The sequence below is a fragment of the Catharus ustulatus genome, chromosome 3 (assembly GCF_009819885.2).
Source record: "Catharus ustulatus isolate bCatUst1 chromosome 3, bCatUst1.pri.v2, whole genome shotgun sequence".
Taxonomy (NCBI): Eukaryota; Metazoa; Chordata; class Aves; order Passeriformes; family Turdidae; genus Catharus; species Catharus ustulatus.
Window position 1 is genome coordinate 41,287,289 of NC_046223.1, and position 573,186 is coordinate 41,860,474.

The 573,186-nt window shown below is 40.5% G+C and overlaps 8 protein-coding genes and 1 pseudogene across 10 annotated transcripts; 3 read left to right on the forward strand and 6 right to left on the reverse strand.

The window, feature by feature from the left end:
- Positions 1–4,645: 4,645 nt before the first annotated feature.
- Positions 4,646–5,923, reverse strand: PRR18 (proline rich 18). Its single transcript, XM_033055546.1, has one exon. The coding sequence runs from the start codon at positions 5,834–5,836 to the stop codon at positions 5,024–5,026; it is 813 nt and encodes a 270-aa protein (XP_032911437.1). The 5' UTR covers positions 5,837–5,923; the 3' UTR covers positions 4,646–5,023.
- Positions 5,924–8,168: 2,245 nt separating this feature from the next.
- On the reverse strand, positions 8,169–27,067 carry SFT2D1 (SFT2 domain containing 1). The gene is made up of 8 exons (XM_033055543.2): positions 26,957–27,067; positions 20,825–20,911; positions 18,993–19,075; positions 15,564–15,645; positions 13,120–13,155; positions 12,324–12,382; positions 10,946–10,975; positions 8,169–8,878 (listed from the first exon to the last, which is right to left on the reverse strand). Exons 1-8 carry the CDS (start codon positions 27,017–27,019, stop codon positions 8,839–8,841), a joined length of 480 nt encoding a protein of 159 aa, XP_032911434.1. The 5' UTR covers positions 27,020–27,067; the 3' UTR covers positions 8,169–8,838.
- Positions 27,068–35,091: 8,024 nt separating this feature from the next.
- MPC1 (mitochondrial pyruvate carrier 1) lies at positions 35,092–45,817 on the reverse strand. Its single transcript, XM_033056385.1, has 5 exons — positions 45,641–45,817; positions 40,696–40,699; positions 38,525–38,621; positions 36,839–36,971; positions 35,092–36,080 (listed from the first exon to the last, which is right to left on the reverse strand). The coding sequence occupies exons 1-5, from the start codon at positions 45,709–45,711 to the stop codon at positions 36,062–36,064; spliced, it is 324 nt and encodes a 107-aa protein (XP_032912276.1). The 5' UTR covers positions 45,712–45,817; the 3' UTR covers positions 35,092–36,061.
- A 13,139-nt stretch (positions 45,818–58,956) lies between these two features.
- Positions 58,957–338,866, reverse strand: RPS6KA2 (ribosomal protein S6 kinase A2). Of its 3 annotated transcripts, XM_033054733.2 has the most exons (22): positions 338,576–338,866; positions 335,513–335,557; positions 152,739–152,855; positions 148,320–148,401; positions 133,276–133,356; positions 132,493–132,572; positions 129,842–129,948; positions 122,102–122,139; positions 121,344–121,486; positions 114,980–115,050; positions 114,056–114,144; positions 107,211–107,275; positions 99,421–99,523; positions 94,683–94,813; positions 92,968–93,093; positions 77,723–77,812; positions 76,120–76,278; positions 74,784–74,945; positions 70,682–70,758; positions 67,006–67,123; positions 65,920–66,057; positions 58,957–65,554 (listed from the first exon to the last, which is right to left on the reverse strand). In XM_033054733.2, the coding sequence occupies exons 1-22, from the start codon at positions 338,636–338,638 to the stop codon at positions 65,429–65,431; spliced, it is 2,211 nt and encodes a 736-aa protein (XP_032910624.1). In that variant the 5' UTR covers positions 338,639–338,866; the 3' UTR covers positions 58,957–65,428. The 3 variants fall into 3 exon arrangements, with proteins under 3 accessions (XP_032910624.1, XP_032910626.1, XP_032910625.1); XM_033054735.2 differs by lacking the exons at positions 335,513–335,557; positions 338,576–338,866 and adding an exon at positions 299,953–300,202; XM_033054734.2 differs by lacking the exons at positions 335,513–335,557; positions 338,576–338,866 and adding an exon at positions 216,885–217,209.
- Positions 338,867–360,392: 21,526 nt separating this feature from the next.
- RNASET2 (ribonuclease T2) lies at positions 360,393–388,578 on the reverse strand. Its single transcript, XM_033055993.2, has 10 exons — positions 388,525–388,578; positions 384,093–384,197; positions 381,597–381,663; positions 375,097–375,152; positions 374,051–374,108; positions 373,162–373,232; positions 367,639–367,752; positions 365,370–365,415; positions 365,079–365,153; positions 360,393–362,820 (listed from the first exon to the last, which is right to left on the reverse strand). The coding sequence occupies exons 2-10, from the start codon at positions 384,179–384,181 to the stop codon at positions 362,629–362,631; spliced, it is 768 nt and encodes a 255-aa protein (XP_032911884.1). The 5' UTR covers positions 384,182–384,197; positions 388,525–388,578; the 3' UTR covers positions 360,393–362,628.
- A 3,227-nt stretch (positions 388,579–391,805) lies between these two features.
- CEP43 (centrosomal protein 43) lies at positions 391,806–414,790 on the forward strand. The gene is made up of 12 exons (XM_033055837.2): positions 391,806–392,069; positions 400,149–400,202; positions 402,037–402,091; positions 402,698–402,786; positions 404,671–404,805; positions 406,358–406,441; positions 407,870–408,087; positions 409,671–409,780; positions 410,364–410,432; positions 411,158–411,197; positions 411,892–411,985; positions 412,461–414,790. The coding sequence occupies exons 1-12, from the start codon at positions 391,980–391,982 to the stop codon at positions 412,533–412,535; spliced, it is 1,113 nt and encodes a 370-aa protein (XP_032911728.1). The 5' UTR covers positions 391,806–391,979; the 3' UTR covers positions 412,536–414,790.
- Positions 414,791–436,298: 21,508 nt separating this feature from the next.
- CCR6 (C-C motif chemokine receptor 6) lies at positions 436,299–438,034 on the forward strand. Its single transcript, XM_033056461.1, has 2 exons — positions 436,299–436,307; positions 436,949–438,034. Exons 1-2 carry the CDS (start codon positions 436,299–436,301, stop codon positions 438,032–438,034), a joined length of 1,095 nt encoding a protein of 364 aa, XP_032912352.1.
- An 11,261-nt stretch (positions 438,035–449,295) lies between these two features.
- Positions 449,296–479,207, forward strand: LOC116993605 (annotated as a pseudogene).
- Positions 479,208–485,943: 6,736 nt separating this feature from the next.
- On the reverse strand, positions 485,944–503,768 carry UNC93A (unc-93 homolog A). Its single transcript, XM_033056418.1, has 8 exons — positions 503,682–503,768; positions 500,387–500,568; positions 499,401–499,630; positions 496,129–496,254; positions 493,554–493,771; positions 492,292–492,427; positions 490,625–490,756; positions 485,944–486,209 (listed from the first exon to the last, which is right to left on the reverse strand). The coding sequence occupies exons 1-8, from the start codon at positions 503,766–503,768 to the stop codon at positions 485,944–485,946; spliced, it is 1,377 nt and encodes a 458-aa protein (XP_032912309.1).
- Between the last annotated feature and the right edge of the window lie 69,418 nt (positions 503,769–573,186).

Below are 573,186 nucleotides of genomic sequence, written 5' to 3' on the forward strand. Positions count from 1 at the left end.
ATATATAGTAATAATGATAACAAAACCCAACAAGTGGTGCACAATGCAATTGCTCACACCCAGTAACCAATGCCAGACTCCATCCCCAAACCCAGGTAACTCCCCCAGTTTATATACTGGGTGTGATGTCTTAGGGTACAAAAACATTTCTTTCGCCAGTCCGGGTCACCTGTCCCAGCAGTGTTCCTTCCCAGTTTCCCTTTTTTGTGTCTCCTGACTGGCAGAGCATGAGGCACAAAAATTAATTATTGACTTAGGATGAGCACAACTTAGCAAAACCCAAAAGCTTTCAGTGTGTTATCAACATTATTCTCATGTTAAATCAAAACACAGAGCTGTACTGAGAAGAAAATAACTCCATCTCAACCAAAACTAGGACAGTCATTAACTCAAGATAGCTGACTGCAAAACAAAGAGCGCATGTTTTTCTTATATTTTCACTTTTATAAAAATTTGAAAACCAAACCAAGAAATCTTTAAGCTATTCTGAACTCTCAATCCCTCATCACATGGTGCAAAGAAGGGGGGGAAAATTGCTCTAAAATAATGTCCTTCAAATATAACCTGTAACAGCTCTTTCAGTAAAATTAAAAAGGAGCAAAAGACCTCATAACATCATCTATATACTGGACTTACTGTTGTCACTGGGAGCCAGCTTCTTTCTCTGGAAGTGGTTCCTAACTCATAGCTCATCCATTTGCTGGCTTGGTCCTGCAGCTGGGTGAGATCCAGGCTAGGGCCCATCAGCTGCAGGCATTCATTCACTGAGGCTCACAGCCTTTTCCCCATGTTCTCAGAAGAAGTAAGAGAACCTGTGAATAACAAATTACCAGCACTACTTCCAGAGACTCTTCCTGTAGGTTTTCCTCCCTGGGAAGGGAAAAGAAACATTCACATCTTTCTGGAAGGCTAAGAAATGAACTGGAGGAGCTTTGGTTATGGTGGTGGCTTGGCAGCAGTGCCAGCTGTGAGTTCGCACATTGCCACACCTGCTCATTGCAAGATGGTGACTACTCCTCCAGGAAGTGCCAAAGCCAAACCTTCTCAAAAACCTCTTCCTCTCTTCACAAAACACCAATGGGGAGAGGTTTCTCTTAAGAGAGAAAACAGAAGGTGCCTTTACCTCACAAAACCAAAGAAAGAGCTCCCCCAAACAAAAGGATGGTTGTGGCCAAGACAGACACTACTCCACTGGTCCTCTTAGGACAGCAGCCCCCAAACTGATGCTCTCACCCAGCTGTGTCAGATCCATTAGGGACAGCTGGGAAGGGTGTGAGATGATGGAGATGTTCGACAACAGCTTAGGGAATACTGTTTGTCAGGGCTTTACAAGCTTGCTGGTGAGGAGGATCGCAGAAGATAAAATCTGGGCAATAACATGCTCCCCCACCTCAGCTTTGAAATTAAAAAAATTGTACTTACTGTATCAGTGGAGTGAGAAAGCCGAGAGCTGGGCTACAACACAAGGGCAAACTCAGAAATGCACAGGGCTAAGGTTTCTCAGTTAGAAAAACACAGGTTTCACCTGTGTCTGGCCTCTTAGCCTTGCTCAGGAGCAGCAGGAAGGAAACACTAATTATTAGCTACCTTTAAAAAAAATTACCCAGAATATGTGTTGCTTTGGGGTGTTTTTCCACTGTAAATCATGCTGATATGTTTCGAGGAAGAAGCTATCTACCCCAAAGGAATTATTGATTATTTTAAGCATTGACAGCACCAGCTGCTCCTAACTCTCAACAGCTAAAAGGGTTATGAGTGGGAGGCTTAGGCTGAGGCAATTTGAAGATTGCTAATATACTGTAAAAACCAAATGCAGTGACTTCCAGGCTGCTTGTTGGTTCTTATGGCAAAATCAGATCTCTGCCACCTGAAAAGTGTTCCTGGAGACACCTGATCTGTACACCAGGACAGAACCAGAACCAGGTTCTTACTTACAGCAGTACTTACACTGGGGCTGAGAATTGGAGGGAGCTGGCAGTGTCCTTATCTGTCCAGGGAAAGCTCACTCACCTTGACTGAGCACAGTGCAGCACAGAGACGGAAAAGATGCTGTTTCACAGCATCCCACTTGAATTTTCACAATCTGTCCTGAACCCATGTGTGTGGGATGGAGGAAGGCTCAGGCTCACTGGGGATCAGTGAGATAGGAAGTTTTGGTTCTCAACACTTGATAATTCTTTTTGCCATCTCATCAAGGAAAGGAAGAGGGATTAGTTCATTTTATGATGCCTACTGACATACAATTAAATAATGTATCTTAGACAGCAGTAGTTATTCTGCATGGACACAATGCAATGACTTATTGGAGGGTTTCCACCGCTTTCTGAATTTCCACAAGCATTTTTATCTTGTGGAACCTGCTACTGGGCTCAATTGTCTAACACATATTAATGAATTACATAAGTAGTTTTATCATGTTAAGCTACAATTTTTAGATACTGGAATCCAAAAGTTTTCTTTTGAACTGAAAAAATGCTGAGAGGTAAGCAACATGCAAAAGGAACAGAAGTTACGGCTGGTTTGTAGGAATTGACTTCCTCAGTCTAGTCTAATATGACTTGTAAGATTTCTGGGCATTTCAGCTGAAAGTGTTCAGCTGTAAGGGCAAAATTTCTCATTCAAAGAGAGCAGAAAGGTGGTAATACTGAAAACAATAAATCTTGAGGTTACCATTTAGTGAAGGAGACGCTATTCCAAGCAGACATCAATTATATGACTCCAGAGAGTCCAGTGGCTCTTAGCATCCAGCCCAAAATCAGTCATTTGGGGATGAGCTCATCTCAGGCCTACTTCCAGTTACCATGTACAATTACTTACCTAACATAAAAGATAAATAAATTCTTTAGGGTAAATAAATAAATTTTATCCAGGCAGTTCCCAAGTTCTCAAATTCTTCATTCTAGGAGCAGGTTCTTTCTTTTTTGGAGTTGGCAGCCCTTCAATTCCACCCCCTCTTACCCCCAGCTCACACTGCATTTGCTGCAGCTGTTCATTCAAATTTATTGAATTTTTTGCCACACTTCAGACTCTGAACAAAGCAGCTTCCAGCCTCACAAGTAAGCTTTAACATACTTCAGCCCCTAATGAGTGAATCACACTTCATTGCAACTGGAGATACTGATTGTAGTTAATATGAAACCATGGAGCAGTTTAAGGAACAACACTAAGAGTCCAGGATGCTCATTTATAAACTCACATTCCCAAAAGTGAAACAGAAGGAAAACTCAGCTAATAGCTCAACTACTAGCATTTCCAACAACAAGAAGTGGTTCTGACATCAATCCAGCATATATTAAATCTGGCGGGAAATCTGCAATTGTTCAGGCAGATTTACTTGAAGATGTCAATGGAAACTGGGAATATGACAAAGCCACATGCAAACTCAGCTAAAATGACATGTAAATGCATGTGTTTCTTAGCTATCACTGCAAATTACTCTACACTTGCTTAAATGAAATAGAATTAATCTTCATAAATTCTCATGCCTCAAGCTTTTGTCTCTGGCCTTTGAGTATAGCTATTTCACTTGCAATTGCCTTATATTGGTTCTTTTTTTTTTCAATGCCTTTAATAAATAAATATTTTCTCAAACCATCTCCCCAGACATTCCTTAAGTTTCAGGTGAAAAAAAGGAAAAAGGCACTTAAACAAACATGGAGCAAAACAAAATGCAGCACATGGCTACATCGTGCAACTAATACACAGAAAGGCTCATCTCACAGGATTAAATGGACGTCAGCACAGACATCATTTGCTGTAAACAACTGACGTCTTAGCGAAATTTATAATACCCAATTTGTGGCACTAAACTTTGTTTTAGTCCGCTAAGTAGATTCAACTGAACGTGTTTCTACGTGTTCAAGCATTCATTTGCAAAATACTTATAGAATCACAGTAAATGCTCTGGTCTGGCTGTTGTTATGGGAAGCTGGATAACAACAATACAAGAGCAACAGTAGGTGGCCGAGACACTGTAAGCCTGGTGAAGAATTACCCTTCCCTTTTCCGCCCCTAATTTCGCAACATTTGCCTCTCCAGCCCTCTCCTCCCCTCTCCCAACACGAAGAGCTCGGAGGAGCACCAGGCACGGCCATAGCCCGTAGCGGAGAGGGATGCAGCGGGCCCCGGGGATGGGAGGCTGGGGGACGCTGACAAAGGATGCTGCTCCTGTGCTCCCTCCCTCCCTCCGTTCTATTCAACCTCGTACACTGGCAGCAGCACGAAAGGTCGGATTTAATGCAGTGGCCAAGTCCGTGCACAGAGCCAGCCGCTCCTCTCCGGTTCGGCGGGGCAGGGAGCCGGGGCAGGCTCTGCCCACGCCGCGGGCTCCCGCACCGCCCCATCCTCCTCCCGCTGTCGCTGTCTCTCTCCGCCCGGCAGGACCGCTCCCGGCAGCGCTGCCATCTGCCCCTGCAGCGACCGGCTCGCCCCCGCCTGCTCCGTCCCCTGCCTCCGCCGCCTCGCCGAATCCGCGGCTCTGCGTTTTCCCTGGAGCCGAGGGGTCGGCGACTCTTCCGAGGAGCAAACGAGAGCGGCACAGCTCTCGGCACGGTGACCAGCCCTCCATCCTTACCTTATGGACACCGAGACCGCGGACACCGCCAGGCTGGGACAGCCCAACGCGAAGCCACCAAGGCGCGAAGGCTACCGCAACACAAGAGTCCTTTATTCAAATAAATAAAAATGAACTTTTATGTACAAATATACAAAACCATGACGCACATTTTATAAAGTAGTCGGAAATCTTTAAAAAAACCGCGAGGGTGGAGGCAGGACGCCCACAGCCTGTGCCCTCCCTCCCAGCACCCGGGCACCGGCGGGCGGAGGCCGGCGCCGCTCCTTTGTCCCTCGCCCCGGCGGCGGCGGCGCCCCGAGGATCGGCTCCGGGCCAAGAGCTCCGCTGCCCGGCCCCTGCCGCTACCCGCCCGGGCTGCCAGGGGGCCGACAACACCCCACGGAACACGACATCGCGGCTGGCGGCCCCAGCTCCCCCCGGTCCGACGCTGCCCGGTGCCGGCGGCGCTCAGAGGGTGCCCAGGTGCGGCAGCGTCTCCAGCCGCTCGGGGTGGTCGCGGCCGGCCGCGCTCTCCACGCCGCGCAGCCACTCGGTGCATTTCCGCACTAGCCCCTCGTCCGCCGCGGCCCCCGCCTCCTCCTCCTCGTACTCCTCGTCGTCGTAGCGGTGCCGGTCGTTGAGCAGCGAAACCTTCAGCAGAGCGCGCAGGTCGCCGCGCCGGGCCGGGGCGGCTCTGCCGGCGGGGGAGGGTGCGGGCTGCCCCCGCTGCCGCTCCAGGCTGCGGCGCTGCAGCACCCGGATGGCCTCCGGGGGCAGGCTGAGCGAGAAGCGCCCCGCCGCCTCCCCCGGCGCCCCGCCGAGGCTCTCGCAGGAGCGGCTGCCCGCGCCCGGCGCCCCCGGGCGGCCCCGCGGCTGCGGCGGGGTGGGCTGGGGCCGCGCCGCCCGCTCGGCCGGCGCTCTCCGCGGCGGCGGCCGCTGCAGGGACGAGCAGGGCCAGGAGCTGGAGAGGGGCCCCGGCCGCTCCGGGGGCGCCCCCCGCGCCTTCCTCGCCGCCTTCTCCTCTGCGGGTCGAGGCGCTGCCTTCTTGGGGGCCGAGGCGGCGGCCGGCGGCTTCTTGGGCTGCGCCCGGGCGGCAGCGGGGGAAGCGGAGGGGGTCGGCAGGATAGCCGGCAGCAGGGGCGGCAGCGCGGCGGGACGCCCGGGAGTTCCCTCCGGCTCGTCGCTGCGGGCCCAGGGAGGAGCGGAGCGTGCTCCGGGCAGGGCGGCGCTTCTCCCCGCGGGCGGGCAGGGCCCCGCGGCGCGCCGGGGCTGCAGCCCCATGGCCACGGGCGGACGAGGAGCCCCAGCCGCCGGCGCGGAACGCGAGCGAGCTGTGCGCCGACAGCCGCCGATTTTCCCTCTCGATAACCCGTCCCCCTTCCCGCCCTTCGCCCGCCCCGGGAACACCCTTCCCCGACGCGGGGTGGGCGTGCGGGCGGGGACGAGGGTCGTGCCGGCACTGGCCGCCCTCCCGAACGAGCCGCAATGGTCGGGCTCGATGCGGGGCTACGCCGGTGCCTTTTCCCGGTGCTCTCCCGCCCGACAGCACAGCCGAAGCAAAGAACGGGAGAGATGACGGGGCTCACGCCCCGAGGGCAAAAAGGCTCTAAATTCCTCCCGAAGTCCTCAAGCGTCCAAGGGTGAAAAGGCAGTATTTCAAAATCATGTTGAAGTGTCTTGCCGTCTTAAACACATGAATGATACTTAGAGCTGCTTAAGTACATGAAGTACCATGAATAAGGGCAGGGAGACAGGACAAGAGCCAGACACACAGACCCAGGGCTAACGCTGACTCGGACTGCATGGACAAGCATTGTCTGGTTTGGTAATGAAGAGTATAGTCCAGAGATCCTTCTTCTAAGCGTCAATCCCTCTGTGACAGACCTAAAGCACACTCTCCCGGTGGAGGTTTTTTGTTTGTTTGTGGTTTGGTTTGGGCGTGTAGATGTCCAAGACAGCAATTTCCTATCTTTTCAAGTACCCTAGCCAACAACAAGGGTTTGGGGAAGTTTCATGGAGCAGCAGTAAGTAAACATATATTCCTGATGGATCCAAGATGATTACCAGCACTCCAAAATTTAGCCTTATATATAGTCGTGACATATAATTTCTACAGCATTTACTTCAAAGTACTATTTTAATTAGAGTACTAAAACTTTTATCAAAAATGGGTAGCATGTATGCAATCCACAGGGACAGATCTTCACACCTGTGGTTCCACATTATCATAAAGGGTATTACTGCATTGTGAAGATTCCCCAACTGTGAGCTCTTGGAATACTCACACACAGTAAACAAAGACAGGATGTGAAAGAGCAAAAGACACAGGCAAAACAATGCAGACTGTGTGCTCTGTATGCAGATGGAGGAAGTAAACCCTTAAATGTTCAGAAGAGAAAAAAAACAAGGCAGGCACATGAAGTGACAGACCAAAGTACAGATGAAAGCATACCACCACATGGAATTTCTGTTCTTGAACCCATTGTCTCCTGATGACCTAAGTGTTAACAGATGAGTGGTAACTTCACCATTTACCATAGTGGGTAAATAAATAAATAGATTTTGGATAATGAATGTCATTCTAATTAAAGACTACAGTGAAGGTGATTGTGTATCACCAGAACTGGTGGCTGATGGGCAAAACCAGCTCTGGAGCAAATGAAGACCTGGCTCTGAAGCACTAGTGGGATGGGGTGGGATCTCCCCAGTCAGCGGAGGTCAGCAGCAGCAACTAGGGAAGGGGCAGTCACTTCCAGGATGACACACACCACTGCCTACACACATCCTACTTCAATGTAAGCTAAAATCTAAAAGGAACTAAAAATTCACCCAAGGGTGCCCCAGCATTCAGGGCTGTGGGCAGAGCTGGAACAGCTGTCCCTACATTATACAGCACTAGTGAGCCCAAGAGCCTGCCCCCTCTATCATCTGCAGGGAGGATGCCTCCCTGGCAATTTATTGTTACTAAACAATTAAAAGGTGTGGCTTAGTTGGAAGTCTAGCTTGCAAAATAATGCAATCACCCTGTACACAGCTTCCCCAAAAGCTGTTGCTATGTTTTGCAACATACACTGAGATTTAACAGGAACATACTGTACCTCAATTTGTCTCTTTAGCCTGAACTCTGAATACTAAAAACACTGAGGGTTTCCCCCTTGCTGACACTGCTGATCACATCTTTTCAAAGCCATTCCTTCTTCTAGATTTGTGGATCAACAGAAAAAAAAAAAAATCCAAACCAACTCCGTTTTGAACACATAACTAAGCACATCCATCCTGTGTGAAAAAGAACCTCCTGCAATATAGTATCAACTATCAAACATTAAATTTTTAACTTTGCTCCAGAATAACTGGATAGTTCTTAGCTGAAAAAATTAGAAATGAGAACCTTTTACTGGAGCCCTGCAAAGTGTTAGAGTACTTCAATCTGTTACCAGATTAAGTCAGAATGAACAGTTTGTCCAAATAGCAAAAGAACCTTTAAGGTCACTTCTGCAAATATATTAAACAAATTTGAATATAGTCATATATACACATTGATACTTTCATATTCAAGTGTAATGCTGAAATTTTCAGCCCTCTGCAGCTGATTCCTAAATAAAAATACATTAGGCACTTTTAAAATGAATTTATTTCATAAGTCTCAGTTATACATTAGCCACAAGTTCTTTTAGTAAAAAGTATTTAGGTATGAAAGTATTTTAAAAAACCCAAAACATTTAAACCACAACTTTTTAAAATCCAACAGGTTTTAAACATACCTTTCACATTCTCATTAAGTTTTTTCCATAAGGCACATGTATAGATATTTCAAAGGAGCAGCTAATTACAACCTTCCAAATCTTAACAATGTTTATAAAACTCTGTCTTTGGAAAAGCATACAATGGATAATATACAAACATAAATGGCACACTGCAAGTTTTAGACAGAACTGTAAATGAAATCTTTATGCATAGTACCCAAACCTTAGTGACTTGCTTCCACTGGGGAATAAACTGTTACTGAATACAAAGTAGTGTTAAGACTACTCTGCATGAAGTATTTAAATGTACTTTCTTGTTAAAAAAAAGCCTGGAAGTTCCAGGGTAAACACAAATAATTCTCCAAATTTATTTTAAAAACAGTTTCTAATAAAAATTATTTAATCTCCCAAGTGCAAAAGGCAAGGAAAGTACTAAATTGCTACTGGGTATTTCAGAAGTGGAAAAGTAGAGCTTTTTGAGCAAAATTTACAAAAGAAAAAGGTTGCCTTTCAAAGCAGACAGTGGTTCCTGGTTTTAATTTACCCTAGACAGGATGAGAAGCATTTAATCACAGCATCCCTTTAAAAAAGAAAAAGAAAAACGTCAGTTAAGATATTTGTTATTCTGTTTATATACATCTAAACCATTATCTATTTACAATTACAAACATGGCAGAAACTAAAGACATATCAATAGCTGATCAAATGCAGGATCTGTGTGTGAGTGCCTCCACCAAACCAGCTAAAGCCCAGGCTCAAGCCTGGTTGGTACCAAGGGTTTTCCATGCTGTTTGCATTGCAGGTCATGCTGAAATGCAGACACTGCCAGGGCTCCAAGCCACATCGGAGCTGGACCATCACACTGCAGGAAATAAAGCACAGGCTGAAGGGTGTGAAGTGTGCACTGACAATGCAGGATGGAGAGAGCTGGTTCAGCCTTAAGTTTTGGAAGAGGTTCAGGGTTCAATTTCTTCAATCAACAATAAACTGTTTTCTGACTGGTGCACTCAGATCACTGCCTTTAGTCTCCTTTATTTTCCCTTTTCCCAGAAAAGTAACAGCTTACTAAGGAGTGCAATTTGCATTCTGTTGCTAGTCAGTTTAAAAATAAAGAAACATACTAGCATCCCTCCTCGAAGTCACTGAGCTGTATGGGTTTTGGTTTTGTATCCCATGTGTTGTTGTTTTATTTGGGTCTGGTTTGGTGGGGCTTTTTGTTGCCAGGCCAACTGGCGAGCTACCATTCATTTAGGAAAAAACAAACAGAAACCAACAGCCCCCAGCCCAACAAACCCATGAACAAGTAAAATTATCTGAAGAGCAAACCATGAACAGAGTAAGCCAAGAAATGATAATTTAATGAAATCAAGAGAAATGCATACTTTAAACAAATGACATACTATTCTCTGGCACTTAGAATGGTTTAGATGATTGCTCCCATAAGAAAGGCAACATATACAACAATTTGCAAATTTGTAATACCACTCCATATAAGCGAATGACTCGGTAATCCCTAATGAAAGCATAAAATTCAGTTCTTTGGTTCATAAAATCTAATAGATAAATAAACCCAAATAAATCAACTGATGCATATAACTTAATGTTTTTCTGTCCAGAACTTAAAAGTATTGTTGGTAGGGAAGAAAAATTCAGAGACCAGAAGTTCAACCTGTTTTCTCTACAGAGAAAGTCATTAAAAAACCCAAAAAAAGACAAAAAATTAATAAACTGAAACTGTCTCATGGCCACTGGAACTATAAGAACTCAGAATACTGCTCTTGACTGGGTTAGCCTGAGTTGTCAGAAATAGCAAAATGACAGTTTGAGGCCAGAATTCAGTTATTTTATTTACTGTAATTATCAACAACTATCTTAAAAATGTCCTTCCTAGATGAAATCTGAAGCTTTAAAAAAATTTAGATTCTTTTGGCAATGCTACATGAAAATACCAAATGAAAGGGATAGACAGTACTTTGTATTCTTTTCCCCCACACCTCTACTACAGCAAGCTTCATTAAATGATATGGAAGTGCTTAATTTTTTTAAAAAAACCCCACTGTCAGAAACACTGAACTGCATTTTACATGAATCATAGATAAAACAGATTCTTACATTTGATTACTTGCATGTGTTTTCACTATGTGTTTGGTCTGCTTTCATTCTCTTTTTGTACACACAAGAATGAAAGAAAAGAGAGAAGCTTGCCAGAATGAAAATAAGGACAAAGCATTGCCTCTGCCCCTCCTAAAAATGATGGAGGAATTCAGAAATAGACACAGAAGCTGCCACTGTGTTGTTTACTTTTAACTAGGACCTCAGATCCATAAGTTACCTTTAATTTTAGTACCAGCAAACTCACTATTGCATCATTGCATTGTTAAATCATTGCAGACATTATTTAAACAAAACCTTGATTAATTTTCAGTGGTGGAAACTAGAGAAATTTATTAAAGAGAATTACTATGTATTGTACTTCTATTTAAAGCTTATATTAAGCATGACTTTTAAGTTCAGCTATGCCATTTTCCAAAAATTAAAAGAGAAGGGAGGATGTTTTATTTTTCCACATATGCAAAGTACTTTTTGCCCCTCCCCAGCATAAAGGTAACTTACTTTTGTTACAATGGAAATTATTATACAGACTCACCTCGCAAAAGGAATATAAGACAGGCTATACCTGAAAAAAAAGAGGGAAAAAGTGTATTTGCAGAATGTTCATGTCTCTCCTAGAATCAAGTTACTTTACTTTAGCCCAGCATTAATAAAAGCGATCTGTTGTAAAAATTTTAAACAAAATTACCTATTCAATTTAATGCTTACCTGAGAAAAGATGACATGTTTGGACAAGAACTAAACATAGTGACATGGATTTGGTGCTTTACTTCCTGTGTTTGGGTGTTTTTTGTTTTTTTTTGATGTAGTTCACACCTTCTATCGCACACGAATTTAAAAAACCAGACTTACTATTGCCAAATCCAAAAGGAATAGAGATTTCTGGGAAAACAGTACTCAAGATGATAGAGATAACTTTTTCCAGTTTAAAAGACAATCTAAATTACTATGCAAATATACATCTAATCATATTATTTATGTAACTAAATACAGATACATGCTGTAGGATGAATAATATTCCACAATTGTGACACTCAGACAGCTGACAATTCTATTATTCTCTGAAACTTGCTTCTCACAAGCCTTCAAGGCAGTGTTCTATTCTCATGCCCAGCCTGATCAAACCCCAGGACACTTAACAAATGTGAACTGTCTGCTGCAAACACATGGAGCACAGTCTGAGCTAGCACTCTTCCTTTATCTAGCACCATGCCCAACAGTCCCTGTCCTGAACAAATGGTTCCTTGTCCTCAGACCCACGTTCAGTACAGACTCTGTGTGCTCAGGGCAAGTTCAAACAACAACTGTGGTCACCTTGGGTTCCCTGAGAGTGAGCACCAAGTAACTCACCAGGGACAAGGACACAAAGTGTGTATCTGTGGAAAAACCAGTAACTTCCAGAACTGCCAGGCTTGCAAGCATTCACCTGACTGCTCTCACACACTGCCAAACACAGCCCCCGAGTGCACCCATGGTCATCACAGCACCTACTGCACTCAATTCACCCTCTCACATCCACCCACCCTTTCCCCAGTATATTCCCAGGGCAGGACACACCCTATGAAAATGTTTTTCATGTCTGTTTTTCAAAAATGAAAAAAATAATTAGAATTTGAAAAAGAGGAGAGTATACTGTTACTTTTACAACAAGAAAAAGCATGACAATTTTTTTGCATACATATTCCTTTCATAAGGCTTCAGATAAGTTCACACATTGCAGAATATACTTCAAATTACCATTTTTGCAAGATGATTGAATATAGATTTTGCTGGAGTTACACAACCTAGCTGAGAAAAACAGATTGAGGCTAGCATTTGGGCACATTTATATGTGAATCATACATATATAGATTTTTAATCACGCGGGTGAAGGGGCAGGGAGAAGAAATTAAAAGGAATTAAAAAAATCTTACCAGGTCATTGCCAAGAACTGCAATATGCAGAATAACATTGCCAAACCTTTTTTGTTCCACTAAGGAAAAATAAAGCAAATACTGTAAGTTAGTTCATTTTGCACCACACCAGTCTATACTACAAGAAATTGACACAGACTGTTCAATCAAGAATTAACTGGCAATGCCTAGCTTAATTTGCTGTTCCTTTCCCAACATCTCTCCATTCATTTGATCCATCACTCCATTAGCATCACGCTGTGTAAACCTTTCCTAATTTTGGAAACACCTAACAACATCAGTGTTAAAATTCACTCATGTCACTCTACTTCTGCAGGTATGGAAGTTCATTCCAGTGACATATTTATTTCTATGGAATGCAACTACAGTTAGTTTTCAATGAAAATGCTTGAAGATATTTCTGGGTTGTTTTTTTTTTTATCTTAACCAGCTTGATATTCTGTATCTATGACTTCTAGATGGCTATACAGTCTCTGATATTTTCTGACAGAAGTATGCATCACTCAAACAAAACAATATTTTAACTTGCTTTTCTTAGTTTTTATTCTAGAGTCCTGCAGACTGAACCTGATGCTCTAGATTTTGCATTCTCATCTACATCACATGCAGGTGGAAGGATGCATTTGCTTTACAACCAGCAGGCTCATCACTCCACCTAAGCTGAACTGCAGCCAACAACAAAAACACCACACACGAGCTCACCATTCCTCCACCACTGAACTGCATCTTAAAGCTACAATACAATTAATAAACTAACTGAGATTGCTTTTCAGAAAAAAAAAGTATACTCACTTACCCAGAATACAGCACACAGAGTCAATATTAGGCAAAGCTGGAATGAAGAAGGAGAGACAAAGAAAAGAAAGAATGAATATTCAAATACACAATGAAGCAAGCACAGCAACAATTTCCAGTTTTTCAATGGGCAGTCAGCACTTGAAAATTGACTTACGAAACAAGCAGAGCCAAAGGCTGTTGCACAGTGACTGTATGATGAACTCCATGGTGCTTTTCAAAGCACAGTATGAGGTAAGCATGGCAGAAGGGCTGGGACAAGTCTTAAAAGGCAGGAGTTGACTTGGAGAACCAGTAGGAGTATAAGCTGGTGTGTGCACCCTTATGTGTTGGTTCTGTTAAGAGGTGGGCTTAGATGATAAAGCTTTATTGAAAGGAATCAAGGAGTCTGGTAACTGCTACTCTCTTGTTCCAGTACATACTATCATTTTGAACCTGGTATTCATAACACCTGTCTCTGACAAGAAAGATGTGTGCATTGCTGCGAACAACTCTTTATTAAAAACATCCATTTTCAATTACAGGATCTGGCAAATACAGGCTATGCCTCATCTGCCAGTGCTTTTTCATCTGACACTAATGAAGAGTCCACTAGGGAGCAGCTGCCTCAGGTACAGTGAAAAAGCTCACATGAAGCTTTGTTCAAGGTCCTTAAACACTTCAGATAGAATGTTACAATGATACAGTTTACTACACCAAATAATCACACCATTTGTGCAAGCTTAACCATCACTTAGAACTTTCCCATTAGAATCTTACCTGGTTTCCTCCATTTTTCATTACACATAGTACAAAACAGAACAAAACCACAAATTAATTTTCACTAGAAAACAAATTTGTTGGGTGTTTCATTGAAAGGAAGAAAAGTAACATGCTCTTGAAATTTTCCAAACACGTTTGTGACTCCTGAACTGCCTACAATTCTAGCTTTGTGTTAGGATGGGGATTAAAACAATAAAATTCATCTGAAGTTTTCAAAACTTTAAATGTAGCAGTTCTCTGTTTTATTGAAATTTCCATACTAAAAGTCTTAGCTCTTATCCAATATTCATGTTCACTATTTGATGAAACCTTTCATTCTCATTTTCCCAACTTTGCTGGTTGCCTCTCTGCACAGGTAGGTCTGTGATGTTTGCTCTGCTCTCTGTTCTCTTTCCATTTCCCTGATGTGCTTTGTTTTTACAGCCTTCAAAGCATGCTATTTTCTTTGGCACCGTGTCTGAGCACAGTGGATGACAGGATCATCAGAGCAAAATGATTTTTGTGCCTGCTCTTTTAAGTGTCTGGCTTAGGCTCTCAGTTTCACTGGAAAAAGCCCATAGCTGTAAGGTGTTGGAGAATTCATGCTCAGCAAATACAGATTCTAGGAGAACTGGAGATATTCTTGGACATTTTAAATTCACACCTACAAAATGTAACTTTCCAAGGACTTGTAACTTGCTATGAGTTGAAAATAATGACAGAACAAAACAAAAACACTCAAACAAGACAAAACAAAACAAATCTCTTGAACAAAGTTTGGAATCCAAACAATGATCAAATTACTTCCTCAAAAGACAAGAGCAAATGTAAGCTTCTCATTTGAAGAATTATACATAATTATATGTAAACATATAATTCTCAAATGAGATTATAACTATTGTTTCATGTGGATGTGTGAGAGGAAGAACAATCAACCTGCATATGACAGCCATCCAGAAAGAATTATGACAACTTTCTTACCCACTAAACTACAAGTTATATGATAGGGAGAAAAGGAAAGCAAACGACATTTCAAAAATAAAAGTTGAAACAAATCAGTAGGAACAAGAGAGAAAAGTAAACAACAGAGAAGTAGCAGGGGGAGAAAGTTGCTTAAACTACCTAATATAGAGCTTTGGGATATGAATTCTGATACTGAAAAGGTTTTTTCCCATCCTTCTGGAAGAAGAAATGATGGTCATGGAAGTAAAGGAGCCAGGGATGTCACAATGGAGAATCTCAAAGCTGAACACATGGCCGCCCAGACATTGGGGAAATAATTTTCTCCTTTGCTTTGAAAGTGCTGAACCACTGACCTTTACAGACCAAGCTGCAGCCAAAAAACAACTGTCAAGGTACACTTGGGGGCCACTGACTTTTCATAGTAGTTAAAAAAGTCTCTCTGCTTTTCTTGAAGAAAATATTTTAGAAAATAAATTAAAAACAATTAACCTGCTGTTAGCATTTATTAAGAGGTATTTCGTAAGGAACATTTTACTTCAAGTTATTAATTAAAAAATCATAAACATCAAAAATACACATGTTCACAGAAAGGAGCTAGATGATCTTTGTGACAGCTTGACTGGCATTCCTCTGCCGAAGGAAGAAGCAGACTGAGAAATAACCTCCCTTTAGAAAAGCATAAAATTTAGCTTTGAGGCTACAGGGAAACTTTTTAATAAAAGGAAACAAAGATATATTTACCAACATCACAATGGTAGCTATTAATCGTTTTGGATCAAACATTGCTTTCAGTTGCTTCACTGGCCCCATCAGGAAACACGTACTAATAGGAGAGGAAAAAACAAAACAATTTGTAAATCACTTTCAAATTGCTCTTTCTAAAAGACTGTAGGTAATTAACTGGTTTTTCCAACAGATAGATGACTACAAGCGCTTTAAAAAAAGATATTTCAGTGCTTAGCAACAGAGACTAACCAGAACAGAAGGTGAAATACTCCATGAATTTAGCCCTGGAAACAGTTTATGAGTCACCCTTGGTCACGAAATTCTTTCCAAAATATTACCATAATGAAAAATAAGTAACAGGCAAATACAAGAACACTTATATTGGTTGAGATAAGAGAGGACAGAGTGTGACAAGGATATGCTTAAGGAATAACAGAAGAGCATAGAAACAAATCAGTTTTCATGAACTCTTTTCACTAAATAAGAAAGGACACATTTCCACTAATAATCTGTTTGATGGTGCTGAATGCCATTTATAAATAAAGATGATTAAGAAAACAGTGCAGTTGCAGTTAAATTTAAATCATGTTAAGAGATACAAAATGGGGGGAGATTGAACAATGACTATAAGTAGCTCTACATGGATTTAGAGATGGGTGGGTGGTCAAAGATGTTTTGATTGTTATTTTAAGATTGCAAGCACCATAATAGATAGGAAAAAAAAAAAGATGAGAAAACTGCAGAAGTAAATGAGATCATAACCAAGATTCCAGGAAAAAGAATACAGTGAACAAATACAGTGGTTAGAGCTTTTTACATTGCCAAAACAAAACAAAACATTATAAGTACAGCAGAGTTACCATGTTGAAGTCTAGTGAATTTTGTGCTGAAGATGTTGTAACAACTGATTTGCCAAAATAATGTCAAGTTACAAAGACCAACCTGCTGTAGAAAATTTTTGTTTAACAATAGATTTTTTAACCCAGGCACAATGCAAGTAACTACAATCAAGATTACAGGAAAGCTTTACCTCTTTTAGTCAAACTCAGCAAGCAAAAAGGCAGGAAAAAGTTTAGTAGTTTGTATTAAACCTCCTGCTTTTTCCTACTCTGTAGTTAACTTGGAGAATCAAAATCATCAGCAACACCACATGCTGTACCTTTTTATGCAAAGAAATGCCATCTGAACTAAGAGTTCACAACCTCAGGAGTAATTCTCAGGCTTCAAATATTTGAGATCAGTCCCTTTCTTCCTTGTCATTCTGCTTTGTAGAAAACACAACAATTTAACGAAAGAATTAAAATGCCTGTAATCTTGTGGTGGTCTGAATGCTTCACTACAGAGCAGAAAACCTAGTCTAACTCCTTTTCTAGTCATTCATTTTTACATTAAATGAAGCAGGGAAGAGTTTGATAGAGCTTCCTCCTAAAACCAACCATAAGCCTTCTATGACAGAAAATATAGGAATCCAGATTCCAGGCAGTATATAGAACTCAATTTTCCACATCCAAACGTTCTCCTATCAGCAACTTTGTACACTTATCTTCTTCACTTTTTTTATCTGATGTAGACAGACCTCAAATGTCCATATTAAATAGAAAAAAGTTATGACAATTCAGTAGGAAAAGGAAAATTTTAAATTCACTGCAATCCAAATTAATTTTTTCTCAGAATTTTTTCATCTTGTCGGCCAAGCCATAAAATTAAATTAAGACCAAATAAAAGGGGATGGGAAGAACTAGAAGAAAATATTAGTTAGCTAGTGGAAGGATAGGGATGAAGAAAATACAGTGGTAAAAAGGAGTTAAGTTTGGCTACATAAAATAGGCAGAAAAAAAATACAAAGCAAAAGTTATTTTTTGTAATCTGAATTCATATTGTGAAGACCTACAGAACAAGAGTTGCTCCAGACATGAGAAGAGATTCCATACAGAGCAGAAAAAAAGGCTGGAAAAAAATTCTAGACATCCTCCAGTTAAACAGAATAATTCTTTCAGATACACAATTCTGTAGGAGACACACTCATCATCCCTGAGAATAATCAAGTATTATTGTTTTCACGTTCATGGTTAGAAAACAATAGTAAAAACAAGCTAGAGGAGAAGAAACAGGCTAGTAAAAGTGGTAACTGCATTTTGGTTTAAATACAGACTTGCAAACAAGCCTGGAAAAGTTTAAATCTGCTTGCTAATTTGGAACTTCATTGTCATCTCCTACTGTTCTTAGAACACAGTTGCCAGTTTTTTATATCCAAAAGGACTACTTAAGGAAAAAGGGGCCTCTTTTTTCCTTCTAATTTTAGGTAGAGTGCAGCATAAGTTTCTCAGCATTCTCCTCAAAGAAATACTAGTCTGTAGAAACTTTCCTTTTAACTCAATTATTGACTTGATTAGTACTAAGTTTCTAAAAAACTCAATTAATTTAAAGAAGTGAAAACACACTTAAAGTACCAAGTATCAACAACACAACCAAAAATCCTCACCCAAAACCAACAACAAAGAATAAAGAGTAAGGTGAGTAAGGGAGAGTAAGGCAAACACTTAGCTTTGCCTGTCTCCAGTATTAACTTTTTGTCTTGTTTTAGTATGGGATGGAATAGTTCCACAGTTGAGACTCAGTGTCAGTATAGACATTTTTGTCTCCTAACAAATTTGTTGAGGAAAAGCTGTATATTCACATTTCTCATACGTTAATATCACATTACTAGAGTTCTAACAGATTAACAATGCTTTGACTCAAAAGTTACTTGACGAAAGTCAGAATCCATGAAAGTTAAGACCAGACTCTATGGGGTTTGAGTCCCATGACCATGCCTCAACTACACTAATAGAAGAAGGAGGACAACTAGAAATTGAAAATACCTTACAGACATTAAGTTTTTTCTTATGTGTTTTTCAAACTGAAAGTTTTCAATCTTAAGAGGCCCCCTTCTGCAAATCTTTTAGTACTAACTGTTACGTGGAACACTTTGAAGAATCAGAGTTTAAAAATACACTATGAGCAAATTTTAGATTCTACCTTCAGCCTTACAGTCAAAACAAGGATTTCCTGAATGTTTCCTTTTTGAAAGTTTTCTTGGAAACAGGATGATCTCTGTTATAAGCAAAAAGCTCCTTCCAGTAACTGCTCACACAGAGGACAGATTACCAGTTTGCCCCAGAAGCTGAGGTACTTTGGTACCTGGCAGAAGGACTTGGTAAGGACTTTTACTTTGTAAAAAGTACAAAACATTCAGCTAGCCATTTGTTATTCATACTTCATATAGCAGTTGTGATGTGTCCACAAAGAGGCATGTAAAGTAACTGATAAACAACAAAACTGTAAAACAAACAAGATTTTGTTATCAGCATTCAATATAAAACAATGTTGTTTATACACAACATAGACAGCACTCCAGAGTAAAAGGAGGGTACTATTCTAAAACCAACAACTAAGAAATCATACCTGGCAAGTGCAGCAATATTTCCCAGGGTGTAGAACACTGCAAAAAGTTTGATGCCCTTTGGGAGCCATAGCAAAGCTGTTCCCTATAAAAGACAGGTTATTGATGCGTTTGCAATTAGTGAATTCAATTTATTTAGATTTCATAGCCTATAAATACAACTTCATACTATGAAGAACATCATTCTGACACACACTAACAGAGCACACTGCTCTCAGAGTTGCAGCAGTCACTACCCAGCACACTTCTATTGCCACCTGCTGGCAATGTGCTGGTTCACTGGATTTCTAGATATTTTTACAACATTTATTTGTACTGATTATATCCTATTTCACAACACTTTCACTTTTTTTACAGTGTCCCACTGTACACCCTACACCTCTGCACCCAAGATAAAATATCATAAAGCTGCACTAATATTCTCCTCCAATCAACCATTTGGGCTTGCAGCCTAAATACACACTGAGGCTTGAATAGAAGCGTTTTAGAATCCTTACTTCCAGATATCTCTTCTTTCCACTGAACTTAAAAAAATCCAAAGTCTTCTGCTGATCACAGTTTCCTATGATGGTTAGGGAGAAAAGGAACCTTAAAAACCACCTAGATACAATTGCCACTGCCATGGGCAGGGGCATCTTCCACAGAACCAGGATGCTCAAAGCCCCATTCAGCTTGGCTTTGAACAGTGCCAGGGATGGGGCATCCACAACTTCTCTGGACAACCTCTTCTAGTGCCTCACAACAAAGAATTTCTTCCTTATATCTAACCTAAATATCCCTGTTTTCAATTTGTACCCATCACTCCTTGTCCTATCACAACAGTTCATGACAAAGAGCCCTGTCCTGGTTTCCCTGTAGGCACCCTTAAGACACCAGAAGGCTGCTATGAGGTTTCCATGCAACCTTCTCTTCCCCAGCCTGTACAGACCCAACTTTCTCAGTTTGCCAGAGCCTAAATAGAGCCTCCACTAGAAGTAAAACAAACTGTGATCTGCACACTGTGTCCTGAAAAAACCTAACCAAACAAAAAAGCAACTGCATTCTACTGAATTGCAATTTGAGTGGAAATCAGCGGTGAAAAGAAAGGAAAAGAGGAAGAAAGAGGGAGGCAGGAAAGGGTGGTGGGGGGAGGGAGGAAGGAAAAGAGAGAAAGAAGAAAAGGGGAGGACTTCCCCAATGTTTTTTCAGCTGCTCCTGGGAGTTTCCATGCAGATGAAAAACTGCTCTTTAGTGCAAGTTACCTGTGTCAGATTTTGACAAAGCCAAGCAATTAATAAAACTCAACTCTTAACTACAGGCTGCAGACTCCTGCCAACCCCTGAAGTTCAGGAATGAACAGATAATTTGCTGACTGTAAAACCACCAGGAGGGCAGCAGGTTTTTCAAGTCTCAACACACAACCACAGTCTTCACCTATTGATTTGCTGAGTGTGACATGCTACAATTGTGGTTTCTTCAGCCTTTACAAACCTTTCAAGTTTCCCCCCTCTTTTTTCTTTTATTGGAGAGAATAAACATAAGATGGGTACACACCTCTTTCCTAATACACCAGTTACAAAAAAAGAGCATGTTTTGTCAATGTTCAAACCTTTTAGTAAGAAAAGGTATTATGTTACAGTAAAAATGCTCTCTTCTGTAATTGGAAGAAAAAAGGCCAAAATCATAATTTAGAGATCAAGAGAGCCAATTATACATTTAATATCCAGTTAAATAAATAAATACAACATTTAGAATGCAGGATAAAACAAACACGGAATCACACATGAAAGGAATATGAATGAGGTTTAACTGTAATACAGTAATAAAGCACAAGGAAAAAAATAACTTTACTTACAAGAAAAGAACACACAATGCCAGCAACAAAACATATGGCAAACCATCTGACTCGAGTACCAAAGCTGAGTGTTGAGGCATCAAGGACCTTAATAAGAAGACAGGAAAAAGAGGATGTTTAGAATAATCTAAAGGATAATTTTTTCTTTTCCACTATAGTCTTTAACTTCAAACAAATATTTTTTAGCCAGAAATAATTATTTTACCTTGCCTAACAGTTGCTTGTATATTATTTTTTTCCATATTACAAAATCATATTGTCAATCTGGAACATATGAAAATATATTTACAAACAAAAAAAAAAGATAAAATCCATAAAGGTATATCCTGGCATGCAAGCAATGCTGCTTCACTTTGAAACATATTCTTTTATCTCCACACAATTGCAAATAGTCACATATGTACCAAATCAAAAGAATGAATGGACCTTTCAGCAATTTGCAGAGGAATTAATCCATTTGTGCAATACTGTAGGTTACTATAGACATTACCACCTTTTCCTGTTACTAGAGAGGATCCCTAGTACATATTAATGCCAGTATCCACTGCAAGCATTACAACTCCAATTACTGTTCCTATTACCTTCCTGAAGGTGTAGGCAGATGAACACAGTGTCTCATCAGACTAAGCTAACTTGCTGAAAGGGAATATTTCACTTCCTGCTTCTCCAGAGTGACTCCAGAACATAATGAGCTGAGCTACCTGACACAACTCCTGACATGAGAACAGAATTAGTGTTCCTTCTATTCTGATGACTTGGCTAATGAGCCAAGCCAGCTCTGCAAGCTGTCAGAAAAGCAGCAGGGCTGATGTAAGGGAAGAGGTAGGGCCATGTGTCTGGCAGAAAGGCCCCTTTCAGCAGAAGTGATTTGTTAGATATGCTCAGCTCACCTCCACCCATGCTGTAAGAACAACGCATTTCATCTTACTCCAGGTCACCACAATTAAATGTACTTTCTGTTCTAAACTGGTCTATTAAGTTAAGTGTTGCTTCACTTAGCAGCTTAGATAAAATTACTTAAAAAAAACCAAGTTTCCTATTTGTTCAGATGTCACAGGCAAACTTACTCTCTTGTTATATAGTCAACAGGTATTTTAATCAAGTCTTATTAACCAAATATACCTGATAGATCTTCCCCAGCCAATGAGTACGATATTTCTCCTTATCTCTTGAGAAATTTCTCTTTCAGGCAGTGGTAAGCTAACCAAGGACATTTGGTTAGAACAATTTCACATCTGTACAAATGAAGAATCTGTATCTAGTTTAATAAAAAACTCCCACATTCATGCACACCTGAAGGTGCTGTGCTGACAAGACTTTCAAAAGGTCATAAGATGCAAGCTTACCTTGTTAGGTCCAACACTTTATCCTTATGTATGCATTAAAGAAACAAACAAAAACAGTAACTTAACCACGGTTTAGTGTTTTAAATCATATTTGATAGTCAGAGTCCTGAATTTCTAAGAATAGTAAGAATAGCTGGTAGCACACAGCTGAAGATACCCATTTCAATCATGCCCTCAGTTACACCTATTTATACAATCAATCACAAGTGCACACACACACACACACAAAAGAGTAAAAATCCTTTCCATCTGTGTTCAGAAATGAAGTGTAGATCAGTAAAAGCAACACACACATTTCAGATTGCCTAGGAAACGGAAAGGATGAAGATAAATCCTTTATTCAGGTGCATCAGGCTCATTGCTGCCACTTACTGCTCTTCTACTTCTAATCTTATTATCTGACAGTTGTTCCTGAAGTGACTACCAGGAGATTTCATTCTTCAAATAAATTTGAAAACAGCTTTATCTTCATTTAAATCCCTAACAGTTAAGAGGTGCAAAAAAAAACCCAGCACAAGAAATAAGAGAACCACACAAAGGCTTGGAGCAAAAAATACCACAAACCCCAAAAAGTTTGATACGTTTTATGGATTTAACTCTTAAAAACTGATTAACAATATATGCACATGAACTACAGGAAGATGAGCTGTGGCATGAGGGCTGTCAGCATTCTGTGTAATAATAAAACTAAATACATTACATGGTATTAAAATGAAGGCTCATCCTTCCAACCATTCCCAATGATGTCACCATTTATGTTGTCAAGCTGGACCTAGTTAATGCGGTGCTTGAAACACTGAAACTAGGGATCTAATAATGCATTTTCTTAGTCCCCAGTACCTAAGGAGATTGAGGGGAGACCTCATTACAGTCTACAGCTTCCTCATGAGAGGAAGCAGAGGGGCAGACACTGATCACTTCTCCGTGGTGACCAGAGCCACGACATGAGGGAACAGCTGAAGCTGTGAAAGGAGGTTTAGGCTGGATATTAGAAAAGGTTCTTCAACCACAGGGTGTCTGGGCACTGGAACAGCTCCCCAGTGAAGTGGTCACAGCAGCAGCCTGACAGAGCTCAAGAAGCATTTGGACAATGCTCTCAGGCACAGGGTGTGACTCTTGGGGATGGTGTTGTTCAGGGCCAGGAGCTGGACTCGATGGTCCTTGTGGGTCCCTTCCAAGCCAGGATATTCTACAGTTTATACCTTTTGGGTTTCATGGAAGCAATGGAACTCATTGCCTTTCCAAGACACCTGTTCCATGCTGCAGAGAAGCACCATGCTGCAGAAGTTAAGTTACAGATACACAGTTCAGCTGCATAAACCACAGACACCAGCTTGTGCTAAAATGCCAGGCTCACTCTAGAAGCTGAAGTTCTGACACTGCACTGTCCTGCCACACGCGCTGCAGGCAGTAATTTCTATATGAGGGACCACAAGACACCCTAAGGTAACAGCTTAGGTTCTCAGAGACTATGAACCCTATGAAAAAGGAAGTCTAAGCTGCCCTTGCAACAAAAGCAGGAAACAAGACAAAGGTGCTAAAGATTCTTTTTGTATGTCTGACATAAATTACACAGCTAATCCCAGATTTCAGATAAAAAGAGCTGTCCTTGAAGTCTATGGCATTTGCATAAGCAAAAGTTTTTACTTATGAGACTGAAAAAATTGCCAGGCATGTTCAACATCTGTAGTTCCTGTGGAGAACTACACAGTAGTCGTGGCAAGCAAGTTCCTGTAAAACATATCCTTCTTGCTATACTGCTTATCAGCTTGTTTTTAACAAGTAAAAGAAAAATTAAACTGAAATCAACAAAAGGAAATCCTTCGTTTTCTATTGCTAAACTTTAATGCCAAACTCCTGGGCAAGAAGTAAAGCTATTTATTCATAAGTTATTTCAAGTTATCAGTATATGAAAGAAATGCCCAAGACGTCCAAAAACCAAGAGGAAACCCTAAGTGGAAATTAATTTGGAATGGAGACTTCCTGAAACATAAGGAACAGCCTTGCAATAGCCTGATACACGAATTACAAGTGTCAATAACAGCATCACTGCTGATTAGTCTGCAATGGACACACCATAAACAACATGAAAATAATCCACAAGGCTGCCTTCGATCAAAAACATTTCTTGTGGCTCTGAACACCCACCTAGGCTCCCCCCATATATTAATTGTCTTATAACAGTTTTCCATGTAGGCAAACAGAAAAACAGAACCACTTTATTTTAGTATTCCAGAAGCTAACAACTACTCTTCTCAATGGTATATATGCAAGTTAATGGAGAAAATTCAAAGAAACGTTGAGTACATTTGCAGAATTGAGTTTCTAAGCCAAACTGAAAAAAAAACATTTATAGCGATACATTCTCATCTTTCCCTAACAGGCCTCCTTATATGTGCTTCTATCAGCAGTTGAGAGTAAAATACAAGAAATGTAACATATGAAATGAAATATAAGAAATGTAATATAAAAATTCTTATAAAAATATAAGAAATACCTGGTCAATTCCTCTTTGTTGAAATCTTGAGTGCTTTAAGCAGCTGTCACCTGTCATGCAACATGCAATGTATCATCACATGGACTGATTTTGCATTAGTTTTGGTGTTGATAAAACTAAACAGCATAATGCTGCCCTGAAAACATCGTAACATTGCTACATGTATTATTTATTATTGATCTTTTTAGTAATGAATTCCCTTTTAAAAATATATTTAGAACAATGGATCTAATTGCAGCAAGAAACAACAGCTGGTCATCTGAAGAGTCTAGAAAGTACAGAAAGACTTCACTGAATAATCACACAGTTCTTTCATTATAGACTTGTCTTCTACTTAGCAGGAATGACTTGTGACTTCATGACAATGGTTCTGCAAAAATCAAGGAAAAGAATACAGAGATATCTATGGACAAAAACCATATGATGGCCACTACACAACTATCAGATATGCCAAAGAGAGGGCCTTTGTTTTCAGCCAAACATATGACTCATCTGCAGAAAGATGAAAACAGCTGAAAATTTTACACACACAGTGCATAACCTCATGCTTGCTTTCACAGCCCCACCTCTTACCAAGTGTTCCTCTCTGCATGGGTGCACACACTTTTTTGCTCTAATACACACATTTTAAAAATAGACAGCACCACTCAGCTCTAGCTTTTGTGAATGTCACGTACAAATTTCCTCTCTAAAAAGAGGCTTGATTTCTACCGTTCTACAAACACATTGCTACCCTGAGAGAAAAATACAGCTGAGAAATTGCCTGACATAAACACGTGACTTATTTTAAAGTCAAAAGGTATTTATTTATTTTAAAGATCTTTCTGGTTCACCTCAGCATGAAGCTCCTTTGCACTGCACCACAGATACATTTATAAGTTTTCTTCTATCATGTACCAGACGGGCTTTAAGTATAGGCAGACTTTCCTTATTTAAAGTCTTTTCTGGCTATAACAGTATCATTACATGCAATAGTGAAATCCTATATGGTTTAATTACTGACATTTAACAAACTAAACACATTCTTAGCTCAATTCTCTCCACAGAATATAAACCTCAAATATAAAAGCATTAAACATGTAGGCATTTATTTAGTGATTGCCACCTTAAAACAACTATCACAGCATCAAGTAAAGGAAAACTCTATGACACTATCATGTGCCTTGCAAAAAATGTGCCTAGTGATGTCAGAACAATCAATTCTCTTGTAACTCTCGGAAATTACCAGAAATGTAAGTATTTCTTTAACAATCCTGAGAAGAGCAGAAGGTAAGGCATCCCTCCCAAATGCTGGCAGCCAGTTCTGGTGTGAAAGGACACAGATTCTACACTGCTTCCGGAATCAGTGGACACAATTTAGGTGCTTTCCTGTGGCAGAGAGGCTAAATTAATGAACCTTGAAGACCAACGGCAACTCGGTGCAAAACCAAGTGAAGCATGCCAGCAGCAAGCTGCTAGAACTAACATTATGCCAGATATGCTCAGATTGTGCTGGTTCCCCAAGGTTTGTTAGCTGCAGCTCAGATCCCAGCAACATTCCAGCCTCCTCCACCATGCTCCAGCAGCCTGGAGGTAGCAGGCAGTGGCAAGATCTTCCTTGATGTGGGGCACTTTGACCTGCAGTCACATGAATTAAGAGGGAGCTAAAGGAATAAATGGTTCTTTGTAAGCATGCTCAGCTTGGCTTCAACCTAGAGATTAGTTCTCAGGAATGTACGGTCTCCAAACACAGTAAAAATGGAACAGAAAAACCTGCTAATGATGAGGGAGATAGTTGGAAGAAAGTAGAAAAATTAAGCCACACTTAAGGAGTAAGAGGCAAAAAGTAACTTCAGCAGAATGTATACAAAGTGGTGTTTGTCTAAAGAGAACCTCTGTTTCTGCAAATATAAGGGCATAAGGGAATGAAGAAACAATTTGCACTGAATCGCAGACTCAGTCGGGTTGAAGGGGAGCATAGTATGTTATCTGATCCAAACTCCTCGCCTGCAGAAACCGAAGGACGTCAAGCCACCAATATACCAAAAGCCTCACACCAGCAATTAGGCGAAACTCATCCTCCGGGCAGAGCACAGCCCCCGCTCCCGGCGCACGCCGCAAACTCGGGTCTCCCCTTTGCCTGCCCCGCTCTCACACCAGGCCCCGGGCTGTGCGTGGCCGCAGGCCGGGAACGGGGAGCGCAGCGCGGGGAGCACGGCAGCGCCCGAGACACGGACCGCGGGCCGGGCCCCGCGCCCCAGCGCCGCTCGACTCCCGGGGAACGGAGAGCGGGCTCTCGCCGGGCCGTACCTGCGCCGTCAGTCCCTGCTCCTCGTCGTCCTGCCCGGCCAGCACCCGCCGCAGCTTCTCCATGGCGGCCCTCCCTGGGCAGGGCAGGGCCGGCCGCACCGGGGGTCGGGACGGGGCCGCGCTCCGCCGCGGGCCGCCGGCCCAACCGGGAAGTGACGCGCCCCTGCGGCGGGGCCGCGCCTGCGCAGTGCCCGGCTCGCCGTGGGCTGGCGCTGCCGCCGCCCCGCCGTGCCCCGGTGCGGCCCTGGCTGCAGGCACCGGGGAGATAGAAGGGCTTCTTCTGCCTGAGATCGCCTTCATGGCCACCCGCGGAGTCGGCCTTGGCACAGCGGCGTGGTTTGCATGAGCGCGGTGAACACAGGAGTAGAGAGCGCAGCACCGCGGGTGCGCAGGCCCCGGTAGAACGTGGGACACGCTGGTGCCGGGTGGCTCCTGCAGGTGGAACTGCCCGAGCATCAGTTTCTGCCCTTGCCTCCGCTCCTATTGCTCGGCCCTGCCGAGCAGAGCCTGCCTCTTCAACTGGTGCACAGGAAGTTCCACTGGGATACGGGGAAGAACTTTACTGTGCGGGTGACCGAGCGCTGGCACAGGTTTTGCCGGGAGGTTGTGCAGTCTCCCTCACTAGATGTGTCCTGGAACCATCTAGGAGTGATCCTGTGCCATGTGCTCTGGGATGACCCTGACAGCAGAGCCCCCAGTGAGGCCTTTAGGACAGAAGCCTCCCCTCCCCACACACACTTAGGAAGGTTCCTATGTGCCTTCTACCTTGGCTTTTAGGGGAAACACTTGGCCACAAATTTCCAAATTTCCAGCCTGACGCCAGGCCATTGGCATCTCAGGAAGCTTTAGGTCAAGGCTAAAATTAATAATGGAAGAAACACTTGCGTGAAAGTAGCCAAACAATAGCAAAATGTCACCTGAGCCAGGTGGCATTGCCAGACCTTGCGAGGACCTGCGCAGGGAGGACAGTGTGTAAGGGAACAACACAACCATGATCCTGCAAGAAGGGGAGGAGAAATGGGAGAAAGAATGGAGAAAAATATGAGGGTGTGCCTGAGTGTGCACAATTTATCTTTCTTAGTAGCCCCCAAAATTGCAACAACATTGTTACAGAAGTATTTTAATTCCAAAGCACTTGTGACAGTTAAATATAAAACTGAGCAAGTTCTTGGTTTTTTTTTTTCCCTCCCAGTTTATAGATAGATATGGATAGATGCAGACAATTTAAATTTGAGTCTAGCCACCTGGTCTGCATGACTCTAAAAAGGAGTGGCTGGCTGTGCATTGGAGTACTGTGGCTTTCTGGTAGTGCAGGGAATACAGGCAGGTAAGGACCTGGCAGAGAGCAAGCTGAAGCTGTTCTGTTTCTGTGTGAACAAGCACACAGAGAAAGCAGAGAAGAGCAGTGCACACTTGGGCAGTGTGGGGTGTCTGGCTTGCATCCTATTGCTGTCCCCTCTTCCCACCTGCAGCTGCGTGGACTATGCAGCCAGCCTGGAACCCGCAGCTGTTTCACTCCTCAGTGAGGCAAAGGGTGGTTTTTGTTTCCTTCTTGAGCAGAAGGTTGTCATAATCACCCCAAATGTATTCTTCCTCATTTCTGTGCTCAACAGAAATTCTTAATTCTCTGTACCCTCATGAAATAGAATGAGATAATCATTCACCTTGCCATGAAAAAGAGGCAGTTTGGAAGGCCTGTGTTGTTCAGTGTTTCTGCACTGATGAACTTTGGCTGATAAGACATCAGGATCAAAAATTTAGTCTGCTTTTCTAAAAAGGTAAAATTCTTTTGCTAACACAAGTCAAAATAGCTAGTACAAAGTAACATTTTGCCTTTAGATCACAAACCTACGACATCTGAAGATATTTTTTGTTTTTATGATGACAGAATTATGGATTTGCAAGCCTCAGTTTTTCTAGTCATAAGGGATGGTGTAGTTTGCATATGTTTCACTTACTGTTGACCTTACTGTTTTGCATGTATCTGTATCTAAATTTGAAGCTAACTAGAAAATCTGCTAAGTAATGTTGTCTTCCTGAAAAATGTGTGAATTCAGCCAACTTGCTGAATTGATGCAGTTGGTGGCGTACTTTCAATGTACAGTCATTTCACGATTATAAGCCGCACCATTTTGACTAAAATTTTGCTCCCAAACTGGAAGTGCAGCTAACATTCAGGAGTGGCTTATATATGAACAAATTTTGGAAATTTCCCAACCAGGAATTCCGAGCCAGCAGCAACCCTGAGCCGAGGTGGAGCCCACCCGGCCCCGGGGCAGCGGCGGTGGCACCGGCCAGGGACACCCCTCTCCCTCTTCCCGGCAGCAGCAGCCAGGGATGCTCCTCTACCTCCTCCTGGCAGCACTGGCCGGGCAAGCCCCTCTCCCTCTTCCTGGTGGCACTGGCTGGGCACGCTGCTCCCCTGCCTCCCGGCGGCACTGGCGAGCAGGGCTGGAGCCGCTCCCTGGCGGCTGCCCTGAGCAGGGCCGAGCCAGTAAACCCCGTGATCCTATGATTCTGTTACTAAATGGCAACTTTGTGAAAGTTGCACGCGGATCCTCACTGTGAACGAAAGTGCGGCTTACAATCCAGTGCGGCTTATTTATGGAGGAAAAATGAAACGTTGCTGACACCCCGGAAATGCAGCTTATAATCGTGAAATTACTGTACATAGAGCACTGTCTGTACCCTTCAGTCTTGTAGCTCTAAGTGTAAGCACTTATTCCACAAAAATAACAGTTCTGTGTTTGCTCTGGTCATATGTAGGGTTCTAATGTCCTGTATCCCTCCCCACCTTTGCATTCTTTATCTTTGGAAATGGGCTATTTCAATGAATACTACTGAAAGATTAAGGTTAGGGGTTGTAAGGAATGTTAAACAAATGGTCTTACTGGGACATGGCAGAAAACACAGTGTAGAGCTGCTCTGAGGACTTGCCTAGTCCACTTGATGAGACCCCACCTCAATCCTGCTGTATGGTGCAAACATCTCACACAAAGCAGCAGCTTCCTAAGGCCTCTGAAAGGAAGGGAGCTTAACAGTGAGGAATTAATGCCCTTTGTATCTTTTGAAAAGATCCTGTGCTCCTGCAAATGCAACTATGAACATCTTCCAACAAGCCTTCATTGCTGACAGTGACAGGTAGTGGTGATCCAAACACAAGGAATAAGGAAGCAAAAGCTGAAAAAGATATCCCCTTTCTTTGCATCAGTTTAGGAAACTCACCTTTTCTAATTTGTCTGCAGATCACAGGCCACATGGTGGCTTCATCCAGCTTCATGGTAATTGTTTGCTTCTGCTGTGATTCAGACCTTTCCAGATCCAGTCATCACTTCTTTAGTGAGACAAAATAACCTCACACTTAGGTCTCTGATGTAGAAGACTGAGGCATACAAAAACCAGCTACAGATGAGCTATTTCCCAGTGTGCTTGGCAGGCGCCTGGTAGTAACCAGGTGTGTGTGTGATTGACAGGAAGATTGTGAGCTATTGCAAAACTTTGGAGGGAAAGGTAATAGCCTTTAGTGACTCACTGTGGCCAAAACAACGCATATGCAAGGAAGTACCAAACAGCTTTGTGAGCTCATCTCTGTCTGGCATCATATACTCAGATCAGGTAGTGCAGGTGCTTGGTCAGCTGAGACATTACTGGATACCCTGCCAGATCTTTTACTAACAGTAGTCCAGCTGAGAGCTGATGCTCACCAAGTGACTTGTGAAACACACTAAGTAACAGGTTTCTGATCACACTGCTTTCTGCTTTGCCCGCAGGTGACCCATAGCAGCAAGTGTGAACAAAAATATCTTGAAATCGTTGCTTTGCATGGCTTCCCCATGAACAAACACAGCAATTTTTTTAGGATTTTAAGTCATCCTAGATGCAAGGAGATGTGGTATATCCAAATCTGTAAAACAGAAACATTTGAGATAATCTTGCCACTCCCTTGGCACTGAAACAAGTTAAAACCTGGAGATCTTTCTGTCCTGAAACTGTGATCTCAGATCCAGTTAGACTGCAGTGACAGGTTAGAGGAGATTAATATCTTGTCCTGTCAGGAGACACCTTTAAGATTTCACACTACTACATTTCCTCTTGAAAGAGGCTACTGGTATAATTTACATCAGTTCATACCACTCTGAAAAGGCACCCCTTTAGTTAATACTTACCTTAGGACAAGAAATACAATATGAAATTATTCCCATCAGCCTATATTCTATTTTTATCCTTTTATTATATATCCTGTTATCCCTATCAGCCTATAAATCAACATCAATTAGAGCAAGTTACAGCAATGGTTCTCCCTGAGCAAGTTATGGATTAAATGCTTTTGAAATTACTAAATACCTTCCAAATTTTAAGTGGCTTACTTTGTACCTTTACATCTTTTCTAGTGCAATGGACCAAATACAGCCAACATGTAAGTGCTGCCATAGCTGACACTGCCTTTTCTTGCACTAAAGGCTGGGTTTGGACCAGTTATCTCCATACAAGTTTCACTTAATGAGAAAGACATGACCCAGATTTCAGACAAAACGAATAAGCGGAAAATTCCTAGCCTTGTTGCCATAGTTACTTGAAACCTGCTGTTAAAGAAGGTGGGAAGAAAGGGAAAAGGATGAAAAGTAGGAAAAGATGAGAGCAATATCATGGTTAAGCTTAGGCCATGTGATAAAGAGAGGCAATGATCTGGAAGGAGCAGGACCCCAGTGATGACACTCAGAGCAGGTTAGCCAGAAAACCAGTATTTCTGCCTTCTGGCTGCTATTGAGCTGATTCCATTGGTTATTTTTAAGTGGTTACCACAGTGACTAAATGCAATGCACTGGTAGGTATTAGATCTGCAAAGGCAGAAAAGGATGGGTGGGGAGAGACAGACTTCTCCACAATTAATTTAATAAAGAAATTGCCTAATATTAAACATCAGACTGCTTTTCTACTTTATAGAGACTGTAAAACTTGCAGCAATGTCTTGCTCAATCACAATAAACTTTTTAGCCTTTGTGTAAGTTGGCAGCAGAAATACTCCAGCTCTATGGAAGCAGAACTGCAGTCATATTGCATCAGGCAGTGAGCACTATTCTTCCCCAAGTGCAGATAGGACCAATGCACCCTGTGAGAGACAGGCTGAAAACCCAAGAGAGCTGGTAACTGTGCTTGTGAATATTACTTGTATTACTGTTTTATATTCTACTGCTAACTTTAATGTCTGTCACATGAGCATGAAGAAACAGACTGTATTCATTAAGGGCTTTGGACTAAGTGATACAAACATATCACTCTAATAGGTTTTTTATTACTTGTCTCTATCTCATCTTTTTATTGCTGCTCTTTTTGACTGCCTTCACATTCTTAGAACTGGTATGCAAAGAAATAACCCATGTCTGCACCCATAGTGGTGTAATGCAGATTCATGTACACTGGAGACACATACTGTTGAAGTAAATGCATTTGGTAGTTTGATGCTCTACGTATTAGTTGGACCATAATACAATTTGTATCAGCATTCATACAAGAACCCAGGGAAAACACTGGAGTAGTTATAAGATTGGTCTGTCCTAGTCTAGGACTGCATTTTCTAAGCACCATCTTGGTCCCAAGGAGAAAACTCTCCCTTTTTTACTGCCTTCCATCTCTAAACTTCCTGAGAGTTTTCCCCCCACACTCAATTCTCTACTGTGCTGTCCTTGCTCAGATGACAGCACTGTGCTTTGTACAGAGAACAAAATGCTATAGAGACCTACATTTTACTTTGAGTGTGTTTTCTCTGAGAGCTGGCAAGCTGTATTGTAGCACTGTGGCCAAGAAATTTTTCTGCTGGTTTTAGAGTACAGAACATTCACTTTATATTGAAGTTTTAGAAGTAAAAAACCTCCAAAACAAAAACAAACTCCCAAAACCCTCAAAACACCCCCACCCCCCAAAGAAACCCACCACTTACATATAGCAGAAGTGGCTAAAATGATTATAAAGCATGAGGCAGTTGAGTGAGGTTGAACAAAATTCACTATCAGTAGATGTTATTACAGTCATTAAAGAAAGCTTGCAAGTAATTCCTTCTCATCCGACCACACAATTATGGTTATTGCTTTCTGTCATGTAATTACCACGCTACCAAATGATTTCCACATTTGAAACATAAATCATCAAGCTTCCACAGCAAGGACACTCAATCTTGCAAAAGCAGAATACGTTGTGAGCTACTTTGATACCATGGTCAGTTATAGTCTTATGTCTTCCCTTTAAAAAGGGGCTCAAGACATCTCCAGCTCAAACTGCAGAGAAGGGGGAAAGATAGACAGACTGAGAGCTTAGCCGGTACTCTCTCCCACTTGAATGCCTAAGGGTTTGCATTCCTTACCAGCAGTGTAGCAGGACTTGCTCCCAAAGGTGAGAAATTCTTTTCTGTCTGAAGACATCAAAGACAGCAGCTGTTGCTATAGCAGTAACCGCTGCAGCTGGAGAGGAAAGGCCACATGGTTCCCAGTCCTACTGTGGTGGAACAGAAGCAGAACACACCGGGCAGGGCCTGGGAGCAGAGCAGCACAGTTTTCTAGTGACAGAACATATCCTAGACATGAAAGTTGTTATTAACCAAGCTGTGAAATTAAAACCAAGTCGGTATTTCAGAATAATGGCAAGTACAGACAAGCCCTATAATCTTATAGCTCAAATGCAAATACTGAGCTCTAACTCATAATTAATCAGTGAAACTCACACAGCCCCATTCTTTCATCCAGTGCTACCTGAGGGCAATATGAAAAGAACAAAAGGGAGCCATTATTCAAACTCAAGAATATACCATCTCCAGTCCTCTTTAAGCAATTATTCCCCTTTTTGGATTATCCCAGGCAGCCCCATCCTAAAAAGGCCATATGCCACTGTGTTTTGTGCCACAGGAGTAGGGTGCAGACTAATCATACAATTGTTTACTGCAATTATTCCTTCCAATATTCAAGTAATCCTCTTACTCCCAGCATCGTTAAACAAAGAAATTGTATGTAAATAGCTTGATAAATAATGCTTTGATTGATACAGGCCACAAGCCACTTGGTGGCACCCTGCGCATATAAAACTATTTATTCACTAGGCCGACTGACAGGGACTGGAAATCTAGGCCAGACTGGACTTCCCTTCCCAAACAAGGCCCAGTCCCTTGACATCCCCTTCCCCTTTTTTAAGTCTGTATGGGTGGCAGGAAGCATCCCTGGTTTAACATCTAATCAAAGCAAGGTAAAGCCTGCTTTCTCCCTGCAATTCACTCTTGCTCTAGTCCTATATGAAAGGGTTTGACCCTTGTCACAGTGAATGGATAAGGGGAAAAAAGAAGGAGACAGGTAGAAAGAAATGAAAGTATGGTGCAGCTACCAGGAAAATGCAAATGGTATTCTCTGGGTAGGGAAGCAAAGACAATCGGGAACTAATGAACAGTAATCAAAGCAGGTGAGAGTAGAGTACAGCCTGTACTCCAAGCTTCACACAACAGCAGTGTAACACATTTCACACCTATGAAATTCAAACTTAGTTGTAGATTATTTTTCTCTACAGAAGTAATATAACAAACTATGAGGTGCCAATATAATCAGGTGTCCTTATCTGCTTGTCTCTTGCTACTCATTTGTACAGAAGTCTAACAGTGCTTCTGTTCCAGGGGACAGGGAGAGAGGGGGCGACTACTTTTGTGACAAGACAGCAGTACTGAAGGGGCAGTTTTATGCAGTAACTTTTCTAAAGCAAGAAGCAGCAGTCAGTATGAGCTTTAGGTCATGTCTGCTGGGTGGCTATTAGCCTCTTTCTTGTATGTCCATCAAAAAATGTTGCCATCACAACACAATTAAAAAATTATCAATTAAGACTTGCTCCAATTGCTAGAAGACAGTATGTAATACTGACTGACATAATGGGAGCTCTGAATTCAGCCCTGCCTATCACAGCAGGACTAGTCAATCTAGGTACCCACACACTCTTTGCTGGGGAAAGAAGTTTTAGGCATTAGAATCTAGGGGACACTTACCTGAATCCAGTACATACCATTTACTTTTTCAGCCAGTTTTTGCTTCATGCTGTTACAGTAATAAAGTGACACTCCATAATAAAATTTCACTTTTTGTCTGTTATCATAGTATGAAAAACAAAACTTTTCCAAGTGTTCAAGAATTTTATTGCCATTTGGAACATGTTTATTGTTCAAAAACACTGCACTGAAAAAAACCTGCAACATACATTCTCACATTCTTTGTCAATTTTATCTTTACAGCAATGTAATTTTCAGGCAGATCATGCAGGAAAACCACTCTCACAATGAAGTCAAAAACTGCTGAAAGAGACACTGTGTCTTTCAGATCTTAAACTCCAAACAAGTTTAGTTTTTGCCTGTATAAGAATTACATACATCTAGAGTAACTCAAACAGTAGGAAAAAATAAAATCCACTTAAAACTTTTTAATGAACAGTATCAGGCTTTATTGCCTTCCTTCATTCAGTGCTATGCTTTTGTTTTTCCAAGCCTTCTTTAAATAGTGTGCGACAAAGATGGATGTTAATAAATTCTCTTTACTGAGAAAAGGCATGCAGTGAGGGAAGAGGGGTGGCTGCTCACTTCCAGGCTGCCTATCTACACATTTGTTCCTGCAGATCAGCAAGCCACTGCTTAAGTTAAAAAAAAAATAGAATAGGAATGAATGCACTCAAGTTGAATGGCTTTTAAGAATATGTTAATACATAAACAATGATACCACCTGTTTACTGACCTCCGTTCGTGTTGATTATAAGTTTTGTCAAACCATCATGGGCCACTTTTGCAGAATGTTAGATAAAGTTTGTTTTCAAATACTGTGTTATTTGAGTGGCTAACTTTTTAAATAAAAAGGTAGTTATTAAATGTCAGTAAGGCAGCAAGACTTAAAATGTAATGGTTTACATTGCTGAATAGTATTTTTTAAAAGGCAAGATATAAAAATTATTAGAAGAATTCTTGGTGGGATCATATTCATAATGTGTGTTTCTGTTTAATCCCCACTGTAATTGTCACAGCAACTGTAGATGGCATGTCTTCCTTGGCTGTCATTCAGGATGAATACATTCCATGGCTTATTTCAAGTAATATATTTAGTTCTTTTTCTCAAGCCTGCCAAAAGAAAAATAGCTTTTGTAAGAGTGAATATTGAAATATAATTGCTATTAAAAAACCTCTGAACTTACAGTAGAACTTTATGAATGAAGGACATTGGTCAGTAATTTACACAGAGACAAGTCCACTTGCAGTTTTGCACAGTCTCATTTTTTAATTTATAGTTCAGTAGGTCTCATCCTCTATTGCTCCACAGTAATTTCTTGGGGCAGAAGAGAGAAAAGCCATAATCCTGACTCACCAGGATTGCTTGGGGCAGTGTCTACACTGCTTGCCACACAATCAGGGTGTGAGACTGATGGCAGTCTGTTCCCCAGGCACACTCAGTTGGCTCTACATCATGTATGGAACTGTCAGCCCTGACAGGTTTTGTGTAACTTCTCTTTCAGACATACAACTCCTTCACAGTTTTATGGATGTTTCCATCTCAGGAATTAATTATCAAGATGGACACATGCAGACAAACCAAAACACTGCACAAAACACCCCCAAAATAGTCAGCAGCTGCTGAAGGCCCTGTCTACACTCTCTCATGACCATAAGGGCTTTCTGCCTTTTCTATGTACAGACCTCAAAAGGTTCAAACTAGAAAGTTCTGCCCACTGACAACAAGCTTGTTAAAAAGGTTTGCAAAATGCAATAAAGTTAAACAAGTTCGGAACCCATGCAAAGACTTGCACTACAGTCAAAAATCATTAACAGAGTATTCCAAGAGCCATCAGTTTATGGTTTCCCCATTTAAAAATGTAACTTGCCTGTATTTGATCAGTCGTCCTCCTTGAATAAGTTGTGCAATTTCATTTGTGAAGTGGCATGCAAAAAGAAGCCAGTTTCTTGGCTGCACTTTGTAGGCAAATCTCATGAAAGTCAAGGAGTAACAACACAGTGCTGTAAAAGAGGATAGATCTTGTTAAGAGACTGTAAATATCTGCATTTTGTTGAATCATAATTTTCCTACTAGTAAAATGTAATGACAGTTAGAAGACTTGTTGCTGCTTATGGGTTTTCCAACATCCCTACAAACACGTCCACTTTGAGGCTCCAACGCAAGAAAACACAAAACAGTGCTTTATTTCTGCTACATAAGAAAATCTACATGGCTGCAGCTTTCCATAAAAATTCATTTTACTCATACACTATCCTGTGATGCAACTGAAGTCTTTTTAGTTTATATATAATTATCTCAGCCTAATCACTTAAATATACTTCTTTCTGGGAACATTTCAAAATAGACTTTGAGATCAGGACCTTTCAATGTCCAGGAAATCATGAACATTCAGAAACATGAAGCTTTGTTACCTGCTTTCTAGAAAGAAGATAAACAATTTCAATTTACTCTCATACCATAATTAAATTTAAATACAGGAAATGACAACCCAAGAATTCTCTAGTTTTGTAAAGTTCTGACAGGCTTAAAGAAAAAAAAAATTGGTAAATTATTTGTTCAAGGAAAATAGCCTTTAAAAAAGTACAAATATTCTTTTTTTCATCTCCCCACCAAACTATATATACACCTGCAAAAATTTAAAAAGGTGTCTCAACATTGCTAAGCTGGGTAGCTTCCACCAAAACACTATTTTCAGAACAGTTTTGCTGTACAGGAGACTATTTAAACTAGTCTTCTGTCTCAAGGAAGCTGACTAAGGGACTGAATTACTCTAAGCACAGCCTAATGATAATGAAATTATAAAATTTCTTAAGCCAAAGGTATTTTGCTTGTAGGAAGAATTACTTAGAATTAAGTGAATTAAGGAAGAGACATAATCCCAAAATTAAGCTAATAAATTAAAACTGGAAGATTTCTAATCCTAGAAAAGAATTTGAACACAGAGACAGACATCCAGGCAAAAAACTATATGTGTTCCAAGGAGAAGTGGAAAAATATTGTTTATGCATTTAAAAAAGAATTTCTCATTTAAAAATAATTTCTCATTAAGAATCACAACAGTCTCTCATAGACAACTGCTTTGCAAGGAGTTCAAGTCTTCTTTGCTGCTTCTCACACTCTACTTACCAAGCATTACCATTTCATCACTTTGTCAGTGTTGATAAATATTTAAATCACACACTAACCACAAAGGATCATTGTTCTTCATACAAAGAATAAAACTGAGTAAAGAGATACATTTTGAACAAGTGTGTGCAACAGTATAAGATAACAAGAGTTATACTTCAGGAGATAGTCTGGTCTTGTAAACTGCTAATGCTCAAGAGCTGCCTCACTCTCCCTCCCAAATTAGTGGAAAGCTTTCCAAAAAAAGAGCCCTTCAGTTTTTCAGTACCTCAATTTGAATGGCCTCTGAAGTTATATAACAAGATATTTGATATATACATCTGCTTTGATCACAGGTTTGCAGACAACTAATAATATATCACTGCTTAAAAAGACAAACTCTGTTCTGGAGTCAGTTTCCTAGCAATAAGTTTGTATCAGGTCTTACCAAATGTCATTCGGCCACTAATAATTTCTGGTGATTTCTTCATGTCATTAATAGCAGCGACAGGAAGACCCCAGTTGGCAACTGGCCCCCAAAAGTGCTGTGAAAGGGAAAACAAAAATAAAGTTAAACAGAAACAAAAATCTCTTGCAGTACTCTTACAGTTTTTTCTTAGCCACTCAAAACTAGCAGGCAGGGTTATATGGGTAAAACTCCAAAAAAAGACAGACAATTTTTAATGGAAGAGAAAAACTAAATCTTTCTTTTAGTGGGATCTACTCTTCAGAAGGAAACGTAAAGAAACCTACTCTGGATCTTCTTTCAGATCAGAGAGGAATATCTAAAGCCATTGAAATATAATGTTTTGTGTAACTACAGCTCAGCAGTCATTAAGCTTTAATTGGCATTGTCAGATACTTCAGATTTATAGCTCACATCTGTGCAGAGAATTAGCATTTCCCTCTTTCAAATAAGACTCCTCAAAATTGTAATGAGAAAGTAAGGACTTGAAGTGAAGCTGTTTTCATTTTATGCCGAGGATGAAGAAAAGCTCAGCAAGCATCTTTGAAAGAGCAGGGCCAGCAAGCAAAGCAAACGGTTACCCTGAGCTTCATCTGCAATTGCTGAAACGATTTGGTGATTACTTAAAACTCTGATTCAACAAACGTCAGAGGAGAGCAGTTAGCAACAGGTGTGTACACAGAAAAAACAGACAAAAAGTGGAAAGGATCTAATCAGAAAAACTGACAAGCTTATTTTGATAGGCATTATGTAAAAGACTCTAAACTGAGAAAAATAGTGTCGTAAGTTCAATTTCCACTACTGTTATGAGCAGCAAGGCTTCACCATTCTTCTGGCACTTTCTGTAACTGTAACAGGTTTAATGATTTGGAATTCTCAGGGGGTATTTAAATTTCTTGCAATTTTAATTCTAAGATACTCATGCCAGTCTTCTTTGTAACACTACAGTCAGACTAAAAACCACACTTGCTTCCTGCAGTTGCAATAGGAAAAACTTAAATAGAAAAAAGTGAGTTTAAGTTACACACAGTTTTGATTCAACTTCTGTGCAATATGCAAAACACAGTATTTCTGCAAATTCAGATTTGTAATAGTATTCTGAAGAACAGAATAAAAGCATTTGTTTGCTATATTCCTAGTGATAGGAAAATTGACATCTGTAATGGTTAAAGCCTCCCATGCTCATCAGATGTAACATGGCACAACTGAAGAGAGTTGCATGACTACAGGGTATTTACACTGTACCACACCAAAGCAAACTTCAAGTGGAGAGACACTACCTGTACTTGGTGATGGTTTTATAGTCATTTCATGGGTCTCATTTCAACAACTGTAGTTTAGGAAAAATAAGCTTTTTTTAAAAAATCTATGAAATATTTATAGCTTTTAAGCATCTGAGTGACAGCTTCTGTTTTGAAAAGTAAATTAAATCAACTTGGTATTTTTGCTTAATCAGTTGACATTAGAACACAACCAGATAATACACCATAGATTATGGACCACTCAAATCCAGGCTGTGCAAGCTGAAGACTCATCAGTAAACAAAAGTACTGCAGCAGTAGCTTTTCTCTGCTGACAAGGAGTTTTATTTGGAACCTTGAGATGGTGATGCCTTGGGTTTTAAGTGCCTCCAGGCAGGCAGCCCTTTGAAGTATCACAAGAATTAAAGTACACCTATAAGTTCATCTTTTGTCTAGGCAGAAGAGCAAATCTTCCATAACATTATGATTCACAGTACAACAGGCATAAAATTCCCACTTCCACTTCAAGGGGCAAACTGAAAGGGTCCAGGACAGAAGAGTGTAGTGCCAGTTATTTTGTACATTTATTGTCTGGCCTGAAGGCTATTAGAGATAAGCCAGGTAGTTTGGTTATGTATCATTGTTACGTAGAATAACGTGTTTCAAACTGCTCTCATCTCCTTAGCAAAGGAGTACGGAAAAAAACAAAGCCCCTTTAAGAATTCTGCAGGAGCTAACACTAGGACACCTTAACCTTAGACTTGCAATTAAATATTCCAAGTGGATCCCTCCTGGAGGTTTGCAGTATGCCTTTCAGGTGCAGACAAAGTCATAACAGTACTAAGGGAAAAAGACAGCAAGTTACTGAAGTTAGGAAGAACAAGAAACCAGAAATCCCCTCCCTTTTCTTACCGTACTGTTCAAGTGCACCATCATTGTTTCCCATTCAAAAAGCATATGAAAGAAAGAAGAAAAAAAAGCACATTAGTTTCTTTCATAATCTACACAGACAAAAGCACACCACAAATAGAAAATAGGTAGAAGTCAGGAAGCTGTCACGGCCTTAACTCCAAATAATGTATTAGTGTTAAAAAAAATCCCATCTCCCACAAGAGGTGTGACAAGTCTCTCACTGTGACAAGTGTTTGCTGCTCTTTTTCCCAGCTACATAAAATTCCATTACTATCAGTGGAAGATATTCAACCCTTTAAAGCAACCAAGATCCCACCCCAATTAGTTTAGAGGACGTGAAAAGACATCAGGCTTTGTCATGACAAAGCTAAACAGCTAAAATTCTTCAGTGAAGCTTTGAAGTCGCTTGGAATTCTCTGTGTACCTCTGTAAGTAGGTCAAACCAAAGATTGCCAGATACCTTCCTGTTACTAAATTTGGGCCAAGTGTAGCTGTGCCAAACATGAGCTATAATACATTCTCAGTGATACCTGCAATTGCACTTCAGTCATATATGGGGTTCATTTCAGTGATCATCTAGGAATCAGTTTATGTAACAATGATCTATGCACAAAAGATAGACTACACCATACAAAAGCTTCATAACAAACAATCTTAAATGTAACAAAAGCTTACTAACTTTCAAACACCTTTCTAACAAAGACACTGATAAGACTTTTAGTTCTGAATTACAACTTACAAGAAGGCATTTCTTATGAGAAATAGGTAGGCTGATAGAAAGCCTAGAACTGCTCCAAGTTGCAGAACACTTTTCTCTCACACTGATTTCCATGTTCATAGATCACCACTTTATAAATAGCTATGTAAGGGAACAGTCAGGTCTACTTAGGAAATCACATAGGATGTGTGTTTCAGTGAGTCTTCGCTACAAGCTGGTTCAAGGTGCTTAGTTTGGATGCCCTTGACTATTCTAACCGCTTGTTTTTTGTTTTCTCTTTAACTGATCTGCAGCAACAGTTGACAGGTTCACAAGATAAATGTAAATTTAAATTTTTTTATAAAACCTTAACAAGTTCAAATGTGTCTTCTGGCACCACATTTCTGTGCCAACTGAAGTCTGCCTTAATTTTTAAAGTGTAAGTTGTTTCTAGAGAAGTGAAAGCTTAAAATAGAATCAAACTGATAATACTTTAACAGAGTAGGCAGCTCTGGCTAAGGTCTTACAAGGTTGTCCTTAGAAACACGTGGGAGTGGAACACTTATAGTAATGGGCAAACCAAGGGCACGTAGACTCTTCCAGGAAACAGGCATCCAGCCCCAAAGCTCTGCAGCCAAGAGAGTTGCAACAAATGCACCATATCCAACAGTGAGGACACCGCATCATGTGCACTCATGTATTTCTGAAGGGACTCCATTCCAAATTAGTAGTTTCCAAGAACTTCAAGAACCAAATTCAGCCCCTTGACCAAGAAAACGTTGTACTAATGTTTTCAGAACTATGAAAAACTGTTGGATTTACTCACTCAGTTTCCAAGTGTCAATTTTCTGTATAAATGTCTTGACGTGACAAGGGATGTTCAATACCTTGCATCAGTACTAAGTTCCTTCCAAAAAGGCTATAGTACAAAAGATTTCATTATCTAAAATTTCTGCGGGTTTTCCTCATTCTGTCAATAAGAATATTAATAGGCCATTCTGCAAATATAGGTGAACTGTCACTATGTGTTTTCCCTGTACTGCCATCCCCTAACTGGAAAGGGCACTACCCCTTCTGCAAAACAGCAGATATTTCAGTTCTCAGAGCACACAAGACAAGCAGGTGCTCTGTCCTACAGTATCTAGCACACATCACTAGAGGACTTTTTATTTTTAAGTTCTTATGTCCTCATGTTTAAAGATTTATTAAAGAGAACTGAAGATCAGCTAATTTTAGTTCTATTGCCAATGCTAACTCCTCTGAAGTTTGTTTAAATTGAAAGAAAGTTCTCAGACAGCTCACATCAGTTTAAGTGCTTAGGCTTTCCAGGGAATTAACTATCTCTATTTCAAAGCCCTCTATATTAACAGCGTCCCTACATTTGCATTAGTGCCAAGGCATCAGGAAGAGACATTTCAGAAGTGCCCCAGCATACTGCAATGTCCATGCTTAGTTTTCTGTTACCAGGAGATTTTTCCATTCCTTGGAATTCATTATGTGACCAAAAAAAAAAAAGACAGCTTGTCTAGAATGATGTCTTCCCTCTTGAAAGAGGAGGGAAGCTGTTTTATTAGATGTTTTTCAGAAGATATTTTAAATCAATAGGATAGGAAGTAAGAGGATGCAGTTGCCTGCTCTTTGTGGCTTAGATAATACAACTAAAGTGACAGCTGCCGGTTTTAGAATCTTGAGAAAAAAAATGCAACTTCAGTTTCACAATACATAGAGCTACCAGGCTTTAATATGCTAATCAGCTAGTTCTAACATTGCTGCTGCATTTTACAAGAAGCAGGAAAAGTCTACCTACAGCTTATGTTCTTACTATGCTCATTTCGAAGCATTAAGAAACAGTTAGGGTAAATTTGTATTTATATGATTTACAGTCATTCAGATCCCTATTAATCACCAGTAGAGAAAAGCCAGATGTGAAACTGACAGAACAATTAATTTTTAATTACAGTTTTAAAAGCAATTTCTCCCATTTCCTTGTGCAAGATCCAAAAGCTAACCCATGACATAATGCAATTCTAATGCCAGATATATCCACCTGAACAAAACAGCACGGAATCATTATGCTTGCTTTCATGTTTGCTGAAACCAACTTATTCCAATAGATGTCTAAGTTTTGGTTGCTCCAAGATGTAATAATGGAGCACTTAATCCACCACTTTGGGTAACTTCAGTTATTCTATTGAGGGTCAAGTAATCTAAAGCCTAACACAGGTATCCCAAGCAATACCTTAACTCAAATTCTGACAAACAAGTTTCACGTTTATAAAGCCTTGATTCCTTGCAGTGATTAGATGGTAAGTTTTAGAACAGGCACCACAGTCTCAGAGCTTTAGGGACACTTATGCTCCGTGAGCAAAGAAAGGACTTTTTCTGGGTAGAGTGCTGTAGTCTGGGGAAGAAATCACCTTCACGAAGAAATGCAAAGAGATAACTCTCGATTTCTTCTATGCAGAAGACAGACAAGTTATTTAAATTTTAAACTCAACCGAAAGCCAATAACTTAGACACTTATCTGCTAGTGAGCAAGAAACAATGCTGAAAGGCCAGAGCAGATGGAGCAACTGACTTAAGCTCTTCATGACACACCCAATAACAGGAGTACAAATTAAGCAGGTATCTTCGTATATGGCAAGGAAAAGCACATTCCGGCCACAATGGGAGAATGCTGTGGAATGCTTGTTTTACTGCAATACAGTCACATATACAGCTTGTTTGAAGAGAAGATGAAATACACCTGAAAGTTTTGGTTTTTTTAAAAACCTTGGTCTTAAGTGAGGACAGAGATATTTCCAGTAACTGATGGCATTAGGAAGCAGATGTTATCTCATTAGGATGTTTGTTTTTCTAAGTATGAAGCAGATTACTGGTTTAATAGCCATTTACATGCTTCATATTAATCCTTCACAATTCACTAAATCTTAGCACTAATAGGTATCTATCAAGCCTACATGGTATCCTCAAGACTTTCAAAAGGAAACATAAAAGCCTCCTCTGGACTTTTTTGTTTTGCTTCAAGGTTGCTCTCTTCCTTCTCATATTTTTGTCCCAGTTTCTCTGGATTTTGATTTTGTGAATACAAAACAAATTGGGCAAACTCTCCAGTGCCTCACCATCCTCAAAGTAAAGCATTTCTTCCTAATATCTAATCTAAGTCTATCCTCCTGAAGTTTAAGGCTTTACTGAGCTTTTATATTATTTATGATCCCTTGTCCATGCAGTCCTACACCATCTCCTGATACTTTAACCAGGACTACGTTTCTCAGATAAACAGATGCCCTCCTACATACTTGCTTAACATCAAACACCAGTTGCGATAGATGCAGGTAAAACAGTAAGCAACAGCTACAGTGAAAGGTTGCTCAACCACCTTTATTAGAAGAGACCATTTTTATTTGTTTAGTTTGTCAAACAGACTGTCAACCAGAGAAACTTCAGCCTGCCTACCCGAGAGTGTTCCTGCAGAGTAGTTCAGCAAGATTTAAGTATGCCAAAATTATTCTTTAAGGCAGTCTTGTAGTTTTAGTCCAGAATACCATATCCCTTGCCGCAGCACGAAAACAAAGCTTGGCACAAGCACTGAGCTCCTGGGACTTGACTTAAGCCTCACTCCCACGACAGCGGGGCTCAAACAAGCCTCTGGAAAGAGACACCTACTTACACGTACTCAGAGATTCAAATAACCGATCTTCAGACTACACCCCTGACCAAGCTCCCTTCAGCCCACGGCAGAGCAAAGCCCGTTCTGCCCTTGCGGCAGGCAGCGGTCAGGCTGTCCTGGCCCCCGGCTGCCGTGCCCGCTGCCACCCCCGTGCCGCAGCGAGCCCCTGCCCGCGGCGGGGCGGCACCGGCGGCTGTCACGGCCGGGCCGGGAAGGTCACCGAGGGGCGCAGCTGCCGCGGCAGCTTCAGAGCGCACCGCGTCACTTCAAGGTCAAGGCCGGTTTGCCCGGGTCGGGGCGGGACAGTGACAGCCCCGACCGCCCCCGCGGGCCGAGGTGACGACGGGCGAGACAAAGGGAGCGACGGGACCACCACGCCTCCGGGCCGGCTCCTCGCCGCCTTCTCCCCTCGCCCAGCCGCCGGCGAGAGCGAGTTCGCCAGGGGTCAACCGGTGCCAACCGTCCGACCCCGTCCCGGGCGCCCCGAGGCTGCGGGGGGCGGAGCCGTTCGGGAACCGGACACGGGTCCCTGCCGCCCGCCCGGGGCGGTGGGCTCCGCGATGACGCGCCGCGCTCACCTCATCAGATAGTCTCTAAACTCCTTGCTGCGCACATAGTCTATGGCCTTGCGGCCCAGCGCCGCCGCCATGGCGTCTCGGCGGCAGTGGGGTAGGGAGCGCCCGCCTGACCCTGCCGCCTCACGCCGCGACGCCGCCGCCGGTGACAAGTGCCCCGCGCGCCGCCCGCCAACCGCTTTACGGCAGCGCGCGCGCCCCCCCGCCCCGTCCCCGCGGCGCTCTCGCCGCCCATTGGCTGCGGCGGCCCCGCCCCCCGCGCGCGCCGGCCCCGGGAGACGGTCACGGGCAGGGGGATAGGCAGGGGGCCGTAAAGCAACGCGGCGGGAGGAGGGGGGCAGAGCGTCGCAAAGCGCGCCGAGGAGGGGTCGCCGTGGGCTGAGCCGCCGGCATTCCTGCGCAGCACGCGGGGCAGCGTCGCGCGGCGGCTCCGCGGGCCGCGATTGGCTGCGGGGCCGCGGCAGGTGGCTCGCCATTGGCGCGCGCCGCCCCGCTTGGGGCGGGTGGCCCCGCCCCCGGTGGCGCGAGCGCGGCGTGAGGGGGAATGGGGGACGGGAGGGGCAGAGCTCGGGGACGGACGGAGCTGGGAGGATGTGGAGTTTTCCTGTCTGGAAACATTCCAAACCCACCGGGACGTGTCCCTGTGTCACCTGCTCTAGGTGATCCTGCCTTGGCAGGGGAGCTGGACTAAACGATCTCCAGAGGTCCTTTCCAGCCCCAGCTGTCGTGTGATTCTGTGATAAGCACTTCAGTAATTTTAGTTGGGGTGATCTAAGATCCCATATCTCAGCAGCACTTTCTATTTCATACCCGAGCAGAGGTTACTTACGTAGAAGGGAAGATAAACTCTAACCTTGCGAATGCTATCTCTAGAAAATTTGGGCCGTACAAACAAGTTCTTATGTCTTTGCTCAGTGCACTAGAGATAGTGAAAATGGATGTTTATCTCCTGTGCTTTCCAAAGACTTGCAGCCCCAGTTTTTAAGGTCCGGAGCTGTGTGTGTGCCTGGGGCATAGCTACGCTCTGCAAGAAACCCTGGACACCATGGCTAGTTTGTTTCCTTCTGTTTCCCTCTTCCCTGCAGGATCTCAGGTTAAAAACCAAACCAAACCAAAACACACACACACAAAAAAAAAATCCCCAAAAAACAAAAATCCCCCTAAAAAAGCCACAAAACCCCACAAAACACACACACCAAACCCAAAATGCTCAAAAACTGTACAAAAAAGTCCCAACAAAAAGCTTCTCTTCACTCATTGCTTGCTTAGAGAGCAGCAGGTTTGAGGAAAAGCATTGGGTAACCTCTCCTTTTTCTATATATATTCAGCATATAATGTGTCAACCCACAACAACGCCCCGCTTTGCTGTGTGAGTGGAAGAATTTTAATTCCCTTGGCATATTGCATTATGAAAAGCCAAAATGTAGCCCAGCATATTTCTGTGGACTACTCAGAATCCTATTTAAAAGCAGCAATGTGAATCTGAACGAGATCTCAAGGAATTATTTATTCCAGTTGATTTGACATGCACTGACACAAGGAAGGTCTATGGAAATCAGTCCTGTATGTTGAAACAATATCCTCATGTGACAGGATTCCACATATCCTAGATGGCCAGGCTCAGTCATTAATATTACAGCTACAGTTATAGAGCTAATTTTTAGCCTTACATAATAAGGCTAAAAATGTAGTCTTATTCTCCTTTACTGAAAATGTGTAATTTTCTTTTTCTTAACTCCATGTAGGGAGCAAAACAATAATCTGTCTGCATTGGGAGGTGTTGTTCTTCAGGCTTTCTTCCTGGAGCAAACAAGTTCTTTTAGCCTTTTCCCACAGGCTGTGCCTATTACATTTTTTTAACCTTTTGCCTACTCCATTTGTGTTTAGCTTTCTTAAGGCATAGCCAAGGGTCATCATGTCTCAATCAAAGCCTTGCCAGCAGTGCAGTACTCTTCTCCAGTTTTGAGGGTATCTCACTTTTTTTTTTGTTTTCAGAATAGTTAGTGGAAAAATCATTAACCTGAAAAATGGCCAGAAGAAAGCAGTCCCACATGACAGGCTCTACCAGTTACACAACTAAACCAGCTAGCAAGGATTTGAAGTTTGCTTTTGTTCTGTAGGTGTTTATAGTGCTTTTATTTGCATATGGTTTTTAGGCTTTTTTCAAAGGATATAAAAAACCATACAAAAGATCCCCTTAATGTACCCATAGCTTTTCTTTTACTCCTTTTTGCCTGATCAGTAGAGAAATTAGATTGGATTTGGCATGAGTTGCTCTTGAGAAGTCCGTGTCAGGTGTACTTTTGAGTGTGTTGTTCCCTGAGTGAACATTAACTGGTAGTCTAATAAATTATTGAAGCAGGTTTTTCTTTATGGTGTTTTTTGTTTTGCTTTATTTTGATTTTTAATGTCAGAATTAGGCCATTTGACTTAGAATTTGCTGATTTTTTGTGAACCCCTTCTCTTCAGACATGTGCTGTTCTCCAGTGCAGGACTGCCCTGTCCATCCATGACCCGGAGGAAAATCATTGATGATCTCAAATCGATCATTTCAAATTGCTGCTGTGAGGGCCTGTGTATTTCAGAGCAAGTTTCATTAAGTTTTGCCAGACATTTTTTTTCTGAAATATATTCCACCTGTTTTTTTCCTAGTCTAAACTATACTTCTTTCTATCTTATTCATGCTAAATTCATATGTATTTTCGGTTATTATTACCACACTTCTGCTTTTATCTGTCATGGACTCTTTCTACATTATTTAAGACTGCAACTTCCTTTGTCTCATTTTATATTCTAATGCTTTTATCAAACTCCTTTAATTGTCTTTTATGTCCCGTGATAGTTGAAACTGATTTCATAACTCAACCTTTCTGATTCTGTTATCTGCAAGCTGACACCATTTCTTTATTTTCTTCTACTCATATGTACTTTTGGCTATTTACTTGTTCCCTTTTAATTTTTAGGTCATTATGTGCTTATGAATAAGACAAGCCATGTATATCAAAGGATGGCTCCTGTGTTTCTTCTAATCAGAACAAGTAATTGTAGCTGGTTTGGTTTTCAAACAGACAGGTTCCCTGCAATCTTTTATCCCTTAGATTATCTTCACAAATACCCTGCCTGCCATTTCCTGGAATTTCTTCCTGACATTCTCATTGCTTTCTTTGTTTCTTGCTAGCGTTGTACTTGTGATCTTTGGAAGAAGATACTTCTGAAGTTTCTTTGGCTGTCCAGTTATTCTCCTTATTTTCCCTCAGCCTTTGGCCGGGTCACTACATTTTTAATTCACTTACTGATTTCTGTTACTGTTGGTCATTAAGCTAAAACTTTTCCTCGCTGGATTTAAAAGCTGGTGTGCCTGAGTTCCCTTATGGGTTTTCAGCTGATGGACTCCATGGCTGTGCAGCAGTTACTCTGCATGGGATACTCTAACAGCAGAGCTTTCTGTAGATAGCAGTTCTGCAGCTCCTCATCCCTTGCTCACAGCATGTCTGTGCTCTCCTGCGGCTGGGGGGATGAGGAGAGCATTCCCGGCTCCTCCATTGTTGGCTCCACAAGTCTTCAGTGCTAGTGCACCCAGGGCTGGTGTTTTTGCCCATAAGGACACATACAGTATTTTCACGAATACAAGCTGCACAGAGTATAAGCCGCACTTCCGGTGCCTCGACAATGTTGCTGTCTTTGTCAATAGATAAGCCACACCCTGAATATTAGCCGCACTTTCGTTCATAGCGAGAATCCGTGCGCAGCTTTCACAAATTTGCCAATTAGTAACAGGATCGCGGCATAGCGGGGTTTACTGGCTCGGGGTGGGGCCAGGAAGGCTCGGCCCGCTCATGGTTGCCGACGGGGTCGGGTGGCCCAGCTCGGCACCACGGCTCGGCGGGGCTGGCCGGGTGGTGCTGCCGCCGCCACCACTGCCAGGCTCCCTGCTCCCGTCTGCACCACTGCTGCCGCGTTTACTCACCCTGCGGGTGGTGGTGCTGCCGCCGCCAGGCTCCCTGGCTCCCCGCTCCCGTCTGCACTGCCGCTGCCGCATTTGCTCGCCTTGGCCGGCACTGCAGGGCCCCGCACCGCCAGGCTCCCCCACGCTGCTGGCCCCGGTTCTCCTGGGCTCCCGTGCACTGCCAGCCCTGCTTCTGCCGGGCTTCTCCGCGCCGCCAGGCAGCCCTGCCTGCCAGGCTTCCTGCTTCTGCTATCCTCCCCTATGCAGTCTGGCTCCCGTGCACTGCCAGCCCTGCTTCTCCCGGGCTCCCCCGCCCTGCTGGCCCGGGCTCTGCCCCCCCCCTGCCCCGCCCTGCTGGCTCAGGCTCTGCCGCCCGCCCCCACACTGCTGGCCCCGCCTCTGCCAGGCTTTCCCACCTCTGCCGAGGCTGGCCGGGCGCCAGCTTGGCTTGGGGTTGCCGCGGGCTCTCACTTCCGTGTTGGCAGCTTTTAGAATTTTGTTAATGTATTAGCCGCCCCCAAATATTGGCCGCACTTCCGGGTTTCCACCAAAATTTTTATCAAATTGCTGCGGCTTGTATTCGTGAAATTACTGTACATAAGGTAGCCAGGGCTGGATGAGATTTAATATTTGGTAGTACCTTAAATTTTGCCCTCTAAGGAGGTGAGCTGCTGGATGATTGGTCTGTTTAGCAAATGAATGCCGTGTCTCTATATCCAATTCCCCATTTCTGGGTGTGGGGATGGCAGGGACAATCCTCCCAGCTGTAGGGGACATATGGCACTTCCAGAACTGCACCTCAGGAATTAGTACTTCTTGTCCTCAGTGGATTCAGATCCAGCTGCTGAGTAAAGCAGCCTGCCACATTTCTCATTTTCAGGCATCTCCTGTTTTCCACTTCACGTGCCTTTGCCGGCACTTGCATGGTGGTGTTCTGCTGGGAATAATGGACATTTCAGAGCAACCTACTAATGCTATGCAATAGTTAAGCTTGACAATAAAATCTGTGCTAAAAGATGTACCTAATAAAATTCTTAACAAACATCTTCAGGGGAAAGAGTGGTGCCTTTTCCCATCTGTGAAAAGAATTGCAATAAAACATTATTTGGAATGTTGCTTGACAGACAAGGGAACAGCAATTAAACAAGTTGTTGAAGAAACTGTGACTTCAGGACAGAAGGAGTTAATATTTCCCTGCTGTGGTAGCTCCAAAGTTGCAAAAAAATATGAAGAAAAGATAGACTGCTTGAACAGTCTTCCTGGACTTTGTAATGAAATACCTGTTCATTACAGTGGGCAGAAATCCCATGGTAGGTAGACAAGATTGACTAGAGCCACTATGACATTTAATCAGCTGCAATCTCAAACTGAGCCAAGTGAGAGCACAGCTTGATGTGACACTTGCATTTCTCTTTGCATCTTTGATTATGGATACGTTATCCCTACATGCTGGCATGATGCCTGAGCAGTTTTATTCCATGTGGAGCACACAGCAGTAACTAAGTAGATTAAACACCTGAAAATGCTAAGAAGGGAGTCTGTGTTACAGAAATAATGAATAACAGCTGTAAAATGCATGCTTAGTGCTGACACTTTCACAAGGGCATCCTAGTAGAAATACGACTTTAGTATTAGTCTAAAGACAACTGAAATAAATACCTGAAAACTAAATAACCCAAGAAGAAGATACACCTCTTTTTAAAAAACACTTTATGAAATTCAGAAGTACTTGGTGCTGAAAATATAGCTGCAGCTTCTAGAGGTAACAGTTCTCACTGTAACTGTCTGTAGAGCACACTATTGCACAAAATCAGCATGTATCATTTGAGAGATCCACAGTTTCTGTGTAAAACCTGATTCAGTTAGGAATTTGGAGTGAGAGGAACTCCATCATCTGCAGTTTTGGTAGGATCTGGAGTAAGATCAAACAGCAAAACAAAATATATATTGCTAACTGAGGCCCTGCAAATAAGACAATGGTCTTACAAAGCCACTAGAAAAAGACCCTGTTCTATGAATGGTCAAAAGAACGCTATGATGTGGGCATTGCAATGGACAGAGTCAAGAAGTGAAAAGTAAAAAAGATGTGGAATGGATCTGGAAAAAAAATTTGATTGCCAAGACACAACTATTGGCAAATAAGCAGCTATTGTGATTAACAATAATTGTAGGCAAGCCAAGCAACAGCTGGGCAACAAGAACTAAAGCAAGGATGCTACATGTAACAACGAAAAATGAAAGTATTTTTTCAGCATAGAAGACAAGCATTTCAGGCAGTTGTTCAAATTATCACTGCTTTCCTTGGCCTTACACGCAAAAAGACCTGTCTGTCGCGGTTAGATTACAGGTGGGTGGGGCTGACTACTTGAAGCTTTTATTAGCATAGTTATTCCTGTTATTATAAACTCTGTAGGTAGAAACCTGCAAGCTCTAGGCTCTGGTCGATATCACATGTGCATAGGAAACAGCTAGTCCTGGGCTGTGGAAAACTGTCATGTCCAAATTGTATAGACAAGGGGAAGCAGAGTACAACAGTCTGGCAGAGAAGCCTCTGGGTTTGTAGTGAGGCTGTTCTTTTTCTCCGTGCCTGAGAAGCAGCCCGGAGGGCTGGAGGCCACTGCTCAAGGGTGGGGCAGCTTCCCTCTGCTGGGCTCACTGCCAGCACCAAACCTTGTGTGAAGGCTGGGAAACCCCAAACCAACCCAAAACAAACATAAAAAACCCCAAACAGTATCTTCACCTGCTAAAACTTACAGTACAGATATTTTAAGGGCAAGTTTTCTCCTGGGAACTTTTTTTTCCTAGAAGTCAACCAGCTGTGGATGAAGGAGACCCCTTGCAGGGGTAGCACGGCATATATGCAATGCAGCAGAACCTTCAGGCAGCTGGAGAATGGGGCCTTTATATGAAGAGACTGCTTTCAGTCCTCAGTTAGTCAGCATAGTAAAAAGAGACAGACAAAACTGAAACTGAAATTGCATAAGCTAGCTTCCTACTGAAATATGTGTGGTGGTAATGGCTATATTGATGTGTGTTTTACAGTCATGAAGACTGAGTATTTTAAAGGCATTTTCTGGACTGAACTTCCTCTGTCAGTTTACTCATATAATATTGCTTCAAATGAGATAATTTTAGATTCTAATTTTAAACATAAAACTATATTACTAGGGCTGTTTAGAAGAAATTAATTTTTGAACATGGGGAAAAATCTGATTAATGGGTTTATTCACAAGTTGTTTATACTTGAAGTTGGTAATGTGGATACAGGTACTGGGCTACATGGGTATGTTGATTGCTATTCAATAAATGGATCTTTAAAAATATCTTTGTTTTTTAATTTATAAAATTCTCTTCAGTAAAAAAGTTGTTACGATAAATGGTCATTTTTAAGTCATGTGCCCACTTCCTTGTGAGAAAAAAAACCAAACTGCAATTTCTAGTACCACAACACTGCATTACTGGTATCCCTGAAGCAATTGTGGAGGATTATTTTGTGTTTGGGAAGGAAGAGATGAGGGCTGTTTGTTCAGTCAGATGCACTCTGTACTTTATACTCCTAAATCAGGTCAGCTGGGGTGAGAGAGCCTTTTCTTGGAAAATTGCCTTGAAAATTCACCTCCTTCACTTAGCTGGTGAAACTTCTGTTAGAGTTAAATGGCGTATACTCACTTCATTGCTGTAATTATTATGTCCAGAGGAGCAGAATGGGTGGGTTGGTGATGCTCTCTCAGCAGACTGTACTTCCTAACCCAGCCAAACTGGACTGCAAAGCAGAGTTGGTTTCTTCATCCTGGAAAACCTGCCTTGGTGATGAATCCAATAGGAGTTAAAAAAGCAATGAAAAAATACTTTTCAATTATGTTTTTAAAAACTATTTCCAGTTCCTGAGGAAGGACTCTCAGTGATGTGACATGGACTTCTTGAGTAAGGTTGGAAGGAGATTTGCTTCCTCCATTGCTGCCTAGCAAAGTGTGTGCTGAAACACTTGTGCTTCATGAAGAAACTTCGTCACTGATTTTCTCCCAAGATTTGTATGTCCTTCTTAAAGTGGTTTAACCATTCCACTAATTATAACGAAAAGGATAAAGCCAGGTTCTCTCTTATGGCAGAAAGTGGTATCAAACCTGAGAGACAGTGGTAAATAATGACAGTCATTTTACTTATGTAATCTTTTCCTCAGGACTCATGGGTCTTTATTGAGCTATGTATAGTATACATTTAGTAGAAAATGATAAAAATAAAGGTGTTTGCCATGGTTTGCTACTAATATACTGTAGTCTCTTTCCTGGAACCTTTGCTCTCAGTCTAAACAACCTGAGTGAGGCTGGGGATGGCCAGGAGCAGGGGATCATTCCTGAGAGAAAAGTATAATTCTGTGCTTTTCTCCTCTTTCAGCCCTTCCCCAGTTAAAGAACAACCACCTAAACTACTGCCACTGGAAAACTGAACATAAATATTGGTAGACTTATCCTAGGGTGGGAAAAAAACCCCAAAATGTAGATTATCACATTTGAGACAATGCATGATTACAGCTGGGCTCACTTCAGTCTAATTACAGTATTCCTAGTTGTGTTAAACTTAAGGTCATTTTTTTTCTCGATGGACTGACATTTATTTCTCTTACTCACTGGAGACCTGTGAGAGCAAGATGGTATCAGAGATGTCCCTGACTTACTAGAGGAAGCCAAAGGTCTCTAAATTGGTGACGTGTATCCAAACAGGGACCCTGGAATCACCTTTGGCCTTTTTCCTTGACTAAAAGAAAAGAGGGAAATTTTAGTAGGTTGCAGTGTATAAACGAACAACAGACATACATGATGAGTAACCTGAAGGTAAACATGCCAAAGTCCTTTCCAAAGCTACTGGGATCAAAGTGAAATAAGCAGTAGGTCATAATGGACTTCTACAAAGTCATTCAGGACTCAGCACGGAGTCATTTAGGTTTGCACAAGGCCTAACACACCAAAAAAGAGAAAGAAAAAAAAAAGTAAATATTCAAGTGTGTATACTTATGGAAGAATGCATGCATTTTACACGTGTACACAAATGTACATGTGCCAAATTGAATTGGGTGGCTATAGACAACTTCCAAACTATGTAGAGAGGTTCTTTTCTTATTAGAAAGATTTGAAATGTTGTGTCCCACAGATATCTGAATTCATCCTTATATGGGTATTGATCTTTCCAATAAACATTAATGTTAGCTGGTGATGCTACAGCTTCAATTCACAAAAGCTATCGGGTTTTTTACAAGAGACATCTTCTTTTTCACACCAAGTGCCTTATAAATTAAATACTGTATCCAAAAGTTATTGATCCTTGGCACTTGGGCTGGACACTAGTGTGTGCCCTGCACACAGAAGGAGTGTTAGTTAGCCCTTGCAGAGTGCAAGCCAAACCTTTCACACACAGCAGGAAGTTCAACAAAACCAGACCAAGAAGATATGCAGAGTAGATCGATGCTCTTACTGTGACCCCCCCTCTGTGACTTTGGTGCTGCTTTCTTGCTCAGATTGTCCCTCTTGAAGGCTGTGCAGAAGTACATTTTTATAACCTGCTGAAAGTAGTTCCTTCTTTTCTCTAAAAGCTCAGGAGGAGGCAGTGGGAGCATCATCTCTGCATCACATGGAAACCCTGTGATCCCAGTACTTGCTAAGGGTGCTGCAGATCAGGGCAGGGAACCCTGTCAGCTCCTTCCTTAGGCTGATGTTGGGAGCGTGCTGCACAACCTCCTGGGAGCGTGCTGCAAGCTTCCAGCAGTGCAGGCTTACTTAATGCTCTTTGGACTCAAAGAGGGACTGTCACTTTGCAGGAGGGTGCCCTGATTGGAATTGCTATGCAGCACTTCCATGCTGAGAGGCTGCTCTGCACAAATTTCTGCCATATCATTCCTCAAGGAGGCTCTTACAGCAGCGTTTGTCACAGAGCTGGAAAAAGCCTCACTAGATGTAATCCTTAGTGTTTAGGCTTACCAAAAATAGTTCTTCTGGGAATTGCTAATATTCACCATCTTGGAGCTGAGGAGATGAGTGGGATAGTGTTTTCCCTGGACAAGCACCTTCTTTAACAGTCATTATGAATTATTAGGAACAGTATTTATACTTGTTATTTGATAATCCTTTCTTCCTTCCTGTGATTAGAATTTTACACCCTGTATCTCTCAGTGTACATCTCATAGATATTTAGAAGCTGTATAAAGTCAGTCAGTTCACAAGCTGCCACTCAGCTTCAGGCCTTGGTCATGTAAAAATTCAAGATTTTGCGAACTAATTTTCACTCTCTTTTAAAGTCTAATTGGAGATCTCATTTGAAATTAAAGTCTTATTTTTTTTCTCAGAGGTTTCACTCATGTTTGGCATCTATTTCTGTAAGGCCCTCCTGTGCTTCACAGGATTAGTGCACTATTATAATATATACTATAATAATTTATTTGGATTTTAAGGCTGTGAGGTTTTTTACTATGTTTAGGGAACACCTTTGCCTGGTCTCGACCATATTGCACCAACTGTGGAGAACTGATTGTTCTAAATTAACACTGTAGGTAGCCATAAGGTGGTGGTGTGATATGAATGCATGTCATGTTTGAGGCCCAAAGAGACCATCACAAGCATTTAAAATTGATTTCCAGATTACTGCAGGCTATTGAAGTCATCCACTTGCTTCTGCGTTAACCTTCTGTCTGCTAAGGGACACCACTAAAAGTGATACAAAGGAAATGACAAGCCCTTTTCTCCTTTTATGTTTTAAGATGAGGGTCTTTAATAATCTCCATGGTAGGCACTTTGGTGTTTTTTTCCCCTGCATCTGAACTCTGGACTTTAAATATATTAAAGTCGTATTAGTTGGTGCCATTTAGAAAACAACACTTGAGGCCTGAATTGTGGGGTTTGCATGACATTTTCTTACCTTTAACATACACTTCCTCATCTCTTCTGATGGCAGCAGACTGAGGTGAGACCATATAGCAAAAGATCAGCACTGCCAAGAGTTTCTTAAAGCTGATGGGTCACCCTTGTCACTTCTCTAAAGTGAAAGGAAGGTAATTTCTGTTCGCTATGTTTAAGTCTCCATTGTAACAGCTGATGTTCCTAAAGGGCAAATTGTTGTAGTACCAACAGGTGAAATAAGTAAATGGATGAGTAAAGCAAATAACTGATTGTAATAGAATTTACAACAGAGACAAGAGCCCAGATAACAATGTGACCATTAGAAATGCACTGGGTAAATGCACTGGAAATCACTAGTTTTCTTTTGCATGCCTTAGCAAGGAGAATTTGAATCTGCAAAATTCTGCAGTAGAGAACCAGTTAGGCTTTACTGCTGCAGCTGTTTTTGCCAGTGACCACAGACCCTGAAGGACAGGAAGAATCAATTAGGCAGGAGTGTGCCAAGCCAAAACAATGCACAGGCTTACCAAAGATGGTGAGTCACCAGCCTCTTAATAAACTAATTTCCTCAACAAAAATGGAGTTGATCTCAGGCCAGCTTCGGTTGTTTAGAAAAAATCCAAAGACCTCCTGTCCATCTAGATTAATGGACAGATAATCCTTTTTTTTCCCATCTTTTCTCCAGACAGCTGGATTATGGCGCCTTCAACAGATAATTCACTGAAGTTACCTATGAGTAACTTGAAAAGCTGGACATAGCCTAAAATCCTTGTCTTCAGCTCTTCTTCACAGCTTTTAATGCAAAATCTTTGCCTCTTGTGATCTTCAGACACTAGTTGTTACTGCCTCATGTTTGCCCTGCTGTATTGCCTGAGGTGCTCAGCCAGCAGTTGTGCTGCCCTTGAAGATGGTGCTATTCAGGCATATTACAGGATTTTCTGAGCCTCAGGACAATTCCCATGGTACATTGTTGTGGGACATAAAAAGGAGGTGAAGTGAACTAGGGATGTCATAAAGGAGGGGAAAGAAAGAAATGAATGTTGAATAAAGAGCAAAATTACAAGTGGGAGGGGAGTTGTTGGCTACTGGTTTGTTTTTTTAAAAAATTTTAAACAAGTGTGTACCTCAGGGGGAAAAAAGCATGGTTACTTTCTCATTAAGTGCAGAGGCTTAAGATGGTTGCCAATGCAAATTTCCTAAAGGGCTTGATTAGCTCTAGAGTATATTCTGGAAAGCCTTCCTCTCAGATATCTTATTTATTCATTTTCTGGCATTGGAGGGAAAGACTATAATCTGCCTGCCAAAGGCCTGGCATGACCCATGGCTTCCTAACCAGATCCTCTGAAAAGTTAATGTGTGTCCAAAAATGGATGGACTTGGCTCATTCCTGGTCAAGAGGAATTAGAAGTGGGCATGGAAGAGAAAACCTGGATTGGATTTGGGTGGTGGGTTTTTTTTCTTTTTTTTCTCTCTCTCTCCAGTTTTCCTATTTGGATGTTCTTGTATATGATTGTGGTTCTCCAGAGATGCCTCCTTTTTTACTGCTGGGCCTATAAGGACAGGTGTACTGGATTTATTAGATCCTACTAGAAGAGGCTATAAACCCACAAGATGGATCTGTGGGGCAGAAATGTGGTAAGAGAAAGGTGGAATAGCTCATGGTAGATGCCAAGGTGCAGAGGAAAAGGATGGGAAGGGACATGCATGTCCCAGTGATGAAGGACCTTGAGGACTAAAGGAGAAGGAAGTTTCTTTCATGAACAGAGAAAATAGAGGAAGGACAGAGTGGGAGTAGGACAGGAGCAGCTGGCAGGAGAAAAGAGGCATGAGACTGCCCACAGTCGGAGCAGAGACCTGTGAACAACATTCTTGAAATCCAAGTTTGCTTGGTTATGCTTGCTTGGACATAAATCACATGCTGTTTCTCCATCTCTGATACTACATGCTGTTCCTGCAAGGAACCTGAGCCAGGCTCACCACCTTTGTGATGCTGCCAGGTCTGATGACAATCCAGATGTGAATGCCAGTGTAACTGTGTTCAGGCTCAGATGTAATGCCAGGGAAGCAGAACCAATCCCTCAAAGTAGGAAGGGTTGATTTTGCTTTTGTGGTCACTAATAAGTCCAGCAAACAGAAAGGGCTATGCAGGCTCTTGCCAGACACCAGCAGTTTCCACAGGAATGGCACCTTGGAAGATCTCAAGGGGGCAAGGGAAATTCATGCTGAGGCAGGTTGTGTGAAAGCACTCATTTGTCTGGCAGTGAAATCCTAAATTTGTCTGGTGGGTGAACTGTGTGAGTGATTGGCATTAAAGGCTTACTTGTTGCTTTCCCAAACAGAGGTTTGAGTATTCAGGCTGCACAGAGATAACAGTTCCAGGTATAATTTGCAGGTAACTGAGTGCTTTTACTGTGACTAACACATGGCATTCAAACCTGGCCAGTGCTTGGGGACTGGAAAGAAATTATGCAAAAACAAACAAGATCCTTTTTGCTTTTCTTTTCTTTTTATTTCTTTATAAAGAAAGGAAAGGATGGGCATGCCAAATCAAAATGGCAGAATACAGACAAAGGTGAGCACTGAGGCTTCTCCTTGGGGGCCATCCACAGTAAACCCTTGCCTTGGTAGGGTACAGCTCCCCATCCCTCCTGCCAGGAAGAACCCAGCATGCAGCCAGCCCTTCAGCACAATCACAGCTCTTTGAAGTTAGTTTGCACAGTTTCACAATACCATCAGCCCACTCATGGTGGGGCAGCAGCAGCTGAGGCCAGCAACATTAGCAGCAGCAACATGGGATACAGTGCACAGAAAAAAAGGGAGCAAAGAGCTTGTTTGCAAACAATTGTAGGTAACAATATAGAAAGTCCAAAGATCGTCATTCTGCTATAAAAATATTACACTTCATAAAACCATGTACTATAAAAAAAATCTATTCAGAAACGCTGGTAAACATAACAAATATCTGTACACTGGCTGTCCTTTTCATACAGGAAACATAAAAAGCGTGAACCTCAGAAATCACCGTTTTGTAAACATGAATATGGAGCCTGTAAACAAAGTGCTAGATCATGGTTCATATTTTGTCAATTTAATACTACCCAAGTAAATCCCTTGCACACATCATCACCTAATGGTCAGACTCCACTACTGCAATAAAGAGGACTTGACAGAGCTCTCCCACAGAGTCACTGAAGGTGCATGTGGATGAAGGAATTAACACAAGAGGGAAGGCAGCATGATTTGCTCTGAGTAGCAAATCAGAAAAAGTCTTTTAGCAACTGGTTTTCATTTTCTGCACTTCAAATGCGTATTTTCCAGCCTCTCCTTTCAAAATTTGCCTTCATCAAAGAAGGCATGCATTTTCCTCATTTTTCTTTCAGGCTTAAGCATCTCTGAAAAATATGTCCATAACATCCATTTAGGAGACACAATGGAGCACAAGCTGAGTCTGTAACTCTGTATACCAAGGCAAGAAGTAGTGGTTGAATGGTTCAACACTGAACATCATGGTTTACACAATATGGGACAACAAAAGGGGCCAAAATATAAACTTCGGGCTGCAAAATATTTCCATGTGCAAGCCTTGTGATGACATGCATGATCAGATGAAGGCTGACATACATGTGTTGTCACCTAGTTTCACCTGGAAATGCAAGGTCGAGGTTCACAAAAATCTATTGAGAGAGTTTAGATAAAATTTGGCTCTAAAGTTACTGTAACTTTACTTACTCTGTCACATTTTTATTCTGCACAGGCTTCAATCCATCCTTCACCTGAATACTAAGATTTTTAGTCCTGTACACACTGAGAACCTTACTTTTAACTTCATTTTATCTTCTGAGTTTAAATTATCGTGGTTTTTGCTAACTTTCAGAATAGGAGAGGGTGTGCAATTGTGTGTGTCTGCTGTGGACAGACATGGAGAGAGGAGCATGGGACTGTGTTCACAGTTCTGAGGTAACAGAAGCATCTTAGCTGCAGTGTTTTCAGGCAACACAAGATTTCAGGATGAGGGTCAGCTAGGAAGTAAGAATATACACTTCTAAAGGAAAATTATGTACACTTCAAAAGAGGAAAAAATGGGCTAGCACATTTTACTTTTTTTCTTTTTCAATGCATTATACTAAAGCATCTTATTAACATTATTTTAGACCTTTATATTTTAATGTAAGGAATATCTGAAGGGTTCTGCTGCTTGTCTGTCTTTTAGGATTCAGATATGTGAATGTGGAGCTCATGTGGCTCTTGCTTAAAGGTGTCAACTCTGGATGTTCAACAAGGGAACTTTGCTTCTAAATATTTGCTTTGGCATTTCTGATACACACATACTAAGAGAGGACTTCAAAACACCTGCCTGAAGATAATTTTCCAGTGAAACTACAATATATTTTCTGCTATAGTAATCTGCTGTATCTTCTATGTTTGACTGCCTTACTCCTTCTCAGGATTGAGAAAGCTGTAGCATGCCCCAAAACCAAGAATTTCCTCTGCAAAATGGATGACTTAAAAACAAAACCCTGGGTTTTTTCTATCACTTTTATTAAGGTAATGGTGGCAAAAATATATACAGTCAACATTATTTCCCCATGACATGGCATCTGGGGCCCTACACCTTCTGGTTGCAGGGCGTTTGTATGAATTTGTGGCCAATTTTCAGAAGCCTGACTTGTCCTCCCTCTCTGTTCATGGGGCTTGGCACTGGGAACCTGCTGCTGTACAAACATCATTTACAGCCCCAACTCTGAGCCACACCTGGACTCTGCTCAGCACAACAGAGGGGCAGAGGTGACACTGAACTTGTAACCACTCCAATGTTGCCAGCACTGTTGGCTAAACTGATTCTGTTGCTTTCCTGCTGTCCCCAGCCATTTGTTCTGATGCACAAACATTTGCTCTGCCCCATGGTGACCTGGCTAAGGAAGGTGTGAAAGGACAGATGAGCAGCTGAAGTCAAGAGAAAGTGACTGACTGCCATTTTTAGTGTCAGCACTTGCATATGCTGGCATAAATTCAGTAGATCATTAGTATAAGAAACCTTTGTGTCATCCATGGCTTAGGGGATATGCCTCCTACTTGCTGGGCAGACACTTCTCTCCTGGACTGAACAAAACCTGCATGGATATGGTCCTGTGCAGCCTGCTCTCTGTGAACCTTCTTTAGCAGGGGGGTTGGACTAGATAGGCTCCAGAGGTCCCTTCCCACTCGAACCATTCTGTGACTGATTTTGAAGTGGGCCTCCAAATGTGCTGACTATATGACAGGTACACAGTGGTATGCCTTGGACAGTCATTGCATTGTAGAGCTTGATGGTTAAAAATGTAACTATAATATTTATAATAGCCTAAGGCACTAGGTCGCTTTATGGATTAAAAACTTGCAAGATGGTACGTTGTAATTCAAAGAGATTTTTAGACTTTCAGGAGTTAAACATAATGTTTAGTAAAACTCTCTTAAGGTTATATAAAGAGAGAGAGAGAAAGAGAGAGAGAGGCTATGCCTTTTTCAGTTTCCTTCTAGAAAAAAAAGTGCTTATTGCTATACCATGGCCAGGAGTCTAGAAAGGAGATGCTGTACAAAAGCAGCCATTGCAGTAATTGGGCCACAGCCTAGGAGCCTCTCCTGGATCCAGCTGGACCAGGGGAAGTGGTGGGTGCTGTCAGTCTGAAATAATGGCTGCCAGTGGCCTATTCCTGCCTTGCTGCCTCCCTTGGATTTGCTGATGGAGGCTCTTGCATTTCAGTCCAAGCGAGCTAGATCAGCAAGACTGATAGGAATACTTTGATTGGGACTGGAACAGGACAGAAAACCCTCAGAAGGGCACCTCCCATGACAGGACTGCAGAGGGGAGACTGATCTGCCCTGGGAAGTGCATGGGGATGCACATCTGGGACAGAGCGGAGGCTGGATGGGGCAGTTTTTTCCATGGATGGGCACAGCTTTTTTTTCTACACCCAGAGTAATCATTACTGCTATGAATGAGAGATTTCAAAGAATACTGCAGACAAAACTCCAAGTATCATCACCTCAACCTCTGACTACATTTCTACCCTTATTTGGACAAGCTGGGACAGCACCTGTTTTATGCATGTGTTTACATACAGACACATATGTGCACACATCTGGATGCAATGGCAACAAAATCTCAATAAAAAAAGTCCACTATATGCATGAGCTTATGTGTGAGTTTATAGTAATTACTAGGCTTATAAAGAAATTAGTGAGAATTAAGATGTATGACTCTATATGTGTCTCCATGATAGTAGCTGGTGGGTTAAAAAGAGGTAAGTCAGGAAAATATTAAAACCCTTAAACTTTGGGAAGAGCAACATCCTGTAAGCTTGGTCTACCATAATATTCAGTTGAAAAAAATGCTCAAAGAATTAAGGCTGGGTATATCTAGACAGAATTAGACTTTTTCCAATGGTTGTGAGAGAAAGCAAACTGAAGCAATGCAAGATGACCAGGAAGTCTCAGAGGGAGACAAAAACTGTACATCGTATTTTCAGCAGTCTTTCTACATTACCATGCAATGCCTCTGACCATTAAAAATACATTTTGTTAAAACAGCACATATCAGCTGGGACCCCTGAAAATCCAGCCCTCCCTCCAGGTTGCCCTTTGCATCCTTATACCCACTTTGGCTTCTTCCAGGACAGAAATAATTTTGAGAAAAACAAGGCCTGGCCAGACCTGTTCTGCACCAGCCAGGATATCCCTGCCAGTGGATATGCTCACAGTGTGCTGTTAACAGAAACGTGTGAGACTTAACTTCTAACAAGCAGAAAATTCTGAAGGCAGCAAAAAGCTGACACTGAGCACAGCTTAGCCAGAGGAGAGAGTGTGGGCTGCTGTGTGTAGAAGCACAAACATCCACCTTTGTGTTTGCACTCATCAGTCCCAGCCAATTCAGCCTCTATGTGAAGTTTCACAGCATTGTTTGTTTTAGAAAAGAGAAGGGCTTCAAGGAGAGCTGCTTTGCAGTGATCCTCTGTGCACAGCACATAAACTTGAACATTAAATATCAGTTTAAATTATTAAGAATAAATTTAAATTTAAAAATAGAACTAATGCAAACAAACTTCATTCAACACTGAAGGAGAGATAGTTTTAGGAAGAATATTACTATAGCAAATGAAACCCCTTGGACACTTTGAGGCAGTGATCTGGTAATTCCAGTTCAGCACTGAGATGCACAAATTACTCAGCAAGCAAAAATTACCATGTCTAGCATATGAAGCTCCATGTTCACATTTTTCTTTTTTTTCTTCCCCTGTCACAACAGAAAAAAGCTAACATGGCACAGTAGCTTTCCCCACGAAGCATCTGAGGTGACAAAATTCACTCAGAAAATAAAAATTAACAAAAGCAGTACAAAGAAGAATCCCGGTCAGCTTGTGACCACCAGTAAGCCAAGATGGGTAAGAAAAATAATAAAAAAATAGTTCACATCTGGCACCACAAACCTTGCTTGCTTTCTTTGAAACCAGGAAATGAGAAAAAAAGTCCATTTTGCAGAGACCATTTCAACAAAAGTTTTCTTTCCCTGGACCTGGGAAATCCAGGTATTAGGGCACAGAATTTTTGTTTTATATGTATATAAATATACATGTACATATTCATATAAATATAAAAGCAGAGCATCCTCCCATTTCTCCTCATAATTTATTATTATTAAAGCTTGTAACAGAGTTAGCTGAACTCTTCAGAAGTGGATTCTCTCTGCACACATGTGGCATGGGGAGTCTAGCTCTGCTACAGCAGAACACCCAGGCAGGGACATGAAAGGTTGGGTGATGGAGGCAGATTTGGGTGACCAGCCAGGGGAGGGCAGGGAGTGATGACTGGAAATGGCCTCTCTTTCTCCAGCATGGCACTCTGTCCTGCCAGAACAGCTCCTGGGGAGCAGACTGGTGGTGTGGGGGGATGGCTGCATCGACCCACCTGGCCCCTGGGCAGCCCAGCCACCCTCTGTCTTCTGCACCACCACTGAAGGGGGACTGTCCCCTGCTCCCAGAGGGAGTCACAGTCTGCCCCCCAGCCACTTGTACTCTAGCTGCCTTTGGATTATTTTGCCTACTGTCCGCAAAGCCACTTGCACCCTTTCCTGCCTTTGTTCAGTTCCCCAGCCCCTTCATCTGATCCTCCCAGACCTGCCTGCTGGCCAAGACCAGGCTTCTTTCTCTTGCCTGATGCACAGGTTCCTACTCACCCTGCTCTACACAAATGCCTTCCCACAGTCTCATAAGACCCATTCTTTTCCTCAGAAGACCGAGTTTCTCAGAGGTTTTTTTGCTCTCTGGGACTTTTGAGCAAGTCAGAACTGGTGGCACACTCTCCTTGAGAGGTGCTAGCTTCATTCCAGAGAAGGCAGGGGCAAAGTGCAAAAGATTCCTCAAAAACAGAAGGTATTTCCACCACCACCAGCTCTCTCTACCTCGTGTTGTATAGCACTTGTTCCAAAAAAGGTGTAACTCCTGTGTCTCTGCAGCCTTCACTCTTCCTGGGGTGAGTGGAGATCAGCAGATGTCTACTGGTGACCAGCCAAGTCACTTCATCATGACGCATGCTGCAACAGCATTGTAACCCGGCTGCGATCTTCATAGCAAAAAGTGCTTTTCTTGAGAAACAAAATGAAAACTGTTCCCATGGAACAACATGGACTCAAAAATAGCTTTCCTAGGGTGGAAAGGATGGAGCTCGCCTATTTCATTTGGCTTTATCTCAGTAAAGAAACAGAGCTACTGGCAAAACTGGCACATCTTTGTGAAGTTGTTAAACTCAGGACCCTGGCTGGAATGTAAAAGAAAATGAGCAAATGAGAACTTTGCCTTACGTGGGCTTCTGCTAGTTCTGGCAATTTCATGTGCAGGTTGTCCAAAAAAGTTCAGCTAGCCAAGTAAAGATGAATTTCTCAAATAATAAACTGTGGGTTTTCAAGGAGGCCTTTTGGGGGTACTGCTACAATCTGGTAGAGGTAAGTCTTTTCATGCCTCGCCGCTGAGCCAGATTGGAGGATAATACAGGCTCCAGCCTTGGTGCCTGAGGTGCTCGGTTTAAAGCAAAGTAAGTGGCTGCCATTGCACCCTGTAAAACAGAGAAAGAGAAAACTTGGAGCTGAAATTCAGTCCTTTGATGCTTTTCCCTTCCCCTATTCAGTATCCCAAAGAACTGTACACGTGCACAATTTCCATGAAATGATACAATTTGTGCTGGCAGACAGCTAGAGTGTCTCAGGTTCAAAATGGTGAAGAGCAGTATGTGCCACCAGGTTATTACAAAGCAGCCTGAAGTTAAAAATACTGAGCAAGTGACAGTCAAAAATACAGTTAATACAGTGACATATTACATTTAGCCTCTGTGGCAAATGATCTTCCAACTCTGTCACTCTTCAGACTATTCAATGAAAGCTCATTCTGCAGGCAAGGATGAGGGAAGGGTGTAGGAGGTACCTTAACCAGGTGAACATCCTGTCTGCTGAGTTGGTTTTGAGACAGGTACTCCCTGTTCACTATCCAGGGGTGTCTCAGGACTTGGACTGCTGTGAGGCGTTGATGAGGGTCTACATGAAGCATCTTAGACACAATGTCCTGGGTTGAAAAGGAAGAAAACAGTACAAGAGAGAAAGTAATTAATAGCAGTGTCGGTTTTACTAAGATCTTCCTGTTGGCAGTGTCATCATTAGCATGTACAATGAAGAGAGTGATACACTTTGAGAGGTTTTGTGTTCTTTAAGTGTCAGGTCTTATCTTCAAAATTTTCAGGTGTAATTTTTGACTTTCAGTTAATAATCCAGTAAAAATATAATGTGGAGGATATTCATCTTACTAAATGATTGTTAATTGCTGGTGGCCTTGTAGGAGTGACAAACACCAAGGGAGAGGATGACATCTGAAGGCACTTCCTCACTGACCTCAAGGCATGCTTGCAAGAGAAACTTAGAAGAGAAACTCAACACTCAGGAAACTAAAGTTCAATTAGGCTAGTTTTACAACATCTAAACATTTTAATTTCTAAACTGAACAGCTGCTAAAAAAAAATCCATTGTGAGGCTTATAGGTGCTGGTAGCAAGATTAATATATTACTAGGATGGCTTGCAGTTTTGTGGTGGAAAGTATAAATGTTCTTCCATTGGATACTAACAGTTGCTAAAATTGAAATCTCTTGCAAGAATCTTTAAAGCTTGTCAAAGCTTCTGATTAATGCTGCACAACTGGAAGCTCGTAACTTTTCTGTCCATTTACTTGTCTCACAGACTAGTGCACAGCTTCATGCCTAAAGATCTCAGCACCAGATGATTTTTTTTCTTCCAGGATTTTCCTTGCTTTGTGATAGATGGGAAACCTAAACTGTGAACTGTACAGGAATTAAAACTGCCTGCTCCTGGTTAACTGAGAAGCAAAAAAGTGATTCATGCATAGAGTACACATCTGTGCCATTGACAAACCTATACTTCTTTTAGAAGTGCAGTTGCACCTAAAAAATAGTTCTGTCATATTTAAATCTTGAGAGAAAATCTGAGAAAGGGTTCACTGACCTTTGCAGTATCAGATACTGAATCCCAGTTTCCTCCTGTAAGAGCATATTTGCCACTGCCAATCCTGGCCAGAATCTCCTCTGGGGTGTCATCTGGTCCATTTGCAAAAGGAGTGAATCTATACAAAAAAACCCCCAAAACAAAAACAAAAACGAACAAAAAACCCAAAACAAAACAACAAAAAAAAAAAAAAAAAGAGAGAGAGAACAATGTAATCAATGTAATTTGCAAGTACAGTAGTTTCACGAATACAAGCCGCACGGATTATAAGCCGCACTTCCGGTGCCTCGACAATGTTGCTGTCTTTGTCAATAGATAAGCCGCACCCCGAATATTAGTCGCACTTTCGTTCGTCGCGAGAATCCGTGCGCAGCTTTCACAAATTGGCCAATTAGTAACAGGATCGTGGCATAGCGGGGTTTACTGGCTCGGGGCGGGGCCAGGAAGGCTCGGCCCGCTCATGGTTGCCGACGGGGCCGGCCGGGTGGTGCTGCAGCCGCCGCCGGGCTCACTGGCCCCCCCTCTCCCGTCAGCACTGCCTCGCTGCCGCGTTTACTTGCCCTGCCAGCGGGCCAGCCGCCGCCGCCGCTACCAGGCACGCCGGCCGCCCCGCTGCTGCGTTTACTCGCCCTGCCGGCGGGCCAGCCACCGCCGCTGCCGCTGGCAGGCGCGTCGGCCGCTGCCGCACCATGTTTGCTCGCCCGGCCGGCAGGGCTGCCGCCACTGCTAGGCTCTGCCAGCGGGGCGGCCGCCGCCAGGCTCGCCGGCCGCCCCCTCCCGTCTGCACCGCCGCCGCGTTTCCTCGCCCTGGCCTGCACTGCAGGCCCCCGCACCGCCGGGCTCCCCCACGCTGCTGGCCCCAATTCTGCTGGGCTTCCCCTGCTGCCAGGCAGCCCCACCCGCCGGCCTTCCTGCTTCTGCCATGCTCCCCTGCACTGCTAGCCCCAGTTCTCCCAGGCTCCCCCGCCCTGCTGGCCCGGGCTCTGCCGCCCCCCCTGCCCCACCCTGCTGGCTCAGGCTCTGCCGCCCTCCCTGCCCCGCCCTGCTGGCTCAGGCTCTGCCGCCCGCCCCCCACACTGCTGGCCCCGCCTCTGCCAGGCTTTCCCACCTCTGCCGGGGCCGGCCGGGCTCCAGCTTGGCTCGGGGCTGCCGCGGGCTCTCACTTCCATGTTGGCAGCTTTTAGAATATTGTTCATGTATTAGCTGCCCTCGAATATTAGCCGCATTTCCGGGTTTCCACCAAACTTTTGGTCAAATTGGTGCGGCTTGTATTCGTGAAATTACTGTACATGATTTCTTCGTTCTAGTATTAACTACCACTGATTACAACAGGAATTTGGTTCCAGAATGAACCACTGATACTGCTGCTTCATTTTCACTCAAATTATACAGGCTGGTGCTTTCTCATATTGATCCGTAGAGGAAAAAACAGATTCCTTAACTGTTTTTTAAAATTTTTGTTCTGTTTTAATTTTTACGAATGAAATATTATTTGCAAAAATAGTCAGGTTTTTACCTCTTGTTTTAACTTTGCTTTTTTGCCAACACCTTTATTGCCAATATCGATACCTTGCTAATGGCAAGAAAGGACAAAAATTGTAAAAGAGAAGAAATACAATCTGAAACAGGAAAAAAAAAAAATAAAAAAGAACCCTTTGTAATCTATTTCGCAATGCATTGTTAATCATAATGGGCAAGTCAGTTGGGCAAAAGAAATTACCTGCAATAAGTTACTTCCTTGTCCAACCAGTCAGAAATAACTTCTAATATGCACCCAGCCTGTGACAAAATCAGTGTCACATGCAGAGGGTACACTTTTTGTCTTCAGAAAGTGACAAGAGATAAGGTTTTTGCAGCTGAATACCATCTATCAGGCCCATTTTCACTCTTGAGCAGCTGTGTAGGTTTAGAAGAAGTAGGTATTTTTGATTTTATTTTTTTTTTCAATCTGTCTTCTCTTCAAACTTGCCAGGGTGGTTTTTAGATTGTTAAACAGTTGGTTTGGCTAGCTTCATATCCCAGCTGGTATCTGGTAGCAAATTCAATTCCTCATGCTGTATTTTCTCATTTTCAGAAACATTTCAGACTTCATAGCAGTTCAGCCCAAAGAGATAGGTAATGCTATTCCAATCTACAGCTATCAGGAGGGATGCAGTAAGAGTTAAGGACTGGCAAAAACTCTGAGGTCTATCACTAGTTCCTTTAACACGATCCCTGGCTCTCTGAGCCCTCTCTGCTCATAGTGACTATAGGAGGAAAAAAAAAAGCCCTGGATGTACTTGCCAGTTCCTACTAATCTCCTCTGGTGAGGAAGAACAAGACCATTCATTAATGCAGTGATGGCACCTCAAAAAGCATTCCTCAACTGATTGTGTTACTATTATTTCTCTGGTAAAGTGCAAAAAGAGTGAGATACAAGTTACTGGCACCTGCCAGTAACAGTAAATTGAATATCCACCAAGTTGTGCTATTTGTATTTCTGATTCAGTTATATTTGGATTTTTTTTCCCTCATATTCAATAAAGACGCATTCTGAATACAACCAACTGAACAAATATAACTGTGGGTAATGTGTTAATTTTATTTTACTGATTCCAGCTGTGTAGCAGTCTAGTACATCAGCCAAATAGAAACAAGCCCCTGGAGGTCCAGCAGACTGGGAAACTTCCCCAGAAAGTTTTGATATATTTTAGCTGACCTTGAACACATCTGTAGTCAACAATAAAATAGATGAGATAGAGACCCCTGGCACCTTTTCTGTAATCCACAAAGCAAGAGCTGAAAGTCAGAAAGTGAGAGTCCAACTCTTTGTTTTCTGTATAAAACCCAGGAATGAATCCAAGCTTCTTGTCACAACTGAATAGTCAGCTTAAACAGTTTAGAGAGGTCACTGAAAAGCTGCAAGCTGTGCTTAGGTGTGATAAATGTGCACATACCATAGTCTGAGAAATGACATTCAGGGGCCTGATAATTCTAGATTGGGTTTGCACACTTAATTTCTCAATCATTCCAGCACATCTTATTCCTATCCTTCACTGCTTATTTCAATCTGTGTCTTTCCCTGTATTTCTTGTTTTAATATTTCTCTTTAGCCTACATTGGTAGGAAAGTTTCTGCTGCCTGTTTCTACTCTTCCTGATCTCTTAGTTTACTTTCTGAATCTTATTTTTCAAATAAGGCCTGAAAACTATGTTAGGGTATGGGGTTTTTTTAGCTTTTAGAGGCGCTCAGACACTTCAACAACAGTAACAAATGAAGAATAATGAAGCTGAAGAGAATACATGTATCAATAGAAGGAATTAGCACTCTTCCATGGATAAGGTGAACATGATGAGGTGCTTTATAGTCCTGTGCATCTCTCCTAATGGTAAACTTTCCCACTGCTTAAGTGGTGAGTGAATACTTTAAGATTCTAGGTCTCAATGCATACAGGCACTTTCTGTTATAACCTAACAATATATATATGTATATAACCTAAACAATTTGTCAAGTGTGAAAGATTAATGCATTCCAGAAAAAACTTATTCTAAGTCTTTACATCTATTTCCTTGTTTTATACAACTGAACACACTTCTGGGAGGTGAGAATCCCCATCTGTGACTCCTTTCAGGCTTAATCAGTGCTGCAGTGCTGAGCCCACTGGAGACTGCTGCTCTAGGAGAACCTTGTCACTCACCCTGCCAACATGGTGTAGAGCAGGATCCCCAAGCTCCAAATGTCACAGGCTGCATCATAACCTTGGCGTTTAAGGACCTGTGGGATGGAAAGAAAGAAATGAAAATGGTTAATCTGCATTCCTGAGTTTTTAGCTTCCAATATATGAAAAGCACTGATTAGTGGTTGTGTCTCCTGTCATTCCCAGGGTTTAGCTGCATATCTGCCTTGAACAGGTGGCTGCCTTGGGATCAAAATGTCCAGTAGTGCCATGGAGCAAGGCAAACCCCAGGCTGAAATGACCTGGTTAAACTCAGCACATCTTTCCCCTGCACAGAGAGAGAGAAGTGCAGGTTGTTGAAGCTGAGGAGTCTGGGAGCTCCTCTGACCATCCAACATGCAGAAAAGTAGAACAATATTTCACTATGTTAAAATGTTTCATAAAAATACCTCATTAATACTTTGAAACATATCCTCCTAACATAAATGTTACCAAGAACATTGTAGATGCATCACAGGGCTAAATGACAGCAATAAGTATTCCAACTGAGATTGGTTTGGATTTGATACAACAAATAGATGCACACTGAAGCATATCTAATGTCAGACTAATGAAGATGCATGACAACTGCAAAGACAACTAAAAGGCTTCTCCAACTTCTGTGTAAAGAGAAGTGGGCACATTTAGACTGGAGTCAACAGCAGGCTGAAACTTGACCCCCTTTTCCCACGGGGCAAACAAGACCCATGGTAGTGAGCAGAGATCTGACCAGTAGGGTCAGTACTGATACAGGATGGTAAGCTGTAGCAGGAAGGATAAAGTCCAGATTTTATTTGTGCCAGTGCATGCTAAAAGAAATGCCTATTGAGTCAGTGCAGGTCCAAGTGAAAGTGAAGCCACCAACTTAGCTCAGGCACCACCTCCATATCTTCCCACAAAAGCACGCTACCCTCTGTTTATTCAGTTCTGACACACGAGGAGTTTTGTCCTCTGTAGATGGACCAGTAGACAGGTCTTTTTGCAAAGCACATGAAAAAGGAATATACAAATTCAGCAAGTCTTTCTCTGACCTGCAGCCTTATTACCCAGGAGTATCTGATGTCTATCACAGAAAAGACCAAATTCTGCTAAGGAAAAAAAGTTTGAGAATATGTTGCCTTGACAGATTTTATAAGTGATGAGTGGCAAAGCAACCATCTGTCAGGTATGCTACTGAACAAACATTTGCTACCTGGAAAAAAGCCCAAACAAGCCAAAAAAGCTCCCACAGTAACAAAACCAGAGGAAAAGCTGCAGTTCCTTCTGTTGACAAACCTGGTAAAATCATGCTTCTGCCTCTCTCTTCCACACATAAGATGTAGGCATTCTGGCTGATTTATTTCTTTCTATTTCTTTAGTTCCTGCATTCATTTCCCCTCTATTAATGTTAGCTTTTATGGCAAAAACTTCTTTTCTATTTGACAAACTCAGTTGCTTCTTGCTTCGCCTGTGGTGAATAGCCAATATTTATCTTTTGTTGTGGTTGTTCTCATTGTGTTTTGAACAACTACAATTTCACTCCTCTGTTTTCCTGCAATAACCAAGGGCAATCAAACCCAAGGCAAGTGACAGAAAAAGGAGGCAATGATGATACTTAGTGGAGTGGGTTAATAAGCAAGTGGTTACACAACCTTAATGATTAGTTACTTCCAGAGCTTAGTGGGATCAGAAATAGAGGCAGAAGTTGGTTCCTAGTGCCACACCAGAGCAGGACATTGTGGGGATAATGGATGTCCTGGAGATAATGATAATGATGAACTTGGGTTCATCCAGTTCTGAGAATGGCTCAGATATTTGTCCAAGCCCCTTTTATTTCTGTAGGCTTTGACTTACTGGGTTAACAGTGTTACAACAGGTTTTTCTCAGTTGTAACAAGCAGAGATGCAATTGGGTACAAAAACAAATAAAAAACCTCAAATAAAAAAGCAGTAGTTCTTCACGAATTCTGTAGGAAAACTGCAGAATAAAATATTTTTACTTTATCCAGAAGCACCGTGCTGCATCAGTAGTACAACAGCCTGGCTCTCCTGGCATGCAGCACTAGGTGGCAGCGTGGCTCTTTCAGATCGTCATCATCTTTGCTCTTGCTATGCCCTAAACCCCAAATTAACTGTTTCCAAAATAAATGGAGATCCAAGTGGGCAAACATGTCCTCCTTCTTCGGTCACCGCCCTCTTTGTCACCAGCTCAGCTGACTTTCTGCCTCCTTAACTAATTCCACCAGCATGTGGCAGACGTTGCAGTCGGACTCAGGGAATGTGAAAGTCAAATCTAGGCTGGAGGGCAGCATTATATCACAGGTAAAATGTAAAAGCACTTAAGGCTTTATGCAAGCTCTCTGCCAGTTCTGGTAATGTTTCAATTAATCTCCAAAGTCTCCTGCATTAGCAGGACCTGGCTTACTCATCCCGAATGTCTGGGAGTGTGCTTTCTGCTTTCAGCTCAAATCAGAAGAGCCTGATCTGAAACTGGCTGAAATGTTTGTGATTACAGACACTCTATAAATTAGCCCATCATGAAAAATAGATACACCTATTTTAAGCATCTTGTACCTTGGAGGAAATCTGGGTGCTTCACATCTTGCAAACATGATTATTTTTGTGGTTAGGAATTGAATGGCTGTGGTGCCACACAACTTTTTCAATTGACTTTGATAAATTTTAAACAGCTCATTCCCATTTCTAAAATGGAAGCCTAACCAAACCGCAGTAAATACCCCAAACCAATCTATCTTGGCAATGGAAGGGCTTTTTTTTTTTCTGAAGAAAAATCTGTTTTGAATTTATACTGCCCCAGCAATGGGCTCTGTATAACAAATTCTCCTTCTGATGCTGGAAGGCTGTGATTCCTGTAATTTTTGGAATCATGAAAGGATCTCGTACAGAAAGATCATCCTATTTTTCTCTTCCCAGTCACAGATGAACATTGCATGGGAGAAAGAGAAGACCTAGGGAGAAAAAAACGTTGCTAGATGATACCAACAGAGAGACACTGGAAATTTGATAGTAGAGAACAGATGAAGTATTGAAAGACAGTGGGTTTTTTGTTTTTCTTATAAGGACCAAAACAAGCAAAGGAAGATGCACATTGTATTATATGCATATATGTATATACATAGTGTATATATTCATATATATGTATATATATATGTATATATGTATATAAATAGTGTATTGCAAGTAGTAACATTTTTTATTTTCATCACTCCAAGAAATAGGCAATTACCCAAGAAATTAACTTCTTATTCCTTCATTGTGAGGAAGCAGATATGAACATCTCATGAGTCAAACACAGCAAAGAGCCCGAGCCATGGAACAGCCCTATGACCCAAGCCTTCTCCTGCAGGGCTGCATGAAAGGAGCAGCACTTGCCAGTGATGCAGAGACACCTCTCCTTGTGCTTGGGACAAGCTGTTTGGTCTTCCTCCACTTCCTGTCTGTAAAAATGAGAAAGCATTTCCTACTTCCCCCAGAACAGCGGGGATTGGTACTGGGAGAGCCTAAGGGGAGAGATGTTTCTTTAGCTCAGTGAAGTCAACAATAAAGCTCTCACTGATTTCAGCATAGTCAGGATTTAATGTAAGTATTTTTCTTTTCAGTTTTATCACAGAATCATAGAATGGTTAAGGGTGGAAGGGTAATGAGTTCAACCTCCCTGCTCAAGCAGTGTGCCCTAGAACGCTCAGGAATGTATTCAGATAGCTTTTGGATATCTCCAGAGAAGGAGACTCCACAATGTGTCTGGGCAACCTGACATCAAGATTTCCCTCTTAAGCTTAATCCTGTTCTGATGCAGTGCACTAGAGGGAAAGCAGTTTGATCAGAAGCAGCAGAGAAAAAAAAAAAGATATTTATCCCAGTAATGAGCCAAAGCACTGTGTGCACCAGTCCAAGACAGACACGGGCTTCTGTCAGGAGAAAAACAACTGCTGTGACAGGACCAGGAATAGGAAAGTTAGGGTAATAGAGGCTGTGCAAGTGCCAGTAGCCTGGTTTCTGCCTTGCTCCTCTTGTAAAGGCAGCAAGGGAGGAAGGACTGCTTCCCAGGACAAACTTGCTGTGCAAGCTTTGAAAGGTGATCCTACCTCAGGAGCAACAAAGTTGGCTGTGTAGCAGGGAGTCATGAGCAAACCATTCTCCGCTCTGAGTTGCTTGGCAAACCCAAAGTCACAGATCCTGATAGAGTCTGGGTTTCCTGACTCATCCATGTAGAGGATATTACTTGGCTTGAGATCTCGGTGCACCACCTTAAGAAAGAACAGTGAGAAACAAGTGAGAAGAGGAGGTCAGGGAGCACTTGGGCTTGGCTGCCATTTCTAGTCTGCTGGTTGAGGTCAGGCAGGAGCTCATGCCGAAAATATTTAAGTTTTGGAAAAAAAGTTACTTAAAAGCCTTGGGCAAATGAAGGGGAAAAAAATTAAAGTCTGTTAAAATGAGAAACAAAATGTTTGACAGCCTCTTGGGTGTATTAAGATGGAGGCTGCTGCTCTGGGAGGAGACAACTTCCTAAGAGTGATCAGAGTGGGCTGTTGTACAAACATCTTGGTGGTAGAGTCTGCTGGAGCTTGATGGCCCTGAACATGCAGCTGAAAGGTGAAGAATTAATCACATCATGGGAGGAAAGTTTGTAAGGGTCTTCTTGTGACTGTCCATGTGAGTGGCTCACACCTGAAAAGAGGGATTAATTTCTTTCCTAATTTCAAAATGTATTCACACAATTTCATGTGACTGTGTGTTTCACCAGACATGGTGAATTTCAGTGGCAGGAAAACAGCCTTTATTTGTTACATCAAGACTGAAAAATTACCATGAAAGCATAGAAGCCCAAGCACAAAATGCACTTTGTTTTAACCATGAAGCAGGAAAAGCAGTAAATATTTGACTAGCTATCCAAATTGCTTGTCCGTGAAATGCAGAAAAGGAGAGATTTTCAAACTGTTGGATATAAAGAGCTTAGACTTTAAAAGTCAGATTTTAACAGCATGTCACAAGTCTTTCCCGTCAGCTGCTCAAACTGCCTCTTCATTTGGAGAGTTGAGCTTTTGATTTTCTACCTCTCTGCTGACTCAACTACCCTACCAATGTTGCTAAAAGTTCAGGTTCTGCAACACTGATTGTGAGAAAAAGTAAACAACTAATATCTCAAGAAAATACATGAACTTGAAAATCACTGTAGTGTAGGAAAGAAAACACTACTTTGACATGCTTCAGTTCAGTGGAAAATGGGTAAAAAGCCAATGACCCTATTTCAGAAACCAAATATAATTATAAATATGGAGGTAGGGGTTTTTTTGTTGGGGGGGAAAGGGGGGAGGGAGAAAGATATTTACATTTCAGAGGAACAAAATCATAACTATTTCTCTTTCAAGAAGTTGAATTTTAAGAAGGTTGATGCAGCAAAGCCAAAAAAGCAACGCTTACGCCCTGAGAGTGCAGGTAGTCCACAGTCCTGGTGATGGTGCACAGCACAGCGCTGGCCTCCCGCTCCGAGAAACACTTCTGCCGAAGGATGCGGTCCAGCAGCTCGCCTCCCCGCATCAGCTCCATCACCAGGTACACGAATTTCCCATCATCATAGACCTGCAACAGGAGCACAATAAATGCATGTCTTGGACCCGTCAATTTGGTAAGGGTTGGTCCTTTCATCACAGTGTTGGCTTGCGTGCGTGTGAAGCTGCAAGAAGAAAATGTCAGAAAATGTGTGGAAATGGGTTTTTTATGCTCAACAACTTAAAAGAAAACTTTGTAATTTACTTAAATCTTCACTTTTTTTCTGATGTCTGTAGCAGCTTGCTGATTTGTCCACACAGAAGTGTAGCTTTCCTGGTTTTCTATCATGCCAAGAGAGCCTGCTCAGCTGTTAAAAACAGCACCACTCCACACAGCTTCAAATGCCTGCTGGCTCTCACCCAGTAGTGTTCTCTCCACTTCCACAGGGTAACATTTGCCATTTCAAATATCAATATTTTCCTTTGACTCATGATCAGCTAAAGAGCTGTTGGCCAACACTTGCATCTAATGATATTATATAGTTTACATTTGCAATTCTGGTGAATATATTGTTGATATCAGCTGCAAGACATATTTACATTCAATGTCAATGGCAGTTGGTAAAAGACATTTTATCATTTAAATTGGAGAACAACCATTTTCATGTCATCATCCTTTATCTGGACTGCAATAATAGGCAGTGGTATAGTCATCAATGCTATATGTGTTTGGAAAGGAATATTAAAACTTGTTTTGCACAGATTTTGAGATACTCTTTAACACTTATGAATTAGGCGAGACTTTCCTGAGGGCATGTCATTAGGAGATTCTTGTATACTTCTCTAAGTTCTAAACTGGCAACTGACACAAGCAGGATTTTGTTCTGTTAAACTCTGAATCTGACATGGTGTGGACAAACTTAGGTGAGACTTCAGGCAGCTAAAGTAAAACACATCTGACTAAAAGCCATTGCCGCATTTAAGCATAATGGATTATTTTTCATATGAAATGCTGAAGAAAAATACCTTAATGACTTCTCAGGCTGCTGGAGTAGAAGGCAAATAGTCCCTGGCATTAAAACACTATTGAGGGAAATCCTGGTGGCTCTGTGAGTTCTCCTTTTCTCAGCAAAGCAGACATCACAGGCTGACAGGAATGACTGCTGCTCGAGAAAGATCATCCGCCTGTCCAGCAGCACCACTGTGTGTGTTCAGCAGTGCCCCAAAACACCCAGCTAGGGAGATCTTCTTTTAAATAGTGCTGCAAACCCAAACCCATTTTTTCATTCTCCATCACTGTGCCCTTTTGGCTTTATTTACAGTTTGTTTAACAGTAACTGGAGAGTGCATGACCTGCCCCCAGTCTTTCCAAATGCTGTCCAGTAATTTGTTAAGTCATGTTTTTCTCCTTGATTTCAATGGGTCTGATTTTAGCTTGGACCATCAACTGAAGAATTTTCCAGACATGGACTAATAAGCAAGCCTGACTATAAAGTGAAAATCATTTAATGCTGTAGTGCTTAAAGACTACTCACATCTTTAAGAGTAATGATGTTTGGATGCTGTCCATATCGCAAGAGTATCTCAATTTCTTCAGAGGGGTCTCTCTTGCTCTTATCAATTATCTGGAATAAATGAAGGACAGTGTAGTCAAATACCAGTCAGCAGCACAAAGCATAAACCAACAAATTCCTACAGTTTAAACAAATTACTAATCAAAATTCTTCTATTAATCATTATTCTAGGAGAGGACAGCTCAAACCATGTGCAAATGAGAGCCATGCTGACTGTCTGCCAAAGCCAGATGGAGCAATAATTAGTTTAGATTCTGAAGGCATAGGCCCTCTTTTTGATGCCTACAGTTCTGTTTACCCATAAATAATGGCATTTACAAGAAGTGTCATTTAGAAATCGAACAGCATTGAGGGTTTTAAAATAATCATAGTTTTAAAATGACCCCTTCGACATAAAAAATTGGTAGAATCATAATACTGGCATATGTTTGTATATATGCTGATAAATTAATTTTCATATGTCAGAAATGAAAATGTATGGACATTTACTGTCAGAGGAGATTTGAACTGAAACTATTGGTAATCACTTGGCTCTTTGGGCCAAGCTGTTGTAGTGAACAGAGTGACCAGACATTGTATTTGGCCATGTAACCAAACTCTCTACCCATTCCTAAACTGGAAAGAAATCTACTTCATCTACAGATCACTTTTATGTAGTCAGCGTCTTTTGCCTTATGAGAAAATATAGTAAGATATACAAAACGTTTCAGTTTTGTAGCAGCAGGTCTTAGAAAAACGTGACACCTGCTGCTTGGAGAGCATCTCAGCATGGAAAGTCAGTTATCAGGAGAGCACTGACTTCTCCTTAGTGGTTCTGGTACCTGCAAAGAACTTTGGTCATTTGTCCAGCTGAGAGCACTGATTAATGCTTCTCACTTTGCAGATTTAAATGATAAATATGGAACAAAAAATTATCTTAAGGGAAATCTCTGCACTTTGGAATCCCAAAAGTAACTGCCCAGGAAATGGTGAAAGACTCATTCTAGAAGAAACTCCTTAGGTGTACACTATTTCAGCTCTATGAATTATTGCTAGAAAACAACAGCAGTACTTTTGAATAACAGGTTTACCAAAGTGGAATGTGTGGCATTTTCAGAAAATAATATCCATTATTGCCTTGGATTTCTAGACTTCCAAACTTAAATGTGGTTGGTTTCTCCAAGAACTAGACACAGAGCACAGATTTTAAATGATGGTATAAGCAGGGAAAAAACAGCTTTTTAAAAAGCTCTTTTGCTAATGAGGATAAATGCCTGCCTGCTTTTTAATAAAATGCATGCATTTTTCACGGTTTAATAATGGTGATAAAAATTCAAGTAAATGAGTAGATTCTTATGCATTAGCCATAATAATGCATAACTGGATATAAATCTGAGTTTCATAGTCATCATGACAGGCATGTATGTGCAGTGGTAATGATGGTCAGTAGTTGTCTGTGGCTCAGGTGTGCCTCTGAAGCCATATCAGTGATTTGATTCTGAATTGATAGAAGTGTGACAAATGAAAGTGCAACAGGCAGATGATGCAGGTAAATGGTTATTGTGCACAGTTGAATAAATAAAGAACTCCAGAACAGGTGAATGAAATAAAAATTTCTGCTGTTATTCTCCCAGTTTAGCTGAGACATTCTCAAGAAGCCAACAAAGCCCTGATCAACTGACTCTGCAATAGCAGAACCCCAGTGACTGAATGTGTCCCGCTCAAGCAGTAACCCTAACATACAAAAAGATCCTCAGGGCCACTTCCTTGGCTACACTGATAAACCTCTTGCCAAGTTACTGGAGTAACACACATGTTCCCCTGATAGTATCTGCCTGCCTTGTACAGACCAGCAGAATGAACTGTGGCAGGTATTACCACCAGTGTGAAGTACCACTGTCACTATGCTGGTGTAGCAAGGTGTACTCTATATTGCAGAGTCCTTTTCTGTTGCACTTCCCTGTGAAAGGAAATATCCAGAGCTGTGGAAAATTTTAAGCAACTATTAATAATGCACGACTATAAATTCATATATATGGCCTAAAAAATCCAAACCAAAAATAGTCTCAGCTATTGACAAAACTAAAACCAACATGACCCAAAGCACTCTGCTACTGATGCAGTAGTAACAGCAGCAGATGACATTTAATGCTTCTAATTCACAATATACTATGTAAATACAAATTTCAAGACAGTCCCACTAAACATGCATGCTTTTGTTTTAATGTGTGCACAGCCTGTGATACACTGATTGCACGGACAAGCTGTCCCAAGCCACACCACAAATCACTGTCAGAGCTGTGAAGGGACCTGCAAAATTCCTTTCAGTCCCTGGGTAGTCTGACTGGGCAGACCAGAACCATTTTTCTCCTGCACAGCAAGAGATTGTCACCCTGACAGTGCCTCTCTTCAGTGTGCCTGTGACTTACACTTGGCCCATGACTGCTAAAGCAGCAGAGGAGGTGCCTGCTGCAACTGCAGCAGAAATCCCTCTGCAGTTCAGTCTGTCTGCAGTATGCACAGTTTTGTTATTTGTATGTTGCAATGGACACAGCAGTCCATTAAATATGCCCCATAGCTCCACTGCCAAACTCAGTTCTCCGGATCTTCCTTTACACAAAGTCATAGAATCATTTAGGTTGGAAATGATCTCTTGAGATCATCAAGCCCAACAATTAACCTAGCATTGTCAAGTCCACCACTAAACCAAAGTGCCTTATCTAAATGTCTTTTAAATGCCTCCAGGGATGGTGACTTCACCATTGCTCTTGGAGTCTGTGCAATGATTAACAACACTTCCAGAGAGTTTTTAGTTTGTTGTTAAATCCACACAGAATTTCCTGTGGTAAAAAAGAGCATTTTCCACCCTGGTCCCTGTTTCCTCTGAGACACTGTATTTTGCATGAAAACAGACTCTTCTCTGTTCCTCTCTGGGAGAGCCCATGAACCTCCTGCAGCTCTTCCTGTGCAAGAAATAATGTATTATTTTTTTTAGGACACTTATTCTGATTTGAATTCAACTAAAATGTGCATATAGACACTCTCTATTACAGAAATAAGGGAAGATCCCAGCTGCTAGTCCCGAGAATTTGAGTACAGTAGTTTCACGAATACAAGCCGCACGGATTATAAGCCGCACCCCCGGTGCCTCGACAATGTTGCTGTCTTTGTCAATAGATAAGCCGCACCCCGAATATTAGCCGCACTTTCGTTCGTCGCGAGAATCCGTGCGCAGCTTTCACAAATTGGCCAATTAGTAACAGGATCGCGGCATAGCGGGCTTTACTGGCTCGGGGCGGGGCCAGGAAGGCTCGGCCCGCTCATGGTTGCCGACGGGGCCGGGTGGCCCAGCTCAGCGCCACGGCTCGGCGGGGCTGGCCGGGTGGTGCTGCCGCCGCCGCCGGGCTCGCTGGCCCCCCTCTCCCGTCAGCACCGCCCCGTTGCCGCGTTCGCTCGCCCGGCTGGCAGGGCTGCCGCCGCCGGGCTCGCCGTCCGCCCCACTGCCGCTTTCGCTCGCCCCGCGCCGCGCCTCGCGAGCGCCGCGCCCGCCCCGCGGCGCTTTCGCGAGCGGCGGCGCTTTCGCGGCTCGCGGCGGCGCTTTCGCGAGCGGCGCTTTCGCGAGCGGCGGCGCTTTCGCTCGCCGGGCGGCGCTTTCGCGAGCGCCGCTTTCGCTCGCCCCGCCGGCAGGGCTGCCGCCGCCGCCACCAGGCTCGCCGGCCGCCCCCTCCCGTCTGCACCGCCGCCGCGTTTCCTCGCCCTGGCCGGCACTGCAGGCCCCCGCACCGCCGGGCTCCCCCACGCTGCTGGCCCCGATTATGCTGGGCTTCCCCCGCTGCCAGGCAGCCCCACCCGCCGGCCTTCCTGCTTCTGCCATGCTCCCCTGCACTGCTAGCCCCAGTTCTCCCGGGCTCCCCCGCCCTGCTGGCTCAGGCTCTGCCGCCCGCCCCCGACACTGCTGGCCCCGCCTCTGCCAGGCTTTCCCACCTCTGCCGGGGCCGGCCGGGCTCCAGCTTGGCTTGGGGCTGCCGCAGGCTCTCACTTCCATGTTGGCAGCTTTTAGAATTTTGTTAATAGATTAGCCGCCCCGGAATATTAGCCGCACTTCCGGGTTTCCACCAAAATTTTGGTCAAATTGGTGCGGCTTGTATTCGTGAAATTACTGTAATATATAATGATGCTACTTTTCTATTTCTCTCTTTAGATGTGTGGTGAAGAAGACCAACCCTAAAAGCCACCATAATGTATAGGTAACTTAACTGAAAATGTAACACAAGCTCTACTGTACCTTGGCCCAGAAGGGCTATGACGCACAAGGGTTGTCCATTGCCCTTCAGAAGAGAAAGAAACTGAGCCATAAAGCAAATAAACTTTTTTCTGTGCATCGGACTCCCAGGGATTGTTCAGAAACTCATCTGTGTCAAACAGTGTATGAAAGAATTTCAGAGTAAAACGGGCTCAGCACGGTCAATAGTGTCCTTTTTCCTGATAGGGGATTTGTTTTTTCTTTAACTACCACATCCTTTGTGACAAACTGACTAACTGAAAGGAAAAGGTGCATTTTCTTTCCTCAGTGGGATTTAGGGTAATAACCTCATGATATTTTAAAATTAGTCAAGCTCCTTTAAAGGACAATACTGAACACTTTCTCTGTTAAGGAAGAAAGGAGCAAGACAGAATATTTTCAAAATCCCCAATAACCCATCTGTCCAGTTTTTACAAGTCCTTTTACAAGTCTTCTGCATGGAAAAAAATAATCTAATTCTCCTTTACTAATGGGTTTTCAATGGATTTAGCCTTGCCAGAGCAGACTGATGAGTATAAAAGAGATTATCAGTAAAATTCTGTATGGGTAAAGCCTTGCTGAAATTGGCACAGAAACTAAATAGACAGTATATATATTTGCTCGTTGCCTTTTTGTGAAGGTATTTGCATGCTTCCAACTGTGTAGATAAAGCTCTTCTTCTGGACCTAGTTATGCCATTAGCAGATGTTGGAGCCTTCAGCTGTTTGATACCACCCACCAGCTGGGACTTACAGCCTTTACAGCCCTGCCAAAGAAACAGTACGTGTGAGCACTGCCTAATCCACTTTCAGTGAACCAGCCTGCTAATACAAATTGCCTTTTCCAGCTCCATTTCCAACACTGGAATTAAGCTGAATGACTTTGCACGAGAAGAATGGAGAATGGCTGTGTTTGTCACATGGAGTTCTCCATCACTACGGCTGTGAGATTGGAAAAAGGCAAGAGGTGGGAGGAGACAGTTTAACTGCCTTTGTTGCCTGGAAAATGAACAGCCTAAAAGAAAAGGTGAGAGAGAAGCAAGAGAGTGAGAAAAAGGACAGAAAAGAAACATGAGATGCACTGATGGGAAGAGCAGTGATATGAGCCTGAGGAAAAAGGATGGGGCTCTGGACAGGCTATGTTTGAGCTAGCAGCAAGGAAACTGCTCTGTTGGGTCTTTCTCTGCTGGGGAGAAAGGACACTGTACATCTTTAATAACATAAAAAGACTGTATTAAAACATTTGCTTGGCTCTGACTTGATTTTTCTCTTTAAGTGGAACAGGGCTCAAAAGCTGTCTGATCATGTCAAGCGAAATGGGTGATGGTAGCCACCTCCCTTCCTGGGGAAGCTGAATGCACTCAATGCTGTCACAGAGGTTTAACTCCTAACACCATGTGGTGTGTACCGTGACCATGGACTGCAGCAAAACTTCTCTGTTCTATTTTATAGATTCATTCCACAACAAAACCCACAAACATGAGGAAGCATTGAAGGTACACCCTGCAACACAGGAATAGAGAAAAAGATGCTTGAGGAGCTTTGAATTAGGAGTTTTGGTGGGTCATACTGCAAAGGCATAAGGCGTAGCTCTTTTTGCCACCAGCCTCCAACGGGATCAGCCTCTGTCTTAACTGCCCCAAGTGACCTTTCCTGGCAGCTGGAACTGAGATGCCAGAGTGTGAACTGGGGCAGCTGAGCTGCTGGTACAGTCCCAATCTGCTGCTCCAGCTGAGCAACACAAAGTCCAGCAGAAGGTAGGGCAGACACCTGGGCATTGTCATACCTTGCACAGCCACACCTGAGGCTGCCAGTGTATTTAGGCAGTGGGATGATGTAAAGCTCCTTTTGACCAGCACTAGGGAACTTTGAATGGCTTTGTGAAAAAAGCATGGAGAAGGAAGAGAGTTTTATATGCTTTTTAAAGTGGCTTTACTTTATGTTATGTGCAGTGTTTTCTATGGTCTGTTTGGAGAGTAAGCATGGGTTAATCTCCTTCAAGAACAAATTCGTTACATAGTGCGATGTGATATTCTCTGTAAAAATCCTTTCCTTTTCTGGGAAGGGAGGGATGAGTAAAGGCAGAATTAATTTTTTGCGTCCCTTTGCACATTATATCTACGTTGTGATGTATTTGAAAATTCAGGGCACCACCAGTGGAACTGACTATAGGTGGGATTTGCTTCTCTTTTGAAAAAAGGAGGTGTGACAGCACACAGAGATTTTAACCTGACAGTTTCATCTACAATATTAATTCCAGTCAAAGTGTCACAGAGAGAGAGTTCTGCAGTTCTGTGCTGCTGGAAAATGTACAGGTTTCCATTTCAGTAATATTTCCTTCTAAAAATAAGCTCTATTCATGCCAAGCATCTGTTTTAATTTGGTTCCTTTTTTGATGTCAAATAACTCAAGCTGGATGAAAATCACTGCAGAAAGGCTAATATTATTTAAAAGAACATGGTATAATTTTACATTTAAGAGGTCTCCAAGGAGAACTTTCCCAAGCCTAATAGTTTCTGAGGGACTATTTGCTGTTCTATTAGTTTTGATTAGCTTCAGAAATTCATTCCCTCCATCCATGCTTAAATCTTTCAGGAAAATAGTGAAAAATGACTATTAGAAGAAACAGGCCTAATTAGCAATACTTTTCTGAAATAAGGACTGCCCATTTGATCAAGCTGTACAGGTGAGACATTAAACATTTCTGCACACAGAGCACACCCACTTGCTGACACTGTTTGCTGACTTAGCATGCTTAAGCTGTCAGCTGGAACTGTTAATTAACTGCTCTTGTTAATTAGCACTTATATGGTAACACACATTTTCTAAGCAGAGCAGAAACATTAACAAATTTAAAACAGAAAAGCTCGTTTTAGGGAGAAGTCTTCAGTTTTGAAAGCAGAATAGTTTGGTGGGAAAGGCTCTGCACTGTGTTTCAGTCTGCTCTGCTCAGCACACATCCTTGGATCAGACTGATGAGTTTTCAGTCCGAAAAATAACTGCAATGCTGCTCTCACCTTCTACAGAAAACTTCAGGGATGGAAACCAGTGTATCATATTCAGAACTTATAAAGGGGAAAATTATTACATCAGTATGGAAGACAAATGCAAGAAGCATAGTTTGAATAGCCCCAAAAGAGAAACCGGCACAAAGGACCAAATTCTGTCCAAAATACTTAAGGTATTTGGCAAGAAAGTTAGCGAAGAGAAACATGATATTATTAAGCTGTAGAAAAACTGCTGCCTGATGCTGGTCTCAGAAAAGATCTAGTTAGCAGCGAGAAATACCATATTCTCACATTCTTCAGAGGTTCAGCCATGCCAAGGAAAGAGACAGAGCTTTGTGACAAAACAGGAAGGAGGCTGCAGGAATCCTTAAACCAGAGATGTACAACCACTACACATTTAAGATTTGCTTTGAAGCTGAGATTAAGAGGTGGCCTGCACATATTTCTGTTTTTCTATCTGCCCTCTCTGATTATTTTGTTAATAACTTAAGCAATGCTTTGACCCCATTTACCCCAAAAGTCAACAATGGCTCTTGCTGCTAGAAAGAGGCTGGCTACTTGTAGAAATGCTGCTGCTGCCTCTCTGCCCTGCCTTCTCCCACCTTCTTCCAGCAGAGCCCAGCACTCTGTACTGGCCTAGCCTTTCTGAAGCTGTAGCTGCAGGGCTCTGCCTATTCAAGCAGTGCCTTCTTGAAAAACTGACTTATTTCTGTGGGGAGACTACCTGGCAGAAAGCACAGAATCACAGAATATGCTGTGTTGGAAGCGATCCATCAGGATCTTTGAGTCCAACTCCTATCTGAACACACTCAAAACAGTAGAAAAGTGAGACCCATTGAAGTTTTGCAGGTGTTCTGGAAAACTCAAATCTTAAAAAATGAGGACACCATACAAAATATGCTATGTTGCTTCCTGTTATGGTGAGTGTACAGAATGACCCTGGTCCAGGGTGGAAGTCAGGCCCCTTGATTAAGTTTTTGAAATAAGAAAACCAAGAAAGCCTTCGAAAATACTCTCACAGGTCAGACCTAAGATGGTCATAGACAACAATAGTCTATCACCCTTTGCTGCTTCATCCATTTTACTGTGAATCATTTTATCTTTCCATCACATCTAGAGGACACCCTCCATGCTGTTTGCAATCATTCTTAGTATGGGCTATTAATGCTGGATCCTTTGCAGAGCACTCTAGAAAACAGCCCTCCCTATGCCAATTCAAAGGACAAAGATTTGTGCTTAAATCTGCTCTAAAGCCTGTGTCTGCTAAATGGCACCCTATAGGCTACCAAATTTGGTGTCCCACTGCCAAAAAACTTGAGTGTGCTTCAGACACACAAAATCATCTTTTTCTTCAGTGTCTGGGCCACGTTATTTCCTGATGCCCAGCCTTATAAACCAAATTCCATGGGAAAACCTGCTAAGTGTTCTCTGTAGTTTATCGATGTCGGAGGGGTTCTTGTCCCTCTGACCCTGCATTTTGTAAGGCTACATTTCCACTAATATGACAAATCCAGCTGCCTGGCATGTGAAGGGGAAGACATCTCGGTCATTTCCTTGAAGAGTTTGCTTTACCAACTGCACTCACAATCAGACTTTTTTCCTCGTTAAATTCCCTTTTTTAGCTTCAAGACATTCTGTCTTCCCTTGCTGTCTTTAGCAGCCAAATGGTTGTCATCCATCATTTATATCACCTTAGAGATATTTATAGATTTTGATTGCATCCCACCGAGCTCTTGTCTGTCTTACATCACATGTATTTGTAGCTCTCTTGATAGAGCCTGCCTTGTAATTCTTGTATATTTTCTACTATAGATTTTCTCTAATTTACTTATATTCTGTCTTAAACCATGGATATCACAAGAGCACATGATCTCACAGGGTTTAGTATTTCTACTCAGGTACTACAAGAAAAACTCATTTATATGCAAGCACGTTAGTAAGATAGAAATCTTTAGGTCTGCATATGAATTTTATTAATAAAACTGTAACTCCACTAGTAACATATTTATGAAATGCATGTCTGATGCTGGTATTCAAATATTTGTATTTCCGTCCTGTGAATTATTTGAGAACACTGAATAGCTGCATTGCATACTCAGTGAAGGAAAGCATATAGGAATGAAAAATTTCAGCAAGACTGCAGTCAGAGACACTTTCTCAGTAAAATATTGGAAAGTATCTTTCAGTATCATTAATATGATCTTGCAGAGGCAAAAGATATGCTCTTCGGAGATAATTTGATAAGTCATCTTGGGGAAGAGCAAGGACAGTTAGAGGCTTCTGGAAGCACAGCTGGCACTCTTATTTCCCTTCACTTGGCTAACAGGGTTTATAATGAGGTCCTTTTACATGACATTATATTCTTCCTGATGCCATTTTTCCCCCAAGTGTGAGATGTAAGAGAGGCCCACTCCTACCCATACAAACCTGGCTATGACAGCCATGCAGCAGAGTCAAGGGGGGTTTGCATTACTAGGGACTGAACAAGAACTGAGACGGGACCTCAGCATCTGATCTGTGCCCGTTCAGCCCATCCCCTCTCTGGCAGAGTCCTGAGAGTGCTCTGCTCCAGCAGCAGGTAACTTCTGCTAGATTTGAAAGCTACATTTAAAAGGGATGCATTACCAGTGGCTCTGACCTGGAGGTCGGTGCATGTACCCTGGGGCCTGACCTCTGTAACATGTTCTGGTGCAAGCAGAGAGGGGAAAGGTTGGACAAGCAGTGGATGAGTATCTGCTGGTTTGACAAGCTGGCAGACTCAGGCTAAGAAATCTGAGGTCATCCAACAAACTTTCCATTGACCTTCCTATTTAAATACTGATATATTTATCCATTTTCCACCAGACACTTAGTACCTCCCAAACAGACAAAAATAGATACAAAGCCTTCCCTGAACTTTCCACTGTCTGTTTCACTTCTATGACTTGCTATGGTTCAGGAGAGACAATATTAAGCAAATCTCTCTAGATCTACACTTTAACTTTCAAGAAGATTTAATGATGCTTGAACTGATTTTTTTATTTTTTCTTTTTTTTTCTTATTTCTCTAAGTAAGATTCCTATTTTCTTTACTGCATTCAGCACTAAACTCCTGACCTAACCACAGTACAGGCTAAGGAGAAAATATAGAGTCACTAAATACTACTGTGTAACCTCCTGCCTTCAGATCAGTGTGCAATTTTATCTACTTACACCAACCACCTAGAAACAACCAAACTAAAACCACAAACATCAATGGAAGAGGAAAATGAAGTTTAAGGAAATGATGAAAAAACTCTGGAATTTAAATGGGTTTTGGTGACTACGTCACTCACTGTTCTTAGCAAATAAATAGACACAACCAGTTTGATTCCACAGGCCTGCTAACACCAGCTCTCATGAGTTACTGATTTCTATTTATTGATAACATCCTGACATCTCTGCCAGTATCGAATTTTTGTAGCTAATTAAAATGCACCTTCTCTCCACTCTGCACACACCAAAACATGCTAGATAGATGTGCTTTCAGTGCTTTGCAGTTTTGCCAGAATTATACATGAGCTCTAAGATTCACTTGGACTCTAGCATAAGCTAACTTTCATCCCTGTGGAAGACACAGACTGCAAACTTTGGCTTTGCTCACAACTGTGGAACATCTAGAGCCAAACAGTTGGTTAGTACATTGCAGAGATAGGAAAAAGTCATGGGATTCACATGTGTTTCAAGATCCAAATTCCACTGTAATATTGGCATCTGCAAAATTGGACTTGTCAATTGGGACTATTTCTACTGTATTTTTCTTCTTCAAAGGAGGGAAAAATGTATATCGTGTGTTTAGGATGTACAATCTAGTTTTTTGCCTTGCCTCTGATAGCATAAAGGGACTAAAAATCCACAAGATTTAATCAACTGGATATTCTTGTGACCTGGAGAAAAAGGCAGTTGACATCAAGCTGTTGAATCTGGCATCTAAACCACCTATCTCTGCAATATTGGGGGCAGTATGGGGGGTAGAACTGGCCCAGCAGCAGAAATTTCTACTTGGCTGTTATCCACCACTAATCTCTCCTGGGGGTCAGGAGTCAATCTAAATAGATAAACCTTTAGAAACAGGGAGATGAAACCAAGTCCTTTTCTAACTTGCTTAATCTGGCATCAGTAAGAAGCACATCCAAAAATCCAGCTTGAAAGCTTCACTAGTGCTCCAAGTTTTGAAAGCTGTGCAATAGTTTTAAGAAAAGAAAAACATTTGGAGTGTGCTAATTGCATCACATCTCTGGAAGGTTTTGAAAAATCTGATTCACCAAGAACTCTGAACTCCAAACAAGAGCTCTTAATGTGTTTAGGCCTCCTTTGCAAACTTTCTTCCACCCACAGAAATCTCTACCATCTTCTCTAGTATCATTCTTTTAGTTAATTAACTTATGTTGTATAGTGTGACTTAATAGTTTGATCTGATTTTCCTTTGCTTCTGACCTCACCATTTCATTTACACCCATGTGAAGTTTGTAACTATGACTGACAATGCCAGTTCTCTTTGCAATTAAAAATCATTTGGCCTGCTATAGTCAAGGTGATTATAGCAGAAGAATCTGAAACCAGTAGAGGTCCATCAGAGGAGCACATTTTCCCCATCTCTCTCTTCTTTCTACCAGACTACTATGAAGCATCTACCTCAGAGTATTCTGTGATTCAGAAGAATAAAGAAATCCTTACTTGTATTTCAGAGTTTTTTTTCTTTTTTCACTTGGGAATGAGATGGAAAGAAAGTTGAGAGTAAAATTTTAAAAGCTCCTCAGAGTATGTACGTGCAAGTAGAATATGACACGTGGACTTGCTAAACCAACATCTGCACTGACCTAGACAGGTGGTTACTAATTTCAGGGTAGACTCAATTTGCAGGAAATCTGACTGTCTACAGGGTTTTCTCTTGCAGAGTAGTGAAATGCTCTCAGAAGCGGAGATGTGTCTGAATTCTGAAATATTGCACTTAGGAGCCTGAGGGCATGTCTAAAATAGCTTTAGAGTTTATTATTAGCATTTCATTTTTACAGATGACATGGAAGAAGAGGGAATAGGTTGCAAGAAAATTCTCTTCTTCAGTAGGCTCCATGATTGGATTTACAGAGGCAGTACAGCTGCCTACAGGTGCAGAGAGGTGTCTGGGGAAAATTCCCAAAGCTCCTCAGTGCGCAACGTGCCTAATATCAATGAGCTCTGAAAACAGTGAAATTCCAGATCTGTTCAAATGCTTTTACAACACAAGCAAAGAACTTTTTGCACTGCTAGACACCTAATTGCCTCTACAAGATGCCCACCTACCCCCACAACCAATTAGTAGCAGATGGCCAGCAAAAGGAAAAGGGACAAAGAGTTTTGCATTTTAATAAATAGGTTCTGCTGCTGGGCTAGGAAAAGTTTTGCTTTTCTGGCTGTAGCTCTGACTCAAGTTACTCTGGCCAGGTAATCTCCTGTCTCAGTAAGACACCACACAACAATAGTAAACAAGGTGAGTGGCAGGCTCCATGGAAGGATTATTTATTTACACAGCAAAATTCATTTACACAGCAACATGGTGTGCGTCTTCCTGCAGTTATGCCACCACGCAATTTCCTTAACTCCTTCCCTATCACCAGCCTCCCCTGAGGGAGACAGGATGATGTTCTCTGAGGTGTTGGCAGTTCCTCTGAAAGGGGGAGCTTTTAATGAGGTGGTGCAAGGCAAATGGGACTGCTGTCTGTCACACAAACTATCACTGCAGACACCTTCTCCTGAGAATGTTATGTGCTACAGAACACTGAGAAAATTATACTCACTAACAGAAATGAAAAGAGCCTAATTACAGTGATTTTTATGGAGAGAGTTAAAGGATGCATGTCAAAAGGGACTGATATATAATTATGATAATATCAGTTGCAACTCCTGTGCTATCTAATTACTTGAAATGGGTGGCATTGTGCAATTTTTTTGAAAGCGAGCTACTCTGACAACAAAATGATATAATCTTATTATGAAATCACAATAAAAGTGAAAGAAAAGTAGAATTAATATATTGGTAGGAGTAATAACCAAAGAGGCAGCATTAAATGTGCTGGAAAGACAGAACAAACAGAAACTCACCAACTGTCTCCAACCCCAAATCTGTGCTACACATTTGACTCACACTGTGTCAGAAACTGAGATGCTGCACGTGTTGCCTACACTGGCAGTCTAAATCAAGACATATTTACGTGAAGAGTTGTGAGAAGTGGAGAAAGAAAGGAGTAAAGAGAGGAAATATTTAAAAAAATGGAAAGAGCATAAACCTAGCAATCACAGTGCTTTGAGTGTCTCCATGCCTTGGCTTTGTTCTGGGTCTTCTGATGTACCCCAAACACCCAGCCTGCTGAGCATGCTGGACCCTGTCAGATCTGGGCACTTGGACATCTTCAAGGAATGAGGATTTTCTATTTTGGTTTCACTCTGGCCATATTGCACGATAAATCTGTCCATAATACTTGATATAAATGAAATATGAAAGGCATTACTTATATTTAGTATACATTTTGTTCATCATGGATGTATTTCAATTACACAGAACCCCCACCTACTGTAGCATAGTGTAATCTGTTGACAAATGACCTGGGCATTGAAAAGCTCTGATTTTTAAAATTCATTAGAAATGGAAATAGTAGCACATTCATATGCAAGCCCACAGATCTGCTGGGAAGTCCATGTTCCTATTTATGGTGTAGCCTAGAAAAATCAACCATTGTTTGAACAGTGACATCAACAGATTTTAGGTTAATAGTGGTTTCCAGATTTTCATGGCCATCATGAGAAAAAATGAAAAGTTTCATGGATTTTCACAGATATTGTATTGCCATCAGTCCAGTAGTAGAAAATAAGTCTGAATAAAATGTTTTATATTATTCTATTGACTATCTAGAGGTAATTTATCTCATGAGCTGCAGTTTGGATCACTTCCTTAAGCTCTCATAATCTCATTTAACTGCAAAGACACAATCTCATTTATTACAAAAATCTGTATCTCTTTTCTAAAATTTTAAAACAGCAGAAGTAGAGGAGAAGTTGGTTAGACCCCCCCTCATTTACTGCAAATTTGGTAAATACACTTCTCTATGTACTGCAATCTGTTCCCATGAGATGCTGCAGAGTGAAATTATCTGACATAACTTCCCCTGTCTTTACAAATTCCATGTTATAATCTAATCTTGTCCCTTTTCGGTACAAGAACAAAACCATGAAATACTTTTCTAACACAGGAGTGTTTTCATTGCTAAACTTTTCCTTAAAGACAAGTGCACATTTGAAACTCTTCCTCTGAGCTGTTATCTCACAGCCACTGGTCTGCACTGCCCCCTGAAATGGCTGCACACTGTTTATTCAGTAGCACTGAAGAGAGATGATGACAGTTCCCTGAGCACGGCCTGCCAAATAGCTCATTTTAAGTCTCTGCTGAAGATTGACTTTTGCTCATTTTGATAGCATTGGTTTTGAATGTGAAGAAGACAAAAGGAAATCTGAGTTTTTCAATGTGATCATGGTTTTCACTGAAACATCCGTCTAATTAGAAGAAAGTCAAATCTAAACAACTTGAGAAAGAAGAATAAATTATGTTTCAACTTTGCAATAATTTTATATGAAATTTAAAAAAAAAAAGATTCAGTGTAGGTTATACCAAAAATATTACTCAGTTTGTAAAGAGCATGGTTGATTAACAGGATTTCCATGTAAGACAGCAAATTTTTTTTCCATTGAGGAATTCTATGTGATGGGATTGAAGTGTGAAAAAATATGAAAGTTTATCATGAAACCTGCCATTTTACAAAACAGAAAAATCCCAAGCAACACCCAGCAACAAGAAATAAGCCAACAAAAAATCCATTGACCCCACTGCTGCCCAGGCTGGCAGAGCAGTCTCAGCTGCATTTCTGGCATTTACCAAAGGCTTTCTTACCTTCACTGCAAACTCTGTTTCTGTAGCTTTATGAACACATCTCTTGCACACTGAATAGGAGCCAATTCCTATGTCCTCCTTGATCTCGTATCCATCAGTAAAATGAATGTTGTTGCCATGTAACTGCTACAGGGAAAGACAAAAGAAACAAGGTAATCAGGACACGGGTATGTAAAAGCAAGGACTAGCCTCCTCTTGAAGGAGGTGCTTGATTTGCACTCTTTCACAGAGCTCTCTTGTCCTTGGCAGCTTTTCTAAGTCCAGATACAAAATTCTGAAGCTCCTTACTTAAACAAGTAAAAATGTCTCCTCCCTTTCTACCTTTTTCCAGTGTGTAACATGGAATTGTCCATGCAGAAGAAGTGGCAAAACAGCTGTGATTTTCTAAACTGTTTTTAAAATGCAGAAAATCACCATATATTAGAAATTCATAGGAAAATGTGGCCCCAAATCTCCTGACAAATCCACATATCTCGACAATATAAACTGATTTCTAATTACTGAGGGGCAGATAAAATATACAATACTAATAGCTTCACAGTGTTCAAGGGAGATACCCTATACATGGGGAATGCCTCCAGATCACTGGAGGTCTTGTCTAGAATATGTTCATCTGCCATTTCTGTGTAAGAGAGAAGTTACTATTTTAAACAATTAATTAATATGCTCTTGGGAAATGTTTGGGCAGGTAGACTGGTTCAATGGTGAACCCCAAATCTGAGGCTTTGCTGCAAATTCCATTCCATAACTCAAAAACAACCAGCACCTCTAAAAATCCTCCAGAATTCTCTGTCTAAAAATGTAGCCTTGCTAGCAAAGTCCAAACAGAACCTGCTAAATTTTAAGATGTGCATATGTCAATATTCAATATGTTTTTACAAAGTAAATCACAGGAATATATATATATGTAACATTTCTGGGATGTAATTGCTTGGGCAACATGTCACTTACTGTGGCATAAGAGCATCTTTAAGAGTATGACACATTCAACTGTAAATAATTAAAACAGAGATGAAAACCTACGAAAACCACAGGCAGGGTCTCGCCCTTTGAGGCACATATACCTGTGGCTGTGTGTAGGAGAGGGAGCTTTTTGCTAGTGAAAAAATTGGCTGCATCTTTAAGCAGCCCAGTTCATTCTTCCTGTTCTCTTCTGATGCACTGAACCTTTTTAAGCAATTTATTTCTGGTTTAAAGTACAACTGGATAGATTTTTTGTAGGGGAGTGGCAGCAAAGAACCAAGTGTCTGGCATGTTCCCCCATCAAGCACCCTGGTTTAGGTGACTACACCCAGGTTCTTGTGCAATAGCAACAGGAATATGGTGACCTCTTAACCCTTTGCCAGCACAGACTGGACCATACAATCCAAGGCAAAACTGTGGAGAATGAATTGCATTCAATGAAAAAATAACATTTTGTTACCTGCCCTGCATGCACAACTTAAGAATCCTGTTTCAGGTATTGAGAAGCACTTTTCATTTTAGTTATCACAAAGTGCAGTTCCCAATCCCTTTGCAAAGATGGTGAGGAATGTTTTCTACATAAAAGCCTTCACGAAAAAATTCTCATTTTCCAACACCTACATGCTGCATGTAAAACACCTCATTCCTCCACTAGGCAGCTGGGAAATACCAGTGAGAACATTAGGTGGTTTAAATGCACTGTGCACATACTTATCTGCACATCAGATGTGAAATGCAACCAGCTTCAGTACCTGCACAATTGGGTGAACAGTGATTTTGTGCACATCTTGCTGTGCAGGCTCCTGCACCAAGTTAGAGGCAACAAAGCTGAACCCTCTGAAAAGGTGATGAGCATTGGCACTTGGAGGAACACCTGGGGAATCTGCAGGAAAAGGAAGAAAATGAGCTCACATGAGCTGCACAAAAGAACAGAAAGGAGCAGCACAGCACCACAACAGACAAAGTCACCCCTGCCAGTCAATAGCAGATGTGATAAACTGGCAGACCCAGGGGAATATAATTCATGTCCATATCGAGGCTTTGGTGTGCCTTGTCCACTCCTTTCCTCTGGACTTGAACAATGCAGGGGTATTGTTTGCAAAGATGTCTCCTCTTGGATACCGGGATTTTTCCACAGGGCATGTTCATTCTTAGGCAAAGTACTGCCTGTGTCAAGAGTGCACAGAGAGAGAGAAGGCATAGGGCAGAGAGGCTGGGTGAGAGACTGGAGCCTCAGGGCAGGGCACCCTGCAGGGCTTAGCAGAGGCTCTCCAGGGAGTGCAAGAAAGCTACAGGCTGCTATATCTGTCCTTTGCAGAAATTACCAAGACTGAAATGGCACATTGTGTGGGTCAGGAGAACACAGAGAATTTGTGAAAACAACATAAAAGCAAAACATACTCCAGAAGGGGTGGTTTGTGGCATTATAGGAATATTCTGGAGCAGCTTTAGGAGCTGGGACCTACTCCAGAGAAGACAGTGGCTGACTTGCCCTCAGGTGGAGAAAACTACTAGGATTGTTTTAACTAACATTTGTGAAGATTTTCTCTCCATTCCTTCCCCTGCATGGCAAAAGGAGGGAAGGAGTGGCTAAAGTTCAAAAAATCCTGAATTATTTTACCTTTGGAAGGAAATGAGCAGAGAGCAGTTCTTTGTACCTGCACCACTGCTCAGTGAGAGAAGCAGCATGACAAAGCAAGCAGAACTGTGCTTCACCTAAAATTCTGAAAAGCATTAAAGAGATCTTTCTTCCCAGTGTGTAGAAGAACCACTTTGTAAACCATTCCTTGGCAACTTGCTGGGTATTATAAAACTTACATTAGTAAAATTTGCTAACCTTTTATTTGGTTTTCTGGGGGGATTGTGGGTTGTTTTCTCCTTTTCCTTTCACATTTCCTCCAATGCACCATATGATTTACTGACAAAGTTACAGAGCTAAACTTTCTTCAGAAAGCTATTTCCTTGTAGTAAAGTGTGTAAATACCCAGTTATCTAAAGAAAATACATCCCCACTGAGCTTTATATCTGACTCACCTGCCTGAGGCCCCAAAAATGTATAACAATGTGTACTTCTTAGCATGCACACGCCCTGTATAGATCTACTGGTCAAATGAATAGAGGAACTGAAGTCAGAATTTGATAAAACCAATATATATCTGCTTGGGAATAAACAAAGCTGAGACTGCAGCCAATTCTATTTCTCATCACAAAGCTGCCTCAGTTTTGACAGAAGTCAGGAGTCAGTGTGTTCTTATTGCACAGCAAGTAGAGTTCAGCTGGAGAAGACTGTCTTTTGCTAAAATGATGTGGGCTTTTTGTTTATCTCTGTGTTTTTGAAGGGCACTCTCCTTGAAAATATGATGGATGAATCACACCTGACCTCTTGCATCACTGGATACTTCCTACCATGACATATCTGTAACAGTGATTTTTACACGAGGGATTAATTAAGAGGAAAGAAAGTTTGTTTTTAAAAAAAGGAACTACAATAATTCACATCTGAACACTTCTGAACCTCAGAAAAGCTGTGATCCAGCTCTAAAACTAAAGTGGTAGGTCAGCTCTGTTTAAAAATAATTGTTCCTTCATAATTCACTGCCATTGTCTTCAGCAAATAGTGCAGAACTATTGATGATTTGGTGTTCGCTATTAAATATTCATCACCAACAACTGATTTGCCCATTAAAACATTTTTTGCTAAGTGCAAAATTATGCATAAATCATGTTAATTAACTGATAGCTCAGAAACCTAAATCATTTTTCTAGGCCTTATAAATCAGAATAATTTCATCTATCTGAATAAGATCCACTTACAAACACCAACCTTGTATAATGGTTATCTTTCTTCCTGTGAAAAGTAATAATGCTTTGTTCCACTAGAGCATCTAAGTTTAAGGGTTTTCAAAGGCTTTGTAACTCTTAAGTTATTTCCTTCATCATATTTCACTGGAGTTAGCAAACATCTTATTTGCAAAGGAGGATACTTAGATACTTCAGGTGAAATTTTGCATAGTTTTTTCTCAGCAATAAAGCCAGTCTAAAACATCCCTGCTGGTTACAGCCTGCTGTCCCATCAATTACAACAGTACAAACATTTATGGACTGAAATCTAAGTTAGGTCACAAGAATGATCTCGGTTTGATCCTTGTTCAAATCACCATTTCTAACCTGGAGTGCTTCACCCTCCAGCTCCCTGTGAGGAGCTGAGTCACCACAAATGAGATGTGGGCCCATAGTGGTGAATTTAGGAAGCAAATGGCCAGAAAAAGCAACTCCAACTTGGACAAATCTCTGAGAAAAAGTAATGTGAAACTCTACCCACATAAATGCTCTGTCAGTGTCAGAAACCACATCTTTGGCACACATAGATCTGAAGTTAAGAATCCACAGAATGCGGTATTAACCTCCAGGGTAAAGGAAGTTTCTGAGGTACAGCAAATCATTGGGCTGACAAGATTTACTGGATCCAAAACTTTGACATAAACCTGCTTTCCGACAGGAGAATTCATTAATAAAGACAGTATAAAATTAGTATATGTTTCTACCCTCCTTGGTAGTGACTGACAGCTTCATTAAAACACAACTGCATGATCATGAAACAGGAATTATTACAGTGACTTCTGTCTGAGGATGTTCTTAGTAACAGGGTTAGCTTGTTTGGGGTCTGTGTCCTGATAGAAAATCCACAAAATAAAAAAAGTTATTGCTCTATTCCATTGGCAATGTGAGCCATTTTGTGTGAGCCCCAATTTGTTTGACCCAACCAGTCAACACTCAGGAGCTGCAAAATAATCTACCAGTCTGCAAGGGCTTTTCCATCATCTGAAAGCGTAAACGGATTCACACTTCCAATCTATTTTGAAATGTTTGATTCTCAGGCCACTATCCATGGTAGCCCAAAGCAGAATTGAGGCAGGCCATCCCCCCAGCCCAGCCACCACTCCAAAACAAACCTTCCCAGTCAGTGTCTTGCACTAAATAACAAATTTAATTAGGCAAAATTAGTAACAAGGAGAGTGTAAAATATAGCCTCAGGCATCAGTACAAGCAATAAAGTGTGAACTTCCAAACCAATCCAAACTCATAATGCTTCTCTGCACATCAGTGAAGCTTCCCATGGCAGCACCAGAGCACACATCCCTCAAGACCAGGCTAACTTGCAGTCTCCAATATTTCAGAGAAATCAGTGCCTCCAAAATCTAAATTAAAGCTAAAATCAAATGTGTGAAATATCTGGAAAGCAAAGATCATGTTTCTGTGCAGTGGAACAGGAATATCAGAACATGACCTACATATATTGGAGAAAAGTGGATGTTCCAGCTGGAAAAACAAGAATGTAATATTCTTATAGTTCGTAAAATTCAGCACATCCTCACACACAAAAAAAGAAAAAAAAAAAAGAAATTGACTGAGGAAAGATTTGGAGTAGATACCCTTACTTCAAACCTCATGAAAGGAAATTTGATCCAAGCTTTGAATAGAAGTTTGGGCTAGTTTAAAGAAAAAATGGTATCAGTCATGATAACCCTCAACAAAGACTGCAGGAAATCTCAGCTCTGATTCATGTGTTACAATGTAGGTGTTTTCATAATGAAAGCTCAGATCTTTCCCTCTCACTGCAACAGTTCTGGAGCAATTTGAGGATTGAAACTTGAGACCTTATACTTGATTATTACCATGATACTATGTGATTTACAGTGCTTACCACCTTCAAAGTGTTTTACAAACAACAACTAATTCAATTTTTGCACTTCAGGAAGTATAAAAAAGTACTTCTTTACACAGGTACATCACAGTTAGAAATGTAATGTAACTTACCCATGTCTAGCAGAAGGCAATCATGTAAGTGGGATTACCACTGGGACATTATTGATATTGTTGCTTTTCACTTAAAATAGTGGAAAGATTGAGTTTTGTGCAACAGTCACCTTCATATATATAATGTACAAAGCATGGTATTTCTGTTAGGAAATACAAGTTACAGGAACAACGTTCTCTCTGCAAGCATTTTATAAATATTGTGGGCCAAATTTCCTGTTGGCATAACTCTGCTGACCTGAGAATTTGATGATTTTTCATTGCTTTTAACCACACATTAACTTCCAACAGTCCACAGTCATGGGAAGTCATAATTAAATAAAACATCTATGCAATATATAATTAAATAGTAACTTGCAGAGATACAAAGTTCTTTGAAGCCAAGGCAATTTAAAATAGTTAAATTCAGCTAGTGTAAGCAAAGATGAGTAACAAAATAGCAAAACAATAGTTATTTTTCCTTGTAAAAATATGAAATCTGTTCTTCCTGAAGATGAGGCAATGTGAAGCTGGTGAAATGCTTATGAGCATCTTTTGCTGGAAAAGCAAAACCAGTCCTTGCTTCCTGCTGGATGTGGCAAAACCCTGTAATGCGTGCTGGAATAGGGAGGGTAAAGGATGACAGAATTTATTGACTGAAAAGATATATTAGCCATGTGCCACCTTACTAACCTGTGGGGGTCCGAGATGTGAACTCTGGATCAAAATGAAAGGTGTCTTCTGGCCGCCCCACGGCGGGCTTGAAGGGTGGCTTGATTTCTTTTCTGTACAGTTTCTGCAAGGAGAAAAACAGATCACAATCAGCATCAAGGTGTACACTCTCAGCATCTGGATAGACTCCCCTGCTTCCTTTAGGGTGTCCTTTCAGCTCCATGCTATCCTTGCTAGACTGTCAGAAATGGATGATGTAGCTGTGGTTCTGGCTCTTGCTTTAAAGCTAGGCTTAAAATCTGTACCCTGGATGGTCCCTGCACATTTTAGCTACTGGAATCCTGAACATAAACATGAATGTTCTTGGCAAAAATTTAGCCCATAGACTGGAACAGTATTCCAGCTGGGGCATCTGGAAATTCACTGGTCTAAGGGCAGGACTGGGATGTGCCATGGTAAGGCCAGGAAACAGGGTGACTTCAGCAATGGCAATCAGCACAAAGAGCTGCTAGGAAGCCATGACTGCTTTAGCATTTATTATTTATCAAGAACCAGCAATGTGTTTTACATGCTGCCTGACTGAGCAGAGCAACAGGCTTGGTTGCCTGGTCCTTACAACCTAAACGAGAGACTTGTTCTTTTAGCATATCTGGTAAAAGGGAAGGGGTTTACAGCTGATGATTACATGAAATTCCCATCAAAAGACGCTGGGGAGAAAGTATTGAACTTGAGCATTGTCTGAACTGAGGAACAAAACAAAGGAAAAACATAATGAAGAGAGGAAGGTATATAACAGTACTGCTAGGTGTGTGTTTCTGCTGGAGACTGAGGAGTCAGTAGGGGATCGCCTAAGCAACAGGCACCAAAAGTTCATCCTAATACATCCTGCTTTTTTATGAAGGACTTAGTGGCCTTTTTACTCCTTCTCAGATATCTTTGAGAAATTGCTACACCATGCTCCATTGCAAGCACTCACACACAGACACACACACTGAGGTGAGGATGTCTGGATCTGATCCAAAGCCTGTAGAGGTTAATGGAACAAGCCCTATTGATTTCAGCCATCTTTGCATCATCTCTGCCTGAAATGGCCCAAACTGAATATCATGCTGAATACAGCATGGGAAACAGAGCTCCAGTCTGACTCCTTGCCCTGTGTTGCAGTGCCTAGACTGCATTTCCTTTCCAGAAATGCTTTTGTTCTCAGGTTTCAAAAGGCTGAATTAGTTGCCACAGACAGTTCCCCATAATTAACATGTCTTAGCATAAATATAACATTTAATGCAAACTTTCAAGTCATGATAAGAACTGGAGAGTTCAACTTCATGACTGTTTGCAATATGTATTTTTAGGTTAGCTCTTAAAACAACTTCCTAATGAACTGATTTTTCAAAATTTTCAATGGACATTACTAAATGTTTGTCCAGCTCCTTGCGTGCAGGAAGATTCTCTTTAACTGCACATTTTCTGGGGAATTAGCTTCTGTGATACAAAGCATGTGGTCAAATCTAAGATATATACATATCACCATAGTTTGAATTTGATTTTGCATTGATAAATAAAGGTTCTTAATGCAGAACATTCTGTAGCATAGTATTAGCCTTAACATAAAGGATATATTTGTGGTTAAATTATGATTCCTTGGAAAAGTAAAACAGTGAGGTTGGAAATGACTCTGCAATAATTAATGGCCATTTCACCATAAAAAGTTCCTGCTTGCGTAAAACTGCTCCATATCTTCAGAGAGGAAAGGAGATGAATAACTGCTGCGAGCCACAATGGAAAACCAGTCTTCCAAATAATTAAAAGCCAATTGCAATCTTCAGCAGGAAGTGTCACTCATCAACTGAAGAGATCAACCTAGTAATTAACATACATCTTTTTCTGTCTGCACAGAGCTTTACAAGAGAACTCAGCACCTACTGAAGGTTTTTCTGTTGCTAGGATTTCACCTTGAGAAAGCTATTTACTTCCCAGCTTCTCTTTATTTGTCTTAATTCACAACTGTAGTGCTTCTACTGCAGAAAGCAATATGGGCACACGCACATACATCCTCACGGAATTAACTGCACAGCTCATCCTGTGAGGTCCAAAAATTGGAAAATGTTTCAAAGCTGTACATCATTCAGGAATTGCACTCTCTTTTCATTATTGTAACCATATTCTCTCTGGCCTCTTAATTCCTTCCCCCATCTGTAGTTTCTTAAGTGCTGCTGGAGCTACATTTGTATTTTGAATCCCTAACCCACATCCTCCACTACCAGGGAGGGATTTAAGATTCATCATGAGTCACATGCCACCTAAAGATTTATAATTACAGATTCACTTTCAGGGAGGGGATGGAAACAAAGAAGTTTCTTGTTGGAGTGAAAGGAACTCCCTTTGAGCACAACCCTGATGACTCCCTTTTCCATTTCCTTACCCACTTGTGATAAAAATTAGACAACAAAACAGCAAAAGGTGAACTGCCTAAAGCATTATTTTTACCCCAAGCTTTTAAATAGGGTAACTAAATGAAATCATTGAGGACCAGAAAAAGCAGAGTAGTATCATCTATGGACTTCTCCACCCCACACTGGCTCCAGTGTGAGCTGCTACAACCCAAGCCAAATCACTCAACAAGGGCAGCACAACACTGTTAAACATGAAAGCCTGCTGCAAGCAGATCACCTCTTCCTTTAAAAACCTGCATCCTGTAGCCTGCAAAACTCAATATGGCACAAGCTGATTTAAGAAAACAGTAAGAATCACAGCCATTGCTTTATACACACATAGAGAGTGAATCTCTTGGAGGATTTGAGATCCTTGTGGATTTTTCAAGAATATTTCTAATTTTAGGAAATGTATTAATATATTATCTCTTACCATGGTCCCCAAATTATTCAGGGATGATGTATCATGACCGTGACCTCTTTAGGCAGAAACCAACCAGAGCGGGAAATGACAGCAAATTAAATTTCATATCTTGCCTTCAACCATTTCTATCAGACTGTCCATAACTTCTGGTGAAGCTTAAGCAGTTATGAACTTTCTAAGTCATGGTAGTCTTAGTACTGTATTCAAAAGTTACAATGAGTTCCACTATCTTTTTAATGGGAACAGGGTCCCAGTTTTCCTGGTTTAAATTCCAGTTTTGATATCCAAATTTTTCTTTTGGGGCAACTCATTGGGCATTTAAAAGAGACTTTGGATATCATAGTGCTAACTGGAGCATTTAAATTTCAGGCTGGTACTTAGGATCATTATGTGTTTGTTACCTTGCAGAGGTATAAGAAGCTGAAGATTTTTTTTTATTCCACATTGTTCCCTCTTCCATAAAGGAGAATTGCACTCCTTGGCCCTTAATGTTTTATTGGGAATACTATTTATTTATCTTTCCCAGTAAAGAATGAGTTCCCACATTCCAACATCAGTTTTTTCAAACTGGCCACAGCATTGACACAGAACAGAAAAATGTGACTGACAGGTATGAAGAATCACTGCCTAACACACAGGGCTGTTGGATCCAGAGGCTGTGCACAATCCACAGAATGAGGGAGATGGGCCCCAAGGTGTGAAAACACTGATTTAGATATTCACTCCTGGATACATATCCATGCTTCTGCCTGCTTATCAAGCCCTCACATCCTCCTGAGACACTTTCATGATAAGTACCTATGAATTAACTAGAAACCATTTCTATAGCAGTTTAAGAAACTGTGAGCTTCTATTGATTTTCTTTCTGATTTCAGACAAAAATATTTTTATTTGAAATAGCTAATCCAGGTGCCACTGACCTTTTCTTAAAATACGTTGCCACATCCCTAGTATGATCTTTACCTGAACTCCTCCCCAGCTGGAACTTAAGTAATACACAAGAGAGACTAGTAATAAACTGCTGCAATGCTGTGTTTCTTTCTCTTCTTATTTATAAGTAGTTAATTTTTCATCATCTTTAAAAAACACTTTCCTAAATATTCCAGAAATATAAATGCTCTCTACATGTGTCTGGCAACTATCAAGAAAAAGAAAATGGTTTAATTTCATTAAAAACTATTTAATAATTTCCTCAACTGAGTTTCTTTAATGAAGAATTGAATTATTCCTTAGACACCTTCTAGAAACAGAAAGATGCTACCCTCCACAATGGTGCACTTATTGCGTAAGAATAAACTCCCTTGATACATACACCTGTCATGGCAAATCCAATAAGCAGACAAAAGGATGAACTACATTATAAAATGCTTGTCCTCTTCTAGATTAATGACTCAATGTTATTGCCTGCAAATGATAGAAAAGCTAGAATTCAGACCCCAGGATTAATTTTTTGCTGTTGGTATAATCTGCAATTAAATAATGCACATTTTCAGTTCAGTTTGATCTCTGATTAATATTAAAGGAAAAAGAACTGGAATCCACTTTCTTCCCACTCCTTTCCTCAGCTGTATTTGACAGTTCATTTTCAAGCATGTCATTTGCTCTAGTTCCAATTTAGTCTGTCATCCCAACCAAAACTACTGTTTATAGCCCATTCCTCTGATAGCAGTCTGCAAAAAGGGAGTTCATTTTTCATTTTCAATGAAAAGCCAGAAATTCATTATGCATGACCTGGAAAGAAGAAATAGCAGTAAAATATCAGGAACCAGACTGTGCTTTCTCAGAGCAAATGACTTAAATTATGTGAGGTCAACTCGTTTTGGGTCTGCTTGTCTCAAGAAGAAGAGGAGGTGCAAGGTTAATAAGCAGGTAAAACTCTCAAGGAGCTGGACATCTCATGTCTCCCCTGAGCATCCCAGCCTTGATCATCAAAGACAGTCCATCCATTTAACAACAGATCGATTGAATTTGCGTCATGGTGCCTGCTAAATGCCTCAGAGCAGCAAGACTGATATTTGCAGAAAGCTCCAGCTATTTTTCACTCTGCAAAGTGGGAATTTAAGGCTTTGTTACAGGGTAACAGCTGTAAAAATGTGAATCTTAGAGAGTCTCATGCCACCATTTAGGTCTGGGTTCAGATTGTTCACAGATTCTGTGGACAGATTGTCCACAGCTCATTTAATGCAGAAGTTAGCCAGAAGTTAAACCTAAAGTGGCTGGAGATTTTGCTGAAGGATGGAACCCTGGAACATGGGAATGGCTTCTGTGAAAAGCTGGGAGGAGGAAAGTTCCCTGGCCACATTCAAGTTTTCCAGGATTGCCCTTGCTGCCTTGGCATGCAGTGGTCACAGGTTACCAGCACGCTGTGCTTGGCAGCAGCATCTGCAGCACCCTGACAGGGGCCATTCCTGTACTGTGTATGCTATTTCCACTGGGTGTTCATTCAAACCAGCCATTATATCTGGTTGTGTCTGAAGACAGTAAAAGATGGGAAATGGCTGCCCCAACAGGTAAATACTCCAGGGACAGAGAAAATAACCAGCTCCAATCCAAACACCAAGGGAACAGCTCTGAAAACATTGTGAAATGAAAGCCTGAGTCACAGGGCTCCATCTGCACTTCTAGTATCACTGCAACATCAAGACTTCACACATGGCTTAGAAGGAAGAAGCTAACTCATTTCTGTTTTGAATCTCTTTAAAACTAGATTATGCAACTTGGTGCTTTGTTCCTGGTTATCATGTCACTCTTGTAGGAAAAATCATGCTTAAAAGTAAGCCTTTTTCACACTGCATTTCTAGCAGACCCTAACCCATTCTCACCCTTCATGATAAGGGGGCTTTTGATGGAGGATTGTTTTACTACAGTTGCTGAAATTTTCTGTGCTGTCAGTCACAGCAGTCCTGTCTATCACAGCTGCCAAGGTAGCACAGAAGTTCTCCAAAACAGCTTGCCTCTTACTCTCTGAGGTCTTCATATTGAGGTCTCAAGGCATAAAGTAAATCACCATTTCTGTCCCATCCCAACAGAGCTGTTTGCTGGCTGTCTGCAAGTTGATGTGGGAGGTTCTGTACGCACTATGGGAGAACAAAATGAGGGCACCAGGGACTCTTCCTGCAGCTGTACAGAGATCAGTGCTAAACATCCACATCTGATCCATTCCTGTTCTCTGACCATGGAGAACATTTTAACTTCTGCTTGGATCATTATTTAGAGTCAAACTCCTGGCATCAGCTCAGAGCCAGGCTCACACTACTCTGAAATGCATACAGTTCTGTAGCTGCTGGAACAAGATAAACCTCCCAAGATCTCCTTGAGTGATTGCAAAATTAGGATAAAATGAGGAAATATATTACAAAGATGATAGCTGGTCAGTGTAATAGCGATCTGTCTCCAAAAAAGTGCAATAAGCACTAATTATGTTGGGTTAAAATGGATTTTTATAGTTATATTTCACAGCAGAGTTAGAGGGCTGGATAACACATCAAAGGGCAATTAAATCCACCTTCCTCTCTTGCTCCAAGGCATATTCAAGCATACCTATCTTCTTTGTGGTAGATATTTCCCTGTCCTTAAGAGTTTTTTCAAATGATGGAAGACTGTAGAGTTTCCTTAGGACAGGCATGAAATTGTTCCCTAAAGAATGGAGTTTGAAAGAATCACCTATTATCATGACAGAAGGTGGTCTTGAGTATTCTCATGAGACAGAACTGACTTTTCTGAAGTCATTTCCAAGATGCAGAGCCTCATTTATTTATGATGAGTTAGTGAGCTGCTCCCCTAGCAAACACAGAAGAAACAAAACCCTCTCACTCTTACAGTGCTTCTCAGTACAGCAAGATGTAGTCATCTGACCTATATTTTGATGGCAAAGCTGAGGACTGAAGATTGGGGGAACACAAAAAATAATATCATTGTTATTGATCCTAATATTATTATTTAATAATTATCATCATCAATATCATCAATCCAAGTTCTTTGGATTCTCTATTTTTTTTTCACTTAGTGTTCTTATAAATGTAAAGTCTTCACACGGAATCACACTATTAGTAAGAATCAGAAGAGGAAAGACACTCTAGAGTCCAGAACATATTTAATGGGACTAAAAGTCAGCTGGATTATAAAGGAATGTCTCAAAATCCACCTTCATTGATTATATTTTAATGTGTTTGTGAGTCATGACAAGTCTTCAATATGCTACCCAAATTAGATTTTACAATGAGTTTTTCCAAAATAAATGGGTCTGTGGGCCTTTCAAAGGCTACCTGGGCACCACAGAATGTTCTCTCATGGAGGAATTAGCTTTACTGCAACATCCTAGGCAGCAGTTTGAGAATGGCTCTGTCATATAGATCCATGCAGTTTTACCAGCATTTCTCATAAGAACTGCATCAAAGTGACCTGTTGTACTAGCACTCATGAGTGAATGCATGAAATACTGAAGAGACACAACAATACCATAACAAAAGTTGGATAAAATTAAACTAGGAAATGCTAGAGGATGTGGCAAACAGCAGCTCTGATGCACTGATGTCCAGATCAAGAATGAAAAAGTTTGCCTCCAGGTTTGTCTAAGAGTAAGTTAATTTGAATAAATACAAGGCTGAAAATGTGAGGTTTAACCTCTTATGTGTTTAATCAAATACTCAGACAATCTGCACCACCACCTTTATGAGCTGTTGCTGATAGCAATAAAATAAACCCTTGTTTACCATTCTGTTAATCACATCTGATGTGTCTTACTTGAATAATGTTTAATTTGATCAACTGTTCCAGCTTTGAGTACTGATGCCAACATACATGCAAGAGAGACAGAGGCACCCACTGAAAAGGCTCAACTCCTCTGTGTTACAGAAGTTAAGTTCTCTATGTTAGAGAAAGTAATCCTTTTCCAAAGCATGGCAGTTTGTCTTCAAAAAATGTAGCTAAGAAGAAAATAACACTGCTCCACTTACATTCCAGTCTATAGTAACAAAGAAAGGGTGACGTTTAATTTCTTCCACTCCATCAAACCCAGCACCTGAGAAGAGAATGAAAGAATCAAAGTGAAGTCATGCTTATAAGAGAGCTGCATGATGTCTCTTCTCCACTCTCCCTCCCCATCCCCACCTTTCTTCTGACAAAGTGAAGGTCCCCATCTAAACTGTTCTAGTCAAGAAATTCTGAATGGTGCAGCTGCCATCACAGTGTAAACTGCCATAGCTACAGACAAGGGCACTTCATTATCGAGCCTCTGATTCCAAGGGTCTTCTACTTTTCTTTAACTGAGGCTGCTGCCAAGGCTTTGGGTGGGACATGGGATTTCAGCCACAGCTGAGTGCGTGCACCAGCAAGGTCAGGAAAGGCCCCAGGATATCCTGATGCTCTGCCAAGGCTTCACCAGTGCCAGTGCCAGTTTTTCTATCCACACTGACTTTCAAATCTTGACTGTTCTCTGCAGGCATAGAAAGCTGAACTGCAGGCAAGCACAGACTCAAAATGCCAAAAGGCTCCAAAATGATTTGAGGTAAGCCAGGGTTTTAGGTTCCCCCTCTTATACTGTCTTCAAAGTCCTGAGAGTACCAAAAATCATCACTCTCAGTGTTACGCTTCCTTCACTATTCACTTCCTTCACTGGTCTGTTACATTACTGTAGGAAATTTAGGAAAAGTCTTCTGAGATCTGGTAATGAATCTAATTCCTTCATTACTTTTGCCTTATGTTTTCATTGAAGAGTGACTTTTTTATTCCTTTAGCTCAATTTATTTGCTTCAGTGCTGTCACAGAACCAAACAGGTACTCAGTGATAATTAAAAGAACTGTCAAGAGAGGATTTAGAATGCCATTTTGGGGGTTGATTTGACCTCATTAATAGCACCTTTCATTTTCATTTCAAGAAGAATTAAACTCTGGAAGTAAAGGTTTTGCACTGCAATTCTGGAATCAGTTCCTGAAGAGCACCCAGCTTACTTCTTCACAAGCATGCTGAGCAACCTTGATTCCCAAAAGGATTTGGGATTCCTAAGCACCTTGCAAGGGGCACTCAGCACCTCAGAGGACACAGCTGTTTGTGCATGCAATATTTGTACTTCGGGAAGATCAACATTACAAGCAGCTTTACAAAGGCCCTGTCAACTGAAGCTTTTGTAAAATGTGATGTCTGCTCTCCTTGTGTACAAGACTGTTATCGATATTTGTCAAAATGCAATGATCAGGAACTGCTTCCTACAGCCTGCTTCAAATTCCCTGATGAATGGATATGGGAAGCAAACACTTTGTAAACATAACATGCAGGATTGTCTGTCAGGCCTGCTGGAAAACAGCAAAGAGGGATGATCTGATTAATTCCCCATCCCAGTAATCTTTCAGTATAGGCAAACACAAGTGATGCACATGAGGGTAAACAATTCGAGCCTGCAATACAAAATTATGTGCTCAGAGGTGATCAGCCCTGCTGAGGAGTCTGTGGGTTATGACAGACAGACATTTCTAGGCAAACACAACATGAAATCAAACCTTGGAAAAAGAAAAGAGGACAAAAGGGAAAACATTTTTCATGGTGTATGTCTGTTCTGCAACTGGAGTATGGATTGTAGCTGACACACTCCCCTGTAAAGGGTATACTTATTAAAGTCAGGAAAAATCAAAGGCCAACAAGGAATGTTATGGAATGACTGAGTAGGTCAGGACTTTGCAGCCTGGAAACAGATGACCGAGGAAGTATAAAATAGATCATAAAATGATGCCAGCAGGAATCAGGTTCAGAAGAACATGGAGATGTTTCCTCAGGAAACAGACAGTTGTGTGATGTGGAATTTCTTGGAAAAGATGATGTGGTGCAAAATACTTAGATGGGTTCATGGGGAGGCCAGGAAACTGTTGAAAAGAAATCTGTTGAAGATTACTTCATCCACAAACCACAAGAGGCTCAGGAAACCCCTTGCTTGACCTTAAAACAGGAATAGGGTAGGAGAAAATTTGGGTGAAGCAACACATATGTTTATCCCATTCTTACATGCCCCTAGGCAGTTGTTTATGGTCCATGGGTGCTGAACAAGAAAATAAGAAGTCTCAGAATAGGACTTGTTCCATGACCTCCCTAGTATATTTTTGTTCAATGCACAGTCTGAAGTTTGCAAGATTCCCCTGGCAGATTCATTCCAATTTTAGCAATGCCAACAGAAACACAAAAACAAGAGAGTTACTCTCAAGAGAATTATATTAAGCAAATCTTCAGAAAAGAAATATCTGTGAAAAATGCTTTGAGTTCAGTGGTGGTGATTGGAAACTGCAACGTGCAGTAAATGTTCTTCACCACATCAGGATGAAACCCAAGTGCCAGAATGATTTTGCAGGACTGGGATAAATGCTCAGACACTGTAACACACTAGTAGCATATCCTAGACTGAGGATAATTGCTAATGGATTCAGCTTTCTCTGCTCTGCCCCTTCCCCACTGCTTCTGTTTTCCCTCTTGCTCAGCCTAATGGATACATCATTGTGTGTTGGGAATGCCATGCTTTTTTTCAGACCATCCATTAGAAAGCCACTCTTCCTGCTACCGTTGTTCATTTTCCCACACACCTACAGAAATAAGGACCAAGAAAAAAAGTCTGCCCAAATCTACTTCTTTTCGTGGGGGTTTTAATGTTTGGTAAGAAATGCAAACATGCAGTTTAGGCAGGCATTTGTTTGAAAAAGTTTCATGTCCCACCTGGGGCCACCTCAGCTCTGGCAAGTGCAAGGGCTTAATACATTGAAGAGATTTAGGACAGTAGTAGCCTCATTTTGCAAGGACTGGCTTACTTTCAGTTCTTAGCAACTGATTTTATACTATGGATAATGTTCAGCACTTCCTGCAGATTTTATTCCCTGACCTTCCCTGCCATGAGAATTGCTGGTGTAGCGCACAGCCCTTCCTGGGTGGTGTGCTGTGACTGCAGCATGTGCCTGGTCCTCTCCTCAGCTGGAGGAGGGAAGCAGCCCAAGGGTGCATTCAGGAACAGCTCTGAGAGCCTGGAGGACAGCCCTGACCCCTGCAAAAGCCCTCAGGAGACACCAGGCATCAGTGCTTATGGTGGAATTCTCTCTGGATTTGCTCACCATGTTTCAGCCATTCATCTACCACCTGCAAATCTACAGGGGTGCTGCAAAGAGATGTGCTTTGATGGAGACAAGCACTGCAGAGTCATGACTGGAAAGGCCTGGTGCATGGACATGGACATTTCCAGGCACAGAGATGCCTCTTCAGCAAACATCTGAAGCACAGCACACAATGGAGCACTGCATGACCACAAACCTTTCACCTTCCTCAAGGTTTCTAGTGAGTTTGGGCTCTTTAACTTCAATTTAGCAATAAGAACTATCAGTCAAGAATAATCAGCACAATCAAACCTATTGTCTGCAAATATTCTTATGTGCCCTCCAGTCCCATGAGGGTCCAAGAAGATAAATAATCCTTGCAGATCAAATTGCCAGTTAAAACATATTATAGAGTGCATTTATATAAAAGCAGCCTCACACTAGCGAGAACTTAATTATCTAAGTTTTATGCCTGCAATAAAAGTGCCTGCAAAAAGTAAGAGTCGAATATTTTATTTTTAATTGGCTTTGACCATTGAATCATTATGGACAACATGAACCTTGAAATATTAATGGGGAAAAAAGAGACTTAAGAAACTTGAAAGTTGATTACTTGGATATTCAGATTCATCAGAAAGAGTTTCCAGATCTTTAGTTTCAGATAATAAAATTTTAGTGTCTCTACAGCTTCAGAATCTTTTTAGTGAGCTAGAATTTTTGAGGTATTTTTCTAAGGTTTACACAAAAGCTTTACAGTCATTCTGACAAAGGCGAAAGCTGCTTTGTGTTTGAATTCATCATTTTGTAAAGTTAAAGCCCAAAGTTTTCCATGTGCTATAGCAGAATATATCTTACCCGAGAACATGGGATTAAGAAAATAGCAATGATTTCCTTGGCTTTTACTCTGAGCCTATGGGTATGTGCTTTTTTTAAAACTGTCTTGGTTTAGATTCTCAGTTATAAGGGTTCTAGACACTTTATACTGCTCAGCAGCATAGGGAGCTTGTTAGATAAAAGGTTTTTTATGTAAAATAAGTTTTAATATGTATTTTTTAAATAGTCATGTCAAATAGTAAATAATTTATTTACCTACCAGAGGAGATCCAGATCTTAGAGCAAGTCTCTTGCCTAAGTTCCTGAAAATGTTAGTTAGTAATGAACTAACACTTTCATTATAAAGTTTTACTTCTGAGTGCTTACTCCTTATTTGTCTGGGTGTTCAGTTAGTTTAAGAATTTAAAATTATGCTTATCCATAGTCTGAAATTTGTTGTACTCAGAGCAATACTACCAAAGCAGTGCTATGCAGACTTCAGCAAATAGGCTTTGAAAAGAATAGACAGAGCCCAAAACCAGGGACAACCAAAGGAACAATTTCCATTCCTTAAAAATTTGTCACAAATACTAATATGGGCCTCAAACTTAAAAATAGAAGCAGGTAAATCAGATTACTAAATTTATTTTCAGTCTTGTCTAATTCACTTCAACCCTAATACTTCTTCCATTAATAATCCAAAGCTTCAAAACAAAATTTCAAAACAACATTTCAAAACACATAATCAATCTTCACTTTTGTTTCTTAAGATACAGAAATCAAATGGTAAAAAGCATCTTTCATCTTCTAAATGTTTAAAATTGGATTTTGGAACTAAATGCACTTTCCATATTTGCAAATTTATGAAACAATGGCTGAAATCAAGTGATTGATTCATAATATGGTTCATCTGCTTTATCATGCTTCATTAATTTTCCAACGATTTTTCAAAACTGGATGTCTATACCTACTTTTCTTTTAATATTATTATTCCTTTCCCAGGAAAAGCTAAAATCCACAAGGTTGAAGCAGTCCTTTTATCGACTGACTTCTGTTCAGTATTTAGGCCAGCTATTCAAGCTTTTCTCTTTTTATCTACAGGCCCCTTTCCATCTTCCTTTGTGCTGATTCTCAATTGGTTAAAACAGAGAATGCCTTCAGGAGCTCTCCACTGTAATCTCTGAAATGTTAAGATCTATTTTTCTGCTACTCTTTTAGATTTTATTTCCTTGGATACTTGTATTATAAATAATTTCTTTATTTGCTTTTTCTCCAAGCCTTCCCAGTATTTCAATAAACCTCAGGTTTTAAAACCTTGATCCCCTAGCAATTCTTCCTTATTAACAAATCAGGGCTAGAATTGTTATGGCTAAAACCAAGTTTTAGTGAGTAGGTTTTTAAAGACTGGTATCCAGAGACTCCCACTGACTTCATTGGAGCTCCATTTTGGATGGAAAACAAGCAGAGCAGAATAAAACCAAGAGATGGAGACAGGGAGGAAACAGCAGAAAGAAACAGAGGTAGGGAGTGGCAAAAAGTTAATATTTGGTGCAGCATCTGATTTTTCTGAACATAGAATAAACCTAGAAATCCCAGTAGTCTATTTGGTCCAGTGTAAAACAAATTGCTTGAGAGCAATTGAAACCTACTTGAGCAAATGTGTTTTTCTGCTCTTGTGTTCACAGTGTATCAAGGCTACCACTTGGATCAAGAGGGAAAACAGGTGGGAAGGCATTCCCTCTATGGGCCATGGGGGATGCCCCTGGCAGGAGAGGGGCCACAGTGACACGCAGCAGGACAATCCCCAGTGCCACCCAGCACTGGGCTTCATTGGGGTGTCCCCACACACCTGTGGGGAACAATGACAAGATCTGCAGTGGCAATCATGCCATAGGCATTGTCCATGACCTCATCAAATGCAATTAATTTCTTAATAAAAACCGTAAACAAAGGAACAGATGACATAAGATACCTTATATATATGTCAGGTTTATCAGAATCTAAACAGGATTATTAATAAAAGGTGAAGGCACACTGATACCTTAAGATTTTAGCTTTTGTATTTTTCAAATCTTATACTGCATTAGTGCATAGGTCAAAATTCCATATAAAGTGTACTGAACTATCTTCACATTTTGGTTAGACAAAACAATCCCTGTAGGCCTGAGACCCAAGGACACACCACAGCCTCACGCCCCAAAAAGTACAAACAGAAGTGAAGTGTGGGGAGAATGTGACTTCATTACCTGAAGCTGTAATTGGACAATTAACCCCTGATATGCAGCTAGACCAAGCTTATATCTGTCTGAGAAACTCATGATCATTGTCCGTCTTGGGTGGCCTCTGTGAGGCTTTTGCTCTGCCCAAGGTGTACCTATTGAAGGCCTTTAACAAATACCTATTTTATTCTTTTAACTCTGTCTAGTCTAGGTAGCTACTCCAAGGCATCAACATCAGTAGAAAGGAGATGAAGTATTTGGGTAATTAAGAAAAAAGTCTACTGCAAGACTGCCCCTAGCTAACAGAATGAGACAGGATTGAAATGCTTTTCAGAATGGGAGAGATGAAACCTGAGGTTTGCAGCTAAATTATACAGATTTTAAACCGCACTTTTTTCTCAGTTCCCTATATTATCATACACAGCAGGTATCTTAAATAATTCATAAAACCTGGCAGTTCATTCACGCTCTTTACCAAAAAAAAAAAGAAAAAAGAAACAAAAGTTAATATCATGTTTTAGATTTCAGTGCTTTGCCTGTACTCCTTAGAAACTTTAGTGATGCTGAAGGTTCACTGTGCTCTGGAAAGGGATGCCAAATGCCACTTAATGAAGAGGATAACTGCTGGAAAAGATGAGCTGAGAGTACAACCCAGCAGCTGACAAGGCAGGAGCACTTAGAGATGCCCTGACCAAACACACACGTACCTAATCTGTTGGAGGGGTTCCTTTTGAACAGCGCTCGCAGCAGGCTCTGGGCTTCTATGCTCAAGAACTGAGGCATTCCCAGCTTGGCTCTGAAAGAACACAACACTTGAAAAGAAAATAGATTTTTTCAAGCTTTTTTTCCACCCCACTGTGCTGAAACAGCAGAACTGCGGTGGTCAGGATGGGCAGACACATGGAAACAGTGACCAAAGGCTACCCAAGCATAGTGCAATGCAGAGTGAGAAGCTCATTTTATTCTGCTGATCTTTAAGGAAGGTTTTACCCCTGACTTCACTAGAGGTGGAGCAGATCTAATGAATCTCATAAAGCTTTTGCAACCTAAATAGGTCATTTTACTACAGATTTTTTTCACTTTTTAAGTTTGCTGGAATAAATTTGGGAATCGAGAGGAATTTAAATGATCAAACTTAATGAAAAAAAGGTATACTAAATTGCATACTGTTTAAAGAGAATTAAATTTTTCTCTTGAATATTCATCACTACATTAAAAAATGCACTAGTGAGCAAAGCTAAGCTTTAAATACTTTTGTGTACATCTAGCATTAAATGAATGGGACATTGCAAAGAAGAATATTTGAAACTTGGTAACCAAAAAATATATAAGATGTCTTGCAGAAATCTGATTTTCCCAAATTTTGTGGATACCGACATTATCACGAAAAGTAAGTTACATTTATTTGATAAGGCCCTCTCAGTAATTCACTTTCTACTGTTTGTTCTGAAGGCAATTTTAGGGTTAAACACAGGCATCAGCTCTGCGTGCCTTACTAAATTCACACCTTGCATGGTTTTGGAAAGTTCATTATGCATATTGTTATTCTCTACCCATCACATACTTGTGTCCTATGGAGTCTCCAGAGGGCAGAGTTAACTCAGAGGAATGAAAGCAGTTTTGATACTCACTTAAGAATGAGTGCCATTGTCTCCTTCCTGTCTTTTCCCTGGAAGGGTAATGATCCCGTCAGCATCTCAAACTGTGGAGCAGCAACAAAATGGTAAATTAAATATGCATTGGGATGGTCTGCATAGCTGAAAGACACCACATCCGTCTTCTATTTCCAACACAGCTGAAAACTAAATGAAATGATCCAACAAGCTGTGCTCCCGAAAAAAATGGCACAGCAAATCTGGATGACTCTTCCATTACAGGGACATGTTACAAACTGTTTACACTGATGTATGTTGTCCAGTTTTGGTATGTTTGGGAAGAAGTTTCATATATGGTGTTTCCTCCAGCACCTGTTGTTTTATGACCAATGCTGGCAATGAGGTATTTGGCTGGAGGGACCCTTAGCCTGCATGGATAGGTGTTTGGCATGGACTACCATGCAAGGAAAATGGATTTCACATGACACTCCCCACCTTTTTAGGTTGAGTCAGACCACCTCTTTGATTGTATATTTGTATCACTTAAAGATGCCTCTACTGTAGTTTGCAGGAGAAACAAGACCAAACCTCGCATCCTCAAGGTTTTTGAGTGTGCCTTCTCTCTCCTGCCTTAGTTCCTCTGGCTGTACTCAGTGATGAATCTCATAAGTGCCACATTTAACTGAACCTAAATCTCAAAGCAAAACTGAACAGTCATCATCAATTATTTGCCTAACTCAAGTGTTGAAACATCAATCAGTTATAGTTCCTTGGAGACAGATCAGTGCTTTCGGTAAATTTGACAGGAATTTCACATCTGTAGGAAGTGAAAAATCCCAACAAAATCCCAGCCAAAGGAGCTTGCCTAACTTGGATTCAGCACCAGGTCTTTCACACAGCTCTCACCATGGTGCTTTATGAGTGGCAGCTCCTTTCTCTGGCTATGGGAGGCTGAAGGCTGCGCATCACCAAATATAAAGACACCAAGAACATAATTCAGCTTGGACACAAAGGAAAAATGTCTATTGAGGGTAAGGTGAACTGTTACTTGTTTGTGTCTGTAACTCAGGCTTTGGATATCTTCTACTACAGTCAGCTAATTAACTAGACCAATTAATTAATCTAATAATTAATGTTCATTGCTATAAGTAAATACCTGCTAAGGCAGGATAGAATTTTCAAGGCTTATGTAGTTTTTGTACCTTATCCCACAAGAATCCACAGTGCTCCCAGAAAGCACATTTATGCTATGAAGGATTTTTTCATCACCAAAACTTGTGTCAGACAGCCCCACATCCTGACTCTTCTTTTTGCCTGGATTACATACAGCCATACCAGAAGAAAAATATAGAAAACAGAAGAAAACTAATGGTGAAACTGCTATGCTAATTTTGAGACACTGGCAGAGGAGATGTTTAGAAGCTAGATAACTAATTAAATATAGTTAATTGAAGGATTAATCTTCATTAGTAGCAAATTACCTCAAGGAACCAAAATGCACAGTAGAAGGAGAAATAAAACCACTTTAAAAATGTATATGGCTGCCAAATACAAGCAAGATTTGGGAAAAAAAAAGTATTAACTTTTGCTTGGGTTAAGAGAGGCAAAAAAAGAACTGCCTGGTAGACCTGCAGGAAAGCAGCTTGGTTTCTACAAGGAAACATAACAGGGGAGATTTTTTAAACCTGCCTACATGACGCTGGACCTTAAATACCACTTCCAAAGTAATTCTGACCTATTAGAGCTTTAATCCTGATAAAAGTGCTCAGATATACTGATGAGGGGCAGAGAACATTGCTTCCCAAGGCAGCAGCAGAAAAGGTACAGATTGTACCAAGCCCTCCTCATGATTTCTGGAGTGTTTATGCTCATGGTAAGTACCTAATGTTCACTTACACTTCCTCTTGTTACTTTGTTATTATAATAAATCTAATTTAGCAGCACCAACAGTGGCTGCTACATCTCATTTATGCTGGCATAAATGGTCTTGACGCTGCTGATGCAGATGATGCAGATAAAAGCAGCTGCTTGATCAGTGACTAAGTGGCAAAGGGCTGCAGTTCCTACCACCCCAATATCCCAGGAATACCTGCAAATGCACCGTGGCCAGAAGTGACAGAAGCAAGGAATTTGGAAGAAATTCAAGTTGCAGAAGGGAGCAGGGGGAATGACTGTTCTGGAGGTTGCAGGAAACATTTACTGTAATGGCCAGCATTTTGTTACCACACCTCCAATTGCACAGGCCTAATGTGGAGATTAATTCAGGTTCAGAAGAAATGCACTTAACATGAATATCTGAAGCGAAAGGCACCCACGTAAGTTAAGTGTACCAGAGTTTTTTATTCCAATAAAGCTGAGCAGCCCTGGAAGAAAGCATTAATTTCTCAAGGGCAGTCCTGACCAAATGTGTTGAAGGTTAAAAATGAAAGAACAAGACTGAAAAAAAAATTCAAATTATTAATTTCATCAGTTCAAGCTATCATTTCACTGCACAGAGACCTGTCTTCCTGCTCATTTTTTCCAAAAATTAAAAAATCTTGCTAAACCTGAACACAAAACCAGAAGTGGGAACACGTTGCTTCCACTCTTGCACATAAATACAGAGCTGTATGGGTCACAGTAGGTTGACAAGAGACTCAGACTAGTGGAGAATGAGCTCTGCAGTGTTTCTGTCTATTAAAGTAGTCCCTATAGTTTTGCTGGGAGACTCAGTTTTCATTCTCCCTGCTCCCCCATCTGTATAAACCATCTGCTCCTTCCTTCCCACCAGTTCACTTCCCAGGTGTTTTGGAGGGCCACCTTCTGTTAGAGAGTACTTCAGAAGGCTCCACCTCCTTCCAATCTTTACTTCCTTTCTGTACCAAAGAAAGTACAAGAAAGGAAAATATTCTTTGTTCCAGTTCAGCTGCCTATTTAGAGAACCACAGAATTAGGCTTAATGGAGAAGGGGCCTCTGGAGTCACATAATCCAACCCCTTCTGAGGTCTCAACATAGTACACAGTGCTTCCTTTCTCTAATTTTCAGGGCAGTGTCCAATTTCAGTAGGCAAAACATGAGCACTTCCCAGAAGATTTGCATGTGGGAAGACCTTGGAAAAGAGTCCCACATTCCCTGAGGAAATTTAGGACTCAAGAAGTGACCCAGAATGACTATTGGAGAAGATAATGAATGAGAAAAAATCCTCAGTCTGGGTAACTACTAGATGTATCTTCTTCATAGAGGGAAGGGGAGCAGGTTGTGTGAACTACTTCAGCCCAGGTCTGCTGAAGTATTGTGAGCATAAGACAAAACTCAGAGCTACAAAGAAACTTGATGCCACTTGATGCTACACAGTTTTGAAAAAGAGAGAAACTCTCATCAAAATGGCCATGTTCTCCTCTCCACACCTCCAGTTATTTTCAGGTATCAGAGAACTTCTCGAGCACTCAGTTTAATGCTTGCAAAATGTATTAAATATTTTTCATTATTTGTGTGTGTGAAACATAATGAGTTAGTGCTCATAAAGGATTGAAGCCCTTAACATGGCAACAAGCATAAACATTCAAAATAATGTTCATGAAGACCATCTCTTGCACTGGGCATAAAACAAGTGTTATAATGGGATTTTGTAAAAGAAGATTGCAATACTTTGATGTCTTGCATTGATTTTTTCCAATGCCACTGTATAGTTACTACAAAATTAGTACAGAGCTGAATACTTTGGATACCAAAGGGACATTTTCTTTTTTTGTGAAGACTTAGTTACTTGCTGACACATATGAACATATTTTTTCTTGTTTGAAACTGCTACCAAGTCATCACAGCCATTTCTCTAATTATATTCTCCTCTCTGTTCAAATGACTCTCAAATGTGTACAGTGTTTTTTTCCTGAACTGAAGGAGATACAAGTTCCATAAGGTCTGTGACCTTGTAAATCAGCTGGTAGGATGGACTGCAAAAGCACTGCTTTGGGAGTACAAAGCTTCCAAGAGGTTTGTACATGTTAGATCAGATTGTGGCAGTCCAGTTTATCTGGGCTTCAGAGATGGCAGCGTCGGCATCAAGATTCTTGCAGCACAGCTGAAAAGGTATTAGTTACATATCCAGCTTTTTAGCAATGTAGGCCAAACACTTGTCCATGAAAATCCCTTGATGCAAGGCTTTTGCAGAGTATATCCTATCCAAAACCTCTAATGCAGTGAGCAAGATACATAAAGGCAGAAAAGGAAAACTGTTTGGTCATGGTAAACCACATAAATTCACCAGCAGAAATTATAGCTGGTTTTCAGCAGTCATCACCACGTATTTAATGAGAACCAGGAAATATTTTCTGGAAAGGGAAAATTTTAAGATTTGTATAACTGTACCCGCTGACTTACAGTAAGCTACCATAAAACAATTCAAATAAACTGAACAGCAAATAAACAGAGCAGGTAGCAGTTTCAGTTGTGTGGCCTGTGTCAAAGACCTAGCCGACAGTAGATGAAGTTTTACTGTTGTTGACAGTAAAACTCCTGGTGAATAATAATTCCCAAAATAATTAATAACACAAGTAATAAATAAGACCAGAACTTAGCTATTTTCAGACAAGTTTGTTTCTCTATTAATAATCACAACATGCCACATTTAAGGAGTGTGCAAGGATCATTCAGTTTGATTCTAGTCTGTGCCCTGGTCAATGTGGGTTGGCAAGAAGCTGGCAGCACCATCCAAGTCTTCATGCTGAAGCATCAGCCCCCTTTCACAGAACAGAACAGGCGAGTGTTTAGTTTCTCTGATGATGAGGTCATGCTATGTCTGCCTAATATGTTCCCTTTTTTGATAAGAATTTTAGGTATGAAAATTGCACTATCACATACACTTTTTTTGAATCTATGCATATTTCATCAACTGGTCTATTTCCTTAATCTATTTTATATCATGCTGCAAAGTGCTTGGGAAGAAATGTTATTAAATAATTTGAATACCATTTAATTATCTTCGTTTTTTCAGACTGACAGAAAAACAGCTTCTGTAATAGAACATACATGTGACAGAACAAGGAAAACAGGGAGAAAAGAGTAGAATAAAAGACAGCACCAGAAAATCCTCCCAGACGTTTAGTGTGTGGAAAAATACATTTTTCAGTCCTAACCAGCTAAATGCTGAAAAGGCAAAAAGGCTGACCTGACTGACATATTTTTCTCTAAGATGTCTGGTAACACTTAAAGGCTTAAAGCATTAGCTTGGAATTTAAAGGGTTTTACCTTCTTTAATTCATCTACTTTTATAGGGAGATTCTTAAAAGATTCTTATATTTTCTAATTCTAATATGCTGAATCCTTAAGGGAGAGTTGAAAAAAAAAAAAAAAAAGAAAGCCTAGCAAAACCCAAGAAGGAAGTAGTCCAGTTCATTAAGAGTTTATTGGCTGGTGAAAGAAGAACAATCTATACACCAATGAACCATCATTTAATGGGAGACAAAGCGTGGGAAGACATAGCTATTCACCAAAAATAAATATATAATAAAAAAGTTAAAGGCCAGGGATAGATTTATTCTATGAGACATAACCTATTGATTTTTGTGAATAAACGTACATGGTTCAGAAGTGCTGAGCATCCACAAATGGATTTGTGGCCACAGGAGATAAGGATGTTCCACTCCTTTTATAATTCAGGCAATAAATTACAATATTTCTGTAGATTAACTACTGCCAACCTGCTAGATCAGTGATGCATGCTCTCCCTAACCTAAATTTTCACTGTTTTTTACATTGCTTCCTATACTTCCTTTGGTGCCATCAGTTGTTCGCTTCAGGTAAACAAAATTTAAGCATATTCTATGGTTTTTGGTATGTAGTGGAACATACAGCTACCAAAACTAGCCTCCATGCCACAGGAAATGGTGCTGCATTGGAAGAGCACATTGCTACACTGATTTCTGATTCTGCCCTGGTTCTGCTGTGGCTACCACAGTGAGGTGCCCTGTGAGCCACAGCTGCCTGGTGATGGCCATGCCCTGAGCACAGGGCAGATCTGCACCGGCACACTGCAGGAGAGAGCAGCACCACCTGAGTTACCCAAACATGTCCCTGTGAGAGTAGCAGATGCCTGCTCTCTGGGCTCGAGGGACAGCACTCTGCTTGATGAAACAGTGTTGTGAACACCTGCTTCCAAAACTCAATGTTCATAAAGCTTTGAAAAAATCACAGCGTCACAAACCAGCTTCTTGATCTTTTCTTCATCTGCCTCAGCAACAATAGCACACAGCCTGAAGAGGCTGGAGGGGCGCAGGTTAGCATCTGAACATGTAATTTTAAAAGGCTGGCTTGAGGAAAATCTCTCTCTGAAAGACTTCCCTGATACTTCAATTTTTATGTGAAGGATCTGATCCCTGTCAGAGCCACCTCTCCAGCAAACCAGTGCAATGTTTGCATTACCATAAGCACGCCAAAGGACCACCAGTCAGCACTCTGCGTGTGTCCTCGCCGGTTCACCACCTCCGGGGCCATGTACTCTATGGTGCCACAGAACGAGTACGCTCGCTTGTCGTGGTCGATGGCTTCTTTACTCAGACCAAAATCTGCACAAATTGAAGCAGAAAAAGGTTTGTCAGGTCTCTAAAAGTTATTGTTTATGCAGGGCTGGAGCCCTGCCTGGTGCTTGTTAATACACCCTGAAAATAGGCATGCCATTTTCCCTGTTCAGAATGAGGTTCTGGCTCAAAGCAGAAGGGAGTTTTAATAAGCAGATAAATAAAGTTCAGGTTTGGTGAAAGCAATGCTAGTGAGGATTCTTGCACAGCTAACCAAAGTATTAGGAATAATAATCCCAGATTACACGAGTGAAAAGGTTGGCTAGACAGTGGCTCTAGAGTGGCAAAGGGATGTGTTCCCAGCCATCCTCTGCCTGAATTAAATACTCATATCAGGAGCATCCTTCCATCCACAGTGGCAGGCAGCCAAACCTGCCTGCTTCACATCAGTCAAGAGCACAATTTTACCAAGAAAATGCTATGTTCTCCATGTGCTGCTCAGCATGGGGGATGACAAAATGACAGAGAAGCTCAACACTCAAACTCTTCTGGCTTCTAAGTTTTGTAAGCAAACTCCTTCCAACCAAAGACCAGGATGCATGTAATATACTGAATTTCAAAAAAATCGGTTTGTAGGCATGAAGCTTTCTGTTTCTCACATACCTGTTATCTTAATGTGACCCTCTTCATCAAGAAGAATGCTATAAAGCAAAAAAGAAACATTCATTCAGTATCCAGGCACAAAGTGCAGTTAAAAAACATGAATAAAAAAATGTTTAAGTCAGGTAAGGAAATATGCAAGATTCAAATACTTACCTAAACAAAACAGTAGTGGATTCTATTGCTCCAGAAAGAGAAATGAACCTCAAAGGTCTATTTAATCACATGTCTGAAGCATGCACAGCCTGAGGCAGTTCCATGAGGAGCCTCCTCTGTGCTCTGTAGGATGTTCAAGGTGGGCATGCAAACAGAGCTCAGAAAGAACAGGGTGCTCAAAGCCAGCAGCTGCAGAGTACCTGCTTCCAGCAGGAGAAAGAGCTACATGTTTCCTGTTCTTGTCATAATAAAAGGCAAGCACACAAATAAACAGGGCATGGACTCACTGGACCTAAAATTAAGTCCAAAGGTTCATGCTGAAGTAATAAAAGTCATCACAGAGCACAGTGACTAGTCACAGCCTAACTACATGGATCTCAGCCTCTGCTTATTTTTTTCTGTCCAGAGCACAGATGAAAATTCAGCCTGGAAGCCAAATTCAAGCGTTCTCACATTTTCCACCTGCCAACAAATTTTTTCCTCGCAAAGGCACTCCAACATTTCTGTATTTCACAAAAAGCAGTGCTAGTTTTTGTGGAAACAAGAAGGAACACTGAATTTGAAAAATAATCACAGAATCACTAGGTTGGAAGAGACCTTCAATGATTTTGCTAAATAAAAATTGACAGTAATGAAGGTGGTGTTTCTTCAGTCCTAGTTAGTGTATTTCTCTTTTCAAACTGAATGGTGCCAGCTATTTTTATATCCCTCTTCTCTTTGAGAATCACTTTAATCTAATTATTCAGGAAGAAAATAGGATAGAAGTGAACCAAACATAATGGACTATACTTTTGTGAAAAGTTGTGTCTGAACTGAAACATAATTGAAAAAATATGCTCTTCTGTCATTCATGTGTTTAGAAAAAGCTGTTGTGCCCGTCATCAAAGGCCAGCAAATAAGTCAGTACCATGAGTCCAATAATTAAAGCCTTTTCTTCTCAACAAAAGCATCTTACCTTTACTCTTTCATCACAGTTTCCTTGAACACATAATTTTCAAGTATTGGTCTATACCAGGCATGTTCAAATGTATTTTTGTGACTGCAACCCCTGCAACTCTTCTGTGCTTCAGAAGAGAACAGAATAAAACACCTGCCGGTGTGGAAGTGAGCATGAATCTATGAACTCCCCAGACCTGCATCTGGGAAAACAGCAGGGGGAATAGAGCTCACAGAAATCACACACAATTTTGCCCCACACCCAGGAAGCCCCTGTGAATAACTGTGCAATTCAAAAGTAGTGGAAATTTCCCCAGAAACATTGATTTTACAGTTAATGGGTCTTAAATTTCAAAATTTCCTATTGAAAATCCATCCTGCTTCAGTATGTACACAATGTGTGTTTCCCTTACTTTGCCCTGATTGAAGGGTTCACACTTTGCCCTCATTAAGGGGATAGAGGCAACACCAACAGAGCTTTGAGACTGATAATAATGTCTGAACCTGAGCCACAAACATGCAGCAACTCTTTCTCACACTGTTTGCATGAGCAGCAAAAGGAATAGATCCTGGCTTCCAATAGATGTGTATCCTATATCCCCTAAAACGTGATCTACAGCTCTTTCCTCCATCTCATGTTCCCTAACCACCCTTCTACCCTCCCTCAGCTGCTGGCAGCTTCCTCTGTGGCTCCTGGCAGCAGCACCCTTGGGACATCTGGGTGCCTCCACATTTGCCATCTGGCAGCACAAGTAATGCTAGAGTTACTAGCCAAAGGTTATATTTCATGTAAAAAGAAAACAATATGTTAATAGTGAGGGGGGAAAAAAAAGGCAACTGTTTCAAGTGAATTATCTTAGAGTGAAATTAAGAAGAACAAAGTGCGTACCTGCCTCTAAGAATGCAAATTGCAACAACAGACAAATAGTTTTCCTGTGACAGTAGAAGCAAACTTGTTATCTGATCATACTCTGTACTCTCTTTTTATCTTTATCACTTACAATTCCTTTTTATCCCACGGCAGACATCTTTTTATCCTTAGCAGACATTCTATTGTGACAATCACAATTACTCTAGCTATGGTTTGTAGGATAAAGTAATCTGAAATAAGATAGTATTATTCTTTGGAAGGGGGAAAAAGAACCAGTAGTTCTTAGTATGATTCAGGCTTGAGAATAATCTTTCATCTAAATTAATGTTTTGAAATCTTAAAAACCATTAAAAAGCAGACTACTTTTAAATGCCAAACTAGGCTACAATCACACCAAGTGATAAACTTCAGCTAGGAGGTTTTTTCATTTTATTTGTTCAGTCTAATGCTTGAGTGCTTTTACAGGATACTGTCATTGTCAAAGCAGTAATAACAGTTATTAGGTGAAAAATGTACCAACACCATAAATAAGTGAACCACACATAGGCTTGAAACAAAAGATGACACAAAATAAGGGTATCTCTTAGAGAAGAGGGGACTGAGGGGAGACCTCCTCACAGTCTAGAGATTTCTCAAGAGGGGAAGAGGAGGGGCAGGCACTGATCTCTGCTCTGTGCTGACCAGTGACAGGACCCAAGGGAATGGCCTGAAGCTGTGTCAGGGGAGGTTTAGGTTGGATATTGGAAAAGGATCTTCACCCAGAGCGTGTTTGGGCACTGGAACAGCTTCCCAGGGAAGTGATCACAGCATCAAACCTGACAGAGTTCAGGGAGCATTTGGACAATGCCCTTGGGCAGATGGTGTGACTCTTGGGATTGTCTTGGGGATATTCTATAATTCTATGATTGAATATCTTAGCATCAGGATCATCCCACAAACATTTCAAATGACTTTCATGACCTCAGTTTAAACGTATGCCTTGAGAAAATAAAGGCTGGAAATCTCCATGCTACAGGTTGGGGCAGCTAAATTTGTAGCAGAGGAAAGACATAGTTCAAGTTGCAGGAGAAGTCTCATAAGAGACCTAGGACTGCAAACTCCATATCAACTTTTCTGCTGCAACTTTATCACAGGGAAAAAAAAGCTTTAGTTGGAATTGTTTTATATCATGTCTCAAATCAAGACCTGAACAATTCTCTCCCATTTCTCTCCCTCTCTGTTCTTGGTTTTGAGTCATGTCTTCTGGGCTTCACTTTGAGGTCCAACATCCTCAAATCAATATGATGTTCTGCCAAATCTAATAAGGCTGGAACTCTGGGGTTGGTTTGGTTGGTTTGGGGTTTTTTTTGTTTTTTTTGTTTGATTTCTTAGTGTGGTGTTTTTTTTCCTTGCTTTTCTTTTTTCTCTTTTTAAAATTTTTCCTCTGGATGATCTAAGTTTCTTTTCAAGTGAGACCAGTTTTGCAAAGCTTCAACCCACACTTTATGTTAATCAGGAACTGTAGCCAAATTTTCAGGTGGGAAATAAAACCTAACACTTTATCAAGAGTGTTTTCTTTCATTGCACATTTTGTTATGAAAGTATGAAGAGATGAAGATTCTCACAAATTGTCAGTGTTTTGTGACATTTCAGTGTTTGCACGACTCCATACTATCTCACATGATTCCCATGCTATCTCACTCTGCTGAACTCAAATTCCTCTCTGCTCTAGCTTTGACACCATGAAGCCAAAAAGGGACTGCTTACATCAGTGGATGCTTTCCACCATAAACCTTTGTCTTTTACTGCTTCTCAGATCTCCCCTTTCTATACAGGGCAGTTACATTCATAAATCGATAGTCATGGTTGGCAATATGCTGCATTAAAAAGTGGTGTCTGGATGTTGTAGAGTATGGTTCGACATATCTGAAGTTGTTATATGAGCTGTCCCTTGTGTAGACAACTGAGGGCCTTAAAATGTGCATCACTCCTTGTTAACCTAGGCCTCTATTCCAGAACTCAAGGTTCATCTAGGTTCCTAAAAAGAGAAATTAATAATAGTTTTTCCATTTTCAGATGGTAGAGTTATTTCTAAGTCACTCATACCCTTAAACCACAGGAGAAGAAATAACATATGCACCATATGCTACTTTATAATAAGTTCCCATCTTTCAATTTTTGTACATTTACCATGTTTTATAGCTTGATTGTGCAGTTCTTAAGTAAAAACGTGCCTCACCATGTAAGGAACTCAGTGGCTCCCAGTGTGACTGAACAATACCTTGTCCCACAAGGGAGGCCACTGAAATCACTGACACAACTCAAGAAGAATTTGTCTGCAACAATTCAAGAGAAGCATCTGCTTGTTCTAAACAAGACTTTAACTAGAAAACTCAATTACTTGTCTTTTTGAAGTAAGTACAGCTGAACTGAGAACAACTCCCGGGTGCACTTGGAATTAACTCATAGCTTTGAATTGTAAACATGGATTTTTGCTCAGGGAATCTTACAAAAAGCTGTTCCTTAAAATTTAATGTACTGAGGGTCCTTCTAAGTGGTTTGAACAGTGCTGGGGTTGGTGTTTTTTTTTTTTTTTAGCATACTTACAGAACTGAAAAGCAAACTCAAACCTATCAGGAGTTACTTTTGGGGGCTTCTGAAGAACAGCAAAAGCACTGAACAATGAAAGGTCAAATTCAGTGCCTATCTTTAAAAAAGGGGAGAGAGTGAGAGAGAGAGAATTGGGAAATTATGTATTAATTAATTAATTAATCTCCAGTTCTGCAAATCTGGCAGAGCAAACCTTGTGCTGCAATCATGCTGGTAATGCCTGTGCTGAAGATGTGTGTGTGATTCTGCACGTTGCACTCCAAAGGAGAGAGGAATCAAGGGAAAGCAAAGGGGAGCAATGAGAACAACTGAACTCCTGTGAAGACTGAGTCATGAAGAAGAGTTCAGCACCTGGATTGCTGAGGGTACAAAAGAGGGTCTAAGGAAAAGGATGTCCTCATGATCCCCTGAGGCTGAGCAGGCTGGGGCTTCTAGGACAGGACAAGGAGCATTGGCCTGCAGTGGCAGTGAAGAAATTTCAAACTGGCTATTAAGAAGCAATATTTTAGATGAACAGCTGCTGGAGCACTGCCAAGAGGCTCCTGTGTAGAGCATAGAGTCTCCACCAGCTGTTTTAAGCCTAGGTTAGCAACACACCAGTTATGGTCTTGATCCTGCCAGGGGGCAAGGGGAGGATGAGAACATCCTGCAATGGTCCCAATTTTCTTTTACCATCTTATTTAGAAAGATATTATTTTCCAGATGTAACTCAGAAAAATAACACTTTTCCCCCCTGAGAGTAATAGTTTCATTCTGCTGTATCTATTTCTTTAATGCAAACCTGAATCTCCAGAGAAGTCATAGGCTGTCATGCTCTGCTCTCCTAGGTGTGACTACACATAGGCTTTGCTTCTACAGAGCTATTTTTAGAGGATATGGTTTTCAGTCAGAGGTCTTGCTTTGTCTCCAGGTATGAACTTCTGGATCATTCCCTTTCCTGTACAACAGTTATATTCATGCAAACTAATTTTATACTAGAGCAATTGCATCCAAATTAAACTGTATTACAGTTAAACCATTAACCTGTCTAATGTTTATGTTTAAATGTTTAAAGACCATAAGCTGTATATACAAAATTTAGAAAATGCAAGAGTAAGGGCTGCCACCTTAACTTTACACAGTGATGTCTCTGTGTAAAGGTCTTCAGTACGTGATGATACTTTTTATTTTCTTCCAGAGAAATCTTGTCTCAGTTGGCAGACTGGTAACACTCAAGGAGGGATTTTAGCAGAGCAGTACAATGAAGGGGATGGTTGGTCCCAGCTCAGACAAAAATACAGAGAAAACTGGATTCCATCTGTACCTTTTCAACATGCTTCTATGTGACAATGACAAATCAGTGACACCTTCCTTCCCTAGATGAGCTCCAATTTCTTGATTCACTGATCCCTGATTTGAAGCACTGTGGCTTGGTCTGCAGTAATATAAAAGTGCTCTCACTTGCAACGGGAATCATTGAGAGATGTTTTTTGAGAAGCTAAGTGACACTTTCTGTTGAGCACTCAGAAAAATTCAGTTCTCAGTATCTCAAATACAATGAACAGTTTTGACAAACACTTATTTTTCTCCTTGGTTTCTAACTTCTTCTAAAGCAAAAAATTACAGCATATGCCTCAAAAGTGTAATGGCATTGTGACATGTCTGAATATACAAGCTCATGTCTGGATACCTTCCAATAGCAGATTCATATATCCCGTGTTATCTCAAAAATCAGCCTCATCTAACATCAGAGAGAAAAGCAGTGTGTGATTCATACAAATGCTCAACAGAATTAAAGTTTAAAACAGAAAACCTACAACTAGAGTTATTCTATTGTGCACATGTTTGTTGATGCTAAATGGATAAAAGAGCAAATCAGAATGAAACTGAAACTGGGGAGCAGACAATGCAAGAGCCTGTGGCTGTGGCAGCTGGGGTCACCACTGCCTACCTGCATTTCACATCAGGAACAAACTCATACTTTTCTCCCTCCAGTTGTTTAATTTGTAGGATGACTTCTCATATTTGCCAAAGACTCTGGTTTCCAGTTCTGGTTGCATAAATGGGCAAGATTGGAAAATTTGGTCAGCTGCAAAAAGTACTCTAGCCCAAAAGACTGAGAGCTCTTGCTATGTACATTTGTTGAACTCACAGAGTACTACTATTGCTACTACTGTTTTTCTAACCAAAACATAAAAATGAATTAAAAATTTAAATCACATAGAACTGAAATGGAGATAAACAATCTCCCTGCCTTCAACTTCTCACCTACAAAGTCACCTTCCATCACTTTTGGTCTCATGTTTTGCCCTTGAGTGTGAAAGCAATAACACTCCATTTTAAAGAAAGAGCTGCATATTCTTCAGTTTGATGTCACAGAAGGAAAATACTGTTGCACTCTTAGACTTTGAAAGTGCAAGCAATTACCAAACAGACTGCTCTCAGTGGTTATGTTTTATAAATGCAAGTGACCATCACGTTAAAAAGGAGCTTTGGAATGTTGCAGCCTGGTTTGAGTCGTCACAGCAGAATCCAGTAAAGCACCAAGCAAAGGGCACAGAATAAAAACAGTATCATGTTACCCCCAGCGGATGACTGTGCCAAAAGTCCCAAATGACTGTGGGTTTCATTTGCTCTACTGATGTATTGCAAATAAAAAAGAGAAAGGAATATTAGGACCACATTATGAGTAAAAAAATAGCTGCAAATATAAGTGAGAAAAAATATTTTGGAAAATATTTTGCACAGTTAATACAGGTGTTTTAAAAGTCCTGATTATCATGTTTCTCATGAGTTAACAGGCCCACAAATTCTCAGACATACTCATTTACTTTAGGCAATGGTTCCAGTAAAACTGAACAGTGCCACGCCGTACTCTGTATGAGTGGAGCTGCTTTGAGTGTTTTACACCGCACTGGGGGATGGCCAGACTGAATGCTGCAAACAGACAATGATCCCACCGCAGTTAAAGGCACAGGGATATGAATCCTTTACTCAAATCATTCACTGAAGGCCAGGCACATTTTTCCTCGTGCCAAGATGGTATGATAGGAAAAGCCTACCACTGTTAGTGACAGCCTCGCGTAGAGTCTCACAAACAAGAAGGAAAGCACAGCCCCCAGCAACTTCTCATTTAGTAGCGTGACAAGGAGCAGAAGCAACCCGAAAGTTCATGTATTTATGTTTCAGTTCACTTTTCCTTGTTAACTTACTTTTCTGGTTTTAGATCCCTGTAAATAATTCCAAGACCGTGGAGGTGGTCTAATGCCAAGGCCAGCTCAGCTAAGTAGAACTTGACATCCTCTTCTGTAAACATCACCTAGAGAGAAGGAAGAGAAGACCACATCTATTTATTGGACAGTAGTGGGCTGGTTTGCCTTAAACAGACACAGGGAAGGAATTGTCTAACCTGGGAGTGCAGGAAGGACCATCATATCAGGTTCAATTTTTCATAATTTGTCTGAACTGACATTAACAATTCTTACCAGATTCTCCCTTTAAAGCAAAACTTGATCTGTTGAGTACCTCTGTTCCTAAAAATATGCTTCTTTCATTTGTCTGTTTGATCTGTTTAGATGACATTTTGTCACAATATTAGGAATAAATTATAACTCCTTAGCCTTTGGAAATGAACAGCAAAATTAAACACATCCAGTGCAGCCCATATTGCTTTCATAACCCTTAACTTGCTACAATCCTGGTATTTGGTTACCAAATCCCCATGAAATAGCATGGGAAACCTTTCTGGGGAAGTGGAATACTTCCAAGTCTGAATAGAATACACAGCATGAAGAGAATCAGAGAAGGATTTAAAACCTCATGCCTTGGAGGTTCAAGGAATATCCGTGCAGATGCCCTAACCAGTGATGTGTTGTCTAACACCCAGGGCCTGATGAGCTGCCAACTGAAGACAGTGTTTTCTGTAGCTGATATAGGCACTGCTCACACTGAAAGCTGTGGTTCAGGTGAGAAGAAACTTCTGTAATCAAAAAACCAATAAGCTCTGAAAAATTCAGATGGCAGGAAACCCCTTTGGTTCAACTTCCATTTTATCTCAGATATTCTCTTTAATTAAATTTCAATATGCACAGAGATAATAATGCAGAAAAAGAAGCTGATATACTGGAGAGACAAGTGTGATTAAGCATGACAGAAGTAAAATGAGTCAGCTCAATACAAATTTACTTGTCATATGTAAATGTAAATTCTACAGTAGAAGTTGCAGAGCTTAATTTTAAAATTAAGACTCTGCTCTCAAAAAGGGGTAGCCAAAATATCTGAGTGCTTTGAGAAGTTCCAGACAGCTAAGAGAAGGAAAAAGATGATTCAGAGAACAGATGTCACACAATTTAATTAAGAACTTTACTGCAAAGGCTAGAAATAAAAACACAAGGAAAATACTAAATAAATACACAAGCAAAAGCTCTCAAATTTAATTGCATTGAATGTAAAAATTACATTAATTTTAGAAGAGATTTAAATTATTTATAAGACTTAAAATAAATAATGTAGGCAAGAAATTAAATCAATAGAATCCAGGAAAAAAATCTATACATATACACCTAGTTAAAGTCAGACGTTTCAAAAAGAGAGAGCAAGAAATAGGCCAGTTCTGCATGCATGCAATATGTGTATGTGGGATCTGACTGAAAGTCCTCTGAAATCAATACATTTCAGCCAAATCTATAACAACAAATTGCAAGCAATTCAAGTTTTCCCAGAACTTCTTCCCTTGCAGTACCTTGCCCCTAAACAGCTGTAAAGTATAGGCAGGCAAGGTGAGCTGCAAACACAGAAAAAAGAGAAGTCTGGTTTTACTTCAGCCTAATGACTTGTTAATGATGGTACACAGCACAGGAGCTGATGAATTGCCCTGGACAAGCTTTGGGGAAAACAGGAATATTTAAAGAAGGACAAAGTCTGAGCTATTATCTTCCACTTCTGAGTTCCTTGACTGTGCAGAACAGAGACCTGTCCTCTTAGGCAAGAGCCACATTTTCTGTCTTCTATGAAATCAGAGAGGCCCTTGCTGAGACAGCAGTGCTGCCTCACTAATAAAGCTCAGTCTCATGGTGATAGCAAAAGGACATTTTAAATTTAAATTTTAAAAATCTTTTTCCTCATATTAAAAACAACTCTATCAGGGACTGAATATTTGTACAAGGATCATTACTCAGCAGTGTAATTAACTTGTTACCAATGTCTTCTTGCATTAGCAAACAAGCTTTAAAAGCAAACACTTGGGATCCCAAGTTGCAGTGCACACAGCATCCTGCAGCATGTCACAGGAATTGAACGAGGTGGGGGGTGGGGAGGAGGGGAAGCTTCGTAATTTTTGACTGAAAGTACTGTTTTTATAGTTTTTTAAGTCCATCAGTAGCTCCCCAAACCCAAGAAGAGCAACAGAGCTGTGTGCATGGCCCTTGACCTGCTCCCAGCAGCTGCAGGGGCTGGCCCTGACCCAGGGCCATCTCTTCCCTCTGCTGGCAGGGTGTGTTTTTCCAGTGGTTCTGTGCTTATCCTGAGGGCTAATTGTATTTGGGATTGATTTCTCAGACTGGGTCTCATCACATCCAAGTCTTATTCTGAAAGCATTGAAGTCTGGGGATATTTTGCTGCAGGAATGGTTTAGCAGTGGTACAGTTTTCTCTGGCAGTGATGCCTACATGGTATTGGCTGCATTACCTCTGGTACGATTCAAATACAATTATTAAGAACCCACTTAACCATGCAAGATGAAATATCTGTATTACATATATATATTTCTATTCCCAAGGCCATTTTTCATTCCCATGAGCTCAACCTGAATTCTGAAAAATCCAAGACAGTCTTTAATTTCTGAGTTAAAGATGTATCAGCTTACCTCTTTGGAGAGTCTGGTGAAAAGGTCCCCTCCCCGCAGGAAATCTAGTATTAGATACAACTTTCCCTCTGTTTGAAATGCTGCATTAGAAAAGGATGGAGATGTTGGAAGTTTGAATCAAGATAAAGTCCCCAAGAAGTCCTGTTGACTAGCAGTGTATCATTCATGCCATTGCTTTACTGTAACTTCAAAACTTTGAGAACCACAAAAACCATTTCAGTATAGAATTTAAAATGTGAGCTTAGGCTATGGGAAAAAATGTTGTCGGTTGAGAGACAACAGTGTATTAGTGATATATTCATTACCATGCTAAGTAGCTATGGATTATCTATCAGTGTTTCCCACTCCACAAGGTATCAGGAGCCATCACGAGCGAGGAGTAGAAAGAAGTTCCCATGTTTGTGTGAGAGGAGAGCCCACATGCCCAAACATCCTCAGAACACCCACAACAGCAGTAATGGGGCTGGCAGGAGGCAGTTCCAGCAAGACACCACATTCATACACACATATATAAATTTAGACTGGGACTGATTACTAAACCCCACTTTTATTTAGGTTCTCTGTCTTTCTAAACAATACCTGACAGCAGGTAAGGGGTTGGCACATGTAAATTCACCAGCACTACCTACCACATCAGACTTTATGACAAATTTATTTTGATGGAGGAATAGCTGAAACCTACAAATACTGGATGTCTCCTTTAGCATAAATGAAGAATTTCACACAGGTAATCATAATTCCCCAACCAATTTAAGAACATGAATTATATTTTAGTATAGTTACCATAATGAAGCTTGACTATGAAAGGATGGTTCACTTCTGCCAAAATATCTCTCTCCATTTTAGATCGTACCCGATCCCGAACTATAAAGAAAGAACAATAAGAGCAGTGATATATTAAGAGGCAGAATAGTCACTGGATGCAGTACTGGAATAAGGTTCTGTCAATCTGGATTCTGATTCTCACTCTGCTGATGGCTTGTATGACCTTAGGCAAAGCAGACCACTCCAGTGTCCTCTACTTCTGACTCTCTGGTCCATGTAGTAAGGTCTCCAGGAAGGTCCTGTGCTCTACAGAGAGCTGCCCTAACTAAAATGACTACAGTATTGCAAACTATAAGAAGGCAATTACACTTCACAAAAGAGAATGTTAATGTGAAAATTAAAGCTACACAAAATTAGTTACTTCATTTAAGATGAAGCAGAATGTACCAGTCCCAGAGCAAGTCAGATTAATCTTGTTCAAATTAATTTATTGTATTTTGCTGACGCTAGCAGCATTTATGACGTATCACTGAATAGCACTTTCTGGAAGTGATCTATATATACAATATTCAAAACTTCCACTAAACCACCACCCAAACAAAAAGTAATAAAGAAAAATTCCAAATAAAAATAGTAACTAATTATTTTTATGTGTAGAGGTAACTTTATTGTGTGATAGCAGTGAGAAAAATACTTTTTGTGGTTGAGATGAATAAAGGGTATGGGAAATAATAATTTCAGGGGTGAGCTGAGTTCAAGCTAAACAAAAATAATGCTGAAGATTTTATACCAAAGCCATTTAGCAGAATATTCAGACAGTGAGGAGGATTCAAGTCCCCATGTTATCAAACCTTGATCCTAGAGATGCATTTTTCAGTCAATCACCTTTTATTGAAAGTACTGACATTTTTTTCTTTCTCTTCACAATGCCAATACGCTTTTCAGATTAAAGCATCTGCTAGAGATATTATGAAACTATTTTAGGTAGCAAAGCCTGAGATCTCAGTCAGACTCTGTCATTGCAGGCATGTGTTGTGAAGCTGCTTAGAAGCTGAGTACTCTCAGCACCCAGGGAAGGAACGTACCATAACAAAACCCCCGTCTATTGCTATACTTCAAAAATTGATGCCAGAAATAGGTCCAGACCAGCTGATCTGAAAACCTTAAATAGCAATGGTGACATACTTGGGTTTCTTGCTATTTTGATGCTTAGGCCCATAGTGACATAGGCTTTACTAGTTCGTTCAACCTAAGACAACTTGTAGATTAATTCAAAACAAAGGCCATAGTAGAATTGTAATCTTGTCCCACAAGTAAAAATCACACATCCTACACTCACAAAATGCTTAACTTATGCAAAGACAGACTGTTTCTTGCGCTGTCCATCAGAGATGACCCCAGGCAGGAATTTGTGTTGGAGAGGTGGGGATTGCTATACACTCTACATGGGACATTTCCCATTAAACTTTGTTAGGTAGCCTAACAAAGCGCCCATCTGCATTTGCACTGCACACTTGTGAGAACAGGCAGTCAGAACAGCAGCACATCCTCCTCCACCCATCACTTAACCTCTCAACAGGCAAAGGCCCAGCTGTGCAGCCCAGGGCTTTGCCAAAGCTGCTGTGCTGGTTACCAGGTGAGGACCTGTGACCACACAAGTCACCCTTCTCCCCACGTGCACACAGGAGGCACACCAGACTTAAGGAGAAGGTGATGTCACCACAGAAGACATCTCACTCTGCAGTCATGGCCCTGTAACCACGCTGAACCTGTAGCTGCTGCATTGTGGGGCTACATCTCCTTTTGAAAACCTGTCTTTTGTGAGCAGAAATCAGGCTTGTGAAGGTATGGATGGGTATGGATGCTCTAAATTAGTGTTCCCGTGGCAGATACCATTTCCCACTTACAGCTTTCCTCTTTAAAATCCTCTTTAAAAAAAAAAAAAATCCTTTAAAATCTTCCTCTTTAAAATCGTATGTAGGGAAAGATCCATCAAGACAGCGCATATTGCCGACACCTTAATGGCCTGCCTTGGCCAAGGGCACTGTGCTGCAAAGCAAAGGTGACAAACAGCAGAGTCCCAGTGGGAATATCTGCTGACTGCATCGAGGTGCAGCAGCCTGGTCCCTCCCCAGAGTCCTCTGAGGTGGCTCAGGACAGCACCCAGTGCCTCTGAGTGGGTCAGTCTCTCCCAGTGATTTTGGAAACTGTCTTCTTGATGTCACCAGGCTGCAACTGGTGTTTGAAAGTTTAAATTTTTCTAAACTAGGAATGGGTTGTCAGAGGATAGGTTTGCTATCTTAGTGACTTTTTCTCATTTTTTTGATCATTTCTGACAATTTTAACCAAAGTGCTGCTGAATCCCCTGACCTGAAATATCAGGGAGAGAAATCCCCCTGCATGTGTGACAGAAGCATCTGCCACTTACAGAAAGCTGTTTCTGCAGGAAGATACATGCAGAAAGTACACAAATAAAGTCAAAGATTTCACAATCTGCCCAGAGATGTTTGTCAAAAAGCACTATTTGTTATAAATTATTTGCTCATCCCTACCTTTCAAAATGACCTTTCAATAAGAAATGTCACAGCTTAACCAGGAGTAGAGCATTAATTAATTAATAAAGCAAGAACAAGGGGAGCTACAAACTAAGTTACCTTAATTAAATCAGCATCAAAAAGTATCACTGCAGGAGAAATAAATCAACAAAATGATGCCTTTAAATTTCTTTCACTACCTTCCTCATTTCTTTAAAACTCAGTACTTCGTCTCAAGTGGAACAAAAGCAAAATTTGACTCAGGCTTAGGAACTTGCAACTCGATTTCAAATTCTTCACATAGCACAGGAACACAAAAAAGATCATGAAAATAGAATATATGCAAAAAACTCTCTGCAACATCCTTTTCAATTCTACTGCTGTTAGTTTAATCTGTTTTTAATACTGTCTGTTGCAGGGAAAAGTAGAGAGCTAAATTCTAAATTCAAATCCACACTGCCTGAGTCCAGAAGACAAAGTACGTGTGTGGTGCCTAATTACCTGAGATATGGGAAAATACAGGCTGTCTAAAGTGATCATAGTCTCACTTCAATGCTTCTGCTTGAAAATACTATCTGCTTTACTCTGGTTTTGTTCCACACAGTACTAAACTCAAATCCTCTCTCAAGAGCAGCCTTTGATGTTGCACCTTCATCAGTGGAGCATTATTACAACACAAAGAAAAAGCAGAAAAGCGTCCTGTTGACACACTGGATGTAGAAGCATACCAATAATGTCACATAGGGACTTCATGTGCTTTTCTTTTGAAATGCATATCATTCTGTGAAGTTTATTTTTCTGGAAGAAAGATCCTCTGTGGCCCAAATATGGAACCTTTTAGAGATGAGGAAAGAGCCATTTTATCACAGGTTTACCACTCAGCCCTACCTTCTGCACCAAAGGTAGAAAAACAGATCTACAGAGCAGGAGGCACTGCTTTGTAGAAGGGCACTCTGAAAAATCAGTAAGAATGTGGACTGGGTTTTAGGAGTGCTGGATCTGGGGGAGGTCATTTTATCTCCCCTCCTCCTTTATTTTCTCTTTTTTTTCCTTTCCCTTTTACATGAAACAACACATTTGACTTTAAAGAAATCAAAGAGTTGCCTCTGTTTGTTGTAGTTTAAAGTAGCCCTGATGCTCCAGTGTTGAGATTCGGAAAGACAGCTGTCTCTAAATCAATACTACACTTTAGTATTGAATTTCCATTTATAGCCTTTATCACCTATTAATTATTCTCTCTGTTTGTAAAAGTTAATTAAATCTCACAAGATCCCTCTGAAGTACCTCTGCTCAATTTTCCAACAAAGAGAATTAAAGAACACATTGATGAAGTCTGATGCTAAAGAAAAAAAAAATCACACGTAATTCTTCAGGAGCAAACATGGATTCTAGGACATACAAACTCAGCTGAAAATAAATCCTCAGAGCAGTAACTTGAGCCCTTGCCATGTGCTCCTCACAGCCTTGCCCAGCAAGGAGCAGCTCTGTGAGCTGAGGGTGCTGCCTAGTTGCCTCCTTCCTAACCCATGGAGCCTCTGGCAGCTGCAACCTCCTCCTGTTCCCTCACTGGGACACCATCTTGGATCTCTCCTCTTGACCAAAAAAATCCACAGACGCTGCAGGAGATCAAGTGTGTTTTAGATTTTTGGCTGAAATTAGCTGTTGGGCTCAACCCCATCATTAGAGAAATACTGACTGACAGACCAGCCAGATGATCACATAAATCTCATGTCCTCATGCAAAGCTGAAATTTCAATTTTTGTGTATTTTTAAGTAGAACTGAATATCCACAGATGTGCTTATGCACAGCTCCCAGGTAACACTGTTCCTCACCAAGGTCTGTAAGCTGCAGATGTGAAAGGGTATCCAGTAAGCCAAATCCATTGCTGATGTACATCACTAGCAAAGTCAGAATTACACCCCTCACAACTGCATAAATCAGTTCTAAGTAAATTCGTAAAAACCAGTCTCAATAAACAGTTTGAATGAAGAGAAAAGAAAGCTGCCATCTGCTAGAAGGGAACTTCCTCTAAAAATCCAAAACCTACAGCTGGAAATACATCTGTTCACAACTTGTGCAAAACTGAAAGTCTTCAACACCTCTGCAGAATTGCACCTAAAACCTTTTTTTTTTTTTTTCCTTTTTATGGAAACCATATGTTTGATTTAAATTCATTTACCTTAGTGGATGTGATGTCCTGTGAAATCATCAATAAAGAGTTTGTTTCTTGAATTTGAGTGTTACATTCTCCTATACTTCATTTGCTTCAGTTGTACTGAAGTGGGACTTATAACTATTTTTTTCTGTTATTATTACTACCATTGCAGGCAATAACATTGTACAAGAGTAACAACAATTACAGGAGTACTAACTCTTACTGACAGGCAATAATTACCTATCCTCTACGAATGGGCATAATTTCAAAATGACAACTTAATAAGAAAGCTGGTCTTAGAATTCAGAGGTCCCAGTAAACACTGTTCATCAGCAGCTCTGGAAATTATGATGAACTGAAGGAAGAAATTGGTTTCATATAGTTTTGCAATAAAGAAAAATTGTTTAAAAAATATATGGGACAGTTGGCTTTTTCCTCCCATACAAAACAGGTATTTAAAATTTAGTTCCAGCATACAAGAAACCAATAACACAAAGATGACCAGGACATATAGTCCTCAGCCCTACTCTTAAATACAGTCAAAAGAGGGATGACTTTTTTCCATCAAATTTCTCTCATATTCCCTGGAAGACTCTTTTTTGCCTTGCAGCTCCTGCTCTGATGCAGTGTTGGCTAACTCACATGCAGCTGCAAAGAAGAGGCAGCACCAAGATTCATATTTCCTATCCATGGGGCATTCCAGTATCAAATGAGTGTCTGCCTTGTGTTTTGCTATGGAGATGTTGCTAAGCCAACAGAAGCAATGAAGAAGTTATTTTTTCCTTGTCCTGCTTGAGATGGAGATGATCCAGACATCCAGGAAGTGCTGGGTCTCTCAGGATAATGAGTTTCACTGCTTGCCTTTTAAGCTTGAAGCCCAGCATGGTTTAATCAAGCAGTGCTGCTCTTTGCTCTGAAAATACACCTGTTTGGTGGGTTTTACAGGGAGAGCTCAATAAAGTTTGTCCATCACTTTACTCTGGAAGTGTGAAAGCTGGCTGTGCTTTGGTATTCACCACAAATATTTTCTGCAGCTTATCATCAAAGGCAAAAATACAACTTTTATGATTGAAAAGTATGAGGAGTGAACACTGGCTCAGGGGTGAAAATGTGAAGATATTCCCTCTTATACCAGCCTTCTTCAGGAAAAAAAGTTGTCCCCTTTATTCAGCCACTTCAGGTCTAAAAAGTTAGTTGTGCTGAAGGGGGCATTTCCTCTCCTTCAGGACCTTTGAGCATCTACTAATTCACTTGCAAAGCCTGGCAGAAGTGAAAGGGGGTGAGGGTGGCACAGGATCTCCCAAGAGCTCTTGGTATACCAACGCAGGACAAAGTACCCCTGTGTGAGAGTGATTTAAAGCCCTCCCAAATCTCTTCTCATTTGTTATATGAACCCCTACTATTTTGTTTAATGGCATGATATGAAACCTTGTGCCTAGTCTAGTTCAGATGTTTATGGATGAGACCAATAATCTTTTATAAAATATTAAGTGAGAATTCCTGGAAGGAGAGGAAATGTGGTATTTCCTCTCTGTGGAGAATGTATGTACTGAGATGTTGTCATTTGCCACCACGGCAGTTTTAGTCATAGGCTGAAGTAATCCCAGTAAATATTTTCTGTAGACCTGTTTGAAACTTGCAATTTTGAGTATTTTCTAAGATGTTTTTGCTGTGGGTTTTTGTTCTCTAAACTGGAACAGAAAGCCTAAATTTGGCAAGTTTTGACAAAAATTAAATTGAGAAAAATTGTTCTGGCTGCATCAAAGTACTCTTTATTAAGGGTTTTATTTTATTTTTTTATCTCCCCTTTCTTAACTCTAATTAGAATGTGCAACTATAAAATATTGTTTAAAAAGGTACACAATCAAACCAAAGAATTCTGCTGAAATGCATAATACTGATATTTTATCAAGCAAAATTTCCCTGTCCTGGTCCTGTTGATAGACACTCTTACCAGAAACTCATATTTTCTTTATCAGTTGTACCATAATTTCAGAAGAAGGAATAATAAAAAAACACCAGGAAGTTTTCAAACAGAACCCCTATGTATTCCAGGTTTAGGGTAACCATACAAAGTTATGAAGTGATGTTTTTGCAATTGTCCTACTCAGAGTTTACCAGCTTAGTTCTGACTGATATGGGTAACATGAGGCAGTGGCTGGACAGTGAGAGGTTCATTTCTCAGAAGGGAGGGTTTGGATGGATTTGGTCACGGGACAGGAGGCAAATGTCAGCATTCTCCCTAAGCTGTCCTGACCACAACTGCACTGCGCTGACTTTTCACTCTAAACACTCCTTCCATTAGGCTGCTTGGATGTGGTAAACACAGAGCCAGTCCAATCTGACTGTTTTTGCATGAGGGTTTCAGTCACTGAATTGCAAAAATTTTGGTTTCTGAAAGAAGCAACTAGTGTATTTAAGGCATCACTGAAGAAACTCGGGTAGTGGCTTATCATGCAACACTGAGGACACACTTCATTTAGGAGATATGAAGCCCTTAGACAAATTCTATTTGTAAACCACACAGGACGAGGTTTATCAGGTTACCCGTAACCCAGCCCTCCATGCTATCTGCACACAAAATAGACAGGAACTTAGAATTTAAATTGTTCAGTAAAATACTGGCATTTCATGTTAACATTCAGACAAAACAAATCTCTGCTTTGCCCAGGACCTGACGTGATGCAGACATACTTAATATAGCTCTGCTGATATGTTTGTCTCATAAAAATGAAAAGCATCTGCAAGACGGCTGTCTGTCACTGAAGAAGCCTCCAGTCCCACCAGCAAGCAGAGTGTGAAGTCAAGGCAAGGTCATTTCCTAAATTAGAGCATAAGAAAAAGCCTGGTCTTTCACTGTTATCAACGTGCTCATTAAAGCTTTGCAATCAGCAAGCCTTGGTCACATAGACAACAACAACAACAACAAAAGGCTGATTTATTGTTTTCTCCTTTGAGAAGAGAAACACAGTCCTCAAACTGTTGTGAATTGGTTTTCAGCCTGGACTCCATTACCGTATAGGGAGTGTTGTGGAAGATATGACTAAGTTCAGAGAGTTTCTGGGTGAAATCATGGCCTTAAAACAGTAAAACCACTGTTGACATTAATAGGATCCCACCATCTACATCTCAGTCCCTATATGCAGCTCTAAAAATATATGTAGCTGCTTGAGCTCGAAAAGAATACCTAACTGAAAAGGAAATCTTCATTTTTTTCCTTATGTTACTGAGTAACTGCCAAAAGCCAAACATAAACTGTACTGAGCAATGACTGCAGGGAGACAGGAGGAGAGCAGATAAATATTTAAAGGATATAAACATGGAAGAAAAAGAAGACTTATTTATCAAAATAAAAGGAAAGAAATGAATATAAATACGAGGAGGAAAGTGAAACAGAAAAAGAGGAAATGTAGGCTGTGTTGGCCAAACTGTAACTGCATGAACCCCGATGGAGCAGAGCAATGTCTTGGGATTGGAACCTCACTGACACATTTTAAAACAAAACTGAACAGAAAAAGTTAAATAACTACTTAGTAAGAAAACAGCCTGCCCTGACTGCTGGGGTATGAGACTGCATTTTTCACTATGTGTTACATTGCTGCAGTGACTCCTCCTCAATAAAGGACATCTTAAAAAAAAAAAATCTAGACTTCATTTTTATGCACAAGTGTTTGGAAGGCTGTCTGAAATATAGCATTTATAGCAGGATTAATGTCCATAGCATTATATCAGAACATTCCACCAAAGTGAAAAAAAAATCGGAAACCAAAAATTCTTATTGGACGTGAACTTGAAACTCCTATGAACAGCCACAAGCAGTTTAGTTTCCACACAGTGCTTTTAATTCTGTGGACTCAGACAGCCTTATCAAGAATCCTTGGTCTCTAAGGCTGTTACTCTGTGGGTGGTAGCTGTGGGTAAGGCAGAGGGGTAATGCAGCCCCTCTGGGGCCACCCAGCCCCGTGACCACCAGCCCTGTGACAGTCCTTCCAATGACTGCTAGCAAGACACACTCCTCACACACAGAGTGCAAACTTTCAGGTTTCCTCAAAACTTTGCTTTGGAAGTTGCTTGCTTTGTGCTGGGAACACCATGTAAAAACAAAAATACAAAACAGCACTTCTAAATGTACACTTTCAAATATTTCTTTCTTATTATAATATACAAGGAGCAAGATAGTACTTAGCTGTATGACATTGACATTTTACATTCCAGAGCTTCTTATAGCCATAATGAAACCAAATTTGAACAGATAAAAATGGACAAAACCTATATAGAAGATAAATATCCAAAAGACATCAAAGACTTATTTATCAAAATAAAAGGAAAGAAAGGAATATAAATAGAAGGAGAGATGTGAAGCAGAAATAGAGGAAATGTAGGCTCTCTTTCAGCAGAAAAGTCAATTCTGAGTTTACAGTATTGATGAAGACAATTCCCACTCAATGGCAACTGTGTCATAGCCCAAACAAAGATCTGAAAGATGACAAGGGACAATTGTCTGAACAACTCAGGCTTTTCTCTTATTTACAAAAATAATATACTGTTGCTGAGATTATGTCAGTTAAATTACTGAACCATGAAAACCTTTTAAGTGTATCAATTACTATCACATGCAGATAGAAAAGGTTGTAGAGAAAATAGAAAAGAGAGGCTGTCATTGATGCTGATTGCTGGTCACTCTTCAATCATCAAAACCTTTATCTTGGAGCAAACACCACAGCCACGAGGAAGCTGAAACTGATGTGTGATCTATGTGAAGAACGTGAAAACAGAGTAATTTTGCTTCTGTAGAAACAAATCCCAGATAGTAGTCTCCCACATTGTGCCATCTAACTTTTATGGAGAGCCAGCCTAAGTGAGCCGTCTCTTACATACTGCACCCTTTCTTCCTTCAGAAAGCAAGCCCGAGGCAAACTGACTTCTTAGGGGAGCAAGGAAGAGGTGGTCTGATGCAAGTAAATTTGCAAAAGCACTGGAAAAACACAGCCCAAAAGTGACCCCCAAGTACCGGTTGTTGAAGAACTTCTTGGTGTCATTTACAAAACTCCACAGAGGAAAGAAAGCTCTGCCTCCTCAGTTGACAGCCACTAAATCCACTTTGCTCTTAAGCTGTGATGAAGGTTGGTATGTTCTGCAGCACTTCTTGACTCCTAGCCCACACAAAATATGCATGTGAATGGGCCAGGTCCAGATGGTGACCCAAGAGCATTGCTGTCTGGTTCAGTACATACTCACTAGGCTGATCTTCACATTTTAGAGCCACTGGGAAATATACAGAGGAATCAAATACTTTTGTGTTTGTGCACACAGAAGTTGCTATTTTTTTCCAAGACTGAAAAATAAGTGTATGGCTATTTATGGAGAGGGGTGAGTCTACATCTCAGCCAGATCTTTAAGGGCACTTCCAGGTGCAATGTTTGTGTTTTTCTGAGCTCAGAGCCTGGACATTTGGAGGGTTACAATTCTAAGACTAAAGAAGCCATGCATAGGCAGCAGTTCCAAGGATGCAGAGCCCACAACCTTTCCTCCAAACTGCAGGGCAAGGGTACCTCTGCTGTGGGGTCTGGACTATCCTGTGGACAGCATCTGGTGATTTTTTTCATAAGCAGGTAATAAGAGGCCCAAGAAGATATAAAAAATATAGCAGAATACCTTAAAAATATATATAATAAACGAAAATTTAAATGGTGAACCTGGATGAGTTCCAGGGCATCTCACCAAACACAAGGACTGTACAAAATAGAAAAAGACACCTTGAAAATCTTGGCACAATAGAGCTAGTTTTACCTGAGGTGAAGATTCTTTTTGAGTCCCACTTCATAAGGCAAAATTATCTACAGTTTATCATTTTGCTGATGTTTTATTCCTTTCAAACCAGAGGGAAACCACTGGACTTCTATATCTGGTATCTAATCACATTTTTTACAGGGAAACTGAGTCTTATACAGAGGAAAACTGAGGAAGCCACTTTGGTTGGTGTCCAATCAGGGAAACCACTATTACAATTTCATCAGTGGTACAGACAGAAGTCACACTGCACCCAGTAACATCTAAGTAAGTTGTTCCATTTTGGTATAATTGATATTATTGATCCTACATCCCTGAGAACACCCAAGCTCTCTGTGAGTCACTAAAGCTGCTCTCCCAGCTTACTGCACCTGTAACCACACACACCACAACCCCCTAAGCCTGCTGGTTTAAACTGAGGGGATCATAAGCTGCAAAGCACTTCAGAGGTTTTGACAAAAGAGATTATCATTTCTAAACCCCATAAGCACAAAAAGGCAGATTGCATTCTCAGGGTCAAACAGCTTCCAGTGCCAAGACTTACACACCCCATTGGCAACCAGATGGGCACCTGCAAACTGCATCCTCATGATCCATCACATAGACCTTGCTACATCATCACTGCAATATTTATAAATTTCATGAGCATTATGTCAATGAATTACGGCTTCACGCCACTTTCTCTTAGATTGCGCGTCTCTCCTGGAAGAATGGGTCTTTGATTTCCAAGCTCCCTTACATTCCAGCACAGTAACCTGTTGGGGATTTATGGGCATTTCATGGGTGTTTAATGAGGCTTACACCGTAACCAATCTAAACAACTCTTGATATGGTATTCTGAAGCACATTCAGTAAAGCTGATGGAGCCTGAGACACCTCGAGAGAAATACTGAACAAATCAGAGCAATCAGCTTGCCCTGGCTCTCTGTCCCAGCTTTGCTGGTGAATACCAGACACACATATACACAGAATAAACACTCCCTGGTTTATTTCTGGTTCCCTCAGATTTACAATGTATTCAGGATGGGCAGTAGACACTCACTGATACATCTCTGTAACTGTTTAAACATATATATCAACTTTATTATCTGTCTACTTTTTATATAAAGCTGATTTTAAAGAAAAAGTAGAGTATAACAAAGATGGAAAAGCAAAATTTTAAGATAACATTTTAAGAGTACTATTTAATGACATTCTGAAGGGCAAAAGTCTCACTCCTGGAAGGTATTTAAATGCCTAAATATCTTTGAGCACCTAGATGCCCCCAAAAGTGTTTATATTTGCAAAGGAAGTTATTAAGGTAATGTTATTTAATATATAGCATTTGAAAGAGAGATAAGTTAGAGTGGCACATACATGCAGCCTTAAATCTGATGTATTCTGTATCTGGCACCTAACACACATAGCATCCTTAAACATTTTGAACAAAGTTTTCCTAAAGTTAATAATTAGAATGAAACACTTATCTAGTTTCTTCAGAAAGCTTTCTGCTTTAAAATCAGATACCCACAAGCTCCCAAAAAAAGGAAATGAGGCAGAAAGGAAAAAAACCCCTTATGTTTGATGTTCTCATTTACAACAAAAAGTAACAGTGGCTTTTTCCCTTTCAAGGATCCATGCTGTTACAGGTGCTTATTCAGATATACCCTATGTTTAAAATAAGCTTTCATGAGTTTAAGATTAATTTAATTTTCACAAATTTTCATGTGTATAGCATGTGCCTCTGCAAACTTTTACAATCTAAACTGGAATATTCTGGAGCCTAATTTTCCCTTTACATCAGGAGTGGTCCTGCTGATTAGCAGATATTTTTCAAGCTCAAATCTACATATGTGATTGATCTACAAAGTGTCTTTGTATCAAAAACCATTTTTGAACTGCAAACGCTTGAAGAATTTTGCTGCTGCTTGCTGTGCCCCTCTTATACTAACCTTTGCTGTTGTTTGGGAGCATGCTAACAAGGGACAACTATCCTGGAAAGGGGCAGGAGGCAGCAGTACCACTGGAGAAAGCACCATTTTGTACTTCTGCTTCTTCCTAGGCATTACCAGCCAGCCACAGCCACAGCCAGCCTCTCAGGGTAGGAAATCCCTCAACAGGACCTACTGTGGTTGTTCTTCAGAACAAGTACCATCACTCCTAAAGGTCTCTTACTTATGCAGGTTTTATTTCTTCAGAGTAATTCAGGAAAGAAATCAGCTTTGTGATCCCATCTTTTATTTTCTTTCTGACTTCTCCATTTACATGCTTTGCAAATTTATTTCACTGTAGAAAATAACTGTTATAACATTTAGGGCTGTCTGGCCATTGCCAATGGAATTGGGATGGAGAGATCTGACTTTCCTGTTCCATGGGGTGCTTGTGCAGAGTGCAGGTCAGAAAGCAGAATCATTCAGAAATTTGTCTTGTAGTGTGCCTTTTGTCAGCAAATGCTGAATGCAGTGCTAAGAGGTACCTGTAGTTTTGCTCCCATTGCTTGACAGGGTAATAAATGCTTCACATTGGAGTGACTTCCAGCCTTTATAAGTGTAGGCAGTCAGCAACAATTCAGCACTCTCACTTAAAAGATGAAATTAAACTGTCAGAAATATTTTCTTTATGCCAAAAGTTACATGGAAGCTTACTGACAGCAATCCTTGTTGTTGCTCGTCTCACCCACCGTGTTGCCAATGGGGTTCTGTCTTTATTTTTGTACTTGAGTTAAACAGCTGTCAATTTTAACTTATTTGTAGAAACTGGTGTGGACAAATTAGTTCCTAGCCCTGTACTGGTTATCTCGAGATTAATGGGAAATCCAGAGCTAGCAGTCAGAGGGGTAAGTAGTCTGAATGGGAGAGAAATGGAATCCACCAGAATCACAAAGGAGTCTCAATTTTTGGATATTGTGCCCCACACTTGAGAATAAATAGCCTTTCTATGCTATAAAGAACCACAGAACTGCAAAGAGGTTCTTTTTCTTGACAGAATAGAAATTTGATGGAACATTTTGGGTAATTTCAAATCACAACATAAATTTTGTCATTTCCTGAAATAATGCCACAATAAAGATCTTTTATTTTACAGTGGAATCTAATGTTACATATTTCACCACCAAATATTAACTAACAATAAAGTGTTTGGGGATGCAAAAACCCCCATCCCCCTTGCCAAAGCTTTTCCTGCTAAACATTCCTCAGAGTTATACAGAAAAAGAGGGAATAAATAGCTTTCTCTTTTGTATTGTCAAAAGAAACAGGAATAAGTTTCTGGTACATCCTGATGTCTCAGGGGTTGCACAGACCTGGCTCAGACACCATCAGAAGATGATGTACCCCAGCTGAGTTCAGCTCAGTTTGGGCACTTCCCTGCTCTTGGTTTAGAAGCCAGAGAATCACTGTGTCGCACACGTGATGTACACAGGCCTGACCTGTTACTTTGCATGTCTCATGTCCAGGACTGTGGAAGTGTTTATTTACACTGGGCTGTTCTGCTAGAACAAACATTCTCGTCTGGATTCCAAACAAAAAGATACGCACGCCAGCATTGCTTCAAACTCATGTTTCTCTGAAAAGGCTTTCTTAGGGGAAAGACTGTCTAAATGCCTGGTGTGCCCATTCCCCATTTTAACCAGTACTCACAAGGGCTGCTGGCTCTGCCTGAAGTAGCTCTAGGCTGCAGTTACTAGTAGCTTTATTTGTATTTTCGTTCCCCAAAGAAAGGCATGCTGAAGAAATCTGTATTTTTAATGAATCAGATCTGTCTGGTCACTTAATGATTATTCCTCCATTAGACACTACACTGCATTGCACAAACCCACACTGTACAAGACAAAGCAAAATATCTGCTCCAGATACAATGAATGCTTTCCTCTTTATCTGCAAGAAGAGTCAGGCTTTCGGGGGAAAGATCAGAACATTGCTGGATGAGGGAAACAAGAAGATGACTGCATCCTCCTTACTCTGTGTAGGAACAGCCAGTAAGGACTTCAACTGAAACTGAACTTCTCTCTTTTAAGTCCTGGGCTTGACTACCAATTTCTTTTTTTGTCTGGTAGTGGCCCCAGAAGAGAATGACCAGCTTTAAACATCAGCCACTTGGCCTGAGCCTCCTACAGCCCATGAGCTAGGAAACAGCATGATCTGAATGGTCTCAGAATGATTCTTCACACTCAAAAACACGTTCCCATGGTTTTTCAGGCACATAGTGAGAAGCACCAGCTGGGAAGGCCATTCTGCCCAGTAGGAGCCAGGTTTTACTTCAGCAATATCCTTATTTACTTCAGCAACAGAAAGATAGTGACATTTCAATACAAATTAATATATACCAAATAGAAGTAAAAAAAATAACACAAAGAAAATAAAGAAAACATGCAGCTGGGAAGCTGCAAATCTCTGTTTTCCTGCTCTTACACTGTATTGGTATATTTTTGTGTAAGTTCTTTCTAGAACATTCACCTACAGTGAGGCAAAATTTTGGATGGTGGCAGAGACATATTTATGCATTCGTATACTGCAAGGAAGCAACAATGTAAAAAAAACAGCAAGAAAATTAAATTACTACATAGTCCAGAAATAGAGACTGCAGCCACTGTCACAATCCTTACCTTTCAGAGTTGCCTTCTTAAGTACCTTCATGGCATAAAGCTGGCCTGCATCAGATCCTTTTATCTTTCTGACTAGAAATACCTGTAAAAAGCAAATTTTTGTGTAGATGAGTACTGAAGTTCTACTTACAAGACTTAGTGCATTCGACAGGAGAATAGATACTATGGTTCAGGAGTCTAATGAAAATTACTAGTTGAAAGCATTTCGTATCTATTTCACCTGCACTTGGTTGAGCCAGCTCTGGAAATTTTCAGTTTTAAGCCTTTACCACTTCACAAAAAAGTCATTTTCAACATTATAAATTGACCTCATATATTCACTTAAAGATGGATGAAAAGTTAGAAGCAGTGTGCACATATCTCTTCATATTCTGACAAGCTTTACACGAAAAGAATTGTCTCAATTGTGTCTGGGGCTGTGCAATGTCTTAAAATTATTGCCATCAATTAAATTAAAGAAAAAATCAATTTGGTGCCATTCATGCATAAGTCATGAATAGCAACTTGCCTAAGATGCAGCTGAAGCAGAAAGTTCATACAGCTGAAAATCTATTGTTATTATAAAAAAAAGACAGTTTTTCCTGTTACAGTCTTCTATGCTTCATCTTCTGACAGTGTAAAATTTTAATTAACATAAAATTTGTAGCTAAACTTGTACTCTTTTTATTGTACTACATGCAAGTATTTCTTATCTGTCCCTCAGTGCAAATGAACATGGGAGAGGTAGTGAACAATGGGATCAGTAGTTCAGTTTGGTCTTTATAAGACCTTCAGTGTTTTAATAATTGGAAATAAAATAAACAACTCTTTTAGCTGGTTCTCAGGACACACTCTGTCTGCTGGGGTCAGAAGTAACAGGCAACAATTTTTTTTTTTTTTTTTTTTTTTTTTTTTTTTTTTTAGTTTCAGCACCTGCGTTACTGGACAGAAGCTGAAGTAATGCCAAATACAGAAATAAAAATATAGTCCAAAATACATATAGTCCTATATACTCATTAATGTACAAATTAAGAAAGACTAGGTGAAATTATCTGACTAATGAATGTTTATTTGGATTAAAAATACCATTACAATTATTTTGTTAATTGTCTATCCAGGAACCAGGCAGCTTTGTCAAGTGTCTCCACATAAAATATAAAAAAGCCAAAAAATAAGGAAGGAGGGAGCATGTTTCTAGTACAATTTTTGCAAGTTGAAAGACTCTTCCTCCTAAAAAAACCCAACCTGTAAATAAATTAGATTTTCTCAAACCCATTTGGGGAAAGTTTTGTGGGAAGGGAGAACAACTTTTATAGAGCAGGTACAGAAGCTGGGGAAAAAAAAAAAAGAACAAAAAAAGGTAAAAAGGTAAATTCCTAAATTCTCAATTCTCTCTGAAAAACTTCCTCGGAACTCTTACATCTGACAGTATCACAGCTGCAACACTTCTGTGACATGATCTGATGGGGTTTTGGTGGGACTGTCCTTCTCAAGCTGTTTCCTGTGCATAGCAGATAAGCACAATTCCTCAGCCCAGCTGCCCTGACCAGCTGAGCTTGGGCACACATTGCTTGCTCCCAGCTCCTGCTTCCTACTCTGGGGAATGTATAAATACCTCCAGTGCTCACAACTGTAGGAAAAAATTATGAAATCTGGATGCAACAGGTACACGAAAGAGTTTCTGAAGTGTTTTTTGTTGTTATTCATGATGAATTGACCTCAGCTGCTCCAGCATTAACAGGAAGTCAATTAATTTAGAAATTTACAGAGAAAAGTTGGGATATTTTTCTGTCTCAGTCAAGGAAGATTTAATTTTTGTATTACATTGAAAAGGAGAAGAAAGTCAAAAGCAAGCTTGTCCAGACACTAGATTTTCAGCTGTATTATTATTTTTAAAAAACATTTATGGGCTCTATACCCCAAAACCCCAACCCCTTAACATAATGATTGTTGTAACCCAATACCCTACTGTTTTGGGGATGGTATGTCCCTTTAGCCCTGTGACCCCTGCAGGACCGGTGGACTGACCCCTGCGGTGGGATTGGCCAGAGGCCAAGGCTGACCCCTCCCCTTTCCTGACCCAGAGAAAAACCCTGAGCCCACGTGTGGTCTCTCTCTTTATCCCCATCTCTCGCTCTGACCACATGGAAGCCTAAGAATAAAGCAGAATACCAACCCTGGGAGAAAGAGCCTTTAATATCTTATGTTCTACATGAAACAGCATCCCAGGCCAGCTCTGCAAGGTATTTGGGGGCGAGGCCTAGGGTGCAGTTTCAAATGATATGCATATAAAACAGTACAGCACACTGCATCTGCAGAAATATCTTGTCTGCCATGTAATCTTGCAAAGCTTGTAATATCCACATTGCTGTAATAAGCAAAATGATCAATTTACATTACCAGTCACTAGTCAGCTGTTCACTGTAGCATGGGATAGGGCACTTGTCTGCATTCCCTCCAAAAGAGATGAGTCAAGAACATTGTGTTCTATTTCAAAGGACATCAAAATAACCACCATTCCAGAACGGAACAGAACAAATGAAAATACATTGTATTGCAAAATTATGTCACTTTTCTGATTATTCTTAAATGTAAGGCTACACATCATTCTTGAGCCACCAAGTAGCCATGAAGTGCTAACTTGGCAGTTTGTATTAGCTGGACTATACTAGTTTGCCAGAGTAGCTTGTGTATGAGGCTGAGCCTGACTTTCAATTTTCTAGTCTGATATATTTGCAAACACCTCAATACCTTAACTAGCAAAACTCCCTTACCTGGGGAAATTGGTGCATCACCCAAAACCTGACATAAATAGCTAAGCAAGTGCTCTGCATCTCAGGAGTGTTGGGGGCACTCCCTCCGACACCAAAGACATCTTCTCTAATCCTGCAAGGAATTATTTAGGCCTTGGGTGAATACCTTGAAAACTTAGTGGTTTGAATCCCCAGATGCACAGATTTGAAACATTTGCTCAAATACCAAGGTGATGGAAATGTAGGTGGTTTGGGACTGCATAAGAAACACAGAGTAGATCTCTCTTCCCCATGCCTTTGCTGCTCCAGGGAGTTTACTGATGTTTCTCACAAGAGATATGGAAAGTGATTTGTAATTACATGCAGCTCCAGACAGGAACATTGTCCACACTCACACTCTGATGCCTCAGAAATCAGACTTCCTTTTGGGAAGTGGTTGCAGACATCAGGCATTTTGCTTATAAAATGCCTAAGGCTAGAAAGCCAACTCAAACCATACAGAAAATACATCAGTACAATATAAGATAACAAGAAAACCATTTCTAAAATCTTTACTGCCTATATATGAAAACTGACTATTCTGCCTCTCTTACTTTTATCAAATATGTTTCTTTTTGTTGTTCATATCCTCCTTACACTGAGTCCCATAGTAAACCTAATTTTGAGCTGTTTGCTTTTTCACATTCATTTAATATTTAAAACTTAAATACACTGTGCTCTGAAGAAATTCTTGAGTTCAAGGCTTGGTATTGAATGTTAGTTTTCTTGATTGGATCTCTCATCTCAGGAAACTTTCAATAGACTTAATTATCAATGTAATTCTAGAATAACCAGGAAGTTGATAAATATTCCTAATGGAACTTCCTTTAGGAGAAATCTTAAAGTTCTGATTGGAAAACACGTATTTAAAACTTCACAAAATAATATATTTATAAGGACTTTGATGCCTAGTTTCAACTAGGTTCATTGGTCCAAAGGTTTCAATGTCTTATTTAAACCGTAGAAAGACTTCAAGGCTGAATTGACTGTTCCTTCTTTCTCTCCATCTTTCCTTCCTGTTCTTATTTCCAGCCACATGCCCTGCTGAAGAACTGCCTTTGGAATTAAGAAAATTCTTTGTCTGAAGATATGTGGGGAATGTTATTTCTCCACAGATTAGTTTGTGGTCACACAGGCAGGGTTTTTTCCCCATGCTCTTGCTATAATAATTACTTTATTCTGCACTGGGGTTTATCTCCAGGACTTTTCAAGCCTTCTGAGTGTGAACTAAAAAGCAGTCTGGGATTCAGAAATGTGCTTGAGGTTGTCCTCAGTGGGAATTGTGCAGCTAACTTCTCTAAGTCTTTGAATGTTCCTATTTCCACCCTCCAACTAAGCAGAAGTAGCACACTCACCTCCCTGGTGGATAGGTCAGAACCCATAAATATTGTTTATCTCTGTTTACTAACTTGTGCTCATTAGTCCAGGTCCAGAGCCATGGCTGCTATTTCCTAAATTGGCTAATATGCAGGAATCCAGCTAAAAGACTGAAGTGACACTAAAATGAAGATAGGAGGGCTTTCCTAATCTGCCTTTACAATATAATTTATATTTGGACAATATAAATTATCAGCAGTGTAAATGAACTCAGAGAATTGACACATATTTTCAGTGTTGCTCTGGGTGATTAGATGACAATAAAAATTACCTTTCCATATGAACCTTGTCCTAATACTTTCAACAGCTCAAACTGAGAAGGATCTGCTTTTTCAAAACCTTCCTTGACATGATGGCTGATGTCTATTTCCTTCACGATACCTTCTTCCTGCAGAGGGAAAAACAAACAAAAAAACCCCCAAATCCCCAAATCAGAGCCATTATCTTAAGGAAACATATTGTTTATTAAAACATTGTCTTCTGTAGTGCTACAATCATGTATCAAATTTTGAAAATAGAAAAAAATTCTTGTCTAAATATTCCACATGCCTGTTACCAGCTGGGGAGGGTAATTGTCTGGACATCCAAACCTGGTACTTCTGTTTATTAAGCCTCAAGATATGACTAGGTAATGACAGATTATACAGGCTGGAGCCAAAAATATACTGCAGAGCTTGGTGTTCCCATCAGAGACCTTGCTAGTAGAGTGGCATGTAGTCAAATCTGCACTAGAGAGGCTCCATCACACTTCTCTCCACAAACTTTCTCAGCTTCCCCTCAAATCATCATTTAAATCAGTCTTAAAAAGTTTCCTTAGTCTTAAACAACAATTCTTCTAATGAGTAGGCAACAAAGAAAAGACATTGCTAAAAAAGCCTCTTCCTATTTACCTCAAAAAATTGGAAAGTTACTACTGGCAACCTTTAAATAGAAAACAAATTAATGATTAAATATGAAGTGGTGGTGGGAGAAGACTGACACACACTTTGCTGCTTGCAATAATTAGTTCTATACACTTTGGATTTGTCCAGGTTCTTTTGTTCAAATCTTTCCTCTGTCAATAGATGCATGTTCCTCAAACACATCAATTGAACCAGGACCTTCACCTTGCAAGCTGTGACATATGGCATTAGTTTCAGTTTTTTTGTTCCATGTTATTTTGGCATGTTCCTCTAAGAAGAGAGCAACTGGGTCATTTGAGACCCAGAGGGACTACACAGAGTTTGCAGCAACCCAGAAAGTCATTGAACTGAAAAGAAACCTGCAAGAAAGAACCTGCTTCTCAAGGACACAAAGATAAGGAGAGATAATACACACCCTTTTATTTCTGTAGCGTTTTATACACCTACATTTGAGCTTTTTGGTTTGTTTGGTGTGGCTTTTTTTTCTCCCTAAACTACTCTTTCTAACTTCTCCACAACAAAATTATGGATTTTCAATACAAACCTCTTTTTTTTTTAACCTCCCAGTCTGAAGGGACTTACTCATTTAGGAATAAATTTGAATATTTCTGCACTTAGCAGAAATAATTGCAATCTCATAAACATTCTTACATGGACACTTCCTGCAATTTTCCTTTCTCCTCCCAAAAAATCTTTGTAAGACCCAGAAATATAACATTTATATCCCACTCTTAAAAATTAATTTTGTGAAAATAGAAATAATATCCTAAAAATGAAAATGCCTGTAAAAAAATTGCAAGCAAACAAACCCAAAAACATTTGGCCAAAACATGTTCTGTACTAAATAAGAATAAATTTGATTCTCTTCTCCAGAAAAATTGCTACCACTTTCTACCAGCTGTAATTTGTCAGATACATGGTTTGTATTACCCAGATTGTTTTCTATATTGAAAAAAATATTGTATTGTATATATTTTATTTTCATCCCTCCTCTTCTCTACTCTGTCTCTTTGCACTCACATACTTTGGAACAGTGGACTATATCCTCTTCTTGGTTTGGAAAGCTTCCTGTAGTTCATTCATGCTACCACAATCATGGAAAATAATAATCATCTCAGAGCAACTCCTTTTTCTGATCCTAATTCCTACAGTTTAAGGTTTGCCTGAAAGGAAATGCTTGAAACCAAGGAACAGTTTTCACAGAGAGATTTAAAGGATTTCAAAGTACAGAACTGCCAAGATCTCTCTTTTCATTTTTCTGACTTTAAGTGCTGTGTGAGATAGCATAACTTTCTGATATTAAATATATAATCTTTTTCAATTATTTTGTATTCCAGCCTGAACCATGAAGTCACTTTCAGCTGCATTTGCAATTTAAATGATGAGTGAGTTTCAATTTGCCCGTTCATATTACTCATCAAAGTCAAAGACCTACAACCCTAAGCATATTTCTCATTGTATTACTAAATTTAATGTAACCTCTTTAGGTTCATGAAACATGCTCAGTTACAGGAATATATTGAAAGTATTAAAATGATGAAAATTCAGCTTGCTGGAAGAATGCTTAAAAATTTCTTGTACTCCTGTAGAATAGCATGAATAATTTATAACATGCAATAAAAACAGTACTTTAATTATTTGCATCTTTAATTAAAAACTCAGGGGAAAAAAGAGTATTTACAGAAAATGGAACCAAATACAAGGCCTAGAAATGTTTATCAGAGAAGCATGGATTTTAAAGACAGAAAAACCATACTAGATTTTGTGATTATCAAAATAAGAGAACATTGGTTAGAAGAGGCTTCTAGGGGTCATCTAGTCCAACAGTCCTGCCCAAAATATCACTGACACTTAATCAGAGCAACCAGCTGGTTTTTTGGCTACTGTGGTTTTCAGTGCCTCAAATGCTGAAGCTTGAGCCACTTCCTACAAAAGACTGTTCTCTTTCAATTTGCCCACAGTCCAGTGAAGCTGGTTGATCCACGTGCCCTTAAGAGGAAGCAGGATATTTTTCTAGGGAGGTAGGATTTCCTGGGGATTTCCTGTGGTCACCTCGCTAGAAAGGGGCAGCAAGGCAGCACAGAAGAAAAAGCATGCCAGACAGCTGTTTTTTCACCAATCATCATCACAGTGGTGTTACTTGTGAGCTGTCCAAGAGGTAGACAGTATTTTAGCTGGTATGACAAATCCACTTCCCCCTGGAGCAGAGAGCCAAACTGGCAGTGCTTGACACTGAAGACAGACACAGCTCCTTAAAGGAAATACATGCTGGTGTCTTTGCACACATGAACCCATTTGCCTTGAATGTATTTCTATAATTTTATCACTAACTGGCTGAATAAATCACAGAATAACTTCTATTTGTTTGTTTTACCTTTCCAGCAAAAAAAAAAAAAAAAAAACAAACCCAGCACAAACCAAACAGTCTTATAGTCTTTATTTACATTCTTACTTACATGGGATTTTCTCATTTGAAGTCTGCCTGTATTGTGCTAATATGGAATCTGGCATATTTTTTTCTCAGGTATTGATGATCAGAGTGAAACTCAAACTGTCAAAGCACAAGTATTGTGGGCAAGTCTCCCAACTATTTTGGCCTGGGTTGCATACTAGAAACTTCTGTAATACAGATTTATTTTTCACTGGCCCAGCAAGTGCATTATATCTGCATCAGGTATTTGCATAACAACCATAAAACTGAGACAAAAGAATCACAATAAATACAAAGTCTGCACACTGAAGAAGCTGATTTGATGGAATGGATATCAGTCTGGAAAAAAACAAAACAGCCAACTTCAAAACTGATTTTGATCAGTTAAGTCAGTGGAATCAAAAGTGAATGTTCCCCAGTTTGATCTTGCAACAGCTGTGCACACCAGCCCAGGCTCTTTGTCCCTGCTGACTTGCCCCACACTGCATTAGCAGGAATGCTTGACTTGATGAAGCTTAATCTTTTGTAAACTTCTCTAAATATTTATGTTTGCACAAAAAACATCATCCTGTGACAAAAGTGAGATGGATATTCTTGGTGGCTTGAAGAAAGAACACGGTCAAGCAGGATAGACTAGAGAAGGGAGGGCAATAAATTGGAAGGTTGAAAGAGGAATGGAGAGTGCTTTTCTGTGTTAATACAAAAAAGCCCTATTCCAGGTCTGATTCCATACTGCATTACTCACTTAAAGGCTTCCCCCAAAGCTGGCAGAAGGTTTGGACATAAAATAACTCACTATTAAACTGGAAAGACCATTTTGATCTCTTCTCCTCTGGGACATAGGAGAAGAGAGCCTCTGTTCTTGCCCTGGCACTGTGGATAGCACAGACCCATCTGCTCTGGGGCTTCTGGAAGGCAGCAGCTCCCTGCAGCACTGGTCTCAGCTCACTTCCAAGACTTCTTCATGCAGCCTTGGAGAAAGAGACACTAATACTCAGTGGCCACATGAGAGCAGCTACAGAAAACTCTTCTAACTGCAACAATACTTCCCAACCCACCGTGACATGTCAGAGTAGGATCAAGAAGGGTAGGGGTATGAATTTCGCAGTGGAGTAAAAAAATTCATTCACAAGGGCAGGCCTTCCTGGAGAGCAACTCCTCAATTTACTATCTTGCCTGTTCCACAGCCTCTCAGCAAACATTATGGAAAGAATACCTCCTAGAAAATGTTTAACATCTTTTGGAGTCTTGTCTGGCTACACCCCAACTAGTTTCTGGACAAGCAGAGCTAAGGTCACCAAACCATGAGACAATCTTAGCTGCCAGATATATTTCACCCATACACAAAAAACTTCCCTCACCAAGATTTCCTGAAATATCAGGAGGGGGGATTATTCAAGAATCAGCTAGTTTTACTAATGGAAAAATTTATGCTACCATATAATATGCAAAGAAAAAAGCCACAGTGCTAATTTTATATGATTATTGTTTTGAAAAATGTGTAAGAAAGGATTCCTAGTTTTATTCCTTGCAGGGGATCAAGGCTGGTGTACAGGTATGGTTGTAAAGGGTAAGTTTCATTTTCCAACAAAACCATGTGCACTTTTGATGTGCAAGTTTTACATCTTTAGGCTTGCTGCTTTAGGATCTGAGGTCAATAAATGTGTAATGTTGAAAATGTGACATGAGGAAATAAGAAATAATGATAACTCAGAAGACATTTTACTGTTGCTTGAGATAATAATTATTTATCTACAGCATATGCTCAGGATACAGACTTTATTTTGTTACCAATCCTCCTATTTGGCAGGTTACCACCTAACATAAACCCAAATCACAATTATTTAACTACCAAGTATCACAGGCAACACAACATTTCAAAACAACATGATTCATTAAGAAAGCACGTTTAAAACACCGATATAGGAATAGTTAGGACAGGATGTGTCTGATAAAGATGAGGTCAGGTTTCTACCTCTGTTTCACAGTTTCTAATTTGGCTCAACCCATAAGAGAGTAATATGTGTCACAGACGTAATAGGCTATTCAAATGCTGCCTAGGGCAGGAAATGAATTGCTGGCCTGCATTCAGCTGTTTGAGGACAAGCATCTACATTTAAGAAAAAAAGTACAGGAGCTTTTTCATTAGCCTCTTCCCAAGTCAGTCTCCAGCAGCTGGAGTAAAAAAAAGAAGAAATCTTCCATTTTAAATGGGTTATAATCCAAGTTCTGGCCTCTACTGTCATCTGGAAAAATGTAAACAGCAATAATGCCGTAAATGGCCTTGGTTGCTTTGTTCTCTTCTGTTAAATAAACATTTGCTCTAATGACAATGAATTGGACTTAAAGAAGCATGTGGAACTCCCAATGAATTCGCTGGACATTGTGTATTTGGCTTTCCAGCATAAGTTTACCTACCTTCTCAAAAGGTCATATGGACTTAAATAATCCATTACAATTTTAAGAGAGATTGGGATTTCTTTTCCAGATCTTTCACAAAGGTGAACAGAATGTGTTATCTTGAATTTGGAATTCTAACAAGTATGTCATAATTTACTGGAAAACAAAAACCTTAAGAGCAATTTCTGTGGAAATCAGCTGTTCAATTCAGCAGACCCTTTTCTAGAGAGGGTAACTATTAAGCTCTCTTTAAAATGCTTTAACACTTCTCTCCAGCTCCAATTTTTCATCCTACATTTATAGTTTCTTTTCCCTAATCCATGCCTGTACAGCTGGGGTTCAGCTGAAGTCCAACAAACTAAATGGGAAGAGATGAATCACAGAGAGCAAAGGCAGTGAATACAATTTGCTGTATAGATTGGTCCATGAGGTGGAGGTTTGAGTACTTGGGAGATTTGAGTACAGTAATTTCACGAATACAAGCCGCACCAATTTGACCAAAATTTTGGTGGAAACCCGGAAGTGCGGCCAATATTCCGGGGCGGCTAATACATTAACAAAATTCTAAAAGCTGCCAACACGGAAGTGAGAGCCCGCGGCAGCCCCAAGCCAAGCTGGAGCCCGGCCGGCCCCGGCTGAGGTGGGAAAGCCTGGCAGAGGCGGGGCCAGCAGTGCGGGGGGCGGGCGGCAGAGCCTGAGCCAGCAGGGCGGGGCAGGGGGGCGGCAGAGCCCAGGCCAGCAGGGCGGGGGAGCCCGGGAGAACTGGGGCTAGCAGTGCAGGGGAGCATGGCAGAAGCAGGAAGGCCGGCGGGTGGGGCTGCCTGGCAGCGGGGGAAGCCCAGCAGAATCGGGGCCAGCAGCGTGGGGGAGCCCGGCGGTGCGGGGGCCTGCAGTGCCGGCCAGGGCGAGGAAACGCGGCGGTGGTGCAGACGGGAGGGGGCGGCCGGCGAGCCTGGCGGCGGCGGCGGCAGCCCGGCGGCGGGGCTAGCGAACGCGGCGCGGCGCGGCCGGCGAGCCCGGCGGCGGGGCTAGGGAACGCGGCGCGGCCGGCGAGCCCGGCGGCGGGGCTAGGGAACGCGGCGCGGCAGGGCTAGGGAACGCGGCACGGCCGGCGAGCCCGGCGGCGGGGCTAGGGAACGCGGCGCGGCGCGGCCAGCGAGCCCGGCGGCAGGGCTAGCGAACGCGGCGCGGCCAGCGAGCCCGGCGGCGGGGCTAGCGAACGCGACGCGGCGCGGCCGGCGAGCCCGGCGGCGGGGCTAGGGAACGCGGCGCGGCGCGGCCGGCGAGCCCGGCAGCGGGGCTAGGGAACGCGGCAGCGGGGCGGTGCTGACGGGAGAGGGGGGCCAGCGAGCCCGGTGGCGGCGGCAGCACCACCCGGCCAGCCCCGCCGAGCCGTGGCGCTGAGCTGGGCCACCCGGCCCCGTCGGCAACCATGAGCGGGCCAAGCCTTCCTGGCCCCGCCCCGAGCCAGTAAAGCCCGCTATGCCGCGATCCTGTTACTAATTGGCCAATTTGTGAAAGCTGCGCACGGATTCTCGCGACGAACGAAAGTGCGGCTAATATTCGGGGTGTGGCTTATTTATTGACAAAGACAGCAACATTGTCGAGGCACCGGGGGTGCGGCTTATAATCCGTGCGGCTTGTATTCGTGAAACTACTGTAAAATCTTTTGTGCTACGAGTCATCCTGTGTATCTTTGATGAATCACTCAAGGCTGAATTCAGCTAAACAAATGCAAGAATTTATAGTGCAGGAGACAAGGTTTTGAACTAGGTTTACTTTGCAGTCAATAAGAGAGAAGCAGGGAATTGAGGATTAAAAGAGATCAGATCCTTAAAAGAAATCACAGAGTGCACATTTCTGTCTGATGACTATGACGAAAGCCTAAGATGACTTGCTGAGTTAGGGGCTTCAGGAGTTGCATGAGATGAATTCACATTTATAATCTGATTTTGAAACACACTTAAATAGAGAAGTATTGTGGCCAGATTTTTAATGCCATTACAAGAGAGACGTTTGCTGATAAATGCCGTGAGACTTCTATTGAAACAGAGGATTTTGCAAAAGAACTCATACACTTGAAATGTCTAGACAATTAAAACATACTCTAATGTGTTGGACATAGTCCACTGGTCAGGATTTTGCAGCTCAGTAAATTAGGCATTTCTTCTACTTGCTCCCTAACTCAAAAAAATATGGATAGTTGCTTTTTGCTATTCCATGGGAATACCATGAGAATTAACATAGAAAAAATGGACAGACAAATTATTCAAAATATACCCAGTATATACGAGATACCAGGCAGCCTACCACTGAATTCTCCTTTAGCTCAGATTGAAACATTTTTAAGTCTGGTACTCTTTATCTGATGACTATAGTGTCTTTACAGACCCAGTCCCTGACTAGGACAAATATATACAACACTATGACTGCAAAGTTACATGAGGAGAACTATCTTCCTATTCCAAGTGCATTAAGTACAGGGAGACACCAACTCTTGATCTAACTTTCAATCCTGGACACAAATCACTAGCCAAGGTAACTCTGATTTTTATGTTATTTTTTATGCAAGCTGCAATAGTTTATGAGGAGTGGTGAGTAGAAAGAGTGCCTAACAAAATGTTAAAACAAGGGGTTAAAAGAAAAGACAAAAGCAGATCCATCTGGTCACAAAAAAAAAAAAAAATACAAACAGTTGGCCAGCCTTACTCATACGGCAGATCACTACAAATACTCAAATACATTTGTGAACTTTACCAAAAACAGTCTCAAAATGAGTCACACCATTAAAGGACAAAGAACTCAGCAATATTGCTCTTTCTACAATAAAGAAGAGCAGGAACGTTTTCAGCAACATCCTACTTGGCATGGCTTCCAGGTGTGCCACTGGCCTTTCCAGCTCTGAAGAGCTGCAAGGTCCATTGTTGATTGTTCCTGCTGGTGAAGAGGCCCAGGAAGAACACTTGCTGCTCATTCATCAAGGAACTAACTCCCAGTGTGTCTGGAGCCAATGCATGTAAGTAAACGTGACTCTTAGAAAGGTAAGTATTCTTGTTTCCTTACGATGATTCTATGTCACCACTAAACAGGGTTCTGAACAGGAACCTAAACAGTGGTGGGGCCAATATACATGACTGCATTGAAAAATAATTGTGCTCTATTAACCAGCTCAAGGCTGGTTCCCAGGTCAGTATTGTTCCCTGTGCACTCTGGTCTGACTCACAACCTCTCTGTGAGTGGCCTGGGTGACTCCTGCCAGAGACCCTCCCAGGGATGCCCCCACCCACCGCTGCAGCAAAGCCCTAATGGGACAGCCCTAAAGTGATGGCAACCTATGCTCCAGGCATTTCCGGAATACAGGCAGCCCCCACATCCCCCTGTCCCAGCTCCCATCTGTAAAATACAGGTAAGGCCATCTTTTGTGTGGTTAGGCACTGCACACTGGAAAGATACCAAATCCTCAGATACTGTGATACTAGGTTTGAAAAATAAGGAAAACAGAAGAAAAGGTCTATATATTAATGATACTATTCAAGAAATATAAATACTTGCTAAATTACTCCAATTCCCTTATTGCTGTACTCAGCTGCTTCACAGACTAGAAGAAAAAGGTGCCTGATGTTTTACTAGTGCATTTGAGTGTGAAATAAAAACTCCAGCTGCACTAGGAAGATAAACTGCTTAAGCAAAACATATTTTGAAACATTTCCTTACTGTTTTGTGATCCAAATAAAACACTGCCCCCACCACAGCAGTGTAAATGGCACCACAACACAGTAAGTAGAAAATACAAAGCCCTGGAGCATTTGTATGGTGATTTTAAAGAACTGAATCATCTTTAATATGCATACGAAGGGAAAAATACCAGGTTTCATCTTGAAATGTGAGGCAGAGTCGACAAAAGGCTGTAATAAGAGATAATTGCATTACTGAAGTGTTGGATTAGTCAGTTTAGGAAATATACCCTTCTGCTGTTTACAAATCACTTGTAGGGTTTAGTAATTATCATTTTGTCTTCAAGAGGAATACTGACCTGCTTGCACATTTTGTGTCCTCCCATTAATTAAATCAAGCATCTGCTAAGGGTTCAACCAGCTTGTACTTCACAAACTGGAGTCCTGCTGGCATTATGTTAGGGAAAAACGTGTTGTAATGATGTTCATTATCTCAATGGCATTTTGCAGGCAGAGTATTAATAGAGAAATGGCCTAATGTGAGGTCATTATGGAATCAAAGCAAATACAAATTAGTTTTAATGCTACTGTTCACAACATAGTGCATTGGTGAAGGCATTGAAGTAAAAAGGTTGAAGCAGCTGAATGAGGCAGAGAGAAGATGGTAAAAAAGGAAATTCTGAGATGATATTACAAATTTAGCGACATGGACCGAGGAATAAGATTTGAAGGGCAGAGAGAAAAGGAGGTATCAAGAAGGACACAAGACAAGGGCAATTGTGCCTATGCCAACAGAGAATTAAATCAAGAGAAGAACTGCAATTTTAATTACTTGAAATGCAAATTATCCCCCTTTTATACAGCAGCTTAATCCAATTTAAATATCTAGCCACCTTCCTGGGATGACGAGAAACTACAGGCATGCATGTATGTACTGGAGTGATCTGATGGGGAAGCTGGTGAACAGTCCTGCCACTCAAAACTGCTCCCAAAACAAGGGTGAGACATGATGGGGACCAGAGGTTTTTTGCTGCGCAATTGGTCAATGGCCTTGGGCATCCAGCCTTCTCCAGTAACTCAACTGGGCCTCCCAAGCACAGTATGAATGCAGTGGATGCATACTCTGCTTATTTATGTAGACCCCAGCTTCAATTTCTTAAGTTATACAAAGACACACAGATAAAATAAAATAAAAAAGTTACATGAAGTACCTGACAATACCTCATCTCATTCTGGCTCCAGTTTCATGGACAAATATTTAGCAAGGGATACTAAAACTTATCTCTTCAGCTGTATACTTGTATTATAACCATGGCTAAGACACAAGTCATTATTTGCAGACATTCATACTTCAGTGCCTAAGGACTGTTACCATGCACAAGTACCTCTTCAAACAGAGTTTCAGCAGTCTACTGAAAATCCGGCCCAGGAAAAGGCCCATAATATTTTGTGGGGGTTTTTTAACTACTGAGAAACCTCTAGTTTAGGTCATGTCCTCCAAAGATTCACACAGCCAATCTCCAAGGAAGAAGCTGCTAAATAATTATCACACATCCTCCTTTCTGTGAAGGGAATAAGTGTTTACAATTACTGTACTAAACAGAAGCATACATTATGTACACACACTGACTGAAAACATGTGCGTTTTGAGAATGAGAATAAACAAAACACAAAAAATCCATCTGGATGCCAAAGAACACCTTTGCAACACTGTTCAGAAGACTCTCTTATTTCAAAGAGGTCTAAGTGCTGCACCAATCTGTTTTGCAGAAATTTACAATGAATAATGTGATTTCATATAACAAAAAGGGGGGAGGTGATAAATTAGTTGGTTGTCAGCTACCAGGATCTTGACAAACTTATCATGACAGCTTCATAGCACAAAACTTCAGTCAAAGCTGATCCACAGCCTGCTGAAGTCTACTGAAAATGATTTCCAGAGTAGGATTCATCCAAACATATGTCCATACTCTGTTCAACAACCAAACTCTGTCTGAGTGAGCTGTCTAAACTTCCGTACATATGACACAAAAAAAAAAAAAGTGTGCTTTTAGCCCTTTCTTTCTTTTAGGCAACACTACTTCTCCAGTAGTCTAAACCAGGACTTAGCAAGCTTTCCTCTTTCTGCTAACTGTAAAGCAAGTCTATGCTCTATGCTAGTTCAGATTTATATCAATTAATCTTTCCCTCATTTCTCAATACTCTTTTAACATTAGATAGAGCATATGTGCTTCACAAAACACATACACTGCCTTACACTGGACGTTTCCAGGCCAGCTTTTGATCAAACCATCTTTTTCACTATGGATTTTCTACAGTCTCCCACAGACAATGCATGATGCTCTCATAGTTTCATTTTTCTGGCCTGATGTATACTTGTACAAACAACTGCAATATCCTTCTGCAAAGACTATCTTACCCTGTGCAGCTACTGCCATGATCTGCCATCACATGTCAGGGAAATCAGGGCTCTTGGCCATGAAACTGGAGGCAAACCCACAACCCTGTGTCAGATACCATGCCAAACTTTTATGCTGGGAGAAACTTTAACAGTTATGGGAAAAAACCAGTTTCTTCAGTCTTTTAATTCAAAATAATTTTTACTTATTTGCACAGTTGTTGTAGTATTTGACCCATTAGATCAGCTGGCATCAGTGAAAACTGCCAGGACAAATGAAAGCTGAGCCCAGCTGCAGAGCTCATTGCCACGTTCCTGCAGACTGTGAAGAATGATTTTCACCTGCCCTGCAGCTCTTTTACTCACCCACCTGTGTAAAGGGACGTTTACATCAAGTTGTTCTGGTTCTTCTCTTCAGCCACCTTATTCACAAAAACTCTACTTAAAAAAGTGATGATGATGATAAAAGAAGGCAATGGAAAGGAGCTCTTTCTGTTTAACCCATTTCTGTGCAGAAGCATCTGGGGTTTTTAAGTATTGAACATACCAGTCTAAGAGCAAATGTACTGCTTTAGCATCCATTCTACAAGTATTTTTTTAACATATACACAAGCAAGAAAAAGGTCAAATGGAGATGACCAAGTTCCTGCTAGGTGGTTTTCATTGACCTGCAGCTATTTCAATATTTTTCTGTTCTGGTTGAAAACTGTTAAAACAAATTCACGTGGTAGCTTAATGGTTAAAGGCTTTGTTGGTTTTGGTTGTTTTTTGTTTTTTTTTAATAAAAGAAAATCCAAATGACTTTACTGAAAATCAGTTTGCTGCACACTATAAAGGGACAAGTTGGAGAGAGAAGACAAACATATCCACTGCCTTACTGAAATGACAGGTTTGCTCACAAGTGATCACAGAACTGTACCTACAGAAAGACCAGAGCACAGATAAAGATCTTTGTGGTGCAACATCATGATCTCTCTCACAAGTTTATCCCACTTAGCTGGAGAATTTAAAGGCTATTACTTTACAGTAAACTGTGAGATTGTTCCTATGCTCAGGAGCAGCCACAGAACTGTCTGGGACTCCTGGAAGATACTAACCTCTTATTCACAGAAAAGTGAATGGACACAGATTAAATGAGCTCCTCCTAATTCCACTTCTAACATTCATTTCAGATACAGCTTCCATTAGTAACCTGAACAAAGAAAAATGAACACCAAAATACATTGCCACACTTCACACAGGTGTAGTAATTTCTTTTTAATATCAAGCTAATAAAACAAAAATGTTTTTTGGTGCTCCATATGGTGGATGCTATCCCATTGACACTCAAAATCACCAGCTGGCTCCACTGGGCTGCAATGTCAGTGAAATCCTTAATGAAGCTGGGAGACAGAATTCTGAAGAAGAATCTGATGATACATTATAATCACCAATAATTTTTTGCTACATAAAAATTTGAAAATCACTTGAATTCAGTAATTGTGTATGAAACACAGGACACCAAGCAACAGCTATTCCTGTTCCTTTACAGATAAGGCATTTATTGTGCTTCTCAGGGAGTCCTAGACAACTGTGCCCACTCTATATTAAAGCCTTTATACTCAATCTTATTTTATAACCCTATCCAGCCAACCATATACGTATCACATGTAACTATGGTGATGTTTTATAAACAACAGCAAGAAGACAACTGAGTGGTAAGTGAAATAATTCAATCAGTAATGACAGGAAGCTGAAATTATTATTATGGACAAAGGAAAAATAGAGAACACAACCAGAAGATGACAAGTGAAAGCCAAAGAGGAAAGCTGAAACCACACAAAAGTGATGTTTTAAAGAAGTGTTTAATCAAACACACAAGTCCAATGCTCATTTGTTTTCCCCATTTTATCATGAAAGAAGAGCAATTCCACAGTGTTTGGAAGACACCATGGGAGGTAAAGTTTCTGCAATTTAAGACAATACTGTAAGGAAAAAAACCTCTATAATGTAAATCACAGTGAAAAGCTGATTATGAATTTGCCACAAATTTTGCTTTGTTTGTATTCTTAAATTTATTTGCATTTAAAACCATTCTTTTTTCTTGCTGACTTCACAGCAGGGTCCTGCTATGCCAAAGCAGAGTTCCAGCTCGCTTTGTAAAAAGCTCAAATGTCCAAAGAACATTATTTTTGGACTGTGCTTTTTCTGATTTGTTTTCAATGTTCAAAATGTTTCTTTACCCAAAAAGGCTGAGTAAATTGTCTTCCGCTGTCTTTGAATTTTATCCAGAACTTACAACTGGAACTTTTTTGTACAGGTCAATACCAAAATCTTTTGTCTTCATAGAGCTGCTTATGCTTGTGAAGATACACATGGACGTCATCAGTGAGTTTGGATTAAACCATGTTACTGAAACCATCTAAAAAGTCAAGTAACATAAGAATTACAGTTCTGCATAGTTGCAATATCTAAACTTCCAGTTCTGTGAAGTAGCAAGTGAAGCTGGGTGACATATAACACTGCTGTGTAAATAACTTTCATTAGGAGATTAAGGGTAAAGAGAAACAAAAATTTCACATCAGCTTCTCATCTCTGTACCAACTTCTCTGCCAACATGCTGTAACTGTATGTTTAAGGATACTGAAGGTTGATCAGGTGCAGTTAAAACTAGGATTCCTGGAGCTGCAGAGAGCAAATAATTTAGTCTTTAACACAAATGCTGCAAGTTGACCCAGGGTGAGGTATACCAAATGCAAATAAGTAATATAGAAAATGCAGAACATTATTCCCATTATTAAAAAGGAAAAAAATACATGATGTGTATCGAAATTGAATATGCTGGATTTTATCTGGAGCAAAATCAGAAGAGTTTTTTTCCTTTATTATTTTTTTTTAACAGAAGTTCATGAAGACCTAAGGGTCCATTGCACACTAAACAGTGCCTGTCAGCCAAGTTAGCTACTGAATCTCTCTCACTCAGAAGTCACCTAGAAAGGCACCAATGAAAGGATAATCCCTTGCAGTATTTTCTTCACCAACAAACAAGCAAACCAAGTCACTGCCCACACTACCTGAAAACCTCCTGCCTGCCTTCCAGTCACCCAGCCCCAAATATTTGAGCAGTAAGCTGATTCTGGGACAGCGCCAAGAGGAGGACAGGGTTGGGAGGGGCGGGAACTGGGGTGGGATCTGCAGATTCCTGGGATCCACACCAGCATCGTGAAAGGCACGATGGGGACATGAGCAGAGCTGCTGCCCCTCAGCCCATGCTCTGCTTCTCAAACCCAGAGAGGTATTGCTGCTCTGCTCTTGGGAAGTTATAAGGAGTCTTTTAAATCCCAACTTGAAAGTGAGCCACGGGCGAGCGAGGTGGCAGCTCACACAAGGTGCAATGAAAGGAGCCAGGATATTTTGTAGCTGTGGCCAGCTCTGGGAGAGATGTAAGGCAAAACACGCAGGGCACGCTCCAGCAGCGAGCCTTGAGGTGAGGATGGAAAGGTTTGGGTTGTGGCAACACTAACCAGAGCTGGCAATCTCCCAGCTTGTCACAGCCACACAGCTGTTCAGCACTGCAGGGTAAAAGCCACAGAAGTTCTGAGCAAAGGCAAGAAACAAGTCTACAGCCCATGTGAACACTGCAGACGGGTACACGGGAGGCTCTCAGACTTGCAACTCCTTCCCAGGCCGCTCTGGGACCTGGGGATAACACTGCTGGCCTAAACAAAAGCTGTTTTGTTTTCATCCATCTGATGTGTGCATGGAAACACAAGCCCTGAACCAAGCCTGGTATAATGCCTACCTGCAGTGTTTTGTCGGTTGTGCAAGACTGGAGACATGTACCAAACCTGAATTATACTATGGACACAGCCAGGGGCAATAAACCTAACCACAGCATGAAAAATTCAGGTTAGATGTCTGGAAAATCCTTCCCTGGGAAGGCCAGAAAAACTTCAGAACAGATGCCACTTAATGTGTTACTAACTTGTATCCTACCACCCTTCAGCTGCCCCTGTGTTGTTTTCTCCTGACATTACACTGTTTTGTTGTGTTTTTTCAAGAACCCACAATAATCTCCATATGGCTGTAAATATGATGAATCCTATGAACGAATGGTGGCCACTACAAGATTTATAACAGATATTTAAAATCCATCTTACAAATATAAGCCCCAGCTCTTAAAAACCCCTCTCTTTATAAATAGGCATAAGTAATTACCAGCAACATAAGTAGATGTTGGAGAACTAACTGTTCTTGTAATAATTTTGCAGGATCAGGCCCTAAAAACAGAGGATACAGATGGTGATCACAAGATGCACGCTGAGTGAAAACAGTTCTCCTTTTCCCCAGTGGCAGAATGCCAGTTAAGAGTCTGCTAATGATGGTACAAGAGGAAGAACTGTCATGCACATGTGCCAAATTTACTCATATAAAAAGTGAATTTGGCATCAATATCTGTTGCAGCTCGTCAACAACATGAGATAAGTGGGGCAACAAATTATGCCCCTTTTAATCAGCTAGCACTGTCATCTCCTTTATAAACAAGGAGAGCTTCTAAATTTGTTTTTGGTAAGTTTAAAGTAGTAAAAGAAGATGGAAACATCCTGTTAACAAAATACTGGCTGGACCATCAAAGGACTTCCTACAGACTTTAGAGCATCATCAAAACACATAAATAGCACCACTCCATGAAGAAAAGTCAAGGATGAAGAGTAGATTCATCACTTGGTTTTTAAAAGCTATTTGAGAAATAGTATATTATTAGATCCTAATTGTGGATTTCCAACAGTGTGACTTCGCTGTATTGATGAAGAAATAAAAGTTTGAGGAATTGGGCTTTTATTTTACTTGTTACTTGACTAAACAACCAGATAATGTTATGTTATTTCACCTCTTATTGTAAAAGGGAGCAGAATGAAAATCTAGAATTCTACCAGCTGATCTTCCTTCAGAATGCAAATCTTCTCTGCAATAACTAAATGCCAACTCTTTTGGTATTCAGACGGTGGCACCTTGCTTGGACCACGTATCTCTGCCCTGAAAATCTGCAAGGGGGAATTCCCACAGCTCCTGAAACACCAACCCCTCAGAAGAGCTCCAGAGCCATATCCATTTCTATTTTAGCACTCCTTAGTGTGAAAAACCTCAGTTATAGAATGTAGTGCTTTGCAAAGAACAACCATAAAAAAACCTAAAATCTGGATTAAAAATGGCCTAGGTATTTAAAGAAACTTTTAAGTGATACAGGTCTGAACACAATTACGTAACAACAAAAAACCAAGGCCCGTGTGTTTATACAGAAAATTACTACAAAAATCTAGGTTTTCATCCAGATTTGAAAGTTCCTTGAAAAGGATGCCAGTAGACATGGCAATCTATACAAAAATCTTTCAATAAAATAGAGCTGTTTAAAATCCAGTAATTCAAAACCAATTCAGCTGAAAGCTAAATGAGAAGCTGCATGCTTCACCTGGTTTATGAAAGACTCATAACCTTCAGTAATCCAGGGTAAAATGATTTGCCAAACAGAACCACTTGACTATAGAAGATGAATATAAAACCTTTGTTTATAAATGCATAAGGTAACTGCCTGAGGAGCAGCCCAGCAGTGCATTAGTCCTGCAATGTCCCCTCATCTTGCTCTCTCTCTGTGAAAAAGAAATTAAATTCCCTTGAGAGTTTCTGCTGCCATTGAAAAAACATTTCAACCATCCACGTACAGGATATACTCCACTGACCATTAATGCCAAAGGCCCCAAAACCACTTACACCGAGAGAAGATGAGTTTTGCAATTTGGAGCTGCATCTATGAAGCAATGAAAAATTGATGGTTTCCTTTTGACTTCCATAGAAATGGCTCCTTTGTACATCTCTTTCCTCAGGGAATCCATTGCTATAATTCTCCATTGGAAAGTTTCTGTATTACTGCATTGCTAAAGTAACTGCAATGATGACTTAATCTGGGTCATCAAAAATCTAGGATTAATCACATGCCTAAAAATAAACAAACAAATAAAAATTGTTATGTACATTTACTTGCTTGACGGTCTGCAAGTTTTTTTATCAAAAACACGGGCTGGGAGTTCTGCATTTTTCACGTATAACAAATAAAAAAGTAATTCACATTTCATTTTGTTTTATGCTATTATCAACAGCATATGCACTGCAAACATCATCCATTGCAGGATGCCAAAGGAACAACAGAAACACTAATCTAGCCTCAGAAAATCCTACAAGTTGGGTAAAACACAACCTCAGATGCTGTGAGTTTAAATGCTTGCCTATGGTCACACAGTGAATTTGACAGGACCGGAAACAGAGGCCAAATTTCCTGATTCCCCAGCCCTATCATAAGGCCACATTGATGTAATTGCTTATTTTTAATTTAATGGTCTGCACAATTCATGCTTCTAAATCTCCAGAGCTTTTACCAGCAGGTATTAATGCTTTACTTCAGGTCCAAAAGTACAATGCACACGAAAAGCTGTTTTTAGGTTAATGGAAATGAACTAGCCCATCTCAAAACACCAAGCTGTTTAGAGCATGCTGATGCTTCCAGAACTGTATGGAAATGCTGGGATGCAGCTCCTGGGTTCCATCACCCATCATCAGAGCTGGCAATGCAGTGCCCAGGCCAGCACTGGGTGCCCTGGGACAATTCTATACTGCTTCTCTCTGTGCAACCTTGACCCAACCCTTGCTAGCCCAGCCTGAAATGCCACTGAGAGGTCACTCCCAATGTATTCAGCATACTCTTGCCAGGTGGGAGGGTCTCCAGTGTGTTTGGCAGGGGCTACCTGCAGGCATAGGATACTGTGGCTCCAAAAGATCAAACAGTGGCTCATTAGAACTGTTAGAAGGCTCAACTGCCCCAATTCCCACTCCCATTTCTGCTGACCCAGCTGTGTGCCCAACACATCTCTCTGGAAGAACTCCAAATTGTTTCTTTCCAGTGGTGGCAAGAGCATCCAGATGTGGAGAGCTAAGACAAGCTGCAGGTACCCATTCTTTGGAAACTCATCATTTACACTGCTCCCAGAAGAAGCACAGAGAAGCACACATGCCTCAGACCACCATACAAGTAGACAATCCCTTCTTGTGTCCAGAAACTACCTCCAGTACTCACTCAAAAAAAAATTTTATAATTCCAAAAAGTTTCTCATATGAAAAATGCAATTTCAAAATTTCTTTTTACCTTCCCTTTCTTCATTGTGCCTTAATTTCTCTTGCTAACTGACTGCAACTTCTCCACATTTTAATTTTTCCCTGACTTCCATGGTTTGTTGCTCTTAGTGGTCCTAGCCATTTTGAGGGTTAAGCAACATCTGCTCAGATAATCAGAAGAGAAGAGATTAACAAGTCAGAGAACAGTCATTACCTGCAGACATTCTGAAAATAGCCATCTCCACAAATCCAGTGGACAGAGTCATCAATTACAGTAATCCTACAGGAAGGCAATATTTGCATAGAAAAAGTATTTTAATCTTATAAGTAGAACACACAGTGAAACTCGTTTCTCTAGCTCCAAAAATGTCAACTCCAGTATTTTAGGAAATAAACAGTGAAATTAGTACATGCAATGCCACTAAATATAAATTATGTCATATTTCTAGGGATTAACCAGTTCTAGAACAAAGGACTACTTAGTTTGAGTGAAAGAAAACCAAAATCATCTAGACCATACCAGCTGATGCTCAATGGCAATCACCTCTCCATGAATGTCTGGGAGTACCTGCATGTACAACAGTGTGCATATGTTTAATACTGGAGCCAGAGGCATCCAGTTATCCTGGTTACTTGGATAATGCTGAATTAAAGTTCCTTCCTTAAGGAACTCCAGCTCAACTTTAATGTTAGATCATTCTTCAATAGCTACTAGACTTCATCCTCTTTCATTTTTAATTGGAAGCATCTACTCACTGGAAAGAATATTGTATTCAACTAAGAATCTGATGGAAATTTTATTTAACTATCTGGATTTCATTAGAAAAGTTACTTGAGATCTATAGATACAGACATATAAAAGTAGAACTAGATTTTTTTTATCAAGTATGTTTTGAGAACAGTTTTTGAGCTGCAATTTTATGAAAAATCTTTTAAAGATGCTGTAAAAATTGTTTTTATTCCTGTTTTAAAATTCTATTTTCATCTTGGTTTGAAGGTAAGTTCAAAAAATTAGGATGTGGTTTTTAAAGAACGTCCTAAAACAAAAATTGAAGAACCATGTACAAAAAGCATAAGTTTTGAAGCAAACATTCTGAGGAGGTGCTTGTAAAATTAAAGTAACTTTAAAACTGTTGGAAATACTTTGACTTGGTGACTTTAAAAACTTTAACTTGATGACTCTCCTAGTTAAAGGAAAAATGTCTGAATGGAAAATTATGTTGGTTAGGTAGTTGCAATTCAAATTTGGTATCATAGCAGTAAAGATAAGGTGACTTGGCTACAGCTGAAATGGAAATCACACATACACAAATCTACCAGGCCTGCTGTTATCTCAAACAACTTCACAGCACCTCTCTGTACATGAGAAACAGCACAGTAGAGACCAATTCACTCCCAAATTAGAAAAATAAGACTGACCAAGCCACTTTCCCTGGTGGAGACCAGACTGCTGCTGGAGACACCTGAGGTCTGATGGAGTCACTTGACTGGTGCCTGTTTTTGAACACTTGTCCCAGGAAAGTGGATGTTCATTGGCAACCCTGCGCACAACCACCTACCAGCTGAGGACAGGGAGACAGGCACCTGGCATGGGCTTTAAAAGGGACAGTCTTAAAGCCCTCTGCGAAGTTCAAATTCTTGGAAAATTTTGTGACAGTATCTTGGACATGACAACACACTTGGACAATGAAATGCACTGATCTTTTTCAAGAGTCATTGCACTCAGAAACTCATATACAGAGGTTTTCCCACCAAACTGATGTGGGTTGGTAGCCACTGCAGGAAGCACAGAGCTCTTTCCTGCTCAGATCTGCACATTACAGCGTAGAGAAGATTCAGAGCCTGCTCATTCCCAGCTGAATGAACTGGCTGGAGCTGGAATGGCTGCCAGGACTGGTGGGACTATGTTTCACTTCTCTTTCTCCAGTCCAGCAGACCATCCCTTTCTGAGCTGTTTGCCCTATATTGGGTGGGGGCAAGCCCTGCTAGCACAGCAGAGAGGCAGAGCCCCAGTCAATGGAAGCTAAATGAGCTGTAAAGGGCAAAAGGTACAAGGGGTGCCATCTGGCAACAATATAAGGAAAAAAAACATTAAGTGGGTTACATAAACCAGTGCCCTAAAACCTACATATAAAGGCAGCTAAGGACACTGTCTCGCCCAGCCTGAAGTGCCACTGCAAAAAGAACAAAATTAAAGTTATGCAATGCCTCATATTAGGGCCAAAGTAAATAAAGTCAGGACATGCACTTTGACAGCAGCATGAACCAACCCCCCTGAGCTCCTCCTCCCTGCCCTGGCAAACGGATGGGTGGGAGATGAGCAGGGGCTGCCTTGGCTGCAGGAGCCCCAGCCTGTGTCATACACACACAGCCCTCCCAGCCCCAGCCCCTCCAGCCAGCCCTCAAGACGCAGGTTCTCCATGGTGCAGCTCCCAGCAGAGCTCACCACAATACGAAAAGTCCAGCACTGTCAGAGAATAAAGATCTGAATTGAAGTTATAGGAAAGAATCTGGCACAGCACTGGTTTCTATGCAGTAGAGCTCCTGAAGAATCAAACTTTGAATTTTTCCTATGAGCAATCTAGAATGCAGAAAATAATAAACAAGCAGAGAGTAAAGCATAACACACATCTGAAAAATACTGTTGTCTAGATTTTACTACAGGTGCAGTTGTACAACATTCACCATTCTGTAATGCTTTGGCTCTATCAGTATCAAACAGTTCTATCTTTGCTCCTAGCAGAATTAAATATTTTGGTAACTTCTCGGTAAAGTAACATTTCAATAACACACAAATGCCAATTTTGTATTAGCTTTCTCTACAGGAAACTGAATTTAAGACCAAAATTAAAAAAAAAAATAAATTGCTAATTAAAAACTTTTACTGAATTTTAAAAAACTCTGTGCAGCTACTTTAAATGATTGCTCATAAATTCAATAAAACTCTAAAGAGTTTTACTCATGTCTATCAGTGTTATCATCAAGGGCAAAGTAACTTTCTTTTTCATTTTACATAGAAATGGACTTTTATTATGTTGATAATCACCCCTACACACTGAGTACCCACCAGTGTTAGTAGCTGAAAGCTATGAGCAAGTTTTATTTTTCATTTTTAGAAAATGATAATATATTCAGATCACTCCCTCAGACTTTAGAACTGGGGGTTATGCTTTTCCTAACAATATCTATTAGTTCACTATTAAGCACCCTTAGCATCTTGGAAAGTCTCTTTTTATTTAATAATACATATACTCAAATAAGAATTTCTAATTGAAACTGAAATAGAAACTGATATAAAAGATTCACAGTGTTACATCTGTGGATCATTCATATGGGTCACTATCATTTTTAACATGAAATAAAAATTCAGCATTGAAAATTTATGCTGCACATTACAGAAATATTTTAAAGAAATTTAAAGATCTATGAGAATCCCCATGGTTTAAGAATAAATATTTTAATATTTGAATCTGCAATTTTCATCAAGGATCAAATTAAGAGAACAGGAACTCTTTGCCTTTTAGAACTGTATGATGCCTCTTAACCATTTAACTGTCCTTGGACTAATTTTTTCACCCACAGATGTTGGCATCAAACATTCCAGAGCAGGCAGCTACCCTTCCCAGAGGCAATTCCTCAAATATCCCAAAATTTGTTCTTAATATTTACTATTGACATTCCTTACATGCTGTCATAAATTCTGTGTGACTTTCAAAAGTTGTCAAAACTGAAAGATCACTTGCAAAACAGAACATCCCTCAAGCTCTTCTGCAACCGTGGCAGCCCTTAACAGCATCACACACATGCTGAGAAATATTCAAGCAAGCCACTGATGAGAAAATATTAGCATGCAGAGGGTGAAAACATTTGTTTCCCTATTCTTGACCATCTACCCTTTCCTGAGAAAATTACCAAAACATGCCAGATGTCAATTTTTCACTGAGGTTTTCATCTTCTCATTCATTTTCTTAAGGTCAAGTATGCAAGTTTTCCCCACATCCGGACTAATATTTTCATTTTTCCATCATGCGCATTGTGTTCTGGAAAAGTGTCAAAATTACTTAGTAGGAACTGACACGGAGGAAGATTTACTGACAGGATTAACATTTCACTAGTGAAAAGTAAGAAGCATATCAAACACCTACTTGATGGTAAAAAAAAAAAAAAAAAAGAAGACAGCAAAAAGAGATGAAGAAAGGAAATCAAAACCGTCCATCATTACATCATTAGAGCTATTGGCAGCTGAGCAGGCTGCTTTTCAGTTTGCTCAATTTTCTCTAATTCTTTCCTTCTTCTCTCATCTGCCACTGTGTCTGTCTGCCTTGTCTTGTTTTCCAGTGTCCTGTGGGTGCCTGACAAGTTCCCTGGGGAGGATAATATTGTGTCCCCTGGGAGCAGCAGAGTGGAGGACCATGGCTGCTGGCCAGGGATGCTGCTCACTCTGGAACATGTGCAGTAAGCAATAACAATGATGGAAAATTCCATTCCATCCAATGTAGCCAGTGCCTATTACTCTTCTGTGTTTATATTTGTCTCCTGTCCCCCGGCAAAATCCTGCCCAAACTCCCATTCAGAGTACAGCTGAGAGGAGCAGGAAGGGAGAAGGTCCCTACAAGGAGCCTGGCAGGTTGGACAACCTCTTGCTTATTCCCATCAAATGTCCTGGGCAACCCCTTTGTGTTTTGTGTAGGAATTTGCCCCCATTGTTGTGCTACATTATTTAGTTTGCTTAGGAGTTCACTGAGAGCTGATAATCTGCCTATCACAACCAATCTGGAACTGGAAAATGGTCCCGCACATTTTAAAAACAGTCTATCTCATCATGTGTATTGATTAGCTTTTGGAAACAGTCCAAGAGACATCATTCTGGAAGTCAATCTAAAATAAAGATGACCTGAATTTATCCAGTACAGGTTGAAAGAAGCCTTGTTATTAGGCACCTAGTTGGGGCTTTTTTCCCTACAAAAATTGCACACATCTTAACAGCTGTCTATATCTTAATATCACAACCTCCTGGCAATTATGAATCATTAAACAGGATTTTATGTGTCATGCTCCACAGATGTGCATTGATATTTGAAAAAGTTCAGTTCCTATGCTCCAAGTACTGAAACACCTTTCAAAATACTAAAATTGTACCACTCAAGTGACCTGCCTATGCACTTAACTAACCCCAGCCATCTACCTGTGACCTGCCAGCAGGACAAACATATGCTGTCAGGCAGGAGTAAACAGATGGCAGAAAGTTGAAGCATAAACAAAAGTATGACTGAAAACATTGAGAAAGAGAAGATTCAGATCTGCAGCCCTGCTGCCAGTAAGGAGCTGACACTCAGCCTCAGTGTCTGGCAGCAAACCTGCTACAGCTGAAGCTGGGACATGGATGCTGTCTTTGAAACCAAGGTTCATATCCTTGAATTTGAGAAAGGCTGTTAACCTTTGATTTCCATGTTTGGTTTCCATATAAGGGGAAGTGATTCCTAATTATTGCATAAATTAATTACTTCTTAGGGTTGATTGCTGCCACTATTTATTGCTACAACTTGATGAAATCTTCTGTTTAATGCTGAAAGCTATTTACACCTTCCAGAAGAAGAGAGAACAGGTTTAATTTTCAACAGTCCACCTCAATGCCTCTCCCCCAGTGGAATGAACTATGAATACTATAGGCAGGTATTTCTTATGCAAGTAAAATTACATTATACACTTGCTTCATTTATGCTGCTCATGAATAAGGATGAAGCATCAGGCAGAGGAAGGTGGAAACCCTCTGAAAGGGGAAGAGAATACAACTCTGGGATAACAGATTTCTGCAATAAATGATTTATAACAAATTTTTAAAGGACATACATTTAATGGGACATAAAACCAGTAGCACAAAATACTGTTACCTTCTGGGAAATTAAGACCAAAAATCTGTTCTCAATTTCCTCTCTCCTGCCCTGAGTTCAGACTCCATGCATAACCCAGGGCTTTGGACCTTCTTAAAGGGCACCCAAAGAGTGGGGCACTGAGTGTGAGGCATTGAGCTCAGTTCTGCTGTGACTTCCCTGCAGAAGTGACAGAGATTAAAATGTCATGTTTTATCCACTAGATCCAGGCAGCAATACTATGCTGCAGGAGAATAGGACTTTGCTGTGATGTGAGAAGCCCTAACACAGCTGTGTTGGCAGGTGCAGCTCCATCATCTCTGCATGCCACCTCACAACTAGAAAACATTCAAACCTTCTACAATACCTTGTAGTTAACAGCACACTCAATTCTCCTTTGCCCAAGCTGTGCTCCAACCCAGCAAGCAGCAGACTCAGAAGCAGAAAGGTTTGCTTTCAGGTTCCTGAGCTCTAAACACCATTTTTGGCAAAATATGAGAGCAGCACCACTAGAGAAACCATATCCATCATATGTTCTGTCTTGCCTATTGCAAGAGGGGGAAAGAAGATGTTCTGTAGAAGAGACCCTACATAGATGAATTCCCAAATAGGGAAGTTTTCCATGAGGATTTCCACTTGTCTTCCACATTCATTACAAACCATACTGCATTGTGCAAAGAAACTTCTTGGAGTATCCGGCTCACTGTATTAAAAAATGTTGCTAAATTAAAATGGATCATGATACTTTTCTCTTCTTCCTCCTCCTGTCCCCCCACACACCATGAATATATTTTGGAAGAAAAGAATACACCCACTACTTAAATGGATTATAAGTATTTCACAGGTTATACATGTAAGGAGGAAATAACAATATACAAATTCAGCAAATTTGCAGGGCTCCCTGCCTACAGAAAAAAAATGCAAGAATTCTAGCAATACAAACACATGGAAAGAGAGTGCCCTGTTAAGCAGGGACTAAAGTGCAGCAATGACTGAGACCTGCTGTGAATAATTAATGACTTTTTTTGACAGTGACTTATGCTCCAATTCCTAGAGGAAATAGTCTACTTAAACTGTTTTATTACAGCTGTATCCTCAGGAAAATCTAAACTCGGTTTAACGAAGCATTCTGATGAATTTGTGATGCGCTTTCCCCCTTAGTTCTTCATGCGCTATTCAAACTCATACAGCACAGAATTAAATCAAGGATGGCTAAAATATTTCACTGCCTAAATTGCTATACATTTGCCTAATTAGGCAATTACAACCCACTGTTGCTACAGAAATTTGCTGAGTAATATCTCTGTTCCACTGCAGGCTTCAGTACAACTAGAGCAAGTAATAACACACAAAAATTGCTATAGTTAGATCCTTAGCAGGCATGATGGATACATCAAAAATTGGTTTGGAACTTTAGAGGAACCAGAGCTTTAAATTACATGGGCGAGATTAACAACACAATTAATGAGAATTATAGCAAAACTGAAATCCTTTACCCATGCAGCTTAGGGAAAAGCAAACAAAGTAAACAAACAAACCCCAAACCAAAGCCAAATGTTGGTGCACTCTGCTTCTGATCTGTTATCCACCGCCTTCCCTCCCTGCCAACCTCCTGTTAAAAAGAAAGACTGATTTCACACCAATTCCACACTTGAGAACAAGATTTCCAGGGAGCTTTTCTTTTCCTACTATGTAGGCAACAAGCAATGATAGGATCAGATAAAGGCAAATAATGAGATTTAAGACTGATTAAAAACCTCCTCTTGTGCTTCAAAGGCACTTAACTCTATTAGAGGTAAAACTGAGAACATACACCCACAAACACTATCCAGTCTCATGTGCAGAACAGGCCCTGTGCCGCAGAAACTGCATTTCTGGCCACGAAGCAACAGCCGCATCAAACAACAAAACATTTTTCTGAAATGCATGGATTTTATTTAATGAAACAACACAAAACTAGGCAGGATACTTGATATGCTTTGCATCTACAGTGTTTTCTACCTTTTAAATATTTTCATAGATACGTTTGCAAAGCTGTAAAAATAATCACTTCATATCAACTTATCAATAATCTTTTTTGTTCCTTTTTGAATGATAAAATTACTGGTTAGCAGAATTCATATATTTCTGCAGAAATGGAGAATGCATAAAACATACTTGAATTTTTGTTTCAAAGTTTCCATTACAAAGTCCTTTAGCTAAAATAATTAATTAATCCTCTGATGGACCATGTTCATCCTGATTCTGCAAAGAAAATTGTTAATTTTTTTAATTAACCATGAATCCTAAAGTGTTTAGTGCCATCCAGGTCAAATTTAGCTAGAAACTGACCCTAATCCTAAATCAGATTTTCTAGCCAGCCTCTATCCTGCCAGCACAGAAAAGCTGCAGATGGCAGAACAGAAGAGTGCAACAATATCAAATAGGAACATTCACTTTCAAAGAAAACTTAAAAAAAAAAATTATCAACAGAATTATATTTCCTGTTAGGCAGGAGAAATACAAAATAGCATAAAACAAAAAGCTGCCTGGTGTGAAATACTGCTGAAAATACAGTGTTTCTACTGAAGCAGCCTCTGTGACCAGACAGGGTCACAGTCTGGAATGGACATGATGCTGACAGCGGTGTTGAGAGGCAAAGGGATTTTGTAAAATAAATTCTCCCTTTCCCAGTCTCAGCTTCTTAACTCCCCTACTACATTCAATTGCATTTTTATAGTATTTTTTTGGTTTTATTTCTTTGGGGTTATGGATATAAATGAAAATTAATGTATATGAGAAAGTTTTTACTTCAAACTTAATCCTAATACACTGTTTTTTCATGTTCATCTGGAAATATAAAAAGGTCTTGTAACAGGAAGATACACACATATATATCTATATGTAATACACACTTTTTTTCTGAGTAGGTGTCCCAGCAACAAGCACAGGAATCCAGACCCACCATCTAAACTGCAACAATTTCCATACAATAACCTCTTCCCTACTGTTAGAGATGTTTTGTTCTTAACATCTATCTTCACAAACTTCATACATTATTTACAGAGTAAAGGACAGTACAGAACACCTCACCTCTCATTCTAAAATTATCACAAACACACCCATGGATTATGCAACAGTACTTTAATCCAGGCAGTTTTTTTCAGAGTTTTGTTGGCAAACAGCAATCCATGGTGTTATCAATGCCATTATTTTAACAGAGGTTTCATTTACAGGCACTACCTATTTCATGGTTCTTTTTTATGCAGTTAAACTTCTTATTTACCGGTGTGAACAGGTCTACAAACAATGGTTTCTATAGTGGCAGAGAAATAGTCCAGACAGAAATGCTGTGGTCACTAGGTGTCAAAAAAAAAAAAAAAAAAAGAGGTGCAGCCACGCTATACAGGCAAGTGTCCAAGAAGGTTCTCAAATATTTTCTCACCAAACCCCAGACACTACCCATCAATAAATAAATCTACCCACCAATAAATCTAAATCTTTCCTGCAACTGACCTAGAGAAAAAGCCAACTTGAGTGCCACCTTACTCCAAAATACACACTCACCTCTAACGGCAGAATTTAGATTTTAGAGTAATTCACATTACAACAGAATTAAGATCCAGTCAGCTATAAAAATGAGACAATAACATGCCTTTCATAAGGAATTCTCTCTTCATCCACATAGAAAAGCCTCGTTCCCTGATAAGATTTCCATGAATGGTTTTCCAGTTTCTCTGCTGTGAGGGTTGGAAACTCAATCAGATCACCAGAAATAGTCTCAGAACTATAAATTTAAGTGTGGAAAGACAAAGTTTTATGCTTTTCACAAGCCTAGCAGCATATCACCAGAGAAGGCAATGCGATCCATTCCTATGCACTGGGAGAGGCAAATTTATCTGGCCACTCTCGAAAAACAGGAACTGCTTGCAACGGGCAGTATTTTTTGCCACATCTAGAGTAATTTCCTGCTAAAAACAGCTGAGTGGTGCCCACAAAACTATGACATTTATAGTCATTATCGGAAAAAAAAAAAAAAGAAAAAAAAACCAAAAACAAAAGCAAACCATTTTCTGTCTGTGCTCCAGTCATAACAGCTGCTGTTTTCACTGCTGGTGTGAAGAACAGCTTGGCAAAGTTGTCTCCAAGAGGCCTTTCCTCAAGGAAAAAAAAAAAAGTGTTTCAGTGAGGAAAGGTCCCTTCCCTTAAAGATATTAGGTCTGTGTGGCTTTTATCCTGTCCAAGGGGTGGCTTTGCCATTGGACAGGCAGACTAAGGCTGAAGTGGAAGGGCTTGGGCTATAAAGAACACTCACAAACTGGGGAGACCTGTGGGATTGAAAGACCTATTCCACAGTCACAGCTGGCCCACCAAACAAACTTCTCTGAGGTGGATAACGAAAAGAAGCAAAGCAAATGGAACGAAAAGCAAACCTCCATGTAATCTGCCTTCTCTCTTGTACAATTTTGGTGGGTTGCATTTGGGCTTTCCACAGCTTCGCAGCAGGAGACAGTTTTCTTCTGAAAGAGAAGCCCAGAATGGAGGTGGCCAAGAGGGAGTTCACAGTGGCCACAGCAGTGCAGCAGTGGCCACCAAAAATATAATAGTAGCAGCAACAAAGAAGCAGAGGGGTAAGATGGTTATAGCACCCTAGGGACATAGAGATGAGGATGGAGAGGAATGCAAGAGGAAGGCTGGCATTGGGAAGGTGGTGTAGGTGGTCAGGGATTTGGCAGTGGAAGAGGAAATAGTGGGTGGAAATAGCTGGGAGGGACCTACAACAGCTGAGGTTGGTGGCTCAAGGACTATGAAGAGATTTATGCTGGGATCAGTGGGGAAGTTGAAAGCAGGTGGAAGTTTTGGGAGGCTCTGGGGCTGGTGTGGGAGGCTTCACTGAACTGTGCAGGGGAAGGAACAGAAAGAACTCCATGAAAAGACATTTGGGAATCTCATCAGAGCTTAACTGCAGCCAGTGCCACCTCCTGCTACTCCAGCCTGGGAACAAGGGTGCACTCAGGGCTATTTTACTTCCTGCAGAACTGTTTACCTTTTGTTTGGGTTTTGTGGAGGGCTGATGCAATGGGCTCTGGGTCAGTGACCAAGGTAGTCTGGCAGAAGTGAGGAATTTTTTTATTGTGGATGTCCAGACAGGTGATTCAGACAGTATTGTCACACCCACATCAAAACACCCTTTGTCCTTACCCTCTAATTAATATAATGCAGCTGAGCTGAGGATTGTACAAAGTTCAGTTGCTGGCCTTACCCCAACTTTGCTGCAGAGTCTATGGTCTCCCAACCTTCCTACCCCTACACCCTGCCAGAACAAATAATGAATAACATCAGGTGCCCACAAGAAAAAACTTGGGCTCAGATTTCTGAGATGCTAAATACTCATAGATCCTGTTTGTGCAAAGCTGAATGACTGAGCACTGACTACCTGCTCTGAAAAATGACACCTCTCCTCATGAGAACCCCTAATCAGGGACTTTTGAAAACATTTACTCCACATCAGACTTCCATAACTGACAGAGAGACTGTGGCCAGAGGACATCCATCAACCTAAGTTAAACTGTGATTAGGACTATTGTATAATAGAATAAGATTTAGAGGGAGAAAACAAAAGTCATCAGGCATCGGTGAAAAAAACAAACAAATAATGTGCTTTTTGCAGTGTGCAACAGAACATAATTCACCTGGAACCTTAACAGCTTGTGTTAAACTGAACCAGTGGCAGCTGACCTTCCTCAGTCACTCTGACAATTCTATATTAGTTGTCCTTATTACATAAAGACAATCAATCAGAAACTGGAGAACAATGGCCTTATGAGGGGTCATAAAAATTGAATGCAAATCCTCTATGCCACTCAGGGACAAGTTATTCCCAGAGCTAGAGAGACACATCTGTGCCAGAGTCAACATAATTTTTTTTCTGAGTAGGGTCTGGGCCCAAGAAGAGAGCTCACTGGCTGCCTCAAGAGAGTCAACCATTGGAAAGCAACTCATGTTTCCCTGTTTTGCTGCAACTCCCTCATCTTCTCTCATTACTTCAGCACAGAATAAGAAAGGTATTTATACAAGTAGTTGCAGTAAGTTACTTGTTTTAAGTATTCTGTTATTACTCTGCTGTACATGTTCTGTGCTAAAAACTGAACTAATTTATACACAAATTCCACTTCAGCAAGTTCTTCATTACTAATTGGGATTACCAAGGAGGGATTTTGAGCAAAAACCCCTCCACTTTCCATCCCCTAGAACCCCCTCCTATGTGGCAGACCAGGATGGCTTCACATCACTGATTTCTAATGCAGAGCATAGAGAGTACCACTGTCACACATGATTGAAACAAGCTAATACCTTCAATTTTCAAGGGAGATATGGAGCAGAAAAACAATTATCAAGGAAGAAATGAGATCCTGGGTGCTTAAGTCATACAGGTCTCCTAGAGGTCACCAGAACTGCAGTTTCTCATATATCACCAGAAGAAGAAATATGAGGTCTTGTTCAAAATACTAATGGGCTGTTGCATATCATGTTTGGAAGTCCAGATGCCTGTTAGAAAAGTCGATAGCTGATAGTCAGGGATCCTGTTTGGCATACAAGAAAAGCAGCTGTTACTAATATACTTAGTTAACCTGACACCATGAAGCTTACTTTCAGTCATTGCTGGGTCAACTACTATTTATTCATCCTCCCAAATGCATCTCCTTTCTCAAATAAAGACCCCATGGCCCAAAACCCGAATGGCAATCATCAAACTTTACCTTACTTAAATATCTTTTATTTAGTTTGTTTTCTCCCAAACCTGCATATAGATTTAAATCAAGATCCAAGCACTGCTCTTGGTCCTGATTAAATGAGACAAAATATCAATATTTAAGTAGAAAACCAGAGTAATTCTGCATCTGCTTCAATGTTTAAAAGATGAAAGTAGTTCTCAGAGGTTAAAACACTAAATTTTTTTCCAGTGATTTAAAACTTAGAATAGTCTTCTTTAATCTTCTTAAAGTGTTCTTTCTGCTGGGGTAATTTTTATCTGAAAAGCATTAAAAATGTGGGCTGTATTTGGCAATCTTCTTTCCTTTGGCTATACAGCCTAACCAAGGTACTTCACTAGGTGCTCCTGGAATCCACCTAAGCAATTAAAATACCACATGCAAAACACTTCCTAACTTTTGCCATTGGACTCTGCATCTGTCAGTTTCTAAATCCTTCTCCTTAATAATATATATATATGTATGTTTATTTATTTATATAGTAACACCTCAGTGCATTATATTACTCCAAGGTAATCCAGGACAATACAATCAGTCGACAAAACATGAGTTTTATTTTTACTTCTGAATGATGATAAAGAAGTCAACACATGAACCACTTTGCATATACAAAAACGTGGCAACAAAGGATCTGGAAGCCAAACAAGCCCTGTGACTTGTAAAAACTCACACCTAAGTAAAGCAATGCATTTCACAGTGAGGTAAAAAAACCCCCAAACACTCCCAACATATCAGACATTGGAAGTCTCCACTGTGTACTCCTTTTGGCTTCCATGGAAGACGCATGCGGCTGACCTCATAAATTCTGTTTTAGCCCTCTGTTGTAAAGAAATCCCATAGTATACAAGCAAAACCTAATCTCCTGAATTCACAAACTCCATCTCTGACTTAGTTCCAAAGTTTCCACCTTGGACTGGGAAATTATAGAATCATACAATGTTACTAGGCAACTTTCATTTACACCCTGTGTATATGCACACACACCATTAGAGTGAACAAACCACTTAGGTGATGCTATCCACCAAAACATTTCTACAGAGTCAAAGAAAAGACAATCACATGACTCAGACCTACACTTCCTCAGCAGAGATATGGATGTACTTCCTGTCCTGTGCACTTGGAAGCAACAGGCTGGCTTGAATTATTAGTGAGATACATACTTGCAAATGCATTTGGCAACTCAATCTGCAAAATGATCCAGTATTTTGATGATAAAGAACTCAAATACTTTGTTTGGTGAGGTAGCAGCTTTATCCTCTAAGCAAGCTCTTTTCACAAAAATGTCATAACTGTTTGCAGTCTGACAGATAACTTAGCTTGCCACTTCTCATGAGTGTGGGGAGGTGGGGAAGGAGGAAGCAAGATGTAGTGCAATGCTTGTAGCCAAGCAAATATAAAATATATTTGACAACTAACTACATGGAGATAACTGCTGCTACTGTCAAATCTATCTTTAAACATATGCCTAAATAAAAGGGATTTAGAGACTGATTCGAGTGCTTGCTGAAATCCCTAGGATTCTGTATTGTTAGCTGCTGGGGGCACTCAAGCTCACAGAACTAGAAGCAGGTACACTACACCAGTGACAACACACCACTGTAAGCTGGTCCTTAATACACACCTGCTCACTGCATCAGCAGTTTCCCAGAGAAATGCAAATCACAGCAAAGTGTGGATGACACACTAACACATTCTCATAGTCTTTTTCAATAGGTCCAACAGACAGTGTAGACTAGGGCAGTTCAAGCCTTGAATGTCATGACTTCCACAGTTCAATTGTTTTCAAATAACATGTGCCTTCTGTGATGTTAAAATTACTCACTGTATCTCAAAATGAGGCCAGGTGGAAACCTGCAGCTAGAAAAAAAGTATGGGGGGAATAGGTTTTAGAACTGTGGTTGCAGAAGTGATGTTGAAACTAACTACTACCTAGATTTCTGCTACCCTGAAGATTTTCAGAAGACGGTACATACTTTAACCCAACAGAAATAACACTGTTTAAAAACCCTCCAAAAATATAGGAAACAGTAGACCATACTTTAAATACCTCCATGCATTTCAGTTCCAAGCAAAGATTTTTTTGACAGATTCTAGCTCTTAGGGAAAGGAAGAAAAGAGTGGCAATTGTGCTATTTAATATATTTTATGATTTACAGGCTGTAGTAATCTTAATTTGACATTGGAAAGAGCACTTAACAGTAGTTTCACAGCAGGAACAGAACTATTTTAATTTATAGTAGGTAACTTCAATTACATTCCTGAGCTTTTAAACTAGCGGACAAACAAAAGGCCAACCCCTCGACTCCAAGCTGGCACACTAGGTAGTTTTCTCTAAGCCTCTTGCAGTAGCTGGACATCTGGTTAACTCCCTGCCTTTGGCTGACAGTAATTTCTAATCCGGATTTTACTTCTTCATAAAGATTTCATTTAAAAACGTCCTTCCAAATAAAGTCAGAGAACAAAGTGTAAATGTTATACACCCTGATATACAAATGTTAGACACCCTGATATACATATGTGTCATATTGTGTGCTTTGAACATCAAGACTGTGGTCCTATCACTTGCTAGCAACTTAAATATCCTGCACAGTCCCAGCAACAAAAAAACCAGAGGTTTTTTAATCCTCTGGTTTTCCCCTGTCCCTGTATGAGTTGAACTCATTCACTGGATATGTGATTCTGAAAATAGTTTTCATTCCTGTAACTTGCTTCTCTGCCCTTGTTTGCTTTCTCTCGCCTACTGTTTCTGCTGTCTTCTGCAGTTCATTAGAGTACAGCAGGATTTGGGCATGTTCTTCAGTGGTATTTTGATAATTAAAATCACAAAACACTCCAAGGCCTCTTTCTTTTTTCTGGCCACACAGTCTTCCTTTAGATGGACTGATACCAGAAGTAAATATTGATTTGTCTGGCAGTCTCCCATTGGCTAAATATTCAATTTTCTTCTTTTGAATACTGAAACAGACATTTTTTTTTAATGCATGTTTTATCCAGGAGACATAACTTTTACCGTTCCCTGCAGCCAGCCTCAGCCCTCCTCTCTTGTGCAGACAGATCTGTAAGTTTGTTTATTTCCCCCAAACCAACCCCATGTTGTCATTATCATCCTGCAGACCTGCAGGAAAAAAATTTCTATGATGTATTGTCTTTGCTGAATTACAAGATGAACTATTTTAAGAGTGATGTGTCATAGAAGACACACACAATAAAAAGCTGATATCATATAGAACAGTTTATATAAATACAATGGCCAGGATTTTCAATGGAGTTAGCTAATTCCTGGGGGTCCCCTATAAATTCCAGACAATGTTTCTACTTATCGTAACTCATATTTTTACTGCTTCAAATCTGTTGGTTTCCCTTATCTTTCAAAACTTTGAAAAACGATTTGTAGGAAAATAAATCATGCTGTCAACTTCTTCTATTTAAAACCAAATAAATTCCATAGATATTTGCCCCCACTAACCCACAAATGAAGTTTAGAGACTGTTTCATACATACATATTTGATTCAAGCCAGCAGAGTAAGTGAATCCCCATGATCAGTTGTGATATAAAGGCTTAAACAACATCAACTTTCTCAGTTTATGCAGTATGATGGAAAACTGGTATGTTTGTTTAATAACATATCTGTTGACCTTTTTCATCCAAGTAATGACAGATGTTTAGGATCACTTCAATTGGAAGAAGGCATGGAACTAGCTACTTTGTACAATCCTACCTACAAAGCAAAGGCAGTCACAGAAGAGCAGAAACTATGACTTTGGTCCCAGGATATGCATTATCACAACATTTGTCTTCCAGACCAACCACTACGTGTACTGCAGTGCTGCTTCCAGGGAAGCAAGTGGTTGGACATTGCTTACTGATGGAAAATAGAGTCTACAACTTCTGTTTTCCTTTGCTTCAACAAGCAGCTTTTGCTTTTGTTAAACTGCCTATACTTTGACCCATGATGTTTTTTCGGTGTATTTTCTCTTTATTGTGCAGCAGAGGAGGGAGCGATGAAGTGACTTTGGTGGGCACCTGGCATCCAGCCAGGGTCAGACACCACATTCACATATCTGTGATGTTCCAAACTGACTCTTCTAAAGCAATTTAGAGTAGTTTGAAGTTCAAGGGAGTGCCTTACCTCTATCTTGTGTGTCTGTATTTGCAAGTATTTAGGGCTTTCATTTGGGAAGTCAGGAGGTATGTGCTGTACACTCTTCTTACTTGAAATGCATCTGAATTCTGACTTTGATTTGACCAAAATTACTATATGGGTAATTTTGGTATCTCCACTACATATTTAGTGCAATATTCATTGCCCTATTCTAGTTCCTTCGATAGTGTAATAAAAATGAATTGACTTTTTGTGCTACAAGCAGATTTTTCAAGAAGCTATAAAGGTATTAACTGTTTGTAATATATGTATTGAACTAAGAAAAGGTAACAATTTAAAAGTTCCTCCTTTCTTTAAAAATAGAAACTGAAGCACTATTCATGTAAATATTAATGTACATGATTAAATACAAGCATGCCTACTCATCTGCTACATCTGCAGAAATATCTGCATGATACGGGCCTAATTCCCAGTCTCCTTTCAATTCACTCATATTTCACATCCATACTTTGGAACAAAAATAAGTAACTCCAGTCACTCACAGTACACCAGAGTGCCAAATCACTCTGTGAACAATTACATGGCAGTCAGGGACACGAGTACCCCACATAACACGGAGCTAAAACCAGAGACTCCAGCTTGGGACCTGAAAAGCACGGATCACATTATTGCCAACGCTTTGCCGGAGTCATTAATCCTGTCTCTATACCGGACTGAGCAGGGCTATGCTGATGATTTATAGTGTTCTTGAGACTCCAGCCACCACAAGAACACGGTAACACACTGTGCCTTCTGCTGTATATGCCTGAAAATATTTATCGTAGTCTTGCAATAGAATGCCTAACTCCCACCTCCTCATCCGCAGCCTCAATAAGAGAGCAAAAAAAATTGTAAAATTTGCATCTTTGTTGCAACAAAACAAAGGCCTTAGTAAAAGCCATATTCAGAGAGTACTCTAATTTCACCAAAAGCCTTTTTTTCCATCCACTGAAATACAAATGTATTATTTTTTAAATGTACTCTCATGTGTATCCAAGTTAATTTTCCAGCCTCACAGAAAGAAAGCAATCAATTGCAAATCAATTGGTGGAAAAGAGTGCAATAGTATATTGTCCCATAAAAGGAAATGGCAGATACAGCAAGACTTTAAAATATAAATTTGATAAATAGAAATAAAATGTACTGAGAAACAGTTCCACAATTCTGCCTAATTTGGTATATTTGCAGAAATGTTCAGCACACCAAAATCTCATGGGAACCAAGAGGGTGAGGCACAGCTCAGCAATTCTGACAGAATATCCCTAGTTCCTGCATGCTTCAAGTCAACTATTAAAATCACCACTAAACCAACATTTGAAAAAAATTAAGTAAATACAATGAGTCAAATTCAGTCATCAGTTCCGAGGGGGCACCTCCCATTCATCCTTCTCATCTATGGAACAGAGAAAGAGAGCAGAGATACGTGTTTTCCGTGACCTTTTACTATTTTTCAGTGCCATGAAGCAGATAAAGAATTCCAGTGACGCAAGAGGAAACTGAGGGCCCTTCTCTCTCCAGTTTTATGACTGTGCTTGTCCAATGGCTCACAATTGGCTTCTGTTATTCCTTCATACTGTTCTTGCCCACGTGAAAGATTGGTATTTCCACTTTTTTTTTTTTTTTTTTTGTAATTTGGCTCCTGATGCCAAATACAATGATTTTATTCATAATTAGGAATCTCTCTTGACTACTTCATTAAAGAGGCACCAACAAAGGATGAAAAACAAACCCAAATTTTGTACTCTGGCTGCTGTAGCTCTGTGATTGTAATTGCTACCATCTTAGAAGCACTGTTAGCAGTGCAGTATAAACCTTCAAAGGCCTTATTTCATTAACAAGCTCAGACAGTAGTCACAAAGAACAAAAGTGTTGTGACAGAGGTCACCAGCAGCATATGACTTGCCTTCAAAAGAAGACTGTTAATGAGCTGCTATCTATCCTGGACCCTCTGAAATAAAATGGTGGTACATTTGAGCTGTCAGGAAGATTTAAAAAAAAAAAAAAAAAGAAGGAAAATTAAAAAACAAAATCCCCCAGATGTTTATGGGCAGCTGCCTCCAGGTCCTGTTTCAGTTTGCACACAGCTTACCATAAGCAGCTGGTTTATCCCTGGACCATGGTAAGGGGGGACAGTAACAACGTGCAAGAAGGGAAACAGTAGAAAAGAAAATTGAGAACAAAACCTCTGAAACAGTTTTAATACTTCTTTAATACTATTTTTTTTTCTGCTGCAGCCACTGACTATTTTTGAGACTCAAAACAAGCTCCCCCTTTCTGAATATAAAAATATAACATATAAAGCAAGACTGCTACCTTAAGTGACCAAGCCTACAAAACTCACTGGTGATATTAATTGTATCACTCATTAAAATGCTGACAGATTGTAGTTATCAGACACAAACTGATCTGTGGAGATGACTTTTATGCTCTGCAATGAATTCCCTGTAAATTTGTTTGTTAAACACTACTACCACATGGCATACTATCAGCAGCTATATGACTGGGTATAAAAACTGAATTACTATCTTACCTTGTTTCTATTAGAAGGCAGTGGTAACCTAGCAAATATTTGTTTCTGCTCTTCATAAACAAAATGATTTGTTGGTTTCCAAAGCTGTGAACCCATGAATTTTCCTCCCCATACTAAATTCCTACAAGGAAACAGTCACTATTCCTAAGGCTTGGGTAAACCTCTGGGAAGTGATGTGAGCTAAAGCAACTTAAAGCACCTCAACATCCTCCTTGTCCTCCTTCTGCTGGACATTCAAGTCAATTCAAAATGTCCTGATGTTCTTCCATCACTTCCAGAAATGTGGGACAGCCTGAGTGGCAATTCCGCCTCACTGTTGTAGATGGCAAAGTTCTTCGGTGCCTTTTGCATGCCAGATATTTTGTAAGGCAGAGAAAAAGTCCCCAGCATCACCAGTTTGCTTTCTAAACTACATATTTACCCATGTAATACAACAGCCCCCATGCAGGCAACTTCCGCTGACTTGTGTGAGCTTTAACAATGACACAATGACACACAAGCTGCCTCCTCTCCATTTGTCACTTGGCCATGCTGATTTTTTGGTCAGCACACAAGATTCAGCCTGCTAATCCAGGAACATGCAAGTCAGTTTGCACATTTGCACTTGGTCTTCTGTGCCTTAGACTTACTGAAGTTGCTGCTTTTGTGCACCCCATATCTATGCACACAGCAATTTTTTGTTTGAGGTCACCATTTTAGCTTGTTTTTTTTTCTAAACAGATGGTAATTCCAATAGTAAAAGGCATCATAAATATGGGAGTGAATGAAAATGCCAAGAAAGGGATGAAGAATGGAAAAGAAACTGCAAGAGTAAAAATCTCCTGGACTTTCCAACTTATTTGAATAGCTACATTCCCCACTCCAACTCCTTCCAAGAACAATAGGCATAGTTGGCTAAAAGTCATTCTTTTTTTGAAATCCCAAGCTGTTTGATTGTCTGCTCTACAGACTGCTGCCCTTTTCACACTTCCCCAATGATGTATCAAAATGTGTCATTCTGTTATGGCAGTTTTGGTCTGTGCTACTACTCATATATCTATTGCAACCAACATGCTGCAAGTCAGACAGATGTGACACAGCACTTAAAAAATTCAATTAAAGTGTTTCTTCTTGCTTGCAGTCCTCCACAAAGGACAAGTGGAAAAAAAGAAAAAACATGCAGTAGAAAACAATGGGCCTTATTATTGACGAAAATATTATAAATACTTATTTGTCAGGCAAATCCCTGTATTCAGTGATTCATGACAATTATTACTGAGAAAAGTTCTGGTTTTAGTAATACAGAAAAAAAGTTGAGGCTTGCAAGTAATATCTGACCATTTCAGAATTACGATGTTCCCAAACATACTTTTAAAGTTAGTTTATCTGATGTTTTAACAGTCGCAGTTCTGTATACAACTATAGATAAAGTGGCAAATCATTTCATCTACCCCAGGAACCTGTCAATAGGAATTACTGTCCTTCTTTTCATGGCAATTTTTGTCACTTGATCTAGGAATTGAGTATGTTTCCTCAGGGTGGAAGGCATGAAGTAGCCCATGACTTGGCTTCCTTCCTCACAATCCCTTAGGGGAACTCCACCACAGCATACAGAATCCACACAGAGACCACAGCAAAGCACGTGAGAATCAGAGGAAAAGTATTCCTGAATGAAAAGCCTGAGCTGTAAAAGGCATTGCCAGAGGCAATGAGGTCAAGTGGAACAAGACCATCTCTAAGACACACTATAAGACGCTCTCAAATCAGTTTTTCACCACAATTTGTACCCACTCCCCAGAAACATCATTCTACCAAAGGATAGCAGAAGAGTAAAACACTCCAGACACATTTCATCATGAAGGAACAATTGACATGCTGCAGGAAATCCCTTAAACAACTGCAGAAGGAGGAGAGAGAGAACACCGGGATTCAGCATCAAGATGTAAATCCCTTCTTGGAAAATTCCCTTTTTTAGGCTGCTTCCAAAATTCAGTCTCATTTGCATCCAGATTACTGTTTTATTGCTAAAATAAAATAATTTATACAATTTTAGTTTTTGACTATCTTGCCTGAAAAGAAAGCTCAGAATGTTTGAGGGTAAGCCTGTATGCCTATGGCATTGGGCAAGGCGTGTTCCTGAAATTTCCTGCCTCTGTCTGGGGACATGGCATCAAGCTGTGCACAGTCATGGCTAGAGGTAGGCTTTGGGGCACAGGGTGACACCGCATCTCTTCAGCCCCGTGACATAAATGAATTTGGGAGCAGAACTGATGAGAGGAGGCTCCTGGTTTGCAACTGCCTGTGTGTCTAAAACAAATTCCCAGATATCTTTCTTCTTCTCATGTCTAACACTGCTATTCATGGGTATAGACAGTAAGAGCTTGCATGCCATCTAGGCAGTCTGCTTGCTTTAACACCTGTGTCTCCATGCAAGAAGGAAAATATTTTTGACTTACTGCAAATAAAGACAAATCAGCAGAGGTAAATGCACAGGAGACCATTCAGAAGGTGACAGAGGAAGAAAACAAAGACAGCCTGAGTTCAACAAAAACCAGAGAAACAAAACCAAAACCAACCAAAAAATGCCAAAACAAAAAACCCCCACCCCACCAACAATAAAACAAAACAACCCTTGGACTAAGTAGAGGGTGGCAGCAAGAAGAGCTTCAGGATGTGCAGACCAACAAATTCTTTTCTTTCTGAGAGTCAGCAAGTGTTGCTTCAAGAGGGAGCTCGTTCACTTTCCTGAACTTGTGAAAATTTTTGTAGAGACAGACACAACTAAGACATAGTTCTGCATTATTCATAAAAATATTAGCAGTCTTTGCCTGGACTTGTCTAGGGATTATGATTTTTATGACAAATGCAGCGGTATAAAATCTGCATTCTTTTCCTAGTATGCAACAGGCTATGTCATTAATAATAAGCATGAAAATAGCATTACACGATCACAGACTGCTTTTCACAGTAAAACATTTTGCTATCTCCCATTCACCATCATAAATACAGTTCATATTATACATTCCAACACACATTGCATCCACTTTTATAATATGATGGGGAAAGAAACCAATTTGCCTCTCCTATAAACTGCTCATGTGGGTTGTGTTTGTCCCATGGCCACAGCTTGGTAACTTTACTGTCCTGCCTGGGCCCCTGACATCCTTCCAGCAGATCTAGCAGGTAGCAGTTTCCATTCCCATGTGCCCCCCCACCTCCATGAATACTTTTTAATAATAGCTTGACATACCATAGCACTGACCTGCCGTGGTGGGAAATGGCCAAAGATTTCAGTTGTAGCCATTTTTGGGGCATTGGCATAGAGGTTGCAAGCCTTAATCATGCTCACTGCAAGTAGTAGGAATACAACAAGAGGAATGAGTATAAACTCCTTCAACAGAGACTGGTACATGAAACATATTTATGAAGGCAGAATCTCACTCTCTGTGTCAAGGTGAGCACAGGTATTCATCCATATCTTACTTAATTTTAGAATATGAACCAGGAACAGCTCACCTAATTCTAGGGTAAACTTATTCATACCCCTTAAGACTTACAGCCTTTTAATCAGGCACCATAACAGGAAAAGCCATAATTGTCCAAAGCATAACTTGAAACTCCATTAATTTCTGCATGCTGGAGCTGAGTTATCCTTCAGGTCTTCTAGATAAATTTCTGATCTGTGTACAGGCTACCAAGGAAATTTAAAACAAATTGTTCCACTCCCCAGGGAGAACATATATTTCTACCCTATCTCAACTATACTCTGAAAACAAAATGAGGAAGGAATTATATTCTAACCTCAGGAGACATGACTGCTAAGCTACATCTACAGAAACTAGTTTTGCCTCCTGTTGCTGCTTAGTGTAAATAAATAGTTTGTGGAAACATCTCCACTCCCAAAATTGTATTTGTAGTTTCATTGTTTAGATATCTATAGACTGGAGACTATTTTTAGCACATCCTGTCAACAATGAAGGGAGAAAACCACCAGGAAGAGGATGCATTAGGCTTTTACATTAACTGCTGGTAAAACCATTGCACAGAACAGCCTAAGAACTAGGCAGCTGTTTGCTTACACAGGAGTGCTGTGTGTTGCTGATTTGTTTTTCCACATTAATTCTTAGTTCACACGACACTATAGATCCCATGACCTTACAGACATAGAGCTCAAAGGAAGAGAATAATATTTTGCTAGAAGTACTGGGGAAGGTTTAGATAAACCCAGCCCATGCTGCCTATGGCAGTGAACTCGCACATCAGCAGCCCTGAACTGAGCTTCCCTGAGCAGCCCAGTGAACAACTGCACCTTAAGCTGCCATCCCAAGAGAAAATTGACCATCTACATGCACCTCATGCATACTGAAAATAACTCATTCTTTGGACTTAAAACTGCAAACATTTCTTGGTAGACAGTCCAATTTGCTATCAGCTGCTTATTGCCTTCCATGCCACTGGAAATGCAGGACTGGGAGCATGCATTTGTAATTTACTATTGCTGTTTTACACAGCTTGCAGTAGTACACAAAAGTAGGAAAAAAGTACCCTTCAGATGAAAACTTGATTCCAAAAGCCATCATATCAGTCCAAGGTCCAAGGTCAAGGCCTCAGTGTGAATTTGTAATAGGTGAGCTTGAGCTTCAGCTTTCATTGTATTCAAAAGTACTACTTTAATATTCCATGTTAAATACAGCCTGATCTCTGCAAGTAATTTTGGCTTAGGTCTTGAAAATGCATGTTGAAATTTACAACTTGAATTTAAAATTATATGTTGAAGGCCTTTCTTAAACATATATAAATTGAAGATATATTAAAATGGATTTTTAAAGTCAGCACAAGTGGCTTTGAAAAGAGTAGCATTGCTTTTCAGAGTTTTGGTGGCAATTTTAATAAATGAAATAATTATTGAAGCGTTAAATAAGGGACATTTTTGTATGTGTGTGTATCTTAAACACTTTGCAGCAATGGAGGTACATAAATATTTTTTCGATCTAATCCCATATAGTCTACAAAAATTACCCAGCATCCTTTTCAAAACTGGCAGAGACCATATCTTGAGAAATAAGCCATTCAGTCTGTGGGCCTATTCTTTCCCCAGAAAATTAAGTCAGGGAACTTTTGACTCTGAAGAAAAACAAAACAAAACTGAACAAAACCAACCCCAGATCTGTCGGCTTAGGTTCATTACCCAAGTTTTGGGGAATGCAAAGTACATGAACCACACAAAAAGAATAGTGCAAGTGAGATTGTAAGAATTATTAGCATTTTTGTATTACAGAAGGATAACAACATAATCTAGAAAAACACGGGTGGATTATAACCTAGTAATGTCATGATAGTGATATTTTCCAGATTGCGACTGTGGTCCCATACATGTGCACTGGATGCTGTAAAGACAGGTTATTCTTTCAGCAAAGCCCTCAAACAAAAATTGAAATGGCAGGTTACCTGTGATGCTCTACTGAAGGCATTACAGAACTGCAGTACCTAACTTGGAAAAGATGTCATTGAAAAGGGGAAATTGAGTTTGCCGGGCTTATGTCACTATTATTTAAGGTCTGATCTGCAACATCAAGCTTTTGCTGGCCTAGCTTTGTTATTTGTGAGCATGAAGAAGAAATGTTGTCTGGTACAGAGATGTAACTTTGACCGAGCACAGTCCTCCTGTTGGGTTTGCTTCCCTCTTCAGGGAGATTTTTGTTGCACTCCTCTGTAATATTGCAGGTGCAATCTGCATGTTCTTTGCTGGACCTTGCTATGCTGGAAAAACCAGGAGCCTGTAGATTGTCTATCATTCACAGGATTTCCAGCCAAAAACTGGAACGGCCAGAGGATATTTGCTTTCCTCTCTTCAAACTGCATGAACAGCTGGAGGAGTTACCAGCTGTGAATCACCACAGTGCACTTTGGGGAAGGCATAGGGGGAGGGGAGCAAGACTTGCAGAGCACAAAACCAGCTGGCAGGAACAGCTGCAGAAACAGTCAAAACAGGTTTTTGCTTTTTCCAGACGTCCAGCATTCTGTAAGCTTCTGACAAGTTTCTCAGCCTTGTGTTGAGTGTTCACTCCAATCATCTCCACACCCTTGTTTCTCTGTCTTCTATTTCAGTGTGTCTCCTTTCCTCCCTCTGCCACATTCCTCTCCTCCCTTCTCTCATTTTAAATAGAGCACAAAGGGAGCCTTCCTCCCTTCTGAAGCACTGCATCTTTAGTCTGAGTTTTGCTGAACTTCCCCCCCTTTCTGCTATAGTCCCTCACTGCCAGCCCCACCATCACATCCCTTACTTGCAAAGTCCACAGGGCATTTTCTATCTTCACAATCAAAGCATCTGGCACAGCCATGTCCCGTTGGTGGGTACCAATACAGAGCAGCCACAGTCACAGCGACAGCTCCTTAACTGGACTGAAAGGCCACATCTCTGGTGTGGTTAAACATCCCAAAAAGAAAGGCATCGCAGCCTCTTCTCAGACACACCCAAGGCTCAGTGTATGGTGTCAGGCTGTGGTGGCCATGATCCCCAGGTGGGGACAAGCGTGAAATCCGTGAAATGAGCTGTCTGGAGCATGGACAAGGTAGGACAGGCACATGTGTGTGTATATGTGTGTGTTGGTTTGCGTGCACATGCGTGTGTACGCCCAGGGACTGCAGCAGGACTGCTGATGGCATCAGAGACCAGAACTGGGGAAAGGAGGCAGGGGCCAGGAGAATCTACAGCTCTCTGTACATGCTGAATAAAGAAACTGAAGGCTTCAACTTATTACCACCCAATTGTCCATTTCTCATAAATATAGAACATTTAAAGATGCATAAGACATTATATACTTTAGAATAACAGATAATATGTAGAGCAACAAAAATGCAGATCTCCATTAACAATAACTAACAATAGCCTTTATTTGGCAGATACAAACCAGATTATTAACCATTAACCTTATTGTTAATTCACAGTTACTTGCCTAACCAACATTAGGTTAGATGTAGCAAGTGTTGCTGTTAAATAGTTTCAACCTGAGAAGTAATGACAGCTAATACCACATGAAAAAACAATCCAAATTCTACCTTATAGAGCCTCTTTGTTAAAAGAAAAAGAACAAAACTCACAGAACAATTTGGAGTCTGCAGCAGACCCCCATCTCTAAAGGACCAAGAGCACATTTCTACTGGACACTGGAGGGGTACAGCACACTCTGCACCACCTTCTTTGCTCTGCTTCTACTGCTGGGCCACCTTGGTCTTGCTGGGGACAGAAGGGGTGAGATGTGTCATCTTTCATTACTGTGCTATAATCAGTCTAACCTTTTCAAACAGTAAAGCGCCTTTCCTGACAGTCGGAAAAAGAAACAAAATAAAAACAAAACAGTGCAGGTACACACAATAGATTTTACTATGTAGGAGAATACAGGATGGAGTCAGCCTGCAGTATTTTGAAGACAACTGAACTGGTATACATTGATTTTGTTCCCCATAATTCTCTCTGCTTTAATATAAATGCAATTACTGACTCTTTATCAATAATAAGTAGCATTTCTCATCAAAATACTAGCAGTATAATCTTTTTAAAGATGATTTTTCCAGAAACATATGAATATCAGACTTAGCTCTCTGGTGCTTTAAATCCAGCATTACTAATACAGATATATTTGATTTGTAAAAATAAATTAACTGTCAAACAATATTCTTCTAAACAAGTTGGTTAAATAAATAATAAAAAAAAAACCAAGCAAAAAACAAACGGAATTATTACCCATTTTGGAACACTATAAAATGTGCTGTTTGTTTAACTTCCAGAAAAACTGACCTCTTAGAGTTTTTCTACAATAGTCTTTTTTTTCCTCATTCTTGCTCAAACAAGAAAAAATTTCCTCAAATGAACATGTGTTCTCATTTCAAAAATAAAAGGTAGACTGAATAATGGTCTTAACACTTAAATGGGATATTGGATGGCAATTTTCTGTCACTGTAATTTTTTTCCAAATGTATTTCTAAACAAAAAATATGAGTAATTGCAGACTTATACATAGAACAGAAAACAAAACAGTATAAAATTGCTTGCCAATATAAAAAACCCCACATAGCCATCAATTCCAAAAGAGGCCATCGGCATCTAACAGTCTAGCCTGTGCGGATCTGTTGGAAGGATGCTGGGAAAGAGAAAGACAGACAACATATTATTTGTAGAGAAGCTATTTGTGCACAGAAAGAAGTAGCAGAAAGTTTTGAATCCAGCCTTAATTTACACAGATTCCTGTGTATCCTTCCAAAAACGAACCAAGGCTCCAACCATCAGGGTTTGGCAGATTTAGCAATGGCAATCTCATATATTTCTACTTCCCAATCAAATATGTCTCTCCATCTCCCTTGAAAATTATCAGAGGCAGCAGTACAGATAGCTGCCCATCTCTGCCCTAGTCCACAGCGTGGGGTATCCATGTCAGCCCTGCTTCATCCCTGATTTGAGCCAAGACACCAAGGCATTGTCTGAAGGCTGCCAAAGCACAGCCACCCATTCCCTGCTGCTGCCACTGTTGCAAAGTGGGTAATTGACCACAGAAACACTTCATCTTCCCAATTTACAGAGGTGCTCAAAGCAGTGCTTGCCTGCTGAGGAAGTGGAAATTGGGGATACAGATGGGTCCTGCTGCATTTGTGTAAGGGCACAGCAATGTGCCACAGTCACATCCCACCTGCTGGGGCAGGAAGGGTAAGAGCTGGGTAAGGGCTGCAGGAAGGAGAAGGAGAGATGTAAGGTTCCTTTTTCTCCTGTAAGCCGGTCTGTTAACCAGAGGCTGTTAGACTGCTCTGGGTCAGCAACTTTTGCTAATAGGTAGGAGAACAAAAGTAAAAAATGTAATAGACCAAGGCAGGGAGATGCCTGAAATAGCACCTCCTTAAATTTCTCATGGTGTGCCATTCCCTGAGATTATATTTATGTCCTGTTTAATATGAAGGCTGACCTCCTCTGCCTTCTGCTCTACCAAAGCATGCTGCCCACAAGGAGATGGCTGCAGTATTCAAGATTGTTCTGCTGATCAGCTTCTAATCAAGGCAGCAGATAATCATGAAAGAAACAAGATTTCAAGTCTAGTTTGGCCTCTGTTCTCTGATCATGCTAGCCCAGTTCATTACAGATTGCTACAGGCAACAGAGGGATGTTCTGTCTGCCTCCTTTCTCTCATAAGCAGTTTATGCCACAGGTAATTTTTTCCCCATCTCTGTTCATTCTCAAACCTCTCGCTTCCTCCCCACCACATTTCCTCTAGGCCCTACACCATCTGTGCAAGCAGTCCTTCTCTTTATTCACACTGTTGCATTCTATTCCTTCTCTCTCTGTGATCTATATTTAGTTGTTTTCCTGTTTACACACCCCTCCAGAGAGGGGTATTGTTGAATGTGACTAGTCAGGAAGAGAAACAATGTGGTTAGAGCACAAATCCTTTCAGAGGAATATCTGGGATAGGAAGCTGTGCAGGACTTGGTAGGATAAAAAACTTCTTAAGATTAATCAGATGCAGAGATCTGAATATAAATCCATAAATCCATTTAGAGGACCCTGATCAAAACTCAACAATACCTAAGCAGGGGAAGGAACAAAGGCAAGGAAACACATGAAAATTTTATTCTGACACTGCATCTTTTTTCTTCTCTCCATGCGATAAAACTCTTTGGGTTTGGAAATCTCACAGTATTTGTGTCTCTGCTCAAACTACCAGGAAGCCCTGAATATGAATCCAGAGTGCATACATGAAGTAAGCTCTAGGAAAAGTGTACTTAGAGACTGCTGGGGAGTTCAGTGTTGGTTGGTCCAGAACCAAAGTGGTTTAAGTGTAGGAGAAGTAAGCATAAACCTGGTTCTCTAGGAGGTGTCTGCAGTACCACTGAAATCAAGACAGACAAGAGCACCAGAGCTCACCATGTTGGCACAGTAAAGAATTCCAGTGCAGTGACCAGGGAGTGTCTATCTGGTCTAAGGCACCCTTACACAACAAATAAATGGAGTGTTTCCCATCTTCAAGTTCCTAAGAAAAGTAAGTAGCGTGTGAATGGGTGGTTGTGAAATAAAACACAAGTGTACTAACACTGGGGGAGCTTGATAGTGTGGGTATTCTCTGTAAGTGAGAGCTATTTATCAGTAAGAAATGGAGCCCAGTGGAGAACATATACATCTATTATTTGAATCAAAAGAAATGTCTGAATTTTGCTTTGGAGTTTTACCATTATAATCATGCAGATAGTTTTGATTATCATACAGAATCAAAAACTCTCATCGTCCTTAACTTTATGCTAATAAATGCATTCTCAGCCCAGAGAGTTTTGAGTGCAAGACATTTACTTCCCTAGCACGATGAACTATGAAAAGAAAAGCTAGAAAGCTTTGTAAAGCAGCACAGATATTTGAAAACCAAAGAGGTATGCAACTGGTGGTTTCATATTTAAGCCATGTGTGTCACTAGTAGATGGTGCAGTGTGTATTAGAAAAATGTCAGTGCAAAGGCAGAAACATCTCTCAGTGTTTAGGACTTAAACATGAATGATGAGCTGTCCTTCATGACCTGCAGACATTCCTTGGTCAAAGGAGGTCCTCAGCCTTTGGTACAACACTAGAAGGGAGAATATGTGGTGATAGAACTGGGGATAATGCCTTTAAACTGAAAGAGGCTAGATTTAGGTAAGATATTAGGAAGAAATTCTTTATTATGAGGGTGGTGAGGCTCTGGAGAAGTCTGCCCAGAGAAGTTAGGATTGCCCCATCCCTGGACACATTAAAGATAAGGTTGGATACAGCTTTGAGCAACCTTGTCTAATGAAAGGTCTTCTGGCCATGGCAGGGAACTTGGAACAAGATGATGTTTAGGGACCCTTTCAAGCCAAGCCATTCTGCCATTCTATGAGAAAGGGAAGGGCTACAGGGTGGAAGTGAGGGCAGCAGAAAAACCTGAAAAGTTTCAAGGAAAGTACCTTAGCAGCATGAGATGATCTGCTGAGCTTGTTTGCTTCAGTTAGTGGCAAGAATGGTTTATAAGATATTTGAACAAGGAGAGGTAAATGGCTTAGTCTACAGGATGGGTTCAGCAGTGGGACAGAAGTTGCATCTGAAGCAGCTGGGAAAAAAGATGATTTAATTAGAAGCACTTTTCAGGGACAGGAAGAGCCTCTTATAGACCGAAAGGGAAAAATCTACACCCGGGGGAACAGGAGACAATATAGAAAAATGGCTCAATCCTGAGAACAAAAGGGAAGGAACAAGGTCAGAAATTGTTCGTTTATGCCCTGAAAATCATTTTAAGAATTTAAATCCTGAAATGGAGAAGATATTTTATAAATAAGTTGCACAATATTACTTTGGGGAGATATTTTCATGAGTTTAAAAAAAAAAAAAAGAAGCTATCTCTTTAGCAATTTCAATTCAAAGAGAATGTCAACAAGAATGTGAGCTGCTGATCTGTTTGGTGACCACCAGAACTAAACAATCCTCCACTCTGAGTCAATGAGAGGCTGTTTACGGTATTATGAGATCAAACTCTAATCCTCTTAGTAGCATTTTCCATGGAAAAACTGCCCTACTATATGTATTTACACCATTAAATGCATTATTTATGTAAAGCCATATATATACACACACGAAATATGGCTGTAATTACAACGTATTCCTTAGAAATTGTATTATCTGAATCCTGTTCAGAAACTATCCTGAAAAAGAGCAAAGACCACTAGACATTGTTTATGTTCCCTTTATTGCAAACTACAGAACAGACTGTCTGTTAAAAGAGATATGCATAATCTAGTTAGTGTAAAACATTTGTTATAGGTGCCCACAAAAGTCCCCTTCTCTCCTGGCTAAGAAGTTTAGCATCTTCACCAAGTCAAGTGTCACTAAGCAGAAATCTTGATTTGCTATTTACGCATCCTTCAAACGTCCAAAAATGTCAAAATTTTGCAGATTGACCCACTTGACTGTTCAGCAGATATGAGACACCAAACCAAGTAATGTGATAGTGTTTAGTTACATGTAGCAAAATTTAAAAGCAATTATTATAATGTACTATTTCAATTACAGCATCAGTAAACACCAAGATTCTCCCCAGACTTCCTTACTCCAAATATTCCTGCCTGAGGACTCCTTATTGCACCTGCAAAGTCTCTCTTGCCAGTCTAAATATCCACTTTTATTCAAAGAAATTAATTATTCATGTCATCAAAGCAACAATCATCTAGCAAGATGGGATATTTCAAGCAAACACTGATATTGTATTATAATTCTGTAACAAGGATTCTAAAACCTTGCAAGTTATAATATCATGATATTTTTTTCTGATTAATTCTTGGTCAGCCTATACTTTCTACTAAATAATATAGGATTTTAAAAATAATTCTACTGATAAATTAGTCTGGTTTTTTAAGTTATGTGAGTTTTTTACTCCATAAATTATAGCTAAATGCCTCTTTTTATTTTCCCCCTTGGTACATCACATTTTAAGTGACTTCAAACAAGTATCTTTAACACATTCTCACACAAAGATGATCACTGCTGTCCAAAGGGGAAAAAAACCCCAGTATTATGCTACATTGCCTGCTCCTTATAGCAAAAGCATCTCTTGATCTTTATCTCTTGATAAAATAGCGCTGCTAGTGACTTGTTCTGCCTCACTCATTACATTAGAAGCAGGAATTGCTAAAGCAAAAGAGCTTGCTTACTTCATGGTAAGGAAAAAAACTTTAGTAAAAGACAACACTGTTATGATAAATGACATAATTGTTGGGGACTATAGTATTTCAAAGGCCAAATATTTACACAGGTAAAAAAGACTAATCCATTTGTTTCTGCAGCAAATCCAAATACACTTCTCACAAAAAAAAAAAAAAAATTAAAAAAAAAATCCTGTTTTGTTTCCTGGCAAATTCTAGTGATATTCTGAAAAGAGTGGAGTGAGAAATCCCCATTTCTTATCAAGCTGTCCCCTTCTCTCTCACCATTGCCCTCTGTTTGGTTGCTTTAGTGGCAAAGAAACCCACTCCCTATTCCTTCATTTTGGGGCAGCAGTGTTGTCCTTCCTCTAGGGCCCTATTTTCAAGAATCTTACAGGATTCTTATGTCTTCAAGAACACTATTTTTTCACCCTTTCTCTGTTAAATTTGACAATGCTTTCAAAGCAAAGGGCCAGAAAGGAGTGTGGGGGCATGTACAAAGCCTCAATTTTTTAGGAACCTAGGCTAAAAATAAATCCAACTGAACAATTCAGTTTTTCAGTAAATTTCCTATGTTCACACAGATGACAGACACACACACTGACAATGCACCTTTTCAAAAAAGTAAAGGAAAACCAGTGTAATACTCTAATATTTTGGCTTGCACCCCTGCAGGGGTAACAGAACGCCTCATTCACCCACTACTAACTGGGAACATCAGCAGTGCAAGATTCACTCTGCTGGTTTTATTTAATAAATATGCCTCGGAGAGTTTTTAGTTTAGGAGGAAAGAGCAAGACACTCTAAGGTCCAAGACAAGAGTTTGAATTACACTGAGAAAAAGAGAGGTTCCTGATTTGACAATCTCAATGTATTTTGGAGGCTATTATTTGGGTAACTATTGTGATTTCAGATCCAGGTGTATTGCCATGGGCACTTTACCCTCCAACACTATCAAATTTAGCCTTCTAGGTTCACAGGCTTGGCCAGGGGATAACCCTTTTTACACATTCAGTTAAGAGGACACTTTTTGCTAGACCAAAAGCTGGAAATAATACAAGACGTGCTTAAACATTAAACTACAAGTTCTTTTGGGTTGTTTTTTGTTTTTCTTTCATTTTGTTTGTTTGTTTCTTTGTTATTGTCCTTGTTGGTATAGTTGGCAACTTGAGGCCACCAGCCAGAAGACAGAGAAGCCAAGGAAGTTCACCTAGAGCAGGTTGTTAAAGCATTCTGCCATATCTCAAGTTTTGGAAATAAGGAAGGAACTGCTGCTCTATCAACAACGCCAGTCTGCTGTGGTGTTAAGTGTCCCAACAAAAGCATTAGAAGTTTTCTTCTGATTCAGATCTCATTACAGTTCCAGGGAGGGAAAAAGAGCAATTTGATCTGCTTTTCATTTGGGTCATGTAGGTTTGCACTGCTTTAGGCTTTGTGGCATTGTATATAACATAGTTAGCTCTTAATTACAAAGGCACTTCCAATGGAAGATATTTTTATCATAAATTACTAGATTAATGCAGGATAGTTTTAACTTTGTCATGGAAATCCAAAGATGAACTATTACACGGGTTTACTTCTTTCAGGAGATGAAATGGATGATGACTGAGCAGAAACCATTAAACTTTACAAGATTTCACATATCTAGAATGACAAGGGACCAAATCATCATCTCATTTGCACTGTGAGGTTTTTTCATTAAGGCTTAAAAGAAAACTTAGAGGGTGAAAACATAGAGGCAAAACAGACAAAAAAGCTGTCATGCAACACAAAATGTCAACATCGATCTCTTTATTTCACTATTTTCTAAGATATTGTAGATGCCATAGTAACATTGCTTTAAAGTCAGAGTAGAGGTGCTGCAAAAATGGCACTATATAAAGCTGAAATCCCAGACAGACAGACGCTCGTGCTCAACTGGGAGCAGAGCTGAGTCATAGGTATGAAACCCTCAGCAGCTCGCTCTGGAGCTGTGAGGCAAGGAGACTCCCTAAGTGCTTTTTCTGCTGCTCTCCCTGAAGGAGAAATGATCACAAGAAACTACAGAAAGCCAGAATGCAGAGACGTTTGAAGAGAAATAGGGAAGGACTGTAGTATGTGAGTTGGGGACATTTCTGAGATGTGTAGTAAGAACTGCATCTGGGATTTGCTTCAGAGCCATCTGACCACTGCTCAGCCTCAGAGGTGAGTATCATCTCTGAATCAGCACTTCCTCAAACAAAGCTTTGTTTTCACTGATGACTGCCCAGTTACCTCAGTAAAGTGAGGGTGGAAAGTTCCAAAACAGAGGCAGTGCAAGAAAAGTAAAAACATGTGATTGCATTGTTTGAGGCTAAAGCATGAAACAAAAAAGCTGAATCAGATGAATGATAGGGTGAGGGAAAAGGAAAAAGCAGAACTGTAACCTTACAAGGAAAACATCTGAGAAGGCAAAGTGAGTTTCAGTAGACACCAGGAGGCAAGAGCCTGGTCTCAAGGGCACAGTTTCCATGAGTGTGGAGCTCAGCATTTCCGCAGTCCAGCTGCGCCATTCTACACCAGCACACGGCACATTCAAATCTTCAACCTTTATTTACAAGAGGGAAGAAAGGCCTGCAGACAAGAGTAAAGAATCACATTCCCAGGAGGGAAAAACAACTTAATTTCTTCTCTTCAGTGACTGAAAAATGGGGAGTTGATGTGCCTCCCTGAAGAGACAATACAAAATCCCAGACAACAACAGCTCTCTGACCACAGAAAGATAAATCAGAGCTTGTAGACCATAGCTGTACTCCATGGAGAGAGCTCTATTCTTATTTCTCTCTCAGTCCCACGAATTTCACACCAGAAGAAGGATTTTAAAAGGTAGGGTAAAAGGGCAAACTTTCTCTTGGCTGTGGTGCATAGAGCCCGTGAAATGTTTTGTAAGTCTCCACTTCCCTGGGGATTGGTTATAATTACCATAGTTGTGCCTGTGGTTAACAACAAGAAGGAAGACACAAACACAAAAGATGAGGCAAAAAGCAAACCCTAAACTGATCAATAGAAGAATAAGTGGTCAAGAGCAGAAGCAAAGAAGCAAAACAGATGATCTGTTTTTCATAAATAAGGCCCTTCAAAAAAGTTATGTTTTCAAAACGAGCCAGATCATCTGCATTGGAAAAGATTACAGTTTTAATTCACTTATTTGACACATTATGAGAACGATAGAAATACTAAGTCAAAACCTTAAAGCTTTCCTTTTAACTCCAGGGAAACAACTCCTCCCATAACATCACAAATGTCTGGCTATTATAGCATTTCTTTCAATACAAACATTACTCAGATTAATTTTATGACTTCTTTTACAACTTCTTACAGAGATAGAAAATGTTATTAAACCAAGCAAGGGAAAACTGCAATTGGCACCCATTCACATAATTATCTTTGTTATGGGTAACTTACACTCTTTCATAGTGGAATACCCATCTCCAAGAGTAAAATGCTATGTAAGCTTTATCCTGATGTGTGGAGAGATTTTCAAAAAGGCAGTTGGGATAAAACATGTATCTTTTGGCAGATAATGACAAGAGGTAGTCTGTGCTTTGGAAGTGACAATCCTCAGAATCATTAGCGGCATTTCTTCTAATGTCCCATATGGGTTCTTCTTCTAACGTCTGGGAAAAATGAAAAATTTGTTTGCTAGAATACAAAATCCCTGTTTTAGAGAAGGCTTTCAGAAATTCATTTCATACCATCAGGCAAAAGATGCTATTAGGTTTTTTTTTCAGTTTTTTTTTTCTTTCAGAGAAAAGCAAATACAGATGGAATTCCTCTGGTGTGTGAGAAGGGATGCTGTAGCATTGATGACATTAACAGCCATAGGAAAGGAAACCATCTGGATGCTGCCATAATTGTACTGGTGGAACATGGGAAAGTGGGTGAATAAACATTATCCACTTTGCAGAGTACAGTAAATTCACGAATACAAGCCGCACTGACTATAAGCCGCATCTCTGGGTGTTGGCAAATATTTTGGTTTTTGTCCATAGATAAGCCGCACCCGAATATAAGCCGCTTTGTCGTTCGCAGCGAGGACCCGCGTGCAATTACTAACAGAACCGCGGGAGGGCGGGGTTTACTGGCTGAGCTAAGGCTGTGCAGGCTCGGCCCGCTAGGGGCCGCTGACGGGGCCAGGTGGCCCAGCCCGGTGCTGCCGCTCGGGGCCGGCCGCCGCTGCCACTGGGCTCGGTCACCCCGGGTCGGCGCTGCCCCGCGGTGGCAGGCAGGGACGGAGCTTCCCCTGCTCCTACGGCAGCGGCGGCGGGCGGGGACGGAGCTTTCCCGCGCCCGTGGCGCCGGCGGCGGGCAGGGACGGAGTTTCCCCGCTCCTGCCGCGGCGGCGGCGGGCGGGGACAAAGCACCCCGTCGGCTCCCCGAGCCGCGGCAATGGCTGCGCGGGGCTCCCGTCGGCTCCCCGGGCCACAGCAATGGCGGCGCGGGCTTCCCCCCCCCTCCCCGGGCCGCAGCAATGGCAGTGCGGGGCTCCCGTCGGCTCCCCGGGCCACAGCAATGGCGGCGCGGGCTTCCCCCCCCCTCCCCGGGCCGCGGTAGGGGCGGCCCGGGTCCCCCCTCTCCTCCCCGGGCCGCGGTAGGGGCGGCCCGGGTCCCCCCTCTCCTCCCCGGGCCGCGGTAGGGGCGGCCCGGGTCCCCCCTCTCCTCCCCGGGCCGCGGCAATGGCGGCGCCGGCTTCCCCCGTTTCTCCCCTGGGCTGTGGCAGAGGAGGAAAGAGAGCTCTCCCGCCTCTCTCCCCGCCCCCCGTGCTGCCTGCAGGCAGCCAGGCTCCACCCTCAGTGCAACAGAGTAGCGATTTGTAACAATCGCAAAATGCCGACTTTGCAGCTGCTCGGCTCAGCACTCTGGCAGGCACTTCTGAGGTTGTATTAGCCGCTCCTGATTATTAGCCGCATTTCCGGTTTAGGAGCAAAATCTTAGTCAAATTGGTGCGGCTTGTATTCGTGAAATTACTGTAAGTTCTGTGGCCCACCATCCTTATCAGTATTGCCACTTGGCATATTATGTTGTGGCATTAATTTTTCCACAAAATCATGAAAAAAAAAGTAGGAGCACTTGACGTATGCTTTTAGTGTGGATTCTTCAATTCTGCAAATGCACAAAAACTTGAAATCATGGGGGGAAAACCACCAAATCTCAGCAACTAATTTTGAGAAACTGGTTTGTCTCCAGCTCTGCTAACATGGGTGATTTGTGTTTTGTTTTGGATCAGTTTGCAGTTAACATGGTAGACACAACTCTCTGTTTTCAGACCAGAGCAAATGCCTACAAAGTTTTCATCCTTATGACATAATGGCTTAATTTAGCCACAAAGCTAAGGATAATGCACATTCAAACTTTTTAATGGAGAAAGCAAATCCTCCCCTCAATTCCTCTCACTTTAATTTGACCCAACTCCTACTTTGTTAGCGTTATGTATTTTCTGCCTTACAATTGCTAAAACTTCCCCATGAACAAAAGAGGATTAAATAACTAAAATAGAACAGTATTATTACTTCTGACTGGCAGGCATCATAAACTTGGACAACTTCACAGTGCTGGAGAGATTGAGAGGGATTAATTGATGCCTACTTCAGTGGGAACTTTTTGTATTTACAACACACAGTACCTTTCTGAGTGCATTCATATAAAATACTTTCACCCATTTCTTGAGTAAACCCAACCAAGTGGTCCTCCTTTGAAAGCAGAATTTGAAGAGAATTTGACAGAATGTAGAACTGAGAGCTAAGATTAACTAATGCACTTTCCTTCCCTCCTCTCCTTTTATGCCTATTTCACTGGTTGCCACTACAAATAAGCCAACTCTCGAAGGTACAAGAATCTGAAAAACAACAGCAGATACATCATCTTCTCCATTCTTTCAAATTCAGGGAATACAATGTGTTTGAAATCAACCATACAATGCCAACACATAAAAATCATTCACATTTTGAAAACGTCTTGGTTTAGCTATCTTAATAGTGTTGATTTAACGGAATATTAAAGGAGTTGGTTTTGGAATAAAAATTAGAGCCTTTACTTGCCAGAGAAGGGCTTCAAATTTTTACGACATAATGAAATGTTATAAAAAAAACCTTCTGAAGTATGTTTTATTTAACATCTGCACACACTAAGTGATAAAAAAAATTCAAATCTAGTGATATGAAGTGGCCTTGAACTATGTCATAGAAATAATCTAACATAAAGGCTTGCTTTCATATTTTCTCTTTAGTAATAATTGCAATGCATAACCATACAGGGATAAAGTAGGAACTGTGCAGGTTAGCAGCAGATCCAGAAGTGTTTCAGATCTTTAGACAGGTGGTTTTTCAATTAATGCAATTACAGTGTTTAATTGCTGTCCCAGACACAGTCTAGTCACAGAGGTTGTATGATACAGGAAAGACTGGCATGGAGGTTTGCTGATGGAGAAGGTTAAGGCTAAGATATCTTTCAGTCACAGAACCAGTCCACTAGATGCTGGCAACTTGAAGGTAGAGAAAACAAAGTTGAACTGATGCAGGATTTTCTTTTTTACTCACTAGAAAAAAACCAAAAAACAACAGAGAGTCCTACTAAAATAAAAGAAACGTGAATATTATAGATAAACCCACACATTCAGCTCGCCTCCTTGCAAAGCCTTCAGTTCATTCATGGCAATTCTTGAAATCCAAACTGTTTACTGCTTTCTGCAGTCATGCACAGGCTCAGATTTGGCCCTGCAAGAAAGGGGTGTAAAACCCTTAAATTACATCTAGACTTCACATGAGTTCACGTGCTAAGGTTTAATGAGTTAAGTGTCATTTTGCCAGTTAGTATCATTACTTATCACCTGAAGGCACACTGGCAAAATGCATCTTCCCTTCTTGCCTGTACACTGCCACACAATGCCTAGTTATATACTGCAATCTGAGGAAAAGGTTTTCTTCAGTAGATATTTTGTGGTTTTGTCTTCTGTGCTCTAAGAGGTTTGCATTTCCAGTACCCTTGAACTCCTGGCTCTCAGCTAGAAGAGAGCTGTAAGTTCTCCCATGTCTCCCAGTAAAAGCAGCTCTGCTGAAATATTGATACATTTCAAATACAGTACACTTCAAAGTAGTGAGAGAGACTGAATAGTAAAGGATGACTGGTCCCTTCAAAGTCTTCCAGAGCCATGCTGTGGGCAGCCCATCACCATCCATGCACTCACTGAAGGAATGTGCACCCCAAACTGTTTGCCTGGAAGGCAATTCCCTGCATGTGAATTGTAGCTGTCGTGCAAGGACCTTGAATGGATGGATCACTCGCTTCCTCACACATCCTCAGTCAGAAAGTTATTTTCAAGGCAGATTTAGTGATCTGATAGATTTTTTTCCATTTCCTGAAAATTTGTTCTCCAGGAAGCAAAACTATACTTTGTAAGAACCGATGGTAACAAACACACACGGAGTGTGTCCTGTGTGCAGAACCAACTGCTGCTTCTCTGCCGTACTTGGAGTCTTTGTTAACAGCAAATACTTTTACGGAATCTTTGCTGAACTGGGACAGTAAGTCTTGTTAAGTGAACGAAAGGAAATTACTAGTAAATATTTAGTGAAAATTATTTGTACTTGAGTAACTGGTAAATCAACACAAGGAAGGTTTTTGTTCTGATTTCTGTATTACTTTAGAAATACATCCAGTTACCTGTGAGGACACAAATGCAGAAAGCACACACCAAAGGAGTCTTCTCTGGAGACTAGCAGAAAAATGCATGAAGCAAATGATACTAATAATAAAAATAGATGCAGGAGAGCTAAACCCTCTGAGAACAGACTTCTTGTGCCACAGGATCAGACGGGTCATCATACTATGAGCTAAAACTTAAAATTAAATCACACACTTTTCACTTGCATAAAGCTACATTACTCCAATTAAATGTCAGGCAGGGGCTGCCCACAGGTTCAAACCAGTCCCTGAGGTTCAGCTCTTCATCTCCTGCACACCCACACACAGATGCTCCAGGCACAGGGAACCTGGCTCAGAGTGGAAGGGCACTGCCCTCTCCCTTTTAGGCATTCCATCACTGATTTTTAGGCTCGTGTGTGTCCCATCAGTGGATCAGACAGGAGTCATCCCAAACCAAATGAAGACCTATTCTGTTATATGAAGATCCCATGTCTCTGCTCTATGCCTGGACATTTGTGTACCCTGACTATGTGAACAGAGCCTGTGTTTAGTTGTGTGATCTGTGTCAGAATTCATCTGACACTAGAGTCCATGGATCAACTCTGTCAGCACTGGCTTGGATGCCAAATGCCATCAGATCAAGGAATTATGCAGACACTGAGATGGTGGAAATGAAGCACAAAATTACAATTTGGATTGGTCTTTGGCACAGTAGGGGCCTTTGAGATAGAATTGATTTTTACAGAGGACAATTAGCATCCAAAAAAGGAAGAGATACTCCCTAACAGTGTTGCTGTAACTGGCCCAGGGTCTTGTTCCTGGAAGTCCCTAACTTTCAGAAAGGAGAAGCCTTTTTTCTCACCCTACCAGAAAGGTTGAGGAAAGGGACCTGAGCAGCTTTTGCATAAAAATCCTACAGGAAAGAAAAGGAAACTCCTTTTTACAGTTACAATGGGAAGAACAAGAAGACACAGGCTTAACCTGCCTTAACAAAACTTGTTAGATATTAGGAAAACCCTCCGATGCTAAGGATAATAATGCAAAATATACCATATATAGAAGTTATGGGCATTTACCACTGGAAGTCATCAATAAGAGCTTAGAAAAATGTCTTTGTTGGAAGAATTTAGATATAGTTGATGCTGCCTAAGGAGGAAGAGCAGTCCAGCTTAAGGGTTTTTAGATGCCTTCCAGTCCCAATTTTCTGTGATTTTCCTGTGTACAAATTATCCCTACACGTAGCTGCTTAATTTTCCCTTTCTGTACCTCGGCAGTTAATTTGAGGCTTGTTGCAAGGAGCACATATCAAGCCTGAGGCACATGAGACTTTATTTGGGATAAAGTCAGAAGCAGTTGGGGAATTGAGAGCAATTCCTTTATTATGAAAGTGTACACATATTAGTATTGCCCCCAAAGCCAGTGTAAATACATACAAGAGTATCAAAGGTCTTTAATATTTATCATAATTTTCCCTTTTTTAAAATGGGAAATGCAAAGCACAAAGGTCTGAACCACCTGTAATGACACAGCAAGTTGTCAAAATGAGCCTGAGAAATGGATTTCCTGGCTCCTCAAGTGACCTGAGGGACTACACACTCCTCCTACTCTTGCTCTCTCCCCTCCCTGCCTCCCTTCCCCCCAGCAGGACTACAAGAACTGTAGCACTTCCTCATAAAAGTCTTGCCTGCAGCTGGGGAAAGTTAGACACTACAACAGTGTTGGTACCTTCTGCTGTTACAAGAACACACATCACAAAGATGATCATTACCACGGGGGAAAAAATAATAAAAACTAAAGCTGCCTCAGGACTCCCACCCTGCAGAGATGCTCTTAGGCTGATAAGCAGCATCTCATTTCTTCAACTTGCCTTCATTCTGGCTAACATTTTACAGAAAAACTCTCTTCTACCAAGCAAGAAACCATAAAAATTAAAAAAAAAAAAAAAAAAAAAAAAAAAGAAAGACAGAATGAAGGCCATACTGCTGATAAGGCACAGAACTGCTCTTCATACAAGTGCAGAAGAATTCACAAGAGTTTGGGAGTAAAGCACTGTTGCTCCAGCCCACGGTAGAAATGGACCAGTCTGGCTCAGCATTTTCTGGGCTCTTTCCTAAGGCTGCTGTAACTTTAGTTTGTAGGAAATCAGAATCAGAGCCTAAGATTAGAACCAAAAATCTCTTGTAATAAAGTGTTACAAAGCCAGTGCCAGTCCTTCTGCACAACAAGCATAGACTCACTTCCATTTCCCATGTGCCAGTGCTGGAGCCAAAGGAGGACCCAAGTTTGAATCACCCACAGGAGATCATGCCCCTCAGACTGACCATGCTGGGGCACACCAGGCTCCAAATTAGTTCTGAATTAATTTCCAAGAACTCTGCTAGGCTGCAAGCCCCATACACAGATTAAACATAATTTGGATTCATCATTACCAGTAAGACTAAAAACTAATTAGAAGAATTAAAGTGTAAGAAGAATGAATTTAAAATATGTCAGGAATAAAAAAGTCAGGGAAAAAAAAAAGAAAAGGCAATGTTTTAATTGGTTGTTTTCTCAAAAGAAAAAAAAAATACTCTCCTGCGTCATTGGAATAAATATTATCAAATTCTTTATGTGCTTAGGTATTTCCTAGTTATTCCAATGGCATATTTAAGTTTTGATTTATAAATCAAGGGATATTGCTCACTGCTATAAGATGCATTCCACTGGGTCTCAAAGTCTTTAGCAGATGCCCACTCTGTGTACTTTATCCTGATGGTTTCACATTCATGTTCATCAACACTCAGCAAGAACCATAAACAAAGCCCTTTCTCAGATGCACACATGCAGTTCCCATTGACTTTGCTGGATTTTCAGCTGACTTCAATCAGAACTCTGCGCATGCAGAAGGGCAGAACTTGGCTCTGCACATTCAATAAAATTACATCACTAGATACTTTTTAAATGAAGGGCAATGCAGGCCATACTGAAAAATAATATAAACTGAAACCCCTAAACTGTAGCCAAATAAATTCAAATTGCAGCCAGGTTTTTCCAGAATAATAAAAAGGGTGTGCATTCTAGGCAAGATGAAATGAAACCCTAATGCATCTCATTTACCAGAGTGCATTCTGTCTCTTTTAGCAGGACAAAGTGTGAAACCCAGCTATTTACACAAGGTGATGATCTTGTTGTTTCAGGTATAGCAATGACATTGGCATCTGAAACAATCAAGTAAAGGTCAGGTTACAAGCAGGGATCTGCTAAGTCCTTTTCTGCAGCTCTATTCTGTAAGCTATGACTCTCATTACAAGTGAATTTGAAATGTAGAATACCACAGTAGAAAAAATAATTAATCATATTACTAACTAATATTGTATTATTTTTGAATCTACTCTAATAGTGGTATTTTAAACATATTAAATGCCTGAGCCTAGGAGTATCTACCTCAAAGCCTTCAACCCTTCTTCCCAACTCGCCAAACAACATAACAAAAATCCCACACAACCTAGTAAAAACAGTTCCCTTCCAAATTTCAAATGACATCGTGCAACACAATTTCTGCCAGGTACATTAGCTAATGCACTCTAAGCAAAGTAATGCCCGATGGTTTTTTTCCAAATTTCTTTTCTTTATTTTACTTTTACTCATTCCATGATGTAACAACCTGTACCTTTTTACTGCATCTTTAAAAATACCTACCTACTGGGATGAAGAATATTCTCACTTCTAAAAAAAATATCTACCAACAGGCTTCCTCACACTTTCTGTTTGTCTGATAAGCACTTGTTAGTCTGCAATTACAAATTTATACACAGAAGTACTCAGGGATGAAAACCACAGAGGAGACTTGATGTTCATGTTTGGTCGTCACTCCCCGCCCAAAGAAGAAACATTTCTGATTATTTTCACACTTAAATAGCAGAACAGATTTTATGAATATTTTTTTCTTCATAGCTGGAACAGACTCTATTCTCCACTCCATTATAATACTGAGTCATTTTGCATCAAATTGGTCATTACTGACAAACCAGGAAGAAAGGAGAGAAGTGGATGAAATTCTCTGAAGCTACATGTGAGACGGGATATGTATCGGGAAATTATTTAAAATGAGAAAAAAATCATTACAATACAACTCACATAGGGGAAAACTATTTCATAATTATTGAGAAACTCCAGTAAATCTAACACTGGTGGTCAAAGGGATTACAAAGACTTTTTCTTCCGTTTTTTGGGGGTTTTTTTGTAAGTGAAGCAAGAATCTAGCCAGATACAACTGCTAAGTTGTACTGGTCATTCACACTTGATTATCCAGTAAGTTAAATAATTAGTATGGTGAAATCTGTTGCTCCCAAACTATCACACTGTCAAATGAATAGTTATGAGGTCTGGTGGGGCTCTGCTCTCTCCAGATCAACTCCCTTCCTAACATCCCATCCTGACACTGGTGGCCTGAGAAGACACTCATTTGTCTCAGAACTCCTTCATGTAACTCCAGATCTACTTTCTGTTTTTCTGTTGGAGCATGAGGTTAGAGAATTTACAATGTTTTACAAGGAACATTTATTCTAACTTAAACTCTGTGATTCTGACTACACAATTAGGAAAGGAAAGGTATCCCCATCCCTCCCCACAGTTCTACAGGGATGTGACTGTTCCAAGGAAGAAGTTATTAGTTTGTTTTAAATGCATAGCATGATTGTCTGATGATGAAAATAAAAGTTTACATGCTCATTTTCCAAGAAAGTTGATTTTAAATAGTTAGGAAAGAAAAGAAAAATCAACAAAACACACAGGTCAAAAACCTGGCTTTTCGGCATGTCCTGTTTAAGCAATGACACTTGAAGAACTTTATGTTCAAACAATTACCTGGTGCTTTAAATAGGACACTAAGGGAATAACATTTCAAAATGTATTCACACAGCATAAGACTAATCCTCCTCCTGGGAGTACCAGTGCAAATCAGGGTAACTCCTCAGAGGTCAATTGAAGTACACCAGCACAAAATAAATGTGAGACAGAAGGGAATCAGGCCCCATCTACCTGTTTTAATGCAGAGGTTGCAGATCATCTGCAATGGTAAATTGAACAACATAAATATAACTGACATCCATTCAATTGATCTCACATCCTGCCGGCTATTCACAGCTCCAAATACAGAGCTGAAGAACAATGGTTTGAGGAAGGCAGGCAGAAATCCGGGTTCTAACCCATTCACACATTCGAATTTGCCAATACCTCCTACTTGAACTGTCTTCATCTCCCCACACTGCTAAATCATGAAAGGTTTGACATTGTCCCCCCAGCTAAAGAACAACTTCTCCTAAAACAAAGTAAATGAAAAAATACCAGGAGAGATGCATAGGGGGAGAAGATAAATGCAAAATATTTGCAAACATGAGAACCTATGGAGAAATTATCAAGAGAATCTCTAACATAGCACATATATATGAAAGGCACTAGAAAATTGATTAATTATTTGGAAACCGAGCACTAAGAACTCACTCTATGCATGCAGGGGAAGACTAAAAGATGAGGCTATTTCAAACTATGGTGTCATTTGTGCTAATTTAAGTGGATCTGTAATTATTTCCTACAACTTCATGATGTCCTGAACCAGCTTCCTCCTCCCCTGCAAGGCTGATAAAAGGACTCCTGGCAACACACTAAATATATTATGCAATGTATTGAACACTACCGAGAAAAAGCACTGAATTACACTGAAACAAAGAACATTAGGTGCGAGTATCACCACCTCGAGGGAAAGAGCACCTTTAACTACTTATCACATCAGTAAATGGAGGCATTCTCTTGTACCCCTGCTACCTGCGCCTAATAGCATTTGCTACGTTTAACAAAGTTAAGACGAATTTTACCTCAAATCTACTTAGGCTCGAGCTCTTGGACCGAGACTTCTTGCGGAGATACACCGAGAAGAAGCGACGCACTGTGAACTTCTTCATGTTCATGTCCATCGCCCTGTCCCGGCTGCGGCGCGGAGCACGGAGGAGCTGCGCAGAAAGCTAGCGCATCCCGATGTCCCTATTTATATCCACGGGCAGGAGAGCCTCCGGACTGCCCGGCGCTGCTCATGGAGCCGGCCACGGCTGGACCTGCCGCAGGTCCGGAGCATGAAGGCTCTGGGCAGGCTCTGGGCTGGCAGCGCTCACATCTCGGTGCGGCGAGCCCAGCCCGCCCCGCCGCGCTCGCCCCGGTCCCGGCGCGCCCAGCCCGGCTCGGCTCTGCCCGGCTCGGCTCTGCCCGGGCTGCGCGCACAGCCAGCGCCGGAGGATGGATGACAGCTCCTGCGTCCCGGCAGATCCAGCTCTCCGACAGACACTGGATGTGCCTACTGCTCTGCACTCCCTCTCCTCTCAGTCAGGCTCTTTCAATTTCCTGCTTTCTGAATCACATGGGGAATAGGCACATGCTGCACTTCTGTTTTTAGCTCAGAATTCAGACGCTGCTATAATTACTGAGGGCTGTGGTGGTCAGACTCGAGAAGAAATCGGCTCCCCTGTGAGAGTCGCTCCTGGAAGAAAGCTGAAAGATGTCGTGCCCCCACTGCCAGAATAGAAGGGTTTGAATCTCCTTTTATTCCTGGGAGTATGCAAAATAGCAGTCGTCCCCCCCACCCCGCCCCCGAAATTGAAAAGCTCACCATCCTGCTCACAATCACCCGCCCGCTTTACATTGAAATACCTAGCACTGGCACAGCTCTGAAAATAGAAAGCACAATCTAAATGGTAAGTATTACTATTGTTATTGTACTACAGCAGGGAGCTACAGCCTTTCTAGGAGGTTAAGTATGTACATCTATTTACAGGCTGTAATTTTGAGCTGCATGGCAAGCATGCAGACTTACAGCTGCACCTCCACCTCCCTGCAACAAAATCACATTTTTCAGCTTTTCTTCAAAAACAAATGAATCTTAGCGTGTTCCAGAGACCAAAGAGCTTCCCTGCCTATTGCACACAGTTCAGGCTCCTTTTCCATGGCAGCCTTTCCTTTCTGACTACTAAGGAGCACCCAGACATGCCTCTCTCCCGTAACCTCACATGAAAAGAGAATTACTCTGATGACTTATTAATGACTGAGATAAATAAGCCCAGGGAGACCAGACATCAATACAGCCTGACAAGACTTGGAGGCTAAATGACAGCACCTCTCAAGTCCATCTGCCATAAAAGAGAGGCGCATTTTGCTTTAGTTGTGTATCCGGGCTCTGCTGTGAACTACCTTGGCTAGCAATGCCTGTTAATGTCTGCTTTTTTCTCAGCTTCTCCATCGCATTTTTCTGCCTAAAGCTCACCAGGGTCTCTATGCACCCAGAGAAGTATAAACAAGAGAAAAGAAAGAAAAAAAAATATTTTGGCGTTTATTGTTTAATTAAAAAGGAGGCTAGATTGGAAAGGCTGCCATTAGTGCTGGGCTCTATAATCTTATAGCGCCTGACCGTGCTATGCCTGGAACCTGGTGTTACCCCAAACTAAGATAACTGTTTCATAGTGACAGTCTGGACAGTCTGCTTTTTCCTTATCCCTTCTCAGCACACCCTCTGATTGCTTCTCTAATTCTCTTGGCTTGCAACAAAAATACCTTTGGGAGCTGCTTTCACTGTGCTGTCCCAGTGCAATCCATGTCAAGCCCAGGAGCCCTTTGCCATCACAGTTCACTTGTTTCCCCAAGTAAAGATCCTGGAGCAGAAGCAAGTGTCCAACAAGAAAACCTCAGTCAGGTAGGTATAGGTACAGCTATACACACGTGAAACAGTGGATAGGCTAAAAGGTAATTTAGTTGGTCAATGCCAAAATTACTTGCTGATGCAGCCTCTCTAGTCAAACTTTGTGTCTCCTCACAACCTTGCTGCAGTAAAATCTGCAGCTTCACAGCGGCCTTGGGCACTCAGCTGATTACTTGACCTCCCCCTCACCTGTCCTGACACACCACACAGCTGCTTCTACTTCAGTCCTGCCTTTTCCCTGGCAAAGAGGTGTCCTGGCACAAGCTGGACAAGGCTTTTGGCAGCCTCACACATTCCCACCTGTGTAAGCCACTTAAGCCTTAAACAGCAACCAGACAAGTCCAGGCTAAGGTCCCAGAACCCTTCCCATCACAGATCCATCCCCGGTCACTGACATCTTTATTAATACAGAGGAGGTGATAATTTCCCAGCTTTGAATACACAGGCTGTGTGCAATCATATGAAGTATATGAATGCCTGTTACTATTACACTGGTAGATTTATCACAACCTTCCCTTCTCATTACATCAGTGGTGATTTCACATACAGGGACATGCATTCACCATTAAATGTGCCTGCACTGTAATAAACTTCCAGTAAAATTACACAGGCCATGACTTAATACCTATCAGGTATGCTTATTACATTCAGAATTTTGTTCTGAATGTGGTTTTTTAAAAAAAACCCACAAACCATCATAATGTATTGCAATTTGTTGTGCACATCAGAGCAAAAAACTAGCCTTGTATGCTAAAGATTAGACTATAACATGAGCTCCATGCCCAGGGATAGGAAGTAACTCTCTTACAACCCTGACATGGCACAGGCATGGAAATAGGAAATAGGTATGCTCTTCTTGTTTTCTTACTCTGCTTTCAGACAGGTGATTAGGGTTTAAATACAGAAGGACAACCAATCACTTTTGCTCTATCGGGCAAGCAAAGCAGTAGAGATATTGCAGAATATATTGGAACTTTTGCAACAAAACAAAAGCAGCTGAGATGCAAAATTTATGTTAAAAATGTGCATTAAAATTACAAATGCAGAAATTAAACAAAATACGTGTGCATGCAAAATTAAAGCATAGGGATAGATATGAAAAGTGAAAAGCAAATTCTACTACAGTTCCATGTGACACGCTTCAAGATTTAATTGAATTTTTCTTTAGAAAAACAAATGAGGCATCAAAAACATTAGCTCAAACTTTCACATAACTAAGACAATAACCACTTTTCACAGTAATTCTAATAAAAAGGTGCAAGCTGAAAAAAAAATTTGATTAAACTGGAACATTCAGTATAACATTTGTAAAAATACTACTTCCAGATCAATCTACAACGTGAAATATTCACTGCACTTAGAAATTCATGTCTTTAAATTATTGACCTTCTCTGAGCAATTTTAACTGCTGAGGAATTTGACAAAGAAAAAAATCTTCAAATGTCTCTGTTTAACACAACAATAAACATCAAACATGCTGGAGGGACATACGACACATTGGCATCAACCAGTAATACTCATCTGTGTTCTGAAATATGCTTTAAAAAACTAGAACCATATATGCTGTAGCACAAAATAAATGCATACAATATCATGGCTGCCCCTACTCCCAGTGAGCTTAATAGCAAAATAAATTTTACTTCAGCTGGAAAAAGGCTTAAAAAAACCCCAAAACAACAAAGCTCATAACTAGGCTTCAAGAAAAACTCTCCAATAGGAATCACCAAAATTAGACATTACATAGCCCAGGTCTGAATTTTTAAAAGATAAATGGAGAATTCCCAATTAATGTCTAATGAAAGCCAAAGGTCCTTTCTTCATGTGTACAGATGGACCGTTGCAAAAGCAGTAAGACTGAAGGACCCAGGCTTAGAAAATTAACAGGGGGCAGCAGAACAGCCTGAACAAGACCCAAGTAAGGATGCCAGTAGCCAATGCCAGATGAATCATCAATTTCCAAATGATAGAACATGCAAGTCCAAGATATCTACCATAAACTGGATGATATAATTACCCAGAGAAATTTTGTATTACACAGAACATCAGGCCCTATGTTGAAGTTAGGCTTTCTATTTTTTTTATGTGAATCAAAAATTTATGAGCAAACACAGAATGACTCTGCTACTTGAGTAAATTTATTGATCACTGTGAAAGTAAAAAAACTATGAATTGATAGTATCTTCCTTGCAAATGCAATCAGTATTACCAATCCTTCCTCAGCAAGTCCATCAGAGAGCCAGAAAAAAATCCAGTGAGAAATAAGAGAGCATCAGAAGCAGACACCACAGATAGAACAAATAAGATTATCAGAACACAACATGCAGAGAAAAGGAAAATGAGACTCCCACAACAGAGGCCCAAGAGACAATGCTAGAGAAAAGGTGAATTAGACAGTGCCATTTATGTTCTCATCAAAGAAACTCAGGAGCAAGAGCAGATGTTTCCAAGAGACACCAATCAGCTGAAAAAGGAACAACATCTTCCCCCCGGTGGTTATATTGTATATGACTCTTTCAGTGACTGCTGTTTCCTCATCCTGAATGCTGGACAAATTGCCACATGGCTTTTGTTTCCTCAATGAATACCTAAGTTTGGTATTTTTCTTATTGATGTTTCTTTCAATAATACATGATGGGCTTTGCCCATAGAAGTGCTTGGGCTTTGCTCTCATTACACCAGTGTACCAGTGTGGGTCTCAGCCTTTCCAGCTGCTGCACATAGTTAAGTACCTTGTCCTATTTAGCACATGCTCACTTAACTGGAGTTTTCTCTCTCAAAAAGGCACAGTGCCCTGCCAGCACTGCAGAATACAGGCAGTGACTTGCCATCTCTCACCAGCATTGATGAGTGATCACCCATGTTGGCTGGATGGGGATGCAAGGAAATAGGCAGGAAAGTGCTTCTTCCCCTTTCTCTCAGCTGTGTGTCACAAGCTTCAGTAATTTTGATATTTTTCTGTATATGTATTATTCCAGTGAAGGTACAGGCCCCTTCAGCCATGTTGCAAATTAAAATCACTGCTCAGAAGGAAGGAGAAAGCAAAGTCATACATCTTGCCTAATTGGGTCTGATGAACTGGCAGGACACAGGCTCCTTGGGCACAGTCTTCTCTAATCCCAAGAGAAACATAACAGCCCTACAATGCCTGTTTAATCTTGCACTTGTAACCTCAAGGCAAAAGCAAAGTACCTCTTATATCCACATCTATGTAATTCCCTTGTTGCTACAAGCGTGATCCAGCATACTGGCTGCTATACGAAGAGTAATTAGTGTAAATAGAAGTGCATCAACCGCAGAAGATTGACTTTAAAAAGACCTGTTTTGCTTGGTATGGTTATATTCCACTTTGTGGATTCCATTCAACACCTTTAAACATTCTTAAAAATGGGCATCAAAATAAGTGCTTGATAGATTTGAAATCGGTATTTTGCAGAGGTGCAAGTAGCTTAGATGGAGACAAAAGTCCTGAAGAGTTCTCAATAGACTACATCAACAGTAAGGTTTAAAAAAAATTACACAGTTGCACTAAGAGGGTGAACCATCTCTGAGCCACGCTGGAGCAGAACAATCACATAATATCCTGAGTTGGAAGGGACCCACAAAGATTATTAAGTCCAACTCCTGGCCCTGCATGTGACAGCCCAAGAATTGTCCAAACACTTCTTGAGCTCCATCAGGCTGGTGCTGTGACCCCTTCCTTGGGGAGCTGTTCCAGTGCCCAAACACCCTCTGGGGTGACAAACATTTTATTAATATACAAGTTAAATATTTCCTGACACAACTTCATACCATTGAGGTCTCCTTAGTTCAGTTGCCTAAAAATCTTCCTCAATCCCTCCTAAGCACCCACCAGCCGCATGACTGCAGTGTTACTTTCGGACTATCAAATGAGCCACACTGTGAGGACATGTAGTTTGCTCTTATTTGTGCAGGGAGACCCAGGAGTCCTGCAGAAACAATAGCTTCAGAAATAAGAAAACAATATTTGATTGATTTTTGACCAGATGACAGACATTTTAACTCTCACAAAAGCATCTTGTGTCAGTGCTGGCACATCAGATTGGCAAGTGTCACAGCTGCTGTATTGACTGCTCCCATATGTGCTTTGCTTGAATGTGCGACAGCTTCACTGGCCACACACACATCAGTCAGCTGTGGACTACTTTTAGGATGGAGATTACCATGCCTAGCAATCTGCAATACTTGCTGGATTTTGGTGGCTTAGATAGAAATATAAGACAAAGAACCCAAAAATCCAATTTCCTTCATATTATGTAAGCTTCTACTCCAACATGAAGGAGATTGTCAAAGATAAAATTCTGCTTTCTTTCCTCTGGACAATCAGAAAGTCAGATTTTTCTCCTATAAAAGACTGGAAGTTTTCTGGAAGGAAGGATGCTACTTAGTAACTGAAATATGAACAGTCTTAGCACATGAATATTTATGAATATCACTTTGAGTGAACATTATACAATAGAAAATTGGATGGAAAATTTCATTATGCACAGCATATGTTTACTGTTTGTTCAGACTAGCTGTGAACAATATTTAAAAAGAGAGGCATTTATTAAAAATCTGCTAATAGGCAATTTTCCCTTAATAGGCTCTGAAAGATATCCTACACCTAACAGGAGAAATAGTACATGGCACATTTACTGGAGCATCCATTTCTATTTCTAATAATCACTGACAGAGCAAGCTGACATCGCAGTGAGCAAAAAAACAAGATCACTGTTTGCCATTGAAACCCTGAGAAACAGAAAAGCATATAATGGGGCTTGCAAAATTTATTCAGGAAAATTTTAGGTAAAATTATTCCCTTTAATTATTTAATGAAACCACACACACAAGGTACAAAAGCTAACAGGTATACAAAGGCATCGTATTTAGTTGAACTGAGTGACCTGAATTAATATCCGTCTTTTATATCTGAAACTATTTGTATGACCTTGAAGAACCTTAAACTCTCTAGCTATGCCTAGCTCCAGGGCTTATACAAAATCCAGCCACATCTTGGATCCTCTATGAGAATGGGGGCACAGATTGCACAATTTTCCTCTTATTCTTCCTAACTGGCACCTCCTGTCCCCAGTGAGGAAAATGTCTCCTGGTATTTTCAGCCAGAAAGGAGACAGAGTGCACTCTGACAAGTGGGTATGTAAACTCAGGACCCTAAAGGTTTGCACCTGCTCTGCAATGCAGAGAAAAAACTGCTTCAAATCTCCTTCCATAAAACGGGGCTGGAGTATTCTGTCACTGCATGACAGCTCTTTCAGAGAAAACACAATGATTGATATTATGTGTTTCACAGCTGAAATTTTAGTTGAAGGCTGTCACATATTTGCTAGTTTTATTTACAGAAACAGATTAACTGCGAGTAATGTCAAAGAATAAACCAATGGGACATGCAAATTTACCTTGGTAGGCATTACATCTAGCAGGACAAATGACATATGGAATATTTTCAAAATATATTACACACCTAACACACTAAAAATTTGGCTTAAGATTGTATGAATTCCTACCCTACATTCAACACAACAAAAATGAGATTTGTAAATAAAAGAATCATTAATCTCTCTGGAAATCCTTAGCACTAATTTCCCTCTTGTTGGATTTGTATGGCTTTTTAGACAAATTTTGAAGGACTGCTTTAAATTAATGTAGTGACAGTACTTAACTCCAGATCACAGGCACATCTATCCCTGCCTCTTTTTGAAATAGAAGCTAAAGAAACAATCAAAGAAAAAAAAAGTATAAAATTCTGTATCTAATGTGTCTAATACAGCAATATAGGAATGTGAAACTGGTAAAAAATACAATATCATTTTAACCCTCAAAAAGTTAGTTAGGTTCTATTTGATATTCACCAAGCACAATGATTTCTTCATTCACCAGAACAATATAGACCAAGGTCCTATTTTACTGCTGACAAGTAAAGGCAAGAAAGACAAACCGTAAAATTGCTGTCACAACACTGCACTATTATTTGGATATCTTTAGTATGTTAGATGACCTTTGCCTTATTTAATTTCAGATACACAAAGTATCACGTTCTCTTAAGTGTGGTGTCTCCTCTCTCACTGAAGTCACCAGGCAGCAAGAAGTGCATGAGGCTCTTCCTGCATAACCGAGCCTGCCCACACCAGAAGTGGGTTTTCCTGGCTGATACATCAACAAATATCTGCAAGAAATTTCAACATCTTTTATATGTCTTCCTACTCATCTAGCAAGTGTGCAAAATTAGTTATAAAGAGCACAGGTGCAATATTAAATATCAAAAATTTTTATTAACTTAATGGACAAAAAAAAAGGGCAACTCATCATATTAAGTCAATTTAATCCTTTGACATCTTTCTGTGAATTTCATGCATCTTTTCAAATCCTGTAACAACCCTAACATAAGATATACAGAGAAATAACCAACACATGTATAACACAAACAGAACAAGAATCTAACTCCCTGTATGCACAACACAAAAGTGGAAATTTTATCTGTTTTTCATCAACTAGAGATTAAAGTGTGCAATTAATCCTATCATAAAGTAAGGATGCTACTTAGTAAAGGTTCAAATATGCTTGATATGCTTCAAATGCAGGGAAGATGTACAGTTGTGGCCAGGATGTTATAAAGTGCTTCCAAAGCAATATTGTCTACCTAAATACAGTGACATTCTTCAAACAAAAAGAAACATCTTTTAACATACAACTAAAATATTAAATTTGTTACTTCACTAGCAATGCTGATGTTTGACTCCAATTTTTTTTTAAACAAACAAAATCCTGTAAGAACCACTTACCTTTAAACCATAAACTTCTGTGAATGTCAAATTCATAAAGTTTACAGTGTACAGTGTGTGATTCACATTGCATGCATTCACTGGAATGTGACACCTTTGCCCTAATACACTACTGGGATCTGATTTCATATTCTGATACTTCTTTTAACATCTGAAACATATGAAAACCTACCATGCACAGTGATGTGGGGCAGAACATCTACCAGTTAGGAGACTGAGGTTGTTCTTTTGCTACAACTCCCAAAGGAGAAAACAGATGCATACATCAGATAGGAGGAACAAATAAAGCAACTACTACACAGACTTGAAACAGAGTTCTCCCTTCCAGCGTCACAGACAAAAGAGAATTTTTACAGCTTCCTAAAAGCTTTTCAAGGGCATCTAGCTGGGCTGCTTGGGAACTGCAAGCAAGTACATCAAGAAACATTTCAAAAAGGCGCAGCAGAGCCTTGCTATTGTATGCCTTGGAGACTGAAAAATGCTTAATTTTTTTTTCCACTGTGATTTTACTATGTTCTTAACAGTTACACGTTTAGTCCCTTCCTTCACATTTAATATCTTTATTGATGATCTGAATGAGGGGATTGAGTGCACCCCCATCAAGTTTACATCAAATGACACCAAGTCAGGGGGGAGTGTTGAGCTGTTGCAGTGCTACAGGCTTTGGGACAAGTGGTTGGAAAGCTACCTGGTGGAAAAGGACCTGGGGGGGCTGATGGACAGCCAGTTGGACATGAGTCAGTGTGTCCAGGTGGCCAAGAAGGGCAATGGCATCCTGGCCTGTATCAAGACTAGTGTGACCAGCAGGATGAGGACAGTGCTTTGTACTCAGCCCTGGTGAGGCTGCACCTCAAATTCTGTGTTCAAGTTTTGGGCAAGAAGGACATTGAGGTGCTGGAGTGAGTCCAAAGAAGGGCAACAGAGGTGGAGAAGGGTTCGGAGCACAACTCCTGCGAGGATTGGCTGAGGGAGCTGGGGATGTTCAGCCGGGAGAAAAGGAGGTTCAGGGGAGACTTTACTGCTCTCTACAAGTACCTGAAGAAATGAGGTTGTGTGGTCTCTTGTCCCAGGCAACTAGCAATAGGACAATAGGAAATGGCCTCAAGCTCTGCCAGGGGAGATTTCAGATTGGTTATTAGGAAAAATTTCTTCACAAAAATTGTCGTCAAGCATGGGAACATGTTGCCAAGAGAAGTGGTTAAGTCACCATCCCTGAAAGTATTTAGATGATGTGTGTGGCACTTAGGGACATGGTTTAGTCGTGGACTTGGCAGTACCAGGCTAAGGATTAGGCTCAAGGATCTTAGAGGTATTTTCCAATCTAAATGGTTCTATGACTTAACTGAAGAAGAAAATACAATAGCCCTGACCCAGTTAGCCTGCTGGAAGATGAGTGCAGTTATAAGAGATGCTGGAAAACAGGAGCAGAAACCAGTTTTTCATGGGAAAGAAGAGTGGAGCTAAAGCCACCTGCTTCTCACAGAGATAAACATGGGTTTGGAGGCTGTGTAGAGGTTTGTTCTATTTCAGACAAAAAGATGTTGGCTCATTAGAGGAATTTCATTAGTCCTGGCATAAGCCTTCACTTGTGGCCTCACTCTGCCATCTCCAGGCCATCATTTTCTTCTTCTTTTCTATTGGCACAAATATTCCCACAGCCACAGAATAAACCAAACTGGAGAACTGGTCAAATACCACCCCAGAATGCTAATATTAAACCAGTTCAGTTCCCTCATCTGAATCACTAAACAAATATCTGAGTCCACTCAATATTTTTTGCAGTGGTGGGGGCAGGAACGTGTGTGCTTGTGAGGTGGCTCTGCCTCCTCCCTTGGCAGGGATGGGTAATGCCAACACTGACTGCTGGCTTCCCAGATACAGAACTGGCACACTGCAGCTGCCTGGCCTGGCAGAACTGGAATCACTGAGCAGGCCACATCAAAATATCCTTTCAATCACAGTGAAGGTTAAAATAACAGCTCTGGTATAGAAAGGACATTTCAAAATGTCCTAAAATATTTTGCTTTATTATAAAACTAGCCAAAGTGAACTGGCTAGAAACATGCAAATCTTGGAATTATGCTTTGAGATAATGTGTTTTTCAAAAAGTTGAATCTATAATGGGTTCTTGGATTTTTTTAAAAGGAAAAAGATCCCAAAATGGGTGAGAGAGTAACCTCTAGCTGCACTGTAGAAATTCAGAGGGCTGAAAAGCCAAGAACTCTACTAGAACTGACTGGACTCCCCTTTAGTGCTGAAGCCCAACCACTGGCAGTGTAGTAAGATTCCTAGAACTAAGGCTGCAAGTTCCAGTGGTGTTAACTGGCACCACTTAAATTGATTTTCTGGCCCTTATCTGATTTAATCTTCTGTGGGTGCTAATGCTTTCCCTGTCAGGCAAATCCATGTTCTCCCAGAACCGTATAACTGCACACACAAGTATGCACCTCTTACAAATCTCTGTAGGTATGCAGTATTTAGCCAGCATATATGCAGAACTTGAGTACAAATTGGATGCTACAGGTCTGAGATCCCTGTGGGAATGCAAACAGCATGAGCTGAACTGTACAGTTTGGATGTTTTTGATCCATGTTTCTCAGTGAATTTGAGAACCACCACCAAATGCTACACTGATGTAACCACAGGCAGCCAGTCAACACACAGCATTCTTGAACTCTTATGAAGTTGTTTAAATGCCATCACAAAATCATAATTTAAGTTTTCAGTGCTTACTGGTTTCATTGGGAGGCTGTCTTGAAACTCACCTTCCTGTTCACTCTAGGCACACTTAGATGCACCACAGTTAAAATCTTTTATACTAGCACCTTTCTAGGCAGATTGCTTTTCAAAGGGTAATCATATCTCCTCACAGCTGTGACTTGGCTATGCTAAATGAGAGTGAGATTTTAACCTCCTGTCACTCAACCATCTCTCCCTACTTGTGTCCCAATACACAGCCCTGTCCTAGGCTTGACTATGTTTATCTTATTTGTAGATGTCATGAACAGAAGGGTTTTTATTGGAGCCTCAGCAGTATCAATAATTAGTAATTCTTCAACAGAAGAAATACTTTAGGATTTTCTTCATTTTTTCCATTACTATTTCAAATTTGTGGTTCACTATTGCCTTGTAAATTAATCAGGAAACTTAGCCAGTCTTTCTTGGAGGTATACTATAACTGGGACTCCTAAATCTGTTGTAAACTCAATGGAATAAGACAAAGTTCTCTGATCTCCTCCCCGATCCTCCAACATAAGAAGGAAATGGACTTCTTGGAATAAGTCCAGAGGAGTGCCACTAAGCAGATAGAGGTCTGAAGAACCTCTCCTCCAAAGGCTGAGAGAGCTGGGATTGTTCAGCCTGGACAAGAGAAGGCTCTGGGGAGACCTTACAGAAACCCTCCAGTACCTGAAGACAGCTGGTAAAAAAAGATGGAGTGGGACTTTTTATAAGCGGATAGTGATAGGACAAAGCTAAATGGTTTAAAATCAAAAGAAGGACTACTTAGATTAAATGATAGGAGGAAATTCTTTACTCAGAGGGTGATGAGACACAGGAAGAGCTTGCCCAGAGCTGTGGGTCCCTCATCCCTGCAAGCATCCAGTCCCAAGTTGGATGGGTCCCTGGGCACCTGATCTAGTGGGTGGCACCTCTGCCCATGGCAGAGGGCTGGAATTACATGATTTTTAAGGTGCCTTTCAACCCATTCTATTATTCCATTCTCCTTCCTTGATAAATAACCATATCTGTTCATCATACTATTAACTTGAAGCATAGTAGTGCTTGTTTTGGTGACAACTCCAACACAGCTGTAAGAAAATTCCCTTGCTCAACCACTAATGCATAATCTGAATTTTCCCCTAACCCTGATCTGAGTTTTGTTTGGATACTTCCTGGGGATTTTTATTTGAAATAGAATTAAACCAAGCAATTACAGTATAAATAATACCATCTAATATTTCTTAGATAAATATACAATTCTTAAATCACTGTTAAAACTTTGAAGTTTCAAAACCAGTGGCTCAGTAGAACACTCTCAGTCAGAGGTGGTTAAAATGGTATTTTTAAAAAAATATGCACGACATGGCAGTGAAAAGAGACATTTGCAAAATTTCCTGTAAAGTGTCAGAAAAGCTCTGAGAACATCTGTGAACAACAGCATGAGGATTGGACAAACATAGTTTGGAAAACACAAGAACAACATATGTAAGTACATCTGACTCCTATCAAGTGGGTCACAGTGGTTATGCAGCTGCCTTAAACCTTCAGTGACTAAAATCCACCTTCTGATGATACCTGACATTCTGAAAATAAATAGTGGGTCTATGGCTCCCACAACAAGACTTCCCAAAAACTTCACGTGAACTTTGATTTCTAGATATTTAAGGGAATCTGCATATCCTTCTTGGAGAGTTGGGAAGCAAACTTCATGCTCTTATTTTCCAGTGGCAACTTATCTTTTTGGAGTTTTTCATCAGGCAAAGCCCACAAACAGTTTTTCCAGAATATTAAAACCAATTGAGATAATGAAAAGCTAATAGGCTTTAGCTTAGAGGGTTGCAAAGAATAGCCTGCCATTATTCAGAAAGCCCTGTAATAGAGCACCTTGTTAATTAGAGATGATTCACAGATGACTTGCAATAGATTATGGTAGTTCTGAATAGCAATGATATTTTCATATTGAGCTCTTATGTACTCAGGAGTAATGAAGCTTTAATTTTAATTAAAAGAAAGGCTTTTTTTTTAAGCCTGTAGGTCCAAGCAATACTAAAGTACAGAAAATTAGCTTATTTTACTAATTTTCCATATTTAGAATGCTGCACTTTATAATTTTGCTTTCATAATGTTCCCTACCAGAGGACAACTAAGCACCTGAATAGCAGCTGTCGATAAGAAGGAATTTGATTGTCTCTTTAATTGGAGAAGCACACGAGGTGAGAAGCTGCTTGCTCAAGGCCTCTCAGCAAGTCTGTGATAGAGTTATGAACAGAACTAGGTTCATTTTAAATACAGGATTATCCCCTTACATCTCCATGCCTCATCACAGAGCACCATCTGCCACACCGACGGGCATTCTCTGCTTTAGTTATGATCATTACAGTGGTACAGTTTGACATTCTAATGACCCATTGCTACTGCTAAAGGGATTGCCATGCTCTATCACTTTCCCTCATTTCCCCTAACATCTTCTCTTGCCTTTTGCTGGGGAGCTTACAATGATTTGGTCCAAGGAACAGATATACTCCACATACACATATTTTCTGCTGGTTTAGGTCCCCTGAATTGACCCCCAAGGATCTGGATGAGCTTCAGTACCTGAGCAAAAGGAGATGCTGGGAGCATGCAGGAGTAGAATGGCAAGTACTCTGCCCTTCCAGAACAGCTACCCCTGGGGTGGGCTTAACTGCACTGCTAAACAGAACCTCACTTTTTCAGCATATATTTTACTTGAAACCTTCTTTAAACTGAAGTGAAAATAATTATTCTCATCACCGACAAAAACATGGTGTTTCAGATCTGTCAGAGTATATGCCAAGTTTTCCTTAGGCGAGGCAGGGCAGCCTGTGCAGCCAGCAGCACACAGGAGAGCTGCATGGATAGTGCCAGCAGTTGTCAGTAGTCCCATGGCCCTGGTGATTCCAGTGCTGACTCAGGGCAGGAATGCTGGGGCTACCACACCTCTTTCCAGGATTTCCCATGCCAAATACACACATGTGCCTATGCACAGTGCGTGCACACAGGAGCTCACAGCAGTCACACAATTTGCTGTGGGCACACCCTGGTTATGCACAGTGGGGATCCAGAGCATGCAGTCACACAGACCAGGACCGACAGCAACCTCTTCTATCCAGTCTGTCACCATGGCTCTTCCTATGACCCCAGGCAGCTGCAAAACATCATTGAGCTGCAGGGTTTCCAGGCTGTGAAACATGACCTGAAGTGACATTGACTACTGCATTCAAAACACTTGATGAGAAGCTATTACAGTAAATTCACGAATACAAGCCGCACTGAGTATAAGCCGCATCCCTAGGTGTTGGCAAATATTTCGGTTTTTGTCCATAAATAAGCCGCACCTGATATAAGCCGCTCTGTCGTTCGCAGTGAGGACCCGCGTGCAATTAGTAACAGAACCGCGGGAGGGCGGGGTTTACTGGCTGAGCTAAGGCTGTGCAGGCTCGGCCTGCTAGGGGCCGCTGACGGGGCCAGGTGGCCCAGCCCGGCGCTGCCGCTCGGGGCCACCCACCGCTGCCACTGGGCTCGGTCACCTCGGGTCGGCGCTGCCCCGCGGTGGCAGGCAGGGACGGAGCTTCCCCCGCTCCTACGGCAGCGGCGGCGGGCGGGGACGGAGCTTTCCCGCGCCCGTGGCGCCGGCGGCGGGCACAGACAAAGCACCCCGCCTCCTCCCCGAGCCGCGGCAATGGCGGCGCGGGGCCCCCCCCTCCTCCCCTGGGCTGGGGCAGAGGAGGGAAGAAGAGAGCTCTCTCGCCTCTCTCCCCGCCCCCCGTGCTGCCTGCAGGCAGCCAGGGCAACACAGTAACACTGTAACAATTGCGAAATGCCGGCTTTTACTGGCAGGTGCTTGGCTCGGCGCCCTGGCTGGCACGTCTGGGGTTGTAAACGTCAGAAAATTATTCACATATTAGCCGCCCCTGACTATTAGCCGCACTTCGAGTTTCCACCAAAATATTTGTCAAATTGCTGCGGCTTGTATTCGTGAAATTACTGTAATTTACCAATTGGTACAGGCAATGACACAACACCTCTATTCCTCTTTAGAAAAGAAGGAACAGAGAATGAGAACTTGAACCAGCAATGGCATTTTACCTTCTGAAAGTTCATCACAAAATTCCCTAAGATTTCTTATCATTATATAGATTTGCAGGATTCAATATTGTGAATTATTGAGGGAAAATAAATGCACTAATTGATGAAAAACTCAAACAATTAAACCTCCAAACACAATCCCTCTCAGTCTCCTCATCCAGTAGTGTATGCAGAAAAAGCCAACCAACCAAACAAAAAAACTCAAACTAAACCAACCAACACCACCGCCTCCCCTCCTCCCAAAATACATGCAGATTTAAATCTCGGATTAAATTGAGTGAACAGAAAAAATTACACAATATAAATGCAAATATTTAGACTTTTTACTTCTCATTTAGGACTCATGGTAAGACACAGTGTCATTTTTTCAATTCAACAGAGTGAAATATAAGCAAGAAGAACTTTGGTCAGGAAGGGATTACTCATCCGCCCAAAGCTACCTGCATCATTCAGTATTCCCAGGATCAAGGCCTTTTTACAGTCAGCTTTTCAGAGAGGACACGTGTTCTCTATATAAGCATTAAGCATGTATCAGATGCTTAAGTAACACACAAATAACAGCTCAAAACCCAATAATTACTGCAACTCAATTTGAGAAACTACAACATTTCATAAAATATAGAAACAATTAATCAAAGATTATGACTAATGTGGAAAAGCACAGATAAAGAAATCAGAACCTTTAATAATTTCAAATATGGGAAAACAGTTTCAGATTATTTAATAACTGCATGTTTCAACAATTTGAATTTCATATAGCTGGTTTCACTGTATATCTAATAATAACACGTTCTATTTAACAACCTGAGCTTATCTTTTTTTTTTTTTCACTCACTAGAATAGTGGTTGATGATGCTTTCAAATGCTTTTTGTCTTATTCATTGGTCTGAGTTTTATCAGATCTCAAAGAAAAATCTCTCTTTAACCTAAGTTAACAGCCAACAAAATATAATTCAGGGAAGTCTAAGATAATGAAAGTACACTCAAGTGTAAGCTATACTCATCTTTCAACCACATCTAATGCTCAATAACCAGCACAATCATCATTGTATTTTTCATTTATCACTGTAACTTTGTTGTCTACCACGAGAAATAATTATTATGTACACTTCTATTGTTTGACATATTATTTAAGATTTCTTATGTCACTGCTTCTGTCAGCTCACAGAGGTTTGTCAGGACATGCTAAAAAGACTCTAACAAATTCCTGAAAGAATCAGCATTTGCAGGACTGTTATTTTCTTGTGCTTTTAGCATATGACCTCCTCATATAGCAAGACACATATATGTGACCTCCACTGTGTCTGAACAGATGCAGAGTCACTCTACAGCTGCCGTACCAGACTCAGGTTATCACAGCATTCAGCTCATGACAGCTCCTGTGGGACTTTCTTAATAATCCAAGCACTAAAGATTCGATGCTCAGGATTTAGATTTGAAGATGGTCAGAAAGACAAAATACCCTAAGTGAGAAATACTATCTCTCATACCTAGAAAATTAGATGGAATTTTAAAACTTATTTTGATTAGCCTTTTGTTTAAAATGCCTTTTGGAGAAACTCTGTTTTACTTTTGTCCATATTATCTGTTCCATACTCTTTCCTGGATCTAGGTAATATACTACACATTTACTTTGTAATGAGTCTTTCCACAGCAATAATTAAACAACAGATAGCATGACACACACACACACATTTACCAGTCACTACTTGCTTTGTCTCTAAACACAATTTTTCAAAACCATCACCATCATCCTTTGCCCTTGTATAACTGTATTTTTCCAAAGGGAAATCTGGATATTTGATTGGAGTCCTCATTCTCTGTAATATCAAAGACTTTACTGCTACTGTCCCCGCAGAAGTCCCTGTTTTATTGTGAAGGATCCATGAATTAAGGGCTCTTCTTTAATAGGAATTTCTGCCCAGTGATATAGATATGACAGACACTGAGTATGTACAGCCACATGTGGTCCAGTAGGAACAGCTGAATGTGTAAAATAGGCATGTCCAAATTAAATGAGGAGGGATCCAACAGAGTCCAGAATAAAGAAAGGTAACCCTTTAATTTCAACCCACACGACTGGTAAACACAAGATTAGAAGATGATTGACTCATTAAAATAGATGAGCTTTTGATATTTTGTTTTTGCACACCTGTCCTGAAAAACTCAATTAGACCAGTGTACAGCTGTCACACTTCCTACTTGGGTGATACTGCTACACATTCCCATAATGTCAACAGTTTTTCAAAGACAAATTCCTAGGTTTTGCAGCTTTCACTTTTCACAAACAGTAATTGGCTCTATAAAGAGCTCGGAACACTACTGGAATCTATTAGGCTGAATGACTCAAAAGCATGCACAAGAAGAATTAGCTTTATTTTCTTCACTCTGAGTACACTGCCCACTGGGCAGACTTATACCAAGTATAGAACTTTGTGAGCTGTCCACTTGAAATCAAAGTCAGCTAGTGCAGTGGAGGGCACTGCTCACGTTCACAGAACATGAACCAACATACCAGCAAGGGGAGCAGTAATGTCACTCGTTTGGTTTCTGAATGACCAACTGAAATTAATTTCATGTTATTGTCACTGCATGGAAAACCATGCACAAAAACACCTCTTTCCCCTGCAATCTCCAAAGGTCTGCTGCAGTCAAAGTGAGTAAAAGCAATGTCACTTCTGCTTCAGCATTTCATTGTTCTCAAGTTTAATTTGACTTTCAGTTAGAGCAATGCTTTAATTGTGTACCAAAGGCAATGTCTTCAAAAAATTTCCTCCATTGGAATGACAATTCACATTTGCAGCATTTTCCCCTCTCCCTTATAAGCCACAGAAGTTTGGCACATGCTAATCACTGGATTTAACTGACAGACAGTCATGGGGGAAGGCACATTCCCAGCTCAGAAAACAGGGTATAAACCTGCAAGGTCAGAAAATGTATGGCATGCAGGGTAAATTATGCTTGTGTTCAGAAGCCGAAGAATCCTCCTGGAAGCCAATGCAATCAGCAAGTCTCTATGTGAAGGTTGAAACTTCCTTACAGTTTTAAGCATTTTCATGAAAATAACAAAAAATCAAAACAGGTCACAGAAAGAAGATAGCTTCAGGATTTCCCATGTGATTTACATATACTTCTTGTCACTGATGTAATTATAAGAAATTCAGGCATCTTCAAATATTAGTTTCATTTTATTAGATTGGTAAACCAAAGAAGTATTAGAACCCACTCAGGAGGTCAGATTGATTTCTTCTCAATACCACAGCTTTCAGAAGCTACCCAGCAGCAAATTCACTTGGACTTCCTGCCGAAGATACAGTCAGGAAAGCAGATTTTCTATTAGTTCCTGAGAAAGTATTGCTTTTTATTTTTTGTCCAGGTAAGTCAGAGAGGGAGCAGGAGAACAGTGAAGATTAGAAAAGGTTGCAGATAAGAATTAACTGGATGGGTGGATAACTTCTAGGTTATTAAAATTTTGGATTACTTATTTCTGCTCCAGAATGAAATTGCCTATTTTTCTTTTCATTTAAGTAAAATGGAAAAAAAAAAATTAAAACAAATTTTAAAGAGAGTGAGGAGTATAAATACATTTACAGAAAATATCAGGATACAAAACTTCATTTCAGAATATAGTACTTAAGCCTTTTTTTCTTGGGAAAAGGAAACAACTTGATGGCCAGTTACTAAGTATCCTTCTTATGATACTCTTGACCATTGCTCCTGCAATAGTCTCTTAGTAAGGAAAACAATTGTAAATTTTGTTCCTGCAGAATGACATAGATGACCCCATAATGAAAGAAAGCAAAATGTTCCACATAAATCTTCGCAGGACTGAGTCCTGTAATACTGTAATCTACTTCTAATTCCCCAAACTACTATGCAGATGACACAGCAGAATTAGACACACATCATCTGAAAAGACAGCTATGCAATTATAGAGATGTTCAGAAACAAAACAGGATTAGTACTCAGTCCCTTATCACCAGATCTCAAGGATTTCTGTGCTTCCCTGCTTGCAGGTTTAGGATGTGATCCTATGAATTGCACTTACTCTCCCCTGCACCTCAATTTTCCCCGCAGAAGAAATTCGCATGCAAAGGCAATGAGGTGTGTGATGTTCAGGGAAGTTGGTCTGTAAGTGCCTTCATAAAACTCACTTGCACATCCATCACAGAGTGCTTTTTAGCACCTTCCGAGTTTAGCCCCTTCTCTAATCAAAGCACTTTACATGCATTAGCCAGGGTTATTCTTCAAGAAAGGGTAATATAGATGACATCCCCTACAGCCAAGCAAATTCACACTCCCATATGAAATTTCTCTTCATTAAAATAACACAGGGCAGAACATTACAATTAACAGAACCATTACCCTTTAACTAAAACCTCCCTTGACCTACCCCATCAGCAGAAAGATACCTAAAAGTGGATGGAACTTCAGTTTGCACCAACCTATACCTCCTCCTAGTCACCCGAAGGTAAAAAGCCAACTAAAATAGATGAAGCTCCCAGTGCTCACAAAGAAATTTCTCTTTTCTATTTGACTCCTAGAAATAAAAATTGACTCATTTATAACATTTGATCAATTTTCCTGCTACATTATCAATACCCACAGCTGTGACAGAACGTTTGGTCCTAGGCTGGTCCAAGAAAGACTGAACAGCTTAGCTGCCATCTGTGCCTTTGAAAATGCCCGTGTCTTTATCGGAGACACTCGCGTACGTGAGCACACCCTGCTTTGAAATGCAGGAACTGCTCAGTAGCCACAGCAATGGTTCTCAACTGTAAGAGAGAATTTGTCTTTGAAAAAAGTGTCTTAATATCTTTCCTAATCATTCAGAAATACAGTGGAAAAGCCTTTCTAAGGAGTATGAGAGACTGCGTAATGTGTTTCTCAAAAGTTTCATTCTATCAGAGAGGAAGTATAAAAAATGCAACAGAGACAGATTTTAAGTTATTGAATAGTCGCTGATATGCAGCAAAGTAAAGAGATGTGGATACTGTGCATCAATTGATTCAAATCCAAAACACGTGCACTATAAAGGCTGCGTTTTGAATTTGAACACAACATTTTGAAGATACCCCCCCATTTTGATTATGAATACTAGTAAAGAATGATAGAATCTCTAAAACACTGCAATTACTTCATATAGTCATCTAACATATGCATAAAACCTCTATATCTGAATTCAATAAGATTTTATGAGCTCACCCTCAATTATTTTTTTTAAATCCCAAGTGAAAAAGCTAGTATGACCTTGAAAAATTATGTGAAAATAAATTCCTACCACTGAATTAGAATAGTTACTTTGGGCTATGTTCTACATTATGCCAAGTATCTATCAGAGGGCTATAAGATAAAATTTAACTTATTTTGCATCATACTTAGGGTTTTATTCATAGTGTTAAGACATTATTATCTCACAGTAATCAAAACTCTTTAAAAAAGGAAATAACCTAATACACTTAAATTATAATTTGTATAGGGAATGCATGATCATTTAGTCTCATCTTCATCTTAAATAATATATTAGTCACAAATAGCATTAATATGAGCTGCTAATAATGCAGTTGTATTCAAACTGACTCACAGGCAAAATCAAACTAAAGAGAGAAAAATATTACTTTGGCCAGCTGTGTGACTGAGCTAAAGCTTTCCAGAAAACACTGAGTTTTGGGATAAGGCAATGCACAAAAAGCCTTGGTCTCATCTAAGACTTCAGTATAAGGTCAAGAGTGACTGAAAAACAAAAAGTTTAGCGGGATAGTGTCTGTGTTTGACTCTGCACGTGTTTGCCTATGTTGTTGCCGATGATGAGATATAAAGGCCAGTCCCCAACAGGGGCACCAGGGCAAGGAAGGGGCTTCTCTCTTTTTAAACCACACTCACAGCTGCCCGGGCTGCTGACAGACATGCCCCCACTGCCAACTTCTGCTTCCAGGTTCTGTCTTTGGTCACAAGGAACTCCAGCAAAATTTGTTGAAGCAGAGATAGACTCGGAGCGCACAAGACAAAGAAAATAGGCTTGGATCACTGCAGCCATTAGCATGACCTATCTGTATCACCTCAACTTCAAAGAGCAAACCATACAGCCTACTCCCTGCTCTGAAGGGCTACAAGGGCAGGAAGCAGCAAATTCACAGGACAAGGGGAGTGCCACAATGGCCATGGACCCCCAGAGAGCACTGGGTCCCACACAAGCTCTATTCCCACACATCAGCTCCAGGGAAGAGGATCTCCACCTCCTTGTCCTGCAAATACCACCACCTGCTGTAATTTCATCCCCTATAAGACAAACATAAAATTTAATTTGAGTTGATTCTCTTCCAAAGATGGATAGAGATTAATCCTCTCTGATGGCAGAAAACAAATTGCTGGTACTCTGGATTTATTTTGTGTTTTGGAACTTTGTCATTTAATGAATGAATCAGAGGTGACAAGGCTAGGATTAACACCCATCAACATGTGGTATACAATATGCTAATTTCAAATTTGTCATTTGTACTCCAACTCAGATATGTTTCTTTAGTACCAGTCAGTTAAAGAAAAGTACAGTAGTTTGCATATTTTGTCAGTCTAAAAAATGGAGCAGTGAATTAAATTGGCAGTAGCAGCACAGCAGAGGTACTGGATGAGGAGGAGAAGGAAGGAGTTTTTGATGACCCCCACAGAAGTAATGGTCAGAAGCTGGGAAACACTTATGACCTCACAAGGGTGACAGCAGTGATCCTCTCTGCAAATCAGGAGGCAGAACCTGAAACTGGAGAAACTGCTTCCCTTTGCTTACCATCCCCTTTTCTCCTCAATGCAACTCAAAGAGAAAAATACCTTCCTAACTTTGAAACATAAAAGCTTCTACTGTTAGAAACTGCTATTGCAGAACATGCCTGGGTCAGGCACTATATATGACCTAATAACTTGTAAAAAAATCTGCCTATGGTCAAAGTCCAGACAGCACCTATTACCTATCTGGCAGAGCTCCAAGAATATTTTACAGGCTCCTCAGGACTCCACAACCTTGCTCATGATAGGACTAACTACAGTGTGTAACAGGGAATCAGAGACCTGATATTACTTGTTTTATGTAACTTCTTCTCACTGTGGGATTCAGTTTGTTCAGCAAACCCAGCACAGCCCCAGTTCTAACCAGCTGACCTTACACTGTTACTAGAAGTATTTTCAATCTGTATGATCAAGTTCAGGGGTAGGAGACTACAAAATAAGAGTAGACTGTGACACAGGTAACCAGGATGTTGTAAAATGCTGTAGTATATATTACACTAAAATGTAACACGCAGCCAGGAGCTACAATAAGATCTTTTTAGCTGGTCAAAATTGAAAAACTGTGAGCTAACAGACAGCATGCAATATCTTTAAATTTTATTTTGATACATAATCAAATCAGCTCCTATCCAAAGCAAGAGGAAATTTGAGAACAAGCTACAATTTGACAATTTTAGGCCTGTCTATTCCTTATGGTTTCTAACATGATGAAAAGAACAGCTTAAACCAATATTTGCTTCAAGGACTCTGACCTCTTAGTCAAATGTAAATCAATCAATGAAGAAATTAAGTCAAATACATACTGAATTACTATTTAATACATACTGAAAAGGCATTTTAAAATCATCTGTCGAGAGAGTTTCAAGTGACTTCCCTATTGCATATTGTGGCATGAAGTGATTACTCCGTGTTCTTTCTTCTGACTCTGAGTCGAATTATAAAACACAAATTCTGTCTGGAGGTCACGAAACACCTTGAGGCAGCCAAAATGAAGATTTTCTGCTTGGAAAGTGTGCAGAATAACTTTGTGTGGGTCCTGCCATGGTTGCCAGCGATGACCCTGTCTGTGGTGATGCTGGGATGGGCATTAATGGAAGGGGCTCTCTGCTCCAGTCTCCTATAATTCCCACTGACTGGCAGGGGCCCAGCACAGTTCATGGAGCTTGGAAGTAAATGCACAGTCATGCAGCTAATTGCAAAAAAAAAAGTGGTGCCTGCATTACAGACCACTCTGCTCTGCCAACTAGTTTATCCATGAAACCATAAATGAAGACAGAGCCTCATACAGTAAGCACTCTACTAGATATGCACCACTTATGAACATACTGGCATTATTAGCTTGTTTTTTTGTTGCTTTTTTCTCAGACTGAAAAAGATTAAATCCTTGTTACCAAGACTTACTTTTCAATTTTAAGCAGAGTAAAATGGATCTTCCATAGCTAGTAATCTAGATATATGTACATACATGCAATCTTAATACATAATGATCTTCTCTCTAAACCTGCTGTATGTACCCAAAATCAACTTAAAAATCCATTGTATTTGATATTGAATTGAACATGTTTTAAATAGTTCTCCCTGACCTGTCACTGTACGGCAAGGAAGTGGCGAAAGGATGCAGTAACACAATTTTTTTTTTAAGCAGTAAGAAAGAGCAATATTTTGAAAAGGCTAGGGTAGTTATATAAGGAAGATTGCAAAAAGCAAAGTAGAAAAGACTCATTGGTCAAAGAAGGTAACACTTCTTTGAAAACATTCTTTCTGTAAAATATTACAAGACACACAGTTCGGTGGTCAACACCAGGTGTCTATTTGTGTTGTTCTTTTTTCTTTTCCTTGTTTTGTTTCTGAGAAAGATTCCTAGTCTGAGAAAAATTTAAGCTGGAGTTGAGAAAACTCAATAGCTTGGGAAAAAACTACATTAGGTTTTTCCACGGGCCTTCAGTAGTGTCCACATTGACCTTAGCTGGAAAACTAATTTTCAAGAATTAATACTCTTAATATAGACAGATGAGAACAAGAGCAATAATTTTCAGAATGAAACGCCACGAAATTAAGGAAGAAAAGGGGTCTTGCAAAGACAGTCAAGCTCCCATTCTCAGCTGAGTAAGGTTTGGAAAGTTGGTGAGGGTGGGGGTCAGAAATTTAGACAATTTTTATAGAAAGTGGTTTTCTTCAAAAGAAGGAAAGATAGAGTGAAAAAAAATCCCATCCTGAAACAGTAAATCTTTGGGTACTTATAGTCCCTCTACCTCATTAAAACACATTTCCCTACTGGAATATTTGTTATTCAATTATGTATCTTTTTCACTAAAAAAATAATTCAAATAGTTAACTCTAGCAATAAAATAATTAAAGCTTCTACTATTCATTTAAGTTCAAGAGATACCAAACAAAGCTATGGAACGAAAATCCATTCAATAGCCTAGAACAAGGCCAGACTATAGAATTATGGACAAGCCTTTTTTTTTTTTTTTTTTTTCAAGTAGAATTTTGCTTTCATATAAACATGCATTTTTGGTTACGTGTTTTATTCTAATCAGAATTTTTAAGCTTCATTTATAAATACCTATTTGTTTCTGAACATTGAAACAAACCTGCAAGAATGACAAATAGAAATTCCAACCCTACAAATACCACCTCATTGGCTTCTCCTGCCTACAAGCTGACACAGAACAAACCAGAGCTTTCCAGGCGCCTCTTTATTCTCAGGCACGTGCTTCTTACAGGTTGGGTCCATTCAAGGTGGAGAGAAGCTCGTGGTGGGTGTTGTCATTCTGCCCCAGCATAGGTGAGCAGGAAAAGGACCAGGACTGGCTGAATAGGAGTGGAAGAATTGCTGTGTTTTCACAGAAATGAAGAAAGGTTTTCTAGGAGTCTATCTATACTGTAGAAAACAGTACACTTTGAATTTAGGTCAAAATTACTACTCCCTTGACTGCTTCTGAAGGTGCAGGTTACCCTGTGCCTGGAATAAAATGAGAATTTTCCAATCTAACCTCTGGCACATGTTTGTTGAACACTTCATCTGAGAAAGCCAGTACAGGCTTTCCTGAGGATGCAGCCTGTCCAGCAGACCCTGTGCAACCCTCCTCACACCTGGGAAAAGCAACAAGAATACACAATGGAAGTCTCCAGGATTTAGGGTGCAGTCTTTAGGCCACCTTGCTACACCAGAGAACACTGCCAAAGTTGTGTACACTGAATCTGATGGTACTGAGGGAAGCTAGGCAGGGACCCTAGGAACAGGCTGGAGATGGTGGAAGACAACATAGATACAACACAATTTAAATTGGGGAAGGTGGATGCTGTTTTCCTATTGCCTTTCTAAAATCCAAAACAGCCCAAGAAAAGCCTACAGAGCTATTCCTTGAGCTGTGTCTCTAACATTCTGAAACTGCACTCCAGAAAAAAGACAAGCTGAAGGATCTCTGCCAGTTTGTCTTTTTCAAGTTACTGCTCTTTTCTGCTCATTTTCCTCACCTGTTTCAAGAACAGGGCTTAGGTCAGGTCAACCTGTGATGTCACCAGGAGTCAGGTGACAGCTGATGTAATTAGGTGAGCCCAATCAACACAAGAGGAACAGGGATATGGGTTATAATCCTGGAAGATTAATAAATATGCATCCCTGCAAGGTCATTTGCCAGTAACTGAACCTCAGCAGTTTGGTGCAATTTTACTGCTGCCCTGCTTTGCTCTAGAATAGAGAAATGAAAACATGCAATGCTATGAGTGTAACTAGGTGACTCAGTTTGTTGATACATTTCAATATTTATGCTGTTTAATCAATGTCTTGGAAAATGAAACTAATGTTCATGTCCTATTTGGTAGTGGTGAAAAAAGTAGTATAACTCTAAAGATTTTCTTAGGACACAGCGTGATATCTCTAAGGCATGGAATTCTTCTAAGCAGGTACCCATTGTGATGTTTTCTTGTGCCACCAGCAGGGTAATATAATGCCAGTTCAATTTATAGTTTTGCATTTTAGAAATAAAATAGTAAGTTGTTTGCATTTATTCTTCAGATTTTGCTGTTAACACTCTGTCTCCATCACATTTCCAGGTTAGAAAACCAAATAGACAGACTAGGAATATAATAATTTTTCAACTTTATGCAGGCTATACTAGCTTGAAAAGTCTCAAAACTGCTTTGCTCTACCAGGAGTATAGTGTGTCCTGGGAGAGGACATCCTGAGAACCACTGGGGAGTAAAACTGTCATCACTGCTAAGGGCATATGAAGCAAGAGCACAGAGAGCTGTGATCTATAGGTGCAGGAGGAGAAGCAGAATCACAGAGATGGCAGGAGGAAAAGACGCAAACATAACAGTTGGAATAGGATCTACAAAAGGGAGGCAAAAGCTAAGTGTTTTCAGACCACACTTCAGAACCAGACTGGCAAGAGAGGCACAGAGATGGTGGCCCAGCTAAGCAGATGGTGTTCTCCCAGCACAGCCTGCATGGAGAGCTTTCCATCTGCTAGCACATCCAAACAGACTAAGAAGGGAATTACAGGACTTGTAGTATAAACAACGGTTTTAATACTCTCTGAAAAATATTTGATTTCATGTTAACATTGATGAACTCAGGCTGTGCAGCCCCAGAATTACTCAGGAGAGGCTGAAAGGATTAGCAGGAGCAGCAGATTGCTTCTTTTGGTGTGCAAAGTCACAGTTATCACACAAGCTGCAGAAGGAATTTTCAGCTGTTAACAAGACAAAATGGTTTTGCTGTTGCTGTTTTCTTCAAAAGAAATGTTAGGTACCTAGACACACACGCATTTACCAGATATCAAGCTACATGCATTTTTCAATTGTCTTGGAGGGTATGGGGTGTTTTCAATAAGGAAAGATTCTGCAGTTAGGATGGTATCAGAGGTACCATATAAAGAGCCAGCTATCTCCTGATCATTGCTTCCTTGGAAGCAAGGTGGCTGATGAAGCCCCACGCAAGGATGATGGCATAGATAGCAGAATTCAGGTTCAGCATGGCACATCTGTAGAACATTTCTTTTCCTATAACTGCACTCATTATTCTATGCTTGTGTGAACTGAAAAAAAAAAAAAAAATCAGGCCCCAGTACCAGATTAATTTAGTTCAGGACTTTTTCTGCAACATTTTTTGATGCATTGGTGACATAGTTAGATCATGCAATCTAAGGAGGGCTGGGGCACTATATCTTGGAAAATAACTCCGACTTTTAGCTGGAGAAAAGAGCTAAGCAGCCTCTAGGTAGCATCTGAGAAGAAGAGCACACATCACCCTCTCCCAAGCCCTTGAAAAAGCATCTGACAAAAGCATGGGCTGTTGCTGCTATGGGTTAAATTCTCAGGGCAAATATATAAACCTCCTCGCTTCTGACCATCCTCTGGCTGTTGTTATCCACCAAAACTGTCACAACCCCACATCTGCCAAGAGTCCCCAGAGAAATGCATAGGGTAGCAAGTCCCTGAACATACCTTCTCTCTGGGCCAGGGCAGCCCTTACTTCCTATTCCAAAAGCAAAGGTTAACACAAATACTTAAATGAGATGACAGCAATTCTATTTTACTTTTCTCTTTATATTTAAACAACTAAGAAATAGCTAACAGAGAATTAAAATGTACAAAAACAAGGTAAAACTAATTGGTATGGTAATAGGGAGATATTAGGGAAGAACACATGTGAACGCATCACAACTGGTGAATGTTGGTAAAATTAATGGGGAGTACTTAGACATATCAGAAGAGACTTTTCAAGAGCATGACTTTTTAAAATATGTTGCCAATTATGTCAATAACAGGAGGTCAGAATATTTTACATGAAATTATAACTGTTTGGATCATTAAATGTCTAAAAAATTCTGCTTTGACAAAGGTAGAAATCATATAAATAAAAGCCACTTTAAATTTCCAGTTGCTATGCATTTGTTTTTTCTGGGTGAAGGAGCACTTAATGTTGCTGGAAAGCCATTAAGCAACAGTAGTCATTTCCTAAACCTGGTTTACACTAGCACTCTTTACAAAATAACATCTTTAGGGACTCCTTAAACTTGCATCTCAGAGTCAATGCAATATTCATGGCCTGCAGTATTTGTTCACGGCTCTTCCTGTAGTTAATTCTGCCATTCCGCTCTCTTCACCACTCAGGAAAGCAAAACTTAAATCAGAACTTTTAAAAATATATTGGGAAAGTCATCCATATTTATGCAAGTGGTTTGTAAACTTTTTGTAAAACCTAGAAACATATTTTACAATACTTGTTACAAAGAAGAAAAAGTAACAGTTGAATTTTCCCCTTGCAAAACAGTTTTCCTGCCCTTAGAGTCTGCAACACAATGTGTGGAAGCATATGAAACACATACGTAGTGAAGAAGAAAATAAAAAAGATACTCAGTGGAAAGATACTCAGTGGTGAGAAAAAGCTATCTGAGGAAGGGCACTGAAGCAGCAGCAGTCCTTACTGACGTCTAGATGTCCATTCAACAAGAGCAGCTATTTTAAGAATAACTCTGGAGACAGTTCAGAATTTCAATTAAGCACCTGAAAGCTCCTAAATAATTTTCAGGGCCAGACAACATCACCCTAAGCTTGGTCTGCCTAGCCCCTTTAATCACACCTACATGGATTATTCCCTGAACAAAAAAGTAGTTCGAAGAAAAGCACACATGGAAGGACCAAGGGACAGAAAGAACCAGGTCTTCAGTACCCTAAGGCTGGTGAAATTTCTTTTTACAAATCCTCAAACAGGCTGCCTTTCTCCTCACAAACTGAGGGAAATTATCTGCAAGCAGAAAAACTGTAAATGTAACTCTTGCTCCCATTTTGAGAAATCAAATAATTTGGTACCTCAGACTGTAACTGTCAGTGCTGCTTAAGTGTCAAAGCTGAAAAATGACTGCAATTCTAAATATATGCCTTCCCAGAAAGAATAAGGAACTCGGTTTTCACTCAATCCAGCATACACACCACTATTATTTTTGCCTCCAAAATTCTCTACAGGCTGAGTACATGTCACAGGTAAATGGAAGGGAAGACAGGCAGTGGAAATCACTGGGAATTAAGGAGAAGGCTCTGATGAACGAGAGGCATGCACAGCTACACAGATAGTGAGTTTCTGGGAGCTGCTGTCAGACACTGAGAGCAGCACAAAGCTCACTGTAGCAATGGCTCTGCTCTCCCCTTACCGGAGCAGTTCGGAGGGGAAGCAGTTTTCTCATGTAAATCATGCTGTCATATGGTTTGCTTCAAGAGTGTGGTGGTGAAACTGCACAGATATCCTAACATCCATGCAACTAATGTAAATGAATTGGATTGGTCAATTCCATCTTCGTAGAAAATTACTAAGAATAACAACTTCAAGGCACTACAATTTCAAATAACTTTTTAGGCAATGCAGTACTTCCAGTGAGATGTGCGACTATTTTTGCATAATAAATTAATGGTCAAAAGATTAAGTCATGCCTAGATAATAGCAGGGCATTTAAAACTGGGCCAAACCTTCCAGATGCTTTATTCTTTTGCTTAGCCTTAGGGGACACATCTGAAAGCATGCACCAGCCAGGACAGATGGCAGCCAACACATTCCTTGAGTCATAGTCCCTTGCTTATGCTAGGTCGTGATGAGTGCCTCGAGGCAGTGAATTAGAACTACTATCAAGTCACATAATGTGTGCCCAGCAGGTACCATTCAATGTTCATTTCATGTAAATTAACCTGCCAAAAGGGACATAAATGATTCCCTTCCTCTTTGGTTCTATGCAGTTAACAGGTCCTAAGGGGAACCATAAAATGCTCACCAAGCTTGGTGACAGACTGAGTGGTCCCAGGACAACACTCAGCAAAAAGCTGTGGTTGAGGGTCAGCATTCATATGCCTGGTTCTTCTAAAGAACAGCCTGGAGAATACTGGCATGAAATCCTAAAGCTTAGCTATCATATTGACTGAAAGCAGCTCCTAAGTAGAGAAGCATGTAGGTGATCATGAACTCTGCATAGCACAAAGAACCTCATCCACTCTCTTCCCATCCAGCACTGGATGCTCCCCATGCACTTTCAATGGTGGTTGCTCTAAATCACAAAATCTGCCTCTGCAGGCTACAAGGCCTCAGATGCCACCATTTCCCTCTCAGTATCATATTTCATAGCAATAAGGGCCCCATTACTACCACTTGCATAGTATTTTAAGGAGACATAAAATATTAACCCATCTCACCTAGACTTCAAAGGGCATCACTGCACCTATTTACCAAAAAAAAAAAAAAACAAAAAAACGTAGAAAGGAGGACCCCAGGAGCTACTGACCCCACCTCTGTGCCTGGGAAGATCATGGAACAGAACCTCCTAGAAGCTGCACTAGGGTGTGTGGAGGACAAGGAGATGATACAAGACAGCCAGCACAGCTTCAACAATGGCAAGTCCTGACTGACCAATCTATGATGGTGTGACTAGATCAGTGGACAAGGGAAAAGCCATGGATGTTGTCTATCCCAGCTTCTGTAAGCTCTTTGACATGGTCCCCCATCCTCCTCTCTGAACTGGAGAGATATGAATTTGATGGGCAGACTGTTAAGTGGATGGGGAATTTGTTGGATGATCACACATAGAAGATAGTAGACAATAATTATATATCCAGATGACAAATGGTGACAAGTGGTGTTCCCTCAGGGCTCTCTACTGGGACTGTTTTGAGATGTCCATCAATCACATAATGGCATCAAGCACACCCTGAGCAAGTTTGCAGAGGACATAAAGCTGCATGGTGGAGCTGACTTGTCTGGGGAATCAGATGCCAGACAGAGGGACCTGGACAAGCTCAGGGTCCATGGGAACCTCCTGAGGTTCAGCAAGGTCAACTGCAGAGTCCTGTACCTGGGTCAGGGAACTTCCAGAATCAACACAGCCTGAGGAAGAAAGGGTTGGTTTGACAGCAGCCCTGCTGAGAACAACTGCTGGGTACTGGTGAATGAAAAGCTCAACTTTAGCTGGCATGGTGTGCTTGCAACTCAGAAAGACTTGTCCTGCATCAAACAAAGCTTGACCAGCAGCTGAAGGGAACTGAATCTCCCCCACTACTTGGCTTTGTGAGACTCCACCCGGTGTACTGCAACTAACTGCAGAGCCATCAGCACAGGAACAACATGGACCCATTGGAGTAGGTCCAGAGGAAGGCCAGAAAAATGGATGGAACATTTTTCTTATGAAGACAGGCTAGGAGATCTGGGGGTGTTCAGCCTGGAAAAAGAAGGCTCTGGGAAGACCTCACTGCACTCTTCCAAAACCTAAAGGAGTCTCATAAGAAATATAGGGACAAACTTTCTATGTGGGCCTGTTGCAATAGGAGAAGAGGTAATTGTTTTAAACCAAAAGAGGGTAGATTCAGACTAGATATAAGGGTTTATTTAAAATGAGGGTGGGAAAACACTGGAACAGGTTTGCCCAGAGTGGCAGACGCCCCACCTCTGGGAACATTTAAGGTCAGGTTGAATGTGGCTCTGAGCAACACAATCTAGTTGAAGATGTCCCTGCTGTTTGCAGGGTCTGGAACTAGGTGATCTCTAAAGGTCCCTTCCAACTCAACCCATTTCATGATCTCCTGGTAGAGAAAGAAATAACTATCTAGTGATTTTTAGATATAGACAGATAACTCAAAGATTTTTGCAGACAAGTGATATTTCCCCTGAAAGAGATTGATGCCAGCTGTTCAGGCCTAGAATAAAAGTTTATAAACCACAAAACAAATAGGTCTAGTCCATCAACATCTGAGGTGCAGGAGTGAACCAGTGTAAGACTAGAACAAATTGAAGTAGTAGAAAGGGCAACAGGAGATGGAAAAGTGGAGCAACACACTTGAGACAAAGTGGAGGTACACAATATCCTAGGGCACCTTAGGCTGGCAATTACAGACAGGGTAAAAATAGATACAGATTTCGCATTGTTACCTGTTCATCTTTACAGGTATGTATTTTTGTATATGCACATGATATTGTAGACAGATATTTTGCCACAGAGACAACAAAATCTGCTAAAAATATGAGAGATAAGAGTAATTAATTCCAAATAGCAGATAACAGCCCTTGAACACAGTAGACTTCCCATGATGACCATTGCCTGACAGGAAGTGTATCCACTTTGGAAGCAAACAAATTGCAAATTTAATGATGAACAATGACAAGGATTTTGGAAGTAGAGGCCATTTCCTATTTTTCTCTTTGTACAAACTAAAGGAAAGAGATGGCTTCCTGAAAAAAAGGAAATTATCTAACTGGGAATTAGAAAAAAATCTCTGTGGAATCTATTCTTTTCCTCAGGGCAAAGAATATAAAAGCAAAAATTAAAACATGAATACAAGCTAAATTTTTTTTGTTTAGGAAACTACTACTGCAATTCTTTGGTATGTGTATTAAGAAATTCCGCAAATATTTAATATTCAATTACTATAGCCTTGTATTTACTTTTTATTACAAAAGTTCTTGGTGTTTGTCCTCTGCTGTTTCATCTTGGTTTTAACTTGAAAATATATTTTCTTTTATATAATTGTAATCGAGATAATAATAAAGTGACACATAGAAATACATTCCCTCCCTGAAGGTTTCAGTATGCACTGTGTGTCAAGAGAGAAAATATTTTAATAGATTTCCACAGAATTCAAAATGAAAGCACTTTCAAGCAACAGAGGACAACTGAACACCAAAAACGGATTCTAAAAGGGCTTGAAATACAGCAGGCTGAACAGTCATCTATTGAAATGAAAGTCAGAAGATAGTTTGTGGAGAGATGTAATTACCCAGGTTGAAATCTGGCCAGGATACTGAGTCAACACAGTTACTTTTGTAGAAACAAATGGGTCAGAGGCTGGGTTGATATTTGCGCACAAAATGTAGGGAATGCAGCAGCAATGCAGTGCATCACCAGTAAAGCACAGGGTGGGGAAAGAATAAATACCAGCACCCTATTTTAAGTAATTTCCACCCTAACTGTACTCTCTCTGATCAGGCTTAGAAATACCCTGAGCAAAACCGACATTGACAGAAAAAGGAAGGAAGGAATAAAAATGGAAGAGAATTCTAGTAATTTCATGACTATAAGGTGCACCCTTTTGACTAAAATTTTGGTCCAAACCTGGAAGGGTGCCTTATAGTCCAGTGCGCCTTATATACGGACAAAGTTCAGAAATTTGCCAACCTGGAAGTGGGAGCCGCAGCCGCCCCGATGCCTTGGGAGCCCTATGCTGCCCTGAGCCAACCCAGAAGTGTGAGCCCCCGAGCAGGGGAGGGCGCTTGGGGCTGCGTTTAAAGGCTACGCCAATCTGTGAAAAATGTTTGTAAATTGAGCACCTACCAGTAAACCCCACGGTCACGTGATTCCATTACTAATTTGTTACTCTGTTGCGCGTGGATCCTCACGGAAAAAAAAAAGTGCGCCTTATAGTCCGGTGTGCCTTATATATGGGCAAAAGTTCGGAAATTTGCCGACACCCGGAAGTGCACCTTATAATCCAGTGTGCCTTATAGTTGTGAAATTACTGTACACCACAAAATAATTGTACAGTGTTTACAGTTTCAAGTCTGGTTGTAGATGGGTAAGATAGGTAAAGGTTTTCCAGGGAACATTTCTGTGATGTTTCCACATGAACAAAAGTATTTTGAGCATGATTTGGTTCTCCTTCCAGCAATTCAGAGTAACGTTACCAAAGACAACACTGAAAAAGTTGCTCAAGGTCCATTGTGCACCAAGATAAATCCGTTGCTTTAATCAATAACAAGGGATTTTTAGTAATAACATTGACTGGAAGCAGAGATCAGCTTCAGGTAGTATCTGTCACAAGGAATATGCCATCAGTCTCTAGAGAGAACAACCCGAACACTGTGCAGCCAATCACATACTCCCAGTCAGGACTTTCAGATTCAGAGACACTTTGTGGCAATAATTTGACTGGCTAGAATTGACTGAACTAGAAAAACCTTTTTCTCACAGTCTCCCTTCTTTTGGCTAGACTTCCATTTAGTCTGTGCTTCAAACATTATGCCCAGATTTTCACAGTGAAAAGAAACAGTAGATGGAATAATTACCATCAGGTGACTCTGAGCAATATAGACCAGGTAGGTTTACTGCCTCTGGGATTTTCAACATCTGTCCTAAAGAGCATTGTTATGAAAAAAAGAAAAAAGACCAACACACACTTTGGATAGGAAATATGAAAAATAATGCAATAGGAGAAAACCTAGAAAATTAGGAACTTGGGGGAATATAACAAAATAGACAGATGAAATGAGGGGTAGTTTAAAGGACTATAACTTGACAAAATTACTCCAAATAAAATCATGAAATCAATGAAGTAAAAAAAGGTGTGTAGAGAAAATACTAAGGAAATGAATGAGTTTGTTGTCATCCATTAATTTTTAATTAAAGTCAAGATCTTAATTTTCTAGTTAATTTTCTATTGCCTTTTTGGTTTTGTATCTTCTTTCCAGAGGGTTGGTTAGACCTTGTTCTCTGATTTCAATATTTCCTAAAGGAAATTCTTCCTTCCAAGGAAGGAAATGAAACGTTTTGATTTCAATGAGGATTATTTGGGCAAGCTTCAGTCCATTTCCCTGCACTTCTTGTCATCCCATTCACTTTAAGTCTTTTCACTTGGGTTTGGAATTTTCCCTTTATTTTTAAAGAATTTAATTTCCTTAGCATCTTCTCTACACTCTTTTTTAATCTTTCTTCCATGATTTCCATATTTTTTTGGGGAGTAATTTTGCAATTTTTTGTCCTCCCACTGCCCCTCATTTCATCTTGGTCCATTTGGTTATAGTCACTCCATTTCCAAATTTTCTGGGATTTTTTTCCATTGCATATAATTTGATAATATCTCCTCTCCTGAGCATTTGTTGGAATTTGTTCTCTGATTTCAAGATTTAATTCCCTTTCCTGTAAAGGAAATTCAATCTTAACCTTGTTGAATTGTAACAGTATTCACCCACAGATGAGGGGAAAGCTTTCATGTGGTTTGGATGCTCCGATTTGTCTCTGGTTGAGAAATTCTTGTAACACAAGCACCAATTGCAACAAGAGGCTTTCAAGAAACCAGAAGGGACATTACTGCTGGAGCACACTGTATTACTATAGCATTTACTAAGCATTTGTGTTCATCACATTGCAGATGCATATATATTTAGAAAATACAAAAGTTGAGTGGGCTATGGATTATGTGTTTAGGGCTCGCAATAATAAAAGGAACAATAAAATACTGAATTTGCATGTTTTTCAAATGGCTCCTATCTACATGTGCATTAAATTTATATGTAAACACCTGGGTAGTCTAGATAGATAAAATCCACACTAAAACATTTACTGCCAGATTTCATTGTTTTGTTTTTTATATGATTTTTAAAATGATATTGCCAAGTAAGTGTTTTCTTTAAGTATGCAAACCCCATTGTTGCACTGACATTCATCTTTGCTTGTAAGCAGAATGAGGAAGGTACAGTTTGGTGTAAAAAATGTCTTTCCCACGCCAAGACAAACATTTATAATAACAGCTTTCTTTGCAAAAATGAGATTATTTTGCCCTCATGGTAGCTGAAGGGCAAATTGGAAGCCCTCAGTCTTAATTGGATTTTGAGTATTTGAAACTGACCCACATACAGCATTATCTATAGAAAGGCATCCTCAGCACAGCTACCAGCAGTTCTGCACGTTGTGTATCCGGGCTGGCAGAGTGAGCACTTGAGGCTTTGTTAGCTCTGGCAGCTGTTTTCAGAATCCAGTGAGCTGCTCTGAGCTGGCTTAAGCTGCTCAATCACTGCAAGTGGCTGTACAGCTGGAGGTCTGTGCATTGCCACTGCCACTGTGGGTGAATTTCTAGGAACAGTGGCACACCTTTTTATATTTAAAAATAAAAAATTTTAAAATTGCAATGTAGCAAGGCTCAGGCGTGACAAAGAGGCACACGTGTAAAGGTCAAACTACTACATTTTCAAGTAGAAATACTGTGTTCTTTTTTATCTTTTTTCTCTCAGGCAGTGAACTAGAGGGAGCATTGGTTGGTTGGTGAGTTGAGGTGACTGCAGTTAATTGATTTTCAAAATAGGTCTCTAAAATAACTAAGCACCCTTACATTGACTTTAATTGGTGCTGGAGCATAAAAATTCTTTGACCTTGCCTTCTTGTTAGAACAGGAGTGTCTATATATGCAAATTCTTTGCAGAGAAATTAAATACCAGGTATAAGGGAGGAGCAGAAATCAGTTGCCTTAATGTAAAATTAAACATCTTAAATAACTAGAAATATTGCCAGAACAAACAAGAAACTAGCTGGATTTTATAATGGTATTTGAGAACTTCAATATGAACACACCCTTGCACAGCAGTTTAAACTAACATTCAGCTATGCAGCATGAGCAAAACCTTCCCAGCACACCACTGAAGAAACAGATTTGGTTGCCAAATGCTTATCACTGGAATACTTAAACAATTCATTTTACAAAATAGCTGAAATACATTAAAGCAACATCAACATTGAACTCTACTTCCCTCATGACAAAAGAATTGGTACTTCCATGGTGGTGCAGATATTCTTGGTTCAAGTTGCCTTTAATTTGGTTATCAAAATATTTTTCTCACAAAAAACTGCGTAGCTTCCACAAGGAAAATTCTCAAATATATCCCTATTTTCTCACAGGAGAATAGAAAACAATACTGTAATTTATGTACAACTTTATACATAAATTACTTCATTTAAAGTAAACTTTACAAATCTTCAGCAAATATTTACACACAGAACAAGCAAATACAGGCTGTAACAATAATCACTATATGGCTAAAGTGAAAATCAAAGACGAGAATATAAAAAATTAATTCAAGTTTGCAGTTCATAGCTGTAAGCCTGAAAGGTAAAAACTGCTTGCAGATTTATGCCTCTTGTGATAACCACAAGTATTCATAGTACAGGTAGAAAAGTAAAAAGACTTTTCCAAAGAGAATCAAATGAAAAGGAAGGAATAAATTTCTGTTGTTAATTTAGTAGCAACAACAAAAAGAAAACCAAAGTCTAGACAATAAGAGTATAAGAGAGGAAAAAAACCCAAAACACCAAACCAAAAGCAAGCGACAAAAACCCTAGAGAAATATAGATTGAAAGGGTAAACAATTCCAAAAATAAAAGACTAAACAGCCAATGGGTGCTTTTTGAATCAGCACTCCTGTCCAACAATGAACAGAAAAATTCTCAACAAATAACAAGCTCAAATGAAATTTAACAATCAGAAGATGCTTACATTGTCTTTAACTGATCAAGCCTAAATGGTGGACTAGATTTGGCAATATAGATCTTCTGACAGACAAATTCAAGAACTTCAAAGTGTCCAAAATTATAAAACTAAGTAAATACAAAAAGGAAAATTTTAATAGGAAGCATTTGCTAAACAAGGGGCAAATAAACCTTTAGGCATCTCATGCTTTTAAGAATATGGAAAGTAGATGCCAATGGAACTCAAGAAAGACTCAGAGCAGGCATTTCACATGATGGCAGCATTGTCCACCTCAACATCCAGCAAAACCCTGTATTATTCTTCACACTAAAGAGCAGGGGAAATAAAAATCAAGAGCAATTTCCATCTACAACTTTTTTAGAAATAGGCATATTTCCAGGTCAGAAAGCACCATGCAGATTTTAAGCCAAGTGTCAAGTGGTTGTTCTCATTTCTTAAGCTAATGTAAAGTGACAAGCACCATTCATGAAAAATAGTACAGATTTTCAAAAAGCCAATTTTAATGTCAGACAGTCCAGTTGTTTGTAACCATCACTTGAAGACGACTAGAATGTATAATATTCCTGTTAATACTGGTCATCATTGGGGTGCAACAAAATTAGCCCAATTGAGCAACTGAGAAGTTTCACAGACAAAAGGCACATTTGGGTGACTTTCACTCCATTTCCCAAGTAGAGCAAACAGACATAGCAAAACATATTGATCCACTTCATTGAGAGTGAAGTCAAAACCACGTCTATTAATTATTTCAAACCAGTTACACAGCAGATAAAGGAATATTATTACATTTATATCATCTTATCTTTAAGGAAGTAGACCATATGATGATGAATAAACCCTCCTGCTAATCAAGCAATGCAAACCAAGGTCATAAAAAAGCTTTGATGAACTTCTAAAAATTTAGGGAAGGGGATAAAAGTAGAAGCATAAAACAAAATTGATATTAAATAAAAAAATTTAGTCATGTTATTAGATCTGTTCTCCCTGCCAATGCAAAGTCACTCTGTGCAACAGAACAACACAAAAGAACTCTACAACTGCATTTGATAAAAGATTAACTTAACCTCATGGGAAAAATCTGGAATCCCTTAGATAGAAACAGTGTCAGGTATCATAGGCCGAGCATATGAACATAAAATATTAAAGCCTAACAAGGAGGAAATGACAGATGACATTTGCACATGCTTTAAGAGTGTCAAGCAATGGCCTGAAGTATGAATACAAGTACAAAGGAGACCAAGAACAATAACAGAAGGAAAGGTTCCTCTTCAGTAAATTGAAAAAGACAAAATCGTGGGATCATGACGTGGAGGAACTGTTTGCTCCTAACCTGCCCGCAGGTGTGAAAGTAGAAACAGCTTGCATCCAAATCTTCAAAATATCTCAAGTGAGGACACTGGCACGTAGACATCAGAGAGCTCAGAGTTACAATAAAAATAATAGTCTACCTTGCCACTGAACATCAATCTACCTACTCACTATAGTGGAGCTAGGTTTCCCTTTAATGCTTCCCATTACTGATCATCAGATAGAGTAGTTAAGCAGAACAAGGATTCTTCAGAAATGTTTGCCTCTGAGTGCCAAAAAGAACTGCCAAAAAGTATTAAGGTGCTATTGCAGAAGGACCCATCTACTATTTCTTGTTGTAGTCAGAAGGCTGCTCCAGTCAAGCCTGGCACAGCGTCACGGTTTTGCAAAGGTGAGAGAAACACAGCACATCTTGGGATGATTCTTTGGCACCAGACAAAAAATGGAATTTTCAATAAAAAAATAAAACTGAAGAGACTATAGACCCAAAAGAGTTTGCAGTTAAGGACAGCAACCCTATGCCAATTTAATATGCAACACATTATAACAGAAACTAAAATCAGCCTCAATGTATCCATTTCCTCATACAAATTATGGAACCAAACTACAGTAGTTTCACGAATACAAGCCGCACGGACTATAAGCCGCATCTCTGGGTGTTGGCAAACGTTTCGTTCTTTGTCCATAAATAAGCCGCACCTGAGTATAAGCCGCTCTGTTGTTCTCAGCGAGGACCCGTGTGCAACAAAGTTACCAAATAGTAACAGAACCGCGGCATGGCTGGGGGTTTACTGGCTCGGCCCGCTTGGGGCTGCCGACGGGCGCCAGGTGGCCCAGCTCGGTGGGGCTGCTCGGGGCCGGCCGTCGTTGCCACTGGACTCGCTCGCCCCGGCCTGGCGCTGCCCTGTGGTGGCAGGCAGGGACAGAGCCCGCCGGCACCCGTGGCGGCAGGCGAGGATGGAGCCTGCCTGCTCCTACCGCAGCAGGCAGGGACAGGAGTCCCCTGTTTACCCCACGGGCCGCGGGGATGGCAGCACAAGGCCCATCTGTCCCCCCCACCCCCGGCTGCGGGAGAGGAGGGAAGGAGGGAGCTCTCCCACCTCTCCCCACCCCGTGCTGCCTGCAGGGAGCCAGGCTCCACCCGCGGCACAACAGAGTAACAATTTGTAACATTCGCGAAATGCCGGCTTTTACTGGCAGGTTGCCCGACTCGGCACCTCGGTTTCCACTTCTGGGGTTGTAAATGTCAGAAAATTATTCACATATTAGCCGCTCCTGAGTGTTAGCCGCATTTCCGGTGTGGGAGCAAAATTTTAGTCAAAACGGTGCGGCCTGTATTCGTGAAATTACTGTACTTTCAGACAACCAAAGCAGGTAATAGAACAGAGTAGCTTTATGGACAGATTCAGCATTTTAAAGTATTGGACTACTAAAGCACAGTTTTGCATAAGTAGGATTATATTATATGTGTATTATATTATCTAACTGCTGGAGCACTTACCCTTTTATTTTTTAAGGCAGGATAGATTTTGTTCAAATAGTACACCTTTAGAGAGGCAGAAGGACTTTCTGGTTGTTTTCTGTGAAAGTACTGTAAGGAACTAAGATATTTTGGAGCTCAGGTTGTTACTGCATATGCTGTACACAGCCCCAGTCTATTTCGGAAAGGAGTTTTCCCTTCATTCCGAGGAACAAATACAGTTAAGAATTTGGGCAGCACAAACTACTCCAGATGTTTTGCTGGTACTCTTAACTGATCCATCCTGGTGGGTAGAGAACATGTGGAAGACTCCGTATCAGGAGTGTGTGGGACTGACTGCAGGCAGACACCTCATACTGCATGAGGAGGAAGTTTGTCACATCCTATGAAAAGCAAGATAGGTTGCAACATTTCCTAGGTATTTGAGTTTTGTTTTCCCAAAGGAACTGCTGTATGCAGAATCTATTATAAACAGAGTGCTAAGGCTTTTCCATAACTCAGGAGAAAGAAAAACATGTAAACACTACCAGAAGTCAAGACACAAAGACAGGCCAATGCAAACATCATGTTTCCCGTTGTCTACTTTTCTTATCAGCAGCAGGAGTAACTTTCATTATGCATCATCATAAGTTATAATATTAATTATAAAATTAATATTTCAGGAATCATTACTGATACTTTTTTAAAGTTCTTGAATTTCTTGTGCTGTTAATCTTAATAGAGATATGTAAGAAGAAACTCTCCTGCTACCAAAAAAAATTAAGGATCTCTTTTTCTCTTCATCCAGAGAAACCCCAAACCATCTGAAAATTCTCGTGAAAATCTAGACAAGCATTCTCCCACAATTTAACAGTCACAGCCTCACTGGAAATCCAAGATTCCATACTTCAAATCCCAACACAGGCTAAGTTCTACCAGGAATGAGTGGCTCTCTTATAGACTAGGTGAGTGCTAATTACCAGCTTCTCTGCTATTCTCAGGTGAGCTGCTCTCAATTATTCTACTGGAGTAACCTCATCTTGTGTGACTAATTACACATTCACAGAGCTAACTAGGCTATTTTTCCAAGCCCACTGGTTATGGGACTTACCTCAAGTTGTGAAAGATCCAGATTCAATTAGTATTTTAATTACTTACATAAAGCAGAACTGTTGCCACCAGAGAGACGGAAATTGTAACATCCCAAAAATTGCCTCAAGGTTAAGACACTCATATAGGACACAAGTGACAATTTCAAGTTCTCAGTCTGAACTGCATTCACAGGACTTAAACATGTGACATTGTGTGTGTGCTCTGCCGGGGTAGGTGCTCCCATCTGGAACACCCAAACTTCCTCTGTTGAGAAGTGATAAATTTTGATGTTGAGAAACAATCCTAGATGTAACTATAAAAATATACATATGGATATACACACATATGTATATGAACAGGAGCATCCCCTAAATTCTTTTTTACTGTGGAAGGAAAAAGAACATTTGTCTAAACAGAAACAATAGAAACAACAAATACCCAATTAGAGTGCCTGATAATTATTTCAGGCACAAAGACCTCATCTACAGTGGGTATTTTGCAGTTTGAATTATATAGGCCATGAAGACCATGCTTTCCATAAGCTAATGGAAGAGGAATCTTCAACTTCTATTCCATTAGTTCCTTGGTTTCTCAATAAATACTTGGTGTGTGGAAATGTAAGTTAATTTATCCAAAACATACACATTTATATGAAGTAAGTGCATAAGTATTAAGTTAATGCACTTTATGTATGGTGTTCTCAACCTGTGAAAGTGTGTTAAACTACGTGGTTATCCACTGCTTATACTCCACATGTAGAACATGCACGTAGTTCAAGGTACCCTACTCTTTCCATCTATGATCACCTTAATAGGTGAAACAACTAACTGAGAAACCTTTTAGCCTGGGAATTTCCAGAATGTGAACCTGATACAATTTGCTGTTGAAATTTTGGAATTTTCCCTTAGAAAAAATAAGAATCAAACATTTTGTTTCAAGAAGCTTGTACTTCAAAATATTGATATTCTAAACTTCATATTTCATTGTTAATGTCTTATGTGAATATTTCTGATGGCTTGAATGTTCTGAGGATGAACACAATTACGGAATCCTTGGCACTTCCCTAGAGGATGGGAGCTATATTTGGCAACTTAAGTAATTTCTCAAAGGGGAATTACTTTGGACATCTTGTATTGATTTAATTAGTTCTGTGGAACTCAACATTTTGAGTCCAAACCTTCTTTTAAAAAGTTGCCACTCCATGGCATTTATAGCTGCCTATGTTCCTAAGGAATCTATAAATGGAAGTGGCATTGCTGCTCATGACTCACATACGTTGGCAGCACTGTGTGGGCAGTTCAGTACAGTGTGTTCCCATCCCAAGACTGATCTACCTGGTTGGAACCTGTTTTCACTTCAACTCATCTCCTACTCTATAAAACTAATATCTGCATCCTGCCTCACAACAAAATAAAGAAATGAAAGTAAAAAGGAAAAGCTTTACATTCCTCTAATAGAAGTTTTCAAATGCTATTTTATTAAATAAAAGGTTATATAATGTAGAATTTGGTGGTCTCCTTTTTAATTTCGTGACTAGTTCTCCATTTCACCTGCTTTTTTCTAATAACACATCAAGCAACTAACTTCATCAATGTTTTTGCTCTTCTGCATTACCTGTCCCTAATTCCCTAATTCATGGCAAGTAATCCTGTACAAGTGAGACCCATTCAAAGTTCCTCAAAAGGGAAGACAGCTGTTTTCAGTTGCTTTAATCTGGTATGCATTTTTAATTATTTGCCTGAGTAGTTCTTCATTCTGCAGTTGAAGCTAAAGATCGTATTTAACCCAATGTAAGTAAGAAAGAAACAATTATCATTATTTGGGTTCCTGAAATATTGAAATGTGGTAAACAGTTCTCAGAGTTCTATCATGTTCCCCCTTCCTTACAAGTCCCTTCAGCAGTCACAGAGTAATTCCCATTCCTGCCTTATTTTCTCTGTGGCCACACATTTGCTGTCATTTGCAATCAAATGAATTCTGCTCAGCTCCTCGGTGCTCCTACATCCGTATGAAGGACCACAAGGAAAACTGTTTCACTGGAACATCAGCAGCACCTTTGCAAAAGACTCTGAGGGAGGGAGCTGTGAAGACCTCTGCAGGGAAAGCCCTCAAATACAGCCTGCCAAATAAAACATCTCCTCCCTGGCACGCCAACGCCGACAAGTGGGCGAGTACAGAGGAGATATGAGACTGACTTTCAAACAAAATGAGCAGACACCACCCACCCTGAAGAGCCTGGACTAGGATGAGTGATGAACAAGGACTCCACACTGTGGCCAGTTTGGGCTTTTTGGGCTAAAGAATTATTATATGCTCAAGAAAAAAAATCAATCTGACCAAAACTTGCTGAATGAAAAAAAACAGAAAAAAACTGGAAAGACTAAACAAAAATATGATAAATTAGTATTTTTTAAACTATAGGAAAAGTCTAACAAGAATAGTGGAAGGAACACAAACTCACATTGTGCTATTGAAGGCTGCTGAGATGTGATAGCAAGGGACAAAAGTATCTTCCTTGCAGAAGGGATTTTCTCTAAGCAGTTGCAGGCATGGACCCTCTTTTGCTCACAATTTTGTACTGTGCCTTTTCTGAACAAAGGAGGTCCAGGTGTTAATAAACATTACTTTGACGGTAACTAAAAAAGCAGGTGTGGGAATCTTCCCCACCTTTCATACTACTGCATTCTGGATTTTTCTTTTCCCTCTTCATTACAAACCCAACCAATGAAGGAACTAGAATACAGCTAATTTGCAATTATTCAAAAATAATCAACCTTCCAACTTTATCCAGATACCTGTGAACAAGTTAACATAAGTGAAATTCAGCAAGGAATACAGATAAATACAAAGAAAGGAAGAAAACTAAACTAAAAAAATACTAACAAGTACAAAAACCATCACCTCTCACCAATCAGAGGAAATTGAAAAAGGGAAGGGTTGTGGCTTAATTGAGAATATAGAGCTCTCTGGCATATGGGTCTCTCGAAAGATAAGAGATATCCTATTGAATGATGTTCCAACAGTTCCAGGAAAGCAAGTTGATATTCATTTCCAACTCTGAAGACCCAGACTCATCTTCAACTTCAAGGGAACAAACTGAACTAGTGAAAGTGAAGTTCACTGTGAGTAAAAGCACCAAATCTAGTAGGCTGCTTTTCTGTTCACTTCCACCGGATCCTGGTGTGTGCAAGGTGCCAGCTTTGGCTGCAGGGTAAGTTTTTGAGACAGGTAAGCTGGCTGGAGACAGGCTAAATGGTATATTCAGAGCACACTGGGTGTCAAGGACTGCCAAATGTACTTGATCTCAAGTAATTCCCCAGCCTTTCCAGCAAACTTGTATCCTCTCATACTAACAGCTGGTAAATTATGGTCTCCCTTGTTCCTTTCTGAGTTCATCAAATCCAGATATGGACTGCATGAAGAAACAATTAATAAGGATTTGTGCCAAAAAAGAAGAATGGTCATTAACTAGTACCTCTTTCAAGCAGGAAAATCGGTTATTGGCAGGAATATGAGTGTCAGGATGTTTGAAACACCTCGCCCTTTCATTGGAGCTTTGCAGATGTGTTCTGATCTATGCTGACCAACTAAAAACATCACCTTTGCTCTGATATACACACCAGCTTCCAAAGACTGCTTATCTCACATATTTTGTTACACTAAAGCCTTTTGGTAAGAGGCTGAATTGGAGCAGATGAGGTGAGGGGAAGAGGAAAGGAAGGCAAGAAATCTTTAAGCCCCAGACTAAACTGTGATAAAGATTTCCATCCATGGTACAACAATATTTGCCTCAAGAAACAGTTTACTCAGCTGTTCAGGAAAAAGGCTCATCTACTTTGTGATAATGCATTTTCCTAAAGACATTGGTGAGTCAGAAATGACACATGCCATGGAGACACCAAATGTTTGAAGAGATTCTTTTAAAGGGGTGTGCTCTACATTTTAGCATTTCTCTACTACTGGCAATTAAAAATAAACACTTAGGAGGATGGTTTCTCCAGTTCTACAGATTAGTCTGAGTAAACCTAAGCTGTTTCTACGGGCAGGACTCTCGACTTTCCCTCAGAAAGCCCAAATTCAACTTGCTGCTCTGCCGCTGACTCCCCAGTAAACCACAACAGTTACTTGTATATGCTTATGTGGGTCAATTCCAATATCCTACTTCATGAACAAACCACTGCAATCTTTGCAAATTAAAAGAAAATGACTTCCGTCCTAATGGTTCACCCAAAGAGGGCTTGACTGTGGCACCTCTGTAAACAGTCTCTGTTCTTGGAGGGAAGAACTCAACAATTTAGTCTTGAATTCTGTTATTGCAAACACCTTTGAGAGTAACACGCTCAGCAATGTCTAAAAGGATTCTGGGACATGTGACAACACTAAGATATCTTTTTCAGTACCAGCCCTCTTGCATTTCTTGTGAGGAAACTTGCTAGAGTTCAAGTAATGGGATCACAGACCAAATGGTAACTGCTTAGACCCTTCACCATGTTCACCTCACCACCTTAAAAGACTAGAAAAATAAAAGGTTTTGATGTAGTTGCTAGGACTAGTTTAGCTCTTGTGCATATTACCTGTTTAATTCAGCCAAATTAACATTTTTGCTATTCCTTCTCTTAAAAGTTGAAAAAGCATAAAATGCAACACAGCAATGGGTCTGCTGTGATTCAAGGTAAAATACAACAGGTATAGCATAACCATGTTATCAGCTTGTGTCTCACCTCCATGCTAAAAGCTTAGACAACACTGCTCACAACACTGGTCACTCACCAGAATCCTACTGTAAAAATATGCTGCTAAAGAGGGCCTCAAAGAGTCTCCTGTATGTACTACAGAAGCTGACATATGATTCATGAGTCATCTCTGCCATACCCCCACAGATATTTGGGGGTTTAGGGGAATTTTAGTTAAATATAATTCCTATACTCCTCCAACTTTTTCTTAGATAAAATATACAAACAAAAGAAGGAAGGAAATGCTGAATGAAAAACTATGTATGTTAAAATCATCAACAAGCAGGTCTGCTGCTGCTATAAGGTAGGGCTACAGTATTTTCTAGAATTGGGAATGATGCAGATCCTACATGAGCTTTTTTCAACCTATTTTAACTAACAAACACTGCCATGTGAAGATTCCCTCCAAAGAGTCATTTTCCTGCCACAGGAATTCTGTACATAAGTTGTAATTGAAGCAGTTCAGATCATTAATTTTTCCAGAATATTTTCATTTTCATAACTGTGCTGTAGTCTCTATTTCTTCAAGCTGCAAAACAGCCCCATTTATCTAATAACAGTTTTTGCTAAAGTATTCCAGATTCTAACTTCACAATATATAAATGTACCTGAAAGAAATGAACATGGTCTTCAGAGCAGATAACAGTAACGTGTAATATGCTCAACCCCTCAAATGTGTTGGAAGAGGATGAAAAAAACAATATACATGAATTAACTGAACACTCTAAATTCCTTTCAATCAATGACACTTCCAAAAGAAGTTTTCAGTGACTGTGTAATTAAATGCAGTATCAGACCACATAGTTCACAAGTATTCAAAAAATCACAAGTTTGTCTTTTTAACCCTAACCTTTTGAAAGTTTTGGCTTAGAACAACAAAATTACTTCCTTCTGGTGCCTTTTTGTAATTCAAATGGAATTCAACAACATTTTAAATTGTCTTTTTTATCTCTGAGTTCATTCAAAGTTAATCTCACTGCAGTTACAAAGCGGGTTAGAATATCTCCAGTTTCTATGACTCCACCTAAATTGGGGACAATTTTACCAACTACTGTTTTTTAAGGTGAATTCTTCCAGAATAGGTGAAAGGCTGTGACTCCTATTTACCTGGACTATGGGAGGAGCCAGGTTCTAACTTAATACCTACTCTGCATCAAGCGCTTCTCCATCCAGGTACTTTTGATAAACATTCCTGTATGTCTGTGCCTCCTTCCACTGGAGGTCAAGACAAGCTGTTAAAACCTATCCATGCATGCATGAGCTGAATACTTGTTTCCTGGTGAGACCTGTCTGCCTGTGCTCCCAAAGAACTGCCAAGTGCCCTCATGGAGAGGTGGCTATGGCTTGCACAAACTCTCTTTACAGATTTACCCAGGTCAGACTTACTCAATATTTCATTCTCACTAAGTAGCTTGGTGTTGGTTTATCTCTTTAGCATTTAATTAAATTACCAATAATTGGATTTTCTAGACAAAGTTGAACAAAAATTACTATGAAAGGCCAGAGTTTAAAGGCACTGAAGAAAAATTTCACAAACTGGGAGTCTGGCAATTAAAGTATACCAAGTCTTTCCTACCACAGCAGAGTTCTGTGAAGAAATATGTTACAAATGGCTTTTGGCTGCCTGCCGAAGCCTCAGTCGTTCTGACATATGTACAGTGAGACAACTGCTGAGTCAGTGTCAACACAACGCAGCTCTGATCTCCCAAGTCACTCTTAAACAGCAAAGTCATTGGCCAGCCAGTCCATTTTACAGACTAAAAGTAGAAGACAAAAGCATATTTAGGGTAAGTTCAGGCCAGCAGAAACCCTTCAAGAGAAGGGCTCATAGCAAGGCTCTCAGTGGAATGAAACATCTCATCTCGCTTTTTCCCCCGGTACTTTCACAACAAACAGAGGGATTTACTGAGCATTCCCCAAAAACTGGCAGTACCCAGATGTGCTGCACTGGCTGTAACTCAGGAGGGGTACCCAAGTTTCACCAATCTCTATGGTCAGGCATCTCAAGCGATAGAGATGTTCCAAGAGCTTCCCTCACTTCAGCTGGTCTACACTTCACGGGAATCAGCATCAAGATGCTGGAAACACAATCAACTGGTTAACCTCTCACCAGTTTACACACTTAAAAGTTACAAAATGTACAAATTACAATGTTGCAAAACTAGATAATAGAACAATTTTTGATGCATATATTGAATTGAGGTTCCTTTTAATTCATATCTGGATTAGCAACTACTACTTTGAGATAATGCTTGAACTTCCCAGACCTTAAAATCCAGGAATAAAAAAAAAAAAAATCTGTCTTTGTTTTGAGCAGATACATTGATCGCTCCAAAGGTTTGGACAGCACTTTCATCATTATGAAGAAAGAATGTAGCACATCTTAATAATGGTTTTTGAAATGTTTTGCCTTTCAAGAAATCACAAATCCTATCATTAGACAAGTACCACTAGCTAAAGGAACAGAATAAAAATCAGAAGAGAAAACAAAACCAATACACTTAAAATCCAGATTAGATTACAACTCAAGTTCACTTTAAAAGTAGATATAAATACATGCAACATATGAGTTCTGTGGGTATTTGTTTTACATTAAGCTAGAAAGACTAAAATTAAAATTTATGAGCCAATTTAACTCTGAGTTTAAGTCTACCGATTTCAATGGAGTTGCACCAGGGTAAGATTTGTCTCAGAACATTAACTGAAGCATTGAAAGATTGAGCTCACTTAGAAATTTAAAATGCATGTGAATGTAATTCAAATTGAATAAATTTAAAACCTGACTTTGTGGGACTTTCTGGAGAGTAGTGCAAACACTATGGTTTTCCTACTGCTGCCTGTGAAATTATTTTATTCTACATGAAGTTTCACTTGTATAAACACTAGTTCTTGTTTCTCCTTATATAAGCAGAATCAGGTTCCAAGTTTCTTGCCATCTGGTCTGAGACCTCCCAATCAGTTGGCTATTGCTCCCTGAAAAAATTCAGACGAATGCAGCAAAAGGCCACTGGCATGCTAATTTGTGAACTGAAACAGACTGCAATGCAAAACTGAACTGAAACAAATGATAGCTAATGAGGCATTGTTACTCACATCTTACGTGGCTTTGCTTCATCAAGTACTTGCATACTCAGGGCAGATGTTTATTCAGGGTTTTGGAAAAACTTCACTTCCTTCAGCTGTCCAAGTAAAGAAACAGCTGAGTACCTTTTCCCAATATAAGATGTGGGATTACATTTAAATTATGCTTCATCTTATAAAATCACATGAAACAAAACACAGTCATCATGTTGAAAAACTCCTCACTTAAATCTACGAGATAAATTTATTTCTATACTCTGTAATTATTCACTTACAGTACAGTATATTGGTAAATGACCGTCATCAGTAAAATAATTTTTAATTTAAAATCCCAATTTTTTCCTACTGATATTTTTCCAGTGACAAGTGCATATACTGAGGTAATCTACATCTAAATTCCTCCAATATAAAGCATGAGCTCTAAGACTAGCAAGTTTTTAAAGAGCTGTTTTTCTTCTGTTCCTTACAGGGCAAAAAAAATCCCTTTATATTTCAAACATTTTTTCCTGAAAAGTACTTCAGTCAACTATCTAGCTCTCACTCATGGCAAGCACAACCGATTTGTACACTTCTCAACACCAGTTTTTCTGCTCACTGTAGCTACCCTCATTTTCTCCTCTACATGTCAAAAAGATTGAAATATATTTGCTCAGGCTTTACAGGTAAGGGCTTTCTTATCAACCACAGAAGAGCACACAAAATGGAAATACTATTTAATGAGAACTCCTTTTTAGTGAAAATGGAGTTCCCCTACTTATCCTGGTAAATAGGAACTAGTTAGGATTGTTAGGCAGAGCTGCTCCCCCAGACAAACAGGTTCATTCAGTGATCTCTAGTTTTAGCTATGATTTTACTAGACTGATCACAAAGTGAAGGATGGAACACCAACCCCTCCATCCCAAAAGAATTATAGTTAAGCATTTATCAGGCAGGGAGAGCTCATTTTCCATTCATGCTCCTTAGAATGTGTGCAAGACAGCAGCTATTCATCCAGATTGCTTGTCCTTGCCACCATCCACACCCAGCTGGTGGCAGCATCTAGCCCTGGCACTCTGCAATTATTATATAATTCATCTTGTAAAAGCACCTCAACACCAAGAGGAACAGATGTGTCAAAGATGCAAATAGAATTATACTGTAGGAAACAAGTTATGGTCCTAAAGGAAATAAAAACCTCATAGCTTGCAAAAATAAGATATTTTCTAAATCTTGTCATTTCTTTCTGCTGTTAAATTCATGCTGTATCATAAATAGCAAAGATACATTGTCAGGACTTAAAAGAAAATGATGAATGCAAGAAGCCACATATTTAAACTGCAATTTGTTTCCTAGAGTGAAGATATGTCGTCCCTATTGCATGCTTTGAAAGGAATAAAATAGCATGAACTGTAGCACTTGGGAGGTATTTGCATAAATTTACAGACATCATTTACAGAAATGTTGTCAATGCTTACTTTCAAACTTTATTAACTTAATTTCATTTGCATTTTCCTTTCTTATCCTTCCAAGGAAAAGCTAAGGTATGCTTACTTCCTTCCCCATTGTGCTAGAAAGGAGCCTAATGGGTGCTCCATCCTAATTCACACAAACGTCATTTCAGTTATTGGTTATTAGAGTGGTGAATGTAAAGGGCTTTAACTAAGGACTAAAAATGCTTGAACAAATAAAGATTATTTTACAACTAGGAGGAAAATCACTGCCTACAATGCTTAAGCACATTTATACAGATAAACCATTCAAAAATTGCTGGCTAACAAGAGCAAGGAAAGTGCTAGGATGAGCTATTGTAAAAAGGCAATATGAATGTACTGCAAGAATCCACTTCCCATGGATAAATCCAATAGTCAAGCTTTGCTCTTTGAACTTGTAGGTGATCAGAGAGAAAGGAAGGGGCAGAGGAGCTGCAGACCTGCCTCATTCCTTGCACCCAAGTGTCTCCGTGGCTTGTTCCAGCATTGGCCACCCACCACACTTGGTACCAGTTTGCAAGGAGGTGCCTCAGGGTGACCCTTCCCCAAGGGCCAAAACCCAACACAGAGGATAATTCTGGCATAAGTAAAGGGAAAAAGTGGCAGCAAGAACAAAGAGGGAACTGGGCCAATGTGCAGACACCCCAATCACCCCCTTGGGCATCAGCTCTGCAGTGTAAAGCCACAGGCAGTGGCACACAGATCACACAGAGAGGCTGGCTGCAAATCCTTTCAAATCTTAAACAAAACAACTTCTTACAAAGGTTTTCTTGGAAGGAAAATACAGTATAGAGAATAATTTACTTATTTAAATACAACAACTCAGCTACCTGGGTACTCAGCTTTTGGACAAAACTAATGAAGGAACTTCTACTCTGCCACACCAGCATAATTCTGGAATAAATCAACAGATTTCCAAAGAGTTAAGACTTACAGTAGTGTGAATTAAAGCAAAATCCAACATTTTGTTAAGATGAGGATCTTTGAATCAACATGGATCTCTGTCCTAGTGCCAAGTCACAAATTTCTGATTTTTTTTCCACATGTTTAAAACAAGTATCTGCAAATCTTTTTGTGTTGCTTAGGCAAAAGTAGCAGTGACAGGAATTTTATGTGTTGACAGGCTCCAAATTCTTGCAAATCCTCACTTTTTGTTTTGGAACACTAGATTTATTTCAGATATTCTTAAGGAAAGAATGAAGAAAAAAAGGCTACACAATATCACTCAACTGCCCCCAGTATATCTGGAAAGGGCCCAGTTCTGCTCAGCAAGAGAATTGCCAAAACCAGACAAAACTCTAAAAGATTTCTTAAACTTCCTAACACTAGAGGAGGGCAGAACCCTGATGTTCTTCTCTGGATTTTATATAAATAGAACATCTCTTCCCTGTCTCTCTAGCCTTGCAGAATGTATATTTGCTCTCCCTACCATAGCAGGAGGAACAGCATCAAGTTCAGACTTTGAGAAGCCTGGATTCAATTCCCTCTCAGACATCAGTTCCTTGTGCAACACTGAGAAACCACCATTTCCCTGTGAATTACTGTCTGTAAAAATAGGGTAATGTCGAGATAAGGATGGGATACCTGCCTAAATAACAGGGAATGGAAGCATCTAAAGTAATACACATGTGCTTAGCATAATTCTTAAAATTACCATAGTCATTTTATGAAGGCATTTTTCTGTACTTTCTAAATACAAAATGGAGAGAAAGAGGAAAAATATTTAAACAAGACAGAAAAAATTATTTGCTATTAGCTGAAGCTCCTCCTCTAAAGCCTTCATTGATTTATTCTTTTGACAAATTTGAAACATATAATATGTAAAGCTACAAACTTTGTAGTGAATGAAACATCATTTTTTCCCATCTCAAGACCAGAAGTAGGACATCACATCTAGAAGTACCTTCCTCAAAACTACAAAAATAAATCTCTTGGCAAGCATAGGATCTGTAACTTTTGCCAGTGAGCTGCTTATTGTAAGGGTTGTGAAAGAGGCAACACCAAAAATCAAGCTTATTTTGATTTTAGCAGGTGTCAGTTACAGCTTGCTCTATAAATTACCAAATTAAAATTGCATGCAAATACATCTTATTAGAGATTTGTAAACAATTTCTAAGGGATCAAAAGAGTTACGGGGAGCATTGTCCTACACAAGTCTAGTTCAGTGCTATTACTCATGCAACACCAAGTACTAAATACTCTGTGCAATTCTTATTTTGGCACAGGTTTTAAACAGCATATTGCATCCAAAGTCTCCTGCATAGTAAGTGGGAGAGATAAATAGCAGCTGTTGTATAAATTTTCCAAAAGAAAGAAATTACTAACTGCTGAAACTTCTGCCAGCTCAGCAGCAACAGGTAGCACAAGGTCTCTTCATTTAGGTTTTGCTGAAGCAGGACAGGCAGGGAAGTGTCCCCTGCACAGACACCTGTGCCTGGAGAAAGAGGTGAGGTGGCACCAGCTCTGAGTTGGAGGGAGCAGTCAGGGTAACACGGCTGTGGTGGGGAAGTTGAGTGCTGTGGTGAGTGTTTTTGCATGTCATTGACTCTCTTTTGTACACTTTTGTTATTAAAGTGGTTGCTGTTACCGTTAATTTTTTTGTCTTATTGCTGTTTCCAGTAAATTGTTCTCGTCACTTTTTAGTATCTCCAATTCTCCTCTCCATGCCACCCCAGTGAGAAGAGACAAACAACGCTTTGCTAGCTTAATTTATTTAATGTTAATGATTTCAACATGGTCCTTGTTTCCCTGAAGTATGTTCTTGCTCCGGGGAAACACCCACTGCCAGTGGTCTTGCAGAGGAAGAGAGCAAAAAGGTTGCCATCTTGTTAATGTAATGTGCAAACACAAGAAGTTAACCTTTAGAAAAATATTATCCTTTTATTGGATAAATACTCCCATCCTAAGCCAAATTTTGTGTATCAAGCACTGAAAAATATTAATGCTGTAGCAGTTACCCTTCAATCTGTATTTCAGTGTTTATAACATACATAGATTAGAAAAATTAAAGCCTTCAAACTGTAGTGACAGAAGATCCTACCCAGTAGCTGTATATGCCCACATACCCTGCTATGAACTTACTTACATGGATTACTCCCACATATTTTCCACTTACATGGCCACGGAAACTCTACCACTGCCACCCAAGGACTGGGGTCAAATGCAGTTGTGGTTTATTTATAAGAGAAAAAATGTAATTGAAGGATGTTATTTTAGCAACATCATGACTTACTGTCACTGCTGAAACCAACAATTCAGACCTTGTATTAAAAGAACTCTACACACAGGAAAAACAGGTAGGATATAAAGTGCAGCTAAGCTTTTGAGAAACACAGTCAGGCACATCATGGTGTCTGGAAGCCTTTAAAAAAATGCATACACTTCTCAGCAACATCCATCAGAGGCAGCTCATCTTTGGATAGAAATTATATTATTAAGCATATGAAGCTTTTCCCTGTTTTTTTCTTTTTTTCAGGCAACTGAAAGGCCACAACACCTGTGACACTTGGCCAAACAACTCTTCCTGCCCAAGTGCCATCTGACTCAGCCCTGATTCGAGGGGCCAGGTGACCACTGCTACCCAGGACAGCCTTGCCCCTCTGCCAGGGACCCTGGTTTGGATCTCACCATATGCATCCCCAGAAACACCTCCTCACCTTGACACAAGGGAAGCTTACTTCACAAAATGTTTGTATGTAAAACTTTGGTTCAGAGGAAATTGTTCAGAGAAAACAGCAAAAATAGACATATTTCCCTCGCAACAAACGTGAAGAGTTGGAAATTTGGTAACAAACTCAGCTCCACTAAAACCTGTTATTCTAAAATTCAATAATAAATGTCAACTATGTTTTTAAGCACAATGAGTCATGCCTTTTATCAATGTTTAACAATTTGCTTTGGATCCTATTTATATCTTTTTGTTGTTGGGGATATTTTTTTCCTTCTTTATTCATTACTTATAGATCATTCTTTAAGCAATTAAATAATTTACACAAAAAGCTCAATAATTTCCAAAGTTTAAATAAAGAAAAAAGTAATTTCCAACCTGCTATTGTCAGAAATAAACAAATACAAGAGTCATTCTCATAGGATTTCAAAGACCTTTAAAACCTACCCCAACAAAAATTTGTACAAGGAGATTACACTTGATTAAGTATTTAAAGGAAACCTGAGTGGGGCGTGGGATAATCAGTTTAGGACTAAAAGTTAGTGAAAAGTCAATCAAAACACTTAATAATTGCTAGATCAAAAAGAATAGACACAGATTACTACAAATACATCTCAGGAAACAAGAAACTTTGGATCTTCTGTGAAGTTCAGGGGAAAATTTAGAAAATGGGAAGCACAAAAATCAAGTGGATAGAGTAGTACTGTGGACAACAGATTACAAAAAGGATAGTCTCCATGGCATAGAAAAAATTACGTGACTCAGAAGGAGATTTAAATAGCAAATTGAAGACACCATATTCTCACTCCAGTCACTATACTGCAGTGAGAATTTTACTTCTGCAAATGGGTCTGATCCAGGTCTGGTCTCCACATGTCTAAAAGAACGCAAGGATGTTGCAGAAGGTATGGAAGAACAGGTGGAGAATGCTCCAAGAACAAGTTTTTCCCTTTTTGATAAATTCATTAGAATGAGCTCTTTAAAGAAGGTGTCACTACTGTAAAGACTTGGTCCTCCAATATACTCATACCTGAAGAGGAAGATACATCAAAAAACAACAGCAGAAGCCAAAGCCCACCATTTTCCTACTTCCAGCAAGGCAAAAAACCTTTTGAGCTAGAGTGACTAGACAGAGAACAAACTGCCAAGAGAAGCAGAGAATGTGTCTGTCCCCTGAAGACTTTCAGTGAGGCCTGGCTGCATTCTGGACATTTTCTTCCATGTACAATTTCAGGCTATATCCAGAATAACCCAGGGAGAACCAGATATAGTGCAGCAGATGATTCGAGACTTATATTCGGTAAATACATGAAGTAGGAAGAAACAGAATAACTTAAAGAAATGGGCCAATTATCAGAATATGCTCCATTACAGGGAGTTTAACTTGTGAGAACTTGCTGTGGGCTCGTCACTAGTGACAATTGTGAATTTCAATAGAATTATGTGGGCTTTCTTCTCCTTACGTGTGATGTACTCACTGCTAGCACTTTATATGGTTTCAGAGACATTTAGTGGTCGAATAATATACTGCAACTCAATGTTCTTTAAAAAACTGAGAATAGAATCACATCAGATACCTCCTTGCATTAGTGACAGCTGTGAAACAAACACGATATAAATCAAGGATTTAAAAATACTCTCCCTTTTCTGACATATTTTGTTCAGCAGAGTAGCATCTTTCCCACAAATAAAGATACATATTAGCTGAACTGTTGCAAAACAATAAATGGTTTTCAGTTGCTTTGGAACAACGTACTCTGCCAGCGTTATTTGTAAATCCTAGTCCAGGTTCAATATTCTGTGGTGCCAAAATTTTACTGATGATGACAGCTACCTTATTTACAACAATACCATTTCATATCATGGAATCAATCAGAAAAAAGAAGTCTCTGTTCTATAACTGCTCCTCCTAGCACTGAGCTTGGACACGTAACAGGGCTGGAGAGAGAAAGTTATTTACCCCCTGCTCCTCCAAGGGACATGGAAAATCCCCACCCAGCTCTCCCACCCCCCTTCCCCTTCCTGTGCCTTCAGCTTGCTCAGCTGCTCAGCACAGAAATTCAAAATGGGAGACTTTTTCTCCCAAAACTGAAATTATTCACTCAAAAAACTGAGTTTGCTGAAACTAATATTGTGGGGTTTTTGTGTCTTCCAACTTTTCAGGCTATACCACATCCAATTCCCACTTTAAAAGCTTCCTCTAGAAGAGTAAATATATATTTTACTTTAGAAAGATAAAGACAGGTTTTAATGCATTAGCACAATTCTAGCCGAGGTATTAAAGATAACACTATAAAACTCAATTACAAATAAGTACTGATGTAAAGATCTAAATTCCTCTGTTTCTGACTCAAAACAGTAAATGTTTTTAATCCATCATCTTTGGAAGCCAAATAGTAAAAATGAATTTGTGAGCTGTGAATATCTGCTGAGTACCCTGGGTAAGGTAAGAAGCAGAACAATGGTTCCTAGCACTAATAAGCAAACATCACTCCTCTTAAAATCACCACTTTACTCACACCACTACTGTTATATAGCTGACAGGAACACCACATAAAATGAAGGACACAAACTCATTCCTCAGTTTGTAATACCAAAGTTACAGATAAAAGGTTGGAGAGAGGGGAGAAAAATTATGGGGAGAAAATAAATGGAGAGACATGACAGATAACAGGAAGAAGATAGTTTTGTTTTTGGTTTAAACTCTGTTGAGAGATTTCAGAAACCCAGAAACACCTGTCTGGAATCATACCGGCTTCAGTGTATCCATTAGACAAAATAGATATACTCTACAGGCCCAGGTATGCTGGCAGGCAGCAATTTCCACTTGTTCCTAGAACTTATGAACCATTCTTCTCCATTTGTTTCAAGTCTTTTGAGTGCAAAATTAGAATTTGAAGTTGTAATCAGTGTATTTAAATATCTACAATATGGTACTACTGGTTTCAAGTTGTTTTGATTTTATTTTAATGGCAAATTCTTGTCAGATCATCCCTCAAATCTAAAGATTTTTTATAGAGTGCTTTTTCCACTTCACAAGCAGTCAGAATTGGGGTACATCTCTCTAAAATATACTCAATAAACAATGGATGTCTAGCTACCTGTTTGCTCACATATTGTGAACTCACAGCCGTCCCATCCCACTCCTCACACTGTCACATGCTCTCATGCAGAGACCCTGCACACAAGCACACACAACTGGCAATAGAGCAATTGCAGCACAGTCAGCTGCATGTCCTCCTGCAGAGGCTTGGAAACACCAGCTCACATTTGGATTTCCCAGGGACCCAGCAGGCCATTGGTGGGAGGCTGCGAGGACAGGGGGGTGAATGGCTGATCCCAGGGAACGCTGCCTGCCAGGACCATGGACTTACAGGGGATGTTCCAGCTGTCCCACAAATGGGTGCAGTGTGAGCACAGCCAAGAGGTCTCTCGGAGCAAGAACTTACTGCTGCTGTACGTGGAGCTTGGACTCAGATTTTAGGTCAGAAGAAAGAAACAGGAATGTGACTGTCAACTGTAGTGGGAATAGAGCTGAAGGATTTATGGTTTGTTTTCTGCAGGAAACTCCTTGTATGTGTTGATAGATTGCTTAACTTAGCCTAAACAACTCACATATGGATACACATAAAACAATTTGAAAAATTTCTGCTACAGAACAGGCTGCTGACCAACAGCATAGATTCACAATGGGGAAGGAGAATATGTGATGAAAGCTGCCTTTTTTCTTTCTATAGCATCCTCAGACAGAAATGCTTTTTTTAAATTGCTTGCCTGAAATAGAGTACCAAACAACATATGGTGTAAACGTCAATTACTTCTGATTCAAACTAACAAATGGTGCCATTCTAATTATATGTAATACTAGTCTGAAAGGCATCTATTACAGAGGAAATGGAAGGATTACATTAGTAGTGAGAAGGGATTAGTTTGTAGTTACCTTACAGCAGATAATACTAAACCAAAATTAATAATGGATATTATTTTAAAACTAATAAAAATTCTTCCTTAAGGACTTTAGGACTCAGCTGAGGTTTCAAACACATCTGCTCCAGTAAACAAACAAAGTCTGTGTAATGCTTACTGTTGAAATTAGGGGATGCAGACTTCTTGTGCGGGTGTATTTCTATCACAGAAACAGAAGTCTGATGCCATTTTGAATCAGGAAAAAGCCACATCAGCCTGAAGAAAAAGGGGGGGGGTGGGGGCAGGGTAGGCAGGGAGAGAGAGAACTTTGCTGTCCTTGAGGGTAGAATCAAATCTGAAGCAACAGATCACTATAGCACACACACACTGAACAGAAGCCGTGCCTAACAGCAATGAACTTAAATTGCAGCAGCAGAGACCTTAATGAAAAGCTATTCAAAAAGGCTGCATTGGTTATGTCTCCCTCAGGCTTGTGTTTAAAACTATCCCGGTGAAGCAGCCATACGTGATTAGCAAATATGACGCAGGCATAAAAGCAAGAGGATATCTTGGGTCAAAACAATTAGGCCAACATCTGCCTCAGAGATGATCATACAACCTGTTGGGACAAGTAGCATAACAAAAAGGAAAAATATGCAAAGATTTCTCTCTCTGCACATCTCTGTCCCCAGCCCCTCCAGAACTTCATGGCTTCTAACAACAAATGGTCAATTAGCTGCCCAAAGCAGTAGGAGTTATGGCACACACTGATTTCGTAAAGATTGGACGAAGGTTTATGATCAAGAAAATCTGTAGGCAAAATTAATTACAAAAAAAAATGGTTATAAATTTAAACAGAGAAAAATTCCAGTTAATTTATGGGGTAGCAATAAAATTGATGTAGTGTAATCGTAGAAAAAATTAACTGTAAAACGCTGAAGTCCAAAGAACCTGTTAAATATATTAGATACACTGTTGGTATCTCGACCACATTGATATAGTATGCATTCTCATGAAAGTTTAAAGTATACCAAAGTAAATATTACACTTTTTCAATCAAATGCATATAAAACCCTATGAGAGTACTCACACAGTTAGGAACAGCATTTAAGAAAATTGTTAATCATGCAGTCTTACAAAGATATTAAGACTTTCAAAGGGGCAACTTTCCAAGGAGAAAAGAGGGGGATACAAACACAACCAGAGTGGAATTTCCTGTATTCTCCCTTATGACACTTTGTTTTTTAATGAACCTAAAATATAATGCAATTCCATGACCTTACAAAGTCCCTCTTCTAGTATTTGTACCAAAATGTTATTCTAGGATAACAAAATAGCAATTCTTATTAGCTATATTAAATTATTTAAAAATGCAGAAGAAAAGCTTCAAAATTAGTGATGATGGATAACAAATTGGTGTATTCCGAGCATCTACAGTAATAGAAGACAGTCCAAATCAAGTAATCAATCTATGAAAGAATCAACATCTCAGCTCTTGTCAGTATAGAACTTCTTTCCACTCATCAAGGAAACACTTTCTTCTGGAGGCTGAAGAGTTAAGTGAGCCAATGAAGCATATTTCAACAGCATATAGTAGAAGAGAATATTTATATTAACCCAGTCACAGAATTTTATGACTTAGAAGGGATCCACAAGGATCCTCAAGTCCCGCTCTTAAGTGAATGGCCCATACAGGCATCAAACGCACCACCTTGGTTTTATTAGCACCGTGCTCTGGGCTCACCTCAGTGGCATTATCTCTTCATACATGCTTAGAAGGTTCACTTAGCACTGAGCATCAGATTGGAAAGTACAGGGCAAAAGAATATGCAAAGGTGTTTGGGTTATTGAAATAAGTATATGGATATCTGTTATCACGCACGCTCATTCCAATAACTCAAACCAGAAATACAAAAAATAACTACTTGTTCCTGAAAGTTCTCTACTGTTGGCACTACTTTTTCTCTTGAGAGTTGAAATCCCTATTAGGCAAGTGTCATATTCCTCACCATTTATGCAGCACTCTGATAGCATAAAGCTTTTAATGAGATTGAAACAACAAAAGCAGCACTACATTATTCTAGGTGCATCCAAAGTTAGTAGGAACATAAAAGTTAATGTCCCAACAATACCCTGCTGTCAGAGATTGAGGGAAAAAAATTGAAAGAAGAGCACAGAAAATGAATACCAAAGTCAGACATGGAGGCTGTAATTTCCCAAAAACAATGCACCAGGCTCCAAAGCACTTTTTCCTTGTGAAGGAAGATTATAACAACTCCAGAAAAGAGAGTTTCCTTTACAGATGAAGAAAATTATGGTGGGGGTAAAAAGAAAACCATGGAAACCTCTTAGCTAGTACTCAGTCCCATAAAACTGGAAAAAGGAGCAGTTCTGGAACTTCTCTCATCACTGTTATGGGAAACAAGACCACGCCCACGAAGTTTGGCAATAAAATTCTGAACAAGTACAAAATTCAATACCAAAAACAAACAAAAACAAAACAGAGGCTCTTGAAAGAAATGTTGGGGTGTTTTTTGTTTTTTGTTAAAAAAACTCTACAACTTACAGTTTACTTTTGCTGGTTACTAAATCTCTTTAGAAAACAGTCTACCTAAGCAATACTGTCAGCTGTTCATGGTTGTAGTATTATGTAAATAACATCTTTTTCACAAGTGAATCTCATGGCACACTTCAATCAAATTTTATTCACTGTACATTATCTCTCTAGTGGCCTAGATCCCCAGATGCAGAGCATCAGTGTCAGGCTTTTGTTTTATGCAAACTGAAGTTTGTACATACGTGAACATTTTCACTCCAGCTGCTGCACTGCCATCTCTGAAATGGAAAATTATAGCGTTTTCAACCATCTCATGAACTGCTCAGATGAGTAACTGAGAAACTTATTTTAAATGAGTCCACAAAGAGAATTCAGAGAATAAACAAGTCAATTCACATCATTATGTGCATGAAAAAGCTAGGTATCAGTCTGCATGCTCTATTTTGCACAATACAAATTATCTGCAATGAAAAGGAGACCCAGAAAAGATAGAAAAGGCATAGAAGTTATGATGGGACAGTTCTGCCCATATTAGCATGCAGAAAACAAACTATTATCTCATTGCTGCAAAGGGCAGAGAGGCACTAATGACAACATAGTATTAATTCCCCAAGATTAAAAAACACCCATTCATCTGCTCCCATCGCTATGCCTGCATCCTGCTCTATTTAAGAGCAGTAATGGGGCCATGAAGCAAATCCTGCCATCAGCCACAAAAACTCATTCTGATTTAGATCATCTAGGAATTTGGGTGCATGTATAGCATATTCCTGCACAGGAAACTGAACTTTAATCTCTTCTCCAGCTGGAAACAAAATATGTTTCAATCCCAAAGGGGAATATAAGTATTTGATTGAGTGTCTGACCGTTTGGAACACACTGAAGTTGCCAATATCTTCAAACACTTGTCTCCAACTGCATAAAAAGGGATATAAAACCAAAAGAGCCACCGTTGCCAGATTTGAACACAGTTCCCCTCAAAGATTTAGTTGTAATATCTACTATTAATATTATCTGAGAAAATATCTAGAAATGCATCGAGTAGGAAGTTAGTGTCTTTTACAATGGTATAGGATATTTATTAAGCCCAAAACCAAGAGCTGGTAAACAGTGCAACAACTAAAATACCATTTATCACAGCCATCCTCCTAAGCTAATATGAATTAGGCTTCTTTGCACACATTTTACCTGCTATCTGTAATAGCCATTTAGATTCCTGGAAGTTTACTCAGCAAATATTTAATGTTATCAGTCGTCATTAAGCAGATCAAATAGTTACATTAACCTTGTACATCAGGTCAGCACTTACTTGGAAAGCTTGTCATCATCTCTGATTGTTAATACCTCAAACCCTTAATAACATCTCTATACATCACAAGCCCAGGGTCAGGGAGTTAATAACATGTATTATCCACATTCTCACCCACACAGCTGGGAGGGAGCTAGAGTAATGGAGAGCAATCGAGCAAGATAGTGTTCCAGTAAGGGAAACTAAGGGTGAAGCAGAGTACAGGAGGGGCACAGAAGGCATTTAGGGGTGTGTCGTGGTTTAATCCCAGCCAGCAGCCAAGCCCCACACAAGAAGAATAAAAGCATCACTTTTGGTTAGTTTGGATCACCTGTCCTGGCTGTGTCTCCTCCCAGCCTCCCATGCAGCCCCAACTTCCACAGCAGTGTGGCAATATGAACAGCAGAAAAGGCCTTGGCTCTGTGCAAGCCCTGCTCAGCAATAACAAAAACATCTCTGTATTATCAACTCTGCTCAGCACAAATCCAAGACGCTGCCCTGTACTAACACAGAACTATCGCTGCTGAGATCCCTAACACATTTATGGATATGAACCTCAACAGCAAAACAAAACAGATAAGTTAGAGATATGAGGAAGTGGGTGGAGAGGTGATCTTTGCAGAAGTCTGAAAATGCTGCAATCCTTTGTGTTTGGAGCCATTCTCTGGCCCTCTGTTTTATCATCAGCTATTACTTTGAACATGAATATCTAAATTCATAGGAATATCTGGCCATAATTTTTCTGCTTCTGGGGCTCATTTACTTTAACAACATCTCTGTAGGCTATTGTGGACTTTTCATATGCACTGGATTTTACCATCCAGTTTTTAAAGTCCTCCACCCCACCTCACCATTAAAGGAATAATGGAAAACTGTTGAGAATTCTTCCACTAAAACTGAGGTTTAGTTATTAATAAAGAGAATCTAAGCACTTCCCTCTGTCATTCTTCCATATCATGACACTTGTTTTTGATCTTTATTTTCACACATTGCCATCCATTAATAGGTCTCCAAAAATGTCTTATCTCAGAACGAATCATGAAACTTGAATCTTTTGTGAATGATAAAGCACAGATTGTCTCCAACATAAATAAAAGAAAAAGCAGTTTTGAGCTACCAGACAGAAATAACTGATACATGTGTAGATATAAGAACCACATTCATTCTTAGGTTTTGAAAGACAAAACAACCCCAGAAATCTGTGCAATGTCATTTCTTGCTTTACATCCCACTACTGTAGAATTCTGTGATCATTTATTAGAAAGAGGAACCTGCATTACTAGTTTCACATTAAAAACGTGACCAAGCTCTCAGACCATAACAAATGTGAGCTGTGCAAACATTCTTCCCCATACTATTGAACTCCAGCACAGCAAACAAAATGGAACCAAAACAGAAGCCCTTCTTCCCTGTTAATCAAAATTTGTAGCAGGGCTAGTTGCTTGCCAGGCAAATATCAACCAGTACTTACAGAAGGCGAAAGTCAGGAAATAATCAAGAGTCACCAAGTTCATATTACACTTTGATAAAACTAAACAGACTAACAATTTGGGAGCTGGTTTTTTGTTCTTCTTTTGTACATTTGCCTTAAGCTCTCTTAACAAGCCTAGAACATGCAGTGATTAATAGCCATGCCCTTTTCTCATAGATCATTTTTTGCCAGAAACAAAGTCCTTGAATCAGATTATTTGGTAACCTGCATGAGTCATTGCAAATTATTCATACATACAAGAACACTCCTTTTTTTGTAAGTGCTGCTTTTAACATTAAGATATCTTACCAAGTTTGATATCATCTTTAGATAGCAATTGCTTTCATTTGAATAAAAGCTTTTGTCTTTATGCACAAGGTTTATTTTCATCTAGTGTAATATATTCAAAGTCAAACAATCAAAGAATGAAACCACCAAGCAAGCAACTATGAAGATAAAGGACCATCTAAATGAAAAAATCTAGGGAAGTCCTTAAGAAGTTCCCCTTATCATTTTCAGCGTTGTCATAAACAATGCTGAATTAATTTATTTTAGTATCAATGTTGGATTTTTCTTCCCCCTCCTTTAAAGCAGCTAAACCATCCAATGCCCACTGTCCCTGCTGATGAGGCAAGTCAGGTGGATTTAATAGCACACCATCTGTCTGAACAAGTTGCAGTGGCAGTGCTGCTAAAGCTTAGAAGGAGCAGTTCGCATAGAAATCAGTGCTGCACAGAGTAAATAAAAGCTTCTGAAGCTAAACTGTAAAAACCCCCAACTTTCAATTAAATTATATTCCTAATGAAGCATGTGATACCTAAACTGTAAGGACACTTTCCTCATATCTACACCCCTTCACTTTCCTGTGTCCCACCTTCAAGACTACCCTGAAGTACATTTCCATTTTTTAAAAACAATACTCACTGTTAAACCTAGAGACTGGTAAAGGAAGAATGATGTGCAGGGTAACAAGAGAAGATTGTCTAGGCATAACTGAGGCATCCTTTAATTCCTTGCTAAGCTGAGGGTTTGCATTTTTCAGCTTGTTTGTCTTGAGAAAGACTTTCAAGTGGCAGGTATGGAAAAGAAAATCAAAGGAATAAAAAGAAACCATATTTGGTCAACTGATCCTTTGACTAGAGAGAGCATTCTTTATCTTTGGTAGCTTTGCTAAAGAGCATTAAGCCTGAAGCAAACACCCCCAGAAAACAAAACTTGTTAAGAGATATTATGAATTTACAGATGTTAATTTGCTTTTTTCCCCAGCAAGGCAGGAAATTTCCTGCTTTCAATGTCTCCATGACCTGAAAAAACCTGTGTCTTTAGATTTGGAGAAACACTTTTGTCTTCTTTGCATAATCCTATCTACTCTTGAAGAAACCTAGAGCAGAGGACAAGAGGATAGGAACACTTCCAAATTTGAAGACACTCCTATTTTGGTCAAATAGAAGAAATTTATATTCAATGCATTGTCCTAAAAGCTTTATTGGACTGCAAGCAATGCTGCAAGTCTGAATATCATGCTTATGACTATACTCCACACACTGATTTTGGTGCCATGCTGAAGGATTATCTACAATCACAGATTAGTGGGGGTTTAAAAGGAATTAGCAAACTTTATATGTTTTTGTACTGATCCTTTATTCAATTCAGTTAATGTGAAACATTATCCCATTGCTGACCTCCATGTAACTGTCTACCACTATGGGTCACTTCCAGTTTATATTTCATTCACATATTTGCAAATGTGAATAAACTTTCACTAGTAATAAAAGGTCAGAATCTGCTTTATTTTGAGAGTCTTCTCAAAGAGGCAGACTTGGTAATTTTATCTTATCACACATTAAGTTACAATAACACCAAATAATACTTCTTACCAAAATCATGTGGTATTTCTAATTTTGTTAGTCTCAGTCTAACAAAACTTTGAAGCCTAGAAATTTCATTGCAAGCATCCTTCCCACATCTATAAAACTGAGTTATAGGATAGAGCATCTTTTTTTTTTTCTTTCTGCCCTCATATGCCATTCATTGAGAATGTAAGAGGCAAATGAAAGTCGCTCATCTGTGAACACTGGTTCTCAAATTGGCTTGTAGGATTCCAAACTGAAGTTCTTAATTAAAGGCATACTTATCCCTACACAGTGACGCAGGTTGGGAGCTTGTAAAGCAAAAGCATTGGCTTCCCTTCTCCATTAACATCCTGCCTGGTCATATGTCCCTGAGAAAGGAGAGCAGCTCCCAGGAGGCTACAGAAATTGCCTCCACCTGAGCCAGATCCTCACAACAGCTTGCAGAAGCTTCCCCCTACCTTCCTTTTCATTTTCCCCAAAACCGACCTCCATCCCTGCTTATGTTACCCTGCCTTCTTCTCCCAGCTCAGTCCTCTGAAGACTGTTGCTGAGGTCTTTTCCTTTTTCAGCTTTTCTTACCCCTCTTATGTGTTTTTGGGGTGGATAGTTAGTGCCAGGCACCTGTGTCTCTGATGACTCTCCTGCCTTGTTTTCACTGTCTTCTACTCCTCCTCTCTAACAACCATAAACTAATTTCTATAAACTGAAGCTCTTTCTGTGAGAAGCACTGCTGCCAACAAGCCCGAAAGGGGAGACCTCCTCTCCTTTTACTCCCTTGGCAAGCATGAAAGAGTCATTAGCCTGGTTTGAGGAGATCAGCTGGCTCAGCTGCATGAGGCCACGGTGCTCCATGCTGCCATGGAAACAATGGACAAAACCAGGAGTTGGGCATATTTTATTCAGCAGGCTGTTTGCATTTTGCACCTTTTCTGTCCATGAGACTGGTTGCTAATGCAGCCCTGCTAGCTTTGGAACTGTTGGAAGGGAACATCTGTTATGCTCCTTTAACTTCTCTCCTAAAGATCAGCACCAAACCTCAGAGCAGCTTTGATATTCCCACACACGCAGTGTAACAACCAACTGCTGTTCATTACTGCTGATATGAAAGAGGCAGTTGGATCAGATGTTAACATGAGAATTAACAAGATATTGCTTTCCCTCAGCATACCAGAAACAGCATGCCACTTCAGAACCAAGGGCTCCATCTACCTTGATCAGAAGCTGAAACCAGAATGCTGGAGTCTAACAGGAGAGCTGGTAAAATGCTCATGAAAGGCTGCTGCTTCCAAGTCACAAAAGGAGCCTGGGTAAACTTTTCATCAGGGACTATGAATATATATATATACATTTGCTTACTAATTTTCTCCATGGTAGCTATAAGCTGAGATTTTATTGCAACACTGAATCCATATTCCACTGCAAAAAAAGATTATCAGAAAACACCAACGTTCAACAACTTTCTGACATTTTCCCATTTTATTTCCCTATCATCATGATCATACAAAATTGTGACCAATATTAAAAGAAAACTTTCAATTTTGATTTCTGAGCATGAAATAATGGAAGGACTTCACTTTCTATTTCTTTCTAGCAGACTGAAAATAAAATCTGGAAATGCCTTACTAATTTAACTGGAGCTTTTTTGTTCTACATCCATCAGTATGGACCACTGTTACTTAATTCGGGAACCAGTTCTCAGACAGGAGGAGAAAAAAGTACAAAAAAAGTCCTAACCTCTTTTCTTTACTTTCTTTTACATTAAGTAACTACATAGCCATAATAATGTAGGTTTGGTTCTCCTTGTCTTAGCCTCTCTGTCCTATATTACAGAATCACTGGATGGTTGGGGTTGGAAAGGGACCTCTGGGGACCATCCATTCCAATCACTCTGCTAAAGCAGGTTCACCCAGAGCAGCTTGCAGAGTATGGCACCCAGGCAGGTTTGGGGTATTTTCCAGAGAAGAAGAGATCACAACTTCTTTGGGAAGCCTATTCCAGTGCTCTGTCACCCTCCAAATAAAGTTTTTCCACATATTCAGATGGAATATCTATTTTTTGTTTGTGCCCATATTGCCACCTCTTCCACTGCTACTTGCCAAAGATTAAATTGCAAGATTTCCAGCACAGACTTGACAAACATCAGCTGCAGACCAGTAATTGTCATCAAGTCTTTAGTGGAACATTTATACGTGAGGATTGAAACACACACCAGTCTTGGGTAATCAACTTTATCACCTGCAACAGTTGACAATTTGCCTCCTCAGTAGCATTCAATATTAGGAGAAAATTGGCAGTAAATATTCTGCTTCAGAGCTAGGGAAAATCATAGGTTTTGTCAGCCTGGATTTACTTAAGTGGGCAAATACAACTGCACAACCACCTGAAGGACTCTTTGAATCAAGCAGATTGTTTTCTGCACTTGAATTTGTCTTTCTCACTACAGTCTGCTACTAAGAGGGAGAGCACAGCTGCAGCTTTTTAAAAATGACATTTTCCCTACTAAAACTTTGACAAAGTTAAACATGATAAACCAGAAAGCACTGAAGGTGAGGAGAGTTAAACCTTCTCTTCCAACGTGAAACAGAAAGGCTAAGACCAAAACAGAGAAAATATATTGCTTAGGTTTATCACTATTTCTTCTGCAATTGCTTTTTAATCAACACGTCTCTTAAAGCTATCTTCGGCTATTTTATAGATGTTTTGTGTCATTCAATGAATAATGCAATCTTATTATCCCAAAAGCTGAAATACTGAAGTGTTACCTTCTGACACAATCTGAGGCATGAGAAAAACCATTAGACTTCCAGGGAAAACAAAGGAGCTTCCAAAGTTCTTTAAAGTGATTTTTTGGCTTTGAGGTTTTGGTGTTTCATTTTTTGTTGTTGTTTTAGATTGGGAGGGGAGGGTGTTTGTGTTTGATTGTGGTTTTTTGTGATTTTTTTGCTGTTGTTTTTGTTTCATTGAGTATTTGCAGGAAGAAGGGGATTTGTTTGTTCTGTTGCACCCTTTCATCATTGCTGCACATGTTCATCTATGGGAGGAAAGTTATTTTCATAACTACACCTGTTTTTCCCTGCAATGCACCTGAGTTGTTAGTTCTTCCCCAAACAAATGAAGATGTTTACAATTCCATCCTGCAAGATAATTCATGCAAATCAGTACTAGAGCATACAGTAAACATACTCACAGTATTGCCTATGAATACATACATAGTACAATAGGTACACAAGGCCAGAGCATTTTCCAGCTCTTCAAAATGATATGCACTCGTACTTTTTCAATGCCCTCACAAATAGCTCATTTTACCCTACACATCCCTGTGCCTTCAATTACTTTCTATTAAACAAAAACAACTGCTATTCCCTAAGCAAGAAGCAGCAAAAAACTCTTTTTAGACTTTCTAGTCAGGTTACTTTCTGCTTACAGTAGTTATTAGTCTTGTATTAAGATGATTTTGTCTGCCACCAGAATCTGAAATGAGGCTACAAAAAAAAAAAGGGCAAGCATGGCTAGAAGATCTCCCTGATTTTCAGAACTCAGACTCCAGAAATAATCCCCTTGAGATACAACTTAAATATGAATTCATTTTCTTTTTGAATAAAATGCTTAAGGAAACATCAGTGTCTGTAGCAGTTGCCTTGGTCATTTGGTGACCTATGTAAATGTACCTTTATTTTCCAGACTTACAGTGTTTATATTTGAGCAAGCAGCTAGGAAGACTATTTTTGGTTGGCTTTTTTTTTTTGACAGGGCTTTCTTTTAACCTTGAGGAAGGAGAAAAACAGTATGAATATTAAGAAGGGAAAAAGGGAAGGGAGAATAAAAAGGAACAAGATCCTATAAACATCCAGTCATAAAGCAGAGCTATTTGCTGGCTGCATCAGCCTTCCACAGTAATACAGTACCAACACCTTGCAGCTAATGCCTAAGAGCTCCATCAAATGAGTAACCTCATGCAAGAGTTTTACTTTGAAAATCTAAGTTCATTTCCCATTTTGGTTGCTTGAGTGACTCAAATATATTTCTATATCTGTAATACAGAGGACATAAAAATTTTTGAATCAATTTGGGATGAGAAAACTTTGATTCAGATTTTTTTTTAGACAGGTCTATCACCTGGCTTGTAGAATCTCATTTCAAACAATGGAGTAAGAACAGTAGAGAAACTTGCACTTAGGAAAGACATCTTAAGACTTAAGTCTGTGTTTTTTGTGTGGCAGTTTTTCAGAAGTGCAGCATAATGGAGAGGGGAATAAATAACCTAGCACAGAAAAAACAGACAAGGCAAGTCCAAATTCTAAACAAAGATGCAAGTAAAAAGCCACAGTAAACTCCACACACATTTCCTTTGTTACTGAGCTACCACAGCCAGAAAAGGGCAGAGGAAAAACCATGCTGTGCAGTCGTATGGCTCCTGCCAGTTTACTTCTCTCAAAGCAGAGCTAAGGAGTACCTGAATCCTGAGATCTGAGAGCAAAACAAGAGACTGCAACATAAAACTTTATGGTAAAAGAAGAGAAAGTTAACTACAGTTCAAGCTAGAGACGTGTATTGTATTTCATTGATAACTTTATTAATCTACTGGATTCTAGTAGTGTAATGCAGTAAAGTATTGCCAATCGATTTTAAGACTTACTGTCCCTATGAGATGGCTATTAAAGATATACTAGATTTGCTTTTCCTTCAACACTGCCTATTCCCCTTTATGTCTTAAAGATTAAATAAACATCCCTGATTTTGATACAGTCAAAAAATAAAATATATTGTCTGTGCTTCAAATCTTACCCCTCTTCACAATCCAATTCTGATATGGTGCATCCTGTTTAGAGCTAACAAAATAACAATCTTATATTTCTTTCACACCATCCACTCCAGCTTTGCCCTCCAGGGACTCTTTGTCTGACAGATCTTCCCAAGACACCTACTGTGGGCACCTGTGCCAAAGACCAATCCCCCACATCTTCTCTACAGAGCATCACTGGAGCTCTAAGGTTGATCTCACAGCCGCATCTTATCATTCCTCTCTTCTTCTAGCGTCTTTTGGAAAATAAAAGTCTTGCAAATACAGCATACAGTACTAAAAAACTAGAAAAAAGTTAGAAAATACTAAATCCTAGTTTATATGCAAAGTTCCAAACGCAATGTCAATAATTTCTGGTTTTTTTAATGGAACGTTACTCTGCTTTGTGCAGGAGACCAGTTAGAGAATAAATGTAGATAACACCCAACAGGGAGCTGTAAGAGAAGATATAGCTCAGACTTACTTTTTAGGTTAAATTAGGCAGTGCTGAGCTGACACAACTGCTAGTAAAAAATAGGTAAGTTATCTCTACACTGACACAACTGAAGTATAGATTTATTACTCTCCAGAAAATCTAATATATATGCTTATATTCCCTTTAAGACTCACACAGTTTGGTAGCCTGCATCAAGCTTAAGACAGGTGAAAAGGAACCCAAATTATACCTGCATGGAAATGTACAGGAACCTACCTTCATGGCATGACTCATACCTTCATTTACACAGTAACACCAGAAGTCATTGAGAGGAGATTTCTGCCAAGATTGCTGTTTTTACTTCCTGAGAGTTTGAAAACTGAATACATGCATGTTTCACCCTTTTAACTGTAATTTCTGAAGGTCAGCAATGACTGCTGAAAGACAACACTGCCTCACTCTGGAAAACTACAAAAAAAGTGGAACACATCAGTTTCTACTGGTCCCAGTAAGCAAGGAAAAAATGCAGTTGCCTGTGTAAAAACATATATGGATTATACTTGCTGCAGACACCTGATACCCATGTCCAAGGGGTTGCGTTAATTAACTGGAAGACCACCTTAATTAAAGCAAAAAGGCAAAGGCAGATCACACTGGTAAAAGAGTAAGAAAAATTAACTTGGCCTGAATGGCATTCAGAATATAAAACAGCTAATGACAGGAAGGATGACTTGAGCTTGCAGCAGAAGGTGCACAGCGTGTGTGCTTTTCTGTTAGCAACAATACTGAATCCTGGATACAGACAAAACAAATGGAAAATCAATGCAAAGAATTCAGGGATTATGCCAGAGGACAAGAAACAACTTGAATATTCCACAAAGGAAGAAGCTACAGCCTCATTTAGGTGCAGAAAAAGCGAGTTCCATCTTTCAGATCAACGTCTCTTGGGTGCAATCCAAGGAGAAGGTACAATAGAGCTGACACAAAAATGCTCAGCCACTAGCTTTTCCTTAAGAAGAAATAAATGAAAACATCAGTAGTTTGAGGTGCCTTAGATTAATTCTGGGAGCAATGTTTCTTCTTAAAGTCAGAGAAACAAGTTTTCCAAAACAGGAGTCAAGTTTTAATTGTCTTTGTAGGAAGGCTTCAGTACTGAATGACTGCAAGAGAAAATTGCTTGGACTTAGAAACATTTTGATAAAACTAAAATCCTACAAAATCTGTGTCTGTTGCACATCAAAAGAGTAACTCTTCAGCAACCACAAACGTACAAGACTGAACCTAAAACATTCAGAGGACCTGACATCAAACGCATGTTGGATGATGCTGCTTACATTGCATTCCCAAATTTCAGCTAGGGAAGATACCTGAAAAAGTTGAGAAGAAGGGGAACACTTCAAAATAACAAGAACTCTTTAACAGCTTAATTTCATAAAAGCACAGCTACCACCAGCTAAAAGTCAAGGAGGTTGTGACCCTGGATGCAAAAACATTAAACCAAAATGTAACTGAACAAAGCCGGCAATGACACCGAAATATTCTCACTTACAGTCTGATTCTTGCCTCTTGGGTTTCCAAAATTATTAAAAAAAGCAAACAATAAAAGGTCAACTTCACATGGCTGTATTGCAAGAGCAGCAATTACTCCACTGTTTGTGCATTCAAAGTTTCTGAGTGAGCCCAAAGGCACCGATGCTATTGAAGGTCCTGAGCCCTCAGGCATGCTGCAAACTATCATGAGCAGACATAGTTACTGATAAAAATTTCAACAGGAGTTGTACTGGATGAGGAATTCTGTGCAAGTAGCCATCCAGCTGCACCACAACTAAAAATAGTGCTTAAATGATTTTCCATATAATAGATAAAAAATGCCTTCAGGATTGATTCTTGAATTTCTTTCTGTATGTTGACATTGTTTTCATTCACACTTTATTTGGCTTACATCTAGTTCTGTGAATATTTAAATTTTAAGTGCAAGTATGCAAAGTGATTATGCTTGAACATCTTGCAGTCATTGAGGTTACTTTTCTTCCCTCCCCAGTCTGCCCCATTTTATTCAACTGTAAATATCAGTATAGATCAAGGTACAAATTCTGGTTCCTTTCTAATGGATGTATAGAACCAGGTATAATCAAAGAAATAGCTAAAGAAATGCTACCATTAAGAACAGAAATAAAAAGTTGAAGCTTCCATTAGCCTAGTTCTGTAGCTTGAAAAGTCTACTCAGGTGCAACATACAAAGGGTAAAGTATTGGAATGGTCACATATGTTGTATCAAGTACCAGTAAACTCCTGAAGGACTTCCTGGCATGCCAATAAAAGGAACAGGAAGGGATCTGGGTTGATCCCAATGAGAGGGGGAATGTTGTGGCTCTGAAGGTTTCATGTGATAAAACTCATTTACAACCACCATTGAATTAAACCTAAAGTTAAAAATAAAATTATTAGAGGAGGCAGAGCAAGAAAAAGGGCTCAAAGATAACTGAGAACATTTATACTGTCCTGGCATTAATGTAAGTTCACTTCACTGAACTATGCTATTAAAAGTTTATTGCTTTCTGAAGCTGAAGAACATTTGCTAAAGAAGATAAAGATAAAGAAATACATGAAGTATAATAGACCAAGGCTTTGAAAAAGCTATGTCAAAAAGTCAGCCAAGAAATAGAACAATAAATTAAAGAGAATTTAAAAAAACAATCAAAATCACATAACTAACTGCTCTTGAAGATGCTTCAAGGAAAGTATTCAAACTGCAGTTCTGCAAAGAAAAGAATTTGCTCACACAAGGTAATCATTAATTTTTCCTGAAGTTGCTAATTCCTTCTCTTCTCTAAAACACACTATGAGCTTTGCAGGTTAACAAAGGGTAAATAACTTGAATTACTGCAGTGCACAAGGACTTACAGGAACGTTCTTGGACAGACAAATTTCCATGGAGGGAAAAGTATCTGTTTGGAGCCACTGATCATAAAGTCGTTTGGGGCAATTCTCTGATTTTCAGAACAATAAACTGATAGCTATCCTCACAAGGCCTAGTTAAAACAAAGAATCTGTACTACCTGTGCATAAAATAAGAACTAATGCAAACACTGTAAACAGTGCTGCCAGACCTTATGCAGAAATGCTCACACCCCTGAACCAAAAAATCTCCAATTCCTTCAAAGTCACAGCTTTAGCGAAGGGTTTCTCTATTTCAAGTATCTTTCATACAAACATTACTTTCTGCCTCAGACTTCTCCTCCAGAGCTTTCTCAGTCATTTGATCATTACTTTTCCACTAAGAGTCTCCAAGACATAACACATTTTGCTGTTCCAAACGGCAATACAAGTACAGTATACACATTAAGTTCAAATAACAGGCTGCAGGGAAAAAAAAAAAAAACAACAAAAAAAAAAAAAAAAAAAAAAAAAACCAAGCAAAAAAAAATCAGAATAAGAGGGAGGAAAGTACGTCAATTATTTCATACTGACTTCGTCCCCAGAAAAGCTGCTGGGCTAGTCTCTGCAAACAAGTTCCACTCCTGTCACATTTTCATGGCAAATACAGAAGCCCCACAGAACACAGTGATTACTCCAGTCTGAGTCAGGTTCTTGAACACCAAGCCTGTGCAACTCCCAATATCAAGTTCTGCTGCTGCACCATGCTCCTTGCAAATGCTTCTCCATCAGAAGTCCTCACAAATTCTCAGTGAAATGCTTTGGTAGTGGACAGCATAGGACTACTCAGCAACAAAAGAATTGAGGGGTACATCATGTGATAATTGATAAAAGATTCATATTAATCAAAAAAGTATTGGGGTTTGTATGAACCAGAATACTAAGGTCTGAAGTGAAACATGGACACTAGATACAGGAAAATATATGATTAAATCATCCTATTTAAAATCCCCGTTAGGAATATTATGCTTTCTAAATAAGTTGTATCTACTACCAGTTTGCAAAATCAGACTTTGTGATAGTCCAATAGATTTTGCAAAATCAGACTGCCTTTGTTTTATCAATGACTGCCTACCTACAAAGACCAGAACTTCCCGATTTCACTGACCAAGACCAGATGGACTATCGCCCAGAGACTACAGATGTTTATTCCACCACCACTGCTTATCTAGCAAAATAATGACAGCAAAAACCAAAAATTATTGATTACAATGAGAGACCATGCTATAAGAAGCAGCTGCAAACCAAGGTTCAAGGAGCATGGAGTGGGTGGTGACCCCTCACGTTTCCCCAGCACTGCTTTGTTCTGTCTACATAACATAAAGCAATCTAAATTTTGCTGAATACTGAGACTTTTTGTTTCTCATTTATAACAATCAGAAGTTAGGGCATGCACAGCACTCAGCCAAGCTACAGAAGAGCAGTGCTTAAAAGGGTAAGGAATGCTCCTACTTTTGGCCTTGGTATCCATGGAAGCTGCAGAAGAGAGAAACCCTTTATGGCACAGAATTATGCCCAACACACTGCAGGCAAAAGATACCAGCTATGTGTTTCTGCTATGAATTTGGTCTCAATCTTCTGCAACAAGCTGCAAAAACTGACCTCAGCATAACCACAATTAAGAGTCACTAAAAGAAGCAAACCAAAAAAAGGCTTCTCTTCACAGAAAGCCGTATCTACTCACAAAAACCTTCAAAAAATAATGAAAAGTATGGATAAATTCAACTTAGCATGAAAGTATGTCAGTTGTTTTCCAGAGACACACCCAGTGACTACAGTACTGGTGCACTTGACAGCGGCACCATATCATGTGCACCAAGAAATCACATTTTCCATTTTTGTGACACACCAAAATCAAGTATATTGGGGAGAAGAACAGTTCTTATGCAATACTTTCCTAAATTCTGTGCTTTCATCTGGTATTACACACTGGAACGTGGAAGAGCCTTTCAGAAAGCAATTACAGCCCACCACATACTCAGAGGTATTTCATCCTACGGGATAGCTGAGCAGACAGAGGCAGCAGCACTTTTCAGACTACCAATTCCTCATCTCTTGCACATTTCTCTTACTTGAGATTCAAAGCATATTCATCGCATTAAAAACAGTATTGATTTCACTTTAAGAAACAAATACACCTCCATCTTTGTGTATCTTTGCAGTAAAAGTTAACTACTCAGTGCCCCTGGGGGTGGGCAGCAGGCAGTAGAGTGCAACTAGGAGTCACCATGCAGGGATCTTCTTTCTGAAACTCAGAAGAAATGTTTTTTAAAGAGTTAACACTGTTCTACCATTTGCCCCAACACACAGGGACATATTTGAAGCCCTGAAGTATTTCCCAAATCTCAGCGGGAAGACCCTGGATCTCAAAGCACCTGTGTTTGCCTCCAGCCAAAAGGAAAAGGTATTTCAGAGAAAACTTTCCTGAACTAACAGTGAATGAGTCATACAATCTCTTAAGAGACATTGCACAATGATAAGCATATTGATAAAGAAGAGAGAGAAGTGCAAGAAAACAAGGAGAGGAAGCTGTGATATACTGTTCACCTCCATCCGAATTTTTGCTTTTGACTGCAGATTTCAAGCTATTGCTGTTAAGTGCAAAAATCTGCACAATACTAGAAAGCTTTATGTAAGCGAAGTCTTACTGTACGCTCGGCAGCAAGCCCTCAGGCAGCAGTTCTAGCAAATAGTATTTAAGGGTATTACTACAACTCTGTGCTCCAGGGGAGAATGTCACTGCTGTGCAGGAAGAATTTGAGAGGAAACATATAATATTCTGATGCACGTCTGTGTGAGGCAAAGTTTGGTGTAAGCATGTGACACCACACTTTTGTTGATTTTCTTGCATTTAATCTTTGAGTGGTGTTTCAAGTAATGTCTCTTTACCTACCAATTCTTTTTAAAAGTTAAATTACAAGACATACTTAGTAGACATATTAGGCTAGGAAATTCACATAAATTTTACAAAGGTCAGTGTCACGACCCCCATTCTGTTCTTCAGCCCATCAGTTCTTCCCATCTTGGAGCTCCAGCTAGATTCTTGAGTCAGACCCTTTTTCACAGCCTTCCCACTGTTACCAAAATGAGAATCTGTTGGTGAAACCTAAGCTTCAGGAGACAGATGAAGCAGTCCTTCATTCTCAGCCAGGAAGGCAAAAGTATTGCCCACAGAGAGCACTCCCACACCTGCATGCATTGAGGTCCTGCTCTCCCCAGAATCTCTCCCAGCAGAGGCAATAGTGTGTCATGGCCAGGAGAGGTGCCCAGTGGAGCACAGCAAGGCAGGAAACAGGCTGGCAACACAGCCCAAGCTCTGCTGCAAAGCAAGGAACACAGAGCAGTTGTGGCAGGCTGAATGCAGTGATCACCTGGAGGCATTTAGCATCTCCAGGCTCTCCCCTTGGCCAAAAGAGTACATTTGTCTTTGGAAGCACTGCCAAGGTTTTCTCACTGGACCACCAGCTTACTGAAGCATTAAGACAGTGTTAGGCTCCACATAAGCAATTTTATAGGAGGTCAACAGGTACTTCCAGGAGATGGAAATTTGCTGACATTTCCACAGGTCCTCATGTATCACTGTCATGTTTTAAGGTTGGTTTTGTTATTTTTGGGGGGTTTTGTTTTGTTTCACTTGTTGGTCTGGTTTTTTGGGGGCTTTTTTTTGTTGTTTTTTTTTTAATAGGAGGAAGAATGAAGTCTGCAGTAAATGATCACTAAAGAACCATGGATCAGCTCCATCCAGCCTTTTGACTTGGAAGGTACAGCTAATATTTTACTTCCTTGATTCATATCAGAAATCCAGGGAGTTTTTAATATTATTTATCAATCTATTGAACTTAAATACTGCTATTCCATGCAAAACCGTCTTTATGACCAGTGTGCCAGTTTAAAAGCAGCCTATTTTCCCTCTGGATCAAGTGCAAGAATAAGAAGTTTCTTGTCTATGTCCCCTATTGTTCCTAGGCTCTGAAATAATTGCTATATCATGCGTAGTAAATGACATTCCAACACAACTCCACCCAGGTTGCACAGATGGACATCCACCACTAACAAATTCCCAGCTGGGCTTGATTTTCATTTTCAATCCAGTTACATAACCCATGGACAGCAGGAGTGTCTCACTGGTGCATTAGTGGTATGCGTAAGTAGATATTTCTGAGCTGTGCTTGCAGACATGGGCATGGCATTGCTCAAGACAGGCAGTTTGGGGGAGGAGGAGAGGGTAAAGACAGTGCTCAAGAGCTGGATCACCTTCTCCCTCTCTGTTGTGACTCCCAGAACTCCTCCACAAGCACCACCTCCTCTTGAATTTACTGATGCACCTCTATCAAAGTACTATGCTTCCGTTGCTTCTATTTCTACCAACTCAAGTCTATTTAGACTGAAGTTTTCCATGCCAGAAGATTGCCTCAGATTCTTTGTAAACCTTCAAGCTTAACTAGTTCAGCTATTTCTGAGAATAAGAAAGAAAATTACCTATGTTGCTTAGGTCAAAACCAAGCTTGCTCAGAGTGACCATATCTATCCATTGCCTGTTCTGGAATCGAGGACCTAGATTATTTTAAATCATTACATTTTTTTCTAGAGCGCAACTATCAGCAAGGTTTCCTTGTAAAAACATCTATGGACTTACAGGTAATACTGCACATTCAAAAAATTACAGTTATTCCTTAACACCAGTTTCCATCTGGAAGACAATACAGCATTGAGGTCAGCTCTAGGTATAATCAAGGCAAGCAAGTTGCCTAGAGAAACAGTGTATGGGGCAAAACAGCCTTCCCTCCTCCCCAGTCCTGCCTATACCACAGTCCCAGAGAGAGACAGGATAGAGATCACAGGGCAGCAGTTCGCTTTGCAATTGCAGAAGTAACAAACTGAGCACTCTCCAACTTGTCCCATCCCTCAAATCCTCCAGCAGCTGCAGCAACAAACCAAATCTGCTTTCCAGAGCTCTGCCTCTGACCTGGTGGCCCAGCTCCAACCTGTTTTTCTCCCTTTATCACATGGGGAAAGATGCCTGACTTGACTAGCCCCAGATCTTCATACTCAAGAAGAACAGTCATCCTCAAAACCCACCCAGCAGCCTTGCTGGCCCCAGACTACAATAGCTCTTGGCAGCTTAGCAGTCTGAGGCATTGCAAGCTGAGTGTGACAAAAGGAGTCCTTTCCCATATCTGGCTTCAAAGCATCCCTACAACTGCCAGGAGTAATTTTGTTTGGCTATCCTAGTCCTAACAGTAGTAAAAAGAAGATTCATTAGCATGTGCTCATAGGACAAAGCAATACCAAAGTGGTCATGATGTGCCAAACTCATTCACAAAATCAAAGTCCTTGTGAATCAAACCCCTAGGTCCTTGCAGCCTGAGCCAAGGTGACTGCCTCCAGCTGAGACAGCCTGTACCTTCTCTGGACCAGATACAGGAAACCCCCTACACATATAAATACACCCCTGTTAGTAGGTTATTTACAAAACAAAGCAGCAGGGAAACCCCACAGAGGCATTTGACAGCTCCCCAAGTCAGTTCTTGTGCCTTCCATGCTCTCCAACATATTTGGGAAGTATTATCTGCCCCTTTTTCTCTAACAGTGATGACAGCCATGACAGAATCTGACTATTTGCCAGATTAGGCACATTTCACTACCTCAACACACACAAGTCCTGCAAGAATCTCACAGTATTATGAGTCAGTTAAACACCGCTATAATTCCCCACATTCCCAAGAGTTTACCCTGGTTACTGATGGCTTACTGAACAATCTTAACACTGAGGACAGGAACTGTGACACTGAATATTACGGGTGGTGTCTGTGCAGGATGGGGGAGAGTCCTTGAAAACCCTTCCATTACGAAGGGTTCAAGCCCTCCACCCAAGCTGGACAGGCAACCTCAAATAGAGCAGTTCCCTCAAGCTGACTAGGTCTCAAGGTCCTTGAGAACACAACAAATAATCATGCATATGAAAAACAGCTAATTTTATAGATACATATGAAACACATTGTTTTGCATAAAATATGAATATCAGAAACAAAAATCACAAAATACCTTGCCCATGTGTATGATTCTTCCATGTGAGAATGTACAGAAAGACATTTAACAGGTCCGTGCTGTCAGATTCTTTTGGTGCTAGATATCTTTTCATTCTGCTGTCCTTTGCATCAGTGACTCAGTCATACATTCCTTAAGGACAGAAACTTCTATTGGTGGCAATGGGGAAAAGGCAGAGGCATTTATCACAAGCTACAACAGAGCAATATTCTGCCAATACTGCAGTCATTACCAAATTGTTTTTCACAATGCTGAAAAAAAATTAAAGATCCTCCTTTCTAATGCTACAAAGAACATACGCGTTTCCATAAATCACGCAATCAGCATTTACAGCACCAGATCCCTGTAAAAGAATGCATCAGCTGAAATCTTAATTTGTTTTCCTTAAGTGCTTCTCTCTTATTATGTGACATTACATCTTGTTCTTAAACAGTGAAATTCTAAATTACCATTTTTAATAAAACCCATTTTTCTCTGTCAGAATGCTGTTCAAAATGTTTTTCACTAGGTTTTTATTTTCATGCTGACTCAGTTACTGAATTATAGTTTATTACAAGCAACTCTTTTCAGATCAATTCTTTAAATAAACCAATTTAGCTGATACTGTTTTCTATGCATACCAGTTTTGTAAAGCAGACTAATTCAATGTTAAGGTGCTACAGGAAGAACACTCCTCTGTCTTTACACAATTATTTCATGTAGAAACCAAAAAAAGAAGCAGCACAGTTTCAGAAGAAACTGAGCAGCACAGATAAGTTCACATTGAAATGTAATTTACAATCTACTCTCACATCTTAAGGAGCTGCCCTTTCTTTGGAAGGACAGCTGTTCTTTCAAGGTTCAGTAGGCAACAAAGTTGTTAAATGTTTTCTTACCAACTAATTTTTTCTGGTCCTGAAAAAAATTCTTTTAGGAGCCACTGTGTGATTTTGGGAGCTTGAAACATGTCCTTTTTCAGTCACGCTCCAGGGCAAAGTTGTATTTTCAACACAGCCACTGAAGACCTAACTCTAAAACTGACCCTGGTGTATTCAAGAAGAATCATTCAGTTATCTAAGAGCTGCCAGTGCCTACACATACAGCAAGCTGAGTAATATCTGATAAGGTGTTCAGTTGCTGCTTTAATATAAAATATTGAAGAGTAAACTCTGAAGATGTTCACTGAAATAATCAAATTCAATTAATTCTTCAGCAGATACTTTTTTTCCTGAAAAATACAGGGCTGTGCCTAGGCTAAATCTACTTATATTAAGAAACTTTTACGAAAGAATGCTCTAAATTGGCATTAAATTAAAAGCATGTTCCTACTTTATTGCACCAACATCTAAACAATATTCATATAGGCTAGCCATCAGGTAGATGTTATATCCAAAAACCAAGAAGGGAGCTATGGGTCCTTCTCAAAACTTGTTTCAAGAAAATATTGCAGTGAGAGTGGACACATTAAAGATATCATTAACCAAACTCTGTATTTATCACAGCAACTCCCCTCAAAAAATATGCATTATTTCTTCCCAGCCAGCACACAAAAACTTAGTCCACCTAATTCACCCTCCAGTTACTGGCAATTACTTTCTTTAACCACAACCATACAACCTCATTAAAGAGGAAGGGAAACAAAATTCTCTATACTAACTAGCGATGATATATTCAAGCAATCTAGGATGACATAGGTCATTGTCTTATGCTGCCGTTTGAATCACAGGAATCAGAAACTTGACAGTCATAATAAGTTCACGCACTCACTCGAGCGTGAAGTATGCACACAATTTAGGGCAGATCTGACCACTTGTTCTGTGGTGCCTCCCTTTCCTAGCATCTGAAAAAGGGCCTCTCCAAACTGAACATGCACATAACTCTTGGAAGGATTACAGAAGTTTTCCACAATTTTCTTTTGCACATTATCACAAATAAAACCAGTTTAAAACAGTGCACCCACCTCCAGAGAAATACCAGGAACCATGAACACAGATGCTGTGTGGCACCATACAGACATCTTTTTGAGAGAACAAGTTGCTGCAGGACTCCTGAGACCATCAATAACCTACTGCTAATTTCATGTTAATTTACGTCCATCACCACCTTGGTTGTACCCACCTTCACTTTGTCACTTCAGACTAGTAGCTCAGTTAAATAAATTTCTAACAACTACATTAAAGTAAAATCCAGCATAAGTCTTCTCCCTTGTACTTTAATGCACTTTAATTGACTGGGTGATTTCAGTTCTATATTCAAGAGTATAACAAAAAATCCACTGTTGTTAACTTACCCCAGTGAAATTACAACCATTTGATCAGATATGCCAGCATCAAGGCATATGTAATAGCAAATCGCAAAATTCTTCTCAGTCAACATAAGAAACCCTAAAAGGATAGTTCAACAGCACAACAGTGATATCAACACTTAAATACTGAAAATTTACTCCAGAGAAAAAAGTACAACCAACCATCTGCATCTGTGAATGCGCCAAAAACCAGTGAACCGTGTGTCAGCTCTAACTTGCATTGAAATGCAACTGTCTTCTCTTGTGCCCTTTTAAAACTGTTTTAATTAGCATACAACCAAGTTGAGTATTTAATTTTTAATAACCATACTGCAGATATCAGTATGAAATCTCATATATGTTAAATTATACAGCATGGTGAAAACACAAAATTCCAATTGACTACAACTGCAAATGCCCTGCATGAAAATTGAGATTCTCTACAAATAAAGAGACTGCACTTCTAATCAACCACTAATAAACCCTGGGCTATAGTAGCCAAGATAAGGAGGGAAGGGAAAAAACCCCAGCATGTTTTCACAACATATGGGATAAATCCTTACATGTTGCCAACACGGGATCCAGATAATGCAGACATTAAAATTAAAGAATGGTACTTCAGATAGCTCATTACCATAGCATTTAATACCTACCTAGGTAAAGAGCTTTACAGAAACATATGATCTAGGGATAGTTTTAAATCCAGTTTAAACTTAGTTTTATAATAGAGTTCTACCTGAAAGTATACCGTTTTCTGTTAAATGTATCAATATCCTCCAGTGAATCTATTTGAAAACAGAGTGCAAATATACATTTCACATATAGCATATATGTATATGTTCTAATACCAACTTTTTTAAATTGAAAAACCAGTCAGTGAGCAGCATTCTGTCTTGTACCCTGCAAAAACTTAGCACTAAATTGCTCAGCAGATTCAGAATGTACAGTGCCACTGAGTCCAGGAGCACTGCTAAAAACAGGGGGACAGAACCTGTAAAGTGTATCTGTAACCAAATGAACCCCTGCAGCATGCTTTTGATGGATATTAATGGTGTCCCAGACCCCAAGCCAATGTTACAGTGAGAGAACAGTTCAAGGCATCTCAGTACAAAGAAATCACAAGGCTGACAGCACAAAAACAGCACAATTATCAAACTTTGTCACCAACCTAACAAAAACAAGCAAACAAACAAACAAAAAAGCACTTTACCTTTTTAAGGAAAAATTTCTGCAATTTTCTGTGAGGCAGCTTTATCATCTTTTTTCACCATCCAGGATACAGGTCAGGCATTGCAAGTACTTGAGCCATTCTGCAGGGGCTTGACACCTTTTGCCTTCTCTATTAACTTGCTGCAGTCAGCTTAGCCCAATGCGTCACTGAATACCAGCCCAGCCCCGCAACAGATTAAAAGGCAAGAGCTAGGCTGGATCTCATTTTTTTACTCAAACAAGGAAGCTCTAATATAGACACTCCAGCTCCAGATGAATGCTTTGGCTGTGTTGGCAGCACAAGGAAGAAGAGAACAGGTATGAGGTCTGCATTGCTCCCTAAAATAAACCCTGCAAAGTTAAAAAAGGTATACAGGGGCAAGAATTTACAAGAGGATGAAAGAGGCACAGAGATGCTCAGTATCTCACTGATCCTTTCAAATGCCATGCTACAGAAGAAACTCTGTGTCCAGGACTCTGAACACGACCCAGTGCTGCCTGCTGAGTGCAGCTTGTCACTGTGCACCTGTTAATTAAGCACATTGTGTGTGATTCAGCCAAGCACAGGAAAGAGCCTGTCACTTATGTTCTCTTCAAATCATTAATGGGAAGACTTATTTCCTCTGAACAGTTTTCAGGAGAAAAACTCTACACAGATTGCAGGCAAAGATGTTATATACAGATACATATGGAGGTATTTATAGAACACACCAATGCTGAGTTGGATTCAATACCATAGGAACCAGCTATCATGGGCATCGCTGCCTTCCCTCTGGGAATTTGCAACTAAAGCTCAACTACAGATTTGGAAGCACAGGACTCAGCAGCACACCAGTAATGTTGCATCTCCTGGGCCGCTGCTGTGCTAAAACAGCAGGAGTTGTATGGTGATCTGGTCTCAAACTCTGTGTTCACTCCCAGTTATGCCAAAGAGATAATCCCTATGTTTAAGGAAGAATCACATGCTGAAGCAGGTAGTTGAATCAGTTCTAAAAAAAATCTATTTCATGATCAAGCTACTTCCCTTATTAGTGTTTGAAGAGTCAGTCTGTGTATGAATACACAGAAATGTATTATGAGAGGAATTTTTTCCAAACATTACCAGTGGTTCCCAAATCTCCACCTTCTGTTCTTGTCTATAAATATTGTTTCACATAGACTGCAAATCTCTAATAGTCCATCTCTATCTGTATCATTTTTTTGCTATTTGCATGATTTTCTTACCAAAAGGACTGTATTCCTCTGCCCTGTCACTGCCCATTCTTCAGGAGCTTAAGTACCAGAAGCCCTACCAAATATCCCTGCAAATTTCCACTCCTAAAAAGGCACATGTGCTTAACCCCCAGCAAGTGGCAAGGTCTGAGGCAAGCCAAGGAAAAAGGAGGTTAAGAGAGCTCAGCACACACTTGGCTGCAGAGGTTTGTGTTTAAAAGGAAGGCCAAATATGACAGGCAAACAACAAGGAAGTAAAATACAGAACCAGAGGACTATGGGGTGCCACAGAACAGAAGTGCAAAATATGTCAAAATATCAGGAGAAAGATGGAGACCCAGGACAACAACTGTGATAAAACAACAGCTGAAGATAAGCATTAGACCTGGTTTAGATTATCCTGACTATCAGACATTCAAACTGATGGAGAATTCCAGACTAGTTTTCTGAGAAGGGTCCTGCACCATGAGGATATCGATCATCACAACACAGAGAAGATAATTCCAAGTCCAATTTCAAGAAATTGTTCCAAAACTGACAACTGGGGAACACAAGAAGCAAGTTAGAGGGTAATTCTTTGGTATGTTATATGTTTGAAGCCTTTGGGTTCAATTTTAATACAAGTTAGAAAAAATATTTCTCAGGAAATTCTCTCTGTGTACTGTGTAAGGTGGAAAAAAATCCAAGATACCAGTAAAAAGGGATGGTGAACACACCATAAAACCCACCTGAGTCACGTAGCAGAAACATTAATTGCAGCTATAGTATCTTTCTCAAAGTTTCTGCTACAAATGGGCAAGTTTGGTTTTGAAACCTGAAGCCTTTCAAGTTTAAAAAAACCCTGTGATTTTGAGGTATGTGTTACCAAGATGCATATTACTTTTAAAACTAGTAGATCACCAGAACCTTCATAATTTCTCAAGATTCGAACTTCTGGCTAGTAGATTCCCCAGAGCCAAAAAGCATTGACTTAGAATTTCATTTTTATTACTGTAATTATTTGGCCACATTTTCCTTTCTGCATTCACATCCACAAAAGTTGCAAGTTTTCCTCTACAAGAGGAAATAAAGATACTTTGAAGAGATCTTAAATTCAAGACTTCCTTCCTTTGAGATAATACATAATCATCCCAGACTCTATATTCATCTAGTTCTTTAAAAAGTTTGGCCCAAGCTAAACATTTATATTTCATCTGGAAATACCATAAAGACACTTCCATGCCTTCTAATACATAACCAGGTTTTGGGAAAAAAGCTGTATTACAGTAAAGGTCAAAGGTAGATTTTTCAGCTGTAATTCCAAATTGCTGTGGTTTTGTTGTTTGGGTTGCTTAGTGTTTCTTTAAAATCAAGAAAAACACTGAGGACTCAAGACACACCTTTAGCATTATTTTTAGGTATTTATCTATGTCTGGACGTCAGAACACGTTCTGAATTCTGTCACTGTTACTATGGTAGATAATTGCTTTTTGTTAATTCTGACAGTGAACAGATGTAACACATACAGTCTCTGCTTATTCCAAGCCTCTCAGCTAAAAGTAACATCTCAGATATAAACAGGTCCTCCAAGCTCCATGTGCATAAACACCTTTGCTTCCAGACACAACTATCTGCCCTTTTCAAGTCAGTGCACTGGTACATGTTATACAGGCTTTGCTTGGGCAATTTAAATGAAAGATTCATTAATTGATGAATTATTACCTCATTTTTTCTGACCTAACCAAGAGAAGGAACACCATTTTTAAAATTTTTTGTTGTTGCTTGTTTATTTTTGTTTATGAACTACACAGTTCCTTACTAATTATCATTGATATTAGAAAGATGGCATTAGTGTCCCAAGAGAAGCTGGCCATACACAAATCCTGCAAGACTGAAAAAATAAAGCATCCCATATCTAGATTTTCATAGAGAGCATATATACAGTATTTTCTATTAAAGAAAAATGTACTTCAGATTTTTCTGTCAATATAGTGTTACTCTTGACTGGAACCAATATTAAAGAGCTCTGTACAAATGTAGGTGGTATTAGATACTCTTTTCTGCACCCACTGACATTACCTTTCCTTAGTAACTTAAATCTGAAAAGAACAAATACCTCCCTGCTTTAACTCACAGGGATGAAAAAGAATAAGTACAATTTGGAAAAAAGGGATTTTATCAGCAATTACAAGCAAATATTAGTCCTGTAGCTGACAGGCTTCCATTTTACCTTCAGTTTTGACTTACAAATTCACAGACCTAAACACCAGGAGAAATGTTTAATACTAGTTAGTTTCTGCATACTCAAAAATCAGAACTGACATTTTTGTCAGCTTTTCCTCCTCAATTACTTGAAGTCATTACATAGTGAAATGATTTTTTTCCTTTTGGATGCTGAAAGGATTTTTCCAGACACCTAGCTAATGCAGATCTGTTTAAGCTTCCTGGAGCTACACAGCAAATGACTGCTCCAGCTCTCTTGCAGATCACTGGTAACTTAGATCAAGAAAGACTGCAATATGATTACCTGTTTTAGCACTTTTTCCCCCCAAACCTACCTAAAAATAACTAAGCATATTTGATCAGGAAGTTTGGATTACAGAAGAAGTTTTCTTTCCCCTCCCACTCCTCTAAAGCCTAAAAGGTATGATTGTATCATTTTCTCTTCTGTATACCTACCCCACCTCCTCAAGAGCTACCCTGAGGGATAAACAAGGAAGCTGACCACAGAGCACAGTGCCTGTGGAATGGGTAGCACTGACCTTGGAAAACTCTCCTCCCTTTTGAAAATAACTGGTGCCAAAATCCACAGCAGCTTAGGCTTGGAAAAGCCCACTTCAGGCCGCAGTAAGAGCACCTGATTTTCCCCTTGCTCCAATTAGCGTGCATCACTGCCTTGGCAGATCCTGCTCAGGCCTTTAAAGCAGCTCTCACCTCACACCTTCCCAAACACCCAGCACAAAGGCAGTTTCCTGGGGGACTGATACCAAAGACTACAGCAATAAAAGCAAGGAATTTGTTTCTCCATAGGACCCGCTTTGTCTCCTTGCTGCCCTAGGAATCCTTGAGTTACCCTTTGAGATGCTCTCAATGAAAATATGACTGCATTACTTTTATACCAGAAACAAACACAGTTCTCTGCAAGAAAAAAATAGAAAAAAGAAACATTACTAGATCACAGTTGGGAAAGAGATAGATTTAGAAGCAACTAAATGGGAAAGGAGAACAACTTTTAAGAAAAGAGAGACACATTTTATTTCCTGAAGCTTACTATATCACACAGGACATTTATGGCCAAGGTTTTTAAGGGATTCATTTTAAGTTCTGCTGTGAATTTAGATACTGTGATTAAAGCTCAATAAATGTTTTTCTTTCTTTATTCAGCTTCTATAAGGGTAAAACAGTTCCATGTATTTTCTTTAAACCTTTATTATAAATGCAAACTTCAAGTTGATTTCTATTCAGAAGCCTTTTTAAGCAACATCAGAACACAGCAGCTATTAAAGTTCAGCTTAGTCTTTTATAAATCTTTCCAAGAGTCAAAAAAAAATTTAGTGGGGGGGATATTTCACACAAATTCACAATAATCCATACTCTTTATTTTTCCCCTCCTCATCAGTCAAAAATCAGGTTATTCTCAAAAGGTGCATTACAATTCTCATCTCTGCTGAGATATTGATCTGCTCTGAACTAAGTTCAAGTTATTTCAGACTCTACACTGTGCATCTGGTTACAAAGAACTTGCATTAGTTAGAATATGAGATAACCCTCCCTTATTCCCACTATAGTCAAGGCCTATGCTCAAGTTTGGAAGAAGCAGGGTGGGCACCTCTGCCTTGAGAGAGCAGAGGTGGCAGGGTTAAGCAGCCTAGCAAGAGAAAACACCCATGTGCATAAACAGGCGGCTCTTTGGCCACTGCTCACAGCCTCCCTGTAACTTCACATGTACACTTCTAGAAACACCCCTTGCTGGAGGCAGAAGAAAGAGGTGGAAGTTATGAACAGAGCAACAGGGCAACAAATAGGCTGCAAACAAGTCCTTGACACCATGCTTCCCTACATGCAGTTTATCTGACTACCAAAAGCCACGCATGCTTGAAGATGATCCTAAGGTGATTCCCAGTCACATTTTACTCTTTGGTTTCTACTGTGTTGATCAGTGAAAACAAAGAAAGGAAATTATAAGTTCTGACTGTGTTTTCAGTACATTCTAAGTAATTTGTTTTTATTTCATTAATGCCACTAAATGTTCTGTGGTGATCAAATACCTCTACTGACAAGATAAGATTTGTAACACTATATGAAGTTGAAATTGCTTATATTTGGAAATCTAATCCAGTGTCCCTAATAAATGCTGTTCAATGCATTAGTGAGCCCTTTAGTAGAATTGCCAGAGTCAGACTTATTCCTCTAAATGAAAGTCTGCTCTTTCAAATATGCCTAAGTCAAGGAAACATATCAAAATGTGTGATCATATCACAGCTCATGAAACTCTAGCATGATTTAGGCAGCACAATACCAACAGCCATTCTGCGAGAGCTCAGTCTTGACAGTACCCTAGATTTTTAACCTGAAATTGAGACCAGGGCTTCTTTGTAAAGGTCCAGTGTGAATTATGGGAAAACATCTCAGAGAAGGAACCTCAGAGAAGCCACTCATGGCAAGATTACAAGCTGATCAAGCTTTCAAAGCAATTTAATTTCTGAGAAGTACAAACCTTGCAAATACTTGCACTTAGGACCCTGACATTTAAAGAACTGCCTCTGAACAGAAACAAGTTACGTCTTACGTATAGGAAGAGCAGCAAGGAAGCAGCTGACATTTTAGAGGAGTTTCACTCCTCACCCACAATGAGGAGTCCATAGCAAAGGTCCAGCTGCCACACAGGCAGCAAAAGGAGCAGCTGTACATTCCAGAGGAGGCTGCATGCAGATCAGTGGAGCTCTGCCAGATTTAAAGCTCAGATGTACCCTTGAGGAGCTCTGCTCTCCTGGTGACCCAGCTCTGAAGTACCACGCACCCTGTGGCTCTGCAATTGCAGTCTTACCAAGCCTGTGATGCACTGTGTCTGCCAGCTAAGTACCACACCCTAGTCAGCAGAACAGCTCTTGGCATGGGGAACATGCAAAGGACACAGTGGTCCCTTGACAAGCAGGTTCTTGGTGGCTTTGGTGGGAGGTGGTTGGGTTTTGACTCCTACCTTTGTCCTTTTTTTTTTTAAGCTTAATCTCTCTCTGGGTAGAAATTTCTTTGACAAACAATGGAGACTAATGCAGCAATCTCAAGAGCAATTTAAAACATTATTTTTGTATACAGGTGACACTTGAATTACAATTTGGGGAACTCTGATAGTTAATTTCCATCATAATATTACATGCAGAGCAAACTCTCCAGCAACAAAAGGGTTAAACCTGGCATTTTTTTTTTTTTTTTTTTTTTTTTCACCAGACAAACAGGAACCACTAGAATAATGATGATCAGAAAAATACACCAACAGGTAGTATGTCAAAGGAGACATAACACTGTGTGCTCAAGCTCTGATCACAGACAGAAATTTCTCTGACAATATTTGTGAGCAAAGACTGAACTTTTTTGACTTGCACTTTCAGCACCATGCACTTGACTTCTGAGCCACTGCTTTCATTGTGGCAGCCCACTGCTAGGATTGCCTGGAAAAAGAGAACCTAATTTGCAAAAGATGGGCTTTAGGTATTTCAGTTTCTTTCACTTAGGTGTAGGATACAGCTTTTTTTTTTTCAAGTTTACTTTATTTTAATAAAAATACAGTCATTCCAAAATTCAAAGTGAGAACTTGAGTCAGAAGCACCTGGACAAAAAGAAACACAAGAAGTACCAGGCAAAATCACTATCTTTCCATTAGTATAGTGGTTCTGACCTCTTACATGCAGCTACATGTCCATGGATCCACAGAAAACAGGATTCTAGGGAGACACAGTCCTTCTTGGGAAGTAGGCACATTCTACTTCCAGATTCAAGTTTTAGGCATACATTTTACAGCATCCCAAGGGGCCAAGCAGAGCAAAGTGGAAAGGAGCAAAAAAAAGAATCACTCAGAATGACTTCATAAACACAAAGTCATTGGACAAAAAAAAAAAAAACAAAAAAAAACCAAAGAAGTAAGACACTGGCAGGAGGAATAACTGATGATTCATCTATGGCTGCAACCAGAAATTGCCTGGGGTTTCTATTGGTTTTTCATACCCTTATGATACATCTGTGATTTAGATACTGGAAATATGGTATGTTAATAAGTTATTTTGAACACAGATTCATATCTTCACCTGACCTTTCCAATAGACAGAATAAACACAAGGGAATAACCTACATAGTTATGTAAGTTGATGTGAAAATGGAAAAGCTTTCATACCATAAACTGCTCTTATTACAATAATCACGATAAAGATTTACTCACATTGAGGGTAATTCTTTAGTACAGTGAAGCAGGAATGTCTATTGCCCAGAGTGACTGCCTCAGATTCAGACTAAGATCTCAGCCTATGATTAGAGTGTTCTAGAAAGCATGTTTCTTTCTACATTTTAAATATTCTAAGTTTACAGGTTATCTAAAAGCATACATTTCTAGAGTTACAAAAATATTTACTGTATTGGTAACTCTTGTGCCTTGCTCACAGCTACAAAAAATATAAAACCAAAAATAATACATTACTTAAGCCAGAGACCTTGAAGAAAAACAGAAAAGCCCACAATTGGAAGTACATCAAATCTTTTCTTTAGGACTTGATCCTATTCTCTTCGTTTATTCGTATTCAACTGGATCTACCTGCATCTTAATTTTATTTGTGATTCTTGCACATTTCAGACACACATATAAAGGAGAAAAAGGTGGTAGTTTCTTACATTAGTTGATCTTCACTTCCCCACACAAAAGCGAAACTACACGAACCAAAAGAACCACCTCCTATCTGTTTCACATTTATTTAAAAGGTGTTTAATATTCTTCCCATCTCCTCATACACATTTCTCTCCACTGCTCTAATAACTTTCTACCAACACTTTGGTCTCAATAACAGTGTTTCTCTATACTTTTTCAAAGGCGAAATGACTGGAACTGAAAAGAGGGTTCCAACGGGGAAAAATCAGCACAGTGGCATAGCTCTGCTGGTACTGCCTATTCACCTCCTCCTGCCTACAGCACCACCCCCCAGTGTTCACAAGCAGAAAGAGAATTGATGCTCCAAAGCCTGTGTTCTACATCTCCCACAGTGGCACAATACTTGGCACAACAATGCCATCCCTGCATACTGTTCGCCTTTTGAAAGATTGCTAGAAATAGCTCCACTACTGACTTAAAAAAAACCAAAAAACCACAAAACAAAACCTTTTTCTCTTCACCTTCAGAGCTTTTTCATTTGATCAAAGATGCTATTATTCTTCTATTAAGACATTATGTGGATGTACCAAAAACGTGAATGTTAGAATGTAATGTCAAAATGACAACATAAAAGTTCTTTGCTCATGGATTTAAAAAAAAAAAAATCCATCTTCCCACTGACTTTATTACCTTATTTCACGTGCAATAGCACAATAATACTCTTTGTCATAATTCCAGTAATTTCTGCCGTGGATCATAACCTATCGTAAACCAAACTCTGCTAAGTAAAGTCCCCTCAAAATAATGCGCTGGGGGTTAATGCTTGGAAAATGTAGAGCTCCTCACAGGAGTCTTATCTTCCAGGTGAGGCAGAGGATCCAGAATTTTAAAAGCAATAAGGCAGCAAAAACACTGTCGATACATGGATGATTTTGAAGTTATATTTACAACTTTCCGTTAAACCAAAAAAGCCAGGAAAAGAGCAATAAAAGCTGTAGCTTGATTTAGGCAACTGCAAGATGTATTTAAGGATTAGCTAATGCAGGACTATATTTTCACTGAATTCCCCTCCATTAAATTTGATGCATTTTCTATTTAATTTATGCAGAATTTTACACTCTTTACACCTTTCAAAATCTCTACATGAACAAGCATCCAAAGAGCTACCATTAAGACTTTACAGATTTGGTCTGTAATACAAGAGAGCAGTTAAATTGCCTCTCAAATTCTTATCTACAGGTTTACAAAAGAATATGGAAACAGGATTTTGAAATTTGTATTAACAGCAAACTTGCATTAAGTTTGGACTGAGGGAACAAGAGGACCATCTGTATGTTGTGTAGCTAGCCAAGCTGTAGGATGCTTTACAGGATGACTCGCAGAAATTATCATAGTTCTGACTCATAAATGGCAAATTATATGTTTGGGTTGAAGTCATTCAACTTTAGCAAAATCAAACATAAGCTTCTAATAGCTTGATTACAACAGCACTACTACCTAAAGGAAAATATCATTCCAGAATAGTACAAGCAAATGGCTCAAAAAAATATTGCATGCCTTAATATAAAGATGAACTAGAGATGGTGTGAGTTCAGCCACAGAAACCCACACCAGAGATCTGTACTTTTAAGAGCTTGTGAAACCATTTCTAGACTGTACAGAATCTCTCCATTCACAGATGTAAAAGATAATTGATTATGGAGAATACTTGGAGGTGATTCAGGTTGAAAGACACAAGTTCTGACAGAAGCTTTGCAGTTTGAGTTAAACTCAAAAAAGAAAAAAAAAAAAACTACATTCATCTATCTGCTCTAACAATTTCTGTCTCATATTAGCCATGAACTTTCATCCACTTGTGCCTATCTGAAGCCAAATATCTGGGGTTTGGCTAAAGCCAGTTTTCTAGAGAGGAATTCAATTCTGACTTGAAAATTACAAGAGAAGGACAAAGCTCACTTCCCAACTTCTAAAATATCGCTTCCTACACTCCCCAAAGTCCGCCAGCAGTTTCTATCTCTGTTCTCAGTGCTGGGTCTGGGGTGCAGGCTTCTGATTCCAGTTGCAGCCTCTCACACCAGCTCAGTGATTGGGCAAGTTCCCCAGTTGCTGCTAACGTGACTCCCTTAAGTGCACATTGTGCTTTCGGGTTATTTCTTATCATTAAAAACAAAACAAAACAAACTTTTAATTGGTATTCAAAGGAACAAAAAGAAAACTCCACTCAAAAAAGGACTGAAAAGCTACCCAAATTCTCATACAATGATTCATTTTTGACTGATAAAAACCCTTTTGCCAAACAAGACAGACCTCTGCTGTTGGATGAGGTTACTGCAAGCTTCACAAGCTTCATTACCCTGGAATTACTCCCTTGGGCTGCTTACAAGTTGCAGCTTGCAGTGTAAAGCAAGGATCTTGCTGCACCATAGTGGCATTTGAGGTGGCTTGTTAGCAGAGGTAGACAAGCACAAGATGAGGTGGTCAGTCCCTCCTTCCTAGTGCATTTCTTCCTAAGGGGCCCATCTCATGGAAACAAACATGCTCAGTATCTCGTAAAAAGCTACCCTTTGTGGCACTGCTGTTGCTCCTTAAAATAAGGTGCTATAGATCTCACAAGCAGAATTAAAAGATGTAATTGCCAAGATTAGGAAATTTAAAGATTAAAAATGAATGCATAAATATTGCATTTGGATATTCCACAAATATCAAAATGCCAGCTTGTAGGTCAGTTTTCCATTGACCTTAGCTGAGGTCTCTGACACTGGGACTAGCACATTTCTGCCAGTCACAGCCTTCCAAATTGCATGCCAGCTCTGTCAAAGCTAAATTACAGCTGACTCAGGCTACCCAGTGCCAGCCTCCCGTCAGATCCCTGTGCTGCACCACAGTTACTGCAACATTGCTGTGATGGTGTTCCAAATACTGGTGTTGAAAATGTGGTTTCTTATTTGGTTAAGAAACAAGAAGCATCCCTTCTTGTGCCTTCCATTGAAATAGCAGACTATGATTTAAGAAACAGAACTATCCTTCCTCACTGTTGAAAGCAAGGGGGGAGATGGGGGTGGGGGGAGATGGGGGTGGGGGGAGGGACAACAGGCTAAAATTCCTGTTGCTAAAATAATTTGGGTTGGAAGCAACCACTAATAAGGCAACACAGATGAACTACATGCTCAAAGAAGTCAGTCCAAAGTCAGATTTGACTCAGACTCTGTGGGAGAAATGAGATAGTTATAAGCTGGGGTATGTTTCAGAAGCAGGATCTGGAGCAAGGAGTATCTGTTTCTTTGACTACTTGGCATGGGTGTGTCTACCCAGAGAATTGAAGTCTTGCTACAAAGAATAAATAATTACAGCTATGATAATTGTTTTTTATAACAAAACTGAGTTTTACCATCTGCAAGAGAGTTACACTACATGCAGTTTATTATGGTATAGTGATACAAGACATCACAGAGGTTTAAAACACTTATAGGAAAAAAGTTCCCTGGAAGCTTTGGCGTATCTTAAAACCAAGACTATAAATACATAACTGCCATGGTGAAATTTCATCCTGCTTTTTGGATTTATTTCACCCTTCCAAGACATTTTCCCTTTTCTTCAAGAAAGTAAGACATTCGAGTTACCACTAATTAAAAGGCACAGTATTGCATTAGTGTCAGCAGTATAAACACCACTTTTAATGCCTAGAGCATGACTGAGGCTGTTCCATCTGTAAAAAGTACAATTAATGATTGTCTTCCATAATGCAGCAATGTGTCTGATGGCCTAAAATGAGTCAGTTGGGAGAGGAAATCAGGTAAAAAAGATACCACACTTTCCAGCTGCCATGGTTGCTCACTGCAGCAGCATCTCTATCTGATGAGCAAAGGGGACAAGTGAGTTGTCAGATGTCCAAACGGAAACCTTACATATCAAGAGTTTTGAGATATCCAAAGCTTAAAGTAAATTTTACTGAGTTCTGCAGTAGCTTCATGAGCTGAATGTTCAGTTCTACCCAGCCCACACTAGGTGTCAGTCCTGCCCCAGTATGGCTGAGCACAGGCACGTAGGGATACAGGGAACAGGTATTTTCAAAACACTGAGTTTTTCTTCTAGATTACTAAGGGTCAAACTTGCATAGTGGTCAAATATTAAGAAACTGCATGCTTTGTCTTTAAATGCGTTTTTGTTAAGCTGGGATGGTCTCGTAACTAAACCTAAGAAAGGTTAAAAAAGAGGTCAACGTGTAGCCACAGTAAGTGCAATCTGGTTTCTTTTGGGATAAAGAAGCTAACAGACTTTTCTATTTGTTTTTAGGAAGATGAAATTTCCCAGAGAAAAGGTAAGTCAAAGTTGTTCTGCCAGAAGCAGAACTAATGGAGCCTGTTTCTCAACAGACCTACGGCTATTGTTTCTTGGACATCTTTCCTCCCTTCTAGCCTTTTGGACAGAGACATAGCACACAGACTTCCTAGCATTCTTATTGTATTGAATGGTACATGTTCACTTGTGTCCAGGTACACTTCTACTTTTCCATCCCTTGGTAGGGCACTGCTTTGAATCTCTGCTCATTTGTGAGCATTCACAAAGTCTTTGAGAACAGAGGTCTATGTGCCTACTCCTCTTTGCAGCTTAACTGTAGCTGGCCATGGTATTCACACTGTTGGGATGTCTGACCAGTGTGATTGCACACATTGCTTCCCTAGGGACACCCTAAAGATCTAATCAAGTCAATCAACTTTGACATCCTTCAACAAGACTGCTGCCTGCTTCTTACACTCCCAGGGTACAGCAGTTTTCAGTACAATTCTATAAAATGAGACTTATCTTTGTCCCCATGGCAACAGACTGCAGTCATGTCCACACCCCACTTAGGAGATGGGATTGCAGTTGATTTGCCAGCTTCAGTCTAGCTACTTCAAGAAATGTTGCAATACATCCTAAGTAGTGTGGGTTAAGGTCTCCACGCAGCACACACACTCATTAGGCAAAGCTCATGCTGTCATCTCATCTATTCCTGAAATAGAACTTCTCTGTCCCACAGCTGCAGGAATATCACATGCAGCTGCAGAGCAGCACCTGGTAGGAAATGCACATTATATCACAGTATCTGAAATTATTTCAGTGTGCACTTGACAAGAACATGATGTATTCAGATAAAAGACACAAAGTACACAAAGTGTACTTGTGTCATTTCCACCTCACCCCCAGAATAAAAAGAAAACACCACAACAAAACACCAAAACACCAAACCCACAACCCAGTTGCTTAAGATGGTTGTGACTAATACAGACAGAGGAGGCAACACTTCCTACAGCACAGATAGAGGTGCCCAGCAGGGACTTGGTTTCATTTGACCCTTTTGCCTAGGAATGTTTTCAAGAATCACATTATGCTAGAAAGGTCATTTGCCTGAGTATGTCTGAATTCATGTCAGGGTAATATTCAGAAACCTCAATTACACCTCTGCTTTCCTTAAATAAAACTCGTATCTACCCCTCACAACACTAAGTTCTGGTAGGCCTGTGAAATTTCATGCTGTGCCACAGCAACACGTGATGAAAACTATTTAATCCTTTGTATAGAGTTGGGACCATCTCCAGTCACTGGATATTTCTGCTAATTCACACAGACTGAAGCAGCAAAGGGCAGTCAGGCTCCTCAAGACACTCACCTGGGGAAGGAGTTATGCTCATTCCATGTCTTCAAGCCGTGAGGAAAGTTGATTCTGGTCTCACACACTGGCTTTTTTTTTTTTGTAAGAATTGGAAAAGTCACACAGCAAGGTCTTTTGCTTCTGTTTCTCAGATTTAGTCAGATTTCAGAAAGAAGAAATCATTAGGTTATTCACTTCAGTCTTGAATAGATCATTTGATCACAATAACTTGCCACACACAGTGTGCAGACAGATTTGGGTGCCCGGATCAGCAGTTACCTGACTACCCATAAATAGCATGCCAAACTCTTTGCTTTTTCCTAACCTCATAAGCAAAATAACAAGGGGAAAAAAACCCCCAAACTATTCTGAAGTTTCCATATCAAACTTTGGACCCCAGGGCAAGTCTCCTTTCCTCATGGAGAAGACAACTACAGTAATTTCACGAATACAAGCCGCACCATTTTGACTAAAATTTTGCTTCCACACCGGAAATGCGGCTTATACTCAGGAGCGGCTAATATGTGAATAATTTTCTGACATTTACAACCCCAGACGTGCCAGCCAGGGTGCTGAGCCGAGCGCCTGCCAGTAAAAGTCAGCATTTCGCGATTGTTACAAATTGTTACTCTGTTGCGCCGCGGGTGGAGCCTGGCTGCCTGCAGGCAGCACGGGGGGCGGGGAGAGAGGAGGGAGAGCTCTCTCCTTCCCTCCTCTGCCGCAGCCCGGGGGAGAGACGGGGTGGCCCCGTGCCGCCATCACCGCGGCTCAGGGAGGAGGTGGGGGGCTCCACCCCCACCCGCCTCCATGGGAGCGGGGGGGGCTCCGTCCCTGCCTGCCACCACGGGGCAGCACCGGGCCAGGGTGAGCGAGCCCAGAGGCGGCGGCAGCCGGCCCCGAGCGGCCCCGCTGAGCGGCAGCGCCGGGCTGGGCCACCTGGCCCCGTCGGTAGCCCCGAGTGGGCCGAGCCTTCACAACCTGAGCCGAGCCAGTAAACCCCGACCTGCCGCGGTTCTGTTACTATTTGGCAACTTTGTTGCACGCGGGTCCTCGCTGCGAACGACAGAGCGGCTTATACTCGGGTGCGGCTTATTTATGGACAAAGAACGAAATGTTTGCCAACACCCAGAGATGTGGTTTATACTCATTGCTACTTGTATTTGTGAAATTACTGTATTTCTCCCTTAAAAAGCTGTGGCATGTAGTCTTCAGACATGAGTTTCACGGGAAAAATCTGCTATTCAGACCCAGAAAAAGACCCTAGGCCAAATATTTAAGGGCTAAATGGTAGTTTGTTGTTGCAAGGAGACTTGTGAACAGAACACTGTGCATTCCCAACCCCAACAAGCGAATCTTTCGGTATTTCTTATCTTTAAATTATGTAGTCACAAGATCAGGTTGAACTCCAGTTTTCATCATATTTTTGAAAACATTTATATTGTTCATCTGCAGAAAGGCTAACTGAAAAAAATTATCAGTATTCTACTATATAATACTAAGTTTCCTTTATTTTTACAGAGAGGTGAAAGACAATTTTAACAATGCAAGTTAGTGGCCCTAAACTCAAGTGATCAACAGTATATCTGGACATTGCATGATGCCTAAATCCCAAAGGAATGAGGAATGACAGCTAAAAGAAACAGTGCAGGAAGAGCTCCCCTAATTTTTCCAAGACATCTCCACATACTCTGGGAAAAAAAAAAAAAAAAAAAAAAAAAAAAAAAAAAAAAAAAAAAAATCACAAATTGTGGGAACCCAGGGTATTCCCCTGGCTTCCCTGGAGCCTGTACAGGGGGCTCAGAAGCCTTGGCAAGGTGCCAGAAATCTCTGTGAGTTCGATCTAAGTCCCTGGGAGAAATTACCATCTTTATATACAGAATTACAGAGTCACAGAAATAAGTAGAGTGTAAATTGATGTGTTAGAAGGTAGAAAAATAAGGTTTTAAAGATTGTTTACATTAAGGGGTTTTTGGACACAAGATGGAGGATTTGTGGCGTAGTAAGAAATTCTTCTTCTTCTTCATGGCATCCATCTTCTGGGTCGGGATGCCAACTCGGGATTGGTGAAGGGAAAACTGCTCGGTGTAAAGTGGGTATAAAGTATTGGTGATTAATTGTAAATAAAGTAGACGTAAGTTAGAGTATAAAAGATAAGTCCTGCCCCAGGGGGCAGGAGAACAGCCTTGGATGAGTTGCAGAGTGGACCGCTGTAAGGTAGACAGAAAATTCCTTAGATAAGGAAGAATAAACGACCTTGGAAACCTCAGAACAACAGCTCTCGAGTCTTCTTTCGTGCCCTGCTGCGCCCTGCCTGCAAAATAAGAACTCTTAGACCACCCTTTACTGTACAGGTAAGCGACCTCAGACCATAAAAGAGGTCGCCGCCTGTCACAGTTTGGCGTCCCTGGGTGGGCACAAGAAGTGGTCTCACGACGTGAGCGACAAGCAGGTGTGAAGAGGGCCAGCACGAAGAGGGCGAGAGCGCAGTGAGCTGGAGGTGGCTTCACAAAGGTGAGCACCGTCGACAGAAGATATCCCAGAGGCAGAGAAAGCTGCAGGGAAGAGATTTTGACCTTCGCTGAGAGGAAGACAGCTCCAAGCCAGAATCGGAAGGGAGGAAACCCGGGACTCCTCTCCTGTGATCTGCTGGCCAGAGACCAGGAAAAACCATCCGGTTCGACTTAGAGGACTTGCTTTTGGTAAGACAGGTCAAAATTCAGAACATGGGGGGTGGATTCAGCCAGGAACAAATCAATCTCCTAGCTACCCTAAAAGGGGAGATGTCAGCTCATCCCATGCCCATCCCAGATAAGGAACTTAAAAATCTGCTTTTATGGGTGAAGTTCAAGTTTCCAAGTGCCGAGGCGGATTTATTTTTCGAGCCAAATTTTTGGGAACAGATCAATAGATCTTTGTACCACTTAGCGACTCAGAGAGATAAAGAGGCGTTAGAGCTCTTGTCTCCGGCACGGGTAATGCTGGAAGTTATTTCGCACAGAAGTGCAAATTTACAGAGTTGCCGGAGGGCGATTCTGGGTCCCTCGGGAGCAGAGGGAAGATCCCACTCTAGCCAGCAGCTGGGGGAGGGAGATCTTTTGCCGTCTGGCCATCAGCCAGCGGAAGAATCTTGCTATCAGCAAGGGGCTTCAGATATAGATGAAGGACCCGAAGAAGGTCAAGGTGTATCCCTAGAAACCCCAGGATCCCCAAGAATACCTAGAACACCCCATCCCAGGAAAGGAAAGCTTAAGCTAGAAATTTTTCCGAGTGAATTGGAGGATTTAGATTTCTGTTTTTACAGCCTCTCGGACACCTTGTCCCCAGAGCGCGGGGGGGCGGTACAAGCACCTCTAGGGGGGACGGGTGGGGCAGAGGCGGAGACGGGAAAGTCAAAAACTACCGCGGACACAGCGGGGAAAAGCGCGGATCCGGTGCGCGCAGTCGCGGGGATAGGCGGGACTCAGCCAATCGCGGCGGCGGCCGGGACGCGCGGGACGGGCGGGGCGGCCGGGGTACGCGGGCCAGCCTCGACCCCAGGCACGGGGAGGGCTGCGCTGACCTCCAGCCCGGGAGTGGGCGGGGCGGCGAGCTCCATGCCGATCGCGGGAACGTCGGACGCGGCATGCGCGGTTAGCGCGGGCGCGGTGGCGGCGGTGGGTGGAGCAACAGTCCGAACCGTAGCAGACACAGAAAAAGCAAGTGCAGTGACCATAGTAACAGGGACAGCGTCGGGCGCGTGCGCGATGGCGACGAAGCGCGGTGGGCGTGCGCGCGGAACGCGAAACACGGAAGTCTCAGTTATACGGGCGGAGAGTCCGGAAGCGAAGAGGGGGCGGAGCAGAAAACAAAGTGACAGCTCAAATGAGAGCGAAGTAGGCGGGTCTAGCTCAGAGGGGGCTGAGACAAGCGACAGCGAGGGAGATCAGGATACGAGAGGAGGCGTGTCCAAGGGCAGGGCTACGTCGGTGCGAGCAGTGGGGAGGCGTGGTCAGGATAGAAGCGGCCACACCCCCGGGGCTCTGCAAGCGGAGACGGGGCGTGCCCAGGCAGGAGGCGTTTCCCTCAGTGCAGACACAGTTAGTCTCAGCAGCGAGCCTCCGCTTCCATGGCAACCAAGTAGACAGTCTCTCATGAAGGTAATAGCTGAAAGTGTCTCACGCAATTTGCACGAACTGTGTGAAACTTTGAAGAGATTCCCAGATTCATCAGAAAAAATAAGCAGCAAAAAGGTGAAACAAAAAGCACAGTCAACCCTAACGGGGCAAACAACTAGTGGTAAAACCTTAACAATGCAAGACTTTTTTCCAACTTCTTACAAAAAATCCTCTTCCAAGAAAAAGTTGCAGGAAAGTCCAAAAGAACAACAGGGTGATACATTGTGTATCACAGCGTCGGAGGGGATTCCGGCATGGGCAGCAGGTGCTAGTGCATCAGGCCAAGGACAATCAATTATGACTCCAAAAGAAATTATCAAAGCTTTTTTGCAGCACATGGGAGCAAGCTTGGAATCTTATCCAGAGATGAGGACAGAATTTCCGCAGATTTTCCGGACAACTCAAGAGTCGCAGATCGTTATTCCACAGCCAAGACCAGAAACAGCACAGAGAATACAGGTACCAGCCATTCCGGTGAGTGAAGCAGCATGGACCCAGACACAGCAAATAGCTCCTTTCTACAGGTCAGTGCCAATGGAAGCACAACCATCTGCACCGCAGGCAGTGATAGATTGAGCAGACATAAGAAGAAACCTAGCAAGAGATAGAGCCGGATTGAAGGACCTTTTAGACTAATTACTTGGGGGAAGGGTTTTGCTTGTGTCTCCACAGAGAGAGGGCCGAAGTGGGTGCCGGCAAGACACGTGAAACCATATCGGGCTCAAACACAAGCAGATACCATCCCTGAACGTGAAGAGGAGAGCTCACGGACGGAACCAGAAGCAGAGACCGTGAACTCCTCTTCGGACAACACACAAAGAACTTAAGGACTGGGAATTGAAAATGTTCATTCCAATGGTTTTATGTCTAATGATGCTGTCTATTGCATTAAGCAATGGGGCGGATTTGCCAATAATGCAACCAAGGGAGAATGTCTGGGAGAATTTAGCTCATGCGGCGGGTTTAGACACCATATGTTTAACGCATTCCAAGCCAAAAAAGCCATTTACAACGTGCTTGGTGGGATTGCCGGTGAAAGAATGGCCAATTCCAAAAGGCATCCCTCCAAAGGTGTTGCAGGTTGTGTCGACACCTGTGGATGGATGGAATGTGTGGGTTCAATTTCTTCCAGTAGCTCCTTTCGAACCTCAGGAATTGGAAATCCTGGGGTCAACAATGATGGACTTTTGTATAGAGTTTAACATTTCAAGAATAGCAGATAATAAGACATTAGATGTCACTCCGATTCGCGATGTATATAAGAACGCTTCTTTTTGGTGTAACTATACTACGGTGTCAAACAAACCATCCTTTCGAGTTCCAGCACAATTGCCAAGAGGAACATTTTTCATATGTGGGGACAGAATTTGGCCAGGTATCCCTGCAAACATAAAGGGAGGTCCATGCAGCATTGGGAGGCTTTCGCTTTTAACACCAGACTTGAAAATTTTGAAAAAGTTAAAAAATAGAAATAAGAGAGCAATTCAACAATATGGTCAGGATTGTGATGATAATGTCTACACATGGAACAAGGCACGGAGAATCGCAGCGGCGATTTTCTCACCCCAGATAGCTTCAGGGGCGGCCTTGTCACAATTGGATCATATAGGTTGTTGGCTCAGCAAACATTCTAAAGCAGTTTCACTTGCACTGAGTGACTTGTTAACAGATGTCGACAGTGTAAGGAGAGCCACTCTTCAAAACAGGGCGGCAATCGATTATTTATTGTTAACCCATGGACATGGATGTGAAGAATTTGAGGGAATGTGCTGCATGAATCTATCCGATCATTCAAAATCAATTCATGAAGATATAAAACAGTTACAAGAAGGTGTGACCAAACTTGGAGAAGTCACTGGACCGTTGTTGGATGGTGTGTTTGATTTCTTTAGCTTTTCACCGTTGTGGAGAGAACTTTTAAGGATAGGATTATATGTATTAGTAGGACTCGTAATTCTGTTGTTTGTTTTGCCATGCATTATTCAATGCATACGGCGGGCTATAGACAGGGCAACTAAAGAGGTTCTTTTAGTGCAAACAGAGGGGGGAGATGTGGGAACCCAGGGTATTCCCCTGGCTTCCCTGGAGCCTGTACAGGGGGCTCAGAAGCCTTGGCAAGGTGCCAGAAATCTCTGTGAGTTCGATCTAAGTCCCTGGGAGAAATTACCATCTTTATATACAGAATTACAGAGTCACAGAAATAAGTAGAGTGTAAATTGATGTGTTAGAAGGTAGAAAAATAAGGTTTTAAAGATTGTTTACATTAAGGGGTTTTTGGACACAAGATGGAGGATTTGTGGCGTAGTAAGAAATTCTTCTTCTTCTTCATGGCATCCATCTTCTGGGTCGGGATGCCAACTCGGGATTGGTGAAGGGAAAACTGCTCGGTGTAAAGTGGGTATAAAGTATTGGTGATTAATTGTAAATAAAGTAGACGTAAGTTAGAGTATAAAAGATAAGTCCTGCCCCAGGGGGCAGGAGAACAGCCTTGGATGAGTTGCAGAGTGGACCGCTGTAAGGTAGACAGAAAATTCCTTAGATAAGGAAGAATAAACGACCTTGGAAACCTCAGAACAACAGCTCTCGAGTCTTCTTTCGTGCCCTGCTGCGCCCTGCCTGCAAAATAAGAACTCTTAGACCACCCTTTACTGTACAGGTAAGCGACCTCAGACCATAAAAGAGGTCGCCGCCTGTCACAACAAATCTCACAGGGTTTCTCCATCCCCTGTGATAAAAACTCCAATTTTTCTGTCAGCTGCAGATAGGGGTTCAGACTGTAATCACCCTGAAGATACCACAGGGAAGGCATCCAGCACTTGCATTCTTTGCTGAAGGGGAATTGCAGGTGCTTCCCTATCCTCCAGGTTTTTTTATTATGAAAGAAACACCCTAATCCAAGTTTGATTTCCTGTTCAGAGTTGCACGAACCATTATTTCCAGACAGCTAGAGACTTACTCTGCTTCTCATGCTGTCAGCATCTGCCTCATACAGCACTTACTGTGCCATTAAATGCTTCCCCCAGCTGTCAGCCAGGAACACAGAGCTGCTTCATCTCATAAAAAGCAGCTCTTCCAACTCTTCATGCAGGGTCCATCCACATTACTTAAAGAATAAAAGGCAGAAGGAACAAACTAGGCAAAACGGTATTTTAATGATCCACTTGTCTCCTGGGGCCTCAATTCATTCAAGCTGTACAGCAAAGAATATTTATGTCTTCTGAAGGGGAAAACTTTGCTAAAAATCAGCCTCACAAGTACATGAGAAGCATTTGGTCTGCACACATGCTTTTCTTGCCGGCCAGGGACATTTAAGTAAGTTTATAGCTGGCTTTCCAGCAGTCAAACTAAGGTCCAAGACTTTCAGCAAGTGTAAGTAATACTATGCCAGGCACAAATTATCAAATTTAAGAGGAGGCCCTGTAGATTGACAAGCTTTCTCCTTTAATATCCACAGCAAAGAAGAAGTTTACAGAAGCACTTCTATTCAACATTTATAACCAAGTCATGAGAAAAGCCAGTGGAAAGAAAGGCTCACAAAGTGTTCTGTGATAGTCACAGTTGTTTAAGTCACCAACCAGATGGAAACAGTTGTTTTGGCCACTTGTTTCCTTTAGCTATGCTTGCAATGCGCTTTTAAAGGCCACCAAGATAGTAAGACATATAAGAGTTGTAATGCCTTGAAGGCAAAGACTGGTAGTAATATTTAGAGAACAGGTACCACATACAGACTACTTTATAAAACATATGACATCAAACCCATCCCCCCAAAAAACCAAAACACACACACCCGAAAAATTTAAAAAAAACCCCCACACAACCACAAAACCCCTACAAAATAGCATAAAAGCAACATGGAAGGCATTTCTGGTTTTCAAGCCTACTTCAACCCATTCTGCAATAGCCAGGAGACCAACTCCAGGCACAGTGGGTGGGGGTTAAGAGTCAGACAGATTAAAATATGCTGTGCTGATGCCCTTACACCACCTTCCAAGAACCACCAGAGCCACAGCACCAAACCTGGCAAACTGATGAAGTCATCACTTCAAACCTGCAGCAAGAACTTCCCATTGCTCTAGATATTCCAGAAAGTTAACTCTGGTTTAAAAATAAAGCATTTCATGGGCAAGAGAAGCAATGAGTTACCATACCAAAGCACTCTGTACCTGTAATCAGAGCCCAGAGTACCATTAATTAGCATCTGAACTATTAGAAAAGTTAAATATGAAAAAGTCAGGTTCCCCCAGTATCAAGACCTGGCTGGTCTTCTAATGTGCATGAGAATTCCTGCTTACCTGTCTGGAAAGAAGATTTTCAATTTGTTTCAAATCCAGAAACCTGGGAGGCCCCAGGGACAAGACCTGGATTCAGCCTGGCTTCTTCATCAATAGGATTATATAAGCCTCACCTAGACATCAAAGCCTCTGGGATTTTCAAATTTGATAACTAATACAAAGCAAACTAAAAACCCCACACATGTTCTTCATTTGCACACTAAGTAAACACCTGTTCATCTTCAGTATTTTTAAGTTATTAAATGTTCCTTTCACACAGATGCTTTGAGGCTGACAGTATGCTCACCAACTACTTCACCTCCTGCCCAAAGTCAATTATTTATTCAAAGCTGGTTCTGAGAATCAAAAGGTGGGTAAGTCTGCCAACTCCATGCAGCATATTTCAGGAAAATGACTCACTAAGTTCAGAATGTTTTACACATTTAATTAAGCCTTACGCTAACTCCAGTTGGCAAGCAGGAGTATGAATCATGGAAGTTAGATCACAGGAGCAAACTCAAGGCAACACAAAAACTTAACTGCTTGCTTTTGGAGCTGAACAATGACTTCATGAAGCAGGGATCCAGGAAGATACTCCTCACTCCATAGGACTATAGCACAGATAGGAAGTAAGGGGAGGTAGGAGGGAACTGCCATGACTTGAATCCAGAGGCTGCACCAGCCAGTCTCTGCTGAGGCACTGACATCAAACCCCTGCTGATCCCCTCTGTGCTGCCTACAGACACTGCAGCACTGATCTACTGCTCCCCACTTCAGTGTCTCCCACAAAGAAAGATGTCTTCTTCCACAAAGGATGGAACCTCGAGGACAAAGAGGCAGTGGTAATGGTGTCATCGGCACCATTTTTGTGTCATCACTGTGCACACCACTGCGTGTACTCAGTGGTTACCATGCTGTTACTTGACATATTATGCACTGCAGTATCCTGAGCCCCTTTACTGAGACAGGCTAATAGTAAAAGAGATCAAACTTGCACAAAATAGCCCTGACACTAAAATAAAAACCATTATGCACATATATACCTTATCCTGTTTTCTACAGGTTGCCCACTCCCACTGCTGACAGCAATGAGCTAAAGAAAATAATAGCATAGAAGAGAGCTCTGAGGTCCCACAGGACCACAGAAAAATGTGTAATAGACATTCAGTTTAGAAGGATTCACAGAACATCCATTAGATGTGCTATAAATCAGCCTCCACCACACTCATTAAAAAAGTAGAGCAGTAACACATAAACATATACACACCACTAGCTGGCTGCAAGGAAACAAGTGCAGTCATTGTCCTTCGCGCTCCTACAATATGAAATATATAAAGTGGTTTATAATTAATTTCCCATACACCCACAGTGCTGTGAGTGTATCTCTCTATCCTCAACATTCTGACCTGCAGGATGACAAGCTTACCATGTTAGACAAGGGGACACAGGCAAACAATCTTCACATAGTCAGGATCTCACTGCTACCATTTCAGCCAGCACAAAGTTGTACAGCTGAGGGCATAGGTTCTGCAGAATAGAGGTACAAGAACATCAGAGGTCCCCATTGCAGCAGTAGATTAGGTTTTTCACAGGCATGTGTGGATTTGCTTCCTTGGTCAAGTTGAAACCACCAAGAAACATCCTGTCAGATGCAGTTACTGCCCTCCCCCAGTGAAAGGGCACTGGTGGTAAACATTTAGCTCAGCAGAGGGATATTTGTGGCAGAGGCTGTACTGACTTTCAAGACCTGTCCCATTAATGCACTTGAGGCATCAGGTGGCCATGCCTACCCCAAAGAAGGAAAGATTAATTCTTCCACCATTCCCACATTATTTATCTGAACAATGCTGAACTCTTCACCATAGTTACCAACACTGAGCTATCAGATAGCAAAACTCCTCATGCAATCCTAAATTAAGCCTGGTTCAAACCAGTAAGTAAGCAGGGAAAAGCTGCCACCTTCTTGTACCTTTTCATTCACCTTTACATCCACAACAGTATCTTGTACAAGATATGCATCAAGCCTGGATACCATGTATTTAGTATTGTACTTTACTGTTTAAATATTTGTTGGATACTGGAATCAGATGTTTATAGGATTTGATCACTTGTCTGTCTACAGAAGTAAACAAACTACACACTGCAAACTGACAAATACTATTCAAAACTACAGACTGCAAGCTGACAAATACTATTCAGATCTCTGAGCTATGTTAATCTCCCTTTCCCTCAACAAGACTGTCACCCACAGAAACATATTAATATCTGCAATAAGATTGCTTCTCATACACCATTTCCAAAAGAAATCTCTCTGTGAAACTAGATGAATACTCTGGAGCTTCAGGGCTACCTTCCCAACCCTGAAGTGTGATAAAACCCTATGCCACGCTAGAAAATAAAAAAAACAACACCAGGAAATTCAAGAAAATAAACCAATCTGATATAGAAATAAATTCAGACACACACCACAAATGTCCTGCCTTGACAGATCTTCTGACTCTATTCTCAGGGTGAGACGTGTCCTGTGTATCTGACTGACAGCCTAACAAATTTCAAAGAAATTAATAATCCTTCAGTTTTCTCCTAAAAGTAAATGGCATTATACTGTACCAAGCATAGGCATTTAGATTTGTCATTTTCTTCAGGTATTTGGCTGCTAACAGTACAAGAGACCACTTTAGGCAATTGTGGAGAACCTAGATATTTGTTTGAGAAGGAAATCCCAAGAACACCTGTGTGCATCAAGCTACCCAGCACACAGCCCTGCTGGGAAAGGGTCCTGCCCTTGCTTGGCACTCACAGGGCCAATGCACCAAGGCTCCTTCTGACAAGCAGGGCAGCCCAAAGATGCTGCCCTAGGAAAACTTCCCTCTGGAGGAAACCCATCATATCTCCACCTCTGCAAACTGCTGCAGGACAGGCTCTAAGCAGACCTCACCTCAGAGGCCTGTAGTGTCAGGTGCAGTCAGGAATACCGCAGTTAGGAAGCTGGGATTCACTAAGCATGCCCTAGCTCTAGCTCTCATGTTAGGAACAGAAGTCAGCCCTCCTACTGCTACACCCCACTTTCTACGGGAGCTCCCTAGACTGGCTTGAAAAGAGATGAAGAGACCAAGCATTTCAAAGACTTTAACTGAAATCATAAATACATAAATAACACTGCCCTCACCATGCCCTCCCTATTCAGCTGTGCAGAGTGCTCAGAGCAGCCTTCAAGACCACTGCTGCACCATTTCAAGCAGGATTTCAGAAACAGTTTTCGGATGACTGACACTCAGAGGAGGCTCACTGACATAACCAAAACACTACTCAAGCAGTTTAATTCTGTTGTAACAGCTTCCTTTATAGGAAGGATGACTCACAATCCTTAGCTTTCTTAAGAAATAAAGCAAAACACGTTAAAAGCTGCTGTAATATATACTGTACAAAAAGTCTCTCATGACTGTTCATCATAATAGACTTTTTATAGGAAAATGCAGGAGATTATACCAGCTAAACATGCATGATTAACAGCACAAACCAGGAAGCCAAACCACTCAAATAACAGGTCTCATGTACAAGAGTATATCCACCTTAACAGTATCATACTGCTGATTGTTTTGTCTGCAATATTTGCTTCCATAAGAGGTATTGTTAAATATGCGTTACCTTTTCCCCTCAGTTGAAAATTGAGAATTGGACTGAAAATATAAAGTTTTAGATTAGTAAATACTGAGTTCCCCTCAGTTACTGACTACTGAAGGGGATAACTGTGGTTGCTAGCATACAAGAGGATCAGACTTCTCGTTCAAATGCTAAATATGAATAAATACACCTAATCTGCACACTTAAAACTCACTCCAAATAACAAAAGACACCAATGAAAGGGATAGACTGTACTTCAATCATCCATCATGTATGTGAATGCCAGTCAGAATCCACTATGCTTTCCCTTTTTTTCCCTTGTTTGATGTTTGTTATCGGAAAGAATACTTCTAGACCGGACTAAACAAATCTAGTAATCACTGCAACTACTGACCTCACAATTAAAAAGGGGAGAAAACATATACGAAATAAAGACTAAAATAGTAATCAGGAAATCCACATCCACTTTTGATGAGACAGGTCTGAGCAGGGGCAGAATTTGTCATTTACAAAACTCCTCACATCCAGAACTAAAATGTTTACAAGACTTTAGGTTTCTACCTTGTATAATTATGAAGAGATCATTTCATCATGATACCTATACCCTTCAATAAACTTAGATACACCAGGAATTCTACATAGATGCTGGATCCAAGTTTTGAACAGCTGGGAACTTGCAGTTGATTTCAGAGACACAATATTGTAAAAACATCCACCTGATACCCTAAACATCAGGTCTTTATATTCTGCCCCACACTCTGCTGGTGTTGAAGCAATCCTGTTCCACAGAGGTGATACACAAAATTACTTTTGTGGTCAGCTCTCAGAGATAACTGGCTGAATGAGACAAAGCATCTGGTAGTTTTAAGCATCCAGGTGCTCGAGAAAAGGTAATTTGTCTTCCTTCTTGACTTCCAAAACTTATTCAAGTGTTGGTTTTGTTGCTGCTCTGAGTGCTTCACATGCCACTTGTAAATGCCAACATAATCTTTTTGAAACCCTGAGTGTAATAAGCATGCCTGAGTACTGATCACATATTCCACAAACACAAAACTTCTGCAAGTGCAATTCATTTGTTCAAAATGCAGCCAGACTAATTACCAAAAGCTCCCTTTCTAGTCAGCAGGGAAAACTAGTCAAGTCTTGAAAAAAGAAACTGCGCCATGAAGCACATGAAGCTTAATACTTGACATCTCCAATAACAACATAACTCTTCTGTTTCTAACCATGCCCATTTAAGAATCTATTATTTAAATTTTTTTTTGGGTTTTTTTTTTTTTTTGTTTTTTTAAGATTTAGAGTTATCTTCTGATTTTTCCTATCAAGTCTCTGGAAGTAAGCAGTCAAAGCATTTTCTTCCAAAATAACAATGCCCATCTTGCTTCTTTGTCACATTATTTCTCTTGGGGTGAAAGTTACATGTTAACCTTGGAAAGGAGAGTAGAGGAGTCAAAGAAAGAACTCATTTCAAAACAAAACACTATGTTCTAAGGAGAAAACAAACCAGAGTGAGCAAGAAAATGAGAAATCTAGTAGGGAAAAAAGTAAAACAATTGACTTCCACTTCATTGTAATGAAGAAAAATTCATTTTCTCACTCTGGAGTTGTGACCATCTGTGTGTAAATTGTAGTTTGTTTCCATTTTAAATAACACATCTCTTTAGGAGGCACCATACCCACCACAGAAACAATTTATCCTTGGCTCTAGGGACTGCCAAGTGACTCATCTCTCCTGATGACACAATTCACTCACAGCCAGGACGCTCTTGGGCACCAATGGCCATTACAATGTAAGATTATTTTCCCGAGGGAACGACTTTCCCTAGATGAACTTTCATTTAAGTAATAACTCTTGTTCAAAATCAAGCAACCTAATTCTATGAAGCATTTTGCATCTTGCAAATACTGTCAGACTTTTTCTATGACATGTGCTCAGTTGTGACCACTGTAGAGCAGCATTTATTTTAAAAGCTTCTAAACACAGTATATTTTCTGTGCATCCATGTGCCTAACTGATTAAATCAGAGTTGGTCATTTAAGCATCCATTTAGCAAAAAACATTTGGTTGGTTAGCTGTTTGTTCCATTGGTAAGCACTGCAAACCGAAAAATCCAGCACACAACAGAAAATACACCAACAAAACCCACATCCCCATTCATGGTCCCTGATCTCTGCAGGTTGCACCACCCCACTGTACCAGTGCTTCCTGGAACATCAGGAACAGAGATGAAATCACCATCACACCAAGGTCCTGATTCAATAAAGGCTCAAGATGATCAGGGCCAACACAGGTAAAATTTACACTTCAATAGGAGGGAGCATCAGCTACTATCTCAAGGGAAGCTCTGCTGCCAACTGTAATCATCAGTGGCTTTCACTACCAGCTAAAACCCCATTATTTGGGGCCTCAAGAGATAGAGATTTGTGGTTCTGAAAGACTAAGATTTCTGAGAAACAGAATCTGTCACCCTTTGGCCAAGGAGAGAATAGTTTCAATGGAGGTTACCATTCACCACAGACAGCAGTGTTTACAATAGGTTGCAGAGAGCCAGAGGGGTTGAAAAATCCTGAAAAGGGTTCACAGACTTTTGAAGAAGTTTTTTAAAGTGCTGTTATCTTCTAATGCATCAGAGCCACAACAGCACACTGCCTGAAAGCAGTAATTCAAACAAGTAACAGTGACTGTGCAATAACAACAGCTAGAACCTAAAAGTGTAATGTGAAATCATTTAAATATGTTGCTAAGCTTAAACATATAATTTCAAATGTCACAAGTCTTTCAGTTTATGTAATACACACCTCTTACCCCAAAAATTTGAAGTCTTCTATGTCCCTATTTGCTTCAGGAAACATACAATGGGGCAGAGAAAGAAAAAGGGAAAATATAATAGGCTTTCCTTTTATATTGATATCTCCCCTATACCTGTTTCAATTCAGTTGAGACAGTGACAAGAATAAACTAATCTGTAAAGCATCAGAAGTAACAAAATCCTATTTCAATAAGAGCGGTCCAGCTGTTGTCCTGCCAGCTGCCCCTTCATTGCTGGGATTCTGAAGAGAGGCTCTGAGGTGCACGAGAAGGAAACATTTCATTCATTCCATGACCCCAACTGTCTCCTCTCATATTTTAGCTACACAGTCAGTGACAAAAAACCTTTAATCTTTATCAAGGACACACATTTTATACACTACTTTTAATGGAGCAAAATAGAAACCAGTATTCTGTTGGTTGCCTGATCAGCTTCGTTCCAAAACAAATTGCAGTTATTTGCACTTTCTAAAAGTGTTAGAAAGTGGTTAACACTACGGATAATAATACAATCTACATAATATGTAATGTAAATGAATATATTTTGGGAATTAAAACAGTTTCTAAAAATCAATTTACAAAGTTATTATGCACTAAATCATTCATAAGAGTTAAATACTAGGAATTATTTTACTTAAAAATTTTTACTTAAAAATTTTACTTAAAACAGTTTACACTGTCTACTCCACATGCTCAAAGAACTGTGGAAAGGAGAAATAATTTGTTTCTTAAATACAACACCAGTGCAGTTTTGTAAGAATCTATACAAGGTCATACTTTTCCGGTCAGGGCCTGCATTTGAATTCACTCAACATCTATTTTGATAGAGGGAAAGAAGTCATCCCAGATAGATGCCTACAAATCTTTTAGAAAGGTGCATAGCGCAATATCTGAACTTACAATTACTTACATACTGTCATTATAAAGCATTACTTAATACAAAAAAAAAAAAAATCATTAATTCAGACCTTTTTCTTAAACAAGGCTCCTTAAACCTGAGTGTTTGGTTGTTGTTGGGTTTGGTTGCTTGGTTTTTTGGAGGAGGAGAAAAAACCAGTATGTTCAGTAAATGTGTTCCTGTCATCTAGCAGCTCAAACCAGGCTTCCCTCCCCAAAAGTTTTTACATCATGTTACAAAATCGTACATCTCTAAACTTTGTGCCATACCACTCATTTGCCAAGAAGCTTCCTATTTGTTTTTCCCTGAAACTAAAAGTTCCTCTTACAGGTCAAGTTTCTAAATAAGGTACAGAATTCTTGTGTGTAAACATACATACCAAGAAATGTCTCGTGTTCTGTGATCATTCCTAACAACTAAAACACAACTCAAAAAGCAGCAGAAAACAGAAGTTATTCTATTTGAAGGACCTCAATACACCTGCTAACCTGTGACCTACAAGCTCAACCAGAGAGATGCAGATTTTTTCCTTCATTGTGCAGTTCTTTATAATTACTATTAAAAATAATTGCAAGCATACATTTATTTTTATAATGGATTGAACACTCCATACGAGGTGTATTGAGACCTTTAGTTAATTGAGGTGGGAGACAAGTGAAAGTTCACCAGATACTATTGGGGAAAAAAAAGCCCCACCTCTCCAACTTTGCAAGAAAAGCAACCCTTTTAATGGCAAACCAGAATGTTCTGACCTGCTTTAAGTTCACTGCTGGTTTTTTCACAAGACAAACAGATATGCCAGCAACTCTAGTGTTGGTGCCCACAGGTTAAGCTGTTTTGACATAACCTTAGTGAAAAGAACACAGCAGCAAACAAACAGGCTGGAAGCGCTCCCTGTTGTCTCTCTAGCTGAATGTATTCCAGCCCCTTTGAAAGGGAGGCTGCTGCTGGGTGGTTCAACATTGCACCAGCACAGATGTGCCTCAGTGCTGTGGTTGGTAACTACCACAGAAAAACTGTCCAGGAACAAGCAGAGGCCTTCTTCAGAGAACAGGAATGCTGTTATGCATAGAACCTAATCCTCAAACAATCCACTTTATCCACTCTGGTATCATCTGAAAATCAAAAGCAATCCAAGAGATTGCTCCATTGATGAATTCTTGATACAGGTGACCAACAAGCCAAAAAGGGAACTTGTTCTGCTGGACCTGATTCCTACAAACAAGAAAACTGGTCAGGACTGAAGTTGCAGAGCAGTTTTCCTTGAAGTTTTCATGAGAAGATACTCACGATCCCGAGACAAAAGAGCAAAGCAAAATTCAAGATCACAATTTTAGACTTTATCAGAACCAATTTTGTTCCATTCAGGCACATGCTTGGATGAATCCCATGGCAGATGACCCTGGAAGATAGAGGGTACAGGAAAGCTGCATAATTTTCAAGGATCACCTCCTCCTAACTCAGGATTTGGCCACCCTGATCAACAAAGCAATCATGTAAAGGTAGCCAAAGACCTGCATGAATGTGCAAGGAGTCTTTGAAAAAGCTCAGACATACAAGAGAAGGATATCTAAATGGAGGAAACAGAAGGGGTCAGAAGAAGCATGAAGACTATTGAGCATGTAGTGGTGGTGTCAGGAAAGCAAAAGCCCATGTGCCATTGAATCTGGTGGCAAGGGTAGAGAGCAACAAAGACTGATTAAGTTCTAGCAGCAGCAAAAGGAATATCTTTGGTCCTGCCACTGAGTGGGGAAGGAGAGATGGTGACAAAAGATACAAGAAAGCTGAGGTACTTCCTTTGCCTTGGCCTTTACTGGCAATTCTGACCCCTAAAGCCCCTAAAAAATGGTGGGAAAGAAGGATTTGGCTTTGATGGAGGAAGATCAGGTTAGGAGGCATTTAAACAAACACAACATACGCTGAAAAAAGAATGTGGGACTCGATGAGATACATCCATTAATGCTGAGGGAACTAACCAATATCATTGTGTGGTCACTCCCAGTACTCTGAAGACACATTGCAATTGGAAAAACTTCTTGAGAGATTTGAGAAAGGATGTAGCTCCTCTCCTCAAGAAAGAAGATCCAGCAAACTGCAAGCCAGTCAGCTTCACCTCAGTATCTGAAAGGGTGATGAATCAAATATCTCTGAAAGAATTCACAAACATGTCAATGGCAAGAAAAGTATTTGCTGTAATCACCATAGATTTTGTGAAGAGGAAAACTCTACTTAAACAACCTGACAGCCTTTACTATTTTGAAGAATGAAGGTGCTTCAAGTAAAACTTTTGACACTGTCTCCCACATCATCTCAGACAAACAGGACTGATTAAATCAGATAAGTGTACAGTGAGATGGATCAAGAACAGAACTACAATACCCAGAGGGTTGTGATCAGCACAAAGTTCCGTTGGAGTCAGGCACTAGCGTACCCCAGGGATCAAGACTTGGTCCTAGATTATTTAACATCTTCATTAATGATTTGAATTATTAGGCAGAGTACAGACACCACAGGTTTGTAGATGTTCCAAAACACAGTAACAGCTGGCAAGACCAGACAGTTGTGCTGTGTCCAGAGGGACTTTTGCTGACTGAAGAAATTGGCTAACACGGCAAAGGAACATGGAAAGTTCTGTACCTCAAGAAAATAACCCTGCTACAGGCTGGGGGCCACACAGCTGGAATTCACCTTTTAGGAGAAGGACCTGGGCATCCTGGTGGATAAGCTGAATTGAGCAAGCTGGCAAAGAAAGTTGATGACACTCTGGGCTGTATTAGAAAACATGTTGCCAGCAGCTCTAGTGGAGTGATCCTTCTCTTCCACTCAGCACTGCTGAGACATCTGGAGTGATGCCCAGCCCTGGGCTTATGCAGTTCACAAAAAAAAAATAAAATAAAAGACACGAACATACTGGAGAAAGTGAAGGTGAACCACCACAAAAATAAACAATGGAGGAGCAGATCTGACCTGCAAAAAAGACTGAGAAAGCTGCAATTGTACCCCCTGAAGAAGACAATGCAGGAGGCAAAGAAAGAATAGAGAACATGTCTTATTCACATGTCTAAATACCCAAAGAGAAAATAAAAATGACAGACAAGACTCTTTGCAGTGGTATCTCCAGTGAAGTGACAGGAGGCAGTGGGCACAAACCAAAACACAGGAAATTTTAAACATTAATGTTTTCTTTTCCTCTTAGGGTGATGAAATGCTATAACCACATCCCAAAGAGCTTGTAGTGTCTTCCATTCAAGGCACAAGTGGATGCAGTGCCAAGAACTTTCCCACCACTGGCACTGCTTTCAGCAAAGCAGGGAAGGTTGGGCTAGATGATCTCCAGAGGCACCTTCCAACATCAGTTTTCTACATTGCATGAACATTTACTGAGTAGCACTGGAGCAACAAACACAAGATTTCCACTGATGTGCAGGTCTCACACTTTCCTCATTGTGATAATTCAATACAGTTTTCCTTCAGTTCCTAGAAAGTATCACACAAGGTGTTACTGCCATTAGTAATAGAAACTTGATCCTTCTTTGAGGATCCAATAAATTCATATCCTCACTACAGTGACAGAGCCTCCAGCATGCGCTTGCCACGAGCTACACACTGAGCATCCACCTTTGCTCCCTCCAATTTTATTACTCACATTTTCACCAGTGCACACAGTACCAGCAGAAGTTACACATCTTTGGAAACTGCACAGGAGTTAGGAGTAAGCCTAGGTACTGCCATTTTCAGTTTTGCCATGCAGTTCTGTTTGTGTATCAGCATTTCCACTGCACATCTGCTCTGCTTTCCCCAAGAGTCCCATACAGTGTTAGAACTAGAGCATACAAATTCCCCTGAAAGGGTAAAACAGTTCAAAGCAATGTTACAAGATAGCTTCTGAATGCTGTAATTTCAAAGTACTGCAAGATGTTTTGCACATATATTCATTATTTCAGAAAAAATATGACAGAATTTTACTACCAACTGCACCCTCAAGGAAGTTTAGATAGAATTCCAACACTGACATAGACTAGACCACAAGACGCATTAGACTTAAGTACGCTGTGGCCTCCAGCCAACACAGGTGGTCAGACTTATTCTTCTCTGTCAAGAAAAGGCCATTTTGTAAAAAAGAACCTCTTAAGGAAAAGCTGCATCCCACAAGTCTAAGCAATAACTGCTGCAGGAATATAAAATCCTCTTAAGGAAATTTCCAACCACTAATCTGCTTGCTTTTGTGGCAGGACAAACAGGGTCTGTGGGATGTTCCTGCTCCTAGGGAAAAAGCCCTGATATCAACCCTCAGTAATCTGAGTGACAATTCTAGAGCAGAGCTGACACAGTGCTCTCAGGCCAAGATGCATCTCAGGAACACTTGTTCTATCCAACAATCCCATTAATTTGTGCCCTCAAGACATTTAAAGAACTTATCCATCAACAGGAAAATCAGACCTCAGAAAAAAATGACAAGTGCAGTTTTGTAATGCATTTTACCACCATCTCATTTGTCCACATTATACACAGCATGGGAGAAAAGCAGAGGGCCAACATAGCCTAAGGGAGGTTATTTACAAAAACATCCTTTAAGCAGGTAAGAATCATTGCATTGCACGATTTAAATTCACTCCTTAAATCAAAATTCAATGTCTCAAAACAAAAAAACAATATTCTTCGGAGCTGAGCACAGAACAGCTATCAGTCACCTGAAGAGTGGACTGCTCTTTGATACAATACCACTATAGCAGGACACGAGTTTCATGGAAATGGAAGGTCTTACAGACAAAGTCAGCAAAGGGTTGAAATAGCATGGCAGCATCAGAGAAAGGGAGAAAAAGAAAAAATCAGAAAGAAACACAGATATTAAATTGCACACTGCAGTGTTTACATCAGAAAATGACAACACAGGATTAAGGTTTCTGTACAAGCAGTTATTACATACCATTTTTTTTTCTGCCAAATTACTAACTTAAAAATAAGAAGCATCCCTAATGAAAATTAACTAGGTTTAAATTAATTTAGGAAATGAAGGCTATAGTCACAAAAAAGTCCTCCTAAAACCTACAAACCAGAAATTTTATCTTCAGCCATTTGCTCAAAGAAAATTATGACCCAAGCTACCTGCATTTAATTTCTTCCCCAAGCTTCTTAAAGAGTAATTTACTGCCCTTTTAAAGAAATGGTAATGGAGAAAAAATCCATTTGGAAGTTGCACTAATTTCAGAGATCAAAGCTAAAATTTCTTCCTTCTTCCTATCATTAGGGGGTTAAACTATGTCTTTAACATAGTAAAAAATAACAAAAACACATCCTTGCACAGAAAACTAGACATCAAAGGTAAGTTCCATATTTCAAGGAGCAAGAGATACCAGGAAGTAGATCTTCAAAAGGTGGTTACTTCAACATGCATCTTTGCAGCCTCCCTCCAGTCCTGAAGGGATTCAGTCTACTTTGGTTTTTGACATCAGCAAATGGCTAATGGTCTATCAAGCACAGCTTGGCTCACTCTACACAAACCAGCAGCACCTTGCACTGACTCACAGGACCAGTGTCAAGCTTTGCCCTCGACTCATCATAATAGCTTTATATCATCATGAGTTTCCTGGCATTAAAGCACTTTGAGGCAAGACTTACCTTCGCCTGTAGGTTTGGATTTGTTTGGGTTTTTTTTAATTAACACAGTGCTACAATAACAAACAACAGATTAACTCAAAGCAAAGGGTCAGCTCAGTCTCGCTGTGGAGAAGAGCCAGCCAAGGGAACAAGCAGTAATGACTTCAATTAATGGTGAATGGAATTCGTTTACACACAACTTACAGTACACAAACCTTGTTCATATCACAGCTACTCTTTTCAAGGTCATTACATAATCTTCCCTACAGGAAAACTGCATACCTCAAGAAGTTGTGCGCTCTTTCTTGGAAAAAATGCACAGCCAGTAGCTGTAAAATAAAATTCCCTAACCTCTAGTTGAACACATTTTTTCATTCCTCATTTGACCTTGTAATAAGAAACCAAAAATGGGTTGGCTTTGTATCAAGCACGTGGAGAATATCTACCAGAAACATTTTGTTTCATGAAGACAGAAGGTGATGACATAATAATTTGTTAACACTTGTGTGATCCGCAAATCAGCTGAGTTACCTCTTTTACAGGTTCTTCATCCAGGGCAGCATCTTCCACCACAGTCTAGCAAACAGAGTGGAGAAAAGAGAAGAAAAATCCTGTAAATAGATGCTACCAATAAAGAATTTTAAGCCAAGATCTAGCACAAAATACAGTCAATATCTTTTTAGGCAGTTAAGTTGTTTTCAATTTATCCTACTATTGCAGATTTGTTCAATTCTTCACACTTTGCACAGGTAAACTAACCTTTGAATCCATAGAAACCTGCTTTCTCCAAGATACATAAAATGTTGAGAGAAAAAAGCATAATAAAAGAACTATTAAAATTGCTGATAAACAGTTGAAGCCAAATTTGTCCTAGAATGGATAAAAACCAAGATTATTACTGAAAAGACTAGACAAATGGAGCATCATTTTTTGCTGGGAAGAGAGAATACATGTGTATATCCATTAAGTGATGAAAGCTGTGGAAAACAGGTAGAAAAATTACACAGAGTTTGATCAGGAAAAATATTCCCAAGGCTGTAATTCACTATCCTATCCATCCAGCTTGAGTGGGATCAATAACTGCCTACTCTCAAAGAAATTCTAGAACAGCAAATATCCCAGTTTTCTTGCTTACTTGTCAAACACAATTAATGACCTCCTGAGTCAACAGGCGAAACTCTAATCTTCCTTTACACAAACATAATATAGAACATGCCCTTGATGCACTCTTCCTAATCAAGTGATTGATTTACTATAAAAGCTGTATTTAACATCTGCAAGTCATTCACCTGAGTCATGCACAGGCACTCAAATGTCTCTGTTTTAAAAGGGTTTTTGGCATTAAGGAAGGGGAGGAGAAAGAGGTCCGTATGCATCAAAGAATTAAGCCGTCTCCCTCCTTGTCTACTAACTGTGAAAAGCTTCTGTGAAAAAGAACAACTTGCAGACAATCATGAAAACATTTTATCCCACACAGATTCAGAGACCATGACAGTTCTCTTGAATCAGTACAACCACTAGTGTTTAAGCTGCATTCAGCTCATTAAAGAGCAAATGTTTCTGCTGTTTGAAAACGTCCTCATGGACAAGAGCCCATAAGAGATGAAATTAATTTCTATGTGCTTTTACTAGATTTGAGGAAACAGTACTTAGCAATTCTATCTACAGCATGATCTAAAATGCTCTTAAATTATCTGTATTATGCTTAGAGACAGAAATAAATAGAGCAAATAAACGGTGCTTTGTCTGTTGTTCCTACCTAAATTGCAGGAGTTTATGCCTGCAATTCTTTAACCTTCTAAACTCTTTTTAAGTGAAATCTCAGCAAATTATAGAGCAGTGTAGCTCAGCTATGCTGTTCTTTCAAGTAGAAAATGATAAAAAAGCACCAGAGCCTGCAAATCCACATATCTGATTAACTGTCATTGCAATGGGTCAATTAGCATTGGTAAGGAGATCCACACAGTTTCTTCTGAAAGAAAGGTCTAAATAGTCCTCTACCAGCAATAGAGGTGACAGTACAAAGACGTTTTCCCAGGCAATTGAGCTTCAGGGCAGGATTTACCCTGTGATCTAGGGGAGCTTCTCAAAAATTGATAACAGAAAAGGCAATGGTTGAAGTGGTTTCTGTCTGGGCCAGAAAGAAAAACACAGGGCACACAAAAAACAAACCGATTTTAGAAAGAAGGGAAGGAAGAAGAAAAAACAAACAGGCATGTATATGTATTTTGAATACCAGTCAATGGAAAGGTAGACTTGGGAGGGGAGCACCATTTCTGTGATGCTCAGCAGAAAATTGTTTGCCCTCAAAATAGTTATACAAGTCTTCTTATTGTGAAAGTGATTTAACGAGGTGTCAGTTGACTTCTAGAACAAAATCAGCAATGATACACAGTTTCCCAGCTATAACCTGTTTATTAGCCCCCAGATTCCTTGTATCCCACAAAGTGGAACAAGTGACAGTATTCAGAAGTGAATTACATGATTTAAACCTTTGTAAGCCCCCCACAGGAGACTCCAGAATGTACTGTGCTGATAGAATATATCACATTATCACTTCTGCTGTATTGTTTACATGTACAAACTAACAGCTTGCACAAAACCTTTCATGCAGTTCAGCAACTCCTTTTGAGTCAAGTGTGTTCTCCATAACCTGGCTGTCTCAGTTACACTCCCATCCTTCCCTCTCACCAAAATCCCATTACAGCACTTCCAATCAAATAAGGGGATGGGGGTTTAAAAAATAAACACCAACCTTCCCCCACCTCACAAGTTTCATTCATCTATTTTTACCACCTGTTATAAATGTGCACTTCATGCTACAAACAATTGACCTGAAACACTTCAGCGTTTATGCACTGATCAACATAAATACTGAGTAATCTACCTTGTCCCGTTACAGAATAAAAACCATAAAATCATAGAATAACCCAAGCTGGAACGTACCCACAAGGATCACAGAGCTCAGCTCCTGCACAGGACATCCCCAAGAATCACACCATGTGACTGACAGCACTGTCCAAACACCCCCTGAACTTGAATGATGCCTTTTTTGACACGAGATAACCTTAGATTTCAGGTAATGAAAACACTGTAAGACAAATTGTGAGCACACGCAGCACAGCCCGCTAATTATCACCGCATCGCGTTTCCTGTATGATCCGAAAGCGCAGTCTTACGCGGAGAGGCAATGGGCAGTCAGAACCCAAGTGAGGTACACGGACCTATCCGAGCCTCTAATCACAGATCACATACTTCACGCCTAATTGTGAGCCCGAGCCCGACTCAGCCCGCTTTGTGGTTTCCATCTGTTGTGTACGCTCCTTCCTTTCCAGCCGCCCCAGTTCCCCGGGGCACGGTTCCGACCCGAGCCCGGTGCCGGGCGGAGAGGACGGGACATCCCGGAGTGTCCGGGCTCCGCTCCGAGCCGCCCCGCCCGGGAGGCAACAGGTTCCCGACCGCGCCTGGCCCCTCGCCCTCCGCGGCGAGCAGGGCGGGCGAGGGATGCTCATCACACCACATCTCCTCATGTCTTCTGGGGCAGCACCGGAGTGCTGGGAAAGGGGGCTCGGCAGCACCGCCGCAGCCACTCACCTCCGTCTCCATGGGCTCCACCTCTATCCCTTTCCATAGCTCCAGCAGGTGGGCGATCGGCATGCTGGGCGATTCCTGAGGACGGGATCAAGCAGCAGGAACACTCGTGGGACGCCGGCGGGAGCGGAGGCAGGGAGGTGTCAGGGACGGGACACGGCGCCCAGTGGCACCGGGACGCTCCAGGCACCTGCTCGGCAAAATAGCTCCGCCGACCCGGGGAGCTGCGCTCCGCAGGGCAGGACAAGGCAGCGGCCGCCGCTCCGCACCGCCGTGGGTCCCCGCGCCCCGTCCCGTCCCTGCCGGCGCCTGGGCTGGCTGTGGAGCCGGGATAAAGTTGCTGCGGAGGATGCTGCGGCGGCGGCGGGCGCTGCTATGGCAACGGTGGAGTGGCCCCCCCCGGCCGGCCCCGCCCGCCGCACCGGCGGAGATGGGGATGGGGACGGGAGCGGCACCGAGCGGGGATGGGGACGGGGACGGGAGCGGCACCGAGCGGGGATGGGGAGCCACGGGAAAATCAGCCGGCTTATAGCACTGTGCAGGACGTCGGAATCGTGACAGAGTGTGCAGCTAACAGAAGGATATCTCGGGTTTTCAAAGGCAAGTATTATTCCAGTCTTAAAATGGATTAACTGTAATTGCCTTTACTATTTTATCTCTGTACTATGAAGGCTGTAGTAAAGTCTGTTTATTCACATGCCCTTTCCTCCTCCTCCAGATCTCAAAAGCTATTACAACCGTACTATAGCAAGCATGACAACACATCACATGCCCACCTACCAGAGACCATGGTTTAGGCAGATACTGATTTGAATTCTCCTCGAATTTAGGACAAAACATGCATTTTAACTTCTTCAGGAAATTTCATCTGGGCCCAAAGGTTTTAATGTTAAATAAATCGCAGCTCTTTAGAGAGCCATTTTGGAACAAAGAGTCAACATGTAGAGTGCATTTTTCTTCTGTTCCACGCTCAAAATGCCATGGTTTGCTGCCATATAAGCACTGCTGTACAAATTCAGGACAAGTTTTCACTAACAACAAAAATTCTTCTACCAGTCTACAGAGAAAAATTTGAGAAGTGTTCCTCCTCCAGTCCATCTCAACTTCCCCAAACTGTATTTGACATGAATAAGCTCCCCTGTGAGTCCAAATGCTAAACATGGTTATGAAAATCAAATTCACTAACAATAATAAAGAAAAAAGTCCTCAGCCAGAGCCACAAACAGAGCCATGCATTCAGATACTGCTGCAAGAACACAGTCTTTTAATTGTGTTGGAATAGGAATACTTTTCTTGACATCTGTGATAGCACTTAAGTAACAACTTGTTACACCAATTATGCAGTTTCATTTGCTTTACAGATTGAACAATTATATATCTAGATTACTGCCTTTACTCACTGCTCACCAAAAAAGTGTAGTGGGAGTGATGTTATTCACATAACAGACACATAACTAAGGTCAGAGCTGCAATACCTGGCTGTAACACATTCCCTGGTTCTTGTGTCCTGTCCTTGCTTCTTCCTCAGCAATGCATGAGAGATGGAGTTCCAACCTTTAACTCGACATACAGGCACTCCCAAACAGCCTCATTACACCAACAACTGGGAGGCTAAAGCCAGGACCAAACAAAACAAATTCAGAGCACAAAGCACACTTGTTTTACAAAACCCAAGAATCTTTATTAAGCAGACATATTATCCCTGAGAAGATTGTACTTGATTGCATCACATGCCACCTTGATTTTTAAAAACTGTATAACTTAAATTTGCAGGCCTTTTTGATACAAATCTTGGATGTTACAGGCTAAGAGTAAGAGCAAAGTATCTGTGATAACAGGGAACTGAAGAGGTCTAAATAATCCCAGGGAAGGCAAATCCAAGGTTTGGGGTCATTGCACTGTAGCCAAGTTAAAAACCTGCATGCAGAGCTAATGTTTTTACAGTTTTTCCATTAGCTTCACTTAATTCTTGACACAAACAGTTACATACTTCCTTAAGTATTAATCCATTATCAAACTGGGAGATCAAAACTCTCAAGTTTATTTCCAGACCAGTTTGGTCAGTCTAAACATGCCTAAAATCAAAATAAGGAAAAACAAGTGATAAGATCTTGTTATCCCTTTGACATTTACACGACTGTTATAAACATGATACATGTATTGTGCGGTAGACTGCCTACACTCTTTCAGCATCAAGATGACTTGGACCCAAATCATACATTCAAAAATAATTGGACTAACCAAAGCATGCATTCCATACTCCATTTCTTGTCCTTGCCTAAGAAAGTGCAGAAGTTTTTAACCTCAGCTCAAATGAAAATGCAGATTTGGATGATTTTCTCCCCTGCCCTTTATTCAGTGGCATCACAAAATCAGGAGTAGTCCACTTCCAAAAATACCTCATTAGGAGCAGAATAAAGAAATAGAAGGGAAGAGGAGGATGGAACATAGAGGCAAAAAAACACACAAGAGAGGAATCAGAAATCCAAGGAAATTGGTCTCTGAGGACACATAAGAAATCTGGTCAGAGCAAAAAGCATTTACACATTTTTTTCCTAAGAAAAAATATTAGTTAACCACACTCACAATTTAGCAGCAGTAATATTTGTAGATATGTTAGCTAGGCTGAGAATTGCAAGGAAATTAGTTCAACATGCATCAAGAGAATAAAAACATTTTTATCTCCTGTGTAAGGAAGCACTGGACCACTTGCATGGTGATTTTTCATGTATTTTTACCTGTCTCCTGAGTGGTAGCTAATGGTCGTTGCCAGATGCAGACAGGGGGATTAGACACATCAATACCCTACTGGGTTACTGTAATTCCTACAGGAGATACACAAGCACAGAAGAAAATTTCTTAAGGGCATTGTGTACAAATCACATTAAGATATTTAATAACTTACATGGCTGCTGCTCTGTGGAAAAGGAAAAGGCTATTTCCCCATTTGATACACAAAAGGGAAGAGGCACAGAGAAATATTATCCTCTGTCACTAGCTCAACACACTTCCAAGTTCTCCACTTCAGTGTTCAGTTGAGGAATCACCTCATGCCCAAACAGATGCATTCATCTGCACGCAGCTTGAGCTCAAAGCTCACTCAAAGCTTGAGCTAGATACTTTCTGCCTCTCCAACAACTAAAAGAGGTACTATTTGACATAGAAGTCAGCAAAAAAAATCCTCTCTCCTTCAGAGGCATTCCCACCATACCCCCTCTGCATTTAAATGCCTCTTCCTGGTTGCCACAGTACAAACATCATCTACTATTGGGCTGGTTGCACTGTCAGACCACATCATCTGCGCAACCTTTTTTCCTTTTCTAAATTTTAATCAAGTATTCACTATTGTCTATCTATTAATCTGCAGGATTACACAAGCAAAATATAAGCTTTATTTTCAGTAACTCCCAGGCAAATAAGAGCTACCTGGAACATTTTCTTAAATGATAGAATCCCCCAATGCCAGTACTGAGAAGAGATTAGGTCTCTGAAGTGTCAGTAGCAGCAGTAAAAGTGGGAGGAAAAAAATTGCCAAGAACAAAGTGGCCCTTTCACATGCTGCACTGCAGAGCATCCATAGAGTGCATTACTTGTCTGATGCCATTTTTGGCTGCTAAAGGACCCCCTAGCCTCCACAGAAATCAGAATGTGCAATGCGTGCTGAAGTTCACCCAAAAATCACTTAAGAACAAAATCAGAGTAGATCACTAGCAACATTCCCTGCAGATTAATCCAGTTTCCAAAGGCACAAAAAAAGAAGTTTATTTAGTCCTTTCCAATGGTTCTTCTATGTACTGTAGACAAAAAAAGGATGGATCTGGGGCAGAAAGAACTCTGTCATGTAGCACAAACATATTTCAAGCAAACAGTCATCTTGTAATCTCTTTATTCTGTTGCATATTTGTACCTATGGAATAAGCACATGGGGAAGGATGCTTAAGTGTTCTTTCTGTGAAAAAATTTCTCCCAATGCCCTAAACAGAAAAAGACCAAGGTACATTGAAAGAATACTTCAAAATACCTCACTTGACAGTAAAAGGTCGGCATAAACTGGAGGAAATCACTCTAGAATTCCTGCTGATAGAGACCCTTCAGCTAAAGGATTTGGCACCCCACTATGAAGAAAACACTGGTGGCCACACACAATGGCAGAAGGTGACATACACAGACCATGCACAAGCAGAATCTCAACAGCAAGAGGAGAGGCCTGAGCACATCCCAGTGAAGGTTTTCAGATCCACACGGACCACTGTCATCGTTTATATCCATCAGCTGCTGCTCTGGTTTACCATAAAATGCAGCCTTATGGCAGGGAAGTAGAAGTCACGGTCCTTAAGGCTCATGCAGGACTTTCAATCCACCATCCTAAATGTCAAAGAAACATGCTGTGCATGACTAGCTTCCTATAATCTGTACAGTCAAACTTCTCTTCCTGAAGGAAAGCAAATAAACAAAATCCCTCACACTACTTTTTCTCCATAAGAACAGGTGTTGAAATGCTTTAAGTTCATTCCTAAACAAGATGAATATATTTCTCCTCAGTTTATTTGTTTAGTATCTCAGCATTTAGTACTTCAAGTTCAGCTCTTGGATAATCTAACATCATTTGTGCAGAACCAGAGAGAAGCACAAAACAGTATCTACACAGCTAATTGCACCAGACATGAGAGAAATAGTGTTTGCTACAGTAGGAGAGGAGTCCCTAGTGCTGCTAAAACAATTCACTGTTCAGCTGTAAAGCACATGCCTGAGAAACACAAGAGGAAACAGTGGCAGACAAAGCATTCAAGTGTGCATCTGCCCCCTGCAAAGCTGGTAACATTTTCAAATTAAAATCATGTCTGCTGAGTCCCCTGAAATAAGAAATGCTCAAAAGTGGAGAGAAAGTCAGCTTAATTCCTAACCTTTGCAATAGTCTGGTTTCACCATTTGTATTTAATGAGAAGGTCTAGACTGAACATTAAAATCAATATGCTTAGAGAGCAGCAAGAGTCATTAGACTCCTTCAGTTTAAGGGGGCAACAAGCCAGCCTAGTGCCTCTGCAAAACAAGGATAAGGGCTATTAGGAGCTGCAGAAAAACACTTTTCACATCTGTTAGTTATGTGCATTAAGGCTGCACAACTACTTAGCACATCTTACGTTAATCAGCGTTTAATATTACTGAATGGTTTAATACTGGAAGAATAAACACTGAAAACATAAAACCTAGTTTGGGTATCTCCAGTAGACCAGCTTCCTTCAACACAAACATGGCTTAGCTGATGTCCCCAGCAGGGATAACTGGCTAGAACAGCAGATACCCCACTCTGCTCCTGCACTGACCCATCAGTGTAGTTGGGGTACAATATTGAGTCTGATTTCAACAGCCTGAGTGCCTCGAGGCTGGTGAGCCAGTGCAGAATACTGGAAGCAGCACCAAGTGGCCTCACATGGCATCAGCCAAGCTCCAAAATCCACCTGAGTGCTGCCTACACTAAACCAGGTGGTGACTGGTTTTTCCACAAGCCATTTAGGTACCTGCATCATGTTTGCACTGCAAGCCTGCACAGCTGAAAAGCCTGAGCTGATTTGCTGACAGTTTGCCTGAAATCCAAAGCCTGTTAGTCTCCTTACCATGCATCGCATTAACCACCCTCAGAGCTGAGCTGCCAAACACAAGGTAGCCTTACCTGCTACATCCTGTACCTAATCAGTAAAAAAGCAATTTAAAGGACTCCTGTGGCAAAAATGCTGACCCTCAGAAACACTTACTCAAGTAATCTCCTACACAGCAATTCCCTGTACAAACTTCTGGGATATTCTTTGTTAAAGCTGTAATTCCCCATTACACACTGATAAACACCAGTTAAAGATGTTCAACAAATATAAGGCGTAATAAAAGCTTTACTGCTACACAAGACTACACTAAGCTTTGTGTCTTCATGTTCTCATCTTGCAAGCATAGAGGAGACTGTTTCTCCCCAAAATACACTCCATGTAGCTCTTCAAGGAGCAGCTCACAATGCCCTAGAGCAGACATTTCCAAGGACACATTCCCATATCTCCGCCAGTTCTTACTGCTGCAGCAGCGCCTGGCTGAACAAAGAGGCTTCCACTTGCCTGCTGCACACAGCCACTTCTGTCAGAGGCTGGAGAGCTGAACACAAACAGCTCCAGTCAGGCTGGAGCAAGGCTTCTCAGCAGCTGCAGTACAGCTTGAACACTTACCACAGCCAAAATGAGGGGATGACAAGGGAAAAGGACTGTCACATTGCCCTCAGCTCAGGGCCAGGAAAACTGATTTGGAGGCAATAAAATAATTCAGGATGATGGGGAAGAATGTTTGACACTTCACTTACTCTACCTGCTGCACCCACTGCATCCAGAGATAATACCACCCCAAAGTACCCTTCTTCCCTCAGAAAAAAACAAGCAAAACCTCTCCCCTGTCACCTCAAAGCTATAGGAGTGGGGCACACAGCAAAATGACGGTAGCTGGAACCTAGGCTCTCCAACTGCTTAAACACTTCCTTACTACAAGGAGCAAGAACAGTTTTGGTACCTCAATTGGACCATGCAGAAGCAGCAGAAACACCAACAGAAAAAAAGTAAAAGGGCTGCACTGCTATTAGAATCTCATTAGGGTGGATGTGGCTGGCCTGAGCAAAGTGAGAGCACCTGTCCTACTCCAGCCTACACAGGGGGAATTGTCCTCAAGAAACACATTTAAATCTTCTTCAGCTTTCATTGACAAAACCGACTACTTTCATACAGGTCACTGTTTCTGTCAGTAGTTACATTTATAAGGCCAAGCAAATTGTCAACTTAAGTATATTATGAAATTATTATTTTAGATCTAGAACATTCTGGTGGCAGAATGCTCAGGAACTAATTTTTTCATATAAGCTTTCTGAATTAAAAAAGCTTACTTAATTTTATTTCTGTAACAGATGAGGAAGCACTGGGATAGCAGAGACATTAAGATTGCCTAAAAATACAGAGAGAGGACTATAAGCAATATTTCAAACATAATTCAGTAAGAGTAGTGTTAATGTGATGCAAGATTACACATAATAGAAAACCTCACAGTAAAGCTACACAATAGCTGTGACACCTTAGGTGACTGAGGACAAAGGTACTGGTTCATTTGAGGGCAGACTTTCAGTTTAGATCCTGCTAAAGATCTGCTTAAACACGTGGAATAACTGAATTACAGCCTTCCTAAAAGGAGAACCATTTTTTATTCAGTGTTAGGGATAAAAGCTAAGTACCAAGAAAATGGACTTTATTACTTTCTGTAGATCTACTCAGACAAAACACTCTCATCAAACCTGTACACAGACATGAGATTTTCAGCAACTGAAAAGACATTTGAATAAACAATGGGACAACAAAACAAATCCATTAATAAGATTCACATAGAGCTTGAGGAAGCCACAACCTTGAATGGAGGAAAGGATCATAATATTTACAATTAATTTTGAAAGCTTGTGCATGCTGCTTGGTTTTAACTCAGTAAAATATGGTCTCACACTCACAGGAGTGAATGCACCATCAATTGAAGCTGATGTACTTCAGCTTCATAAACTCTTCTTCAAGGGATCTAACTTAAAGTTGGCAAACTAATAATCTCTATTCAACATAAACAGCCCCAGTCCTCCATTATTACTGGAGCTTTGCAACATCAAGTGTCTTTAGTATCAAAGGGAATTATTTCCTCTCAAATGGAACATTCAAATCAATAAAGAGCTCAGAAAGCATACACACAAATTAAATCAGAAATCAAGAATTTCTAATCCAAAACTGAAGTCAGTATGATTTCTTCCCCTTCAATCAGTTCACATTTGTCTTTTCAAATATGACTTTAGCTTGAAGATGAGAAAGAAAAACGGAGTTACTAAACTCTGCAGGGGTTTTATATCCAATTCTGGTAAAGAAAAAGAAATCATACCCCAAAATGAGTTCATTTCGCCAGTGTTTTAAATTGTAAACAGAGAGAAGTAACAGTTTTTAAGGTTTGCTATTTTAAGCAGGTGACATGCTGTATTTTCATTACTTTTTCCAAATGAATACCACAGTAACTGCTTATTTTTATAGATAAGTATGAGATAACTGAGATTCAGACTTGAATATCTGAGCTCAAGAAATGAAGTATTTTATTTGTGATGATTAAAGGTTTTTTGGTTGTAGGCCACCCAGCATCTCTCATCTGTGAATTCCAGAAAGAATTCCCCCTCATTATGGCAGCTGCCATTATCAAAGGCAAGGACAGAGGGGAGAGCTGGGGACAGAAACCGACAGACCAGAGCTAAAATCTTCTAATGCTGTGAGACTGAGCAGAGAGCCAGACTACACAGCACAGCTGTACACCACCCCCACATAACTCACATTTCATATTCCTTTTAGGAAGATTTTAAAAAGGCCAGAAAAAGCAGCTTGATGGACAAGTTAACATCATGCTGCACAAAGGACTAAACCATTTAACACCTCCAGTGCCCACCAGCAGAGAGACACCTGCACTGTAACACAGCAAGCCTTTCCAAATTAGACATAAGAGGTCAAACAAGTGCTTTCCACAGCAGCATCACTGAGATGAGTTACATGCACAGACCAGAATTCCCACCTACTGGTGGGGTAGAAGCCCACAAAGCTGGGATGGGGTGTCCACAGGTGAGCCTGTTGTGCCACTCAGCCAGGCTCCCACCACATAAGGAACACAGACAGAAACAACAAGCATCCCTACATGCCTTCCATACCATTTACCACTTTCCAAGATGGATGAGTCAGGTAGGCATGTGCTAGCAGCCTATCTCTAGGTGCCCTTCTTCCCCCTCCTGAGAAGCAACAAGGAAATGATGCCACTCAAAGCCACTTTCCCACCTTCACAGGTCAAGGTGCAGTAGTACCACAGCCCCAGGAGTCCATAGGGATGGTGTGCTTCCATATTCACCATGCAGGTATGGTTGGTTCCCTGTAGTACAGCAGTACTAGCACAAACTGCAGAAGACACCACAGCCACAAAGGCAGAAAAAACTTCTGCACACACAGCCTGCACTAATTTAAAGCCCCTCCTTCATGAAATGAGGACCACCTGGAGGAGAGCCCCCTGCTCCTAGGCTCCAGAGGGAAAGAGCAGCACTCCTGCTGTTAGTACTGGGAGCCCTTTCTAGAACAGCTTTCTGTCAATGAGGAAATAGTTATAGCTCTTGACTTCTTGTTGGGGGTCGGGCACATATCCTGCCCTGAGCAAGGACAGTGTTTGTAGTGCAGGAAGTGCAGAGAGCCATGTCTCACATCTGCCTCATGGGGCTATCAGTCAGATGAGCACTGGCTGACTGATATTTTGATTCAGATATGTATTAAATTGTAGTAACTTACTTACTGTGGGGTTTTTATTGCTAGCAAGAACGATTGAGAGAAAGAGGGTACAACAGAATAAATCCCAACTAGTAAAAAACCCTGACGTTTTAAGATATGGATTTCCTGGGTCTTCTTTTATCATCCATTTACTATATTTCCATCAAGAGAGTTTAAAAAGCTCTGGAGCAAGTATAGCATATTAGTTGTTCCAAAATTAATGTTTTTCTTGTCTGTAAATAAAATTAAGCCTGCATTAAATTAAGAATTTTACATTTCATTTATATTTTATGTTCCCTTTCAGATTATGATTTCTGTGTTTTGCTTCAAGAATCATTATATGTCCCTAACTTGCTTTTGTATTTCTCAAAAAATTTATTGCCAAATTTGTGAAGCAAGGCATGAAAAGCAAAGCTTGCCAAACTTGGTGTATGAGTACTGATCAATAAAAGCTTATTTGCATTAGAAAAGAAACACAGTTCTTCTGCAAGAATAGCAGAATTTATTATCATGAGTTACTTTTAAAGCAGTTTCCAAAGAAGTTTCAAGGCCTCACACACAGGTGGCCAAATGAGCCTGACCACCAGCTGGCCAAGGACAAAAAGAGACACAAATCAGACCTGCAGATGTTCCACAGCAGTACTGAACCAGAGAGTGCAGGGCAATGCGGACCAGAGGCAAACGGTCTCAGAGTGTGCAAATGAGGCACAATTCTCCTTGGAAAGAGGATTCTGCAAGAGCAGTCATGCTGCTGGATTTCAAAACAGCCTCATTAGAGCCTTTCAAACAGACATACAGGGTTCTCAGCTGCTGCAGCCCACTAAATCTGCAATTTGTTTTTCAAATTTTAGCAGATTTGTATAAAGCTGAGGTAACAGCAGAAAGAATAATAGCAACATATTCAAGATTGCACAGTCTCTCAAGTCAATTCAAATCTGGAATGGGGTGGTAAAAGTCCCTCACAGTATTTTCATATATACCCAATAAGCAATAAAATAAAAATTGAAGGGATAATTCCTCCCTCATTTCCCAACTTCACATATCCATACTCATGTTCATCCCCTCTGAGATCTGGTATTTCCCCACCCTAGCTTTGGTATGCCTGTCTGGGTCTTCAGGGTCATTAACTCCTGCACAGAATGATTGCCTTCATATCATTTTTGGAGGCTAAAGTTGGGCATTAACCCTGAAAGTTCATCTGTTCAGCTAACCTGGACCATCCCATGAGTGCCACTGGTAAGGACCTTTAGGGCCTTTACAATGCTGACAAAAGTCCTGTGCACCTCCTCGTAGGAACTCCATATTCATCCAACTCTTCTCCGCAGGGAATGTCCCGTTGCCTTCTCCAGCAGCCAACTGAGCTGATCCCTTTGGGATACAGCCTTTGGCTGGAGTGATCTCCAGCTTTGCACCTCTATGGGCTGAGCTGGCACCTCAAAGGACACCACACCAACCTGCTGTCACCCTCGTGCTTCCCAGGTGGCTGCCAGGTGTGGGCTGTCTGATACCTCCTGTGACAAGTGCACAGTGCCCAGGCCATATGCAGCCCATTGCTGTGGAAATTTTCAATAAATGCATTGAATTTCTTTCCATCCTCTCAACTAGAAAGCATTTTAAAGTTTTTTTCTGGAGGCAATTATCAAGGTCAGTGAAGAAGAACTGGATTCTAAATTATCTGCATTGCAGAACAACATCCTTGTAGCAGTAAACAAACCAACAAGCACACAGGAAGACAGAAAAAATAGTGTTCACCTATAACAAAATAATTACAAAATAATGAGCATCCAGGTTAATCAACATGTACTTCTTACTGTATCTACAGAGCTTACCCCCAGTACTTTTCTACCCCATACTGTATTCTTTTATATTAAAATGTTTTCTAGGAAGTGAAGAGACAGAAGTGCTTGCAGGATTTGCATTTTCTTTTCAGTGCTGAAGATTGCCACCTTTTTGCCCTGGAGACATTTGAACCTATACTTCCAACTCTCCACACCACGTGTCCTTAATTGTTATTTTCTGGAAGGAGAATCACCTCAGTCTTGCTGAAAAGCTGCCCAGCCTTTCATCAAAGATCTGAAATTTCACCGAGATGAAGAGAAGAGGCAATTAATGACTGTGTGTAATGTCTCAAAAGTTCAACAGATGGATAGGAGTCCCAAGACCCAGTCATGTCAGCAGAGCGCTGATTTGGGCACAGGGAAAGAGCAATACAAGCAGTTGATGCAATCCAAACCACACTGTTCTACCAGGTGAGGGACCTTCATGAGTGGTGGGAAATGTGAATCCTCTTGGACAAAAAAGGGAGCTAAATAAAGGATCCCCACAGTCCAAGTGAGTGTATAACCCCTTAACTAAAACAAAATGTTGCTTCATAGGGGATTTTTTAGTATTTGTGTTGCTTTTTTTGTACAATTTCCTTATATCAAATTTTCTAGGGTCAATTGTACTTTTTGAAGCCATTTGGATCTTATGCTTTCACCCAGCATTACTGAAGTATTTTTCCACCTCTCTGCACCAAAGGTGTTACTCTGTCTCAGATCTTCAGATTTCTTACCAAAGTTGCCACAATTTAAGTGTCTGTTTAAAATCCCTAAGTAATTTCACAGAACAGTATCACACAGTATTACATAACAAACAGTTTAGATGCTGTCTATCTTGGCTTTGAAAATGAGCTTTAAGTCCTAGTAAGACCTTTAGAATCATAGTATATTACAACAAGGTTGTAAAATGAGGTTAACCACCAGAAGTAAGCAGGAATTCCTGTGAAGTAAAGACGGACTCTTCAATCAATCGTTCAATCCCAATCAAGTGAAATTGCTATATAAATCATCTTAATCCAGCCTGAAATTGGTGTCCAATTAGGATTGGGATTGGTTTCACACATGCTCAACTTTTCCACAGTATCCACTAGACCTTTCCTAGTATCATAAAGATACAACAAAGGAAAATTATGCTTAGAAAAGTTTTAAAATTGTATTACTTACCTGAGGTTTCTACAAACAGGACTTGAAACTGAGGGTCAGAAGTACCTTTATCACATGATCTACATTTTCAGTATCAGACAGAAATACAGCAAGGAAAATGCATTTTGTTTTAATGATCTGCTTGACTTCATACAGACCCTAAAACACTGCAATTAGAAATCTTTTTATATTTTTCTATGCAGACAAGTCTACATCTTTCACAGATTTCCTCAAATGCTGCAATATATTAGCATAAATCAGATTTGTTAGAAAAAATCTTTTTACACTTCAGAAGTTTTCAAAATAGGAATAGAGACTCATATATGTTCTGGAGGGACTGTGCTGATGTATGAATCACTGCTTCTAGAAATCCATTTAGGTACAGATTCATAATGTCTTAATGATCTTTCTTGAAAAAGAAGCTCTACTAATGCAATGAGAAGCTCATTTTCTGCTCCCTTCCTATTGTACCTGATATCCTGTGCCAACCATTATAAAAACAGGAAACCTTTATTCTTGGTGAGACGCTTCAAGAATTATACTTTTGCCAAGATAATCATTAGCCTTTGTGGTAACCTCCTGCATATAACAGGCTCATGAAGTGACCTCAGGAGTCACCTCTATAGCCTGACCTGGTTTCACTCCTCACTTTTAGGAGTGAAAAATTAGAAGTCAAAACTCACTATAAACGAGTCCTGTATGTGAGGATTTGTACCTTTCCAGCTGATCAGGACTGGTCAAACTACTTTCAAATGTTTCAGCAGTTTGTGTACTTCTATGAAACCAAATCTAGAATTACATTGATAAAAACTTCATGCTAGCAACCAATATCTGCTGCATATACTATTTCTAGCCCATAAACCTGTAGGAGATGATGGTTTCACAGGGGCCAGAATTACTTTGTAGATGGCACAGATCCAGTAATAAAATTCCTGGACACATTTTGTTCTGCTTAGTTTAGTTAATTGCATTGATACACTAACAAATGAAATCGAGCCCTTTTCCTTTTCCAAATAAGGGCACAACCAATTTTTCATAAATTGAGTTTGTGTAATTTTCCCAGAGCTCATTAAAAAGTACTCTACTTAATGCTGTTGTTGAGGGGTTTTGCTTGGATTTTTTTATGACCATTACCTATATGTTTATGTCATTTTGCAATAGTTTCCAAAACAATTCTGAAATGCTTAGTATTAAGTTACATGTTCTTAGGCACCTTGTTCAACAAAGTAAATACACATGGAGTTATTAAGTATCTCTAATTTATTCTTTGATTTTAATATCACAATGATTGCTGATCTGTGTGTTGTGTAATGTGGAAAATTTCTATTTGCTGTAGCTACTTTAATAATGAATTTTCATTATCTCAGCTTCTAAATTGTTAAAAAATGTAGTTTTATCTTAGAATTTTGCTGGGTTTAAAACCTCAAAGTTCTACCTCATATTTAAAACCTATTGTTTTAAATACTTCCTTTTACTGCTTTGACTGCCAATAATCATAAATATGTTTCTACTGCTTAGATATTTGATGGCTTAAATGTTCTAGAAATAATGATACATTTATAATTTCTATAGGTCATCTGTGATATCCTGTACACAGCTCTGAATCATCATTCAGCTCAGTTAATTGGGCTTTGAGAAATGTTATTTTCTCATGTCAGGATATTCTGACCTGAATAATTACTGGTACAATTTCCACTCTAATGTCACAAACCCCATTATGAGCAATAATAAAGCTCCACAAATAGACTGCTGAAAGAAAAAAATATTATCCATGTTGAATAGAATATGAGACAGTATTCTTTTCAAATAGTGTCTTAATCACCTGTCTGTTACCACCTGAGAGGTAAGGACTTACTTGCATAATTATGATTTCTCAGTATTATTAAAACCAGAAAAATGTTGTTTATGACATCCTAAGTAATTTGCAAAACATTCTTCCAAGCTCTGCTGCTATTTTCCTTGATACATTTCTATGACATGGTTGACTAGACGTTTACTACATAAAGTAATTAAAACCATTTATGTGAGTGTGTTATATTGCCATATAACATGAACAAGTAGCTAAGTCACAATGGTTAAAAACAATTCCAGGCAAACAGCTGCCCTGACTTAGATGTATATCTAATTACTAGACCTCTCAGACAGCACTCTCCAAACAGGTTTAAGAGACAATTTTCCTCCTTTCTCTCCTGTTCTGCTGTTCTCTGTCCAGCCAGAGAATTCAGTTCCTGATCAATAGATACATATTCCATCCTAGATCGCCAGTGGAGACAATTAACTACTCTACATTTGGCCCAGCCTATTCTCTGCAGTCATGCTTATTTCACAAAACAAGCAAATAGCTATTGAAAATTTCTATGGCTCATCTACTTCTTTTCTCTCCAGATGTAATTGACTGGATAAATCCCTGTGAGTCTACCACCTGTCTCTTACACTCAGAGACCTAGAATCAGGAGTAAAACATCCCCCAAGAAGAACAATCCCTCTGAGTCTCAAAGTGCTGCCTCACAGTAGCTCTCAAATTGCAGAATTCATTTCAAAGAAAATCTCACATCTCTAACAAAGCTTTAGGGAAAAAGGTGCACATGCATCAGAGGTTGCAGGGAGAATCTCAGTCTTTCGGAGAACTTGATTAAAGAGCTTATTTTGCTTGCTAAATAGGAAAAGTTGTGAAGTAGGAAAGCTTTCTAAGTGCTCTTAGTTGGTGGCTACTTCAGAGAAAGAAGCCCTTTGGGACGACTGACAGTACAGCTTTCCTCCAGCTCCAGCGTACAAGGTTTTCAAGGACAGCAATGATTCATCTCCACATGGGCAATGTAAATTGTCTGGGGGAATTGGAAGTCTTAAAAGAAGAGTTTCAAATGCATGCTGACTTACCTTGTTGTTATAAATTAATACGTTTTGAAAGCAGATATGTGGCGCATTATTTTCAGACTGTTTCTCCTGCAGTCACTTTATTTGTGAAACAGCACCTGTAGGAACAAAACATTGTTATTTATAATTCTGCTCTCTGTCACATAAACAAATCCTCTGCCAAATCCCTAACAATACTGTGCAACAAAACAGAGCAAATAATGCTGCAAATCTAATTTAAGCTAATACGGGCAACACTAAATGAGGTTCTGATCATGGCTGATTTTACTTCTCTGTAATCTGCAAGTCACTTGGTCCTTTGGTTTCTTTGCCTCTTCTGTAAAATCCAGAATAGGAAGGCTAATATAAACAAGGCAGAAGTTCAGGTTAGAAGTACAAGTAGTCTCAGAATTTCAGACCTGAATTGTCTGAAATGCTAGTGTTTTGATCCAGCTACAACAGAACAATGCACAGCTGTGCACTGTGTTATTCTTGGAACTGCAAATATCTTGGGTACATTATGGATATTTTCTGGTGGTTGCTGAGGTCTGGAAAAGGCTCACTGGGAAATAAAATTCAGATCTGTAGAAAATGGTTAGCTTGAAAAGTTATTTTCCCTGGACAGAAATGCAGCCAATGACCACAGTGTGGACAAGTGAGATTCAGAAATGTTCTGGATGGATGCTGGAACAAATCAGCTATTTGGCCAACCTGGGTACACACAGTATGCCAGCTAGATAGACAGTCTTCTAACCAAATCCCACTTTTCATCAACAAACTGGAAAAGATTTCTCAAAGGTAAAATGTTTCCCAAAAGGTCACAATTAGCAGAATCTGGAATTTCTTATTATCTCACATAAATAACACCAAGGTACAATTTTCTCTATTTTATAAACTACCCTGAAATGCTTCTGAGAGTAGGTCACATGGTAGCTAATTCTAGAAAATTATGTATGAAGTCTGGAATAAAATTTGGTAATAAACTGCCTGGTGCAGTCAGGCTGCATCATGGCATGCTCTCTATCTCAGAGTCTTTACATCTAATTCTCTGTGCAGAATAAAGAGAATGAAGACAAAACCTCCGATGGGAACATAACTACTTTTCTAAGGCAAAATCACTTCATTAAAATGGTTTTCTCTGTAAACCTTTCTGCTCTGTTACTTGAATGCAAATTCCAGTTGTCTTGTAATACCAATGTCTTTTAATGAAACTGAACTTGATTGTGGCATTTCAAGAAATGTTCATGTGAACTCTGTCTTCACAAAGAGTGACTACAAAACACAACCTCTCATCCTAAACTTGAATGATGCCAAATAACCTAGAAGAGAAATGTGCTGCTACTGAAAGCAGGGAGATAAAACAGGAGCTTTGTTGTTATTGTCAGTCATTCATAACCATGCAAAGGTCAGGGATTAATAGAATCTTTCTGTGATTTATTCAACTAATAAAAATTTGCCTTAATGCAGTAGGACCCCCAAGTGCTATAGGCTGAGGCAATAGCACCAGGTTCCTGTGTTGTAAAGAAATTGAAGGGGAAAAAGATGTTAAGCAAGTTTCTGAAGAGCAGCCTCAGCCTGGTTTCTTTCTTTAAATCTACCCATGATGCTACTTAATATTTCATCTGAAATCCTTGGCTAAATGGAAATAGTTTTATTCCAATTTCTCTGCCACAAAGGATTAGTATTACCCCAATATAGGTAATTGATTTTGGCAGCTTTATTTCAGCTTAGTCAATCTTGTTAAAAAGATAAATATAGTACAAAACTTGCAAAGATGGATGGTATTAAAATTATTAAAAATTGCAATAATAAATAATTGAAGATCTGTGTTGTGTGTTTAACTAAGTAGTCTTTGAATTACTTATGTTACTAAAGTACTGGAAAATTCCCAGCATTACCTAAATTGAGCAAACATGATGAACTAAGCATATAAAATCTCACTCTTTCTTTTTCTGAGTTGTTGTTTTGTTTGGTTGTTTGGTTGTTTGGTTTTGTTCTTTCCAGTGTACTGGAAATCACTGGCTTCTGAATCAGTTCCTATTGCATTATCTAATGTAAAGTTTTATCTCCTTCTAGCCATCACAATTGTATAATCTTAAAACAAATTGCTAAGAAATTGCCAGTGTGATATACTTGTCACACTCACTTTCTAATTTCACAATGACCTATGATGACACGGTGCAGTCAGATTACCAAAACACACTAGGATTGGAACAGGAGCTCATTAGAAGCTCTTTATAAAGAAGGCAGTTCTGTTACAGAATAACAAAGCAGCAGCTTTTTCTTTCAAAATAGCTAATAAAATTTTCTTCTGAGAAACTGTGATAAATATCTGCAATTTAAGTTTTTGTAATTCTCCCTGATTGACTGTAATGAGTCTCAATTTGTCTTGTAAAATGAATACTTAATTGCTGTGTTCAAAATGACATCAGGTTATTACAGTGTTCAGTACGTCTAAACCAAAAAGTTATTAACTGGCTGATTTGCAAGCCTAAAGGGACTTCAGCATCTCTATTAGATAATACATTATTTATAATTTAGGGTTATGGAATCAGCTCTGTCTGGCTCCCTGTGGCTTATAAAATAAGCTGCCAGTAATTAAAATTTCCACCACTGACCACTGGCGACTTCCTGCAGAATTCTGCTGGAGAAGGAGAAATGCGCAGAACACTGCTAAGCAAATTTTAAGAGATGAATGAGAAAAAACATGTGTGCTTCTTGTGAAATTTGGGAGAATTTAGGCCTGAAAAGCATAAAATCTCATTTTATGAAACTCTGCTTCACCTGGCATTTTGCTCTGCAAGGTCCTCCCTCTCACCATTTTGTTCAGACATTCCCCAGACACTTGGATATGAACTGCTGAGGCTCATCCACCCGTGTGAGGAGGGGGAGTTTCAGCACCCAGTGCACTCCTCCCTCACCAGGTAGGTTATTCCTTCACCTATCCATTTTTGGGGCAGCTTCTTAAGAGTGCATGTAATTTATCTCAACAGGAGAAAATTCATTGCAAAAGGCAGCACCCACTGTGTTTAACACACAGCTGAAAGTGCTGTAGCTGTTTTCAGGAGTCAGCAAGTGAAGCAGTGGTGCCAGCCACAGGACAGGAGGTCCCTTGCACTCTCCCCTTGGCAGGGTCAAACAGGGACAAGGACTTCTTGCTCCCCTCTGAGCATCCAAACCACCAGATTGAGGGCTTTTTTCCTCCAAGTCTCTCCTTGTGAAGCTGTGAAGAAAGCTGGCTAGATTGCCCGAAGTGGGGAGAAGCCCTTGGTTCTCATCTCTGCTACAAAACCTGCTTCAGCAATTTCTCCAGAGGTTTTTGTAGCAGCAGAAACCTCTTTGGGGTGACTGGAAAAGTGTGATTGTGTCACATGACTGGTTATTTACACTAACCAGTGCTGTCTGTACTCCTGCCAGGAATGCCATACCTGTTTTATCTCCAAAGGCTTAGGGAGGTCTGCACCAGAGCAGCAGAACACTCCTCCTTGCCTGGGAAGAAGCTGGATTTAAGACTCACTCCAACTATTGCATGAGGCATCTCTCTGCAGTGCCACTTAATTCATACCATGTAAGCAAAAGGAGGTCAGCTGCTTAAACCAAGGTTTTACCCACTGTAGGGACCACATGTTCTATTACCTCCAAAAGTCATGATACTTTTAAGCATTTAGACTTCAATTACTTATCCAGAGCTAGGGAGGATGAAATGGTTCTCTGAAGACAGCAAGTACATGGAAGTCTTATTTAATTTGTGAGACTTAAAATTGTCATCAGATTTCAAGCTGAATTTCACTTGCAGGGGATATAGTGGCAGAACTAAGCAAGAAAACATATCCCAATTTCCCTGTTCTCCCATCTGCCCAGATAGACCAGGCTAGTCATGCCATATTTCTGTTTAAGCAATTGTGGAGGCCTCAGACTGTTAGCTAATTTAATAAATATCCATTTTCCCACCTTTTAAATTCAGTTTTTGAGATGTTGCTCTTGGTCTGTTTTAAGTATGACAGCAAGTCTGTTAATCAGCCAGGCTGGCCAAAAACCAGATGCCAAACACACAACAAATAAAGGATTAAAAGCTATCCATCAATACACCTACCTTCTTTCAGACCTGCAGGGCTCCTTGCAGTCAGAATCCTTCAAAATCATAGAGGGGGAAAAATGGGTAGAGAAAATAGGTGTTTATTTTGAGATATTTTGTCCATGAGCTTTAAGAGATTTTTCTCTCCTATAATACCTGTGCCTTCAGTTGCTCTGCAAGATCAAAAGCATGGTCCATTCATCCCTCAAGTCACTGAGGATAATGAAGGGAATCAAAGAGAAAACAACACAAGGCATTGAAAAGAGAGGGTAGTTTGTGTCCCAGAGCTATTTTATTACAGTGATTATCCTGTAGTAGGCTTCAGAAATGACAAGCTGCTCACTAAATCCCCCAGAAACTGTGAGACTGAAATCTCTGAAGGTATCCAGCGGCTGAAGGACAAAAAATAAGTCAGGGCCAGCTGTTACACATAAAACAACTGCCTCAGTAGGATATGAGTATTCTAAGCCCCAAACATCTGGGAGTCTGGGAGACAATGAAGTGGTTCCCACTTCACACATCAGTCAGCCAGCCCCCTGGCTAATAAATCCTTGACAAATGCATACCCCAGGCATTTAGCTACTATCTGCAAATTAGGGTTTATGAGGAGGGACAGTCCCTTACAATGTTCTTTGGAACACAAGCCCACAACAGCTGGCACTGGGAATTGTTAGCACAAGTCATCTGGGTATGTGCAGCCTTCATAACCTAACCTATGAAATCTCGTAAGGGAGATGGATCTGTGAAAGGCTGATGGGCTGAAATCACAGCAGTCCGGTGACATGACAGCTCTTCCAACCTCTGCTACAAGTACACACAGCTTCTCCACCCTCAGCTGAGCACTTTGGATAGAGAGAAGTCCCTCCAAGGCTGACAGCAAGTTGTATTTAATACTAAGAAGTAAGTGACGTAAAGGCAGGCACCTGCAGGGATGCATCCTGCTTGTTTACAGAGATTGTAATTGTTACAAGGTAACTGCTGTGTTTTTAATTCTTGCTAAGTTTGTTTTGGCTCTTCTCTCCTGATTTGCATGCAGAGCACAGGTCTCTAACACAAACAATTGTGTGAGTTATAGAAAAAAACCTAAGCAAACAGCCTCTTTTCTGGTAAACAAGCTGTACTCAGAAAAGTATTTCTTGCAAAACAGCACTATGGTATTCTCCAGCTTGCTTGAGAATTTTACAACACCTTAAAATTCTTATCAAATATGGTTACTTTTGCTTCTTTTGTTCTATAAAAGATTACTGAAATATCAGTCCTTTAGAGTAAGCACTGCAAATGAATGTCAGCACTGTTATTTTCATGCTGAATGAATTGATGTATTGATTTACACCACCAGCCTGTGGGCAAGGTTGGGTTTGGCTGCCCCTGAGGTCAATTTAATCCTCCTCCAGTCTGTGATGTTCCAGTGTAATTTGGGATAAGGAATGAAAATGACAGCACAAACACAAAATAATCTGCCTATCTCCCATATCAGATCTCACTTAGCCTGTGTACAAAATCTCTTATTCTTCAAAGCAAGAGAAATTTAAATCCTTTCTAAATTAATTATTTGTATCATCTCTGCGTGATCTATGGCAACTTCGTGGAACAGGGAATATTTACAGGAACAGGAGGCATGCAGTGACCCTTGTGAGGGAAGCTGCCATATCAGCATGAGTCTGAATTTACAATAAGTACAACATTCCTCATCATTGATTGCTCCATTCCTGGGAAAGCAACTTGCAAAGTCCTAACAATTTCTCTTTGCATCATCAGGCATCAATAACACTGTTAGCACAACCATTAACCTTCCGTGGCCTTGGCTTAACAGTGCTCAGTGCCAGACCCAGAGCACAGCTGACTGAAGCAGGACCACACCAGAACTGAGGTGCCCAAATTCAAGAACTCATTCCGGTCAGAATCCCCCTTCCCAACCTGCTGCTTTGCAGCACGAGATACCTAACCTGTTCCCCTTGGTGGGACTTGATTTGCAGTATATTGACACGATGCGTGGACACAGCAGAACTGCCCCCACTCCTTCTCATTCCAGTCAGCGGCAGCTGGGGCAGTAGCACTCTCCAGCCACCGAGGGTGCAGAGTAGGGACACAGCCAGAGGCCTGTGCCACCTCCATTCCAGCCTGCAGAGGCAGCTTTACCCATCCCTTGGGCAACTGCAACCAGCTGCTGCCCCCACTAAGAACAAGAGTGATGGGGACCAGTCCCCTCTGCTTCTCCCATCTCCTGTTGTGGTTGGCAGTGGCAGATCAGCTGTCTGCTGGGAGGGAGAGACAGATGTGCCCTTAAGCACATGATATATGCACCTCATGAAACTGAGCAGAAGTTGTATTTCCCAATGTCCTATTCCACTCCACCACAAACTTGGCTCAAGCTGGGCTCCTGGGCAGCTGAGAAAGGCCCAGCAAAGGCCCCTGCTCATGCCCCAGGAAGAGGAGCTGTCCTTGGAAAACGGACACACAACCCTACTCTAACCTGCATGCCAAGGGATGCTTAAGCATTTTGCATGAGAGAGCACACGTACTAAGGGTATAAACAAACTAAGTCCCTTTGCAGAGTTGTGTTTTAAACCATTGAGACTGCACACAAAACATCTCTGCTGGAATTTAGTTAATTTATTCAACGATGCAGAAAAGAATACAGGACCCATCATCCCCAGGCAGTGCTGAATTTTCAAGGCCGATTGAATTTATAGTGCACAAAGAAATGAGTGACACTTTTCAGAACTAAAGAGAATTTTATGGCTCCCACTATACCTTTGTTTACTTCTTTTATTTAAACAGCCTTAATCCAACCCTTGAAATTACATACATTCTCACGGAAAGCAACTGACAAGGCCCACAACTGGCTCTGAGTCATTGCTAGAGAACACAAAGGGCTGGACATGATTTTTGATCTTTGGATCAAAATGGTGATAGCATTCATTCATCTGTTCTCCTGGCTGCCCAGACACAGACCTTAAAGCATCCCCTAAATACATCACTTAAAACTTCATAATGCCTTGGCACATCTCTGTATCAGTAAGTAGCTTTTAAAAGACATTTGTGTCTACCCAGAAGTTAGGCAGCTGGATTTGCCAAAACCCAAGCAACAGTAGTCATACACATAGTGTCTTATTGCTACTACTGAAAAGTTCACCATAGCAAATTTAAATATTTAATCTGCAATAAACAGTATGTGTTTGTGGGTTTTTTAAGGCCAACACGGTACTTCAGGTATGTCCCTTTACATGGGACTTCAGAGTATGTGAGGTTGTTTTAGCCAAGATTCACTTTTTCTCAGTCAATTTTTATTCAGTTGCTGGCATGTTGTCTCTCTCACTCATTTTCAATTACATTATTTTCTTGTCTAAGTCTCAAAAGACTTATCAGCTCCTTTGCATTTCTTGCATTTGAAAATTAGGCTGAAAAATGCATAGAATCCATACTATCTACTCTGCTGCAGAGTTTGGTCATTTGCGACTCATGTATCTGCTGACTCCTTTTGGCAAAAGTCAGCTTTACCTTTGACTGAGAAACAAGACTGAGGAATTAAAGCAACTGCAGAAAAACAGGCAAACCCAACAACCATTCATTTGACACACCATAATAATTTCTTGGCTGTTAAAATAAATAAATACCTGAGTTTCGAGAAAGGCCTGAAAAACCAACAGCATTCTGGAATGTAAATGGAACAGAGCATTAAATGAAAGGTGGTAGAGAAACAGGGACAGTGAGAGTACATGGTTTTTAACCCCCTCAAAATAACAAATTTGTTTCTAATACTGCATTTCATGTTTTCACAGTAACATTATTCTAACAAACAGATGGTTCCTTGAGCCTTAATTGTCTTTGAAACACCATTTGAGACACATAGATGAACACAGCACTGTGGGGAACATGTCACCAAAATTTGGTTGCCTTTGTGGTATGTTACTCATCATTATGGGGTAAAGATGCACTATTGCCAACATCTGTACTTTTTACTCAAAATCCAGCAGTATTAATCTTTTCACCTATAACAAGCTGTTTCTTCAAACAAAGTGATTATGTGACAATCTTGTTTTTATATAAAAGTGCAGGCACTCACAAGTAGCAATGCTGAATGCTCAAGCACAACTAAAAATTAGTAACAACATAGTTCTAGGGCCTAACATTCTCCTACACGAAAACATAAGCTCTAGCATTGGTTGTTCCTCAAGACTGTATGGAGCTACTGCCACAAAAATAATCAAAGAACGGGAAAGGTTACAGATACAGTCTCCCTGGGATGTTTTAGGTACAAGAGACCAAACCTGCAGAAAGTTATTACTTCACTAAGAAGTTATGCAAGAGTTGTCTTTGGTCCACTGTGATCCCTGAGTGAGAAAAGGTTTAACACCTCTGAGGATATGATCTTTGTTCTGCACTTCTGAAGAGCAATTATGCAAGGCAGGGGTTATTACATCTGGGAATAGACCTCTAGACATGTCTCAGAGTTTTTTGTTTATAGTATTTTCTTCTCAAGAAATTGTCACCTCATCTCAGAGAGATGATTATCCTTTCAATACAAAAAATTACTTAATTTCCCTGATTCACTGGTAAAAACCAAAAAGCAGCCGAAGTGGCAGACTTAACTGCATGTCAAACTCTTTTGAACATTGATGCAAACCATAAGCAAGCCAAAAAATCCAGACCAAGCTGTAGATCTGATGCTGATCCACCATGTGGACCACTCTCCTTCAATAGCAAAAGAACTGTGTTTTCCAGCAGAAATCTTCCCTGTAGACCTGTGATACAGACAGGGGTTTGTAATATTGCATGACTTTGGTTTTGTTGCTGATTTAAAAAGTTTTCCAAACTCTTCTGGCTTCATTTGTGATCTTGGACCTCTGAAGGATAATAGGTTGGGAGAGTATCATTGCAGACCGACAGCTCCGAAGTTCCAAGCTTCAAGTGAGCCTGCATTGGGTTGGATTCACCCTCCAGTGCCGTGCAGTTTACCAGCTGCAGTTGTTTGGTGAAGCAGATTTCAATCTGGCCAATTGTTTGTGCTTCTTCACCCTAGAAACATGAAAGGTAAGATCAGCCTCATGGGAAGGAGAAAATAAATCAACCCTTCAGCTACATTGCCCTATCTATAGAATACAGCAGTGATTATTTGTGCATTTACCAGATGAAAAATGCAAATAAAAGTACAAGAGGCATCCACTGTGAACAGCTTATAGCACACTTAGACAATACCAGTCTGGGACTTGTCTAACTAGTAAGCCTTGTTAAGAAGTGCTGTGACACATTATCCTGGCCTTCACTCATCTGGACAGGCCAGAGCAGCTGTACACCTCAGTGATGAGCTCTGGGTGAACTCCGTGAATATTGAAGGGCATATGTGGCCAGAAAGACACTTTTCACCAACTCTTCATAGCTGGACAAGAATTAAGGCAAATAAAATTCTCCATATGTGAGAACAGAAACTAAATTTTACAATAGCTTTTACACAAAAGAATACAGAACCAAGCTGTCTGTCAGAAGGAGCAGAAGCATCCTATTTGGACTACAGGAGAGGTTAGGAAGAAAAACACTGACCATGAATAAAGTAGGCAGGCATGGAGGCCTTTCATGTGGCAGAAAGATCACAGGAAAATCCCCCCAAATACTCAGGTCTAACAAAATGTGGAAAAAATGGTTTTGAAACAATTAAGCAGAACAAAAAGATATGTACAAGACAAAAGCGACCGTGGTGAGCATTTTTTTGTTTGTTTGGAATTAGTGCTGTTGGGGGGTTTCTTTATTTTGAGGTTTTTTTTAAGAAATGTAAGAACAGACAGTGTCTAATCCATTTCAAATGTCAAAGTACCTGCATCATGCACTTTGGACAAGTCTAGGAAACAAGAACTCTGAAAAAGGCCTATCTTCATATAACTGAGATGTACTTGTTCATTTCTACTACCCAATACCTTCAGCTGTTATGTACAGGAGACCCAAGCCATACACTACTTTCCTGTAATTGGAACAGTATCTCTAGTGTACTAAAAGTAATGGCAGAACTACAGTGAACAGAACTAGAAATTGGGGTTTGTGTTAGTTCTGTGTATCTTAAATGCCAAAAGGTGGGTGAGTGTACAACCCATGTTCAACTTTGCTCCTTAAAGTAACTCATAAACACTTAAACAACTTAAAAATATTAAATTTAAAGTTTAAAAACTTATAAAACTTAAAAATATGGTAATCTATAGATTTCTTTTATGTTAAAAAAACCTATGAGTACAAAAACCTCAGAGCATTACTAAAGCAGAAGTTGACAACACACTCCAATAGCAACTGTATCTTAGCAAGTTTTCAGAAATTGTTGCCGGTGTAGGGGCACTAACTCTGCCAAGAATTCTGTAGGAAATTACTTTTAACAAGCTTAGAAGGAAGCACTTAGAGTGAAAGCTAACCTTGTGGATTTTGTTTTTTGCTCTGTTTTTCTATAAGAGCAGAGTAACCTAGCTGAAAAAAAAAAAAAAAAGAAAGAGCTCTACAACCTATACATGTAGCTGTTGAGAATAGTATTTTGTTCTTTCAAAGGCACTTTTGATCCAGATATGGTGACCTACACTTTACAGAACAATGTCTCTGTGTACCATCTTCTCTACTGCATCATGATGCACAGCACAATCACTGGCAAGGAAAAGTAAAAAGACATGGAAATTGGAGACATGACTGCATGACTGGCACAGAAGGAAAGACTACAGCGACCTTGAACCAGAGTGAAGCTCAAAATGCCTTTTTGTACCTCTTTAGATATGGGCTTTCTGGAACCATCTCAGAGACAAGCTTCTGAGCTGCCTTATTTCAGAAGGATTCTGTTCACTGAGCAACCTCTTCATGCAGAACTCAAGAGCCATGCCCAGTGGACGGGAGGCTGCTGCTGACACCAGCACCCTCACCAAGGCTGACAGTCACTGGTTCCACTCAGCTCACTTTTGTTGGTTTTAGTCATCTGCCATGCAGCAATTAAACTTTAGCAGGCAAGGTGTAAAGTGCTCAGCAACAGCAATACCTCTGGCATGGTGGTTACACCATTCATGCAAGAGATGCAAGTTTAAATCTTTTAAGACAAAGAGACCTTTAAAACCCAAGCCCAAGAATCAAACAATACCTATATAGAAACAGATGTATGCACAAAGAATACCTAGACCTAAGTTTCACCAAAGATTTTTCACTCTGTTTTTGCTAAAATTTTTGCTATTTTTTGATAAAAAGTGCTCCTTAAAAAAGGAAGTCATTTTTTTGTTTGGGTTTTTTTTTCCATTTTGGGGAGTTAGGGGAGTTTTTACCTCTTCTGGAGGAAGGCATTGGATCTTTGGTATTACACCATAAAATCTTGTAAGAGCTTCCTTTATAGCAGTCATCTGAAAAATTAAAAAGCTTATAGAGATTAATAGGTCACAAGCACATCTTCCAACAACTGCCTCACTGGTAAAGCTCTCAAAAACTTTTATAAAAAGCACCACTCTAAAGAACTATACAATTTTAAAAAGATCATTTGTTCTACAGAAATTAGTTGACTCCTACCGAAAAAAAAAGTACATGCACATGATTTTGTTATATATAAGATGGTCTCTTACCTTGTAATATGAACTGCTCGGCTTTATCCCAGCTTTCAAGAGACAACTGAAACAAAGATAAAACATTTTTAAACGTTTCCTGTATGCAACCATATCTTCATAATCATTAGGTAAAACAGAAAATGCAAGAACCTGTCAAGCATTACAGTGATGGGAGCAAGGGCAACTTGTCTTTCATTCTTTGCCAGCCTAGGAAAGGCCATTTTCTGAAAGGATGGCTCCCATCTAACTTGGCAGGGCCAGGAAGAACCCTTTCCCAAACCTTAATCTGAGAAACTAGAATAGTTCAGTCTTCAGACATAGCTAAGGGAAAGGGAAATTCAGAGTGCTCTGTTCAGTGATAGGTAGGGCATGCAATTTAATTCCTTCCTTTCCCATGCCTCGCGCCATTCCCATGTGCTCCTGCCACTGCAGAGGGCACAGAGGGCAGACTAGTGAAGGTGCTCTAGGCACCTTCATATTCAAACACAGGATGGGCTTCCTGTGGTGGGAGACACACAGCACACTGGGAGAGGGATATAGCATGTCAGACAGGATTAATGTTACTGGTAGGGCAGAAACTGTTCCTAATAAATATGTTTTTGAAGAAGAAAAGTTAGTCACATGAGAGATGAGGTAATGTTCAAGAACCTCTAGCTTGTGTACCCTTTCCTTAAGGCTCAGTCCTGACAGAAGTCCACATTTCCAAGCTGACAAGACTCAGGACCTAACACATGATGAGTCTGCGAGTCCCAGCTTCTTCTGTAAGAAGTGGGAATGGTCAGTATCTTGCAGGATTTAATCCATAAATGGCGATAATGCTCAACCTTTCCCTTCTGTAGGTCAGTTTTGGCACAAGGAAGATTTTACCCAGTTGACTAAAAGACAAGCTATTTTTCACTGTCATGTAACACTAGATATAAGCAGGCCAATAAAATAGATGCTGTTCTGTTTATTCTTACAGAAGGCTGCATGATGTCCTCTTTTTAATAATTTGCATTTTGGAAATTATTTTCTTAATCACTGACATTTTTCCTCATTCAAGTAGAAATGACATACAATGAGAACATTTTCAGTCTTTTTTCTCTTCAGTAAAGATAGAATTAATTATATTCATTTTCACAATAGATAATAAGCTTTCAGCAATTAATTTCAACATGCTTCAGCCTCTATTCTTTTGCAGTGTTGCACATGCTGATAGAGTCACATCATCGGTCACTGTGCCATCTGTAAATGTTTTAGTCACACCATCACAGCTACTTAGGCAATTGACTTAGACATCGTTAATTTTAACATTACATATGACATGCTCAAACACTGTGTGTAGAAAAATCTGCTACAGTTTTAAAAGGTATCTACAAAACCGAGGTGGGAGGGAAGAAAGATTTATTTTGCATATGCACAAAGGAAATAAATGAGACTTTGTCTAGGAGATCACTTGGACAGGATACTGGCAAAGCATAAACAGGATGAGCTGATTTGGGGCTTCTTTGGGGTTGTTTTATTGAGGTTTTTTTAAGGTATATTTCTTTGTATGAAACTATTTTGTCTCTCAGATACTGTCCTCTTACTGTCAACAAATTTAAGTCAAACATCCTCTCACCCATACCAAGCACTGATCAGGAAAGGACTCTAACCTTCTGGCATTCACCTGCAGCCAGAACACATGCACACAGCATTTGGACAAACCGCAACAGTCTCATCAAGACTTTGAACCTGGAATGGCCAGTGCTTTGGAATCATAAGGAGGAATCAGCCCCTAGGACAAAGCAAGAGTGTCACATTGGGGTTGTCAGAAAGAACAGCAGGGGACTGCCTGCAGCTACTGAACCCTTCATAACTTCATCTCTTGCTGTTGTCCCTCAGCCTTTTCCCAAGATGTCCTGCATGATTTTGCCTGCAGCTTGTCCTTTCCCCTGAGGAGAACACACTGTCTTAAAAACAAGTGTTTTGGGCTCAGTATGACTCAAGTTTGGGAGGGTTTGTCACTTGATTTAGAACTTTACAGGTACCATAGCTTCTGGTATCAAGATACAGCCTGTAAAGCTTCTCAAAAACTTGCTGTCTAGAACAATGCTGCTAAGGATGCTGCTGCTTGATCTGATTCAAGTGGCCAGAGACTGCTTCTCAGGGTAACAACTCCTCCTCTGAACTTCAGGATTAAAAATAATTTATGCTAATTCTCATTTCCTCTCTACCATCAGATTTTCAGACTTTCATTTGAGGGTAGATTTTAAACTTTTAGGAACTGTTTGAAATAAAAGCCAGATCGTAAAGTTGATTTACGTACCCATTGAGATCAATATGCTGGTAGAGTTCTAAGGCTTTACCAAAGTATTTTTTCTGAGAATTAAGGACTTCAAGTATGGCTGCACAAGTGCCATGTTTCTCCCACTCATGTTTCCTATAGGAGAAAAGCAAAAGGCAAATTTTAGAACACATTATTTGCAGATATACAAGCTGCACAAGCTAGTCACTGTACTTAAATCAAGTATCCGAAAGGTTACATGTGGAGTAAGATGCTGCTGCATCCAAATTTATCATGCATGTAAGAAGAAAACCCAAGCAAGATCACTCCCACCATTTCAATTACAGCAACTCCTATATATTAATGAAGTAAATATGTATCATGTTCTTAGGATACAGTGTATTTCCACAACGACGTTTGAAAATCAGAATGCAAAGAATTTGCCTAAAAATTACTATTGTTAAGTTTTTTGTAAGTTTTGGTGAAAATTTTTGTGTTAAATGTACAAAGCACTACATTTTTTTCTGAACTCAAAAAACTAAGCCTTATTTTGGGTGAAACAGTGTAATTGCAAAGCTGCTAAGATTTTAGCATAAAATTTTATGCTGGCCTGTGGCAAAATTTTCATAGGCCTCCTGTCTAGTTCACTATCCACCCTCCTAAGAGCAAGGAACAGAGAGCTAAATAAATTCTTGCAGTGTACAGCAGACAAACTCAAACAGGCCAAAAATTGGGAAGAAGACAAAAAATGTTTCTATCCATTCTAAAGTGCATTGAAAGACTAAGCAGCATAATCTTTAGTGACATTGCATGTGGATGCGTTTTTTTTCTTTAATTCTTCCCACATTTTCACAATCCGCTTGTGCTATATAGGCATCAATTCAGCAGATATACACAATCAGATTATCTGAACTCCTGCAATCATCACAGCATCCTGTGACCTTATGATTCCTTAAGTACATCATCAAAAAACAGAGAAGAAGGACAACTACTATTCACTTGAAAGCCTACAGTAAATTCACGAATACAAGCCGCACGGAGTATAAGCCGCACTTCCGGTGCGTCGGTAATGTTGATGTCTTTGTCAATAAATAAGCCGCACCCCGAATATTAGCCGCACTTTAGTTCGCGGCGAACGGTGCACAAAGCCGTCATTTAGTAACACAATCGCGGGATCGCTGGGGCTTACTGGCTTGCTGCCGACCTTGGAAACATTGTTTCCGAGTGAAAAAAGACACAGACAATAGCTGCGGCACCGTTCCCAGCAAGTTTTATTTACAAGCCGAAAAAGACACGAACAATAGTGTGGCCATTTTGCAAGCATTCCCAACGGATCTGCGTTGCCTTTAAACAGCCGCTGAGCCGTGTGGGTAGGCAGCCGAGCACCGAGCGGAGCCACTCCTCCCCGCCGGCACGGCCACCCTGCTCAGCCCTGCGGGTGAGCGGCCGAGCTCCGAGCTGAGCCGTATCTTCCCCACGCTCATCTGCGCGAGTCCGCCTCTCCTGTGAGCTCAGCGAGCGCCGCCCTGCCCCCCGCCCACTCAGCCCTGTGGGCAAGCGGCCGAGGTCCGAGTTCAGCCATATCTTCCCCACGCTCATCTGCGCGACCCCACCTGTCCTGTGAGCTCAGCAAGCGCCGCCTCGCCCCCTGCCCACTCAGCCCCCCGCCCCCCACCTCTGCGCGAGCCCAGCTATCTGCGCAGCCGCACAAGGACGGCCAACTGCGCAGCCGCAGAAAACTGAAAACACTTAAAAAATACAGAAAAATATCACACACTTTTATTAAACTTTTAAACAGTTTCATTTTTCATTCATCAGCCGCTTCATCAGTGGCTTCATCTTCCATGAAACCGTCGAAGTCTTCGTCCTCCGTATCGGAAATCAGCAGTTGGGCAATGGTGGGATCCAGCGAACGTGAGGCGGTTTCGCCCGTACCTTCACCGTCAGAGTTATCACTTTCGGTACTCTCCATGACATTGCTGGTCAGTCCAGGAATGATGTCGGCTTTGGCAAACCCTCAGCTGATAGTTCTGGTAGTTACTTTACCCCAGGCATCCAGTATCCACTGGCAGACTGCAGCGTAACTTGCCCTGCACAGCCTCCCGGTGTCGGTGTAGGAATGCTTGCCTTCCAACATCCACTCTTCCCACAGAGATCACACTTTAGCCTTGAAGGAACGAATAATACCTATGTACAGAGGCTGCAGTTCTTTGGTCAAGCCACCTGGTATTACAGCAAGCTCCGTCTTCTTTATTCTCATGATTTCTTTCACAAGTTCCGTCGTGTGGGCACGCATGGAATCCAAAATTAGCAGTCCCGGTAACTGATTAAAGAACCTATGCAGTGTGCCACCATAAACTTCCGTTAGCCAAATCTTCATTGCATCTTCATCCATCCAGCCTTTTGAACTAACATGAACCTTTATTCCATCTGGAAATCTGTCTTTAGGGAGGGTTTTTCTTTTAAAAACTACCATGGGGTGTAATTTCTGCCCAGCTAGCGAAACGCCAAGGACGACCGTAAACGACGTCTTTTCGTTCCCCGTGGTTCTTACCGGTACTGTCGGTGTTCCGGTGTGCTCCACGGTCCTTGTCATATCGAATGTGAGGGGGACTTCGTCCATGTTAATTATACAATGCGGCTGTATATTATTTTCAGAGATCTTGTTTTTGCAGTAACTCCGGAACCTGGCTACCTTTTCTTTGTAGTCCGCCGGCAACTGCTGACACACCATGGTCCGTGTACGAATGGAGAGCTGCTGTTGCTTCATAAAACGAAAGTACCAAGACGCTCCTGCTTGAAATTCTTCTATATGCAATTGATTTGCAATTGCTTTGGCTTGTATCCGAATGATGACAGTAGATACACTTTGGCCAGCTGCCCTTCGCTCAGAAATCCAGTGATAAAGTCTGTCTTCCAGCTCTGGCCATCATGTTTTACGGCCACGGAAACTTTTCTTTGTCTTTCTTGTAAGACGAAGTTCGTCCTCCTGCTGTCTCCATCTGCGTACCATGCATTCATTAATGTGGAATGCTCTAGCTGCAGGTCTATTCCCACGTTCTTTTGCATAGTTAATCGCTTTCACTTTAAACTCCGCGTCGTACGCTACTCTCGTCTCCGCAGCCATGCCAAGGGAAGAAGTCGCCGAGGGAAGAAGTCGCCGAGGGAACTCACCCTGCTAAAATACCCGCCCCTGCTCCTCAGTAATGCCGTCATCCACAGGCAGGCAATAAGCTGTTCTCTGATTGGTTCATTGTCGGAACACCGGGAAACCATGGATTTCAGACTGTTTTGGCTCGGGACTGGACCAGCATGACACTAGGTAAGGGCAGATATCACTTTTTTGTTCATAAATTAGCTGCACCCGAATATTAGCCGCATTTCCGGGTTTCCACCAAAATTTTACTCTACTTGCTGCGGCTTGTATTCGTGAAATTACTGTACCTTGGAATTGTCCATTCATATTAAAAACTTCAGATTTTTCTTAAGGAATTAAAACACCTTAAAAGAAATTACAGTAAATTCGCGAATACAAGCTGCACTGAGTATAAGCCGCATCGCCAGGTGTTGGCAAACATTTCATTCTTTGTCCATAAATAAGCCGCACCTGAGTATAAGCTGCTCTGTCATTCGCAGCGAGGACCCGCGTCCAACAAAGTTGCCAAATAGTAACAGAACCACGGCAGGGCGGGGTTTACTGGCTCGGCTCAGGCCATGAGGGCTCGGGGCTGCTGACAGGGCTGGGTGGCCCAGTTCGGTGCTGCCGCTCGGCGGGGCCGCTCGGGGCCGGCCGCCGCCACCACTGGGCTCGGTCACCCCAGCCTGGCGCTGCCCCGCGGCGGCACGGGGGGCACAGAGCCCGCCGGCACTTGCGGCGGCAATGGGAGGCGGGGATGTAGCCTGCCTGCTCCTGCGGTGGCGGCACGCGGGGACGGGAGCCCCCCAAGCCACGGGGCCAAGCAGGAGAGAGCTGCCCCGCCTTCCCCACCCCCTGTGCTGCCTGCACGGAGCAGCTCCACCCGCCGCGCAACAGAGTAACCAATTTGTAACAACCGCGTAAATGCCGGGTTTTACTGGCAGGTTCTTGACTTTGCAGTTTGCACTGACTTGGTTTGCACTCCCGGGGTTGAAAATGTCAGAAAATTATTCACATATTGGCCGCTCCTGAGTATTAGCCGCATTTCCGGTATGGGAGCAAAATTTTGGTCAAAATGGTGCGGCTTGTATTCGTGAAATAACTGTATGTTTCAATCTAGAGAAATAGTGCACTACTTCTGAACAGAGCAACTGTGGTGTCAGGAGATTTGAGGCAGGGGAGAAGATGCTGCACTATAAGATTTTCACTGTATCTTCCCAAATTTAGCCTTGTAGAGAGTTCTCATCTTGGCTGTAACATTCAACATAACTGCATGTCAAATTAACTGTTTATTGCCTGGAAGAGTTTCCATGGGCAGATTTCTCCACAAGGGATTTTAAACTACTAACCAGAAAAGCTTTAAAGTAAACAGAAGCTCTTTTAGGGGTAAATTTAACAACAGATATAGAAGCAGACAACAGTCAGATCCAAAGGGCTACTGAACAGCAGCAAGCTGGAGGCAAGGCTTTGCATGTAGGACAACAATTTTAATTCAGACAACGTATACATGCATGTGTGTAAAACTAATGGTGAAGTGTTTGTCTTTTGAAGCCTTTCAGTTGTACTTGCATTTAAGTGTTCTGCTCTTTCTAAAAATAAGGCAGAAATAAAGGATCTGTTGGCATTCAAGAAGCCTATTATTGTTCCCATGGAGTGGTTTGGTGCAGTCTGCACTGACAGCGTCTGTGCACCACCATCTGCAGCAAGTCAAGAATGCACCAGGCCCAAGTGTTTTAATCAGTCCTGTGATCTAACAGAATGGACAGAGACTTTAGTCTCCACAAAATATTTACCAGGACTTTGAGATAACACTCTTCACAGTGTTACTCTATTTTGCAGCACAGTCATGCCAAAGAAAAACAAAAAAGGTACTGAAAACAGCTGCCAGTGTTTGTGAAGGCCTCCATCCTTCTGCACCACTTGCACCCATGAGCTTGGTGGCAGCACAGAGCTGCCATCAGTAACTTCACTGAACAGAGCAGTGGCTATCATGACATGGTGCATTCTATTTTTCTATTTTATCTTCTATAAGGAAACCCAAAAGGAAAGCTCTCTCAAGACCAGCAACACAGTGAAACTAGCTAGGAAAAAAAATCTGGAAGCTGTTTTTGCAGCTAGTTAGACACCCAAGGAGTGCTACTGCTACTCAAATTTAATGTGTCAACAGCAGCTGCTTCTGCTCCCTGGGGACACACGGAGGAAACATTCACTAAGTTTCCTTCCTCTAAAACTTCTGCCATAGCCCTCTCTTCAGCAGCTGTATTTTACAAGAGAACATATCTGTACTGTAAATGAGACTGGCAAGACACACTTCTTCAGTGGCCTACTGGACACTACCTCCCATGTACAACATCTCACCTGAAGAACTACTCAGATGGATTTTTATAAAATAATATCCGAAATGCTTTTTAGGGTTTTTTTGTACTCACCAGAACTGGGTGCGATTCAGAGATGAATGAAGAACATCAGGCCAGTAGTGTCTCATGTCTGACATAAGATCCTAAAGAATACCACAATTAATAAATGCACCTACAGCATTGAAAAGCTACTTCTTATCCCATCTACATATACTGATACATTTTCTACAACTGAAGCCTCATCTTTTAGTGTCCATAATTGAAACATTTGGTTGAAGAAAAATAAAAGGTCTTTTTCCCCCATATTCTATGAAAATGCTGTTGTTGGAGGTAACAGGTGCACCTCCCTAAAATATTTGAACATACCAATACTGACACACTGCCTCAAAGCAAGACTTTCCTTCAACTGTCCCTGCAGAAATTGTTAAATCATGCAGTGTTTCACATTTGTCAGCTCAAGTCTCTTATCCCTGTTTATAAATGAATATTTTTTTAGTCAAATACGTTGGGGGTTTTTTTTAGTAGAAAAGAATAAAAGAGGTCTATTGGCCTAGGAGAAAACACACAGAAAACAGTACTCTAAACTCTTTCTTGTTCTGATTTTGCAGTAGAAAATGTGAAGAAAGAACACCAACTGACTAAATCTTTCTTTTCACAGCTACTTTTTGCCAATGCAGATACATCACCTATGTGGTGGTGGACCTCTAGATTTTAAGGAGAATGTGGCAGAATGAGCCAAACTGCATGTTCACAAAATCCAGTAGATACAGCTCCTAATGATCACAAGGACAGCAACTTCAAATAATACCAGAAGCACTAAAATAACTTCTGGAGCCCTTAAAAAACCATACCTCTCAGTAAACATTAAGAGTGATATTATAAACTGCAGATTTTGCATATAGGATGTGCAAAAGTAATTGCACTTAACGCTGCCTGGTATGACTGGTTCTGTTTTAAATACCTTGATCTCGGTGACATTGAAATGCCATGTCCTATTACAGTCTTCAGCTTTGTCAGGCCTAGGGAAGCAAAATAAAATTGGAATAAAGATGTCTCCTAAGTCACTACTGGTAACTAATGTATCATTGGCCCGAATCTTAAATATGCAGGATTATAGCTGGAGATTTTACTTAAAAATGCAAGCAAACCATCAGAACCTACAGTAGTTTAGAAGTAACACCTTCAGGACATTAATTATGGCCAAAAGATTTCTCATAAAGATTCAAAAGACAGCCAAAGGATTTTGCTGTGATTTCTTTGTTTGGCCCTTTGGTCCCCTTCATTCTATCTAGAAGCCATTCAGGTGTGTCAATGACTCAGAAAGGTCTTGTACATGCTGCCACTAACGGCAGTGACCTCCTAAATTGCTGCCCCACCTGATGTTTCTGAAAGCATCCAAGACACTCTCAGGGAATCAATACATAATGCTGTTCACTTTTCCAGGAGGCATACCTTAAACTCCTGTACTGATTTTAACCTGCCATTTGTCCAGAAAATTTTTTAATTGTTGACACTGGCATCAAGTCCAGTGACTTGATTCTTTGAAGCAAGTAAGTTTTCCTATATTTTTGTAATATTTGTGTGGAGATAAGATAGTTAAAGCCACAAGCAATCACGAGATATTAACAAATTCTTTTAACTCTGAGAGACAGAAAAAAGAAGGGAAACAATAGCTCCTTTTGTGCCTGAGACTATTCCTGATCTTATGAGGCGATTTATAAATAAAATGCTTATGTGGCCAGAGGATTTAAATGAGTCATGGGATACAGAAGTGTACTTCAGTTTTATGACAAATAATAGGGTTTTAACTTTGTTTCAAGGAATCATAAGAAGAGACAGATTAAGATCTCAAAAAAAATCCCACAACAAAACAAAACATCAAAACAAACAAACAAACCACCTTCAAACAAACAAATCCCCACCCAACAAAACCAAATAACTAAACACCCTGGTACAAAATTTGATCTTTCCTTTCCAGGCTGAAATAAAAACACTGTGGGATCATACCACAATCCATGGATTGTCCAGTACTTTGGTGGGTCATGACAATCATTAGCATTCATCTGTAGGAAATAGAAACACAGAGTATTTGCTGCATGTGTCCAGGAGCAAAAGTTTAAAGGCAAAAGTGAAACCTCATTCAGTGATGGTCTGAGGCTCTACTGTGACATGCTAACTTTTACTTGCCAAATCAGGAACTGATTAATTAATCCAGTCACTTGGATAAATTGTCATGGATTATGCCACTTAGGGACCCACTGGCATTAGAATTTTGAAGCAGATCAGTGAAATCTGAACAGTGTAAAGAGAAGACAAAAGGACAGGTTTTGAGGTAACAGGAAGTAGCCTAATCCACACTAAATGAAAACAGCTTTATCTGCATTTATAATATTCCAGGTAGCAGCTCTCTATATTTTTCTCATTACTTCATCTTTTCAAGGAGTGCAGAATCATTAAAATAAAAACATGCAAAATAAACCACAATATCGGAAAAGCACAAAACCTTCTTTAAGCATTTAGGGCCAGTTTTTGTATTAAAAGTAAAAAATACAAAGAAAATATTAAATATATTGCTTATGCTAAGTAAAACAGACTAATGCTTTAAGGAATTTGGCTTGAGGGACAAGAGATGGAGAGAAAAAGAAAGACTAAGGATCTTCCGACAAAAACAGAAAAATAGAGCCACCAATAAAAACTGTTGGTAATACAGGAGAAATAGCCTACACTTCAATTACTGTTTAGAGCAGAGCCATATCCCTGAAAAGAACAAACTAAAAAAAAAATCCATGTCACACATCACAGAACATCACTACTGTATTTTCCCTGATTATTCTTCTTAGCAATTACAGCTCTTTCAAGTAAACACTTTTTGCCATTAACTAACAACCTCCCCAGACGTTCTTTTCCCATAATAATAGCTGTCCTTTTTGGCTCAGCATTCTGTCTTACTTATGCCACAATGCCTTTTATGTGATGCCAGAGCAAGAGCAGAGTGTAAAGAAGAGCAGAGACAGGCCTGTAATCTCACTAATTGCCTTCCACATGCCACAGGCCAGTGGCAGCAAACCTGCACGTTCTGCAAGACTTTCTTCTTCTGTGTCCATTTCCTTCCTCTTCTCTCTTGCCAACAACAATACAAGCAATTACACCCAGCAACAGCTTTTTTTTTCCTGAAAGGAGTATTTTGAACAAGCACACATTGTAAATGCCTAAACAATATTGCTCTGTCATGACATAAGTTCTGTGGACCTGGAGGGGTTTGGCTATCGAGCCCAAAGTACAGCAAATTAACAGTCAACAGCTTGCTCAACTGAGGTGGCAACAAAAACAATTGTGCTTCTTATTCAATCTTTAACTGCAGCTCTCAGCCATGCTAATGGAACACCCAGAGCATTTTAGTTTTTAAATCATGGCAGTTTCTTCTATCCACTTCAGAGTCTTGGTGGTACCCTGTGTGCTAGCAGAACTGGGAGGTCAATGCAACCTACAACACATCAGTTCACACTGCATGCTTTGGCCAGCTTCATTCAATCTCCTTTTTCATTCTAGCTTTAGCATCTTTCCAATGTTTATTTTGAATCAATATAATAAAAAAATGAAAATGCTGGTCTGCGAAGCCGGGTACCCCTTCTTGCTTGGGCAAAACTACTTCTTGTCAGCCTTCCTGTTTATCAGACTGATTGCTGGAGGATTAATTCAACCTCAGGCAACCACTGACTTGAAACAAAGGCACAAATGTTTATCTTCAAGTGGGCACTGGACCCTAGAAAGCTCTATATACCTAGATTAATTTGAAAAAGAAGTACTGTTCTCTCCTGTTTTAAAGCAATCTGATAATCAAACCAATCCAAATGACATGACCTATAAAACTGAATGAAGTGCCCTTGAGGCTGTAGAGCACCCACCATGCTGAGAGGGAATGCTACAGCAGAGGAATTTGCCTATTTGTAACAGCAAGTCATTGCACAAACAGCATGTGCCAGAAACGTGGAAGCTTTTATTATGTCTGAAATGCCAAAAAGTGAAATACTGTCAATGTATCATGGAAGTGTTACCTGTTGAGCTGCCAAGTTACAAATCCCTCGGTACAGCCGCTGGTAAATGCAAGAGCAGCGCTACTGGATCACAGATACACAGTTATACCAAATAGAAATAAAAAATCGGCTTCTGGGAAGTGAAATATTCAATCCTGTTCTCCCTTTCACCCACCTTGCTTAAGTTAGGCAATCTCTTTAATTATGATAAATTATAAGTTATTTTGTAATGAAACATGGCAACTGCTAAGAAAAATTCTTGCTTTTCAAACCGTGGAGAGAGTTCACCTCTTCAACTTCTTCCCCTCAACCTGTGTGCAATTACTCCCCTTCATCCTTCTCCCCAGCTCCTGGGGTCAAACAAATGAATAAATGAACCAAATTTGTAGGGTTGCTGAAAAAATGGGGATGCAAATAAAACAAATTTCCTTCTTATTGAACACCTCTCTAGTAGAAGCTGATAGGCTAAAACCCTTCACAAACCACAAAACCATCTAAACCAGACCTTATTCACAGAAAAACTGTAGAAGTTGCAGACATAGATTAAGATTTATTTTATGAGTTACATGGACATTGGGAAAAGCATTTCTTCTGTTCCAGAACAGTGCATGGCAAGAGCTGAAATTACTTTGATACACCTGGGTAAAAATGCAAAGAGATAAACCTAAGGAACTTTTTGATCTCATGCTAGATCACAATAGTGTACTGCACTCACTTTAGTCACTTTAATTCTTTCTGTACTATGCAACTACTTCTATTCTTACCAAAAAAAATAAGGAAAGAGTGTTTCTATTCTTCATTTAAGCCTCTGCTATAAAATTGTCAAAGTCTGAACTTACGAACATTTTTTATCTCATATTAAAAAATAAAAATTAAAAAAAAAATCATTACACATCACTAACACAACATTCAAACTTGAATTCAGGCTGTTCTGTTCATTAATATATTCTATTGCCCTTTTTGACTCTTTTCTTTGATCAGCATGTACAAAGCAGTAAAAGGCAGATGCCAGCAGCTTCCATTTCTCTATTATCCTTCCTACTCCTAATAGAGAAGGAACTAAGCAACTTACAAACTTGCACTGGATTTTCCACTTTTCACACACACACACACAAAAACCCAACTACACAGAAAATTTTATCTTCCTGTGATCTCCAGGATGCAAAAGCTGAAATAATAGTTCTCTTTTAAGTTCTAGAATAAAAGGTCTCCACAACTCCATAAAAAGGGAGTAGCAAAGTCTCTTTTCATGCCCTTGAGTTGCTCTTAAGTCACACTGATTTGTTACTGAAAAGTGTGGCACGAATTAGCAACAGGCACAATTTTTTAAGCGAACATGAAATTCATAGTCACCTGAGGTTTGTGAATCTAGCTTAGATGTATTTGCATAAGACATAGTCACCTTAGGTCAATTACATGGTACATGGTAATCACCTTACAAGAAAATCTCTCTTCCTCCTTCACCCTTTTCACTGCAGTTGTCAGTAATTAGGTCCTGGGGTTATCACTGTTGCAATGACACCACTTTATTTTAATGGGTTCGTTTGGAAGATATGATTACAAAACACTTTCCAATTTAATAGCGCACATCACACTCAGTATTAAATAGCACCAGCTGAACACTTATTTTTTCAAGCCCAGGAAGAGCTGGGAGAGATGTAGTCTTAAATTTCTGGCAAGCTGATCTGTGCCCTCTAAATTTTAAACAGGGCCTTTTGGGCCATCAAAAGCTTAAAAACTTTTTTAAGCACAGATTTGCAAAACAGGTAGGAGTTAAGATGCAGCTCATCCACACACCTCAAGAACACACTATGCATGAAAGACTCTATAATCAAATTCCTTTACATAGGAGGCATAAACGAAGAGGTACTTTCAGGAAAAAAGTATCTCACAGCTTTTTGCCATAAATTATATCATGACTTTTGCCATTTCTTTCACAGCTTTTTCCTTTCAACATTGTGTCAACAGTTATAAACTGAATAAAAACATCAAAAATATTTACACCCTGAAAAACACCAGTTATCATATTTAAATGCACTGAACATGCAGAAGAATCTACCAACTTAAAAAATATATTAATTAATTCCTGAATTTAGGAATGCCTCTTATGTAAAACAGGAAAGCTGTTATAGGAGTACAGTTGAGATCTTGTTTCTTTATATGACTCAATAATGGGAAACTAGGAAAAAAGTCACTTAATATGATTTTAATATCTCTTTTTCTGTACTTCTTTGAATGCCTCTTACTACAGAATATCATAAGAAAACAACAAAGTGCAAGGATTTTCTGATGCTCGATACCTTCAATTATTCACTACAACTTCACTAGAAGGTTATGTAAAATATTTGTCAATTTATCAGTTGCACTGCCTTGGATTTCAGACTAGTGACCAGCACATACAGTGGGAAAACTGATTGGTAGGGGTTTGGTTTTTTTAATATTGGGTTGTTTCATTTTTCTTTTATTTTTTTCCCCATTTGTTCTTATTTCATTCATGTAAGCAAGGGTTTGCATTGCTACTGACTGAACACTGACTCCTGCTAGGCACTACAAACTCTTCAGCACAAACATCTCTGCTTTAAGTCATTAACAGTGATGTCTAATCACCAGAAAATCAGACACAAATTGCATCAAATCTTTCCTTACTTCCAATCAAAAATGGGCAAACAAATGAAAAACAAAACAGTAGTCTCAGTCTTCGGTCTCACTCAGTCACACACATCTGACTTTTGTTATTTATATTGCCCTCCACATTTAAGTAAAGTAAAGTACATCTACTTTTCCTCAGATATTTAGGCAGCACATGACTTTTCTTGCTACTGCTTTTCTATCTATTTCCAGAAACAGAAATGAGAAATAAAAAAGCACCTAAAAGACAAAAATTAAGATTCTAATGTTATTAAAAAATCCCTAAGAAACCTTTCTCACTGTGGAGACATTTGGCTGAACCTTAAGCTACTTTATTATCCACAAGGTTCTTCAAGCTTGTGTCAGTAAATCTGATCATATTTTTAACTTAACTGTATGGGAAGAGACCTTTGAGTACTTCAGTATAGGAAAAGTGTTCTATCTATCAGAAGGTAGTAGATACTTAATAGCAATAGTTCACCCTCTTAGCTATGCTTTGACAGGTGTATGTTGGAAGGATATACAGTAATTTCACGACCATAAGGCGCACCGGACTATAAGGCACACCCCCCTGGGAGCTGGCAAATTTCACAACTTTGTAGATCATATAAGGCACACAGGACTATAAGGCGCACTTTTTTTTTGCAGTGAACATCTGTGCTGCGCGCAACAAAGTAATGAATTAGTAACAGAATCCCGCAATCGTGGAGTTTACTGGCAGGTGCTCAATTTGCAAACATTTTCACAGATTGGCGTAGCCTTTAAACGCAGCCCCAAGTGCCCTCCCTGTGCATGGGGCCCAGCACTCCTGCCCTCCCCCAGTGCTGGCTGGTGAGGCGGGGCTTGGGGTGGTGGTGGTTCACGGTGGCTCAGGGCTGCGGCCGTGGCTCGTGGCTTCTGTGGAAGCCCGCTCTCTCCCTCCCCGTGCCCCCCCGGTGCTCCGGCAGCCCTGCACTCCCCTGGTGCTCCGGCAGCCTCGCGCTGCCTCTGCACTCCGGGTGCCCCAATGCCGGCAGGCTCGCTCTGCGCTGCTGCTGCCCCGATGCTGCCAGCTTTCCCCCCCCGCCCAGGCTGTGTTGTCGGGCTTTCGCCCCCACGCCCGGGTTGCTCCGCCGCCGCCAGCTTTCCCCCTGCACTGGTGCTGCCCCAATGCCGCCAGGCCTGCCCTGGCCCTGCGCTGCCCCAATGCCGCTGCCGGGCAGGCTCTGCTCGGCTCAGGACTGTTGAGGGCTCGCGCTTTCGTGTTGGAAAATTTCACAACTTTGTAGATCATATAAGGCACACCGGACTATAAGGCGCACTTCCGAGTTTGGGGGAAAATTTTAGTCAAAAGGGTGCGCCTTATAGTTGTGAAATTACTGTACTCAAGAAAAAGAATACCTGCCACAAGACCTTTATAGCTCTCTTTCCTGACTGAATCAGTATTTGATGACATCATAGAAATACTGGAGCCAACATTACAAAGTTAAAAAACTTAATTGTGCAGCAGATAGTTCAAATACTGATCTGTCTTCAGTCAAACAACGTAGGCAAGTCTTCCAACAGAGTCTGATGACAGTCTAGGATTAAGTTTATAACTAATAAGATGTCACAAATTCTGTAACAAGCTTAGTGTACAGTATACCCTACACTGACAACTCTATCTGTAACACACCACAATCTTTCCTGCTTTGGCTGGTTTGCATTGTTTGGGGAAGTAGCAAAAGTTGCATCAAGATCAGGAAAAGCCTTTATAAAGGCATAACCAAGATTAAATACTTGATGGGCTTCATTGAATCTGTTTTTACACATTTATTACCCAATGCAACCTTTTTTAGGATGAAAGAGAAACACAAAAAATCTCACCTTACATACAGTCACTGGCCAATGATGAGCAAAATACAGCTTTTTCCAGGTATGAGGGTGGATGCCACTGGAGAGAGATAGACAAATTTATTCTTCTTCAAGCATTTTAAAAAGAGGAACACCTTCAGGCACATACTCCAAACTAACAAGTCAGAGAAACAACATTATTAGGCAACCTGCTAATATCCCCATTGTTAAACAAATTCTTCTTCTGGCACCCTACCTCCATATGCTTTCCAATCTTTAAGTATGGAAAAAACCACATTGTTCTGTTTTATATTTAGGAGAGCACTTACTGGCACACTTTTAAGATGATTTTTAAAAATAGGTTTCTTTGTTTAAGATATTAAGAATCTTGTTCTTGATAGGCATATTATACAAAAAAAAAAAAAAGCATCCAACCTTGTAGGAACCGTAAATACTCTTCTAAAAAAGAAAGACTACAATCACTCATAAACTATGTAGTTTACACTGTAGGACATGCAACTGGATCTTGCAAGTGGCTCCAAACTTTTTGATTAAAAAAAAAAAAAGTAAAGTACAAATCTCAAGAATTCTGACTTTCTCAGTTTATAGGCATTTAATTAAAACAGTACATTTTAAAATACTTATTTAAAATTCAGTAATTTTTAAAGATTTAAAAAGTGATCAACCTATGACAAGTCTTAAGATTACCTATGGAAGAATTTAATTTTACAAGAACATGCCTCTCTCAAATCCTCTAAGAATAAGAGATTTATAACTCACAGACCCATCATTACTATCTGATTCATATGCAGAGGGGAAAAAAAACTCTCAAAAATTTGTTCAAGAAGTGTTGGAAGCCTGTATCACATCATTTCTACAGAGGCCTTTTCCAACAGTTTGGAGCAGACCTATTCTGGCTAAAGTAGAAGTAAATAAAAAACCTGTTGCATCAGACACTACAGCAGATATATTTAGTTATTAAGCAACCAGACAAAGTAATTAAATAGAACAGCAAATGGGAAAAAATAAACAGAATTGTAAATTATTTAAACTGACAGCATTACATGCAGAATTGTCAAAACAAATTGTTATTCTCTGGAAGATAATAGCCACTTGTCAGTCATTAGTTCTTGCTAGAGGATATATTACCAAAAGAAAAAGGGAAAAAAAAAAAAAAAGGAATAAAAGACAAAGCTAATTCTTCTCAACCTGAGGACAGCCTAGGAATGCTTCCTTGTTATATCACACCTCAGTTTTTTCCTCTATTTTTTCTACTTCGCAATGGTTACATTTTCTCTTAAGAATTCACATGTATCTGTGGTTTTCTATACAATTTAGGAGAATAGTTCTGGAACGTACCAGGACACAGTCACAATGAAAACTATTAACACTATAGGGGTCTTTACTGTTGCCATAGAAACCTGAATAGAGGAATTGCTCTATATTGCAGAGTAGTTAACTTCCTTGGTTTTAAAAGGTCCTTGCTTAGAAATGATCTTTCATTAGGCCTTTCATCAGATCTTTTATTTGTACTTGAAATAGCAGCTGAACTTCTGCAACGTCAGTCATGCCAAAAAGAGTTCTCCTCGAACACACTTTTTGGCTAAAGACAGGTCAGAAAACTGCACTTATTGAACAAAGCAACTTAGGCTTAGAACTGGAATCCAAGGAAAGCCATTTTCAATACCTATGCAGCCTCAGAGATAGCCCCCCTTCTCTGGACCTGAGTCATCCTGCTCAGAAATGTGCCTCTAGAGCTGACTCTTTGCCAAATGGCCAAGCCAGAGCCCAAATCTTGGGCATTGAAACATCAGCAGGGTCTAATCTACCCACCAGCTGCAATGTAGGCACTGAAAGATGTTCAGCACGGAACTGAGCACCCCTAACCATTCTCTAGCCAAAGCACTGAAATGAAGCAGAGAAGTTTATTTCCTAATATAATGCAATAGGAATTTCAGCTTTGACCACAGAAGGGTATGGTTTGGGGTCTGGTGTCTGCCATGGTCCATTGGTACTGAAGTTCAGATTTTGCCGGGGTGCAACAACCACCAAAACGTGCTGCAGCAATCTGATACAGCCTTAGTTGGGATATCATATAAAAAAGAATTTTATATTATCAGAACTGAGAAAATAGCTAGGGAAAAAAAGATTAAAAAGTAAACAATGCAATGGTTAGTGCAGTTCACACCACAGGGATTACTCCAGATTTTTTGTTGTAAATTTAAAAATTATTTTCAGTTTTCGTCCTTACTACACCACAACTCTAAATGATTAACCTACAGCAAATTGGAAAAGTTTTAAGTGCAACACATGGAATTTAAGTTTCCCCTCCTTCTTCATGCTGACATGTGTAAATGTCTCCTCAGGCATGATCCTTGCTGCTCCAGTTAATCTAGACGCATTATATAAATCATCTAAGGGAAGAATAACACATCAAATATAGTACATAATAACATTACATTAGAAGTTAAATCCTTCTGAGCTGCACTTAAGGAGTTGTCAGAAGTCTCATTTTAAAGCACAACTTACCTTTGAGTAAATGTATCTGAAGCACACCAACAACATAGTGCCATGGAAAACCAACCCAGAATCCAAAGGTCCAGCTTTGCAGGTTCCATTTTGTTATCCAAATAGCTGTAAAAAGGTGTTGAAAGAAGAAATCTGTTACCTATCCAACACACTTAAATGATAAAATGCAAAAAACCACTACTGTCAGAAACAGCAGGTAACAGTAACTCTAGATTAGATTTACAACCATGCGTAAAATGGGAATCTCTTTCAGGGCTGTGCCTGATTCCCCAGCTTGTATGGTCATTTTCATAAACTAATGCCATGAAGGGTGAGATCACCATTTCCTATTTTTCCTTTACTTGCACATGGTTGCCACAGAGCCACCTTCCAATTAGCAGAAACATATAAATGTTTTACACAACTATACTTTATGTAATTGAAGATTCTACTTGCAGTCAGCTCAAATGCCCAAAGTGATTCATTAAAGAAACTTTGAACTTAATATTGAATATTCGTGTTGGATTGGCCAAGGTCAAGGAAGCAAAGTATGATGTGCAAAGATGAAATTCTCTCTAAATGCCAGTTGACTATTAAACTACTATATAAAAAAAAAAAAAAAAGAGAGCTGCTAAAACCACAGGAGTTTCTGTTCTTGTTATATACCCGAGATAGCCTCTATGAAACCATGCACAATTTGTCTAATATTTCATGGACCTTAGAAGCAAGGGGATAAAAAAACCAAATCAACCTTCACAAACAGAAGGACTTCCACTTGACTTTTTTTGGTCAAAAATCCCAACTGTCTCCCAAATCTACCAGCCATTTCACAGCATTTCAAATGCTACCTTCTAGAAAGGTATGTACATTCATATATTTACATGCAAGTTATTAAAGCCTCACCAAACCTACTTCCCAACTTTCTCAAAATGACAAGGCTACACCACAAGACACTGTGTGTAACCTAGGTGACCTTTCTAAGATTACTCACTATACAAGCCATACTCTTTTTTTCTATGAAGGTCGTTTTTAATTCATCCTTACAACAGTCAAGTAAAGCCTGTTTTGACAGCAGTGAAGACATGGTTGATTCAGCCATTACACTGAGAAAACTCGGTGTAATTCATATTCACAGTTCATTATAAAGAAGAGCCCATTTTCCCAGAGTTGTCATGCAGCTCTGGACCCAGCTTGCAGAACCACACAGTTCTGCTAATCTTGTGCTAGAGCAGAAGTACAAAGGAGGGAGTCTCCCTGCTTGCAAAATGTGTGGGGATTTCAAAACTTGCGAGGGGCTTGGGCAACAACAGTAACTGTTAACCAGCTAAATTTATCACAAGGTCTTGCTAAATTGTGAGGAAGCTAACACCTTTAAGACATTTTTCTATTTCATACATTAATGTCTCTAACTTATAATGGACACATTATCAAGGTACTTGGCCTAATAGAAGAAGAGATAATAAGACAAATATTAGTTGCCAACTGTTAATTTCCGACCTAGTTTCTTAAGAAACACCAGAAGGAATTTCACTCACCAGGTAAAATAAGAAAAATAAATAAGTATTTTTTTAAAAATCATTTTGAGAGTACTACTTTTATAGAAAAGCAAACAACAATGTAGAACTAATGTTTAGCAAAAGCTAGCTAAGCAAGACATATATGCTGTTTTAGAGAAATTTATATAGTCATACAGTGTATAAAAAACTCACAAATAAGTAATTAACTGCTGGATAGACAATTTCCCCAAGAGTTCTGCACCCTAAGTGATCTCCAGTCTCATGATTTGAATAACAGGAATTAATGATATGAGATTCCGCCTTACAGACATGCTTAATGATTTCATCTTCCATTATTTTCAACTGAAAACCAACCAAGCAAGACTACTTTCCACATGAAAAACTATCTACTCAAAACACTGAGAGATGTAAGGACTATAAGATGCATGTAAAATTCTGCCCTTCTGCAATAAAAAGCAGGAAGTACCACTTAAAAGATAGTAATGTCACACATCACCAAAAACAAGCTGCACTCTACAAAGGTATGGAAGAAACACCTTAAGGAAGTCGATTATGAAAGAAAAAAAAACAGCAAGCGTTATAGCATTTCTTTTGATCTAAGTTGGTGGGGAGAAAGCAGGTTTTTTTTTTCAGTGAGTGTTGCAAAAAAAAGCATAAATTGAATTATCTTCTTTCTCACTGAACTTTTATGTTCGATCAAGCAATGACCAGGAACAGAGGGGGCTTCAAAAAATGCTGTTATTGGAGAAGTAGAAGGTGCTGATTTATTCTACATACTGCTCTTGAACCCTGGAAGCAGAACATAGGGCAACAAAACAGTGAGCAGGTTTGAAAGCACCCAATTGCTAACTTTCACTTTTTTCCATTTATAAACAATACATAAACTCTCTCTTAGCTCAGAAGACAATCTTGCAGCTACCACAAATATCCAGACAGACTGTGTGATTTATTCAAGCTGACCTTTTATTTGTCTGTGACACTGATGGTAGTGGATGAAAAGATCTCACCTTAAAGGTACCTGAAAAATGCACATTTGAGGAAATACACGCATCCAAATGAAAACTGTATTAACAACTAAGATGCACAAAGTACATCCATTTTTAATAAAAGTTGCTTCTGTTTACTAAAAATTACACTAGATTACTAGTTTCACAAATCCAGAAAGAAGAGATTTAAGGAATCTTACACCAACTCTTCTCTAATAAGAAACAGGGATTTCATATTATGAAAGTTAGTTACAAAAAAAATAGTCATGATGTTCCAAAAGATTTCATAACGTAGAAAACTTAAAACATACATAAAATTATTAGTTGAAACTAGGCCATCAACTCATTTTCATTACGGATAATATTCCAAAGCACAAGAACAGCTTTGGGATGACTGTTTGTTTACTGTATCTAGAAAAGGAATGCAAAGCACGTGCTTCTGTGTGTGTATGTTAGTAACTCGGTCAGGGCAAGGTCACTTTCAGTTACGTTCACATTGTTCCACGCTGTTTCCAAAATTACCTGCCCAGGCTTATAGGAGACTAGACAGAACTTGTAAAAAACACTGAGGAAATTCTCCTTTAACACATTCACTATAGTTGGAATTCTAATATACCATCTTGAGGGACTGCTGATGCAGCACATGCTTATTTTGGACATTAGCAATTAGACTCATTTTACTTCCTTATTTTCTTTTTGTTTTGCTTTTAACAATTAGCTTGACTAGCAAACCTGTCATTAATATAAAATGTCCTGAACAGTTTAGTTCAGCATGTAAAATGAGAAGATGTAGAAGAGCACTCAAGCATCAGCACGAGATACCCATGTTTATGACATAGGATACATGCAGCTAAATGCTGCCCATGTCCAGGAATAAGATTTTAGGACAGTTAGCCTGGCATCTAAAGCAACAAAAATGAGCACCCAAGGCTTTGGTAGCATCCCAAACAACTCAGCATGCACTCCATCTGCCACAACGAGATAGATGCAATACTGTATGCCAGAAACATTAATTTAATTTATAACAACGCTCTTAGCTCCGGCAATTTTTAGCTCTACTTCCACTCCCAGCTAACCGTGCATCCCAAGCCCGAGTGCCAGCCCGAGTAACTTTAGTGAGAAGCTCTTTGAAGGTTTTTCAGAGGCAGTGCTCGCCCCCCGCCACGGCAGGATTTCAGCAGCGCCCCTCTCACACGCTCAGAGCGGTGCAGCGCTCTCGCCGCCGAGCCTGAGCGGTGCCGGGGGAGCCCGGAGGGAGCAGGGATAGCGCTCAGAGCACCCTGCCCGCACGCCAAAACCAACACATGGCTCTGCTCCTGCACCGATGGATCTCCGACAGCAGAACGCCTTCCTCCAGATAAACAATCATTAACGAGGCGTCTGCACAAGCTGTGAAGAATGCAAATCACATGCACCGGAAGCGAGAGGCCTCCAGGCAACAGGAGGATGCCAAAGCTGATAATAAGTGTTAAAAAAACCCAAAAAAACAAACAAAAAAAAAAAAAAACCCAAACAAAAAAAAAAAAACACCAACAAAGAAAAAAAAACCAAAAAACTCAAAAAATTATTAACAGTTTTTCCGTCTCTGGGAAATTGCTGACATTTATTTGGCTGACTTTCGATTTGATACGCATGGAATTTAAAGCATAAGAAGAAGTGAAAGCCAACACAATCAGAGTCCGTCCCAGGCCTGCAAGTCCCATCTTTGCATTTCGCGCAGCTGACAATCTCAGCGGCAGAGAGCCGCTGTCCCGGGCAGAAAAGCCAGCTCGGAAACACTCGGGCGGGCCGCACCGCAGCTCCCTCCTGCCCGGCTGCCACCGCGAGAGCGCAGCCCCACGGAGGGCAGGGGCGGCAAGAGGGAGCCGAGGGAGGCCGGAGCAGGGACCCTCTCAAATGCAACCTCCGCTGCCTCGGATTCAACCTCAGCGCACCCCCGGCCCGCGTTACCTTCCGCCCGCTGTCCCGGCGCTGCCGCAGGAGCTGCCCCGCGCCCACCCCTGTCCCCAGGCCCGCGCTCGGCCCCGCCCCGGAGGGCGGGCGGCGGCACCGCCGCTCCCCACAGCGGCGCTGGCAGCTCCCGGGGACGGCCCAGACCCGGGGGACGGCCCAGACCCGGGGGACGGCCCAGACCCGGGGGACGGCGGCGCCTGCCTCCCTGGAGCATCCCTGGACCGTCCCTGAGCATCCCCGCGGCCACCCGGGCCCTTGCGAGCGCGGGCAAGAATGGAGCGCCAGGTTGCGGCGGGCTGCGGAGGAAGTAATTTATGTGGATGGTTTGGCTCGTCCTGCTGTTTTGGTTGGTTCTTTAGCATATTCAAGGATTTAGTTATGTTGGTTTCATACTGAGCATTTGCGTGGCACAGAGAGTGAGATGAGGACTCTAAACAGGAGGCTACTGACTAAGGCAAGACCAGGAGCTGACACAGGCGTCTGTGGCGTGCTTCTCCAAATAGAGAAGTTTGAAATGGTAACAACTCGTGTTTGGAAGAAGTTGGAAGTTTCTGAGGAAGGAGCCCCCCAAGGGATGAGTCAGGACTTGGCTCAGTATTTTCTCAGCGGTATGTTAAACTATGAAACATATTCTGACCCCTCTTTCTCTGCCGATGTATGAGTCATAAATACAAAGTGTGATTATTAATTACTATTACATAGTTTCGAACTACAGGGGGTATGTTACAACCATCCTACATTAATGCACTTAAGAAATATGTGGGCAGATCTGCTTCCACAAGCAAAACACCATTTGTTTTAAACAGATTTGTTACAGTCTTTGTAATAAGGTCTTCGTTCAACATCTCAGTTTTATTAACTGGTAAAATAATTTTAATTGTGTTTACGCATTTATGTGGTAGGAAGGAGAATGAGACAAAACTAATCTCTTTGCCTGCCTTTCTGTGGAAACATGAAAATGTGCTGGATGGAATGAGTGATCCATCTGCTGTTGTCTAAGACGTATCAAAAGTTTCAGAAATTTCCTCGAAGAGTTACAAACAGTGAAGCTCTCCAGATCCTTGTGAGCAGTGCAGATCATCCATTGTGTCACATGAAGGACATCAGGGCTCCGTGTGGCACTGAAGTCTTTGTCACTGCCTATTAAATCAGTAGACAGGCACACCGAGTTGTTCTCTCGGACTGATTCTTGATTTTATCTTTGCAGGCTAGGGGTGAAAACACTGGGCTGTACTACATGTGCTCTGCAGCCTGCAGGGTCATGTGCTCCAGTGCTAATCTTGTTGCAGTGCAACAGGGATTTGCTCTCTGACGGTGCCAGACTACCACTTTGCACTTTGTGACAGCTGAGCCCAAGTTTCTCATTGGGGTGGTTACAAAGAGAGATCCAAAGGTACTCAGAAATAGTGTGGGCCTTTAATACAGTAGGACAAAGAAGCCATATTTTTATGTTACAATATAAAATAGTGCATGTTAATCGAGGCTGTTATTAAAAAGAATGTTTTTTGTAAAATATGAAAAGATGGACAATGGACAGCTACACTGGTCAACTACCTCGTTAAGACTTATATTTAACTATCTACCATTATGTTTTGTTTCTCTACTTTAATCTCCTGATTGCTGCCTTTTAGCACTCATGATGCTATGAAAAAATGAGGAAATGCCAGAATATTTGAAAAGTTTCTTTTAAATTTCATGAAAATTATATTCTCAAAAAATTCGGAACAAATTTGGTAGTACCCTAGATTTCTATATATTTATGTGCTGAAATGTGCGGCCTGAAAAAAAACCCAACCCAAAATGAGCTGCAATGCTTCAAAAATACATTTTTCCAGCTTTCAGCAGTTTACATTAAGATTTAAGAATCAAGATAGAGACTTTCAAATTTTTTCTCCCTAACACAATGTGTTATTTTGTTTTGATTATTCCCATTGCACAAATAGAACAAACAAATCCAGCTAGACTTTATTCCTAAAAGCATGGTAAGGAAACATTTACAGTACTCTGAGCAGATGTACACATTTTGAAGTTTATGTCCTAATGTCCTCATGTCCTAATTTTAAGTCAATAGACTTGGTCCATGGATTATTTTGAAAGCTCAAATTTGATTTAAATTCTGTTAATAGCCTGTAGCTATGTGTTTCTAAGATTTCCACAGAGTTGAAATTACATTCAAAATGGAAACATTTCCTTCAAACATGAGTGAATTTGAGGTGATGCACTGCAATAGGACACTAGACTGGGCTTTGCTGCCCTCAAGCTGATAGATATTTGCCTATATAATAGTTTGCTGTTTTGCAGAACTCAAAAAATGTTATCTGTAGGATGGATTAAAAATATTCTACATCTATTTGAAAGCTGGAAGGCACTGTTAATGAAATGCTAAATGAATCTTACAAATTATAAACTGTCTTCTGAGTCTACTGATTTGTCTTCCTCTACCCTATCCTTCCTTCATCAATTATTTAGTCAAGTGGGTTTTGTCTTTCCATTAAGTTTAGAGATCGAGTGAACAAATAAAAATAACCGTAGTACCAGACATTATGTTTCTCCATTTGTCTCTGACACGGTTTTGAAAAATTAAATGGAAAGAGTTGTTGTCTTAAGTGCTTAAGTACAGTGTTGCTGGTTTAGTTTAACACAGTTTATACTGAAGTGGAAGACTGCTAATGTTTCCGAACTTCAGGGTTCCAAAACGCAACACTATATTCTTTGGGCAGCTGTGGGAATGGGCGCAGGGCTCCAGCAGTACCTCCCTTGTGTTTAGCAGAGGTGGGGTGGAGTGATGGACACCTGTCCTCACAGGTTTGGCCAAGTCTGTAGAGCATCCCTGAGCAGTCGGTGCGCGGTTTATAGTCAGCCTCCCGGGAACTGTACCTGCATCCTTGGAGCATTCCTAACTTACGAAATTAATTGTCATATATTGGACTTCTCTTCAAGAAAAGTTATAAGCTGTTCAGCGTGGAAAAAATGCCGCGTAGTGCTGTAGAGAAAGCATTACAATTTGCAAAGCTTTATACTTCTTGTTTTAAGGAGCAGCAAAGAACATGCCACGAAATGAGGGCTCCAGGAGCTCCTTTTGGTGCTGTTCAGCCTCGGGTGCCCTTGTGGAGCGCGGCGGGAGAAGGGAGGGGCGCAGGGCGGGCCTGAGGGGCCGCTGGCGGGCGCTGGGGCCGCGCAGTTCAGCCGTTACCGCCGCCCCCGCTTTGAACTTCCCGCCCGCCGCCCGCGCTGCGCGTTCGCCGCCGCAGTTTCCATGCTCAGCGGGCGGCAAAAGCGCCGGGTGGCCGCGGCCTCTCCGCGTCCCCTCTCGGGGCGTGCTGAGGGCGGCCACCGGTCCGGTCCGCCCCGTTCCCTCAGGTCCGCCCTAATCTGCTGCCTCTGGCGGCGGCGAATCTGCCGGGCCGGTCCCGGCGCTAGCGCGGTTTGGGCGGTTGTCAGGGAGAAGCAAGATGGCGGCCGCGGCGGCGGAGGAGGACACGGAGCTGCGGGACCTGCTGGTGCAGACGCTGGAGAGCAGCGGGGTGCTCAATAAGATTAAGGTGGGCGAAGAAGAGCCTCCCGCCGGCGGGGAGCGTTGGCTGGCGCTGGCGGCGCCTCGCGGCCCTGCGGAGCGTGGGAGGACCGAGGCTGCGTCTCCTCCCGCTCCCGCTTGCAGCCGGTGTTCCCGGCTGGAGCGCTCCCTCGGCGTCGCGGCCTGGCGGTGGCGCCTGCTTTCCCCGTGGTGTTCCCCGGCCGCTCGTGGTGGAGCGGGTGCGAGGGCCCGGGGCCTGACCATGGCACGGCGCTGCCCTGCGATCGCGGGAATTCGGGATCTCCCGGGCGGGCAGAGCGCGGGGGGCCCGGGCCCGGCTGTGTTCGCTCTCAGGCACCGTGCGGCCGCGGGAGCTGCCCGGCTGCTGCCAGACTGCCTGGGAGCCATGGGCAGCGGCGTGGTGCGGGACGGGGCGGGTCGAGTTAATCCCTGCTTCGCTACGGATAGCCCTTACTGGAAATTTCAAGCGGGAGTTGTAGGTTGCTATTTAAGCACTTGTTCTTCTTGAGTGTGGATTACTTCAGTTGGGCCTTGAAGGCTTGGTAAGTCTGGAAACTCTTTGGGCATTCTACCTGCTTACAGGGAACAAATAACGCTATGTTAAGAAAATATACGGAAGATAGTGGAGTGCGCACTGCTAATGAGTCTGTGGTGCAGCCTGCTGGTGTCAGAAAGGGGAGGAAAATTGGTTCTGTGGATTCTTGTTAAAATTAAAACTTCCAGCAATAATTATTGTGTATCATAGGGAGCAGCACAGGTAAGGAAGCCTAAAAATAAATGGGTTTCCTTCAAGGCTGGAGAAGAAATGAAGTGTAGCTTTCAGATTAGGGATGGTGGTGTTTTATCCGCACTGCTTTAATTCTCCAGAGGTGCATGGTCATTGCTGATATTTCAAGAATAGTTCAACAACTGAAGTGGTTTATGGAAGTGACAGCATCTTTGTGAGATACTTTGAAATTTTCTGTATTTTGAACGAGTCATACTTTTCAGCAAAATGATATTCAAAACCATATTGTTCATCCCTTTCAGATGGATGATCCTTGTATAAGTTCTGTAAGTGAATGAAGATTCTGACTCAAGTAATTGTGTTCTGAGTAGTGAGACATTTTTAATAGATGTCAGAGAGGCCTTTTGGGCTGCCTATTAACCACTCACATACTGTTAAACAGTGCAAGTATGATGATAGTGAAATTGTAATTTTAAAAAGCATGGCAAGGCAATTGAGCTCATGAACTGTAGTTTCTTAATTCCCACCTTTGTGTAGTATAAATTTTCTTACTATGGTTTCCAGTTTGTTCAGTTTTATGTGAATTAAATTTATTGCAGTTTGCTGTTCTATAATGCTTAAAGTGTGCAGTATCCAGTGCTGTGTAAGGTGCCATTACTACAAATTAGCAAATTACTTAGAAAAATACAAAATGCAGCCTCCTTGAGACAGATTGTGTCTCTCTTTAATACAAGGCGTTACTGTTTAATAACTGGTATGCTTATGGCTAAGGCTCCTGACTGGAGGAACTCACGGTGGTTTTTTCTTAGCTGTAAATCTTAATTGGCGTATGAGTTTGATGAGTGTTGATTGGCAGTGTTAATGACATAGATTTTGTTCTACTATTACCTGACAAAAAGCCTGTTGCTGAAAAAATTAAGCTTAAGCAAGGCCTCTTAAACTGTCATCTTTTAATTGAAATTAGATTACACTATCCATTAAAAAAGTTGCAGTCATCCTTTTATTAAAATTAATTAAACTTGATTTTGTTCAATGGTGTTTATCTATTACGTATCAATATTTTTTATTATGTTGTAGAACTGAACATTTACATGTTAACGAAACTGATGCTTATTTCATACTTTAGAATGAGAACTGACCACTTTTCAAGATGGATGAAGCTAGAAAACTACAATAAAATATTTGTGATTCATTGAAATAGCTACATTAAGGAGAAAAATAGGCAGTCAATGTATAGCTGCATTGGTATGAAGCACTGGAAGGATTAGAATTCAAGGGGAATTATTTCACTGAATAGAATGTATCAGAGACATTTTGTAACATAATGAGAGTAATTTTTAGAAAGAAATTTATTGTCATAGTTTAGCTCTCTACTAAAACCTATTTTATAATGGCTCGCAGTTTATTCTTATTTTGAGATTAATTTCTTGGGTGCATTGGTATTAATGTAAATTATATAGCTGAAAAAATGTTACTTGTATGACATTTTTAAAATTTGTTCATGATTTTTGTATTTGTCTTAAAGTTTGAGCACTGGAGTAATTAATAAAGTAATATTGAGAAAACTGGGAGTGATGTAAATGTTGAGAATTTCCTGTATTCTCTAAACTACAATATGTATGTGTATATATTGACATACGTAAATATATGCATATAGTACAGATATATTCTATATATAGTTTGTTAATCATTGGAATTAGTCTGATGAATAAAACAGCTTTCTAATGAATTCTGTAAACACACAATGTAACTGTAGATATTTGTATTTCAGTGAAAATTATCACTGTTTCCATGTGATAGTGTACAAATAGGGTGTTCTGTCTTGAAGAGAATGTGATCTTTCTCCTAGGGAAGCTGTCGTCATCTGAGCAAGAGGAACCATTATGCTTCCTATGTGTTTCTTTGTTATTTTATTTTGGTTTGGTTTATATATTTTAATCTCTTGCTTTGGAATAATTTAAGTTTATATTACCTGAATTTTGCATCTTCTCTGGAACTTGCTGTTGCTACAGTTACTTGAAGGGGGTTAGCATCACTCATGTCACATGCTTAGTAAAGCTTTTGGCCAGGTGCTACTGCTAATTTCTTACTAATCTGCTTCAAAACCTGGACAGCTGAGGTACGGACAAGTGGTGTGATGTTAGAGAGGATAAAGGTACTATTTTTTAATATGAGCGTGTGCACAGGTCATTAAAATTGTCCTGTTTGCTTTTCAATCTTCAACCCATGAGTGATAATGAACAGTGCTTTTAAATGTCTTAGAATTATTAACTGTCACGATGAGCATGCTGTGCACCGCAGTGTAACCTCCTGTTTTCTGCATGTTGTGATGTTATCTGCATGTTATCTGTTTTGAAGCAGTTCATACCTGAAAATCAACTTAATTATTGGAGTCAAGAAGAATAATTTTTTTTAATGTAACATCTATTTCTTTTTAGTTTTATAAGTCAAGTAAAATATTACAATTTTTAATTATTTCAAATAAACTAACTGAAATTCAACATTTAAATGTCAAAATGGTCCTCATTATATTATCAGAGAGAAGTCTGACTGGTTCCACTCCTAGTCCGAGACTTTATTCGTTTATGGCTAAATCACTCCTTTATGTCACTTAGCCAAGATCCCAAAGTTTAGCAGGCAGTGGGGCAGAGCATACCCACCACATGCTCAAGGATGAGAACCTTTACAGATTTTGCAGATGGCGATGACAGGGAGAGTACTACTGAGGAATGTTGGTAGAGATGTTGCTGGTTGTGGTTACCAGCCTTGGATTTGTGATGCATATAGACTGGTAGAGATTTTTATCCTGGTGCACACAGAAGTTTAACCTGGATAGGTCACCAGCAGTTAAACAGCTCAATGTTCTGCCATGTCTTTCTCCAGCAATGCATCTGCTCTGTATGTACCAAGGTGTATGACAGTTCTTTTGGAGTTAGGAAGTGGAGATGCTGACAGTTGTGCAGAAAGGTGCCTGTGTGCCACTACATTTTACAAATGTGAAGGATTGTTTATGCTTGGGCATGCATAGGGTGTTCCACAATGCTGGAGCAGGTGGCAGTTACACATTCCTGTGCTGTAGCTGGAAGGTCTCTGAGCATTACCCTGTGAAATCTTATACATTGCCTTAATCGTTTCACTGCCCTAAACCACACATTTAATCACACCATCCTCTGATGCACAGCTTGCATGAAACAGACAACAAGACTTTGTTAGCTAGCAGACAATGTCATACTCAACTGTGCTGTAGGTACAAAGCAGTTTATGAAGCTAAAGTTCTCATGCTTTTGCCTAGTATTCCACAGCATTTGGAGATCAGAGTTGGAAGAACCATTGCTCATTCATGTGAAATATTGCCCCAGGAATAGAAAATATGAATGAAGTTTGATAGGAAAAAATTATTTTTATGAGATCTCTTTGGAAGGTGTTGGGATATTGGGGTTGAAGATGAATTGTGTAGCTGTACAAAGGAGACAGAATGCAAAGAGCAAGCCATGTCCAGAGTTTGTGCTTATTATAAGAAATTGTCTTGGACAGTGATGTGCCTACATCCTTTGTGGTGTAGAAATGTGTTTGAAGTTTACAAGTATTTTCCTGTTAGAAAACATTGTCTCAAGATTTGTCTTAGGAAAATCAGATCTCTTGTTTATGTCCTGGACAAATCTATTCTAGCACAATTAAAGACAAATAGTACCAAAACCACCCCCAGAAATTCCATGGATATGCTAAATATTACACATTTTGGAGCCTGCAATTGGGAGGTAGTTACAGGTTACAGGTCCTGAATGGTCTCTCTTATCCTTTCACTTTTCATCCAGTATCTGCTATGTAAGGTGCTGTGGATGGCTTTACAGGCTTATTGCTAAATCAGACCAATAACCTTGTTAATGTAGGTGCTTGTTGTCTTCCTATTAAAAGCATATTTCCAAATTAGATAGGCATTTTTTGAGATGCCACCTAAAACGTGCCTTGGGGGAGCTCTCATGATAATAAGAACTGTTATCCTCTTTTCCAGGGAACTGCAGATTGAGGGAGCTGTTTTCATAGACAGTACTTAGGGTACATGCAAAAGGGTCTCTATTTGGAATAGGGTAAACTTACCCAGGTTCTAAAGAGAGATACTGTAGTTCAGTGTAGAAGACATGCTTTTTTCATGGACTTCAATTTCTGATTTATAGTACAACAACAGTCAGTAAAAAAACAGTGTTTTCTGGTGAGCTGTAAATGCCTGGGAGGAAAACGGGAAATTTAATTTTGTTTCAAAACACTAACCCATACATTTCTGCAACAGACAGTATTTGTCATGTACAATGATAGCCTTACTTGCTTTAGCCAAGTTCAGTGAAACCAAATTGCTGTTTCATTGACACAAGCTCTTGCCTGATAAAACTACTTAGGGATAGAGGAGAATGGGTATCTTTCACAGTATGAGAAAGAAGTCTGTAGGCTTGATGGATGTAAGAGTGATAGACACTTACTCATCAACATCTGTCTCTGTTGACATAACCCTGTTCTATTGAGGAATTAGAAAGAATATGGGTGGGGAGATAGAATGTCAGGCTTTGGTCTGCTTTGCTACTAGGTGGTGAATAAAATTATTCACGATGTGTTTGGATTGTATTGAGTACTGCTAGCAGAATGAGGCAATGTAGAATAGGGAAGTGTGGAAAATGACAAGAGCAGATTGTAATGATATATGAAACAGCTATTGGGCTGGTGCCAAAGGCTGCTAAGACAAAGAGAATTCCGATCTATTCATACCCATTAGAAACAAAACAAGTGTGAGAAGAAAACTGTAAGTGGATTAATCTGTGTATTTCATATCTGCTGGTGGGAGCAAATTGCTGTGGCCATACCTGATGATGGTGATCTCAATCTCTGGTGTTCAAATTCTCTATGACTGGCTTCAGGTCCTGAAAAGCCTATATGACATTGTCCATCCTACTGGTGTGATTCATCTTGTAGGAGGGTGATTATTCCTTTGGCATCAGCTTTGTTATTGTTGCTGTTTACTTTCTTCTATGTGAAATTGAGAATTACTGCTTTAACCTCACACAAATTCTAGTGTATGGTTCTTTGTCTAAATTTATTAAGATATTTTGAGAATATTGTGCTATGGTCTGAGCAGTGCCCACCTAAAGGATGAAGGTCAGTGTTTTGCAGTAGCGTGAACTTTCCTTGTGGGGATAGTACAGGAATGTGTAACTTCAGACATTTCGATGCTGGCAGGATGGGAGGGTCGATTGCAGGGCTGTGTATCTGTGGAAAAGCTTTAGGGTGGTATTCTAGATGATGCAGGTAAGATAAAGGGAGGTGTCAGTACCAGTGGCGCTGTCTTCTGGTGGTCAGCTCCTCACCTGATTAACTGGGCACTAAAGTAAATAAAGGTGAACCAACTATTCATGGGGAATGGCAACATCTGAGAGACACTGACCATGCATCATTAAATAAATAGGAAGAGGACAAAAAGCACCTCGTTAGTAATTAAAAACTGTTGAATTGGATGTAGAAGAGTGGAGCAGGCCGGCAATCCAGTTAAGTGAAAAAAAAAAAAGGCAGTTTGATACTGTTCCAGAGTCTCAGAACAGGTCAGACTCTGGATTAGTTGATGTACTGGCAACTACTTTCCGACAACTTTAGTCTCCAGTTCCATGATCTAGACCCTTAGGCGGGGTTTGCCCCTACCCCCATGCATTGACTGATATGTTTTGTTTTGAACAGTTGTAACAGCCAGTCAGGAATGCTTTGTAATTTTTGTTATCCTCTTATGTAAATACGTTTGGTTTCTGTAACCTAAGTGACAAAGAAAGCCTTGCAACTGTTTCAGGTTTATGTTAGCGAGGTGAGACTAAATAAACAAGTTATTAGCTGTTGGTTGCAAAGTTAAATGAAAACTGATTTTGCAAGAATATTTCAGTTAATGGGGTGTGTAAAAGGTCTCACTAATTGACAACTGTACCCCAATACCTAAGAAAAAGGTAAGAATAATCAACAAATTAATTACTTTTAAGAGGATTTTCTGACTGAATGCTGTATCCCAGCAACAGAAAAAAGGTGATTGCAGTGTCAGTATGACCATTGCATGTAATTGTTGTAAGCATTTTACTCTTCTTCTGGTGAGAAATCCTTTTAGCCTGTTTGCATTATTTTTTTATCTTTAAATTAGGTGCCCAAAGAGGAGTTTCCTTAAAAAATAAGTGTTTGTTTTTCCCATTAAGGGTGTTTGGGTTTGAGGTTTTTTATTTGGGGTTTTTTTGGGTGGTTTCTTTTTTTGTTTGTTTGTTTGGGTTTGATTTTTTGTGTGTGTATGTGGTTGATTTTTTGTTTGGTTGGTTTTGGGGTTTTTTGCTTTGTTGGCATTTTTTGTGGGTGAACATTTGCTTTTGGTTTTATTTTTTCAGGAGGGGACCAGTTACTTCATGTTTTAGTTACCTCTTGTAATATGTATGAGAAAGTCCAGATATTCTTCATATTTGTCTTATTCTTAGTTATGGAAATAAAAATTTCTTTTAAATTCTGCCTTTTTTTTGCTGTTGAGAAAACTTTAATATGCTGTCTTTTCTAGTTTATTACTGCAGTGTTATTTACTGACTTACTTCAAAATGTTAGATTAAGTGTTGATTAAAGTGGCAAACTAATTCATCAAATGTATGTTATCCATTTGATGCATTCACTGAAAGTAGAAAAAATTGTAGTGCTTACAAAAAACTTTAAAAAGTAGAAAAGGTTTAAGCTTAACTATTCAATATATTCAAATGTTCAATATTCAATAGTCCTTAGAAGAATTCAGATTCTTTATAATAATATCTTTAGATTCAGATGGGTAAACCATTACTATCAGGAGTATTTGAATGACTGTGATCATGTTCTTTTCCTTGATAAATTCTGGGGTTTTGAGTGTAATCTGACAAGAAATCATGGCAATTTGTATATCGTAATGTTTAGATTTTAATGGGTTATTACAGCCTATTTGTTCGTATTTCCTGAATGAATTGCAAATTATGGGTAGGTGTTCTGGAGCTGCCTGAAAGAGATGGATGTTTAACTCTCAGAAGAAACTAATAGGAGATAATTTAGGTACTTTGGAATCTTTTTATGTACAAAGAAATAATTTAGGAAGTCTTGTATCAAATTATGCTGCCCCCTGCCTTGTTCTCAGACTGAAAGCTGTTATTTCTCTGCCTCAACTAACATTGCCTGTAATCTTAAGTGTTTTAATGGCACTGACATAGATTACAGTCCATGCCAAGTTGCTTGAGGATAAACAAATAGCTGTAAAGCTATTTGCTAGCTCTTTGCATCCTATTTGCTTAGGAAAAAAGTGCTTGTAGAAATGCTGTTTTTTTGTTTTTTGTTTGGCAGGCAGAGTTACGAGCAGCTGTGTTTTTGGCATTAGAAGAACAAGAGAAAGTAGAGGTAAGAGAACCTTAAAAATAAATCAGAAAAAACATCCTTTATGTAGAAATAAATATAATAACTGTGATACTTTCTATTTGTGAAATGCAACAAGATAAAAAGAGGTATTTCTGCATAAGATTCATGAAGGACATCAAACAGGACTATCAGGGTGTTTCCTGATGTTTAAAAATGGGAATTGTTAAGTAGCCTTTTGGAATTACAATTTTGAGTGTCTGTCTGCTGGTTTTATATGGCTTCTGTCCAGTTGACCAGAATAGCTAAATACTTTCTGCATCAAAAAATCTTTTTAAAAAGATATCTACTTGACTGATCAAGATTTTATCAAATCTGAATAATGTCTTTTAAAGTTGAAAATATTACATTGGGGTGCTTTGGCAAGTAAAAGCAGTTTAGTCCAGTAAAAGGCCAATGCTGGTGCTTATGGTGTTTCCCGTAAGAATGTTGTAGGTTTGCTTCAGAAAAATTTGCTTTAACACTTAAGGATGGATTCTCAATAAAGAGATGGACTATGTACTGATACTTTGGCAATATATTAATATTAAGGGAATGCGATACTGATTCATGGTTGCATGAAAGTACTGCTGTGGTGTACAGGTACCAGTTTTGTGACCCCTTCTACTGCCAACTTTGCTTCATTTCCTCTATCTTTCCATTTACTAGAATGGGGAAGTAGAGTGCTGTATGTCCAGCCTTTCTGCTTCAAAAGGAGAGGAATGGAAAACTGTTCTATTCCTCTACCGGTCAGATGGTTGTGCTCTTTCTGGAAAAATGCTTAACTGCAACAGGCAATATTGGGATGTTAGTAAGGATGGGAAGTAGTTACTCTATGATACAAGATTCCATAGTCCAGCAATGTAATATAAGGTAGCTGAAGAAGTTGTGGTGGAAGAGTGATATAGAAGAGCAGTGTCGTCTCTTTATGGGAGGCTTTGTGGGATGGATATTGTAGAGCACCCAGAGAACAACCTCCCACACTACCTGGAGAGTAATAGCAATAGTTCGAGTAATGTTAAGAGAGATTTGCTACAGTACATTTCAGCTCACCATTTCTCATAAAGCTTACATGTATATTTTAAATTTACACTGGTGACATATTAATACTTACCATTACCCTAAATTCTTAAATATTAAGCATGATTTTCTTTTTTCTGGTAGCACTTTCTTGTGTGTTACCATTTGCAACTGCAGTGATGAATACCTATCACTGATCCTTTTCTTAGCTGGGATATCCATTCCGTCTAAGGAATAGCGTTTAGAATTTGTTTTGAAAAATACGAATGATTTTGACAATCCCAGACATAGCATATTGATTTATTTCTGTTTAAAAATTGAAGAGGGCAAATCTAACAAGGGAGAAAAAAACATTTTTCATAATATCCTTGAAGGTGTTTTAATTAATTAGATTTGTGTTCTAATAGTTAGCACGATCCACACTTCATCTGGAAGATTTGTAAATTTCCATTTTTTAAGAGGTTGGACTGAATTGCCTTAAACTTTGCACAATATTAGGGATATTGGGAAGTTAGTAAATTAGCTGCTTAGCTTACCTCTTCAGTCATTAGATAAATAAAAATCAGTATGCTATTAAGAACTTTGATTAAATTACTTTAGCTCCGAGACACATTTAATTTGCTTAAATAAATTTATTGCTACATAGCTTTTACTTGTACTTGTAGAATTCATACCTAGGTAGATTTTTAAGAAGTGAATTGCAGAGGCAGGACATCATTGTGCAGCAGAGTACACCAGAACACTAGCTTGTTGTATTTTTTCAGTTTCTTGCTAGCGTGTAGATAATATTAATTGCTGTTTGGTTTTTGATTTTTGACAGAACAAAGCACCACTGGTAAATGAAAGCTTGAAGAGTTTTTTAGGTACAAAGGATGGTAAGTTCTTTGTTTAGTATATATTTCTCAAGATAATAAAAATAGGAGACAAAGGATTAAATCTTTGAATCTTATTAACAGTGCAGTTTCCATTACATTAAGTATGCTTTTGTTCCTTTCAGATATCCTAATTATTACTCATTCAGAATAGAATTAAACCTATAATTTTCAGTGTTAATATTGTTGAAGTTGTATTTTTAATTAAGGTTATTAAGGTATTGAAGTTAGTATTTCACAATGCCTTATGGTTGTGCTAACTCAGAGACATTCTAGACCAACAGAAACAGTAACCAGTGCAAACTAAGAGGAGAGGTACAGGAGTAAATATACGACAAATGTCAAAATTATGTTTTTAAGACACCCAAACAGTTAAAAATTGCTGCACATAACTTTTGTAAGCAGTCTGTAATGCTCTTCCAGTTTTCTGGCTTAAATGATTTTGATATGACAGCCAAGATTAGGGAGTTGGTAAACAAACTTGCTACGAGGTGGTAGTTTTGCTGAATGTCTAAACTATGTCCATACTGAAGCCATGTGTGCTGTAAATCATTGAAACAAGATTTGTTTCTGTCTGGTGTATTTAAACTCTTCTCATTTTCTTTTTAGGTCGCTTGGTAGCAGGTCTTGTTGCAGAATTTCTACGTTTTTTCAATCTTGATTTTACTTTGGCTGTTTTTCAACCTGAATCAAGCACAGTAAGATATATTGGTTTTCTTTGGATGCAGTGCTCACTGTTTGAAGTGTGTGGCAATGAATGCAGAAGCTATGGCAGATTTGTTTAAACCACTTACTTGTTTTTATTAAAAATATATTTTTAATATTTTGTCTGTATTAGGTACTTAGTGTCATGAAAATACATTTTTCAGGAAAGTGGGCTAATATGAGTACTTCTTTTTATCAAAATCAGTGCTAGATAATAATTTAATTTTGAATTAACAAGCTGATTGTTATATATATAATTTGGGGAATTATATAATAGTATATGAATCCTGCCCACCCCTGCAACATTTTTTGCCACTAACTTTACTGTGTCATAATATTAAGTTGCTATTGTTCCATGAAAATTAAAATAATGTCAGTCATCTACTCTTAGAGAAATTTCAGTGACACAAAGAACTTTGGGCAGATATACTTCACAAAAAGCGATTGAATAGAATACTTCAGTTGGGAGGGACTTACAGTGATTATGTGGCCCAACTGATTGCTTTAAGGCTTTAGAAGGTTTTCATCATCTTTGTCCCTTTGTTTCTTTTTATGATAGAGGTTTTAATAATTTCAGGTTTGAAGCAGTTTCATTTCACTGCAGATTTTTTCATTATATCTCAAATACTTTTTTTTTGTTTGAAGTCGGTTTAAATAGTTAATATATTAAAAATACAATTTTTTCAAATCAATCAATTAGTTGACTTCTATTTCTCAGAACCTCATGTTTCTTTTTAGGGGCTTATTCAAAGAAAATTCCATATGACTTTGCTCTTTGCCAAATATCCTTAACCAAATTAGTTGCTAATTTATTACTACAACATATCTGTATAAAGATTCATGTTCATGCTACCAAATAGAAACAGATGAAAACAACCACAGTTTATGGTGTGTTACCACTCACTCTTGGGAGTAGTGCTTCATTTGCATTGTAAAGGCATCTTATGTTCTATTGAAACATCCCCTTCTATTTTCCAGTAAATGTCCATTTCACCTTTTGCAGGGCATAAAGGTAATTTGCCTAAGTGAGCTGCTCAAGACTACTGACCTCTGTCTCTAAACAGTTTCTTGTACTGTCGATTTATCTAGTGTGCTTGACTAGTGGAGGCTCACTTCAGTGTTTGCTTGATCTGTGTCATGATAGGAAATATATATGATCACTGTGTTATCATAAGAGATGCAGATGAACTGGTACCTTTTGCACTGTTGCCATCTGCTAACCGACCTGGGTTTCCTGTAGCATTCTGCTTCTCCTATAGTGTGAAGTTCAGTTTGAAAAAGTGTTGGGGTTTTTTTGTGCAGTTTTTGGATGATACTGAATTGCTTTCATCCCTTTTTCTGTCCAAACCCGTGTTTTTTAAAATGTGAAACAGAGACTTAAAGTAAGTGTTGACCTATGCGAGCGTAGTTCTCTATGCACATGAATGGCACCTCCCCATCATGCATGAATTTGCTGGGACCACTGGCTGAGTTTCCTTGTGATAGGGTAAAGTAATTTGGCCATATAAATTCTTAAATCCCAAAGCATGCTAATAATGGTTTCTTGCATATTTAAAATAACTTTGCATGATCTGTGACAAATTCTGGTACAGATCAGAAGTAAATTATGCAATAGGTGGTATCTAAAAGAGGTGTAGGTGTGGCACTTAGGGATATGGTGTAGTGGTGAATTTGATGGTGTTAAGGGTCTTTTCCAGCCTGAATGACTCTATGATTTTATTACTTTAGTCTACCAACAAGAAGACATCATAAATAATCACTGTTTAGTTCAGGTACAGCTATGTTAAATAAGACGTTTTTATATCACAAAATTTATCTTATGTTTTCTGACAGTTATTTCGATGTTGTGACTCTTTTTTTTTCTGTTGTCCCCCCAGCTAAATGGCCTTGATGGTCGAGAAAACTTAGCTCGAGATTTGGGAATTACAGAAGCAGAAGGTGTTGTGGGTGGTCCCCTGTTGTTGGAGGTTGTTAGGAAGTGTCAGCAGAAAAAGACTTCTGGTAGTGGAGAAGTAAGTAACACTAAGTTGAAATTTCTTTCTTTCTAATTCTTTATTCATTTTTTTAATGATGAAAAATAAACTGAAATTAGGAACACTTGGCTATTGTTGTACTATTATACCGTTTCAGGTCTTTATTATATTATGCCTTCAATTTAATCAGAGAGACAAGAGATAAACTTTATGATTGCTTTTAATATCACCCTAGAGTTCTTTATTAATATTCTACTACAACATAGTAGCACAGTGTGAATCTAAATAAATGACACAGAACACTGTCACTTATTTTCTAACTTCTGGTGTGGTTTGATCTGTACCTTTTTTCCTTGGCATACCTCTAATTTTAATATGACCTGAAAAGTTTCAAATGAGTTTTGTCAAAAGCTTTAAAGCTCTACTGAAAACATATGTACTTAAAGGTACATATATCAAAGTACTGAACTACTTGAAGGCAATGACAGCAGTATTTGAATGCAATAGATAATTAATATATTGATTAAGTGAATTAAACTCAACCGATAGCACTTGATTGTGACTTAAAAGAAAGTTCTCTACACCCAGGATGCATTCAGTGTCTCAAAGAAAGCTTAAAATTCAGGAGTAGTTGTCATAGACTGCTTAAGATAGCAATTTTCTGTCACATGAAAGTGGTGTTTCCTTAAGCCCTTGTATTTCCTTGTGTTTGATCAGTCTGGGAATGCCCCAGGAAAGCCAAGACCCTTGTGGCTGGCCAGTCTGTCAGTGTCCTGTTATGGTGACTCTACTGAGCAGTCTGCTGTACTGGAGGGTGTTTAACTCACTTGCTGAGGGTCATGTGCCAGCAGTGTATTGGAGTCAAATCCCATAGTGCAATTTAGAAAGGAGAGCCCCTCCTGGATCTCCTCACTCTCTGATTTCCATACCAGTCATGGTGTGTGACTGTAAATTCCCAATTTTCTCTAGTTCTACCCTCAGCTGTCTTCGCAGTGTCAAGGTTTGCATACTGTCCAAGTGAGGGTGGTAACCTTGTTTCTTGTGGGATGCAATTATCATAGGATCAGAGAATCATTGAGATTGAAAGAGACCTTTAAGGTCATCTAGTTCAAACATTAGCATAGACCATCACTGTAACCCCTAACCCACGGCACCCAGCACCAGATCCAGATGCCTCTTGAACATCTCCAAGGATGGTGACTCCACCACCCCTCTGGGCAACCTGTTCCAGTGCCTGACCACCATAACAATGAAACATTTTTTTCTAATATATAATCTGAATGCCCCCTGTCTCCTCTTAAGGTGTTTTCTCTAGACCTCTCACTGCAGGCACAGTAGAAGAGACTGATCCCCACCTCACTACACCCCCCACCCTCCCAAGCCGCCTCTTGTCTAGACCGGCTGTCTCAACCATTCTTCTTAGGACATGTTTTCTAGATCCTTCGTGAGTCTCATTACTCCAGCACCTCAATATCTTTTCTAATGTGAGGGGCCCAAAACTGAATGCAGTAGTCAAGATGCGACCTCACCAGTGCCAGTTATTATAAAATTAAATGCACATTTTAGTAAGTGCTTATTTGAAACTTTTTAGGTGGCTCCAGTTCTAAGCGACAGCCAGTGCCCCACATCAAAATCATCTGATGGACGGTCAAGTGCACACTCTATACCAAATAAGGTAAGATTGAATATAATGAAAAGCTTCATAACATACATGAGATGAGTAAAAGAGAGAACCCCTGTGAAACTGCCGGTATGACAGCATTCATTTAAATTATCTGCAATTTCGAAGTATTTATTCCTCTCAGCAAAACTTTCATATATGAATCCAAGCAAAGATGAACTGTTGTGCTTATACTTGACATGACATAGTACAGGGCCCAGAACAGAAAAATAGCTGTAGCTTCCCTTTTATTGTAGTCTTAATTTTCAAAAACAATTCTCTTCCTGTAGGATAGGAAATAAAAATATTTTTATTACTACCGCTTGTGGATTTAAGTACTTTTTCTTGCCCTAGAAAAACTGAGCTACTGCCAGCAATTGAATGTGATTCTGTAACTGAGATAAAATAGCCTTGGTATGAAAAAGACCTGCCAAGGTAATTTTAACTTTGATGGCCTTTAGTTTGAAAATTTGGCTTCAGTCTTCTGAGTGAAAGTTAATGGCTGATGAAAAAAAAATACTTCAGACAGTACAACCTGCATACATATTGGCTTATTAAATAACACTTTTTGTTTTGTTTCAAAACTGTACTGCTGTTATTTTGTCAAAAGGAAGCTAATGTAGTAGTCTTTTACTGGCTTAATTTTAGTAAGTCTAGGAGAAAGTAAAAATAGCAGTACTCCTTGCTAGGTAGTAATATAAAAGCATTTTTCTTTCTCAGCACCTTAATTATCTAGGTAAATTAAAATATTGTTCTTGTCCACAAAACCATGCTATGTTACAACTTGAGTTGTATGACTTGATGTTAAAGGTTGCATATGGAATTGTCTTATTCTAGACTGAAGATCTGAACCATAAGCAAGAGAAGAAGACTGAAAGTTATGCACTTTTAAAGTCTGGCTTTTGTCATTTTTGGTTTTAGTATTTGAGAGAATGTGTCAGTAACTCCAGTTTCCTTATGCTTATTGCTTTAAAACCTAATACTATATTGCAGAGATTACCATGTAATATGGAATTTAGAGCTATTTTCATTACTGTTTAAATTGATTGCTTTTGAATACAATGGCTGTAACTAAGAACTGTTGTAGAGATGTTGCAAAATAACATGAATAATGAATAAGAATCAGTCTGTCTGTAGATTTCTTTATTTGATAACCAAGATATTTTTAATTGCTTTTATAATAGAAGTGATACAGATAGCATAGCAATGCACAGGATGGAACAAAATATTTTAATGGCAGCAACAATAAAGAACACTTTCTAAAGTGAGAAAAGTTTTTCTGGTGTGATTCTTGATGATACTAATGAACTTACTAGTACTTTTCAGGAATTTAGTGTAATATTTTAAAAAGTGATACTAGGTGTATGTTATGTGTTGTGCATTTATATATACACCTAGAGTATTACATGACATGAATACTTACTCCAGTCTTTATCTTTCAAGGCTGCTGAAAACACTCAGAGTGATACAAGTGTCTCATCAGGGGAGGCAAGCAAAAGAAGTATTCATTTTATGCCTAATGAAACAAAACTAGATGCTCAACTAGAAAACAAAGACTTGGATACCAAAGAAAAAAGTGATCCAATTGTGGATGAAGATGATGGAGAGGGAGATTCTTTCTTTGATGACCCTGTACCCAAACCAGAAAGAACTTACAGCTGGTAGGTAACGTGGATATTCTTCTTAGTACATGGTTTATTTTGTCCTCTGTGACAGATTATTTATAATGGGTGTTTTTTGTTAGAGTAGACTTTTTTTTTTCCTCGAAGAGCAGTGATTGTACTCTGGAAAATATTGTGTGTTACAACTAACCCTACTACAGTATTTCTTTTCTCCTTTACTTATTGTTAATATCAAGATTAAAACTGCATCTGAGTGCATTTACTCCTCTTACTCAAGAGCTCATTTAACTAGCCTTTAACCAAAATAACTATTGTACCAGGTAGTCTAAATGATAAGTTGGGTAAATTAGAAAAGTCTGTAAAAACTTTTGCATAATAATATTTACTGATTTCTTATTTTTTGGGCATTTTTGTATGACAGCAAGGGAAATTTTCTTTGAAACTGAGTAAACTAGATTTCTTCTAAAAGACAATCCAAGAAACTAAATCCAAGACTAATTATTTAGTAAAATAAGGATTTTTTTCCTAGTAGAGAAGCTCCGTATAGAAAAAATTGCTTCCGCATTATCTGTAGTAGACTCATAGTCCACAAGTAGTATTTTGTAGCACATAATGTTACTGTGATGCAGCTATTCTAATAACATCCTATAATAAGGTTTGCTTCTAGCTCATTTACAAGTGAGCTAGAAGCTATTTGTAGCTGAGCTGTGTGTGCTGAATTGCTCATTTTTACCTTCCTGACAACTCTTCCAGACGGCAAAAAACCCCACATATTGTCCAGGGAGATTCCCTTTGTGGTACTTTGTGCTCAAGTCCCAAGGGGTATAAGTAGGACAGCTGCCAGCATTGCTTTCTTTGCAAAAAGGTAGTTTCCTTATGGAAATCTTGTCCATTCATTTAAGATGGGTTCAGAGCAAGCAGTTGCTAATGACAGTGTGAGAGATGATCCAGACACTCATTATCTCTAGGTCTCCGACCCACTGTCCAAAATTTTGAAGCACTCTAATGTGTGATGTGACACATGATATTTTGGTGATCTAGATATAATGAATGAGTCAAATTATACTCATTATTAATAGGAATGGAATCAAAAATAGCAAACAGTTCTGGTAATAGTAAATGTGAAAATCTTGGTCTCTTAGTTTGTGTTTCTTCATCCTTTACTTGCAAGTATCTTCCTAGAACCAAGAGGTTTTCCTTCTGTGAACTGACTGCTCTTAGAATTAATAGCTTCATTGGACCTAATCTCTTTAAGATGTAAAACAAACTGAAGTACTGATTTATATCCAAATCTTTTTTCTTTTGGCTGCATTTACATGTGGGGATGATAAAAGGTCCCTAGACATTAATAGTGATGCTGATGAAGGTGCTCTGTCTGTGAGAGAAGACAGGCAGAAGTCTTTGCATGGGTGAGAAAGTGGCTTTCTCAGTCAGTGTTGTGGTTGTCACTTGTGCCAGTGTACTTCCTACTGCTTTTAAGATTGCAGTGTGAATAGTCCTTTTCCCTTGCTCTTTTTTGCTGTAGTATTGCTGTTCTAGTTTTATGATAATTTAATAACAGAAAAGAAACTAATGGTGCATATTTTACAGCACTGGAGTACTTACCTATTTGGTTTTTACAGGAAAACTGAGGCTAATAAAGGAGGAGGTCTAGCATCCCTTTCTGATGCACCGGCTCTAAAAAGTGGGTTAAGCTCCCTGACTGGTGCACCTTTGCTAAAGGAGTCTGATAGTAAGTTTTCATATATTTTTGTGTCTTGGTGATTGTGGAAGTTATTTCTGTAATGAAATGAATGAGCTGCAGGTTCAGATGGAAGAATAATAGGGTATGTAGCCCCCTTCTGGTTGTAATGTGCTTTACAGTAGTGCTTCCTTAGTAAGTGATGGCATATTGGTTTGGATATATTGTGCTACCACTGGGGCTTTTTATGCTTGGGAACATGAAATACTTACCTATGTCCCTTTTTTGTGCGTGTATATAAAGCAGTATATAATTCTACTGCTCAATTTTAAACCAAAATTGGCTTATTCCTTTGTATTATCTTAAATTATTTGTACCAGCTCTTTAGAGGTATTTGTTTTCATGTTGTAAATCTCTGAGTAGTGGGAGATTATTCCTGTTTACTTTTCAAGTTTTTAAATGTTGTCAGATTTCAACTGTGAAAATAGAATATGATATTGCCATACAATACTATAAAAGTACATTAGGTTGATATAAAAGAACAGTTGTTACAAATGGTTGGTTTGTATGTGTAAGTGGGATCTTACTGATGAGTGACAAGTCCAGTTTCTGATATAAGTGCTTTTGTTTACAGATTTGGATAGAAACTCTGTTTTAAAAGACCTGCGGTTGGTGAATGCAAAGCTGGGATCACTAGAATTAGGCAAGTAACTGCTAGACATGAGGAAGCTCTGATATTTTTGGTTGACCATAATTGATAAATTATGGCCCAGCTTCTTAAAGGAGTCTGAGAAACTCAAATACCCATATAGAACTAAAATCTTTAGCTTTTACTTATGTTACTCTATTTAACATATATCGTGAAGCTTAATGTAGTTAAAAGCAAGATGTGATCTAAAGAAATACAGAAAAGTGAAAACTGGTGTCTTGTGGGTTAATATTTTACACATGGAGCAGAAATTTGATTCATTGTGTGCAGGCATTTACTAATACCAAGTGATGGATTTTGTTGTTGAGGTTTCTATGAAAAGAGCAGGTTTATATTTTTGGTAAAAGATAGTCTGGTAGGTATTGGCATATTTAGTTGCCTTTCACACCCTTGAAAGTTACCTTTGTTTTGGTATAATACAAAGAAGGCATGATGGAAGAATTCTCTCAAAATAGAGCTACTCAGTATTTAAGTTTCGTATTCAGCGATACAGCTAACTTCCCAAAAATGTATGTTCAATTTTGAAGCAGTTTCTATTAATAATACTGACATTAAATAATGACAAAAGTAAGTAGTCTTTCTAACCAGTGTAAGTAATTTAATCTCCTCCCATTTTTGCTGGTCATCAAACCATGTATTTTGGTGCCAGAATAGATTGGGGGATTTTGTGTTTCCTGAAGAGAGAGCTTGTTTGATTAATAGCTTTAAATCTTATTTAGGAAATGGAGATGATGATGAATATGCCGATGACTTCAACAGGTAAGAGAAGGATCATACCTCAGTAGGGTAGTACTTTATGCAGTATAAGCATATGCAATAGCTTATTTGATAACATGGCAGGCAGTCACTGTCACTGGCATCTGTCAGTATTTCTGAACTCCTTTAAACTTGTTTGCTATTTGAATAGATTTATTTACAAATTTAAAAAAACATACAAACCACAGATGTTTTTCTTTTTGTATAGGGATAGTAAGTTCCTTAAAAACTACTGCTAACTTCAGCATGATACTGTGTTGGCTTTTTTAGGGAGGGGGTTTGAGGTTTGATTTTTTTCCTCAACCATGCACTTAATAATGTTTTAGCTATTAATGCAATTAGTGAATAATTATGTTGTATGCTGAGGTATTCAGCTGGAAAATAAAGCATCATGAGTAGTCAGTAATAAATATTTAACAACCTCATGCTTATGATGTGAATGTATTGGTGTTGTAAATTGTATAATGTTGGGGTTTGATTTTTTTCCATATATGATCAAAGCCTAAGTATTTCTCAGTATTTATTATAGCTTCATTTAGGTTGAAAACCTTTAGTTTTTATGGAGTTTTAAGTAACTTCGCATCTAACTTGATAGGAAGTGCAATTCCAATAAAATGTCAGATAAAAAGTAAGTGTCATACCTGGATATTTGATAAGGAAGTCTTATTTCTGTGCTTGTGGTTTTCTTTCCGTTTAGTACGAGTCATCGCTCAGAAAAAAGTGACATTAGTATTGGTGAAGAAATAGATGAACTTTCTGTGGGAACAGAAGAGTCAAATGCCAGTGATAAAGTATGATTATTTTAAAATAATTGTTGTTCTTTACATTTGTCTGATCTTGTCTTGACTTTGTTTCCAACCTTCTGTGAAGGTAACTTACTTCTGTGAAGTAACTTGCTGTTATCCTTAGTTTCTAGGTTGTATGTTAAGGTTCTATTATTTATTACATTCTGGTTTTTACACCTAATATCCTTGCTAAGTTAGATGCTATATTGATTAACAAAATCACAACAAAGCAAAAACTCTGTGACAGTTGTTCAGTAATGCAACTCACCATGTTTCTAGATGTGTAACATGTATTTGTAGCTGGTACAGTGCCCAACATACAAAGGTTTACCCCAGTATCTCAAGATCTGTCTGAGCACCTCCTAAAGGATTGTGTAATCTCACTGAAAGAGCTTGAGGCCAAAAGGTATATGAAGGAATACATGACATAATACTTACCAGTTTTGTGATTTCTGAGTTTGCAATTTTATTTATTTTCTAGCTCGAAAGCATCACACAAGACCTTACCATTTCTCAGTTAAGCAACATTGGAGATTATCTGGAAGATGTGGCATAAAATTGGACAGCTAAAATCTTTCACTGTGTTGGACAAGAAGACTGCTGTGGACTGTTCATTTCAGACAATCACCTTTTGCTGGAATGTCCACTCCCTATTTGTGCCTTGTGTTTCAGAGACTGTAGGTGAAGAAAGTTTTTAAATATTCTTAACAAGAACTAAATGAAATAGTGTGTTCCCATTTGAGTCTGATACCAGAATTACTTTCTTCATTTGGTTCAGCCAAACCTTTCACAGCAGGAGGTGGATTTTCCAAGCAGAATGTCCATTGCTGGCAATGGACATAATGAAAACCAGTTGGTAAGAGAACATCGAGAAGAGGCATGTGGCTTTACAGTGAACTTGCACTGTTATTTTAGCAGTCAGGTTTTTTTAAAAGATAACCAAAGCAAGAACCTTCAAAGGTAGTGGTTCAACTCACACTTCTTCTAACAGAATCTTGTCAAGTCAGCATGTAGTACATATTTATGGTAACTCTAGCCACAATACCTGATTACTCCAGACTTACTTGAAATTGCTTTTACAGACTCTTCTGAAAGTTGGACTTTACCTTTTTTAAAGGCATATTAAATTGAGAGTATCTAAACTCTTAAATATAAATTTAGCTATATTTAGGAGCTAAATTTAGCCCTAGTCTTAACTCAGAATATTCTTGTTTAAATATGTTTGTCAGACCATCAATGTTAAGACCTAAGCTGTTTTTATATATGATAATTTCATCAATGTTGTCTGTTGTTACATCACGAAAAGTAATTTTGTAAGGACCCACAAATCAGTAACTAAATCTTATGGGGTAGGTTTTTAACAGTATGTAATGCTTAGTGGAGCTTTTATTTTTGAGGGTTCTTCATGTCCTGTAAGATCACTTTCATTCTTGAAAATGTTTTAAGTAAAAATGAACGCCAAAAATTGAAACTACTTAACTTCTGCTTTTCAGATTCTGACTGCTGTACAAAGTTCAATGCAAATATTTTAAAATACCATACTGAAGACATTATGGACACTAAGTTCTAGTTAAGAGTGAATTCTTGTATTTTCATGATGCTCTTGCAGAACAGGGTCAGTCGTGGCAAGGTTGACAGTTCTTCAACAATACTGTTGCAATTGGCACTGCTGTAATGTGTAGGTCATGGACATTTGTAATACTGAAACAAAACTTCAAAATGTGCACTTTCTGAACATTGTGAACACATCTGGAAAATAGACATGTAAGTGAATATGAATAATTTTATTTTAACATTTTTTCTTTTTTTAGGATTTGTAATTTTCTTTTTCAGGAACACTGTTGGCCTGTCATCAGTAGTCAGCACAGTGGAAGTGGTATGCTAAACTAAAGCCATTGGTTAAGCATATAAAGCTGCTACTAGCTCTGGAAGCTGACTTGAATATTTTTTTGCACTGGGCCAGCAGGCCTGGAGCAGTGCTGGGAAATTACATAAATGACATGACATAAATCATTACATAAATTATTTGAGAGGAGACAGCAAAAGTGTGCCTTTTATTTATGTGCACCCCAAAAATAGCCAGCAAAAAGGCATCGGAGTATTTAGTCATGGTGTTAACTTTTAACTTTGTGCCATATTGTAGCAGCTGAACACAGAGGAGAATTTTTTTCACCCCAAAAAGTCAATGTGCCATAACTTCAAATAGGAACAATGTTGTAATGTATGATATAGCCTGTGTAAAAAATTCATTTAAGGGTAGGGGAACCTGTGCCTCAATATACTGTGTATGGAAAAGTTTGGATTGGACTTTTTTTTTTCCCCCTGTCTTTTTTTTCCTTTCTTTTTTCCTTTTTTTTTTTTCTTTTCTTAAGAAGAGCATCAGCATGTCTGAAGGAAATAAAATTCCACATGAACAGTTGTTTTCTGGCATTCATTTTTAAGGTGTATGGAATAATGCAGAGGCAGTGTTGTTTGCTTTCTTACATGCCTTGGGAAAACATGATGTTCCATTATTGGTTAGCTGTAGGCAATTTATCATACCAAAAGAAACCTAAAGTTTATTAAAATATTACTAATTTGAAGATGTGGCCTTTTCATTAACTGATTAGCTATTGTAAGTGTTAACATGACTTGTGTTAACAGCCAAGTATTGTTCTCTTACCTTGGGAGTTAATTGGATACCTTGCACTTTGGCTCTAATTGAAGGAAATACCAAAAAGTGGTACATCTCCATGCTGTTCCTCCTGTGAGGTTTTACTGAATTGTGTATAATAATTCAAATTGTAAAATAAAGCTATTGTGCTGGCTAAATCGTGTCTTGAGACTTGTTGAACCAGAAATCTTAACATGTAGATAAATTAAGGAAGCTGTGGGATTTGAGAGGTTTTTATGAGAAATGGTTTTTTTGTAGTCCAGTGTGCAGTTGAGAATCTTTTTAAGCCCAAAGGATCTTGCAATTCCTGATGATGAATGTGGTTAAGACTTGCCAGAACTACATTAGGTGGTATCAGCCCAAGTTGTCAGATAGTTTATGGCTGAACAACAAAAAAAACCCCAACAATCTTGATTGGCAAAATTTTGTCTTGTTTACCCTTGTTCGAGGTATTTAAACATAAGTGACAAGCTCTCTTGAATGCTTTTTCACTGTATATTTCAAGCCATATTGTTTAGTATTTCGCATAGGCTTCTCCCAAAAGGACCAGTGTAGTTGAGTACCCCACCTCAGATGTTAGAATTGACAACCAGAGCCCTGTCATGAAAGATGGGAACATTTCTGTGAGCAGAGAAGCAAGTGTTGGAGAGGGACACTGGTGACTGCTCTGTGCAGTTCTGTATCAGCTAGGTCTGGTTAGAAATGCTCTCTTTTGTTAAATGCTCTGTAATTTTTTTAACAAATTCTGTGGTTTCTCAGAAGTAAAAACTAGACTATGTCTGACAGTTTCATAGCATTAACATGGCTTTTGTAATAGGGGTGGATTATAAATATGATACCTGTCTCTTTTTTTTAGTGCAATTACTGCATGCCATCTCTTTTTAAGTTAAGTGGGAAACCACAGCACAACTCAAAAAATACTTCCTTGTAAGTGATGCTTTCCCCAGATAGAATAAAATCACTATCAGCTTTAGAATGCTTTGACAATATATAGACGCTACACCTAGCTCTTGAGCCAACAGAAAGATTTGATTAGGTGATACTGATAAACATTGGATTTACTATTTTGTTTTCATTTTAGTATAGTAATTTTCACTGATGAAATACTATCAACAAGGACCAACCTCATCTTCAGGAAAAAAAATTTATCCATGGGTAGAACTTTGTGGTGCCAGATGCATGTCTTTTTGCAGCCCCTTTGGTTTGATGTTTTCCTTGTAAGGCAGAGCCAAGAGAAATTGAACTGAATTACAAGAGTTGCAGTTTTGGTAGATTTGTAAGTGACCTCATTCATTCTGAAGCTAAAGCCTCTACAGGCTAGATGCCAAAATCTCCCAAAGCATCTCTGTAGCCAAATTATGGACAGATAGGCTGGATAAAAAGCAGCTCTGTAGAAAAGGGCCTGGGGGCAGCAGCAAAGAGTGAAAGCCTGGAAGTGTGGGTCAGTGTGCAGGCTGAGGGAAGTGGTTACTTCCCCTTTCTTGTGAGACCAGGACCTGGAGTGTTGTGCTCAACTTGGCTTCCCCAGTACAAGAGTTGCCAACAAAATAGAGCCTGGTAAAGGAGCTTAGAGGATGGTGGTGGGGCTGGGATGTGGAATTTATGAAGAGCTGGGACCTGTTCTGCCTGTAGAAGAAAAGGTAAAGATGGGTGGCTAAACTGAACTTCCATGTTTACAGTGGACCATATGGAAAAGAGACCTGTCCTCTTTCTACAGGTGCCCAGTAAAAGGACAGTAATCTACAGTGAGAGAAATTCCAGTTGTATATATGAAATAAAATCTAAAGAATCATCATGAAAGTCATTTGGGACTTAGAGTAGATACCCAGAGAGATTGTGAAGTCTCCATCACTGGAAATTTTCAAAACTCAAATGGACACTCAGAGACACCTGATCTGCTTTGAGTAGCAGACTGAACCTCCACCCAGCCCTTTCAACTTAGATTATTCCATTATTCTGTGGAAACAGACCTCTGTATGGAAAACTAGTTATTATGGGGATAGACACAGCATCTGGCTGCCTCTGTACGTGCAAACCACTCTTTGCAGCTAGAAATAGTTTTGCTAAGTTCATCAATGCAGGTGTTTATGTTCACGCTAGCTATGCCACAGAGAGAGGCCAACATTTGTAAATACAGTAATTTAACACTGACTCTACAGTGAGGATTTAAATCTTATTTCCTTGAAGAAACCTTTTAGGAATGTGGACTTGGAACATAATTGAGTAGTGTGCTGTGTGTAAAAGTTGTTTTTCAGTTTCTTAACAGCTTTAAGTGTTTAGTTCAATTGCTCTGTGCTATGGGCAAACCACAACAGATACAAGGTAGTAAAATCAGGTCATTTACCCCGTTCCCCTGTAAAAGTATCACATGCACTTTCATAGCGAGAAACTGCTTCAGCTTTTTTTTTTCTCTGAAATAGAAAAGTTTCCACCTGTTTTGGTTGACAGATGTCCTTCAGGCCGTGCTGCAAGTGAAACTTGGGAAAAGGCTGGCATGTGGTAGAGCAGAGTTTCCAGATGCATTTCTGGCTTAGGTGATTGTGACAGACTAGCTTTCAAACTGATTATGTTTCAGACATAATTTTGGTGCTTTATGTTAGGTTATGTGATTAAAAGCTCACCTCCACAGAAAAGCTGCCCACCCACGAGCTGAAACAATGCTGGGAAATGCCATGTAAAGAAAGGTGGCAGTGCAGCCTGCCTGCTTTTTATGTTGCTGAACGTTGGGTTTGGGATTAAGGCTTAGCTCTTATAAGGGCAGAGTAGCAAGGGGAAGCCCAATACTGAACTGGAGCTTTTGAAGCTGAAACCCCTTGCCCTATCTCTTCCGTGGGCCATCTCAGGAGAGGTGCCCTCAGGCAAGCCCCTGGGTCACCACATGGGCTTAGTGACCTACAGAGACTGGTGGGATGTTGGAGAAGACTGTTTGGGGAGTGCATAAATCCTGTTCTGGGATATTTAGGGCCAGAACCAAAAGGGGAGAAAGGGAGGGGACATGGTGATTTGGAGGAACAAGCATGGGCAGAGAGAGAAGGGAGCAGATGTGGGCAAACAGGCTGCTGCTCAGCATGTGTCTGGCTGTGCCTACTCATCACGGTGCTGTCTGCTCGTCCTGAAAATTCTTTCCAGTTCTTTCTGAACATGAATAAAATGCTAAAAACTGTCTAAGTAATACTGGCTTGTGGATAAATTAGAGATGAATTTATGCAAAATCTAGAAGTATGTGTTTCCTTGAAACCAATGTGATACTTGGCTATCTTGGCACAGACAGATTTTACAGAATTATTCTGGCAACCTTTATAAGAAAAGCACCTTTGTGGTGTTAAGGAGCTGACATCCTGACTGATGTTTTCTTCATCTCCTTTGAACTGGAAAGTAAGAGGTCTGTGCTCTGTTCATTAAAAAGAAACTGATAAAATTGAAAGATAAGTAGTTCAAAGCATTCCAAGCAAGCCTAGATGAAATTACAAAATGTAAGTTCTGGGTTTCAGACACTAAAGCAATCCTGGAGGTGAGAATTGCATACACGTAAACTTCATAATTTAACACATATTCATGGGAGAAATAGGAAATTTAAAATAATTCTTATGGAATAAATTGTAGATTTAAGTAATAGGCTCTGTCATTAAAAACTAGGACACACATACACCAGCTATTGTTAACTGTAGCACTGCAAACCTGGTGTTTGTCGGTTACATTCACTCAGTAGACTAAAGTTAATTAAGCCCTAGTGAAATTTGAAATTAGGCACATGAACAGAAACTGTTAAATGTACAAGGAGGTTTGAATTTTGAGCAGGTTTTGGCAGTGCAGGTCTCTTTAAGGTGCGGTCATAGATACAGGAAGGTGCTGATGATCTCACAGAAAAAGAGGACAAATTCTCATGGTCTTCTTCCACGAAAGAGAAATTAAAATTAATGAGTACTTTCATGAGTTTCTGGTTTCAGTAAATGTGTGCTAATTAGATGGTACTTAATGTGAAGGAGTTGGAAGTGACAGTCAAATGAATGCATTGGGCTGTAGGTCTCATCCAGCCCAGCAAGTGACATTAGGATACACTTGTTTGATATTAATTCATAGGAGCTCTTCTGCACAGATTCCTTGTATGCATGCTTTTGCACTAAGTATCAAAATGTATTAAGATAAATTGTGGAAAAATGCAAAGAAGCCCAGAGAGGCACAAAAATACATGCAGAAACCAATGCCAAGTACCACTTTGAAAGAACCCAAGTCAATCCAGTTTGTACAAAGAAAATTAAATCAAGCACATGCACACGAATTGAGCCCAAAGAACAATGAAGCTGAGAAGGCAATGGGTGGTAGCAGAGAGCAAGTTATGTAAAATTGACTGATACAGTAAGAGTGCTGGCAACCAACAAGAGCTGTGGCTTGGTGCAGGAAACTCCCTTTGCACTTACAAGGGCTGACTGAGGCTGTGCTCCCTTCCCCAGGGCATGTGGATGTGTTCTTGATGGTGAGGCAGATACCAGGCTGGGCAGTTTAGAGAAGGGAGAAGCAGATGCAAGGATTTAGTTAAAAAAATGTACAAATCTGAAGAAATAACTGCATCGTGTTAGAGATTAACCGTGAGGAGCGCTCTGGTTTTGAACCAGGACGTCATAAACCTATTTGTAAACAAAAATTCAGAAAGTAAACCTTAGTTTTGGCTGTGGCATGATGCTGCAGAGAATGAGCTAGAAAAATTTGTTGGGAAAATATTAGGAGATGCATGACCACAGCAGCTCATATAGACTACATGATCTCACAGCTCTGCCCCACTTTGTCACAGAAATAGCTCATGGTGTTACAGCTCTATCAGTACAAGCCCTGTAAACAGCCTGTGAAACACATGATTTTTAGGGGCAATGGCTCTCCTGTCCCGTGCTGATGGTGGGAGCAGCAGCAGAGGTTCTTTCTCCTCCTGCTCACCGCATGTTCTCCACCACAACCCCACACCCGTCTGGGGCTCTGGCTACTGCTCAAGTGTGGCTCTCAGAGGGGCCTGGGGGAGGACGCTGTTCATCTCTTTCTATGTCTTCCTTTGCTGAAGAGCAGCATTTCAAGGGCTGGTTCAGGCTTACAGCCGTGTGGAAGCTAGAAAGCTCGTGGTGGTGAGAAGGCAGTGCAGCTCATTCAAGACTCAATCTGTACCCAGCATTGGCCATTCCCACTCCTTCAGACTTCAACCAAAGGATTGAGTCTGTACAGCTACAGACCTGAAGGGAAAATGGGGTCACAAATGTAGGCCAATTGCCCATGCATCACGGAACAGGAAATCTTGCAGAGCAGCCTTTTTTCATATACTCGTATCTCAATATAGTTAGAATTTTTAGAAAATGTATGCATCCTGACTCATGCTGTTGTGTAATAAAAGGATCTGTTTGTCATGGGAAGTGAACAGAACACTGTCCAGTTGTGTGGTCTTTGACAATAAATAGCATCTATACATTTTCTTGTCACTGCTGGTTTTTTACACAGATTAACTGCTTTTTTTTTTTTTTTTTTCTGTATGGTAGAGTCAAATTCTGCTAATGAATAATTTTATATTTACTTGATTCTTTCATCCTTGAGGGGTTAGGGAAGGGAATTGAAACTTTCGACAGGCAGGAACATAAAAGAGATCATTCAAATCAAGCAAACCTAATTGCTTGGGGCTTATTTTCTCCTTAATTCCAACAGAGAGCAGAAGTTGAGCTGTGACAAGCTAATTACATAGCTAAAGACAGATTTCTTTCTTGAGAATGGCTGCCCCTTTCTCTCCTGGTTTTTGTTCTTAACCAGAGGGTTTAAACTAAAACCCCAGCAGTCTGTTGTTAGCTACCAGCCTCGAGTACACGGTTACTTGGGATGATTGTTAGTGAACTGTGTGCTTTGTTTTTAGTGAATACTATATTTAATGAATGTAAGGCTCCGTCTCAAGATGTAGCAGTGCAGAAAAGCATCCAAGGGTGTAGAATTTTCCAACACTTTGGGGAAAACAGAAATGTTGCTACTTTTCCACAGGTATTGTCTACCAGTGCAAGGTGCTGGGAGGATGGCCACCACTGATCATTTGACTGGGAAGGGGCAATGTCTTTGTGCACAAGGTTTCACTGGGGAGTGGAATTTAATATTGTTATGTTAAACCTACTGAAGTGAATAAATGCAGGGACACTCATGTGTCTTATGGACTACTTTTAACCTCTATATGCAGAAAATTGCACATATAGATAAAACTACACAGGCACAAATTAGATCTAGTCTCAGGCACAGATAGGAGGGGGACGAAGGACAGTTGGGGATCCTCTGCTGAGTATTTGGGGTTGGAACGGGCAGTGGTGAGGCAGTGTGGGACCAGCACTGAAGTCCTGGTGGAACATGGTGAGGCACAGTCCAGCTGTGTGGTGCAGAGCATTCCTCACTTCCAGATTTGCACTGTGCTGTTAGCAAAAGTTGAGCTATTCTTCCCTCTCAGTGTTTGATGGCTTGGGAAAGGGTAGAAACCTCTGATCTCAGCAAAGCCCTCCGCTTTCAATAGTTGTGAAGCCTGTCAAAATGGGAACTGTGCCACTCTAAGCACAGCACAGGTAACCACAAGATGTTTACTTTAAAAATCTTGTGACTGATTGGGGTCTGAGGAGATGGCAAGACTATTGCTCAGAATGAAACAAAACCTACTCTGGTGTTGATCTGAGACCTTAGAGCAAGTGAGAGGGGAGAAAGAGACAACAGGTCCTCGATATGAGTAAAGGCAATTCAACATAGTTCTGCATGGGGGTGGAAGGCCTCACTGATATATTTGCTGATCTTCCAGGGACCTGGAAGAAAAACCTTGGATTGCCTTCAAATCAAGCAGATTTGGTTTTCCCCTTAGGAACACTGTGTAGTTCCTGAAGAGTTCAACAATGGAAGTTGCACTTTTGGTGGTACATTAAAGCTGTCATGTAGTGAGAAGAGATGCTGAAACCAGGCAGATTGAGGGGTTAAACTTTCAGGAGGGGCTGCGAGGCAGAACTGGGCACCCTAGAGATGTTCTTCAGTGTCCTCCTGCAGGGGCTGTGCTTCCAACTCCAGTCTGAGGTTCAGAGCATTGGAGGTGTGTAGGGACAGAAGGGTTCCTTCCTGAGAGAGCAGGCTGGCAACGGGCCCATGAACAAGCTGCTGTTGACAACAGCTTCAAAGGCTCAGGGTGAGGATGCTACTGTATTTGAACACAGACTGAAAACCACCCTGGGCCTTGCAGGAGTGCAGAAAGAGAGATGAAAGACTTTTAGTGTAGGATGTTGTCACCTCAGATAAAACAAGATAAAGCAGTAAGCAATCAGAGATCTCTGTATATATGACTATTAAAAGACACAAGTCTAGCATTTTCCAATGATTCCGGTATTTTCTAATTATTAGAATAATAAGATTTTAACATCATTAAAAATTCTCTTAAGCCTCTACAAAAAAACCCCACCCTTAGTTCATGACTTATAGAAAATTGAATTCTAGCAGTTTCTTTCTTCTTTATTCAAACAGCAACTTTTTAACTAACTTATAATCAGAGGGGAGCTTTTAAAAATAAAATCTTGTGCTACCTTCAGGAAGGAGGCATCTTCCTCAGTAGAAACTCAAAATAACTTTTAACCACAAATCTGCTGCTACTTGTAAAAATCTTTCAGTCTAACATTCTGTCTTGCCTTTTACAGTCTTTATTGCACTCAGCAGTGATGGAAAAGGAAAATTAGAGTAAAGAAAAGTTATTTCTAAATCATAAAAAAGCCTTATGGGAGAACTGCAAAATACTGACTCTTCCCACACACCTCTTGCCTCACACTGGACCAGTCTCACATTCACCTTCCATTTCACGTAACCAGGCAAAGTGGTTATATTTGAGAGCTTCATTTTGTGCTCAAGGGCTTCTCTCCAGCTGCTGGCATGGCCTCTCTCTCACCCTCCTGCACTCCTGCCAGCCTCTTGCACTAAGAAATGTCTACCTGAGTACTGAAATTTTGCAGCTAGTTCAGATGATGAGGAAATTACAAGTCACTGTTGCAATTAAGTCATTAATCCTGCTATTGGTACCACTCCTGTAGAGCAAGATAACTTCAAAATTCTGAGGTGTAGCTCATGGTTATCAGGCAGTAGCATCTGAACAGCAGAGGACACAAATCTAGTAATTATAGTGTAGCTTCTTTCATAGTTGCTCTTCAGTAATACGATTCAGTGAGGCATCACAGCACAAGCATTTTTGTTGTATTTGTATTAAATTCTTTAAGAGACCACAAAATTATCATTCAAGGATATCCAAGAACCTTCTGACTGAGCTCAACAAGTAGGAATCCATCCCTTGCTCTGACACAGCTGAGGCAGGGTGTTCATCTCATGAAATCATTGGAAAAGTGTAGCAAAAATCCCATTTTAGTGAAAGCTGCTTGCCTGTTTTAGCCCCACTGAAGTATTAACAGCAAGGACCCTTTCACAAGAATACAAGCCAGTCTAAAGCCAGAGGTGGTGTGGGTCAGGTTGGTCAAACAGGTCTGCCAGCGTTTGAAGTAGCACAAAGACTCTGGTCCTGCTGTTTACATTTACTGTGGCACAACATCTTTCTCTTTTCCAGCCATAAAGGCTGAAACCCTGATGACATGGAAGCAGATTTTCCCTCCATTCTCACAAAAGACAACAAGTAAAATTTGCACCATGTAACATTTGTGTATGTCAAAAAGAACAAAGGAAAAAGGAAAACAGCCCCCTGGACAGTGTAACAGCCTTGTCTTTCTGTTGGATAGGCTGAATTGTGTTCCTGAAGGATGGACTGCTCTGTGCCATCTACAACAAGGTGATGCAGGCATGACTGGCACACGTGACATGTCCTGCCAGGAAGCCAGCATTTGCCCTCCACAATCAGTGTGAGGATTAGGGGACCCTTTCCAGGCTTTGCATGTCACTGTGGGAAAATCTGGAGAAACTTCCCTCTTGGTTGCGGATGGGAGTGACAATTCTCACCATGAGCTCTTATTCCGCAGGCACGGGGAGGGAAGTTAAACAACCCAGCCATATTTAGGATCAAGATCTGGGCTCTTCTTGTTGGCTTTTGCCTGATCCTGGAAAGAGTTGGTTTGCTAAATATGGGGGAAATTCCTCACTTTAAAAACCCCAAACAACAAACCAACAAAACACAGCATAAAACAACAAAGAAAGAGAATAAACAATTTTCTGTTGTTTTGCCAACCTAAGGCAGTCACCAGGAGAGAAAGGATTCCAGAGCCCAGGAGAAAGTGTCTGTGGCAGCTGACATGTGATTATCCATGCATTTAGAAGTAGACAGAGGTCTGAACCTCACCACCTCACTAGTGTGAGGCCTTTCCTGGTTCAGGAGGGGCTGAAGAGTCAGTGCTGCAGTGTTAAATGCAGTGCAGTGGTTAGCTGTGGGCGTGTTGACCCCGTGCCTTCACACTCATGTTGAGAAGTCAAGGAACAGATCACACAAACCTCATGTAACCAACACTGCTCCAAGGAGCCGATTACCTTTTTGCATTCTGGTTTTGTGTATTTGATAGTAAGGTTGTCTAGTAGATGGTTCTTGTGGTGTGCACCTTGAGAGTCAGGGCACAGTCCTGGCACTCTGGGATGCTTGAGACAAAGGGACAAAAGGTGCAGAGGAGCAGCACCTCTGCCCCTACAACTGACAGCAGGTAGAAGAAAATGACTAGCTGGTCCAGGTCTTACTTCAGCATTTCAGGTAGCAGTGGTCAAAGGTGTTTTGGAAGAAACTGGGCTTTGAAATAGCAAAAGGAATATTGTGCCTGTGAAGTAATGAAAGAACAAGACTGCTATCTCAAATATTACCAGCTGAGTTGTGATCCTGACTCCAGACAGACTGGTGAGGTCAGTTGAACATGGACAGAAAGAATATTTTGGGGGCAAGAGAAAGAAACATATTCATCAGATGGTCATCTTTGCAGGAGGAAGCAGATAGAGCCAAGACTTTGTGTAGGACCACAGAGAGCAGCAGTGCGGAGCAGCAGCAGATCCTGGGGAGGGTGCCCTAATTAGCATTTAGGTGGTGATTCTTGCAGCAGGCATTAAAGCTTCAGAACAGTGAGAGCCCACTGGGGATGGGTGAAAGACTAGTGCAAATTTAGATGCCTGTCAAGCCTAGCCAACAAACTGGGAGGAAGATGCAGTGAAGCAGGAGGTGGTTAATACTAGCTCACTTTTCAAAATCTTGGCAGTGGAGGCAACCAAAACATCCTGGGGAGAAAGGATTGTGGGTTGCCAGCTTTCTTAAGTGTGTCCTCACAAACACAAATACCTTTCCCTGTCAGTAAAAAAAATGTTTGTGCAGCACAGCACAATCTTATAATTCTAAAATCATGGTATAGTTTGGTTTGGAAGGGACCTTCAAAGGTCATCTTGTCCAGTCACCCTGGAACAAGCAGGGACAATGCCATGAAGAGATGAGCAAGGTGCCTGGGTAGGCATTAAAAATAATCTAACTTGGAGGAAGACTAATAGATCATTTGGGGGTTTTACTTCATCTGCCACCTGAACTATCTGGCATAGTTTTGCACTGGGTAAGGAAGATATACTGAGAGACCTGTTAAAAAGTTTTGCTGCAGATGAAGACATTTCCTTGACAAGGCTAAGAGCCATAAACAAGTTCTTGGTTTTCCAGGTTACAGTAATTTCACGATTATAAGCCACACTGAGTATAAGCCGCACATCTGGGTGCCAGCAACTTTTTATTCTTTGTCCATACATAAGCAGCACCTGATTATAAAACGCACATTACAATACAGAGTGTGATAAAAGGTATCTGTTCTATCACCATCTGTTGAGGGTGGGGGCACTGATCCTTATCTCAACGGCAGATATTCTGCTAATGGGCCATCCATTGAAACCAGGCGGGACATTGTTCTTTATCTTTTCACACCCCATCCTTCCTCCAGCGAGTCATTTTCTGCTAATGGCCATTGAGTCCCACTGTGGGACTGATAAAATTACTGCATCCCATTGGAAGTTGCTCCAGCCAGGGGGAAGAGCCCAGCATTTCTTACCAAGATAAAAACAGAGGTTTTGGGACACTAAGGGAGCCCCTTTCTCCACTGGACTCCAGTGGAAAACCGGATTTCTCCACATCACCACTGGACCTCCGGAGGGAAACTGCACCTTCTGCAGGAGCACTGCTCCAACTGAATCACATCTGTCACTGCAGGAGGATGCAGCCACCATTTAATGGGACTGCTACCAACACCCTGCCTGACGGGGTGTCAGGTTGTACTCTGTCCGGGTTTGGGGTTTGTTTCTTTGTAGTACCGTATTTCTATTTTAATTTCCCTAGAAAAGAACTGTTATTCCTAATTCCCATATCTTTGCCTGAAAGCCCCTTGATTTCAAAATTTTAATAATTTGGAGGGAGGGGGTTTACATTCTCCATTTCAAAGAGAAGCTCCCGCCTTTCTCAGCAGACACCTGTCCTCCAAAAAACAAAAACAGCAACTTTTCGGTTTTTGTCCATATATAAGCCGCACCTGATTATAAGCTGCACTTCGGGTTCGGATCAAAATTTTAGTCAAAATTGTGAAATTGCTGTATATTGGGTTTGTGTAACAATGTTTTGGTAGAGGTAGGTGGGGGAATGGTTCAACTTCCCATGTCTGACAGACCCAATGCCACACACTCCATTGCTGGTCAAAGCCAAGTCTATCAGTGATGGTGGCAGAGCCTCTGGGAGAACATATTTAAGAAGTGGGGGCAAAAAACCCTTCACAAGAGCAAAGACAGATAAAGAAGAGAAGTACAAGAATATATGAGAGAATATAACAGCTCTAGAGATGCCCAGGTGAAGCAATCAGTGAGTGATCTCTCCCTGCCCTTATCTCACAAGCCTTTCATTATAATTTATCTCCCGTGTCCATTTGAGGATGGGAATGATAGAAATGCTTTGGTGGGCACCTGGCACCCAGCCAGGGTCAACCCACCAACCAGCACTGAAGTTCAAATCAGCGCCAGAATGCCTACACTGACATAACTGTCCTGTCCCTTTGTGCTCCTGGTGTCACCAGGACAGTTATACCTGGGTAACTGGCTAGTTGTTCTTCACTCTCCAGGCTATATTTGCCCTATAGTATCATTTCAGTACATTTAGCTGTGCTGCTTGGTTCTCTAACATATCTGTCTCACAAATTTAGCAATTTCCTGTCTTTGGGCAGGCTAGATTATATATAAGAAAGCAAACCCATCATCCCTCAGGAATGGATGTAAGCACGTGCTTGCATTTTTTGTGTAGTACAGAATTAATCAACTGCAGTTGCCAATTTGCTGCTTCTGTGAGGAAATGTTCAGTAATATGTCTCCCATTACTTCTTTGTTTTCTTTTTTTTACCACCTCCGAAATCACAGTGGAAAAATCAATGTTATCAATGCCCTAACCACCAGTAATTGCATGCATAAAAACCTAGAGATCAAATGATAACAGTAGCTGCCCACTCTTAGAAAGGAAGTGAAATGTTTTCTGTCTGCTGCAATATGAATTCAGACAGATATGTTAGTTGTGCACAGCAGAGTATCCTGTGTCAACAACTACTTTCCCTGTCATCTGCTTGGCACAGCACAGCTCTATGCATTTCCTTTCCCTCCTAATCCACACAGAAATAAATGGTGATGCTCAATGCTCTAAAGGGATCATGGTGCAACTCTTCTGCTGTGAAAGTTAAGTGCCTGAAACATTTAAAACTTGTTAAAAGCAAAATTATTTAAACGTGCTTGATTATCTCACTGATTAGTATCTGACCATAGAAGGATGTGTGATTAGGACGCAACTTCCTTCCTATACCTGCCTGCACAAATGGCATCTCAGCGGTGACTGAATGGGAGCAGTAATTCCTCCTGGCCAGAAGACCTGGAAAGAGATTTTCCTCCTTGCAGAGCAATCTCTGGGGAACCTCAGATCATTGGTGTGGTTAGTGGTTACAGCCTGCATTATGGCATAGATGCAAAATGAGGGAGTCATTGTCTCATTGAAGTGGCCAGCCTGCACCTCTAGTTTGTCTTTGTAATGAGCAAATTTACAGCTCTCGTGCTGAAAGGTACATCTGTAACTTGCTCCATGTGGGAGGAAAGAATTGTCTCTGATCTGCATCCAGCCAACGCAGGGACTGCATATTGTTCAGAAACAAACTTCAAATTTAATCCTTCCATTTAATTGTCTGTGGGTTTAGTATTAAACTATCTTCAGCTCTTACTCACGCCGTGAAGCCCAGTGCTGGAGAGATGGGACTGGGGCATTCCATGGTATAGGTCTCTTGTACAAAACAGTCATATGAAGAAAATACGAGTCTAAAAAGAAATCAGGTCACTGAATTCAGCATATTCAGGTTAAAGTGCAAATGTTTGAGAGTACAAAGTGATGACAGGCTCTGAGAAACTACTTTGGTAGTTATTTCAATGAGACATGAAACAGAGAGTGAGTGCCTGAGTCAGGCAAAAAAAAAATGTTACCACATTTCTGACATGGAAATTCACTTGTCCTCTACAGCTTAATGTAAACACTGGAAGGTAATTCAGCAGCTTTCCTGCAGTAGACCACTGACTTCAGACAGCAGCAATTATTTGGAAATATTTTGCAATATTTTGTCTTCTTTGAGGTGATATACTTAATTTAAAAAAAATGCATCTACTTTAGCAAGAATATGATCTTAAGCCATTAAATAAGGGACTGCGAGTTACCTTACACATTCTTTCTTGTGATTTCAGGAACAAACATATATCTTCTGGTCTATAAAACAGATTCTTTTGGGTTGAAAAGGTAGAAAAATAGATTACAAGTGCCGGGTATCTTCACTCAGTTGGCCCTTGGCAGTACAGATTGTGTTATTCTGTTTCTCACTGTAAGGGCTCATTACTTCTACCATAACCTGGGGAGATGCTTTCACCAGAAATGGTTCTTAAACGTTTTTAAGATAAGCAGTCAAAAGGGAATAGGGAGAAACAGACCAAGTACAGCATAATGTAGAAAAATCTCTTTCCTAAAGTAGAAACCTCATGATTTCAATAAAACAGATTTTTGCTTCAAAATGCCTTCAGAAAAATTGAAGTGTGTTAATTGGAAAAGGCTGGTCTTATGTCTCATGGGAGTTGTTGCTCCTTAGGATTTCTATTCCTTTTTCTGTCTAAACTTCTGTGAGATCTTTGACCATGGAATGACATTACTCACTGACTGCTTTATCTGTCCAAAGCGAGGAAACCTACCTAACTGATAAGCTGAGACTACAAAAGAGGATAAAAACATAGATAAGCATATAATAACTCAGCAGTGTATATTGGTGCATTTTATATACTAGTATTTTTGCCATAAAAATTTCCTGAAAATTTTTAATTTACAACTTTGGTTTATCAGTATTTTCTCCAATAGAATAAAATCTGTTTAACCAGCTTCTCTGAAGTCAGTGATTATCAACAGGAGGGTACACTTACTGCTCTTCATGCTCCTGTCTGGAACTCATGCCTGTTATGAGCTCAGCTGGTTCTAGGAAGTGATGCTGCAGTGAAGAACAGTAGTGCTCTGAGTATGACTGTGCTCCTCCTTCAGAAATTCCATGTTTAGTCTGACAAGAAATGGCATCTGAGTCTTTACCATGATCAGCAAACTGTTTCCCATCAGTTTTCTTTTTTCAGCCTCACTTCATTTTCAATAAAAATATTGAGCGGATTGGTGGAAGTGATGGATTGTGATACCTTACAAACACAGCCATACCTTGGGCTAGAGGTGAGACCTAAGCACTGACTGTGCGGGCTCCTTCCCATGTGCTCCGTTTACAGCTGCTGCCCATTTAATCCCTGAACCCTATTTCCTCCTGAGGGCAAAAAGCCCTGTGGAAGACCTTTAGAAGGGCTCTGTCTTCCCTGACTGGTTTGGCAGAGGTGACAAATGATAAAAACACGGATGGATGCTGGTCAGTGTGGGATGGATATGAGTCACTGACACTGCACAATGTGAGAGCAGGGCTGTGGGATAATGGAAGCTGATGGGAGTGAGGTAAAATGGGAACAAAACTGATCAAAGGGGAAGGAAGTGAGGGGTATTACAAAACACAATGCTGAAGACAAATTATAAAGACAACAAGAGATGGGAATAAGAGAAATCTAGAAAAGCTGAACAAAGAAAGAGGAAGAAATAGGGAGAACAAAAAACTAAATACAGAAATACCCAAACCAGCAAAAACATTTGACAAGAAGTAAAAAGCTGGATGCAAACAAAAGAAGGAAATTTTGATAGAATTAATGAGGAAAAAATATATTGAACATATATTCAATATATATGATGGCCATGATGAGAAAATTAAATAGGTAACATAAACAAATTGAATGTAAATATTTAATTTACATTTTATAGTCCAAAAGAATGATGAAGAGACTAGAACTTCCTCTGATGACTAGACTTTTGGATTAGACTGATCTAAATTTAACTAAAGGAACATGAAATCAAGTGGGAAGACCATAGGGGTGCATGCAGCCTTTCTTTTAGAATTAAAAGGCGTGACAGACATACTGTGTCATTTCAGAAGAAACATGTGGATTCTGGAAAAACTCAGACAATGGCTTTGCTCTCCTTATCTTGAAATATTTTCTTTCCTTAATTAATGGTGGCAGAAGATTAACACGTGGTGAGATTTGGAAAACCACAATTACCATATTAGCTAAGTGAGAGCAGATTTCCTTTCAGAGCTCTAACATATGAACCCACACTAGCTAACTCACGCATTAACAAACAGTTGTGCTATAAAGAACAAACTCTTTCCACTTGCCACAGCGTGAAGGTGAATCACGAAGCACCTGTAAAGAAGGCTGACCAACTGAAGAAACTGTGTTGAAAAGGTAAGTTGTACTAGGTACCTTGTGGTAACCTTGGAATTCACCAAACAGTGAATTTTTCACCTTCTGAAAGATTGTTATTTATGCTGGATATTGAATTTATTGCATACTAAAAGCAGAAGACACATTTAAATTAGAAAGCACCTGATTATGGAACAAGTTGAGCAAAGGATCAGCTAAAACTCTGATTTATCTTTTAATTAACCATTAAAAATCTGATCTATATTTTGATGACTCATTCTATGAAAATACGTTGATAATCTTCAGTTTATTCACAGGCTAATCTTGGTATTCCAAAGGTGAGTTGTTATCTGATAGAGATGTTGGAAGCTGTTACTAGAAGTGCTTGTCCAAATATGCATTACAATCATGTTGAAGTCACAGATAGTTTTGTAATGGAGAGGGATCTTCTATTATTCATTATTTGCTGGTTACCTGACTGCCATGTGTTACTTTTGTCTTGGTGTAATAAAGTTTGCTTTGCAAGACACAGATCCATCTCTTCACTTCCAGTTATGAGAAAGAAACACTAGAAATGCTTCAGTGGAGTATCCCACATTGACAGACCAGCAAATTTCACTATCAACAGAATGTGACCCTACTGCTGCTTTTAACAGGGTTTGAGCCCTTGTTTCAAACTGTCAGAGGCTGTGAACAGGAATCAGTGGTTTTCTTCAGACAGTGTTTACGGAAAGTGAGTTCTCTGTAAACAGGATCAAGGCTGTTACATGTGCCTATGTTACTACAAAGAGTGCGTACACCTCAGATTATCAGAGTACTGTGTCTTGCAGCACTTGAGGGACAGGAGATTTCAAAATGAAGCTTGTGTTTTCTTTCTAAGAAAGTCCAGAAAGTACCTTCCAAGCCCTCATCTCAAGTTAGTTGGATGATTTCCATTATTACAATTTGACATGCAAATAACAAGTTAGCAAACCAGCACAAAAGTGCAGTTAAAAGAAAAGCCAAAGTGCCTTCTAGCAAAGGTTCAAAGGATGGTTGAAAACCTGTGAAGTTTTAATGATGGAAATTGTTATGAATTATAAAATTGTAAATAATAGAGTGAAGAGTATTTCACTATTCTGATTAAGGATGTCTCAAAAGATTCACAAGGACTTCTTTCTTCACCTCTTTGTCTCTGCATTAAAACTCACACATCTTCTTTTCTCCATGTTACCGGACTTTATAAAACAATTTCCAAGTGCTTAACTATGTTATGGATTTAATCACAACCTGCTCCAGATCTGTGATGAAAGGGAGTGGTGTAGTCCAAACAGCAATAATCTTATAGTGACCCTGCTGAAGTTATATGTCACAGATAGATTTCACACTTTTTTGCTTTGTGTACCTCAAACAGTGAAGACTGCTGTTCAGTAACAATCAAGACATGCTTTCCCTACATGTGCATGCACATTTAGGTAAAACAAGACTCCCATTTCAGGGCTTTCAGGTATCTCTGTGCTATTCCTTGCACAGGTTATTTAGTTATAGCTGAAGTCTTGGATCCTGTGAAAATGAGGCATTGAGAAAATCACATGTGCTTGCTTAGATGATTAGTAGAACCATTATAATATCATGGTGCTTTAAATGTACCAGTTCTCCTTTTGACACCAGGCAGTGTTTTTGTTCCATTCACTGGGTGTGGTCAGTGGAAAGGAGTCCCAGTCTTAGACTGGTTGGGAGTCACTGCTACTGTGATATGCCCAGTTTAGAAAAAAGGTGAGTGAGCAGAATATCTGTCACTCTGCATTTCTTTAGGTCCAGTGTTCTATTAATTTAATCATATCTTAGAATCCTACAAGACTGTCTGTATTTATGCTATGTGGCATCTCTAATGAGATGCCAAACACAATTTCTAATATAATTAAGTTCGAAGAGGGGGGTTTGCCAGTTTTTTGGGGTTTTTTTCCCTTCCTGCTAATGCAAACATATTAGTTCAGAACCAAGGTCTGAAAAAGAAACCTTTCTAGGTTTTAAAATTCAGAAGTCATGAAATGAAATACTTCCATGTCTGGTTCCAACTGTCTTTAGCGACAGACTTGGACAGCATGAACTTAAACAGCAAGTGTTTGTACCAAACAGGAAGATACAACCAAATTTGACTTATTTACCTGCATTTACACATTTTGTGTTAGCAGATCTGGACAAACATTCGGTTGTTTGCACTTTGACATGTAGCAAATTGCTATTTTTTTCTTCCAGAACAGCTGCAAAACAATTTGGTAATTATTACTTGTCTCATTTCCCAGTTTTACTCTAAGCAGTCTTGTTGATTTAAATGATTGGTGTTGAAACTACTCATCTGCATGACATCAAGTGCACCCTTTGCTAAACCAGGTCAGCATTCAGGACATGTTCTGAGCACAATGACAACTAACACCCTGCTTATTATGATTCTAATTCTAGCTTGATTATTTTTAAAATAATATCGTTACATAGATAGACTAATAAGTAAATTAATAACATATTTGCCTCCAACTTGTATTTTTTCAGCACTGTAACATTTTCCTTTACTTAAAAAACAGGCTATGTCTGTTGCTTGTGAGGAGGAAGTGGTGGTTATTTCAATTTAAATCTGCACCTTTAACTAGTGCTGTTATTTCTTGTTTTTTAAATTAGAGTGTACTCTTGTTGAGGCTGATGGTAAATGTGCTTGAGGCAGCCAAAATAGACTTTAAAAGAATCACACATCCTCTTTCCCCTGGCCTTCAGACGATTTTCAAATCGGGTAAGTACTAAACTAAAACAGGTAATCTATAATCCTTGTATATGTGTGGCAAATGTATTAAACATGAAAGATGAAAGTGGAATTCTACTTACAAGGGTGAACTATTCTTAAAAGTACTTAATGACTGATTTTTTTTTCTTCATAGAATTCTGTCTTTTTCCTCAGGTTTGTCTTTATTCATTGTGTTTTGTTTGTATAATTCAAATAGTATATTTATTCTTAAGACTCTGGTTTAGTCTTACGTTTGAGTACTCACACACTGCTTTCATAGTGTAAAGAAATGTGATGATGTGGATAAAGTGGAAAAATACTAAGCTCAAAAAGTCAAGGCTTACATATTTAATATTTGATAACACCTAGAACAGAGGTGTTTCTTAGTGCACATGCACAGATATGTACTAACCATATGTAATACATAACCAATGCTAGGACATACTACCTCATATATATCTATATATGAAAATTTATTTTTATATTTACCTAATACATTAATGCTAAATAAAGGCATAAATATACAGTTTGTAAATTATAAAGGTGCCTACTGAAACACCATTAGAAAGATTTAAATTGAAAAGGAAATTGTGTTTATAAGAGCTATGATTCAATTTCCTCAGCAGCCACTGCATCTTTTTAATAACTTCTGTGAATGCTGTTTCAAATTCAGAAAAGGAAGTCAGCTCAAGAGACTTAAATCAGGTGTAAATCTCATCTCTACTGTTCTGATTTCAGTTTGAGTCCTTTGCTACAACTTTCATACTAACCATCCTCAGGAAGCTTCTGCTGGACAGTGGAAGTAATTTTATGAATAGATGTGTGACAGGTGGTGCCTTTTTGAAGTCCTGTGGGATCAGGAGAACATGCATCTCTCCTGTGATGAGTAGTTGTTGTTCCCCACACAATCTTTGCTGACCTCTTCTGTGAACTAAAAAGACTTTTCTTGGTGATAATCTGAAGAGATCTCCCTTCTTAGTCCTCCTTGCAGGCTGTAGAAAATACCCAAGGCTCCCTTTCTTCTAAATGCCCTCACCCAATTCCTTCTGTATGTTATGCTCATGTTCCAAAGTGGCTTTGTCAAGGGGAATGAAGAGTGACTTTTATAGAGAACATATACTGTCAGACTCTCTTTGTATATTTTAACCACGTAGGTCTTAAAAAGGTGTGAATGGCAGACACCTAGAATGATATTTTCCTTGAAACAATAAAATAACAGGATCTAAAATAATGACCTAGACAGATACCCATTTAATTCTGTCCATCTGTACCTGCAGCCAAGTGCAAAGAGTAACAGAAACACCAAGCAAGGTCATGAGTGTGTGGCTGGATGGGATCAGAAAGTGTAAAGCAGCTGACAGTGACTAAAATTGTGCAAAGATGGGCTAGGGGACCACAGCCCCAGGTTAATTGCATAGCTTGTCTGCTTGCCCTATACATCTCTGCACTTCTGAGAGATACCTCTAAGTCGTTTGAAATTTGCTTCAGAAGGTGTTCAAACACTTTCAGGCTGTCATATTCCTGCAGCTTCTAAAAATCAGTTTTGAAAAGCCAGCAGATGAAGCTGAGAGATAGTTAAAGATTTGTTTAAAGGGCAGGAAATCCAGTGATGCCTTAGCTACATCACGGAGTTCAGGTCTTTACCCAGCTGCAGCCCTCTGTCATGAGCCACCATGCCCACATGAGTCATCCTTGTTACATGTTTGGAGAGTGTTCTGTCCTTTCCCTCCCTCAATTTCCCCATTATATCTGGGATTCATCTGCCCCACTTTTACAAATTCTCTCTCTCTCATTTTCAATATTAGGTAATTCCCAAACAAGAAGGTTTTTGCTTTGTAGACTTAAAGCTGGCCCATGTGCTCTTCACAGTTAGTAATACAACTAGCAAAAAGCAGACAAACTCTAGACAAAACTGCCCTTCACATCCTTGACAAACGTGGAACCTCGTGTCATCCCGTCCCTGAAACTACTGCCTTGCTGGTAGATGCAGTTCTCAGAGAGCAGCTAACGGAAAGAAGGGAAGAACTCAACTCATGGAAGGGGATGCTGAGGAATTAAATCTCCTGTCCATGAGCTCCTGTGTGAGGTGGAACATGTTATTTAAGCCCACCTTCCCACACAGGGTCACCAATGGCATATTCCCCATTTTATTTTTCTGTGACTTTAGACTCTGTGAGGTAATTTGCAGAAGTCTGATCCTGGATACAAGCAGTCAGTGGATAAAATCTTTTACTTAGCTGAAGTTTTTGAGTACTCTTAGAAGTGATGTTGAGGGAGATACCTATCTCAAACTGAACATCTTAAGTAGATACTTAACTTTAATGACTCAGATTCTCCCTTGTAAATAAAGGTAATACTTTTTCACCATAGGGTGTTGTGCAAATTAAGTGAGTTCCATTTGTAAAACAGTTAGGTATTACAGTGATAAAGAAGACAAAAATTTTTATAGGGTGTTGTCTGAACTGTGCACTGAACACTGCACTGTAAATCTGTGCACTGACAAAAGACAAAACACCTCAGTCTGTTCATACATTGTATACTATCCTTAGCACTATAAGAAACTATTATTCCATTGGTCTTCAATTACCTTGCTAGTGTAATAAAAAAGGACAAATAATGTGATTAAGTGTCGGAGTGGGAAAAAGGGATAAATTGTTGCATTACTGTTATGAAGTATACCAAAGGAGTGTTATTTATTTTTTCCATATTTGCCTCAATACGTGGATTGCCATTGTCCTACAGAAATTCTTCAAGTAAATTGAATTTATTTTAACTTCTTGTGGTGCAAATTCAATGTGAAGTAGCAGTCCATATTCTCATATATAATTTATTAGTCCATGAATAAACATTCAATATATAAGTCTGTGCTCTTAGTGATAAAAACCGTTCATTTTCTACAACTGCACATTTTGTAGAGATGTGTGATTTGTTAACATGCTCCAGTGATGAGATTCTGTTTTGAGTAGGTTTTATCTCCAATTTTGTTTTTCTACTTGTTCACACTTCTTGTGCTGGTTTCCTGATCGAAAAAACTTTATTTTGTTTTCAGAAATACTTGGGAGAGTATTTTGAGGTCCTTCTGAACGTATTTTTCTGAGAAGTGTACTGCCAAAATGAATTTTGTAAGTACCTAATTGATAGACTATATTAGGGTATCAGTAAAGCGATGACTCTGTAAGACCCAGTTCCTTGAGGCTGCAGATCCAAATCCATAATTTCAGGAGTGAAAATCTGAAGAGGTGTTTCTGGCAACAGAGTTCACAGTCACAGCACACTGTTTATTGGATTTTCACCGCAGGTTTGGTGTTTGTCATGCAGATAAATGTGTCTTGGGCTAGCTATCATAGATTGCCTGTCTGGCTGAGTAGAGAGAAGTAATCATTTTTGGCTTTATTTAGTCAGGCTACATTAGTATGAAATGCATAACATTCTAGAAAGGCCTATTTGCCTTGTGTGATGGTAAGGACTTGACCCCTAATTCAAATTCAGACTTTTACACTGTAGAGTCTTCTGTGACAGCAGAATTGTCCTTTCTGCATAATGCATTTAAATATGAAGGCCTTTGGGACATCAAAAGGATTATTCACACATTTGTGTTCTAAGTATGATTTTATGAAATTTCCTAGATAGCTCTTACAAGGTTTGTCTGTAGTGTTAAATGCATTTGTAATTGGAATGTGTGGTTAGTTATCTATCATGTTTCCACTGTACAGGGAATAAAGATTAACATCTGTGTGTTATCTGGTGTTCTCCTTTCCAATAGACAGACCCTCATTCCACAGATTACCCCTATGATTCAGACTATGCTTCTCAAATCATGCCTCCTTGTTCTAAGTTGGAAGTCAGGAACTTCACAAAAACATTTCTGCCAGCTGCATATTCATTGATTTGCATCATTGGCCTCTTTGGTAACATCTTTGTGGTGATGACCTTCGCTTTATACGAAAGAAGCAAGTCCATGACGGATGTGTACCTCTTCAACATGGCCATAGCAGATATACTCTTTGTTCTTACTCTTCCACTGTGGGCAGTGAATTACGCTGCTGATGAATGGATTTTTGGTGATTTCATTTGCAAAATGACTAGAGGTATCTATGCAATCAATTTCAGCTGTGGCATGCTGCTTTTGGCCTTTATCAGCGTGGACCGGTACATCGCTATCGTACAGGCAACAAAGTCTTTTAAACTCAGGGCAAGGACTCTTGCACACAGTAAACTCATTTGTCTAGCTGTGTGGATATCATCAATTTTAATCTCCAGTTCCTCTTTTCTGTACAGTGAAAGTTACCCTTTCTCCATCAATGAAACCAAAGAGATTTGTGATCACAGATTTGAAGGAATATCTGAAAGCACAACGCTGAAATCGCTGCTGCTGTGGCTACAAGTTGCATTTGGATTTTTTATACCTTTCATATTCATGATTTTTTGCTACACCTTCATTGTCAAATCCTTACAACAAGCTCAGAATTCCAAAAGAAACAAAGCAATCCGTGTGATTGTATTAATTGTAGCTGTCTTCCTAGCCTGCCAGGTACCTTATAACATTGTTCTTCTCATAACAGCTGTCAACATGGGCAAGATTGACAAATCTTGTGATAGTGACAAGATAATGGCTTATGCAAAATACACCACTGAAGCCATAGCATTTTTACACTGTTGTGTGAACCCTGTACTCTATGCGTTTATTGGAGTGAAATTCAGAAGTTACTTTGTGAAGCTAATGAAGGACCTATGGTGCAAGAGAGACAAAAAAGACAACAAACGTAGCTCAAGGACAAACTCTGATACTTATCATTCAAGACAAACTAGTGAAATTCTGACTGACAATGGATCATCTTTTACTATATAATATAATTTGAATGACATTAGTACTAAAGGACTCTTCTCACCAAGCATCCCAAACCAATATCACTGTGCATGAGGCAGCAAGTCATTTGACCTTGTCTGTGCCTCTAAAGGAGATCCAATGATCTACAACTCCTTTCAGGAAATTAATTAGGATAAAAGAATAATACTGTCTGGTGTAAAACTAAAGCCTTATTCGCATCTCTAGATGCTCTTCTAAAATACACACCTTTGAAATTATAAAGAAAGTGAAGTTTACAGTGAAACCCTCATCATTGTGTAAGGAAAAATTGCATCTCATCTGTCCTACACCACTGAAATATCCCCAAAATAATAAGTAAATTAATAAGGTTATGTCTAGGATCTTTCTTACATTTATGTTGTTTCTGTTAATTACTTCCACCTGAAAATCCTACTGAAGTGTAGGTCTCCACTGTGCTTATATTGCAGACAGGTCACATTGTGACAATACTAACCCAAAGAGATGGCATTTTTGAGGAAAGCACAACAAGAAATGTGAATGGTGAAATGGAAAAACAGGCTCAGGACTGTCGACATAGCTGGGCTGCGGTGCTTGGTCTTGTAAATCTTTGCTCAGTGCTATTCTGAACAGAGAGTGAAGCTTTGCTAGAGACTTTCTTCTCTTTGTTTGGCACAGGATTCAGATGCTGGAATCCAACAAAGCTGATAATCTGATGAATATCTCTTTGGAAATGTTGTGTCTTTCTAGATGAAATTCACACTCTACTTTTTAAAAGGCAACTAACTGTATGAAACTGCAATTATTCCAACACTATTTGTTGGAATGTGATTGGTGACAAAATATGAAGCATTTCTTTGTATTTAGCTACCACTAGCAAAGATTCATTAGGAATGTATTTACCAACTCAAATATGCAAATATACAGTTTCAGAAATTAGGTACTTAGAAGTTATTACCTAAAAAAAAAAAAAAAAAAAAAAATAAAGAGCAGAATCTGAATTAATTAATCTGTAATTTTTACTGAGTCAGTATTTGAATCACTATGAATATAGGAATATTTGTAATAAATGCAATTAGATTTATCCAGCCTTGGGTAAAACACTTCAGCAAATCCTCAGTGGATCTTCTACTCATTGAGTGAGCTTTACCACTGCTGCAGTCACTGTGGGACAGTGAGATGGACAGAAACAGGAGCTGAAGATCCCTGGAGGAAATCATTAACATGGCACATGAAACTAGTACTGCCTTGGCTGGTACAGTCCATCCTTGTTTCCACTGCAGTGTCAGGTTTTTAGATATCAGTGCCAGATATGATAAGGAGTGTGTATATTTATCATAACTGAATAGCAAGTTTGCAAGAATATGGTAGAAAATTATGTAAATACAGATGCATGCAATTTGCTGTACATAGCCATTTTAATTTTCTGGAAGAAAATTCAGCAAATTAAAAAAGTAACTGAAAAGGAAAAAATCCCCTCATATCTAAGAGTTCCTTGCTGTATGTGTTGCTGTGAAACTTTCTCTTACCCCATGCAAAATCTGTCAAAGGGACAGTCACTGACTGGGCACTGTCCCTGTCCCACCAGCGGTGACCTGCTGACAGACCCCAACACAGAGCAGGGAAATGTTGGAACCCTGTCACCGAGAATTTTAGACTTTCTCTGCTGACAGGCACTGACACCCAAGAAAATACTGCTTTTGACCTGAGGCCATGGAGAAGGCTTCCAAAATTGAATGATAGAATGAGATTATGGGTGTGTAGTTTGAATAGAAGTGTGTAATATCACATGGTGGAAAACTTAGAATTTGAGGTTTTAGAATATAGTAATATATAGCAAGCAAGATGGAGGTTTTAGGGTGGAGGTTTGTCTTTCTTTTTCACCTTCTTCTTCATGGGTCTGGGTGGGGTTTTGTAATTGGATAAAACTGTTGGCATTGCGGGCCATGGGTGGTTGGTTATTGGGTTAAAAACAAAAATAATATAGGTGCCATTTCTTAATTGGAGAGTTAATCCTTAAAAAGTCTTGTAGAGCAAGAAGTATGGCTCCAGTTTTACCTTGTTAGCTTGAGGTGCTGTGGTCTTCACGGCTTGTGAGAATGTAATATAGATAAGAATTAATAAACATCTGAGTCTGAACAAGAAACACCGTCTCGAATATTTAATCCTGACCCTGGCAAAAAGAAGATATAACACGTTAGGGAAAGTGTGCCATAGCCTTCCTGAAGTGGTTCCTGGCTGAAAGAGCATCCTCCCTCAGGGGTGATGGCAAAGAGAAGAAAGCAGGGTCCTCCAGACCTGGCCCCAGAGAGAGGGGTCAGCCTGGAAACTCACAGGTTGCCAGCCCCCCATAGCTGTGAGGGACCCAGGCAAGCTGAAAGTGGGGATGTGGAAAAGCTGCCTCTGGCAGGAGCAGCACAGCTTCTCGGCTGCTGGATTTGGTGAGGGTGAAATGCTCACTGGAAATGACAGTGAAGTCAGAAATTGTACCAGCTTCTCCCCAATGCATATGGGAGAGAAGTCCTGCTGGAGGAGGAGGAATACAGTACACATGTGGGACTAAAACAGTGCTTGGAGTATGAATTGTGCTGGTGCCAGCCCCTTGCCAAAAGCCCTGCTTGAGGTGCAGCCAAAATGTTGATTGCCATGAATGAGTGCTCTGTCTCTAGGAAAGATGGGGGTAGAGGATGTGGTGGATTCCTGTGATGGCTTTACCTGTCTGGCTGCCAAGCATCTGCCAAAGCCTTTCTATCACTCCCCTCCTCAACTGGATAAAGGAGAGAAAATGTAATGAAAGGCTCAGGAGATGATATAAGAGCAGGGAGAGATCACTCACTGACTGCTATCATGGTACTTGGAGAAGTTAATTGATTTTATTATCAGTCAAAATCAGAGTAAGATAATGAAAAATACAACAGATCTTAAAAATATATTCCCCCTGCCATCCTCCTCCCCAGACATAAATTTATTCCTGATTCTTTACCTCCTTTCCCACAGCTAGCAGGCAGACATGAATGGGGCTTACAGTCAGTTCATTACTTGTTTTTTCTGCCATCAGTTCCTCCTCCGGAAGAGGAGTCCTTCCCCTGCCCTAGCCTGGAACTCCTCACACAGAAGACAGTCTTCAGCATGAGTTCTTTCCACAGGCTGCAGTTCCTCACAAACTGCTCCAGCATGGGTCCTTTTCTACGGCTTATATTTCCTCCAGAAATGAAGTGGGTTTCCTGTGAGGTCACAAGTCCTGCAGAGAAGCCTGGTAGCACAGGCTCCTCTCTCCACAGGGACACTGGTCCTGCCAGGAGCCTGCTCCAGTGTGGGCTCCCCACAGAGTCACAAAGCCACAGCCTCTTTTCAAGCAGCCACCTGCTCTCATGTGAGGCTCCTCCAGGGTCTGCAGGTGGATCTCTGAACCCCTGTGGAACTCCAAAGGCTGCAGGGAGACAGCCTGCCTCACCATTGTCTTCATCATGAGCTGCAAATACATCTCGTCTCTGGTGCCTGGAGCACCTTCTCCCCTTCCTTCTTTGCTGGCCTTGATGTCTGCAGTGTTGGTTCTCTCACATATTCTCACTTCTGTATTCTCTGTCACTTGTGTGCCAATAACTATTTTTCCCATTGAGCATTATTAGCATGGCTGAAGGGCTCAGCCTTTGCCAGAAGTGGGTCCATCTTGGAGGAGCTGGCTGACATTGATGCTGTTGGATATGGGAGAAGCTTCTAGCAGTTTCTCAGAGTAGAATTCACCCTTAAAGCTCCCCCGCTAGCAAAACCTGATCACACAAACCCTGTACATCTCCCAAGGGGCTGCTGTGCAGGGAGAACCACAGCTCCAGCCAGTGGGATACTGGCTTTCTTACTCACACTTTAGGGTAGCTAGAGGGTAGAAGGGTGGGTAGATAGAAATTTAATTTAGATGTAATACCTTCTTGACATTTTTTGTGAAATCTACCATAAGGTAAAAGCGAGAGACCAGTTCAGAGCAAAAGCAGTGGAAGAGAAGGATTGCTCTGCTCAATGTCCAGAAGGAGATGGCCAGAGTGGCAGGCTGGCCAGTGGATGTGGCTGATGCGCTCTCAGATGTTCCATCATTCCTTTGGTGGCCATGTCAGCAGAACCAACTCATGAGTTGGGGCTGATATTGCTAGTTCAGGGCATGAAAAGAGCACAGATTTAGAGGAGCCTGGGAAACTTGCTGTTCCTTTTAATACTTATAGAGTAACATTTCAAAGCTTACTATGCATACTGCTTTTTGTGGTTATTTTCTCCTTGTTGTGGTAGCTGTGTATGACAAGCATATGGTACGATTTTCTTTTTTGTTGCAGGTATTCCATCTGGGATTTTTTGAAAGATAAGACTTGGTTTTGCACAGGTTCTTGTTTCCCACCACATTTAAAGAGAGGAGGACATATGCAGTGTTGCATCATGTTATACATAGAGAAGATGTGGGTGATAAGCTTCAAGAAGTCGATTTGTATCTTCCTCCAGCTGGGGACTGGAGCTCGGTTGTGGTATTGGCTGCATATACAATCTTGTTAGCAGGTTCCATTCTACTTTGAGTAGGTCCACAGCAGCCCTGCTTGATGCTTCCTGTTGTAGCAGTCCAGAAGGATGTAGGTCATCAGTGCACACTGCTAAATAAAGGCATAATACCTCAGTGCAGACAGTCTGAATCTAAATCTGTTGTCTGACATGTACGATCATGAAAATGGACCTGATTTATTATTCTTCTCCCCACAATAAATGACAACTTTCTTCACAGGGTGTAATTTAAATTTCATGTGGTGTCGCTTCTATTTATATATTATATTTCTTAGAGGAGTGATCACTAAACTGGTGAGCCTGCAAGAGAGTAAAACTGCATGGGTACGATCAAAGATCTGTGCCTTGCTTTGAAAGGCAAAAGAAAGAAAATTACACACCAAGGTAGATAGCATTTGGCGATAATAAATGGAAACTGAAGGGAAACTTGTAAAAAACAGTCTAGAAAAGAACACCTTGCTATGGAAAGTTATTAACGATGGTGAAGTACATAATAAATATAACTCTACTTTGGATCTCTGTAGGGCAATCTTGTTATTTATTGTGGAAATTCTGGGGAAATTTTCTTGCTGCAGAAGTAACAAGAGATGGTACTTGAAGCTTTAAAAATTTGGATACAATTGAAAAAAAGAGTTTCAGATTAAGTGTAAAAGATAACAGCTTCAAGTTGTCAAAACAGTTTGTCTCATGAAGCATCTAAAATATTTTGACATTTCTGGTTAGTTTTCAGATACCATAACAAATGCCAAGGAAGTGATTTCATAAAACCACTGAAAGTGGTTCCTAATCTACTATTTCATGCTACTGCCAAGTAATCAGGGTATTCCCTCCAACCACCTCCTGTGGCAGGAGGTACCAATCCTCTGTCACCCCTTGCGAGTTAAGGGCTCATAGCCTCTTTGAAATAATCCATGTAAAGTACAGTTTTAAAAAAGGGTGAAAAAATCGCCCTCAAATTTTCCTACACCAATAAATCTTATTTCTCTTCTGCATGTCCTTCAGGCTGAAGAGGAAATTAAATGGCACCTCCTCTACTGTGGATGTATGACACAAGACCTGGTGGTAATGATGTGACCACTAAGCAGAGTGTTGTTCTCTCAGCCTCTTGGAGCATGGTTCAGTTCCTTTTATGATGAGTTCCTTAAAACAATTTCTTCATTTTTGCTTGAATGAACCCCATTGCCTGAACTGAGTTGAAAAGTGTCTAAGTTTTATTTACTCTAAAAAACAAAACCTACTAATTAAAAAGCTCTTTTGAAGGTAAAAACTCTTATCCAACATGTCAGGGCTGCTTTCCCTACAAACGAAAAACCCATTGCCTATACAAATTTCTAGCTGATATCCATAGTTGGTTTTCTTTGAACTGATGGCATCATGTAACCCAACTGTAAATAGTGATGCACCATTCATATTTCTAACGAAATCTTCATCTTTAATTTACATTTATTGCCTTTGTGTTAGAAATATATATTGAATTATTGCATTATCAATTTGGCCTATATATGTTAGGCTCAAATAAACAAATCAAATTAATATTCTTCTACCAAAAGCTTTTGAAGCTCTTATTTCATTTTATGTAGCTTTATCATTCCCAGATATTTATTTTAGTCAATACAAATTTATGTAATAGCATGTATAATATCTATTTAATGTATTTAGTCTGCAGCAACTGGAATTAATTTATAAATTTGTGATTCACTGAGGATTAGGGGAAGTAGGGAACAAGAGCTTCTTCCACAAGAAGCAGAGGCTGAACACTGAAATAAAAGGGTTTTTTTTAAAATAGAAAATATGTGATCTGAATTTATGCCAACCACAGACAACTGTGATGCTTCAGGACAAAACATGGTAGTATTATTTCTGAAGTATTTGTACTTAGTCCTATCTAGTGGTTAGGAATGAGAAAATAAAATGTATCTGATTACCAGAAAATTGGTAATTTTTTCATTTGTTTCTTGTCCTGTATTAGATCTTCCAGATATTGTTTTTATTGTGATTTGTGATCCCATTTCTGAAAAAATTTTACAGAAATATGGAGCCGTTAAAGTAGCTACTACTGGAACTCTAATCGCTGTTCTCGATTTTCTTTGCTCATCTTTTTGCTATCTAGATTTAAACCTATGAATTTCTTGTAGGTATCAGACCAAGTTTTGCTTCTAGTCCATGTCATTTTTTAGGGTTTTTTTGCTAGTATCAAGAATGTTTTTATAAAAGCAATTTCTAGGTACTGTATTCAATTACAGAAATACAGAATGGAATAGAATAATAATACTAAGATACAGAAAATATGTTGTTGGGTAGAATGCCTGAATGATGTGTATTTGTGGTTTATAGTTTGATTTTCAAGAGAGCCTTATTTATGAAAGCTAAAAGAGCATTATGGATGTATTTATACATTATGAATTATAATGAATTATAATTCATTATAACGTATTTTGACAATCTTTCTCATAAGATTACAACAGAAAATTATACTAGCTTTGTATCTATTTTTCTGGTTCAGATGCAAACCGGATTTGGCTCATAACAACCGTGGTAAAAATAGTACAGTGTTCAGAAGCTTTTTGCAGTCTGTGGTATTTCCAGACCAGTGGATGTATATGTTTGGTTTGCAGTTCAAAAGCAACTGTTTATAAGAAAGAACAATATCAGCAGACACAGTAATAGTGCAAACAGAGATTGAAGAAGCCGGTGTACTTTTTACGTTGGAGTTAATTTGGCATGAACACAATGTTTGTTATCGAAGGTATTTGTGCTCTGGGATTTTCATAAAAACAGGGGGGTTTTGAAAGACTTGTCAATGGAGGAAACATTTTCTACTTTGTTTTCATTAACCTCTTGTTCTTTTCTTAGGCTGCATGAGGCTGTATTCATTACAAATTGTTTCTAATTGCTGTTGCACACTCTAAACAATTTTCACCCCCTCAAGTTTTCTATAAATCTCTGTTGATTTGTAATTTGTACTTTGAATTTAAAATATGTTGCTGAAGAAAGACATGGAAATCATGGTTTTGTTTTATTTTAAGATGGCTTTATTGCTTGAACTAGAAGATTTAATTCCTGTTCTCTTTTTCTGTCCTTTCTTTTTGTTTTCATGAAGGTAGAAATTGGTTTTTGTACTAATGATACAACTCTGCAGAAACTCACTAAGCTTATGCAGATAAGCAGAAGCATGGTGTGAAAAGTATTTTAGGTTGAGGTTCTAAAATACCTTTACCTAATTAGGAAGCAAGGGTCCAGCTGTCAAAAGAGTACTGCTCATGGAAACCCATCTTGCAAAGGAAGTAGGGGTTAGTGGTAAGTGGCAGAAAGTTAGTTTTGTTGCTGCGAGCTGTACCCACATTATTATTGTTGTTGTCTGCTATGGCCAGTGTAGGTGCACAGGCAAAGTATTCTTCTTGGGAACTTCACTCAAGGTGAGCTTTGCTCAATATGGAAAAGTGCATGCCATGTTTATATAACAACTGAGTCAATTACGTGGTATCACCCAGTTCAGAAACAGAAAAATGCTCCAATTTAAAAACTGTCTGCAAATCTTTGTTGCTGTCTTCTTGACACAAGTGTGGATGCTTGGATACATTTGGAAACCATTCAGACTTTTTAGACCCAAACTCATCCCAAACTCAGTATTCATTTTGAGTTTAGTAGCCTGTAGGATATACAAAAGTACCAATATTCCTTGAGTACAAACTTCTGAAATTTCACATCTAATATCATAACTTGTTGTGAGACATGCTGCTTTCCTAAGAATCCCTTAAGATTTCTTCAGAGACCACATGTTTCTTTCAGGCCTAAAATTATTTTCATTGTTTCATTTCTAAAAATCATCTGTGTACTTCGATTTTAGTTTATATGAACACTCAGACTGATGCAACATTTCCCTCTGGTGGTTACAGCAAGCACCAAGTGTCTGTAAGTGTAATGTCGTATCTGTACTATCTTAGGGTTTTGCCTTTTTATGTCGAAAGGATGCACATGTGCATCAGACCTTAAATACATGTAATTACTTTGTAGATGTAATCAAAGTTTCTTTACTGCTTGAATGGAGAGAATCATATCACAGAGCACAATGAAATCACATGTTCTACTTTTTCCCCAAGTCAGATCTATTTTCATTGTGGCCTGGAATTGTCTTTATGTAACAGAAGATCTGTTTCCAGTTATATCAGCACACATTACCAGTTACTTCAGCTTTCTCCATCAGCTGGGAGAGTATTGTCCAGTTGGTAGAAATTAATTTTTTTCTTCATAGCAGATAATAGAGAATTAAATCTCTGCGTCTTTTTCACTTTACTTGTAAATGTCTGTTCTGAGACACAGCAACATATAATAAAACCAACAAAGCATCACAGGTCCTTTTCAGGCTCATTTGCTGGGAGCTGTTTGGTGAACTCCTCTTCTGTTTAGGATTAATTTATAGAAATGAACAATAGGGGAGGAAGTTTGTGCTTTTAATTACTATTCTATTTAGGGGTTAAATTATTACAGAGTCACAGAATGGGTAAGGTTGGAAGGGACCACTGTGGATCAGCTGGTCCAACCTCCCTGCTTATACTCAGTTAACAATGCTCACTTGTTTTGTCTTAGGGAGTTGCTGGTTTTGCTGCACTGGCCAATAGGTAAATAGATCCTCTTTCCACCCAGAAAATTCCACATAAACTTTATTGGCAGGGCTTAAGCAGAACTACTGAAAAGAATTGCACTCACCTTGTGGCAGCCCACTGCAGAGGCAAGTGTCTCTGCATGTAGAGCTTTCTCTCCAGATTTATTTGTACAGGGTACTGACGGCTTCTTCATAAATTCTGTGTAACCAAGAAGTATATTTATGTACATATTTTTGTATGTATTTATATATTATGTATATATTTATAGACTTGTGTGATGCTTCGTAATTTGTGAATTTCCAGATCTCATTTTCATCTAGCTTTAATCTTCCTTAAAGTTCTTTGTCAGAGGTCCTAAGCATCCTGCTGTTTCATATTTATTTACTTGCAGGTCACTTTAGAATCACTTCCTCTGCTAGACAGCCCCTGACTAAGTGTACATCAGGGTAGACTTCAGGTGGTTTGTGACTGAGTTTTTCTGCCATTATATTTGCACTCATTATTATTTCCTTCTTGAATATGGGTATTTGGATACCAGAGGATTGCCGACATCTCACCATGTTAGTCCCATGGATACTGAGGATGTGGCAGAGCAGCCACTGCTCCAGTCTGGGACAAAGAGTTGGAATCAGAAGCTTGGAAAAGAAACAGTGGGAGAAATGTAGAGCATATATCTAATAGGAGACCATAGGAAAAAAATGTAGGCTTGTCTTTATATTTCTAGAGAAATATTTACTAGGACATACTGACTGATCTTCTTTAGTTTCATGTAATTTGGGACATTTTCAGAATATTGATAATATTTAACAGGTAGCTAAACCATCCTAGAACTAATGGAGGCATGGTGTAGAATTGAGGAAAAAAGAAGTTCCAAACCAAACTGATTTGGAAGTTTGCCACTTTCACAATAATTCTGCTGTGACGAAACTTGAATGGGCAGCACGCAAGGCAACAGAAATCTCTCCATGGGAGCTTTTACAGAGGCCAAGATAAATTATATATAATTCAAGAACCCTGGAGTATTCTAAATGGTAGAGAGCAAATGAGCCGTGCTCAAATGAGAGTAGCTCATGACAACTAAATTATTGCACTGCATTGTGGATACTGTTACTAAGTTGTTAGTAGTGTACATTCAAAACTAGTAAACAAATCACAGTAACAAGTTACTAGTTCAGGAAGAGCAAACCCTCAAACTGCGCTGTTTGCAGACAGGGGAAGTCATGAGCCTGCTTCTCAGGCAACCTGCTGAGGAGGCAGCTTTATCTAACCCATGAGCTAAGGCCCTAAGCAGCCTTAGGCATCCCCTGTCTATATCTTTACATTGATCAGGCATTAACATTTTTCAGTCTAATATCAATCTTATTGGTCCAGTTGAGGATCTGTGCAAGAACCTCATTATATTAAGACCTCAGAAGACAGTTAAGAGAACTAGGCGATGGCACTTTTCATGCTAGAATTCAGTGTAGCCTGATGAGCTCTTACAACAACTTTTTCTATTTGAAAATCTACATTCTTTCAGGGTTTTTTTCCCATGTTCTAATCATAAAGCGTGTGACTAAGTCCTCTTGGACAGCCATGTCTTTTGTTGTTCCCCCATGCACGTGTAAAAACACTTCATAGCACATCTAGTTTGACCAGTTTGGATGAAATAATTTATAATCAAAATTCTATTTACTTCAGTTGCCATATGAGGAATGCCATCTGCTTGCTCAAGAGAATAGGCATAACTTGAGGCACAGTTAAAGATAACAATAAAAACTAAGAGTTTATGGCCATCCCCTTTCTCCCTATCCTGGAAACTCTTGGAGCTGATACTGGTTTAGGGAAATATGACCTTACATTATTGCTTTCATAAAAGAAAATTAAATTTTAACAAGTTTCATGCACCTCACTAAATAATACCTGTTGTTAGCTAACAAAATAGAAGGGGCTTTGCTTCATTCCCTCTCAGCCTCATGGGTTCAGAGAACCTTCTGTAGGAGTGAAAAAATGTTGGGCTGGATAAACAATGGACAAGCAGATCATTGCACTTTTGGGGTGCAGCAGGTGCTGTCACTGAACAGAGTCACAGCAGCTGGAAAAGCTGTGTGCCTGTCAGAGCTGGGGAGTACGGATGCAGGCAGGAGGTGTGTGCTGGGGTAGATGCACCAGGTGGAAAGCAAGGGCCAGCCACCACCCCCACAGAGACCACCAAAATCCAGGCTTTCTGCAGCCTGGGTTGTTGGCTTGCATTCTGGGGCCCCTTCTGAGCTTCCTGGTGATGCCAACAGAGCAAAGAAATATGAGACTGAAGGGAACGAGAAACTTGAGAAAGAACTCAGTGTCAGATCTGTTTGAAGATCTTGTTTTCAGACTTGATGGTGTGTGACAATCAGGGTGTTTGGGGTGAAATAAACAGGATTTCAAGCATTGACCCTGCATCCAGAAGCCAAGCCACAGCAGTAGTGGTAAAAACAGGTCTGGCTGTCACTGTACCAGATTTCCTGATGGAGATATGCCACTGAGGATTGGCTGTCAAGAGCCACTGCTGCATACTAGGGAGACAGCCTGAGAAAGAGAGAGGATGGAGATTATGGCTGAGGGAAGGAAACATTCATCATTCCTGTTCAGAGGAAAGGCTGGTTGAAAAGGCAGGCAAAAGCCATCAAGCTGTCTGGGGTGACCAGGTGGAACAAGTACACAGTCTGTGACTTCAACGTTTTCTAATCAAAGCAGAACCTCCACGGAGTAATTATGTTGCTCATTAATCTCTGCCCAAATACCACAATTAACAAGGTGTTTGTTGTTACTGCCTGCAGTTCATTGGGAGCAGAACTGTTGTGTGGCTGTGCCACATTTTTTGGGTTCTCGGGAATGGCTGGGACATGAGAAGGAAAGTGTCTTCAGTCTGCTATGATTCATCATACAAATTTCTCTTCCCCCTGCCCCAGTGCTGGGAGTCCTTTAATGCATTTCTGAATAAAGTAAGTACAGTTAGTACTATGAACCCAGGAAAAAGCTCACGCAGTAAGAAATATATTTATAGGATACTTTTTGGGTGTATTTACATATCCAGCTACATTCAACCACAGACAAAATGCTGACTTGAATTAAAAGGCAGAAAAACCTGCACTCAAAGTCCTATTTTGTTACTGAAGGAAGTGTAGGTTTAGGACAGCAAAGGACTAATTTGGATTAATTTGGTTCCATTAAGCTTTAAAGACATAAAATATGAAGAACTAGTCGGGCTATGATTTATCTTATTATGGTAAAGGTTGTTGCTTTAATATTGCCATACATGTAAAGAAGTAACACAGCATTCAAGAGTAGTGAGTTGGGATTTTCCTGAGTCTGTGCCTGACAGGTTTCCAATCCACAGGTTAGTCTTCTTCCAAAAAATGCCTCAACTGTGGGGTGAGGCATTTTCCATCTCAGCCATTCCCTTTCTACTTGCTGAAGTTAGGTCACAGGGCAGAAAGGATTTGTGGTATAAAGAAAGAAAGGAAATAAAACAAAATACAAATGTAATTTATAAAGGGTTTTTGATTTTTTTTCCCTGGAAGGAGTGAATCTGGACTTTGGTCCATATGCTTTTTCCACTATAAGTCTTCTAACAGAATATGTAGCCAGGCATCCTGAGCTGAAAGGAAAACCTTCCCAACTTTTGCATTAATGTATGCCTCAGAAATACTTTGAGATACATAACTTTTATCTGCTCGTGGACTTGAGGAGTCCTAGTGTAAATGGGGTTTTTTTGCATGCTCAGAAGTACTTGGTAAGTTCTCTTAAATTCAACATCCCTGAATCATATAATAATTTTTGTTATAACTGATAATTGCAGGAAGCAGGTTTTACAATTTAAATGGAATTCTGAACACACAGACCACTAGGAAACATGAAAGCAACATTGTTTTCATGTCATAAGAGTTCAGTAAGAGATTTCTAGTTCAATGAAAAATATTTGTCTTAAGCTTCCCTAATTTTTTTTTCCTCTGGTGATTATTTTTAAGCTTTTCTGTTTCTCCTGGGATTCCTTCTCACCCAGCAGCCACGATGCTACCCCTTCCATGCTTTCCAGCTACTTTCATTTCGTCCAGTTCCTGTCACAAAATTGTTCCCAAGCTGAGAGTCTGGAATTCTCACAGGCAGTGTGCTCTGCTTGGCAAAGCAGATCTCTGGAGTTCATGCCAAGTGAGAGCAGTTCAGAAATCTCAGAAGAACGCGTGCAGATTTCTGATTCAGGTGGGCAAAAAGTGCGGGAAAGGAAATCCGAAGCCAAGTTCTATTGTGCAACTCCTGCGAATTTTTGCCTTTTGCTAGTAATTCTGATTTCATTGCAGGTCAGGGGAATGTGCTTTCTTTTTATGGTGGCTTGTAATAAAAGCTTTTAAAGTATTGTAAATCTGATTTTTATTTTTTTTTACTTCTTGAATCACAGTCATCCTGCCTCTCATACTGAGAGAAGTTGCACCTTGTAGATAAAAATGGAGAAGTCATAAAGTTGGAAAAACTAAATTATATGAAGTAGGGAATATGTTATGTTTAAGGGGAAAAGCTCAAGTAGCATGTGGCTATATCTTCCAAAGGTGTGAGAACATATTTCTGTAGCTAGAAAGGCCTGCTCTCTGTCAGCAATCTTGGTTTTTCTCACACTGATATGTACAGTAATTTCACGAATACAAGCCGCACCGTTTTGACTAAAATTTTGCTCTCAAACCGGAAATGCGGCCAATATTCAGGAGCGGCTAATATGTGAATGATTTTCTGACATTTACAACCCCGGAAGTGCCAGCCAGGGTGCCGAGCCGAGCACCTGCCAGTAAAACCCAGGATTTCGCGATTGTTACAAATTGGTTAATGTGTTGCGCGGCGGGTGGGACCAGCTCAGCGCCGGCAGCGTGAGGGGAGGGAGGGAGGCAGGGGAGTTCCCTACTTCAGGCAGGGGAGAGGCAGTGCGGGCTCTGTGCTGACATCCCCACGGTTCGGGGAGGAGGTGGGGGGTCCGCCCCCGCTCTCTGCCGCCACCCGCCGCCGCTGCGCCAGGAGCGGGGCCGGGGCGAGCAACCCCAGAGGCGGCCGCCAGCCCCGAGAGGCCCCGCCGAGCGGCCCCACTGAGCTGGGCCACCCGGCCCCGTCAGCAGCCCCTAGCGGGCCGAGCCTGCACAGCCCGAGCTGAGCCAGTAAACCCCGCCCTGCCGCGGTTCCATTACTATTTGGCAACTTTGTTGCACGCGGGTCCTTGCTGCGAACGACAGAGCGGCTTATATTCAGGTGCGGCTTATTTATGGACAAAAAACAAAATATTTGCCAACACCCAGAGATGCGGCTTATAGTCAGTGCAGCTTGTATTCGTGAAATCACTGTAGCTGCATCACGGAGAGTTAAAACAATGTAAGCTGCTACTCGGCACCTTCTCTTGACTACACTTTGCCAGTCTTGTCTTCTGTGGGAAAATACCAAAGAGTAAGAAAGAACAAAAGAACAATTTGCAAGAAATGAAAAGTTGGTTTCAAAATGGGAAGCAGAGCAAAAAAAAAGTGGGAATAAACAGCTTAAAAGGGAAGAGAATATAAATGTAATCCAGACATGCATCCTGGATTCCTTTGAACTTCTATAGTGACTGTGATACTGTGAGCCACTCCCACAGTACAACTGAAATTTTAATTTCATATTCTTCAAGCTAGCTCAGGACAGGTACTCTCACTGAAAGAGTCTGGTTTCCTTCTTGTCCTTGGAACTATTAATTGCCACTGCCACCTTCTGTAGTGAGCACATTAAACAAGCACTACAAATCTCTATAGGTGGGGAACACACATCTTACCATTTATTCTTTCCATTACTGGAAAATGGATTTGAGTATCAGAAGCCTCTTTTTTTTTTTTTTCCACAGGTTGCATCCTTCCACCTCCTTAAGTCAATTGTATCTATAAAATGTTTTCAAAAATCAAAATTTTTCGTATGTTGACAAAAATACAAATATTTCTAATTATTTTAGGATATATATTTTTAATTTATTCATTCTGTAAAAGCTTTTTTTTTACATTGCCCTTTTTCTTGCTGCTTAGAGAACAGTCAATTAAAAGAAAGGAGTTTCTCTGAAACTTTTTCTGCTCCTAAAGAAGAACAAAGAGAACAGCTAAAGGAGGACATTTCTTCATCTCACTTCAGCATAGAGGGGAAGATGAAGACTGGAAGTATAGAAACCAGGTGAGAAATTATCTTAGTCAGTCAAGCTGCAAATACGTGTTTTCCTCGATGGTGTACATACTCTTTGTGTTATATGTGCAACACAACGGCTCTTTCCTTTGCCTGAGACTGGCAGGTGTGCATGGGCAAAAACTGGGCAGGTCTATGGCCTGGCAGCTGGTCTGCTTCTGTGTAATGGGATACTGGTCTAGCCCATATAAGTGAACTGGTCTTGTAACTGTGATCTTCAAAGCATATAAGTAAGGCACAAGTTGGCAGGGAGAGATAAAATCTACTGATATGTCATCACTTCTGCAGTGGCGATCAGTTTGTGATGGCAGCTCATTCATCCCGGTCTTTGCTCTGTCTCTTCTTGCTAAGGACAATTTCTGTATGCCTATACATTGAACAGGGCAGTAAAGCAACCCTTGTTAATATTATCTGGAAAGAGGAGAAATGTAACATTTAACTTGGACCACTTTCTGATCTGGTTCATCACTACACTGCAAAAGGACACTGTGGGGGTGCTCACAATGGGCAAGAATGGGTGGACTGGCAACAGTGATGGAAAAACTGCTCAGACTTATCTTTCCTCAACTGAAGCAGATAGAAGCAGCAGGTGTTTGGCACACTGAGCCTTCCATCAAGGATAAAAAAAGATGCAGCAAATTTCTAGGAAAGCACAGACTGAGAGCAAATGTCATGAGAATTTTTGTGTGTTAACCATATGGGAGTTGGACAGAGAGGGAAGACAGAGGCCTCCAGAGCAGAAGGGTGGGAAGATGTGGCAGGACCATATGCATGTCTGGGCAAGGGGCCCTGTCCATGTATGCATTTTTGGATCAGCAGTGAGCTTCTGAAGTCTGTCTCCCAGTCACCCCTACTTGCTGTGCTTTGGTTCACATCGTGGTGTTACCATGAGCTGGATGAAGCTAAAGCACAAGATGTTCTCCAGCTCTTCGTGACATTTTCACTGTGGCACCAGGATATATTTGGTTTGAAGCAAGCTTCACTGAAATGAGTATTTTGTAATGTTGAGTCCTCTTTAACAAGAGTTTTCCGTGAAAATGTAATGCCATTAGATCATGGTGTGGTAACAGAGACAGACTGACAAATCAAAAGGTTATCCATGCTGCAGTGGTACTGGGTAGAGATGGGATGTAGGAAGGACAGTGATGTGCTGCACAACCAGCACTTCCATTTACCCTAGAATTTTTAAATATTTATTAGAAATTGTTAATATGTGACTAAATTAAGGCTCAAGAACACTTCCTTTGAAATATGTCCATGTATGCTGCAGTGCGCCTTATTTTGAGCCAGGTTTCAATTTAGCCCTCTACAACATTATAGAGATTGTGGTTTTTCACTCTATCACTCTTCACAATCTAATTTGAGCGGCTCTATCGGAGAGACAGTGAGTTCTTTGCAATTGTCGTCAACTCTAGTCTGGAGAAAATGGCTGAAATATTTTTCCTTTTGACTATTTTTTGCCTGTTTTTAAGGACATACTGATACCAGCCAAAAAATGTTGCTTGCTGAAAGTATAATTAATGCTTGGTCTAGACAGGATATTTTAAAGTGAGAGTTGGATTCATACAATAGGGAGATTTTACTAACAAGCTTCACATTTTAAAAGAATAGCAGAGACTGATTACAGTTCTGAACTCTGTATCACCTCCACACAAGTTATCAAAAGAAAACTAACTGGAGAATGTTACAAATAAGTACTTTCTTGTTCCTTGCTTACACAAATCACACCAGCAATTGGTATTAGACAGAAGACTTCTGAAAAAAATTTTGAACAGCAACTAAAAGCATACAATCATCTCATAGAAAAACAGCAGAAGGAGCAACAGGCACTGCTACCATTGGTGCATCCACTTTGTTGACAAATTCTCATGGACAGAGATGCTCTGTGGACTCAGTTTTGGTTCATTACACAGTATCACATTTTTTCACTGTTCTTCCGTGTGATGTTGGAAGATTTTCCCCCAAAGTGAAAAAGGGTTGCATTACTCAGTCTCAATTTGTTCCCCCATGATTTCCTCTGTTTCCACCTATTTTCTGGGTCATAAATTAGACACCAAGGATGACTCTGTCTACTCCATAATAACTGGTCTCTCGTGTGCCACTACTGTGAGAATGGGGGCATCTCCAAATGCAGGTTTTGTATAAAGGTCAAATACAGTGAGAGTGTTGTGCTTTTTGGAGTGGGTACAGTTTGAGATGAACTTATGCCTGACACCTCTAGGTGTCAGACTCAGCATTTAGTTTGGCTTGGTGACTTGAAAGATGCACATTTCACCACTCAGAAATTTCCCCTAGGTCTCCACAGCAAAATAACATCTCAAACTGATATAGATATCTATTTCTGCGTCACATTGTAAAAACTGCTGGAACTTCCCCCAAAAACAAAGAAGAATAGAACTTTTCTCATCTTCTATCATGTAGACATTTAGCACCATCTTAACCCTTTGACTCTACTAATGAATAAGAGAATGGAGACATTGCATTGTGACTGCTTCTAAAAACATGTTTCTTGCAGCTTCCCTTTAATTCAGGGCTGTTTCTCATGTACTCATTTATCCATACTCAGGGTCTTTTCAACTTCTGGTGTCTAAGTTTTTTCAGTTATTGCAAATATCTTCCTTTCTGGAGAACAATTCTTTCTGTGATTGTCAGGATTTAATTTTTATTTTCTTCCAGAGTAACCCAAAAATAACACCTCTAATGGTTTTTCTGAAATGAAGAAAGGGCATGGTAAGGCTCAGAAAAATTAAGCAGAAGCCTTTAAAAGAAGACAGCAAGCATTCCAGAAGAGCCGGATTGAATTGCTGGGATCATTTCTCCCAGTCTTGCCAAGTGAACAGTGGCATACTGCAACCAGGGGAATGCTCTCAGCTAAATCTGCAGATCAGTAACTCCATGCAGACAGATACACATGATAAGAAGGCTGTATTAGCTAACAGGGAGATAAAACTTAAACCTGACTGTGAAACAAAAGTAGTTGAGCAAAGTGCAGAAGAAAAAGAAGTGGTTGGGCGAGATGAAGAGGCAAAGGAAAATCTTGATGACTCACCACAGAGATGGTGGCCTGAAATCCTGCAACCATGTTCTGAAATAGTGACAGACACAAACCTACAAGTAGGTGAGGAAATGGAGACTCATCACATAAATCCTCCAGGAAAAGCAGGCAGAACTGCTGGAAGAGACATGAAGGGTATTCTGCAGTAGGACGTACATAGGGTGGATCAGCCTCTCAAAGGTCATCTCATTGAGGGAAAAAAAACCCCCTTGGAAACTCTACCAAGGCATTATCCACTCCAGGATGTAGATACAGATCAAAATAAGGAGGTAGAGTGGAGTGCTGGTCCTTCATCCACACAGGGCCAGAAGTAGGTTCAGGTCTGCCCACAGGATGTTGTTGTGGGGAGCCAGAACTCAGAAAGCAAAAGGCAAATCCATACTGGGTTTAAGATGGTCAGTGACAAGACAGCAAAAATTACATGTAGCTCACCTGAAACTGTGGAGAAGGGAAGTTCATCCTCAACCTTGCTGTAAGAGTGGCAAAGGAAGGGAATAGTTGCCTCAACATGACAAGTTGCATCTTTCTCCTGTGAGTCAAGCTGCTTACATCCGAAAAAGGACAATGACCCCAAATCCCACCATGCTCAATATCCCTCCCAGCATGTGCCTCAGGAAGTAAATCTCACTGACAGACATTTGGATCTTTCTGATGGTGATTATGCTAGTGATAAACCCAGTGGAACAGAAAACAATCTCTGTTAGGAAATACAGCAGATTACCACCAAGAAAACAAGATATTCAAGCAATTGTAGGTTGACAAATGTCTCCCAGAGCACAAACAGCAGTGATTCTAGTACTAGAGCTATTGGTCTGAAAGGGAGCAAGGTTTGCTGTTCTTTTCAGGAGTCCCTATTTCATCTTTTCAGGAGTCTCTATTCCATCTCACAAGATTGAAAATGAGAGCATGAGCCTGAGTCAAAGAATAGGAATAGGGCCAGCAATGTTAAAAGCCCACATCTGCCATCTTCAAGAGTGGCTCATGAGATTCCTGCTGTCAAAATTAAAGAAACCCCTGAAGTGGAGGCACTACGGAAAACACTGTTTGCAGACATATTAGATAAGAACTACCTAAATGTTGGTTTGTGTTTATTTTTCACTGGGGAAAAGTTTTTGGTTTTGATTTATGACTCATTCTGCCCGTGCTCCCTAGCTATATGCCCACCTCTGTCAGTATTTCTCAGACCTAAACTGGAAAAAACAGAGATGAGGGAAGAGATACATCTGCAAACCGCTTGCTTTTCTTACTTCTCCATCATCACTACTCATTCTTCATAAGTCTGTTTGAGGTGCACTTTCAGGTGCAAATGTTTGAGTCCATGAAATGGGTGCAATGTTCAATGAATCCTAGAATTCGCTATAGCTTAGGTGTGACTCACCCCTTGACAATGAATTGTTCACATTTTCTATTTAACTTCCTCAGAGCTAACATATGTGATTTTTAAAAAAATGGGTAAATTATCTCTCAAATTTGCATGTTTTTCTCCTAAGACAGAAAACCTCAAATCAATGACAATGTTATAATGTATAAGAACATCTCCACTCAGTTTTTCCTTAATGTGATCCCAGCTTTTTGGTCAATCAGCTTTGGGCCCAGTGATCTTACTTCTGGTAATGAAAGCTTTAGTCCTTTTTATTAACCAGATTCTTGACTTTTCTTAGTTTCCACTGAAGGACTTCCAACATTTACTCCTCATCCTAAACCCATTGGCTTTCTCTTTATGTAAGATCTGTTGGAATAAGTTTTCCTGTCTCAAATAATCACCAGGGCAGAAATATTCACTTCTGATGGCTCTCAATTGCTCTGTCACAATCTACTAAGCACACTTTACTCCATGTCAGGCTGCTGTTAAAAAAGGGTTCCTCAGGCCTCTGAAAGTTACATTCATATAGAACTGAACCATCACATGGCATTCACATTCCTAAAAAGCAGGTCAGCTACTGACACTGATATACACCCAAATCTGTTTCATTTCCTTGATTTGAAGGGCTTGGATTGCACTACTAAAACCTATGCTGGGAATGGTATAATTAATGCATAATTATGCAAAATACATTAATTCTTTTTGATAGATTAAGCAATAAAACTGCACCTATGCAGTCTGTGGTTTGAAAAACATAGTGAGGGTTCATAAATATTCACAAAGTTCTGTGTGTTATCATAGATACCTGTCCAGAAGAAACCCAGGACATCCTCAGCAGAGGATTAGAGACTGATGTATACCGCAGAAGAGCCCTTCACTGACCATGGTGAGAGAAGAACATGAGGAGGCAAGGCATTTCCATGGGTAAATCTGTATGCACAAGACTGATTTGTGTGTGCAGTGAGGAAAATATTTCATTTAGAATCCTTAAAATCAAGCTGCTAAATTCTTACTTACCAGCTAGCTTCTTTCCGGGGCCATCTTATTTAGGCATTTAAATTAAAAGTAAACACCTCACTGAAGGAGGCCAGCACTCAAAACACTGGTGCACTTTAGGTCTAAAGCTGAGTAATGCCAAATGCTTCCCATAATTTGCTGAATAACTTTGGATTACAGTGAAAGCAGTAAGAACTCAGTAAGAAAAAAAAAATTCTTTTTAATATGATCAGGCTGCTGATAAAGGATAAACTTCTCCCATTCACATCAGGGTAGCACATATTTCTGAGGCTAACAAAAAGTATAGAGCACACATCAGTGCCAGCAATATTCTCATTTCAGGAATACTAATATCTTGACCAGACTGAGAATGTGTTTGACAGCATATAAATTAAGAAGCTGAAAATTCAAGAGAGTTGCTTTTGTAATTTGTAATTATTAAATGCTGTAAACGTTTTAGCTTGGTTTGGTTTGGTTTTTGCTTATATCTTCATAGATGAAACATAATTTCTTAACACAAAATCCCTGCAAAGAATAATTTTGGAATTATGTTGTTTTTAATGGAAGTGCCTTCACAGCATTAACTAATTGTAGGCTATAAAATGCCTCTAATAAAAATTGAGCTCGCTTACAATCAAATCAAATATGAATTTTTAATGTGATGAAATCTGTTAGAAATTAGTAGGTGCCATCTACTACAAACACAGGAGAGACTCTTTTCCTCTTTGCATTTCAAACCTAATTCTTAACTCATGGAAAATTAGCATAATTTATTGATTTTTATTTTTTGTTATATTATGCAAAGTAAGAAATTATTTTTCAGATTTGCTTGTCCATTCTTCTTCATTTCAAGGAGGATGGGAATAGCGCAAAAGACTACTTTGCATTTATTGATTTACATAATTTTCTCCTATAGCAAAATGCTTTCACTGTCTTAAAAATGAATGATTTTATTAAAGATCCTTCTTGGATCTCTAGTTGACTGTGATAGGTGTTACAGATGTGGGTATTTGTGGGATTTGGCAGTTCATGAAACTACTAGTGAAATTAGGTGCTGCTTTCACTTTTTCTGCTGTAAATTTTTACTGTGTAGGGATGTACTGGTGCAGAATTACTGCAGTGCCAAATTCTGCCAGCACTGTACTCTTGGCCTGCTGATGGTGCTGCCTTACCCATGCAATTACTTTGACTTTTTCACAATAATTCATATTTTTAAAGACGCTTGCATAGATTTATTAACGTCATTAGCCATAGTAGCCCCTAGCATTTCCACACAGATGTTTACCCAAAAATGCCAGCCCAGTATAATGCATACATTTTTTCACTCACTATTTCTAATTTATGAGCTAAACTAATTGCAGAAGGCAGCTTATCCTCCCTGGCTGTGTTGGCCCTGTGCTGACTGACTTATACAATCCAAGAATCTGCTTTGCATTTTTGAATCAGTAACCCTGTTAGGAACACGAGATGACTGCCCATTGAGGGCAGTTCACTTGTGCTGCGTGACAACTTGTGCTTGCTGGAAGCAATGAAAATCCTTTTCAGAGCAGCACAACATGCCCAAACCTGCCCAAACCCATCCATTCCTTTGTTTCCAAGCACTTTGTTTTCAGACCTTTCCAGGCACAACTAATACAAGCAAGAGGGTAAAGCCAGTAGGCATGTAGCGCCTTGTGTGTATCTGAGCCTAAGAGAGCCTGGACAGTGCTCAAGGCCTATGACTCTACCCTTGCAGCTCTGAGGTTGTTCTAGTGGCACTGGTGTCAGCCAGAGGATTCTGTGATGGTAATTTGTTTGTTCCTCCAACCAGTGCAGCTTGTTTGCCATTTTTAGTGCACAGTTTCCTTATAGCATGGAATTTGTGTGCTTACTGGACCAATGGCAGCAGCCAATGTGTTGATGATTGGTTTATTTTTTTCCACCTGCATCTCACTGAAAAACCTTTTTTTGGAAAAAAGACTTGCTTCATGTATGTTCTTGCTCCACAGGTAGCCCTGCCTCAATTTGCCTCATGCAGAGCTGTGCCTGGCACACAAGCAAGGGTTTCAGTTTGTTCAAAGTGTTTAACCTCCTCTAATGTATTTTCTATCTGTGTTTTGCACCTAGCTTCTATTTGTAATTTATAGCTGGGTTATGAACTGTTTGTCAGCAGCTCCAAAGTCGCAAGAGCTCCTGGTATCCTTGGTTGTAGCATTTCCTCAGGGCAGGGTCTGTTTTCTAGTCTTGACTTAACACAATACTGTTCAGCGTGCAGTGGAAGATGCTGCATCTTGTTTTTTTTGTAGTGCATTGTATTTCAGAGCAACTGGTCTGGATATGGAGGAAGGTTGGCTAGACATAATCACAGAGGGGCTCTATTTGCTCATTCAATTTGATTCTTTTGAGGAGAATTAATACTTATGACTGTTGCTGACGCTTTCTCCATCATGCTTATAACCAGAATATTAGTTAAGCTTATTTAGAATAGAAAACAACAACAACATTAGGTAATTATTTACAAAGAGCAGCAGGATATAGGAAGGCTTTTTTTCTCTTGGTATCTGTGAGAACTTTCACATTTTGCTCCTGAGGTGCTAAAACTCCATTACTGAGAGGGAAAGATGAGGTCACAGCTGCCTCCTGTGGTTCATGTTTCTTTTTGAGTAATAGTGAAGGACAGATGGTGGCTGTAGGTCATGAAGGGAGCTGGAAGGTCACCTTTTATTGGATAGCAGGAAGCTAACAAATAATTTCATGTCAGATTAAAAATTATCTAAGAAGTTAGACCACAGTCATATAAATAAACTCTTTTTGAGCTATGTAAAGATTTGCACTCTTCCCCCTGTTTCTGAGTGTTAAGTGCATTTCCAGATCAGTCATGTCTCGAGCCATTGAGTTCAAAGGCAAAATCTCTTCCAAACATCCACATTTAACTCTTGGAGTATATTTACCTGTGGAAAAGAAATATTTTATCCCATTTCATTCAGGTCCATGGCTAATTTGATTTGTAGCAATGACTGGGCAGACCAAAATACAGCCCAGTCCTCAGTTCTGCATGATTTCAGGGCTTCACTGACAGGTAACAAGCTGTGCCTTCTGCAGGTCTGACCTGATTTAGCTATCTGAATACAAAACATCTTTAAAAGCCTCTAAGTTCACCATAATTACATTGTCAAAAATTTCAATTAGAATTCTTTCCAGATACTAAATAGAACAAATTTTGCAGCTGAATGCATTCATGAGTGTTCCCAGGGAGGAAGTACCTTAATTTTGACGAGTGCTGATGCCCGGTTTCCACTCCCAGCAGTATCAGCATCAGAGGGACATGCCCAAGCCCTCCAAGGATTGTGCCCAAAGAAGGTACATGTGAGCACAGTCCTTCATTGCAGTCTCTTATGCCAATTTCGTACTCTTTGTTTATCTTGTGAACAGAACATGGATAGACCAGCTCGAGACTGTCAGGAGCCAGGAGATGATTCACACTTTGGAATACAATAGAGATCAAGCTCACTTACTGCAGAAAGAAAGAATTGCCCAGAGCAAGTGCAAAGGAACAGCTAGAGTCACTGGAGAACACGTGAAATCAGAAGAAATGCAAGTAAGTTGTCTTTTGTAGAGTAAATACACAGTACCTATCAATTAATATCCTTCCATGCGAACATCCAGTGTTTTTACCTGAATCTTTCCATCTGCCACACATGGAAAATTATTCATGCCATTCTTTAGGACAGTTAGATACACAGTGAAGATTTTAATTTTTAAAAGATTCTGCTTTGGTTTGTGTTTCAAATACCTTTATTTTGTATAAGAAAAAAAATAGGTTGTGCCTACTATTTTTAAAGGAAGTTAAAATGTTCCTGTGTTCCTCATACTTCCTTGTACTGATTTGCTCAGCTGACCTGACTCTTGAAAAATTTCCGACTCCTGCACATTGAATTTTCCTACTTGTAAATATTAGGACTCATTGTGCCAAGTGCAACATAGTTAATGGCCACCATTCTCATTCCTGTGCTGAGTAAATGTCATTTTTTTTTTTCTCTAAACTATCCTGATCTTTGGCTTTGAGGTGTTTTATGATATGTAGCCCTGTGTCTAACAATCTGACCTGCCTAGTAATATCCCCAGCTCATTTGTTATGGTTTCTTCTAAATTCCTTCAGGGGATTCTATCTTTTCAAAGCTTCTATTTCAAACTTCTTAGAGATAAAATAATCTCTGATTTTCTGTGGCCATTATCCCTATTAAAAACAACTAGACATAATATGACTTAAGGGGCAATTTTCTAAAAGAACCACTGATAAACAAAGAAAAAAATTGTAAACCATGTGAAACCAATAACAGAGATAGGGCAGCTGAAATTTATATTTTTATAAAATAAAAGACTAGGCAATGGCAAAGCCCAGAAATGTCTGAAACAATGTTCTACTACAAAAGAATGTCTAAACCAAATTGATATATTTGACAGCAAACTGACAATTGAAATTAATTTCATGATCAAAAATGTTTCAGAACAATTAAAACTGGCAATATAGTACTTTTTTTCAAAATTTCTATGCTTTATTTTTCATTTGTACATTTTTGGGATACATATTTTTGGATCATACTCATAGTGAATGTTTTTTCTCTTTGTGTTGCATATTTGTCTACAAGTTGCATTTTCAACAGGAAATGTTTCAGTGAGGCTGTTTTAATGTTTTGATTAAAATATTTTGAATGCACTCTCTGCACAATATATTAAAATATCAGTTTTCTTTCCACCTGGATTAGAAAAAAAAATAGAATTTATGCCAGGGAATATTTGTGTTTCTTGACTATTTTTGCAGACAGTTCACAGCTAAGAAAGGAATGTGATCAGGAAACAAGTGGGCAGACACACAAGTGAAAGTGAGCAAGGATTGCATTTGACAATTGGTTGACTGCAGAGCAAACTGCACATTTCTAGCTCAGCTCCACCAGTGCTCTCTTTGCTCTGTCCAGCATTAGTGTCCTGAAGGAAAAGGACTCAGTGTTTACATCAGTAATAGTAAGGGAAGAAGGGAGAAGGCAAAAATAATGGAGATGGATGTATATGGAAATGTCCTCCCCAAATTTCATTGCTTTCATTTTCAATTCAGTTGAAAATTGTCTTTGCAATCCCCTGCTGTTTGTAAAGGAGCTAACTATTCCTGTGCCCTCTTCACCACATGAAGAACTGATTACCTGACATTCTTGTCACTAAAATCTGCCTTGCATTCTAGCCTTTTCTTAAAGACATTGACATTTAATGCTGATTATTTCCATGATTAGTTTGAATTTCATGATTTTCTTCAGCATGGACTTGTCTCTGCTCATTTTGTAGCAATTGGTTTGTTTTAAAATAAGAGTTTGCAAAGTAGTATTTTTTTATTGTTTAGGGTTTTTTCTTCGTTGAAATAATTTTAATTGTAGGTTTTTTTGTTTGTTTGTTTGTTTTAATTGCATACATTAATGCTGTACACCTTTAAGCAGAACAAAAGGCTCCATGCTTACCTCTGGATATGCAAAGTGGCCATACCCAGTTCAGAGCAGGCAATGACATGGCACACTTTCATTTTCTCACTGACAGATATTAAAACAGCAGATTGCTGGACTGCAGGAGCAGCTCAAGAGAACTGAGTCCTCCTGGAGTGCTGCCTGCAGCAAACTGAGAGACCAGCTTGAGTTGCTGACCAGACAGAACACGGAGCTTTGAGATGATCTCAGAGTTTCAGAACATCAGAAAGCAGAAAAACCCCAAAGCTATGAATTTAATGGCAAGAAAATCAGACACCCTGGTACTAGAAGATACTATCTGCTTAATGCTGTTTGAAAAATTCAGTAGCTTTTCTTTGGAGCTGTCATGTGTGAATGCTGCCCCTCCACTCCTGCCATACTTAGCCTGAGGGGGTGAAAGGCAGCTCTACAGTGAGCCATGTTAAAATGCACTTTTTGCGTCCTCTTCCACCCAGCCTTTTTATCCATGAGGTGTGCAGCTTCACCAGGTGATACAGCCAGCCTATCACAGACACTTAGGCCAGATGTCTCCCTCCACTGGCTAGGAATGGAGTGTAGATAACTCTTTTTAAATTTGCTTTCAGTGCCCAAATTAGAGCCTCCTAAAAAGCCTCCTGAAAATAATTCTACTCTTTATATATATAGCGCCATTTGCCTTTTAAATAAAACATCTCTTCAGCCTGGAAACAAATATAGTTGGACTTTCTATTAAATCTTAGTTCTTATTTTACGCTGTAAACATTCTGGAAGGAAACACCATCAGTGGCCTGCCTTACAGAGGCACAAGTTGAGTTCTTGAAGAGGAGTTACACTGGGATGAAGCAGGAGGGATAAACAAAGTGGAAAATACAGCTAGCTAATGTAAATGTCTTTGCTTTTCTCTGGAAATCAAAATTATTTAATCTCAGGTTTACAGAGTGTCTTGTAATTTTTTTTTATTCAGTATTCCACTTGTTTAATACACTAATAGGGTGTTACTTGCTCCATTGGTATATAACTGAGTGGCTTCCTGTAAGGGAGTTAAAGGAAATTAAAGTTACTCATTTTTACACAGGAGACAGCAAGGCTTTGTGAAATTAAATGGTTCAGACTAGAATTCAAAAAAACCCTGAAATTTGAGTTGAGTGGGTCATTTAATTTCCTTGTGTGTATTCAAGGGAGAAAGATACATTCTTTGAGGGATCAGTTTCATCCTATGTGTGTCAAGGAAACTAGAAAAAATAATGACCTCCTAGATGGTATAGTCTGATGAGATGAAACCTATACTTCCACAAAATGTCCAAGCCTAGAAGAAAATAAAATTGAGCCATTTTCTCTTAGGTATTTCCCTAATTTTCAAATCTAATTTCTAGTAAGGTATCTTTAAAAAATGTCAGAACCATCAATGAACCTATCCTTTGCTTTATTGGAGTGAAGAAGTTTTGTGTCTCTTTTTCAATTTGATTGTAATATACTTGTTAATGAGATTTTTCACCTAACACCTAAATTTCACTGAAAATGTACAGTAATTTCATGATTATAAGCCGCACATTACAATACGGAGTGTGATAAAACGTATCTGTTCTATCACCATCTGTTGAGGATGCGGGCAGTGATCCTGATCTCCACAGTAGATATTCTGCTAATGGGCCATCCATTGAAACCAGGCAGGGCATTGTTCTTTATCTTTTCACAACCCATCCTTCCTCCAGCGAGTCATTTTCTGCTAATGGCCATTGAGTCCCACTGTGGGACTGATAAAATTACTGCATCCCATTGGAAGTTGCTCCAGCCAGGGGGAAGAGCCCAGCATTTCTTACCAAGATAAAAACAGAGGTTTTGGGACACTAAGGGAGCCCCTTTCTCCACTGGACTCCAGTGGAAAACTGGATTTCTCCACATCACCACTGGACCTCTGGAGGGAAACTGCACCTTGTACAGGAGCACTGCTCCAACTGAATCACATCTGTCACTGCAGGAGGATGCAGCCACCATGGAATGGGACTGCTACCAACACCCTGCCTGACAGGGTGTCAGGTTGTACTCTGACTTTGTCAGGGTTTGGGGTTTGTTTCTTTGTAGTACTGTATTTCTATTTTAATTTCCCTAGGAAAGAACTGTTATTCCTAATTCCCATATCTTTGCCTGAAAGCCCCTTGATTTCAAAATTATAATAATTTGGAGCGAGAGGGTTTACATTTTCCATTTCAACGAGAAGTTGCTGCCTTTCTCAGCAGACACCTGTCCTCCAAACTAAAACAGCAACTTTTCGTTCTTTGTCCATATATAAGCCGCATCTGATTATAAGCTGCACTTCAGATTCAGACCAAAATTTGAGTCAAAACGGTGTGGCTTATAATCGTGAAATTACTTTAATTTGAAGTTAAATTGCACTTTATTTTTACTTTTCCCAAACCTATCTGCTCTTATGACATCCTTTTATAGATTGTGAAGGCCAGAAAAAAAATTAGTCACAGGTACAAAATTAAAATGCATAAAAATTCCAATAAAAGCCAGGATAAGAAAAAGCTAATTGAATTCTGCTGTTGGTAAGATTTCTGTTTTATTTCTATCACTTGTCTGATGTAAAACTACTACTCAAGACACTGAATGTTTTTGTTTGTGTGAAAGTAACACTAGGATGCTCTATATGAAGATGCTAGGATGGTACCTACAAAGTTTTTCTCTGATGCTGGGGACTTTGAGTCCCCAGCAGAACAACATACAGAATTTCATTCATTGTGTTTAAATATCATAATTTTTATGAAAAGAAGACGTCCTTAAATTTGAGTCAGATGCCTTTGAAGGCTGTTTGATTCTACTAGCTGTGACTTGAACTTAAAATTATGTATTTATAAAAAATTCTCCACGAGGTTCCAGAAACTATTCTGTGAGACAGCACCTTCATCCAAACCAGAAGAAAGTTCATGGAAAGACAATCACAAGAGCCACAGCATCTCTCACATGGGACTGAAGACATCTTTGCAAAAACACTTCCTTAGGGATGTGGATAGCAAAGTATGCATCCCTACTGCCACTAGTCACTTTTCCAGAGTTTCAAATACGTATTTAAGAGAATGTTCTTTGAAATCAAAATTTTTGCAAATGTAAGTATGTATAAGCATGATCATGTTTTCTTGCTTGTGCATAGTTCCACATGAATTACAGATTTCCTTCTTGTTTTGCAGTAGCAGGAGGAAAAACCTTTTCTCCCCTCTTCTTTAGACCTAACTGAATTATGTGTTGTTTTCAATGAGTTTTCTGAACTTGTTGCATCTGCTACTCCACAGGCTGACTTTTGCCTTGCCTTGGCAAACCATAAATCTAGTGTTTTGCATTTCAAGGCTTTATTTGCCAATATGTAAGAGTTCCAACCAGTGGGAAAACCACTCAGATTTTTAAAAGTTGTGACAAGTTAACTCACTATATCAAGTGAGACGCTTATTTTTGTCTGGTGTGTCCATGACTGCTCCTCCACAGCCAGCTTACCACATTTCCATGTTTGGAATTTAGATATCTAAGTATCTCTTTATGCTTTTCTTTATCTTGGCTTTGTATTTTTTGATATTTCTCTAACTTAAATTAGCCAACACACTCCGTTCACTGCTTGTATAGGGACTGAAATAAAATGCAAAAGAGATCAGATGAGAAGGGAGGCAACTGTTCCACTATAGTGAGCATGATAGCATGCGTTTGAAAGTCACTAGAGAGTAACTTTGGCAAATTCTATACAGTGCCAGATATGAAAAGAGATACTGATAATTTCCTCCTATGGCATATAACCACGTGCACTTCAACAATAGTTTTGAGAGGGGGGAAGTTGAGGACAGCAGACTTTCGGGCTCCCTGCTGTCTGGGCTTTCACGATCTAGCCAGGATTGGATCCAGCCCAACTGGAATTCAGCACAAGCATGAGCTAGACATGGTGGGCATAGTGCCCAGATGTCCTGAGTGAACTCTAAAATGTTTGACAGAGGCACATGCTCTTTATCTGATCTGATGGCAAAGAAAGACTTTACAGTGAATCGAGTAGCTGTCAATTATTTGACTCTAGAATTGAAGTCTCAGGTAAATGGAGCATTAAACAGAAGCCCAAAATCTGTGTCATAGTGATATATCTGAACACAGTGACTCATTTGTATTTTCGATGCAAGTGAATGCTTTCCCTCACAGATGCTGTGAATCTGGATAATTCTGAATTTTGGATATAGACATAACAAACTATCATACTATTTCTATCCGAAATTGAGAAACTAAGCATAGTTACACATCGAAGTGAATGGGATAACCCTGAGCAACAGAAGGGTTGTCAGGCATTGGGCTGAACAGGGAAGTGGTGGAATCACCATCCTTGGTACTGTTCAAAAAAATGTGTGAATATGGCACTTTGGGACATGGTTTAACAGTGGACTTGACAGTTCTGTGTCAATGGCTGGAATTGATGATCTGAGAATCTTTTGCAACCTAAAATATTTTATGGCTCTAGGACTGGAAGAAGATAGGCATGTCTTCTCTAACATATGTAAGTTAAAGCTAGCTTGGACAGGCGAGTTTAATCAGCTATAACCAAGAGGGCAAAACAATTGCCATCTGACTTATTTTTTTCCAAGCTAATAGAATTTGAGGATATGCACAAAAACAGTTGGTGAGCAAGTCTGAAAAATGATCAGTACAGGTTAAAGATACAAATTTTTTGTAGACATGATTTTATGAAGTTAAAAAAAACCCCATATTCAAGAGATGTTCTACATCTCTGAAAAAGATGCATTCTGGTTGCCTATAATGCTTTTAAGGATGATCTCTATTTGTACTGTAACGTGACCTAGCTGGTGAGGAACACTCCAGTTCAGGTTGTGCTTTGGTCAGAGAAGAAAAATGTCCATTTTTACTGCACATCATTAGTGATTATTTCAGACTATGAAAGAATGAACAGATGGGCCAACATAGTTATTATTTATTCTTTTTTTCTATTTGCTAACCTGGATCCTCTGAAAACAACTTGATTTCTGAAGGCAGCTCATTAGAAAGGACAAGTTGCCAGTTTCCGGCTCAACATGCACCTATGGATAGATTTTAATGATTTCTATGAAAAAAGATGAATTAATTTGCCTGGCAGGATTGGAAGTGGGAGGAGGGGAGGGGAATTCCACTGAAAGGTGTACTAATAGCATTTCTTAATGTTTCAGACAAGGTCAAATATGCTTACTTCCATTCTTAGATGGATCTTGCTGTCTAATCTTGCAAGGGATTTTTATGACCTCTGAGCATGTTATTTCCTTGCCTATGAATGTTTTTCCTGATAAATTACCAGCTCTGAAGCAGGGAAAGTCTGTGAATATGTGGACAGACTTTCATAGCATTTGAACTTCACTGCTTTATCCATGAGTTCTTGTTGCTTTTTCTAAAGTTTTTGATTTTTTAGGGGGAATGTGAACTTGACACAAACTGTGACATTTGAAGGTAATAAGAGATTCTTATTTATGGGAATTGAAAAGTGAAAGGTTTCTGGGACAATTTGATGAAGAACTGTAGGTATTAACAACTGAGAGGCAAAAGCTTGTCAGAAAATGTAGCTGATTATTGTCGAGCATGAAGATCCAGGAGAACATCTTTTTACAATTCTGGTAATCAGGTGGATGCTCAGTAACAATACCTTCTCCTGTTCTCCACTGCCTTCCTGATAGTATGGGTCTGTAGGACTAGAGGAATTTCAAGAGGTCCCTGCTTTTGCCAAGAGCTGGATCAGTGTCACTGATGGCAATTCCAACTGTGCTTCAATAGCTCCCATGATGAAGATGCAGAATTAGCTGCCTACATGTTCTTTATGAAATTTCTTAACTAAACTATATTTCTTTTGTTGCCACCAGCTGATCTAGTGATTAATTTTTTTTATGTTTTCAGTGGAAAATTGGAAAAAAATCTACCTTGTGCATTTTGGTACGCTGCTCCTTCCTGTAATTCCGTAGTCCCTTTGCATCAAGGGATTGCATTTACTGGCCATCCATATATCTGCAATGAAGAAAATTGAGATAATTGATGGCTTTGTTCATGAAAGTGATGGAATTGAGAGAATCTGTATCAAGAACCTAGTCACGCGCGATTTGTCCAGATGCTTTGTATTTGAATTTATTTAAAAGTGCAGAGCAAAGTTGTAATGGTTGCCTGGGATACAGCGATGGCTCTGAATTTTCAAATAATCTCTTAGAATGACATTCCTCTGAATGAAAACAGAGACTACATGTGATTCATGTAAGCCTGTGTGGATTCCTTTTACATTATTGCTTTAAAAATAGGTATGTAAGTGTATGCAATGCATAAAAAAATTAAACCTGGCTTTTATAATGGCATGTGTAACAAACTGAAGTACTAACACTGCTCTGCATGGATGCTCCCTCAGCTGAGCTGGCTGATACATCTCATCATGTTCATGGAAACACTGCTACTTTCTCTCACTCTATCTTTCTACAAAGCATCTTCTATTTACAAGTCTTATGTAAGGATTTTAAAAGCTTGGATTGCAACATCCTTTCTGTAATAAACCACAAGGAGAACAAATGCTGCCACATGTTAGTGCCTCACCAAAGCTGATGGATATTTGAGCTGCTGTAGGCCTATTGGCACTTTCTAAACATGGTGAGCGAGCTGGCTCAAAACCAACCAGGCTGCAAAAAAAAGTTCATCTCTGCCTGATTCTACTCAATGAACCAGGTCAATTCCCCTCAGTGGCTGCTGATGCCTCATAAAGGAGGGACTGGAAACATGTGGCTGGGGATAGAAGAAAAGGAGTGAGACTTCAGCAACCTGGGCTGAAATTGGTTTGAGCTGCTGTGAAACTGGTCCAATGGCTTTTCAAGTTCTTTTAAATAATTTTGCATCTTCAGTCTTGAGATATTTAGCAATGAAATGATGGAAATTTCCTTCTATCCCTCTGCAATTTCTGAGCTAATATCTCTTAATCAGAAATAGCCTTAAAGGTCCTTAATTCTATACCATTTGTCTCAAGCTGAAGTCTCAGGCATATTTTGACAGTTTGCCCATTAACTTTTATTTGAAAACCTGATTATGTTTGGAGAACTCAGACATATTCACAGAATCTGCCTGCAGAAAATATCACTAAATGTAAAATATAAATTCTGTTCTTTTTTAACAATAAATTTTACTCATTTGTGTACCTTCTAGCAACCTTGAAAGAGCTAACTGGTTGCCTTTCTCCTAATGAGAACTGTTTTATGCTTGGAGGGAAAAAATAGCCTTTTAAAATTCTACCATTTTCTGGTGTTGCAATAGGATTGATTTCTTGGCTTCTTCCTTGTAAGCATACATTAAATTGTTGCATCATTTATTAATATACAGTAGTTTCACGAATACAAGCCGCACGGATTATAAGCCACACCCCCGGTGCCTCGACAATGTTGCTGTCTTTGTCAATAGATAAGCCGCACCCCGAATATTAGCCGCACTTTCGTTCGTCGCGAGAATCCGTGCGCAGCTTTCACAAACTGGCCAATTAGTAACAGGATCGCAGCATAGCGGGGTTTACTGGCTCGGGGCGGGGCCAGGCAGGCTCGGCCCGCTCATGGTTGCCGACGGGGCCGGCCGGGTGGTGCTGCAGCCGCCGCCGGGCTCACTGGCCCCCCTCTCCCGTCAGCACCGCCCCGCCGCTGCGTTTACGTACTCGCCCTGCCGGTGGGCCAGGCACTGCCGCCGCTGGCAGGCATGCCGGCCGCGTCGCCGCTGCGTTGTTTACGTAGTCGCCCTGCCGGCGGGCCAGGCACTGCCGCCGCTGGCAGGCATGCCGGCCGCCTCGCTGCTGCATTGTTGACGTAGTCGCCCTGCCGGCGGGCCAGGCACTGCCGCCGCTGCCAGGCTCGCCGGCCGCCCCCTCCCATCTGCACCGCCGCCGCGTTTCCTCGCCCTGGCCGGCACTGCATGCCCACGCACCGCCGGGCTCCCCCACGCTGCTGGCTCCGATTCTGCTGGGCTTCCCCCGCTGCCAGGCAGCCCCACCCGCCAGCCTTCCTGCTTCTGCCATGCTCCCCTGCACTGCTAGCCCCAGTTCTCCCGGGCTCCCCCGCCATGCTGGCTCAGGCTCTGCCGCCCTCCCTGCCCCGCCCTGCTGGCTCAGGCTCAGCCGCCCGCCCCCCACACTGCAGGCCCCGCCTCTGCCAGGCTTTCCCACCTCTGCCGGGGCCGGCCGGGCTCCAGCTTGGCTTGGGGCTGCCGCGGGCTCTCACTTCCGTGTTGGCAGCTTTTAGAATTTTGTTAATAGATTAGCCGCCCCGGAATATTAGCCGCACTTCCGGGTTTCCACCAAAATTTTGGTCAAATTGGTGCGGCTTGTATTCGTGAAATTACTGTAAATAAGACATCACCATCCACAACAGCAGTAGATACCCCAAATGTCCTTGATCACATGAAGAAAATTTTACAGCTGTCAAACACTGACTATTGCTATGAGAGAAGGAGCAGTGCAGTCTTCCCATCTGTGCTTTGCTAGTCCCATGTCCCTTGAGCAATAGCTCATGGACCAGAGTAAATGAAGCTGATGGCAAATATATTCTTTCCGTGAATAGCTTACAGGTATCTTCTCAAACAACCACTCTTCAGTGCGTGAGACATTTCAAAATCAGAGTTATGGGTGCCATTTCCAACTTTTTTTTGATTGTTTCTTTGCTTCTTACGTCATGTACTCACTCCTAGTCATTCATCAGTTTAATGCAGTAGAGATCCTTCTGCTATCAGTTCTGATAGACAGAGACATAATCCCTTACCATTTCTGGGTTAGTTTAGCACTGTGGGCAGTGAGACTTTGTCTCACATTACCAGGTAATTAATTCTGTATTAGGTACAGTACCTTCAAAGTTTTGGTTAGGCAGGAGTACAGACTCAGTTTTCCTGTCATACCAATGTAGTATTTCCTCAGCAGCTGCAAATGGCTGAGTGGCATTGTGTAAATACTGTAAATCCCACGTAGCTCATGGTGGTCATGCAGGAATATTTTATGTTTCCTCTGTGCTCTGCCTTTTAGGGCATAAATAGCTCTGTGCAAAAAGCTTATCCTTTGCGATCAGAGACAAAGTAACATCAAGAAGAGAAAAAATCTAACTCCTCCAAGGGTAGAAGCACAACACCAACTAGCAGGAAGACCCCTTACCAGGGAAGACTGGCACATTTTGAACCAGACAAAGTAAGTCAGCAGCAGGGTCTATTTAAACTGCCTTTATTTTCTTTTTATTATGTCTTTGAGAATCTGTATTAGGATACTGACCCCCACATGGCTGCTGTTTGGCCTTCTTTCCCTGGAACTGCAGATTTTTTGTCAGTTATTATCTGAGACTGTTCATACATTGAGCTATTTAGACACCTGCAGGCCAGAGTGTGGGTGTATGCTTTGAAACCTGCTCCCATTGTCTCAGAAAACATTCAGAGGTGATCATATGCACCAAGAATTGGGACTCTGCATGGGCCAGTGGTTCCCAGCAAGGCTTGGAGAACCAGGGGCAGCTCATGGAGTCCAGCAGGGCTCTACCTATCCCACAGCCCTGGCGAGGGATGAGGGCAGGCCGGGTGTGGAAGGAAGGGCCAGACCAAAATCCCAATTGTCAAAGCCCATAGTGATGAGACAGACCTGGGGTCATGACAGGAAGTCATCCCATGGGTCAGGGCTGGGATTTAGATCAGTGAAGTGCATGGCCAGGAACAGACATTACTGCAATGCAACCCACAATGGAACAAATTAAGTTCCCAAGAGAAGGGATGGGGGAAGTGAGGGGACTTGGACCTGTCTCAGGCTTCTTCCAGCTCTTCAATTCTCCTTTCTTTCTCTGAAACTGTCTGACCCAAGCTTAGACACCTGTACAATACCCATACACAGACAGCCAAAATCCTAGGAAGGAGAAGTGGATGGCATACTCTTGCCATATCACTGATAGCTCCCATATTGAAGTGAAGCATGATTGTAAGCTGGGGCTTCTCCCTTTATCTTCAGGTTGTACATCAGTCCTCTCCTATTGGAGGAAGATATAATGGCAGGAAATCACCTGGAGCTGTCTCACATTTGAGTGGTTGTTTTACAGCTCCTGTGTAAAAAGCAAGGTCTGTGGAAACCTGCCTGCTTAAAGTGGTCCACAAATGACTTGGAGAAACTGGTCCCCAACTCTTGACCCATAAAGAATGTGAGCCACTAAAACATATCCATGATTCTTAGAAGTACTGTCAAATTCATATTTTACAAGAGAGGGAAAGCAGATCGTGCTGCCACCTACTTACTGAGTTTGTTGTCCCAGAGGTTCAGGAGGTGGGAGAATGGATGTGGACTGCATTTCATTTTGGTCCAGGACCTTTGGGAGGATGGACAAGCTGTTAGCAAACATTATCAGTGTAAGAAGCAACGTATTACAAGACCCTGAGAGCATTTTTAAAAAGCATGAGATATAGACATGTTAGTCAGCAATTTTCATGAGCTTTCAATGACCCCTTTTTCTTTGATTTTGCTTACCGGGATACCTTTGCCCATTTCATATGGCTCAGAAGACACGTTCCTCTCACATCAGCACAAGAATGCAATTGCAACTTTGCACCCTGCAAGAACAATGAAGATACAGAGGTACTTCACCATCTATAAAATAGAGTTACAGTGAGTCTGTGGTCTTAGTTTTCATAAACAACATGCTAACTCCCATTCATTTGGCAACAATACTCTCCTGACTTTATCTTTTTGCCTTTACTCTTTATATAAGTGAAGTCTTTAAAATAATATTGCAATGGATTTCAAGTAATAGGCTGGATTTCTTTATCAATATATTTCTGCACAACTGTTGAACATTAATAGATTTATGTTGTTAGTTAACATCTTAATTTTGTCTCAGGAAGAAGAAGCTTTTAAAAAGACAGAAGAATTGCTAAGAGCTCAGAATAAAGTGGCTTTTGTGACCACACACAAGAGAAATGCCATAATTGCATATGACAACAAAATATCTACAGACAGTTCTGTTTTATTGGATGCTGAATCAAAGGGTTGAGCTACTTAAAATTCTTGTTCTTACATGAGCAGCAACTGTGTTCTTTCCCTCTGTGAGAAGAAATAAAACACACTAAGAAAAAGAAAATATTCTGTTCTCGCATCCTATGCCACGCAGTAGACAGAGTTGTAGAGATGGATCTGGCAACTTTGAGCATGGTGTTTGTAGTTATTTACTGAAGCATATCATTGCCCTGTGGGGAGCTGTTCTCCCTATTCCTTCGGGTCCCATAATTCAAAATTCACCACATCTTCAAACTGTAATTAACTGCCCTGGATGCTGTGTGCCAGATGTCACTTGACTTAAGGCTCCTTTACACTGCCAGATTGCAAAGAACATTTATGGCAATGGTAAACTGAAATTGTAATATCCAGAATAGCCCTTGGTTACATAGATATCACCACCTAACAGCTAAGAGTCATGCAATTTGTTTTGTAATTTGTTTTGGAAGAGTGACTCTAGCTAATACAAGTACCTTTCTTGGTAAATCAGTAACCCAATACCCAGAGATAGTTCTGCTCTCTGTTCCTGTGTTTATTCTCTCCATTTTGTACAGCATTATTTTACCAAAATGGACTTTTATTACCTCACTTTTGTATTTCCATTTTGCTTTATTTTGCTTTGCAAATGGAAGAAAACTGGAATTAATGTGGAACATTTCTAGTAACAAATAAAATATGAAAATTAATTGCAAATGCAAGGCAATACCAGAAAGAAGGAAATCTTTCCTCTGTGTGGGAAAGTAAATAAATTTTTTGCACAGTTGTTTTAAGTTAATGAACATATTTTTAAAACATTTCTGTTTATATAACTCTGACTTTGAGGTTTTCATAACACAACCTCCAAAAACATTATTATCTAGAAGGTCAATGTTACATCAAGAAATGATAAAACATAGGGAAGAGGTGCAGGAAAAGATTTTGTGGAAATTCTGATAAGATTGGAACAATATGACAAAGCTGCACTACAACTTTTGGTTGCCCTCTTCTTTGAACTTTGCCAAAATAATTATACGGTGGAATTTGATATACCCTGAACAGAAACAACTTCTATAGTAACATCAGGAAAAATTATTAACCAGAGGCTATGCTGGGTATGAAGTCTTTTCTGACTAGTGTTTTTTTTTTGTCGAAGAGCATATTAATGACATTATTGCCTGCTGTTGATAAGAAGTCTCAAGCAAATTTTTGGGTCTGTGCAAGCAGCCAAAATTAATTCTGTAGTACTAAAGGTCCATGCAGGGTTACTTGTAAAGAAATGGTTCTTTACCACCATGTCAGCAATCTATGTCAATAAATCAAGTTCAAACATTTTGGTTGACACAGTGCAGAACCAGGCATCTCTCAAGTGACCTGTGTGGAAGATGTACAAGCATATAGGACATGGGTCTGGTCAATAATTCGCTAAAGTTGGTCAAGAAGAAACCTGGCTGTCTTCCCTATTGGTGTAGGGCTGTGCACCTTATTTTGATTAACATAAAAAGAAAGTGGTGGGGTGAGAACTTGTGCTACAAGTAAGTTCATTTTGTGAAAAGAAAAAGGTTGATAACTATCAGCTTTTGCAATGGAGATGTAAAGAAGATCATGCCAGGTCACAGGGTGGTGGGTAACTTTATGTTTTCTTTAAGGAAAATAAAATGAGTAACTGATTTTCCAGCAAGGTTCTATAATTTATCTTGATCTATCAGTTCTGAAACTGATGAGGAAGGGCATTGGTTTAACAGCCCTGAGCAGTGAAACTACTTCATCTACAAAGACAGAAGTGGAAAGGCATGAAGGTAACAGTCAAAGAAGGAACAAATGTGTAGCTGGCCAAGCAGGAGACTGAGCAAAGGCAAGGGGCATGGACAGCCATCTGAAGCAAGGACTGGTTCTTATAAATTTGTAGAGGAGATAGCACAGAGGTTTCTTTCATGTCAGCATTATGTAAATATAAATAGTTAATAATAATACAGGCTGGAGTGGAAATAAGTGAGGCCTTGGCAGCACTAGGATATTTTAAATTAATAGTTCATGGATGAGAGCCAAAGCACAGAGGTGGGAAGAGGACTTTCATATGCACAGTGTTCTCCTACACATACAGAAGTGAAAGTAGCATCTGGACACAACCGTGAGGGTGAATGAGAGGAAGGAACAGCAATGTGAGCATAGCTACTTTTACGGATGGCAGATGCAGAAAATTACCTTCAAATGACTTTTTAAAGATGGCTTACTTTTGAGCACATTGTTATGGTTGAATCTGCTTATGCAAATATTGTGAACATGCTGCTATCATCTCACTCTCCTTCCAGATTTATTATTATGCAGATGCACAGATGATTCACACTGCTAATCCAGATGGCCTGGAGGTACTGCAATTCCCTAATAATCAGATAGATATGCAAGAGCTCATAATGTGAACTGTATATTCAGATTTACTTCTATTATGAAAGTGTGGTCTGAATTCTGACTCCAGCAGATTGCTTATTTTCTTGCCATTTCACATTGTCTTTGCCTTTCACTTTAGTATACTCCATTGTTTCACTTCTCAGTTTCCTCCTACAAACCAAATAATAATGGAATGTAAATGCGGCTCTTGCAATTCTGATTATCTGATGATATGTTTGTTTAATTTCTTTTACAAGTATTGTAGATGTAATTTACATCCTCACCACAATATCCAAAAGAACCCACAAAAACCTTGCTTTGTGTAAGGCAACCTGAAAGAAAAGAGCACTAGACAGACTTTTTACATCTTCTTTTCTACAGAAAAACGCTATACTGATGGCACACAAGAAATTGTGTTCCCAGATCACACAGTGAAATGTCTCTACAGTGATGGACTGAAGGAAACTTTTTTCCCAGATGGCACAGTAGTAAACATAGAAAAGTAAGTTCCGTGTAAATAACAGGGACCACACTTTGGACACAGGAACAGCAACACTGACATTTAGAACTGTGGCTGGATTTTGCATAGCTGGGAAATTTCCAGATGAAGGAAAAAAAGATTTGTAAGATCACAAGAGTTTTGCAAGAAGGTGGCACTGAGAATTCACTTCCACCTTGAATGATAGGTGACGATTCACCACTGGCAAAATGACTGTGAAATATTCCTCATTTAGTTCCATGCAACTTTACAATGGCCAGAGTAGCTGGGAGATCCCCAGTTGTCAGTGTTAGGATTGTAGGTACTAAAGGACTCAGGATGAGGGCTCCTGAGCTCTGTTCCCAGCTGTTTGGCTCCCCCTCCAATATTGGGCAAGGACTGAGATTATCTCAGTTGGTTAGAGCATGATGCTAATACCACCAAGATTGTGGGCTTGATCCCTGAAGGGGCTATTCACTTAAGAATTGGACTTGAGAGTCCTCGTGGGTCTCTTCCTAGTCATATTCTGTGAATCTGTATTGTCTCTATTCCTCAATGCAAGATGAGAAAAACCACATCAGGACTCTCTTACACATCTCTTCTGGAGAAGAGGAAGGATCCTGTTGTAAAATGGATTTTCTGCCTGCAAAATGCCTTGAGATCCCTGCATAAAGTCACGCAAATATTTGGATCTCACCATCCATTAGCTATTATACTACATATTTAAGTCTTTTTGTGAGACCAGATCTCTAATGCTATCCCATGTAAATCCTGAGGTTTTCCACTTGATATTATTTTCCAATTTCATTGAGTTAGATAGCTCTGTGAGACAGGTTAATAAAAGATACTGTTTTCCCATCACTTCATTCATTGCTACTTCTTTCAGGAAAGGAGATAAAGAGGTAAACTAGTGTTCTTTAGTGATGGTCAAAGGGAAATTCATACTGCACAGCTCAGGAGAAGGGAGTACCTGGATGGCACTGTGAAAACTGTGTTCTGCAATGGAGACCAAGTACTCCATTGGATGAAGCCAAATCAAAGATGAGGAGGGTAGTCTCATCCTAGATGAGAAGTGGCTCATTCCTGCAGAAGGCTGCACTGTACATATGTAGCTCAAGGTGTTTTCTTGCAGATCAAAACTGTTAGGAAGATTTAACTTGTGAAAATGAATGGGTGGATCTGTAGGGCTAAAATTTCTTTGGCTCAGCAACTGGTGATTAAATTGGAATAACCTGAATGAAATGTCTCTTGAGTGAGACTGAAGGAGATGCAGTCATACTCTTTTTGTGTATTCCACATTAAAACAAATACCCGCAGTACTTCTCACCAAAGTGTTTGTTTCATGGTACTGATCACACATTCCCAAGTTTTTCTGCAATTTGTTGTGAAAGTGACTACAATGAAGAGCTATGTTATAAGAACCCCGAATATGCAGTTCAGTGCTGCCTTATCCTAACTAAAATTAATCTACAAGTTTTCAGGGTTTTTTTTACTGAGTTACTCATAAAAAAATGTGTGGAAGTGATTAATGTTTTCAGTTTTTTTGATTCTTTGGAGCAGAATTTCCCAGCATGTATCAGGGCTTATCATGAACCGGACATTAGACAAAAACCTGAGCAAGAGTGGAGTGTCATAACTCTGGATGTGCCTTCCAACCAAAATTATTTAAAAATTATATGATCATAATCTAAAAACCCTGCCTCATGCATTTGAAAATAAAATGCAATGTTAATTCCATCCCAGAGATCATTCTGGATCAAAGATCTGGATCGAAGTTCTGGTTCTTCTGGATCTTTCTTCTTCCTCCAGCAGTCTTTTCTCTGTGTTGCTTTGTCTTTGAAATAACCTTTCCCCCTATTGCTTTTATTGTTCCAGTAGTGCAAAAATATTTCTGGTCAGTGAACCTCTCCACCTGTACAGTCCTTTGGATGGCACCTGATAGAGGGATTAATAATTTATCAGATGCTGCTTTCATCTGCCTTCCCCATAGACTACCTGTCAGAAAACCATAGAATAGTTTGGGATGGAAAGGACCTTAAAGATAATCCTGTTCCAGCTCCCCCTCTGGACACATTCCACTAGACCAGGTTGCTCAAAGCCCAATCCAACTGGGCCTCCAACACTTCCAGTGAAGTGAATTTTTCCAAATCACTGAAACTCTTCTCTTCTAGAGCTCAGCTCATTGCCTGCCCACTGACTGAGATATCCAATTATCTCATTACGCCCTTAAAATTCCTGTAGCAACAAATGCACTCTCATAGCATGCTGCTTTAGCCTATTTTCACACTTAAATTCAAAAATTGCAAAAATTATGGAATTGCTCCCTCTTCTCCTGTTTCCAGGGGCTCAGTCAGTCATCAAATCATCACTCAAATTACAGAGCATCTTTCAAAGAAAGAGCAAGAAGCATTGCTGATAGTGATCATACACATACTTCAATTTATCTATTTAATTATGAAACTGTGATTAGCTGTGATCAGCAGGTGTAATGATAAAATTCTATTGTTTTCCCTTAACTGCTTCATAACATTTCTGCTTTCAACTACTGAAATAGTTAATATAATTTATTTGTTTTATAAAAGAAAACTCTAACTAAAATAAAATAAAGACATCATTCTTTTCCACATGATTCACTAAGATTTTCAGTTCATGCTACTTTATGCTGACCAAAACAGGTCTGTGTTGATTTATTTTTCTTAATTAAGCATCATAAAAAAGTGAATGTGGCTAGTGTTTTCAGTTTGGCTGAGAAACTAGATATTATACCAACATTTTATAAAAGACCATTTTTAATCCCAAGAATTCCTCTAACGAAAGGTCCCTGTTCTCCAGCTTAAATGCTGACATTCTTTTTTTTTTCCTGTCGTAAATCAGAAAACAGGTTTTTCTCACAGTTTTTAGCTTTAAATCAATTTTATGATTCAATAACCTGTCACTGAATCACAGAATCCTGTAAATAAATAATCCCACCTAGTTGCAAACTAAATAAGGAACAATTTTGTTATGATGTTGCTTGCTCCTTGCTTCATTGAGCACTCTTGACTCTACTTGCAGGAAACATTTTGACTTTGGAATAATTTGTCCCACAGTCCTGCACAATGTGTGGCGCATGGGGAATATGTGCGAGGAAGTCCCTAGAGCTGTGCACAAGGGTGACCCTACTGAAGATTTTGTAGCACTTTTGCTGGCCTGTGTCCAACCATCATTTTACCAAGACACCTTTTTTCCAGGTGATATTTTATAGTGTAAAAGTAAATGGATTTTGACATAAAGGGCACACATTGGGTTTTGAAACAAGGAGGCAGAAAATTCATCTGGATGAATGACAATCTCTGTCAGGTATGTTATAACTGAGAGTCTTTCACAGATGAGTTGTGACACATTCCACTTCGTTTTTCACAGGCTGATTCTCACACCCTCTCTCCTCCACCTTCCACTTGCCTCAGTTAACCAGAAGTATGGCTCCCCATTTATAGTTCATAGCTGTAGGAAGAAAAATAACCCAAATATAATCCAAATTAAGTGTGACTGCATATTGTGCTTAAACTATAGCAACACACATAGCTACTTCTCAATGTTTTTTGTCCTGGAGGATTTACAATGACATTTTCATGAATCCTTCAGGGAGATGGAACTCGTTTGGGAATCACCACTTTTGTCTTCTCACAGGTTTTCCTGGCATTAGCAAACACATGCTACAGCCAGTATTTGGCCTCAGTTTTTTTCACATTTAAAATATTCTGTGATTTGTGAACAGAGCTAGTTCCAATCAGACAGTCAGGGAAGTGAGCCTGTGGCCTTTATCAGAGGAAATATGCATGTGGTTAATTCATAGTTGCATAGGTGTAGGTAACCATCAACTGAGTTGGGCACACCTGCGTAGAGAATGCCCAGCCTCCTGGGATTTGTTTATTTTTAGCTTCACCTTTTACTCCAAAGAGTATTTTTGGCATGCTGTTTTTTCCTGCCACTGGGAAGCCAGTGTTTTTCTTGGAAGTGCTCTGGCAGTTTTCTTAGTTAGGACAGCCACCTTAGGAATTGATCCTCCTGCAGCCTGCAGGGCAGGTTCTTGGAGAAGAAGCAGAAGTACATTTTGCCACTTTTTCATAAGTGAGTAAGCCAGGTGCCATCACCAGCTGTGCTCCAGGGTACACGCCTTCTGCCAGCCTTCACCCCAGCCACTTAGTTTGGCCTGGAAGTGTCAATCTGCTTGGAGTTCAGCAGTTCAGCAATACTCTGAAAAAGTTTTCTTCTCACTGTGTCATCCATGGAACAGCCTAAACACAAGGCTGGATTTCAACTGAATTCTAAAAGCCAGGGCTTATATTTATCATAAACATTCTCATGGAGATGAAACTCCAACAACTTCAAGATGTCTCTTGTACCACAGACATCTGCCTTCATGTCCATTTTACCTTAAGGTGACTTTCTTTGCACTGCTGCACTACTGGCACATTATACTAACTCAGTATACTACCCTGCTCTGGGCAAACTCTCTTGGTTAAGATCACAACGGCCAACGCAAGACCAACAGTAGACAGAGGAAAAATACCTAGTGATTCCTGGATCATCTTACATTCTGTAGTAAGGGAATTGTTGTCTAAGAAAAGAAGGGATTTGAAACAATTTTTGGTCCAAAGTGTGATGAATAAGACTCCTATCAGAAAGAGATTTTAGACATCATTAATAGCTGAGACTGTTGCCAAAATTTGAATTTCTGTAAACAAGGACTTTCCCTATTGCAAAGTAATATGTAATTCTATATTCCAATAATAATATGTATATGAATATATTTAGTGATGTTCTACAATTAGACCTCCAGTAACCTTCCGTCTCAAGTTTAAACTGGTGTTGGAAGGGAGGGAGCAAGATCAAAACTGCACTGGGATTATTTCTGAGAATCTCCTTATAGATTAGAGACAGACTGAAGCTGAATCATCCTCAGTGAGGGGTTTCTTTGAGTGAGGGGTTTATAGGAACAGGAGATAAACAGTAAGAAGCATGAGTCTACCTGCACCCTGCTACTGGCTGAGGCTTCAGCACAGACAGGCCTGTGCCGTTTGCTGCCTGCTAGGCTGAAGCAGGGCTTGTGGAGTCTTTCTTCACTGTGAAAGGGATGTCTCATGTCGCAGCAACATCAACATTCATTTTTTTCCTTGCATTTCAGTGAATATGTGTTCCTAGCTGAACTTCTGCCTTAATTTTTTTTTTATATAATATGTAGCAATATCCCTATAGCCTTTACAAACAAAACCATATAGGTTTTATAACTGTGTATTCTCCATGCATAACAGTAAGTGGCAATTTTCATTTAAGTCATGTCCAAGTCTGATGGGCACCTTTATATTCATCCTGTCCCAGGCAAAAGCACGTTCATTGCATTGCTGCCTGTAGCTGTGGCTTTTATTTCCAAGGTAACATAATTTTTGCTCATGGTCCCTACACAATTCAAGAAATGACTACAGAAAGTCCTGGGAAAAATCAAGAATAAAAGCCAGCTCCTCAAACCACAGGCCACAGTGTCCTATCTCCCGTGCTGATTCAATGTCAGTGATACTGAGTTCTTCAGTAGGTCAGAACGAGGTCAGAACACCTTTTTCCTCCTCCCTTGCCCCAAACTTTTATTGCTGAGCATGGCTTCATGAGGCATGAGACACCCCTTTCATCAATCACCCTGTCTCAACTGCCCTGGTTTTGCCACCTCCCAATTTCTTGGGCACCTGCAATCTAGTCACTGAGAGAGAAGAACAGAGAAAAAGAAAAAAACCTGGATGTTCTGCAAACACTACTCAGCAATAGCCAAAACACTGGTGTGTTATCAACACTGTTTTAGTTACAAAAATCTGAAGCACAGCACCATATGGACTGCTCCAAAGAAAATTAACTCCATCCCAGCCAGACTCAGTACAGGAGTAAAAAGAGAAACTACATTTAAAGAAAAGCTGTGTAGTGCCTAGGTAAGAGTCATCTTTTTGTTCTGAGGTTGTAGAGAATTTCATGTAGCAGGATCCTGACTTCTGTGTTGGGTTGTTACAAATAAGAAGTTCTTACTTTCACACAGATGAGTTTTTCATCATGATTTTGACCTCAGAAATCCTCTTTGCGTCACTTGGTATTGAGCACCACTTTGTAAATGAGAATCAGAGGAGGATTCACAGATGCAATGAAACACAATACTGTGTGTTTCTTTATGAGATGGAAGCAGTGTGGGGTGAAAATCAGCAGCAGTCTAGAATATCCATCTGTGCATGCTGGGCATATAGAAGGCTGTCAGGATTCTTCAACCACAATAGTTTTGCCATTTGTATTTCCAACAGAGAGATCAACAGCACGCCTTTGAGCTGACAGGGCAAAGGTGCAAGAGAAAGCTGTACCCGTGAGGGAGCCCACCTGTCACCTTCTTTTCTGCATGACAAATTTTACTTTATTGTATGAGACCTGAAAAAAAGCTTACCGTGTGAAAAGCCATGAATCAACACAAACGAAGTTTGAAGGAGAGTCCAGATGGTTGGGAACAAGAAATATAAGAAAGACAGTAAAGTATCATGAAGTTTGTTGCCATTTAAAAGACCTAACAATTTGGGGGTTTTTGTCACACCGATTGTGTTATTGTTGTCACACTGTATGGTGCCTCATCTTCCTGCTGTGGTAAGTGAGAGGAAGCAGTTTCAAGTGCTATCTCCATGGCAGGAAACAACTTACCTAGCTATGCATAGTTTATTTCTAGATGCAACACTAATCCTGGACATGAAGAGCATTTGTCTGCAATTCCTTTGGTGCTGTCTGCCTCACACAGAGAATCTGAACAGTGTCATTACCAGTAATGGACATGAGGTCTGCACATTGTTCTCTCATTAAGATGCAGGGACACTGCACAGTAACTGTATTGTAATACTCTTCTCTTTGCAGTAAAACCACGAAAATCCATATCTAAAACTATGGGTAAAACTAAAGAGAAGCTGAAATGAGATGAGCTGCTGCAGGATACATGTAGTTCTCAAGAGCTTATTACAGTGCAAGCCCATCCTCCTTTTCTCTCTATCTCTCTGTGACTTGCACTGTCACCTGCACTCTTCTCATGGCGAGGTTCCCCATGGCCTGGCTGCTCATCTTGGAAACATCTCTGTCCCTGGATGGGAAAGTGGGACAAGGCCATAATCACTGAAGTATTTTGTCTTGTAGAAGGCATCCCTTTTAGGATGATGTTGCTGCAAGTGTTGACAGAAAAACTGGAGACAGGAAAATCAAAAGAGAAAGAGTGCTGGGATAGAGGGATGACATGGGCAGATTCACAGCTGTCTGTTGACCTAAGACAAGTTGATGGATTCAGTGGTTAGTTGATTTTGTGGTGTGCAGGTATGAACTGCAGATATAGCCAGCTGATAGATTGATGTTGTTTACAGCAGATGTTAAAGAATGCAGCATAAAAACAACATAAATCTTTATAATTAATGGTTTCATGAAATGATGTGTGTTATCTGCAATCAACTGAGCAACCGCAGTTGCTTCTTTCATTCTGCATGTGGTTTGTAAAACTATACAAGGTTTTATCCACAGAAACAAAAATGTGAGGACTTTAGGAATCTTGTTTAAGACTTTATTAATCAAAATAAAAAGAGAAAAGATTTAGTTGGTCATCTGCATGAAAGGGTAAAGTCAGATAACCTTCCCTTATAAAGGTGACATGTCAAAGGAGGTTTTTACTCCTAAGACATTTGCATTACAATGGCCTTGAATTCTGTTCCTTTGCCATCTTTCTGGATACAGTGCAGGCTGGAAGGCCCTTGGAGACATGCCTGTCAGGATCTGGCCAGTTTGCTTTGTCTCCATCACTCTGACCCTGTTGGATTACATGGATGTTTCCTGGGAGTGGGCTCCTCCGTTTTCCTTCTTTGTAGCAGTAGGTGTCCCAGGGGAGCTCCTTGCCTCAAGGTATTCCACTGCTCCGTACGTCACCATGGACAGCACAAGCACAGACAGTAAAATGTACAGTTTGATGTAGGCTTGCAATTTGGTGCTGTAACCATAGGCGATGACAAATCCAAGTGATTCCCAGAGACGGTAATTTGCAAAGGCAGCCTCCTTGTGTTTCTCAAATAAAATGCCATAGAGTCCTGGAAGGAAGGAAGAAAGGAAGGAAAACATGTCTTGAGAAGATTAAATCTGCAACCACATATTTTCTGCAAAGGGAATAAATAAAGCACAATGGGGAAGACAGGCACTCCCTCATAAATGTCAGAGAAAGGAAAATACAAGCCTTGTCTTAAAAAATTGTTGTGCTTCTGTGAATTGTAACAAGTGAAATAACAAAACAAACATGGCAAAATAGAGAACACCAGAGAAAAAGGGAATAAAAATGCGAGGAAGGAAGAAAGGATGTGATCTATTGAAGTAAGATGGTAGGACTTCTTTTTTCAAACTATTAGCTACAAAAATCAAGGGGTTTGCACTGATGAACAAGTAACTAAGGAGAAAAAGGAGGCCTTGATATTGTAGAGTCTCCATGTATAACTACTGAGAAGCTCATACCAAATACTCACAGGCTTTCACAACATGGGCCCAGATTTAGTATGCAGACAAACTATGACTCTAAATCAACCAGGTTTTCAAATGTTCAGCTCCTGGATAGATTAGCAAACAGAATATCCTTGATGCATACAGAACTTCCAGGCAGCAACTGGAAAACCCACTTGACTTAGAGACTCAGTTCCACTGATCATCAGTTCAACAGGAAAGTTCCCAACGAGTTCAGGCAGTTGCACACTCACAACTGGGATCCAGGGAGGGATTCCAGGCTCCAGATCTGACTAGTGAAGCACACAGAGAAGGGGAGAGAGCTTGCTTTCCTCTGGGTGCTGAGCTAGCACCAGCGGTGATAAAGAACAAGGCATTACTCTGACTCAGATGTGGTGTGCACAGAGGGAAGGAGAAGAATTTAATGAACTTTGACTCTTTTCTCCACTTGTCTAACAACACACCTGTTTGAAACATGCACACTCAGCTGAAAGGCAAAGAGAAATGTAAAGTTCTCTAAAAATCTGAGCAGGTTCAACTACCCCTTCAGTTTTGTTAAGTAGGGGGAGACTTTATCTGTATGAGAAGACTTGTGTATCCTGATGACTGCAAGAGCACATTTACCCAACTGTTTCAATTTAGACATGATGGAAAATCCAGACAAGTGCATCACAAGATGTACTTAATCCATTAAACTGTCTGAGTGGAGAGTAGATATGATAGTCCTTCACAGTTTTGCCTAATAAACAAACAAGTACAGGTTGTTCATACTAATTTCCTGATATGCCCAGTGTTATCTTCTGTAAAGATACTAGTGAGGTAAGTTTAGTATAGGAAGGTTTCTGATGCTATGGCAGTTCTATGTCTAAAGATTCTGGTTTTCAGCTGGTACATGTTTGCTATTTTGAAGCAAATTGCCTGGATGAGCTTCATCAGGACCTGATGGGCTGAGTGAGTGGAGAGGCTGTTAGTTCTGAAATTTCACAGTTCACTTCCTTGGAAATTATCCTGTTTTTTTGCCACTGCCTGTTTTCCTACTTGTTCCCCTGGTACTAGTAGGCATGGATATATAACAGGAGCTGGAAACAGGATACATAACAGGACTGCTGGAAACTATTTGAGTTTATATAAACAAGGGTTTATAAACTCTTTAGACTCATTTATATCCTTTCTAAAGACACAAATCAGCCTGGAAAGAACTCTATTTTACTGTAGTCCATTTGATAATTCTGTGCTACACATTTCTTATGGTCCAGTTTTCATGCCCCAGGATGCAATTTTTGTCAGTGGTTAATGTCAGCATCTGTGCTCAAGTTAGATAAGAAAGAGCACTACATGCTCTGAAATGAAGTAACTTTCATTGGAAATAAGTAGACCGTCCACACATGAACACAAACATGTCAGGAAAATTTTTTAAGATGAAGTGACTCATCCACTGTGAGCCTACATATCATATCCTCTAGGGGGTACTCGAGTATTAAATATCCACAGCAGCACAAAGCAAACCAAAGAATGCCTGAAGTATGTGGCACTGTGCCATTTGTGTATTCACTGGTTAATCTACTGAGGCCCAAGCAGCACTTGTGGGAGCTTAGCCAAGGAAGGACCACAGACCTTTTAAACCAGTGTTACTTTGGAGGTCTTATCTCACCTCTTAGTCTTGGATGGTGGGAATTTTTCATGTGATGTATATCTGTATAAAATTTTGGAGAAGACATTTAGTCTACCCTACATGGGTATGTCAAACTGAAGATCCTATTCTGGGATGCAGCATTGTGGGGTAATGTCACTGCACCTCTCTATTAAGGTTTCATGTTATCACTTGATGTTTCACTGTGACAATGTGACAAAACAAACTTTGTATAATTTTATAAATGGGAGCTGTGAAACAGCTGAGTAAGGTACAGACCAAAAAAGACACTATGCAAAGAAAAAGAACATTTGGGTGTTTTCCAAGCTAACACAAATGTGAAATTTTCACAAGTATCTGGCAGGAATCTGGGAATGGAAATGACCTGATACAGTGCTGTAAATAGAGATTAATTCCATCACATAGCTGCAGAGCTCACTCACCATCAAGTTAGTATGAAGCATTGTCCACTGTCTTTGCCTCCTCTGTGGGTTTGGAAACTACAGTCACTTCCCAGCCACCTTCTCCAATACTTATGTCCTCTGTACTTACCCCTTTTTTCCCCTAATGTGGGCCTCAGGTCCATTTTTGTCAGTCATGCAGGGACCTTGCTGAGGAAACATGCTCCTCAAGGACATCTCAAATGTATGTAAATCCTAGAAGAGGGGATGCAAAGCCCAACTCTTTTCAATGGTGTCCAAGAAAAGTTGGCAAGAGGTGATGGGCGTAAATTAATTTGAGGTTAATAATATGAGGTTTCCTCTGAACATCAGGGATTAATTTTTTTTATTATGAGGGTGACTGAACACTGTCACAGGTTGCCCAGAGAGAGTGCAGAGTCTCCTTCTCTGGAAAATATCAAAGGCTCCATAGACATGGTCCTGAGTAAGTGGCTGTGCCTAAGTGGCCCTGCTTGAGCAAGGCGGTTGAACCATTTGAAATCCAGAGGTCCTTTCCAATCCTAACCCCACTGCGATTCTGAAAGAAGCACAGCATCTGAGGACAAGGCTTTCTGGACTAGATAGAAGCAGGACAAAGGACAGGTCCTTTATCCCAGTGGAAGACTAAGATAAGATTCTCAAGAGTGTTAGGAAGACTGTGCCTGAAGAAGCAGGAAATGAATGAACAGTTTTACTTGAGAGAGAGCAAATCCTCACCAAAGTTCTCCTTCCATGACCCTGAGCAAGAGCACTGATTTAAAGTTTTTACTTAAGGCACTAGGCTTTGGGTAAGGATGTGAGATGATGGGAGAATGTTCCTTGACATGTGCACTAGCTCTGCTCCAGGGGATACGAGCTGGAGCTGCTGGAGGGGCAGAGATGGATGCTGGCTGGTCACTCCCTTGTGCATAGAGGCAGGGACCCTACATGAGCTTGAGAGGAGCTCACCATCAGTGCCAGGCAATGGACTGCCATGTTTTTTTCCATCTGGCTCTCCAGGAAGTATATGACACTTTATTTAGTGGGTGAGATCTTCTAAGCCCCTGAAACAACCAAAGGGATCAGAGGAAGGAAGGCCAAGAGATACATAACCTGATGTGTGCCCAGAGGAGCACTTTTCACCTGAAGTGATTTTGTAATGATGTGATGTAATTCCAGCTTAATTTTTTGGCAATGAATTCCATATTTTGCTTATGCATTGTGTGAGAAATACTATTTATTTTTATTTCTGTAAAAGCTTCTGCCTGATAATTTTATCTGGTGCCACTAGTCCTGCTATTAAGTGAATTTCAAGTCACCTTCTCCTTACAATAAATTTCCTTACTGACTGCTTTCCATACTTACCTTTTGTCCAGGCTAAAGAGTGCTAACCTTTTAGTCTTCCTTCAAGCAGAAGTGTCCCTTGCTCCTTTTTATTGCCTACTTATGCTGTATCACATTGGATTATGAATTTTGAAATAGAGTAAATCAGAGCTGCATGAAGTTACTTGGCTGCATAATACTGCTTTCTGTGGTTTTCTCCCAATAACTTTTTTCCTCAATTTTTCCCCAATAACTCCCAACAGACAATTTTCTTCTTTTGTTGCTGAGCTTGGAGTTAATTTTTATCCAGAGTGCTCTCCTTTATTGCAAAAGACAGACTAAATGAGTAATTCTTCTTAGTTTCTAAATTACTTTGAAATACCTATACTCCTCTAGAATATTTAGTCTGAATACTCCTTACCATATTCTGCATAATTCTTCTTTCTTCATCTTGGAAAAAATGGTTGAATGAGCATTCTTACTCCCAACTTCTTCTATTTCTTCTGCTTTCCAATAAGTTAACATATTTATTTGAGATGCTGTCTTAAAGCCATTATCACTGTTATGCAGCATTGTTTCATAGATGCAAACATGCAGACTTTTATATCCCGAGAGAATACATTTCATTGCCACCAGGACTTACCATTAGTTTGTGTTTGCCAAACAGCATCAGCTAGGCCCCAGAGAGCAGGGAACACAAAAAACACAGCAAACTGCTTGGGATGAGGCTTCCACAGCAGTAATGCTATTATAGAGGCTGTGTTCGCAACTGTGGCTGTTGATTTAGAAAGAAATAAAGAAGAGAAATATAGATTAAATTATAATCAGGACTAACTGTGGTAGATAACACTTTTTTATTCTACCCCCAATGAAAGAACAAGGCTATCTTATAAATCTTTCTGGTTCATTGAGCTTAGCACTGCCTGAGTTGATATCAAATGAAATACAAGACAATGTAGGCCTTTGACAGTGTCTAATTCATAATTCTGGGCACTGTCCTGAGCTGAGAGATCCTCAGTGCTGATATGGTTGTAGCCCAAAGGACATGAGCGACTGAGTGGGAGAAGAAGCTTCTGAAAGGCTTGCAGTGACCATGTGAGGCATGTGGGAAGGGGGAACAAGCACCCTTCTGCTCTCCTTGAGGTGTCCATTTAGGGCCAGAGGGGACCATTAAGGATTTTTAGAGGGTCTGGTGGCTTTGGGTCTTTCTTTTAAAAAATAGTTTGTAAATGAGTCACAGATTCTTCTCCCCACAGGTGCACATTCACAGGCTGAGTACAAAGACCACTAAACAGAATTGAGAGGTTCAGAGGTCTTCCATTTCTAACACTACAGTTTTGGAGAAGATTTAATTATTTATTGGCACTATTAGGAGTTGTTTTGATGTTTTTTTTTAATCTGAGTTTTATAGACTAAAACACACACCTAGAACAGACAGAAGAATCTTTGAGCTAGTGACTGTAACAGAAAGCACTCAAAATTTCTTCTTCCTTGTCCAGGTTTAAAATTTCCTGTGGAGAAAATGCTTATAATGTCTTGATGCATATTGATCTATTCAGTGATGTTTCTAATAATACAAATTATTGCACAGTGGAAATAAGGTATTAGTCCACCTCAGTATGCATAATGTATACAGAGCACAAAATAAATATTTCATGGTATTTTTTTATGCCTCCATGACTCTATTACTCATTAGAACAATGTTCTCTGGAGGGGGAGATATCCTTAAATATACAAATATTTTCTCAAGGGCATCACTGTCTCATACACAAGCCCTTAAGTTACTCCAGCCTGACACATGACTCTCTTCTATTTTTCTCTCTACAGAACAAGTAGTAAAAGGATAGCAGGCCAACCTGTAAAAAGTTGCCTGAAATTTCACTCAAATTTCCAAGTTTGTAATTTCCTGAGACTCAGATCAACAGTAATTTGCTTTCACTTCTTAAGGGTGATGAGGTTTCAGCCCAGTGGAGAAATCCTTCTTATAAAAGTGCGAGTCTCAACATCTGCATTGTAAGATTGTTTGTCACTGGCTGCATCAGAGCTATAAGGCATCAAAGCTATAGGGCACTTTCTGCATGGATAGAGCCCTCAAAAGCAGTCTGAACTTACATCACCAGCAAAGTGATGTAAGGCAAAGACAGCAATACAGTGCTCAACTGTGAGCTGAGTTGCCTCTCTTGTCATGAATGATGCCGACTTTGGTTTTAATTGATAGCTGACAGCAAGCTATCCCTTTGTACATGCGAAGTGGGGAGTAGAGGATCTGATTACATGTGGTCATCAGCCATTCAAGAAATCTTTACATACCTAATGCAAACAGAAATTTTCTACCCGTGAACTGGGAGATCTTTCCAAAGAGCAGAGAGCAGAGGGAATTTACAGCTGCAAAGCAGATCATCACAAAGCCAACGTACTGTATCCCCAGGGCACAGGTCACATATGTCTGCAAGAGAAGGGATAGTGGTGTCACATTTTCTTTGATGAAAATATACAGCTAAAGTTCAAGGATCTTAGCCTGAGTGTTTGGTAAATAGCCAGCATGGATAAGACAAAAAGAGCAAGGACAGAGTGTCTGCTGACAAGTCCCTGGTGCATTGACATAGTTGGCCTTCAGCAGCAACTTTCCTAATCCAGTTCCCAGACTGATACCATGCAAACAGAGGAATAACAAGCAGAACAAATGTGAGCACTGCTTGCTGTACAAATAAAACTCCTGGAAGTAGCATTAGGAATAATTTTCTGCCCTTTCTGTCATAGCCCAAGAGATGAAAATTGACAATTCAGACTATGGTCATAACAGAGCAGCTCCCAAAAAATAGAGGACCTCTTCTATTAGAGCATATAACCAGTGGAGGTTGCCATGGAGTGTCCTTTTCTATCCATGCCAACACAGCAACAAGTGCACCCTTCCATCTGATTTATATGCAAGGTTTGAAAGCCTTAAGCATGAAGGAAGCAGCTCAGGAAGGTTGCCCTCTTTCTTTGGAGGCTTTCTCAACAAATGCCTGGGGAACACATCTGCTGTGTGTCTAGGTTTATGAGAAACTGGAGGAGCAGACGCGGTTTTAATAATTTCAATCTGATAGGGTCTGGACCTGTTGCAGTAGTGACTGGTGAGGGCTTTCAGCCAGCCATGTTGAGGACTTGCCCTCTTACCGTAAAGGTTGTCGAAATAAAATATGTGGAATGTGTGCTGACTTGCATTTATACAAGCTCTAGGGAAACCAGAAGAGGAAGGAAGATATAAAAGCTTTGCTGGCTTCTGGCTTTTCTCCCAGTTTGTTATTTACAACAAGGTGAAGAGTTTGAACCTGTAGCTCTCTGCTGTGGCCTCCACTGGTGAGTTAAGCTCTCTACTGCATTCTTTTAGAGGTTGTTCCAAGGGACATATTTACTGCTGTTTGAAGATATCACTCAGAGTTCATTCATGTAGAAGTGAGCAGTAATTTTGCAATCTAAAAATCATCATCAAAACCTCTTCATTTGCAAGTAAATATAGACCATATGAAATAGTAAGACACAACAGCACAAAAAATCAGACAGAAATAGATATTCATTTACATCCACACCTTTGTGTAGTCACCAGAAAGAAATCCCTGTTCAAACCCACTGTACATTGTCAGAGGGATTAGAAGACACTGTCTTTTATCTTTAAGATGCCGGAAAGTTGCTAGGAACGTAGACCAAAAGGATGGTGCGTCTAGTTTTTCTTTCTCAGTCTCTGCTTGGTCAGATTTGATCTGGTCCAGAAATATAATAACCAGCAACACAGCTAGCACACCACTAGCTGCAAAAAAAACAAAACAAAAAATTCATGAAAAACTGAGGAATGCTGAAAGAATGGGAAGTCGCTTGCTGCTGTTATTGTTCTGACTTAGTGCTTAGCTCTCCGTGGGATATTTTGGCAGCTGCCTCTGATTCCGCTTCAGTGTGAAGGCCATTTCTGTATAAACAAGAAGGCCTGATCTACATTCGCATCTTCTGCATACAGCTGTACACTCGCAAATCCCCTCAGCTTAGCTGTGGCTGGCCTGCTGTGACATCCGCCGGGCCAACTGCAGAGGGCGATGGCTCGCCCTTCCAGGGCAAGCTGGGGGCACGGGGATGGGAGCCGGCCAGAAACAGCTCCCTCGGGAGCTATCAGAAGGCTTTAAATCAACACGAGAGAGGAGTATTCACTTCCAGTGCCAAGGTTTTCATGGCTAGAAGGGCTCCTCTTTCAAATACATGGAAAGAAAAATAAATACTGTCTTGAAACCCAGTATATGTTGTGCTGCTTTGTTTGGTTTTTTTTTTTTTTTTAGCTCAGAACCACACTTTCAGTATGGAATATTGCTGTTTTGAAGATGGTAGTGAGCAGCTCTAGCTAAATTGCAAAGATGGAAGTTATAGCTTTAAACCCATAATTTCCTAGCAGAAGCAGCATATAAAAATATATATAGAGTAGTTAATCAGAAAATGATCATGCATGTATCAGTCTAGATTTGTTGCTTGTGTAGTGAATCAGAACAATTTTTTCCATGTTATTAAGAAGAAACCATGTATCATAATATACATGAGACAATCATAGATTCACAACTGATTGCTCCATTACAGATGCAGGGCATGATAATGTTTCCTCACTTATGCTGACTAGAATTCCATCCATGGAAAGAACTACAGTTCAGAGTAAGATGAGAACCAGGCACCTCTTTCCATGCACTTTGCTTGTTTAATGTGCTCCTATGTTATGTGTATGGATATTGTCTCTCCTGTGAACTTTTAATATCCAAATACATCAGAAGATTTAAAATAAATTACCTCATTTTTATTACTTATTACTTTTCATCCATGTCTCCAAGAATTTCTTGAGTGTCCTGGTTCCCCACTGTGGCTGAGCTGTAAATCCTTTGTGATTCAAGTCATTATTGGTTCTGCCAGAGTTTATTAGTACTTATGGACTAATTGCTGGTCTTAAATGGATGAGAGCATGACATCCCCATTTTCAGAAGAAATATATATAGCAAATTTGTTAAACGAATCAAGAGCAGTTAGAGAAGATAATGGCATGGCTTAATAGTGGTTAGTACGAACATAAATAGAAACTTGCACAGTGCTTAAGAAAGTGAAACAGGAGAAGAGTTATCCATTATTGTCTCCACCCAAGCTGGGTAAAATAAGTATTCAGCCACCAAATAAAGGACACATTTGAAAAATGTCTGTGAATAAAATATTTAGCCATTTACTTTCCCTCGAGGTTAGAAAAGACATCTCTTTTATTAAGAGCTTAAAGAAAAACAAAACCCCACTGACACAGGGTCAGGAGACAGCAGGGTTGCATTCACTTTGCATTCACAAAGCCTAAGGGAGTGCTGTATATGTTAGTCATCAAACTTAAATTTAAACTTTACAGACAAACATGCCTTTAACGGAAAGTCATCAGCTCCAGTACATTCTGGGAGGAGAGTGGAGGAATATTTTTTACACTTTCCCACCAATTAGGAATGATGACTGGGGACAAATGAAGGGTTTTCTGCAATGCCCTTGTGCACTGAGAGCTGGCTCTGCCTGGATCTCATACACTCTGTTGGAGTGTTCGGCAAATTCTCTGCTTCGGTCTCAGTACAGAGAGTGCATCTATGTTCAGAGACTGCAGAGATATTTTGACAGAGCTAAGGTGCACATTGTCTTGTCAGATACTTTCCTTTATCCAGAGAATAACTTCTTTTGAGCAGGATATTTTTGGAACTTTCCTCACTCAGTGAATCCTTGCAAATCTATTTTTTCTTTTAATGGTTTCAGTTTCCCTATCTTTAATTCTTTCCTAGTCTTGTGCAAGGAAGGTCTATAGCAGCTGTAGTTACTAAATGGGAGATATGCCAATTTGCCTGGCTGAATTTTGGTCATGACTCTGGGCTTCAGCTTTATTCTAGGTGATAAATATGAGGAATATCTTTCTCCTTTAGATAAAAATGATACAGCTCAGCATAAAGCATTAGAACTATTTAGGAAGGAGTTGTTTATAGCTCTCACATATCTTATTTTTCTTTGGCAAATTGGATTGAAGGAGAAAGTCAGAAAGTTAATCCGCAAAGCCATGCTAAATTCCACAGGAACTAGGCTCTCCATCAGTGATACTGATTAAAGATTGTGTGGATTACTCACCAGTATAGACCCCTAGCAGTGTGTAGATTAAGGAATTGGAGGGCTTCACTGAGTCAGTGGTGTTAGTGGTATCAGTCAGGCAGTTGTATGCTCCACAGCATTCCAGGTCTTCTTCTGAGATACTCACTAATTAAGAACGAGAGGAAAGGTAGGTCAGTGAAGAGATCAGGTAAGTCCACACTTTGTGTGAGGATATAAGGATATAAGGGTATAAGGGTATAAGGATATAAGGATATAAGGAATCCAGTGCCTAGTGATTGGTCCTGGCTTCAAGTCCACACTATGTGTGAGGATATAAGGATATAAGGATATAAGGAATCCAGTGCCTAGTGATTGGTCCTGGCTTCAAGCCTTTCCCAATTAGAGATATTTAACTTCAGAATTCCAGTTTAACACACAAAAAATTAGTATAAGAGAGACAAAAGAGAGACTGAACACTGAATTAGTGGTTACATGAGAGGACAGGGACTAAAGTTCAAGGCTGAAATCTGAATCCAAGCTCAATTGCAGTATTCAAATTCTGAGTATATATTTTTACCTATTAATCATAATACCTCCTGAGACAGGTCCCCAAGTTTACACCAGAAAATGGGCTGATGAACTTCCGTTCTTACAGTCATTCCACATTTTCCCTCTTCAGATAATTTCTGTATACGTTATAGGAACAGAAACCACTTCAAGATATCCCTTTATTTTTTTAAATTATAAATTCAATTTATGGTTACTCAGTATCAGTACTCAGTATCTCAGTCTTCCAAGTAGCTTACTTTTCCTGACTTTATTATTTTACTACTGCCTTTATAACTTTCTAAGACATACTTGAAGCTAGCAGTTCAGCAGGGTTTGGAGTAAGACCTTTGCTTTATGCAGTCCTATCATTGTTGTGTAGGGCATATGTCAACCCACAAACACACGCACACTCACACACTCTGCGTCACAGCACTCTGTGCTCACTTCCTCCAGCACCCTCTTGGTAAAGAATAAATGCTAACCCAAAGCGGAAGCCTGAATAAACTGTCTACTGGAAGAGGATGATGCAAAACCCACACAATAATTGTAGTGCTTTCACTGCAGAATAAAGGGCAATACAGCTGTACCTTGGCTGATTCCTTAAAGAAGAGTTGATCTGTGATTTTTCAATTAAGGTTATTGTGTAACTACTTTTAGTGTGTTTTTCCTCATTGCTTCCAATCAAAGCTGCTGTGATGTGAACCAGCTATCTAACCAGCTTCATAAAAAACTTTAGGTTCAACATAAGATAAAATGTAGTAATGTAAAGAAAATCATCACCTTATTATAGCCACCGGCTACCACTACAGACTTCAGCAAAAAAATGGACAAATAGACCTTCAGCAAAATTACCATATGCAAAAGGTGATTCACATGACTGAAGTGTGGAAGTGTGTAACACAAGTTTTTTATCGGTTCCTGCATCATCTGAGGATGAAGCTGCACATGCAATTAGTCACATGCAAGCTGCAAGGCACAGCTTGCACTGTTTCTCTTGAATTAAAACTGTAATACTGATGAGTGAGGAAGGATGACTTTCATAATTTACACAGATTATTGTCTTCAGTTGTGCATTACCATATGGTGTAACTTTGCCTTGCTGTGTCTGGATGTAGTGATGCAGGCAATATATCTAGAGTAGGTACATGTCTGAATTTTATGCATTTTGATTCCCCAGATACATGCTATATATTTCCTACTGCTCAGTAAAATTATTCATTTTAAGTACATGAAAATACGAATGGATGCCTTTGCACAAGTCTCAGAGGAGAGAAAAATAATTGCATAACTGGAGATTCTTACCCCCTTGCCCCTGCAAAGAAGTTGCCGCTTGATTAAAGCTGTGTGTCAGTGAGAAGACACTGAAGTAGAAAAACTCATGTTATAACTGCTCATCACTGTTGTGAAGATGTTTAAGGCCTTTGGCTTTGAGGGCTGTTCACAGGAATAGAGCATTTTCTGAAATTCTATGTAATAGATAAAAAAATAAGAGCGTCTTTAAAATTTGGAGGAACATCCTCAAAAGTAAAGCTAGGAAGGGATTTGCAAGACCAAAAAAAATAGTCTTTTATTCCTCTTGTTAAAATTATGTGTGCTGTGAGGCAGAGGAAAGTCAAATAGTAGCAGCCTGTACAGACCCCACAGTTGCACCACCGCCTCTGCCCTGCAAGTGAAATCAGAACAGACAGTCCCTCCTGAGACATCATGCGGCCCTGGGATCAGGTCAGCAGGGCTCCACTGCACCACTTCAAAAGGTCTGCCAGCATTCTGCTTTAATGGTGCTTAGGTTTAAAGGAAGTATGATTCCACATAAGTATCACACCTTGTGACAACTTCTTTGCTATAAATCCAAAGATTCAAAGATTAAAACCTGATGCCAACTTCCTGACATTCAGCTTTAACCTAGTAGCTATTTGAGAACTCTTCAGAGGACATACTCTGAACTGAGACAGGAAAGAGGTAACTTCTTGCTACTTGTAGTTGCAGTGTATATGGAAAGCTCTTTCCATGTCTGGAGAACAACCCTGTTCTGATTTTGTCAGGATGAGGAATGTACAGGAGACTACAAGATAAGACACCACAGAATTTTGAATCTCTAAGGTGACATCTAAATATCAATTTATCTTCACAACCTCCCTTTTAAAATTGACACCTATTACATGCATGCGAAATGAGGGCACTGCTGCTGAGTGATTTCTTCAAGCTCCCCTGGCATCTGCTGTCTGAGCCTGAAATACAGCAGAGGAGCCCTGGCACACAGGCTCCTGCCAACAGCTACTGCTATTTTCTTCTTGACAATTCTGTACAGCGCTCATTTTCAGCAAGCACCAGCAACCAGTCTGACTCACCTTGAATGCTTAACAGCAAACTAACCCAATGCTACAAACTGTGCAAAAAAGGTTGCTTTCAGTATTTTGCCTTTTGTTTTAATCCACTTTTATTAGAAGTCAGATGTGAAGAACTGTCACTGCCTGCAGGCTATCTATGCTTTGCAATACAGGGGTAGAATTCAAACAGAATTCAACAGAACTCTGTTTTTCAGCTATTTGTCTGAACTCTCTTTATGGCTGATTTTTGATAGAAAATAGACAGTTTCAGAGAGAAATTTATCTCATCTATTTCATCCTCAGATGAGATAACTCTCATCTGAAGTGCCTGTTTCCACTGACTGTGACAGATCAGCAGCAGAAATATACTTCTTATCTATCTAGAACTAGTTGATGTTTATAGAAAGAAGTGCCAAAATTTTAAATACATTTTACCATTGGTGGAAGATTGGCTCAATATCAAGGATGAGATAAGATTTCCACAGATGCCAGAAGACTGAAACACCAGAAAGAAGACCCCAAAGTATTGGTTGATAATGTCTTCTGCATTTTTTCCTGCTTTCTCAGCATACGAAGTGCCAGCAATGGTGAGGTAAGTGCATTTGGCAGACCAGAGTGGTGCTCCTCCTAAGCCCAGGATCACAGAGGTAGGGATTAGTGTGTACCTGCCAAAGAACACTTTATTTAGCATAGTTATTACCATTAGCATAATAATCATTTGCCCAAAGATCCAGAGGCAAACATAGACGTCAAAGAAACAGATTTATCCTTTTTATGATACAATAAATCTGTCACATGGAATCAAGAAAAGGCCAGCCTTGTGAAGTTTAAGTGTGCAAGCATGTGCAACTCTGTGCAGAGACTAGGCCTAAGCCAGGCTGGCTAGGTCTGTGCTCATGTGCCTTAACTTATTGTAACTGAGAACTAAATTGCACCTGCACTTCAAAAGATGGCGATTGACAACTTTCCTCCACAGAGCTGCAACCCTGGTCACTGGAGAGCAGAATTTGTTCATCCACCCTTGGAAAGAGTGAGGCAGGAGTAGTGGTACTCTTCTCCCAGAGCTACTGTTTGAAAGATAGTCTTCCCATCAACCTTTTCAAAGTCAGCCCTAAAAGTCTTTTGACTTTTAAATGAAACGTCTCCTTTTTTTTTTCCCCCCCAAAGGGGAATCTCTGCTACAAACATGAGTTAGAGAAGCAGCTTCAGGTGGGGGTAGTTGGATGTACTCATTCTGACTCTCTGTACATTTTCACCTCTCTGGTCCACCTAATACTGCATTTATTTATCTTGGTTTGTTGCATCCAACTTTCTGATCTGAAACACAGAGTTAGAGTAGGAAAGGAGAAGAAAAAGAATAACTTTGCCCTTACTTATTTTGTTTGAACACAACAGAGAGGGTTAAAGTATTTAAATCGTACCAGCTAGCATAGAAGTTCCCCAAGGAGAAGGCAATGTAGCAGCACATAGAGATGGCAATGGTCCACTTGCAGCCCAGCTTCTTGATGAGGATTGGAGGGAGGAACATGGAGGATAAGATAAGTGCAGCATACAGAACGCTTAGGGAAGCGACTCCCAGGCCTTCTTCTGAGTTGAGACTGCTCTGCAGGGACAAAAACAGTGATTGACACAAATTTTTATGACAAGTACATATTACTATGGTGTACAGAGAGTGGCTTTGGGCAGAAATAGAGAGACACAGCATCTCTGACTGGTTATTGCTGTCTCATTTCCCCAAAATAGCCTTAGTATGGACTTGGAATTGTTCTCAAAATGATAGACCATTTATGAAAACATGACACAAAACCAGATGTGGATTGCTCAGATTCAAAGCTTTGGTAAGTAATTCTTTAGATTATTTGGTGTTATTTTTTGAGTTTCTCTTTGAAAGCAAGTTGAATGAAGGATAACTTTTTTCTTGGCCTTCATTTATTATTTCAGGCAGGAATATTCTCAGATGTGCATTGTAGGGTCTGGCATAGCAATAGGGGGAGATTCTTTGCTTTAAACTACAGGTCTGATAATTTCTAAGATTTTCAGAGGCCAAGGTCCAAATATCCCAGTAGGCTCACAGCAGCCCCTTGTAGGTGGAAGTAATTGATTCACTCACATTTTTTGCAAAGAAGGAATAACATTTTACTAGTATAACAAGGTTTTATAATTTTATGCTCAAAATAGTTCTCCTCTTGTCTTGATGGTCTGAAAGTTAAATGAGAAGATCAGTTTGGGAAATCAGGACAAGCTTGAAAAATGAGTCCATGCAAACCTAATGAGGTTCAAAAAGTCCACATTCAAGGTGTTTCACCTGGGTAAGGGCAATCCCAGACATGAATACAGAGTGGGAGAAGAACTCATTGAGAATAGTACTGCAGGGGAGGACTTGATAATTCTGTGGGTGAAAAGCTGGACCAGAATGACAGTGTGTGCTCACAGCTCAGAAGGCCAGGTCCTGGGCTGCATCAAAATAATTGTGACCAGCAGGGCAAGGGAAGTGATTCTCCCCCTCCACTCTGCTCTGGTGAGTCCCCATCTGAAGCACTGCATCCAGTTCTGGGCTCCCTGGCACAGGAAGGACATGGACCTGTTGGAGAGGAGTGTCATGAAGATGATCAGAGGGATGAACCACCTCTCCTAGACAGGTTGAGAGTTGGGATTGTTTAGCCAGGAGAGCAGAAAGACTCCAGGAAGAACTCATTGCAGCTTTGCAGTATTCAAAGGGGACAGTAAAAAGTGGGGATGTGACTTTTGACAAGGGTAGATAGTGATAGGCCTAGAAAGGCCAACAGTTTTAAGCTAAAAGAGAAATTCAGGGTAGATATTGAAAAGAAAATCCTTACTGTGGGGCTGGTGAGGCATTGGAACAGGTTGCCCAGAGAGCTTGTGGATACTCCAACCCTGGAGATGTTCAAGCCCAGGCTGGATGGGGCTTTGAGCAACCTGGTCTAGTGGAAGGTGTCCTTGCCCACAGCAAAGGATTGGAATGAGATAATCTTTAAAGTCCTTTCCAACCAAACCATTCTGCAATTCTATGCTGCTTACAATGTTTTTCTGATTTTGTTGATTAATGGGTGATATGATTCAGTGTGATTTTGGAAGGGGGACTGGATGCTGAAGGGGAGGCACTGAAGAGTGCTGTAGGGGAATCAGGCTACTGATGGCTTCATGGAACACTTTCCAAGGCTGCAGTGGCTGTGCAGTCTGGCCATGCAGGACCATGGTGGCAGTCATGCAGCATGCTTGGAGACAACCAGGTACCAGGACATTGAGGTGAGGACAGTCCCAGTTAGAGCACTGTCAAATTTGAGAATTTGAATGGTTGCTTTGTAAACAGGCAAAGAGACTTCCTGATCTCAGAGATCTTATTTTTAAATTAGAAGCCAGGCGTCCAAAATCATATGATTTTTATTCTCTGGGTTTGTGGGGTTGTTTGTTTGTTTGTTTTTTGATTGTTTGGGTTTTTTGGGGAGAGGGGTCTGGGCAGTGGAATATTGAAATGAATTATGAAAATTTTTAACATTGCAGTACATAGAGGTTCACAGATAGAGAATATTCAGGGCTGGAGGCGACCCACAGGATCAAGTCCTTCTCTTAAGTAAATGGCCTGTATGGGCATTGAACCCATAACCTTGGTGTCATTAGCACCATGCTCTAACCAGCTCTTTCAGATGGTGGGACTGACTTGTAGCTTCTAGGATTCATCTTGCCCTGCCTCATTAGTCTCCCCAACTCATAATATCTCCATCCAGTTTTGGGACTGTTTTTGCAGAACAGCCCTGAGTTCAGAATCTGACTCTGCCTGCACAGAAAAGCTATTCAAGGAGAGAAGAGAGATGTATGGAATAAGGAGGGACCTCCTCCTGAAATGAGGTCAACCTCTTGTTATTGCAAACAAGTTCATCGTGTTATGTATGAAGTTCCACCTTTAAGGGATGCAATTCAATATCCTACCTAAAGCTGCTCACCAATGTCTCCTATTCATTTATCAACCGTTAGACCAGCAGAGCCTTCTAGGCTGAGAAGTTTCTCCTTGTGTTTATCTACTCAGAAGCATTCATAGACAGCAACAATAACCCTTAGTCTTTTATTTTGGATAAACAAGTGAGCTCTAATAGTAACCTGAATATGCAAGTCATTCTAGAAACCCATCTCTTCTACTATGTTGTAGGACGTTAATGCCAGTGCAAGCCACAACTGCCTTATTAAAAAAATAATGTTTTTTACTATTATGCTATATCATGATCCTAGAAATTACTGTATTGTTTTATACTTACATTATTTTATGGTTTGGGCATAATTTTAATTATTTTACATTGCTATACAATAATTATTATTATAAAATTATGGAAATTTAGAAATATTTTTTAAACACCCTGAATGTATTTTCCATTTTGCAATATCTTCTTTTGAAAAAAGTCATCTCAGGTTAATTTCTTTTTCTGTTTCCATTGAAACAAGTTTTGTGGATCTAAAGTAGAGCATGACACAAGTATGTGAGCTGTTTGAGAAATTCTAGAATAAAAGATTTAGTAACTACTGTGGAGCTGGGTGAGGTATATTAACCTGCAGCAAGTTAATGTCCTAACCCACCACATTAAAATACTTTGCATGCCTTCCTCACAGAGACCATGGAAAGACTGATGTGTTTCACACTACCAGCTGGCCTGATGCCCTTCCAGACCAACCATCCTGATAACCAATGGGAGATGCCCCACTTACCTGTAGACTCTGGAGTCCTCCATAAGCAGTAAAGAGAAAGAAAAATCCAAAAGAAATGACCAAAACATTCTTAAGGTTCCTTTCCATGTTGATTCATAGAAGACAAAAGTTTTGCCAGTAGGCAAAGCTGATCCAATTATTCCAGGGGATGATTTGAGTTGGAGACAAACAGCTTATGCCTTGTTGGAAAAGGTCCCTTTTTTCTGTGTTTGTAGAAAAGAGAGTTGTTAATTATTTGAAGACTGGTCAGTGAACTTTACTTTTAGTAGTACAGAAAGCTTCCTATGGAGTTGTTACTCATTCACCTGTTGTGACTTGGGCGATAGCCAGCAGTCCTAAGGGCATCTATCATGTTTTATTAGACAGGTATATAAGTCTCTTGCAACATTTGCACCTGAGTTTTAAAGTCATATATTATATTGGTCTCCACAATGATCAGCACAGAAGAAAAAAAATTGCAAGCTGTGAAATCACTTTCTGTCATAAAGATACACAAAGGACACAACGGACACAAATATCCAAAAAGGACAAAGATTAAACACTGAAACCTGTATCAGGCCTATTGCTTAACTGTGGTTACAAAAGCATGCTACATCTCTGTCTGCATACACCAGCTCCATAACTGCAGCACAGAATCCCAAGGCTGCTGGATGCTTGGCAAGCAGAACAGCATTCATTCGTGGGGGAATCTCAGGGCTTTGATGCCTCAAGCTTACCAAGTGAAACTCATGAAAATTATTTTCCCCAGTTAGAAGCCAAAAAAAGAAAGGTGGATTGAGCAGATAACTGGAAAAACAAGTTCACCTCCCCTTCTCTGACTCTAAGACTGGCAGGGTGAATGGACCCTTTCTGCGTCTGTGGCAGAGGAGGGATTTGAACCTGGGAGCAAAGTTGAATCCAAAAATGTCCATGCTATGATGGAAACAGGTATGTAGGGTGTCCAGTGTCCATTGGGAATGCACAGCTAAGACTTAGTCTAAATCCCACTAGATGGCACAATTTTGCTTCCCACAGGGACATTTGCAGGTGAGGCGAGGAAGCTCTAAAACATAAATTCATTTAAAACATTTAAGAGGTCACAGCCAGTTTCTGCTTTGGAGGACATTGCATTATGTGCCTTTTCATTTTCTTCTTTTGTCTTATAATCTTCTTGAATGAAATAATGCAGAAAACATAATCTTTTAATTCTCTATTGTTATTGGTACTTCTATGTTGCAAGTCTAGATAGTGGCTTTTTATTTTACAGGCTACTATGCTCAGCATGCAAACTCCTTGAATGAAATCACAACGCTGCTGTTTGGCAGTGTTTGTAAGTCTCTACGAGGAGCTAAGACCAGACTGGTGGTACTTTCCCCCATGTTTTCAGGTTTAGGGATCCTTGCAATTTTCACATGACAATATTTCAGAAGAAATTTACACTGGGTGAGAACACGTTTGTTTCTGGTTTGGACCCCTCAGAACAAATCTGCAAAATTCTAGGACTTTGCAGTCACACGTCTAAAGCAACTGGAAAAAAAAATTAAGAATATGTAAGAATAATGCTTATCCTAAACAAAAGCACAATTATCATCCATTTCTGCCCAGGCAAGAACCAGGAATAGAGCAAAGAACACTATTTATTTTAGTTCGCTTTTTTTACACTAGCAGTAATAACAAGAAAGCTTAAAAAAATCAGCATTAACTGGACACTATTTTTAAAATGCAGTGTTGGACAGGTTATCTGATCCGCACTTCTGCCTTGGAGGAATTCCTAACTCCTAATTCATCACATCTTCTCAGCAGCATAATATCAGAGAGCATACAGGAGATAGTGGCAATCGTGTGTGTAGAGTTTTTTTCTCTTCTTTCCACTGATCAAAGACATTCAGCCTCTTCCACATCCCTTGCCCAGACCTTTGGGTTATCCAACTGACTGGTCCCAAGCGCCTCCTTAGGAATGTGCAGAGTCTTTACCAAGAGATCTGATAAGGCCAAGAATCTTTTCCTTTGGTACCAGGCAGCTAAAGCTCCGGCAGGCCTGCTGTGTATCACCCTTGACACTTCTTTCATTCTTTCTGCCAGACCAAGATTAAGTGAGCCTCAGGAGCTGTGCGCTGTAGTTGGGGATTAGGTTTCACACAGAAGACTGCAGCCACCAAATGAAAACTACTTGCAGAGTACAATCATAAACAAGTGAGATAGAAGAGGAGAGGCTGGTTAAATGTATTACTCCATCCCACAAGGGATTACATTTGTTTTCACCTGATCATTTTCTCTAGGTAAATGAGGCCAGTCTTTGCTCATAAGATTATAGCACCAGAGGCTAATCTTTAGGGGTTTTTGTGCTTCATAGTTAGAATTTCCCTATTTATTCTAGTCAAATTTATTGTTTAGGCAGTAATTTTAACAGTAACAGAAGAAAGCCTCACAACACACAGGATACTTATCATAGGATTTTCTGTCTCAGGAGGCTTTTAATTGATTATTTCCTTGATGGTAAACAGTATCCCTTGAATCTATTTGTAGAAAGGATGACTGCCTACACAGCATTTCCTCTCTTGCTGTGAAAGCCTGGCCATGTTACTTTCTTATTCTCTTCCTCCTTCACCTGTGTTTGTGTTGTGCCCTGCTCATTTTGGATTTGGAACAGGAGTGACTAAATGTGATGTGTCTTGCAAAGTCCAGCCATTTCTGACAGGGGCATTAGAAAATACTGCCTGGTATATGTTGAGAGAAGGTCACAACCTGAAAGTGAGGTAACAGATCAAGCAAGAAAAGCTGTTTTCTTCCAGGAAGGAGGTTGTAAGGGAATTGCCAGTCAGTGACCACATTTTGCCCACAAAGTTGGGAGCAAAATAATTTTTGTTGTGTTAAAGGTTCAAGAATTGTAAGTTGCTCCATTTTTTCTACAAAGGTTTGAACATCCACCCTTCTTCAGTATTTCAGGTGTCATTACCAAATTTCCTGTATTTCCCATCTCCTCTTTCAAATAGTTCTTTTCTACTATGCAAAGCATCCACAGGTACTGTCCTTTCATGTCTTCTCCTAGGATTCCCTCTGCATGTACAGCTGTATAGATATGAGTGTGACGCTTCTGTCTGAATCCTATCTGCTGATATTCTCTGTCATTCTCTGGAGGAACCAAACTGTCTATCTAAATCTTCCTTTATTTCCTTGATGTATGCCATCCTTCCTTCATTCCTGCTTTGCTGTTCCCTAGCCATGACCTTGCTTCTGTCTCTGCTTCTCCCTTCTTAGCTCATCTCCGAGTGCCAGCAGACTTTTCAGTTCTTAAGGGACTTGCTTGAAAACTGCAGGTTGTGTTCCTGTTTCACAGGTTATTGCACTACTCTCAGCCTCACTGGTTGTAGGGTCTCTCTCCCTCCTCCTTTAACACCCCTCTTAATTTCTCACGAGGTTCATTTCCTCCAGCTCCACTCCTTAGGGAAGAGGAGAAGGGAGACTTTGTCTTCTTGGTTGGGAGACAGGTCATGGCAGAAAGGGAACCAAAGGTAAAAAGATCATAGAGGGTACAGGCTTGAATGAAATTGACTTTTTTTTCCTTAGGGCCATGTAGGAGACTTTCCCTGCAGGACACTTCTCTGCTCTGTTGAATGCAACTGTCCAGATAACCAGTAATGTCTTTAAAACAAAGACAGAGTCAGTTTAGGATAGGATAATGTGATGCCAATCCAGACTCACTCATAAATTTTGATGACCTGGAGAAACAGTTCCTTTAAGTGTTGGACTTCTTATAGCTGTTACTCACCTCCTGAGATTTGCATCGCTTTTGGCTGGAGTTTTCAATGTGTGAACACATCTGTGAGAGTGTTCACAAACACTGATTCTAGCCTAGGGAGAAATTCAAGCATGTTGAAGGTAAGACACCACCCTGAAAAACAGCCAACCTCTCCGAAGAAGACAGCCAAAGTAACATTCTACCTCCTTAAAGTGTTGCCTGAGCACTCATATAGTACCTGTGCCTTGTCCTGCATTTTAGATGTTTCACAATAGCTGCAGTAATCCCATTTCTAAACCTAAACCAGGGGCTGTGACTCAGTTGGTAAAGCTTAGCACCCTGCTAAGATAAACATGCCACTGTTGTGATCTGTGCTTTTATAATGAATGGGTAGAGAGGCAGATCCTGCATATGAACAATGGACTTTTGTATGGTAGTGGCTCTGAAGCCTTAAGAGCCATTTACTGGAAACTGCCTGACTGCATATGGTTGTTCATGTGAGCATGCATCAGAAATTCCTTGCACACACCCATGATGTGGGTTGGGAGGATGGGACTCCAACAGCAAGCCGAATGATACACATTTTCACCTTTTCTCTTTTGTTCAGAGGTGGTAGCTCATGTTATTAATGTCCACTATAAAGCTAGTTCAAAAAAAGGTCCGTAGTGATCAGTCAGGATGCCCCTATTGTTGAAAGGTATTACTAAGATTTGTGATTAATTTATCAGCCAGTGGAAATAAAAAGAAGAGAAGATAATAGGGCTTGATCCCAGAGAGAATAGGGCTGCTAAAAGGTGTTATTGGTGTATATGTCCTGGAATGTGGAGATTCTCACCCCTGATACCTTCCACCTTTCTTTTGTCTATTGGTTGCACCCATGACTGGACACTGATATAAGGGGAATATTCACAGCCTATTTACCACACACTTGCCATCAATGTAAACATCTATATAAAGATATCTAAGATAAAAGGGAAAGTAGCCTGAGTCTCTTCTTCTGAAAGCGTCGCTTTTGCTTTCTTTCTCTGAATATACTATAACTGTATGTAAGAGCAAGAACTACCAAGCAGAAGTGTAAGCAGGGAATTTTGAGAGTGAAATATTAGAAAAAGTAGCTATACAGGTTGGTATGAGAGAAAGGTGCTATTATGGACAAAACAGAGTATCTATTAGCGTTAACCAGAATAGGCAATCCTGCAGAAAATTTTGATGATAAAATTTCCTCCCTATTCCAGTAGATATGATCAGGTGCTTGGGGCAGGTGATTACCTGTTTTACATGGCCTTTTCTGTGACATAAAATACGGGGAAACTACATGACACTCCCCTAGGGTGACAGGGAGTCTCTCCAAGGTCTGAACAACAGACACTTCGCCAGTATCAATAAATCATGCAGCCATCCAGGACATTGTTTCTCTAGCAGCTGTCCCTGACCCTTTTCCCCCCATCTGTGGCCCTGCTTTCTTCCTCCAATCACTGGCCCATTAGTCGGCATATCCTTGCATTCAAACAAAGCAAATTACCTTTTCCAGTGGCTTCCTGTACCTTGAAATTATGACGCCATGATATACCTCTCTGGAAACAGGTATCGGCGTCCAGCTGGAAACATCTTGATGGTTGCTGCTCCGAACAAGCTGCGTGCTTCTAAACTTGCACTGATCTTTACAGAAATGGCCCCAATATGCTCAAGAGAGTTGCAAAACTCCTATCCCATCCTTGTTTTGAAATTCTTCATTGTTTTTGTCAGTCCTTAAGTGGCACTAGAACCAAGAAGCTAAAACTATGTAGGAAGACAGGTCACATACAGCTCCACCTCTTGCTTATCATCTGCAAAAGAGTAATTGCTATTTTATTTGTATTCTTGCTGGCATAATCATGTGAAATGTTTTTTTTTTTTTCCACCAAACTGCTCCCACTTAGTCTTAGAAGTACTAAGATTCCTAACCAGTCACTCCATCCGTTTCACAGAAGCTGTTCCATAACTTCAGGACAGTGAGGACTATCAGTCACCCACACCAGAGTAGGATGGGCACATTGTGAGGGCTTGAAGGTGAAAAATTCCTTTGTCATTTAGCAATACTGTGGGAGTCAGCCTGACCTGTGTTCCAGGTCAGGCAAGCATTACTGAGGAAGACCTGGACCCTAACCCTAGACACCGGCAGGCATCTATTGAAGTTGTGGCGATCCCAAAAGAAGAAGTCCCAAGGAGTTATGGGATCGCCCATGTTAATGCCTAATACATATTCCCAACCCTCATTTTCCAGTCATCATCACCACTCCCAGTCTCCAGAATGTTCTCCCTTCCTTGTATCCCCATTGGACCCTACCTTCCCTAACCACCCCTCTGCACCACTTTCCCCTATACCCATTGGACCCTAACCTCAACTCCACCCCCTTTTCTGCTCCTCTTTTATACCCTGGACCTCCCTACACCTTTGTCCTCCATCACAGACCCCTACAGAGCCACAGTCTGTGTTTGGATTTTTGGGCCTCATCCCATTGTTGTTTTCACTATTATGAAAGTACTTTATGTTGCTAGTTGTGGTCATTGCACCACTCTTCTTTTATTTTCTGCCACCATCGCCCTAATATCAGAAGGACCCTAAAAAGTATTGTCGGGGACCACCCTCACCCCCGACAAGTGGCGCCCGAGCCAGGGACCTGATATTCAGAGCATCCCCTGGATTGTGGCTCTGCCCGGACCCTGTGGAGACATCGACAGGGAGGAGCCTTAACTGCACACCAGAGAGTTCAGTGAGGACCTCGATGGGGGCACCTGTGGACTGCAGGTGGGTCAGGGGATGAGGGACATAATATAGCCCACTTCGCCACTGAGTTTTAAAATACAGGTCCTAATTTAGGCTAGGGGCATCCCAGCAGCTAATCCCCCTAAGGTGGGAGAAAAGAAGATGAGTGGTTATACGGATAAATTAGAGAAGAGTATTTATGGACAATTTAAGTTTATTCTATGAAAAAATGGCAAAGATTTTTCCAAGAAAGAACTGAAACTGCTTGTGAGGTGGATTTGTAAGAACTTCCTTGACACTTCAGCTGATGATATGGAGGAAATCAAGTTCTGGGATTTGGTGGGGGCCAAGCTCTATCAACTTCCAGTAAAAAGGGACCCCAGTGCACCCTGCATGTTCCCTATTTACCACCTTACCCTTGAAACCCTGCACCAATCCCAGTGTCAATTACCTGGCTTTTGGTTTCTCCTAACCATGCACCTAACTGTGCTTCAAAGCAGCCTGCTCTCTCCCTTCCCTTTCTCCTGTGACCGACCGTCCAGCCGAGATCCCTGATGACAGCACGCAGGCCATTGTCGATATCCCCACTTCCATCCCTCGGGTGCCCTCGTGTCTTTGTCATCCTGCTCACCCTCCTAACAGCAGCTCCTACCCCATGGGCTGCCCTGCTGCAAATGGCGGCCATTTTGATATCGCAAAGAACACCTTTTGTCAAAGCCCTGATCCGTCAGGTGTTCCTACCTCTGGCTCGGCCTACCGGCCTGCCCTCACTCCCTCACGGCCCACCCACACCCTCAGGGGCTGCCCACTCCTGCCCCTGCTGCAACTGGCACTGAATGCCCCACCCGGAAGAAGGCCGGAACTACCCTTGAGGCACTTCCGGAAGGGCCCGCCACCAAAATGGCGGTGCTCAGGTCACCCTGGTTGGCACTGAGACCTGGTAAGGGGAGCAACCCCAGGAATAAAGGAATGGTCATTGACGAAGTGCTCAGATCCTCCAGGTTGTCCTCCTCTCCCTCCCCTTCCAAGGAAGACCTCTGCTGGTCAGAGAACAGGAAGAGTAATTGGGAAAGATTAAAAGACTAGTCCTGGAAAAGGGTGAACGGGAGTTGGCTTCTAAACTGGACTTAATGACACCATTACTATCCGCTACTGAACTTTGTCTGTGGGAGTCAGAGTGGAAATATACCAGGGATACAACAGAAACTGGCAGTACACTTGGTCAGCTAGCAGGGGAGGGAATCCATCCAGATCAACACACCAAAGATTTGCAAAAGCCTATGTTTCAGCATCAAGAGCCTCCTTTGAATGCAGCTCTTGCCATTCAGACTTTCTCAAAAGATCTTGCATTCAACCAAGTTGTGCCTGTGTGAGTGACCACTGTCCCCAGTTGCAGCCACAGGGAATACCACCAACATTCTAACCAATGCTGTTATTACCAGGAGCAGAGACATGTTACAACAAGCTGTGTTCACCAACGTCTGAAAACCACAGCGCCCAAGCGTCACCAACAGAGAAGGAAAAGGAAAAACTGTTCTTACTACTACCAAACCTGCTCTGAACAAAAAATGAATGTAACTGTGCAAGTTTTCTGTTACATTTAGATAATTTTAAGTAAGTTCTATATAGCTTGAACATATGTTTCTTTAATTATTTTTGTTGTCTCAAATCTGAATGTATTAAATTATTTTATAGATGTCAAATTTAGTTTTATTTTTATTCCGTATTTTACTTTAAAAGGCAATGAAATTAACAGCATAAATTTTAAGTTCTCCCAAGATAATCTTTATAATGTCTTTTGAGTTTTATTAATTCTAATTTTAAGCTTCTTCCACTGTTCTCTCAGTTATATTCAAGACTGAATTTTGACTGAATTTTAACTGAAATTGATTTTAAGCTAGTGCAAAATTTTCAGCCATAATGCTGCTTCTGCTAGCAGTCAATCAAGTGTCCCGGCTGCGTAAAGTGATTCTGCTGGCAATACCTACCTCAGTGAGTACTAAGTGGCACCTCTACTCTCTGTAAGACAATCTTTTTAGCAAGAACAGCCAAGTATACTAATCAACAATCTCTTACAGTCCTCAGCCTTCATGGTGAGGGAGTACTTAATAACTTGTAAGGCTTAATTTAATAGTGCTGGGTCTTGCTGGTTGTTAAGTACTTTTTTATCATGTCTCTATTCAAAAATCAGTATTATTATTTAGTTTGTTAATGTTGATTTGATTTTTTTAAATTATTAATATCTCTTCATTTTCACGTATACATGAATGTAAGCAAGTTTTTAAAACTATTCAAAGAAGTTTTATTCCCATAAAGCAAAGAATTCCTCTATTTTAATTAATTCAAAGAATAATTTTTCTAGAATATACTCTTTATGGCCTGACTATTGCTCTTTCTGCAAGGGACCCCACAGAATGACAATATTCATGGTTATTATGATAAAGAGTAATCTCTAAAAATTTTACCACACCTTAACTGTTTCTCTCCCCCACAAACAATTAAATAATAAAAAGGGGGGAATATGAAGGCATAATAAGGCTAATTTGATGATTGATTTTTCACAGGTTTAAAAAGCATTTTATAGATGATGAGTTTTACTTTGATATGTTTTATCTTCACACTTGATGTGTTAAACTACAATTTTTGTTAGTAGAAAAGTAACAGAAGTTTTAACGAGAATGAAAAACCAAGTGAAGAGAAGATGTGTGTAAGCTGGTTAATGGTAAGACAAGGGGTGATAAAGTAAAATACTTAAAAGACTGTTGAAGAGAAAAGGAAGAGAAAGAAGGAAAAAGGAAAGGGAAACAGTAAGAGAGTGAGCAAAAAGGAAAAGGAGTGGCTTACTAAAAATAAAAGGTATTAAATTGGGAGCAAAGAAGTGAAAAGGCTTTAGTTATGTGTTACATTAATCATTATATTAAACTTACTTTCTTAGCTATACCTTTTAGTCTTCACATATGTCAAAATTACAGTAATTTCATGACCATAAGGCTCACTGGACTATAAGGCGTACCTCCGGGAGCTGGCAAATTTCGCAACTTTGTACATCATATAAGGCGCACCGGACTATAAGCGCACTTTTTTTTTGCAGCAAGGATCTGCCCCCAGCTTCCCCCGCATGGTTGCTGGCCAAGGCCCCGCCTGTACCCAGCAGCCATGGGGCCCCCAGCCCGCCTTCACCTGGCTGCCACAGTACTGTGGCCCCGCAGGCCCGCCTGCACCCAGCAGCAGTGGCACTGCGGCCCCGCGGGCCCGCCTCCACCCAGCTGCCACGGCTCCGCGGCACCGCCTTCACCCGGATGCTGCCGCCCTGCTGGCTCCCCCCATGGCTCGCGGCTCACGCTTCTGGGTTGGCAAGTTTCCGAACTTTGTACTTTATATAAGGTGCACTGGACTATAAGGCGCACTTCTGGGTTTGGGCCAAAATTTTAGTCAAAAGGGTGTGCCCTATAGTCGTGAAATTACTGTAATTTCTTGTGTGTATTACTTTTGTGTTTACCCATACAGCATCTTGTGTGAGTTTCAAAACAATCTAATCGGAGATCTGAGTTTTGTATTACAGAGAAAAAGCAGCAAAGACAAGCAAGGCCACAATGCAAGTCAAATTAGAACTGAGCCACACTTCCCAAATGTGCTGTGCTTCTTGGCCTGAAAACCCTAACAAACTGTTCCTGAGTACTTAGCAGAACAGAAGAGAAGAAAATAAAGACCACCAGAAGAAGGAACAAAAGATTAATTGAAGGGACTGCTCAAAATAGGAGCTTTTCCATTGAGATTGCTTGTTGTCACAAGTTTGGCTAAAATTATTAGTTTTATAATTGTCATTGTTGTGTTAATAGTGTCCTACTGTTCTTTGTTATGTCTCCGGGAATCCCTTTATGAATTGTCATAATCCCTCTGCAAGCTGTCCAATAAATATTAAGTCATTTAAGTTTTATAACTTTTGCAAAAACAGTTTATATCTCCATCTTAGGAAGGCAAAGAGAACAGAGTCAAAGAATTACAAATTAATGATGACTAGTTTGATGGACTCTTTAAAAGTTGGGGAATCAAAAGGTGGGTGTTGTCTGTTATGAAAACTAGGTTACTTATCTTCATAATTGTTGTTGTTATCCTGTTAGTTGTTCCTTGTCTGTTATGATATTTTTACAAAGTTTTACAATAATCATTTAGTTATATTTTTACAGTTAAACAAAAAGGGGGAGATATGAGAGTCAGCCTGACCTGTGTTTCAGGTCAGGCAAGCATTATTGAGGAAGACCTGGACCCTAACCCTAGACCTTGGCAGGTATCTATTGAAGTTGTGGCAATCCCAAAAGAAGAAGTCCCAAGGAGTTATGGGATCGCCCATGTTAATGCCTAATACATATTTCCCAACCCTCATTTTCCAGTCATCATCACCACTCCCAGTCTCCAGAATGTTCTCCCTTCCTCGTATCCCCATTGGACCCTACCTTCCCTAACCACCCCTCTGCACCACTTTCCCCTATACCCATTGGACCCTAACCTCAACTCCACCCCTTTTCCTGCTCCTCTTTTATACCCTGGACCTCCCTACATCTTTGTCCTCGACCACAGACCCCTACAGAGCCACAGTCTGTGTTCGGATTTTTGGGCCTCATCCCATTGTTGTTTTCACTATTATGAAAGTACTTTATGTTGCTAGTTGTGGTCATTGCACCACTCTTCTTTTATTTTCTGCCACCATCGCCTTAATATCAGAAGGACCCTAAAAAGTATTGTCGGGGACCACCCTCACCCCCAACACAGTACCACAGGAACTGCATACAGTTTCAGCCTGCATTGTATCTAGAAAGTCATTCATCCTGGTTTTCTTCCTATTAAAAGTCCCTCATGGAATATGTTCCGGTATCCCCTGCAATCACTGGAAGACTGCCTACTTTGGCAACTGTTGCTTCATCCCTTCAAACTCCCGTGGCTGAATGCCTTTGGCTTTCCCACATGAGAGAGCTAAAGTTTGGTAAAATCATCTTAAGCACCAGGCTAGAGTTTTGAGCATTATAGGGCAGCTTTGAAGAAACATGGAGGGAAAACTTTTCAGAGCAGTGGGTAGAAATTTAGAAGCAATATCTAGTTCCTAACAGTTATTGCTGACTTCAATAGACTTTTTGTGAGAAAAGACATTTCTATTCTATTTGCTGGATTCCCTAAGGCCAACAGACAGATCAGAGTGGACTGAATGTGTCTATAGCTACTTGAAAAAGAAACAATATGATTAACTGTCAGAAATTACAAAAATTATGCTAAACATAGATTCCTCCATGCCAGATCTCTGGAGGTATGGTGGTTTTAATTATTCAGCATTAAAGTCGGGCTTAATTAAACTTAATCTTAAACATTCTTTTCCAGAGATAGCTTTTCAAGTGACTATAAGTGTTTTTCTTAAACAGACAAATAGAAAGAAATCCAGAGTATTCTACAGAAAATTCCTATGTTTTTTTAATTGTGAAATCTCTTCTCTGCAAGGGAGGAGGAAATTAGGGAGTAAAACCATACCGTATGGAGAAGGAGCACCAGGGAATTTACCGGAGTTCGAGAAAAGCAAACAAACTAGTGGCCTGCTTTTCTGATTACTAAATACTTAAACAACCAAAATCTTCACATCTTCTCTAAATATTCTGAAGAAGATACACCTCTCTATGTCTCTATTTCTTTCTAACTTCTCTATTAAAAGAGCAGAATGCACATGAAGAGGCTTTCAGTAAACATAAAAAATCCAAGCTACAAAAAAGTGCAATGAATGGCAATTGATTTTGGTATTAATAATGAGTTAGTTTTGCTTTGTTTGTAAATATGCCCAATTCCCCCTGCTACTGTCACTTTCTTGAAGCTGAAACTTCGTTGAGCCTTGAGGCTATTTTAAGCTATTGCCACTGGGACAGCTCTGGTGCCTTTGATCAGCACAGAATTTAGACAGTGCAGAGTGCAGGGGCCATTTCTCCAGAAAGCATTCCTACAGTTGAGAGAAATGATAAAAACAAATGGGGCTTTAGTAAGAATCCAGCTGTTCATGGTGGCTTTTGAAGGAACTGGAACTGTAATGAGACATGGTTTGGTACGTACTGGTGCAGACTATAAGCCAACTATAACCTAACTATAGCTGTCTGTTGTGCAGAATCCCTCTGCAGAGATGAAAACCCAGCCAGAAGTCATCTGTTTCTTGTCCTTGGCATTGCTATTGGAGAATCACCAGGACCTTAATCCCAGGGGCTTGGTTTTGCAACAAGAAGAGCTCAAACCTGTCTTTTGGTTGCAAGTATTATTTTACCCTTAAGAAGTCAAGGTGCTGATATGGGCTTTTGATTAATTATACTTTTAAATCTTTCTCATTTCTATTTACATTTTCGAGTGTGGGTGCAGAATTTCAATGGAGATTGGCTTCTGCTAAGAGTTCTTTGGCAGCATAAGTAGTGCAAACCTCAGAGAAATAGATTAAATACTGCAGCCTAAAGAGTTTGCTGAAATTACAATTCAAAATAAGTAGAAATACTTTAATTTCAGCTTTTAAACAGACGTAGGGCTCTCCAAAGATGTAATCTATGAGGCATGTCAAAGGTTTTTGACATTTGATATAATAGCCTCAGTACCAAAAAGAGGCTGTCAGTTTGTAGCTTTGTGCTTTTCCTCCCTACACGTGAGTTATTTCTTTTATCCCTCAATACATCACCAGTATATTGTTGTTTGCAGGTCCTTGAATTTAGTAGATGAGAATCAATAAATGAACCATTTGCTGACTGTGAAATTGACTTTTATAATTGAGAGACTGCTGGAGAAATATATATATATCTGAGGGAAGCAAAATTAAACTGCATTGTATCATTTGTTCGCAGCAGATCCAAAAGCAATTATTTTGGACAAAAGTTACAGAATCACATGTATCCTGGAGGAATGTACCACTAGACATCAGCTAGTCCTGCCTCCCACTCCAAGCTGTGCCACCAGCACTAAGTCAGATCAGCTATGTGGTCTGCCTGGACTGAAGCTGGTGTTCCTGTCCCAAGGACTACCACAGCACTTCTCTCCAATGACATAACACAGGACAGTGGGAGCTTCCCACAGACAGTTCTGCTGCTGAAACTTATTCCTTAGGCAGGAAGCCCTGCTGCTGAGACATTTCCTAGAGACACAAGTGACCATCTTGCTCAGACACTAGATGCTTACAGAGAAAAACTGCTGTTTCACAGAGTGTGTGGGTACCCTTTGTAGCCTCACACAGTAAGTAGCACAGAGTGGCCTCTACTTGCTAGAACTGGCTGTAGTGCAAAATTAGACTTATAGCCACAAATTATGCCTTAGTCTTCATTTTGGGTTCATGCCTTGTAAGGGTCAGTCCAAAGATTGCCTGATCTGCCTCACAATCATCGTCAGAGACTGAGACCCTTGAGACTTTTGGACCTTACCTCTCACTCCGGGCAGGAGCTACTGGTCTGGCGAAGGTGGATGCTTGCCAAGGGACTGTGTAGAGGTGTGTGTGCTGTACCGTCACGGTACAATGGACTCGGGCACGTACGGGGCTAGAACAGCCGTACTTTCTGCACCTGATTCTTGAAGCCATGGTCCTCTGAACACAATAGTCCCTAAATCTCCCCACCCTTTGGCCAGCGGCCACTTGCCTTGGAAAATGACTATAAAATTATTACTCTCCAAAGGGACTTCGAGACTTTCTTTCTCCCCACGGATGGAAGATATCACCAGATGATCCGAGGACATCCCATCTCTTGGTAGCTGTTCCCCCTATTTCTCTTTCTCTCTGTCTCTCTGTCTGCCTCCGTCTCCGTCTCCGTCTCTGTCTCTGTCTCTGTCTCTGTCTCTGTCTCTGTCTCTGTCTGTCTCTGTCTCTGTCTCTGTCTCTCTCTCTCTCTCTCTCTCTCTACTTCGTCATCTCTGTATCTCTCTCTCTTTCTCACCATTACCCTAAAACTGAATTGTTGGCCCTCAATAAACTGCTTTACTGCTTGCTTCTGAACAAAACCCTAGTCTCTTCCTGTTGTCTTTTGCAACCTGTGGTCGAAGGAACCATCACGACCCCCGCTCAGGTTGTGTGGACCGTGACAATACCTTCAATCATTTTGCAAGTAATGGGCTAGTACAAATTACTATGTTAAAATAACTTGTTCTTTGGAGGACTGAGAATTCTGGTCTAGATTGAGATTTATAAAACCTATTGTTAGTTTTTGTGGGGCTTATATAATTTTTAAATACAGTTGACAGCAGACCCTTTCTCTTGAGTGGAGCAGTCTGATGCTCCAAACACTAGAGGATTTTATGACTCCTTTAAGAATTCAGAGGCTGTGTTTGCCTTGCTGCTCAGGTGTGCTCCTTCTGTCTGGTTGAACTCCTTCCACCAGATCAAATCTCAGGTATTGAACTTATTTGACACCTTGTCTCAGTAACTTCCCTGAACTTGTACTAATTTTCCTCAGTGATTGTTTCCATATTTATTCACAGGTTGCCAATCTCACCTTTGTCATGGCTGGTCTCTCTTTTACCTTGCTTATTTTATCATCTTTGCCTCTCCAGCCTCTGAGCCATGAGTTGATAAAGAGAAAAGCTGAACATAGCAATGCAGTTGACCTGTAAACCTAACCTGGAAACCTGCTTCTTCAGCATCTGACTCTGTTTAACGAAAATCAGGCATTGCAATTTACCAAAGGGAGCTCTGCCTCTGACTTTCTGCTTTCACTGAGAACTTTCTCTGAAGATTTATTTAGTATTACAAAGTGTATAAAATGAGGAAAAAAAAAATAAAAAGGCAAAAAGCTGCTTTCTGAAGGCTCAAAGGCTCCCTTAGAAGTTCATTGCAGATACTTTATGAAAAATGAAGTCAGATATCATGTTAAAAACTGCAAAGTCAGCATGAGTATCCATGAGGACCAACACAGCTTTAAAAGGATAGGGGTTTGTGGGTGGATAATATGTAGGTACTGCGTCACGACATTCTGAGTTTGCATGCATTTACTACTTTGGCACCTAATACAGAAAACTCTCTATAAACTGGGGTCAGAACAATCAAGTGACCCAATTTTTATCTAATGTGAGTTAGCCATTGAGTTTAAAAACCCGGAGAGATATTTGGCAATTTGGTAACATGAAATACTACTTTATTTGAGCATGACAGCTAAAATTGCACTGTATTTACAAAATAGGTGGTCAAACAGCATTTTTTGAGTCTGTTTTTCCCCATGAGAGAGAATGTAGATATCGAGGAGAAGAGTGGAAAAAGAAAAAGAAATGTGACCTGTGACCTAAAGAGCTCTTCTAGTTCGTCTGTCTCTCCCATGGCAATATCATGTTTACCAAAGTAATTTTTTAAACATTTGTCTAATCTCTCCCTAAAGATGACCAAGTAGGAAGTGGGTATGGATCTCCCTTGGCAAGCTATTTCAGACCTTTTACTCTTACAACCTTCTTTTAATAGATAATTTTTGTCATTCTTCCTTCTGTAGGAATCAAATACTGGGGCCTCAAAAATGCCAAGCAGAACAGAGAGGTAATTTTGTACAACCTGCAGATGAGACTCCTGTCTATAAAATCTTGAAAGACACTTGAAAATCATCTCAAATTCTAATCCTGTCTTATTTGTGGTCTCTTCCAGTGTCTTCTGAAGATGTAGTTAGTTCCTTCTGTGTTCAGGCCTCTAACTGTTATGTGAAACCACACAGGAGGAGGTCCAGGATAATGCCAACAAAACCTCACTCAGTTTATCCTTCCACTCCACCTGTGAACCAGGGTATGTGGTCACTGAGTGTAGCTGTGAGCCTGCACACGACTTGCACTTGTTTCATCAACACTCCACCTGGCTTATGAAAATGTCATGTGAACCTGGGACAGGAGCATAAACAACAAAATGAAGATAAGTGACTCCTACTGCTTCTCTTCCAGCTACTCATTACCCATTATAAGAAGGAAATTCTACCAGTGGGGCATAATGTTTTGCTCTCCTCAAATCCATTCTGTTACTCATCTCCATTTTCCCTTCAACAAATATTTGATAATAAATAGATCTACTTTTTCTTTCTTTTTTTTTTTTCCTGAAAACTGTACAAGTTTTCCTTATTATTCCGCATCAGTTTCTGAAGACAAATGTGATCTTTACTCTTCCCCCATCTCCAGGAAACACTGGAAAGAGAGATGGTAGTATATAAAATTTAAGGACAGATAACTAAATGCACAGGTGGAAAGAACTGTCTTAGTGGAACAAACCATGTGAAATAAGGGTTTTGGAAAATCCCTTAACAGATCTATGTATGGAAGTACGAAAAGAAGAACAAAGAGCATTTCTTGTCATGAAATGTCAGTGCTAAATTAGGAATATAGAAGTTAATGTTCTTATGTTGTATAGAAGTTACTGCTATTGATGCTGGCAAACACAACTTCATCTAGAAAAACAGGTTTTATTTTTGCTTACTTAAACATAATTTCTCTCTTCTTATCTGGACAGCCAAATTTCAGAATAGAAATATGCAGAAAATGCAGTTTAGTCTGTCATTTTCAGATTAACCTTTAAAAAGCCGTTTAGTCTGCATTGAAAAGATACACAGGATCCCCATAATGCAACCTTCAACAAGATCCATGTGCTTACTCTATAAGCAATTCCTCTTTTATTCTGTGGCAGGTTGTGAACTTCAACTATGAGAGGAGTGTTTAACACTCAGAGCTAAGAGTAGAAATTGTTGTATGACTTCTGCTTATCCTTGGCTTCTGACAAAACAGTGGGGAAATCTCTACAAGTAATTGTGTTCATCAGCACTCAAGGTCTAATTTACCCAAATTTCCTACTCTCAGACATCTACAGTTGCTTTATAAGCAAATAAAATACAAATTATTTCTTCATACCACGTATATTAAATCCTTCTGGGAATTACACACTGTAATCTTTCTCATATCCTTACTCAGATGCTCCCCAGTGTCAATTTTTACTGATTGCCCAGAGCAACATTTTGCACAGACCTGCATGTACATTTTGGGTGTTTGTGCTATGCAACCGAGTACATACAGAGAGTTTGAACTGGGTCATACACCACTATGTGCACAGTCATACGTGGTGCTTCCTCTCTGCTCTTCTTGAAAGTTAATGGATGGCTGGGAAGCTGAATTGCTGATTGATGAGCTGTCACTGTCCGTGGAGAGGCACAGCTTTCAGAGGGAAATCTGAGTGATTCTGGTAAGTTTGTAATAAGAGGAAAGTAATCTAGGATTGTTTTCAGTCTCAAAGTCCACATCTGTACTCATGTGAACTCGTGTACTTTCACTGAAGTCAATGAGTCTAGGCTGATTTACCACAGCTGAGCACTGTCTGGATGTAATTAATCTGTGGGGTTTGGGTTTTTTTCTGCCTAATCTGGCATCCACTGCAAGCCAAAGCACATTACTGAGACTGTATGAATTGCCTGTAAGAGCAGGCATATCTTCTTGCCTTGCTGGTGAGTGCACAGGAGTGCTGTATTCCTAGTCTAGCCAAAATGATTCAAAGGGTAAACAGTTCTCTCCTTTTATATTTGACAGGAAAACATAGGACAGTGAAACAGCAATATTTCTTTTTAATTTCTGGTGACTTAGAAACAGATCTACAGACAAACAAAAGGGAGAGAAAACATAGAGGTGGTCCCTGCTCCTTGTTTTGCTTTTTCATATTAACCACCACACATCACAAAACATGGAATCCAGTATCCAGTCTGCCTCTTTCCTCCTTCCCCAAGGAGTGAATATCTGCAACACTGGTTTACAAAACCATCCACATGTTTACTGCTTTTCCCCTGTGTAATGCGTGGCAGGGGTGGATCACAGGGCCATAAACTGGCAGGCTGGGCACCCTTCTAGCAGGAGGTGAGTGACACGGGCTTGAGTCTGCAGAAAGAAGAGCAAATGGAATTTGTCTCTCACAGACTGCATTATGCACATCTCAGCATACCTGGGTAAAGTCCCTCTGAGGAGACAGGCTCTATGGGAAGCATTCCCTAGCCTCTTACTGCTAATTATAGGTGTAATCTACTAAATGGAACCATCTGGGAAGTGAGACTATTTAAAGTACTTTAAGACTCCCTAGCTCTGTAAGGCACCATGTAAAATCAGGTGCTATCCTGGTTGACAGACTATGCTACATTATCCATACATTTCATTGACTGTAGAGTGGGACTTAGGTTTTAAAAATTCCTGGTGTCCTTTAACAGATGCATGTTTTGAAATCTTAAATTATTGCTTCTTCGCTTTAACTTTGCTTCACTACACTGCTGAACTATCAAATATCTGAGTGTTATGAACTGGGATTACTTTTTTTCCCCCATCCTAAACCACACCAGAATTCCAATATGCTGAGTTTGAAGAATACTGATTGTCAACACAGGAAAAAAACCAAACCCTTCTTTTAGACCATCACATGCAATCCCAGCCAACCATGCTGAAGAAAAAGGCAAGATGATGAGGTGGGGAGGGAAGAGAGGGTTAGATAGAAAGAGATAGAGAGAGCAAAATAAATAAATTTTTTAAAATTGCTGAGGAGCCATATGCTTGCTATCTACAAATAATCACACTGCAAGGAAAGATTTATGCAGGTTAAAGGACAAAGATGCAAGATCAAACAGCTATAAAGCCACAGTTAAAAAGAGGTTATATATAAGTAAGCTGTCAAATCATCTGGGGAAAAAAAATCTGGGGTGTTTTTCAGAGCAAGTGACTAAGGAGAAGCCCAGATAATTTAAAAAATAATGATATCAATTTACCAAAGTGACAAATGGCACCTGTCAGACTTAATTCAGTAACCCAAGATGTCCTGCTTAGTCCTGTATCAGCTTTTCAGTAAAAGCATTGTGAGGTTTATTATCTCCTTGGGACAAAATATGCATTCTGATTGTTGTTCAAGGTGCAAGCTAAAACATTCAGGTTTAATGTATGTTATTCATTCAGGACTGCATATTCATGTGGGAAGATACTGTGCTAGCAGCTGATAAGCAAGAGGAGATTCTATACTGATTTGAGCCCCAGGATGCCTGAGATTATTTTTCAATGCCCTCCATTCTCAGTGCTCATGAAAGCCCGATACTGAGTCTATACATTCAAAATTATAACCAGAATCCTTGCTGCTAATATCATCATTTTGTCTTCAAGGCAGTAAGATTTCATGAATCAGAACTATGTCGTTTAGCACCTAGTTTTGGAGATACAAGTTTCATTTTTATAGTTATGAGGGTAACAGCTTACTGTGTTTTTCAAAATGAGAAGTGAGATCCTTGTACATAATTCTGGAAACTGGAACTTCACAAAAATACCAAATAGCTTGACAGAAAAAGAGAGAAAGAGGGTAAAAAAAGCCTCTATCAGCATGCCACTTCTTTTTCCAGACAAATTCATAAACCAAACTAATCTCTGCAGGAAGCATTCTGGTGTCATGTGTATTTTTACAACCCATCCTTGTTAGCAGTGGATATGGAGGAAAAAGCAGGAGCATGGAGGTGAAAGGTCAAAGGAGTACTGGTTTCTTGTGGGACCAGGTATCAGGAATGGCACAAAGGTGAGAGGTTTCCACATGCAATCTCCATTCCTGGAGGCACCCAGACCTGATTTTGCTTGCATCTGGAGGAAGTATAATGAAGAAGGCAAGTTTTTTTTGAACCACCTATGACTTTAAATATTTGTTTTTAGTAAACCAGACCCAACTGCCACCAGTGCAGTCTGGAAACAAAGGCATTCCTGTTTCCAAGCAGCCTTGCCAGGCTGACACTCCTCTGCTACTTTGAGAACTAAAAGTAGCAATGCTGGAAGTTCCCCAGTTCTGGACATCATGTTCCAGTTACCAAAAATCAGCCTGACACTCCTGCCGTGTCCAAAGAACTGGGGGCCTGAACACAGAGTTCAGGTCAATTAGTGAAGCACAACATTGCATGCCTTCTTGACCTTTCAGAGCTGGAATGAATTTGCCAAACAGGAAAGAGTAGGAATGAAACAGAACGAGTAATTCAGGAGCCCTCTGGGTATAATCTGCTGCTACCTTGCACCTCCAGGCTCGTTTCAGGTCTCTTGGCAGAGGAACTCATGAGTGTCAGCACATTTCCAGGGGTGAGAGAAGAATCCTGCATAACCTGCTCCACCACTTCTGCCTGTGTGAATTAAAAGAATGTGGTGTTTTATTCCCAGTTGACACTGACAGAAATGTGTATCCCTATGTACCTCTGACACTTGCCTGTCCTGGCTGGATTATTAACCAAAAACCACTGCTTGTGAGTGATGTACTGAAGTAAAGACATCAGAACAGCAGTACAGGCTCAGGCCTTGGGTCCTTCTGCCCCATGGTTTGTTTTCTGACTGTGCCATAGGCAGTGACAGGTGGAGGAATAAGGTTGGAGCAAGAGCATTCAGTGCTCCTCTCTTCCAGTATTGAGAGGTTTTCAGATTATTTTCGAGTCTGACACAGCACTTTTTTGTAATCCCCTCTGGTGATCTCACTGATCTCTTTTAGCCCCCCAAAAGAGAAAAAACTTCTATGGTTTCTCAAAACTTGTCAACATAATGATGTTTGGTATTTTTCCTGGTTTATTCTCTATGTTTTTCCCAAAAATTCTGAATACTGGATTTACTTTTATTGCTACTAATCCACCACTGAGTTTATAAAATACACCTGGATCACCTGTCCCAGCCATGCTCTCTCCCACTTCTTTTGGACCTGCTGACTGGCAGAGCATGGGAAACTGAAAAGTCTTTGACTTAGAGAAAGCAGCGTTCAACAACAACTAAAATATCCATGTGTTACTAACATTTTTCTCATTCTGAACCAAAATCACAGCACTGTATCAGCTGCTAGGAATAAAATTGACACTATCCTAGATGTAACAAGGACAGGAGGAAAACTCATGGCTAGGCAGCATAGATTTTATCCTCATGTGCTTTGAATTCACCTGGTCCCCCTTCAGGCTTTCCCCTAGCAAGGAATACTTGTCTGAATTAAAGGAGAGATGCAGGGCCCGGGGAAGTCACAGGGAAAAAGGGAGAAGCAGCTGTGCCTGGAGGTGGGAAGGCAGCTATTGCTGTGCAGACTAGAGGGCAGAATCCAGTTTTCCTTCCAGATGCCTGTCCTGTGACTGCACGGTACTTCATTGCCAGCTGGGGTTAAGCCATGACACTGCCCTCACTTTTCTCTCAGAAGGCTCCCGAGGAAATACGGGCAGCGAGATGTAGAGAGTGAGGGACATGAATGGTACATGAGGTAATCTGGTGGCTGCTGAGGGCAGGATGACTTTTCCCAGCACCTGCTGAAAGCTGCTGCCATTGCTCCTTACCCCTGGCCCAGGCACACCACCCTGCCCAGTGCTTGCACAAAGCTGCACTTGGGAACACAAATCTGTCCCTTGGGAACAGACATGGTCAGCGAAGCCTATGCCAGTGAGACAGCAGCTGTCTGGATCTGTTCTCTTTTTCTTTCTTTGTTTTTCTCACTGTGATTTGTGTGTTCTTCCTTGATGTCTGTTATCTTCCGCTCTCAAAATTGTGTTGCAGTGTATTTCCCTGTTTGTTATACTTTGGGAGCATTTTTGGGGATGTCTCCAGAGCTGCCCACCCTGGCCCCAGCACCCCATCCTCCTTTGCACCCCTAGCTCCCAGCCATTCCCCCTTGGCAGCCCTGCTGCTGGGACCTGTGGGCATCCCCAGGTACAGAGGAAAGATTTACAGCAAGGAAAAAAGCAGAAGTGGCTCATGAATAAAGAGAGCTGCATCCACTTTAATCTGACAGCCACGCAACTGCTGTCCCTGGCTTCTGACCAAGCTCCAAATTATTTTTGCCAGTCTACCCCCGGAGCAAGGCTGCAGAGTGAGGGCACCCTGAGCACTGGAACTAACTCCTCATGCCAGATCAGATCAGTGACTCAGTAGGAAGAGTTTTTTTTGGTGTGTTACCAGCAGTGCCATGAATGACACCATCATCAGGCAGGGGGTTTCCTAGGGAAGATTTCTCCCTGACATTGTCATTGTGTCAGGCCTTCTTTGAAACGCTCTTCCAAACTTAGGAAGCTCGTCTATATACCGTGTGTGGTAATGGGGGATTACTTTTGCGCTTCTCCCAGGGAAAAATAAAATATAAAATAGATGTGAAAAATAGAACAAAAGATGGAGATGGATTTACATTGAAAAAGGGAAAAAAAAAATAAAAAAAAAATTAAAAAAAACCCACCTGGGCACTAATTTCAGAAGATCTGGACTGGATGCTCAGACTGTCCTTTACCTTAAATGAGAACAACAAACATTAGATCAAAACCCAGTCAAAACTTGTCTGTTAGTGATATGGATACTTCTGTGTAATTATTTGCTGCATCCTTGTTCATCATGAAAGCTCAGCAGCAGCAGCACTGCACCTTTTGGGCTGTGGAGAGGTCTGTGCAAGTGCAGCATCCAACACTGGGATCAGCAGCGTGACTGGGGAAGGTGCAGCTTTTCCAAACCTGCCACTGTTCACACACTGCACTGACACTGTGCAGCTCCTGATATTTTGCTGCTCTAGGCAACCACCTGTTACGCTTTTTTGTTGCAAAGCCAGTCTGCCATGGAAACACTTCCAGTCCACCAGCAATTGCCATGCATTAGGTCATTGTAGAGATGTTAAATTGTGGACTATAGATGTTGAGATCCGAAACATGAAGCACAGTATTGCTTCGGGATTAGACTGCCTTCACTCTTGTTCATGACAGCGGAGCCTAATGCGAGTTCCTCTACATCACCTGAGCTTCTGTTTATGCTATGGTAGGCAGAATCATACTCCCAAACCCTGACTTTAATAACTATTGTTCTCTTTCATGAAACACAGTACTAAATACTGTACAAATCAGCAGAGCAATCACCCCCATACCAATAGCAGTGGAGCCTAGGATGAGTGTGCTGCATAAGCTGCTGTCCTCAGGATGGCCAGGAATGGGGAGAGAAGAGTGTGAGCTGTCACTGCAGGGTAAGCCCTGACACAGTGCAGTTTCACAGGACTGCAAGCCTTGCTCATGAGCAGCAGCGGAAGGATGACAAGGATTTGTCCCACTTGTTCTGCACACACACAACTTGTGGCCCCTTCAAGCCATCCTGTCTGATCCCAGCGACTCATCAAGAGGGACACTGGAGAAGCAGAAAGGAAGTAGCACAGCAGCACACAATGGTTTCCAAGCGAAAGGGTTCCTGATAGAGAGCCAGGTGCTGATGCCCTGGCTGTGTGGTACTCGACGGAGCTCTGTGGGGCTGAGTGCTTCTCACTGTATGAGTGTAAGAAGGGTGCCTGTCCTCAAGCAAACCAAAATAGGCTGCACTTATCTCTAAGTGGAGGTCTGCTATTCCACTTGCGTGCAGGATATGCAATACATCTGGAATAATTAATTTCTTAGCCTATTGTTACTTTCTTGTATCAGATGTTTGCTGCTTCTGAAGCCTGTTGACTGTATTCAACATCTCTTCCTGTTTAACTTCGTTATTCCGGTCTTAAAACTTTTTTTTTAGGGCACGTCTTTTTATTTTCCCTTGAACTAGAGAATTTGCCTGAAGTATAGATGAGTCACAGATACCATATTTCCTCTTCTCTGAAGCACATTTACATTTTTGAAGAATTACAACTGACAATGATCAGCCATACTTCCAAAATATCCTTTCAGGGAGGAGAAAGGAGGAACAGTGATGCTGAAATCAGCCTGAAAGGTAGATGGCTGAAGGGTGGGTAGAGAGAGAAAACACAGAGTCTTAGAAGGGCAGCCGGATGCAGGCACTCACTGTGCAGCTTTTGATGGTGCTGCCTCAACTGATACCATTCCTGCAATCGGAGACACTCTGTCATTCCTGTCAGCAGCCATTCAAGTGTATCGCCAGCAGCTCTGATTACAAACATCAGAAGCAAAAGGAATACATATTCAGAAAGTCAATTCATTTCCTTGGCTCCTAGCCCAGCATTTTTTGAAGTGAGGGAAGATTTGTTTGTAACTGGGTATAAAAGGTGCTGCCAACCCTGCATTACCCCAACAAAGCCATTGTACTGGTTTTAGTTGAAAGAGAGTTCTAACTCTCCTCATCACAGCTGCTGTTTTGGATTTGTCATGAAGACAATGTTGATAACACAGGAATGTTTATTATTTATTGCTAAGCACTGCTCAACATCAAGGCCTTTTCTGCCTCTCAGCTGTTCTGCCAGCAAGTGGACTGGGGGTACACAGGGAGCTGGGAGGAGTCCCAGCTGGGACAGCTGGCTTCAAGCTGACCTAAGGGATGTTGTACCATAAGGTGCTATGCCCAGCAATCAAAGTTAAGGGGAAAAGTTTGCCAAAGCTGCTGCTGCTCAGGCTGGCTGGCATTACTTGGCTGTTGGCAAGCAGTTATGGAGGACTTTTTTGCTCCACTTATTTTTTCCTGGTTTTGCTTTTTTTCCAGGTTTTGCTTTTCCTTGTTTCCTTTTTTGGCTTTTTAAACTGTTGTTATCTCAGCCCATGAGTTTTCTAGTTTTTGCCCTTCCCATTCTCTTCCCATTCCTGCTATGAGAAGGATGTGAATGAGTGGCTGGGTCATGCTTAGCTGCCTGACAAGTCTAACTCACAACAGCCATATGGGTTCAGAGCTGTTCCATGTTGTGGCTCTCATCTGAAGTATTGCAGTAATGGATTTTTAAAGCCTTTCATTTTTGTCTCAAAAGACAACAGAAATTTGAGGTTCCCAGCTTGTCTTGTGTCTTAAGCTGTTTCCTAAAACAGGTCTTGTGGGTTTGTTTCTGACATTTCTATGGGATTTTTTTTGGTTGAAGTTTGTTTGGTTTGCTTTGGGTTTGTTTTCTTGGTTTGTTTTTTTTTTTTTTTGGTTTGTTGTTTTTTTTTTTTTTGCATAAAGCTCTCATAAAGAAATCTGAGGTCATTAAGGTCTAAAGTTTAAAAGGCTGCTATTGTCTCTGTCTTTTCATCCCCAGATTGCAAAGCTGTAAGGAGTTCAATAATGGAAGTCCTTTCTGTGAGTATCAGAGTGAAAATCAGGCTCCTCATATGCAGTCATTGACAAGACAGGCTAATTCCAGCTGTCTCTTTCTGTGCATCAGAGTGCCTTACATAAAAGCCCATCAAGCACTCACCCCTATTAGAGACTCCTTGTGTAATGATTGGTGATGGCACAGTGCAGTCGGCTGGAGCCCCACAAAGGGTCCTCCTGACCTTCACTCACGACTGGAAGATCATGTTACAATCTCACTGCACTGAACTAGTTGTTCCAGCAAATCTTTTGTATTGTACTTCAGGACAAGGCAGGCTCTGTAGCTGCTCTTGTGAGGAATCATAGGTTGGGAGAGGTCTGCTCTTCTGCTTCTGTGAGACTTCACTGCACAGCTGAAAGGTGTACATAACCATCCTGCATCCTCATTCCATGTCCTGCCTTTCCTCACCTGAAGTAACCAAAACATTTTTAGTTGTTCTTATTACCTACGGGCAGCACACATATTGATAGGACAGGAAAGTGTGAGCACTCAGGTGCTGCATTGTGGCAGGCTGATGGTCTGGAGGTTTGCTTGGTGGGACACAATCTGGGATGGAAAGGACAGGACAGCAGAATAGACTGAGATACTCATTATCCATAAAAAATAAATAAATTAATTAAAATAATAAAAAAATTGTCGGTATACTTGCTTCCTTGGCTGAAGATCTGATGAATTCTGATACATTTCAGAAGAAAATCAGTGATGGAATGGTAAACAGTGACTACTTAATTTTCCTGTTTTCAGAAGTTATCAGTGACAATTCATGGGTCCTGTTGCCAGTGGCAGTTTATTCCCCAGGAGTTAGCAACCTAAAGCACAAGCCATAGCCTCTGTTCAAGGGCCAGGAACAGTGGAAGTGCAAGTGAACACCAGCAATCAGCTGTCCCACCGCCTCTAACCGTACGCCTGTTCAAAGTGGCACATGGTTGTAAAGTGGCAGGCAGTGTCTTATCCATGCTGAATTTTCTTCTTGACAATGCTGGAGCTATAATGTGGGAAGTTTGAAGAAGATAAAACCAAAATAGACAAGGGAAATCAATTTTTCTCCTGGGATTTAAACCAAGAGGATCTACTACTGCCAATTACAGTTGTCATGCTAGAGTAACAATGTAAATCAGTGGGATGAGAGACAGTGCAAACAGATAGTTACAGATAGTGTGAAAGGGGAGATAGGCCAGGACTCTCCTGTTCACAAAGCCTTTATCATAACCATTTTTCCATTGTCTTTGTCATCTCTCTTGCATTAGTGCTGGGATCACTAGTAAGGTGCTGGGACATGAAGGATAGGACCCTGATAGTCTGAGATGTCAAAGCGCTTGACAGTTCACTTCCAGGTACTGAGGAGGGCAAGATAAAAGTAGGCCTCAGGGTACCCTCCTTCATTGCTACTCTCATCCTCCTTGATGTTTATATTTCTGTGTCCTATACCTCTAGTTTCTCCTGCCTTGGTTCCTTGGAGAACACCATGCCTTCTCCAAGAAGGCACACCAGCTAGCTTAGCAGCCTGGATAAGCTTTTGTGCCTGAGGTTGCTTTGGATGATACCCTGTCAAGGGGTGGTATTTACCATTGTATCCCATTGTAAAAAGTGCCGCTCTGCCAGCTGATTTTCCTGACTCTGTAGTACCTTTTGGAGAAGTGACAGGCCTGAGGTGTCAATCTGGTCAGTTCTTACTTTTACAGCATCGCTTACCCATGGTGCACCAATGCTCTGCGGTTGCTGGCCAGATACATAATAGGATTCTTTACAAAGCAGAATGAGGGATGTGCTCCATTCGGCTCCCTTAATTAGGCCTGCCACTTCTGACACACACATACAAGCATGTCTGCGTGTGTATACAATCCTGAATGAATTCCTGGTTATAATGTGCACCAGAGGTGTCCTTTTCCACTAGGGGACAGCCTCCAATCAAGACTTCAATTCTTTGGAACAATTTTTGAAGTGTTAAATTCTGCTTCCAATTCTGCTTTGGAATAAATTCAAAGCTTTTCAAAGGAAAAGATGAGGTTTTCAGTTCGTGCTGTCTCTGAAGACATGGCTACACTCCACCTTAAAGCTTCAAGACATTTTATTACAATCTTTACCAAAGTCTGTATATTTTGAGACATATTCTTGCTTTGACTTAATCAGCATTTTAGTAGAATGGCTAAAAACTGAAAATGTTTTCATTAGTGGTACACATCAATCAAAGTATGTTTAGGATAGCTGTTTATACTGTGTTTGTTACGAGTTTGAAGAACACAAACATGGCCAAATGTTTTAACACTTCAGATTGAAAGACTGTTTGAACTTCCTGCTCTGCACAAATCCTATTCTTCCCCTTCAAGTGGAAAAATTAATGCAGTGATTAACAAAGGTACATCTGAAACTGGGATTTCTCCCTACAGACTACAGAGGTTGCAGGAAGTGTTGTTTCCAGTAATTGAATATGGTGATATAATTTATAACTGCTCAGCTACAACTTTGCACAAATCAGACAAAATGCTCCTAATTACTTAGATTATCTGTTTATCACAACACCACAATTTTCTGACCAAAGATGATATTTCCTCTTTTATTTACAGCCTTCCAGGAGGCAGAAGGTTTCCGAGAACTGGAATTGCTTGGCTTCTTACATCACTGCCAGTCAGATGGGCTGCACTTCATGCTGCAGCATTTGCAACACCGTACATCCTGTTGCTAAATCAGCTGTTCTGTGATGCAGGCATACATGCAATTTTTGCAGGTATATGTACATGAGTTATGTACCCACACATGCAAAATAATTTGATGGTGGTCCTGGTTTGAAAGAGAGCATGTTTTCTTGTTTGTTTGAGTTTGTGGGGGTTTTTTAATCTGAATTGATAAAGCAACTCTGATACAATAAGAGCAGGGGTTTTTTGTAAATTACTCAAAATTGGTTTGTGTTTTGGTGATTTGAGGATTGGTTAGTTTTCGACTCTTTCTCCCCCCCAGCATTTAATGTCCTCAGGTAATATAATGCCCATGCAAAATTATATTGCTTGTTCTCAAAAAAGGTCTGATTAGCTTCAGTGAAGCAGAACATTGATATGATAGTCTATTACATCTACTTTCTGTGCTTTAAAGCACTAGCATTGTGTTTAGCATTGACTGAAACACAGGAGATAATGGGCAGCCCATTGACTGTCTCTGAGCTCGATGCTCAGAGGAGTTTGGGGTGGAGAAGGTGATCAGCTCCTCATATAACACAGCAGCAGCTTTGCTGCTGAGCACTGAAGCTCCTTTCCTGTGTCATGGGTGCAGTGGTCAAGACCATCCCTGCATTTGTCAAGTCCTTTGTCATTTGGGTTCTAAGGAAAGGGAAAAATTGAGCTATGGGATTTTTGCTTTAGTAAAGCAAGTAACATCGTGTGATTTGCCCAATACGGCTTTGTAGTCCCAACATACCAAACATGGTTTAAAAACCTGAACAGAAATCCTGGTCTTCATACAAAACCAGAGTAACACAAGACTGTGCAGAGATTTAGGAGCAAGTGAGCTCCTTCCCAGGAGCAAGGCTGCCCTCCAGCTTCACAAGAGACAAAAAATTTCAGTGCAGGTGAAGAAGGTGGAGTGGTTAGTGTGGAGTGCCAGGACCACACTTTCCTCCCTGTGCAGTTTGGTCTCCTGCTTCTTCCCACTGCATGGCAGTCCTGGAAGTTCCCAGAAGAGGGGAACGCTCTCTGCTTTGCTTTGTGGGAACAAGTAGCTATAACAACTAAGCTGCAGCACTGAAAAATAACCAGGTGATATCAGCCTGTTTTCAAAGCAGGGAGGCAGAAGATAAGAAAGAAAGGAAAAAAAAAAAAGCGGGGGGGGACTGCATGGGAAAGTTTACCGGCATGTGTAGAAAAGGCGGAACTCAGTTCCATAAAGGAAATAAAGTAAAATGTACAGCATTCTCTGTAACATTTCACTTGGCCATTCAGGCAGGGCCTTTTTGAAGTCAGTGGGAGTCCTTCCACTGCTTTCAGGAGTTTTTGGAACAGGACCATCCAATTGTTTGTGTTGTTGACACAACTGGCCCTTTCCCTGTTGCTTTAAATGAATAGTGCAAGAGAGAAGTATTAGATTCTCGTCTGTTTGTAGCTGCACCCAAATGTGTTGAAACAAACGGGTGGGCCCAGCAGCTCAATGTTTATTTACCTACACTAGTGCTGAGTTTACATCAGCACAGGAGATTGAGTAGAGGATGTGGCCATGGAAACTGGACAGCAGGAAGGAATGACCTACCCTGCTGAGCAAGGGCTGCTTTGGAGCAAGCTATTGCACTGGGAGCAGAGGCATTCCTTAACCCTACCTCTTCCAATACAGATTCCTTTTCAACACCTTTGAACACATTTTCAACACCTCTGCAGCTTTGGTAGAAGGTTCTGCTCTGAGACCAGCAGAGGGTTAGAGGGGATTAGATGTATTTGCATGGTTTTTGGGGTGGGGTTGGAGTTGTGTTAATCTTTAGCTTAGAGGCCACAACTCTTCAGAAAAAAAAGTTGCTCAGCTACAAGCTCAGGGAAATATTCTTTTCTCTGTCCATCTACAGAGGTGAAGGGGAGAAGTAGAAAGGAGATGCTCACAGATTAGGTTAGCTGCAAGGTCAAGCCTGCAGATTTCTTTCACACTCCCTGTTCGCAGTTTTCCAGATGGATTTTATGAGTCTCAGTATCCTGAGGGAAAAAAAAAACAAAAACAAAAAACTGTATTGGAATTCTATTATTATTTTAAAAATAAATAACTGAGCTTTTGTTTTGAATGTTTAAGTGAAAAGTGAGAGGCCCAATGTCTATCGAAGTGCAGAATCATTCAGTGTGCCCAAAGTTAGAAGTGAACCTTTGTTTTTCCTTAAGAGACAATAAGCCATAGAATGTATTGTTGCTTGTTGGGTGTTACAGACCTGGTACTTCAGACTATCCAGTGCTAAAGTACTCTGCTGTAGTGCTCTGCTGCACAGTGATTGTTCTGTCTTTGTAATGTCCCTAGTTTGGGATCCTTCATGCTGATGTTTTAGTGTGTCCTTTCTGAAATGCTGTTACTTGGGATTTTACCAGATGCTACTCAGTTCAGGCCAGTCCTGAATAAAAGACCACCTCTCTTTTGGGTCCACTGCTCTGACAAAACACAGGGGACTGGTGTCATGGTGTCACAGTAGAGGAAAACTGCTATGACTTCTCAGGGCTTACAGATAAGCACTAGTCTCTTGTCCAGGATGGCTTATACACATCCAGCTAAAGAAGGATGCCAGAAGTGAAGGACAAAACTGTTACAGCAGCCTCTGACAGGAAATGTGCTGAATGTCCAGCAAGGGATTTCCAGAGGTGTGGTCACAGCTCCACTGGAGCATGGTGTAGGTTGTGGTTGTGCATTAGGGCATGGCACCGTGGTAGCTGAGTTAAGTGTTTCATTCAACTCTTGTGTGCCACCTGGTACAGGTCTGTAGCCAGGCAGGCTCCTCTTTTAGCTACTGTGCTGCTTGGCTTGTGAGCCAAAATGTTGTGGTGCAGAAAGGCAAAAATTGCCTTATGATGTGATACCTATCTAGGAGTTTTAATGTATTCATCTCTCTGTTATCTGAGCACACATTTTCCAATCATGAATTCTTTTCTCTCACAAGGTGTGGTTGTGTTTTACAAGTAACCTTATGCTGACTGGCTGAAATATGAACCTACAGCCTTTAGACCAGTAATACCATACAAATTGCAATGTTTTCCTCAGACTCCAGGGTATCGGTTAGCTGCAAAGCTGCCAAAGGACATTCCACAGCCAGAGGAAATTGAGTGTAGGTGGGCAGCCCAGAGCCCAAGTGCATACTTAATAAACTCTCCATTATTATACTTAAAGGGGTGAGTCACACAATAATCATTCTGCAATCAAATTCACTGTTGAGTGTGTTGTTTTTTTCCTTTTAAGTCAAATGTCATGTAAAAGTTGCCAATGCCTCCCAGAAGTTTAATTTCTGGAAGTGGGAGCAAATGAAGTGAAACTAGCTAGCTGACACATCTACATGCATGCAAAGGCTACCTTAGCTGTGCACTGCTTGGTTTTTTTTATGTGCCACAAATAAAATATTATTTTGTTGTCTGCGGCTGAGGGACTCTGGCAGAAAAAAGGAGCTTGGACATCTTTATTGCCTGATGCCAATCAGAGATCTCCAGCATTAAGTAGGCCTTCAGTGCTGGGGAAGCATGCATAATATGCTTATAACTGGCCAGCACCACCCACTGGGTAAGTAGGCAGTCACTCACAGGAGGCATAAAATAGCAATATATTGTGTATATACAAAGTATTTTTCCCCCAGGGATTAATCCAGTCTTGTTTAAGGTAGAAATTGTTGAAGTTTTGTTATGCCTAAACCAAGTTTTTAAAGTAGAGAACCTTTTCCAAGAGACCTCCTCAGACAATGCCTGGTGCAACCAGCACTGGTTATAACAAGCTCCAAGTGACTGGCTCATGGTGGCTCCCTCTGGTCTCATGCTGATGATCAGTTACCCCTCTGCTGTTTTGGTGGGATATGATGACACTACTAAATGGACATAGGGAGAGCTTCTCAGAGATTTTGAAGGCTTTGTGTGGTCCTTGAGCATCACTGTCTACCCAATACTCATGACAGTCCTTTTCCAGAGCTTGCTATCCATGTTGCACACAGGAAAACCCCATCCCCTACAATGAACAGTCCCAAGGAGCGTCTTCTGCCCAGGGATGCTCAGGATTTCTCTTTCTCCTGGGTTTGTCTCCTGTGATTTTTCAGGCAGGGGAAGGGTGGAGTGGTGCTTTGGTCAGGAATGTCTTCCAGCTCTTTTCTTCTCCTGTAATGGAAGAATTTTAACTTAGTGAAGCCACTGAGGTCTTGCCCAGCCCATTGCAGTCCCCATGAGTCATAGGTAGCACCAGCTGACAAATCTCCTTCAGCTATTAGCAGCTTGTAGTCACAGAGGCAGAAATAGGAGAATACAAGGAATATTCAACAATGACAGTCCTCCCTTTTTACTTGGTTACTTCTTGGATTAATCTGTTTAAAAAGTGAATAATATCCTGACGGCATAAATGAGGGGAAGCTTGTTACATTTAGATGATGTTAGGAATTCATTCTCTACTGTGAAGCCATTTTTCCTGCTCTCTGTTTTGTCCTTCAATAACATCCTAGAAAAGCCAAAACTCTTCATTCCATTGCACAGTTTCCATGTTGTCCTGCTTCATCTTTTGTCCTCAACTACACCCCAAGGGAGCAGTAAGGCTATAGAAATGCTACCTAGCCCTGAGGCAAGCCAGAAAACAGGTGCCCTTCTCAGCCAAGTTCCATTCCCTATTCATCCAGGGGACACTCAGTAATTTTATTGTTGGAACCAATGCTGGCAACATGAATGCTGAGATGCAGGGAGCTAATGGCTCTTTTGGTGAATATAAAAATAATTTCTGATAAGTGTAATGTGCCAATGATTAAGAAGGAGACAGTCACTGGCTTTGTATTGTGCACACAAACATCACAGCAGGCCTTGACCACACATTGGGGTCCCTTGAGAAGTACCTATTCTGCTTTGGCTATCCCAGATTCTGTATCTGGATGCTACTTAAGCCTGTCCCTCCTTCACTTCCTCCTGGTGTTTAGGAGCTGTATCAGCAGGAAGGAACTACTTTCAGAAAAAAGTGAGCTTTTTTGTGATTCAACCCCCCTCTCCACAGGGAAGCTGAGGCCAGTGGTGTATTCTGCAGGTATCTTCTGGATACTGGGTTAGGTGAAGGCAGCCTCCCAGTCCTGTGCAGTCACAGGGCACTTCCTGACATTCTTCATTGGAACAGCTATTTGTTTCATCATCTTTTCACCAAGCCCACTTTTTCCCTCTGCCATTGCAAACTGTATTATTCTTGTGGAGTCTGCATTTCAGTGGTTCAGTGACCACTGTATAAATTATCCTTTGTACCAAAGTGTTTAAATGGCTGTTTTTAATTTGGAATGAGCAGTGCCACGAGAACTCTAAACATTATCAGTTGCTGTTTTTACTTCCTTCCTTTGGAACAGAAATGAATGAAACCACTGGGATAAATAAGACTGTATTACTCATGCCTTGTGTCCTTAACTAATCTGAATCTCAGATGAATGCTTTTCCCCTGCAGGACAGATATTTCTTTTTCTCTGGCCAGTCTGCAGCTTGAGTATCACATTCTGTTTGTTGCTTCTCCCCATGGATTCAAATTGATCTCTGTTGTCCTTTGCTTGCCTCTCCACCCCAGAACAATGCCTTGTCTTACATGTTGCACCCAGACAGTCCTTTAAGGCATTACCTTTTGGGTTTTCCTGTCTCAGAGTGCCTAGCAAAGCTGGCCTAGCTAGGACTGTGTCCATACTACTGAAGATAATAAAAGCTTTTCCTTTAACATTAATGTAAGTTCAGTCTTCCTTTAACACACTGCTGCACATTCTGAAATCCTAGAAGCTAGTTCATCTTCCAGCCACCTGGGTTGTAGTAGCTAGTAATAGCTCAGATGTACTTTTTTTTTTTTTATATTTTCACATCACTTTTGAGAACTAAAATTCTGGTGCAAATTGTTCTTGGTTTCTGTGTTTGTGAATGATTCTTTTGCCTTGGCAATATTTGTGGGACCATTAAGTAGTGCCACTCCAATGTGTCCCAGTAAAAAAACACTTGCTGTTGACACAAAGCACAAATGTCCTCCTCTGATCTCAAAGTGATCCCCACTGTCACAGCCTGACAGACAAAGTGAGGGTAGTTAAATGGTGAGCAGAGAGGTTTTTAGGGAACCATGTTTCAATTTCAGTCTTCCATGAGGGTGACTTGTAAAAATAGTAAACAGAGATGGTTATTTTAAGAATTTTGAAAGACCTCTTCTCTGCATTCTTCTAAAAAAATGCTGTTTGTTTCCCTCTCTCATGTAATAATCATAGGCAACTTCTGCTGTCCTTGCTAAGCCTGTTCCCTCTTCACCAGGTGATGTTTGCCTATTAGTGCAGCATGCATTAGAGGTTATTCAGTGCAGCTGAATCCCAGGGTCTGCTCATTTTGTGGCACACAGCTCATTAGTCAAGATGAATGCTGATGTCTCTGTTTAGAAGACCAGTGCAGTGCTGCCTCATTTTCAGACATACAGTTTCTGTGGTCACTGAGATCCCCCTCGTTGTTTGTTATCTTTCTTCTTATTGTTGTCTTCTTTCAAGAGTGTGATAGTCACCTCTGCAAGGCTAAGTATCACAGTAGGCAGATTGTTTTGCTGATGGAAAGCACAGACATAGTGTAGCATATAGTGAACAGACTCTGAAGAGGTGCTTTCACATCAGCACTGAGTGCTAAAGGTATATGGAAAAAGAGAAAATATTGTCACTAGCAACAAAAGAAGTTCTATGAAATAAGGACAGAAGGATACACTTGTAATCACAGAGCTAAAATGCTTAGGGTTTTTAGGGTCAGACTGATGAAACACAAGATGAGACTTTGTAGCCCTAATGTCAGATGCAGGGGTGGTGGAGAGCTGTGACAGGGAATGACTCTTCCCTCTCTATGTAATGGACATGTAAAGCTGTGTGGAGTGGGGCAAGTATTTTCCACAGGATAATGGGATGAGAAAGGCACTGCAGCTACAGCCTGCTTATAGTCACACAGAGAGCAGCTGATGACCAGGGTTTGTTATTCTTCCTTCTCACTGTGATATCTTAGTCTCTCTGCCAATGAAATTCCCTTGCTAATAAATGTCCATGGTTCCTTCCTGTGCCATATCCTACCTGCACCCTGCTCTTTAACCCCTTGAAAATCCCATTTATAGAAGCTGTGCTGCCTATCCTGAAGTTGCATGAGGAGCCTCTTTCCTATATCAAAATTTCTCATTTTCCTTCTGAATTGAGGAAGTCATAGCCAACTCAACTTCAAGGAGGTAGTTGTGGCAGTAGTGATGTGATTTATTTTCTTTTATGTGAGAAGGTCAAAACCACTAATGATGTTGCTTGCCTTTCTAAGGCACCCCTTACCATCAGCAGCTGAGAGCTCATGCATTTTAGGAAAGTAGGTTCCACTAAGGTACAGTAGGTCATCCTCAAAGTGATGTACTCCAAATTGTCAGGCACACACTTTGCCCCTCAATAAAAATTACTTTACTGCTTCCTGTCACTCTTTATTTGCTCCCTCACCTTCTTTTGAGAGTCTTTTTCTCCTTCCATATGTCTATCCTTCTTCATGCAAACTAGATGTCTGCATATCATCCTCCTTCCTCTGAGCATTATTTTATCATGACAGCTTGTATATATTTTGACTCTCCTGGCCTGGGTGACTTAGTTCTTATCTCACCACTTTGCCAAAAGATATTTCTCTTTTTCTTCTAAATGTTCCCCTCTTGGTTGTGACTGACTTTGTTTCCTCTCCTCCTCCCACAGAAGTGACAGTTTTTGCAGTTCCTCAAAATTAAAGTTTTAAATACCTGTAGATGATCCAGGGATCAGATTCCGTTACCATCAGGTCTTATTCACGGTATTCCCCTGTAGGAGGAACCACTCTTGAACACTGAAAGTTTAACTCAAACACAGGCCCAAATCAAGTGTCATACTGGCATATCTATATAGGTTGGGTGACAGTCAATTTCTGAGCTGATCAGGGTAGTGTGCATGGATCCAGCCCTGTCATGAGCTGGTCCAGATCCTCTGGTTTAAAAACAACAACTGAGAAGCATCAAGGATCTGATTCTGAGTTTTATAGGCTAGGTGTGTTCCTTTCCAGGCTGCTGGAAGCAAGGAAAATTTCAGATGATCCCACTTTGCGATGTACTTTCATTCTTCTCCACTCTTTCTGCAGCATGGTGTAACCAATTTCCCTTCTGGACTGTCCCTCAGGAATAAGGATCAAGTTAACCTAACAGGTGGGAAGAGAGAATTGACTGTCTATTACCTCCTGTCATCTCTCAGGTGGTTTTTTATAACAACCTCTAACTCAGGCTAAACCATCTTTGAATTAGCACATGGCTGCTCCTGCAGGGACAACACAAATGTGGAAGCAGAGTTCTTTTACAGAACAGGACCTCCAGGAGTGGATGGACAAGTATTTTCATCAGTGTTTCAACTTAGATACCAGTGAACATTTTGAAGAGCATCTTTGTCATGGCTCTGCACACTCATGCTGTGTTGCTTAGTGCAGAGGAGGTAAGTTGTACTGCCAACAGTAATGCTGTGTTCATGTTAGAAAGTAAATGCAGTGGAGATAAGTGAGGAAATCTGTCCAAAATGCCTTTTCTATTGTGTGAGAAAAAAGGGAAGAGGCAAGGGAGGAACCCTTGTGCAATAAAAATACATTTTACCAAACTGAATACAGATAGAAAGAAGACATTTAAAAGCCTACTGTAATGTGCATTTGAGATAAATCAAAGAACAGTTCAAATTCATTTCTCAAGGTTAATTGAATCCAGTGAGTTTTTCTGGGTTTTTTGGGGGTTTTTTTTGACAAAAGCTGTTTTATCTCTTATGTTTGAATCTTCTCAAAATGTGCTGTACAAAGCCAGTGCATTTCCTGCCTTTAAGGAGAAGGGGTATTGGACTCCACACTGGAGGTGGGTTTTCCTTTAGTTCATGTTCATTCCATTCTTTTCACTGGATTTTTATCTGTATCTGGGTGCACTGAAGCACATGTGCTGTGAAGAGGGAACATGCTCCCACTTCTTTGATTCCTCCTGATCATGCTGGAGCTGAGAGCTGTGTAAAGTGGCGGCAGATTTTGACTTCCCACTGCCCTTGTCAGTCTGGTTGTACAGTAAAAGAACAGCCAAGCTGTGTACCTCTGGTCTCCCACTGTAGCTCCCACTGAGATAAAGAAAGGGGCTACTTCAGCAATTACACTGGAAGTCATCTCAAAAATGAGTAACATCTCCATGGCTCCCACCCCCAGAGGCTCCATATGGACTCATCCAGCTGAGCATCTGTGGAGTTTTGGCTCCAGTTCAAGAGGCAGAACTGCTATTCACATGTGTGTTTCTCGATCTCCAGTTCTGCCCCCTCCCCCCATAAGCTGTCCCAGCATCCATGTCCATGAAGTTTTAATATGGGCTTGCTGCAGATGAAAGATGGATGTCACCTCCAGCAGGTCAATCCTAATATAATCCCCCCCAAAAAATCCACTGATATTGGCAACAAAGCCCCTAGGGAATATATTTTCTAAAAATACAACAATTAAAAGAGACGGTTGGGGTAATTGCACTTGATTGAAGTGAGAAATACTTTTTGTAGCAGAAAAACGTGCACTTAAAAATGTTTGGCCAGCCAAGGATGATTATCCAGTTGATGATGTGCAAGTATAGAGGGCAGTTAATCCATTTTAAATCATTCTTTTAAATCACTCAGTCATGAAAGTGATGGGGAAATGCCCCCAGGATGGCTCTTGCTGTGGGTACAGTCAGGGGGATTTTGGTGATGGTTGGGATCAGCCTTGTTGGGCACAACCCCTCCTTTCCTTGTCCTGACTTCTGACCAAGAATATTCAGCTGGTACCAAGGTGCTGTCTTCCACTCTCAGAGGCAGCCTGGGGCCTAGGTGTGAAGAGGGGAATTACTACCTTCCTTCCAAAATGTGTTCTGTAATACTCAATCTCCTTCCAAGGTTTAACCAGCAGTGCTCTGTTGTTTCGGGAGCGGAGCCCGCCCCATACACCAACTGCAGCGCTGGCCTCAACAGGAGGAGCTGTTCCTCCTGACAAAGGAAATACACAGGCATGACTGAAATGCATGCAGAATACACGAGCTGAGGAAAACAAAGATGTTTCTGTGGTCTTTCCCCACTGATATATGTTAAACAATGAGTCACAATTTTTTTTTTTTTTTACCTTGGTTTCATTAGGATGATGAAAGGAGAGTGAATGATTTGTGAGTGACATAAAAATTGCAGTTTCCTAAATTCACTCAGAGGCCTTTGGAACCAATCCATCCTGGGATTTGTGTACAGCAGGAACTAAAACACCTGCTTAGATTTTGTTTAACTTGCATGAGTAAAACACTTCAAACTTGCTTATGTGTTACAAAAGACAGAAGGGAAGGAAAGCTTGAGCACTAGCACACTTCCCCACTGCCCCCCTTTCCTTGTAAGTGTAAAGATCTGAATTCAAGTGCTCATTTGCACAAGCAGAACAGACAGGGAAGCCTTCCAGTTTTGTCTCCTTAAAGGAAAATTATATACCGTGGAAGCGCTGCCTGGAGCACTGAAGTTAAGCATTACCTCATCACCACACAGCCTCATTGGCTGGAGATAACAGGGGGTGGGGTGGTGGTGCTACCCCCTCGGTGGGAGCTGGGCTTTCTCATTATCTCTTTCCCTTTATTTCAAAGCAACTGACCCTTTTCAATGGATGTCACCTACAGACGCAGCCTGGTCTTTATGGAAGCATCCTGTAAAAGGACAGACCAGCCCAAGTGTGATCATAATGAGATGGAATAAGATCAATAGAAACAATTTTATAATAAACACCCTTTAAATGCAAGGAGCAATTGTGTATTCAATAAGGCAGTTTAAACCATCCTTTTAAAATTACTATTAAATCTCACAGAGCAGCTGTACAAATTATGCAGTCATTAGAATCCATAAGGCTTCTTGATTTTAATTTTTTTATCAAGTCTCTGTATGCTTCTTAAGGTTAAATTATGTCATTTTTATTCAGTACCACCCTCTGTCATTGGTTTTCAGAAAAGTCATCATTGATTGCAGAGAGCATGAAAAGTCTGGTGATGATATTATTTACCGCTTGCGAAGACCTGACTTTTCAGTCACTGAGAACGTATTGCCCTGTTGGGACACACCAGGAAATTACAATTTCAGTGCTGAGGTAAATCCCAAAATACTTTTTGAGGGACAAAGTTACCATCTCTTTTACAAACAAGGAGAGCAAGAGCAGTTAAAGTCACCTGCAAACACGACAGCTGCATGAAAGTGGCAGAATCAGGGCTAGAGGCATTGTGTGACTCCAAGCCGTGTTCTTGCCACTGGCCTTGGTTTTCACTTAGATCTCACTGCTGTGAAATTCTTTTTGGCATTGCAGCAATTCAGTGTGAATTAAGCAAGGATCTCAAGGTTTATCTTTTGATGAATAACATGGCCAGCTGCAGACACAGTTCCAAGAACCTCTTCAACATCTGTGCCATACAAAGCTGTATGCCATGTGTGCTGCAAAAGGCCTTTAATCCTTTATTTCCTTTATGGTGGTTATTAATAGGGGTCTGAGTTCTGTCTTTGTCTCTCTGATGTTGTTTCCTTTGTTTCCTTTTAGGAGCAGCAGAAGAGGATAGAGAGCAGACAAACTGCAATATCCTGGTAATTAACTACCTCAGCAATATAGTGGCATCACAGCAGTGGTAATGCTGTGTAACAATTTGCATACATTAGTTTTCATGTTCCGGGAAGGCAATCTCTGTGGCATTTGAGAGAAGAGTAAGGAGGAAAAGAGAGAGAGAGGAAAGGTTGAGCTGAGGTCAATATAGGACTGTAATTGAGATTGCATTCTGAGAGAGAATGGGTGAGGCTCTGAAAATGTTTGGACCCTTGTTAACTGGGCGTAATTTTACCTATAAATAGGAGTAATTCTACCTGAAGCAGTTAGCTGACAAAGCTAATCCAGTTTGGAGAGACATTTCAGCACCTTTAGGACCCGTTATTCCACCAGTGCTGTAGGTGCAGAGAGTCTCAGCTATACCCGAAGTCGTGGGTTTGCATCTGCAGAACTTGTGATGCTGCACGGGCACTGCACCCTCTCTGCTCTGATGCCTGGCTTGTGAGTTCAATTCCTGAGCAGAAGAGAAGACCCCCAAAATCTGTCACCATGTCAGATGATCATGTGCTAGCAGTGTTTTCATTGGAGAAACAGAAGCTTTGGCAGTGAAAATTTATCTGCCTCTGCCAAGCTCGTTTTTATCCTGGGGTACTTTACACTTCAGAGCTGTTAGAAGAGGCATCAGTCGACGCCTGCATATTAAGAGATACAATCACAGAGTCATAGACTGGATTGGAGTGGAGAGGGCATTAAAGACCACCTAGTTTCAACCCCTCCATGGGCAGGGATGCCTGTTCTTGAATGCTTCCAGGATTGAGGCATCCACAAATCTTCTAGGAGCTCTTGGATCTGGGGTACAATGAAATAATCCATTGCCAGGGCTGGTTGTAGGTGGGGGGAGAGGTTCTAGCTGCAGCTGGTGTGCTGCTGCAGCCACGGAGTCTCTCCAGCTCCCATCCTCCTGCTCATCATGGAGGTAAGCCTCACTACAGAAAAAAAAAGTAAAGCTCCTGCATAGGCAAATCCAAAAGCTTTATTTTCTTTTCATCTAAACTGCTGTGTGCCACTGTGGTGGCAGTGATGCTACCCTATGGCTGTCTCAGCAGTTTGGTTGAAGCTCAGATCAGGAGGAAGAGTCCATGGTCTGGCAGGCAGTGTGGGATGGGTACCTCAGGCTAGGTTCAGATCAGTGGCAGCCTGTAACCTTTGTGTTAGCTGTGAAGATCTTTCTGCATGTTTATATTTGTGTGACCTGGCAGCATGAGTCACTTAAATTCTCTTTTTGTTCTTTTTTGTTGATTTATTCTGTGATTTTGGGAATATTACTTAATGTCTTTGTGCTAGAATTTATGTATCCATAACACAGGTGTATTGTTAAACAGCTTTCTCAGAGGGACCTTGTGAGTCCCATTGTGTTACTTTAATGAATTCATGCTTGCAAAGTAATTTATGATTTCGATGAAAATTGTTAGAGACGTGCAAAGCGCATTATAGTTAAAACCAAGAGAATACAAACAAAAATAATCAAAAGGCCCTGAAGATGCTGATCACTCTAAGGGGGGAATATTTATGATTACTAATAAAAGTTACTAATAAAAGTATCAACCACTGTGTTATAAAGTAAGATTTTTCATCTATATAACATTTGTTAATAGTGTGCTATTTATTTTTCTGCTTAGTATTTCCATTCTCATTTCACAGAAAGAAAATCTATTAAACCGATCTATCCTGGATTTATATCAAAAGGACACCAGTGTTTGCCCAAAATACGTCAGAAGAGTGCAAAGCCATGGCATGTTTGTATGGCTACCTTTACTCACAGCAGAAATCTACAGGATGACTTACCTAAGTGAGTCCAGAAGCTTTTGTGGACTCAGGATTTTGGTGTGAAGGAGCAAGGGCTTGAAAAATTGCCTTCTTGCCACAAACAATAAAGTCCACAAAGAATAAAGTCCACACAGAGTACCAAATCCTTGGAAAGAAATAGTGTGGCATGTGCCAGCGCCTTTTCAGCAACAAAGATTTCATCCTGTAACACAGAAAACATGGATTAGTGTGACCTTCCACACCTCCATAAAACAAAGGTTGCCTCTGCACATGTCCAGGCAAAAGTGGAGGAGAGGAAGTAAATAACTCTTGCGAGGTGTTTCAGAGAAAGCTGCTGGAGAAAAGGCAGAGCAAAACTGCAGAAGACCAAGAAAGAATAGAATCTGCATTCTGGCCATCTTTGGGGTTTGGTCAAGATACAATCCTTTTTTGTCTTGAAGCAAAGTCCCAAAACTTTTGGATCCCAAAAGCAAGACCAAGACTATTTCAGGTTTGCACCAATTTGTTCCACTGTAAAGCCTAAAAACATAACCTTTGCAGTGCAGCCTGTGTCCCCCTTCAGGCAGCTGGCCCTTGGCAGAGGGTGCCTGCTGGGAGGTCAAGCTGGGTAGGAGGTGTGAGCACACCTACCTTACAGATGGGGACAAATCCTTGGACAATTGAAGTGGCCATTGGTTTCCGTGCTTCACACACAGCTAATATCAAATATCTTTTAAATAAAGGTGGGTTTGCTGTTATGGGACAATTATGTAGGATTTGCCTTCAGAAGGCAATGCTGAACTGGGGGAGAAGAGACAAAGAAAGTATTTTGACTATTTGAAAATCTAAGGCCGTAAGTTGGGACTTTGAGTTTCAGTTTCCTAGACATACCTATGACTCTCATGCAGAGTTAAAAAATGAAGAAACATTTTTCCTGTACTTTAGAAACAGTATTTATTTTTATGGAGCTGTATTTGATCTCTGCTGAGATGGATCTCAGAAGCTGCCTGTTCTGAGCATGGTAAGCCTGAAGGGCCTCTGGGTAACCATTAGGGTTCTGGCTGACACCAGCCTCTGAGTTTTGAGAGCACTCTGGCCTCAGCTTCCCCTTTTGCAGTGGGGGAACTCAAGCGGTGCCGGTCTTGGGACAACAAACATCCAAAGCCTTGTTCCTGTAAGCCAAGTCCTGGTTCATCCTCACATGACTATGAGCTCCCAGAAAAGCAGATTACAGAGAGTGTCAGTCTGGGGAGGACTGTAGGTGCTCTGTAGCTCTTAACATCCTTGGACATTGTGTTTTGATGAAGTATACATTTTAGGGAGTTAACAGGGAAGGAGAAAGAAAGGGATAATCCGTCTTTATTGAAAAGACAAAAGGGGAAATGTGGGAAGTATTCCAGCCCTCAGCCACAAAAATACCTCAATGTATTAGTCATCTGAGTGATTGCAACATGTTCTGACAGTTCTAATGCCAAATATGTGACTTAAATACCGAGGGAAAACCAGGTGTCCATAGTGTTTTTAGCAATGAGTAACACCTCAGACATATTCTCTGAAAAAGACCGTTTTGTGTTAGATAGTTTGGGTTCAAATGTTTACAAGTCCAAACTCTGATTTTATCTGCACTCTGGGCAGTTTGTGGGTCTTAACAGTGCCTGCATTTCTGGAGTGGTACAGAAAGCCTCAGGCTTGGTGCTGTGAAAGTAAATGTGTGGGTGCCTTCACTTAGAGCAATTTCACAAAATAAGAGGTTTTCTTAGTGTTGTGGAAAGATCTGATCTGTCTGATCCAGCTGTGAACTTGGGACTGCGTTACATGAAGTAGCTCATGCTTTCAGACAAATTAAATGATCTGAGGGAAAGAAGGAATAATCTTCCCATTAAATCTGTTTCTGCCTAGTGCATTTCAGATATTTAGCACTCGGATTTCTTTTTTTCCTGTGGTATGGACAGATATAAAAAAAAAACAAAACAAAAAACAAAACAAAACTAAAAAAAGCAAAAATAAAACCAAAATAGTGCGTGGCAACTTGATGTAATTCTTCACTTAAATTATGCAAAGTACATTGCAAAGGTGAGAAAATGCTCCTTTCCCCCATTGTCAAAAATGAAAAAGGTATAAAGGCAGAAGTCCTGCAGGTGGCTGAAGAGAGTGATGGAAGAGGTGTTCCTCTGCAGTTCTTATGTTCTCTGTGTCTCAGCTTGCTTCCCTGCTACATGTTGGAGTCTGGTACTATGCCAAAGGAGGGAACTTTTGAAAAGACACCAACATACATAGCATTATGAGAAGTGATCATAGGTGATTTTATAGTGTTAGACATAGTTCTTGCTTGGAGACATCTGGATTATCAGGAATTAGTGCTCACTACATTAAATGTTTACTTCTTTTTAACATTTCAAGTTGTCAATAAAGCACTTAAGAATATATATAAAAAATGTGCTGGCTGTGGAGAACCACAGATGTAAAACCAAAAAAGACTGTGAAATATTCTGGGTTTGACTTCTTCCTTATAAAAGGCCACTAAACCTCATCTAGTTGCTTGCATACTGATTCCAGTAACTTTTGTTTGGTTAATGTAAATTTGATCCTCATCTCAGGATGTCAAATAGAGAGGACTTGCTATTTCCTTTGGTAGTTCATTCCTTACATCCCTTACTGGACAGGCTAGGCATGAGGCCGGTAAGATGAAAGACTGAAAATAAGGTTTATTTATACCTAACTACATAAAATGTTAATGTTTGTCCATTTACTCTAGTTTTTCTAGCTTCTCATTTATCCCAGGAAAATAATTTCTGTATACTTTTTAAAGTAAGTTCATGATTGTCCCTTGATCTGGACTTCCTTGTCCTAAGAAAGCTGATTTTCATTTTCCAAGTGTAACACATTTACCCTGGCCAACTGAAAACTTTTCTGGCTCCTTTATACCTCTTTTTGAATTTGCAAGTATCTCTTTTTAAAACTTAGATACCAGATTTGACTATACTATTCTAGTACTGGTCTTACCAGTCTCATATGCTCAAAAAAATGGTTCATCTGCTCACTCCACTCTTCTTGTACAGGGTGAAGAACAATGGAAATGAAAGTGAAAAATTTTAATTCCAAATATAGCTGACACTGTTTGGAATTACATGGTGTGGATTTTTCAAAGTAGAAAATGAAAATATAGTCGATAAGTAAAGGAAACAAGACAAGAGCCTGAAAATAGCCAACAGTTCTAGAATAGCTCTGAGAATAGCTTGTTTCCCATATCTCTAAAGCTATACATAGGCTGGTCATTTACTGCATGAACTCTCAGTGTACTTCTCTAGACAATGTATCAGTTAAGGAAGTCTAAGTGAAGTTTGGACAAAACAGAGTCTACCCTGTTGTAGCCCTGTGCTTTCTGTATCTGCATCTCCATTGGGATTTATGCTCACGTGCATGTCACAGCAGAGCTGCTGGTTGTTCCAGCTATCCAATCTTTCATCTTCCCACTGATCTGTGAAGTACATGGGTGGAGCTTTCCTTTTCATTTGGAGGAGATGTTGAGCCATGAATGTGTCTTACTAATTTTACAACAGCATCGCATAAAACTAAACGCTATTATTTCATCATGTTTGCAACGATCCACCTATGTTACTCTTCTAAGTGTGAAAAACAAAGAACTCAACTTTAGGATTACAATCAACAGCTACAAGCAGATGTTTGAAGAAATTTTAAGAAGTTGGATTTCTTCTGTCTGAAAATAAGACTAGCCAAACTAATATTGATCCGCCAAATTTCCAGCAGAAATTTTGGCAAACCCTTGAGCATCTGGTAACTTCACTGAGATGCTTAAAGAGAAGCAGAGATCTTCTGAGTCAAAAAACCTCAGTGGTAATGAAAGGAATATTTCATTACTTTATTAAAAGTGGGGTAAAACAAAGCTGAATAATGAGAAGACATCAGAAGGCAAAAAAATTCTGAAGTCTGAAAAAGGCAAAATTCTAAAGTCTGAAACTGAATACATACCCAATTATAAATTCCCAGTTTTATAAAAGTAGAGCGGATTTTTTATAGTTACCTATATATATACACATTCTTCCTTCAGATGGTTTTCAAGGCTGGGTAAAACACAGTTCCAACATAGTAAAATCACAGAGTTCTTGCCATCTTTTCTTGTCTCTCAATTTTACTGATTCTTTGCTGACTCCCTAGCTATATCCCTAGCTCTAGATAGGGAGAATGAGGGCTATTAGCCAAATGGGCTATTGTTTATTACAATCTGTAGTGGGAGTGATGGCAGCTGTTGATGGTAGTTTTTCATTAACAGTTAAGTAAAGCCAATAAGTGTTGTAATACCCCTTGCAATGGCAGATGGTAAGCTGCAGAAAGACTTTCTACCTCAACCAGCGTTCATCTTCACCTCAAAATACCATTTAAAAAGAAAAGAGTTTTAAAAAGGACCACCTCTTCAGCTGCCTTATTCCCAAGTAAATTTTATGTGTCTGGAAATGTAGTCCAAATACAAACTGCTAGGATAAAACTGGCTGCTTGCAATAAAGAGGAGGAGAAAATATCCCTTTCCATTTACAATTTGACTCCCACCTACAGTGCTGTTTCCAACCTGGTTTATGCTCTTTTCCTTTGCAGAATTAAAGTGGGTGCCTACGTTCTGAATAACACATCAGCTGATACTGAACCTCAAAATTTACAGCTTTCTATTCCAGAATCAGCAGTGTAGGTTAGGGTAGAAATGCTCTTTCTACAATGTTCTCCATGTCCCTCTTGGCAATTATCCTGAAAATTTGCTCATGTTCCTGGTGAGTTATCTTTATGCTCTGGTTACACCATAGGTGAAAGGATTGCCTCACACAGAGAAGCCTAAGCCTGACTGTTTGCACTGAAATATCTGAAGTAGAAAACTGATGTTTTATTCTTGAATCTCAGTGGTATTAACCTCTAGGAAAATGTCTCTTTTTATACCAGCATTGGTTTCTACACAGGCTATGATTACTGGCAGAAAGTTCTTGCTGGTATGAACTACTGCACTGTTTTGGATATTGTCATCATGGATATTGTACAGCATCCAGAGAGATGTTGTAAATGGTTTCCTAGGCATTTTGTAGTGTCTTGCATATCTAATGATGCTTATGCTCTTCTAGCATTGTAGTTTTTACATTGAAGATAAAAGAATATAAATGATTGATTGGACCAGAGTACTAAACCTTTTAGTAGCTCCTGAATCTGTCAGAGGTCCCTGCTGTATTCTGAGTCAGGAGCTAGTGAAAACAGCCGTGCAAGTTTAGGCCCTCCCTGCCAGTAAATAGGTTATCTGATGCCTGAAGCTCAGTGCAGTTCCTGTATGTTATTGCTGTTGTAGAATGAGACTGATTCAGCACCATATTTCCAAGTGAATGCACGAACTTTGTGAGTCATAGCTATGCTCTGAAGGGAGGGACAGAAACTTCTTTTTGGCTTATCTGTTCTGCTGCGGCTAGAAAGTTAAAGCAAAACAATAAAAATATAAAGTTAAGGTCTGGTAAATCAATATATCTGGTAAATCATAAACTCTTCTTATTTAATATTTTCTGTGAGGGAAGTTATGAGAAATCTGAAGAGAGTTTTCCATGAGGGATACTGCAATGTATATTTTCCATTCCAAGTGGTTGCAGCATCAATGAAAGCAGAACGATGTCTGCCTTTGCATATAATTGCAAACAAAATATCTGCAATCCCAAACCAAAAGAGACCTCACACAGACACTTTAAACATCTCATTGGGAGCTACCCATGCTGCATGGGCAAGTGATCACAAGCATCTGCATTCAAACATCAGGAGACCTGTGACTGCAGCCCAGGGCACTGTGGAGCGGGCTCTAAAATGTAGCCCTGGACCCAGGCTGGAGAACAGCCCAGGCTGTAGGAGTTCTCATCTTCGATTCAGATCCAGACCTCTCACTCTTTTTAGATTGAAGAAACATTGACAGTTCTATAGTTTCCAATGAAGTGCATAGGGTCCTCCTATGTGAAGAGCTCCTCACAGCTGACAGTGGTGGAATGGATCTTAAGGAAGGATTTCTCTCCTCTGTGGTGCCATTGCTTCCTTCTCCTGTGGAGCTTGTGGTCTCCTCCTCATGGGGAACTTCTCAGTTGAACCCAGCAAAGAGCAGCAGGCAGCCTCAGCAGGTGCAGCAGCTCTCCCAGCCTCGTCTGTGCGTCCAGCCCCACACAAGAGGAACAGCTCACATCTGACCGGGCACGTGAAGCCACAGGATGCTCTGGTCCCTGCTGGTGTATCCATCCTCTCACAGCTCACTGGCACATGGAAGGAGCTGTGCACTCTGAGCCCGTGCAGTGCTCTGAGCCTTATAAAGAGCCCCAGCACAATTCCTCTTCTGTGGCTTTTGATTTGGCTGGGAGTGATGGGGGAAGGGGAAAGGGCTGCCCCTTTTTTTGTTACCTCAACTGGGGACTTCCAGTGTGTCATTTTCTTCTGTGCATCTTAAGCCTCCAATCAGGATCAATTATGATAGCACACTATGTAAATATGAAATACAATTGCAGAGCTTTAATTAAAGCCAACTCTGTTTCTTTTTCCCCTTCCCTCCCTCACTCCTCTCGACTTAGTCAGGAACACAATAAACTTAATCAGCTGCCTCAAATTATGCATGCATTAGCCCGTGAGATTCAGCAGGGCCAGGCTTCTCAAGGACAAAGAAATATACTGAGCTCCAGCACCTCACTTTGTTTTCTCCAGCCATCTTTTGTGGTGTGTCATGGGAAAAATTCTAATGAGTCTCTTAGTGCTGCTGGAGAAATTCCTGACAGGCACAAGCCAGTTGGTCTCTTTTTACTCTTTATTTTTCAGATATGAATTTTCTGTTACCTTGCCCTGTCATGAAGAAGAAAAGTTGCATCAGGACAGACTGGACTAGCACTGACTGCAGACAATATATAACCATTTCACTTTTCTGGACATGATTTTCTTCCCTTCTCATCCAACCCAGAGCTTTTTGGCACTGCAGCACACTGATGAACACATTTGCATCTACAAAACAATTTCTCTGCATCTACTGGCACTGCGCATGGATTTCATTGTGTTTGCCACATAATTTTTTTTAAAACATATTATCAAGCTGAGGATATGGTACAAAGTCTTCCGCCTCTAGGAAAATTTCTGGCACAGTGGAGATGCAGAATTTGCTAACTCTTCCTTCCTCCAAATCTTCCAGCTAGCAAAACTGCTCAAACTTGCAAAACGTTAGGAGGGAGATGCACACTGTCCTGACTTATCTTTAGGAGGGCAAGCTGAACAGTAACACAGGGGTTTTTTTCTAATTATTTTTTTCATCTCTATGCTGTGGATTTCAAGACAATTATTTTCATCCCAGGGTTTGGGGGTCTTTCTTCTATGACCCATACAGCTCCTCTTTGTGCTTCCTGATAGTTTCAAAGGTGAGCATGCTTCAGATTTGCCTGGTTCTGCGGGTGTAAACAAAGGAATTGTTTCCTCACTCTGGGTTCAGAACTGGCTGGATGCCCACTGTGTCTACCTGCAGGGACAGGAGGGATAAAGAGGGGTTGAGGAGAGGGGGAGCAGGGGAGTGTGGCCATGGTGTCCTGCTGGACTGCCAGAGCCACCTGGAAGCAGGAGCCGCTGCTCTGGGCTCTGTGCTTGCATCCTCAAGCTCTGCTGTCGTTTTGAGCATGTGCTGCATGGCTGTGGCAGGAAGCTGCTCTGAACAAATGGCTGTGGGTGTTCTTGTTTGCTCAGTGACAGGATAATAACTTGCTGCTCTTTGTATTAGGGGGGAAAGCCCTGAAAATGCAGCTATCTGGAAATATTTGTGCTTATTTATGTTAGTGCATCAGTCTCGATTTGAGAAGGCAAAACAAAAATAGAAATTGCGCCTGGTCTCTGGCTGGCTTGCTCACCAGTCACATGGAGCTTAACAATAGTCAGGCTCAGTGTGTACCGAGTCTGGGAAAGCACCAACAGGAAATGAGGATGTAATCTGAAGAATGACATCACCCCACCAAGAGAACCAGCACTCCTGCTTTATTTCTCCAGATCAAAGACAGATATTTACATATCTAAATTGAAGCTGTTTGCCAAGATAAGAATTAAATCTATACCATTTAGCACCCTATCTAAGACGTTATCCACTATTTTTTTTAGAAAATAAATACGTTGGCTTTGTTTTGACCTTTGTGTGATTCTATGAGGAAGCAGTTCCTCTAGCACAGCCCTCTTGCCATGCATGATGAAGGGTAGGAATGCCCCTCCTCTGAGAGCAGGGAACCACCCAAGAGCTGCACCATCTCAGGAGCTCACATCAAGAAGGGAATCCAGCTCTGGAGCAGCCCAAAGGAGAAAGGAAAAAAAAATCTTTGCCATCCAGGCAAATCAGCTCGTGTCCACCAGGGTGCAATTCAGAGGAAATATGAGGATTTTATATCTTATCCTCATTGTGTCCTACTCAGGGTTTTGTTTTCACTGCCTGCACGGTGTTATTTTAGTGTACATTAGCTCACTTCAGTTTCCCAAGGTCAGTTGGGTGTCAGGTGTGTTCCACTAGTTTGGGACACAATACTTACTTTATTTACCTATCTAACAACAAAATATTAAGATGCCTAGGCCCTATGCAGATTTTAAGTAATGCAGATGTGGTTTACTAATTATTTCCTTCTAACCCTTGTTTTTTCTAGTGAACGCGCAGTCTTTGGGTTTTTACTGCCTCAACCATGCAACAATATATTATGAATATACTAATTACTGACAGCCAATGGATTTCTTATTTTAGTCGCCCCTTAAGTCTCAACTTTCTGAGTCCATAAAATCTGTGCTCAGTAGAATACGTATCGTCCTTCCTTTGCCATGATATATCAAAGTGTATTACATTTCTCAGCAGAAAATGCTGGCAAATGAGAATGAGAAGAAATTAATTTTCAATCAGAAGCAAAATTGAATCCTTAAAATTAGGCAGACTAAGATGATTTTGAACCCGGCATGAGTAGGAAATTTTGTATTCATTTACCCAACAAGTAATCTTCTTCCTCTTAAGCCCAGAGAAAATAAAAATACAATAGCTACTAAGTCTTTTGACAATCTCATCTCCATGTTTTAAGGATCTGCCATTCAGCATTTACATTTAATCTTCTGTTTCAGAGGAAAGGTGCCCTTCGGTCTAGCTGGGTCCCTGGTTTATAGAGAAGTCTTTAGAATTCAGTGATAACTAAGAGAAAAAAAGTCTCAATAATAAAGTTGCAAACATTCTGCATTTTAGACTTTGGCAATGCCTGCTTGCCTCTTGTGTAATGTATTAAACTGTTATTTGTTTGGGGTTTTACTGCTCAGCTATCCCTAGCAGGACTAATGCAATGAAAACCTGCAGGATTTGACTTTGTTGTGATAAGCCAAAATCTCCACTGAAGGAAATGAAATGAATTTCCTGAATCTCTGGACAAAAGTTATCACAAAAGCTGTAGTACAGTTTTGCTGAAGAAGCTTATTGAAAAAAGGCAATGGACTAGTCCAGCATACTAGTGGAGAATTGTCCCTTCTACTACTGCACCGCTATAAGGTAAAAGTCTACCTTTAGACTTTTGCTACTACTAAATATCTACTACTAGATATCTACTACTAGATATTTAGTAGATAATTGGTAGATATTTAGATATAGGCATGCTACTAAATATCCAGTCTTGTGGAGCAGGTTTTCAGTATCCCAGGTGAAGGTAATGTGAAGCAGCTGCTTCATATGGGAAACAGGGGCCTGAGCACTAGGGCTATAGAGAAGAAAAAAGTGTTCTCTTATGTGCCTATGAAAGGAATAAAGACAACAAGCTGGTGTATGAAAACTGAAATCCTCAAAACCGTTTAGTGGAAAGACAAAGACTATTTAGAAAAAGTCAAGGTCAATGCCAGATCTGCATTTAACAGCCTCTGTTATGCAGAGGGTCACTGAATAATAAACAATGATGCACTAGATGCTAGTAAAATACTGTGTATATGCAGTTAATGTTAACTCTGATATATGGTAAACAAAATAACTATCACAAGGCATTGTAATCATGCTGAAAAGCCCTCCAAAGTAGGAGAAATAGGGTAGCAGAGGAGTGCAAGAGAGGTACCATTTTATTACTATGATCACAAGGCATAGGCTAGATGGTGAGGGAAGAAAGAGAGAAAGGAGAAAGGAAAAAGTGTCTGAAATGTTCAAGTAGTTCTTGTTAGATCCTACCATCAAAACCCTATAAAACTAAAATGTCCATTTGTTTATCAAAACACTTCCGCTTGCTGCTGCACACTGGTGAGAAAACTGTGTAAAGTTAGTGGCACTGTCAGAGAGAGGAGGAATTGTCTTGTGTCTGCATTTCCACAAAAAAGAAGCTAGGAGACATACCATTAGCAATTTATTTGGTAATAGTCCTAGTGTACCATTTCTGCTAGGGAGTGGGGAGGGGGAGAAGAAGAATTAAGAAAAAAGGGCAAAGGAAGGAAAGGAAAATTATTTTGCTTCAGAAAGGAAAGAAGTGTGGGTTGAAGGTTACACCAGGTGCTGGGCTCTCTGTCTTCCATACAATAGAAGAGATGGTCTGGCTAGGTGCCAGGTAAGACACTTTGAACAAAAGGCATATTTCAATTGAACTTAAGGTTGACTTTTGCAAAAACTTCATGAAAAAGGAAGCTATTTATGCAGAATGTAATGGTTTTGAAGAATTGGTAAATTATAACAACTCCGTTTTCTCCATCTCTACTCTCCCATGACTGTAGTTAGGTTTTAAACAAAGAACACTTCCTGAATTATCTGATACTGCATCTCAACTTTTCCTCTACTCATCTGGAGCTGATTATACAACTCCATCACCTTCACTTTTAAGCTGAAAGGATTGAAAATAGTATAATGCTACCAGCCATGGTGAAGCTTGAAGAGTCTTGCTTTTTAGGCACCACAAACTTGGAGTTGAGATATGGTCTGCCTTTATGTTAAGACTTTCTCTTCCTTTCAGACTGTTCACATACCTATGGTCAAAAAATTACTAATGACCTGATGCAGAGTTTCAACTTCTCACTGTTTTCAATTTCTCTATTGCAGAGATATAAATGTAAATTGTAACAGACTCTCAGACTTACTGGAAGAGATGCAACACTTGCAGGTTGTGAATTAGTTTTCCTAATGTTATGTTGCAGTTTTGCAGAATGGGAAGAAAATTTTAGCTCTTCCTTAGGCCACAAACCACCTTTTTTTTTTCTTTCTTTGCTCTTTTGTTCTCTTGGCATTGACTTCTATATGATTTTTGTGGATGGTATTCAAAGGTACACACTTGTGGACTATAGTCCACTCGCAGTTGGGCTTAGAAGAAGATAAGAACCAATGGTCTTCAGAGTCAAAAACTGGATGACAGTGGGGAGACATCAATATTTCCAGGGGAAAGCAGCCAATTTGAGCATTCATCTATGTGTGTATTTTTAAAATGCAAATGATCTTGGTAAAGGTGTGACATAGAGTTGTAGGAAACAAAGAATTGGCTGTTGAGGTCAGTCTTGACACTGATACTGCTTCAGTTGGGGAATTGCAATTACAGTTGTCCAGGCCACAAAGGGTGTCTTTTTTTATCCAGCTAGTTTCATTGTTGGCTAGGCTTTTAGGTTTCTGGTTCACAAATACACTGCATGTGTGCTGAGTAACCTAGCTGAACAGTTGGCTCATCAATATTTACATGAGAGACCTTTATAAATAACACATCAGGTTTACACATAGAGATTTGTTAAGCTTACAATTATGACTTCCACCACCAGCCCCAAGAACTTGCCTTTGCTTTAGACATGGCTGATAGAGGCAAGTTTGTACAGTGGTTGGAGGAAAATAAGAACCAAGAACCTTTATTGGCTTTTACATCCCTAAAATCTGCCTTCAGAATTACTCTGTTGTGTCACTGCTGTGCTACATAGTTTTCTGTTGCCATTTGGCTGTTTGGAACAAATGAAAATGAGCTAGTCAATGAAAAGGCTCCCTGGGTTTTAATGGTGTCAGTAAAATGGGATAATTATCTTCTGTTACCATAGAATATCCCCAGCCAGTACCCCAGTTGCTTATTCATAGAGAATAAATAATATATTGAATTTATTTCATTATTTTATTCAAGTTGATAAGAGATTTTCTTTTCCTAATGATTTGCAGGTGATTGTTATCTTTTAATATAACTTTTTTTTTTTTTTCCCGTATTAAATGGGAATTTCTAATCCCAGGCTGCAATTTTTCCTTGGGAACAAGGGATGCAAAGAGCAGCATGGGTATAAATCTGGAGTGGTTGATTTGAAGGCAGCACCACTGTGCCAACTGCAGTGGAGCCCTGCTTCCTGGAGTCTTTTCAGTGATGCCGAATTGCAATTTGTGTGTGTGGTATGTCATCTTTGCTGTCTCTCTGTCCCGGGTTTGAAACTGATGTGTTAATTCTTAATGACTGCACTAGCACCTCCTGCTGTGTGCAAAGCTGATCATCCTTGCCTGCCCTTCCTGCTGATTTCTATTTAAAACCTGCTGAGGAACTCAGACACTGTGGAAATGGGGTGGAGGGAAGGGAAAGAAGGAAAAACTCCCTAAGAGTGACTAACCCAGGGAGACCTGTCTCACCAGGCTGTCTTCACTGATGAAGAGAAGAGGGTCTTTTTTTCCCTGAAAACTCCTCTGAAAGCTTCAGGCACTGGGGAATGTGCACTGTTGGGAGGACAGGGTGCCTGATGGAGTCACAGTGACCTGATGAGCACTTAACTTGCTGAACCTTCTTCTTGACTGTGTTGCGAGTTGGGCTTCACAAACATCACTGCAAAGACAGGGTTTTAAAGAGGAATTAAAACTCTGTAGGTGTTCACAGGGAACTCCTCATAGGTAGCAATCTGAAGTGGAAAGAGAAATGCTGTCTCAGGTTGCTGCCTTCCTCTCATTGTGCCCCTGTGGCTTTCAGAACAGAGGCACATCACATGTGTCATGTGAAACTGAGGCACTCATGTCCTGCTATGCAATAGGGGTGTGTGGTTTGGGAGACAGAGGAATTAGACTTCATGACAAGCAGAATCACCAGGAAGGGGTGAATGCCACCACAGTTTGTCTCAATGAGATCTTTGATGAAGTGAGACTAATGACGACTTTGACATTTTAAGGAAATCTGCCTGCCCCTGGCAGCATTTCCACTGATGATAGAGCCTCTTCTCAGAGCAGATATTGTAAACAGCAAGCACAGTTATCTTGTTCGGTGCCATGTGTCTCACTGAGAACTTATCCCTTTGGAATAAAAGATCCTACAAAGACATCGTGCACTGCAGCAAATAACATTTGGTATCATGGGCAAAAAATGAACTTTCAGCTGAAGTAGCTTTGATCAATGCTAACTGCTGTGCTGTTAAATGTTGCTTGCCCCAGATCAGAAGCAGCCAACCTTCCAGAGCCTGACAGGCAAGAAAATAAAATGTGTAAAGGCAGAGAATCATTGGTTTTATAAGCTAGTCAATTTAGCATTTGGTAGCTACTTTTGCATAAAAACTAGTACAGACCTACTATGAAGCACCCAGTATATCTGACTTACTCTTTCACAATTTTAAAAAGTGTCCAAAAATGCATTTTCTTATGTTCTCCTTGCTAATTTAGTAGCATGGCTATTATTAAAAACACTTATAATAATAATTCTAAAATTTTACACATAAATCCACTGGTTGTGGCCTCAATATCTCTACCAGCAAGTAAAGCAGGCCAGGGCTCCTGCAGTCCTCACAGTACGTGGCACAGCTTACAATCATATAAGGAAGCTGACTTCCCCCTAAAAAGAAGGGACCTCATCAATGCTGAAAACTCCTCAGCACCAAAACACACCCTGGCATTGCCTGGAACTGTTGGGACAGATCAATCCTGTGCCAATAAACATATCAGCAGTTAAACAGGGCAGATGCTCCAGTGCCAGTGATGGGCTCCATGCCCTGGAACATTTCAGCTTGTTACTGTAGTTGATGTAGAGGGCTCTTCATGTTCTGTGGTGATTTTCCCAAGAGGTGGCTCATGTTTTACTGTGCACACATAAAGATAATAAAAATGCAACACCTTTTTGTATGTGGCCTACGGTACAGTAGAAGAGTCACAGTGAAGCTGTACTCCCTTTGCTAGCCATGAAAAAATAGAGGTGTCTCTCCTCTTGCCTTTGCCAGCTCCCCAGCTCCTGTGGAGAGCCAGGCATGATCCGTTCCCTGCTCATGTAGCTGGCAAGTCCCTGAACAGCACGGTAACTGGAAGTTCCTGCCGTCCCTTCTCTGCCTCATGGAGGCATCTTTGGAGAGACACAGCAAATCCATGGTGCTTCAGTTGCTCCTTCCCCCTGGCCAGGCTTCCCCAGCTGCCAGGCAGTGGATGCTGTTTCCACTGCAGCACACAGAGGGATGGGGGCTGCTGCCCTGCAAAGCCCAGTCGCTCCACCAGCTGGTCCAGCATGGACTGGTGGGCTGGGCAGGCAGACACAGAAAAGGATGCCTGAAATGCCAAAGAACTGCAGCAAGCTTGGGAAACACATTTTAGCCAAGCCCTGCTGATTCCCATCTACTCCCTACTACATGCCATATCATGTGAAGTGGAGTATAAGAAACCAAAGAGCAGCAAGGTCTTGCTGTGCTTGCCTAACCTGACCATTGCTTCCATTCAAATTACTATTTTCATGTTTCATAGAAACTGCCTGGTAAGGTCTAAGGAGCAGCTCAGGGATTTTCTGAGGAATTGATTAAGCACAATTCATGTCACGCTTCACAGCAGACTGAGCTGTTGGCTCCATTGCAGGGCTGAGACCCCTTGGCAGGTGCTTCAGGATAACATTGCAGCACAAGCTGTCCAAGTACCTCCTATTGTGAATTCAAGAGGCTGAAGGATGAGTTTTGCAACTTCTGAAAACAAACTGCTTTCATAGAAGCTGCAGTGTAACGCCACTGCTTTGAGCCACTGATGAGGATGTGATTCAGAGGGTTGTTTCAGCAGGTACAGAGCAGGTTTTCTGCCAGTTCAAATCTGTATCTCTTTAACAGGTTGGAGAGAGAAGGCACTTCTGTTTTCGATCAAGTTAATGAACTCTCATACTGTGCTGGCTGGAGCAGACAAGGGGATACAAATATAGTCCTGTGTCTGCCTCTTCTGAGCACTCTACAAATGTTGCAGCATGAGAAATGTGCAACTCTGAGACCAATATACAGATTCATAATTTAATTTATTTTCAAAGGCCTATTAATAGTAAATCAAACATCAATTTAACATAACCAGAGCGTGGGTGCCAGCTCTCCCTTTATAGCACAGCATATGCACATCTTCAGTCAGCTTAGTTAATGCAACAGTCATATTGAAGCTTGAGAGAAAGCTTCCACCAGCATTATGAAGGTGGATGATCCTGCAGAAACTTACTTTTTGCTGAGCTATTTGGAGTTCACAGAAGACTTAAATTCCATACAAAACCAAAACCCTTTTGTCCACTGAGACTTGATTATTGGCAAAAAAAACCAAAAAACCAAAAAAAACCCAAAAAACCAAAAAGAACCCCAAAAGCCTGACAAAGAATATGGAAGTGACCAGTTAGAGTCTGAGCCTTTTTCCCCCCTTTTTCAAGAAGCAAAAGACAGTATTCTTGTCAGACAACATCAATGCATCTTAGGACTGATTAGAAAGTTCTGCATGTGCTCCTGCAAGACTTCCCCTAATTTGCTGTCATGGTTTAGGAATGGTATTTCCCAATTTAGGGTTCCCCCTGAAACACCCCAAATCACATGCCACTAGCTCACTCCCTCCTTCCCGTGCAGCAGGCTGGAGAGGAGAATTGGAGGCACAAAGGTAAAGGTCACAGGTTGAGAAGAGAACAATTTACTGGAAACAGCAATGAAATAAGAAATGAACAGTCACAGCAACAATATTAGTAAAAGTGTGCAGAAGAAAGGCGAATGATTCCCACATGAGTACCCTCCTCAAATGTGTCACCTTTATCTCCTCTGACGATGATGATAGTCTAAAATTTTTGCCTTCCTCATGAATTCCAAGATCCCTGGGCAACTGGGTTTTCCTATTTGAGTTTGCTGTGTGCTCAGCATGACCCGCTTACTCCACATGGCATCAGTGGCATGATGTGTGGAAGGGACTTTCCCTTTGAGCATCCAGCCCAGCACAGGTAGTCAGGGTGCCAGAAGCAGCTGCACTTCAGTGCCAATAACCTGGCAGCTCAAACCTTTTCATAAGCTTCAGTGTCTCTTTCTCAGCTGGGTGTAGCAGGCCATATATCCACTGTATTCCCAAATCCAGAATCCCAGAGGTCATACTGGAGTCTCTCCAGGTACTTTTTGCCAGACACTCCATGAAGGACCGTTCTCTCTGGCCACAACATTTTTCACATTTTGTCCTGTCCTTACTGGCCCAAGGGCTACTGCATGAACAGTCTCCTGTTTAATTTACTCAAAAATATCTTGTCATTCAGGACCCCACTTAAAATTATTCTCCTTCTGGGTCACAGGATAGAGAGGGCTTACAATTTGACTGTAATCTGGAATACACTGCCTCCAAAAACCCACAGCATCAATGAAAGCTTGTGTTTCCTTTTTATTGGTTGGTGGGGACATAGTTGCTGTTTTGTTAACCACATCCGTTGGAATCTGATGGCATTCATCTTGATTTTACTCCTGAAAACTAGGTTTTCTGGGCAGATCGCTGGACCTTGCTTTGCTTTATGTTAAAACCAGTCTTCAGAAGGGTTTGGATTATCTTCTGCCCTTTCTCGAAATCTTCCTCAGCTCTGTTGCCCACACAATGGTATCATTAGTGTACTGCAGGTGTTCTGGAGCTTCACCCTTTTCCAGTGCAGCCTGGATTAGTCCATGGTAGATGGTGGGGCTGTGTTTCCACCCCTGGGGCAGACGATTCCACGTGTACTGCACGCCCCTCCATGTAAAGGCAAACTGAGGCCTGCACTCTGCTGCCAGAGGAATGGACAAAAAGGCGTTGGCAATGTCAATGGTGGCATACCACCTTGCTGCCTTGGACTCCAGTTCATACTGAACTCCCAGCATGTCCAGTACAGCAGCACTCAGGGATGGTGTGGCTTTGTTCTGGCCAAGATAGTTTGCTGTCAGTGCCCACACTCCAACGGATATGCGCACAGACCATAAGGGATGGCTGAAGGGTGAGCCAGCCTTGCTGACCACTCCTGTCCCTCCAGTTGATGGATCATCTCATGGATGGGAGTCCTGAACTGCAGAACTGTCAGCAGTGCACAGCTGTGGCAGCAATTGGTACCTGCTGTTCTTCCACCCTCAGCAGTCCCCCCGCAGAAGGGTCCTGTGAGAGAACAGCATTCAGCTGCCTCATTTTCTCTGTCTCCACAGCAGCTATCCCAAAAGCCCAATAATGATCTTGGCTTTTGGCTACCTTTAAAGAATTTTATTTTAACAATAAACTCTTGAAATGAGAGTGGCAGGAAATAAGGAAATGTGGTCTAATATCAAGAACTAGAAAGGGTAAGCAGCTGGTGGGAGGAAATGACCAAAGCTAAAGAAGGGATTGGTTCAGTGGTCACACAGAAAAATACAAGGAAAAATAATTTTGACTAGAATAAAGTGTTGGTTGCCATTTGGGGATATTTTGGAGTATTTTCACAGTGTACTTCACAGTATTTTTATTTCTAAATTCACATCAGTATCACCAGAGATGCCTGGTGAGTCCTGTGGAGGCATCAAAGGGACACAATAAAGAAAACACTTCTCTGGCCACGTTTTATAGAAAAAAAAAATGAAAACTACAGATGACTAAGTGTAAATATAGAAGAATAAAAGAAACCACATGCAGCAGGGAAGGGAACAGAATGGACTCGCAGAAAAATCTGACCTAGGCTTAAGCACTAGCTCAGAGTCATGGGGAAACTAGAGCAGGAAACAGCAGGAGGTTGCATTATTTTTTTGGTCTGAAACTTGTTTATGACTATATCACCTCAAATTCTGTGAATTTGTGTCCTTGCAAAGACTGTGTGTTATGTGCTTCCACCTAATGTGTGACGTTTGACAAGATAATTGAAAGTGGTTTCCCTGTCTCACAGAGCTCAGCTATATATCCATTCCCTGTGGATATGCAGCACTGTTTGCATGACCACCTGCAGAGCAAATCCACCTAAAGACTAACCTTGGCAGAAAATCTTTCAGCCAGATGCATTTCTCCATCTCTCAGTGGCTGAGCTGGGCTGTGCCTGTCCTGTGCACTCATCAGTGCACTTTCACTGCATGTAATATCATGATTAGACACCATGATTAAACACCACATGCTCAGCAAGGGAGGAAACTCTGGTGGTGAGGAAGCATCTGTTGCTGGGGTGGTACACACAGCACAAGTGGTGGGCAGAGAGCTGAAGGTGGCATTGTCTCGAGATTGTCTTTTGTGCCAAATTTTCCACAGGATATTTTAAGGAGCCCTGATATATAGGATACAGAGTAAGATGCAAGCAAAATACATTAAAAATTGTCAAAAATAGTAGACTGGCAAGTGTAGAAGTAATAGCAAGGAATCATATTCACATGATTCTTTTAGTAACTCCTTTAATCTTTCACATTTACTCTAAAAGCTGTAGTTTCCCTCTCTGTGCTGAGAATGGTGTTGCTTTGGTTTCATATTAGATATCATACATTTTTAACCTCCAGATCAAGTAGAATGCAGTCCTTTGCCCTAGATCACATGTGGTTTTTCTCCTTGCTAGATGGATGGTTATTTTGGTTCCATTCAGCTAGTGTTATATATATATTCCACTTTGCTCTCCTTTAAAATCTGTGGGACTGAGATTGGTTTGTTACTCACATATAATATGAACTGACAGGAACCATAATACAGGAGTATGATTACAGAGAATAATTCATAATTTTTTTCTTCTAGGCAAGCACATGCAGTTGGAAAGTATGTCTGTTTGCAAGCATGGCTGTCTTTGTTCAGCCCACAGCAAGCCTGAAACATTAAGGAGTTTTAGCATGTAAGAGGGTTCAGGCAGCTGCTCTGGTCATTTTCAGACTCTCTTTTCTTCCTGTTGAATATATTAAAAATAATACCTTGTTAGAGGGGAAAGGCACATGGTAGAAATAGGAAAATATCAAAGGAATGAACAAAGGGAGGGGATGATGTTTTTAAACCCTAGTGGTGTCCTTTCTTTTTTATCCAAAATCAAGGATAAAAATATCTGTATTCTTCAGAAGGGATTGGAAGTATCGAATATTTTATAAAGCATATTTAAAACTGGTCTAGGTAAAAAAAAACAACAATAAAAAACCCCCCAAACCTTACAAATGCAATCCAAGAACCAGAAAAAGAATTTTAACTTATTGGACAGAAAACCAGCTAGATTCAGTGTGACTACAATTAGATAATAAAACATGCTGAATGATGATGGCCATTTTAGGGAGACTAGAGGATGAGAGAGAGGTAGGTGGTTTTGGTTGGTTTTTTTTTTTTTAATGGAGTCTAAATGCAGTTTTTTGTTGTTTTGGTTTTGTTGCGGTTTTTTGTGTTTGTTTGGGTTTTTTTTCTTTTTTTTTTTTGGGGGGGGGGGGGGGATGGTCCTAACCAGGCATTCTCAAAAATTGTTATATTCACATCTCTGTTTGAAATTATGAGATCCAAACACTGTCTTCCCTGTAGGAGCCTGTGTAGTCAGGATCCTTACACTCTTCTGCAAAGCTCTTCCTACATCAGTAGAGAAATGAGAAAAATGGCCACAGGAAAAGCTCTTCCAGAGCTGAGAATTAACACTAAAGATGTGGACAGGTGAGAAAGGATCCAGAGAAGGGCCACAAAGATACCAAAGGACTTGGAAGCTTGCCATGTGACCAAAAGCTGAGAGAACTGGATTTGTTCAACCTGGAGAAAAAAAAGGCCTAGAGGAGACCTAATCACCACATTCCATTGTTTAAAGAGTGGCTACGAGGAAGATAGAGACTCTGTTTTACAAGGAGTCCCATGAAAAAGACAAGGGCTAATAGGTAAAAGTTCCTCCTGGAAATACTCCCATTGGACACAAGAGGAAAATTTTTCACAGTAAGAAAAATCAGCCATCGGAAAAAGCTCCCCAGGGAAGTGGTGGTTTTCCCAACACTGCAAAACTTTTAGAATCAGCTGGACAAGGTGCTGGGCTATCTTGTCTAGGCCGTGCTTTTGCCTGCAAAGGTTGGACCAGAGGATCCTTGAAGTCCCTTCCAACCTGGCATTCTATGATTCTCTAATTCTGTGCTGGGGGAACACTAGAATTTGCTGGTTGCATGTGGTACAAAGGCACTGTCTACAGAAATAAAGTATGGATTTCGCACATCAGTAGGAATCACAATCTAACCTGCAGCTTCTCCAGTGGCTTGATAGTTACTTTTGTCTACTCAGTCACCTCATCTCTTCAGTGCTGCCAAATAAAATCCAAGAAGTGTCTGAACTTTTGCTTGTAAAAACCAGGGATGATGAGTTTTACATCCAGACTCTGTAGATGCTCATTCCTCAGGAACTGCCACTTTAGAAGCTCATAGTTATTGCTGAAAAGGAAATTTGTGAAGCACGTTTCACATATTCTTGTCAGTTATACAATACAGTAATTTCACGACTATAAGGCACACTATTTTGACTAAAATTTTGGTCTGAACCTGGAAGCACGTCTTATAGTCCGGTGCGCCTTATATAATGGACAAAGTTGCGAAATTTGCCAAACCAGAAGTGTGAGTCGCAATGGGGGGCGGTGCCGCGGGAGCACCGAGTCGCAAGGGGGGTGCAGGAGCGGGCAGCCACAGCCGGTAGGAGCTGAGTAGGGAGGGAGGGAGCCACCGCCAGCCCCGGTCCGGCACAAGCTGCACGGGGAGGGAGGGAGCCGCTGACCCCGAACTGCTGTGAGCCGCGACCTCCCCGAGCTGCGCCTCTCCAGCTGACGCCAGAGGCGGGCAGGAGTGCCGAGGCCCGGGGAGGGCACCTGGGGCTGTGTTTAAAGGCTACGCCAATCTGTGAAAAATGTTTGCAAATTGAGCACCTGTCAGTAATTTGTTACTTTGTTGCGCGCAGCGCAGCTCCTTGCTGCAAAAAAAAAAGTGCGCTTTATAGTCCGATGTGCCTTATATAAAGTACAAAGTTGCGAAATTTGCCAACTCCCGGAGGTGCGCCTTATAATCCGGTGCACCTTATGGTCATGAAATTACTGTACTTTTCTTTAGATGGTGTCTCCACATATCTCTCTTAGGTGGGCCCTGTGTGAAGCGCTTGAAATTGAAATATTCCTATGCATTTGGATGGACTCTGACATAGGTCCTGCTGAGTTTTTCAGGGATTATAGTGATCCAGAATATTCTTCTTTTTTTGTTTGTTTGGCTTGTTTTGTTTGGTTTTGGTTTGGTTTTGGTTTTTTGAATTTTTTTTGCCCCCTTCCAAGAAAATATGGTAATGCCATGCCTTCTTTACAGCTTTTGGGACTGGAGAAGAAGTTGCAGCCAGTGCGTGCTCATCACCTTGTATTTTCCCTACAAAGTGCCAAGAACAGTTGGAAATGACTCCTCAGGGGAGATGGCAAAGAGGGAACAGGAGGAAGACTGGTCTCCTTGGACAGGGTCGAAGGCACTCTGCTGCCAGATAGTCCCTACCAGTGCCATGGATTGCCTTCCTCTCAGCAAGCAACATCCAGACCTGGCTCTTCCTGGTTTTCCTCTTTGGAGAACTTGCTTAGGAAAAAGCCTCCCTTAAGTGTATGAAGGGCACTGGGAAAGGAGAGCTGCTGGTGGGCCACTAAAAAGGAAGCCCCACTCATGACATGAGATGGCACTACAGGCTTCAGATCAGGATATCTGTGTCAGCTCATCATGCTGCATCCCAGTCACTGATGCTTGCTCATGTAATTAACTTCTGCAGATCCAAGATGATAGAAAGAAATTGCATATTGTGAAGCCTCAGCCAGGGATAAGGATTAAGTGAAGGTTCAGTAAACTACTTAGCAATGAATGCTATGGCACTTCTTCGGGAGAAAAATATGGGTGGAACAGGCAAGGGCTGGGCATGTTATCGTTTCTGGCATTAGGTTAATTGCCTTGCTGATACTCTCAGCAAACTGCTGACTGAGTGGCTTTTTGCTGGACTCTGCCCTTGTTGATGCCAGAGGGGAAAGTCTGACTCCCAGCTCTAAAAGCCTTGCTGAGAATGGGAAATTACTGGAAAACGATTGGGAAGATACATGCAGACAAGGCTTCCAAGTATATGTGAGAGGAGATCATTCAGCAAATGAATGGTAGAGATGGTGTCAGGAGTTAAGTGGGATATTAAAGAGCGTGTGTGAAAGAGAAGGAAGAAAATGAGTGCTGTGCAGGGAGGCGTCCTCTAGATGCACACACTCCACTCACCTGGGCCCAGCTGTTGCACCATGCTGTACTACAATTACAGGGGTTCCTATTCTCCCAGGTTTAGCCCTGCATGCAGTGTGGGATATCTACCTACAACAGCTGCTGAGTGTAAGCCAAAGTGCCAAAGCTATGGATCCATGGGTGGGGCATTTCTAAAGCTGCTTAGGACAATGTGGTACCTTATTCCTTTATCTGACAACTCTGCTCTCTCAAATCAGCCATCAGGGATTTTCAGGGTAGGCAGATCTCTACAGAGACACACATGAGCTAAAGAGAGTTTCTTTACCCTATCCTGTCACTCACCCAGAGAATCAGAAGGCAGTTTTGCTTTCCCTGTTGCTTAGCCATGGATTGGCATAATTTTATTTCAGATAACACAGCCTGACTTTGTTATCGCACCAAGTAAATGAAATATGGACACCTCTGGGCAGTGAAGAGGATAATAAAAGTTCTTAGTGTAGAAAGCATGATAATAATTTGAATTATACAGTTACAGAATTTGGAGTTTGAACTCTACCCCTGTTTTCAATAATAGCCTGACCCAGACCCCTCTGCAGCCAGTTTGAAGATGATAATGAACATCACTGACATGAGCAATGGTGGTAAAAAAATATTGTGTCTGCCATAGCTGAAGAACATGTGTGAAGACCACATTACTTGCAAGTTTCAGATGGAGGAGGAAGTACCACCTAGTTGTTGTGAACATGTGCTAAATACTCAGAACAGGGGCCAGTCCATGGGAGTCTGAACCACCCACACCAAAGCAAAGGAGGAGGAAGTGAGTGATGGGGAAATTTGGAGGCATTTGGGTTTGGGCCAAAATCAAGTACCAAGCTCAACTTTGGACTGTGCAAGTTCCAACCTGGACCTAAACTCAAGCTCAAGCCTTTTCTGACAAAGAGATCTATATTGTATCCCTCACTCAGTTGAGTGCCTAAGAATACAAATCTCCTCGAAAGCATGTTCTCATGGAGTTAGTTTTATGGGCTGATGTATGTAGAAATCCTGTTACAAAATACAGGTATAGAAATGCCCCAAAGGGTACTAAAGTTTTGTTCTAGAGGCACTTTAATGATGACAAGGATCAGATCTAACTCCAGCTCTGCTGAACTCAGAAGCAAAGCCTGTTTACTGTCAAGAGAAAAGTGTTTTGGCAGAAAGGTCTTACAGAGGCCACCTGAGACCAGCCATGAAGTGGCAGGTAATAGCCCCAAAGGTGAACATAGTATATCCTTCCTCTGTCCTTAAAACACAGAATAATCTGCTTTAAAACACAATGATACACACACAAGAAAGGAATCCATTTGATCGGTCAGATGACAAGGTGATTGATTTGCATTCCTTTTCAATTTAAAGTCCTAGGTGGTGTTTAAAGCAAATTCACATGTTGTCCACTATCTGAAAGTAACTCTGAAAGGTAGGAATTAAGAAGGCTGGTGCTATTTATCCAGTTAATTGTGTACTAATTTAGTAGAGTATAACAGATTTACAGTTTTGGAAGGTAAAGTGAAAATCTAGAAAACGGTTGAGATCCACCATAAAGAATATCTTGCTGAAATATACAGGTAGGCCTTAAATAACATTTCTTTTCTTTTCTTTTCTTCTTTTTTTTTCTTTGAACATGTGAGGAAATTGAGTTATTGAAGAACTCTAGATACCATGACATCTTACATGTGAGCAACTGAACCTGAACAAGATCAAAACATCATTGTGTCCATACAGGAGGTGACGAATGTCCTTTATTCACCTCTAAGTGCCACTTATAATGTGACAAAATGAATCTAAAGCACTGCAGAGGTAGTGATCTGGGTATTTTTCACCTCCTCAAGAGGAGTGTGTAGAAAATGGCAAGCAGTGCAGAATAAGGCCTGGACATATTATGTAGCTTGTCACACAGCAGTCACTACACTGGGGACAGAACTGGCAATGATGAAATGTTCATGGTCTGCTACTTAAAAATTTATTAACATCTTCCCATATTGAGGAAGATGGGGAGATTAGAAAGGGAGAGGGATGGTCTCCAGGACAGGGGGCTGCATGCATGATCACCTGTGGAGCCTGGTGAGCTGCAGGGATCTGGCTTTCTAGCTACACCAAGATGCAGAGGCAGTAACACTAGGTCTATTAATTTAGCAGGGGACAGAAAGGTCATGACAGGCTCCAGTGCTCACAAGGTCTCTGCAGGAATTTGAGATGCTTCAGATGCAGGGACCTTGCTAAATCCCCATGTAAAGGAGCACTTTAATTGAGAAAGCTGAATCCTACTGCCTAAATTTTGATTAATTTTAGGGTTACATGTACTTTTATTGTTCACACTTTTCCTCTTGAAAGCCATTACCCATCCATATATGCTGAAAGAGAGCATTTATTTAATTGTAATGATTTTCCTCTCCAACAACCATTTATTGACTTATCTTGAATTACAGAATTAGAAAACAGCTGACTGTGAGGCTATGGAAGTAAATACTGCATTGCACAATGAAGTAAAAGGAATTGGCATTAAAAAATCCACCCTGAGCCTTTGCTGAATGGTGCTTAGGAACTTGAATTTGTTTCTGTACAGCACAGCTGGTGTTTAACATATTGTGTGGAAGGTCAGCATGCATTTTCAGCTAATGTACAGGTGCCCCATTTTCCTTTGCTTAACCTTTCCTGGTTTCAAATCTGGTTTAATCCCTCCCTCGAGGGAGCAGCATAGCAGCAATAATAACTTAATTTATGCCCACCCACAAGTAACCACAGGAGAAGTACACAAGAAAAACTATCTATTACTTTCTTTGGGGAATAGGAGAGATCACCTTAGTTAAGGAAAAAGAGGGAGGGAGTAAGAGAAAAACGTGCATATGTCTTTTCCATGTCAAGATTGGTGTATCCTCCAGGCAATTATTACAATAGCTAAGAGTACTTGGGCATGTCTGGCTGGCAGGGAAAAACAGACTTTGCAGACTGTAGAGAAGAAAAAAGGTTTGTCTCACGTTTATGAAGACTGGTGTTTGGCATTTGAAATGCACCTTGCATGTGGTTTGCACCAACTGCAGGCAGAAACTGCAACATTGCACCTGACAAGTTTCTTGTAGCAGGAGTTAGAAGCCCAGACTTTTGGCAATTCCCTTTGTTTCAATTTGCTACCTACAAAGATTCCAAAGAGTACTTTCTGAAAAAGGTACTTTTTCATCTGGAATCTTTGTCAGAATGACTCTTCCAGGTAGCTGTAAAAGCATAGATGATATTTACCTGCATACTGCATTGCTCATCTAATGGATTGCTATCTAAGTTAGTGGAAAGATATTCTAAAACCCTGATCATTTCTATTTTACAAGTTTTATAAGTGCTTTAAATATTACTAAACTGTATCTCCCAACTACTGGTTTCTTTTCCTTTTTTGTCTTTTCCCTAATAATAGCTGCTTTTAAAAAGCTATTTGCAGATTTTTTTTGGTTTTTTTGTTTTGTTTTTTTTTTTTTCAGTGAGAGTCTTGCTCTGGTCAATTTGGAAAGCAAATGCAGCCTGAAAAGCAATAATTTGCAATGTCACTGAGACATTCAGAGAATTAAAAAATATTACTTTAGTAGAGGTTACTACATTAAAAAAATTAGAATCAAAACATTGAAGAAAAAAGCCCCTTACCTTTTAGTTTCAAAACAAATGTGTCCCTTGACAAATGCTTGAAGGGTAGCTACAAAAGAAAAAGTTGCCTTAGGAAGAACGAAGCTGCTGAAAAAAAAGAAATGCAGACACTGCACTGCAGGCTCTTGCAAGATAAATAGGGGAATGGTGTTTAGGACCACCTGCTTCCATTGGCAAGTTGTCCTAGAGGTCCCCTATGGAGTTAGGACATTCAAAGAAGTGGAAAAGCACCTAGGAAGATGTGTTAGCCCAATATCCACACCTGGGCCAAAAGTCTGATCATTGCCCCCTGCCAAGCAGCCTTTTGGAGCAGTATGGGGTTTCCAAGGCCAAAAAGACACTATTAGTTTTCATGTGGGGCTTTGTGGACATATGCCTTGGTTACAGATAATTTCTGAAAAAGACATCATATTTAGGAAGATCTGTTTTGTACAATCTCATGTTGAAGAGATTATGGTAGTGGGGGACATGGAATGAGGAGGAGAAAAAGAAAGAAAGAAAGAAAGGAAAGAAAGAAAGAAAGAAAGAAAGAAAGAAAGAAAGAAAGAAAGAAAGAAGAAAGAAAGAAAGAAAGAAAGAAAGAAAGAAAAGAAAGAAAGAAAGAAAGAAAGAAAGAAAGAAAGAAAGAAAGAAAGAAAGAAGAAAGAAAGAAAGAAAGAAAGAAAGAGAAAAAAGAAAAAAGAAAGAAAGGAAAAGAAAAGAAAAGAGAAAAGAAAAGAAAAGAAAAGAAAAGAAAAGAAAAGAAAAGAAAAGAAAAGAAAAGAAAAGAAAAGAAAAGAAAAGAAAAGAAAAGAAAAGAAAAGAAAAGAAGAAAAGAAAAGAAAGAAAAGAAAAGAAAAGAAAAGAAAAGAAAAGAAAAGAAAAGAAAAGAAAAAGATCCTGCTCCCCTGGCTTGGAAGAAAACTAGAAGGGGATGTTGTGGCTAATCCTCTTCCATGAAGTCAGGAGAGGGACTGTCCTCCACACCTTTTTTACCAGGCAAACTAGCTCTACTATTCTACTCCACCCCCAAATATTTTATTTTGAGATTTACCAGGGAGTGGCTGAAAGTTAGAGACCACAAGAAGGCTATCAGGGATTTCTCAGTCCAGCCCCTTTCCTTTCCTTCTCTCAGACCTTGCCTATTTCTGTTTTATTTTAGAGTAAGGTCACAGAGTTGGCTCAAGACAGCAATCAGCTAGCAAAGCACAGCATGAAAACTATCCCAAAGGGCCTCCAAGGGCCAACTCTGCATCCAGGAAAGTGCCAAAAACCTTGGAACAATGACCACGAGCAGCTGCAGTGGATTTCTGCCACCTCAACATTTCTCTGTAGATGAAGAGAATCTGAAAAAGGAGTAACTATTACTGTGACCCTTGCTTATGGCTCAAATGTTATGGAATCATAATTTTTCTTTTAAAGGGGCCAATTTCACTGAGATTTTAATTGGAAAGGACTGTGATGCAACAGAGCAGAAATTAACCCACAGAATGCATAATTCATCTCATTTACCAAGGTTTTTATTGCTGGTCCCTTAGGCCCTAAGCACAGCCCAGACTGTGTTTGGGATGAGAATACCTGATTTCTCTTGTCTCTCATCAAATTAGGCTAGCACAGCCAGTACTTAGAAGGTTGCCATTCCCCGAAAACTGCATGTGTGGTCCTTGTTTCTGTTCAGCAAAAATCCAAATGTTTTCAGACAAAAACACCTACGGTTATCCAATCTCAGGCTATTATATACTTAGGGTAGAAGAACACCCTGTTGTTATGATGGAATTGGGAAAAAAACTGTATAGAAATAAACTCCATTGCCCATCCATAGATGACCCACATCTCCTAGGAGAAAATTATCTACTACTCCCAGAGTGAAGTAGCTCCTCTTGAGCTAGGTTCTTTCCCTGGGAGTGTAATGAATATCTATCCAAGAATATCTTTGCAAGGCTGCCACCTTCTTTTGTGGATCTCTTGTCACCGTGAGAAGGTGTGGTACTGGTGCAGCATGAGAGTGTTTCCTTGCCTTTGTTCTGTGAGCAAAACAGGCTTGTGCAGGGGTCAAG

Bases quoted from the DNA above. Each gene is read 5' to 3' on its own strand.
- PRR18 (XM_033055546.1), bottom strand. From the start codon at position 5,836: ATGGGGCTGCAGCCCCGGCGCGCCGCGGGGCCCTGCCCGCCCGCGGGG.
- SFT2D1 (XM_033055543.2), bottom strand. From the start codon at position 27,019: ATGGAGAAGCTGCGGCGGGTGCTGGCCGGGCAGGACGACGAGGAGCAG. The intron at 12,383-13,119 runs GTAAGTGAGTAT...ATTTTTCCTTAG, and splicing joins CTCTGTGTGCTGTATTCTGG to TGGAACAAAAAAGGTTTGGC. The intron at 8,879-10,945 runs GTGAGTCTGTAT...TCTTTTTTAAAG, and splicing joins TCTTATATTCCTTTTGCGAG to GGATGCTGTGATTAAATGCT.
- MPC1 (XM_033056385.1), bottom strand. From the start codon at position 45,711: ATGGCGGCGGCGCTGGGCCGCAAGGCCATAGACTATGTGCGCAGCAAG. The intron at 36,972-38,524 runs GTAAGACCTGAT...CCTCTTTTACAG, and splicing joins TAGTGGCCGAATGACATTTG to CACTGTGTTGTTACTCCTTG.
- RPS6KA2 (XM_033054733.2), bottom strand. From the start codon at position 338,638: ATGCCGATCGCCCACCTGCTGGAGCTATGGAAAGGGATAGAGGTGGAG. The intron at 107,276-114,055 runs GTACGTGTGTGT...TTCTCTTCTCAG, and splicing joins GAACCCCTCCAACAGATTAG to GTGCTGGGTTTGATGGAGTG. The intron at 70,759-74,783 runs GTAGGATCACCT...TCCATCCCACAG, and splicing joins CCAACTTTGTTGCTCCTGAG to GTCCTTAAACGCCAAGGTTA.
- RNASET2 (XM_033055993.2), bottom strand. From the start codon at position 384,181: ATGGAACCTGCAAAGCTGGACCTTTGGATTCTGGGTTGGTTTTCCATG. The intron at 381,664-384,092 runs GTAAGTTGTGCT...ATCTCTCTCCAG, and splicing joins TCAGATACATTTACTCAAAG to TGGCATCCACCCTCATACCT. The intron at 373,233-374,050 runs GTATTTAAAACA...GGTATTCTTTAG, and splicing joins TCAATGTCACCGAGATCAAG to GATCTTATGTCAGACATGAG.
- CEP43 (XM_033055837.2), top strand. From the start codon at position 391,980: ATGGCGGCCGCGGCGGCGGAGGAGGACACGGAGCTGCGGGACCTGCTG. The intron at 392,070-400,148 runs GTGGGCGAAGAA...TTTGTTTGGCAG, and splicing joins GGGTGCTCAATAAGATTAAG to GCAGAGTTACGAGCAGCTGT. The intron at 402,092-402,697 runs GTAAGTTCTTTG...TTTTCTTTTTAG, and splicing joins TTTTTTAGGTACAAAGGATG to GTCGCTTGGTAGCAGGTCTT.
- UNC93A (XM_033056418.1), bottom strand. From the start codon at position 503,768: ATGGAAAGGAACCTTAAGAATGTTTTGGTCATTTCTTTTGGATTTTTC. The intron at 500,569-503,681 runs GTAAGTGGGGCA...TTGTCCCTGCAG, and splicing joins GAGGACTCCAGAGTCTACAG to AGCAGTCTCAACTCAGAAGA. The intron at 490,757-492,291 runs GTATGTAAAGAT...CTAAATCAACAG, and splicing joins AAAATTTCTGTTTGCATTAG to CCACAGTTGCGAACACAGCC.